The sequence below is a fragment of the Camelus ferus genome, chromosome 24 (assembly GCF_009834535.1).
Source record: "Camelus ferus isolate YT-003-E chromosome 24, BCGSAC_Cfer_1.0, whole genome shotgun sequence".
In the NCBI taxonomy this organism is placed as follows: domain Eukaryota; kingdom Metazoa; phylum Chordata; class Mammalia; order Artiodactyla; family Camelidae; genus Camelus; species Camelus ferus.
The window spans coordinates 13,883,584-14,436,672 of NC_045719.1; the positions used below are offsets into that span (position 1 = coordinate 13,883,584).

Below are 553,089 nucleotides of genomic sequence, written 5' to 3' on the forward strand. Positions count from 1 at the left end.
ATTAAATTCCATGTATGACAATGCATATCTTTTCATTTCACCTACATATTTATGATGAATACCTATGCTAAAAGCATTTAATTTTTCTTAAAATGTGCAAAGTTAAATTTTGCTAAAATTTTAATAAAACTATAAATGCCTATTACAAAATACTTTATTTTTTTTAACAAAATGTCTAATCCCTTAAACTGTATTAACTTGAAACAAATAGACTGTCAGATATTTCTCCAGCAAGATAGATTTATTTAAGATCAACAAAGAATTGCAATTCGGGGTCCACAAGCATGGTGAGCTACTTGCAAGTCCCCCCTCAGCCAGGGAACGAGAATGCTTCTATAGAGAGGAAAAGGAAGTTGGAAGGGCTCTAGCAAACAAAGTCCATGGCTTTTCATTGACTGAGTCCTTGCCAGGAAAGAGGAGGAATCTTTCTTCTTCCTTTTGGGCTCAGCTTTCATCATAGGGCATGAGAGCTCCCCCTTCTGGTCTCCCAGCTTTACGAGACTGAGTTTTCTGTTCACTAATTTTTACAACAAAGGTAGTCTTTGAGTGTTAAGCCAATATAACTTGAGACTTCTTGTTTTTGTTAGATACACCCTAGACTTTCTTTAACATGGAAAGACTAAATATAGAATTTTCTTGTTCTCACTTGATGACAAGCTTAGTCACTTCCCAAAGTTAAAATTATATCAGCAGCTCCTATTTTTTTCAGACTTTCAGCAACACTTCCAAAAACAAAACAAAACAAAAGATATAATGCAAAGTAAAATAACAGAGGGCACTAACTAGGCTCTACTTCTGGTGAAAGAGGGCTGTTGGACTTGGGCAATTGATGTGTAAGACTAGATCACATAGAACTATCATTTAAAAATTCCAGCTTTTTATGCTACTAAGATGGCAACACTTGTAATCAACAGATATAACAAATAAGTTTCATGTTCTCCTTTCCTCTGTGCTTATCCTCCTTTGTAAAAATACAGTCTTCCTAGTTATTTCTTGATGTTCCACACAACCAGTCCATCATAGCACATTGCAAAGCATCGTGTGAATTTACAATAGTGTAACTTAGGTATCTATAAAGAAAAAGAGATATTTACTATTTCATCTCCTGAGGTATTAATATCATATTTCTTATACTTCAACATAAGTTATGAAGCCTTAAGATATACTAACCAAAGAATTGACTTCTTAATAGTAAAATCCAGTCACCTCAACAAATATCCAAGGTTTGACCATTTTCTGAAAGCACAGGGAAATTTTCCTAAATGGTGCATGAGAATCCACTGACACCAACAGGCCATGATTTTTTTTCTCTCTTGTGGAGACTGGATGGAGTCAATAGACTAGAACTATTTTTAGGCAAGTTATGAAAGTACCTATGTTTCCTTTGCAGGATGTCCTCTGTCTGTCATCAGTGTGGAAGATATATTGTGCAATGGCTAAGGTGACTTTATTGAAGTTCTCTGATATGGTTACATTGCGCCTAAAGATTCTATGCAGTTAAGTTCCCCTTTGAGAAATATTATTAATCCATTATTAATTAATGAGTTATTACTTTACTAAATTAAGTATTTTGTCTTCCAGTGTTCCAGCTGCGGTAGAGAAGAGCTGTGACTGGGTGTGGGGGGGGACCCTAGGATAACAGGGTGAATCTGAGAGTGTATCTACAAAAGGTATGTTGCATCTTACGAACAACACCGTCTGCCGTTTTTATCCTTTACCAGGTGTGATATTTCACAGCATTTCAGGGATCAAGTTGCCAAAATGTTTGGAAACTTCCTCCTTTAAGCAGAAGGACAAGCAACAGTGTGAGTAGAACCTGTGCTGGAAAATGAAGTAAGTGACGAGGAAAATTCGTGTTATGATCTGTTTAATTATTAGCAAAGGATAAAATATGGTTTTGCTTGGGAGCAGTAGGAGCTGAGATTGCTAAAGAGACAAGGAAAAAGAATCTTTAATTTCTCCCACTACTGAAGAGATTTTCTTCACGTCAGCAGTGAGACATTCGCCCCAGTCAGATGCAATTCTGTCTTTACATAAGATAGAAAATTAACAGGAGTGGTGAACAACAGTAAAACAAAAGTAAAAACAAACAAAGCTCAGGCATGTTGCAAACTGCCACTTCAGCTCTGAAGAATCTACGTGCAATCCTGGCTCATTATTTCTCTCACCAAGTGTCTCTGGTTGAGTCGATTGTAATTTGTATTGAGCTTTGGGGATTTATAAATTGCTTTAATTTATAAATTGCTCTAATGAACATCATCTTAGATACAGACCCTTGCAAAATCAATTTTATGATACCCCAGTATTAATTAGAGCCCTCATTTTTTTAAAATTGCATATCTTGCCAGCTACTCAGGTGCTTTCCGAAGGATATGGATATATCCTGTCATCATCAGAGTTTGCATTTTCTGAGCCTTAAACATAGAACTCAACCTTAAAGTGTGTGCCAACCATTTCTTGTTATATATGGTCGAAGGAAGTAATGATATGGACAGATTGATTGAGCCGCAGTTTTTCAATGTAGTAAAGTAGTCAAAGTCTCTGTTTATTAAAGCTGCATACGTAGTGCAGATAACGCACGATGGAGCAGTGGTTGAAAGCAATAGAGTAGCTGCTCACGTGGCAATGTACATAATTCTTAATAATGGTCCTTCAAAATATATCTAAAATCTGACCACCCACGGGGGCCAAGCCAGCATTACTACAGTGATAAACTCCTAACTGTCCTGTTCATTGGACCTTTGCCCCCAAGAGTCTCTTCTCACCACATCAGCCAGAGTGATCCTTTTAAATAAAACTGACAGTGTTGAACTTCACCTGAGTCCCCTGATCCTGGAAAACAGTGAGTGTTTAACAATTTCACCCACTCTTTTGTGTTCCAGGAAATGGCTTACTGTAAAAAAAAAAAACCCACCGTTCCCCATGTGACTGAGACTCATAGGCACTCTCCTTGTTTTCCTATGACAAGGCAAGAAACAGATCCTCCAAATTCCTCTTCTTTGCTTCATAAATGATTGGCTGAACTGTTTGTACACATTGGCCAATCTGGGACAAAATATCAGACTTGACCAAATTTTAGTTGTACCTTTTTCCTTTCCCCAGACCCCTGAACATTCTCCCATCCTCCTGCTGTGCCAGTAGCCTCCTTGCAGTGGTTTCCTGAGAATTGGCTGATCTCAGGGGAAACATGTCCTGATCATCTCACTCCTCCCAAGCTGGCTCTTCATAGCCTTATTTGTCCCTTCCTTATAAAAGAAAATTCCTTTCTGCCTGAACTTTGAGTTTTCCTCCCCAGATTGCCATAGTCCCCTTCCTCTTATGACACTATTTCTTTCAGATAAAGTGTCTCCTACCTAAGTCTAGATTTGTTTTAATTTAACAGAATGTACATCAGATCAAACACTCTTCTGATCAAAATGAGTCCCGTTCAGTCAGAGTCAAACCAGAGACTTTATGATGGTCTAAAGTTAAATATTTTTAAGCAGGGTATAAAAAGCTTCAGATAACCCAACTGGACAAAGTACAAAGTGAGTTTTTTGGTTTGTTTATCATGTTTTTTGTTTTTTAATTTCTGTTATCACCATTTTGCATGCAAGAGCTTTTAAGTATCTCTTTTGATCTGTCCCTTAGTACAGATTTAAACATTAGGGATTTAGTCAAATGAGTTCTTCTTTCTTGATTTATATTTTCTTTCCCTCAGTGAAGATTTCCTGACCATTTTGATAGACTTCTCAAATGTTCACACATTCCTGTGAAGTCTGACTTTTTTTTTTATTGAGCATCTTTTAATCCTATGCTCCTAATTTATCTCTTCCCCCCTCTCCTCTTTGGCAATCATAAATTTGTGCTCTATGTCTATGAGTCTGTTTCTGTTTTGTAAATAAGTTTATTTGTATCATTTTTTAGATTCCACAAATAAGTGTTATCATATGATAATTGTCTTCTTTTGTCTGACTTACTTAACTTATTATGATAATCTCTAGGTCCATCCATGCTGCTGCAAATGGGATTATTTCATCATATTTCATATGTATATATAATATCCCACATCTTTATCTATTCGTTTGTTGGTGGACATTTAGGTTGCTTCCATGTCTTGGCTATTGTAAACAGTGCTGCTATGAACATTGGGGTTCATGTATCTTTTCAAATTAGAATTTTCTTCTTTTCTGGTTATATGCCCAGGAGTGAGGTTGCTGGATTATATAGTAAGTCTATTTTTAGCTTTTTTAAGGAAACTTCATACTGTTTTCCATAGTGACTGCACCAATTTACATTCCTACCAACAGTATAAGAGGGTTACCTTTTCTCCACACCCTCTCCAGCATTTATCATTTGTAGTCTTTTTGTTGATGACCTGACATATACTTTTAAATCATGATATTTGTTTCTGAAGCTATAATTTGAAACTGTACAAGTTGGTATTTTTCATTATACTGCAATAAATATTAATGATGTGAATTATTATAAAGTAAAAGTAATCTTCTTTATCAAAGGACAAAAATAAAAATCTATTTTTAAGGTAATTTGCCTGAAACATCAAAAAGAAGGGAAAAGGGAGAGTGTTAATTAAGACCACATAAGTCTTCAAATTCTTATTTTCAGAGGTAGCATATTAATATCAGTTTATATAGAGAAGTGGCTTGTAACTTATCTTTTATCTATTAAGGAAATAAACTCTTTCTAAAAAATTGGAACTAAATTCTTTGCAATTTAAGCCCACAAATTAGAAAATTTTCTAATTTTCTAAGAAAAAATAATTTTTCCTTAATGCTTGTGATCACATGTAATCTAGATTTTATACATAGTTTACATATTTATGTACTGCTTTTCTACTTACATGACTTTTATTATATCATTAAGTTCAGGGAAGCAAAGCTCTAGTGGTGGACATTGCAGATTGTGGATCAGTTGCTTTGTTACTCAGCCTAACACTGGGCACATAAATGCTACGCAACATAGGTTTCCCAAATCACAAAAATGCTACTCAACATAAGTAGATTAAAGGATAGGGAAAAGCAAGTGGAATCTTGTGGTGGTTTTCAAAATGTAGTCTGTGTGAGGATCGATTGTTAATAATGAAAATTTCTAGTGCGTGCCAGGAACTCTGGAATGTTTCCGATCTGCATTTTTAAACCTATGTTATCCTGATGCAGATGATCTACCTACAGAATTTCTTGAACACCATTTGAAACAAATGGCATAGCACGTGCTATGAAAGAAACCACCTATTTCTTATACATTTGATTGTTCCTATAACTCTAGCTTTCATATGAGGAAAAGTTGGCAAAATGGTATTGTTGTGATTGAATTTCACAGCAAATAGTTTTCACTAGTTAAAGCAAGTACTGGAAGAAATGTATCTAGCCAGTCTCATAATGTGATGTCCAAAATGTTTAGAAAGCAATGAAAAAAAGTCTCTCTTCATACCAAGAACTGAGAAAATCACAACATGAATGAGAAAAGACAGTCAACAGAGGGCAACATGGAGATGAATTAGATGCTGGAATTACCTGACAAGAATTTTAAAGTAGCCAAATAAAAATGCTTAAACAAGCAATTAAGAATTCTCTAGAAACAAAGAAATTGAAGCAAAATCTAATCTAGCCATCAGCTGATAAATCATTAAAAATAATTTTTGATGATAGATCGTTATATGACTTTTGGCACATAGATCCTTATATGATTTTTGGATGGAGTTCAGATAATTGAGTTACACATCTATAATAAAATTCCTTCCATTCCCATCTATTTGTTTATGTGAACACATTTTCTCAGCACTTACACATATAAAGGGGAAAAAAGCAGGAATAGAACTAACGCTAAACAGTTTCAGATTCATGCCCTGAAAAATGTTCATTCTCAAATAATTAAACTAAATAGGAGAAAACAAAGCCTCTTACATCTTATTAGAAGTTTCAATTCTATAAATATTTACTGCTAATATTTAATAATAATTTATCAAGCTTTGTAATATATTGTATTTTTATCAGTTGCATACTAATAGATATTGTAATGCAAATTTAATCCATAATAACTTTTAGCACATAAGCAAAAAGGTAATTTCAATATATTAACATATTATTATAAAGAAGTATGATAGAGTAATAAATAAACTATTTTAAAGCAGAAAATACATTAAGATAAAGTTGTAAGAATTGGAGTGGATCCATGAGCTTAAAGAGAAAATGCTCTAAAATTTCTGATTGTTAAAGATGAGATCTCTTTCTTTTCTTACATAGATAATGTTAGGCATAAAATTGCTACATATTTAGATTCTACTGGACACATTTAAAAGTGAGCTGAAACTATTTTACAATTTCAAGATTTATAGTATTCTGTAAATAACGTTGTTTGCAACTCATTAAACAACTTATAGAGCACTTGCAAATCAAATTGGAAATTATGAGGGAAATGGACAACTTTTCAAAAATTTCCGGAGAACCTGGGGATGTTTCATAAGCACTGGCCTTTACTTCATAAGTAAAAGGTAAATGCTTAAAGCTGTTGCCTATAGGAAATAGGGCATGATGGGAACATCTTGGGTAAACCTACTTACTTCATGGAAAAAAGGAGAGAAAAAAAGAGGAAGGGTAGAAAGAAAGAAAATAATTGCACACCATTTACATGGTGGTAAGTTGATGCCAGGCACTATTCTAGGATATCATATAATCATCAGTGTAAGCCTACTAGATAGGCTCCATTGTAACCATCATTTTGAAAATTAGAAAATGTGGCACAGAGTTCATTTATATGACTACTAAGTCGCAGCCCTGGTTTCAAACCTTGGCTCCTTTCCTCCAGAATCTATGCTCTTTTTTTTTTTTTAATATTTTTTACTGATTTATAATCATTTTACAATGTAGTGTCAAATTCCAGTGTAGAGCACAATTTTTCAGCTATACATGAACATACATATATTCGTTGTCACATTTTTTTCTCCCTGGGCTAACATAAGATCTTGTGTCTATTTCCCTGTGCTATACAGTATAATCTTGTTTATCTATTCTGCAATTTTGAAATCCCAGTCTATCTCTTCCCACCCCCCCGTAGAGTCTATGCTCTTAACTCCTACTGTATGCAAAGAGGATTCAGAACAAGAAAAACAATAGAGATTATTTACCAGTGGGGGAAACATAGTAAACAAATAAACATAGCATATGATTTTAGGTAATGATAAGTGCTAGAAAGAAGAGTAAAGTAGGATAACGAGTTAGAGAATCAGTGACTGGCTGAAGGTGTTATTTTTGAAGGTGGATCAGGAAAAGCCCTTTTTATTTTAAACTTGAAGAAAGTGAGTGAGCAAGCCTTGTGACGATCTGCAGAGAAGACAGTAATTTCAAACATTTGTAACGCTTTAAAAACTTTAAAACTCAATGCAGGAAAAAGAAATCATATCACAGATCGTCCATTTAGAGCTTCCGCCTGGGGAACCTCTCACCTTCCATCTCAAGCCTTTAATCAAGCTTCTGTTTTTGACACAATCCAGTGGTATCGCTAACATTTGGTGAACTCAGTAGTCTTCATCGTATTATGTTTGCATATCAGCCACATAGAAACATATTTTAATATATCTCATTTAGTGTAACAAGAAGGCAGAAAGAAGAGGAAACAGTTTCGATAACCATTTAGAAAATTAACATAGAACTCAACCCTTAATTCAAAAATCTCAATTTTTATTATTTTAATTGTTTTTTAATTAAATTCTGTGAAAATGATCTGTGCAAAATATCTGAAAGATAAAAATAAGAATATTATGAGTCACGTTTTTGTGCTAGAGTGTTTATTTTGTTGGATGCTTTGTTTATCCTGAGTTTCTGTAACAGTAAACTATTTTTAAAGACTGATTCGTAAGTTTTGTATGTTTTGAAATTTTGCGAGTTTCGAACTCACAATATATTGTGACAATGTATGCATTAATATTGTTCATAACAAAAATAGGAAAGATAAGCCAAAAAAGATTTATTGATGCAATTTTAGTTTCTTTGAGTATACTGTATAATTAATACAATGACTACATACAATTCATTCTTGTTAGTTGTTACTGAGATATAAATAATAACACAGCTTAATCGATAATTGACTTTATTGATACTTTTCTGTATTTTACTATAAAGGCTTAAAAGAGTGAGATACAAAATACGAATATTGAAGGCATCCAAAAAAATTGAGATTCACAGTTGCAAAGTTATTTATGTTTTTACATTTTGGGGGATGTCTTTCTTTCCCAAATTCATCTAAAAACATTAAAAACAACAACAGAACTAACAGCTAATACCATTCTAAGAACTTATCACTTATTAATTTATTTAATCCCTGCGTATGCTTTGTTTCACAGACAGATTTGAAAAAATGAATGAAGAGTTAATTTTCTCGACCCAGGTAGTTAATTTTCTCTAGATGTCTAAGCTTTGAGTTTCTCAAGGGACAGTGAACAGATCAATGTTTCCAAAGATCTGGTCTCTCTGAGTGCAAAAAAAATCAAGCTTTCTCAAAGGAGAGAACAGAGCACTTGATTAGCATGAAAAGGGGTGTGACCTTTAAGAAGAAACTTGTTCTAGATGAGGACAGGGCATAAGTTTCCCAGGTGACAAAACCTGGGAGTTCTTGAATGCTTTCCCATGAAGGTGACAAACTCCCTAAGTAAAGTCTGCCTGTGCACATAGGATGGACAGACCATTAACTACAGCAACCTTAGCACCAGCGCTGCTCCCCCCCTCACCTGTTCCTCAAAGTTCCTCATGGCTGAGCATACTTGTCCTTAAGAGTAATTTTAGAATTCTTTTTGTGAGAGTAGCCAATCAATATTTCTTTTCAGTGAGTTTTAGGATTTTTAAATCACCACTCTTTAGATACTACTTCTTTTCATTTATTCTTATTATTCCTATTTTTTTCTTTCATCTCTTTATTTTTAAATATCTTTTAAACAAACATCCTAGGGCAAATTTCAGTGTCTCGACCTCATGATGTGAGATAATTATTAATTGTTGTTATCTATTGATTCACATCAGATGCTGTCTTTCATTTGAAATACTCTATTTTGAAAGAGTGATTTTTCCTTTTCCTCGGTCATGAGTTCTGAAGTTATCAAAGTTGCAGGTTATTTGGAGTATTAGATTACTACTTGAAAGAATGCCTTCAGAGTTATAAAGGTAACACTGATTCAGCTCTTTAGTTCATAAAGGCATGTCATTTTTTGTAAAGTTTGTAAAGGCAGGTCATCTGAGATACTGGATTATCTCCAGTCTGGACTTTGCTTGTTTAAAAGTCTTATCTAAAAAGATCTTGATTTTTGCTTCCTCAAGGACACTTTTGGACTTCATCCAAATTTATGCTGTTAAACAGATTATCAGAGAAGGAGATGTGTTATGAAGGAAGCATAACAGATATCTGCATTGACAGGTAAGCAAAGCAAATTTATGATAGTAAAATAGCCTAGAAATTTTAGAGATTGGGGTTTATTTCCAAGTGCATCAGTTTTAAAGTGTATCTAAAGATTGTGCTCAGGAAGAAAGAAGATAAAGTAAGAGGAAAAAACAAATGCATAGAGCAGCTTCACGGTTATCTTGACATACAGTCATCCAAATCACCGTCTTCAAAAATGGGAGAGCTGGGCACAATGTTCTTTAGTAACTGGCTAACACCACACACTTAGGTACACCAAATACCATCTCAGAACCTTGTCTTTTCTCGTACAATCTCGTGGTGTTTATAGAATGACTTGTGTACTTCCTTAGCTACGCTTCAACATAACCATCAAAGTGTGATCATGAACATTTGCTTCCAAATACAGATGCCATCATAGAAAGCATTTGTTTTATACTGACTCCTGCAAATTCCTTTTGTACGATTCCTTGTCAACAGTAGATAATGTAAACTTTTAGATTTTGTCTATTTTATAGTTTTTCATTAAGACTTTAATTTTTCCAGTGTGATTGGCCCTTTAGATTTCCCTTTACTGGCATGTTTATGCAAGTCTTTTGACCATTTTTCTTTTTTCTTTTTCCAGTATGTATTAGTTTATTTGTTATTGAGCTTTAGAAATTCTTTGCATGTTCTGGATTTAGCCCTTTGTCTTTTTTCTCCTTAAAAAAATTATTCTTGTTTTCTTCCGCTTCACTACCTCTCTCTAAAGTTTATTTTTACTTGTTTTAGTAAGTAGTTCCGTTTCTTTAAATAGTATCGCTCATCAATTTTGGAATCAGCTTTTATCTCTCAAATACTTTTATTATCTTATAACCTTATAATTTCTCTCCTGTCTGTTTTGAACTTATATCAGTGAATTTCTGCTTCCAGAAATGATGGAAGACAAGTTTATACCTATGGTACTTCCCACCTCTGCTGGACTCAGCGGTATTTATGACTGAGTGCTGGTGTTGGTCACCACACTTAAAATTTATTTGTAGGAATTCTCTGGGCCGAGGTTAAAAGATCTTCATTGAGAGAGTATTTGTGTTTGATTCTTCCATGCAGTTGTGCACAAATCTGGTAAGAGCCACCTTAACCAAGTGTGGTTTTAAGCCACCTAGCTTATCCAGGCTCAGATGTCTGCTGGAGCGCTGGTGGCTGACCTGTGGCCATAACTTCTTAGGGACTTTGTTTTTACCTTTACTGTTATATATCTGGCCCACTTAATGCCAAAGAGAACCATGGCTCAAAACAAAACAAGAAAACAAAGAACGGAATTGACAGAAAGCCCTTCCCTGTGACAGTTACAGTCAAGATACTTGGTGGCAGGTGGACAGCAGGTTCACACTTAATCCTGAGTCCAGACCTTTGGGGGTCCTAGCTTCACATGGTGAGGATTTCTGTTAAACCTCCTTCCTGTGTTAGCACTGGGCCTTAATTAATTGCTTAACTTCTTAATTATCTTCTCACTTTGTGAAACACACACACATACACATTTTCCCTTACCAGTAAAAGCTCTCAGGGGAAAAGTGAGACTCGTGTCTGATTTTTATTGAAATTCTAACTTGAGCAGACCCCTTTTGTTGGAGTTAGTATTCTTTCCTATCTCTATTACTCACCTCCTTAGCATGTCAGTGTTAATGCCAAGCATTGAAGAGAGTCTTCCTCCTAAAGAATGTTCTGGACATGATCTGTTATCCAGGAGCAACACAGTTTTTGGCCATTAGTAATAGACAGGCAATAGGCTGACCTGACTTCTGGTGAGAAATGAAGAGTATTTTCCAGCTTGAGTGTTAAATGATCTATTTTCAGCCCTCTTTCCCAGAAGGCATTTATTGTGTGGTCATTCCCTGTGCAATGCCTGTACCTGTTTCCTCATAGCCTAACCCAAGCCTTCCTTCCCTCCCATCCTTTCATCACCTGGACGCCATATACCAATATTGGCCTTATGATAGCATATCATTATTATTATATTCATATTAAGAGGTGTTTAAAAACCATTTGGGTTGCTTCATGGTAATCTGCATTTTTCATTCTGAAAGTTTAAAAACATTAGAAAAAGCTTGTTCCTATTGGAGTTAAATGTGACATGTCCTTAAATGTAATCAGCCTATATTTGTATATATAGTGTGTGTGTGTATATATATGTCTATATATGTGTGTGTGTGTGTGTGTGTGTGTGTGTATGTGTATATATATGCATTTGGAGTAATAAACTGAAGTTCTCAATCCATATACATTCTGACAATATCCACAGCTACCTTTAGAGTATCATTAGACACACTCCTGTATATTCATATTTATTGAATGAAATAATAGATATTCTGCAGAGCTTCCCCTCAGTCGCTTTGACCTACTGGTGTATCACCTATTGTAAGAGTCTCCTTACTGATCTCTTTGCAGTTGCTGTTTTATCACTTGAGAAAGGAATCACACTACCATTGAACCAGGACTGTATAAATTGTGTCTCTTTATTGTACTCCACTCCTGATGGGCTAATACTTTTTTCATTACTCTTCTTTGTAGCAATATTTTAAAAAAAAATACACATACACACGCAAACTCATTTTTTGGTTCAACCTTTGATGTCCTTGTGACAGTGAAATGACTTAAAGAGAAAAGCAAATCATTGAGCAATGTTCCGGAGTGACATAGTGCTCTCAGGAAAACTCCCCCTGATTAAGGCATGACAGTTTTCCTGCCCCATAATGGCTGGTGGCTATAAAAGAGACACAGTGAATCTGGAGAAGGGCAATATAAAATAATTGGCTCCGGGCCAAATTAAGCTGCTTTATGCCATGAACCTCTTCACATTTGGATCCAAATTAAAATCTAATTTAGAGGGAGCTTAAATTTAAAAAGCACATTTAATCCTTCAATTTGCAGAACTATTCCATTCCATTAGGCAACTAATTTCTACCTGTCAGATTTGGAATGAAAGTGGTCTCTCTCAGGAGGAAACTTTTCACTTGTAGTAATTAGGTATGGGGAGTCTGTGATGATGCGTGCGCTTTGATAGTTGCTTGTGTTTAACTCTCTAAGCTTATGAACCCTTGGGTAAACTCAATTGAAGTGTCAGCTTCAATACATGCCTGATAGGAAAGCTGAAATGAGGTTACATATTTCATAATTAAATAACACAACTACTTTAATTTTTATTAGAGAATCATGAAAGGTTAGCTTATATAAAATCCAAGAGCATAAATTCCTTTGTTGATCTATTATTCTAATAAGTTCCTGAAGAAAATCTGAAGAGGTCTTGATTACAATTAGATAAAAGCAGGGAGAGTGCACGTGTTCAACAATATCAAAGTGATGAGTAAAATTAGCAAGCAGGATGAACTGTAAGAGCCATGTCAAGCTCTTCTCTTTGATATTATTCTTGACTTGTGCAAGGTGGCATGTTACAGTGTGGAAACCCAAGCCTGGTAGACAGAAGACCTAAGACCCACTCCTTGACACTCACTGGCTGGGAAACCTTGGCCAAAGCACTTGACCCCACTTGGCTTCATTATTCTGTCATCTACGGAGTGATTTTTTTTTTTTCAGATTCATGAGAGATTTAGCGTTTTATAGATGTACGTGGTTGAATGCTTCTTCCCAAAAGCATTTATTGTATTCAATGATGAATATAAAAGTTCTTTATAAAAGTACATTTTGCAATAAGCTATTTTTATCCAAACTGAATCAACAAAGAAAAAATCTCACCATCACTCAGTCTTCCTTACAGAGCAGTTTCTTTTTTCTCTTTCTTTCCTTTCCTTCCTTTCCTTTCCTTTCTTACTCCCTTTCTTTTTTTCTTTTTCTTTTTTTTTTATTCCTTCCTCTCTCCTTCCCTCCCTGCCTCCCTCCTTCCTTCCTTCTTTCCTTCCTTCCTTCCTCCCTTCCTTCCTTTTGACATTCTGATATACATGTATGTGGGATATAGGGGTTGTCAGGAAGAAGTAGGAAAATGACCCTTTGCAGAATATTTTAGGGAACTTAAATATTCACAGTTTCAGTTAAACAAATTATTCCAATAGGAAAGTATGTTTGATAATGCTCAAATTCAAGCTGGTTATGGTTTTAGAGTAAATGTTTCTTAAAACACAAGCAGGTGTGGGTTACTTTAACTTAAAGAATTCATAAATGTTAAGAGCAACACACACTAAAAGTTTGGAGTCAGTGGGTAAATTTGTGAATTCAACAGACAGGGACATTTTTATATGAGGCCTTTTTAAAATGTAAATTTAGAATATCTAAAACTCCACAGAAGTCTAAAATGGACTTTTCAAATGTTTAAGTATAAAAGATTCCTCACATACCAACCGTGGTGGATTTCGTTTTCTTCCAGGCTCAGCCTCTGTGCCCAGCAGCACCTCGTGGAGCAGAGTGTCTCCCCAAGCTGTAGCGTAGCTTGTGTGGTTTTAAACACAGTGAACACACAGTTTCTTTGTTAATAGGAACTGTGTCTAGTCACAGCTATGTCTTAGAGACTGATCTTTGATTTTCCTCTCATATCATTAGACAGAGTTCACTAGAGTATGTCTTCCAAGATACATTGATTAAAAACTGACTTCATTCTTAAATAAGCCATTTTCTTTACCTTTTTTGACATAGAATACCTTCCTATGTCGTAAGCATAAAGTCAGATCCCTACTGGAACTGATGGGATCATCAGCTGAAACAGGCATTTTTAAAAAAAGCAATTTCACAATTTATATCGACCAATTATGTGTTACGTGTTTTATACTTAAAAATCAAACTATCAGCATCAGTCTAATGTCAAACTCTTTCACATATAAACAAGTTGTAAATATATTTAATGCTGGTTTTATTAAATAGTAAATCTAGCTCAGTATGTAAAGAAATTTGCTAGAAGAAATGAATAATTGATTGAAGAGTACTCTCTTACCTGTTTAGCCAAATTAATATATTAAGGAAAAACAATCTCGTATTTCCTGACTGTGACTTCTTCACATTCATTAAATCGTGCCATCTGTTACTTGACTTGCAGCTACATTATATGATATATTCGCATCTCTATGTCCAGGCCAGTGATACCAGCTCGGAAGCTGACAGCAATGAGAGAAGTAGTCCAAACATGTCGGTCTCAACCCTCACTTCCCCTCCAGTTGTCTATTTCTATTTGATATTTTTCAGGAGGACATGTGAATGTGTAATATGATTGTGTCTGTTTGATGGAGAAGGTGCTATGGGAGAGTGAGGGAGAGGTGCTACTAAATCTAGAAAGCCTGGTCGAGTAGAATTTGCTAAGATAACAGAGCTGAGTCATCTTTGCTGCATTGTTGTAAATTCCACAGATATTTTCTTGGATCGTCAGATGTGGGACTGTGTATTTCTCTTCACTCTTGTCCTCTTTTGTAGCTTCCTGACAACTGCACAACATGGCCAGTCATCACCACTGACTAGCCTTGAGGACATAACTCCTCATGATACAGAATCAGAATTGTTAATCCTCCAGCCAGTTCCAATATAAATTGCTTCAGCAAATATCCAAATAAGTAGAAAAAAGAAAGAATTACGAGCAATAATAGAATACTACAGCTTTACAGTAAAGCAGAGTTTATCTTTGCATTGAATTTCTGTCAATATAAAGAGTCACAACTAATGGACAAATGAGATGAGGTACATTAGAGGATGAGGCCAAGAAAAATCTGCTTCCTTTTATGCAAGGCACCATCCCACAGATCAGGTTGAAACATTCACTCAGCTAATTTGTTGAGCTCCTACAAAACATACCCCAAAAACATAATGTGCTTTGAATGCTCAGATAACCCATTCCCAGTCACAAGCTCTGCCCCATGTATGGCGCTGTGGTTAGAAGCATAGTGACAAGAAAGTGTGGGGGCGGGGAGGGAAACTAACTTGTCCTTTTCCGCACTGTTGGGGGAGGGCATAGCTCAAGTGGTAGAGCACATGCTTAGCATGCACAAGGCCCTGGGTTCAACCCCCAGTACCTCCTCCAAAAATAAATAAACAAACCCAATCACACCGTTGAACTATGACAGTTTTGTTGAATTTTTGGAACTGTATACATTTTACAATGACAGACTAGCAAATCTGTGTTGCTGCAGCTAACATAAATCTGTTTAATTTAAAATTATGTATTGAACAAAGAAATATTTCTATGACATTTCATGAAGCAGGTTATCAATTTGATTGCTGTGGTATTTCTGTGAGACTTTCCTAGGTGTGGTACCAGTTTGTCATAACTCAAATTGATTTAGAATTTAGTTGATCTCACTTAATAGATTATTGTAATTAAAAGAAAAAGCTCAGAGTCAAATCAAAAACCATAAAAACAGGTTTTCAGGATTTTAAAATAATCTGACAGCTCATGTTGTGTTATTAAATTTTAGTATTTTTCACAAGAAGTTAACCCTCCCTCCTCCATCCATCCAAAGTGGAAGGCAATGGCCCTGACAAAGAAAATGGTCCCAGAATTACTCCTACTTAGAAGTGAAGATTTCATCGTCTTCAGACATGTGGGCCATGCTCTATAATGGGGAGAAGTGCTCTCAGTATTGACCAAAGTTGCAGCCCCTTCACGTGGGAGTGAGGGTCTTATGCTCAGCTATTTCTGTATCAGAAGATCCAAGAACAATCATGGGGGGAGGGTATATAGCTCAGTGGTAAAGTGATGCTTAGTGTGTATGAAGTTCTGGGTTCAATTCCCCAGTACCTCCATTTAAAAAATAAATAAATAAACCAAATCCCTCCCCCAAAAAACAAGCAAAAAACAAAAACAAAAAACGAAGAAATAGGATAGGGGAGGGTAGTTAGCTCAGTGGTCCTGGGTTCACTCCCCAGTACCTCCGTTAAAAAACAAACATTCAAACAAAAAATAATCCACACAGACCTAATTACCCCCTCAAAAACAAAACAAAACAAAACAAACACGAACACTCGTGATCGTCTTTTTAAACACATAGAATGGTTTCTGTTTTCCTGCAGTGTTTGGTTCAGTCACAACTTCCAGTAAGTATATTAATAGTTTATGTTACAGAAAAAGAGTTTTAAAGTAACTCCAAGCTCAATTATTAGGAAACTCGAATGATATGAAAGTTGCAATATCTAAGCATCATAATTAAAGCTCTTCAGAGTAGGATATGAGAAGCTTAAATTAGAACAAAAGTGGCATGTCTATAGCTGATTTTCATTCCTCAAATAAAGCTTTTTATCACTTAGATATTATTAGTCACTGGTAAATTAGAAATCCATGAATAAACCTGTACTAATCATTTCCATCAGGAAAGTTATTTGGATTTTTCAGAGATATGTTTTTATGGTCATTTTGATCTGATTAGTTAGCATTTCACAAGGAAATGGCATGAAAAAAGAATCTGTTAAAAATGAGGCTTTCAACCAAGATTTTTTTCCTACATGTATAAATATAAATGATGGAAACATTCATTATATAAGGAAATTAAGAGTGAAGTTTCCATAGTGATAAACTTAAGATCCAGATCTGTAAAAATGGCCATAAAATTGGAGATGGGAAGATTGACATGTCTAATAAACAATGGTAAAGTAACAGAAAAAGAACATGAACAGTAAGACCGGCCTGTATCCTCACGAGCTGGATGAGGCTGCTTCAGCCTGACTGACATTTCCAGCAGCTCCATGCTGCTCATTGTGCTCCTAGCGTGGAATGAGTAGACCCCCAGAAAATATAGTTATTTTTTCCTCTAATTTTGTCATGAGAATCTATATTCACTGTAGGAAAAATAAAACTAGACAGTAAGAAAATACTAAAAGCCCCAAATCCTACAATTCAAGATACATACTGATTTAAGTCTTACAAATATATATCACTTATATAATTGAGGTCTCTTTATAATCTAGTGTACTTCACAATTGCTGCTTTCAGATGAGAATATATTGAATTGTGGAAAAAATTTTCCTACATCAATAAATATAGTCTATATTATCTTTAGAAATATAGTAATGTATATCATTTTTATGGAGAAATCAAATATTTTTGACATTCATTTTATTTATTTACTTGCTGTCTTGTCATTTTAAACAATGTTGCAATGAATAGCTTTGTGCATATATTTTTGAGTACATTTTTATTACTTTTCATAGAATGAATTCCTAGAAGGGAAAACAGTGTATCAACGTAAATCAACGTTTAAATATGTTTCTCTAATGTACCATTTGGAGACACTAATGAGACTATGGATTTAACACGGAAAAATGCATATTTGAAAATAAACACAATTTTCTGTGAGGTTCAGAGGATGCTTGTCTCTCCAGAAAGCGCTTTTACAGACATTCATCAGAGAGTTATTTAGCTCATGTTAAGAACACTTATGCTATATTATAATCCAATTGTTATAAAAATATATTCATAAATATCAGGAAAGATCTATGAACAAAGAATTACTGATGGTGAGGGGCTGATAGAGGGACTAACTCTCCTGCCAAATACAGTTACAAACAAAAGACGAGAAATATCTGCCGAAGACACTTGTGAATCAAAATAACGAAGAACCAAACCTTAGAAGTAAAGAGAAAGTCCCAGCAAGAAGCTTAAAAAAACAAAAGCCTAAAAGTTAAGTATTTAAAAGCTGGGAGCGATAATCCAGTAATTTATCTATTTGTTAGGACAAAGAACAAAGCTCTTTCGAGAAAGATAAAAAAAATCCAGGGTCCCCACAATATATCATTCACAATGTCCATTATACAACTGAAAACCTACTAGGCATGCAAAGAAACAGAAAGCATATGACCTGGGGTCAACAGAAAAATCCATCAATACGCTGTGGTACCCAGACTACCTGGATGTTGAAATTAGCTATTAGATGGAGAAGGAGCTACTGTAAGTATGTTAAAGAATCTGCCGGAACTAATAGGATATTGGGTGAAGGAGAATTTCAAAAGAGATATGAAAGTTTAAAAGAGAAAGGGCATCCTAAAACAAAACAGTAATCAATATTAGAAAAAATATGTATTGTATGGGATAAACACAAGAGAAGAAAAAATTTAACTTAAAGAGAAATCAGTAAAAATAAATCAGTAAAAAGCATTAAAACCGAACTGAACATTGCTCTTAGTATAATGACAAAACGATGCTTAAGAACTTCCCTTTCCTTCCCTCTACTCCGTCTCTAGCCATTCAGTCACCATCCAGTTCCTAAAGCTGCCTTGCTGTACCTCAGCTGCAATTCTTTCTCTCCTGCTGTTCCTCCCAACTGAAGAACCATCTTATTATTTTTCCACATTATCTTTGGATACTTACCATGTATTTATCCCTTAGACTTCCATCCAGTAAAATTTCTCATGAAAAACCTCGCATACACCCAGTCTTCAGTTTTCAGTCTAATCTGCACCTTCAGTCTGGATTTGGATCCACTCCATGTTCTGTATCTTGCTGACTTCCTGCTCTCAGGGCTCCTGACTCACTAGGTCATTCTGTGCAATTATGGGGGAAAAAAAAATCTTACAATTTGGTTGATGTTGAGTACAAGGCTAATATTCAAATATTTGCCTTTCTTGATATTTTTTTCTAGCATAGCCCTTGAACAGAAGCTACTTTATATTGTGTTCACTTTAAAAAGTGCTGTAGCATTTCAAAACTGAAGGGAAAAAACAAACAAACCACTAGCTCTGCTACTCAGAGCATCAAGCGTGTGTAGGGCCCCAGTTAAAACACACACACACACACAATAACTTCTGTACCGTAGCAGTGGTTGTCCAGATAAAAATCTTTATGGGGATTAGTATTGACTTTGCGCACTGTTGACACTGGATAACCTTCCGTACCGTCCCCCCTCCTCGCCCATCCTGTCTTTACTCCCCCACCTCTCCTCCCTCTCCTGTGTCCTGGTTTGCTTACTGAGCAGTATACCATATGTCCTGGGCTAGAAAAGCTCTTTTCTCTTTTTCCTTTTTTTTTTTTTTTTTGTAAAGTTTACCTTTTGTGCTTATCCCAATCCTTTGTCTCCAAATATAAGGCTGCCCTCTAATTTGGGGTTGCCTTTTTTATATCTTCCATTAGACAATAAACCCCAGGAAGGTGTGCATACTAATTTGTGTCATCACAGCTTTTCTCACCACGGTGCTCGCAGGCCAATATCACCCATAAAAACAGCGATTTTTATATATTTCCTTTGAATCGTGAGATTTTGTGATGGAAAATTAGGGCAAGCGATAGGAAGGAGCACACATAATGGAAGCTTATGTAGTGATTTGTAGTGCAAAATAGTAAGTTTGTGTTTGGTGAGAGAACTGAGAATGGTGCTTTAAGGAGAAGTTGAGGGGAGAGAAAGCACATACGTAAACTGGGACGGGGGGAAGTTTTGTTTGGCAGTAGAGAGATTTGGAGGAAGAAGTTGCCATTTATAGAGGGAATAAGTGAGCAGGCAGAAGTAAAGACAGTATAAGATTTTAAAGTATCTCCCATCCTTGGTCTAGTGTTGTTGAAAGACCGCTGCAGGGATGCTTTTTGTTGGAATCAGCATTCCTTGCCACTGGATCAAATCAGTTCCGATTTTAAGTTCCACCTTACCTGGAAAAAACTATTTTCATAGAATTTATCCAAAGACACCGATAACTTGTGTTAATGTCAATGCCTTTAACTTTGGTTGGGCCCTCTTTTGGAATGAATTTATATACTTTGTATAAAAACTGAGAAATACGCACTCAGCATAAAACTGTAATTGGAGAAATTCTGTGTTGTGTAACCAATTCTCTCAAGGAGTTCTCAGTACTTGGGTCTGTATTCGGTGGGTATTTAAACTTTAATTGATGATTATATGCATTTCACTTGAATTTTTACAATCTTACCCCTATTCACACTAAAAGACATTAAAGTTAATCTTTTCCAAGTCCCTGGTCTCAACTGTTTTATCATACCTTTTAATTTTTAAGAAGATTAAAATAACAAAGCACCTTTGAGATTCCTATGTCTGGTTTGGCAGGTGGGTAAATGGTTCTCTGGAGTGACATTCTTTCTTATTGATGCAGTTGCTTCTGTCATCTGAGCACCTTTAGGTATCTGGCTTCAAATGATGGTGTCTGTGATTTCTGTAGAAAGCTCGGAAGATATCCCCGTGTACTTCCCCTGCCTGTGGAGAAGAAAACAGTGGGTGGAGAAGCATAAAGTTAGTTCTCTTTTAAATTGTCATTTACTTCCCAGATAATAATATGTCATGATCTTACTAGGCGCAGGATGCCTTGGAGAGCGTGTTTTACCTGGTTTCCCTCCAAATCAGAAAGACAATCTGAAACTGACTCAAGATATAATTACATCAGGATAAAAATAATCTCATTACATGTATTTCCTATTTATATCTTCTTTGATTTCTGTTTTGTTCACATTGGTGCTATTTTAAAATAATCAAATATGCCATAAGATAATATTATGTTGCATCCAAAGCAACAACTTTCAAATATGTTAGTATAAAGATGTTACTTACACTCCAAATTTTATTTTCTCATATTTTATAAATATAAGTAAGTAAAACACACTCCTTGATTCAAATCAATTAGTATATAGTAAAATATTTAGCACTTCAGCTTTTAGACAAATGGTCTAATAACAAAAATTGGTTCATTTATTTTCTTTTCTCTCCAGTGTTAACCTTCAGTGGGAGCTTTGCACGCATTTTAATTTATCTTAAATTTATGCAAAAATAGATTAGCATTTCCTAGCAATCATTTGTTTTGCATTTTTGCTTTCAGCCATTTTTTAAACCACCTGCTGTATATGCCTTATGCTCAAAGTATGCTGTTGACAGTTGCTAATAATGCAGATTAAATTTGCTTATGATGACAGGCAAATCACTAAGTAAAAACAAAACAATATAATCCTGCATTTGTTTTCTCTGTTTAAGTGGTTGCTTAAACACATTAGATTTGCAAGAGCATTAATTTATTACCATTTGGCAAGTCTTACTGAACTGAGATGTAGACAGTATGTGAAAGTGAATATAATTACGCAATTTTTCAAGTATTGGTCTGTTTTGTAAAGTTAAAATTATGTATGCAGTAGAAAACAAATAACTTTAGGTTGTTTTTTTTTTTAATATTTCCAGAAGTCATTAGAACTTGCCATTAAGATATAATATTATTAGTAAATGGAAACATCTAAGCATCTTTTCTGAAGGCAAAAGTTGTCAAGGCAGTCAGAGGTTTTCCATTTTGCATGTATTTCTACTTTGTTCTTCTTGATGTACAGCTAAAAAGAGCAGAACAAAACAAATACTTTTAAAACTTAAAAGATGGTGATTAAGACCTGACACAAGGGACATTTGTTATGCTTTATAGGCCTGTGTTTGGGGAGCGGCAAAAATGATGGATGTGGTAGATAATTGTCCCTGAGACCCACGTATTTTGACCTAAGAATTAGCCCTGCTTTCACAAATCTTCACTGTGAATTGTGGCCATCTCTGATGTTTCCGTTTATTTAACAAGAAAAATATATGGACACTCATGATCCCATAGTCCTTGCCGCATGATTGCTTCTTGGATGCTTTTAACTCAGGGATTAATTCTTGGAATTTATTGAGGCGAAAGCAATATAAGCAAATTAGATTCAATTTATCCTTGTAAATAATGTAGAAATTATAAATTATTATGCAGTGTGTTCATCTATAAACGTCAAAAATAGATTTTTCATTTTATATTTAACACATTGAATTAATTTTTGCTCATCTATGTTGCCCTGATATATGTCTTACAGATTTTTATTTTAAGGCTATGCATAAACAGACATAAGAAAGCTCTGGGGCAGCCAATTCAGTGTTCAGGTAGTCCAACCAAGAGCAGGGAGATTAAAAGTTGTATTCAACATAATGGTTTCTAACATTTAAGCGGTATGTGCCAGACATAGTGCTAATAGTTTTTACTCACAATGTATTTAATTCTTAGAGGTGTATAAGGTAGATGACATTATTCTATTTCACAGATACAGAAACCAAGGCGCAAAGATATTTTGCAAGAGGCATATGTGTTGAATTGGAACTAGAAGTCAACTACAATCAAATGATTTCAAAGCCTGTGCTGTAACCAACCCACTGGACTACCTCTGTTACTCCCAGCGGGAACAGGAAGAACTGGAAATATTTCCTAAGACTTTGATAGGGCCCCTATCATGATATAGTATCATGATATAGAATGATAGTAGCCATTCATTGGTCTAAACCTTTTCCTTCTTTAATATGTCAAATAAGGAGAAGCAGCAGAATCTGCAAGCAGAGAAGCTGTATTCATATGCTAGAGCCAAACTTTAAAAGAAGCATTTAGTTGTTAGCTCCGTAATACTTAACTTTTCTGAGCCTCAATTGCGTTATCTGTTCACGGGGAAAATAATATCTATCCACAAATTTCTCAGCAGTGAAACTAACAGCCAGATGTCAATGGGATATTGTTGAGGTGTTAGGAGAGAGTAGTTCTAAATATAAAGTATAAAAGTAAAAGACGACAATATTCTATTATCATAATAGAAAATAAAAGTAGGCTATGACAACCAACTGAACTTCTAATGAAGAATGAAGCTAAAATAAAGTTCTTGTTGTGACCCACAATAATGCATAGACTTCACCACTAACAGATCCTTGTTGAAGAAACTGTGGAGAAGACAATTCAGAAAAAAAGGAAATGGAAGGCATAAGAAAGGAATGGCATGCAAATAGGAATGGTGCACAAGAATTTTAAACCTGGGGGCAAATCTAAACAGCATGGACTAGATGTGATCTGGCCCTATCACTGAGCTTAAGATCTAGCAAGGAGGTAAACTATAAACAATTTAATTCCATTCTCTTAGGTAGAAAAATTGCTGTGCAGTATATAGACTGATACAAACGGTGTTCCTTTTTCTAAGTGTTAGTGAGATCATGTAATCTAATATATGATCCATGTGCGTAATTTAAAGGCCATTGAAACATTTGATGCTGAAATGGGAGCTCTTGCATCACCAGCCTCAGCTGCTATCACTAGCCGTCACCTCCCCTCCTTCCATAGTTTATGTTTTCACTTGAGTTTCTCAAATGTACCACACTGTTGCTTTCAGTCTTTACACGTATGTCTGAGGGGAGCCCACACTTTCACTTACTTAATTTATCCACCTCCTTCAGATTTGCTCTGGGATCACCTCCTCCTTGAAGCCTTTCCTGCTTTTGCCCCTCCTCCCCTAACCTGTCTCCAACTTTATGACGTTAGACACCTTTCTTTGGTGCCCTCAGAGTATGCTCTATATAATTCCTTCCTAAATTTTCACAAATTATATTAAACATTATTGTTCATATGTTAGTATTCCCCGATAGGTGGTAAATCATTTTAGGGGAGATAATATAATAATAGTTGTTTTCAGTTGTCACTCTTGGCCCCACTTTAGGGGAAAATGTCCTACACAATTGCCCCAAATATAAGGCAAAATATCATTAGTGCTGCAGATAGAAACAAAAATGCTGAAGTTACCCAGATGGTGTGTCTTGTTACATATCGATAACAACCCAATTACACGGCAATAGTTAACCAATAATTCAGTAAGTTGAAGCACAAACTGCGACAGCAGCAACGTGTAAACATTGCTGGAAGATCTGATTAAGTTCCAACAAGTTTCTAAAGATCTGTCTGCTGACAAAGTCCGTAGGATTTAGTTTTAATTTTAATTTTTGATTTTGGAGTAATTTCAAATTTACAGAAAAGTTCTAAGTGTAGTAAGAACTACCCCCTTTTACCCTTCACCTAGATGCCCTAATTGTTAGCATTTTGCCACATTTTTTTCCTCTATTTATCTTTATTATTTTTACTAGTCCTATTATTGTTGCTGAACTATTTGAGAGTAACCAAAATATGTTATCTCAAGAATAAGGACATTCACTTATATACCCTCAGTATGATTATCAAATACATGAAATTTAAAATAAAAACATTTTATTACCTAATGAATAGTCCGTATTAAATTTTGCTGATTGTCCAATAACTACCTCTATGTGTTTTCTTTTTCAAACCAAAATCCAAACGAAAAACACCCACTGCGTTGAGCTGTCATCTCCTCAGTCTCCTTTAATCTGGAAACTGTCTTCCATGACATTTCTGTTTTTGAAGATACAGACTCCCTTCTTTTGTAGACTGGACTTGTGTGATGTTTGTTCGTGATTACATTCAGGTTATGCCTTTTTGGCAAAAACACGGCATGAGTGGTGTTATGTTCTTAGAGTATCACATTAGGAGACACATCATGACAATTTGTCCTCAGTACTGCTGATGTTAATTTTGCACTTGTGGAGTTGGGATCTGCCACGTTTCTCAATCAGAAAGTTACCACCTTCTGTTTGCATCCTGGGAGAAAATGACTTAAGATGTACTAAATATTTTATTCTTCACCAAATATTCACCCAGTATTTTTAGCATGTATTGATGATTCTCATCTATATTAATGACAGCTATAATATTTTCAAAAGATGTTTTTACCACTATTTGATTCTTTTTATGGTTAGTAATTTATGTGCCACTGTGAGAAAGTTTTTCCACCGTTCTTATTTTTTGGCTAATTCATTTGTTTATGCACTTTATTTATGAGTTTGAGCTCATGGATTCTTATTTTCCCCTTGGGTTTTCATTACTGTCAGTATTTATTTTGGTGCTTAACTTGTCTCAGATTTGACAAGTGGAAGACGCTCCTTCAAATGGGCTTTATGGCCTTATGTCATGCTTTCATTTTTTTTCTTAATTCTCTACTTTCTGACACCCCAAGAAATTGCAGTCACTTTTATGCTCTTTACCCCAACCTTAGGATCAGACATTCCTCCCTGGATCCATCAGCACTTTTATTGAGGACAGCTATTTGCACGCCAAGGTCTGCATGGTAAGTGTGCTCGTGTATGTGTAAATTTAACACACGTACATGTAAATCATAACTTCTTACTAATAACTCTATTTTCAATTCCATTCTACTGAATATTTCATGCCTTCCCGCATGCCATATCAACATGTTCATTCTACAGTGAAAACTCTGGCTCCCAACATGAATGCATTTCTTCATTTGCTCAGTCCTATAAAACACGTAGTGCAGTTTCAGAACTATTACACCCATATCGCTATGAACAGCAAACTTACTAATTAGTGTTCAGTATTTTTGAAGTTTTTTTTTCACCTTTTGACTGAGGGAATATAGTTAAAGTGCTGTGTTCAAAATTACTTATGTATTTTTTCTTCTATATGATGTTCATTGCAAATACATTCAGGGTTTTTGGCTATTTATATCCAGTTTTACTTTTTTTCCTCCATTTTTGTTGACTTCGTTTCATTTATGAATACGCACGTTGACAAGTTCCAAAATCAAAACTATGCAAAAGGCACATGCAAAGACATCTCATTCATTCCCCACTCCTTTCTCCTTATTTACAAATCAGCCTCTGTTGGTAACCAGTCTCGTGAGTTTCTTATGACATTTTGTATGGTCACGCCACCCAGGATGACCGTTCTCTTGCTCTCTGTACATCTGTTGGGCTCGACCGATGCCTGCTTCACTTACACCTACTCGCGTGACTAACCTTCCTATATACTCGCCCCCGCTTTAGATCGGAACATCTCCACCATGAGAGTTTATCAAAGGGGCAGTGAGGGGCATGCTTCTCTGCCAGTTTCCCTGGTAACTGATGAGTCAACCTGACATCAACTGCCCTTATAACTAGTAACCTCCCTCCACCTCCTCTCTCCACCCCCCAGGGAAGACTGCTGTCAAGTCCGGCCTGCACTTCTGCACACAGTGGGGTGTCTCAGGGTGGGGTGTAGCTCCAGGACCTTGCTTCAGATCCCTCTATCCATTAAACCATTTGGTGTCTCTTTTTCTGAATCCAGGATCTTTCTTCAGTCTTGAGACTGAGCAAGAAAGGACAAGGCTTGCAGGCCTGTAGGCTGCAGCCTGACACCTTTCTGTGTTTCATTTGCAAAAATGGAGAATCTATATGTATAAACAAGCATACGTACATATGTATTTCTTCTTCTGACATAAGAAATCATACTACATTTTTTAAACTTAGCAATATATCCCCCAAATCAGAAATAATCAATACTTCAAACACATAACTCTCTTTTTGTACAGCTTCTTAATATGCCAATGTACTCTGTATGGGATTCAGTTTATTTTAAATGGTTTGCAGTTAAAAATAATGCCAAAATAGGTGAACTTGTGCATATGTATTTTGGTGTTATGGATGACGTATCTTCATGAGAAAACTCGTAGAAGTGAGTTTGTCAGTTACACATACATACTTTTCTTAGATGTTTCCAAATTCCTCTCCAAAGGTGCTGAACCACTTTATATTCCTACGAGTCGTGTAACAGTCTATCGATCCACATATACTGTGTTTCTTACCTGGCAAGTGAGAGATGGTATACCACTATAATTTAAATTTGCATGTATGTTATTATGAGTGTTTTTGGAATCATCTGTGATTGTTGTCTTTTTCTATAGCTTACATTCAGTGTGTCAACAAATCGTTTTAGATCTATCTTCAAATTTATTCCAAATCTTACTTCTTATCCACCTCTGCTGCTAAAATCTTTAATCCAAAATGCCATATTTCTCAGTTTGTTGCACTTGCCTCCTAATAGAATTCCTGCTTCTACCTTTTCAAAACAAAGCCATCAAATGATCCTTCTCAATTTTAGCAGATTATGTAATGCTGATGGTCCCTCATTTCACACAAAATAAGGGCCAATAGTCTTCCAGTGACCCCAAGGCTCTAAAATAATCTCCAACCTCATTTCCCCTACTCATCCCCCCTGTTCCAGACAGACTGCATTTCTTGCAGTTCCAGAGCGCACAGGCCTGCTCTCTTCAGGGCCCCGCACTGAGGTGTTCTCCGTCTGGAACACTCTCCTCTCAGACAGTAATGTGGCTGACTGCTCACCAGTTGTCTTCGTTCTCACGTCCTTGTCCTGGTGAGGCTTGATCACCCTATTTCAATGACCTCCCACACCCCTAGCTTCCCTCGTTTATCATCTGTCTCCTCCCTCTTAGGGCATGGAAAGCCTAGGAGGGCAGGAAGTGCCTGTTTCCACCAAGTGTTGGTTGAATAAATAAACAAGATAGAGTAAATATATTACTTGGATTGTGGTCCTTGTGTTATTTATTTGTTTTTTTAATGCAATGACCAAGGTAGTTATAGGATTATAGATGACATTCCCTAATTATGAGAAGACAGAAGAGAAACATTATTTGAAGACATTTTCCACATTATTAATATTTACACACAAACTTAAATACTGACTGAATGCCCACTCCTTCCTATTAAAAACCAGATCCTTATGGCTAACACTGATGAAAATGCCATTTTTATATTAAGTAAAAAGTTGTATATATATATTTACCATTTATTTTGCAGTTCATCTCACTGTTATAAACTGTATTTTGAATCACACTGAATTGATAGGGTTAAGCATATTTTTGTGTATTGTTTTTATATTTTTTAAATCTAGGGTATTTTCTACCACCACCAACCAGTTCTTTCATTCTCCAAACACCAACTAGATGTCTATCCATCCAGTTCAGTTCTCTCACTAACCATCTGGAGTTAGCACGGACCCCACAGTCCCACGAGGCTTCCTCCTGTCCTTCAGATGTCAGTTGCAAGTCTGGACCACCAGCTGTAAATGAGGGTTCCCACTCCCTGAGCCTCAGATTTGATAATTTGCTAAAACAGCTCACAAAACTTAGAAAAGCATTTAGTTATATTTACCAATTTATTATTAAAAATATTTAAAAGGGAAACAGATAAATAGCCAGATGAAGAGGTACACAGAGTGACATCTGCCAAAATTCCGAGCACAGGAGCTTCTGTCCCTGTGGATTTGGGGTATGCCTCTGTCCTGGCAGGTGGTCATGTTCACCAAACAGCAAGCTCATCAAACTTCCCTGTTCAAAAATTCTGATAGAGCTTAATCTCTAGCCTCCATTCCCTCTGCAGAAGTCGGGGTGGGGCTCAAAGCTCCAACCCTAGGAACACCTGATTTTTCTGATGACCAGACATACCCTGAGGCCCCACCATAAGTAGGAAAGTGCAGGTATGTACAAAAGGAGCTCATTACGCATAACAAAAGACACTCCTATCACTTAGGGTTTTTAGAAGCTCTGTACTTGGAACCTGAGAAAAGACCAAAATATGTATTATACTACCTATTGTACTACCAGGGTTCCCCCCCCCCAAATATTCTATTTTTCAATAGATTTGCAACAGATAATTTTTGGAGGCAGAGAACATCAACACCTTATCACACAGGTGAAAACTCACCCCATTAGTAACATTTTCCCCCCAAATATTTAGCCAGTAATAACATTATTTATTGGATAAATCCTCCTGTTACTGAGCCTTTTGAGGTGAGCCGCAACAAGGGTCCTCCTGTCAGTTCAGAAGTAAAGGAAAACTTTTACTCTTTGATCTCAGAGTGGAGAGCGGCGAGACCCCGCTCCAGAGCACAAGCTCGCCCAGAAAGGCTGTGGGCGGGGCTGCTTTATAGGGCCCTCCTTGACAGGAAGGGAGAAGGGGCGGGGCTCCCTTGGGTGGGCGGGGCTGCGAGGCTCGCTGTTCCTCGCGCAGGGCCGGGCGCCGCCTCTCTGCGCACGGCCCCTGCCGCCATGTTGGGTCTCGGCGTCGGCGCCGCGGGTCCACAGGAGGAGCCCTCAAGTGCCGCTTTCCTGAGGTGCGCTGTGTGAGGCTTCTGCCCGCCGCGTCCTGTGAGCAGGTGAAGCTAGCCTGGGCACAAAGGGGGAACAAAAGGTTAGTCTCTATTTTATTACCCACATCCTATTTTCCAAGAATTGTTAATGGTCTTTGCCAGTGAAACTCCGTATTTATTTCAGTTGTCGTTTTATAGCGTTCTGTTATTGGATTTTACATTCTGTTTTGCTTAACAGGTTTGTCATTTTTTAAAAGAGAGCACCTCTCTTTTAATTGCTGTCGTTTTAGACTGTATATTGGTATCTGGTCACTCACTCAGGCTTTTGACATATCTGTTCTAAAATTTGGGCTACTTTCATAAATTTACACTTTCAAATGGACTTTTTTATCCCCTTAATTCCAATAAGAACATTTAGAATTTGATTATAAACGCTTTAAATAATTCTGGGAGGAACTGACAGCTTTACAGTGCTGAACCTTCCTATCTATGAACAAAGTTTAAGTCCTCTTATCATAAAGTACTGTTTGTTACCTTGTCTTCCTGAGAAGTTGTATTTTTTCTCATTTAATGGCTCTGAAGCATTTCCTAAATTTCTCCTGTTTGTTCTGTACTCTCTGCTCACGTACTTGATTCTGAAGACACATCCTTCTCACCTTCCGTCCAGTTAGAGAAATAGCTGTTAGCTCAAAAAAGTCACGGACTGTTGTGTCGCCATTGCCCAGTCTTACGCTTTTTACTACCGAATGTTATGAATAAATGGCTACGTGATAACGAAACAGGTTGGAAAGCCCATCATTCAAATTATACTCTAAGTGTGACAGGTAAAGCTTTATAGCACATCCAGTCAACGGAAAAGGCAGGCCTTTCCTTCTTCACCCTTTAAGGAAAGGATTGAATTTAGCTAATTTAATTTATCTCTTGATAAGAGTTACTAATACTGGTCAAAGTAATGAATATGTAATGTATTGATTGTTTTCTTAATTTTATTTTCTGTTTGCTGCCGAGTTGAGCATGTTTTCATAGGTTAATAGGGCACTTGGATTTACTCACCTGTGATTTGCTTTTTATTTTTTCTGCCAATATTTTATAAGGTTTTTTGGTTTCTTATTATTAATTTATAGGATTTTTTTCTTGAAATCTTTTTTTTTTTTAATCCTGTAATGTGATTGTGTTCATTTATTTTGCTGCTTATCTTTTAACTTTACACTGTCTTAGGGTATATCTGGTGTACCAGACTAATTTTGGTCTAATCAAATGTATTTGTTTGTTTAATCCTTTGCCTTAGTGATTTATGCTTTTATTCTATTATGTAAGAAATGTTTTTATATTAAAGTCATAAAAATATTTCTGCATTTTCTTCTTAGTTTCATGTAGTTTGGCCCCATATTCCAGGTTTTTAATTAATTTTAAGTTGTTATTTATTATAATGTGTAGTTGGGAACCATTTATATATATAAATACATATTTCTTTGCAGATAAGCAGTTAAAATCTGACAAATAATTCAGTTAATAGTTAAAGCCCATTTCCCAGAGATTTGTCCAACACCTTTTATTTTTGAATATTGTATCCATAAGATAGGCATCTGTTTCAGGGCTCTCTGGTCTATATATTCATTTATTTGTCTCTTTCTACATCCATATCAGACTGGCTTTGCAATACTTGTTGACATTTGTATCATTAATTTTATGCCTGAAATATTCATTAGTAGATTATTTACTTTTCAGGTTTTTAGTTTGTTTTTCTTTGCAATTTGGGGAATTTTACTCCAATTTTTAAAAACTTACCTATCAACCTGAAAAAAAATCCTACTAGAATTTGGTAAGAATTGTATTGAATTTATAGATTATATGATGGGGATATTTTTAGGACATTAATTCTTCACAGTCATGAATAAATACTAATAACTCTCAGTATTCATAAATTGAAAGACTTGGCTATTAAAATATGTTAGCTCTCATAGGATTAATCTATAAATTCACAGTGATGTCGATCAAATAACCAGATTTGCGGGGGTGGGAGAGGGAATTCTTTAAAGTGATTCTGAAATGTATGTGTGACTATAAAAAGACCAAGGAAAGCAAAGGCAGATTTTTCAAAGGAGATCAAAGTTAGAGGATAGACTGTATCAGATAAAAAGATGTATTATAACACTGAATTCATTAAGACAGTGCAGTTTTAGTGTAGGGAATATCACAAAGACCAGGGCAATAGAACAGAGACAGTCTCCTAATTTATGATAAAGAACACACTGAAGTAAATCTACTTCTATATGGATATATACCCCTAAAATATTTGTGCATATAGTTACCAAAATTCATGGGCAAGACTCTTCATAGAACTATTCAAAAAAATCACCCCAAATTCCATCCATGGATAAATTGTAATATATTCAGATAAAGGAATAATATATATTAATGAGGATAAGTAAACAACAACTGTCGTCAGTAACATGGGTCACTGTCAAAAGCAGTACTCAGTAAAAGAAGTTACTAAAAAAGAGTACACATTGCAGGATTCTGTAAAGTTTAAGAACAGAGAAAATGCAACCATGATGTTTGGAATCTGAAGAGTGGTTATCCTTGTGGAAAATTTAGACACTGGAATGAGACATGAGAGGTGCATCTTAATTGCTAGAAATGCTTGTTCTAGGTGCTTTTTACACAGGTGTGTTCACTTTGTGAATGTTCTTTTGCCCTCTTTTTATATCTTTGCATTTTTTTCAATGCGTGTTTTTATCAGAGTCTAGTCAGGAGACAGTTCATCAATTAATTTAACAGGAATACTTTACTAATACAAATTGTTTACTTACTGATGACCTAAAAATGCAAAAGGAAGAATCACTCCACAGAATCACAGCAATGGCAACCAGAAGGAGCACTCTCCCCTTCTATGAGTAAAAGACAAAGGGAAGGCACGGACATTTTTAAATCATGGAGGATTGAAGGAACGATCTCAAGGTACAAAAACTCAAGACCTTTGGGAAGAAAGTATTGCTCAGCTCTTGCTGATATTTCTGTACTTGAAGGCCAAGGCCTGTGGAACTATGGTCTAAACACTAGAGCTGGAAATGCCCCGTGGTTGGTGGTAGTGTCTCTAACCAGCACCAAGAGAACTACTGTGTGGAGAAATGGACAGGAATAGAACACACAGGGAAGCAAACAGGAAGGAGCACGTCTCTTCCTCCGTCAGATCTGCAGTCTCACTCTAGCAGTCCTATTGGCAGAGCTCCCTGGGAGCAGGCAAAGCAGAAGTGGAGTTTGCATCTCTACCACAGCATCACTAATCAGAGTACAGAATAATGACTTTAAAGTAAAGAGGCAATAGCTTGACAACTGCCAGAATATAGTACTTCAACAAGAATCATTCTCCTCCCAAAGAGGAAAATAAAAGACATTGTACAAGAATTGGAACAAATAATGAGAGATTATTTTATGTCTGTAATATCTAATTGAGACACAAAGCTCAGAAGACATTAAATAAAGAGCTTATACAGTCATACATTAGTAAGTTATAAATGCAATAATCAATATAAGCAATTAAAATTTAAGTGATTAACTGAAAAAAAAAAAGCCATTCATTTTTCAAAAGCCTTACCTTCCTAAAATATAAATACTGAAAAGACCAATGATCCAATAGGGAAATGTGGGTAAATTATTTGAACTTGCATTTCAACAAAAAGGAAATGTATATTTCTTTTAAATATATGCACAATGCCAAACTCATTTAAAATTAAAGGTAAATAGATATATGAAATTTAAAATTATACTAAAATTTTATCAGATTTTTTAAAGTTTGACAAAATACTGTATTGATAACTATATGGAAACATAGCAATAATATATTCCTGGTGGGAGCATAATTGCAGTTTTTCTAAACATAGCAAATTTTCAAGTTATTTGATTAACATGTCCTCTTCCAGGAACTGATCTGTAGAGATAATGAAATATGTGCAATAGATAAAATTGACTCATATTTAAAAGTAATTCATCTTCTCAAAAAAGAATAAAAATATGTTTGTAACTGTTAAGGAAAAAATCATTATTACCAATAAAAAGTTATGCAAAAATAGCATGTATATTATTATACAGTTTTTATTTTTAAAAAGAAAATTCATCTATTAATTTACCTGTGTTTGTATAGAATATCCCTTAAATTATATTCAGAGACACCTGATAATAGTCATTGCTTTGGGGAGGCAAGTGTTAAGTGTTTGGGTTACAGACAGAGTGGGAGACACTTCACTGTATACCTTTACAATATATTCAAAAAAATAAATAAGAATATTTTGCAATGATAATAACCATAGATTGACAGTACTTTCAGTTTCCTCACAGGTCACTTCAATTGATTAGAGTCATTTTCATTAATTTCTCCCATCCATGCTTTATTCAGAGTCAGGAGAGTAAAAAAATATGGAAAGTAGAATGATATTATTCTTCAGAAACAAATACTAATGTCAAGTCATTTTTCTGTAAAGTGTTGATTCATGTCATTGCACTGATGTGAAATAGTTTAATACTTCTCCATGAAAAGATACTACATATTTATGTTAATGGTAAATATTTATTAGGTTTCCAATATCTGAATGTTTTATTAGTTTTGGTGCATTACATGCTATTGACACTGGTTCCACACTTTTATTTTTACTTGAAGATTTAATTTTAAGTATTGACATTCTAATGTATGTGAATAATAATAATAATGATAATAATAGATGGAATAGTAGTAATTTGAATCTCTGAGAGATTTGTTGAGCTCGTAAAGGAGTGTTATATTTTTCAAGCCAGTTAGGTTTAGCACAATTAATATTCCAATCTATAAACCACCCTTTTATTCTCCTAATGGCAAATAGAATTGTTATAATTAAGTTAATGATCAGATTTGTAGCTACTTCAGCCATCTGTGAATGAGCCACAAACACAGAAATGAGCCCCTAGTAGAGATTTATCTCATTTTGCTTCATATGGGAGCCTCACATCAACTACTGCTTTCAAAGACTTATGCATAACAATAGTTAAAATGGTATCAGCCCTTAAGTCCTTATCAAAGTACAAACAGTGCACTGCATACTTTGTAAACAAAGAGCACTGTCCACTAAATGACTTCCATAGCACTTGCTGGGTTGCCTGGTGAAGAGCTGGTTGGAAAAATGAGGCTTTCCTTTCCAGGAGCAAAGGCTACGTTTGACCTCAACTCTGAGAGAGAAAGATACCAGTTCTTCAGTCTCCAGGGGCTGCAGCCAGCTCTCCTAATCTTCCCTGAACAGTTTCCAAGATTTTTGTTGTTATAGCTGTCTGTTTGCCACCAAGTCCCACAGGTCCACTCCCATGCTCTCTTCATTATAAGCAAAACAAAACAAAACAACAGAGGAGAGGCTTTTCTCTGCTGGAGTCCTTCTCCAGAATTCTAGACTCACTGTGTGGCCAGCCATGCCCTAGACCATGTACATCTTTCCAAAGGATACCAAGGGAAGGTGTTCTCTTCTATGAATCCCTCCTTCAAATGCTGGTATTTTCCTTAGAACCTCTTCCTTGACACATTATCTCTTGTAATCATCATGGAGAATTACATTATGTATAATAGTTACCATCATTCTTATGTACAAATGAAAAAAGTGAGTCTTACAAGAAATATATTATTCAAGATCACACATCCAACTAATTATGGTTCATATTTGAACGGAAGTTTGTCAGAACCTTAATCCTTAAGTAACTTGCATGACTGTTTATGTCATTTCATTGTTGTCATTTGCCTTTTATAAATTGTCAGTTGGTCAGTATTGAACCAGGTGATAAGGTGATGCTAAGGTACCTAACAAAAATAAACATTTTAAAACGTTTGGAAACATTGGAAATATATATCCCAAGCTTTATTTCATGGCAGCTCTTCTAAATATTCTTGTTTAAGCATCATAAACTTTTCATGGAATATATAAAAAAGCTATTGCTGGCTTTTCCACAGGTCTGGAATATTACCAGAATCCTTTAGTAAGCTAATTTTGCTTTTCTCTGTGGAATGTCTTGACATGTTTACCTTCTTCATTTTGGGTAGTTAGTAAATTGTCCCCCTAGAATCATGGATTATTATGGCTTTCCTACATTTGACCTCAAGATACTCTCCAGATTATGACATCCAGTATTATACTCCATAACAAAGATGAAATTTTCCTTGTCATCTACAAAAAACAGTTTCCGTATGTAATTCTCATCTATTCAGCCCTCATTCTCTCATCCCTCGAAACTCCACTCATCCTTGGCAGAATAGGATTCAGAATAATTCTTGATTTATAGATCAATGAAATAAGATTGTTTAATCATGGAAAAGCAGACAGTCATAAAATAGTCCAAATTTTGTATATATATAATGTGTTCCCTCTTCTTAAGTATCACAATATCCTATCTCACACAGTTATATTGAACAAATTAAGAAGCACTGTTTTACTCTTGGGAAATCTCATACTAATTACTGAAAGATCAGTAGTTGCCGGGAGTTGAGGGTGAGGAGTAGGGATGAAGAGGCAGAGCACAGAGGATTTTGGGGACAGTGAAAATGCTCTATATGATACCATAGCGATGGATATTATACATTCGTTCAAATCCATACATTGTACACCAAGAGCGAACCCTAATGTAAATTACGGACTTTTAGCGGTTACCTTGTGTCAGTGTAGTTTCACCAGTTGTAGTAAGTGTACCACTTTCATGGGGGATGTTGGTAACAGGAGGTGTGGTGATTGAGGGTATATAGAAAATCAATTTTGCTGTGAACCTAAAACTGCTCTAAAAAATACTCAATAAAGAAAAATTTATTTAAGAAGTACAAACATTTCTAAGAATGTATCATAAGGAAATAAATTTGTATAGGTCTATGTTTTCAAATATCAGTGTATTCTTAGTTTGATCTTAGTCTAAAATCTTAGACTGATAATATTCAAATTATCAGTCTGAGATTTATTGAGCAAATTATGATATATTTCCATGAAACACTATCCAGCCTTTAAAAATAATGATAAAGATGTGTGTATTTGTAACATATGGAGTAATGTTACTGCCATGTTTTTCTAAATAATTGGTGATGTAGGCGGTCTATATATGTTATATTTTCTTAAGAAACATATATATAGAGACAAAACTTGGAAGATTATATAGCAAGACATGGGATTACAGATTTATTTTGCATTTTAATTTGTGTGCTTAGCAGTCTATTCCATTTCTTCAAAGAACAAATACATTTTGCGTAATTAAGTAAATTTTTGAAGAGAACATAAGAAATCACACATGGCAGGAGTAAATTATTTTTAATTACCTTTGGTAAATGTTAATAATTTGTTTTCATCTTATACCTGAGGTTCCCAAACTTAATCATTATATTGCACGTCAGCCAATTTGAATGTCATGATTGAAATCAGAGGCATTTGTTTTGATATTTTATATCTGACACTTTACTGATAAAATGATGTGGGAAATACATTACCTTTTATTATAGGTTATAAGATACCAAACACAAAACCCCTATAATCCTTTCGGATCAATGTCATGTTATTTCTCTGGATATGGAGATGCCTAATTTCCTTCGTACGTGGCTATTAATGCTGAAAATTTCCAATAGTTAAATTTTATTTCAAAGAGCACTGACAATTATCCAAAGGTATATATGAAATGGTATAATCAAGGTTTATTAAACTGTATATTCAACAGATACCTTGAAACAGCGAATATCTTTTTGTTTTCCTTTAATAATCCTGGGGGAAAAAATGAAGGTTTTGAGGCCAGAAACATTTTATTATTTAGAGTGCTGTAACCATCTCTCTCTTTAATATGAGCTCAGAAGCAAAACAGAACAATAACAGTGAAACAATAAACAGCTGCCACCTCTGCTTTTTCTCTGTGAATACTTTTTCTGTATGAATTCAAATTTTCTCAGGAAAATGGAACAGCGTTTTTCATAATCAATGTGGTTAAAGTGCATCACTACCATTTAGAGTTGGATTGAGATACTGCAGAAATATTTTTTCTTTAACATAACAAAAGCAATTTAAAAATCAGAACATCTTCACCATATGATATGAATGGCTAGATAATGGCAGATTTTATTTTATAAAGTATTACAGTCAGACTGTTGGTGTTGACATACACCTCAAATAATCGAGGATAAGCTTTGTTATTTTCCCATTAATATGAGAGTACTGAGAAGAAAAATATGACAGTAGCTACTGTGTATCCTCATTAAAATTTTTTATTCAGTTTTCAGTGTTTATTTTCTTTTCTGGAGTTCGTCTAAAAATGTTTAGTTTGATTGCATCTGTTATTGATGGATATATTTCGGTATATGACAGATTCACAGAAGTAAGTAAGACATAGCGGCTGACATAAATATAATCAATTAGGGAAGATGGATCTCTTACCAAGTAAATTACAACAGAGTGTGAGGTGCAGTGGCAGAAGCAGAGTTGAGTGAGTGACTTCCATTGTTTTGGTTTTCTTTTACCTAACTGTATAGTCTACTGGTTTTCAAACTTTAACATGTAGCAGAACAACATGGAGTGTTTTCATTGTAAAAGAAGTTGCTGGGATACCTTCAGAATTTTTGAGCCTGTTGGTCTAGGAATTTGCGTGTTACAAGTTTCCAGGTGATGCTGTTGGTGCTAGTCTGGGACCATACTCTGAGAATTTTTTTGAGTGTTTAATGCAACCACTCCCAATATGTAATACAATATATGTGTAATGCAACCACATTCCACCTATCTATAGAATAGCCTTACAACTTCCTTTTTTGTCTTTTACTTCTATTTTTTTCTTTTTTAAAGAACATTGAGGCAGAGTTCAGGAAAATTACATTTTAACACCCAGTAAAGATGATATATAGAAAGATATTCCAATCTCCTCACCTTCCTTCTTGTGATTTTCGCAAAAGCTTGGTGAACTCTGTTCAAATTGATAGATAAAAACTCTAATCTGCTTTTGAATCAGGCAAGTTTTAATCACCTTCTACGATAATGACATCAATATAGATAGCTAATTTTCTTAGCTAAAGTTGATTTAAGTAAAAATGACAACAAAACTAAAGTAAATAAAATTATGCTATATATATATTTTTAAACTCTCACATTGTCAATGTTTCAAATCATGAAGAGTTCAGTGAACAATAGACTTAAAGAGATACAACACAGTTAATAGAGTCTAGGACACAGTTTTTACAAATAGAACTTCTTTCTTGTTCCTGTTTCAGACTCTCCAGTCAGTTCAATTTTCCTATATTTGAGAGCAACTTTGTGGTTCTAGAGTTGCAGTATCTACTAGCCTGGGTTGTAGGTTTTTTACTATTTGTGGACTTTAGGAATCTGAAAAATCCTTATTTATAATCTCTTTGAATATTTTCTCTCAAGTCTTTATTTTTCTGGATAGACTTTTGGTAAACATTCTATTTCCCGGTTCATCAATTTTCTCTGCAGTTGTCTCAGATCTGCTGTTTAATCCTTCTTCCCACTGAGTTTTCATTTCAATAATGCCATTTTTATTTCTAAAACATCTATTTTGTTATTTTTCAAAATCACACATCTGGCTTCATAATGTGTTATTATTTTCTCATGTTTTTAATTTTATACTCATTATCACAGAGAGTTCTATTATCTGACATTCCTTGGCATATAGTCCTGTGTTTGTAGTGTATATTGGTTCTCAGTCATTGAGGATTGCTTACCTATATCTTCTGTAATTTTAGCTAGTGTACATACCTACAGCAGGGCATTAATTCATTAAAGTCCTGTAGGGCTTGGGTTCAGGGTATGTCACTCCAAAGAAGTCTTGCTTCTCTGTCTGTGGAGCACTCAAGGGTAATAACAATTGTGAAATAAAAAATTCATGAATGTATTTTGTCGTGTGGTTGCTACACGACCTAAGTAATCTAAATTTGATCTTCAAATTAATGTGAGAGAAAAGCTGCTGCTTATGAATTCTTTTTCCCCCATTCAGAACTTACATAAACAAAAACACATAAAAAACACATAAAAAAATCCTATCATTTTCATACATTGGGCCAAAGGAAGAAAATTTTAATTCATTTTCATCAGTGTTGTAGCACTTTGGTGATCAAAACTTTGTACATTTTCTCTGTTGCAGTTCCCAGAATTTGAAGCACAGAGGCTCATACTTCACCTCTACCATGAAATGACATTAAAAAACAGCCACTGGGCAAAACACAATCTCCTCGTGGGTGGCCACAATATCAGTTTAACTGTGCTACGTGTCTCTTCAGATTTTAATCCTCTCTTCAGTAGCTGCTGATAATACCCCTTTTATTTTACTAAAAGCAAATGTATGTATCTAAAACATCCTTTTACAGTCCATTCCATATTACCAGTTTTATGGGTAGAAAAATTTTATTTTTTAGTATGCTCATTTGCCATTCAAAGCATTAGTAATATAAACTGTACCATCTCAGTGTGGAAGATTAAGGCAAATATTCTGCTATTCCTAATTTACAGAAAGTTATCCCCTTGATTTGTATGGGCCCAGACAGATCAGTTTTCCCAGACAGTGGCTCAGTTTCTTTTCCATTTTCTCATGTAGTCCAGACAATAGTTTCTGCTAAATATCTTTATATTTATCTGAAAATAATGAGTCTTAAAAAAATCTTACTGTCTGTGATTTTAGTAACAGTAACAAGATCAGAGATCATGGAGAGTTTATGTTTTTAAAAACATAAATGTAACAGCTCATTTAGCAATGTGTTTTAAAATGCAACCATAAGTCATTAAAATTGAACAATAGTTGTCAGGAAAAATGAAAAATGTGCATTTTGTGATATGTTCTTTTTTTCCTATCAAATGTTTACAAAATATTCACAGTTCTGACAATTTTTAATAAACTACAAATTATTAGGGCATTTCTAAAAAGAATACTTTGATTTCAAGGGAAAACTGTGATATAAGAGCACCGCCATTGACTATGTTGATCGGTAAGAACTGAAGTGATTTTAGAAGGCAAGTCATGAGAAAAACAATTTAAATGCTGGAAAATCCAAACTAAAGACAATTCCTACTCCAGATAAAGGGAGTAAATTAGTCATCGAAATATCTTCTCAAGAAAGCCATGTTTCTATTGTCTATTTTTTTAAGGTAAAAAAAAAAAATGATGCCAGCAACTTTTAAAAATGTTACTTCTCCTAATTGTATTTAAGTGCTCTTATTTTATCAGAAATATTATAGCTCATGTTACATTAAAAGAAGAGACCCATTCTGAGCTAGTCTTTAAAAGATAATAAAATTTAAAAATAAAATATTCTTTAACGTCAATACAAATTTTTTTTTCTTAGCAATTTGAAGTTTCTCTGTCAACTTTCATTGTTGAGACATCTTTCTTTGTCCCAGTACAGATAAAAGACTTCAACAAATTTTTTTAAAAGCAATAACCCCAACATCTTTGGCTTGCAATTCTTTAGAAATCTAAAAATTCAGAAGGCAATTACCTTGATTAAACTATAAAACATAATTCTATGAAGAACAGGATTTTTTTTTTCTGATACCATTCCAGGTTATCTTTGTTACAGCAAAGCAGAGCTATTATCATTTATCATACACTTTATTATATGGGATTTTATTTTGTACTCATAACTATATTATGTATGTAGGGGAATTATTACACTGACACAGCTTGCTGGTCCTAGTTCAAATAACTGTTTGATGAAGTTTTCCCTAACCATCTAAAATTCACAGATTTCTTACTCTGTGCTCCCATAGTGTGTTAAAAAATATTTATTTAACCATTTTAACCATGTAACTAAAAATCGCAAATATACTAAAATGTTTATCAAAACAAAACAAAGGAAAACACACCTGTTACCTGTTGCCCTGCCCAGATTCTTCTCACTGGACCTGTGCACAGTTTTAGCTGTGGTGTGTAAAATTGGCCTTGAGCTAATGGAAGTAGCCTTGCCCCCAGAGTTTAAGTCTCCACTTAATGATCAGCTGATACGGAGATCCAAACCCTTGTCTCAAAGACAACTACAGCTCTTGTTCCAGAGCTGCTCTGGAGTCAGGCTGAAGCTGGTCTTTTTGCTTCACTTTCTTCCCCTGCCCTATCCTGCTTGCCTCACTCCCGGTGTTCCTATTTCTGTTTCTTTTGGTCTCTCAGTATCTCTGCTTTCCTCAGCTGTCCTGATTGTCCACTGATACATAAGGGGAGGCTTTAACATACTTGTCTCTGTATGTGTAGTTGGGTTTTGTTGACTAGGGAGTGGACTTTTTCTGGGCCTTTTGATATATATATCTTTTCTCTCTGGCCACTATTTCTCCAGAGAAGTCTCTTATTTGCTTTCTGGGCACATTTAAGCTTAGTTGCCAGGATTTTGGAAACTAAGAGGAGGAGGAAAGCTGGGAGGTGTCTATATTTAGTGTATAGATTTTCATTTAAATTCCTCTACTCTCAACTCATAGCCTCACTCATGCCCTCAACCTTGCCGACACCAGGAGCATTTCTCAGAGAATGAACCTCTTTTAATCTGATGGGGTGGGGAAGTAGTCATTGAATTGCTCTTCCCAGTAGGAGTGGGGACCAGCCAGAGCCATTAACTGATCCTAAAGCAAGCTTTCAATAACTTTTCTTCTTTTTACATACTTTTCAACATTTTTTCTTTTCACATCCTCATCTTCTGTGGTGTCGCACACTTCAAAGATTAAAGAATTCTTGGGACATGTTGTTTGATTTCTTGCTGCATATACCTTTGTAGACAACATATTTTACATTTCATTCACTGTATGGCATTACCATCACTCATTCAACAGGTATATATTAACCAACTATTATTAGCTAGGCACTGTTTGAACTCTGGAATGCAATACAGGATGCAGACAAAAATTGCCATTGTCATGATTTTAGGAAGAATATAAAGATAACCAAATAAATAAGTTAAAATATAATGTTTCAGAACATGAGAGTGTTATGGAGAAAATTAAGGCAGGAAATGGGGATAGAGAGCTGGAGCAACTTAGTTGCAGTTTTTAATAAGAGTATCAAGGAAGATCTGCAATGGTGAGAATAGACTGTGGGTGGAAAGAAAAGAAGCAAAGAGATCTGTTAGGAAACTAGTAATTTAGGAGTAAGATCAAGGAATCTTGGAAGAGATGATGGGGGCTTGGCAGCAGAGACTGAGAGAGATGATAGACAGTTGGTATTAGTGGAGATAAATAACTGTATTCTGCATGAACTCAAGGGCAGATCCAACAGAATCTCCTGACTAATTATTAGCAACTAAATATAGGAAGAAAAGGACATAGAAAAGTGAAAAGTGAACCCTGGAGAGATTATGTATATTGTTGAAATAAATTTCTAGGCCTGAGATGGAGCTGTTCCTGCCCAGGGTACCTCAGGAAACCAAAACTTAGATAACTTTTGTGTTCCTGTAAATGCTACACTTGACCGTAAGTGTAGTATATCCAGTCAGCCAACCCCCAAACTCCAAGCCAACTCTGGGCACTATATGTATTTCCTGTTCCTTAATCTTTCTAAATAAGATCAGATAAGCAACCCCAGCCAAGCAATTTAAGCTGACTACTTCTTCCTTGTTTCCTTGCTTTCTTCTTTGAATTAAGCTTGCAGCCCTTTCCCCTAACTTTGCAGTTCTTTAAACTCTTGAGAGTGGAGACCACCTGCTTCATGAAATGTTAAATAAAGTTTGTTTGTATCATCTTAATTGTCTTCTTTGATATGTATGTCTGAGGTTGGCAGATGGATATGAAGCTGAGAGTACTTAGAATATAAATGATATTTGTATGTGGGGCTATATGTTATCATTGGAGAATACTGTAGATGAAAAACAAAAGAATATCGAGGACTTAGCTCTGAGTCATACCTACTTTCTTTAAGTGCTTGAGGAAGGAAGAAACCATCAAATGAAACAGCAGAAGCAGCCAATGGGGTAAGAGGAAAAGCAAACAAGCATGGTGTCTGAAGCCATGTGAGGAAAGTGTGCCGGTGAGGAGGGAGTGATCAACTGTGTCAAGTGCTGTTGGTAAGAAAGTCTGAGGACTGAGAGTTACTCATTGAATTCAAGAACAGAGAGGTAATTGATGTCTTAACAACAGCACTTTTGCTGGGGTGTGGCTGGAGGGGCCTGAAATTCTGATTGGATTAAATGAAGGAGAGAAAAGGATAAGAGAAACTGGATACAGTTCTTACAGATAGCTTTCCTGTGGAGTGTAATTTTTAAAAAGAAAGTAAGAAAATAGAGCAATATTCACAGTGGTAGTGAATAGAGGCAGTGGTAGAGGCTGTTGTCGTGTATTAATAGGCTGTATAACAGCTTCTTTGGGTGCTGATGGGAATGACCCAATAAAGCATCACAATGAGAGGGCAGAGTTTCAAATGGGGATGTCATATCTGAGTCAAAGTTCTAGAATATGCCAGAAGGGATGGGATATAATGCACAAATGAATGATGTTAGATACAAGCATGAAAAGTTAATGTTTCATTTAGGTGGGAAAGTAATACTTTAGTCCCCAGAAAAGACTCTCATTAGCCTGCTGGGTCCAAGAGCTCAGTCCACAGATGAATGATAGTTGCTTGGATAGAGGAGCACATCACCCAGAGTCACATGGAACACTGGAAAGACAGCTCCCAAAATGAGCAATGTGATGTTATTACCAAATATGTTTGGAAAACAGAAGCAGTAGTATGCGTAAAGAAGTCAACAGCTTGGCAAAGAAAAAAATGTTTATACAATTTTATCTTTGATTAAAGTGTGACTTCAATTTTTACTTTAAACACTTTATTTGTACTTTTGTTGCTTATCGGACCACGAATTACTACAATGATCCATTAAAATTTAGAAACATTCCAATTTTGAAATTAAGCATCTGTAATTTCTCACCCCTGGGCTCTGACTCTTTGGAAAGCAGAAATTTTTGCTAGCAGAGTATCTAATTGTTAGAAATTGCTCAGCAGTTGCCTGATGAATGATGAAAAGAATATTCACTTACGATAAGTGGTGCATTTATAACATAATGAAATTGGGCCTGTCCACTCACATAGTAGGAGATTTTCCTTTATAGCTATGGTTGGATTTCCTGTTGTATCCTTGTATTGTACATACCAGTAGTGAATTTGTTCTTTGTTGTTTTTGCAGGAGTTGCTACAGTGGTCCAACTTGAAATCTAGTTAGGGTGAATAGACACCGTCTTTCAAAAAATTTTTTGCTGTATGCATGTACTATTTGATGTAACATTTTTAATTGTCTTTTCTCTTTTATATGTAATTAAAGGAGTATTTTCAATAAAATCAATTTCTATTACATTAAGATAAAATGCATTATATACGTAGGTACAATATAAAATAGTATGCAAATAATACAAGGTTTTAAATAAAAGTACATATTTTAATAAAGGAGAACATAAACTAAAATTGTTATTATATTAAAATAAAACAGCCCTTGTTTCAATAATAGAATAAGAATACTCTTCAAGTTATGCCACAATCATATTTTATAGGCTAAAATGCATATAGTAATCATTTACTAAAAGAAGGAAAACAAACTTTCATTTTTTAATTTAATGACTTCCAGTAAGTATTTCCAATTTTCAAGAATTATATACTGATGGTAAATATCTTCATGTGTTCCAGAATGTGTTTACATTTTAATAAAGAAGAAAAAAATGAATAAAGCAATAAAGCACAAAGTTATCCACAAAGAAATGATTTATGAAGTATGTCAGTATAAAAATAAAGACTGGAGAAATGAAAAACGTACCTCAAAACCACATACACTCAAAAACAAATAAAATCCTGAACTAAAGAAGAAACATGGAAAGAAAGTGAATGATAAAGCTGACATTTTTCTGCTTCACAACGAGAAATGGCTGCCTTTTTGTTCATCTTGGTCGGTAATTCCATTATAGGTTTCAGATTAGTGTGCCCTTTTTCATTTTTAAGTCATTGAGAAGAATCTGTAAGTCAGTAGCTGTCTTTATGAGAATTGAAGTTTGTTTACACTAAAGAAAGTTTTTAAGTGTGTTTTTGTTGCTGTTAAAGCTTATGTTTCACCTTGCATAAAGGAAAACTATTCTATATTTTACAGCACTTCTAACAGTTTTACTTACCACTGCAAGTCAGTGTGCATTTATCAAGCCTCTACTCAATACACTATTCAAAGCATGCTTTTGAAATGTGTACTGACATTGACACTGACACTTTCCATTATCAGCAAGTGGGTTATTTTAATTCAAAATGACATAATCAATTGAAGGAGAAACTTTTTCACAGAGACAATAAGTTACTCCTTTTTTAGTAGACTGTTTTTGCATATCTTACAAGTTCAAGTGTATTCTGATCATTTATATTCAGGTTTGATTTACCTTAACTTTTTAGAATCTATTGAAGGTTGTTTTTTCTAGAAATAGGCTCTGGGGGTGGAGTTTAGAATGCAAGCTGTTTGTTAGGGAATGACCTTGGTATAAATCAACTCCTGTGAAAGGAAGAGGAGGGAAGCAAGAGTGGGCAGAAGGACAAGTTTAGCTGCCATGTAGGTCTGGCTGCAGCCTTGATTGAACACACAAGAGAGCTGGTGCTAAATGACCCCCAGGGTTGTTCCAAATACAATGCCGTAGAATGCCAGGATACCCTGCCTCCATCAGACATTGGCTAAGATGTCTTGGAAAGGACATGACCTCTCAGATTGGACTGGCAGGTGAAGACTCTCATCCTGGCAGCTGGCCATGGAGTCCTACACAGCAGGATTCGGGCAACACATTGCTGTGTCTAACATAGATTCTAGATATTCTTAGTTGGCAGGATACTTAAATCATGTAGAATTCATTGTATAGAAAATTATATATTTGTCACAGTGTCAATCTTGGGGTTATACTATAGAGAATTAAATACTGGGAACTTAATTGAAGAAATAGAGGTAGATGTATTATACTTAATACCATTACTTGCTCTCAGTATTTACATTCCAAAATGGATATGAAGCATTTGAAAGGATTTTATAGTCATTATAGCTTGATGTAACAAACTATGAAAGGAGTTAGGGTATTTCCTATAATTGCTCTGAATAATAAGAGATTTTACGAAAATCATAGCACTAATTGCATCTTCCCTAATCATAAGGATGAAAACTTAACTTTATTTGCTACCTGTTGCTTTTTAGCCCAGGAGAGTCATGAGCATGCATTTGGAATGTAATCTCATTCCCCTTCACCAAGATGCAGCAGAAGACAGATTCTGACATTCACTCTTGCAGAATTTCAGTATAAAAGGACTCAGTTCAGTGTTGTTTTTCACTTCTATAGGTGCGCAGTACTCCTCTACTTCTGGTCACAGAAATCATCTGCTAAGGTAATGAAAAAGTTTCTCTTTCCTTCACTCATGATGTCTTGATATAGTGAATTTTTTTTCAGTGCATCTCATCCTCCCACCCAAAATCATTACTATTACTTTACTGCCCACTTTGCCTTTTTTTTGGTCCTGTTCCATTCATTATTTCTAATGAATGCATATGACCTATACAATCGATATGCAACACTAAAAAATAAGTTATATGATATGAGACTTCGGTTATCATCCTGGACTTTGAAAAAATATTAATTTTCAAAAGATAAATATGTAAATAAATATGTAAATAAAACATATTTACCTGTGGAGATCTTAACCATCTCTGTTACCATTGAAAATTATGAATTGGCTTATCTGAGAGATTTTGTTGTCTAAAAAATTCTTCTTGTGATTACTAAATTTTGAAAAGCTAGAACTGAAAGATGAATTATCAGTCTAAAAAACTATCTAAAAGTTAAGGCACTAGCAAGATACTAATAGGCTTCTTAAACAATTCCAGAGTGTTCCACCTATCAGACCTAGTAATGAAAATAAATTTCTTCCTGTGATGTGCTGCTCAATTCAGTTAAATTAGTAATGAAATCAGTAATAAAAGATTTTGCTTTTAAAACTTTCTGTTAACTCTAAATGTATATATATGTTTAGCTTCAGTTAAAGAAAAATATATGAATATTTATTGGTAATCATAAATAGACTATGGGACTAACTAAAAGCGTAATTTCCTAGATAGCAGAGGGTGTTGCTTTTAAAATAAGGCTACAAATTTTTTTGACAATTGTCTTATTGCAAGGTGGGGCTTCCTCCCATTGTGTCTGAGTGGGTTTGTAATTTCTTTGACCAAGAGAATATGGTAGAAATGACTGAGATTTTCAAGGCTTGGTCAGAAAGTCATGTGTCTTCTGCCTTGTTCCATGGAACACTTGCTCTTGGAGTCCAGGGACAAGATGTAAGAATTTCAGTTATCATCAGGCCACCAAACTTTGAGGAAGCCAAACCATGTGGAGATGACTCAGGTCAGAGTTCAGGTCAGCAGACCTATCTGAGCTCTTAGAATCACTCACCCAGGTGCCAGACATGCCAGTAAAAGGGCCTCCTGGTGATTCTGGTTCTGGCCCTTTGAGTCACTCCTCAGTAGCTGAGGCTTCCAAGTTGAGGCTCCAGGCCTTGTGAGGCAGAGACATGCCTGCCCTATGGTACATATCCAAACTCCTGACGCATCGGACCTCTGAGCATGATAAAAGGATTGTGGCTCTGTGTCACTAAATTCTGAGGTGATTGGTATACAGCAGTAGGTGTTGGAATGCTCAGGTGCTACGATTGTATGAACAGTCTTATCCCAGTAAGAAGAGAAAGAAGTGAAGTTCTTGTTAAAGTCTTAACTTCAAAAATGTCCAGCACAATTCTCCAATTATAAGATGTTCCCAGATTCAGACCCAGAGTAAATGTCAGTCATTTTGGTATACAAATCAATGCTCCAACTTATATTTTTACTTAAAAATTTTTCTGTATAAAGTTTACTTTGAAATGAGAAACTTTGTATTCTTTTAAATTATTTTGTCTACTAAATATGCACCAAGTGATTTACATATATGTATACGATAAAAGGCAAAAATGTAAACATTTTGTTAGTAATAATTTAACCAAGATTTCTTGATAACTCTATTCAAAAGTAGTAGGATGTATGTTATCCACAAGAATAATATAGCTACCTGTTAAATTGATTTTGGATGTGTTACATAGGTGTTTCAACAGGCTGTCTATTGACTGAAAATAAACATTTAGTAAAACCGCTTTCAAGGTACGATATTCAATAGCTTTCCATTCCTCTAAGTAAGAACATTTTGCCTCATATTAAAAAAAAAAAATCCTTCCTGACTTAACATTTTCTTTTTTAGGCTTTTCCTCAGGCTGAGAGTTTACTAGCTAATCAGCAAAACTCCCATAAGCACCTATCGAAGAGGAGAGAGAATAAAAAGACTATAAAATTACTATATACATTCAAGCCATTAGTGATTTAGAACTTTTATTAAAAGTTTGCTGAGAGTTCCAAGTATTTACAAGCTTGAAGACCAAGCTACTGATATGTTCCCCATTCAACTCTCAAATGGCATTAGCTTTGGCCTCTGATATTAGTGCATTTCATAAAATGCCATGGATTATGTGTAATATTTGGACAGATCTATGTACTATCAGAACTGGAAGGAAGCTTGGTGGCCGAGTTCAAACCACCAACTTAATACCGGTATTGAGTTGCTTCACTGTATTACTGCCTCAATGATCTTAAAAAGAAGTTGCCATATCCTTTTCACCAAATCAGGTTCCAGCAAAGCCACAACCAAACTCCTCTCTCAAATGCATCTTAAATTCTTTATGTAGGAAATCTGTCTGGCAGATTTTAGAAAGTTAACTGCACCACCACCACAATATTGATACCTCATTTTTCCATAACTTTTGAGATAGATATCAGAAAAACTCATAAGATGTTAGACATAAATAGACATTTACATCTATGCAAAAGGCTTATTTAGTAGTGCTGGGATACAGAGATTCATTTTTATAGTGTTTTGTATTTTTTGTGGGTAGTTTACAGTTTCTGCTCGATTCTGACATCGTAGATACTTCTTTGTCTAAATCATATCACTAAGAAATGGACATCGACCACAAGGCCAATTTTTACTAGCCTGTTTTATTTCCCTCCTTAAATCTCTAGGTTAGTAAAATTTTTAAGAAGTTGGACATGAAAATTGCAAGCTGCACTGAAGGTAAAATGTTATGTAGTACCATGAAGAGAGAACTGAAAAATGTATCTGATGGGACATATCAGCAATCTGAGACATAAAGCAAACATACATTCCCCTTTTCAGCTTTTATTGATATTCTGGACCTAAGAGCTCCATAATGCTGTATGGGAGTCCTTCATGGATTATGGAATATTAGGGGCCAATTCTTCAGAGATAGAGTCATGAATGGACTTCATTACAGCACCTGAGGATGTCATATTTTATCAGCCACAACAATTTGAAGTGCTTAGCCAAAAAAAAAAAAAGACATGGTATTATTCCCTGGAGCTTGTCATTAATAAATAAGTAGGCAAATATCATTACATTCTATCGTAAGTAATGGAATACAGAATGCAGGTATGTTGGATGCCAGATGATCAGCAGTTCTGATTTGCATGGTGCTATTAGGTGATTGTGTTTTTCTATTAAAAAGCATGTGTTTTTTTTTTTTTTCTAAGGAAAACACATAGAACTTGTTTATCCTTTATTTTAATAAAAATCATATATTTCAGTGACTAAACTTCCTCTCCTCAAGCCCTGAAGGTAAAAGCACAGGATTCCTTTATTCCATATTTGATGGAGTGATACGTTGTATAAGAGCTCAAACTCTGGCAATAATAACTCAAAGATTAAAGTCAGAAATGCATCCAATGCTTCTATATTATCCAATCTAAAGACAAGTAAATGTTTTGTTTTTAAAAGGCTATTCTAAAGTATTTTTTTCAAGTAAAGAACATACAACCTTCCTATTTGTAGTTTCTCAAAATAGTCTTTTCCTATATGTAGAGGAAAGTAGTGCTCGATCAATGCATTTTTGGTAATATTATTCTTTACATACATATGTATGATATGATATATAGATATATAGCTAGCTAGATAGATAGATAGATAGACATAGTGAATACAGGTTATTAATGAATTTTATTATTTTTATCTCAGGTCATGTGTGATAGAAACAACCTATTCATGAGGTTTAAAGGGAAACACGTAATGCTAGACCATGGAAATTCAGTAATAAGCAAGAGTCTTCTTCCCCATGGGGAGTTTATAACTTAGTAAGGGGAGGAAAACTTTAAGTAAGTAAAATTTTAAATATTTAAAACTTTAAATAGGTAAACAGAAAATTAACTGTTTTAAATTATAATGAGGTCTATACAAATGATACCCTGATCTTCTATAGAGTACTAGGTGGAGACGAGTTGAAAGACTAGTCATTTTTTTAGTGTCCTTTGATATGTAGTTTCTAGCAAAAAGGATTAAAAGTTCTTGATCTATCTTAGTTCAGTGATTAAATAGAGATACAACCATATTTTATAAATACAGATTAGTGATACCTGTGACATCTGGGTCGTTCAGAGTATTTGGGTGAATATATGTATATCTTAGTTCGGGACACTGATGGCCAGCATGGCACTGAGAGATGAATGAAAATTTTCTTCAAAAATTCCTGTCTTTGAAACAGCTCTATGAACTACAGACTCAAACCATCAAGTAAGTCAATTGGCTTATTCATTATTCATTCATTCATTTATTCACTCATTCAACAGTCTTTATTACCCAGTTGCTCACTTGCCACACCCCCTTTCTGCCCTTCCACAGAGACGCACATGAAGAGTCCCTTAGCAGGAAAGTTTGGGAGGTATCACGTTCGGGAAGGAAAAGCTGGATTGATCAAGCCATGACCAGGATTGTAATCATGGAGCCTTGCTCATAATATAATCACAGTCCATAGCTATACATGGCAGGGCTGAGATCTGAATCCTTGTCTACATAATCTCTCTTTCTTGCATCTTTCATTCTTTCTTAGTTATTATATTCTTGTGTGCTTGCTTTCTGTTTTCTTTTTCTGTTTTCCTTTTATTTTTATTTGATTTTTCATGTTATTTCACCATTTTTCCTATAACTATCTTCCCTTAGGTAAGTTATCCTTTCATTAAAATGTCTTTCTATAAACCATAAGGGGTGATAATGTTTCCTGTAGAGACTCCAGTTGATAGACTTATCAAAACACTGAAATGTCAAGATGTCAAAAGGAACACCCACGTATGGGAAAGAGTCACAGAGAAGAACAGTGGGGCAGGAGCTAAGATCTTCAATGAATAAAGTTGTGGGATCAGGATGTAGGTTGTTGATGGGGATTTTGTCAGATGTCAAAGGATCTAAGTTTCTTAGAAAGAGAAGTAAGGAGAAATGACTTGAAAGTGACAGTGGGGAGCAAAGAGATCATCTCTTTCATTTCCTGACCCTGTGTTACTTGAGAGGCGTGCAGGCAAGGAAGTTTGTTCAAGAAGCATCCAGATTTAAATTAGGGCTGGAAGAGACTGGAAAAACAACAGAAGAAAATGAGACACCAGAAACATATACCCTAGGTTATACACAAGATTCCTAGGAGTCATGCAAAGAAGTGGCAAGAAGGAATATTTGGCTCTTATTAAAATAGACCCAAGTTATTTGAAGCCTGTGAAATTTAAAAGCTGTGGAAAAGCACGTTGGTGGATTTGTAAAGGATTATATAAAGGCTGGACAGGCATTTTGGAGATATTAACAGCAGCGCCATTGCAGATTTCTATGAATAATTCAAAAGAAGACACTGTACAAGGGGGAATTTTAGCACTTGGCATTACTTAAGTGTTTAAAGAGCGGTTGCCATTCAAGTATAGGACAAAAAACAAAACAAAAACAAACAAAACCTGGAGTTTTTAGAAATTCTGGGAGAAATCAGAATATTTATACTCTGTGGTTTTTGTGGATTTGTAGACTTAATGGTATTTTTTTAAAGACCGTAGAGGAAACTTCTTGCTGTCCATAAAATGTCTTTCTCCTCTATTTCCATCATAATGATAACTTGGACTCAAGGCTGTTCAGCTAGCCTGCATTTTTCAGCTCCCCTGGCAGTTAGATATGGCCATGTGAACAAGTTCAAACAATGGAAATGAGAACAATTATTAAAATATTTAATATCTTGATGTGTTTCTCAGATTTTTAATGAAAATGCAAACAACTATAAATCAATTTTTTCTTTTTCCACAATTTATATAAATGTAACATACAATACCACTCTCTGTATCCTTTTCTTTTCTTCATTTAATATGTCTTAAAAGATATTCCTCAGAACATAAAAAACATAGTCATTGTTTGAATTTTTTTGCAGTGTGTAGTATTATATTTTAGGGATTTACTATATTTTATCTAAACCTCAGCTTTAATGGATTATCTGGGATTATTCATTAATTCAACAAACATTTATTGAGTGCTTAGTATGTACCAGGATTATTTCAGAAAGTTATCATTGATACCAGATAAAGATTAAAACCTTCATGGAATTTATATTCTAGATGGAAGGGACAGGTAATATGGGAACAGTGTTCCAATCAAAGGGAATGGCCATATTGCAGCACATGCCTTCCCTGTTGGAAGAATAGCAAGAAAGTCACTCTGCCTGGAGCATACATAGTAGGTGAAGGGAGAATGGTAGACATTGAAGGAAAAATCAAAGAGGAACCACTGGCAATACTTGAATAATTCTTTGAGTGAACTGCAGGACCATTGCAGGCTTTAAGCAGTGAGTTTATCTGACTCATTTTTTTTTTTCACCACTGACAATATTACATAAACTTACATGTATGTATGTGCAGGTATCTTCATATGATCATTCCCAGATTTAGGATTACAGGGAAAAGGATATATGCTTTTGTAAATTTGACAGGTATTGCTAAAAATGTCTCCCAATGGAAGTTGAATAATTCACAATCACACCAGCTATATATGAGAGTCTGTTTCTGTTTTTATTTATTTATGTATTCTTTCGGATGTGTATGTGTGTTTGTTGTATTTTTTTTTTTTAATATGAAAGAGCTTGCTTTTTCCTTTTTCTGTTTGCTGTTGGTTTTGGGAATTTGAACAAACTCACATGAAAATAGAAAAGTTTCCTGATAAAAGGGGTATTCTAAAGGAATATGGATTAATTAATAATGTCACATCTTAAAAATCCAGGTCAAGATACCACTTATAAATATAGGAGCAAACGTGGTCCTAACATTGGTGAGGGAACTTCCATTTTAATGAAAGGAACAAGTGTGTGTAGATGCAGATAGGATTGCTGGTGTTTTGGAAACCAGAATTGGACTTTACTTCTCAATATATTTTATTTTGTTTGTGAAATGGAGGACTAGATCATCTATTGAGAATAAAAAGAGATTCTGGAAGAAAGAGAGGGAAGTGCAGAAGATAAAATATCTCCTCTAGGAAATGACAAGGAACATTGCCTAGTGAAACACAATTCGAAATCACTGTAAGACACCGATCAAACAGGTGACCATGAATGTGTAGTGTCACCAGTTGGCTTCGGTGTGTGATTTTTCTCCAGCAGCCTCCGAGGTCTATGTACAGATAGAGATTTACCGAACACTAGATAGATGCTTGCAGGGCAGGTGAGATGAAAAGATATCAGGTCAAGTTTGTTTAGAAATCTTCAAGGAGAGCTTGAAGTATTGGGTTGTGAAATCTAAGCCAGAAAGAAAGAAAATGTGTTATAAATCTTTAAAGAGAATTTTGATTCCCTCCTTCCATTTAGTGCTATATACCATGGCCTGTATCATGCTATGTATTATCAAAACACAACCTCTGCTATATTAGTTAAAATATATTTTGACTGATATCCTTAATTAACAAAACTCATGGAAGGTAACCACAGGGAATTAATTTTCCCCACACATACTCTTTAAATCTTCTATAAAGAGTAGAAGATTTATAAAGAGTAGTCTGTCATTTGTCTCAGAATGACACTCAGGCAGCCCCTCAACATCAGTGATCACTCTCAGTTTAAAAAAAATACTTGTAAGTTACAAACTGTCTCAATTCAGCCAATAATTAATACTATGAAGATGGCTTTTTTTTTAACCAAGGTGCGGCTCGGTGTGCCTGAAGAGATTGTTGATTGTCTTTTTTGTTACTTATTTCCATCTTTACCACTAGATGCCATTTTCACCTTCCTGGGAAAAGCAGGAGGAGGGAACAGTAGTAAGTGTAGCAGAAAGTTCTTTATTGAGTGTTATTTTCTAATCCCATTTGTGATCCCTGTGGCTGATCAAAATTTAAATCCATACTCTCCCACGGGGCATTTATTACTGTGGTCTTCAGAAAAACCAGCAGTGCTATTGATCTTTTACTATTATTCCCTTAAACAGAGTGGATGTGGTTTTTTGATGTTTACTTGTTTGCGATTGCCTCTAGGAATCAGATGATCAATGGTCAACCCCTAGCTTCTCCTCTGTTAAGACATGAAATACCTAATGATTCCCATGCAGCTTTTTCCTCTCTCCTGGAGATTGTCTTAGGGCCCCAGAAAACTCTAATACAATCTTTATTCTACATTCAGTAGGAGTTCAGTTACTTCTCAACAAAGTCATGTATCTCTTTCAATCTCTCTCTCTCTCTTCCCCTCTTTTATTTCTATCTCTTTCCTGCTTGTTTCATCAAGCCAACTGAAACGGCCTCTTGCTTTCAGACTTCTCAGGCATATATCAGACACAAGTATGCCCCCCCAAATCCAGAGGATATGTATTAAGCTCTTTTATTTATCCTATGGAAACCCAACATCTTATCTTGAAGAGAAGGTGGTCTTGTTTTCTGTTGGAAAGTTGGATAGGTGTCATAGAAAACACATTTCTTCAAATAACCCTCTTTACAAATTTTCTTTCCTTCTAGTTTCTAATATTTAATATGAGTGTGTCTGGGCCATTCCTAGGCTGTGTGAGTCAATGAATTTTGTAGGGATTCTGTCTATAAAATCATTTTATTATAAATGTTACAAAATTCATAGGTCCATGTGCTATATAATGATTTATCAATAAAGATTTAGAATAATAAGCAAAGAGAGAACTTACATTTTTGTTAATTGTCCAAGCAGATCATGTGAATACTATATGTACTATTCAGGCACCATCTCTTCCTCCTCAAGTCCTCAAATCCAGACATTATCTTTTCATGTTCTTTTTTGTCAAACTCATCATTTCTGGTTAATTTTATATCTTCTTTCCAAAGAAAAATGTAGCAACACTGTAGTTTCACACAGTACTCTGGCTCTTTGGAAAATGTTTTTATCCAAACAATATAGATCTTCTTGCCTCTAAAGGTCTCCAATATTATGTATTTAATCTGATTTTATCATTATACTTGATGCAGTATCACCCATCCTGCTGTCCATAGACACTGGACATAGATACTAGAGAGGAACTTGGAAAATTTTGAGAATGCTGTTTCAAAATGTTGTGTCCCTGTATCAGTTTCCTAGAGCTGCTATAGCAAAGTACCACAAATTAGGGGGCTTAAAACAACAAAAATGTATTCCCTCATAGTTCTACAAGCTAGAAGCCTGAACTCAGTGTTTCCACAAAGTCATGCTCCCTCTAAAGGCTTTGGGGAAAAATTCTTGCCCCTTCTAGTGTATGGTGGTTGCCGGCAATCTCTGATGCTCCTTGGCTGGTAGAGCATCACACCAATCTCTGCCTATGTCTTCTTTCTGTCTCTGTGTCCAAATTTTCTTCTTTTTATAAGGATATCATTATATGTTAGATTTGGGGGCACATGCTAATCCAGTGTGATCTCATCTTAACTTGATTATATCAGCAAACACCCTATTTACAAATAAGATCACATTCTGAGGTTCTGGATAGATGTGAATTCTGGGGGGCTGTCTTCAACCCAGTGCGATCTCTGAGGCACATGGCCCTAGATAAAGGACTCCACCTCTCTTAGATGGGTGTGAGACAATGAGTTGTATAAAGGAATTCGGGGTATTTCTTTTATAAAATCAGCTTAATATGATCTGACTTACTCACTTGAAGTTTCACATCTCTTTTACCTTGTTGCTACACTCAAAACTTCCAAGTAAGTATCCCTTATGAGCATATATGTCCAGCCAATAATGAACTTACAATCATGTCAAGAAAACAATGTCTGTATAAGATAATTAAGAAGTAAATATATAAGTTATAACTAATAGGATAGTCAAGTAATATAAAAAATGTTGCAACCACAACGTATTAAAATGTATGGGGTACAGCTAAAGATAGTAGATAGTGGTTAAACAACAGTGAATATGTGGGGGGAAAGCCCCACTAAACTGTACATTTTAACAGGGTGGCTTTTTTCATATATGAATTTTATCTCAATAAAGCTATTTTTAAAATGATGTAAGAATTGTCAGCCTGAGGTGAGGTTAATTGAAGCCCACCTTTTCGAGTAAAACCAATTTAAGATGTCTTCAAGAAATTGAAAAATATAAACTGAAAATTATAAATTAGTTTTTAAAATATCTATAACCTAAGGGGTGTGGGTGTGTGTGTGTAAAATTCCTTTTTTTGGAAATAAGTTTCATATTTTAAAAGCTGAATGGTTCAGAAATTTTACTATTTGATTTTACACAAACACTAACATAAATTTATATCTAATAAGTGAATAACAATTTTCCTCTCAATTTATACATATTGTAGCCTGAGAGGAGATTACGAATCTTCAAATTATCAAAGATAAGCAGTCTAATTCTTCACAAGACACAGACTGAAACCGTGTTTTGCTTCCATCAAGAAAACGTATTGTTACCGAGTTGAGGAGAGATGAAGTCAGGGTAGAGAGGGCATTGTTATTAGGTTGTAATCTTATTTAACATCTCTGTTAATCATCTCGTGGGGAAAGAGAGCAGGCTAATGAAACTTAAATCACAATAAATTGTCAAGTGTTTTAACACCAATTAGTGCAGAAATGATAAAAAGGGACCTTAAGTAATTAAAGGGCACCCACAAAATGAAATTCTACTTGGAAAGCATGAAATGGTTGGCAAGTAGCCCTTGAAAGTAAAAACCAAAATGTGTAACTGTTTTTAAGGTCACCACTCGAAAGATAAGTGAAGGATATTTAGTGAAACTCAAGAAGTCCTTACTTTTTGCAATGTTAATTTCAATGTCAGTTTTTGCATTTTAATTTAGTGTCATTTTAAATTTTGAAGTACAACATCTTTTCTCACTAGAAAGCTTATGGAATTCATGGACATGCCCTTGGATTCATATTTTTCTGAGTTTATGAATCACATTGGACTTAAATTATGCTTCAGTAATAAACGAGTGAAAATTGCCAGATCTCAGAGGATTAATACAATCAATGCTAAAATCTTGAACACACAGAGTGCAAAGTAGATCTGGGTGTTTCCTTAGGGCAACTGCCCTCGATATGTCTAGTCAGTGATCCCTCCAACCATACTAGGGCTGGGAAATAGTCTTGCGTATGTTCCTTAGTGGAGAGAATCGTGGACACTGGTGAGCATGCTAACCTTGGTAGGTCACGGTAGAGCCTGACTCTGCACCAAACCTGATTCCTTTTCTTGGTGGGTACATGGCTTGATGAAATTGCCCACCTTGCACTGTGGCATTGTTACTGATTTCCAACAATGAAATATGAGTAGTGATAAATCTTATTCCCAACCCTGGTTCATACACAATCCCTCAAATTCATTCCTCTCCCACCATTTTGATTCAGGTAAGCACCAGGCCCCTTGAAGTCATATGTTAAAGACGGACCAGACCCAAGATGAAAAGAATCTGGATCCCCGCTGAATTAGTTCTCGAAGGAGGCAGCCACAATAAGGAACATTCATTACTTACATTAGTAACTGAGGAATAAATTTTTATCTTGTTTAAGCCACGATGTTTATAGTTTATGTGATGTAGCTTCCTCATGTCCTCAATTCTATGTTCATTCTTCTTTTTCTCACCAAAGTTAACACTTCTGAAGTTAGGATGCATCATACAATCAAAGGTGTCTTAAATATATATGCTAGCACTTTTTACTTCATTATAAAGTAATGTTAGTTTCCACAATCAACAGTGTAGTAGAGTTTATGAAATTTAGTAGCATTCCATAGGTCATCTTGACTTCAAAATTCATCATCTTAACTGCTGCTTACATTGTGTATCCCCTAAGTTATGGACTGCATTGTGTAAAATAGTTATTTGCTTCGTAGTATTATGGTTTGTTACCAGATTTCATTTCAGAGTGTTTCTTGTTCCTGCTCAGCAATTCACCTGGAAAAACATGAACCTTATCATAGACATCTTTTTAAATTGCATTGCAGTGGTGTAGGCACAAATTGATTTTTTAAAATGTATTTTCTACTCTTTAGAAAATCTGAAACCCATGATATAAATTGAAAATATTCTACATATTTTCCAGAAAGAAAGCTGCCCTGTGATCACAAATGGAATAAGGTTTGGCTCAAATTAAAATAATTTCTACTATAAATTAAAGTTTAAGTACACATGGTGGTAAAGACCACAAAGAGGTATAATACACATAACAATGAAGACTGAATGACCATTTGTTACAGTGGGCTAATTCTACCATTGGGCAGTAGCAACATAGTTAGTGTGAAAAGAATATGGACCTTGACCCCTGTCTCTGTAATGTACTGGATTTGTGAACCTGGGGATGGTATTTAAGCCTACCAAACCTAGTTTACTCATCTGTAAAATTACAATATTTTATTTTATAAGATTATTCTAAGGATAAAAATGGATGTATTAAAAATAGGTGCCCAGTAAATGCTAGATCATTTCCCCCATCCCCTTTGACTTTCAGGATTTTCAGTTACTTTTACATTTATCTGATTTATTACTTAAACAGATGAAAGTGAATGCAAAATTAGCTGCAGTCTCACATTGCTGGCTTCAGTGAAAAAGTAGAAGCAAAACTAAACCTTTTCCTGTGTGCCTCATTAGCTCAGTAAAATCTAATTTTCTCTAATTCCTTTCACTTCCTATGGGAAAGACGAAATGATTATTGGAATTCATAGTCACATTTCACAGTTTTTTCATATCTCTCTGGGTTTTCCTTTGTAAGATAAAACCTGAATTTGAGTTTGATTTTGGACCATGTAGGTGAGGGGAATGTGATGGTTTATTTTGAGGGGAAATGGCAGAAATTTCACTCACTCATTTGTAAAATTTTCTCAGAGTTGCTAAAAATCTCACAAAACAACTGGACACACTCTCATATCTGTGAACAAAGAAAAAGGCTATTTCCTAGAAAAGAGACCATAGCAACTCCCCTGGGGTAGGTATACTTCTGTCTGTCTTAAATGGGGGAAAATAAACTGCTGAATTGGATGGCAAGGTACCTGTGAGAATACCTCCTATTTATTATAGGCTAGCAGATGTAACAAGAAAGTCTGTTCCTTTTTACAAATAGTTATGATGGTGTTCTTCCACAGTGCTAGCAGTTTGCAACCGTCTCAGATCCTGTGATACACTGGTGCTAAGAAATTCAGAAGAGTAGCAACGTTCTTTTTCAAAATGTATTAATGGAGAAACAATCACAGCAAAATTTTTTCACTGAAGATCAGGATCTGGAAAAAGAGATATCACTGCATTCTGGGTATGATTTAAGGGCAAAACAATGATTATAATGAGTTTCTTCTTTTGGAAGAAATACTAATTTGAGGAACTGTCTAAGTAAGCTTGTGAACTTTCAATATTGGAATAAGGGAACATTAGGAAAAGTTGGCAATAACTATGAATTCATTAGATGAGGACTTTGGAGTATTATTTGGATATTAAAAAAAGTAAGACAGACACTGAAGACATTAGTTCTATCATTTCTTAAGTAAAGTTTTTATTAAAGCATAATATATATAATATTCTACATAATAATTATATATACATACACACAAGTGCAGGAATGATAACTGTACCAATCACTTAGTTTTCATGACTGAGCAGAATTATGTGATCAACAGTCAGAGCAAGAAATAGAACATTATCACATGCTCTCCATTATCCTGTTTAGTCACTGTCTCCCCTCAAAACACACCATCCTTTTAACATCTCTTAGTTTTGCTAGTATTCAACTTCATATAAATGGAATTACATAGTTTATAATTATATAAAATTATATAATCTCAAACTATAGTTTGAGATTAATCCATGCACTAGTTTATTCACTTCCACTGATTTCTAATATTCCATTAAATTAATACACAATGTCTTTATCCATTATACTATTGCTAGGCATTAGGTTTGTTTCCATTTTGGGGTCCTTTCAAATAGTATTGCTTTGAATATTCTTCTGAATGCTTTTTGTGAACAAATACGCACAATTCAATATGTAGGTATATACCTAGGGATACATTATTGAGTCATAATACATGTATATGCTTAGTCTTTAAGATAATAGTTAAATTTCCAACATGATTATACCAATGTGTACTAATGCCAGCAGCATATGGTAGCTCTTACCAACTATTGATGAAACCATTTTTTAGATGTTATTCAGTTTAATAGAAATGTGATAATAAACTTAGTTTTTACTTTGCACCTCTTACTTTTGATGACATTCAATGTCTTTTCTTACATTTATTGACTCTTTGAATGTGTGTACTCTTCTGTAAAGTTCCTGTCCCAGTCTTTCACTTATTTTCCTGTTTGGTTGTTTGCTATGTACTGATATGTAGTTCTTCTATTTTCTGGATATTAAATTAAGCTTGACACTGTTGAATTACTGATCAATTTAGGAAAACTGACATCTTTACAACTATTGTTGTGGTTCATGCTTTCACTTATTCAGGGCTCTTAAAATTTCTCTAATAAAAATATATAGATTCCTCTGAAGAGGTTTTGCACATCTTTCTTTGAATATATTCCTTAAGTACCTGTGATTTTTAGTACTAGTTTAAATGGTAATTTTGTATTTGATTTTCTTGCCCTTTTTTTTCTGTGCTATCCTTATATCTAAATACTTTGCCAAATTTACTGATAAATTTTTACAGCTTGTTTATTATTCTGTATTTTCTAAGAACATCATGTCTTATGTGAATAATGGCAATTTTACTTTTTCCTTTTCAATTCGTGTACCGTACATTTTTCTCTGGTTGTACTACTCTGAATACAACCTCCAATGGAATGTGGAATGACAGTGGTGAGAGCAGACATCTCTGGGGTTTTTTTGTCCAGTCTTTAATGGAAATTCTTCAAAATTTTATTACAAATTGTATTTTTGGTTGATTAGTAATGAGGTTAAGAAAGTTCCTTATAATTCTTGTATGCTAAGTTTATTTTTTAAAATATAAATGATACGACGTTTTATAAATGTTATCTTATGTCTGTTGAAATGCTCATATTTTTTCTTCAATATCTCTGCTACTGTGGTTAAATATGTTGGTAGAGTTTTGACTGCTAACCCAAAATTTTCTTTTCTGTAAAAAGTGCAAGGAAATTATGGTGTATACTCAAGTTTTATACATTAATAGATTCTATTTGCTTATAATTGATTTAGGATTTTACATTTATGTTCATGAGAGAGTTTGGTTTCTAATTTTATCTTTCAATATCCTCATTAGATTTTGGTTTCAAAATTATGCTGGCCTCATGAAATGGAGTAGGAAGTATTACCTGTTTTTCCATTTTCTAGAATAACTTTTTAAAATATTGGTGTTATTTGTATCTTAAATGTTTCACTAAATCACCATTAAACTGTATGGATCTGGTGATGTTTTATAATAATGTTTTAAAATACAAATTTAATATCTTTAGTAAATATAAGAGAGTTATGATTTTATTTTTCTCCTGTTTCTATTTTGGCAAATTTATCTTTTTTGCTCCTCAATCTTTTTAAATTTCTCTGTTCTCAGATCATATTCATTAAATTTCTCTGTTCTCAGATCATATTCATTCTGCCTGAGAATTCCTTTTAGTATTTTTAAGTATCATCCTACTTGTGCCAGATACTAGTAATATATATAGCTTAAAATCATTTCATTTTGCTTTCATTTTTATAATTTTTTTCGGGACATAGAATTATAGTTATCCAATTTAGCACTTTATTGATTGCAAGATGGGTAGGAGGGGTGGACTTGAGACATAATCAAATCCAGAAATGCTAAAATTTTAAAATAATGTGACATTATAGACACTTCTCCAGCCTTCTGTGCTTTGGTGCCAAGCATTGTCATTAATTATATATAACTATAATATAATTATGTAATTCAAACAACATGCGTTATTATTCGAATTTTGTATATTTAAGGTTTTCATTGTTCTCTGTATTTTCTTGCATTTCCGTGATTCTGTTCAGGGTAAGTGAGAGAAATTAGAACTTCAACATAGGAGATAAATCAAAGAAATTGGTAAGGAAAGGAAAGAGTATTAAAATCCACTGATTTACTACTACATGTCAGGGAGTGTGTACTGTGTTAGTGACAATAAAACTATAATCCTTCATTCCTTGCATGCCATGAGCCAGGCACTCTCCTAATTCTTTACATGCAGTACACCTTTAAAGCTTCACAGAAGCCTTCTGGAATTTGGTTTATCCTCTTTTATGATAGATGGACTTTAGGTAAAACTCACCTTTCAGTCAACAAATATATATTGTGTCCTTTTATGTGCTAGGAACTGTGTGAAGTGCTGGGGATGTAGCAAAGAAGCAGATAGGTCAAATCTCAGTCATTGTGGTGGTTACCTCCTGGTGTGAAGAAATAGGCGATAAAAATAAAAAGTTAATATATGAATGATCCTATGATGTAAGAAATGATATGTGCTATGGAGGAAAATAAAGTATACATTTGCTTTGCTATATGAGTAGGATGGTAAGAGATGACCTCAGTGACAGAGCTTTACATGAGCAAATTCATGAAGAAAATATCAGGCTCTAAAAATCTGTTAGGGCTCAGAAAAGTTAAAAATTTAAAAAACGAATAAAATGCTGAGTCAGTCCCCCAATTACAAACTCTAGGCTTATTCCCCTGGTCCATAGAGGCAGGAAGACTAGAGATAGGGAAAAAAAAGAAAAAATCAGACCTCGAGGTAATTTTAGCCTTTCTCAGATTAATATTTTCTAAACCTGTCACTCTTTGTTTCCATATCTCATCTATTCTGCTCCTTTGCTTAATGGCAAGGAAAATACTTATTTCTTAAAATTGATACCATTTATAAGATGTCCCAAAAATCTTTAATGCAGCTTTAAGTTTGATGGATAGATCTACCTACATATTCATATAAATAATCAATTTTTAATGTTGTATATGAGGAAACAAAATATAGATATTTTAGATGTACTCAAATTTATACTTAAGAATCTTTCTCTGTTTCCTTGTAATCAGAGTCAATCAATACCAATTTAAAATGCATACATTGGTGACAGAAAGCAGTGAGCTTTACTTTTATGTGAGGAGGAAAAATAAATTGTGTTTTACAGCATCTCCTATTTTCATACATTTTTTTCTGTAGCTCTCCCAAAACTTCACCAAAAGCTATTTCGTGAAAAAAAAAAATCTTATTGCAGTGGGGAGGGAAGAGAGTGAGGAACTAATGAAAAGAAGCTGAATTCCATCAGAGACTAACATACAGTAGGTAGGGTTGTCAGATAAAATACAGAAACCCAGTCAAATGTATCAAATAAATAACAAAGTAAACAACAAATGAGTTTTATGTATAGGTGTGCCCCAAATATTGCATGAAGCAGATTTATACTAAAAAAGAAATAATAATACTCATTTTTATCTGAAATCCAAATTTAGCTTAAAACGGTGTATTTCTATTTACTAAATATGGCAACGCTAGTAATAGGAACAGCTCATAAGATGATCCCAAAATTGACCCAATTCAGCAGAAAGAGAATTTGGAATCAGAAGGAAAATAGACTTCCAGAAGGTAGGCTGTCTTACTACCTTCTGCGACTTCAGGAGTTTTGGATGTCCAAAAGAAGTAGGTGGGCTATTAGTTGTGGGGAGAGGAGGGAGTTGATACAATCTAATCTAGCTATTCGGGGTGGGGGCAGGACATTTCACATGAAATTTGAATTACTTTTACATAAGAAAACTTTATAATAACAATTACTTTCTCTAAAAGCAATATGTTGACTGTTTCCTAGGTTTGATTAATTGATTGAACCTGAATATCTCATCTTAATCTCCTTTCATAAATACTTTGAAAGATTCTTTTAGCTCTATTTTTCTATTTTCTAGAGATAAATCCACTCATAATTGCCACTTGCAGATGCCAGAACACCCTTAAATACCACCTAACTACCCTATCTCCAAAAGCTTCTAAAATGAACAGTTTTAATGATCATTGTTAATTATGTTGATTCTTATATAAATGTAATTATCACTTTCATATTATACTTTAGAATATATCCCATATCTGCTTACCAATTGATATTTTAAAATACAAATAAATATGTATGCATAAAACCATGCTGAAGTTCTACATGTAAAGTAAAAATGGTTTTACTGTACTTGTGGACAAACTCTTCAGTACTTGAAACCATATTGTGCAATGTGTTATGTAGATCTAGACTCCAAGTTAAAAAGTGTTTATTAACAGTACTAAAGATGTAAGAACAAATAAAACAATGCAATAAACTCAGAAGTAATTTTACAAAATTATAAAATTATATTGTTACCATGTTGAAATGATTAAAACATTGGCACAAATTAATATGACATGCAGAATTCTTTGCCAGTTAAGTATTATTTGGATATATTTATTGGTTGTGTTTCTTTATCATTTAGTCATTTTTATTGAGAATAACTAGAAGGGTGATCCAAATCTGAGATTAAACTTAGATTATTCACTTTTATTTTGCCATGTCATATGCATTTCTTAGCCATGTAAAATTTCATCACTTGAGTACATTGTTTAAAATTCTTCACAACTATAATAAAACTATACAACTTGATGAAAACCCAGACTATATGGAGGCAACTATAATTATCAGCAACTATCAAATAGAAATTGCTTAACAAACTTGTTTTTACACAGCAGTAGAGGCTTTGAGTACACTAAGCTTGTCAAAAATGTTTAAAGGCAGTTTGCATTTATATTCCAGTGCACTGCTTCTAAAGGTCCTTTTTCTAAAGCATGAACAAAAAGACAAAAAGACAAAGAAGATCCATTTATTCTCATATTATCCTTTCATCAAAACTAGGACTGAATTGCCATAGGGAAATATGATGTCGGTGACATTTTCTAAGACAATGACATCTATTTTACCTGGAATTTTTAATATTTTAGATTTAAGAGGTAGAAGAAGAAAATAATATATAACATTTAATATTGTGCCACTCTCTGTTTGTGTCATTCAGTCTCGCCACAGGAAACAGATGTCACACTCAAACAGATTGTGTTTAAAAATGTATCTGAGGAAGTATTAATAAAAGTGTGGGCAATTAAGAAGACCAAAAAGTTTGGGTGAAGCAACTCAGGGCTAGCTAGAGCTGTTAATGGTCGTATATCTGAAGAGGTAAGAGGCTTGAGCAGTTGCTAGAACTGGAATACGTAACTGTAGTTGTAAGAGGGGGCTCCCAGGAGGAGCTATAGTGTTTAACAGACAACAGGAGCCAATGTATAGTGTACCCTAATCTCAGTCTCCTCTTTCTGTCGTATCTTCTGCAAGTGTTTCCCACTGATTAAATCCAACCCTAAGGGAAAGGAGCTCATTGATGCATTCTATAAAGTTAACTTCCCAGGAAACAGAATAAGGTGGGAAAGGGTGAGGAGGAGATCTGGAGATGCAAACAAAAAGACAGCACAGTCCACTCCTTTTGCTTCTCAGTATCTACTCTTGTTCTTTTTCTTGGTGAAAAATTTTGTGTATTCCTGCAAAATATCATAAGCTCTTATTTAACTAAGGGATGATAGCACTACAGATATATTCTCACCCAAAGTGTACATCTGTAACCACTACCATCCCTTAATATAAGGGGAAGGAAAGAAACAATATAAAAGCTGCCTTTAACAGTCCAGTCCCATTGCTGCAACTTCTATCTTTCAGCACCCATTTAATGTTCCTTTTACCCTCTGCAATTACCTGGAATGGATAAGATTCTTAACCAAGTGGGGTAACCCAAACCTTATTTCTGAGATATGAATCCTTTTGGCCCCAACTTCATTAGACACGGCTGAGTGTTCCATTGACCACTACTGCATAAGGGGGTACAAAAAGTTACTAAAACCAGTGAATCCTCTGGTTCTAGATGTTGTCTTTCTTTTTGTGTAGCAGCCATCCACGTTTTCCTTGATAATGAAGATCAGTCTCTTCATCAGGATACTGATTTTTTTCTCTGCTTGATATGAGGAGCACAGAGATCAATTTTAGGCTTTTTTATTTAAAGGAGAATAACTGTATTCCCTAGAAGAAGCATTTCTACCTTGGACCTTGGGACATTCAGAGCTACTAAACTCAAAGTCATGGAGACAGAAAGCACAAATCCCTCCAGTGGTTTATTTTCTGTAATCGTAAGAAAAGAGCACCCCCACCCCAACCCACTCGTTTCCCTGTTCTGAGTACTCTAGCTATAGTGATGGCAGCATCAGAGTGGCTTCTGGTGTGTGGCATGTATTACATGATGAATGGAGAATGTCATGACCTTAAAGAAACTCGTCTGCTAGTCAGTGCTGTGGCTAAACTTCCAGAAGGCTATTCCGCCGTTCTATAAAGCCAGCTGCATTTGAATCATGTGTGTGTTAAGTAAATTTTATGGATGCCAGCTCATTGCTTTACTCCTTTGCCATACAAATGAATGGCATACACTTTGACTGGTGGTGATGCTATGTGACATGTTATGGAAATGAATATCTGTAAGTCCCTGAATAGTGTCACTGGCAGAAGTGTTACAGGCAGGAAGGAATATTTGAATATATATCCATCCCCATATGGGGATAGAGCTGGTAGATATGGTGAAAGGGGGCAATATAATTAACCTGCTACCAGGTGGATGGCTATTCTTTTGGGAAATAATACATTCTCAGGTGCTCAACATTAGCTTCTGAGGTCTAGCAGTAGCCAGATCAGCCTTAGTGAGGATAATTCTAGGCCACAGAAATCATACGTGTCCTTTATGCCCACCTCCATGGCTACTTCATATATGGATCTATCAGGCACGCAGAAAGATGTTTGGCAAGGAGTCACTGACATCCATCTGAAGCCTCCTAGTCTCCCTCCTTTTATTTAAAGCCTCCTCTGAAGTGCATCTTCTCTGATGATCATTTAGAGTAAACACAATTATCTTTGTCATCGATGCCTATGCCCAAAAGATTGTTCCGTTACCTCTTGTCCGTTACCGTTACTTATCACCAATCCTGCAAATTTTATTCTTTTCAAAGCCTTGACAGGTCATTCAGCCCATTAGTTAGCAGAGGCATATTCTTTAGACAATCTCTCCTTTTACATGAAAGGGACAAATAGGTATCAGGATATTGGTTTAGCTGATATAATAAAAAGCAAAATAATAGTTTGTTATGACCAAACTTACTTCTCTTTTGTGTGTGTAGTAGATTACAATTGACCCTTAACACAGGTTTGAACTGCACAGGTGTCCTTAAATGCAGACTTTTTTTTTTACAAAAGTAAATACTGCAGTACTGATGATCTGAGGTTGGTTGAATCCATGAATGGCTTGGCTTTCATTCTTGTTTTATTGTGATATGGGCTTATTCTGTCATTTCATAGGATTATAAAAGGGTGAGAGGTTTGTCATCCTGATCCCATCATGGAGAATTCATTCTATGGATAGCAAGGAGTACAAAGATATATAAGGCATGATTGAGTCTCTTCTTCTCAGAAAGAAATAGTAAATAAATAATGAATTTACTCAAATAGTCATATATTCAATACATATATATTCTGTTTCTTCAAGTTACCAGATATGGTGGTGCTTAGATAAAATAACAACCAGTATGGACGTAGTCCCTGCCCTAACAGAGGTTACAAAATAAGATGATGCATAAAAATAGACAAGCATTCATAAGTAGGCATGACAAGTGCCGTGATAGGTGGAGGGTAGCAGCTTATGGGAACATATTTAGGTTAAAACGCTCTAGATGTGATGGGGAGGGAATTGCCTTGAAAGAATTGCCCTCCTCATCCAAGATCTGAAAAAAATCAACTAACAACAAAAAGGGTTAGTCTGATAAAGCTGGTGTTCTGTGGAGACGTGTGTCACTGATCTGAAATGCTATCCCATTGGATTTTTGGCTCTGGCCTTGGGACTGCAGTCTTCAGGCCCATTTTCAGTTAAGCTGCAGATGACAATATTCTTTTATCAGTTTGTTATGTGCCACGGGCATACTGACATGCATGATATCTACTTATGTTCCTATACAAAAGTGAATCCATAAATTCTTTTAAAAATTAAGTACATGGGAATAATTATATGCTAAGTTTTGTGTAACTGTGAATATGTGTGCTTATATAAATATTTGGTACTTTGAAACATACAAAAAAAATAGAAACGAAAGGGAAAATTTACCTATGAAAATTTAGTCAAGCAATAAATTATAATCCATTGATCAACTCTTTTGCTTCATCTTCAGTTTCTAAGGAAAGTAAAATTTCTTAACATATTATATAACTTTCCAAGAGGATCCCAATAGTTCCCAAAGGAATCAAATTACATCCTAACTACATGACTGAAAAATAAAATCAAACTTCCTTAGTAATCTAAGAAAGGAAATACCTTTATAGAAGAATTTCATAAAGTAAAGCTTTTCTTTCCTTATTGAATCTGAGCTGTATTTAATCAAGGCCTGAACTGCCAAGTTCCTTTTTTATGTTTTACAAGAAAAAAGGCATCCAAAAATAGATTTATGTTTCTTAGTACATTCCAAGTCACTGATGTTTCAAATTTCAACTAAGATGCTACTTTCACAGATTAAATCAAGTGGAGGGCTGAAGAAATATTCCTTATAATTGAGACCAAAATAACATAAATTTAATGTAAATGGTCAGCTTGGGTTCTATGCATAATGACAAAAAAAGAAGATAATAGGTCTGGTTTTCTTAATAGCTTAATTGTTGTATAATTGATATACAAAGAACTATAAATATTTTAATGTGTGCAGTTTAATGAGTTTGAACACATGCAAACACTTGTGATGCTGTCACCTCAGTCAAGGTCATGGACAGATCCAGAACCTCCCAGACTTTTCTTCCTGTCTCTTTGTTGTTGGGTTTTTGTTTGTTTTGATATGTGTGTGTTAAGAACAGTTAACATGATACCTGTCTTTGTAACAAATTTTCAAGTGAAATAGGTCTGTTCTTTCCTTTGTTTGTAGAGACAGAACACCCTTCTAGATGATCAAAATTCTACACAGAGTGTGACTAACAGACTCTCTCTTGATTACCTTTCAATGCCAAGTAGAACTTTGCTTCTCATCACCCCACTAAAATGAAATTACAAGACTGGTCCTAAAAGGACATCCGACTGAATGAGATCTAGAACAGAAGCAGATTAGATATTGAGCTTTGCATGACAACACATTGTCTAAGTGTAACTGCCTGAAGCAGTACTACCTAGGACCTTTTTTAATGGCAATTATATTTATGGAACCAATTCAACTAGGAAATCCAAAGATATCTTTTTGAATGGAAAAATTGCAAGAATAAATTGCACATGCCTTCAAGACTTAGTTTAGCCTTGCAAAAGTATACTGACTGTTCATAGATTTTTTTTTCACATATGAGAAATATATGGTTATATAAATTGAATGCCAAAGAAAGTCTTCAAAGACTTTTGAATCTTGAGCAGAGTTCTGCAAATAGGAAAGCAGCCTTGAATGGAATGCTACCTGGGCTCCACTACCTGTTGTAGTTCTAGCTTTTTTCAAAGTCAGGTTGCTTAGCTTTTCCTTTGATTCCTTAATTATTCTGCAAATTTTAATTAGTGTATTTAATTAGTCTTTGCTTAAATACCACTAGTAATAGAAACCAATTACCTCACCTACTATCTTTATATGTTAAAAATACTCTCCCTTTTCTCAAGCTGAAATTTGAGCCCTGTAACTTCCTCCATTATTTCTTCTTCTGTCTCCTTAGGGATATGAAAGGAGATCCAGATCTTCTTCCACAGTGCCATTCTTTCAAATGATTGAACTCATTATCTTTTCCATAATAGTTCCATGTTAGTTCCTAGAACACTTTCTTAGATGGCATGATTTATATTGTTACCATCCTTTTTTAATAATCACTAATTAATCTTACTACTCTAAAAGTGAAGTGCACAAAATTAACTATAATGTTTTACGTGTGCTCAACTGAATATAGAGAAAAATGAGACTGTTAACTATTCATCCTTAAGTCTCTCCTTAGTGGTCTTGTCCCCCATGAATAGAAGCTAAATCATTTTAGATGTTGGTTCTGAATACAACCATTATTGCTACTCTACAATTACATGTATACATGTAATTTATTTCATAATTATTTAAAAATGCTTTCAGTAGATAAGTGAAATAACTTCATATCTTTACTTGTACTATTTCTAAGTGAAATAACTTTACCTATTCATTTTGCACAGTAAAAATTTTTTATGCTGGAATTTAATGACAGTACAAAATAAAAGAGCAAAAGAAGTGAATGGGAGCAAAGTTATAATGGAGTGAGAAAAGGACCTCAGAAATTAAACTGAATCCACAATAACAAATGAAGAATTGCATTGTTATACACTAGTAATGAACAATATATAGATAAAATTAAGAAAATAATTCCATTTAGAATATCACCAATAAAGGTAATTTACTTAGGAGTAAATTTAAGAAAAGAAATGCAAAACTCATATTCTGAAGCAACATCCCCAAAAATGAGCCTAGGTGTGATTCTCTTTGAATCTATACTGCTTCAGGTTTGTTGAGATTCTTGTACCTATGGCTTAAGTTTTTCAACAAACTTGTAAAATTGTCAACTATTATTTCTTCAAACATTTTTCCCCTTTCTTTATGAGACTCCCATTACATGTGCCTTACTATGTTTAATGTTTATTTTTCTTCAGATTAGATAACATTTGGTATTAATCACATTTCACACTCACTGATTTTTTTCCCCCTGCTGTTTTATATCTGTTATTCAGTACTTCTAGTGAATTTCCTCTCTCTTTCTCTCTCTTTCTCTTTGGCTACTGCACTTTTAAAATCTACAATTTCTATTTGATCTTTTTAGTGATTTTTATTTATCTGTTATTAAATAACTCAAAAATACTGTAAATCAAGAGAAACTAAAATGGTGCTCAAAAATATTTGCTTAGTAGTATTTGTACAAGGAATTTATAGAACAAAAAAACATAAAAATCTAATGTGGACACTATAATCTGTAGAACATCCATTCAGTAAATAATACTCAAAAATACAGTTTAAAAAAATCAACAGAGGAATTAACATGGTGCATTTAGAAGTATTTGTTTAGCAGCAAATGAGGCAGTAATGGAAAAAACAGAGAACAACAACAGCAATAAAACAGGAGAAATATAAAAAATAAACACCAAAATTGCAGGTGGAAATACAACCATATCAATAATTACATTAAATGTGAATGGACTAGTCACTTCAGTTAAAAGGCAGATATTGTTAGACTGGATACAAAGCATGACTTTCTACATGCTGTCTATAAAGATACATTTTATATTCAGACACACAAATAGGCTGAAAAGATAGAAAAATGTCTACCCTACACATTGTCTCCATAAAATAACTGAATTGGCGCTGCAGGTATCACACAACATAGACTTGTTTTTCTAGAAACAAAGAGAGACATGTCATAAAGATGAAAGAATCAATATATCAAGAAGATAATGACAATTAAAAATGTAAACTCATCTCAATAGTGTAAGAATTAAAAAATCCTCACGCCTAAATATTCCTCTCCTGGAGAGGGCGTGAGATGAGTTCTTCAAACTTTATACCATGTGACTTGTGCCATGGGCTCTTTCCTGTGAAGGTAATGTCTGACAAGTGTGATTTTGCAAACAGTTTAATAAGAAAAAAAGACAGAAGTAACTTAAGTGTTGAAACTGTATCCCAAAGTCATAAGCATAAAGGAAGAAACCATTCACTCTTAACTGATTTGACAAGTATTGGTTTATGTATGAACCAATTTTATGCTTTATATGGGATTTTGATCCAACAGCTATAGCACATACATTTTGGGGTGTTTGTTTGTTTCATGTATGATCTTAACTCTCACATTTTCAGGTGTTAAGATTCACTCTGCTGAGGCTGAGACTTAACTGTACCAAGAGTATTGTACATGTTAGGTTTTCACACTACACACCACTGGTTTTTTAAGGACCTTGTCAACTTGTTGCCATGAAGAGATCCAGATTTCGAGAGTTATAAACAGCTGTGCCATTTAGAGTTTTGCTTCCCTAGATGAAAGCTGGTCTTTAACATTACCTATTTTCATGAACTCTAATGTTATTAACTTATTCTTCTGGTTAGTTTTGGGTAGTGCCATTTAAAAAAAAAATGAATCATTTAGGGAGGGGACATGTGCAGAGCACAACACATTGGCAAAAACATGGTTTAAGATCCAGAAAAGTAATCTTGTGTTGTTTGTTCTGTTTTCTTGGCACAGAGCTAATTTTCTCAATAATAGCTGCAATGGAAATAACAAATATAAAAGCTTCATTTCCCCATCCTTCAAAAAGCCTTTTAGCCTACTTTGAAGTCCCTAAAGAATATCTAGAAAAAATACCTATCAGCTGAGAAATGTCAAAGCTAATGTTCTGCTTCAGAATTAAAGCACAGAGAAAAAGCCTGCAGTACTGCCGCAAACATCTTCGGTGTCTCTGAAGCATTCCTGCCGGTGTTAACTCACAAGGGGTCATTCTGCTGCTGAAACCAGTAACACAGTTTGCTCCCACTTCTGTTCACAGTATATCCTTTCTTGTAAATAATGGAGTAAAAAATACAGGAATTGGGTGAATGAAATGGGCAGATGCCCTTAAAGTAAATTAAGTGACTGTGGAAGTTGCATTGATATTTCAGACCAAGCACCAGGGCCTGTTTATGCACTGAAGGGGTCACATGTTGAATAGAATCTTAAGGTTCTGAAGCCTAAATTAAAGATCCATCCAGGCCCAGCATTCCAGGAGAACTGATTTCTAAAAGTGCCAGATTTCAGCGCTAAGTGAAATAGTGGTCATCTGAATCCTCTCAGTCGAAAGACATCCTCTACTTCAATTTCTGAAGCATTCCTCCCGGGAGTGCTTTGTCTTCTCTTTAGTGCTTCTGGTCATGGATGCCACACCTTCAAACTCTCAGAGTACTCAGAAGGAGGAGCAAAAGGTGAACACCTAAGGCTTCTGTGTTTTCACAGCGGACTGCAGTAAGTGGTAGTGATATCCCAGCTCTTACTCACCTTCGCTGGTGTTTTGCAGAATGCTGCTGCTCTGTCCGGAGAGCCTTGGATGTGTATATGAGGGTGAGTGTAGGGGCAGGAGATGGCCAAAGTTTGTGTTTTTATTTCCAAAACTCAGCAACTCTTTTTCGGAGCACTGTCCTTAGGCAACCAGAGCCTCCTTTGTCTGGCTTGTCCAGAGATCAAGAAGCACCTGGGAGTTTATATCTTCCTCACCTCAGGTCAGAGCAGCACCGAGGCATAACCTTCTTTTCAGAAAACTCTTGCAAGATCAGGATGAAATCACTTTTTGCAAAACTTTGCCTGAGATGGTATCTCATTTAGATTTTCCGTTTCATAACCTTCCCTGCTCTGCTTTCCCTGTTCCCTTGCCAGTTTCCCACGAAGCACTTTCTTAGTAAATCTCCCACCTGTCAACTGACATCTCAGGGTCTGCTTCTGGGGATCTCTATCCATGACAAAGACTGACACTTTGGCACTGAGCCACCCTGACAAAAATGTGGTGAGGGTTAGAGGAGGAGAGGGGCTAATTGCTTCACTAGCAAAACAAAAACGAGGGTGCTGGTAACCTTTACTACCGTGTATCTTATTCTTCACCATCCTTTCCCCTGCGTCTCTTCTGTCCCTCTTCAAGACGTCTGTGGCTTTAAACTCTCCTTAGAGTTTCATTATAGGAAAACCATATTCATTTTACTCCTTGCTCTCCTTTCATCAAAACATATTTGTCCATACATCTGGTTCTCAGAACTTTAGACACTGTCCTCTAATCTGTTAAAGTAATTCTAGCAAAGGCTAATCGTAATTGTGACATGTTAAAATACCCATCTCTTACATTTTTACACAAAAATACCTACAGCGTATATATTCAAAGCAGAGCATTAAGATAAAAACATGAAAATGATTCAGTTCCTATCCCGAAGAAAGGTAGAATCTTTTACTACAATGAGTTCACAGTCAAACTAGAACCTTTCAAATGTCGTAAGAGATATATGTACAAAGTGCTATAACTGAAGAGAGACAAGAAAGGAAGTCTGTAGCCGGCATTTTTGCATGTTATTTCATTTAGAATGTTAAGTCATATAAAGTGCTGGCTCCTACTTTCCTCAGCTATTACGTGGTGTTCTGATCAAACTTAGGATGCTGTGTATAGAACACTAAGAAATTGCTCCTTGTCCAGACAAGACATTTCCAGACCCCGGGATCAGACAAGAGAATATTTACTATTATGCCAGGAAGGACTGACACAGTAGGTGATCATGACTTTTGTTAAGAGATCCTGGGACTAAACAGGTATCTAAATCCATTCATTTATTCATTCTATAAAAATGTATTGGATACCTACCAGGTGCCAAGAACTGTTCAAGGTACTAGGGATAAAAAAATACAAAACAAAGAAACAAACAAACAAACAATGAAAAGTAAAACGTTCGTCCCGCTTATGCTTACATTCTAGTGAGGAAGACAAACAATAAACAGAGAATAAGTAAATATATAATGCATCAGGTGTTGGTAAGTGCTTTGGAATGTAATTGCAAAGTTATAGTGATGTTCCTCCTTGGTATAATCCTGGGCCAAAATGCACATGTAAGGAAGGAGGGACAAAAGAGAGTATATAACTCCCAATTGATTGGCACCAGGAAAGGTCTTTAAAGTTTCTGCATTGTCTCTGGGTTGCTTGCAGAGCAGGAAGGGAGTGTGTTATTTCCGTATCAGCCTGCCTGCCTCTGTCATTTCTGAAGGAGTAAAAGTACTGATGTAAGAATGAGAGAATGAATCCAATTCCCACTCCTTAGGGACAGTTGCTTTGCTGCTTTAAACAGGAGCATTGTTTTATTTTCTATTTTTTGAGTGAAATCAAAATTTATGGTATTATACCTCTAGATGGTTAAAGTTTTTTAAATTATCAATTACAGAGCCCAGGATTCTGAATTTAATGGACTGTTACTCTAGGTTCATTAAAGTAGGACTAATTTTCACTATGTTATAATCTATGTCTCTAATTTCAAAATAATGGAAACTCCTGGAAATTGCTATCAAACTTTTAAAGCACATTATCTGCTATTGAAATGTGTACTTCTAAAGAAGAATCTCTGCCTGTGGAACCAGTCAGCCTCACGGTATTACCATTAACCCTCACATGTTGATTAAATACTAATGTGACCCCAAGGCAATTTCAACTGAAGGTTTTTTTCCTTTCTATAGGCCTCATGCCTCCAAAGCTATTAAGCTACTCTATTCTTCTGCTAATTATCTGAAATGTTATTAATCTGAAGCCTAAAACTCATAGAACTTCTTCAAAGCTACTCTAGAATGACAATGGAGTTAAAAATATAATTGAGATTGAAGAAAGAGATTCTAGTAGTTAATTTCCAAACTTTTAGACCTTAACACACATGCTGTTATCTTCTTTTGTCTGAGTTTTTTTTTCTTTTTCCTGTCAAATCAGTTTTAAATGGTGAAATTGCAGTCTTTTGCATTTGCAAAAAGATTGGGAAATAACAACCATCAAAAAACAAAAAATTACTTTCATATTGAAGGTGATATTTTTAACACTTCGGTTAAAAAAATTTGTGTAACCTATAATCTACATTATTACTTTCCCAGTGGAACCCTCCCTCCCACTCCCCTTGCACCGCTGAAATTGAATGGTGCCTTCTGGGAGAAATTCTAGTAGCCCTGATGTGGAGGTGTTCTGAGCCTCAGGGAATGCAAAGATACAACAAGCATGTGTTGTGTCTATTTGTCTCAGGAAGAGGGAAAGATTCATGATGGTCAGACATTCTATTTAGCTCAGACAGAGACAACCATCAAATGGGTGTTCCTGTAGCTGTAGGATAGGTATAGCATTTAAAGAATAATAGTGACTTTAAATGTCAACAGCACACGTTTTTAACATAGTAAATGGCCTTTAATGAATGAAACCAGTTTTATGGGTCTAGTGTGATTGGCTGCTTCTGTGCATGAAATCCTTTAAATATTTTGATAGCTATCCATGTCAATAAATGTTTCCAGAAAAAAATGAATTATCTTACATATGAAGGATGTTTCATATATATCATCCTGGCTTCATAATACATTGAGAAGGTGGCCAGTAAGTTCTAACAAGTATTCAATTGGTTAGCATGCACAGTAGTCTTAACCTAAATAAGGGGGGAAAAAAAAAACTATGTCAAATCAGATTTAATCTTTTATCTCAAAGCTATTTTTAGAACAGTGGAATTGGGTATATTCTAGCCTGAAACAGACCAAATCTTACTTTCAAATTGTTGATTAAACCTTTGCATCTCTGTTTATTTTTACTTTAAAAAAAGTTTCTTTCCTCACAGGTAGCCATGGTTTCAGCACATTGACAAGGTATCCATTAGTCAGCCATTCCTTTATTCAGAGCTTATACAACAAGTATTAATTGACCATAAGGACAAAGAGAAAGGTGCTTGCATTCAGTCCTGGAGTCTGTCCTTTGTTATAAAGGTGAAACAGAGCAGTGAATTTAACGTTTATAAACTTATTTTTCTCATTCATATCCTGAAAAGAAGTAAGAGTACTTACTTATAGTGATACTATCAGTACTAAATAAAATAATGCCAAGAAAATATATTTGATACAGTGTAATCTCTCGACAGTCCTTCTGTGCCTTCTGTTTCAACTACATTTATTCTCTTCATTTTTCTGAATGGACCGTTCATTTTATTCTCAGTTGTTTTGCTTTTCTGTTTGCACTACCTAAAATGCATTTTTTTTCTATAGTGAACTCTCATATAACAGTGAAGTTCTTAGTTAACCATCATCCCTGTTTTGAAATCTTTGTTAAATCTACCTTCTCTTCCATTCCTCCTAAAAGGTAGAATTGACCTTCCTTGTTTTTTCTCTTCCTGAGTGTGTCATGGAGGTTTCTGTCATAGCAAGCACAGACTTCTGTTTCACTTTTTGTTTACATCTTTGTTTCCTTAACTAAATGTAAATTCTTGAAGTCTTAGAAATACCTCATATTCGTTTACTCATTCTCAGAAAAGTGCCTGAAATATAGCTAATATGCATTAATTGTCGAATGGATGACAGCATGAATAAATGCATATTTCATGCATTAATATAATTATTATGGGTATTATCAGGAATGTACAAGATCCAGGGAGTGCCCAGAAAGCTTGCTAGGTGACTAGGAACTTTATAAAAAGCATATTATTTAACCCATTGAATCCTGTTTTATTAGCAAGAAACAAATATTTGAAAATTAGAAATAACTTTCCTAAAAACCATGGCAAAATTGGGATTGCCAATAAAGTCTGCCATAATTTAAAGCCTCTCTCTCTCTCTCCTCTCTCCCTAAGAGAGAAAGAGAGGAAGAGAGAGGAGATATATATATTTGTATAATATATAAGTATATATTATAGATATATAGTGCACAAATATTTATATACATATTTATATACTTAGAGCCATCTGTTTTTCACTTTCAGTACAGTTCTCAGTAAATTACATGAGATATTCAACACTTTATTATAAGATAGGCTTTGCCTTAGATGCTTTTGCCTAAGTGTAGGAAAATGTAAATGTTCTTAGCACATTTAAGGTAGGCTAGGCGAAGCTATGATGTTTGATAGGGTAGGTGTATCAAGTGGATTTTTGACTTGTGATATTTTCAACTTACAATGGGTTTATTAGGATGTAACCCCATTGTAAGTTGAAGAAAATAGGTATATATTATAATTGTGTGGTAATATAGTATGTATTATGTTACAGACCGAATTATATCTCCCCAAAATTCGTATGTTGAAGCCCACTGTAGAAATGAGATTCCAGTGCCTCAAGACACACTGTCTTTGGAGACAGGCCTTTAAAGGGTGTAGTTAAATTTAAATGAGGCCTTTAGGGTAGTGCCTAATCTAGTCTGACTGGTGTCCTTATAAGAAGAGGAAATTTGGACATACAGACACCAGGGGAAAGGCCACATGTAAGGGTCTAAGTAGAAAGCACCATCTTCAGGCCAAGGAGGGAAACCTCAGGAGAAACTGAATCCGCCAACACCTTGATCTTAGACTACGAGCCTCCAGAGCTATGAGAAAATGCATTTCTATTGTTTAAGCCACCCAGTCAATGGTATTTTATTAAGCATTCCTAGAAAACTAATATATTTACATATATATGCACACATATGTGTATATATATTTTTTTAACTTGAATTAATATAACACATACCTAGTTTTAAATAGTCAAATAGTATCACAATACTTACAACCAAAACCAATGGTCATCTGCCTCCCCCTGGTTTCCTATTCCCCAGACACTACCAGTTTCACCTCTTTTAGCTCTTTCCTCTTGTATTTTCTTGTTATTTCTAAATAGCATGCTTATAATATTATTATGCTGTATGTATTTTTTACATTTCAGTTTAGATATTGTTGTTAAATTCCTACCAGAGAAGATGGAGATTTGCTTTCCTTACATTCCTCCTTCCTTCTTCTAGAAAATGTATTTCATAATTTTGGTTAAATAAATATGCAGTGTAAACATAATTATGGCCACAGATATTTTATTCTCAGCTCAGCTGCATACTGTTAGGATCCTAAGTAGCAATCCTTTTGATGCTTCCATTCATGAGAGTCAGCAACCTTCTCTTCAGCCTGAAGAGGCCATTCCTGCCTTGCTTGAAGAGTCCATGATATATTCCCATGAGACAGTCACCGTGTTGAACAAAATAATTTCTCCTCATTCGTCACTCCTTGTATAGCACTATTTGGTTTCCAACACAGAACGTTAGCCAGATCCCAGTGTGTTTCAGGAGATCAGTTACAAAGTTAAGTTACAAAAGAGGATTACAAATCAAAAATATTAAAAGGTTTTGCTAAACTGTGTCAACATAAATCTGGAAAACAGTTGTGTGGGAATGTATTTTTGTGAGCTATAGCAGGGAGGGAAAAAATAATTTCAGATGTAATGTGGTAGGTAAATACACCTGTACACTCATCCCGATCTAGGTCCAATGGTAAAGTCCACAAGAAAGTCTCTTCACCCCGACTTTCAGAAATATGTTGGTGAGAGCGGAAACAGAATCTTTGTTAAGTGTTGTAATGGCTAATTTCTACAGGCCAAGGGGCAGTGAGAGGTACTGCTAATGAAATGGATATTTATTTTCAGTAGTGATGCTAGAAGCAATCAAGAAGCAGCTCTAATTTATGGGATAAAGGTACATATACTCTACTCAGACCAGAATGGTCTGAACTAGATGAATCTTCACTGGTGATTGTTGATCGTGATGTCCTTAGCGATAAATTTAATGGCTACTCAGAAAGTTCCTGTTTAATTCGTGGACTGGAAATATTTCATGTGCGCCAATCAGACATCTGATTTGAGCCATTGCAATAATCATGGTCTGGTACCCCAGTTCCTAAACCCGTGTCAAATCCCAAAATCCAAGTGCTTTGAAGTACTCTGGGTATACTTGAGAGTAAGGAAACTCTGATAATGTCATAAAAATGTTCTTTAAGTATTTTAAATTTCTTTTTTTAACTTTCCCTTGTAGATATTTTTCAGATTTACTGTGCACTGAGTAAAGTAAAATATCCATACTATTTGAGGAGGATTGAATACTGATTCTGACTTAATGCTAACTTTGGAGTATTAGCAGTACCACTGTAGACCACAAGGATAATGTGGTCTTATGTGTGTCTGGGGATAAACGAATATATACTCAACAATGATCAGAATTCCTACATTAATTCTGGGACAGAAACTCTCCATTAGGAGGCCCTATAATTTTGGTTTCCTTCCAAAATAATAGATGAAAAGTAATGCTGTATACGTGGGGGATTGCAGAGTGTGAGGCTAGCATCAAAGATTTGAAAGATACCAAGGGGATGATTCCTGTCACTTCCCTATTTAACTCACCTGTTTGGTTTGTGCAGAGACAGATGTATCTTGGACAATGACAGTATTTATTGGGAATGTAAACAAAAATAACCACGACAGTGTCTATTCTTTCTGTTGTCTCTGCGGTTGGAAATCAGTAAAGGCCTTTGTCTCTGTTATATTTGTTTCTACTACACAAGGTAAAGAACAACAGAGGCAATTTGCTTTCAGTCAACACAGATACCATTATATCTTTGTTCTTATGCTTTAGAGCTGAATCAGTTTTTGGGATCTGTGCCATAATTCAATTTTACATAGCCTTGATTTTTCCAGACTCTCAAAGTAAATGAAATTGGGCTACCAAAGTGATTGACAACTATAGTCCATTAGCCAAATTCAGCCAAACTTTTGTAAGGCCTGTGGGCTAAATATGGTTATTACACTTGTAAAAGGTTGTACACACACACACACACACACACACACACACACACAGAGGCACATGAATATGTGACAGGAACTAAATGTGGCCCCCAAACCCTAAGATATTTATTCTCTGATGCTTTAGAGAAAAAAAATTGCTGTAGAAATTTTTCTACTCTTAGACCAAAAAAAAAAAAAAAGAATCTTACTAACCCTTGGTCTGCTACATCAATAACATCATATTAATAGAATCCAGTAAGCAAGAAGTGACAGCAGTGTGGATAGCTTATAATACATATATGCCATGAGTTATAGGGAAAATCCCGTGAACAAATGGATCTGCCAGCTCTGTGTCATTTCAGTGTTTCTGGTGTTCCAGGACACTTGGAAAATCCACTCTAAAGTACAATATACTCACTAGAACTAAGAAAGATGCACACTGCTTTATAGAGCACCCTTTGGGTTTGGGAAAAAACATTTGGGTTTGACCCATTTGTTAAATGACCTCAATGATGGCCAGTTTTGAATAAAGTCCAAAACAAGGGAAGGCTCTCCATTGTTCCAAGCACAATGCTACCTACCAGCTCGGTACTTGGCCCTGTAAACCAGAAGGCCCTGTAAACAAGTAATCCAAACTTACTCAAGTTTTTTGTTGAAGACTGGAATGCTCTGTAGAATTAGTGACAAGCCCCAGTAAGAGCAGAGCTCAATAAATTTACAGCCTGCAGGACATCTGCCTGATTTTATAATCGTATTGGAACACAGCCATGCTCATTCACTTACTTACTGTCTTTGACGACTTTCTTTTGTGCTGCAATGGCCAAATTGAGCTGTTGTGACTGAGACTGAATGGGCCATGTACCCAAAATATTTACTATCTGGCCCTCTAAGGAAAAAAAAAGCTAACCCCAAGATAAGTGGTTCACAGAGAATTTCCTTAAGATTTGGAGAAATTTACTCCTCAGTACTACCCTCCTTTCAAGGAACAGGCTTTGGTTTTACTCTTCGTCCCTAGTAGAAACTAAGTGACCGAATACCAGGTGACCAAGTGACCTAAGCTGCCAGTAATCACTGGGGTGTTATTGGAACTACTGGCCTTAATTCAAGAATGACCAGCATCCCACGGTCATCAAGTAGAAGTGATACGTGGAGGACTTGGTTCCAGTAGGAGACTAAGGCGAGGAAAGTTCCATGAGCATGTGGCGCAGTTACCCCTAGTGTTACTGCTCTTGCCCCACTGTCACTCCAGTCCCAGTCTCCACCTTTCTTCTCATGGGGATTCTCCTCTGACTGACTGACTGAAGAGGAAAATTGCGAGCCTGGATAACAAATGATACGCTGACTGGAGACCTGTAGCATGACAGCCCCACTAATACATGACCTTGAAATAAAAGTGGAAAAGCAAAGTTTTCAAAGGGAGAGAACTTAAGGAGATATGTTCAGTCGTTCATTTTTCCTGGAAGAAGCATCTCTCTTCCCAGAAAGGATATTTCTGGTGGAGATGGCTGGAAGGAGATATAATTTTATTCATGAGTGGTGACTAATCATTTGGTAGAGGTTCAGGGACTTGAAAAGAACAATATAGGAGACTGAAGGCAAGGAGTTCTGGGAAAGAATTACATGGACAGATCTCTCAGAATGGACCTATAGTGTGATGTTTTTTGTTCCATGTAATTTTTTAACACAAGTCTAAGTTGCAAAGGAGGCTTTCAATGAGCAGATGAAAAAATATTATCCTGTGGATATCAGTTTTTTTGTTGACACCTCATTACCTGCTCGATTAGCTCATGAATGAAGTATCAGTTTTTGCAGGGATGGAATATTTGCATACATTCCTTTCCTCACTAAGCCTTAACTGACTACAGTCACTCCTACTCAACATGCCAAAGCAGGGATTAACTCTGAGCCCTGATGTACTATCATATTCTAGAGCACCATCTATAACTGGGTGTCATATATATAATATATTTATTTTTATTTATATATTATAAATATATAACACATAATTATGTATTTATAAATACATAATTATATGCCCCTGTCTTATTCAAGCAAAAAATGCATATTCGAGCATAAAACTAAGACAGTGAACTGATATTTATATTCACTGGTCTTAGGAGGGACTCAATCACCCAGGTGCAGCTGGACTTATAGAGTAAAATCTAGACCCGCAGGTGATAACTTTTTGTGAGGTTAGTATAATTTCAAAATTGTATAGTTTGTGCTCTGAAAAAGCTACCAGTATGGCTGCTACTCTAATAGCCAGTTTATATAGATTCAGAGCTATTAGAAAGGGATACATTTGGAGTGATGATTCTGACAACTATATCAATAAACTCTAAGGAGTTTTAATTAAATGTGTTCCCTCTGTCTGTATAAGTCTAGGCTCTGTTGGTTTAGTCTTGGTATAGCAGGAAAGGTAACATCTGCCAGGAGTCAAGAACTGTCAAAGCTCTGATATTTCATCCTACTTGCAAACTGACAAGTTAGCTGACCACAGTTTAATGAGTGAGATGATTAGGTAAGAGAAGAGAACTTTATTACTTTTTATTATTCTCTCCATGAGGGCAGGGATTTTTGAATATACATTACACCTATACACTATCTATCTATCTATCTATCTATCTATCTATCTATCTATCTATCTATCTATCATCTCAGTATAGATATTCATTTACTCCCAGCACGTTGAACAGTGCTGTGCACATAGAAGGAATTCAGTAAATACGTGTTAAATGCACTTCAGCTGTAATTTGGAGTGGTTGATTGGCTATGAGAGATGGTTACCCAGTATGCAGTCTTGTTAGTCTTTTTCAGTAGCTGTCAGAATCTGCAGAGAATCCTCCAAGCTCTGGTAGGCAGTATCAGCCTAGCTGTTTTCAGGCTGAAAACTGTTGTTTCACCTTTTAATATGTGGATTTTATTTAATTTATTTGTTTTTGTTTCAATGGCCAGCATTGTCATGTTCAAAGACACTTTAGTTAAAACTTTCCAGACATTAAACCCCCAGCCACCAGGGAGAAAGAGCTGTAGTTACCTGGCTGAAGGGAGTTGGAGAGAGGTTCTAGGTGCCTAATAACTTTCTAATACAAATTCTTAACCAGTGCACTTGTTTCCTGCCCCTCGCTCACCCCAAATCAAGTGTAAAAGTTCTCGCTGCTTCCCAGTCTTGAGCTACCCAGGGTCCTGAAGAACCATAGGCTTCCTCTGAGGCTCCTGTACCCACCTTCCTTAAAAACTCCTGGGGGTCAGCTTTGCCCATTCTTCTAAGTCAGCTGTCACTCATCAGTCTACATTCCAGCATTCAAAATTGCATTGTCTTCTTCCTAATGTTTACTTCTTTCCCTTGTCTTTGTTCTGGTGGATTTATACCTATAAAAATATCTTGATAGTTCTCTCAGTGAGATTTTGAGAAAGAACAGATGCTAATATGTGAGTTCAAATCACTATGTTTAATAAGCTTCTGATCTTTCCATTACAGTAAGTGCTTGACTCTGCCTGCTGATGGGGGTGAGAGGGATGATAAGAAAAAAATTTAATTTCATGAAAAATGATTATGAGTTAATTAGCATATCAGGGCTTTCTAGACGGAGGGAAACTGATGGGCAGAAATGTGAGCATTTCATAATTTGTTTAAGAAAAGCCAATGCATTCTGGGACACTAATGTCATTTGTTTGATTAAAATCAAATTATCTTACATTAGCAAAGTTCCTGACAAAGTTTATATATCAGAAAAACCTGGGGGAGATTTTTTTAAAGCACAAAAAGCCTAGGTTCTACTCTAAAGCCTTATATTAGAATATCCAGGGTCAGTCTAAAATTTTTAAAAGCATCACAAGCTCATCTAATGTATAAAATTATCAAGAACTGTTCAACTAGAGCAACTGAGTGAAACAGAGTAAAGTGTAGTGACATAAGTTGAAAATCATTTTTATGTGTGATTGACAAATGAGACAAAATGACAAAGTGAGACATTTATATATCACTTATTCATTCCATAAATGTTTTTTAAAAAATCTTACTATATTCCCAATTGTAAATAAACTCATTTTAAAGTGGGGGACTGTTACACCCGTTAGTGTAAAATGGTCAGGACTACACTGTCTGTGACAAACCAAAGGGACACAAATATTTCCTTGTAGGTCTACGATGTGTTCTTTTATCCTGAATTCCAAAATAATAGTAAAACACAAGAACTTGGCTGGATATTGTAGCAAAAGAATGAAGTTGAGCCAAGATCTCAAGGAGGCCCTGACCCCTATAAGAAATCTCTCCCTTAACTCACTCAGGGCACACAGTGTGGAGGACAAAGTGATACCGTAGCTTTTAACACTGATACACCCATCCAGCAATAACTGGATAGGCATCGTTTTCTAGTCTAAAATTACTGTCTTGGACCAAGGACAGGTAGAAGCAGGGTTTTTATAAGGGTAATTTTTGTTGTGGAGAGAATCTTCCTTCCACCTCCATTTTTCCCTGCCGAGGGATATCTATTATGGTTCCCAGTCACCATGTCTCTGTTAATGAATCTGCTTCCCACACTGCATGAGTTTGAGTCAAGAGCTAGACATCTGTGCCCTTAATGAGCGATTTTAAAAACACAAGTACAGAAAATAGCAAAACTTACTATAGTCCTGTTGAGAGTTCAGTTAACCTACTCCATAATACTGCTGCCTCAGTATCCATTTTGTGTGGCTAGTGGCCTGCAGGGACCTTGAACTGACACTGGCCTCTCCCACGAATGCATGTTCTGGAAACAACCCACAGAGTCACAACTAAATGTAAGTTCCTGATAGGAGTCCCCCAGTGCCCATTGTGGTGACAGCGTCTTCTGCCCCCCGTTCCTTCTCCTTGTGCCACTTAGATAAGACTCCCTTGGAGACGACCAAAACCCCACTTTTCTTGGTTTGAATTGACCAATCTCAGCTTAACCTGGAAACCCCAGAGCCCTTAACCTGTGGGCTTGAATAAAGGCATGCGCCCAGGTACTGCTACTCACTCTCTGTCTGTCCCCTACCTTGACCACCCTATGTGACCCCTCAAGGCAGGCTGTGTATCTCCTCTAGGACCTGGGAGTAATAATCTGCTCTATTTCAGTTCTATTTCAGTTTCCCTGTGGTCTTTTGTTGAACCTACCCTTCACCATCTTGGGGGTTCTGCCTATTAAATGTTACTTTAGCAAAGTCACAAGTCCTCAATGGAAAAGCAGTCATAATTTAAATGGGTAATTTGGCTGATTTTTTTAAGAGGAAGCAAACAATAGATCCTAATGCTGCAGTGAGTATTGGTTCAGCATATTTCATTCGTTGCTTTTGTGAAAAGCAAATTTGCACAACAACGGATGAAGTTCCATGTTAACCAGTCAAGTCAGAGAAACAATCAACCAAGTCAGAGGAACGTGTAGAAACATGAGCAGAGCTGTTTCCTTGGAGCCTGTCGGTATGGCAGTGTGACTAGAGTGACTCAAAATCATACGTCCTTCTAGTTTTAGCCATATTCAATCAGTGGTTGAATTCCTCAGCCAAAATCTACAGCCAGACTTATTTGCGAATTCAGCTGTGTGTAGGGCCAGATAAAGACAATTAAAGCACATTTATTCCTTTAGGGTGCCTTTCTGGTAATCTAGTAAGGTCTATATTAACCAAACAGTTGTGAAATCTTTATTCTGACTCACAACTATGCACACTGGGATGGATCCAAGTCCTCAACTAGCTCTTGAAAATATCTCTATCTCTATCTATCTATCTATCTATCTATCATCTATTTTTTTTTTTTTAGTGAAAAACTGCATGCTTAATAAAAATAAATCGGGAAAAACATCAGTGAGCCTTGCCCGTCTCTGGTTAACAATAGCACTCAATGATCACTAACACTTATGTAGGGCTTATTGTATCAGCCTTCTTCTCAAATAGATCAGTTTTGTAAAATGACCTTGAAAGTAAAAGATCTGAATATTGATTTATCAATAATTGCCAATGCCTATATACTCTTTGGAAAGGCTTTCTGTTTTCCCAATTTGAGAAAAAATGAATTTGCAAGATCCTTATTGATATTACCCCATGTCTCTTTCCAGCTTCATCCTTACATATGCCATCAATCACTCCCCTCCATCTAGATTGCAAATACTTTTATACGCTTATACACTCTATTTTCTCTCTGTCTCTTTTTTTCTTTGTTAGAACACCCTTTGTCCTCCTCTTCCCACGGATAAGTTTAATTCATTTTTAATTCCATGAATATCACTTCCTAGGAAAATCTTTATGTACTGCTGAAGACATGGCATATCTTTACAAAATGCTTGTTCAATGAATATAAGAATGATAAATTGCTCCCACTTTCCGATATTTAACTTGATTTTCTCTTGTCCTTTTTCAGAGCCTAGAATTTCTGTAGTATTACTAAGAATACTATTGGTTTGTTCTTGTTCCAGTGTGTGATTATTTGTGTCAGTCTGTGGTGTTTATTTTCTATTATATTTACCATTGCCTTTAACCAGATATTTTCCCAAGATCTCCCTCTGACTCCATTTTTTCCACTATTAATTGATAATTTAATATCCAATATATGCCATTTCTAATATTTTAGTCTCATAGTCTTTGAAATATTGTAATCAAATGATACCTCCCACAACATTTCAAGTCTTCATCACTATTTTCTGTATTCCACTCTGACCACAGATTTCCAGCTATCTCCTGCAGTAATTTCATACATATTTGTGGTGGTTAATTTTATGTGTCAACTTGACTAGACCAGGGGATGCCCAGGTATCTGGTTAAACGTTATTTCTGAATGTGTCTGTGAAAATGTTTCTGGAAGAGATTAGCATTTGAATTGGTGGACTGAATAAAGCAGATAGCCGTCTGCAGTGTAGGTGGGCATCATACAATCCACTGAGAGTCCGATTAGAACAAAAAGGCGGAAGAAAGTTGAATTCACTCTCTGTCTGACTGTTGAACTAAAATATCCATTTTTTCCCTGCCCTTAGGTCTCCTGGTTCTCAGGCCCTTCAGGCTCAGAGTGGAATCTACACCATTGGCTCTGGCTTTCAAGCCTTCCAACTGTATCACCAGACTTCCTGGATCTCCAGTTTGCAAATGGCAGATCAGCCTCCATGACCATGTAAGTAAATGGCTTTAATAAATCTCCGTATTAATTTAATAATCTCCAGTGGATTAATAAATCCCCTATTGGCTGTGTCTCTCTGGAAAACCGTGGTTATTACATATATGATGCCCCGCTACCAAAAATAATTATAGTAATAGTAAAAATTTCTATTCATTGGTTATTTTCTGTGAGTCCGGCATGGTACTAAGTGCTTTACAGACAGCATCTCCTTAGGTGCTAGCCCTGCAGGTTAGAATACAGGACCTGTAGGGAAACGGAGGGTATCCATCTCATTCAATATTGTGTGTGCAATGAAGAGTGTAGTACCTGATTCACATGTTTTGCTCTATTAAACATTTATTAAAGAAATGATTGGGAGTTATTAAGCCCATTTACAGATGAAGAAAAAGAGCCACAAATATATTATATTATTTGTTCAAAGCCAGTTACTCAGTGACACATGTGTAATTCAAAGTGAAGTATATCTGATTCCTTATTACACTCTTGAATATTATTATAAATTACTTTTCTCTCATCTTATCACCTGTTTCCTAAGTCAGTAAGTCCACTTTAACCTACATCTCCTTCTCTATCTAACCATGATCTCATTACTTTAATTATTCTCTCATTGAAATTTTTAATTTCTCCTTGTCCAATGAATGTTCATAGGATAAATGAGGAAATCAACAGAGACCTTTATGTCATTCTAAGAATGCATAAAAATCTCACTCTGTAAGACAAGTGATATAAACTGTTTAATCTGCTAGTTAATGATTAATTAATTATTATGTTTAATGCTTTAAACACATCATAGCACAGCAGTATGCAAAGCATGGTGGTGAAATTTGCAGATCAGGAGAGACAATGTGAAAAGATGTCACCACCTGAACTATTTCCTGGTTTATGAAAAGTGTGCAAATAATATTGTAAATGATTCTAGAGATTCTCATTGTACAGCGAGAAGATGCTCTGAAAAACTTCAAGAGCTTTGACAATACTTTTGGTTCAGAGGATGCAGTGTTTATTGGACACTGTCATAAATTTTTGAATGGCCAGTATACTGACACATTTAGCATTTCACCCACATTAGCCAGCATAAGGACTGTATTTATGATGTGATTACCTTAAATATTCGACATCATAACAGTGTCAAAGGCAGCAAAACACCCACAACATTAAACTGTGCACCTGATTGTTAGTTTTATGTTCTAATACCTAAATACTGATGTAGAGATTTTGTAGGTATGATTAAATAATCAACTGACTTTAAGTAAGGGAGATTATCCTAGATAAACTGGGTGAGCCTGATCCAATCAGTTGACAGGCTGTAAGGGCAAAACTGAGGCTTTCCTTAAGAGGAAATTTTACCTATGGATAGTAGCTTCCATTTCCCTGTCCCCAAGAATTCCAGCTTGCCTTTCCCAGAGGCCTGCCCTATAAATTACAGACTTGCTTTGCCAGCCCTTGCAATCTCATAAGTCTATTCCTTGCAATAAATCTCTTAATATAAATATCCTACAACTTCTGTTTCTGTGGTAGAACCCTGATTGATACAAAGTCATATGCTTTTGTGATAAAAATGATGGAGTGATGTGTGTTTGTGTGTGTGTGTGTGTGTGTGTATTCTTATTCAGAGTGTTCATCATCCTGAAAAATTATTAACAAAGCTTTTCTGTTTTATAAAGTTCAGGGCTGGGCTATGAGCTAGGGTAAATATAAATTTAGTCCTCTTATCTCCATAATACACACAAGTTGAGGGTTTGTCAATATTCCAGTAGAGTCTTTTGAACATTTATCAGTCAGCATTGGCAGTTTTGACAGGCTAACTACTTGCTGAATACCAAATGTGGAAGCTCTAAGCCATCATTTTTAGAGAGGTTACTACTCTGAAATGATTATTATTTAAGATAACTTCCTCCATATATTTAATTCAGACTCTCCACCATCTCAGTTGTGAAGTGCTTTGGTGCAAATTTTACCTATATGCACTATATGTAATATTAATGATTTTAATAAGTAGATCTTTGTAGTCAAAGGATATTTGATTATTTTAAATACATCAAGGTATGAGAGGCACCACAGCCCATTTATGTTAATGTCATATTAATGCTTTAACATTTCAAATGGAAGCTTTTACAGAATTTGATGATGATCTTAAATTATTTCTCCAAAATCCTTTTCAAAGGTCATTATAAACCAAAATCCAAATAATGTCCAGCTTTTTTAATAATGAAGGGATATGGTTTTTTTTTTTTTTTTTTTTTGGTCTAAGAGTAGAAAAACTTACAGCAACTTTTATTGAAAAGAGAGTTGTAGAAAAATAGACAAGAGAACTGCAGACACACATACACACATACACAGAATGGAACTATTTCTACATCATTACATATGCATAGGCTTGATTCACCCTTGTTATGAGTTTGTATTCTTAAGCGAAAGATGAGAATAAACTCATCAGCTAGCGAAAAAGTGCATTTGCATGATATCAAGTCCTATAACTCATTAGAGTTTTTCTAATCAACTCATCTGAATAAGATATGATGATGATGATGATGATGATGATGATGATGATGATGATGAAAATGAAGATATAAGAGAGCAATAACTATTTTTGCATAGCATGGCTAGTCTATAAGAGTACAGTCCAATTAGATGGAACGGAAACATTTACCCCATATGATTTATTTATCTACACAGCTGCACGATGTCGATGAGAATCAGAAATGCCAATTTTATTGTTTCTTCACAATTTTAGGACTGCCTCTGGTGACTGGAACCCCAGTCTGATTTTCCTCCAAGAAGCTAGGATTAAATGTACTCAAGAATACAGTGAAAACACAATGGAGGGTTTCTCAGCAGAATTCAGAACTATATTCATTTATGAATAACTGTATACTAAAATTATATTGGTATCTTTTATAAAGGAGGAAAGAAAAAAGCTAATTAATGAAAAAATATACTCAAAACAGTAACAAATGTTCCTAATAAAAATCAGTATGAATTACTAGACTATGCAATGAAAAACTTTTAAAAAATATATAGTTGCATGGAAAGTATATACAAAATTTTTTGGAAAGATACCTCTATTTAAATCAGTATCAATTGCCATGCTTTAAAACCAGAAGTCTACAAGATTCTAAGTATTTGAAATAGAAAATTATGATAAACATCTACATCACAATGATCACTCAGATTCTAAGTCTATGCTATGTCTTATTATATTAAAACTAAGTTTAATGAACAGGCAAAAGAATAAACTAATTTGAATAATCAGACAGAAGCAGTTATGTTTTTCTTTTTTAAAAGCATAGTCATGTTTACCTCATTATCTCCTGCCCCTCAAAAGGAAGCAATAAATTCAGCGATTTGCATGGATAGACAGGTAGGAGGATGACAGAATGGGTGAGGAGGAAGAGTTGAGGTGGACTACAAGCTCAACTGGTAGAGTTATTATTTTTAACAATTGTAAATATACTTCTTTCAGTTATTTTTATTGAGATGATTATTAATTTACCTGCAGTTGTATGAAGTAGTACAGAGTTTCTATGTACTCTTTACCTGGTTACCTCCAGTGAGGTCTCCTACAAAACTATAGTGTGATATCATAACCAGGATAAGGACATTGATAAAGTCGAGATAAGAACAGTTACATCACCATAAGGATTCTTGTGTCACCGTTTCATAGCCACATCCGACTCATGTACCACAGTCTCTAACCTCTGGCAACCACTAATATGTTCTGCATTTCTATAATTTTGCCATTTCATGAATATTCTATAAATAGAATCATGGAATAAACACAACTGTATCATGGTATACTATCTTTTTTATAATTTTCTGTATTTGCTAGCACTTTGTTTAAGATATTTATGTTCAGAAGTGGTATAGGTCTGTAATTTTCATTTTTTTATTAGTTCTTATTTGATTTTGATTTTGATATGAAGGTTTTATTATTCTCATAAAATACTTTGGAAGTGCTTTCTGATTTTCTCTACTCTAAAAATGGTTGTATAAATTGAGCTTATCTGTTTATTTAATACTTAGTAGAACTCTCTAAAACCATTTAGGGAGCACTAAAATTTAGATGTGCTTTCTTTAATGGTTATGATTCTTTTGGGTTTTCTATTTCTTTTACAGTCAATTCTGATATATTTCATATTTCTACAAATATAATTCTCCAAATAATTTTCAACATTTATTGGCATAAAAATATCCATTAGTTCCTCTTACTAACTATAAAACTTCGCATTGTGATATAACACACATGCAGAGAAGTATATAAAACATAAAATATGGTTTAATAATTTCTCAACAAATAAACACTTGTATATGAATATAACCCACATAAAAATAAAGAACATTTCTACCACCTCAGAAGCCCAATACATACTACTTAACATGCTAAATCCGCCTTCATAGGAAAGTTTATTACTCTGAATTTTATGATAATCAGTTATTTTTTCCCTTACACACTTAATACCTAATTAAGAATTATTAATCATTATAGTTTAGTGATGCCTATTTTTGAGCTTTATATAAATGTGTTTATACTGTATTGTTCATCTCTGGCTTCTTCTGTTCAATATTACTTTTGGACAATTTAATTGTATTTTGGAGTACTGTAGTATTTTATTCATTTTTGATTCTATACAGGAGCCCATTGTATGATTTTGGATAATTTATCAATTCAAATATTGATCACAGTTTGATGGTTTATTTTTCACAGTAATTGACTATTTTGTGTCAAGAATTAAGTTGATTCCTAATTTGGTCACTTACTAGTTGTTTGGCTTTAACTGGTCACATAATTTTTCTAAGTTATTCTGTAAAATTTGAAAGCAACACTTATTTCAGTTCATATTGATTAAATAAGATACTCATAATGTAAAATCATCTTCCTTTCCATTATTATAATGTAGTGTCCTCCTTTATGTACTCATTGATAAAGTATATCATCTTTTGAAGAATTTTAGAGTATTTTCTCCCTATAATCTAACTTTTAAAATATATGTATTAATATAATGTTTGGTGCATAAAGCAATCTGGAATATAATCCTCACCTATCTCCATTTTAAGTATAATTTTTCAAATGACTGCAAAATAAACCACACTTTTTTTTTCATGACTTTTCAGTTTTGCTAGAATATGAAAATTAAATGCTTTAAAATATTTTTTCTCCTTTGGAGTCTCCAGATACACAAATTTTCAAATCTTTTCTCAGTTTTGTAATCTATTTTTCTATAATTAATTTTACATATCTAACTCTGAACAGTTTTCCTTTCTTTGGGAGTCCCTATGTGCCTGAAAATCTCTGTCAGTCCACTTCTTCTCAGTCACAAAAAACAGACACGTAATCAGTAAAAATGCTATACAGTCTAGGTAAATGCCGCTTCAAGACTAGTGTTCCAGGTCTAGAGTGACCACGTAACTCAGTTTGCCTGGTATAATGCCCAGTTATATCTGTTGTCCTGGGGTTATTATTAATAGCCCTTTTATTACCCAAATTTCCCAGTTTGAGCAATAAATTACAGGGTTTCCCTAACTCTTCTTCCTTCTGACTAATTTGCTAGTGGAAACCTACAATTTCACTGCTAAGGTGAAATGGCTCCTTTTTCCTATGTTCCTGACAGATTTAAACAGGTCCTCTTGCTGTATGAAATAAGTCTGTAGTAATAATTGTTATATATATTCTAACACATTAAGAAATAATTAAGTTCTTCAAGAATATTATGAGATAGGTCAGTAGGTGTTACTAATTTGCATTATCCATGTTTAGAAAAAAAACGAGTCACAGAGGAGCTGAGTGACTATTGCCCTAGTTCAAAGTAAAAGAAAACTCAAATCCTGAGTCCTGATTTTTCGTTCATTGCTCTTTCTACTAAAGATCAAGCGGCAAATATAACATTTGGAAATAATTGGCTGAAAGAATAGGCATTGTGCAGATTTGGGGTGAAAGCTACTCTCAAAGAAAAAAGGAAAAATATTCTCACTCATAAATCCTAGTTGCATAAATTATATTTGGTAGGACAAAAAGAATTATCAGTACTTTTTCATTTCTTGTACCTCATGCCATAATGAAAGACGTGTATCCCCCTATTATGCTTCTTTGGGTTCCAGAGTTAGTATATGATACTCTTGGGAGTATTGCACCCATCAGTACAGTGCATGATGTGAAAGATTGCCAGCTTTAAATAGGCCCTAAAGAAGAAATGGGTTAGAGAACACACCCAGTGTTGCTTAGCAACTTCCTCAGGAGCTTCCCTGGGTGAAATCTACTCACTTGGGACTGAGACCAAGGATTGCCCTTATGCTGGTTTACTGTGTCCCCTACTTCGTGCTTCTGAGGTCTGTATGTGATAAATCTTGTGACTCTCGTTCCTTTATGTGGGTGTATGAAAACTGCACCTTCAATCAAAACAACCCCATGGTTTTATTTCCCCAAAGGAGGAGCTAAGATGCTGAGGAAGATCCTGCCAACCCTGTGTGGGTGGCTGGTGCCCCCTCATTTGTCAAGTCACACTCTGCATATTCTTAATTCAATACACCAGCTCCAGCTTCTCAACACATTTGGTTTGGTTTATGAATTTAAGCAACAAGTGGACACTAGCTGCACTACAGCCTCACACATGGTTGACCTTAAAATTAAGCTGTGAAGAAAAATTCTCTCTAACAGTAGAGTTTAGGAGGTGCAGTTGTTTTCCATTTTGTGTGGAAAGAGAAGTGGCCTGGCTTATAGGCAGTGAGGAATGGTCTGGTCAGAAGTCTGGCAGGAGACAAATTGGGAGAACAGACAAGAAGGTCTTGGGGTAGAAAAAAGTAGAGGGACATGTGGAAATGGGGGGAGGAGAATGTGAAAATTTCTGTACCACATGTTAATGCCTACCAGAAATCATTTTTCATGGAAAAATCACTAAACAACCACATAGACAGAATGGCTCAATCATTCAAAGTTACCTAGCCTCTGTCATTGGCCACCATATTGCTGGAACAATGAAGTATGAACAGAGTGATCACAGTGACAGAGATGGAGACTATTATTGAGTCCACAGCCATGAGATCTTACTTGATGTAGCTACTATGGTGGGCAAAGGTCCAACCTGCCAGCAACAAGGACCTGTGATGAGCCCGATAAAGAAGCGAAGCTGGGTAGCACAAGGTGTGAATTATAGCGGACATGGAATACCTTATCTAGATTCTCTTTTAGGAAAGGATCTGTTGCCCTAGATGAACGAAGTGCTGACAGAGATAGCCTCCAACCGTCACTAACTTCAGGAATAATTTCAGTTGCAGAGAACAGCTTTCTTCATCACCCCACCACTATAAACACCAAATCCTCTGTCTTATCACACCCTCACTGAGTGACCCAGATCCAATAAATGTGATTATAAAGGCGCATCCATTTCTTCCTAGTGAAGAACAATTTTGACAGTCAGTTTTAGCTCCAGATCGCCCCATGATCTTGGCCAAAATTATTGTTGGGTTTGCATTGCAAGTTATCTGTCCAGTCCTGCTTCCTTCCCATTCCTTCCACAATGGTTGATTCCAAGGACACTCCTCAATAAACATCCTGCAACTAAATTCCATCTAAGAATCTGCTTCCTAGAGATACCAACATACTACAAGGGTATAATGAGGAGACTATACAATTTGGAGACCTGCAGAGTTGAGTTTACAATCCACTGGCTCCCCATACTGTGGACAAGTTAGTTAACCCTTGTAGACCTTGGTTTCCACATATAACACTTTCTATCATGCATTTTTTTGAAACAAAATAGTAACTCCATTCTATGCATTGTGATATAGGAGGAATTGTCTCAGTTATCTCCAATTTTGGATTGAATCTCAGGTATTGCACTTATGACCATCTTGCTTAAATATGTTTGCACATATACAATGTATTGGAGTTTAACTAATTCCTTATACTCTTTAGGAGATACTACTGATGTAATATTTTTAAAGCATTCATATAAAGTGGCTATGCCTTGAGCCGCCTTCTCTCATGGCTGTGTGATAAAAATCCAGCACAGAAGAAACTTTCTTATCTTTCCAGTAAATTGATTTACACATAAGCTAAAAAAGAGAAGGAAAAAAATGAGTGGAAGTATTTACAATTCAAATACTGTCATCCAAATGCATATTAAAATAAATGACTTTCGGGTAATGTTAATGAACCAAAAGTAATTCAGTTACACAAGTTGAAAGGCTGGAATATTCATATCAATTATTGATGAGTTCTACACTTCAAACTAAGTTGTTTCATTGCAAGTTAAGAGACAAAAGCTAGTATCATCTTTTAGCTAGACTAAATTGGCTTTCATTATCCTCAGAGTACCCAGACGTGCAAATAACTTGTAGTTTCAGGGTGCAATCATCTTAAAGGATTTTGTTTAAAATTTTTCCTTCTTTTGAATTCGTGCCAATTTATGTCTGTATCACTCCTTTGTTGACTAATCAGATGACATTAACTACTGTCGACTGGTTTTTGTTTTTATTTTTTCAGTCTTTCTATTATTATTTAACTTGTCATGTATTTAGCCTTTATCTTCCAGGCAAAATTGTAAGCTTACTGAAGACAAAGGCAGAATTTTATATTTCCTTGATTATAATGCTATAGACAATAACACAACTACTTTTTTGAAAGAAAATCTTATCTTGATTTTACTCATAATTGGTCATAATTAGTTGAGATATTAGTCTTCAACATCTTAAGTAAAACATGCCCATATATGATTAATCAGATTTTAGATTATAGAAGCAAAAATGAGGTCATAAATTCCCAGTTGGGAATAGTAAAATCAACTGACTCTTTCCTTAGTAAACCTATATTTCAAAAGATAAGATGATTCTTACTGGTGAGACTCTTCAGTGGTACAGTTGATACACCACATACACATTAGAAATAAATACAAAAATTAGATGCTGAGAGAGTGTAACGAACAGAAAATAGCATATTGATACCCTCCTACAATGGAAGAGACATCAAATCTCATAAATACTGGAAAAAAAAGAAGCAGCTCTGATTTAAAAGCCCCCGTTAGGGAGGGTGTTTGTCAGATTTCAGATTTTCAGGTCATTGAGCAAAAACTAAGTAATTCTTGAAGGAAAAAATAAATAGAATGTGTCCCAAAATAAATTATAGTAATGCATTAATTTTAAAAAAGAATAATTTAGCCTTTGAATTACAATTAAGTTGAAAATTCAATTCTGATTTTTCCTGAAAAAAAGTATTCATGTGAAAAATATTGTCTATTAAGTAAAAGAAAACAGAGCAAAATAAAACTGATCTTTGACAAATCAAAATGATTCTGAATACATTACTGATAAATATGATCATTGTGAAGCTTTCGTTTCAAAACTAGGATTTTAACCTTCCATTATAGCTGTTAGCATAGCGTGTTTATTGGTTGAAGAGAACATACCTTCACATTTACTCCATACATTCTGATTATTAAAAAATGAGTTGCTGCCTATAGGTTTTTATTTTTCTTTCTTTCCTGAAATTGAATACATTTTAGTGTTAAAACACCGTTGCAATCCCATCACTCTGTGTATCATACTTCGGGAGGCTCCAGGAGTAAACACATCAGTGAAACAAAGGCAATATGATTACTGCCTAGAAGGTAATATTAGCATCTTGACATAAAGAATTTATTTCTACTTTAAAAAAATACATTATTATCTGTTATAGACAGCAATGTCTGAAAGTGGAGAAATTTGAAAAGAACTTCCATTGCATTGGAACTTATACATTATCTCAGGGACTATAAAGGAGCTGACAGAGGAGGAAAGGAAGGTACATTCTTATGTGAGATGAATGCGCAAACACAGTGATATGAGGCTGCACATCACAGTATTCAGCAGATAAAGGTACAATGACTTGTCTTCAAAAGCTGGCTGTATTACAGAGAACAGTCAGGTCATTAATGTGACCATTTTAGTTTCAGGTTTACACAGGTGGGAGCTCATGACATATTCACTGAAAATTAAATGGGAATAGAGTTGGATTATATAACCACTGAGAGGAGAGATCCAGCCAGTGGCACACACACCTCTTTGGGAGGAGCTCCCTAAACCAGCATTTAAAATAAGAGGGTGTGGTCAGATTTCCAGCCATTTGAGAAAGGTAGAAATTTTGGCTAACTTTATTTTTTTTAAGCTTGCATAAAAAAAGAATAAGCACTGAATATATAACTTCCAAACTATAAAAGAAAAACATTTACCCATCAAAAAGAATTCAGTAAAAGAAAAGTTAAAGGAAAGTTAAAAGAGAAATGTCAGAATAAATTGAAAATAGAAAATAATGTAGGGGAAAGAGTTCAAATAAATAAGTGATCACAGTAAATATAAAGTAACCTAAGTTGCCAGTTAAAAGACAGATATTCTAACATTGACTCTTAAAAGGAATAGCAATATAATTAAAAAAAATAAACATTATACAATGATTAAAAAAAGTTGAAAATAAAATATGAGAACAAATACATCAGGACAAAATCAACCTAAAAATGCACTGTTGGTAAGTTCTTATAAAATATACTTTAGGGGATAATAGTAAGGGTATAAGAAAAAAACCCTTAAATTCACCACGATTATATAAAACACTGTAACCTGGTTGAGCATACTAATCTATTCTCAAATATATAAGGAAAAAAACTGGCAGGGTTACATGTATAGATGGACAAATCCAGCATGATAAAATCCCTTTAACATCCCCATTTCACTAATTGATAGGTAAAGTGGACACATACGGGCAAAATTGTAGGGTTTTAATAGATTTGATAGACTTAATTGACAAATTGGTTTAAAAGACATGGGTATCTGTACATTAATCCTAGCAATTTACAGAATTCATACCCTTCTCAAGCATACAAGAAACGTTTATGAGAAAGTAAAGCAATCTCTAGGTCTTAAAGCAAGTCTGAAAATCTTTCCTAAATCAATCATGTAAGCCATGTTTTGTATTCCACTGTAAGTATTTTTAAATGAAATAAAGAGATAACTGAAATTGTAAACAATCTGTATAAGGATAGGGTTAACTTGTAGTTGGTCTCTGACAGAGAACTGTGTTTATCCAGAAGCCTGCTACTAACTCTTGGCAAAAGCAGGGATAATATGTTCTAGCCGGTGATTTAAAATATGCCATATAAACTTCAATACCCCCTTGAAGTCACTCTGTAATAATTTCTCTGTATTATTTACTGAAAACATACAGACTAAATTTTTTGCCCCTGGTTTAACGCTGTTCCCTAGCCTGATTTTATGACTAGTGAGGCACAAAAGACCCTCAGTAAATTTGCACCTTGGCTTGTGAGTTATCTTTGTACGTGTCTTGTTGGTTAACAATCTGAAGAGAGAGCCTCCTGTGCAACTGAGAAAGGACTCTGGGAGCTGTGCCTGGGGGTTGTTGGGCCTCTCTTTGTTTACCTGCTGTACTGTCACCTTTATTAAAAGCCTGTGTGAGTGTGCTCAGTGAAGGTTTACAGGCCCTTTCAGTGATCCCACTTTTATTACGGCAGTTGGTGCTGTGAGCACAATGACATAAAGGAGGCACAAATGAGGTTAAATGAAGGGGAAAAGATGACAGTTATTCAGGAAAAAAGGAAACAAAAATAAAAGGTATAAAGAAAACCTTCAGGCAATTAAACTGGGTGGAAATGTCCAGATGATTCATTAAAAATTGCCTGAAAAAGAAGGTGATAGATGAAGTAGGTGCCAAAATTTTAATGGATCACTGTAAGTGAATAGATGATCCGGCTACTCCATCAACCCCTCACACTAGAAAAAGACCACAACTGATCCTTTCAGATCGTCTTAGGTTTGATAAATACTAACAATCGGATAACAACCCTAAGAGAGATCTGCAGTCCCTGGGACCAGGGCTGATTAAAACGGTATGATATAGAGAAGAGAATTATGATTCTGAGAAATAGGATGGTCTTGTGCAATCTCCAGCAGGGAAATCAAGGTTGTCTGTATTAGTATGAGCAAAGTAGCCAGGGGTAATGAAGATACCTTTATAGGGATTGTTACACACCAGTGTCCCTGGGATCAGCACCTGGGCCATACTCACAAGTAACAAAAATGAAAAAAAAAATTCCATAGATGAGTCTGACTCCATTATAAAGCTATCAGAACTAACAAATGAATTCAGTAAAACTGCAGAACAAGAATCAACAGACAATCAGTTGTGTTTCCTGTATACGGACAACAAACTATCTAAAGAGGTAATAAAGAAAATCCCCTTTAAAATAGCATCAAAAAAGAATAAAATACTGGGGAATAAATTTAACCAAAGAGGTGAAAGATCTGTACTTAAAATTATAAAATGTTGATTAAATGAGCAGACAAAACAAATAGAAAGATATCCCAGTTTCATGAATTAGAAGAATTAGTATTGTTAAAATATATTATTAAAATAAAAAATGGACCAGGTAACACTAAAGCTACCCCAAAGGGCACCACACCTGAGAGTAAGCCAGCATGAAATACAAGTGCATTTGACCACCTTTAAAAAAAGATAAGATCAGATAAACCAGATTATACTGTATAGCACAGGGAAATATACACAAGATCTTGTGGTAGCTCACAGCGCAAAATAAATGTGACAATGAATATGTGTATGTTCATGTATAACTGAAAAATTGTGCTCTACACTGGAATTTGACACAACATTCTAAAATGACTATAACTCAATAAAAAATGTTTAGAAAAAGATAGTATCAGTTGCAAATACATATTCTAATTAAAACTAGAATTTATTTTGTGCTGATAAGAATATAATTTCTTATATTATTTCTGAAGGCAAAATAACCACGCATAGCAAAAGTCATAAAAATGTGCATTCTTTTGACTAACCAATTTTCATCAATCAATATTTGATTAGATAGGTCAAGAAAACAAAAGAGAATGCACAACAAATGTCATAAAATAAGAAATGATCAAATCAATTTGCAGTTTTTCTGTCAGTAGACTGTTTATTCAAAAGCAATATGAAAGATCAACATCTTGAGCAAAGATTTTGGTCAGAGATAGTTCTGAAATGAGGCAGTTAAATATAACCTTAAATACAGACAAAAGTAGATCTTCTTAAATCTCATTAGAATCTTATTTATAGGAATAGACCAGTGTGTCTGACCTTTCTAGCAAAACATGTCATATTTAAAATAAAATACTGAAAAATTGTCTACACAACATATAATGTAGGGAGTAATCTTTTGCAGGAAGTAACCTAATTTAGGAATAAGAAAGATTTTGTTTATTTCCACAACGAAATTTTAATAACTCATCTATTTTATATATATAAAAGCATTTAAATAGCCTTTTAGTTAGTTCAGTTAGGGGGTTAGTTAGGATAACATTATTTGCTTTATTTCCATTATTTCAATATTCAAACAGAAACTAAAAATATCTTAAAGAATATGAAATGTAACTGCAGATAAAAAAGAGTTTAGCAAAGAGAGAACATAGTAGCAGATAGAGATTTTTAAAGTCATTGATATATATGTGTCAATGGTTTTGAATCAGATAAAAATATAATATTTTTGGAAAAACATCAATTACCAATATAACATTAAAAAGAAAAAGAAACTTGAACAACATTGGAGCAATTGAATAGCAATATTTTATTACTGGTTTAAAATATATCTAGGCCATGCAATTTGCAGATTTACTAATTTTTGAAGAACAGAGACTGTCCATATTGTTAAAAAGTTTTTCTTGGGCATACAAATGTAAGAAAAACCATGTGAAGTATTTTATGGCTTTTATTGACTTCATAAAAAGTGGTAAACAGTACAAGAAAAGATAATTGGAGAGCAATGTTACATTTGAATGTACGAGCTGAAATGCTGAATAAAATCATCTTTATTAATAAGCTAGTATATTGCTAGGTTTATTGAAGGAGAGCAAGGATATTTTTGCATTAGAAAATACTATAAATACAAGTTCTCTCTTAGCAATTGATTATTAAAAATAATATCGTAAGAGGTTCATCAAAATGTTTGATAGAATTAATAATCAGTTCATCTTTTAAATCTCAGCAAACAACAAATGCAAGGGGATTCCCTTAACCTCGTGAAGTTTATGTACCAAAATCTTACTTTAATCATCATATAGATGTCAAACTTTTAAAAAATTTCAAGAAGAAACTGAACAAAGATAAGTATGACCTCTGTTTCCCAGTTATTTCATATTGAACTGAAAATTCTGGTGGCTAGCCAGTTAAATAAGATAGAGAAACAGAAATATGAGATAAACTATTTTAAAGGAAGACAAAATCATAGCTATTTGCAAACTCTGATTGTCTACAGGGAAACTTAAGACAATCTGTAAATCATTAGAACCAACAAGAACACTCAGCAAATTTGTTTTATTCAAGATCACAATCTATAAAAACAAAAAAAACAGTAGTAAAAAAATGCTTCATTCACAATATCCACATAAACTAAAATATTAAGCAGGGAAGTTGCTGGTAGATATATGCAAGTTCTTTGTGAATTAAGAGATTATAAACTATTGAAAAACACAAAAGAAGCTCTGAATAAATGAAAGTGTATAATAAGTTCCGGAATGGAAAACTTTATAAATAAATTAATTCTGTCCCAAATACATTGATCAGTGCAATGTAATTACAATGAAATCTCAAAAAAATTTTTTTGTTTGTGCACCTTAAAAAAACTGATCCTAAATTTCATGAGAATGCAACAAAAATATCCAAGATGGTTCTGTGGGAAAAATTAAAATAATAACTGAGGTTTCTTCTTGCCAAATATTACAACTTACTATAAGTGTGATTCAGGATTAGAAATGGATAATACACAAATGGAACAGAACAGAGAACCTAGAAATACTCAGGAGAACATGGTCTCTTGGTAGTGGAGATATCGGCAGGCTAAAGTAGAACTGTTAAGTAAATGACATTACAATAATAGTCTTTGCATAAAGGGAGAAAAAAATTTGGCTTTTATCTTACATTATATGAAATATTTCCAGATGGAGGAAAAAATAGGGGCACTGAAATTTTAAAATATTACAAGAAGGTTATAGAAGAAAGTATTCCATATATGATAGTGAAAGAATTTTTAAATCCAATACTTATGCATATCTTAAAAGTTGATGAATTTGACTATATCAAAACTATGAACTTCTCCATGACCAACATTGCCATAAATAAAGTCAAAAGATAAGCTAGAGCTGACTAGGAAACAATATATCCCACTTTGGTAACAGATAAATGATTATTATCCAATAGTATTTCTGAATTCAGTGGGATAGAACACAAACATCCCAGAAGAAAAAAAAAATTGTAAAATTCAATGATAAGCAATTCACTAAAGAGGAACCCAAGAGTCCAATAAAAGTATTAGAAAATATGGAAACATTTACAACAATATGAGAAATACCAGCTTATAAAGAAAATATTTCTGACTCAAATTGGGAAAAGTTAAAAATTTGATAATATCACATACTGAAAAAAGGTCTTGGGAAAACTGTCATAGGTACTTATGGGAACAATAATTTGAGAGTAAATTTGGCAAAAAAAGATTATAATTATATCCCTTTCACATGAGTCATTGTATTCTATTTATAAACTGTTTTTTAAATGATGCACAGGTGCACAAAAATATACATATGAGGATTACCATTTTAGATCTTTTTGTAATAAGAAATAATTGGAAACAATTTTATATGTCTATCAATAGACTAACAGATACATAAAATGTGTTATATACACTATAGTGGAATACTATATATAGAAGAAAAAGAATTAACCATATTGGCATATACTGATAATAAAGAGCAAAACAATAGTGGAAAAAAAGAAATTGCAGTATAATGGCCAATATTTAAATGAAGCTACCATAAAATACTATTATATGTTGCTCGCTCGCTCTCTCACACATACAATCAAGAGATGTACTGGAAAATATGCAATGTGTACTAATCATTGTTTGTAGTAGAGTGAAGGTACAACGGTATTAAGTTTGAGATGAGGGACACAGGGGCTTTAGCTTTGTTTACAATACTTTCTTTCATTAAAATAGATAAGACTAAATATGACACAGGAAGCTATAGCTCAGTGATAGAGTGCAGCACTTGGCATGCACAGGGTCCTGGGTTCAGTCACAGGTACCTCCATTAAAAAATAAATAAGTAAATAAACCTGATTGTGCCTGCCAAAAAAAAAAAATAAAAAATAAAAAGAATAAATATGATAAAGTCTGGCAAATACAGAGAAGCAAAAAGAAGAAATATTCATAATTCCACTGCCAAGAAAACACTAAGTACCACCAAGAGAGTTGAAATTTAGTGAACATTAGTTCAGTGTTTTGTTGCTGCTGCTGTTGTTTTTGCTTTTTAATGAGAAAAAAAGTGAAATAGTCTTAAAACTCTTGAGATTATAGTTTGGATGAGTTTATAAGTAAAGCCAAAGCTTATGTTGCAAATATTTAAAGTATACCTTATTGTTGTGATTCTCAATCTCTTTTTTCATCAAAACCACCTCATCACTTATCTTTTTATGTGCAACAGTTTACATGAGCCAACAAAGTTTTACAGATTAGAGCACAGTGATTAATGGTACACTGTGTGATGCCGTTTCATTTTTTTCTCTATCACTGATTCAAAATACCAGTGTTTCTTACAACATAGCTGAGAGGAGTCTGCCTTAAATATTTTTAGAATTTACCTTTTTAAGAATTGAAAAGATTAATATATTTTTTAGCTTCTTTTTTCAGAGTATTTGTTTAATTCGTTTTGTCTCACTGTTTTAATGATGAGTTGGTATTGTTCATGTTTGTTGAAAATTGTTTCTAACACACCTAAGTATTGACTACTTCAGCTGTGTGGTAGTGAATGAGATCTAATTGCAACCTGCTGGGAGAAAATAAATTGTATGATTGATTTTTTGATAAAAGAATAAACCATTTTAAACTTTTGAATCTACAAATCCACAGTTATGAAAAAACAGCAGGCATTATATGGCTCCAAGCAGAGATTATGAAAGACAAGTGAGGAAAGTTTGTTCTATTTTCACTCTCAGAAATGTGCCTTGCATCCTATAAAAAAGGAAGGGAGATCAATTTGCTTTGATGGCACATAACATTTTTAATCTGCCACATAAAAAAAAAAAAAGGAAAAAGAAACTTTCCAAGGCTGAGTTAATGTAAGTGCACTACACTGTCCTTGTGCTTTTGAATGTTCTCCAAATATAAGTCATAAGTAATGAACTTGTTGGTGAAGAAAATAGGCTATATATGATCATAATGTTTCCTGAAATTAGAGAATCATCTGAAAATGAAGGTACTACAACTGCTTGAGGTCATCTTGAATGTATTTTTTCTCGACTTGGTTATTTTATATTTTCTGAAACACACACCAAATTTTTGCTTCTTAGAAGTCATCTGAGTGATTTTTCTTCTCTGAGGCATTTTGATCTCCAAATGAGTATTCCTAATTTCATAACTGGGTAATAGTTACTTCTTCAATCAGTTAAGATTAGATGCCATTTTACCACATATCTCCATGCATATGCAGCTATAAGTAAAAATCTGAAGCAAAATATAAGTATGGACATAAGTAAGTGAAAATAAAACAATTTACCGTTTCACACGACTGCAATTAGGGTCTATATCATAGATTCAGAGAATAAGATCTGTAGAGAATAGTTCACAGAAGCTCTTAACACTAACATTTATTCAGGAGCTTATTAGAATCATATTTATCTATAAAAATAAAAATCTTCTATGTAAAAACTACATTAATTCATAATTTAGAAAATATTTGAGAATGTGATATTGTCCCTTTGTTGTACTTTGCCATATTAAAAAGTATAAAAAGTGTGAGTCCTAGCCTTGAGGTTTAAACGGGTTTTGTTTTTTTTTTTTGGAAAAAAAGTTTCTCTCTGTGGTTTGTCACTACAGAGACAATGAGAAGAAATAAAATATAATCAAAAAATAAAAAGCAAATGACATAGCACAAATAAGTACAATATGAAGGTAGCAACAGTCAAAATTGCTGGAAAGGAATCATGAAGAACTGTATCTTAAACTTGATTTTATAATCAAAGTAGTATTGGTATTAACCTTGAGCAACTATACCTCAATAAAATGGACAACATAGAAGAAATGAACAAGTGCTTAAAAAAGTACTATCTCCTAAGGATGAACTAAGAAGAAATAGAAAATATGAACAAACCATTTATCAGTACTGAAATTGAATCAGTAATTTAAAAACTCTCAACAAACAAAAGTCCAGGACCAGAGAGCTTCCCAGGTGAATTCTACCAAACATTTAGAGGAGAATTAACACTTATATAATTCTGAAGCTATTCCAAAAAATTGCAGAGAGAACACCTGCAAACACATTCTATGAGGCCACCATCACCCTGATACCAAAACCAGAGAAAGATATCATAAAAAAAGAAAATTACAGGACAATATTACTGATGAACAAAGAAGCAAAACTCCTCAACAAAACCCTAACAAACCAAATTCAACAATACATTAAAAGAATCATACACTATGTTCAAATGGGATTTATCCCAGGGATGTAAGAATTTTTCAATATCCACAAACCAGTGTGATACATCACATTAACAAATTGAAGAATAAAAATCATATGATAATTTCAATAGATGCAGAAAAAGCTTTTGATAAAATTCAACATCCATTTATGATAAAAACTCTCCAGAAAGTGGGCATAAAGGGAACATAAATCCATATATGACAAATCCACAGCTAATATCATACTCAATGGTGAAAAGGTGAAAGCATTTCCTTGAAGACAGGGACAAGACAATGATACCCACACTTGCTGCTTTTATTTCAACATAATTTTAATAAAAGTCCTAGCCATAGCAATCAGAGAAGGAAAAGAAAGAAAAGGAATCCAACTTGGAAAAGAAGTAAAGCTGTCACTGTTTGCAGATACATAGAAAATCCTAAAGAAGCTACCAGAAAACTACTAGAGCTCATCAATGAATTTGGTAAAGTTGAAGGATACAAAATGAATATACAGAAATCTGTTGCATTTCTATACACTAACACTGAGATATCAGAAAAAGAAATTAAGGAAACAATTCCATTTACTGTCACATCAAAAAGAATAAGATATCTAGGAATAAACCTACCTAAGGAGGCAAAAGATCTGTACTTCAAAACTACTAAGACGCTGATGAAAGAAGCCAAAGATGACATAAACGGATGGAAACATAACCGTGTTCTTGGATTGAAAGAGTCAATATTGTTAAAATGGCCATATACTACCCAAGGCAATCTACAGATGCAGTGCAACCCCAGTGAAATCACTGATGGAGTTTTTCACAGAACTAGAGCAAAAAAAAATATTAAAATTTGTATCGAAACACAAAAGACCATGAATAGCCAAAACAATCTTGAGAAAGAAGACCAAAGCTGGAGGAATCACACTCCCTGACTTCAGACTGTACTACAAATCTACAGTGATCAAAACAGTATGGTACCAGCACAAAAACAGACACACAGATCGATGAAACGGGATAGAAAGCCCTGAAATAAACCTGTGCACTTATGGTCAATCTATGACAAAGGAGGCAAGAATATACAATGGAGAAGACAATTTCTTCAGTAAATGGTGCTGGGAAAACTGGACACCTACATGTAAAATAACAAAATCAGAACATTCTCTAACACCATATACAAAAATAAACTCAAATGCATTAATAACCTAATTGTAAAGCCAGATACTATAAAACTCCTAGAAGACGGAATACTACCTAGCCATAAAAAAGAATGAAATAATGCCATTTGCAGCAACATGGATGGACCTAGAGATTATCATACTAAGTGAAGTAAGTCAGACAGAGAAAGACAAATATCATATGATACCACTTATATATGTGGAATCTAAAAAAACATACAAACAAACTTATTTACAAAACAAAAATGGTCTCACAGACATAGAAAACAAACTATGGTTCCCAAAGAGAAAAACAGTGACAGGGGCAGGGGTAAGGAATAAATTAGGAGTTTGGGATTAACATTTACACCATACTATATATAAAATAGATAAATAACAAGAACCAAGTGTATAGTACAGGGAACTATATTCAATATCTTGTAATAATTTGTAATATAAAAGCATCTGAAAAAGAAATATATATATTATATATTATATAAATATATATATATATGTAAAATCACTTTGCTGTGCACCTGAAACTAACATAGTATTGTAAATCAACTGTACTTCAATGAAAAAAAAAAGATTCTTATTAGCCAAGAGAAGGTGCTCAGAAAGAAAAGATGTGGAAGTTTTGTGTGTGTGTGTGTGTGTTTGTGTGTGTTGGGGGATGGTTATGAAGAATTCTAGAAGTTTACTATTGCAGTGTAAGTTAGACTGTGTAGAGGGAGGAGTGATAGGGGCACAGGAAGGGGAGAAGTGGAGGCAGCAATATTTAAATATGTAAAATGTGTTATTTTAAGACAAAGAGAAAGCTGTTTCTAGCAACTGGAAAACTAAAGGCTTTCAATTAAAGAAAAAAATTAATACTGACCAACCAAGGAAAATACAGGTATAGGATTAGGTTATCTGGTTACAACCTCTAATCTATGTTCTTTAAGGAAAGTTTAATAAATTTGATTCCATTAATGGAGTTGTATTCATTGGCCAGTTGGTATGGCAGTGTCTTAAAAGATGGATTCTAAAAGTAAGAAACTTCATTTAAAGAAAACCTTATGCTTATAATCTGGATACAAGGAACCTTTATATATAACAGGATAATAGCCCAATTCAAATAAACTCAGACATTCTTATTTCTTGTTTAATCCAGTTGATCAGCTCAAACTTCCTGCAAGTATTCAAGAATAATCTTGAGAAATAACCTGTCAGAACTATAAACTGGTAACCAGTTAGGAACATTAAATTCAGTGTTTCCCTATTTTGTTAATTTTTTTTTTACCTTCCTCTTTTATTCTTCTTTGTGATTATTCAAAGTTTGTGGTGTTTTGGGGTCATTCAGTCCTGCAGGCAACAATTTAGCTCAATTATTTTGCTTTCTGCTGTTGAAATTACCTCTTTTTCAGTAATGATGCTTTTCTGAGATGTGAAACACCCAGATGCTGCAATGATGAACATCATTTAAATATCTGAATAAACAAACTTATCCAAAGGCTATCAATTTTTCTTTTTTGAAGCTCCCTGAAACATTTCTTATTGTATCACCCTTTGTTAACAGCTTCATCATGTTTCTAATTAATTGTGTTCCCTTCTAGGCAAAGAAGTATGGTAAGTATTTCTGTGGTTATGGAGGGAAGTATAGGGAATTCTTCTGCAAATGTCTTTCCTAGAGGCCAGGAAGAAAAGCCTGGAGTAACCACCATGTCCTACATGCTTCTTGTGTTTGGCTACATTCTACATCATTTGCAGGTTACTCTTTGGCATTCAGCTCAGTGCCTGGTGTACAGCAGGCCTTCAACAATATTGTTTACATTAGCCTGTTTCTTTGATTGGTGAATCTTCTTGTATGTCAGAGTCCTCTCTAAAAACTAGCCCCCGTCTCCTTCATGCCTTGGATCCTTGTCTTAACCATGTTTCTAGCTTCTGTAAACTCATGCTTTAACATCTACTCTGTATTCATATGCCCAAAACTCCTTGTTCCAGACAACCTGATAATATGCCTAAGTCACCCTGCCTTGGCTTCTGCCTCCTTCATGACCCTCCCTCTTTGGGAAGAGTCGTCCTCCTGGGATCCTGCCCTTCACACACAAACCAACCAATCCAGAGTCTACACCCCTTTATTAGGCTCTCACTCTCTGGGTCACTATTCACCTCCCCCAATCATCCAGGGCTAGGTTCCAGACAACAAGAGATAGCCCCTATGCCTGTGAGTCCACCGAAATTATTCAAACTAGCCAGTCCTAAGCCTGCTTACCCTTCCTCGCCTATTCCTTCACACAAAACCACAACAAAATCTCTTGACATTTTCCCCTCTTGTCCTATCTTGTGACAGATTCTTCTGATCCCACATAGAAGGAGTGTTTCCTCCTCTTGGGAACTTTGAGTAACAAACTATCTTTTCAGTAATAATCATCTCCTGATCTGATGGTCTTAATGTATACCTCAAAATTTCCATTAATACATTATGTTTTAAAACAGTCCCAGCTTTTACTTTAATTTTTTTACTTACTTTACTCCTTTATGTCTGCTCAGTTTCACTTAAACCGTCCCAAAATAGAGTATGTTCAGTCTGCACCCAGGCTCTTGATCAGATCTCCAAATTTATCCTGGGTTCATGGATTTGGCATGTTGATGAGTCGGCCCACCCAATCCTAATCTTTTCACCATTAGATCTGGTATCTAAGTGCCTAGTGAATATATCCTTTGGATGATCTAGAGGCAACTCACAGTCAGTATACACTTAGATAAACTCAAAATCTCACTTCAACCTCTCCTCTGTCAGTAACTCCTATCTCAGATCTTGAGCCAGAATAGCAAGAACTATGAATATATTCATTCCACCAATTTGGCATTATCCTAGTTCAAGTCCTATCATATTTTGTTTAGATGATAACAGTGAACTTCTCACTTGTTGTTTTGCCCTTATCATCACATTATTTTTCACATTGCCTCCTAATTTTTGAAATTTGAATGCAAATAGGACCTTCAAGATAAAGCCCAAAGCTGGTAACATGACATTTAAGGCCCTTCATTTTCTGTTTATTGCCTGCCTCCCAGCTTCACCTGCCATAGTTCCCTATCTGTGTTTTCTTTCACTAGCAATACTGAATTGCTTATGATTTCCTACCAAGGTGACAGAGTTTATACTTCATGCCTTTGTGATCTTCCATCTGCCAACTACCTTCTCCTAATTGTCCCCTTGGCTATATCCAACTCACTCTTTAGGATTCAATTCAAGTACCATCTCTCCTAGAAAGACCTTCCCTGAATTCCCATGATCTAGTGCTGTTCTTTTGTGCTTTTAAAATAACTTGTGCCTTTGAAATGCTCTGTGTTTTTTATACATTGTCTTGAATATAGTTCTTAAAGATTCTCATCTGTGTAACACATATATTACTGAAGAATACATGTTAACTTTCCATCTCTGGTGCCTGTCACAAGGCCTGGAATCATGTAGTTATGTAGTCAACATTGTTTCAAGTGAATTATAATCATCTAACTGAATATGCCTGGTTGAAGGCCAGTACAGTCTGTCCCTCAATTCCCTGGTCCCTTGGTACAAAGAATATTAATCAGAAATGAGATTTAGTTAAAAACAACAACAGTAACCCTCCAATAGAAGCTTCATACTGAATGGCCTGTCAGATTCACAAAAGCAGAAACTAAGTATATGTGCAAGGAGAATTAGGGTTCAAACAACTGATAAAGGTAAATATTAATAAAGAATACTTGCAATGGAAAACAGTTTCCAGATTCCCTCTTACGTTTATGCTCGTCATATAAGTTTCACTCACTTCTGTACCATTTAAAAAATAAGTCCTTGTTCTTGACTCTTCACCTTTTGCCTTTAGCATAGCATTTGTTTGTCTTAATGATTGGCTTATGGACTACTGACTGCTATTTGGTAAATAGTTATTGCATTTGGAATGAACCTTAAGCCTCAAATCTGGCTCTTCCTAGATGTTGGACCCCTAGCCTCCATTCATTTGACTCCCTGACCTAGTAACCATTAAGATCTGAGCCTTCCTCCAGATTCATAGACCTCAGTATCAAGAAATTGTCATCTCCACATCAACTCATTAAAATAATACGTATAAGCCCCCCAGAATCATAGCACTAGATGGAAAGTAAACTAAAATCCGGCTCCCTGCCCTTGCGTTGATTCTATTTTGCCTTTGAACTCTCCCGTAACCAAGACTTGAAACAGCCACATGAACTGCTTAACAAAATGGTCTTTTTCACCTTTATCCACGAGGCAGTATAGTTTTGGTGACATTTTTGATAAAAGAGACACAGGAGATTGAGTCGTGTTAGTTTCTAATAGTGTGTAGCCGAAAAATACCACACAATTATTCTTGGCTTCTACTGAGTTTGAAAAGAGAGAGATAATGGTAAGAAGAAAATATCATTTGTCAACAAGCAAACTGGTAACTATTTCTCCATCTTCATTTTCACTTGTGCTGTACAGTTTATTTGTAAATTATCTTTTATTTGTAAATTATTGTTGATTATTTTATTATAACTTGACATTACTTTTATATAATTTATGTATAACTTCATATATTTTTGTTATAACATTACATATATTCGTAAATACTTAATGAAAATATATAAATTCTTTTTTCATTGCTTCTCTTTGTTCTGTAAAATAAGAAGCAATTACATTAGCTTGGATTGGGCAGAGTAAGGGGTTTTGAAGATTTAGAAAGTACACCAATAAGGAAAGTATATAGAGTTACCAGGCATGCCTGAGGGTCCAATATATATTTATATATATTTGTATTTATAGATAGGTAGATATACATACATATAATGCACACATACCTATATTTAGTATTATTTCAATTTTCAAACAAAGATAAATTTTAGATAATTGAATATAAAATTCATGGAGAGTGATTTTAAAGATAATTGAGTTTTGAGTCTTTTTAAATAAAAAGAATAGACATTTTGAAAGTCCATAATGACTGTTCTTTATTTTAGATGCACTATTTTTGTCTCTTGCTGAAATAAACTCATCACCTACAGTTTCTTCTAAAAAAAAAAAAAGTTAAATTTGCAAAAAGTCTTCTGGCATAGTGTTTCTTTGTAATGATTGGTTGCACATGGCCAACTGTTTCTCAGTTTCATCCTAGAGGTCCTTAAAACCCTCAGGTAGATACCATCTGGTCCTGGTGATTAATCTACATTTACTTTATGAATTTTGTGAAAACATACTGACTACGGACCACTATTAGTTCTTGTATATCCAACCTGCTCATTTCCTTGAACAATCTAGATTTGGGAATCTCCCTAATTTATTCCTAATTAAAAGTCTAAGCAAAGATTTACTTCAGTCTATCAGACCTCACATTTTTATTCTGGAGTATATTATTTGTCCCAGAGTCACCCAAATTCATGATACCGTAACTGGATTTCTGCACTAGATAACAACGAAACACTTTTTATTGGCCTTTGATTCTCTCATGAGATGTCCTTTGCCCAGCCTGCTTGTAGTTTACATCAATGAACTTCTCTTTTCTCCTCATTCTGTCCATCTTTGGACTCCTATAGCACATACTTATCAAGCAGTCTAATTTTTTGGCAAATGATTGGTATTTTTTATAACTGGCGCACATTTTTGGTGTTCATAAAAATCCATATATCAATATTATTCAGATATTTTGTACATATTGATTCTGAAAAAGATCCCCAACTTTTTTTTCTTGACGTGTGAACATGTTTTTTTCCTCTTTTCAATCAGGTATTGAATTGAATTTTTGTAATAACTGTTACTGAAGAGATTAGGAACTGTTACTGCTAATGAGGATTTTTTATTCTTTTCTCTAAGTGCCTGAATTCCTGACATTGTCAGTTGTTTGCTTAGATGCACACTCTTTTGAAAGAATACAATAGCAATGATTTGGACTTCCTTGTGTAATATGTAAGAATAACTAAAGAAATTTCTATGTAAAGAAGTTTCCATATCTTTTCTTAAATTCCACTGATAAATGAATGTCTAGAAATACTAAATTCAAGGTGACTAAATATTTCTATTAATTGTGATATATAGGACTAATTCAATAAATTATACTTACCTTTCTCTGAATAAGTCAAAACATTTAACAGCTTCATCGCTTTAAATCTCACAGCTAGAGCTGTGAGCTGGGGCTGAGTAGTGAGCGAGTTTGGTCCGATCAGTATCACTACCCCAGGATTGCTGTTTTCTGCTGCTGTCCTGATAGACGTGCCAGTGTTTTCCACATGACACCACACAGTATTTCAGTACAGCAATAACCCACTAAAGCTCCTCACTTGTGGAAAATCCAGAAGTCATTTTAGTTTCAGTCATAGTCAAACATTTATAAATATCACAAAAATAAAACTTTGGTAATTGAGCAATTTCAATTCAGTATTTATCTGCTTAGAAATTATTGCTTGCAGTGACCAAATCTAGTAAGTAAATGAAATTGGGAACCGTTAATGAACACAAAGGAAATGTTAGCTATGGAGGAAATAGTGGAAATTGTGATTTACCACAGTATTCATTTCAGCCAGGTAAATAACTGCTTATCATACTCTCCCTAAGGGATCAATTAAAACTGCATCTCAGGTGATGAAGTGTATTTTCAGCATTTTGCCATTTCATTTTGCCATTGCTTCTATTTTGTCTGCATATATTCATAATTAGCATAATCATATTTTCCGATATTATATACATCAATTAAAATACATAAAATCAAATGCAGGAAAAAGCAATACAAATTACGTACATACACACACAGACATTTATACACAAAACACACATGTGTATTTTTCACAACTTTGTCTAGTAGAACTAGTGGTAAATTTTCACCTTGGATCTGTTGCTGACATGATGTAAAGCTTTAGGCAAATTATTTTAATGCGTGAATTTTAGAACTTTTTGGAAGCAGTTAAGATAATTTCCCTGAGATCAATGCTACTATTTCTGTTACTAAATTGTATTTGCATATTGAAGATTATGCTTGAAATGTGTAAAAACTGATTTGTGTTTCCATAGTATACAATTAATGGCACTTGGCCATCTAGGAGAATAATCTTGGACCATCTTTCTTTCTGCAGACTTGATAACTGACTCTGCACCAGTTGTAATCATCCTAGTCTTCTGCTTTTATATTTTGAAGTTTCTACTCTTGTTTCTGTTCAATCACTATTTACTATGGCCTACTGCAACCCAAAATTCACCTGTACTTCCCAATTAAAATGTTCAGTCTCATCTCCCTCCTGCTCTTTCTCAATGACTTTTCCATTCACAGAAAATTTGTTACAACTCACTAAGTAATTATGCATATTTGACTTTGTAGTTGGAAGCCATCATTTTCCTGTCTAATTCTCAGGGATTGTTGACTATGTTATCTGCCCTGTTTTACACACCTGGAATATATGCTTTGCATCTCTTGGGGACATTCTACCTCTCGTTATTACATCTATTTCTTAGATTGAGGCTTTTGGCTACCTTATTAGATTTCCCTCTCTACCCTTAGTATTCTATAAATAGTTGCTCTAGTAATGCGGTAAACAGTGCATGAGACTCATTCCTTCCTTGATCCTTTTTTAGACTGAAATTTCCTCTGCTATCAAAGGCAGTGGATTAGTCATCTGCGTCTGTGCTGTAACAACCAACACTGTGTTTGATCTTGATGCATACTCAATAAGTTTGGAAAGTTTAACTGAATAAGGAAATATTGAGAATTACAGAAGGAATATTCTATTTCCAATGATAAATGTACCAGTTTATCACTCATCCACCCCCATATGCCATTGAAGTGATGGGAACAATACTTTAAGAAATTAATATATGACAGCCCTGGAAACAAAGAAAGAGTTCCTTCAGCTGATTAGAAATTTGGGGGAATTTCAGTTTTTAGAGAGTAGTTTTAAATGATACTGGAAACAGATCAGAGGAACTGCAACCCCAAAACAGGTGTAGGCAAGAATTGTTCCATGTGTATGACTGTCCCTCCTGCTCACTGAGGCCTGGAGAAGCTCTATCTCAGAGTCATCAGGTACAAAGAGTAGCAGTAGCCCATGGGGCCATCAAGAAAGTAAAGAGCAAATATATATATTTTTTATTTTTGATTGATATATAATATAATTATAGTTACAATATCTATGTAATTTTAATGGATAGAAGGAAACTGAAAAGAATTTTATTTTTTAAAATTAAGAAAATTGAATTTTTTAAAAAGAAGCAATAAAGCTTCATTCTGGATTTGAATTGAAGGCAAAGAACAGGAATTTCCCATTTTTAATCTTTAATGTATAGATTTTATTTCCATTCCTTTTTTTTAAACAATAGGTATGTATTTGACAGACACAGTTTCTTTTTCTGTCGTTCCTGCTAATAAAATAATATTTTCCAGTGATCAACTGTGTTGGTCTTAACCAATAGACCCTGTTAGTCCCCAGTTTCCAACCCTCTTTAGAAGCTAGCAGTTGGCATATGGTTCATTCAGTCCTGACCAGTGGAACACACTGAGGAGTTTGCTGTAAATTCTGATAAAGGAGACAGATGTACCAGCACAGCCCTGCTTGTCCTTCGTCCTGCCTTGAAAGTGGACGTAATGTCTGGAACTATAGCCACAAGTGTGCACACATGAGGAAATAAGCATGCGTACAGAAGAATACAGCCGTCAGTGCAGGGGGAAATGTGCAGGAAGCTGGCTTGCTGCGCACGTTGTGCAGCTGTGCGGCTGGTTGTGCAGCCCCTACCTCAAGACTCCTGGTTGGGGGAGAAAATTTAGTCCCCACTTGTTTCAATGAGTGTTGTTCTGATTATCTTCTGGTTGTATTATAAGTTAATAACTTAGGACAAAAGTTAACATTTTAATTCCTCAGTTTTAAAAGTCTAATTGAACATATAAGACAAACACAGATTGTAAAAGTGCCTATAGAGGTAAACACTATACGTGACTGTGAAATAATATAGAATAAACTAGACCTAGTTTACAAACCAGGACGGGTTGGTTATTTTGCATGTTAAATTACTGTAAGCTTTTCATTTTTCAAAAATCTCAAAATTAACGTTACTTTAATAACGAGATTTTGTCAGATTGCTATCAAGCCCGTTCAAGCTGAAGTCATTTTACAGCACTCTACCAAGTCACTAAAATATTCCCAAATTTAAAAAATGAAGCCCTAGAAATAAAGTCTGTGATACTAAGATCCTAGACTTTCCAAACTGACAGAAATGCCTAAGTTGGCACTATTGTAATGCAGAACATGCTATGTTTTGTGACTCATGGGTCTGTCTGTTCCTCTGTTTCTGACAAATGCTGGCACTATCCAAAAAAAGCTGTCAGTCCTCTTAGATGTGTAATTTTTATAAGGGGCTAATTTTTTCACACTGCCTAATGAGATTTTGCTAGCAAATAAGTGCCTAAAACATATGGAGATAATGTTCATTAGATCCAAGGGAACTGTTATCTTTAGAACTGTCAAAGTTGAAATTTTAAAGGGATAAAACTGAATATATGTTTTTCAAAATTAATTGCTTTTGTCTACTGTTCAACACATGTGTTAAGGTTAAAGAGAATTTGTGGTAACATCTATCACTGTTTGATAATTCATTAAACACCATCATGTTTATACTTTTTTGGGAAACTTAACATCTTGCTTGCTCAATCCAAGGTCACCTGAGTTTATTATTGGTAATATTTTGCGTTAGGAAAGTATTAAATATCCCTAAATTTCTTTCTTTTTGTCTATAAAATACTTTAGGCTCACAAGTATTATTTTTAGAGTATAATTTATTTTATATATATACTCTGTCTCTCCAAACTGATTGTAGGTACTCAAAAGAGAGACTGTATATATTTTATTTTTAAGTGAGAACATGGAATTGTTCTGCCTGAAAGAGAATTCAGTATATTTGTAGTTGATGCTGATAATTATGATCTTTTAATGATAGGGTAAAAATAACATGCCTGCATTGTAAAATTATTTATGAGTTGCACACATGATTCACTTTTTAATTGAGAGTTTACTTCAGTCAGTATATTCTCTGTCATCATAGAAAGGGAAGTCTCAGGTAGAAACTGGCTTGTGCCTAAGGGCCTGAGTAAGTGAATTAACACTTGCATACCCTCACAGAAGCATGCCTAAGTGAGAAGCCGTAAGTGGGAAGAGTGTTGCCTTTGGTGTTTTAGCAGTTACCACAAGAGAGTTTCTGGTTGATGGTAAGACGTCATTAGCGGAAAAAAGACAAAAAACAAAACTTCACTGAGGACAAGTGAAGACTACAATATCTTTTTTTCCCCCCCCCCCAAAGACCAGGGTATGTACAACATACAGTCAGATAGACACTTTTTTTGGCCTTGAATCACAAGGAATATGTCACAGACTACTGTAAAGATCTTGTCAGGTCTTTCGGGAAGTTCAACCTAGACTTCTCAAGGAGCCTCTCAGCCTTGGGACCCAATCCAACTGCTCCTGAAGGTGTATGGAAATTCTGATCTGTGCCAATGGGCTAACCTCTGGCCAAAGATGAGCTATAAACAACACTAGCCACTGTAATTACCAGCATAAGAGTATGTTACCCCTGAATATTCATTCCCATCATTCCTATCATCTGTGTAAGTAAGACTTTCCAGTCCCACCTGGGTTTAATGTGAGATAAACCCTAAGTGTCCCTGGAATATAAATTTAGCAGGTCTATACTTCAGCCCAGTATTTCAGATTGGATATGTGCTTGCCTTTTCTGGTTTATTTGTTTACTATTTTTGTCTTGGACAGATGATTTTACCTCTTGAGTCATTCTCCTCATTTATAAAGGAGGACTATGAAAGCAATGTAATTAAATGAGATATGTACACAAGAGACTTAGTGCCGAGGCTAATTCTTTTCCCACATTTGCTTAAAATAATGAAATTCTGGATGATAATTCCTTTTAGATTTGTAAAGTAGGTTTGGTCTTAGAATCAACATGCTATCAAGAGTTGATATCAGAGTGGGCAGCAATTTTTATATAAAAGTTACAATCCAATGAAATTTCAGCAAAGGCTCAACAGTATACACATTTTTTCTCTTCTCCATCACACTGATCATAAGTCTACCCCTTGGTTAATGTTTTACTTTATCTATAATCTCTAAACTCAAGAATGCAAAGGCATTTTGGTGACTAATTGTTTATTTACAACCAATTAATTATTTCCTTTTATTTATACTGAAGCAAATAAGCGAAAGTCTCACATTTTGTACTTCATAAAAGCATTCTTAACACCTTTAAAATAAGATCTTTTGAGATTTAAAATGAGTTCTCAGGACTGTTCTGATTTAATCATAAATGTGGTTGTAAAAGAAACAAAAATACTTGTAATCAAGAATTTAGGATTACCTATTATAGTCTATTTAGAATGTGAAAGTTTGACTTTTCTAATTTGAGCAGAGACAAACACTTCTAAGCATGTGAGTGTGCCTTGCCCCTGTAATGACTGGGGAAATTCACTTAAGCTGGAAACATGTCAAAACATTGATTACTTTCTAACAAATCCAGAACCTAGTAATCAAACTCAGTATTGACTGAAACTACAATCCATTTGTTTCCTTAATGGGAGGTGAGAAATTCATTCTTAGTTCAAATTTTTTTGTGTGACAAATGAACATGATTTTGGTTTTATAGCTTCACATTGTATCTGTTCTTCAAAATCATCCAAATACATTTACAGGGAAGTAAAGCCAATATTGATGGCATTGTTGGCCAAAGTGATGTCAAGAAAATCTGACAAGAATATTAGAAAAATGGAGGACATAATAAAGAATAGTGAAAATTTTAAAAATCTCCTGAAAACATTATGCAGTAAAAGAAAGAGCACAGTAGCCAAAAGCAAGAGCACAGGGGGAAAATATCACTTTAATCCCTTGCTAATTCTCACAGATCTGAGTGTGCTGTGAAAACTGAGATATGAAGCTCACTGGCCTTAGGCATAGAAAAAACATCAAAAGTGAAGAAGGTCACACCAAGTTTTGAGAAAGCTTGATCTTTATGTTAAAAAAAAAATGGGAAAGCCTAATCTTTTGCTAGCTCAATATAACATGGGAGCTTTTTCCAGAGGAATCATGAATGCTAAGAAAATACTTTAAAATCAGAAGTACCATTTTTGAAAGCATGAAACCAAATATAACAAAATAAAATTATTTAGGGTATTAATGAATACATAAAACTACATTATGAAAATGGTTACTATTTTTCACAATAGCATTTAACAGCAACTGAAAAAATTTAAAGACTATTTGAAGACTTAGGTTATAAAGCAATACTCCTAATGAATGGAATAAATTATGCAAAATATTTAATTATTTAGAGTTTTATTTAAACTATAAAACCCTGTAAAGTTGAATTGTTAGAAATAAGATATTTAGTAGAGATTTAAATCAAGGTCATAAAATAAATTTTGATTATTGAAAAAAATATGATTACTAGAAAAAAATCAGTTTCCCTTAATAACAGTCAACTTGTCATAGGTCTTAACCATAATATTATTCACAATATTGTAATTTTGGTTTGCAGTGGTCATAGAAGGTAAGATGCCACGTGATAAAATCTACTGAAACATTCATCACTGTGTTTCATCTGAAGCACAGCAATGTCATTTGAAAGATTAAAAAATGCACCATGGAAAGAGAATCATCATGAGTTTTTGTTTCTGCTTTAAAGTTTTACTACTATCATGTTAAAGAACAAACATTAATAGTCCTTGAAGAACTGAAATTTGGTCACATGTGACTTTAAAATGAAGTACCATCTTAGATTTTATGGCAGTCGTTCTCAAATTGAGTGCATCCACTTTACTTGATAAATCTTAAATCCCTAGGCCAGGTACTTGAGATGTTGATTCAGTGGGTCATCTAGAGGCCTGGAATCTATGATTTTAACAAGTTCTCCAGGAGGTTGAGCTGCAGTTGCATAGTGACTCTAAATTAAGAAACAGTATTCTGGAAGCTCAAATAAAAACCCACTTCCCATATTTTTACTCCTTGATGGTAGAGAGAATCCCTAGACTCTTGAAATATGAAGAAAAGACTTGCATTATTGACTTTAAAAAAGTCAGTATACTAAAATCTATTTTCTCCTTTGCCCGTAGTAACTGTAGCTGTGACATGATTGCCCAGTCAGCCACATTTGCAGATCAGTGAGCCACATGACCAAGCGCTCACCAGTAGAACATGATCAAAAAGTGTTTGTCCTATTTCTGCCTCAGTGCATGTAAGAATGGTATCATGCTTCGCTCCATTCCTTCCCCTCTTTGTGAAGCTTGCATGGTGATGAGCAGAGAGAACTTAAAAGCCATGTTTTGAAGTTAGGAGAGCTGCCATCAGCCTATATCCAAATGACTACCACTTGAAGCAGATCACCATCCTAAACTGCCAAGTGAAAGAGAATTCAACTTCTGCTTTAAAACCTTTAAAATACTGTTGGATCACTTACTAGTCATACTAACTGCTATACAAAGTATAAAGAAAAATATTGTAATTATAATACTTTTATTGTAATTAATATTGTTGAACTCTAACTATAGGCCAAGCACTAAGCTATTGCTGTAAACATCATTCGATTTCATCACTCAGACAACCTCATGGCATGACACTTACTTTCCTCATTTTACCAGTCAGGCACATGAAGTCATAAAGAGGTCAGAGAGCTGATTTCAGATTACTCATCCAGCAAATATTAAAGTCAGAATCTACTGGAGTAGATCTACAGGATTCCAACCCAGATGTGTGTCTATTGAGATTTTTGCTCTAAACCCTATAAATGCAGAGGGGGAAAATAATTTTTGCATTCATTTTCACAGAAAACTTAGTGATGTATTGTACCCATAGACCTAATAATAACATTTATCAGCATCATATCTAAACTGATAATCTTAAGAAGGATGACTCTTTCAGTGACAGGGTGATTAATATTTCAGTGACCAGGGAAGAACTTTGATAGAAAACAATCTGAAGGAAGGATCTGAAATAAGATAAGGACTAGTAAACAGTAATGTTAAATGAGCGATGATGTGGGGGCGAGGCTTCTCAGAACCATACCAGATAGATAATCTAGGCCTCACAACAAGATTAAGCTCTAACTATTTACCATAGCCAAGACATGGAAACAGCCTAAATGTCCATCAACAGATGACTGGATGAAGAAGATGTGGTATATTTATACAATGGAATACTACTCAGCCATAAAAACCGACAACATAATGCCATCTGCAGCAACATGGATGCTCCTGGAGAATGTCATTCTAAGTGAAGTAAGCCAGAAAGAGAAAGAAAAATGCCATATGAGATCGCTCATATGTGGAATCTAAAAAACAAAAACAAAAGCATAAATACAAAACAGAAATCGACTCAGACATAGAATACAAACTTGTGGTTGCCAAAGGGGCGGAGGGTGGGAAGGGATAGACCGGATTTAAAAATTGTAGAATAGATAAACAAGATTATACTGTATAGCACAGGGAACTATACACAAGATCTTATGGTAGCTCACAGAGAGAAAAATGTGACAATGAATATATGTATGTTCATGTATAACTGAAAAATTGTGCTCTACACTGGAATTTGACACAACATTGTAAAATGATTATAAATCAATAAAAAATGTTAAAAAAAAAAAAAAAGATTGAACTGTAGCTAGGAAAATTAGTGTTTCCTGCTCAGGGCAAGGAACTGAACTGGAATCTGGTCTTTGAGTAAAAAACAAATAGAAAATAAAATTCCTTATTTCCTCTTGTTTCTTATTAACATTCCTTTCATGATTCTGTTTGTACTTGGCTGTAATTTGGTTTTAGGAATAAATGTTGAAAATTATGACAGGAAATAATAATCCTTATCTGGCAAGGCTGATAAAACACAAGAAGTCCAGTACCCAACCCTGTTGTTCCCAGCGCAGTCCTACAGGGGAGACCTGACAAGACTGTTGTAGCTTTAAAACCCTTATGCTATAAACCACAAGAAATCAGGGTAGCAAAAATTGCTGAATTTTCCTCATAGGAACAACTTGTTACTGGAGATTAGGTTCTTGTCTAGTCATGGAAAGAATTCAGAGACTGGACACAGAGGTCAAAAAAGCAAAGCTAGGATTTATTAAGTGAAAGACACACTCTCAGTAGGGAGAGCGGGCAGGCTCAGATGAATAGCTGCCCTGAGTTTCTTTGGCAAGCTGGTTATACAGAGTGTAAAAATGTTTGGTCAGAGTATTCATTGAGGTCTTGGGTCGTGTTTCCTGATTTTCATCCCAGCTCTACCTTCCCGAAAGGAGGTGGGATTTTTGTCCTCATTTGGTCTTGATCAGAAGTGTCATGGCGTCAGGTGCATGATGGGTACTTCTTATATGCCAGGCTAATTTTATTGTAAAGAGAGCATAATGAACAAAATGTTACATTTGGATGCTGGTGATTCCTGCCTTTTCCCACCTGTCTTTCTCTGCCTCTTGGACACTTGTCATCCCAAAATGTGTGGTTTCTTATCAGTTTGGAGTTTCCTGCTTCTCTTTCCTTCGAGGACTCCTGTCATTCACAAGAAGTATGGTATTCTTCCACGATGGCGTGTCCCCTCCCACCCCCCTGCTTTTTCTCTGCTCGTATCTGGATATCCGCCTCCTCTAACAAACTTTCTTACAGGCCTATCTGGACTTGAAATTCTGGGGTCCTGGGTGTATACTGAGCAATTCCCTTCACTCTTTTTTTTTTTTTTTTCTCCCCAGTGATAGAGAACAAATCAGAGCCCAAAAAATGTTCCGTATTCTGACAGGACAATGAATTGATGGCCCTTCAAACAAATACACTTAAAGTACTTATTCATCATTATTTTAGAAAAGCAGTTGAGTAGTCTGGGGATGAGTGGAGGAGGAAATGCTTCAGCTCACATTCTTTTACACAGTAAAAGTCCTGTTGTTCCCAGGACTCTTATCTCAGAAGGCATTTCCTGAGGCATTTTTGACAAAAGTGAGGATCCTTTTGACTGTCACAATGGCTGAAGGGCGTTGCTGCAATTGGTTGAAGGAGCCATGAATGGGAGACATTTTGCAACATAAGAGATAGTTGTTTTTTTTTTACGCAGTGAGAAACTACCTCTGTCCCATAGATTTTAAATGTCTCATGAATCTTTACAGGTCAAAAAAATACTTATGACTTTCTAAACTTATTTTTGCATGATTTTAAAAGACAATAAATTCTACAGTCATATAACTGGAAATTTGGGGAAATTTTTAACACTGTTCTCTTTAAAACATTACCAAGAGTTGTATAACATTTAGAAAAATTACCAATGGTCTTGTTTGATTCACCATTTAAACATAACTATCAATGTAAGTCTGTGGTGGTTGTATTCATGATAATATATAAACTTATATACACAAGGTGATTGTATACACATATGTGTATATGTGTGAGTTTGTGTTTCATTAGTCCTCATTTCAAAATGCCAAGTAAAAGCAAAATGTTGGCAATATTTAGTTAAATTTGAAGTTGAATTTTATTGCTTTGCCCACAAATCCACAGTTATGAATTACTCAGCCAATATTTTTTTTCTTTTTCTAGTTAAACTGTGGAACAGTCAAGATCAAGTGTACAGTTTACAAAGAAATATATACCATTGTATTTGACAAAATTATACTTTCAGGATTAAAAATAATGTCTGAGAACTACACTACTGTCCCTGGAGTGCTTATAAATACTGTAATGTGAATAATAAAGCACTCATTTCTCAAAGGATAGCAAAACAATAAAAAAAAAATCAAAAGCTACAAAATATTAGAAAAAATTAAATTTATCAGCTTCAGCAGGTCATTAATTCAAGGAAGGAGAAAATTCCAAATCAAATTATTTTCTTCTATTGAATTAAGCAGTGAAACTGATTGAAGAAGAATCTATGAGATAGTGAAAAAAATAGGTCTCTGTAATGAACAGCAGATAAACATCTTTTCTTTAGAAGGGAATGAAAGTATCCTGCATAAAAATAAAGTTCTACTGCTTGGAGATGTATGGTTAATCACTAATTTAAAAGTCACAGAGGAAATGTAATTTTCAGAATTACTAACTTGGCAGCTGTGGAAATGTGATGCTCAGATCTGCTGCCGGGGGAGACATTCACTAATGTCAGCTGGATGCATCTACCCTCAGGATCTACCATTGTATTCGTATTGAGGCCAGGCTTCCTTTGGGCTGTTCCTGTGTTGAATGCAGTGGAGCTATCAGCACAAGTCTGTTCTAACAGGGCAGTCGGTGACTCCTAATGGGTGGCTTTAGCTTGAAGATCTCACATCTACCTGTTCAGAATTTTCTTAAAACTGCTCTGTAGTCCAAGGTTCTTTTTTCCCAGTCCTCCATTTCACCCCTCTCCTTTCATAGGTGTCAGACTTTTGTTACATTCTAAAGACACTCCTTGTCTTCTGTTTCCTTCCCTTTACTCCTCACAGGCATTTGCTCCAATGAATTTTTAAATGCCTAATCCTGTTTTGGTGTCTACCTCTTGGAGAAACTGAACTGACACACTAACAAGTATAAAGGAAATGATGATATGTATAAACTTTATTTATTAGTTTACATGAAAAAATTTCCTCTCTCCAATATCATCGCTTATGAAATTAGTTTAGTAAGTTAGTAACATGGGTTTAAAGTCTCATTTTAAAAGTTGAATCAAGTATTTCAGCATATATTTCAATATTTATCCATCACACTTAGCTACCAAGAATTTAAGTTAAAGGCTTCATAAATAAACCAAAAAAAGTTGTTATTAATTATACTCATATAATTAATGTAACCCACTGAATGATAAATGTCATAAACCTGTGAAAAGACAATAAGAAGAAATAAACAACTGATCCTAAAATTATCCTAAAAGAATTTTGTTCACTGTTTCTGTTGTAGAATTCTTTTAGTTAATCAAATAAAAATTTAATACCAAAATTAAAATGTTATGAAATGATATGACATATCTTCAATATGTATTTAAAAAGGTAAATGAGGTTCTTTTTATGTGATAAAGGGGATATTAGTAAATTTATTAACAACCATATACTATTTAAAAAATCCGTGCTTGCCAAGAACTTTCAGTTTCTATCTTTGCAAAGTTAAATAAGGATAAGCTGAGGCATACAGAAATGGAACTACATCGCTCTCATTTGCATTCTACTTAAAAAGATATAATGCTTAAATTTAAAAATCTGTACGAACATGCAATACTAGATTGGATGATTAATCCATTTGAAATGCTAGCCAGTAATTCAGGAAGAATTAATTAAAAGATGATTTTAAAGCCAAAGCATGATTTAATACATCTAATTATGATAGGTTTTGGACCCCATTAAAATTTACATAACTCACTCCTTGGAAAGAAACTGAATTTATTATTAGAGCATTTCCAACTACATATTTTGATTAAAACAGGTGTCTGAATGGAGTCATACAGTTACTGGAAGGCAACAAAACCAATTGCAAAAAAAAAAAAAGAAGAAATTTTAGGATTTTTTTTTTTAACAATGGAAAAACAAAATCCATTCAAGTAGCAGAGACAAATGAAATGCAGAGATCTTACTGAACTTCTTTAGTAAAGGTGATTTAAAATATATTTCATAGTCACTTACTGTTGAGTCACTAATTATTGAAAATTATACATTAAAATTATTTGTTCGTTAGAGGCATTCGCTATTTTCTAGTCTATAATGATGCAATCTACTCTCTATCTCTATAGCATTTGTAGTATTGCCTTTTTTTTTAATGTCCAGCATTTCTTCTACTTGTATATGATCTCTAAGGTCTTTTTACATTACAGAAACTGAATGTTTCCCTCAACAGAGGGTGGGATTTCAAAGATCACTTCTTCTTCCTTTGAATAATAGGTTCTCCTGCACTTTAGCTGGTCACGTGGTCACATTCTCACTCTCTTCTGTGTCTAAGTTTTGTTCAGTGGCATAATTAGGAGTTAATGTCTGCAATTTTGAATCATCTCCTTAGCGATGGAGCCCCGTATCCTGGATGTCCCTTCCCACTTGCTGGTGGCGAGGAAATGGGTGACACTACTGCTACCTTGAAAGCCACATGTTGTCATTGGCCAAGCGATATGATCTGCCCTGGGCTGCTCAGCTCTAGACTGTGTCATAGGTAGAATCCATTGTACTTAAGCCTCCACATTTGAATCCCTTTGTAAGCCTATTTCTTAACAATACAAATTTTGTATTTCTATGCTTTGTTTTCTGTGGTACTTGTGACTACTCCATTCTATGTCATAACACAGAGAAATATTTGACAATAACTTGACATTACAATCTAAGGACCAGCTTATTTGTGAGAATGCTTTCTTCTTCATTGCCTCCACATTCTGAAATTTGTTGTGGCATATTATTCCTATGGCTATTAATGTCATTTGCTTATTTCTCTCACCAAACACAAAAGCGAAATCAAAAGAAACCCAAAACATGGTCTATCTTTTCTTTTCCTAACATCGATTTTTATTCTGTATTTTTCTGTGCTATTTATATAGATGGTCTCAAATTATTTTTACTTTTCTTACACTAAGACTTACTAATTATAATTGAGTTCCAGTATCAGGCAATTTCATTATGTCTTCATGTTTTGTTATGTCCAAGCAATTTACATTGAAATGCAAAGTTTTATTATCAGTTACTTTTTAAATTTGCCTTTATACTTTAGATGAATTATATATACATATTTGGAAGTTTGTGTTTAGCTAAGTTATGTTATCCATGAACTTTATTTCAGGATAGTAAATTGAGAATGTCTTATAAAGCTAACATTTTATAATAATATGTGTTATAAAAAGTGAGTATTGCATCTGAGTCTTGAAATCATTGCTCTGGCATGTCCCTCCAGAGATCTCACCCCCTAGCCCAATTGGCTTATCAAAGACTGTCTTGCAAATACATATGTTACACTTCCCAGGAAGAAATACGGTAAATACAATCTATCTGGGCCAGCAGATTGGTGTCTGATGGATTGGGACCCAGCGCTAGTGTTCACCTAGGCCTTCAATCATTCAGCTCAGAAGTATCCACATCAATAAGAAATGTTTCAAGGAATGAGTATCATGGGAGAAGTTAGATTTCACTTAAGGTAAAGTAGTGGAAGCAGCATGACATGTGGGTGGTGTGGAGGAATGTGTTCTAGAACAGCACCACCAGGACACAGGCAGACAGAAAGGTGTGGAATGGGAGCTGGAGTCTCATGAATAGTCATAAGCCTTAAAACCTGGAAAAACAAAGGAAGGGGAAGTTTTTCAGCTAGAGGATAGGAACATAGAAGGGATTTTCATTTATTGATCCATTAACACATTTTCCTTCCATCTCTTCCACAGATTGGAGTAAGCCTTAGAGGGAGAATATGAAGCAAAAAAGAATCATAGTTTTTATGACCCTTGTAGTATAGCAGTTAGAAATATGAACCAGACTGACTTTGAGATGTTGAGTAGCTACTGCTTACTAGGATTCTGTTGTATGATGTGCAATAGATCAGGCACTTTCTATACATTCTCTCTGTTGTCAGCATTCATTGAATTATTAACTTCAAATTATACATTTTATTGTATGTAAATTATACCTAAGTACACCTGATTATTAAAGCAAAACAAAACAAATCAAAAACCATCCATGTGTACTAACTTGGATGGAGTTCTACTACCAGAATCAACTAGAGTTTATTCATGCTTCAATTTGCTTAATTCTTATGTTGAGAAAAACACATGAGTTTATTTATTTGCGGGAGTAGTGACAGTAGCCATGAGCCTTCATTTGGTTGCAAAGGATGGTGAAAACAAGAAATCATACGGAATCTTTGGGAAGAAGAGCAGATACCGAAAGGGTATGACAGAGGTTAAAATTCTCTACACTTTTCAATTTGCGTAAAGCTGTCCCTGAAAAGGCCAGTCTCAATCAGGAACACTAATTTTGATTCTATTCTCTCGAGGCTTTATTTGCATTTTTTAAAATCTTACCCTGCATTTAAGTAAATCAGACTAATTGCTATAAACAAACATACATGAGAAGCAGTATTTGGACAGTGATGATCATCTTAAAATATGACTACATAGGTTGACTGGAATTTTATTAAAATTAAAAATAGACGTTTCTGAGGAAGAAAACGTATGTATGAATAAAGTTGATTCTTTAATATTATGTTAACTGGGCAAGTTATTATTGTAACAGGGAAGGGATACAATGGTTACCACACAGCCATTTGTGTGGCGACCAAATATTCTTACAGTAGAATAAAAAGAGAGAGAAAATATTTGGTACGTAATAAATAGTTTAAAAGTGTTTAATTTTACATAGCCTTGCCATTAAAGAAGTTATTCTTAAAATATTATTATCATTATCTGAAAGATAGTATTACAAAAGTAAATAATTTCTCTCAACATACAAGATTGAAATGTCTTCTTTTAAGCAAAGTGATATTTAGCAAGTTTCAGCAATGTAGATTTAAATGGAGTGATAGGGTCAGTAAAGAAACATTTACTGAATTCATTATGTTTCAAGCACTTATATTACTGGATATTTTTACTCCTGCTTTTCAAGGGGAAAAAAAGATAGTCAAAAATACTTAAATAACATAGTTTAGACAAATTAAGCATTATATATACAAATAAGCATTAGTTTTAGAGCCTTCAAAGTTTGAATGAAAAGAGAGAAGTGCAACTTAAGGGAAATAATGCCTTAAAGATTTGTACTCTAAGCAACTGTGAATCGGAGAAGAATTTGCTACCCCAAAATATGTCTCTTTGGCAGAAGGATTATCTTGAGCTGGTTATTTTTAAGGAACCGCACACAGGAAAAGCTCTGAAAACCAGTAAACATTATCCTTCTGTAAGAAAAATTTACATTTATAAGAGAAATCTCCATTGTAAAGGTCTCTCCCTGTTCAGGAAGAGGAGGATGACTCAGTCTCTAGAGATGGTATTCAATGTGATAGCTTGGGCTGTTTCTGGAGTTACTCAGTTTTCCTGGTTATCTTCCATGTATACAGGAGGAATAAATGTTATTAAACTTATGTTTATTTTTCTCCTGTAAATCTGTTTTTTATTACAGGGTGCTTTCAGCCCAGAACTTAGAAGGGTAGAGGGAAAATTATTTTTCCTCTCTTACAGTGGTCTGTTGCTATATATAGAATTGGTGTAATAGGGTTAGAGTCCATCTCTAATTTGGTTTATTCTAGTCATAGCATCCCTTCCTTGTCCACAATTTTAAATTACAGTCACAAGTTAATTATAGTCATTATATAATTTTCTCACAATTTTGCTTAAATTAATTAGATAGAATTTATCAGATGCTTTTTAGGTGCCAAGACCTATTGTAAGTAAATACACTGTTGACCAAGACAGAAACTTAGCCTGTCCTCATGGAGCTACATTTACATATTTTATTTGTGTCTATTTTTACCTGTTTATTAGTTTAATATCAATCTTCTCTCCTATACTGTAAATACATGAAAACATAGATCAAGTTCATTTTATTGATTACTTATTTTTAGCACATAGTATATAGTACTTGACACATAATTGTTCATTAATTTTTTAAATAAATTAAAGAACAAATGAATGAATTTTTTCAAAAGCTTAACAGTATTGCTAAAGTTAATAAATTATGACCTGAAAACTAAGAAACAAACCAGTCTGTTTTTGTATTCACTTTTTCATTCAGCTACTCAGAAATAAAACAGAAACATAATATATGGTGCCTCTACTCAAAGAACTTAGAAGTTAGTAGGTATAGACAAAAATTTCCATAGATTCTCATGTGGAAATTATTTTCTGATTGAATTATTAGTACAATTATTAGTAGTACAGTAAATATAAAAACAGAAACGTGAAATTTTATTATAAAGTTAATAATAAGGTAGGATTTAGCATTAGTTCTATTAGTATTTTTAATTATGTATATGTGTGTATGTGTGTAGGGGTATAAAAGCTTCAAAAAGTCTTGTTCACATAAATACATAGATAGGAATCAACAGAGTCATTTGATTTTAAATGCTTAGGTTTTATGCTGAAGACACATAGGAATCTACAGTCAAAGATTGATTTTAACTGTAGAATGCCAGATCTCCAAATATTACCAACACAACCTGTTGATAAGACAAAGCTGAATTTAGGCTTAATGTGCTAAGAGAGACCACCACCCAGTCATAACTTTGGTAGTGTCTGGCAGTAATGTCAAAAAATATGGTCAGGTATTATTTAGAATTTCAAGTTTGTGTTAAGCATGAGCTTCAGTAAAGGGTAGGAGGAAGGTAGAAGGGTTGGATTAGAATTGGGTAAGAATCATGATATAGCAGTTTATAACCACTAGAACCAGAAGGCTAGGATTTTGTGGAACAGGGTCACGTGCCTGTTGATGCTTTCTATCGAAGAGTTTATTAGTCCTTTGGAAGTTCCCGTGATAAACATTTAAGTTTTTTGCTTCTGTAATAGTCTCTCCTGGAATAATAAAGTCATACATTTTTATAACATTGTTATAACATTGAAATGATAAAGTCAAGTTAATGTAGACGGTAAGTTGTGTGTATGTTGGGGGTGGGAGGTGGGGATGGACTAGGCAATTTTAATCCTTAGCGTCCAAACTGTGTATGGTAGTACATGGGTTGTGGTTCTCATAAGGTCCTACCAGACAAATCAGTAGGTTCTCCTTCAATTTTTTCTAAAATAAATATTTGAAAGATCTGGCAAGCCTGATTTGTAAAACTATGAGTCACTCGGTCATTATAGCCTTTCATTTGCTCAGCACCCGCATTAACATCTATGTGGCAACTTTGTGTGTTTAGAGCAGTGCATCGTAGTGAGTTTCAGGAAAGATAAAGGTATATCATTCTTTGGTGAATTGCGAAAAAAGTGACTATGAACCAAAACAAAGTAGAACCAGCATGACAGTCTCAGGCAAAATTAAAATGGATACAGTGATTAAGTATTTGCCACTGTAATCCTTGAAAAGTCTTTGTAGATCCCAATGAGTATGTATTCATAAATTTGAAAATCCCTGCTCTAGAGGAGACCTCAGAAAAGGAGAACCAACTGAGAATGGTGTCCAGACACTGAGTGAAGAGAGAGTTTTAAGAAGAGGGTGGTGGCCAAATATATCAAATGATGCAGCCTGGTTGAGTAAGATGAGGATCAAGTATTGACTATAGGATTTAACGTATAGATTGACAGTGGAGTTTTGATGTTATACTTGAAAAAAAGAATAGGATAGAAGTTATTGGAGCTAGTGAGACTGTATAAGATTTCAAGAGGAGCGGAGATGTAGGGCAGTAAATTGCAGGTGAATCAGGGGCAAACTTTTTGGTTTTGTTAATTTTCAATTACAGCATTTATACATATGTAGTATGTTTGTGGTCTTCATTACAAAATGCAAGTGCTGCATGTATACACACAGTGTATACATGTGTGTGTATGTGTGGGTGGGTGGGTGTGTGTATATAGTCAATAACCATTATTCCCAGATTCTGAATTTGCAAAGTCATCTACCTGCTAAAATTTATAAATAACTCCAAAATCAACAACTGGTGAAAAATCTGAGTGATGTGATGTGCACATTCCCCACTGAGGTCAAACAAAGCCATGTTCTGCTTTCTTGTTTCAGCTCTCAAACTGTAAACAAGTTTTTTTTTTCATAGTCTACTCAGTCACATGGTTTTCATTTTTGTGGTTTTCTTTAGTGATTTCATTGTTTAAAACACCCTCCAAGTGCAATAGAGAAATGCCACTATCTAGTGCTCCTAAGCATAAGAAGGTTCAGTGTACTTATGGAGAAATATGTGTGTTAGGTAAGCTTCATTTGGGCATGAGTTATAATGCCATTGACTTTGAATTCACTGTTGATGAATCAACAATATGGCACAAATAGAAAAAGGAAGAAGAAATTCTACGAACTGTATGTGAGGCTTCTCTAGAAAGTGTGTGATGAAACTATGGTAAATATGGAAAAGTGGCTAAATTTGTAGATTCATGAGATGATGACAGATTAAAAAAAACAAAAACAAAGCTGTATTGTTGTAAGGCTGAAAGTCAAAGAAATTTACAGTCACATTGTCCAGGTTCAGGGAAGTGTTAAACCCATCTCAGCTAGTTCTGGCTGGCTCACACATTTCAAAAAAAGGATCTGGCAGGGAAATGTTAAACTTGAAGTCAAGGCAGATTCCACAGATCAAAAGGCTGTGGGAAATTTTAAAAAATAACTGCTAAATGTTATATAGGAGAAAAATTATATGGATGAGTAGGTTTCAACACTAATGAGACTGGCTTGTTTTATAAGGACATTGGCAAACAAACCTACATAATGCAAATAACTTCCAAAGTTCCTGGCCTTAATTTATTCAAAGACCATGCAATTAATTATATTTAAGAAACATATATTAAATATGGTGCCTTTAAACAGAAACACATGTCAAAAAAATGTTGTGACCTGAGGCTCTCAGGAACATAACCCTGTTTTTCTGCTAGGAGCAATAGTTCCATATTCACTAATTCAGTATTCCCAGTGAACTTAGAGAATATAACTAGTATGAATAATAAGAACTGATTTTATACACACACACACACACACACACATATATATATATATATATATGCATGTGTGCATCTGTAAGCATATATACATATACACACACTGCTTAGAATTTTCCAGGAGATATGAAAAAACTGATAATGATTGAGAGAAGAAACTATTCAAGGAGAAAAGTCTGAAAAGTCTGTAAATTAATGAAATGTTGGAATCCAGTGCATAAATTGAGGTGCTATCATTAGATTGTGACAGTCAGCCTATCTATTGTAACATGAGGAAAGACAAAATATATATGTTCAGATACAGTTGAATTGGCATATATATAAATGGGAGCATCTGGTGGTTTTCCAATTTCTCCATTAATGAAAAGCATGGTTAGTAACTGAGAATGAGGAGGGAGAAAATGTTGTCGAGGTTGGGGAAAGAGAAGCAGATGAGAAAGATTTGAATGACAGAGTGAATCTACCGGGGAAACACAGAGAAGGATTGCCTGGCAGGACCAAAGTCCCTGTGAGGTTTGTAATCATGAATTTAAAGTAAGTCTGGTCAGCATTTTTATGGCTTTTTTCAGTCCACTTTTAGTTTTTCAGGTGCAGGCAAGGAATATGTGCAGAGCTGCATTTAACCATGTTAAAATTTTGCTAGAAGGAAGACTGTTAATGCAATGATTTAAATATATTTTTAGAATTTTAGAATTGGAAGAAACTTTACAAGATTTTTATTACCTTTGGGAGAAAATACATTTCAGAGCACAGATTTTGAAGCTGGGCGAACTGGTTTCCAAATGCCAGATTCATCTATTATTAGACTTGGCAAATTACTTTTTTTTTAAACAGTAAATTGGAAACAATAACATGTTTCTTTCAGTGTAGTTTAAAGATTAAAATTCAACAAAGAAGAAAAATATAAAGAAAGCACCTATTACAGGACCAGGCACATAATTCATGTTAAAGACATGCAGATTTTCTACTGCCTTTGTCTACATTTAAAAATAATAGACTGAGGATGTTTAGGTACATTTTTAGAATCTTAAAAATATTTACAGCTTTTTTTTTCTGCTTTTGGTGACTTTTTTACATTTTTCAATGTCCTAGTCAAAAGAGAAAGTTTAGTAGAAAAACTATAGTTCTCTGATTCTTCTTAATCAGACAAAATTTGCCTTTCTTTAAGGCCAGAGAGTGAGAACAGCATCTCTTTAGTGATTTGTCCTTTTGCATTTTGCTCATTACCTTCTTCCTGACCAGTATTTGATATGAAGCGAAAAGCTTTCTCCGTAGGCTGTTTACCATCAACAGAGGAAATGTCAACTAGGAAGCTTCTTCAGGAAATGAGTAAAACTCTTGGAGCACCTGAGCTAATTTTAGAATAAATGTTTTAGCGTAGGACTTTGGCACATTTAACCAATTGCCTCTTGGTGATCATCCTTTTCAATAGAAAAGTCGAGCGCAGGTTCAGGTTGACTCAGTTTTGACACTCAAAACTCAGCTTGAGCTTTTAAAATTGCTTTGCGTCAATACTTTAGATTATATAAATAAAACAATCACCTACCTTGTTTGTTCTTTCCTATGGAAGAACTCCTAATCTGTGCTAAAATTAAGCCCACTTTGGGTCTGGTAAGGCAGCCTTCCCTTCTAAGACCACCTCTTGATAAGGCATCACTAGTCAATTAAAGACGAGGCACTATTATCTCAGTCATACAGTCCCTCCTGCCTCCCTCAGACCCAGCACACAACACAGCAGTTATGGTAATATTGCTTTAGTAAGAGCCTACTGTGTGCAAGTCACCATGCTAAGTACTTCTCCTGCATCATCCATTTATTCCACTGGTGGAGGCTACTGTCATAACGACTTTACAAACATAGGTACTGAAAGCAAAGTTGACTTGTCCCTGGCCTGTTGAAGCTAAATTTGAGCAGCAGAGATCATTAATAAATAAGTAATTGCAAAATTGATCATTAAATGATCACAGTGGTAGGTGCTATGATAAAGCCAGATACATTGAGAATGCCTCATGTACTGTAGACCTGACTAATCTGGGGGGGTCTAGAAAGTCAGGGAGAGCTTCCTTGAGGAAATGTCATTAAGCTAAATTCTAAAGGATGAGCTGAAATTAACTCTGATGATAATGAAGGAGGAGAAAAATGGTCATTTCAGAAGAAGAAACATCTCTTCTGAAGACATTGCAGAAAAGACTGAGATAAACGCAGAGGGACCAGAGTGCCAAGAAGGAAGGATGGTGTGAAATGGGGTCAGAAGACAGAAAATAGAACATGCCGGATACCCAGGCCGTCCACGAACTTTGTTATTTATCCTGAAAGCAAGTGGAATCCTCTCTGAGTGGTTTGGAGAGAGTGAAGGGAGGTAGCTAGAGTGAAAACAGAGAGACCTGCTAGGAGGCATTGCATTGTTCCACAATAGTGAGAGGAGATGGCAGCATGGACTGCTATGGTGGCAGATGGGAAGGGAAATGAGTAAGTTTAAGAGAAATTTGGTAGGAGGAATCAACTGGATATCGTGGCTGCATTAGCTATCAGGGCGAGAGTAATGAATGGATGCCAGTTGGCTGGGTGGCGTACTCTAAGGGCACAGCTTCAACTCACCAGAAAATCTGTCCGTTTACCCTACAGGGATATAAGGGATACATTTTAGAATGATTACACTTTATAGTGTTTAAAAAATATTCTTATCTCAGGATGTGTTTCAGGGACTTGAAATGTTTCCTTCTATGGTGCACCTCCATCACCTGAGGCTGGGAAACAGGAAGGCAAGCCTAGATTGACAGGTTGAGGATGGACGTTCAGCTATCAGCAGGACCCAGCTATTAGGTGCAAAAGGGTCAAAGATCAAAACCAGGGGTTTAGTTATTTGACAATGTGGCTTTAGGCATTGAGTATTTATTTAGAACTCTGTTACAGACACTTTGGACCATCTATATTATTTATGAACACTATAATACCATGGTAGTTACTACACTGACTGTCTGCTTTCTACAAGGTGTACACATAAGCTGATTTTGTCAGCCCTGATGCCAACCCTCTGGGTTAATACTCTGAGTGATCAAGTGGCCCTTCTGCAGTTAGAAAGGTGGTAAGTGGTGGCGGCAAGCTGTGACCTAAATGCATGTCGCTCCTCCGCCTGGCTCTAAGTAGCTCTGTGGCATATCAAACCCCAAAGAAAGAGTCCGTGAGCAAAGCGCCTCCACTTCCTCCCACTGCTGCCCTTCGTGACTTAGAACGAAAGACTCAATTGTGCCCCAAGTCTTGCTAAACACTGGATTGAGGTTTCCAAAGGATTAGAAACTCTCTTCTTTCCCTTTTGATTAGAGTTTCACATTCTGATTCGTCTCAGAGAAAATGGGTTAAGTGAGTCTGTTTCCATCTATTATGGAAAACTCTCTCCAGTGAGGAGTGGGTGTTGGTAGAAGATGTATCAGAGATAACTATAGCTGAAAAACCTGGGTGCATTTTGAGTAGGTTGATAGGACCTGCAGAAGGTATGGAGTGTCATATAAAAAGTATCTGACACTAGTTTAACATTTTCAAAAGTACTAAATGAAAGCCCAGGCTATAGTTTGTTTTACAGTGTCTCTCTAAAAATAAATCTGTTGTTCACCGTAAAAGAAAAATCTTTAGTTTCTTTTCAGATATGGAACACTGAAATTCTTCCCCTATATTGTATTAGTGTTCAGATGTTCATATCTGCCAAATCCTATTTTTAGTGTGTTTTAATGAAAATTTTCTTCTTTTTAGAGGATTGGTCAGATATCTGTAGTTATAAAAGTTCCTTTAGCTCAGGAGATACAAAAAAGCCAGGAATATTTGTGAATCTACAATTTATAGTGCGATTGTCCAATGTATTTTTATAGTTTGCTTTTTTTATATATAAAAACTATAGTCCAATCCTATCTTTAGGTTCAAGTCTGCTGAGCCCACTTTTGCACACACCACCACCCCTAGGCGGTCTGGATGCCTAGGTGATTCGTGAAAAAAAAAACAGTGGTAAAGTTGAAACTATGTTTCCTGCCCTTCACTGAACTTCCTCTTGAGCTGTGTGTGGCACTGCAGGTAATGAGTTCCATCTGTATGTCACCGTCTTCACCTACAGAGAAAAGCATTCTAATGTTCTAGGTCAAGAGCTCCCTTCAGAGAATCTTTACAAACGTGTAGCTAAAAAAAAATTAAGAAACTTATTTTTGGAGCCCAGAAGCACTCCCCATATACCTCATTCTCCATTAAATGAAGCCCTTCAGAGGAGCTAACAGAGAAAGCCATCCAACTAAATAGCTCATAATCAAAACCCCAAATAAAGGTTCTTAATATAATTTTCTCCAGCCTACCTTTGTTTAGTATGTGACTGGGTCAGAGATCTTTATAATGAAGAAACTAAATCCATTTAGAATTTTCACATACATCATTAGAATCACAGGATTTCAGAGCTGGAAGAGCCAAAGTTGATAAAACTTAAAATTAAGTCATTCTTTTAACCAAGGTGAATCAGCAGTAGCGGGCTCTGTTTGCCCTTGGGGAGTACTCTAGATCCATCTTAGGGGACTCACAACTTGAGTTAAGATGCAGGAAAAAAAATACATATATATATATATAAATATATATATATATGATAAGACTACACAAAGGTGATTGGCATTAGAAAGAAAAACACTGGGCCAAAACGTTGGGAAGAACTTCATTTCAAATAAGCTGTGACAAACTAGTTTTCTAATTCCCCTGAACACTGTCCAGGACGCAGTTTACTTAAATTACAAAGATATTTGGATCAAATAGAAGAGCAATATCAAGTTAGTATTTGGTATAGTGTAGGGGACTTTTTTACTACAGCATCTGACATGTTCTTTTATGGATTTCTTCATGCATCTGTTCAGCATTCTAATGAAGAAGAAGAAGTACCCCTGTTTTATGGATGGAGAAACCAAAGCACATAGAAGTGCTATGACTTCCCTGGTATCAAAAAGCCTTTTACAGAGTCAGACCTAGGATCCAAGTATCTTGGTTTTAAGTTTAATACTTTCACTCGTTAGACTTCACTGTTTCCTGACCGTGGGCCTTCACTCAATACCTGAACGTATTACTAGTGTTCTGTGAAATCTTACCTGAGGATCTCTGAGAACAACCCACACTGTTATTTCGCTTTGGGTACAATCCTACTTAGAAAGTGGAGGAACAGTATTTTTCTGCTTCTTAAGAGCTGAATCTTTCTATCTCAAAGTAGGTCAACAAAGAGTATGTAATTCACCAATATGGGAAACATTTCATATCACCCACAGTGGACTTGAACTTTGAATTCTGGAATAACAGTTTCACATTGGCCTACTTCAGTTTTATTTTCTCAAATGGCTACAAGGTCTGTTGTCTAAAATTGGGTTTATATGATGCCAGGATAAAAGAGTCTATAGCAAACATAAAACAAACTCTCTTTAATCTGACTGTTCAGCCACCAAGTAATGTTTAAAGCTGTGGTTATTGTGCGTGTCAATGTACAATTGTACATTGTGTTTGGAATGAAACACTGACTGATCCAGACAGATCATATTACTGGAAAATCAGAGATTTGCTAAGTCTCTGGACCAAAGGATCTCAGAGGTCATCTATATCAGTGCTACCCCCAATGCTGTCTCTATAAAATATAATCATCTGATAGATTAAAAATATATTTATTCCCAGAGTGTCATCCTACGCAAACTGAATTACCTTAAAATAGGTACATATGGTTACATACAGACATATTTGTATGTAACTAAATATGTGCATAGGTAATATCTTCTTGCTCTGTCATCTGAGAGGTCATAGAAACAGTGATATCCCAGTTTCAGTGAGCACAACTAGCACCAAAATCTTGTAGTGCCAGAAAGTAAATATTAAAAACAAATAAAATTCAAAATAAAGCCAAGGTGGAAATATGCCAAAGAATTGCAAAAGCCAGTTGAAAGAGCCGTCTGTGGCCAAAGCTGAAATGATTTCAGCAACAAAATAAGTAAAATGGTATAGAATTATAATACAAAATACAAAATAGATACCTATGAGTCCATAAGTTATAAATAAATGATGGACTAAATAAATAAAAAGGAAAAAAAGAGACAAATCTCCAATGCAAAAGAATTCCAAATAATTGATGTAAATGCTCTGCTTTTAAGGAGGTAGGGCATAACGCCCATTCCTTAAACGTGGGCTATGCACGATGCCTTTCTTTCAAAGAATATAGTATAGATAAGAAAATAAAAGAAAAGTTTATGCTGGATAAAACTGACAATCACTAACTTAAATTGGGTGGCGAAGGGTTAGAGCAACAATGATAAGTCATATTGATAGTATGTACCCTTGATGTGATGTGAGGAAAATGGCACTTTGCCTCTATGGTCTTCCTCCTTAACTATAGTTCCCTAGTCTAATTATGAGAAAATACCAGGCAAATCCCAGCTGAAGGATATCTGACCAGCACCCTGCAAAATTCTCAAGGTCACCAAAAAGAAGAAAAGTCTGAGAAACTGTTACAACCCAGGAGAAACCTGAGAGGACATGACAAATTGATGTAATTAGGTGTCCTGGTTGGGAATCTGGGACAGAAAAAGGACATTAGGAAATAACTAAGGAAATCTGGATAAAGTATGAACGTTAGCTAATAATAATGTAACAATTTAGTGTTCATTAATGGTGACAGATGTACCATTCTAATACAGTGTGTTCATAATAGGAGAAACTGAGCGTGAGGTAAATGGGAGCTCTTGCACAGTTTTCCAAATAATTCTGCAAATTTAATACTAATTTAAGATTAAAAGTATATTAAAAAGAAATTTCCTCCTCCTCAGGGTAGGATGGATTACCAACATGTTCTTTGTTCCTGCACACTGCGATACATGGTTCCTATTTATCATAGAAAATAAAGGTTATCATAGTGTCTATTTGGAATTGCCTAGATATTATCAATAATTTCAGAACCCAATAATGGAGAAAAATTTTGTGTTAAATCTTGAGCCAGCTATTACAAGGATTATCTATGCTATGATAGTTTCACATAACTGGAGACTAGTTTCTATTCTATGGTGAATAATTCAAGTTTTCAAGATAGAAAATCTCCAAACATAGCTCTCCCCCTAGTAATGAAGCCTATATTTTTTCACAGTCACTAGCCCTGCCAAGCTATTTTTCTCTTGGATATTCTCGTGGATTTTTTTCCAACAGTGGCTGCTGTTCAAACTTACATAATAGAATTGTCACACTTTATAAACTGTGTTGAATATTCTGATCCCTTTCATTTGAAGAGGTCCTCTATTTCATGCCCAACTAGCTTTGAGGTCCTTCTGAGATAATCAAGTAGTCATTGGCACCTTGCATGTAATAGCCACTGCTGCATGAAGAGTCCATAAATTCAATCCTCTGTGCAAAAGCCATGGAAAACAGAGCCTTCCAGCTTAAATCACTGGCAGGCTACTCGATTAGATTTCTGAGGCTGATGATGATCAACAAAATTTTGGAGGAAATCTTCTGTTATTGATTGTACAATGTCAGAGGGCTTAGATGTAAATTTTAGCAACTACTTTCTCCAAAGAGTAATGTTATACACTGGTTTTTCAGGTTACTTTGTATTATATTGATGCTATTTTAGTAGCTTAGCTACCTCAGTGATTTGTGATCACAATTCCTCCAGCCCTAGAGAGACCATTGTCCTGATTCAGTGTGATAATATGATCTACTCTGAGAATTCAGTCTACACTATTATTCCCGCTACACATCAGAGGGTGAGCTGCTGTTGCGCGTCCTAAACCAGTTACAGGATAGAATTCCATCTAATGAGTATAGATTGCCATGTATTTGTAGCTGAGCTGAGGCAGTTTCCAACACAGGTGACATTCTTTAACTTGCTCTAATTGAAGTCTTCCCATGTTCCCCTGAAAAGACGTATTACGGACCCCACTTTGCCATTATCACGGACATTGTCCATAAATCTCACCCTGCAACCTGTATGCGGTGCTCCTGCAAAATGCTTCAGTTACAAATGCTTTTTAAATATATATTTCTACTTTATCAGAGAAATGCATCTTTCCCATATCATCTTTTCTCATTACAAAACAGTGGGAGAAAAAAAAGTTCTTCCTCTTTTTTTTCTGTTTTATAATGAGGAAAGATGATATGGCATCATTAAGCTCACCAAGGCAAACAACAAACAAACAAATCTTCAAACTGAGGAGTAAGTGGGGATAAACATAGCTAATACACACGTACATACGTATATATGTACACACACGTGCATTTTCATAGCTAATACAGACATACATGGATGTAAATTCCTGAGTCACAGAGAATTCACAATTTTTTAATTTTTTCTTTTTAACAGACTTTTAAAACTTAGTGATGAGGATGTATTTTAAATTAAATGATAAATAGAAGATTCCAAATTGCAACAACAAAAAAAGTATATGTTGCTTCATTCCTTCTCATTCAAGATTACTGGTTTTACTCTGATAGCAGAATTTCTACTCAATATTTTACATTTCTATTCCCTCATCAACCTGAAATTTAGTCCTTATCCCCATCGGTGCCACAAATAGGGTAAATAAAAAGCAACTCTTCTTTACACTTAATTGGTAATCCATTTATATGGATCATAGATTTCTGTTCTATTAATAATTAATAGTATATCTAATCTACACAAAGCATAGTAACAGCCTCAAATCACTCTGAATTTTTGATAAACTGATTATGTCCTTTGCTAACACTAATAAGTGAAAACGTTTAGATTTGTTAGTGATCTAAATAGTGATGAGTTCACAGTTCATCTGAATACAGGACAATTACTTTTGTGTCTTTTCAACAACTTCTTACACAAAAAAACAAACATTTTGAGCCCACATGGAACATCCACAAAAATAAACTATGTACTAGACCAAGAGAGAATGTTTCCGCAAGGCCACAAAGTATAGATTATTTATGGTCTCCAGCAAAAGTACAATACAATTAAAAATCATGGTAAAAATTAATTTCATAAAGTTGGTGTCTGAAAATAAGAAATAATAACTGCGTGACTTTAACCTAAAGAGTATTTCCTAAGGAAATTATCAAATATTTAGCATTTAATGACAAAGAAAGCACTAAATGTGGAAGTGTGGGGGATATGGTTAAGGCAGTACTTAGAGGAGATTTTGTATATTGTATTTATAAGGAAATAAGAAAGACTAAAAATAAATGAGCAAGAATAGTGAAAAGCAAGAAAGTCATTCTAAGAACGGTAGAAAGAAGTAATTTTAAAAGGACAGGAATTAGTAGAAAGGACAATAAAAGTAGTTTATCAAAAACAAAACTGATTCTTCGCAAAGACACATAACCTAGACAAAAGAATGAAAAAGTTGATCATCAAAAAGCAAACATCAAATGAACAAACAACAACCAGGGGGAGGAGGGACAGAAATTAAAGATAAAACAAAGGGACAAGAGCTACAACATACTATTATAAACATCTCTATATCAAATTTTTAAATTGTACAATATTGATAAGTTTTGGAGAAAATAGACTTGCTTTTTACCAATAGAAAAAATAAGTTAAATTTTCTGTAACAATGAAAAATTTAAGCTCTGACACTTAAAGCATATTCTCTAAAATAACATCAATTCTAAAAATGAGGCTTCTAAATTTATTCATGTATTCTTGTTTAGAAAGTATCTTTGCGTCCCTAGTGCCTAGCTTAGTACTATCTGGCACAGAGTAAGTGCTCAGTAGATGCGTGAATGTGGTGAAGTCCACAGACCTTAACTTCCAAAGAGTGCAAATTTCAGTGGGGACTTTCAGACTGAAACAAGAGCAAAAGCAAGAATTACATAAGGCTGGCTTCCTTGGATGTTCACAGCAATAGATGTTTGAATAAAATAAAGTTTATTTATTCTCAAGGCCTAGAGTAGATTCTGACTGGAAAACCCTTCAGCTACAAAAATTGAGGAAAGAAAGCATGGCAATCCTGGAAACTGGTTAAGGAGTTTCTTTAATAAAATTATATTTCAGATTTTGGATCTAGAGATACTAGGAGTCACATATCTAGTAAAAATGAATAGAGTTAATGCAAGTTTTCTGGCTGCAACTATGTTTAAGCAGAATTGTGTCTGAGAAATCAATCAAAGTTCATCCATACATGACTATCTCATTTCCATGGTGACCTCAGCAATAGTAGATAAAACCAGAAACCCAGAAGCCACCAAATTTTCTGATAACACAAACATCTGTGAACCAAAGTGTATGGACTATTGCCTTTACTTTTTGGAAAATGCTTTTTGGAAAGTTTTTACTTGAGGCCTACATCTCTTTATTTTAAACCAAAATTTACTAGGTATGGTTATCTCGAATCCAAGGCTAGAAATAAGTTTACTAAAATATAGCAGCAAAGGAACTTCAAAAATCAGGTATACTGATTAGGTGCCATAGAATAACCAAGAAGGAGGAAGAAAAAAGTTTCTTGATTAAATATATGAGTTTAAAAGGAATAGCTGCCTGGGGCCAGTTTTGTAAAGCTCATCAGCCATGTCAGCTAAATAGCTTCCAAGTTCATCTTCGTAATAAAAATAAACCAGAATAATCACCAAATGTGAAATTATGCTTATTATACTCTGTTCCAAAGTCCACAAAAAAATTAATGTCTAATTTAAAGTTTTACATCAAAAATCTTTAAATGTAGAATATACAAACAATGACTTTTACAGAAAGAATTTTTATTTATGTAAAATGCTTTAGTTCTATATAATGCCAGAGAGGTAAGCCATTGTTTCACTAGAGCGGACTAAATCTCAACTCTTTGATTCTATAAAATTAACCTGATGGATTTTAAATGCATTCAATTCCACATTACCTTAAGACGAGTAAACATTTTCTTTAGCTACCTGATTATCTGTCTTCCCACTAGAAGGATGGAAATTTCTGTCTCTATTAATGTTTTAGCCATAGCAGCTAAATTGACACTGGCACATACTAGTTGTGTAGCAACTTTTACTTTGGATTTATAATTCATAAGTAGTGAAGGAACACTGGAAGCAGATTTTGTGATACCAACCTGGAAAGCTAGTACTAACCCACAGCACTTTTAAACCTCTGTCTTTAATCCTAGGAACAAACTTCCTCAGTTAAAAATCCACTCCTAACAAAACTAATAAAATGTAAATAAATCAAATGATAGGTAATGCTAATATAAAAATAGTAATAGAACTAAATCCTAGTGTGATTTCTAGCTTATTAAACAAAAACAGTTTTCTTTGCATATCCCTGGTAGAATTTTTTACTGTTTTTGTTTTTCTGTGTTTTATTTTATTTTGTCTTTCTTCCCTTTAACAGTTAAAAAATTAACTACATTTTCCTAATGTACAATTAAATGAAACAAAAAATAAATTGGTGGCGGATTTGTTTTCAAACATATGAACTATATACATGAGTCTCTGTACAAAACACATGTGCATACAAAAAAGAAACTATGTGAGTTTTGGGGCTGCTTTCTAAGACACACAAAATAAGGTGCAGTATATCCTCCAACATACAACTGATTGAAACATTGTAGTAGCTAAAGAAAATAAAATACTGTTAAAATAATAACTATTATTTATGGAGTCCCTACTATATTCCAAGCTGTATACTGATATACCTAACTATCTAATCTCATTTATTTAATACCCACAACACTCCTATATTAGTTTTCTATTGCGGCTGTAGCAAATTACCATAAAAATTAGTGGCTTAAACAACAAAAATGTATCATCTACAGTTCTGTAGAAGTCCGAGTCGTGTCTCACTGGGATTAAATCATGATATTATCAGGGCTGTGTTCCTTCTGGAAGCTCTGCAGGGGCATGAAAATCAGAGTTAACCAAATGTAGACTTGAAACACGTTCACCTATTCCTAGAAGGGCAGCTGTGAGCAAGTTATGCACAGTTACCTCATCTGTGCAATGGAGATAACTCCTTCCTTAGAGCAATTTTCTGACAAGGCATTAAGCAGACAAGCATCCACCATAATGATTGACACGTAATAATTACCCACTCTCCTCTTGAATGTCACTTATTATGTTCACCTTGACCAGTAAACTTTATTTGTGGATTTGCTGTTTGTGAATCACGTGTCCTAGAATAAATCATTTTGCCTCTTTGATCCAAAGTTTCTTTATTTGTAAAAGAAGACTTAGAAAAACTCGATTTGCCCTGAGGATTAAATGAGATCCAGAATATGAAAGCACTTGTAAACTGTTAAAATAATTCATTAATGTTATTCTGGGGCCTCTGGTATAAAGTTCAGAAATTCTGAAATCGGAAATGGTTATCAGTGGTCCACATCTCAGAATACCGATGGCCAATGAGCTGTCTCACTTTCAATCCCAACATTACATTACTATTAAAGCCAAACCCAGAAAACATTTCTGAGTCAAAATTCAGAAGTTTTTCCCTAGGCTTCTAACACCAATTGTTCTGCTTTGTAATACACTCTAACAAAAAAATTCTAGGAACTGTTCTCCAAGTGCATGCCTGCAATTTCAAACAGACTCACACTGCCATCTGCTCCTTCTGATAAGAGACTCATCTGTCTGCTGAGAAGGGAGGGAAAAGATTCACTAAGAAAGAATAATGCGATGCTTCGGCCCCTGCAGCCTTGCTGGGTGGCTCATGGACATGCACCAACTAATTAGGGGTCAAACCGACATTTTTAGGATGCATTTGAATGGGATTTGAATTCATTGTGACTATACTCTAAACAGCACTACATACAGCTACCGGTGTAATTTGGACAATGAGCCCAGCATCTGCTACCTTTCAGCAACAAGTCATAACAAGAGAAGTGTGATTAAGGGAATTCACCTACCTCAATGGTTTTCATGGTTTTAAAAGCTGAAATGAGCATTGTTTCCACACAGACAAGGGGATATGTATATGTGAGCTTGTGTATATGATCTAAGAATAACTATAATAATGTAGCTTTTTCATAGCAATGAAAATTATAAAATTAAACTTTTAAAAAATAACCCAAATAAAGTCTTCAATTCAAAATAATTAGCAGGACTTTAGTCTTTAACACGACACACTGAATTGTATAACCTACACAAATCGTATTATGTCTACAAGTGGGTTTATAGTTAGATAGCAAATTAAGGATACTTACCCACATATATACTTGTATATGCACAGAGAATTCTTGGAGGTCCATGCAAAAAAAAAAAATTGTTAACAGTACATATCTCTCAGGAGTAGAATAAAGTTTTGGTTGGCAGGAAAGTTTGAACAGGAGAGATTTTAACTTTTTACCAATTACCTTCCTGTAGTCTCTGATTGTTTTAAAAATCCTGCACCTATATTTCTTCATATAATTGAAAAAACACTCACCTAATTAACAAAAGGGAATCGGAAATTAAATCTAATGTGATCTAATCAGTCTAATTTTAAAGAGTAATTTTGCATTCAGAATCAGAAAACCAAGTTCGTTTTTCTCTGCCAGTAACAGTACTGCAGTTGATATAGAGGGACTTCATCTAAATAATCTTTCTTTCTCATCAATGAAGTTGGAACAATTTAATTAGATCTAGTCCACCTTTCAGAGTTGTGTTATGGCTGAAATCAGATTTACTAAGCATACTGTATTACTAGTATTGTTACGGTAATAAACTGTGGTCAAGTGTCTAGCTCCCAAGAGATGGAGACAATTTTGTAAATATTCAGAAAATTTCCATTTGCTTGAATAATTCAGATAATGCTACCAACAAAATCAGCTATTCACTCAAAATATTAAAATTGTATTTTAAAATGAGTTCTGTATGTTGCCAGTGTTGCAGATTTGTACTTTAACTATTTCATGAGTTTTCAGGACAAAAAGTACTAGATGATTGATATTATTATTATTATTCAAAATCCCATATTGGACATTTCTTCCACTTAGCATTTTAACTTTTTAGAAAAGACTAACAAATTGATGATAAAATATATACCCTAGGTCTTTGACTTCCACCTATATTTTACTGTTTTTTTTTTCCTCCCATAAGATACAATAATTGCAATTCTTAATTTGTATTTTTGAAAGTGCCACGAAACAACCTCCACGCTGGCATAGGAAAGCACGCTGTAAACTGGAGGGATAAAAGAAGGCTGCAGTTTCCTATGTTTTTCCTTTTCTTCCCCTTCATTTTTCTCTCCAGCTAATTCTGAGTCTACCTAGGAATTTGGGGTTTGGGGAAGGGTAAAAACCAGTATAAATGAATAAATCAAAGAATCAGCTAATCCTGACAACCTTGGCTTCATGTTTTCAGCTATAGAGAGAAGATGAAAAGGGATATATTTATTCGTTCTGAGACAGAGAAAGACAAAGAGTAAATGTAACTAGCAGGGGAAATCTTCACAAAGTTTGCAGGATCTGTAATCTTCTGTGGTTCTGTGAATGCTTATATCCTATTGCGTACATAACACCCATGCTTCTGCAGCAAGCAGTAGGGGTGTGTGTGTGTGTGTGTGTGTGTGTGTGTAAAATTCTTAAGTCCTATTCTATTAGTAGGTATGTTATGAAGCTAAACAAATCATCACATTTCTGTGACTCTTGGTATGATTCTATGTTTACTATGGTTGGATTGTTTTATGCCTCAGTAGAAAATGTCAAAATCGAATAATGGAAACAATAATAGCAAAAATGATCCATTTTTCAGGAAGAAGGACAAAGGGCTCCTCTTCTTTGCACAGGTTTTCAACAACATGGAGAAACATGCGACATCATTCCCCAATAGGACATTCTTTCCTTCCAGCCAATGACAAGCTAATAACCATATAATATCTAGTATATTTCTAATACCTCTTCCCCAAGGAGGCCACAGCATTTTGCAGATATTATCTCATAAATCTCCAGATTTCTGTGTGCTTTGGAGGGCCTATATGTTATTAAAGTCAATTTACTTAGCTGAATCAGGGCACAGAGAGGGAATATGTATTCAAGAAAAACAGCAAGATGGCTACAGGGCTTAAACTTCATCTCTCTGAGTCTGTGTTTTTGTCTGTTAGTTAGGGGTTTGTTTTCACATAATGATGGTTGTTTTGCTCCTGAGATCTGTGAACCAGCAGTAGCAGCATCACCTGGGAACCTATTAGAAATTAGACTCTCAGGCCTCACTTCAGACCCACTGAACCATAATCTGCGTTTACAAAGATCTCCAAATGATTTGTATGTTCACTGAAGTTTGAGAAGAGACCTTTTAAATTAAAAAGGCCTAACAACTCTCACACTTTTAAAAATTCTTCCTACACGTATGTAGATGGCAGATGCTGGCTAGCTAGGTACCAAACACGTTTCTCTTTCCTTCCGAGGATGTGATTACATTTCCCACTTTCTCCTGCAGTGAGCTGTAATCATGTGTCTGAGCTTTGGCCAGTTACATATGGGTGGATGTGATAAACGCTCCTTTTAGTCTTAGCCCGCAGGACTCCATGCTCTTTCTCTCTCTTATTCTTGTCTCAATTTAGAGGGTGACTGGGAATGTAACAAATGCACTGAAGTTAACAGAGTTTTAAACATCTTGGGTCCGTAAATGCCTTGGGCTGTGTGTGAGGGTGAAAATGCTCTTGTGTTTAGCCATGGAGTTTCAGGGTTTACCTGTTAGAGGTAACATTTTAAACATTTTAAGGGGTAATTATTATGCTTTAAAAATAATGGTTTGAATTGTGATACAGTTAAAAGAATGTTAGATAAATACTATTGGGCTAGTTTTAGCCCTTTTAGCTTGAATGACTGCAGCCTCAATTCCTTTGGACTCATTTTATGTCATATTTCCCTTTCTTCATAACTTCCTTATTCATCTCCCCTTAAAATCTGTTATTCATAGCTTCTTAGATTCTAGAATTCTTTACATTGCTTAATTATTCTTATTTTTAAAGTTGGGGAGAATTTAGAGAAAAATTACTAGCTCTGGTTCCAATTTTGTAGAGACACAATGCCCCCTGAGCTATGTGATTACTTACGTGTGGCACCAGGGGACTGTGGCGATTTATAAGCATATTAGCATCCCTTACTCATTTTTCTTGTTGAAAATATGTTTAATAATTTATGTATCTATTCAGAATGTTTGTTTATTTAGTCTTTATTATAAGTGGGCCACTTGTGGAAAAATTAGAAATCCTCCCTGGCAGAAGAATTACCTCTTCTGATTGATAGGCTTTTAATGAATGATTTATAATTAGCTTCCTGATTTCTTGTTATGTCTGGTCTCTTCAAACACACCACACTTTCAGACATACACACACAGTTTCTATTTTGAATAGAACTCTGCATTTGTGTGGAGAAAATGATTTAAAAGGGAGACTCATTATATATTCTCTTAAAAATATTTCTCTGTAAAATAAAACCATAAAATCAGCAGTGTCTGATTATATGCTACACAGCTCAAGCCATTCACCAGCCATTCAAGGGTAGTGACTTTTTTTTTTTAACAGAATTGAAGATGTATTGCAAAGAATGGAAATAAGACCTTACCAAGAAAGAAAAGAAAGAAAAATCAGATTTTTGAAGAGCAAAATTAATGCTAGTATATTTCTCTTATCTTGTTTTACTTATAAAATATTTATAAATTAAAACACAAAAAATCAGCATCAATTAATAACCACAACTAATGTAAAGTGATTTGCTCATGCTGTGTAAGCTAAATTAATTTGGGACTAATAAAAAGCTAGAGTATTTTAAAGATTTTGAAAGAAATTATTTTTCTACCATGTAGGTTGTCCAGTTCTTTTCTTTGAATTTTTAATATAATTTTAATCCTTGTACTAAGACTTTAATTCCATGCTTGTTTTGTCTTTCTTCATTAGAGAACCACAAATAATAATAATAATAATAATAACAACAACAACAACAACAACAACAACAAATGGGGTTTTTCTGTCATCTCCCATAGAGATTACAAGAAATTTTCTTAGTTATTATGGGACATTTCTCAGAAAACTTTGTGCCAGGTCAGTTTATTGGTGTGCTGAAGGGATAGGTCCAGAGCTCAGGTGTGTCTTGTGAAAAAAATTTTTTTTAAATTGTGATCACCCATTTTAGACAATTATAAAAATAAATATATTAAATATATTCTGCTTTGGCATTCTAGAGTATCAGTTATTTGGGTTGAAGTTTGGGGCTTTTTGTATTTTCCTGTTATGAGGAGGTTTAACTCCACCTAAAGATACAGTAGAAAATGTACTTGGCTTTGTTTTAAAAAATAATTCTCAAAGAAGAAGAGCTGTTATTTCGTATAATGAAAAAGTTGTTCGTTTGCATCTTTTCCTTCATTTATCCTGCCTCTTGTTATGCCTTGAAATATGTAAACACATTATACCATGTAGCTTCTTTTCCTTTTTCCTTTCTGTACACCTTTCAAAGTTTTGAAAAAATTCTGACACAAGTCAAACCATCCTCTTTGGACACCCAGAACCATTACTCATTCTCAGTGCTGATCCACTCTGTGAAACAGTAGCTTCCAAACACCATAATTCAAAGCCTGGATCTTTTTCATGTAATGAGTCATCTCCAGCCTTTAGCCACCTCCATTCTCCCCTCATTACTCATGACTCTGCCTTTTTTCTTTCAATTACTAGAACTAAAGCACTACAGAAATCTTCAACTCCAATACGCTATTCTTTCACCATACCTCCAGTTGCACAACTTTATTATTCCCAACAAATCTATTTATCAATTCAGAAGTTTCCAGGCTCTGGGTTGCCTAGTTTTTATCCAGGTCCAATATAGCCATTTAGATCTTATTCTGTCTTCTCTCTATTAGAATCTGTGATTGAGCACCTGAACTAAACTCTTAACAATACCTTGTATTTTGTTTTTCTTTTTTATTACATGTTCCAGGTGTACAGCATTATAGTTCAACATCTACATACACTATGATGTTATCACCACCACAAGTCTAGTTACCATCCATCATCATACAATTGACCCCTTTCACCCATTTGCTCATCCCTCAACCCCCTTCCCGTCTGTTAATAACCGATCTGCTCTCTGTATCTGTGTTTGTTTTGCTATATTTGTTCATTTGTGTTGTTTTAGATTCCACATATGAATGAAATTGTATGCTATTTGTCTTTCTCTGTCTGACTTATTTCACTTAGCATAAAACCCTCAAATTCCATCCATGTTTTCGCAAATAACAGGATTTTATTCTTTTTACTGTTGAGTGGCATTCCATTGTATATATACACCACATTTTCTTTATCCAGTCATTTATCAATGGACACTCAGGTTGTTTCCATGTCTTGGCTATTGCAAATAATGCTGCAGTGGATATAGCAGTGCATGTATCTTTCCAAATTGATGTTTTTGTGTTCTTCAGATAAATACCCAGAAGTGGAATTCCAGAGTGGAATATAATACAGTTTTCTTCTTATTTTTTTAGGAATCTCTGTACTTTTTTCCATAGTGACTGCATCAATTTATAGTCCCACCACAGTGTACAAAGTTTCCCTTTTCTCTATATCCTCTCTAACATTTGTTGTTTCTTGTCCTGTCTGTTAGTCATTCTGATGGGTTTGGGGTGGTATCTCATTGTGATTTTGATTTGCATTTTCTTAATAATTAGTGATGTTGAGCATCTTTCCATGTGGCTGTTGGCCCTCTGTATGTCTTCTTTGGAAAAATGTCTATTCAGATTCTCTGCCCATTTTTAATTGAGTGTTTGGTTTCTTATTGAATTGTATGAGTTCTTCATACATCTTGGATATTAACCCCTTATTGAATATATCATTTGCAAATGTCTTCTCCCATTCAGTAGTTTTCCTTTTCATTTTGATAATGGTTTCCTTCAATGTGAAGAGTTTTTAGTTTGTTTTTGCTTTTGTTGCCCTTGCCTTTGGAGTCAGATCAACAAAAACATCACTGTGATGTCAGTGAGGTTACTACCCACATTTTCTATAGGAATTTTATGGTTTCAGAACTTACATTCAAGTCTTTAATCCATTTTGAGTTAATTTTTGTGTATGGTGTAAGACAGTGGTCTTGTTTAATTATTTTGCGTGTGGCTGTTCAGTTTTCCCAACACGAATTGAAGAGGCTTTCTCCGTTGTGTGTTATTTGCTCCTTTGTCGTAGATTAATTGTCCATACATGTATGGGTTTATTTCTGGGCTCTCAATTCTGTTCCATTGATCTGTGTGTCTGATTTTGAGTCAGTACCATACTGTTTTGATTATTATAGATTTATAGTATAATTTGAAACCAGGGAGTATGACACCTCCACTTTTTCTTTCTGAAGATTATTTTAGCTATTCAGGATCTTTTTAGTTCCATACAGATTTTAGAATTATTAGTTCTAGTTCTGTGAAAAAATGCCATTGAGATTTTGAGAGGGATTGTCCATACTACTCAAAGTAGTATGTTAAAAATGTAGTATTGTTAAAAATGCCCACTTTGGGTAGTACGGACATTTTTAACAATATTAATCCTTCCAATCCACAAGTACAGAATGTCTCCATTTTTTTTGTGTCTTCTTCAGTTTATCAGTGTCTTACAGTTTTGTTTTCTTTGGGTTTTATTTGGTGGGGAGAGGTAATTACCTTATTTATTTATTCTTGGAGGAGGTACTGGGGATTGAACCCAGGACCTCATACATGCTCAGCATGTGCTCTACCACTTGAGATATACCCTTCTCCCCTAGTGTCTTACACTTTTCAGTGTAGAGATCTTTCACCTCTGTTAAATTTATTCCTAGAGTTTTTTTTTTAAATACAGTTGTAAATGGAATTGTTTGCTTAATTTCTCTTTCTGATAGTTTGTTATTAATATATAGAAATGTCACAGATTTCTGTATACTTTGCACTTTCTTATAACTTTATTTAATAAGTTAATTATTTACTGATTCATTTATTTTTGCACCTAAGCAGCAAAATTTCACTTTGGGGTCCTTTGAATCAACAATACAGTCTCATTTTTTCACTACCTATCCCCAAGGTATTGAATGCTAGTACATAGTTTAGAATTAAACTGATATATAGATTAGCACCAGTAAAATTGCAATGTGTTTCACTTACAGTTTTAGCTGGCCATTCAGTCATTTTACTTATTCTTATTTATCTTGCTTTTTTATTTATTTCAAGTATTCCAGAAATTCACTTCTCCTCTAAAGTTATTTCAGTCTCTACCAACTTTGCAATTAGTAGACAACATAAAAATTATAATCTCGCTAATATTCTTTCCTTTAAAAGTTAGAAAATCTATACTGTCAGCATCCTTACCCCTGATCCCACTTGAAAATGTAAGAGAATAATGTGATTTGCTCCATAGTAACATGGTTTACTCACTAGTGCCTTTCGCATCAAGACCTTCCATCTTTTGCCTTTTTCCAGTGCTTTGTTCCATCAGTCCTGTACCCTTTCTAGCTGTTCCCTTTGTAATCTGTAAACATCTCCAAATCTCTATTTTATCTTTCGAGAAATCTCTCTCTCTCAATTATGTGCCCACTTTATACTCTGAAAAATCTCTTTGCCTCCTCATGCAAATGTCTAAAAGAAGAAAGTACGTTTACTGTTTTCACCCTCTCATCTCACTTTCACTCAACTAAATCCAGTAATTCAGCTTTTATCACTACCACGTTAACAAAGCAGCACTTCTGACGTCACCAGAGATGTCCTGATTCCCACAACCCTTAAATATATAATATATTTATCCTAGTTTTGCTAGACACTGCTAACTGCATTTGCTACTTTGTCACTGCCTTCTAAATATTCTTTATATCCTTGGCTTCTGTTAGTCTCTATACTTCTGGTTTTCCTTGTACTCCTTCAGTAATTCCTATTCTGTCTCTTCTTTTTTTAAAATACATGCTTCCATCTTTATAAATTGCTTTTTCTTCCAAGGTTCTTTTTATCAACTACTCTTTTTATTTTATTCATGCTTCCTCTTTTTCTCTTATGGTTTTAATGCCAACCTATAGTGGATACTGCTACATTTATATATTCAGATTATATTTCTACTCTATCTTGTGATGTACATAGTAAAAGCAATTAACACAACGATTAAGAGAGAATGTTCTTCAGCCAGATTTTCTGTGTTTAAATTCTGGCTCCACAACTTAGTAGCTGTGTGATTCTGGGCAGACTACTGAACATCTCTGAGCTTCTGTTTCCTCATGTGTAAAATGGAGACAATAGTAGTACCTGTTTTGGTATTTAAGGCATTAATATACATAAAGTGCTTTGACTAATACCTCGCACATTACAAGTATTATATATGCAAAAGCTAATCTTAGTAATAGCATGTTTAGGTATGTGCATTTAAATACCTCCCAGCCACCTCAAATTCTAAATTTTGAAAATTCACCTCATCCTCTTTCTGGCTCAGCCATCATCCACACACTCATACAAACTAGAAAATGGAGAGTCATTCTTGTTTTCTCTCTTGAGCTTACCCCCAATTCTAGTCAGTTTTCAGATCTACTGTCTTTATCACATGAATGTTGCTTGGATTTGTGTTCTCTCACCACTCTTTTCCTATCTGCCTCTTTATGATTTATTCTGCAAACTTACCCTTCTCTGTCTGGTCATCAAGAACAGCATTTCTCATGAATTGCTCCAACCCTTCTTCTTTTCTCATTCTATAATTTCTCCGGTCAGTTTCAGCCCCAGCCATAGTTGTAATCATTTTCTTTATGCAGATAACTTCCCAGTTTCTCTTTCCAACCCATTTTATTCTTCTGAGCACCAGATTTATATGTTCACCAGCCTAGCTGACATAGTGATTTAGATGTCTTAAAGGTATCTCAAGATTCTATATTAAATCTGGTCCTTCCTATGGTTTCCTTGTCAATGACTGGCACCAGCATTCATCAGTTTCCACAAGATGGATGTTTGTTTACAATTCTTGACACGTCCTTTGCTACAACTTCCAAAAAATCTAATCTATTATCAAGTACTATAATTTTCCCTACTAAGCACTAAATATCTTTTGAATATGTCTGTTTTTCTCTATCTCCATCCCTGCCACTGTAGACCAAGCTACTACCCTCTGTCAACCAGCTTTGATAGCTTCCTGAAAGGTTCCCTTTCGTTCACTCTTTCACTTTTCCAATCCTTTCCCCACAGCGGAAGCCTACGGCCAAAGTTACCTAGAGCCAGTGGTCTTTAAACCTGCTGATGACTCTCCAAAATCCAATTCTAGTCAGTTTTCTCACTCTTTCAATGGCTCGACATTGGACTTAGATAATAAACAAAATTCTTAATATGATGAACAAAAAAAAACCCTATGTTGTCTGGCATTTACCTAATTCTTCAGCCTTACTTTGCTTCATTTGATATTGCTCTCCACCTTACTTTCTATACTGTGGCCTCACCAACCATTTTCACCATATCCCAGTTGTCCCATATTCCCTCCAGCTGCAGATCTGTAGATGCTTCACACTGGACACATTGTGGCAAGTACCACTTGTGCACCACTTCACTCCTTGTAGGATCCACTTCAGTGACCAGGTCAGCACATGCCTTGGTCTGCTTCCCACAGGTGTGTCTGATAGCACCTAGCACTGGCCTTGGCCTTGGCCAGTTATCTCTAACTTCCTGTCCAAGACCTTCTCTGGTGCCATGTTTGGATACTCATAGAGAACATTCTGCGATGCATTTCAGAAGGTTTCGTACTAGTTGCCTTCTGTGGAATGGACAGCATATTGTATACCTTTGCATTTTCCTCCTTCTTTGTTCCACTCCCCAGTCCCTTGCTGGTGCTCTCTGGGATCACTTCTTAAATAAAATATTTGCATGCAAACATTTGCTTCAAAGACTCTCCTTTGGGATAATTCTGGCTAAGACACATGTGTTGTTCCCTATGCTTAGACTCTATCCTCCACCACCTTCACCTAGTAAATGCTCAATAATCTTTGGCTCTTTCAGAGATCTTTTCTGTCTCAACACAATGTCTCCCCTTATCAACAAAGGATACATTCCAAGTCCCTCAGTGGATGCCTGAAACCACAGATAGTACTGAACTCTATGTATACTATTTTCTTTCCTATACATACATACATACCTATGGTAAAGTTATATTTATAAATTAGGCACAGTAAGAGATTAACAATAATAGCTAATCATAAAATAGAACAATTATAAAAATATACTGTGATAAAAATTATGTGACTGGTCTCTGTCCTTAATCAACTTCAACTCTGCAGGAAATGAGGCAGCAACTTCTTTGCCTGCCACAGCTTCTCCAGGAATTTTTATACTTTTCACTCCAAACCAATTCCTATTCCTGAATGTGTGTAACTATCCCATCAAGTAAATGGCTTGATGTTGCTCATTTCAGGGGATCCCTTGATGAAGTCTTTGTATCACAATGTTTTCTGACCACCAAGTAGAACATGTTTTCTGTTCCTGTCTTCCATCGACAAATTTAATGCTTTTTCCATCTTAACTAAGCACTTAAGCTCTATGGCCATAGTTTTTGCAGTTTGAGGTGCAGGAGCAAAACTACCACAAATTTATTTTTCCTTTTTAATGATTTCACAGATAGCAGATTTGTTCTTATCTTAGATCTTAGCAACCTCGGCATAGGACTATTTTTCTTTCCTTATTAAGCCAAGAACTTTCACCCTTTGATTTAAAAGGAAGCACTTTCTGGCTTCTCTTTGGCATATCCAAATTGCTGGCATCACTGTTCTTGAGCTTTGAGTTCATCATTAAGTAAAATAAGGGTCATTGGAACACAAGCACTACGATACTGCAACAGTCAATCTGATAACCAAGGCGGCTACTGAGTGACTAATGGGCAGGACTCACCAGACAAAGGGATGATTCATGTCTGAGTGGAGCAAGTTTTCATCAGACAACTCGGAATGGGGCACCGTTTAAAACTTATGAATAGTTGACTTCTGGAATTTTTTCATGTAGTATTTTTAGACCATGGTTAACTGCAGATAACTGAAACTATGGAAGCAAAACCATGGATAAAGGGAGTGGACTACTGCACCCCATTCTCCTGTCCCTTTTTGTACACTTTTATAAGCATATTTCTCTCTAGTGTTTCAGTTGATATTTTACATTCATTCATGGCAGTGATCAGTGAACATTTTCTGTAAAGGGCCATTTAGTTCGTATTTTAGATTTTCTCAACCCTATAGTTATTGTCACAAGTACTTAACTCTGCTGTTGAGTAAATTAAAAAAAAATTGATGGGGCTGTTTTCTAGCACAACTACATTTACAAAAACATTGTTATTAGTTTCCTAGGGATGCCGTAACAGAGTGCGAAAAATTGTCCTAAATATAATGGAAATTTATCATCTCCCATTTCTGGAGGCTAGAATTTTTAAATCAATGTGTAAATAGGGCTGTACTTTCTCTGGCACTTCCAAAGAGGATGACTTCATTGCTGCTTCTGGCTTCTGTGTCTCCCACCCTCAGATTGCTTGGGCTGTGAATGTGCTGCTCTAGACACATGGCCTTTCTTACCTGGGTGTTTTCACATCACCTTCCTCTTTGCATGTATGTGTGTCCAAATTTCCCCTTTTTATAAGGACACCAGTCATATTGGATTAAGGTCCACCCTAATTACTTAATTTTAACATGATTACCTCTGTAAAGACCCTATTTCCAAATCAGGTCACATTCTGGGTACTGGGGATTAAGACTTACATCTTTTGAGGGGGATATAATTCAGTCCCATAACAAAGCTGAAGGCTAGACTTGACCTGAGACCTATTGTTTGCAATTCCTGATCTATGTAACTATTTTGTTAAAATCTGTCTCCTTTGCTATCCTGTAAAATTCGTGAGAATAGGAAATGTGTCTGATTCCACTTAGCTTTCCATTCTCAGGATTTAGGATATTGCCTGATATAAAGAAAGTGTTCAATAAATTTAGGTTAAAGAAAGATAAAAATGGCACAATTCAGTCTCACAAGACTCACACTAGATTACTAGTGAAGCCCCTTAAATGTTCTCTTTTTCTACATTCCACTTTCTCTAAAATTCATCCTCCACATCACAGAAAAAGTTGACTATCTTAAGTGCCAAATTATCAAATTCTCCTCCCTCCATAAAATGTATTTCTATGGATGCATTCTAAATTTCTCCATTTCATGACCTGTCTGGTCTCATGATCCATCGTTCTCTGGCTGACATTTTATGATGCAATACTATTATGAGACTCAATGTTTCTGAAATATACCAAACCGTTTCATATTTTAGTCCTAGGTATATGTTACTTTCCAGACTTGAAATACCTGGTCTATTCTCTTTGTCTAACTACCAGTTAACACAAAAGAGTCAACATAGGCATTCTCACTCCCAAGAAATTATCCCTAGTTTTCCAATGGTGGGTCCATACTTATCTTTACTATCTCATTAAGTACTTTATACATACCTGTCACTGCATTTTGTTTCTACCTTTATCCCCACTACCATAACACAAATTGCTAAAGGGTAAAGATAAATTTTATTTATCTGTCTTCCCAATACTTTATACAATTCCTGGCACAAAGGTGTTATGTTCAGTAAATATGTACTGAGTTAAATATATAAATTAGTGAATGAAAAAAGAGTACCCATATTAAGTTTTTAAATACTTTCAGAATCTACCATAATTGTGACCCTGATAACTCTGACAAGTGAGGTGAGACAAAGAGCACTAAATTAAAAACATCCTTTTTTTTTTTTTTTTTTTTACTTTCCTATTTCTTCTAACAAATCTCTTTTTACGTGGCTGGTCAGTAGGGGCAAGTAAAATGAAATAACTTATGATGGAAAGACTGGGGCAAAGGTAACATGACAGAGTACAGGAAAATAATGTGTGCCAATGCTAGGCCTTCAGCATTCTGCCCTTGGACACACCTGTCTCTCACCTCTTTCTGTATTAACTTCTAAGTTACTGCATTTGGTCTCTTATCTCCAGTAAATACCATTGACACAACTGACTAAAGATATTTAAGAAGTTACTAATCTCTAAAGAATTGATTCTAATCTTACCCATAGAAACTGGAGAAACACTCTAAGAGCTAAATACAAATGATAGGGTCAGAAAATCAAGACAAAGGGGAAGCATGTAAATCAATAAAGTTAGAACACTCCCTCACATCATACACACAAATAAACTCAAAATGGCTTAAAGATTTAAATATAAGACAAGATACTATAAAACTCGTAGAAGAAATCATAGGCAAAACATTTTCTGGCATAAATCTTAGAAATGTTCTCCTAGGGCAGTCTACCCAGGCAATAGAAATAAAAGCAAAATAAACAAATGGGACCTAGTTAAATTTATAAGCTTTTGCAAGCAAAGGAAACCATAAGCAGAACAAAACAACAACCTACAGAATGGGAGAAAATATTTGCAAATGATACGACTGACAAAGGCTTAATTTCCAGAATATATAAAGAGCTCATACAACTTAATAAAAAAAAAACAAATTACCCAATCCAAAAATGGGCAGAAGACCTAAACAAGCAGTTCTCCAATGACAACATACAAATGATCAATAGGCATATGAAAAAATACTTAATATCACTAATTATCAGAGAAATGCAAATCAAAATTACAGTGAGGTATCACCTTACACCAGTCAGAATGGCCATGATTAAAAAGTCCACAAATGATAAATGCTGGAGAAGATATGGAGAAAAGGGAACCCTCCTACACTGTTGGTAAGAATGGAGTTTGGTGTAGCTGTTATGGAAAACAGTATGGAGATTTCTCAAAAAACTAAAAATAGACTTATCATATGATCCAGCAATCCCACTCCTAGGCATATATCTGGAGGGAACTCTAATTTGAAAAGATACATGCACCCCAATGTTCATAGCAGCACTATACATGGAAACAACCTAAATGTCCATTGACAGATGACTGGATAAAGAAGCTGTGGTATATTTATACAATGGAATACTACTTAGCCATAAAAAATAATAAAACAATGCTATTTGCAACAACATAGATGGACATGGAGATGGTCATTCTAAGCGAAGTAAGGCAGAAAAAGAAAGAAAAATACCATATGATGTCACATGTGAAATCTAAAAAAAAGGAAAAATAAGACACCAATAAATTTATTTACAAAATAGAAACTCATGACTCATGACTCACAGACATGGTAAACAAACATGGTTACCAGGAGGAAAGTGGGTGGGAAAGGATAAATTGGGAATTTGAGATTTGCAAATATTAACTACTAAATATAAAATAAATAAGTTTCTTCCGCATAGCACAGGGAACTATATTCAATATAGTTGTAGTAAACTATAATGAAAAAGAATATGAAAATGAACATATGTATGTATATGTATGAGTGAAACAGTATGCTGTACACCAGAAATTGACACATTGTAAACTGATAATACTTCAATTTAAAAAAAAGACAAAGGGGAAGATATAAGAAAGAAAAATGATGGGTTTGGAGCAACTTTGGGATATTTTTCCACCAGTTTGCATTTGAGTTTGCATATAGAAATATGTTTGACAATTGTACTGTTCAAAATATCATCTATATATAAAGGAGAATTCATAAGATAGCATTCTTTTAAATAGACCAAGGAAAAACTAAAAAATCATGGAGAAAATTTAACATTATACAAAATAGAAATATGCTGAAAAGACCATATTTTGAAGTTCATTTGTAGTTTTAAAGGAAAAATATAAAAGCAGAGACCCTCTGAGAGAAACAAATCTCTTAGAGAAAAAAGCATCACCTAAGACATAAATACATTTTCATTCAACCAATAAAATACTTCCAGTAAATAGAGGGAAAAAAATAGCAAAGGCTTCTTTTGTTTTTAGAAATTCTTTCTTTTTTTCCCCCAGCAATGGAAGGGGTCGAAGACCAAGACTAAATGTCCAATTCAGCCCAAAGAATATAATTTTATAAGCCAAAAAATAAGACTTTTATAGAATACTTTCTTTGTAGTTATTTAGCTATGTCTACAAAAGGAAACTCATGTTTGTTTTTCTCCTTTTATAATAATCTGGAAAATGATAAAAGATAAAAATGAAGAATGTCACTAAAGCTTTCGAAACATTATTTTTAAATAGTTTCTACATCCTCTGACTTCTATATAGCCACGAAATTGGACTATTACCACCACAATCTATCACCTATATGCATAGACTTCCTACAAGAATCTTAACAATCATTTTTTTAAATTAAGAATTTTTTATGTGTACATGTGTGTGTGTGTATACTTGGAAACACTGAATTTTTTTAATGTATAAAATTTTTATTAGAATGATACTTTCATTTTACTCACATTAGAGAAATTAAATAGAGGTCAAGTTTTTCTTTTTCCATGCCTTTGCTTATTATTTATTTGGATATGTTTTTAGTTATATTTCATTCAGTTCCTAAATCGCTAAGAGTTGAATGAAGTCAAGAAAACATCAGTCGAACTAATATATATAATTAAATGAACAACAAGTTCATACTGTATAGCACAGGGAACTATATTCAATATCTTGTAGTGACTTATGGTGAAAAAGAATATGAAAACAAGTATACGTATGTTTATGTATGACTGAAGCATTATACTGTGCACGAGAAATTGATGCAACATCGTAAATATTGAAGTATTGACTATACTTCAATAAAATATATATATACAAAAAGAAAAGGAAAACTTCAATGATGGCATGAGTACGTATCCAAGTTTCTATCTCTGTCTACATTCTGCAAAGGAAATATTAAGTAGCATTTTATATTTTAAAAAATTTACATAGCACTCATTTCAAGTCTACAAAATGATAATTAACTATATAAATTTGTGATACAGATATTATAAATACATATTCATACATGTTTCATTAATAATTTTCTGCAGAGAATGAGATGTAGAAGGACAATAAATATGGGTAACACAACCCCTGATAGATGAGTGGTGCAGAGGCCAAAAGAGCTAATGTGCCTTTAGATTGAAGAGTAAAGCTAAATCCAACACAAGGGAGGTGATAATTCTTGGCTACTGTATACAGGAGAGTTCTGTTCACTTCCAGGTAGCATCTAGAAGGAGAAAAGAGAGAAACTGGAGGCACTAAGAGGGCAGCTACCAAAGTGGAAAGGGGATCACAGTCTCATCATTTCAGAAAGAGTAAAAATAATTGATTTGGAAAATGCAACATAAAATTGCTCTCAACTATTTAAAAGATTTTTATATGGAGTAAGAATTAGATATATTCTTTATAGTTCAATGAGTTGGGACCATAACTGCTGTATTAGATTATTCTAAAGAGGAACTTTCACATATGGTTGGAAGGATTAGAGGAAATTATGCAGGTAACATTTAACACAGTCGTTAACATATAGTAATGACTCCATAAATATTTTCCAGTGATTACTGCCAGCGGTGGTAGTAGTAATAGTAGTAGCAGTAGCAGCAGCAGCATTGATAAACGTAAGTCATCTTTAACTTAGAAATCCCATGATTTGCAAACTTAATAACATGGAGTGGATTTATTTTAACACTGTGAAACTGTCTGAACATTATAAACAGACACAATTTTTTAATTTATTGCCATGTCAAATTTAAAGAAATAGTTTAGGTTTTCTTCTGCCTTGATACTTCTGCCTAGAATTTGCTGTTTCTATGGCTCTGGGATATACCAGTGGATACCTCCATAATTAGACTGGGAAGCTACATACTCTCATAAATCATGAAATTAGGGGAAAGGACTTTGGTCAGTTACTCAGGCTTAATTAAAAACAAGTTTAATTCTATAGAAACTCACATTCCTGAGAAGTGATTTCGAGAAGTCTTTTTAAGAATTGGGCTTCATGGGCCTGAAACAGTGAATTTTTGACAGGAGAAGCTGATATATCAGAATCTCTCGGGCTAAGAGTCTAGAAGAGAGAATAAAGGTTGGAAAAGTTACCTAGCTGATTCTGACACATCCCCATCCTCTCTGCAAACTGGTGAGAACAATTTATTCAAATAAATTCAGAAAAAAATGCCTAACCTCCAACAGAAAAGTGGAATCAAGAACTGAATTCATCACACACTGAATTATGTTAATTTATTATTCAGATCAGTTAAACCTTTTGTTATTCAGGTTCTTATTGTTAGGATCTTTGTGTATCTTTTATATTTCTTGTTGGCCATGGGAGGAAAACCAACACGAATTGATCACCCACTGCACGCCTGGCACTAGGCACTGTGCTTCACATGCACAGCTTAACCAGATTTACAGGCAGATTCCATCCTTTAGGCAGTGAGTGGCAGTGCCCCCACTTTACAGACGAATATGTGGAGTGATTGTCTCTCCCAAGGTCTTTACACCTAATACATGGTAGGTGCACAACCCTGGACTGCCTGATTGTAATACTAACTTCACAACACCTAGCTGTTCAGTGGACATTCAGTGGAGGTAGAATTCAGTGGAATTCAGAAGAGGTAGGTCTTGGAGCATACATTTTTAATATGTGCATGGAATTTATAACAGGTAGCAATGAAGGGCAAAATTCACTGGCACCAATTTTACTGCACTGAATTTTTTCAAAAGAATGGTTAAAACATTCCTTCATAGTAAAATTTTACTGAGAAAGTTATTCCCTTTATCACTGAAATGATAATGGAAGTCTGAAGAGCTTTGGAAAATGTAGTCCATGTCAGATCACCCCCAAAATTCAGCAAATGCCAAATAATCATTTATTAAAGTCCAATATTGTTACAGGTTTTTCACAGAAAGTAGAATCATCTTAATCTAGGGAAGAGTAGTCATTAACAGATAAAGGGTTCATTAAATGAATATGCAGTGTCATGCTGTTGGAATTGGGCATTGATCACTGTTAGATACAGGTTTTCTCCTTGCCTGGAAATTCTGACACCACATTTATCACTTAACCTATTTTTAGAACTTTAATGAGTAGATCACTGAGACTTACCTCATTAACTTAGATTCTGAGAAAACATTATTTACAGAGATAATAGTAGGTTAGAATAGTCACTACTTCCAAATTTGTAAGGAAAAAACAACATGTGAACCAAACTAACAGTGAGAAAAATCTTACCTTGTTTAACAGGTAAGTTTTTTTAACATTTGTTTTCCTAGAATTACTCCATCTTAAATATATATTTTTTTAAGGATACATGGAATAGTTACCCAAGTTTATAGCTCCTATGACTCACAGAAGCACATGATTTAAAGTAATATTTAGTCTTCTGCACTTTCAAATTAATAATTATTGCATATTAATAGTCATGTGCTATTTTCAAGAAATATTTAAAAGCATTTTCAGTCTGACTTCATTTAGCTACAGTAATAGAGGTTACACCATAATTACATGCATTTTTATGTCTATTTTGAAGTTTAAAGTTATGAACTCAGGGTTTTAATAAATTAAATACAGCATAGAAAAGCATATGCCCCTTTCATCCCTTTCAGAAGTCATGTCTGTTAATAAAAAGTGACAGGGAAAGTTAAAAATAATGGTATAAACCTAAAGGGACACAAAAAGGGGGAAAGGTAACGGGAGATGGGAGATGTCTTCAGTATTTTGGACATTGAAAAGCAGACAGGCAGAAGTGGCAACTGACTAGTAGGTCAGAGGAGACTGGAGGAGGAGGGGGACCAATCCGAGGGGATTTGGTTCCCTGCATGAAACCAAAGAAAGTCTGGGCACGGAGACATGAGGGAATCTTTGAAGAGTGGAACAAAAGAAACCAAGATTTCACACCATAAAAAGGAGCAGTTTTACCCAAGATTCTCTTCTTGAGTCCCTTCAACTACAAAATTACTTCTTTCCTATTTGGCAAAAAGCAGTTTTCCTCTGTCGAAATGTCAGAGCTGGGAGTGGTGGTGAGGGAGTCTGGGGAGAGGGTGGGGCTCTGCGAAATGTAAAGAGATCGAGTAAAATGTGAGTATGAAATCCTGAGACCCCAACCCCACTGTCTTGCTCCGCAACAAAGCAGATTTTTAATATCCAGCCACGTAATTAAAAGAATTTTCTCTGGGGAAAATATCAACCCAAGAGAAAAGGCACACAGATCCTAACAGCTGTGTGCCTGGTTGTGGCCTGATCACCTTTAGGGAAATCTCAACAGCAAGAGCTACTCAAATATTCAGTTTCCTACCTGCTTTTAGTATGTTGATCTAACTATAAATTAGACTCAAAGATTGTTAAAAAGTTGAGGAGTTCTTACCAAGATATCAAGCGCTGAATGGCCTTGAACTTCCTCATCCTCATTTCCCTTAAAAGAAAAAACAAACAGGCTCTTCAACATCTATCATTCCTTTTTATTTAAAAATTCCAAGATCCTCAATTCCAGTAAATCTTGCCAAAGACTTAATCTTTAAAATCATGTCTTAATTTTAGTTTCAAAGACTAATTTCATGTCTTTATTCTTTTATTCATTTGTTCTGTATGTTTTGTCTATATCCACTGTAACCCAAAACCTTGCTGTTGATTTCTGTCCTTGTTCCCCAGCTGCCTGAACCAAAATTAATCCATTTATTTCAGGACTAAAAAAAAAAATTTTCAAAGAGGGCTGAAGAGGGATGTGAGAACTTCAGGCAGGGAGGTAATTTAGAGCTCCTTCAGACTTTTAAGTATTGGCTCAACAACTATATAGTAAAATATACAGGCAATCAGAAACATTTTTGTTTCTCTTTTAAAGTTATTCTTAAGGGCACTATGAACTGCAGGAAGAAAAAAATACATATCAATAGTAAGGAGTTACATGTGATGTACAACTTGGTATCACTTTTTATTTCTTTCAGTGGTACTTGGTGCTTCTTAGGAATTGATGCCCTGGCCAGCTGGCATCCCTTGTTAACTGAGTTTTGGTCTCAAACACACCAGCATATCTGCAGAGCTCAGCAAATGTCAGCGTGGTTCCTTCTTTCTTGCTAGCTCCATTTTTCCATGTTCACAGTTTAAAACACTTCTTGGGTGTTTCACCATTATCCTTGCTTTTCCTAGAGTGATGTTATATAACATACTGACATAACCACAGACTATTTCCTTGCCTAACTAGACAAAGAGAAACCTTTCCAGCTTAATCACTCACGCCTTCCTAGCCATCACCATTCTCTTTAGAGAGACATTTAGTGTGTGTCTAAATGTTAGGAAAAAATTTTTTTCAGGCAGAATCAGTGAACAAAGAAGGTTGTAACAAAGATCTGGAGAAGAAGAAAGACTTGATCACAGTGGTTTAAATCAGTCTGCACCCTTGTTGAAGATCACCCGACTGTCTACATGTGAGTTTATTTCTGGCCTGTCTGTTCTATTCTATTGGTCTATTATGTCTGTCCTTATGCCAACATCATACTGCTTTAATTACTGTAGCTTAGTTATATATCTTGAAATCAGGAAGTATAATGTCTCGAGCATTGTTCTTTTTTTCTCAAGATCACTTTAAATGGCTATAGATTAATGGGGCAAATATGAACTTGAATTCTGGTATGGTCACTTACTAGCTGCTGCTTCTTAAATGAATTACACAACTGTTCTACCTCTCAGTTTCCCCACGTGTAAGAGAAAAAGCTATAGATGGAAAGTTGTGTAAATTGCCAAGAAACAAAGCATTCCACAAACAACAAAAGCAAGTGCACAGCTTTTCATTTACTTAACAAAATATTTACTTAGTAGATATCATGTGCAAAATTATTGAGATTAAAAGGACAAATTAAATATAGCACTGATCCTAAAGGAACCAACATTCTAGCAGAGAAAGTAAGATATGTGTGTGTGTGTGTGTGTGTGTGTGTGTGTGTGTGTGTGTGTGTGTAAACACATGGAGAAATGTCACTAGTGTTATCATAGAGAAGAACACAAGTACTAGAGAAACTCAGGGAAAGAAGAGATGATGAACAGCTAGAGACATGGAGAGAAGGTTGCATTTCTGAAGAATAAAACACTGGGAAATGGGGATTTGAAGTGCCTTTTAGATGTTAACACTGGGAAAGGGAAACGGCTCTTTTAAGACCACTAAGATTACAGAAAGATTATGTAAATTTTTAAAAAATATGTTGAGATGGAAAGAAAATATTGTAAGCATTTTTCTATTGATAGAAATGATTCAGAATCTTTTTAATAAAGTTAGAGGTAAGTCATCATTAAAGTGGAAAAAAAAAAAAATGAAGAGAGAAGGGAGAGTACTAGAAAAGAATCAATAGAATTTGGTGAAATAATGGCGTATTTGCCGGCCTGGATTTTGGTCTGCCTGCCCCCTCTCTAACCAGTTAAGCCTTAAGCGATAAATTGGTCCTGTCTTTTTAAAGAAATCTCTGTTCCTGGCTTTTCTCTCTCTTCTGTGATTTCTCTTCTTAAATGTTCTTACCCTGTATAGTCTATCCTGGCAATATAAACTTGTGCTACATACATGCATGACACATTCCTCCAAATATTTCACGGATGTATCTTGTCTGTAAAAGATTATAAGCTCCTCAAGGCTAGAGATGCCATCTTCTGCACATCTTTCACTGTTCCTAATTCAGGGAACATTAAAAATTAATTTCTTGTACAACTTGTACAAAGACTTATGGAAGGAAGTTTGTGAAGATCATGTTCCCCTTACTATTCTAGAAACGATTTTATTTTTATGGGACTAGAATGAATAAAAATTATTAAATCAGTCATATTTGTATTTTTATATACATAGAACAATACTACAACTATTTAGATCATGGGATTTTATACAGTTAATTTGCATTCATATATAATCCTTACCAAAATAAGAATTTGGTAAATATTTTCAGTGAGGTAAAAAATGAGCCAAATCTGATTGGTTTGCTAAGAGAGGCCAAGTGGTCTGTTACATAACAATGCCCAATTCTGTTTCCACCCTACAAGGAGCATAATCAAAAAGACTACACTTCAATAAAAAAGACTATAGAAAAGACAAGTGTAAAGATACGTAAAACAATGAATCTAATGCATATTAAGGATGAGACTAAGTTGATTGATCCTTTTGTAAAACAACTAGAACAGCCATAATGATCATTTATTTATTTAAAAATTAATACAAAATATGTTTTATAATTTTAGAATTGATATGTATTAATTTTGGGAAATGTAGAAAATCATAAAACAATTAAAGCTACCCATGAACACTCCAATCAGAAATAGCCAGTAGTTAACAGTTTGGTTTATAATATTTCAATGTTTCGAAGCACATAAAAATCTCAAGGCACTTGTTATCTTGCTGGGAAATTAAAGAAGCTGAAGAGAAAGATGAAATCAGGACTAGAGTCTTAGAGGCACCCTGGGAAATATAAGATTTTCTGCCACATTATGATTCAATCTAATAGCATGGAAGCAATATACACTGTATTAGAGACTCATTGGTAAATACTTATTGAGTTCTTACCCAATTCCAAAGAATTGGGCCAGGCAGTATGGGGATACCAAAAAAAATAAAATAAAATAAAGCCTCTGTCCCTGTTCTGAGAGAATCACAATCTGGTAAGAAAGATAAGTGGGAGAAACAGGTGAAAACTTAAACATCAATAAGATATTTAAGTAAAAATTCACCACAACAACAAAATGCATCAGAAGATTTTGTATGATTAATTACCAAATGAAGTCCACAGGCAATAACTGCTATTTGAGTCCACAAGCACTTGAGTGTGATTTATAGAAAGGCACATTTCAAGAGTAATTCTGTTATAACCCCTCAACTTCCTAAGAGTTCCCTGTGTATAAATGACCGGTGCAGATACACTTTCTAGAGCCTACTGACAAATTGAAGCTATTTTCTTTTGGCTAGTTTGTCACATTTTCCCCACCTTCATGCATTTCAAAAGACACCTGGGCTAAGAAATCATGTATATATATATATATATGAATCATGTTAATAGCAATTAGTAGTACCATTTGACCAAAGGAGCAGAATCCTGACCACCAAGAGTCACATCCTTGTCCAACCACCTACAATGGTTTTAATCATCTTTTACAAAGGAAAAAAAATCTATGTGTAGAAAGCCAATCCTGACCACAGCAGTCTTTATTGTCTTGTGGTTTTCCTCCCACGCACACCCGAGGCCATGTAGAACGTTATCCTAAACTAACAGAAAGTCTCAGTGACCTCCCTTTCTTGCAAGACTTCTGTCACTTATCTATGTAATACTGAGGAAAAAAAAAATGAGTGCTGGGAAAGTATCCTGAAAATCAGAAATTTGGAGAGGAGGCAGTGTTCCTTTCTAAGTTTTACTGCCGTCCTCAACTCCTCCAACTATCCAAGCTTAAGGAGCCAAGAATCCACTCAAGAGCACACACAGCCAGGGTGCCATTTAACCACAGGATTTGAGGGAGGAGCGAATGGATCTCCCAAGTGCTGAATCCCAAAAGTTGACTTCCCTCAGTTTCACAGAGGAGCTGAAATCACGCCCCAGGGCATGAGAAGGGGCTGAGAGGGAGTGACACTCATCTAGCAAGACTCCTAAAGCACTGGAGCCCAAAAAGACATGATGCCCATTTGGGATCCAGTTGCTTCCTTGCACTGCACCTGTCGTCATCATCATTTCCTCATCCTGTGGATGCAGTGGTGATAGATAAGGGATAAGAAAGTGGGTAAGGACGAGGTTTAGGTTCCCGTGAAGCCAACAATGTGAGATGCAAAAAAACTAAAGTAAACTGCAGTTATTATTCCTAACACCCAAGGTTCCAAAGAAAACAGTGGTAAACTGTTAATAGATTGATTTCTATTGGCTCAAAAAAAAAAAAAAGCTAATTCTTTCAGTTAAACATTTGAAGATGCGGCAGATATTATAAGGTAGCTCATACAACACCCTCTGTCTTCTAATTTGACTGCATGTAGTGTAAAGGCTGAAAAGATAAAATGACATTTCCCAGGCTTCTCTTAGCCCCAGATCATCCACGTCACTTAGCGTTCCACCAATCTTGGAATTGTGAGCTCTGTGACATGGAGAGATGAGATCTTTGGGGAACCACAGTGGCAGAGGCATCTGGTTTTTCCACAGTGGAGTTCAGGCCGCTGGGCAGCAGGAACACTGGCATTTTCAAGAGGCTGGAGAATATGGAGGAAGCAAGAAGTCAAGCCAGATGCTGGTGTATGTTCAGGTGCTGAGCGAAGTGCTTGGTAGGGGAGCTATAGGATGAAGGCAGGAGGTAGTGGTAAGTGGGCATCAGATGATGGAGGTCACTGTAAGCCATGCTGGAGAGCCTAGATTATACTCATAGACACTATATGGGGTTTAGTCGTTGAGTTTCAAAACGGTGCTAAAATGCAGGTGTAAATGTTAAGTAGATCACTTAGTGGCAGTATGAAGAAGCGAGGAACAGCATTGTGAAGGCTGGTGGCGCAGCCTCTATGTGACACAACACGGCTCGGAAGTCAAACAAAATAATGCAAGGATGTTTCAAAACTCTGTCGGAGATAAATGATATAGGACTTGATGTTAAAAGCACAAGGAGACTTTTCTGTGACTCCCAAGTTTCTCTTTTGAGTGTGTAGGTGGAAAGTAAGCCACAGAGCACAACACACCTGGATGTTAGTCAATTGAAGGACATTGTCCGGTTGTCCTTAGGTAGAGTTTCAGCGAATGGCAGCCCCACTGGGACAGTTTACAGTTCCAGAACCAGTGCCTAACAGAGTGATGGAATGGTGTAGTGTGCAGGTTATAGAGGCTTTTTTCCCTCAATATTGTTTTTTTCTTTGCGTTCTGGAAACAGTGTTCATTACTAATCTGTTGCTGTTAATTATACAATTGGGCATGTCCAAAAGAAGTAAAACTACCACACCTCTCCTCACAGGAGAAAAGAAAACATAGTAGAAAATGGTTAGTAAACATTCCACATCAGCTTCAGAGTAGATGTTTGCTTCAAAACAAATTACCCATATTATGGATGTCTGCGTGAGGTGAGGGTCACACCTCACTGGTAGATGGAAGTAGATGCTATATTGCATTGTTAAAGAATTGTGAAGTTATCCTTCTAATATATCAGTTTCATGCTTTCTACATATTGCTCAAATTTAAAAAGATTGCCTTTCACCGAATTCATGCTTAAACAACTTTAATGTAATTTAGTGATTCTGTCAAGTGAATTCAACAATGAAAATATTAGGACAATCCCAATTAATATGACAGGATGGCAAGAGAAGCAGCTAGCCGAACAGTATTTTCTCCTCTGGATGTTGTCTTCAATTAAATTCTCTATCAGCCGAAAGAATTGATTAGTCTTTTCAAGCAAGAAGCCTTGCATCCTGCAAGTAAACAGAACTGTTTCCATTAAAGCTCTCAGTGCCTTTAAGAGGCTGTCATCTCTGGCTGGTGAAACAGTTTTACGGCGTCCCGCCAGCCGTGTTCATTACATGCACTTATTTGGCAATCGGTGTCTTGCTGCAAGTTCAGGAGAATAATCGACAAAGGCCATAGCTGGACTGCTGAAAAAGAGACCGAAGGTCAGCCAGTTGCTGTTGAATTTTATGACATGTATTCCTGTGCTTTGATATGTAGCTGCGTATACACAATCTAATTAGTGCCGATGCCAGCTTTATAATGAAAACAATCCATATTCTTACTCTCTATCTAATTTTCTCTCATTTAGGACATCTTTGATTAAAAAGAGCACGCCACACTGCCTTGTTGATTGCAGCATAGATGGAGCTCATTATTACATTATTAAGGCAATACACTGGGTGATAAAACGAATTCAGCCTAGAAAAAAAAAAAATCACATTTAAAATCATTATCCTGAAGTGGTTTTAATGGAGATAATCACATTTATTTAAAAACACACGTGAGCTTCTAAAGTGTGGGCTAAACTTTGACTGGATATCTTGAATATTCAATTTTTTAAAAAAAGTGTAAAAACTAATAAAGACGAATTTGGTAGTTCTCATTCAACATTAGGTCTCAATATGATTCAGTTCATGCCTTGGCTGTATACGTATCTTAGTCATCAGTTATTTTTTAGCAGCTTTTATAAGTTGTGCTCCTGACTGTATGTGTTAACTTTCTGGTATTTATTCGTGGTACAGTACTTGAGGAATACATTCCTATGTTTGCATAGATCACATGCTTTTATAGTTTACAATGAGCATCTTCCTACTTTATAATGAACTCCTGGTAAAGAATAGTATGCTTCTGAGATTTCTTTTCCTATACTGTTTATGTATCATTTTTAAGAAGTACACTTTTAGATAGTCTACTATCAGAGACAGTGTGGCAATCAAAAGACTATAAATATATTGACTATTATTACTGAGCTTCATTTACAGCTACCATGCACATATATGCAGATACATAAGCAGTGGAAGATAAGGAATGTGAACATGTATTTTTAAATAAACCATATTTTACGTGTAAGTATATAAGTATAATGTTACCATATAAAGGAAGATGACGCTTTTGTTTCAGAAACTCATAATCACTGTTATTTAATATAGTACATAGGGTGAATTTACACTTTCCATATAGGTATAATTTATGTTATAAAGAGTTCTCACAAATAGAATTCTTAGGTAAGTCTAAAAATGTCTAACACAAAAACTGAAAATTATGCTATGAGGTAGCTATTAAGTATGGGCACTATTTGGAACTATAACTGTGCTTTGATTTTATTCTTGCTTTGATTTCTATTTTTGATGACTTTGCCAGTGTTATGTGTTCCTTTAAATACTTTTCATCAAAGGAACACTACTAGGTCTCTGCTCTGTACAGCCTTGCATCGAGAAAAAAATGCCCCTCTTAGTTCTTTGATCCATGAAACATCCTCTCGCTTTTCTTTTCTTTTTATTATAAAATCAATACATATCATTAAAGAAAATTGGCAAATAGATAAATATAGGGGAAAAACACCATAGTCATACCACCTAAATGCAGCCATTAGAAAAATGTTGTTGTATTCCTGTTTTGTTTTGTTTTTACTGATACATGTTTCCATTTTCAGACTGTTAGTATGCCGGACATATAATTGTATGATTTAGTGCATCTCTGTGATGATAAAGTTGCTTCACTGGCCAGCTTCTTTACTTAGTTCTTTTCATTCAACATGCTAGCCAGTGTTCTTGAGGTCTGGTATGGGAAAAAAAAAAAAGAAGACTGTCACTTAGTGATAATCTTTTCCTGAACCTGATCATCATCACTGTGTAGGTTCCTTCCCTCTCTTGCCCTTCCTTCTTAATTTGTGCTTCTGATGACAGAGATGGGACTGTATGATGAATGCTTTGGGAGACGGCCCTGGACAGGTAGGATGCTCTTCATGTTTCCTGTGACTGTGCCTTTCAAGGGCACCTTAGTCTTGAGAAGGAACCCATTTTATTTTATTTTATTCTTTCTTTGCTCTCCTATATTATTTCATTTTTTTTTAAGTAAAGTGAAACTTTTTTTTGACTTTTGAGTATATGTTAAATCAACTTTCAAAGATTTACTGATTTAAAAAAATTTAGGCTTTTTATGTGGAAAATTTTAAACATACACAAAAACAGGGAAAATTGAATGCCCATGAACCCATTATCCTCTTCTTTTACATTTTAAGGTTCACTTATATTGTGTGGCAAATATGGTTAATTGCCTAACTTAGAATCATTCTTTCCCACCCCACCCACTTTCTTGTTAAGAGAATCCCGATTTGGGTCCAGATGACAACATGCTCACTATGATAAATTTAAAGCAATCTTTCCTTTTGAAAGACAGTTTCCAGCCAGCCCTACAGGAAGGAATGAATGAGCATATATGATACAGTTCTGGGCAATCATATGTAAGAAGAGTCTTCTTTCTCTTTGGCAAAAGAAAGCCTCATTTTGCCCATATTTGTCTTCTCTATTTTATATCATAATATATAGATGCAAACCCTGGAACTCTGGCAGCTATGTTGTGATCATGAGGTTAAAAAAACTCAAGGGAATGGCTGAGATGCCAATCTAGGGTGCTAATATTATTCAATTATTTTACCAACCGTGGAACTGCCTGCCTCCTCCAGATTATTTGTTGTATAAGATGATAAAAAGATGAATTGTTGCATCACTGTTGTAGATAGTCAAAATCTTTTGGTCCTCTTTAATAATGGGTTAATATATTTGGTTTCCTATCACAAGAAATTATGTAGAATCTTCAGATTTGTCATATCCTATATTTTGAGTTGAGATACAACTCACAATGTGACTAGTAAATCAGTGAAAATATTTAATCAAAATTCCTTTGTGGGAACTGGGGGGAAGAGATACTATAATGAGCTCTGAAAAGAATGGTCAGAGGAAGGCATCTGGGGACATATGCCTGGCTTTAAACCTGTGCCAGCAGCTCACCCAATGTAAACTCCTCCACACACCACGTTGGGCCTCAGGTTGCTAACTGGAAAATTAAGGAAGCTGGTTTTGTTCTCTAAAGCCTATTTCCAGCTCCATGATTCTAACAGGAAGCGGGGATTCAGGGTGCGGAGAGACTTTGACAGCCTTAAATCACACCAAAGTAGCCTCCTCTTCCTTCATGAATAAGAACCTTGATTCTGAAGCCCTGCAAGGACTTGCATGGGGCAGAAATCCCTACGGTAATTCTTCACTGTCACTGATCAGTGTGACCTATTATATACTTTATTCTTTTCTAGGCTTTTTTTGTTTTTCAACATGTAGTTATGTATGCCACATGTGAGATCATTTTTTCCCTTTCAAATAAATCATGTAACTTCTGTGTTTGTCAAGAAATCCGAAGTAGAGAAATGTGAAATGTGAATTGAGAAAAGTTCAGGTGACTGAGTTCCATTAATTCTCAGAAATGACGAGTCAAGGTCAGTCAAAGGAAGAAAAATGAAAAATAGAACGAAGTGATTTTCTTTTAAACGGGGAAAAAACAAGCCTTAGGAGGGTGTTCACCTTAGTTCTTTTGAAAATATTTTATAGCCTATAAATAAGATATAGGAGTTTATAAAACAAAGCTCACAAAATCAATACTTTAGAGAATTAAAAACTTGACAATTTGATATATTTTAACTATATTTAATGCCATTTAAAATAAAGTCATTTGTTCTCTCTCCATAATACCAAAACTTCCTGAAAAAAGTTTTAAAAGGTATTCAATGAATAGTTTATTATTTTATATTAAACTTTCAGATTTCATTAAATGGATATCAATATATTTAATAGAAATATTGTATCTTTCTATTTATATATTTAATATTTAGTAGTAGATGTTTGACATCATTTAAGAAAACTTTGAGTTGATAATATAATTTTTTTGGTTCATATATTTTAGCGTCACATAAATAAATAAGTGCTGGGAACAGGGCCAGAGGTAATGAAAGCATAAAATTCCCCCAGATAAATTTTGTAAGGCATTTTCACTGGACATTTTCATCTTTCTTCCTTCTTTTTCCTCATCCCCAAGCATCTCAATAAATAAAGCAGAATAACTATGCTTTTTGGCCCTGTACCAGTAACAGTTCTTTAGAAAGTGACACCTCTAATAAACTTCAATACATTGATTTCAATACATTGACTCCAATGTTGAAACCAACCAGTGGTCCTGAGCTCTGTCCTGAGCTGTGTGCACGGGCCACTGTGTCATTTCCCTAGATGAACTCTGTAGCTTCCACCCTGAATGCTCAACTTCTCTTGACTTTCTGTTATTTTTGCAGCCAGTGATGTCTTACAACATGAGTATGATTTCACTACTCCTCTGCTTGAAATCCTCTAAAGGATTCTCATCAGACTTAGAATGAATATATATATATATACATATATATATATATATATATATATATACACACACATATATGTATATATTTTTTTTTAATCATGGCCTAGAAGCCCCCATATGACCAGTTAGTTCCCTGTCTTTCTCTCAAGCTTCAACTTCTTGCATCTCTTTCTTTCTCTTTTTTTCATCTCTCTCTCCCTCTCTCATTCTCCTTCTCTGTTTCTATGTACTGTTCCATGAATTCTGTTTCTTTAGCTTGTTGCCATCCCAGGGTCTTTGCCCTAGTTTTTCCCTCAGCATAAACATCCCTTCCATTTTTACTGTACTAAGGAGATGAATTATAAACTGTTCACCTTAACATTTTCCTTAGATTGCCATGCCCCACTTTTACGTGACCGGCTTCTCAGAAAAGCTTTCCCTGACCACTGAGTCTAAAGCAGCATTCCCTCCTGCCCCCACATACATTATCACCTTAGTCAGTTTGTTTTTTTCTTTATTACCCTCTGAAGTGGTCTTATTTAATAACTTGGTGTTTAGTGTGTTTTCCCTCACTAAATAAAGGCCCATGAAGTCAGGGAACTTGGCTGTATTCTTAGTATGTAAAACAATTCCTAGAACATAGCAGACACTATGATTGATCTATGTTCTAGTAGATGTTGAATCAAAAAGAGAAAACTAGGACTTTGCTTCAAAAGCTTTAATCAACAGATTTATCATCAAAGGAGATAATTGAAACATATTAATTGAATTATTATAAACTAGCTTTTACTCAATTCCCAATAAAGTATATTATTTCCAACACTCATCTATGACATGTTTTTTTCTGGTCTCTCATAATCCATTGAATGACCAATATATCGATAGTTCTATATAAAAACCAACCAAGGAACAAGGCTGTTTTATTAATTTTATTATTTATTACTAATTAATACAAAACAATTGTATAAGGTGTAGAAAATTCTGACAAACAAGAAAAATGGTAAAAACCTGTGAGTCTATCATTTAACTTTAATTAAAAATTTACACACTTTTTTCCAGCTTTCTGGTTTTCTGTTTTGAATAATTACAGAATTTGAATTTTGACCTAGTTTTGGCAAATTAACCCTGATGCTTTGGGTAGAATTTCTAAGATTAGAAAAGAATGGAAATAAGTAGTTACAGAAGATTTTGCAATATCAGAAAAGAAATTTAATAAAGGTATAAGTTATGATTGAGATAGTGGGAATACGAATGATAAATTTGAAAGATCATTGACAAAATCTAAAACAAGTAGATATGAGGGACAAGAAAGGAAGAGCAGTCAAAATTAACATGGAAATTCATGAAATCATGAATCCATTTACTTATTGAATAGTTCTTTATAATAATCTTTCCATATATCAGATATTGGGCTGGGTGTTGCAGTTAAGCCGAAAACCAATTAGAAAAGAACATGCTTTCACAGGAGTTTACATTTAGGCCTGGATGATATTCTTACCAGAAATAGGGACATAAGGGAAAAGACATGGAATTCAGCTATGACAGCTGTGCTGGAGCGGAGAGGTGGCTAGTGCAGGAAGCTGAGGTAAGCACTGTCACTGAAGGGAGTCATTGGATTCAGTGGGAAGAATGTTGTCTCATTTATGAAACATGCAAATAAAATTCCCTAAGGAATATCGCTCCAGATTCCACAGCACAAAACATGTTTTCATTCAAAAATTATTTCAGAGATCATCCCTGGAAAGAATTAAGTATCAGAACAAAGAGAGAATGTTTGCAGTCTGAAATGTTAAAATGACGCTAGGCAGTGCTGATACTGCTCTGCCCCACCACCATGCCTGGCCTGCTCCCCGGAGCTGCTTCTCATTCTCTTGCTTTCTCTCGGGATGCTCAGTGCGAAGACCCGGGGGGAGATTGGAGGGCAGAAAGGGAAAGAGGCTGTGCTGGTTCTTCCCTGCTGCCTCTGCTCAGGCCATGGTTGCACCATATGTCCTCCCCGCCCGAGGCTGTGGCTCCTCCAGGTCACCCTCATCCTTGACTCTTGGCTCCATCTTGCACTGTAGCACTATCCCACCCTTGTCCCTTCAGACCTGAAGGTGTTAGTCACTTCCCACTGCTGTTGGTAGTCTCTGGTCTCTGGTGCTCAGTGTTCTTTCTCTTTCCCTTAATACTGTCCACACTTCTATAAGTAGCCCCTCTGATTAAAGTCTCTTGAACCATCTGAGTTGGATACGGTTCCCTTCTAGGGCCATGACTGATACACTAGAGGTTTTGTATAAATCATGCATTTGAATTATTATTTTTAAAAGATACCACTCAAGGTTTATTAGGTGAAGAAATTTTGTTTTCTTTAAAAACCTAAGTCCTAAATCTATTCCTTCATTGAAACTTTTGCTTATTCGGGATTCATTTTCTGTTAATCTCATGGAGACTTAACGTCAGCTAGAGAAATTTTAAGCAAAAACGAAACAAAACAAAAGCAAAAGCAAAAACAAAAACAAAACAAACAAAAAAATTTAATAGCAGGCAGAAAGAACCTGATAGAATTAGAAGGCTCCAATTCCAACTTGAATCTTGCATTAAAATTTTCCTGCCATAAGGTGCTAATTCTATGGCTAGTTGTAAATTTCTGTCTAGAATACCGAGTCCGAGTTCCTTTTTGTCCCATATATTAATGTGTTATTGTCACAGTGTGCAATAAAAATTACTCTCAGCATGCATACAAAGTCTGAGTAGTAAATTGCCCCCCAAACAGGCTTATCTTCAACTTTCGATTTTGTAGGCTTTACCTCTCACAGTGATTAATATCATACCACCATATAGGTTTCCGGTCACTCAGCAATGGAGCCACTATATTTCAGAAGTCAGACAGTGGAAAAACACTTACTGTGCTAGGAAAATAGCATCTTTTGACATCCTGATTAATGAATATTTTTTTATGTAGAATAAAGATGCAGGCCGTAAGTATCAGGAGTTAATCTTGCAAACACACACACACACACACACACACACAGCCTTCTTTCTAAAAGAAAAGGCAATAAAGAAAAGGATATTTTGGCAATAAAAGGCAATAACTCACAGAATGGACACATTAAAATTAATGAAAATCCCAGTGGATTAGAGGGACAATTTCCATCAGTGAAAAGATCAGAAGGTAAAGTAGGAATAAGTGAAAATAAGAGCTTGGGGTCTTGAGTCCAGAAACATTTGAGTAAAATAATTCCTAGCGTTGGATGGAACGCATCTTGGGTTCAGTAAAAGGCGGTGTTTCCAAGTAAAGACCTTTAAAAGAAATTAGAAAAAATACAAAACTGAGCTTAAAAATAAACTCCAGGAAACCAATACATCATAGAGTTCACGTAATTAAAGCAAACTTTGTCAAAAGAATTTTTTGTAGTTTTTCACTTGTTTACATTTTTAATTTTTGCTTTGACTTGAAAACCAAGTTCTTCTTCCCTACACATTCTAATAAATACTGTCACAGAAATTAGTTACCTAGGACCTTCTTAAACTGGGAGCCCCTGTTTCTTTGTCAACCACCCTTTTGAGCCAATGTTGCATGGTGTACTTTGTACCCTATAGCATTTGCTGTTGTAATGTAACAGCATTTAATGCACTATAAACTATGGCCTAACATTTTGCCTGGTGTTGAGGATACAAAAACTATAAAGACGTTGTCCCTGCCCTCAAATGATAAATGTTCCAGGAAAATAAAAACAACATTTAAACAAATAAGGCCACTAAAATGTTGCACAGTACACAGGAAAAGAAGGCAAAGAGGGAGGGAAAGGAGACAACTCACGCAGGAGGCAAGTCCACTTCAGACAGCAAGTGACCTTCGAACTATGTCTTGAAATATTGGAATGTCTGTTTTTAACAGGCATTAGGTCCCATGTATTTCAGGCTTTGGAAGCACGATGAATGAAGGTGTAAAGATCATGATTTCATCTTGACATCTAGAATGAGGAGTTACTATTTCATTTTAATTCAGGTATTCATTTATTTCACTAGAGAAAGTGGCAGTGTGGGGAGAAGGGTGGCAGAAATCAAGCCAGGGAAGTCTTCGGGAACCTGACTGTAAACAGCTTATGTCCTTAATAATGGTTTTAACCTTTATTTAATAAGCACTTGAGGACTTCTGAAGAGTTTAAAGCTATTTGTATGTTTCCTCTCTCCTTTGGAAAATGGGGACAATAAGTAATATCTCCCTCACAAAAAGGATTAAAGTGAGAAAAATTATATGAATCTATTAGTTCTTTGTGACTTTCAGCTATTATTACATATTGGCCTGAAAGATTTATATTTGTCTGGTAAATGACCTTATAGCAAAGTAGAAAATATTTTTGCAGTGAGACAGAAGCAACATTAGCATATATAATTACCTTTCCTTTGACTATCCGATTTTAACCTTTAGCATTTCCTAAATGCTCAAAATGCTGGATCAGACCAACTGATCATTCAGTCACTTTAAATAATTTTAACTTTGCAGTGCATATGATAAGTTCTAAATTATTAAAATTAAGTTTTCAGTACTTTCTTGGCTATTTGAAAAATCACAGAAGAGTACCATATATTTGCAAGTTAAAGCCTAGTTTCTATGAAAACTCTAAATTTAATGATGGCTTTAATAGTTCAATAGTTTTCTAAAAGATCAAGTATTAGTCCTTGTACAAGTGATGGTGTGATGATTACTTTGTTAGGAAATGGACATGATAGTGTTCAGGAGTATTCAGTTGAACAATATTTTTGATGATACTTGAAGGCTGGTGTGAGACATGTGTTGCCTTATGCAGAGCTAGAAGTCTGAACCTTATAATACTGAAGCAGTTATTATTTTTATCAAGTTGACAACTGATAAAACTGCAAGATTGTTGTGAATCAAAAGCTCCCTGTCAATATAATGTGAAGTGAATGATTTTGAGTGAGAGCCACAAAATGAGGATATCAGCACGGACTAGAATGGTCACCTTCTTGTCCAATTTATTCAGTGCATTTGGTCTTGACAATATGAGACACTCAAGCTGGCAGCTGGCAACGTTTTGAGCACGTTCCAGGTTCAGAGCCCAATCAGGAACTATTTAGGATCCTGTTGTCCTGGACCTGTGTGGGTGGGATAAGGGTACTGTGGCTCCTGATGTCTGTATAAAAAGGGGCATAAGAACTGACTTCTTGTAAAACTCATTTTATGACTTTATCAAGAGAGACTTTCCACGGTTCATTGGTCTCCTGTCACTCATTAGCAAAGCTGCTTCCCGAGGTCAGTGTGACATGGCTCAGTATTAGAGTGCATTGTTCAGACAGTAGATGTTTGACAGCACATGGGATGGCAAACAGTGAAAAATTAGCTGCTATTCAGGGATGTATGCTTACTGCTATTTGCCAAGAGGTCAGATTAAATAGGTACAGTGGCTGTTGTCCAAATGGATTAAAAAAAAAAAAAAAACTCCATTTGTGATTTACAAGAGAAGAAAAGATGAGAGTGTTACGGAGTTTTATTTGCCTGTTTTGTTCTAAGAGATTTATGGATAAAATTTTGTCCTCAGATTTACATAAAAGGTTTATGGACTCTGTGTGCATATTAGAGCAGAAAATTGTTTTTATTTAGTGATGCTGTTTTCCTGAAATGATATTTCCATGCAAAATTCATTCATCATAATTTTTAAAATTCGTATCAGCCTTAGTTACCCCAAAATTAACCCATAATGCATTTTAATCAAGTTACAAATGTGAAATTTCTCAGTGTAAGTGCACTGGCTCTTCCTGCAAAGCACATCACAATGTGAATGAGAAAAAAATAACATTTTCTAGATATCCAAATTATGAAAATTTGGGGCTTTAAACTGTGAATACTGTTTTTGTCTTTATTAATAAACAACAGGCCCAAACCTTACTTTTCACATCTAAAAAACAAATATAAGAAGGGACCCTACTTTATAGGAGCCCAGCACATTTATAGTAAGTACTCGCTAAATATTTATGAGTATCATTAGCTCAAAGAATTGAATGGTCTCTTTTTTGTAATACTATTTGCCTTGCATTTTTACATTTTGCCTCATTTGGATTCTTTAGCCAAAAAAAAATGCAATTGTTGCATATGCTACTTATGAAAATGAAAATGTTTCTGCTATTTTCTGCCTACTGTATTGAAATATTTGATGTTGATAATGAGTTTTATTAAATGAAGTGAAGCATGCAATCAAATGAAAAACATGATGAAAAGTTGAAATTTAATCAGGTCTTACACACTGTGCCTTAGCCTGATAGCTCAGTAACAGCATGAATTTTTAAAAATATATATATTTACATTTACTTACAGTATGTGTTAAATTTGTCCATCTGATTTCAGCTTCCACAGTGTCTCTAATCTAAGCCACCATCATCTCTCACCTGTATGGTTGCAATGAATCTCTAGATTCAGTATTAGGTCCCTGCAACTCATTGTCCACACAGAAGTCAGAGAAAGGCTTTCAAAACATAAAAATGTTTGTGCCACTCACTTGCATGAGCCCTTCAATGCCTGACCATTGTACTCACAATAAAATCCAAAGACCTCAGATTGGCTGTCAGGGTCTAAAGGCCTTCCAGCCTCATGACTTGCCATGTTCCTACCTGTCTTGTATTGGTCTTCTTCCAGTTCTTTGAACTGACCCAACTCAGAGCATTCAGAACTGTTTGCAAAGCTGTGTCTATCTGATTATTTGTTTATTGCGTGTCTGTCTCTCCCACTAACCTAACATTTCTAGGAGGGGAGTGTTGCATCTCCACTGCCCACTCTTGTGCCCCAGCAGCTTACACAGTGCCTGACACAATGGGATGGTGTGCAATACAGATTTGTTCAAGAAAAGAGTGAATATTGGTTAGAACTTGCTAAGTGTCAGGCACTGTGCTAGGCTCTGAGATATAAATGAATATGATAGAGTGCCTAGTTTCGGTGAGCCCCTTGTCTAGCAGACGGGATACAAGGTGAATAAACAATTAGAACACTGAACAGGCTTCCACCAGGACAAAGCATCGGGTGCTAAGAGAGCAGAAGGAGATCAGGAAATCTTCTCAAGAGAAATGATTTCTGAATTGAATCCTGAAGGATGATAAGAGTTAAGCAAAGAAAGGAAAGGGAAAGTACAGGAGGTAAAGGGCAAAGGAGTGGAGTTGTGTGGACACAGGGCAAATGCAGAGTGGCCTGGAAATTGGACAGGGAGGATAAAGCAAGAGATATCAGTGTTCATTCAGATCCCTTCATAAATCAGACAGTGCCTCGTAAGTGCCTTGTTATCATTTCAGTTTTATATTTATTATATATAATTATTACTTACAATTATTGCCAGAAAAGTTAAGCATTTACCCAAGGTCCACAGCTAAACAATATATCCAGAATGAGTTTTATATGCATATTCATCGTTGTTTACTCGAAAATCCATTTTTCTTTCTTTTATAGCAAAGTAGACTTTTATTAAAATATTAGTATTATTAGTAAAATGATACAAAAATCTTTGCTGTTACTCATTGCACTAAAATTGCAAATCAGTCTGCCCCTTTATCCAATTAACTTTTAAGAATACATCAAAGTAGAATACAGATCCATCTGTGGCATGAAATCTAACTATACCTTTGCCTTACAAAACCATATAATTTTCCCCAAGATTTTCTCCAAAAAATACTCTGTTTATTTGGTTAACTTTCATTTACTGTCACTCTTGTAAACCATAAATCATAATCAATCTGTGTCTTTGACCATTTCCATGTCTTCTTCCCTTACAGAATGAACTAGAAAGTTTTTAATCCTCTATAATAATAATTTTCCAATGATGCATTTCAGCATAGCTAGCCACAGATTTGGGTGGGATTGATGAGGCAATTATTGTGGAAACAGATGATTCCAAACCTGAAAAGATAAATAAGCATATCCTCTATTATCCTGAGGGTCTTCACTGTCACATTTCATGAAAATAAATGTCCTGTCCTTAAGTGTAGCAGAGTGACAAAAGCAAAACGAAGATACATGTATACATACATACATACATAAGCTAGCAATAGAATAGTACTCAGCCATAGAAAAGAATGACATTTTGCCATTTGCAACTATGTGGATGGGCCTGGAGTGTATTATGCTTAGTGAAATAAGCCAGACAGAGAAAGAAAAATACTGTATGTTAGCACTTATATGTGGAATCTAAAAAATAAAACAAAGGAAAACAAAACAGAAACAGACTCAGATACAGAGAACAAACTAGTGGTTACCAGTGGGGAGAGGGAAGATGAAAGGGGCAAGATAGGAGTAGGGAATTAAGAGCTACAAACTACTATGTAGAAAATAAATAAGCTAAAAGGATATATTGTACAGTACAAGGAATATAGCCAATGTTTTATAATAACTTTAAATAGAATATAATCTATAAAAATACTGAATGACTAAAATAAATCTTCTAATCTTACCGACTGTCATTCACATAATCATAATATGTCCAAAAATGACACCAGATTTTAGAAACCCATCCCACTCACCAAATCATTCAGGATCCTGCCTTAGCAAAAAAACTTGCCAAGTTGTCTTTGGTAGATTCCAAAGTCTTTATCATTTTAGCTAACATCGTAGTGAGCTAACTCAGCATTACTACATAAGACTGATACAAAATGAATTACACACATGCACATACACAGCCACACAAACAAAATTCCCACATCAATGTCTCTTATATGGAGATCAGCAAAGTCAAATAAATTCCATCATGGTCTCATGTCAATGAGATTTTATATATAAAGCCTCTAGCAGTATTCATTCAGCAGTACTTCCTGAGTATTAGATGGGCTCATAATCTGGAATGACTTAAAAAATTAAGATAAACTCATATACAGAAAATCTAGAATATACGTTATTTCTCAAGAGGTCATTGCTTCAGAGATCATTTGAATTAGAAAACATAAACTACCAGATCTAAGCAGCGAACACAACATTATGACATTAGTCTGAAGTTTCTGCCAAGGGAAATGTCCCTTCAGTGATGATCATTGCTGGCTTTTTGCAGCCTATCATTGTTATCATTGCTTACCTTCCTCCTAAAAGCAAACTCTCACATTGTGTAGAAAGTTAACCTTTCTTTTGATATGTAAACTAGTTTTTTGTATCAGTCACCCCCAATCTGACTTAAGGCAATTGGAAAGCTAACATAAAGAGTATAAAATTAACATAAAAGTTTTTATAAGTCTAAAAATATGTTTTCAAATTTTTGTGGCCAAGAACTAAAAGAATGCTATTGACGCTGTTTTCAGGATTATCCATCCATTTCGACAGTACTGTGGTTGGATCAATCAAGTTTTCATTACTTAATGCTTTTGAAGAGAAGACCAGAAATTGTGTAACTTGATTGAAAACCTCTTGAAATTATTTGTATGGTACTTTAGTGAAATGCACTTTGAATTCACTGAAAAAATTGCAGATCCTTTCACATTGATATGAAACTTCAAGGCCTACACTAGCCTTATAACTTTTCACAGGTAATGGCCTTGGTAGGGATGTACCACACTCAATTTATGGTTCATAGGAGTAACTGGCATTTTGTATTTGTATTTGTCACAGTAGAAGGTGAATTCAATGTCCAAATGAGGATGAGCTGGGACTCCCCATGTAAAAAAAGTTTGTATATATACATATATACATCATATATATATACTGTGTATTATAAAAAAAACAAATGGAAGGGATTTTAAATGTATACAGCATGAAAAAATTTTGTGCTTCTTTTTTCCATTACCTAAATTATATTCCTCTATTTCAGATACATAGTCTCATAATATATACTCCAGTGGATTAGGTACCTCTCAGAATAAAGTTACCCTTTAATGTTGAGAGTAGTGACTAGTGAGGTCAAGATCCACACTACCTCTTTAGATCACTGGGCTGCCACTTAGACATACAATTCCAGGGAGTTAGAGCGGATTTAATTATACCCAACTGACCAAAGTTAATAAATAGTCTCTCTTGAGTTGAATTGGCACCTCAATAGGCTAGGTCTTCATGGTGTAATAAAAAACAAGATAATTCAGTCTAATCAATTAATCGGTCCATTCGTTTTTGCTGCTGTTTATTTTTAATTCAAAAATTTACATCATACAGTGAATTGACTGGTTCAGTGAATACATTGATAATTTTAGGATACCATTTTAGGCATGAATCAGAAAAATAATTCATTAGAGAACAGTGTATGTTGCTTGGTTTTTGACACTTTACCATCCTCATCTGTTCATGGATCCAGAATGTCACAATAATGTTAGGAACTTTGGATATTAATTCTTTCCTCTTGCTTGGTTGACTGAAAGCATTATTGTAATGGCCTAAAAAACATAATATGCTTCTCAAATGTTCTAATTAATCAGGTACCTAAATCATAAATTATGTTAAATTGCTGAGTCATAGAATCCTAGATCCTTTGAGAACTTAGAAGTCATCTATTCAAACCTCCCCCCAGATGTTGCAAATGGAAGCAATGGTTTGTTCTCAGAATGATTAACTAGCTCATTAGTTCTATAATTACCCCACATCCCTCATCTCAGTTCTATGCTCTATTAATCTATCCTCTTTAACCACTTCCTTGTCACTTCCTTTAACAATATAGTTTAAACATCTGAGTTTTAGATCTATTTGTCTATAAATCTTTTCATGTAATAAGAATAAATCAAAATATTAAGATTGGAATACACATTATGATTTCAATGCCCAAGAGCTGCTTAGTAGTTGATGTCTTGTTTGTGGTAGTAGCTGCCTAGTAGCAGATTTCTAAGCCTAGTGCTGTGAAGTGCCAGAAACATGCAAATACAGATACATTGCAATCCTGAGACACACGGATGATTCATTCTGCTCTCAGGGAAAATGTACAGTTGGCACTGCACCAGTTATGAGAATGTTTTTGCTTCCCCCCCTTCTCTCATACTGATTCACCTCAAGTTTCAAATTAGTGCAGATTGATCACATTGGGTAATTTTTCCCCAGAAATTTCATAACAAGTTTTATATCAAGGCATGAAATATTATCTACGGCGAGATTGTGAATCAATGACATAAATATAATTACTGTTTTTAATAAGTATTATTTTAAAGTCTTGCAGTATTCACAATAATGCATGTAATAAATGCATCTTATATTTGAAAAATTATTTGTAATAATTTAAGAAATAGTTCATTGTCTATCTTGATCACAGTAGTACAATTTTGCAAAATGGAAATTAAGCTATAATTTATAATAGTAAAATATTTTATTGCCATAATTTGTATGAATATGATATTCACCAGACAGTTCAATTCAGTGATGTAATTTTTCTTGGTAAAAACCAAGGACATTTATTAAATTACTGTTAAATTGCCATATATATATCTACAGTTGAACAATGGAAAGAAATTTACAAATAATCCATGATTTAAAAGAGACGGCTGCCTGATCACTTAACACAGTCTCCCTGGAAATTTGACAAGCATTTCTTTAGAAAATTTATCTGAAACTGGAATATAGAAAACAAGGACATTGGTGTGAAGTACCATCAACTCATATATAAGGCATAGATATTTATTTGATTACTATCAAGATAATGATCAGCAGCATGTGATACAAAATAAGTAAGAAAAAATTTAGCAGAAAAATAATTAGAATTCAGATAATAGATGAACTTTATGAAGTACGATGGTACAAATTAAAAACACTATACAGCAAGTCTGTGTTTAGCCCCAACCACATTAATAAAATCCTTTTAGCATCCTGTGAACTATAGCAATAAAAAGAAGCAGGTCACAGAGTGTGTCAAAGCACTAAATATTTTATTCCTCTTCCCTTTGAATAATATCTTCGCAGTGCCATAGGTGAAGCTTCCCATTATTTCATCACTTTATGCCTGAGGAGTGAGAAAGCCAAGAGAGGGAGGAAAATATAAAGGGGAAAGAAGGTCAACAGACATGAAGAAAAGACACCATATCAAAATATTGCCTTCTTTTCTTACCTTTTCCCTCACTTTCTTCTTCTTCCAGATACTACTCTTGCAGTTGAATGCTAATTCCTTAGTAGAAAAACCAGGTTCAAAAGTTGTGGGGGTTTTTTCCTCAGTAACACAAGAGAGAGGAAAGAGGAGAAAAAGAGAGAGACAGAGAGGCAAATACAGAGAGACACAGAAAGGGAAAATTAGTTGATCAAAAGTCAAAGAAGGAGATCAGGAATGAGACAGGAAAGCCCACTCTACCAGTTTTATTCAGCCTCATACTGCAAGTCCTAGCCAGAGCAATTAGGTAAGAAAAAGAAATAAAGAGCATCCAAATCTGAAAGGAAGAAGTAAAATTGACTATATTTACAGATGATAGGATTTTATATATAGAAAACCCTAAAGACGCCACCAAAATACTGTTAGAACTAATAAACAATTTCAGTAAAGTTGCAGGATACAAAAATCAATATAAAAAAATTGTTGTATTTCTACATACCAACAACGAACTATCAGAAGAAATTAAGAAAAATATTCATATACTATAGCATTGAAAACATTAAAATACTTAGAAATAAATTTAACCAAGGAGATGAGAGACCTATACACAGAAAACGATAAGACTTTGATTAAAGAAGTTGAAAATGACACAAATAAATGTAAAGATACTCTGTGTGCATGGATTCAAAGAATTAATATTGTTAAAATGTCCCAAAGTGATCTACAGATTCAATGTGATTCCCCTCAAAATTTCAATGTCATTTTCACAGAAACAGAAGAAACAATTCTAAAATTTGCATAGAACCCCAAAGACCCTAAATAGTCAAAGCAATCTTCAGAATGAAAAATAAGGCTAGAGGTATCCAGTCCCTGATTTCAAACAGTATGGTAGTGACATAAATATGACATAGATCACTTAGATACACAGATCAATGAAACACAATAGAAAGCTCAGAAATAACACAACCTGTCCTTCCTGCTGTATCCTTCAAGTCAGATTGAGCAACTTTTTAATATCTGGTTTTAGCCAACTGAGACACAGTTGTGGTGAGACATTTTCTTTGTAAGTTAGAAGGATCAACTACATTGGAAGGGGATAAAGATGAACAGTATGACACTTTGCAGAATCATATTTTTTTAGAAGCACAGTGTTTTAACTCCAGTTCTCAGTCACATTATCCATTTTCAAAGCCCAGTTGCAAGATAAATTTTATTTTACTAATGTCCTACATATCATGTCTTTCTATTTATTTACTTACATTACTCATGCTCCATTTAATAATTTCTCTTTGCTCTGAAACTTACAATGTGTCACTTCTAGAAGATTCATAATTATTTTGGTTTTCATAAAAGGCTAGAAAAGGGTTTGAAAAGTTAGAGATGATGATATGATTAGTATTTGAGAACATATATTTAGTGTAAAATATCCAGTTGTGTTAAAGTGCATTCATCACTTAAGTGCATGGGTAGCACTGTTAGTTTTGCATTAACAAAGCGCAGAGAACTTGGGGATTGCAGAGGAGTAGAGGAAGGTGGGTTTTCATTCAAGAACAAACCTGAAAAGAAAACACTCATCAACCTGATGGAACAATCACTGCCATTTCTACATTTAGGTGGATTATTGAAGCATGGTACATGGCAAAAGTGAGATTAAAAAGCACAAAATATGCTGAGCTTTAAAAAATTTTTTTTGAGCGGGTAGCAGGATCAAGTTTATCACATCTCTCCCTACCGTTCATACGTGAGGAAAGTAAGACCCAGGCATATTGAGTTTCTATGTTTAAAATTTGGTTGATTTAAGAGATGAGTACAACTAGAACATGTATGTTAACATATGTGTTGCTTTTATCATTATGCTTTCCCATAACTTCACATTCTCACTTTGTGGAGAAAAAAGTTTCATCCACTTTTGTCCAAGAAGGTAGAGTATTGGTATCTTTCTGAACGTTTCTGATTTAAATAAATCAAACATATTAATTGATAAATTCCCATATTTAATGTTTATTGCATTATTATAGCGTTGAGTAACTGTATTTCTCAAATACTGGTAGAAGAAAGTAATGATCAGTATAGTGGTTCTTACACTCACCCTTGAGGTCATTCACATATGGTTTACCAAAGAATGGCCTGAAGTGTGACCAGCATTCTAGAGTTCTCTGGGGAGCAGAATCCTGCCCGATCCCACCCAGAGAAGGTCCAGACAAGCACTCACAGCTTTTCCTGGCCATAGTTGCAGATGACATCTCAATGAAATTCCAATTATGGCTTCTTGGCCAAGTGCAGGAGGTGTTCCCTATACATTCCTAGTTTGTTGCTTTTATATGCACATGAATATCCAAGTTCTGTAGACTGAACTTTTTAATTAGTTTCATTTTGTGCCCAATTATCATTTAACTGGAATTTCTTACTGTATCTCCAATCTTTCTTGTCAAACAGCTCTTCTGTCTGGTTCTTGGACTAATATTACTTCCCACTGTTTACTCCACACATAATTATTCAAAACTGGCAATTGCTAAATGAATAAATGAATGAATAAATTCTTAGCTTTTGCTATCTCTGAGATATAATTTAAAATAAGGTTATAATGGCAGAAATGTGTAAACATTATTTTGGTAAGAAAGAGAATGGGAATGCCTGGAAAATACTCATATCCGTGTTGATTTCAATGAAATCTAAGTAGTATGAGCATCACACACTTCTAGGGGAAAACATTTACTCTCTTCTTCTCTAAGTTCAAACCCGACATAATAAAAGATCATTCCTTCATATCCAGTGGAAGCCTGGAAAATAGTCATAAACTCAGATGCATAGCTAATAATAATGCCTTGCATTTTTATATTGCTTTATAATTTTAAAAGTTCTCTCTAAAAGTTATCTCATTTGATCTTCAGAACTGCCTTTTGCTCTATACAAGTATAGGTATATGGTGTTTCATTTGCTATTTCAAAATTCAGAAATCTCTGAAGACTAAAGTTTTTTAAAACATTTTTTCAAAGTTTGCTGCCAAAACTCATTTAAAGGCAAAACTAATCTGAACTTTTGTCAGGATGTTTATAGACCTTACTTTCTCCACTTAGCTAAATACTTCATGAATCACTGCAAATACATGAGTATATCTCTTTGTGGGATGCTATCCAGACTCCATTTAGTATTAAATAATATGTGATACGATGCCCTATGTGATTTTTCTAAATTTGAATTTAAAAGTAGCTGGATCCACAGGTTTCACATTAATGTGTTGTGGGCCGTTGTTTATATGGTCAATTTAATGATTAAAAAACCAGGTTCCTAGTGGTTAAAGCAGCTCACCCAAGGTCACGCTTCCAGGTAACTATCGTTTCAGGTCCAGTTCTTTGATGGCCCTCTTCAAAAACATATGTGCTAGATAGAGATTTTTAATCAGTGCGATAAACACTTCGAGATTTTAGATCACAGTAGCTCTGTTTCAGATATACTACTTGTCCAGAAGGAGTGCAGAACAGAGTATAATTTTTATTCTTGCGTAAACTGGCCTATGGTTAAACTATTCACAAGTCCTCTAAGAAAAGAAATGTAGATGTTTCTCAGTCTATTACTTACTAAAGTGACAGTCTTTCCAAAATTTAAGTGTATATTTACCCAAAGTGAAAGCCAATTTTATAGTTAACATGGTGCACCAGCAAATAAATATCTTGACTAATAGTGGACTACTCACTGATGTTTTCAAAATAAGCATGTCAACTGACAAGGAACATTTCTTTACAGATCCAGCTATCCTCTTTCTTGTACCCTCCACAAACTTACAATTCTCTTTAGAGATATGAAGGTTTATATATCAAAATAAATTAAAGAACTTTTTAAGTGGTTGTTCTGAAGTAATACACCACTTTCTAATGCATCCTTTAAGGATACAGTTATGGATAACATAAATGTATGGGTAATGGATCTCTTAAGGATACATTTATGGGTAACAGACTATTGGTTGTAAAAGGCAGTGTTGTGGATATGAGCATAAACTTTATCATTATATGCATCAATACTTCCCAGATTTCTACTCTAAATGTTCACCATAAGATAAGCAGATTTTTTTCCTCACTTAATGAACAGAATTGAGGGCCTGTAGCATATACTGTAGGGATAAAGATAGTCTTCCCTGCCATATTGCTTAAAATCATGTAGATTTTTAGGATCAAAAGACATCTCAGAAGCCATGTAGTTTAAACAGTCATCTCTTGCACATCCAGAAAGGAACATTTCAGTGTTGGGTTTACATTTTTGTCACCTGTATTTATTAGGAATTCAAAATAAACCTTTCCTGTAGTTTCCGTACATTTTAGCATATTCTCTCTGAAAAACAGAATAATTTCATCCTTTCCACTTAAGAGCCCTTTAGATGGTTAAGACCTCCATTTCCCGTAACTTTTACATACCAACAATAATCCAGATAGATATTTTGCTTGATTTTGCTAATTGCAGTTTTTTTATAGCAATGAAAATAACAAGTCTTTATTGAAGAGAAATGGTGAATAGCACACTTGCATTAAAGACAAATGGGAAGAATAATAATAATTATGATGATGATGATGTGCCAGGAACTGTAACTAAAGTGTGTCTTGTTTAATTAAATATAATCCTCACAATAATCCCATGAGACATTTACTGTTATTATTCCCATTGTATAAACAAGAAAACTGAAGCATAGAGAAGTTAATTTACTGGCTCATGGTCACACAGTAAGTGACTAAGCTGGAACATTAAGGCAGGCATTCTGGCTCATAGAACGTATGCTTATCCTCTAGGCCGTACTATAGAATCCCCAAAGAACTAAGAGAGCAAAGCAGTGCCCCCAAAGTACTAAGCAAATTATCAGTCAACAACCTAAATATATGAGGACAAGGAGAAGGAACAAATGAGAAACTATGGTCAGCACATATTGTCAGATAATACAATTGAGCTAATACAGTAGTAAGGTTAAGGATACACTTTCACCTGATTTTCAAACTTTTAAAACCTCCAACCATCAATTAATAATTGTTTGGAACAAGTTATTTTTCTGTAGGTGGGATCACATGACTTCAGAATTGTATTAGAGAGAAGAGAAACCTAGAAATATATTAAATTGATCTTTAGTTGCATCTTCAGTGACATCTTAATAATATATATCATTCTCTTTTATAAAAATAAGGGAATAAAAGCAATTTTACTCTCTGTTATTGGCTCATATTACATACGACCCAACCATTCATAATATAAACCATTATTGTGTCATTACTATATTCCAGGTACTATTGAGCATCAGAATATTATAACAGAAGACTCTGTCTCTATCTTTAAATCATTCATAGGCTGGTGAAGGGACTGGAGAAGTAAATAAAAAATTCTAATCCACTGTAAGTGCTAGGGTAGATGAAATCACAGGTATTGTGAGAACAGAGATAATTTAGGTAACTCTAATAGAAAGGAGGGAATCATTGCACGGAGACTTAAAGAGTCTTTCAAGTTAACTATGGGGGGAAAAGGAGAAAATAAGCCTTTGAACAGAAGTAAAACACGTTATAAAGCTTAGAGATAAGAGAAAGCATCTAGCATTGGGAAAATTGCAAACAATTTGTTTTAGCCAGAGGTTAACATGTGCCTAGACTGACTGATGGCAGATGAGTCTGTCAAAATGTGGAGGGCACCAGATAACCCAAGATCTGGATGGGTCGACTGAGCAGTTTGGCTTTTATTCTTCAAAAGATTATAAGGTATTTCAACATTTTGCTTTTTAAAATATTTTATTTGCCATAATTTAAAAACATAGAGAAATCTAAAACTTAAGGGTTTTTTTTTTTCACTTTTTAAGGACTTACCTTTTTATTTTGAAAGACTTCCCATGAACTTTCACTCAGCTTTCTATAAAGTTAACATCTTTCTATGTATGTGATTACTGAAACCAGAAAATTAACACCATTGTTAAGTAATCTACAAAACTTAACTCAAATTCATCAGTTTCACATTGTGTCACTTCCAAGGTCCAGGGTCCAATCCACAATCATTTATTTCACAGGCAGAAAATACAAAAAACCCACAACTTTAAATATGTGCTTTTCTTCATTTTCTAACAACGTAGCAGGGAAACCCTTCTGCATAAGACAGTTATGCTACTTAATACTTAAGAAAACTTATTTTTAAGTGCAAAGCAAACTCCCTTAATGCAATCAAAATTCTTGGAGACAAAAATAAAGAGAAAACTATAAATCAGAGTAGACAATCTGTTGGCTGACAATAGTAATAAACTTGTGTTTGTGTGTGGTGTTTGGCTGTATTTGGGAATTACAATGAATGAAAGGAACACCACAATCTCTCAGGTGAGTGTTCCAGAGGCACATTTACCGTGGTAAACAAAAGATTGAACAACCAATTCTCCATGATCGCAAGTAATTAAAGTACTTAGTCATTGTCTCAGGCTCTGTTTTTTGGGAATCTAGGCAAAGATGAAGAACCAATACTATTAGAAAAAGAAAGACATAGCCATTGATAAAGGAGAAATTTTAAAAATAAGAAAATATATTTTGATAAATTTGAAAAATAATAGATGAAATGCAAATTTTTCTGACTAAGAAAAAATAGTATGCTTTTATATCAACCATTATCTATCTATATCTGTATCTATATATTATATATTATAAATTAAAGAAACATAACTGGAGTTAAAGGAAACTACACACACACATATATACACAAGAACTGAGAAGTTCAAGTAGTTTTAGAGGTCACAAAAATCACAAAATACTCAAGAATCATACATATCACATTGCAATATTATGCCACTTATTTAGAGACCGGATAGGGAGAGAATGCTGAGTAATGTTTCCAAGCAAGGTGGATTAAAAGGGACCATATTTACCCTCTTGCCTTGGACAACCTAAATAAATTAATAAGTAAGTAAAACACAAAGTATATAAAACAATTATTTTAAGGGCACTAGACATCAGCCAATAATCAAAAGTGATTCCTGAGAAACAAAACGAAAAATGACAGCCCTATGTTTGCCCCAGCTTACTGACTTGAATGTATTTCCTGGCCATAGGGCAGGCAGGGGGAGCCCAGCAGAATACCTGAGTTGAACTTGAGAGCTCAGGCTGGCCAAAAAGGCTAGAGCCGGCAGGACTGAGTGCCAACAAGGAGAGTCCTGCTCAGAGATATGGAAAGGGTCCTTCCCAAGTGTTCGGCCGAGCACTTATCAGTATACACACATGAAGAATACCTCAGAGACAATGGCAATCCAAAAAGATTAAAAGAAACAGCGCTGAGCTTACATATGGTGGAGAATAATAACTGATCTCACTAGCTAGACTGGAAGACCTCATAAATCATTGGCTAGAGTACTTGAAGAATCTTGTCGCCATAGTAGGAGATAGCCATACAAGTAAATCTTGGACTTGGTCCCGCGTATCAAATCATAAAAGCAAGACCTTAAAGGATAAAATTGTTCCCAGTACCCAGCTGTATCCTACAATGAAACTCAAGAATATCTATAGAAATACAGAATATTCAGGACCAACAAGTTAAAACGAACAATGCCTGAAATTCAGTGACAAGACAGGAGACTATGTCCCATAATAAGGAGCAAGTCGATCAACCAAAACCAACTCCTAACTGTCACAGATGTTAAAATTAATCTCTTCAGGCAGAATGAAATGATTCCACTTGGAAATGTGAATTAAAGAAATGAGGATACTGGAAATGGCAACAACATGAGAAATATTTAATTATTGCTTATTATTTTAATCTTCTAAAAATGTAATTTACTGTTTAAACAAAAATAGTGTCAATTTTTATGAAGTGTATTACATACTACATATTTAATGTAAAATGAGTGATAATACCATAGAGACTGGGATGGGAGAAACAACGCAGTGCACTGTTGAAAAGTTCTCATACATGAGGTGCTATAATATCATTTAAAGGTATACTGTGATGACTTAAAGATATATACTCTAAACCCTAATCAAACATAAAAATAATAAAGCAAAGATTTATAACTGATAAGACAACAAAGGAGTTAAATAGAATCATAAAAAGCATTTAATCAAAAAGAAAGCAAGAGAAGAGGGAAATGGCAATAAAGAACAACTGAGGAAAATAGAAAAACATAGCAAGAAGAAAGATTTAAAATCAAACATCAATAATTACGTTAAACATAAATTGCCTAAAAATCCACTTCAACCATAGAGATTGTCAGATTGAGCAACAAGAGCAATAGTCTACTATGTGCTGCTTATGGGAAATGCACTTTAAATGTAAAGACAAGCATGGATTAAAAATCAAAGGATAGAATAGATATATCATGCTAATATTAATCTAAAGAAAATAGGAATCGTTATATTAATATCAAACAAATCAGACTACAAAGCAAAGAGTACTGCCAAGGAGAAAGAGAATCATTTCATAATGATAAAGAGGTCAATTCATTAAAAGGACATAGCACTCCTCAAAGTTTATGAACCTAAAAACTAAGATACAAAATGTTCATAAAAACTTTACAGGAAAAGTATTCTCAAAACTTCTAATCTACAAAGAATTCATTAACTACAGTTGACCCTTGAACAACACGGGTTTAAACTCTGTGAGTTCACTTACACACAGACTTTTTTCAACGGTAAATACTACAGTTCTACCTGATCCGTGGTTGGTTGAATCCATGGACGTGGAATCATGGATACAGAGAGCCAACTACAAGTTATAGTTGGATTTTTCCATTTTTTTCTGACTGTAGAGGAGATTTATCAAGATTTTCCTTTTTACTGTATTCTAACTTTTTAGGACTAGAAGTCTACTAATGTAAATTGTTAGAAGTCATCTTTTCGTCTTTACATCTCTAAATAATAAACTCCTATAACAATGTTATTTTATCCATAGTGAGAGATTAAGCTAAGTAATTCAGACTGTTACATGTTATGAAGCAAAAGAAAAAAGTATAATCATTTTTTCTGTCACTAGACTTTTTAATGTAAATAGGTAATATTGCATAGCTCATGTACATTTATCCTAATATAACTAAGTTATGATAGTTAAACACAATTGTGACTTTTAAGATAGCACAGTTGAGATGATACATAATTTAAAAACTTTAACTTGAATTATGATTGTATGAAAATATAAGCATGATGGATTTTCAAAATACACTCATTGTAGTCCCTGTTTTTATTCATAAATGATTAACCAGCCATTCATGAAAAGAACATTTCTCTATTACTGTAAATATGATGATTATACCACTCTATTTTATTTTATTTTGGGATTTTATTATGGGATCTCCCCTTTGTTCTCTTAGGCATTAATATATACTGCCTAAATTATTGCAAGTGGATTTTCTGTAATTGTGCAAAAGCTAATAAAAACATAAGTTTAAAAAGACAGAAGACTTAACAGCATCTACTGGCAACTCACGATTAGAAGTGTATTGTCAACAGGGGAACAATATTTTAAAGCTATAAAAGCCAATAAAATTATGAAAGTGTAAAATATAAATCTTTGGCTTCTACGAGGGAATATAATTATTAATCATCTGTGCCCCTAGTGGCAGTTAAAGATTTTAATAGAATATTCTTGTCATCAAAAATCTTAGCAAAAAAATAAAAAAAGATGCATAGATTTCTACTTGCTGTTAAATTTAAAATAAAAGAAATAATGACCCACACAAAGATAAAACTAGCGTAAGCAGTCCATCACGAAAGTACCACTCATCTCTATTTGTCACCACTAGATTCTTTGGACCAGTGTCTGTCCCTATGCTCTGACAAGCTTTCCTTTAATTAGATGTAAGGGTAACAGAAGCATAATCTTTGTGAAATTTAGATATAAACTTGATTTAAGCATCCATATATTGAGCTTGACTAAATAAACTAAAAATTTAAGTTGAACGTGCAATTTATTAAAAAATAAATAAATAAAAAGAGGTTGGCAGTCACAGGTCACTTCCATCTCTTTTTTATGGGGAAAAAGTTGGAGTTTCCACATGTAATTTCTGTATTCAAGTTCTAAAGTTTGCTTTCATTACAATGTGTTCTTCTAAATGTTAGTTCTTATTTGCAAAGACAGTCACGGTCTCTGACTTTGAATGCTATGTTAAATTAGGCAGCACTTGTGGAATCTGGTTGCTATGAAAAGTTCTAAACACCCCTTATTTTATTGGAAGAAAATTACGTTCATCAGTGAGTGAGTCATAAAGATATGTATATCCACGTCAGCTGTGTTATCATGAAGGCTAGGGCTGAAAGTTAAATCCCTCTAGGAAGTCTTTTGTAGTCAAAATCTCCAGAATTGATTATACCTGCAAAGTGAATTTTCATGAGCAATTTTAATAAGTTTTTAGAAAATTTTCCTGAAGTTCATGTAAAAGCTTATGCAAGGAATAGGTTAATATGGTTAAGTTTCCTTTTTTTTTTTTTATCATGTTCTTTTCTTTTGCTTTAGAGAGTATACATCCTACTCAGATTTTTTAAATCAGTTGCAGCTTATAATATTTCTCCCACCTGAGGCTAAATTGAGGAATTGTTTGAAATTATGTCAACCAACAATATTGAAAAAAGATAATGAAAATAAAAGTTTAAACCCATCAAAAATGTTTTGAGCTATATAATGATGTTCAGAATATGAAAATTTAAATACCTTTCCATCTAAGTAAACAGCTTTGAAGCAACGGGTATATTACAAATGTTTTAACTAAATACAGTTAATCTTCCTTAAAAAGGAGTATGAGAAAAAAGTAAGACCCAAAAACTTATTTCAAAACATAATGAAACGTAATGAGAATGTCCCTTGTCTGCGCAACTTCATTAATTTAACGCTCTCTTTAGATTCCGAACTTCTTGCTATATGTCACATGGTACACTGTGCTATATAATATGATCCAGAAATGGCAGGAATTCTAACAAATGTACTCAGGAACTTTTGTTACATTCTCTGAAGGCCCTGTCTATTTGTGAGAATTATTTATCAAAAAATGGTTTATAAAGTGCAAATTACTAGAATGAACTTTACACAGGTAGCTCTTCACATGACTAGCCGTCACCTCTGCCCTCACTCCCCCTGGACTGTTTCCAAGAGAGATTCCTTCTATATGCCTTTTCTTTACATTCTCTCTACTTTACCAAGGCTGCAAGGAAGGTATTTGGACCCAGATGTGCTGTCTTTACAGAATTGTATTTTTAATTTATTCAGTTCTCCCTCTCTCTACCTCCTTTTCAACACAGGACTGCTAGATGAAACGTTCTTCTTAATCTATCCTTGCTTTCCTCTACCCAAAACTACTGCTACTGGTCATGTCTTATCCATTTCATTTTCCTTGGGACAAATTCTTTTCCCTGGTTCCAGCTTTTGTGCTTGCCTCTTTGACACGATGGGTAATTGAACAGATAGGAAGGCAAGAAGATGGTTGAGGAACTGGTGCTCTCCACTGTCCTCTTGTAATATCAAATTTCCATTTCTCCAAGTTCCTTTAACTGGAATGGATGCTCATCATAAATTTTCTCATAAGAAGTGGGTAAAATATTCAGAGTTCTAAGTTCCGTTTTCCACAGCATCATTTCTCCTTGGCAATTATTATCTTCCTGTTTCTATATGTTTCCTCTTATTTTCTGATACCCAGTGGGAGACATACTGGGATTAGGCTACCTTTTAACCTCAATCATCTTTCTAAAACTTTCTTATAATTTTTATCTAGGTCAAATCAATCAAGACAAAGATGTGTAGGTTATTCATTTATTTGATACTTTAATGCCTTGATTGGATAGTAATATTTTGAAGAAAAAAACAGAAATAGATATTGTTCAATTACCACTTATCAAATCTATACACTTTACCAGCAGTACCACAGATTAAAACAACCTTTCTTGATTTGTCTAGGCATTTAAGCCCATTAATAATACAATAATACAGTGTTTGAGTGTCCTTGGAATACAAATTGACAAGTTGGGAACTGTCCTTTTCATTAGGTGATTTTTAACCAATCACTAATTAATGGTCTTAACTTTCCATTTCAAAGAAAACAGAAGATCTGATTTTTTTTTTCTATAAGAGCATCGTCCCCTCATTCTGAGTATGATTCTTTTAACACTCAGAAGCTTATGGCATTGTGATGATGGATTTCATTCTTTCACTGAAAAGTCTTAGTTTTCTTTCTGTGTATCTTATTGCCTAGAAGTTTCTTAGAATTTGACCCTATAGCAATGTATCTATGCTGAATAACTATGTTATGATCTGAAAATAGTACCTCAGAATTACTTATCCCAGAACACTAAAAGCTTACTTAACCACCTTTTTTACAAAAACAGATAAAACACAAAGGTTTAGTGAAGCCACTAGACTATCATGACCTGTTTTAAAATGTGAATGATCCTGGAATCTATGATTTACATCTATAATGCAGCCTTTTCTTTTTCTTTTCATTGGAGGTACTGGGGATTGAACCTAGGACCTCATGCATGCTAAGCACACGCTCTACCACTGAGCTATACCCTCCCCTCAAATCTGTGATTTAATTCTTCACTAAAGGGAAACAAAACTGACCTTTAGCCACATGACAGAAGGACTCAGGAAAAGTTAAGTTGACTTGCTTGAAAGCGTTTGCAGAATCCTGAGGACCTAAGAAATGTAACTTAATTATGCATGAGTGAGGAAGAGCCAGAATTCACAGGAAAAGAATCACAGGTCAAGGGAGCGGTAAGTTAGCTCTGGCTGGGTTTCAGGGATCTTGGGAATAATAGCTTTACATAGTCGTGTTCTTTCCTTGGAATTTTTCTTCAGAGTTTTTATAAATTTGAAAAATGGTATTCAACTGCTAAAGTACTATCCACATTTAGAGACAAAGGATCCAAATATAACTGTTGTTAGGGAACTATCTTCTTAATCTTAGCAGTAAGATCTCCTGATGGAAGATTTCAGCGTGGGAATGAGGGAGGTTGGGGTGGGTATTTTGCTAGGCAAATAGCTTTTTAATATTTAATCATACTGATTTGGGGTCAAAATATTCTGCATATAAATATACATGATAAGTGGTTACACTTCCAGAATTTTTATTTGTGCCTGATTTTTATAAAAAAATGGACAAAATAGAATTTGTGGTTTTCAAAAAATAGCTTCATTCCATCAACACATCTTGAAAATATGCTGTGGTAATCTGTCTCCCCAATACACCTGGCATCTCCAGGGCAGGTGTTCTAATTTGCTTGGTGTATCTAAGCATGTACCCTAATGCTCAGGAGAATACGTTCTGTAGAATGTGGGAAGTCCTCCTTTTCTGTATTAGAAAAGTAATGTTTAGCATCCTCCAAATTTAGAAATGAAATTAGTATTTTCCACAATATTTTCAAGTTTCATGGAGAAAAATTGTTTTAAGAAACAATTAACATTGCATCTCCAAATAACAACTTACCATTTTATATCTCTGCCAGGTAAAATCAATTTTCTGGATTGCTGTTCTAATAAAAAGGAAAACCTCTAAAGAATGATACCTTTGGTAATTCTAAATCAAATGTATTTTGTCACCAAGGAGATGTCATTCTTGCAACTTGTTTTTTATAGTAGATGTCCATTTAGGCCCATTTCCAAGTTTAAATAAATCTTAGACACAGCAATTGATAGCAATTAATCTGATTCCACATACAAAGGTTAGCCCACACACAGTAAAAATATAAGAAACCCAACAAATAAAACTGAAGCGTAAATACTTAAAATGACATGAATAAAAAGAACTGTGGAACTAAAGGAAATAAATCCTGCAATATTATCCTAAATCCTAAGTCAGCAAAGCATAAAATCCAACTCTTGGAAGGATTTTGAAAGCGTATATAACACAGCATTCCTCAAGCCCCATTCAGACTTACTTTTGTACTATGGTTTATACTGCACCAATCACATAATTTCACTTAGTCTTCACAGTAACCCATGGAAGTAGATATTATAATTAGCTAGCAAGTTGGTGCATGGCAAGGTGCCCCATAACTGCAATCTCCAGTTTCATCTTCTGCAGTCCCTCCATTGTATAATACACGTGACAACTTATCCTGACTTTCTTCTGCTCCAATAACCAAGCTTCGATTATGAAGGATTATTACACACCAGCTGTTACAGTAAATATGTACAGTCAGGCATGGAGGTTATATGTGGAAGCTTGGCTGCTGAAATAACATCAGAGCTCACCAAAGAATAAGTAAAATATGATCAAGTGGAGAAGGAGTCTAATGAAGTTTGGGACTGACAGTTCAGAACCAAAATCAGAAACTTCTGGTATTAACCCTTCTTCGCTACTCTGCTACTATTAATTTGGGCTACACTTATGTAAGGCAAATACAAACTAAAAATAAAAGGTTAATTCTCCCTGTTAAAATAAGGGGAAAGATTCCCCTTCCTCCATTTTCTTGCAGCATCTAATTAAGAAAACTTTTAAGTTCTTACATTGTCTCTTTGAAAAATATGTAAATTCTTTTAAAAGCTAAATGAGACTTGTGCCAGCTGAAGGACCCAGGAATGTCTTTTTTAAGGACCTGGGAACCATCTCATTAAAAAGTAAACATCAAAAGAGCATCTTCATCTGCCCATTTCTGTGGAAGGGTAAGAGTATAGCTTCCTTGAGTACCTTGCTCCAAGCTGCAAACTTACTTCCTGCCATAGATACAAGAGGTTTGTTTTTCCTTTGCACAAAATCAGTTAATGGACACAGATAGTCATTCCAATTGCCAAGTGAATTTAGGATGAACTATGTACAATACATGATGCTGTCAAGTCCTCTTGTCAGAGGAGTAGTTATTGTTTATCTTGAGAACGTGTATGTGGTGGGTTGTATCTGCTTGGCTGTGTGAGATTTCTTTCCGTATTTACTATCTCTTAGCAGATAGCCTGTGATGTGCATCACATTCTGGTTTAATAAAAAAACTGTTTCCTTTCTTGACTTGAAAATCTTTGTGGAAAGATTTTCTGCGCTGGGGGAAGATTTTGTGTTCAATTTTATTTCCTCAGCACTCATCATAATGCTGCTTAAGATGAACAGAAATTATATCATCTTTACTATAATGAGTGCTAGATAGATAGTATTGTTCCTAAAATTTAGATGTTTTCTTGAGTTAGTTCACGGATTTTGGCAGGCCAGTGAGACAATCTACTCAACAAAAAAATGTGTAAAAATCAGACCCTCAACTTAAGATTAGCTTTCTGAAAATTTTAAAAGTAGGAGTAATGACCATGTGGTGTTCCAAGCCTTTTTCAGTACTGTTATTTTTCTCCCATTTAAATATACTTTATTTAAAGCTATACTGATTTAGGCAGTAAAATAGCAAAATAATCTTAAATAGCAACCAATTCAACCACACTTTACCTAAATTAAAAATCTTTGCTTTCACACTGATATTCCTTTGTTGCTTTAAAACAGAAATTAAGCTTTTGTTCTTAAAGATTTCAGCAAACATAATTTATCATTCTACTAATTAACTCTGAACAATTGGCTGAAAAGGGCATTTTTCCAGGAACAATATGAAAATGACCAAGTGCCTTTATACATAGGTATACATGTACATATACATATCAAGTTTATGTTAAGGTATTTCTTATTGGAATAATAGAAAAGCAATAGAGGAGGAAAACTCAATAAATGCGCATAGAACAAATGGATTACAATCCTCTGTTTAAAAATTGCTTCTTAATCACCGTTACAGTTAAATTTTAAGGTTATTCTAGTACCTAGTGAAATTTCTTAAGTAAAAAGCAACAACTTAAGGAAAAAGAATAAGGATGGTAAACATTTGTTGAGTGTTTACCAAACGTCAAGCGTAGCTTGAAATTGTTTTAATACTTTTGACAACTGTATGAGTCAGGAACTATAATGGCCATTTTTACAGAGGAGAAAACCAGGACACAGAGAAGTCAGAGTAACTCACCCACAGTCATGACGCTGGCAGAGGCAAAGCAAAGGTTTGAAAGCACAGACTGCAGGTTCAGGGCTCTAGCTGTCAACTGGCTGTTCTGCCTTTCTTGTGGCTTCTCTTAATGAACTGTCCTAGTGGTAAGTTTGTATTTAGCAACAGAAGCATGAACCAACTATATACCAAAGATGCTTTCATTCTTTAATCAAAGCAACCATTCCTCTCAATATTCTAAATTTAGTAATGTCTTAAACAGCATATCTATGAATACTGACCTCTCACATTTTGAATTATACAATTATATATACATTTCATTTACTCAATAAGAAAAAAATTATTAAAACGGGCAGGTTGTTGACCCAAGATTATTATTTATTCAACCTAAGTTTTCTTGATGTCTTTGTATTACGCGGGTTGTTTATTTTCCCTTAGGAAATGTAGTCTTTTTGAGAGGACATAACTGAGTGGAAGACTGTGCCAAGAAATCAGTATTTATGGTTAATCTCCATTTCCAAGGCATTAAGATTAATACTTTCTTATCAAAAGAACTATTATGCTAGTACTTTCTTGCAAAGTGGATATCAGTGGTATTTATCGAGAATTGAATCCATGACTTGAAATCAAGGGAAAATCAGTGAATCAGTGGATAGCGTCTGAGTCTGAGCTTTGAAAGCAACCAGACCCAGGACTGAATCCTAGTCCTTCACTAATTGGCTCTATAGTATTTAGCAAGCTACTTATCCTCCCCTCTGTGTGAAATGGGTCAAATGATGATTACCTCTTAGCTTTATTATAAATAATAGTGTAGGCAAATGGCAGCTACTGTGAGCTCTGTATGAATTATTTCAGGATACATGAAGTAAGGTAAAGGAGAGTCTTCCAGAGTGGTATCTATGTACGTTGAATTGATCTTATGTGATACGTGAAAGAATCTATTTCTTTTTACTTTATTTTACATTAGAACAGCAATAACTACTACGTCAAAAATATGATTTTATGGGCATGTTTCCTTAAGCTGAGAGTTTCTTAGCTTGAAGCTAAGACAATACAGTAGATGGTTTAAGGTTAATTTAAAGAAAAGTGTTTTCTTTCACTCAGATCAACTTGGTAAACTTGGTAAAAGTACAGTGAATAAATTTTAAATTAGTTTGGATGTTCCTCAAAGTCCAAATTAATAAATTTAGGTGGAAAAAGAAGAAAAGGGAGAAATAAATAAAATAATCTTGTAATCATTGTATAGAACCTAGTTTGCAGATTTAGGTTAAACTCGTTTTCTAATACTATACGTAAAACCTATTTAAATATTATCATATGAGTGAACTATTTTGATTCTACATAATATACTCACTATAATTCATAGAAACCTAGTATGTAATGGACTTGTACCATCTTTTATGAGGCACAATATGTCTGGTTACCTCCACAATAGTTCAATATTCATTTATTCATTGAACAAATATTCTTGAGTGGCTATTGTAAGCCAGACACTGATTTAGTGCTGGGAATATAATAATGAAAGGGTCAGACATTCTAGTATGCCCACATTCTAGTATGGAAGATGTGAAATAAATAGTTGAATGTTTACTTTGTTATAAAATATTACTGGGTTTTTGAGTTATTTATGCATTTTGTACTTAGATTCATTCTGTTCTCTTTTCTCATTGGATTGATAGCATGCCAGTAAATTTTTCTGAGGAATGTTTTAATATACATAATGCATTTTTGATCATAAGATCATACTGAATGATCCAAGTACATAGGTGTAGACTGTTTTTGATATGGATATTTGTAAAACGTAACAGTTAAATTGTTTGTAGCATGGGCCATCATTTCTTTCTCAGAATGTAGATCTTCATGGCCTACATGCTTAGGAAGGTGGGTTTTCAGGATAAGAATGTCAGCTGTGTTAGCTCAGGGAACACCAGCTACATCTGCACCTCCCCATCTGTGTTCCTAGTCAAACCATTTTCTAATCAGTTCTTATTTAAAGAGCAGAGAATACTTCTTGTATGTAGGCTTCTCAGAAAAGCATTCTTTCTTCTAAAGACAGAACTCAGAACAATGACTTTTTAATTCTGTTTCACTCTGAAATGACTGTTTAATTTTGACTTTCAGATTTCTTCTTTTCAGAATTAATAGAACAAATTCAAAAAATAATAATTTACTATAAATGCATCTTTCTTTTCCATTGTCTTTGAAAAATAGAAGCTTAAGCAACAGCCCAAAATTTAAACTTAGAAAAAATTGTGGGACACAACAGCTTTGTGAATCTAAATTCTAATTTGGTAGAATTAGTTCATGAAAAGAGATTCCATTTGGGAGCATTTCAGAAAATGAACAGATATATTTGTGTCACACTATAACCATCACTTCAAGTAAGGAAAGATAATTTTCCATAAAGAGCTATCTGTCTTTCAGAGGAGAGAACAAAATTGATGAGTTATTTTCTTAACTGCCATTATTTCCACTATTAAGATTTCTTTGCCAAGAAACCAATTTTAGGAAAACTCAAACTCTGAGCAAATCAAGTTATTTCTTCTGCTCATTGACTTCAGATTACCTTAAGGTCCTGAGTGTAGAATCTATTTCCTCACTTTGCTCAGAACAATAATTTGAATTTTTGTTAATAATGCCAACACACATGGTGACAAAGGAGGACACAAGCTGAGAGACTAACCAGTAAGCTACTTAGGAGAATTATGCTGGGCCAAGAAGTGCTAGCTAATTATTTTATCAGAAATCGTCAGTGCAACTAATTGAGAGATTGATTTACATGAGTCTTTTCTTAAAAAAAAAAAAAAATCCCCAAATCAGTAAGACACTTGATTATGCATACATAGAGATTAATTTGGGGGAGGCATTTTTCATTGAACAAAAGTAAAAAAATTAATCTCAGTCTTCCAGGATTCATGACATACACATAGAAAAAGAATGTATCCCACACATCACACATTGAAACCTGAATAGGTGAGATCAGGAAGAGCTTCAGTCACTTAGGACAGCTTCATGATTTCTTCACGGAGGAAGTAAGACCTCGTATTGATGAAGAAGGAGCAGGAGGAAGCATCATAAATATCAGGAGACGCAGCAATTCTGACGAGATGTGAAATCATAAATAAATAAGCTCAGAGCACAGGCTTTCTGTAGAAAAATGAGGTTGTTTCAAGAGCAGGGTTGTAATTCTACATAAAATGCTGAGGAATTTAATGTAGTGCACAGGAATGGGAAACTTTTTTAATTGAAATATAGTTGATTTAGAATGTTGTGTTAGTTTCAAGTGCACAGCAAAGTGATTCAGTGATACATACTCATATACATAGATAGATAGATTCTTTTTCATATTCTGTTCCATTATGGTTTATTACAAGATATCGAATGTAGTTCCCTGTGCTATACAGTAGGACCTTGTTGTTTATCTGTTTAATATAAGTAATGTGTATCTGTTAATCCCCAACTCCTAATTTATCTCTCCCTTACTTCCCCTTTGGTATCCTTTGTTTCTTTTTCTACGCCTGTGAGTCTACTTCTGGTCTATAAATAAGTTCACTTGTATCATTGTTTTTAGATTCCATGTAAAATGATATCATATGATATTTTTCTTTCTCTGACTGACTTAACTTCACTTAATATAATAATCTCTAGGCCCATCCATGTTGCTGCAGATGGCATTATAGAAAACTTAATTTTTAAAATTTTTAAGCTATGGAATGAAAATAGACGATAAGTACTTAATATGAGTCGCCAAAGTGATACTTTCACAATAATAATGTATGATCAAAACTTATTTATTTTTTCTACTGTTAGATGCTCTAGGAGTGTGTAGTGACTGTAGGACTGTCATTTCATGATGTAACTGGCTGATTGGATGGCGTCAAAATCTAGCTGTTGTGACATCAAACTCATTATGGTGGACAGACTCTCTTTTGGGCTGGAGCAACAGACTGGGGACATGGGTGCCCTGAGAACGTGTGCATCAACTGTGCTTGGGAATTCAGTCAGAGCCACTAAGGGTCTGAGCGATGATGCAAAACCCTAAAGCCACAATACAGTGCCTACTCCAGTTTTCAGAAAACAAATATTCCACAATACTGTGGTCAAAAAATAATTTTTTGTAAATAGAGGCAAAATGAGTTGAAAAATCTGGAGATATTAGAAAAGGGAAGTAAATGGTCCCAAAACACGGATTTGAGGAGGTTTAACAGCATATGTGCAAAAGCAGATAGTGGAGACAAATTTTGTCCAGTGTAACTTTGGTGACTGAAGGATAAATAAATCCTGTTACCTTAGAAAACTTCTCCCATAGGAAGACCCTGCTTACCAGAACAGTATTTCCACACTGCTTTACCTTAAGCTGGTGAAGAAATAGTCCTGATCTTGTATTCCTAGAGCAGAATGAAACCAGAAGGAATCTCCAAACAGTAATGCCTTCCTCTCAGTAATAACGACATGAAAACTGTGCATTTACTTTTTCACCATTTTCTGCTCAACACAGTTAAAACTTTAGATTAGTTCATGCAGAGAGCCTCACTGCCCTCAAGTCTTGGCACGAGAATCTGGACTTATCTGTGCGTCACAGAAAGGCTTTTTTTTTTTTTTTTGACAGACTGCTCCCCTAGGGGAATCCAGTATCCCAAATGTAAGGCCCTGGATTCAACCACCTGGTCTCAATTTCAAAACCTCCAAGTTAATATCTGTGAAAAATTCAGAGTTTTGGATAATAAATTGTACCAGCTAAACTGTCCAAGCTTCAGAAAGGAAATAAGGAAAGGAGAAAAATGTAGTCATTTAACAAACAGTTACTGAGGTCGATTAGCATAGAAATAGTGCTCACATATAAACCTCATATGTATCTCATCTTGTAAGATTTCCACTTTGTTCGGTTTTTAATATTTGCTATTATACATCTGATTACATGCCAGAAATTTCCATCTAGGTTGAAACGGAATTTTATGATTTTATGTTTTGTGCCCTGGACCAATTTTGAAAGCAGGAGGTAATAAATCCATAGAGGCAAATTTTTCATGGAGCCAGACAGGGAGGGAGCTTTCTTGCCACTAAGTGGTAGCACAGAAATTCACCTTTTAAGATGCATGGCCTTCCTGAGAGGTCAGAACAAGACCTCCCAGGCAAGCTCGAGACTGAGAGATGGGACTGAGCTTCCCTTCAGGTTCTGTGCCGCACAGCTCTGAGGTATTCAGGGAAATAGAATATCTGACAGTTATGAGGCAGGAGACTTGGGGACCACAGTTGCTACCCTGGAACACGGAGACTGCAGGAGAGACATGGAGGAAACTCCTCTCCCATCTGTCTTCCAGCACATTTTTAGTTTGATATTTCAAGAGCAGAAAAGAATGACTTCAAATTTGGATCATTACTTCATGTTGATTATTCTTGAATTTATATCACTTTGGTCCTGTCAAACACAGTTATAAAAATAAAATCTTCAAGTCTCCAGTAAGGTGTGCCTAGTCAAGAATTTCTAGTTAAGAAAGAGCAATTTAGTGTTTATCTCCATCCCTCTATAAGCAGAGCTAAGTTCAAACATGTTTGTTTTAATAATTTTTAAAACCTTCTGAATACATTTTTAAATATAATTAAAATATGATTCATGCAACTGATTCTATCGTTAAGGTTGGTGTGGATAGAACAAAATCATCAGAAATTTTCCAAAACAATGGAAACACTCTGAAATAATAAGATAAGTTTCACAAATCCATTTGTTGTTCTAAATAAGCAATAACAGGCATTTAAAATAAAAAATAAACATTCTCTTTGCATCTGCATCTGCAACAGAGAATGTAACTGGAGACAATGCATGTCATAGTGCTTAGCATCGTGGGGGCTCAGTAAGGTGGTCTAACTTTCCTTAGGATTCATGCTGAATATAATTCCAAGCCAGAGAGTCCCTTCTGGCCATAACACAAATTTCTCCCTTAAGCAAAATAAGGCTCACCCCGACTCCGTCCAAAACCCCTCAAAAGTCTTACCTAATCATAGTATCAGGCTCAAAGTCTGGGACCTGGTGATTTATATCAAGTCTAGATATGTATCCTCTTGATCTAGAGACCTATGAATGTAAACAAAGAGGGAGAGAAAGAGAGTGATAAACAAGTCAATTACAGTATGTGGACAAGAGATCTCCCGTAAGCACTCACATTTGAAAAGGGGAAGAAAGGGAAGCACACAGAAATCTCTTTTCCACGGTAACGCAACAGTCCTGCCATGCAAGTTGGGCCATGGCCCCTAATCCGGAGGTAACAGATGGTCCTGGGTCAGGTCCTAGTTCTGCTTCCCGGGCGTGGCTCTCAGTCCGTACCTCCCCAGCACTTTAATCTCAAAACTTTTTTCATCATCATTATCCAGTTCTAAAGAGGTTGTTAGAAAAGATGCACTCTGTGACAGCTAAGTAGCTTTCGTAGCCCAATTTCTGCCTGCAAAATTGGGGACCAGAAGTTATTTTGGGTATTAAACAGCCTCAATCCCTTTTAGCCTTGGTGGTGGTGTTTTAGCCATGTTCCCCCAAATCCAAATCCCTGAGGGTTTCATGTGCTTGATTATAGTCAACTTCATTTACAAAAGTAACAAATTTTGGGGGTTTCATTATATACTCTATTACCATAAATTAAATTTTATAAAAGCCACAGACCTTTGGGTGCTTTGAGTACCATTGGCACAGCAGGAATCTGTGGGACCAGGCTCTCCTGAGGCCTTTCCTCCCTGTGAGGATATTCTAGGCGTCACCTTAATTCTTTCAAACATCTTAAAGCACAAGAGGAAAGCACAGGGGGGCTATTCCTTAATTTGGTCTACACCCCTAAGCTACATCTTAAAGACACTTGATTTTATCTTTGCCCCAAAGCTGTATCTTAATTTGATAATATTTAACTGTCTGGCAGGATTAGAGAGGCAGAAGAAAGGGATTTACACACCAGCACATTTGGGAAGCTCTCTGTTTTCTCTTTATTCTGTTTACTAACTAGATAGTTACTTTCTGAGCTCATCTCTCTTTTATTACCTTATTAAATCCATCTAAATGAAGCTAGATCACTCATTCTACACTCTGCCTGGAATCCACAAATTAATTAAATCCAATGTCAGCCTTCCAGTGACAGTTTTTAAAAATATTTTATGACTGTATCATATGGGTTAACATTTTCTAAGCCTCCTATATCAGCTTCCTTGTCACTTGTCACTCAAGCCTAAAATCAATGCCCCATATTTTAGTTTTTTGTTTTATCAGCACTCCACTTCAAGTACTAATTTGGTATTGGATAACTTTTGATATAACAACCACAAAATCAATGACATACCAAAAGAAGAATTTACTTCTCACACATCTTTCATATTGACTGGAGTGCCTCTACTTTTGTTGGTTGGGTTCACACACACATCAGTGGACCCACTGAGTTTGATTGGGCTCACCTGAGTAGTTCTATTTCAAACATAGGACTGTGGATTGGCCAAGGAGCTCTGCTGCATGATTCACATGACCTCCTTGAACCTGCAGGCTAGCCAAGGCATGGTACTCTTGTGGCAATAGCAGAGGTACAAAAGAACATGTCAACTGCACAGGCACATTTCAGTCCCTACCTGCTACAAAAGCCCTTGCTTTTAATATTCCATTTGTCAAAGCAAGTCATCCCATTATCCAAGCCCAGAATCTAAAAGTGGAGAAGAACACTGTGTTTTAAGGGAGGAATTGCGAAACTATTTTAAAAAGGTGTCAGTTGAGGACGAAATGAGATCTAGTTTACTACCAAACCACTTTTGTAGAAAAGATAATGAATTTGTTGTATCTTATACTCAAAAATACCTGTAAACATCTGGGGTATATCCAGGAGGCAACTAAGGTTGAAGACTTGGTGATAGCAAAGCCAGGGAAATAGGAGTGAGCAACACTAGTATATAGATGTGTAGCAACTTTGCAGTACATACCACATGACAAGGATAAAAGGGATAGTATTTTGGAATAAATACAAAAGCATGGTGAAAAATTGGAGAAAAGAAGATAGAAGAGAAGGCTAAGAATAAGAAGGAGCATTAATGTATGAAGTAAAATACATGTGTGGTGGATACCAAAAGAAAAAAATAATTTAAAGAAGGAAGAAGTCATAAAATGTACAAAAAGGTAAATAGGGTTAAGACCTAGAAGCAGATAATTACATTTGGCAATTAAGAGGTATTATTTCCATGTTACAGATATATGAAGTAATCGCATAATTTGCACATGGTTTAATGGCATCTAAATACAAACTGTGGATCATAGCATCTGACTTGATGGCTGTCTGCCCTCAGTCCAATTTAATAAGCATTAGACCTTGTCTTTCATATTTCTAGGAGCAAATCAAATATTAAGATTCTTTGATATCTCTATCTAACACATTCTTACAATGAGATGCATGTGGAAGGAGAGTAATCCAAATTACAAAAGCTGAAAGAAAAGAATTAGCCTGAGAAACTCTTCAGTCTATCTCATTTACAATATGGGTAATAAAAAATATAATTAGAATAAAGCACATTAGAGGAACAAATTCCCCAAGCCTACCCTACGAGTTTCGACTCTGTGTTCCAGAGGGAATGTATCTAAATGAGCAAAAACAAAATGCAACCCACTGGGAATAACAAAATCGTAAGTAGTATCAGTAAAGTTGTTAGCTCCCCACAATAATATCAGCTGGAATTTCATACAAAGAGAAGCAACAGTATTAGTTTCTAGCCCACCAGGACTAATTTGCTGTCTATCAAAATCTAATCTGTTCAGATAGATCAAATAGTTAAAGAGAATGTTACACTTGGAATATGCCTAGCAAAGTTTTATCTACATTTCTTATACACATGGCAAGAAACATAAAGTAATTTTGGCCACACAGGTTGATTTCATGCATGCAAGCCTTAGGAGTTGCATTGTGTGCCTTCAAAAAATAGACGTTGCATTCCTCCTCCCCAGTACCTCGGAATGTAATCTTGTTTGGACATAGGGTTGTTGCGGTTGTAATAAGGTAAGATGAAGTCATGCTGGAGTAGAGTGGGTCTCCAATGCAGTATCACTGGTGTCTGCACAAGAAGATGGCCATTTGAAGAAGAAGACACATGTGAAGACAGAAGGTTGGAGTGAGGCAACTACAAGCCAAGGAACACCTAGGACTTCCGGCAAACCACCAGCAGTTAAAAACAAGCAAGGGAGGCTTCCCCTACACATTTCGGAGGCACATTTTGAGATTATCAAAGTTATTGATGAATATTCAAGAGGTGAGGCTGTAGATTAGCATTTGGTTTAAATGAAGTAACAATAAAAAGATCCCCACTGATGAGGTGGCAGTTTTTAACAAGACAGTATGATGGTTGTTAATAAAGATCATGGGCTTTGAAGTCAAGAAATCTTGGCTTAAAGATCTAGCTTCATCATTAACTAGTTATTTGACCTTAAATAGTTTATTTGAATTCTCTAAAAACCAGCTTTCTCATCTGTAAAATGAAGATTATAATGATGTCTGCCCTACAGGGTTCTCATGAAGACTAAAGCATGCGCTCTTTAAAGCACAGTGCCAGCACATAGTAGGTGGGTAAGTTGGGTGCTCTTATCAGTCTTACTCTATAATCTGAAAAACTTTTGTTTCTTTTTAGAAATCCTTGTTCCACACTATTTCAAATCAGCTTATTCCCCTTTCACTGCCTTTCACAGTAGTGTTTCCGTATCATTCTGTAACCAACCTACACTTAAAGATGAAGTGTATGCTATGTCTTACCACCTTGACAGAAAACATATGTGACAAAGTGCAGAAATGTACAGTCTTTAGAGTTAGACAGAATTGATGTTCCTCCTTTGCCAGAAAGGAAGGGTTTGGCCAATTCCTCAGACATCTCACAGTATCTGTTTATTCTGCTTTGGAATAAAATTATAATTATGCCTATTTTATTGAGTATATTAAATGCAAAATATAGACAGACTATCTGGCACAAAGAGACTCAGAAGTTGCTGGAGCAGCCTCTGTAATTCCTCAGTCCATTCAGGCACCAGGTTCAATCCATGATCATCCTGTGGCATTGGTTTGTCAGCGTCTCATTGCCTCATGATAGAATCACTCAAACAGCTTCCTAAACTGCTCCCCTGTCTTCGATCTCTCCACCCAGTCCTATGCAGCCTGTGTGCTACTAACAGAATGAACTTCATGGTATTATTGGCTTTAAAAAGAAAAGGAAACATGTTCACCATATACAATTTTATTTACTCTAAACCATTCTTTCTGGCTTGCAAAAGTCTTGCAAGTGATCTAGTCCCATCCCACTGCAGTGGACAGTGCAATGCACCACCCAGATCTCCATCAGTAAAGGACTAGCTGCCGCAGCTGCAAGGAATGATGACAGTAGACAGCTTTGCCAGAGCCTTCAGAGGCAAAGCGCCAGTTTTCACAAAGCCATGCCCCTTCCCAGGGTACTCTACAACCCAGGACTCATCAGTGCATGCACAGAAAGTCCTGATCAGCTCAGCCTATAGCTATAAAAAGCCATTCTGGCTCCAGAGCTCCCCAGAGGGCTGGCTGAGACCATGATTGGAGTAGCATCCTTGACTTCTCCTTCTGCCCACTTCTGCTTCACTCCCTCCCTTTCACAAGTATTAGTCCCAAGGGCTGTCCTTACTAAGCACCCTGCTGAACAAAATCTATCTCCGAGTTGGCTTAAATCTGCAACTCTCACCTAAGCCAATTTTGTTTCAAAGAAGTCATCACCATAAATGCTTGTCAAGACAGATCTTTCTTCTCTCTTTAGCAAATTAATCACACTCATGCAATCATCTGTTCACGTATTCATTTACATATTTGTTTTTGAAGATAAGTAGAGCATGATTTCTTCCTTGTGGGCTTCTCTCCCTCTAAACTGGAAGAGGAAAACAAACATGTAAAATAAACATGAATAAAATAAGATAGCTGCTCTTCCAGAAGTAGGTATGAGGTCCAGAGGAGCACATGTGAGGAGTTAGACGTTGCTACTGCCGTGCTGATTCACAGGCCATTCTGCAGCCTCCCTTTTCTTCTCCCTGTGTGTAAATCCTCCTCATCTGTTAATGACAAACTTGACATTCATCTCCTCTGGGGAGCTTCTCCTGGAAAGTCTTCTCGCTGTATTTATTTAGATTTTCACTGCCAATTATGAAAATCTTTCTTTACTTTTACTTTTGATTCAAAATATATGCCTGCAATAAGCAAAGTATAATAGTGCAGAGTTTCACAGAATTGATTGGGAAATGATATGTATAAGTTAACTATTTCCCTGAATTCCAAAGTAGTCAGTCTGCAGAACTTTCTGGAATCTATAGAAAAGGCAATAAAAGATTTCAAGATAAAACAGAGCAGGCTCCCTTAGGTCAGGGTTCATTATTTTCCAAAGAAAAAATAGTATCGATTTCTACAGCTCTGGTAGAATGCTCTCTGTCTCTTTCCGTGTCTCCAGATAAAGGCAGGGAAGTTCAAGGAAGTTGGGAAAATTACAAAAGTCAAGTTTCACCTTACCTACAAACTTTTCATTGATCATTCCATTACCAAATTAGTCTGCATACATCAAAATTACACCATGTCATCTTATTCAGAATCAGTGGAACAAATTAGGGGCTCAATAAACATGTTAAAAGAAATAATGAATAAAGTAATAGAAAATCTATGGTTTCTTTCCCATTAGAAATTTCGAAATTATACTTTTCAAAGAGCATTTTTGCATGTATATACTCTGACCATGATGTGTTATAAGGCTTTGCCTCTAAATTTTTTGGGTTAAGTGAGTTAAACAATAGGGTTGCTAAAATAAAGCCACATAGACAAATAAGAAGCTACGCCCCATAGATCTGTGGACTTGCTACCATATCCTAGAAGCAGCAACATATACAGATGGTCTCCTGTGCACCTTTTCCTGTGGGTAATTGCATTTTCAGAAATTATATATTTTAAGTTATTCTGCCCTATTACATTTATAGAATATTTCAGTGATAATTCTGCAAAGAGTCATGGCTAAATCACCATTCCTTTATGAAGTTGCTCTAAAATTAATACTACATTCTGTTCCTATGTGTTCTGGCAGCATTTTGACAGTTTGAAGAGAGGATATTTAAGAAAATTATAGATATTCTGTTTCTGATGAACACACTAATCAGTTACTCTTCCCAAGGCACTTACATATAACCTCAAATAAGTAAAAAATTCTTGGCTTTTTCATTATAGGTGTGGGTAGCATTAATAGCTTTGAAATAACAAACTGCAGTGAGCTGACTACTCCACCATTAGACTACCATCAGCTGTAAGAAAGGGCAACCCAAGCCTTAACCTCTTATGTTTTCCACTACAGTGAGATTCTTAATGACTGAACAAGAATTTTAATACTTAGTTTGAGCTCTGTAGGATTCTGAAGTAAATGGAGAATTTAGAGCTGAAGCAGCACAGCAGGATCTGGGTAAAGTAATTGATGGGGGGTGAGAGACTCAAATCTAATTCTAACATTTGAATTCAAATGTGATCCTATACTAATCTTTCTCGCAGTTTACTTCTTACTGTTAAATTAACCTAGAAAATCAGTCATTAAATGCAGCAAAGGAAAGGTGCATTTCTATAGACTCTGGACAAGTTGGCAGTGATTCAGTTCATTAAAGAAACCTTTTTTATACACTTTACATTTATCTTTTTTAGTACATTTGTATACGCAAGAAAAAACATTATTGCTAAGAGCATCTTCAGATGGCAAGATTGTAAATTGGGTGAAAATATTTAATTTACTGGTGCCCAATTCCAGAGAACATGGAAGCAATATGATGCAAAGGGACAGGAAAAACGTGAGATAATGGAAATTTTCTTCATAAAAAAAGCTTTGATCCTTTTCTCCTCTATTTTTTCAGGCCTAGAGGTCGGAACACTATGTCTCATTCTGTGACCGACCTCTCTTTCCCACTCAGTGACTAAGCAAGCAAACTCTGCAGGACATGTTTTACAGAATTAGGATAAGAAATGTGAGAAATAGCAGGCAAAACCCACAAGGAATTCACTGTAAGTATGTCCCCAAGATTTGTCAATCTTGAAAGTGACTACGAATCCTATTAAAGTTTATCAATTCTTTATACTAGGAGCCTTTTTGTAGTGAAAGATTTTAGACGGCATCTAAGTACTGCCTAAGTTCTCCCTGTGATCAAAACAAAGATCTTTGAGTGAGGATGCTATATAGGAGAGAGGTTAAAAAAAAAAAAAAGAGTAAAGGAAAAAGAGAAAAAGAGAAGCAGAAAAAGTTCAAGCTTGGGCATAGTGCCCTCTCTTAATTGTGATCATTGTGACTGAAATGAAGATAGAAACAATCAGTGTTCAGCTTTTGTACCAAAGTAAAAAATCAAGCCTTTGGCAAATTCTTTAGCTCTTTAAGTTGCAAGAGGCTAGATCATTATAGCAAGAGCCAAGTTCTTGGTATTAATATAGGCAGAGATGAATAAGTGATGGATCAGTTTGTGATATCCCCAGGCACCCAAACGTGGTAAAGATTTTTGTGGATTAGAGAGAAGGGAAAAGAGGCAGGATGTGAGAGGCATTGAAGGGGCTTGAGTCTTGCCCCACCTAGCATTAGCTCCAGAGTGTATGTGCACCTGAGGGGTGGATTGGTCCCACAGATGCTCAGGGGAGACGTGTCTTGCATGGTAGGAAGTGCCTTAGGCAATGTCAAGAGGGTTCCTACTTGCTCTGATTGGACATGAGTAGCAACCAACCCACAAGCCTCCTCCATGCTCCTTGGTGGAGAGTGTCAAGGATATGACGGTCATTGCTGGTGGACCTGGAAAGAAATGCCTTGTTGGGATTGGAGAATGAGTCGGATGGGAGGTCTCTCAGCACAAGCCAATGGGAAAGCCTCCAACAGCACTGCTGGGAGTTTCCCACTCTTTCGGATGTGATGATATGTACAGTATGTGGAAGGAAAATGTCCCTGGGAAGATGCAGGATTGAGCAAGAATGCTAAACTCTTTTTTCTCATTTCAAATTGACTGAGTTTATATGGACTGACTAAGGAAGAGTGTATTTTCTCCCAAAAAAGTTGAATGGGAACACTTCTAATAAAACAAAGTTACCATTTGGCACACCTGAATCATAGCTTGAAATTGTGTTCACAGAAATATGTCTCTCTTTTTGTGAGCTTTCAGTTATTTCCTTATGTTGTCTTTTGGGGAACTATAATCTAGTCTTCAGTTTCAGCCTTATTAAATTTACCTGTCTTTGTGATGTCTCCAGTGCCTTGAATTATACCTGTGGCATTAAGCTGGCACTCAACAAGTGTATATTAAGAAAAGAAAGAAGTAAAGGAGGAAGGAAAGAAGGGAGAGAGCAATGGAGGGAGAACGGAAGGGAGGAAGGGGGGAATAAAGGATTACTTGCGTCCCAAAATAAGGAAAACCATAGTTTAAATCTTAGCCTTCCAGTTAAATTACTTTAACTCTCTAAGGCTTATTTTCTTAAATGTAAGATAAAGATACCTCTCTCACTGAATTCTCACGAGAAGTTAATCAGGTAATGCTTATACAGTCTTTAGTACAGTGCAACATACAAAATCAGCCTTAAATAGATGGTGGTTAATATTACCGTTACTGTTTGTGTTATTGCTAGTAATGTACACTGCCCGTATCTCACCACTTAGCACTCATTATTTTCTAATTATTTCATATTTATTTATTTACTAATTTAGGCTACAATGGGCTAGGTGCTTGTTACAAAATTTAAAACATTTCATACCCAAACAATGAAACAATGAGCTTATTAAGGTAGATACTATTATGATTCCCTTTTACAGATGCGACTACTGGGGCACAGAGAAATTAAATAACATATTAAACATTACACCGTGTAGGAGTGGCAGAGCCAGGATTCAAACCCAGGCATTTGGACTCAAGTCCACCCTCTTCGCACCAAAATCATGATGCCTCTCAGATGTAATCTCTTCTCTCCCACTAACTTTCAGTTTGTTGTAAACAAACTCCTTGTTTGAAATCTGCTTTTAAATCTCCTTTGGCTTCTAACATAGTCCTGAGAACACTGCTAGTACTTTTTAAGCACTAATTAATTGACTGATATAAGCTCATCTATTTCTTTGGCCAGATGATGACATTGTTTCAGTTGCAAGGACAAAATGCGTTTGTAGAATTTACGTTTTAAAATATACAAATCCAATCCTTTGCTAGACAACTTAGTCACTGTATATTGATATACCTTGTACATTTTTCTGTTTGATTGTGGTTACCATGTTTTCATGGTCAGTGTCAGAAGTTATAGGTATGTGTCTGTATTGACAACTTTGGAAATTCCAAGTAAACCCGAGACAAGCTCTCACTCATTGCACTCAACACTGAGAAACTAATTTATTATCAGTCAAGATTTTACTAACAGAGATAAAACAAATTAGTACTGTCCGACAGTGTGATCCCTATGATGTGTGGATGGCTTTGTACCGTACTGTCTAAAAGAAATATCTAGCAGCAGACACATGCTGCCAGTTGGGTTGTATCTACTGCCATCAGCTGACCAGCTTAAGAATTACTAGCCCAGTTTAGTAATTGGGACCCGAAAGTACTGGGGAAGATATTGAAACTAAAAGTGAAAAACAGAGATGTATTTTCTACTGTTCAGTGGTGGGCCGAAGTCACTAGCTGTATGTATAGCTTTGCAGTTTAGTCACTGGAGAAGGGTCTTCCATCAAATGTTCTGCTGTGGACTATGGACCACACCCAGCCATAGGCTCCACATTTTTTCCTTAGCTCTCTCCCCAATTTTGCATTATTCCCTTTATTAATATTCCACTTCTCCTGTACATTTGGGTATTTACCTGTTCTTTCTCTTCAGTGATATTTATTTATCACAAATTATGACATAAATATAGTCTACTCTTGGACTTTGTATCCTAATCACTTGCTCTGTCAATTTTCACATTGCAGCATTCTGTTTTAATTACCTAGTAGGATTCTCTCTGTTCTTCTAGTCTCATCATTTCATGTAATAAAAAAAGATATTTTGAATATGAACGTATTCCAGTAAAAAAGAAAAAAAAAACTAACTAACCTAATATAGGAGTTACTTATAGCTTTACAATGTTGAGAACCTCTGACTACATAAAAGGAAAGCCAGAGTCACAAGACTAATCTAAATATTAAACTGCTTTTACTAATAAATGAGATAAAAACCAATATCTCACTTAAAAAGAAGGCAAATTATATGAACAAGAATTTCACAAAAAGTAAAAACAAAATGGAAATAAATTTAAAAATCAATTTTCAGGCTCATTCACCAAAAAGAAATATACTACAAAACAACAAAAATGTCCCATTTCTAAACTGCCAAAATGATATAGGATAAAATATTTTGCAAAATCTTATGTTAGTGAAGCCAGGGCAGGATGAATATTATCACCTATTATTAATGGGACATGTCTATTTTTAAAAAGCAACTTGGAAGTATTCTTATTGCAAATCAACATATCAGCAAGCTCACTTTTGGGATATACCCAGCAGATTTAAAACTAAAAGATACAAAGATATAAATATCTGAAAATTTCTCTAAATATTAAAAACAATGTTAATATCAAGAAGTTGGAGAGAGATCTAATAAGTTATTATAAATCTGTAAAATGGAGTATTATGCAGGGATTAAAAAGAATGAGGTATATTGAAATGAAATGACACAAAGAGCAGATTGTAATAAATGCACAGTAAACATAAAATAAAATAGAGGGTAGACCACAGAATAGTGGGTTAAGAATGATTATATTGTACAAAATAAACTGTTTATGAATATATGTCCCATCATTTAAAACTGGCTAGTTCTGGGAAAGGGAAAAGATGATTTTCATCAAGACTGACTTTTTGCACTTTTATTCATATAATACACCCACTATATCTTACTATATGTGCTATTGGTTTGTCATATACTGAAATATGTATTACTGCTTTTTTAATAGGCCATTTAAAATTATTGTAAAGTGTTCAAATATAAAATACCAAGCAGTATAGTAAGAATACTGGTCTTGTATGATGTGGTCAAATTTCAATCCCTATACTTATCCAAGTACAAAAGCCAGAGTCAAGTGAGTTTTAAAATTCAAAACTGGGATAATACACTACAATATTGATGCTTTTACAACTTTATATCAATATCCTAATGCACAAAACAAAAAAATTAAAAGTATTTTGTGTCATGAATATAGAGTAATTGTTAGTACTTATGTAATAATAATAGTATTTATAAAGTCTAACTTTTTTAAAGTTGTCAAATGCTTATAATGTGCATTAACATCTTATTTGAGCTTCATAACAGCTGTGTAAATTATAGATGAATATAATACAATTTTAATGGAAATTACTCCCAAATTCCCATATTCCACACACATAAACATCTTAGACAGAGACAAAATGTTGCATTTAAAAATGCATTGTAAATATAAACTGAAACACAGATTTCAAAATGTACCTGTCTTAAAATTTACCTCACTGAAGATTTAGAAGAATAAAAAGTACCTTATTAGTATATCTTATGTATAATAGCAAACTGTTGCTATTTAAAACTAATGCTTAGAATTATTCTTATATGTAAATTAAGTCTAGTTTGCTCCACATGCGATGAATTTGTATAAACGAGGGTAAAAACAAAACTCCCTTCTTCCTAGTTGCAGCGGTATACAAAGCGGCTACCAGACAAAAGTAGGGCTCACAGATGTAACACTGAAGCAAACGTATTTTTTTCTTCCACTGTCCCTGCAAACCCTTCCAGTTAAGCTTAATTGTCTCCTTTTCTGGATGAAGTCTCAAGCAGAGACCACATATTTTTCTGTCATTGTCTGCTTTTATAAAGGCCTCCAGTCACATTAGTCTCTCCAATCACCCAAGAGATCCATTCCAGTAACTGCTGTGTTCCCGCAAAGTAATAGTCAAAACTTCAATAAAACTCAAAGCTTCTTCCCTCCCTTTTCTTGGGCCTACGGGGGGAAAGAACACTTCAGGTGGAAAGGTACGAGGAGCTGCCTGTCCCCTCTCCTGATTCTCCTTCTCCTCCCCTTTCACCCTTTTTCTCCAAGATAGAAGAAGCAAGGAACAGGGAAGTCTTACTTCTGTCTGTTTTGAGAACATGGTACGCTGTCCACGGATTCCCTCCCACTTGCCAGACTTTCTTATCCTTCCATCAGACTCACTCCATCATACCTCATGTCACTCCAAAGAACTATTGGATAGGAAGTATATATGTTTCCTTTTAATTTGTCGACTCAAAACGCTTGGCTGGAGATGTGTGATGTTGAGTGTAGTTGGAGATGCAGTGCCCAGACAAGGAAGGGGGATCTCTAAACACAGAAAACTAAATGAGACTGGTTTGGGAGAATCATTTTCTCACACCACTACACTTAAACCAGCACTTATGCTTAAACTCTGAAAGCTTTTGTAAAAATTTATTAGCCAGTTTAATTGTATCTGTACTACTTCCCAAGCACCCATCATAGTATTTTAATCTTGGTTGTAATTACGTTTATGTGTATACACATATAAATACAATTTATGCACATATATGTGACATGGGATATCTTTAAGCTTTTTGAAAGTAACTTTAGCATTAGTTCTTACATTGAGACGTATGTAAGAAATTTTTTCAAAGTATTTTCTGGATCAGGGAAGACCCAAGAATAAATTATTTCAGTATTTCTCCTATATATGCATAGATTCAGCTTATCAGGAACTGAAAAATAACAGCTTAAAAATAACAACTGGAAAAAGCAGCAATTAGTCAAGTGAGGAATTTTCAAGTCAAGGTAGATTGACATTGTCACTTTATGTTTGTATTATTTATGTTTGTAAAATTTGATATTTCAAATAAAAGAAATTCAAGTTTCGTATTTGTTGGCAAAACTAACATAAGGATGCATACAGTATTGCTTGCTTCTGCATCCTTAGTAACCACCAAACTCTACGTTATGTAATCAGTAAGTTCTCCATTCACCCACTGCAGCCAAAGTCTATGTTTATGAAATTGACACATAGCTTGTCCTGTTCCCCACAGGGGAAAATAGAGATGAGTATCTTATCACTCACTTAACGCCTTAGGAAAATAAAGCGTACATCTCTATTACAACTTGGGTGTCACAGAAGTATAAACATCTGAATTTAGGATTTCTGCATTCTAAGAGACAGGATTCATTTGATATTTGTCTGACAACCAGTGGGAAGCAATTCCCTTATTACTGGTTATCAACATTGGCAGACAGCTTGGTGATGTCAGCGTCTATGCAGTTTGTCTCTCACCAAGACCAAAGTGTTTTAAGAGCTAGGGTTCATGATGCGGTTTTGAATGAGGAATTATTTAATCTTAATCAAATTTTGGGAAAGCTATAAAATGTTTTTCTAGCCTCACATTTTTAGGAGAGATTATTTGGCAAATTTGTTTATTCTACCAAATATGTGCTATGCATCTACTCTGTTCAAGAACTATATACATTACTCAGGATACAAATATGAGGGTGAGGGAACAAGTTTCTACCTTCTAGGACCAAATAGAATGGAGATAGACATGCTGACCAAAAATTAGGATGTAATGTGTTGTAATAATGTTACATATCAAACGCAAGAAGAAGTCAAGACTGACAGGAGAAAGAGGCACTTGGGTGACTGTCAGCAGCAGGCGTGACAGACTAAAGGAATGTCAGGTGTAAAGGTGTGAGTCTGATGCGGTCTGGCAACACTAAGTCACAGAGAAAGGAAAAATGGCATGTTGAGCCAGGTGAGACAGAGCATTTCTGTAAAGTTTAAACTAAGAAGAATCTGGTATGTTATGGAGGAGTCTAGATTATATTCTCTAAGTTTTTAAAATTGCATTCCCATTTGTAGATGACCAGTCACCTCTCTGTGTTCGGAAGATCATCCTGGGGGTGGTATTGAGGATGGTCTAGAGATGGATAAACAGAAGAAGAAAGATAATTAAAGTGAGTAATATAATTATCCAAGTGAGAGGAATGAGGGAGGAGTGGACCAAGAAGAACGATGTTTAAGACAGTGAGAAGGTGTTAAGTTTTTGACTCTGGAAGTTAACCAAAAGGATAAACCTAGGGTGAAGTTCCTGTTTCTGGATTTGGTTAATGGAAGGATGATCTTAACAAAATAAGGGATATAAAATGGAAAATTAGTTTGTTTTGTTTTGTTTTTAGCAAGAGTTTGAGGGGAAGAAAGTTCTCTTTAGGTTACATTGAATTGGAAGTTCCTATGAAAACTTTTATGGATTTTCCTATTGGAGAAAAAAAATTTAAATCTATTTCTCTTTATGTTTTACATGATTAGGGGATTTTCATAAAATTCCTGTAAATGGTCAAATAAAGTTGATATCTAATGTTAATAGCATTTAAACCATTGATATTAGAGCAATTGATCGAGAAGTTGTATTGGAAGTACATAGTTTAAAAAATATATAAGGTAGTGGTTCTCTACTCTTTAAAAAAAAGAACGTATATTGATGCCAAATTGTCATTTTTAGTATCGTACTCTAAGGCTTTGCCTTCAAATGTATTGAAAATGGCTCACCTAATGTACCCATTCACACTTTCCAGTGGAGTCAAGGGGAGGTGGAAGTGAGAAGATTCTGTGGCAGTATGAGTCACCATCGTGAGCCAAGTTACAGCAGGGCCAATCGGAAGCTGACCCAGGCTCTGGAGTGCAGTAAGACAGATGACACTGCACTTACCAAAACTCATCTTGAGCAGGATCTTGGATAGGGTTGGCAGGAAGATGTTGATAAATCATATAAGGTCAGGGTGGTGGTTAATGAGAATCCCATGGGCCATTCTTGAATAACAACATGTGGTGACTAAATGGTTTTTCAAGAAAGGTGGGTCCTTTTATATTCAAGAGCTTCCTGGAAAGGGGCATGCAATTGCTGAGACAGAAGTAACTTCCTGGCTATAATACACGAAACAGCTAATTCTGCCTCCCTGGGTCCTCCCTCTCTGCCTTGGTCTCAACCTCTCCTTTAAGAATTGTCAAAATTTTATCTGTTGCAAAGGGTGCCAAGTTACTTGGCCTGTGTGAAGCACCCAATTACTAATATACTTCAAGTACCCATGCATTTAATCCACTTAGCCCAAGAAGATAAATTTAAAATGTTTCCGCCCAAAGAAGTCCTTCATGGGCTAAAAGATTTTGTTTTCCCTTCCATTTTTCACTTCTGCTCATTTGCTATTATCTATGATGTGCTCGCAGGTGATGGGAACACCTCTTTTAGGGTCAGTATGTTTTATATTGGCATGTTTACCTCTAATATCCAAACTTGAACAGGTTTATGATTATGAAAAAGAGGCAATATGCTGGGGATATTAGCACATAAATCACTGTCAGGAAACCAATCCTGTGTTTCAAAGCAGCAAAAAGCTTTTAAAGTATTGATATGGGTCCAACCAAAAGAGTAGGCAGAAATTTTTCTTTTGTTCTAACTGGGTATCTCCCAAGGATGTGGCATTTTTTTAAACCTCAAGAAACTCAGTTGATTAAACATTCTTATAAATAGGTTCATTTAACAGCCTGTGATTAAAGAAAGATGTCAAAACTGAAATTCTTTTCTTCCTATATGTCATTTTATACATCATTTTGTAAATTTGAGTTAGAAATGTAAATTGTTCTTTTAGAACTAGAGCACTCAACCGAAACAACAACTACAGCGTTTTTCTAAAACAGCAGAGACAGAAACAATCATTCTAATTCATGTTAAGAATTTAGAAGAAGAGGAAAGATTTATTGTTAAGTTTGGTAGAATTCTAGCATGCTCGTTATGCTGAGATATTCAAATAGCGCGTATGTTTTAGTGTCATTCAAAGAGCCTTCATTAATGTGTGTACATTTAACCTATTATTTCATCCTTTAAACTTATGAAGCAAGTTTTGTGCTGAATGAAATAGTTAAAGAATGATCTCAATGACAGTTTTGAACCTTCAAGTCACAAATGTTTACTTCATTATTAAGACATTTCCACATTTTCTCCCTATGTAGGACAGGATCAGAAGGACAGACTCTAGTGAACAAAGGAGGAGAACATTTTTAGATGTCTAACTAAATTGGCTTTAATCTCTGAAGTTGGAATCAAAAGATTTGAGACCTCGTTCTGCAATGGATTGTTTGTGCCTTGAGCTTGAAGGAGCTTTAAATCCTTGGATCTCAGGTTTTCCCAAATAGAAATGAGTGGAAAACAAAACAAAACCATTTCTGTGCATCCAGTTTATTCCACTGTGCTATGGTTTATTACAAAAATAAGTTTAAATAATGAAGTTTGTTCTATTTATTTATTTCCCAAAGTCATATACTCTGAGACAACTTCTTAACTTTTCTTATGATAAGAATATAAATAAAATCAGTTTTAAATCATATGAAAATTCTCTTTTCTTTCAACAGTCATTGTCCTGTATGATGAAAGTAAAACAGTTTGACAATAAAATTACCTTTACCTGGTTAAACACCATGGTGGAACACAAGTGTAGGAAAGAAATCCATAAGGAAAACAGTGAAAGAAGTAGAAAGGGAAGAAAAGAAATGTTACTTGGAAAGATTTCCCAAACACACGTAATAATACAACAGAGCAGTTAGCAGATGACAGAGAGTCCTGAGTTTGAATTACAGTACCATAAATTGTATAACCTCAATCAGATAAATTATCCATCCCTTTAAACCTCAGTTTTCTAATCTATACAATGGAGATAAAAAGAAAACAACTCCGAAATTGCTTTGAGGATTAGATGGAATAATGTATTACATTTGCTTAGTACAGTGCCCAGCAAGTACTCAACAGCGAGAATGGATCTCAAACACACTTGGAGTTTAGTCTTGCTAGAAACCCCAGAAATACTTGAAAATGTAATCTTCAGGTTACTAGTCCCATGGCAAATAGTCAAGAATGAACAATGATAGTCTGGTAAAACTTCCTTGCTTGTGGAGACTAGACAGACAGGTAGCAGCATCTCCAGAGACACTAAAAAGCAAAAGGACCATGAGAGAATGAAGGAGAGGAAGTTTTTCCATCTGTCAGAATTCTCATCTGTATGAGTCTCACCTGTATGAGTGGTAGCATCAGTAATTCAAGTTTCTGTGGGCAACTCGGGGGTAACTGAGAAAGTTGTACCTTCATTCGCCATTAAACAAAATTTTATTTCTTTAACTTTCCATTACTCTTAATTCCTTCTCATTTTTCTAGTTGGAAGAAAAAGCATCAAATTTAGGGTTTCCATGTAACAGCCATACTTACTCTAGCCAAAGTTCATCCCCCATCTTCATAGAAAGTCTCATGAGGTATCTTAGGTCATGGACCAGGAACTGGACCTGAAAATTGCCAGGATGGACAAGCTGAGGAGGGGTAGTGAAGGCAAATCAGAGACGGTTTTAACAAAATGTTAAAAAAAAAAATCTTTAACTTTTGGAAACCAAGATTTTCCTGAATCTTTATTTTCCTTTAGATTTAACTCTTCAGATTTATCTTGTTTCCTTTCTGACACGATGTCCCCCCACCAAACTCCCCCTTACAATTTGTTTCTAATTGTTGATTTACAAGCATGTGCTCCTCTGTGCTATTGGCTGGAGACTTTCAAGTAACATCCCAGTTGAATCACACATTACCTTTAAGTAACCATGCACAGACTGAGAAATCCTTAGACTTCTGTTTTGGTTTTGATGATGCTTATTTTTAACAAGGATGTTGCCTGTCTTTTTGATCCAGTATTATCTTCTGTAGGAAATCCAAATGTCCTAAAATATAATTATTTCTGTCATCAAAATAATGACCAAAAAAAAAGAGAAAATTTTAATTTGAATAAAATGAGCTTTTTACATTCTAATTTTGAGAACCTGAAAAATTTCAGTAAATTTTCTGCTGTTAAGTTCAGCCTTTCTTGGTTCTAGCAAAATGAATTAGAACAACAGGCACCTGTCCAAACTTCTAAATTTGGAAACAAGCTCTGTTTTTCTCAGTTTGTTATTACCTGTGATGCCTTGACTATAGCAAATACCTATCATGTGTTTGTTGAATGAGCCTTGTCCAAAGCCATACCAAAAACATATCAATTATGGAGAAGGTGGTACATTTATCTGCACTGCATTGTCTGAAGTGATTGTCCACACTGATTTCATTTAAAATGTAATTTTTCCCCCCTTCATTCTGCCTAGTCTTACTTACATGATCCCTTCCCTTGTTGTGTATGGGGTTTTTTAAATTTTGTTTTTGTTTTTTGGAAGTAGGGAGCTCATATTCCAAAATTAAAACTTTTGGGTCCATTACATGAGTAATTAGTGTAAAAGCAGTACAAAGCTAATAAAATTATTGTGAATTAAAAGACATAACCAGCTTTAAGTAACAACAGCAGTAAAAATTCATGAGATATGTATAAGAGTACTTGGATACTGCTGTCCAGAATGTCACTCAAATTATTGCATAAACTTTAGTAATGAACTACTGATACTCCGCCAGGTTTGTTTGTGCCTTTTGGAAATTGCAAAAGGTACAACAAATATATGCTAATGTGGTCTTTAAAATGTTGAAATGGAAGAGTTTGGGAGATCATAAATTAACATTTCCTAATTCAGAGAGTCTACAAAAATCATTAAACTCTGTGATAAATTTGTAAAGTCATGGTAACACTTCTAGGCTGTTACACATAAAGAAGAATCAACTTTCCCACTTTTTGCTGGTCATTTCTAGGTATTTTTATGGTAGCTTTGCTTTGTGAATTGTAATGCAGGATTCCCCCTGACCTACGTGTTGGAGGAGAGAAGACCTAGTTAATGAGTCCCTCTTTTGCAAGAGGGCTCCAATTCCTTTGGGAGTAAAATTAGGTACAGTCACTTTGAAAAGCCATTTATCAGTACTGACTTACAGTGAACAAATGCACACTCTGTGGCCAAGCAATTCTTTTCCTAGACATACACACATGGTCACCAAGTGACATGTTTGAGACTGTCCACAGCCTTGTACTCTTTAGAGCCCCTGAACTCGAAAACGATCCAAATGGAATACATTTGTTGTATTCAATTAGCAGAGCACTATAGAGAAGCCCCTGAAAAATCTGCAGCTATACACAGCAACATGGACAAATCTTTAAAAACATAAAGACAAACCAAAAAAAAAAAAAAAAGAGCCATACAAATGAGTACATACAGTATGGTTCTGTTTATAAAAAGTTCAAAACCAGGAAAAATTAACCTAATTTCTTCGAAGTCAGGATCATGGTTACCCCTGGTAGAGGTGAGGGCAGGTAGAATTACCTGGACGTGGAAATGAGGGCGACTTCTCAGGGGCCAGAAAAGCTGTTTGTTAATATCGGTGCCCGTGCACGGGGGTATTAACTCATTAACAATCAACCAAGCTATCCACCCATGATTTTGTATTTTTATATGTGTTTAAGTATGCATATTCTAGTATTTATTATGTGAACTCCTTCAGGAGAGTTATCTTGAATTTCTAGACTTTTGCCTAACAAAACGTCTCTATAAAATATGTATGTGACAGATTTTCTCCCTTATATGGTGCAGAGGCCCGGGGAGAAATCCTCCACTATCATGGGTTATATATGTGTGTGTTTCAAACAAGTGCCTCCACCCAGTCACACAACATGGCACTGTATACAAATGACAAATTGCCCCAGAACATATACTCAGGAGACCTGATGCCACCTGAGACGTGATTTTTGACACTAAAGAGACAGAATGTAGTAAAAGCAACCATAAGACTTCTGGAAGTGTTCCTGAGCGGGTGGCCTTAAGGAGGTGACATTTGACAGGAAAGAGCCCGCAGTGTGAAGCACTAGGGACAGAGCCATCTTGACAAGAAGAAAGAGTAAATGCCAAGCCCCTGACATGAATTCATGAAAAATGGAACAAGGCCTGGCTACTGGCTACAGTGGAGGAACGGAGAAGTGATAGAGATGGTGGGACAGACAGGCAGTGGAGGGGGGCTCAGGTCAATGCAGCTGAAGAAAATGGATTTTTGTGCAGCTCTGAAGCCACCGGAAGGTTAAGACAGGTCAGTAACGTGATCATGATCTAATTGGCATTTTCAAACGTTCATTCTGTCTGCTGTATAGAAAATGGATTGTGGGGAGGAAATGGAAGCAGAAAACCCACCACGAGGTTGCTGCGTTGAGAGGTGATAGCAGCTTAGAGTTGACAGGATGCACTGAAGGAGTGTGCGTAGGACTGACAGACATAGAAGGGTCAAATGTTTGGGGGCCTGAACGAGTCAAAGGATGGCAGTTCAATTTACTGAGGAAACTTGGAAAGGCCAACCTCAGTGGGAAGGATGCGTTTACAGTATTTAGTGCAAAGCATGGAATGTTTAATTAGTGTCATTTTTGTTACTGTTTTCCCTATTGAATTGCCTGTATTGGGAGGCTATAAAACTCTTAAAACAAAACGTGATCTGTACACTTGACCATGACAGTCATGAAAAGTCCATGCAAGGTTCCTCAGCATCAGTTATAAGGAATTCTGAAATGAGCTGCCTTTTTACAGGAAATGAGATTAGAAATTAGAGAAAAATTATTTTTCTCAATGCCAACTTTATTCTCAAAGACAAAGTGTCCTGAAATCTACTTTTATGAATATGAAATCTTTAAAAAAATGTCTATATAGTGGAGTGGACATATTATTTGTAACCAAAATTGACAGTAGCTACTTTCACCCTCTCAGGGCAATGGTACAGCTCATATGAGTTGGAAATACATCTCTATTTTGCAAATGTCAAAACTGATTCAGTTTCTTCTGTGCTGCTCAGTGATAGAACCTGAAATAGATAATTTATCTGTTGTCAAACAGAGTGCATTAAAGAGTCTTTTTTTTTTATAGCAAAGGAGAATAGAAGGAGTAGAGAATTAAACTTACTTGTGTGTTAGAGCAAATAGAATTGAGATTTCAAGACGCTAACTCTTCTGTATGAAAGGACCAACACCTCAGTAGAAAAGGCCGCACACGAATGTTTCTAATGGGATTTTTTTTTTGTAGGTTAGAACATCATAAAATTTGGTTGATGTTCCATATCTGGTTAGATAGAGGGCAGAGGGAACAAAGGAGATGAGGCTGTGGATCCTTAGAAGATAAGTAATAAATTGTGCTAATTTGAAACACACACCGGCACACACACATGCACATATACACACATACACACATGTGTGCATGTTTAATTCAAGTTCAGCAGTAACTATAGCAATTGTTTATGACTTAGATCAAAGATATTTTCAGGGAGGATAATTCTATTATTGGCATTATCTAGAACTGTTGGTATACGGTGATTTAAAAAAATGTCAGTTTTGAGTCAGTTCTATTTTTGTAATTATCTGAAGACAATATCTGTATCAAGGGTATACCGCACTCAACCCTCCTCCCTTTGTCTGTATATTGTAAGAAAATCATATGCAGACAAAGGTGGGTTACTAGAATTGCATGTGTGTATATATGCATATACATCACATATATATGTATGTGTTTATATATACACATTTCTTAAGGGGCAGGGTGACCTCAGCTGACATCTGTGTTACACTTAGAATGTGTTAAGCATAAAAGACTAACATTTATCATAAGATCAATAATTTTTAAAGGCTGCAAAAATACAAGCATGAAAATACAAGCATTTTTCTTGAAAAGGTAGATTTTACAGTTTATACAGAATAGTTTGATTTTCAGAATGTATTCTGAAACTCCATGCAGCATTCAAATACATAAGCTTAAACTTTATACCTAATGTCAGACTCCATATAAAGATAATCATTCCCCATGTTTATATAAAATGAATGTAATAAAAATTTTATTATACGTTATGGACATTCATAAGACAGAAGATACCCTATGTATAGAAAAACTTTCAAGTTCTCATAATTTTTTTAAATCTCATTTTTTCCATAAAGAATAATGGTTATCTCAGGTTAAACTTCCTAAACTTCAAACTGTCCTTTTTTACTCTTTTTTTTTTCTGTAATCATGTAAAAGACACACACAAAAATAAATGCCATGACCTAAAATGAGCTTAAAATTTAGCTCTAATGTTATCTGTCTCTATAAAGTGACTCTTTCTGTGAGTAGAACATTCAATCAATGTATCACACAAGCAGTAAATCTTCTGGAAGTTTCTTCTCATGGAAACAAGTCTTCCCATGAGGCTTCCATGTGCTGTCTGTGGTGTCCTTTACATACTCGTAATCTGAAGGTGTAAAACCAAAGCCTAGGAATCTGGATTGATACAATATTCTTGAAAAGAACAGTCAGAAGTAGCTGAGCTATCTTTATGCCTTTGTACCAACCAGGCACACATATATTAAAAACTGGGTGACAGAAAATCAATAAAATGCATTAAATCTGAGTTGGTTCCACAAGTTAAAAAAATAAATAAGTAAATACGAAAACAAAACCTATTATTCCATTCAAAATACAGGGTCACCTGCGAGATCTCAATCCTCCAGGAACACAGCCTGTCTTAAAGGATTTACTGATAAAACTAGTAACTAAGAGGGTCAACATTTAAGATCCACTGTATGTTTTCTGTATCTGTAGATAGTATTTTCTTCAAATAGTTAAGAAATATTTGATTTAAACCCTTGTTTGGCCCATAACAAAGTAGTGCCAGATTTGATCCAAATTGTTAACATACTGCATTAAGGATTAAGTACTTTTTCATGAGTCTTTTTCTCTTTTTTTATTGAAGTGTAGTCCATTTACAACGTTGCGTCAGCTTCTGGTGTACAGCATTAGTTCGGTCATACATACACATATCAAGTACTTTTTAAAACCGCAGTTCTGGTTAATTTCTTTCTACTCAGCATCAACCAAAGCTATCCTGTCACTTGGCAGAGAAGCTTCTAAAGAGCAACTTTGCCCAGGGCTGATCCTTTGTGCCTGAGATGCTGTCTCACAGAGGCGTTTGGTGTTCTGTCTTGCAAAAGCTGCATTTTTCTGGATCCACATGCTGTTTTAGACTCTGCTTGGTCCTTTGATCCCAGGTGGCTATCTATTGCCCTGATGTAAAAGAAAGCATTTTGTTTCTGCACAATTTGGTGTAGACCCTTCAGTTCACAGACATTCTGAAACCATCACTCTTTGTTGGTTTTGGTTCCCTGTTAGCCTGCTTAGAGTATATGAAATTCCTTCCCCACCACGTGCTCAGGAAAGGAGTGGGAACCTGACTCCCTTCAACTATACTTTCCCTCAGATCTCAGTGGCAAAAACTGTGCCACACATTTACAAAAGATGCTAGGAAATGTCGTTTTTTTAACTGTTCCCTTACATAGCCGACAAATTCAAAACTCTGTTAGTAAGGAGATATGGAAGAATAAATATTGATAATAAGCTAGCTGCTTAGGTCACAAGAGCAATCTCTTTATATAATAAACATTTATTGCATAGACATTTAGGTATTTTATAGTGGTTCAGATGGAGAGAAAGGCAAGTCCAGCGATGACTAAAATAAATGAAAAGTCTGCTTTAGACTGAATGTTTGTGTCTCTCATAATTCAAATCTTGAAACCTAACCTCGAAGGTAACAGTATTATATGGGACCTTTGGGGTGATTGGATCATGAGTATGGAGACTTCATGGATGATATTAAGACCCACTTAAAAGTGTCCCCTGAAGCTCCCTCACCCTTTCCATCGTGTGAGAACATAGGACCATCTGTGAATGAGGAAGTGGGTCCTCACCAGATACTGTCTGTGCTGGAGCCTTGATCCTGGACTTCCCAACCTCCAGAACTGCGATAATGAATGTTTCTTGTATGAGCCATCCAGTGTGTTATTTTTGAGAGCAATTATGCAGTGTTGCTCCCAATGTCTTGAAAAAAAGAGATAACAGAATACTATCTATAACTCTTTTTCTTCCATCAGCAAGTCTTATTTTAAAAGCCTAATAAACGCTTGGTACTGAATTCCCAAGGCTAGCCTGTATTTAAGGGATGGAGATGCTGGCTCTACCTCTTGGTTGGAGGAACATGGCAGGAATTGCTATGACCATCTTAGAAGGAAACTTTGTACATTTTGTAAGGTCATCAGTGACATTTTGTTAGGCAGAGTAGCTGAGGAACAGCCTGCCACACAAGCTTTCCTTAACACAGTCAAAGTTCTCTAAAGTATGCACTCCCTAGGAGACAGTACTCTCACTTCACTAATTTTAAACTCTCCACCTACATTTTCAGGGGGAGTTGCCTCATAAGCATGAAATTCTCTACCATTCTATTTTGTTCCATTTGACCCAGTTCTGTAAATTTCAAATTGGGTATCTTGGTTATGATGGTTCATATTTTCTGAGTTTCCTCATATTTAAAATTTTGATTAATGATATCATCTACCTTAGTAATCAAAAAAGTTTACACGTCAGGTGAAATAATGAAATGTAGAGTTCTTCACCACTTGCAAATTTTTACACACATGGGAGTTGTTGTTATGCTTTGCTTTGGCTCATCTTGTTCTGTTCTATCAACATTATTCCATCCCCCACACAAATTCTTTACTCAATAATGATTTGATAAAAATACATCATCTTCTTGTGGCATGGCAGTCCTTCATAATGAAAATGAAAGTTAAAAAGATTAAATACAGAAATAATTTTATTTCCTCCTGAAAATTCTCCCCTCCTGTGCATCCTACTTGTTACCCTCACATCTCACTGCCCTAACCAATGTGAATTTCAAAGTATAGTTGAATATTTGAATAATTATTTATTCATTTCGGTAATTTATATTCTTTGTTTGCTATATGTATCCCTATTCAAATAATTTATTTACAGAAAACTCAACTATTAGCTCTAATGAAGAGAAGCAGGACACTGATAATCAAAAAGAGTGTTCAGGGCAGTTCTTATTTGTTTGAGGGATTAATTTTTTTTGGAGGATTTGCTTTTGTAATTAAATTTTTTTTTCTCACTAGAATTAAATTTTATTTGCATTCCTTGGGCAGGGAAGTATGAGATACTGAGGAGAATTCTGAGTACCGAGAGAAGATGATCTGGATGTAAACAAAATTCCATAAGCCACACAATTTGAAAATATACTGATCATTCACAGTTGATCACATAATACATTTGCTTATATTCATTCCATTTCTTCACCATATCATAAAGTCTTTGAGTAGAGGGACCAGCTGCAAACAAATTCTATAACTATTAAAGTGAAAGATACCATACCAAGCCCTTAGTCTGACTATGATCAATAATTCCAAGTGGCAAGAATATTGTGACTGAAGTCTGGGGCTGATCCGAAAGCTAATAAGTTGATGTGATTTTACTGTGTCTTCTATTCTCCCTCTTCTGATATAAATATTTGGGGTATATGTGCATATGTATATGTGCAGGCGGAGACAGAGGAGAGGGGGAAATTGAGTAGAATAATAAAAGAAAATGATATTCCAACAATTTTTTGACAAAATTCATAGCAGTATAAAGAATGGTTCCAGGGGAGAAAAACAATAAGATAAACATTTAAAACTCATATTTCATAAATATGAAGTGATTTCGGAGTTTACCTCAATGAATGTAATGGAACACTTATTGCTTTTATTTAATTTAGAACAGGATATGCATTAGCTGTCTCTTAGCCAAGTTCATTTATAAACTATTAATGGTGTAATTTGCATTTTCATCAAGAAGGCAAAAAAAAGTATTGCATAGTCCCTTTTTCTCCAGACACTGAGTCATTATTTAATTAAGTACTCTTTACAGTTTTACATATCACATTTGCATTTTTATCTAGGTGCTGCAATGAGTAAATATATTTAATTTGTCATTTCATATGTTTTTTAATCTAAGCATATGAAGATCATTAGCTTTTCTTATAATGCCATGTTTTCTTTAAATTCTTTAACTCACAGACAATAGTTTCACTCCCTTTTATTTGAAAATAGTGTTGTTACTAAGTTAGAGGCCAAAAGAAAACCAAAATAATCTGTACAAATTTTCAGTGACCTAGTTCACAGATTCCATTTTAAAAGTAATTGCATTTTTACTATATATTGTGTGGTGTTTCCAATTACTTCTTTACACAGACAGTTTTCCCGCTGCATGTCTCCTTTTAAGAACTATGTAAATAGTTAACCATGTTTTGAAAATTCTACAAAATCCTTAATAAATCTTAAGCTCAGATAACATTAAAGAATATTATTAAAATGGAAGAAGTGAATATAAAATATGAGCTCAAGAGACTGTGATCATTATCTACAATTATAGAAAGAATTGTTTTCAGGAAACAAAAAACTACAAAAATGAAAACTGATTTTGAGTATTAGGGAAATAGTATGGAAGTCTTTAAATTCTGTGATACTCTTCTGAGCTAGGTGAAATAACTCCATTGTTTAGAATAGTTTATTGATTTCTTTAATAGAAAGTGAAAGTAAAGTGGCAGAAAAAATCTACAGCCATCTGTCTGTCTGTCTGTCTATCTGTCTAATCATCTCTATCTGTATATGTATGTGTTTAAAGAGAATATTGAAAAACTTAACCAACAATTCACCAGACTGGTGATGTCTCCCCAGCTCAAGATTTACTCTTTATACGCATTGCTCTCCTCACCAATGGTGGGAGCACAGGGAGATTTTTTAAAGTGACAAGTTTTTTGTACTTGAAAATAAAGATATTAAATGTTTGTATTAGCACATTGTTGTGTCGAAAAATCTTTGATGAGGTTTACAGAAGTAGATATATTCCTAGAAAACTTATATGGATTCTTTCAGAAAAGAGTACTGTTTCGTACTTATAAAAGCCTTAAAATTAGCCTGGTACATATATAATCATCCTTCATGACCGCAGATACAGTAAGGCTGTAAATAAGTTCAGCTCAGTTCAGATGAACACATTTTTATAATGTAGCTGCCAAAGTTTCTTTCCTTACAGCATTTAAGATTTCAGAGTAGCAATCAATTTTATATCATAACAAGACATTGAATAGCTCAAAAGAAATGTAATGTTTAGGCTATTAAGATATTGAGGTATAAACATAATAAATGAGACAGATTATTCAATTTAAAGGTATATTCAGCCTCCAGATTCATCCATGTTGTCGCGAATGGCAGAATTTCCTTTCTTAAGGCTTCCATTGTGTGCATATACCACATTTTCTTTATTCATTCGTCAGTGAATATTTAGATTGCTTCCATGTCTTGGCTATTGTGAATAATGCTTCAGTGGACAAGGGAGTGCAGATATTCCTTCAAGATTCCAATATCAATTCTTTTGGATATATATTCAGCATGAGGTTGCTGGATCATATGGTAAGTCTATTTTCAATTTTTTGAGGAACCTCCATACTGTTTTCCATAGTGGCTGCATCAATTTATACCCCTACTGACAATGTTCAATGGTTCCCTTTTTTCCGCATCCTCACCAACACTTTTCTTCTGTTTTGTCTTCACTTTTGTTTTTGTTTTGTAATAGCCATCCTTACAGGTGTGAGGTGTCGAGGGCTATTTCATTTTGGCTTTGATTGGCATTAGTTATGCTGAACTAATTTGATTGATCATTAGTTATGCTGAATACATTTTCACATACTCATCGGCCACTTTTATGTCTTCTTTGGGGAGATGTTTAGTAAGATCCTTTGCTCATTTGCTAATTGGGTTATTTGTTTTCTTGCTATTGAGCTGCAAGAGTCCCTTATATATTTCAGATATTAACCCTTCATCAGATATATAGTTTGCAAATATTTTCTCCCATTCTGTAGGTTGCTTTTGATTTTGTTGGTTGTTTCCTTTGCTGAGCAGAAGCATTTTTTCTGCCTTTATATTATTTTCTTAAACCAGCAATTAAGCTATAATTGATGTACTAAAATCTGTACATTTTTAATGTAAACAACCTGATGAATCTGACAGTAAGTATATACTTGTTAAACCATCACCACAATCAAGACTTTTTATTTATGAGGAATTTACTTTTTGTTTATAAGGAATTTGCAAGGCTTTACTTTTGTGAGAAATCTAACAGGCCAAACTCATAGAAGCAGAGAGTATAATAGTGGTTGTAAGGGACTGGGAGAAGGGGAAAAAGAGGGAAGTATTAATCAAAAAGTACCAAATTTCAGTTATACAAGATGATTAAGTCCTAAAGAGCTACTGTACCACATAGTCTAGAATTAATAATAATGTACTATATACTTAAATTTGCTAAGAGAGTATATCTTAAGTTTTATTATCACAAAATTAATAGTAATAGTAATATAATAAAGAGGGTGAGAGGAAACTTTTGGAGGAGACAGATATGTTATGGCATAGATTGGTGATAGTTTGAGAGATGTATACTCATCTCTAGACTCATCAAATTTACACATTACATACATTTTTTTGTGTGTCACTCATACCTCAATATTGCAAATGTTAGCCACTATATATAAAAATAGATTTAAAAAACTAATTTCTTTTGTATAGCACAGGGAACTATATTCAGTATCTTGTAATAACCTTTAATGAAAAAGAATATGAAATGAATGTATGTATATGCATGACTGGCACATTGTGCTGTACACCAGAAATTGGTACATTGTAACTGTCTCTACTTCAGTTAAAAAATTCATACCTCAATAAAGCATTTTTAAGAGTATATTTTTTCCTAAAATAAACCTTATCTTTTTCTCTATCTTTTCATATATTCAAAAATCTCAACTATCACTGATTGAATTGTGACACTGTATTTACCATAATAAATTAAATGTTTGGAGGAGGCCTCAGATATGATGCAATATCTCTGGGGAGATGCAGTAAAGAACAAGAGTTTGCATATATAAACATTTAAGATAAATGTCATACTGTCTATGAGCACAGGCAGAGGAGATAGAACTGAGTTTGAAACTTGGCTCCACTGCTTCCCAGCTGGTGACATTGGACAAGTTTCTGTATCAAAAACTGGTGATGGTAACCACGGTGGAGGCAGATTTTTAACGTTAAATGATAAATTCATGTAATGATTTGGCAGAAGATCTATCAGTCACTTAATAAGCACCCAGTAAATAATCATTATGTCACTAGCCTAGTCTGAAGGGTAACTCAAGAAAAGAAAGAAAATAAACACTAATCCAAGTGCTGGTACTCAGTGAGCTTAATAACATTCAGGGTTTAATCTGAGAAAACTTAATTAAATATAGTCATTCTCTCACTTCTTTTCCCTATAACTCAATTTTGGAAGAAATCTTGTTTTTTTTAAGGAAGATGGACTCTATTTTTTTGCAAGTGCTTGCTTTAGCCTCATGATGTGAAACAGCAAAGCAGATACGCTGCTAGGAAATACGAGGTGGCAGAGTGCAAATTTGGTGGGCCAAATAGAATTTCCGTGGGTGTAATGATTTTTAGGAACTGACAGCAAGCTGTCTAATACCATATTTCCATATTCATCCTCCAGTAGCATGAGCTGCAAAATTCCTAGCTGAGAGCCTTCCTGGTTGGCTGGGTTATAACTTTGGGAAGTTTTATAGCTGAACTTTAAAATAAATCCACGTGATCTGGGGCTTTAAATTCAATTTTTGGAATATTAATCTAAGAGAACAGCAGACATTTATTCTGTCCAAATGTGCCATTGGCTCTCTTAAACCCATGCTGCACAATTCTTCCGTGAATGATTGAGAACCTGGTGTTTCCTCCTTGTCATCGTACGTTCCACAAAAGGCGGTAACTCCTTAATGGATATTTGTTCACCTGTCTCATCTATTCCAATAAAAATCTGAAGTAAATATACACTTGAATTGCTCTGAGAATTTATTCACAGAGAAATTATCTGTCAGGAAGTTAGTTATATCCACGAGATATTCATCGCTTTTCCGTGTGTAGTCGGCCACCAGATGGTCGCTCTCCACAGGTCTCGTGGGCTGTGAATTGGTTCCTATAGAGGAACCACATCTCCAGTTCTCCAAACCCTCTTAAACCACGAATTTAGAGTGTTCTGCATTTAATGTTATTGTTTTCATTTCACAAAAAAATCAATAACATCTTCACAGAAGATGTTACACATGTGGTGGAAAGAAAATCCTTCAAGTTTTATCATTTACATTTTTACGTAATTTTATCCTGATTCTAAATGGCTCCAAATAGCCTTTTTTTCAAAATGGTATAAAACACTGCATGTGAAGAATTTCACTCTAAGAAAAATATTATTTTGAATTGCTTTGATTTTATTGAAGACACACATAGATTTTTTTTTAATGATGGGAAATAAAAATAAATTACTATTTGATTATCTCCTGTATCATTTTCATGCCCCTGAGGTAGACAGACAAAAGTACACCTAAACTGATTACAGCTACCCTCATTGTTTTCCTAGCAAATATCTTTATTGGTCAAGTTCCTCATTGTTGACTAAATACTATAATAAAACCTTGATTCAATCTATTAAATATTTACTGAGAACTCATATGTACTATCCATTATACTAGGCTTGAAATGATTTCTGACAATTTGAGGCTCCCTTTCCAGTGGGAGAAACCCAGTGTAGATGAAGATACAAAATGAATGATTTCAGGAAAATTGTGGTGTTAGAGGCACAAAGAATAACTTTTTCTAGGAAGAATTTGAGAAAAAAAAAATTGGGATTAATAAAAACTAAATTGGTTTGGAATAGAGGAAGAGGGGGCAATGACATTCCAGAGAGAACAAGATTATGAAAGAATAAAATATGAAAGTAGCCAGTAGGGTAGATTCTAGAAAGGAGGTTGAGTACACTGAATAAAAAGAGAAATGGACTCCACTCTGGTAGTTAACTGGTGACTTTACATGGCTGTGGTTTTCACTGACATGGAATTTGCTTGGTACTATTAGAAAATAAGATAGGATCATCATTTTTATCCTGAGATTAATGACTCTTCTTGTTATCTCAAAGCAAATTAATTTTTATGAGGCACAACATCTCAGTATAAAATGGTGAGGTTGAAAGTCAGATTACAAAGGAATCAAGAACTAAATAGTAACTAAGAAAATTAGCAGAAGAAATGTTGATGGTGGGGCATGTGAAAAAGCACCAGATGTTGGAGATTAGACAGCATGCAGGAAAAAAAAATGTCATAGTTAAAAAAAATTGTTTTACATTAGTTGGTTGGGTTAACCCAAAACTTGAGTTAGCAAAGAGGTTATCTTTAGCAGGAAAAATTCAAACATGAGAAATGTGGGGAGGCTAATGGGTATAGTACGGAGGAAGTAGTTAAGAATATTAATGTTGGAGTCAACAGACTCTGGCTGTGTCACCTCCTGCAAGTTATTAAAACTTTTGGTGCCTCTGTTTTCTCATCTATATAATGAGGTTACTAAAATATACTTCAGAGTGTTGCTTGTGGCTAAGTTAAATAATATAAATTAAGTGCTTAGAATGGTGCCAGGATGTAGTGATCACTCAACAAAAGATAGCTATAAAAAATTGATCATCATCTACAAACTGGATAGGCAAGTGAAGAACAGATTAGAAAGAACAAGTCATCTGTTTAAAAAAAGAAAACAAACCTATAACTGCCTCCTCTTGTACTTCAGAAAGGATTGAAATTCTTTTGGCAAAATGCTCTTTCAGAGTTTAATTTCCGCCAACTATTCTGCCTCTCCTCAGAGGGAACAGCCATGGTAGCAGTATTCTTGTAACAATTTTTTGAGTGATATTGGTGGCTTCAAATAATTTTTCAATAAATTATTTAGTATATACTTATACTAAGAGGAATCTGGTGTATTATGCAAGCATCTAGATTTTATCCTCTACGTTTTTTAAAATTGTATTTCCATTTGCCATAGATTGGTGTTAACACAGAGCCAGAAGCTGGGGAATGACTAGGTCCCAGATCCAGAGGTCAGGCCCCTGGACTGACCTGCAGCCAAAGCCCACCAGGAAATATGAGGAATTTACAAGGCTTTACTTTTAATTCTCTTGCTTCTCCTTTGACCATACACCAAAATCTACTTCTGGGAGAAGAGACCACCGAAAACCTGAAACCACTCACTACCAACAAAATAGTCTAGGAATTGGGAATAGCAAGGAGGTTTGAAGGGAGGAGAGCAAATACTAAAAATTTACTAGTTACATCAAACCACAATGTATCTTAGTGAACTACAGGGCCAGGGTGTTAAGAATCTAAGGAAATAGTTATTAATTTAAAATGGATTGAACTTATTTCCCATGTTTATGTCTGCTTTATAGGCTTTTGTTTAGATATACGTAAAGAGAGTACAACTATTTAAGCCTTTTTTCCTTTTTCTCTTTCTGTACAACAGTTTTTTTTTTATTGAAATGTTGTCAGGTTATAGTGTCATGTCAAATTCTGGTGTACCATGTAATAGTTCGGTCATACATATACATACATATATTCGTTTTCATATTCTTTTTCATTATGGGTTACTGTAAGATATTGAATATAGTTCCCTGTACTATACAGTTTAAACTTATTTATCTATTTTATATATAGTAGTTAGTGTCTGCAAATCTCTAACTCCCAATTTATCCCTTCCCATCCTCTTCCCACCCTGGTAAATGTAAGTTTGTTTTCTAGGTCTGTGAGTCTGTTTCTGTTTTATAAATAAGTTCATTTGTCTTTTTTTAGATCCCCATATAAATGATATCATATGATATTTTTCTTTCTCTTTGTGGCTTACTTCACTTAGAATGACAATCTCCAGGTCCATCCACGTTACTGCAAATGGCATTATTTTATTTTTTGTGGTTGAGTAGTATTCCATTGTATAAATATACCACAACTTGTTTATCCATAAGCAAAACAAAAAGACAATCTATGGAATGGGAGAAAATATTTGCAAAAGATGAGACTGACAAGGGCTTAATTTCCAGAATATATAAACAGCTCATACAACTTAATAACAAAAAAAAACCCAATCCAAAAATGGACAGAAGACCTAAACAAGCAATTCTCCAATGGCCAATTGGCACATGAAAAAATGCTCAATATCACTAATTATCAGAGAAATGCAAATCAAAACTGCAATGAGGTATCACCTCACACTAGTCAGAATGACCATCATTCAAAAATCCACAGATGATAAATGCTGGAGAAGGTGTGGAGATAAGGGAACCCTCCTACACATGGGAGTTGATGGGAATGTAGTTTGGTGCAGCCATTATAGAAAACAATATGGAGATTCCTCAAAAAACTGAAAATAGACTTACCATATGATCCAGCATTCCCACTCCTGGGCATATATCTAGAGGGAATTTTAATTAAAAAAATACATGCACCCCAATGTTCATAGCAACACGGTTTACAATTGTCAAGACATGGAAACAACCTAAATATCCATCAACAATAATTTTTTAAGTAATGTTAAATGTTCTTTAAGCACCATACTGAAATACTTTGCATAAATGCCTGTATTGTTCACATTGCTTCAGTGTGCCTTTCTTGGTTCTCATTGCCAAAATCAGGACAGAATCTATATAAATCTATAAAACCCTTAATCATTAACACCATTTCCATCAGGTTAAACTCCCAACTCAGTCATAAAAATACTAATGAATCTTAATATGGCTACATGAATAGTCTTAACTGTGACGGTCCTGAGTGTGTGACCAGTGTGTGTGCGCCAAGCTGATGGAACCTTTTTTTTTTTTTTTTTTTTTGACAATAGCTTTTTAGTTCGGTGTAGGGGAGGAAAGAGCCTGCCTTTTCACACAATGCCAAACCTTGAATAGTTCCAATTTCAGCCTAATCACACTGTCCTTAAAATTTCACTCTGCTTGAATAATGAAACAGGATGATATGAAAATTGTATGAAACTAGCATGCCCCAGGACAGGTAGGGTAGGATGTAATTACATCTGCTTCAACAGCTGGAGTGATGTGCTGTAAGGAAGGCTTTTAAGGTGACAGAAGTTAATTGCACAGGTTTTAGGGCAGAAGGAAATGTATGTGAAGAAGCAAAGGGAAAGGACACAAACCCCGAAAGGGTGTCAGATTTAGAAATTTGAGAGGAAAAGGATTATTTCCAGTTAGAAATGGACATAAAAAGGTAAATGGCAAGCCACTTTTTTCAATAAAAGAAATAAAAAGGAGACTCTTGGCTGAGTGGAAAGCACTGCATTCCTTCCTTGCTAGCCTCCCAAGCATAAAGTGCTGTATGATGTACCTGCATATAAAATAGGATGGCTTCCCATAAACCAGGCTATGATATTTCCCCAGTGACACTGGACCTCAAGGCAGCTCGGTAAGAAAGAGCACATTTTCCTGCCATGTCTGTAATGACAGCAGTGCCTATCTTGGGCTAGGTATCGCAGGGCCATAGAAACCACGATGCAGTCAGTCTTGTCTCCAGCTGGAAAATACAAAGCTTTTGAAAAAGACCCTTTGGGTGGCATTTCTCTAATGAAGGCTGAATCACTTTTTGCAAGCTGTGTGAGTTTGTCACAAAGAAGAGAAAGGGACTACGTATGATAGTAGGTGTCACATTGAAAATAAAAGTTTCAAAAGGAAAAAGGAAGTAAGCTGTGTTATCAGTCTCAGTCTCATCCATCTTCCCCAGAGGGCAACCTTTTTACAGAACTAGTTGGACATAAGCTATGCTATTTATTCCTGGCAGGTGTACAGTAAACACAGTATCTTCCATACATATTCTTCACTTCCTCAATGTCTTCAGAAAAAGTATGTGATAAATCACCAAAAAAAGAAATCTCCTTGGATTTTGTATAACTATAGATTCTTCTAGAAATGTAGAGAGGTATGCAAGTATTTTTTTTAATAAGCCTGGTATTTTGAGTTATAACATTTGCTCAAGGATATTATCACTCGATCTTTAATTGATGCTACTATATTAATTGTATGGCACTAATATACTTAATAAAGACTGAGGGTTGCTCAGAGAATGAAAGTTTATTGTTGAATTTTAATGCATAACGCAAATATATCAATGTAATTGCTCATTCTTCCCCATTCTTTGGACACTTCATTTTGATTAGCTAAATGTGTTTTGAAGACATTTTTTTCAGTTTGCTGAAAAAGTCAAAATCTTCCCTAAGCTAGAATGTAAACACAAACACTAAATCATTTACTAAATATCTGTCAGCAATTTACAATCCCATAACCTCATTTCAAATTAAAATCTCTTAATGCTCTATCATTCTCCCCAGGGGAGATCAGCTTGCAATTCTCAAGGCAAATACAAATTTCTCCTCCAGATTCAGCTTAATCCTGATTTCTCATTAGAGGGCTTATTTAGAGTAACGTGATGTAATCTGCCTTCGCATTATGGACAGCTGTGTTTATCAGCCTCCAGCTATATTAAAGGGGCAGATATATTCATTCATGGTTTCTTTTTTAAAAGTAAAGCCATTTCAGCCATTTTTATAGGTATTTTGTATACCTTTGCATGAAAAATTTCACCTCAATTCTGTATTTGGTCAACTTCATTTTTGTCTCATCAGTTGGTTATTTTAAAGAAACAGGGTATTTGGGAAGGAAAGCATAACCCAGATTTTATTTTTCCTTAAAATGTTTTTAATGAGTGAATCCACACACATTAAAATTAAATTATAAAATTAAGGTACAAAATTAAAAGAACCATACCACATTAATGCGTAATATACACAAATATTTCGAAGATTCATGGAGGTGGGTAGTTTAAAGAAATCAGATTATCTTTGGAGGACGGTATAGCACAGTGGTGGGGTGTGTACTTAACATGCATGAGATCCTGGTTCAACCCCCAGTACCTCCATTAAAAAAAGTTAAAATAAACTTAATTACCTCCCCCCTCCAAAAAAATAAATAAATAATACGAAAAAGATCATCTTTATCCTCTAGGCTCTAGTCAAGACTGCACATACCAGTCATACCAAAAGAAGGTGTTGAAGAAGTTTTTAAGAAGACTTCCCAAAAAATTCACACACTGGCCCTGACTCCAAAAGACTTTTCCTTACGGATACGTGATATCAAACATAGTGTAAAAGACGTATTTTTCTTATTCTTTTCTTGGTACTGTTGAAAAGTAATAAATTATAATTTCAAAATAATGATCTTTCTCACACCAGACAACTTGCAAAGTGGATCAGGGACCAGCTGCATCGTCATATTCGCCAGTTTTGGCTGCCGCCTCTATTCCAGACCATAGATGAGGAAGACCCATCGGTAAACAGAGTCACGTCTCGGGGGCTGTCAGGGAAACAGAGAATAGCTCCACTCATCTCTGTGCTGCTCTCTCAGCAAGAGAGAGGGTCTAGGGCTTAGCTTCCCATCGTACAGGGGCAAGAACAACCTAGGTACTGCTTGTTAAGGTTGATCTCATTTTAAACTCCTAAATCATCCATCTCTATGATTCTAGAATAAATTCTGTACTTTTCATTAGTGGTTGATATTTCACTGTATATAGCACCTGTTCTGAGTACAGAGATATGGAAAAATAATTCTGATTGCCTTCTTATTTGATATTGTTTACGTTGATTTAAATGCTGGTTAAAGAATTAGAAACCTTCCATTGCAGAACTAGCTCATGATGGTGCACGCACCAACAAGCCACAGGTAGCTTCTTCGCAGGATGAGGAGTTGTGGTTTAGAAGTTACTCGTACGCATCATCCTACAGTAAAAACAGAACACATGTCAGCGCAGCATCAGTGTGCATCAGCTGAGGACACTGGTGCTCACGCCTGGTCTCTTAGAATATGGGTCCTTTGGGCATCCTGGTTTATATGGAACAGTCTGTGGCTTTTTTCCCCGTTCCCTTTAGCTGAACTTTCTATCTTAACAACTTGCTTACCTAGATTCACAACATCTTACGGGCTTTCCCTAGTCAGTCAGACTGATCCTTAATCTTATTGGTCAGTCCTATCCTCCTGTCCCCTAACTCCCAGCTTGAAAAAAGGGCATCCCATCTTTACTCAAAGTTACCACAAGTAACTTTGTACCATTACTTCAAACCCTATCAGTTATGAATGGACAGTGTAGTTAGAAGCATAAGCAAAAGGTAATATTCACAATAGTATTCAATGGTCACCAAAGAACAAACTAAAAGGTAGTCCCCAGAAGAAAGGAGGTAGTTGGAAAAACTCGTATGTTTAAATATCGAAATAATGCTTGCCTTGGATCTTGAGCAAAATTAAAGTCATAGTGAATAATAGATGGAAGAATATGGGGGGGAGGAAGGGAGAGGATATCTGATTCTGTATTTACTGAGATGTGTTTATGGTGCTTAGAGTTTTATGAATGATTAGGGCCATAGTTAGGGTGAACATTTATCTTGGTTTGCCAGAGACAGTTGTGAATTTTGCCTTTTCCTGCTGAAATTACTAACAGCATCCTTTTTACACTTGAAAGTGTTCCAGTTTGTGTAATAAACCTCATGATCATTCTACCTAAAGTCTGAGAAGTTGTCGTGGTGGGGATGAGTTACAAAAAAAAAAGTTTTAACTGAGAGAAAAGTGTTATGATTTGTGGAAAGCAATGAGCCAGCAGTAGACAGGGAAATGATAGGAGACCAGGACTGAAGGTTGAGGCTGCTGATTCTTATGTGGGTGAGAGTGAATATATTTGCTTTTGTGGAGCGCAGTGTTTGACTTTAAATGTTACAGAAAATGAGATCAACTAGGCAGACAGAATCCCAGTGATTAAGAATTTTGAAGCCTGTAATTTAGAATTCTAATTAGACTATAGCCAGTAGTCATTTTCCTTCTCAGAAGAGGAGCTTGACTGTCCAATTTATCCTGAAGGATTCTTGATTCTTGTTGCTTCAGAAAGTCTCAGTTTAAGGCACAAGATTCTACAATCAGCAGAAGTGGCTGCTGTCCTGGTCTAGATGTGGTGTGGATAATATATGGACCATGGCTGTGCCTGTGGAGATGAAGAGTCAAGAAGCAAGAAATAAAAATCTCAACTATAGATACTGTGAGAGTGAGATAAAAACGCATTCCTTCTCACATGACACATGTCCATTTCATTTACTTCTAGAATGTAAAGAGAAAAGCATGCTAAATACTAATTAATAATATTCTTCAAGATTTTTAACTTCAGTGACCTCCATTTCTTTATTGTCTTTTCTCCTATTTGTGTCTCAGCAAAATGAACAAAACATAGAAATCTGAGCTGCAGTGTCTTGTGTCCTTGACTAGAGACATTGCATCTGCCAGAGCCTTTCAGATCAGTGCCCATTGCAGGGTTCTAAGTTCCCAGGGACGCTGTAACAGCTAACAGATGACTGTAGCTCATGTGAAAAATCCCACTATGTGTAGGTGTGCGTTAGGCCTGAAATCACAGTCCACTAATGGGCCACTTTCGCTTGTACGCTGCTTTTTATTCTTTTTAAATATGATTATACTGGATATGGTGGCCATTTCCCTAGTTGCCTTCAGATTCATTCTCCTCCCTTACACTTTTCTGTTTGGTATCACTCAGCTGACTCTGCAAAGTACAGTCCCCAGGCTCCTTTGAGACTGATCTCTATTTCAACGGAGAGGCACTGGCAGGTGATTGGAGTACAGGAGGAAGGGAGGAGCAGAGTCACTCCCCGGCCTTCCCCCATCTCTGCTTCAGTCTATGCCAGTGGCTGTGTTTTCATGTGGTTCCAGTCTCCACGAACAAATTTTATCTCCCTCCCAGCTCCTGCCTGGACAATTCCACAGTGGTTCTAATCCCCACAGGGCAGTTTTAATTCCTGACTTTTCCTAATAACCCCAATCCCTTGGTTCCAAGCCCAGGAAAATTTCACTCACCTTGTTGCCTATTAGGAAATTTATTTCCTCTAACACCTTTACAGACTTGGATCTCTACCGATGCAGAAACACAGTCAGCCCTCTGTATCTGCAGGTTCCTCATCCGCAGATTCAGCCAACTGTGGAGGGGATTTTCCATCGTGGTTGACTAAGTCCCTGGACAAGGAGGGCCGACTGTACCATATTGTTCTACATAAAGGACTTGAACATCTGTGGACTTGGTATCCCCCGGGTCCTGGAACCAGTGCCCCGCAGATGTGAGGGAAGACTGTACTCTCAACAACACAGTTCTAATGGACTTCCCTTCCCAGCACCTTTCTTCTAACAGCGTGACGCCCTTTCCTAATTGTGTCAGTGGAGATTTAGAGGCAAGTAGAGGTCTAGATATTTATACAGTTAGAGGTTACAGGTTTAGAGGGTTAGAGGTCAGAGGTTTAAAGGTTAGAGATCTCCAGGTCTAGAGGTTTAGAGGTTAGAGGTTAAGAGGAGGTTTAGTATAAGGTTATGATTATGCCAGTGACTGGACTGGCTGCATTCTGATTTTTACAGAAGATTCCCAGTTTATGCCTGCTGTCCTGGCATAATTATGAAGACCAGCCTCAAAGATGTTTCAGTTCACAAATTATATAGTCATTGTCCTCATTTACACTCTAGAGTTATCACAGTTTTTACAAATTTAAAGATGACAACAACTTCCCACATGAAACATGGAAGTCACTACCCTTTCTGTTCCTTGACAAGCTCTAATTATTTCCCAATATATGTGAACTTCTCTCTTACCCCAGAGGTCTTGGGGTATGACTAGCTTACATTTTTACAGAGTGTACAAATATTTAATGAGTAAGTTTTGGAAACATAAGTGAGTAAATACTCACCTAGTGACTGGAGAATTTGAATCCATATTGATTATCAAAAAAAAAAAAACAAACACTAAAGCTTATATAAATGGCTCATTAAACAAAATTATATTTAAATAGTAATGTCCAAAGCAGTGGCATGGACACTAGGTTGGAACAGAAATTGGTGCTTTTACATTTATGCATCCATTAAGCAATGGCGTTTTGTAGCAGACCATAGACTCGGTGATGGAGAAACAGCAAAGGGCAAGACAGGAAGCAGATTAATTTGCCTTCAGTGGGATTCCATTGCTAATAACATGAAAACTGGTACCATGTTTTTTGGGGAAGTAACATAGAAATATATACCAAGGGCATATATGTCCATAGCTTTCAACTTATTAATGTCCCTCAGAAATTAATTCTAATGAAATAAAGACAATTATAGATAAAGTCCAGTACACAAGATACTGCTTGCAGTGGTGTTTCTAATACCAGAAATCGGGCAACCGACAGAGTTATTAAGTAAACGTACACAAACACACACACATATAATTGCATGTTTGCTATCACTATGATTACATTAAAAACTAGAATGTAAAAACTACCCCCAAAAATGCGGTTGTTTTGGAGGGCAGTGATTTTATAGATCTTTTTTCTATTTTAAAAACTTTCCAAAAAAATAAAAAATAAAAAATAAACTTTCCATGACATAGTTTTCTCATTAAGCCCCTTTAAAAATAAAAGTAAAATAAAAAATAAATTCACATTAGCCTAACAAAAATGATTAAGAATGTAAGACGTTAAGATTTGAAGTTGCTTTCTTCAAGATGAAAAATTAAACACTTGTGAAATGAATATTTCTCTGCTTCTTTCTGTACATAATTATGAGACGAAGTCTCAGTGTGATAAAAAGACTGTGGGCTGAGAGCCACAGGCTGGGGGTTTTGTTGCTTTTCTGTCAATAGCCAGTAGCTCACTTTGACTAAAATTCCCTGGACTGTGGTTACTTATCTATAAACTGATGAATCTGAACTCATTTGACTATTGATCTGTAAAAAGCTTTTTTAAAAAAGAATAAAAATATCTAGTCTATGAAAGGCTGTTATTACTAACAGCTACAACTGATTACATTTCCATTGTAAAGTGGACCTCATTAGTGATTAGGTTTACATTTATAAACCTGCTTTTATCATTGTATGTTTAAAATGTAATTTGGTAGATCACAAATAAATCCCAGGACACACAGTTTTAATATTAATGCTATAAAAATAATAGACAGCATCATCCTCAGTGTAATAAAAAAAATAGCTGTCTTGTCTTCCTTCTTATTGAGCACTGGTACGCCAAGGAGCTGTTATGCAAAAAAATCTTCTGCACCATATGACATTATCACTCTTCAGTAAATGAAGCAAAAAGATAAAGAGCCCCCTGGGTAGAATGTCCCTAATGAACAGAGAATTGACATTAAAATGTGACAGGCTGACAGACAGAATAATCTGAAGAACTCAAACATTCTTACTGCATGTGTCTGAATAGCCAGGAGATGGGAGATAGACCAAATTACTATCTTAATTTGTTTTGTCATTGTAATATGCATTTTAATTGACATAGAAATTGTTTAAAAGTTCATTTTTGAGGAATGTTGCATTCATGAAAAATATTCATGTGAAAAATGCATAACAGTAAGGCAGTAAAGGCAGAGCCTACGCCGTATACATATTTCTGCGTATACGTAGTGGGTCCCCAAGACATATACATGCAATTAACAATTGATAACTAATGCTGAAATGTAAGTTCCACGGGAGCAGGGATTTTTGTCTTTTTTGTTGATGGACGTATACTAAGCTTCTGGAAGAGTGGCTGGAACATAGTAGGTGTCAATGAATATTTGTCAAAAGAAAGAACAGATAATACACAGGAAAAACATTCAATTTCTCACTTAACCTCATTGAGCAATATTATTGTGAAAATGTCCTTCTTGAAAATGTAGTATTTAGAAGGAAGCTTAGCAATTTAGTTTGAGGATAACAAGAAGGTGATGGTGAACACAAAGATAGATCGACATGGGCCTGTGAACGACTTTCAATCTTTACAATGAGTTATTAGGTTACTAGATATGTAAATACTTTTAATAATTTCTTCATGAAATGAAGCAATAAAGATATTAAGATATACTATAACAATCTGTGTGTGTTTACTGGTTATTTATTGTTTCATATCCAAAACTTAGTGGCTTGAACCACAATGAACCTTAATGGCTCTACAGTGTGTGTGCGTCATACGTGGGGATGGTGTGGCTGGGAAGTTCTGACTCAGTATAATTCCCCATGTCAGGGGCTAGTTCATGGAAGTAAAGATTGCAAAATTTTTTTTCGACTTTATGAACTACAGCATCAGCTAGAACTACTGGAGAAAAACCGCAATGTGTCCCACAGCTCTGCTGCAGGTTGGGAAATACTGCAGGAAAGCAAGGAAGAAATTGATAGGATATATTGCTAGGTTTAAATCATTACAGAAACCTGGAAAGTTTTTGTTCTTTTGTTTTTTTAGAAATGTGAAAAGTTTTTGAAGTGAAAAATCACATCATTAAAATTAGGCTTCTGAGTTACAAAGCAGGAAAGGCAAAGAAATCATTCATCACCAGTTAAAAACAATACTATGGAAAAATACTGCATTGTAACAACAAAAGGAAGCGTAATGTCTTGACAGTGATGCTTTCCAGACAACAGTAATGTTTGCGTTTATCTTCATCTGAAAATAAAGAAACAAACCATTGTTTATTTATAAAATGTCAGAAGATAATTAGACAGCTCTAACTTTTAATAAATTTTAATTGCATTAAAACAATTTTCAAAGCACATCATTTTACATGACTTTTTAAGTAAATTTGGAGCTTCGTGAAAGATGGCCTACAGCTCTCTCTTTTTTCATTTATTCACAACACTGGAGGGATGCAGCATGAATATAGAGGTATGATACCTGTTTTTAATGAACACCTTCTGAACATGCAAGGTACTCATTTTGTCAGACCGTAGACTTTCTGCATATACCACTCGTGCATTTAGGGGTTACTTTCAATCTCAATTAATATATTACGAACAAAACAGAATGATATTTTCCGTATAGGATGTAGAAGCTACAAATATGAGTCCCAAATACAAAAACCAGTGAGTGCCAGAATTTGAATTATATTTTTTGAGCCACAAGATCATCATCCCACCCTTCCTCACCAAAGAGATACTTACATGTTACTTTTAACCACAAGAATCTTACTCACTTGAATCCCCACATCTTTGCCAAACTTTATTTGAATGTTTCATTTTTCCTTTGCAATTTGTCTTTCCTTAGTTGTAATTCTATGTCTTCCATCCAATGTAAATAACATTTTATATGGTTCCACAAAAGAAAATATAGGTGGTGGTGGTGAAGGTAAGAGTTGATTTTTAAACTAATGTCTTCACGATGTACACTTTATATATATAAACTTAGAAATAGAGTGGTAATGATACCTTAAAGTTTGTGCAGGTAATTATAATTTTTGACATATAATAAAATCTATATTTAGCCTGTCAAATAGACAGGTTTTACCTTATTCACCTAAAACTCCAGGACCAAACAAGTTAGATAATTTGATTAAAATTGTAATACTGAAAAAAACACTTTCTGATGTAGCGCACATTTAAGGTCAGAAGTCCCATTTTCACCTCCCAAATGAGAAGCTGCTTAGCTTGTCTCTCACTGTCCTCTTGGAAAAGAAAAGCTTTTCTTAATTTTCAACACCTACCGGCTATATATAATAGTTAAAAAAACTAATTAGCAATAGGTGAATAATTAGGTAACTGTTCAAAATTTAATAAGTAAAAAGAATTTTATCTGTTTTCAGGTTATATATTGCTGCATAGCAACTACTTCAGAACCTAGCCATGTTAGTATAATCCAGTAAGTTTGTGAGTCAAGAATTTACTCAGGGCTCAGCTAAGTGATGCTTTGGCTCTATGGGGTGTCAACTCAGTGGTCACTCAGTGGTATTTTGTAAGTTATTTTCTCAAATTGAGAAAATAGATTGCAAATGGATGAACTAGCCTGGAGAGTCCAAGACAGCTTCAGTCACGTGCCCTGAACCTTGGCTGGAAGGCTGCTCTCAGCTGGGACTCTTCACCAAAGCCCTTACACGTGGTCTCTTGAGCATGTTAGTCCCAGGGCTGCTGGCCTTCTTCTAGGGTCTCAGACCTCCCAAAGGTTGTGTTTCAGGGAAAGGACAGAGGAAGCACCAGTTTCATAAGACCTGGAACCGGAAGCTGATCCAGTGTCTCTTCTGCCACTTTCTATGAGGCCTGGCAGCCACAGAACCCCCCGAGATTCAAGGAGGTTGATCACAGATTCAATCTCTAAACAAGGAGAGTAATGAAGAATCTGCAGCCATCTTTAAGTGCACGGCTAACCAGGGCTCTTTGGGTTGCAAAAGACAAAAATCTAAACCTAAACTGAATTAAACAATAGGGAGCTATTGTTGGTCACAGAACCCAAAAAATTCTGGGCTTTGGCTCAGGCCAATCCAGGGGCTTGACCTCTAGATCTGGGACCATGTCATTCCCCAACTTCTGGCTCTATGTTAACATCAATCTATGGTAATATGGTAGCAGCATTGCTGCCCACTACCTTAGACCATATCCTCTCAGGGTCAAGTCCTGTGAAATGAAATTTGCTTTCTTCTAGTCCCTCAAACAGAATCCTGAACTCTCTCTCAGTGTGCCTGATTGACTTGTTAGGGATTGGTATGCATTCCTGAACCAACCACTGTGACTAGGGGACCAACAGTCTCCAATCACTGGAGCTAAGTCATGCAAGGTCACTCCCCACACCAGGAGTGAAGTCAGCTCAACTTGATGCTCAGCAGCGCAGAACTGGAGGAGAGAACAGCTCCCTGGAGCCAAATCAGTTTACTGTTATCAGGAGAGTGAAGGATGTGGGGCAGCAGAAACAGCAAATGTTCATCACACGATCGTCTCTTCATCCATGACATACAAATATGTGTGTGTATTCCTGTGCTTCTAAAACATAGAGAAAGAAGCGGTCAGAAACAGGACCTGCAGAACAAACTTGAAGTAAGTCAGTCTGGCTATTCCCAACTCAAACCTCGAGAGCAGTGAGAAGAGCTGTGCCATCTCCCGGAGTCTGGCTCCTGTCACTTCCCAGAAATTACCTGTACCACAGACTGAATTGTCTTGGATCACCAACAGTATCTGTCACAAGTACTAAAGTGCGCCATGCTTTGGGGGCACTTTCTCTGTTTCCATCTGCTGCCCATACTTCTTGGGGGTCAATCTTACACCAAGATTCTGACCCCAGATCCACATCCATGATTCCTCCTCTTTTATTGCCACTCTTTGTCTCATCTATGGTAGCCTTCCTTATATTAGAACTCAGCTCAGCTGTATTCATATCAGAACTTTTATATAAAAATTAGTCTGCACCTTCTAATTAATTACTCTGACTGTGCACCTATTTCAATGATGTTGTACAGCTGAAGACATTTTATAAGTTAAGGCATCATTTGAAAATGGTTCTCATAGCCTGCACACATTCTTCTAAACATCTTCAGGAAATGGAACTGTTGACAGTTTTGAAGTAGCAAACCTCATTGATAACCATGTTGCAAGCCTGTCCTTTGAATCAATGTCCAATCAACTTTCCTTTACAAGACTACATTATACTATGGTGAATTCTTTAATTTAGTTGTTAAATTTAATTTGTGTTGTTTGTATATACATGGATAAATCTTAACCTGGATACATGAATTAAAATTTTTTATTATTTTTCTAATGATTAATTTTTTTTCTAAGGGACTGAATATAACACTAAAGTGTACCTTAGAACCATGTAAGGAGCATTTTAAAAGTTCAAATTCTAAGGCTTTCATCCTAAAAATTTTGATTCAGAAATTCTCAGGCAGAGACCATGATATACTTGGTTTTTTTCTTTATGAAAATTTCCTTTGGCTATCTTTAAAATACCACATGCTTGTTTAATGAAAAAAATTGAATCTAAGTATTCGTAAAGCATAAGTTAAATATGCCTCTATATTCTTTTCTTCTTTTTTCACACCTATTAGGTAACAATCTGTTGTGAACTCCTCTATGGTTTTTATGTTCAAAAAACATATTTATCTGTTTTATTTGTTTCTAAGTGGGGTTATATAATAGACATCCTCTGCAGCTAATTTTTTCACTTAATAATGCATTACAGGTATTATGTTAATATATTTAGACCAAACTCATAATTTATTTATACAATATCTCATGCCATGATACACTACAATTTTTTTAAATTCTTTGCACACTGATGGATGTTTAAGTACACCTGTTTGCTTTGGCCTCCACTAGGTGCCCCAGAGGTGAAACCTAGAAGAATTTTTACGTAGCCTCCAAATCCAATATATTCTTGAACAGTTTTCAAGTATTCAATACAGTTCAGTGATAATTAAGGCACACTGACTACTTCTCTTCTATAGAAAGCACACCTCCCTATCAGATTTAATTTGAACACTTAGATAACAATAGCAATATTTTTAAAATACAAATTTTACTCCAAGAATCCCAGGTTTCTGTAATTTAAACTAATGAAGAGTTCAGGTGCCTTGGCAATAGACCAAAAGGAAACAAAGATGTAGAAACGAGTAAGACAAAGCAACATATTTTGAGGTAGTTGACTTTGTTAGTCTTTGAACTGTGATTAATAATTTGAATTTCATTATCATTTATTCAATATTGCTGTGTGGTCTTTTATCACGAATCATTTTAGATAGCTAGGTACATATAATAAATTTTTTTTCACTGTGGCGAAATCCACCTAGTTGCTATGGTGATAGTCATTATGAAATGAGTAAAACAAAATTAAGACCACTACATGCCTAGAATAAAATCAGTGAGGTGATACTCTAAAAGTAGGCATTTTTTAATATATTGTTAGAGCCCAAAGTAGAATTACATTTGCCCTAAATAGTTGGCATCTCCAGTTTTACATGAATGCTTATGAAAGAGACAGAAAGGAGAAAAGCTAACCTAGAGTGATTGCATGAAAAAGGTGAATTATGTAAGATGTTCTGTATTGAGATTAAGAGTATATAATAAAGCATATTGTTTTCGGTTCAGGTGTTATAAAATTAAGTTTCAAAACTGACTTTGAGAAATCAGGCCATAGCTCATACAACTTTTCCTAAATGTACGATTCCCCCCTTTATGTTCATCTGTACTCAAGAAAAGAAAATAGAAAATACCCCTTTTTTCTTTTCAACTACTGACTCAATTACCACTTAGTATTTGGCAGACAGCTAAGAATAGACAATTCTCCACATGACAGCTTATTTTTCTCCACACATTCATCCTCCCTAAATTCAAAACACGTGTTTTCTGGTGACAACAGATTGAACATGTCTTTGGAGAATTTGAGAAAATATTCTAAAACTCATGTGCTTTCACTGTCTCCTGTTGACACCAAACAACACTGCCCAATCCTTTCTCAGAAGCAGAGAAGCTTATGGGAGCTTGAAGAACACAGTCCCTAAAGTTTCATCTGCTCTCTCACATTGTGAGAAGTTTGTAAATCAATTCCTTACCAGATGCTGTAATTCTTTTGGATTGAAGATAAATTGTTGAATTCAGAGAATACAATGCTAAGAAAATCATTAGCTTTGACATTTCAGAGACAAAACAGAGCACCATATTCGTTTGCTGTTCTTGTAAAAGAGTATCAGGTTTTAAAAGTTAAAAAAAATGCTCACGTACATCTTTTCACCTATTTAGGAAAAATAGTTGGTGTATTTATGAACAACAGGAGTAGCAAGTTCATTAAGGAATGTAAAAGGAGTGGAGAAAGGAGAGCTGGGGACCTCATAGAGGATGGTAACAATCTTAACAGTCATGTTGACAGTCAGGGCTTCCTTTTTTTGTTTTGTTTTGTTTATATTGCTTTGTTTTGAATAATCTTGCTCTGGTGACTTTTTCCTCAACTGAAAATGTGAAGAGTCTGAGGCACGTTAGCTACTGGTGATTAGGTCTTGAGATTTTTATTCAAAAAAAAAAAAAAAACCTTGCAAATTTCCCTCTCATATGCAGAAAAAAACCTGGGATTCAAAGACAGATGCTTTCTTATTTTATTATCACGCACACATCTCCAGCCTCTGTGAATTTATCCTTCCCTCGATCACTGGCTGTCTCACCTTAGAAATTAACATATATTTTACTTTTGTTTCTCTATCATTAAAAATGCATTGCAGTGAATAATATAGCAGGGCTGTGTATAAAATGAAACCTTCCGCATCCTCTTTTAAATGTTTGTTCTTCAGCAGAGATCCTCTGAGGAAGACATATTGAAAGGATGAACAGTAATTTAATTTTTTATCATAAGCATTAGTGGCAAATAAAGGACAAAAGTACTTTGCAAGGCTAAAGGAAAAAGATGAGATATTCATCAAGGGAAAATACTGCCTTCATATTGACTGCCAGGTCATGCATATTCTTTTTCTTTTCAAACAGAGAAAATCACAAGATTAATATGCAGACCTTGGAAATATTTTCTATGTGTGTGACAGCAGCAAATATTGAAGACACTTGCTATACATTGTTGGTGGTTTTAGAGAGATATCTAAATGCTTTTGTGAAGAAAATGAGGTTACTAAACAGCATTTTTGTTAAAATAGGAATCTAAAATTCAGAATTATATTCTTTTCCAAAGTATCTTGAATCATGATCTTTTCTGAAAATTAGGTAAAGAAAAAATCTGTTCTCCAGTTAGATTGTTAATTAGCTGTGTAAAGTAAGAACAAAACAAAATCTCAGTTCTGACTGGTGCCAAAAGTCATCATGACATATGATACTTCTGCATTGATTTCTTTAATTTGACTGACAGAAAGCTTGAAAAAGCTACAGGTCAAATTTAGTGAAACAATATTGCCAATCATTTCTTTAGAATTTGCAGCATAATTAAAAAGAAGGATAAAAAGAAAGTATTGTCTTACATTTCTAAGAGAAAGTTTAGAAATTATTCTATATCTGTCTGTCATCTTTCTAGGTTCTGTAATATTTGATCCATGGGTAATGAAAAAAATGTTTAATTGGGAAGGCTTTATGATCTGTGAGGAAATAAAACCAAATCTCATGTAGCAATACATCTATTAAACAATAGTATAATTAAAATTGTTCACCTAGACTTGAATTGAAGGTCTCTTTAATTATCTGTCCTGACCTTCAATTGTAGACCAATGTTCAGGAACAAAACTGTTCATCCTGCCTTCAAAAAACGGAATACTGAATCTTCTCTTCCTAGGTCCTTTCTCCAGTTTTCCATTTTTCATCCTTAAACAGAGGTCCCCAAACACAGCGCCCTTAATGTCTCACTGATTTCTTAACAGTGCCTTCAAGCCAAAAGAAATACCTAACAGTTCCTTTTATTAAGTTGTTATATGCAAATGACTTAATAAGTATTTATGTCCTAACAGTTTAGTAGATGTTTGAAAAGATAACACACATAAATTGAAAGAAAAAAGTAGTAATGTTATTTTATTCTTAAATGACTGCAGTTTCTTACTGATGAGATGTGTACACCTGCTGGGCACTGCACACCTTCTGACATTTTGGAACCAGAGTGAACATCCCAAGTACTCATTTGGTTCTTGCCTTTCAAGGCAAAAAATGCTCCAAAAACCCAACTTTTCTAAGATGTTATGTAATTGAAAGGAATATCATACGATCTAATATCCAGTCTATGTGAATGACCTTGAGCTAGTAATTTTCCCAGCATTCAAAAAGTGTCAAGTATTGGCAAAAAAATTAAAATTCCTTCAAAAAATTAAAATTCCCATAGTACCTTTAAATTCATTGAAGCACCCAAAGAAACAGCACAGGGTTTGGGAGCCCACGTCCCCTCAAAAAAATTCCAGAGGGGAATCAGACAAGCTGGTTGTATGCCTGTCCTTCCCTTTAAAGCTCAGACGACAATCTTTTGCTTCCAGTTTCTCCCTTCTCTTTTCTCTCTCCTCTCTCTCTGTCACTCACACACACACATACATGTGATCACCTGCCGCTACTCATTTCATCCATTCATTCAAGAAATATTAGCTATTATTAAGTATCTACTCTAGACACCTTGCTAAATTTTATGGACACAGCAATGAAAAAAAATTCCATCTTTGCTCACAGAGCTGGTGGAAAAAGCTAGAGAAGTAATTAATCAATTGCAATGCTATTCTCCTAAATAAGAAAAGCATAGAGAATTATGGGAACACATAGGCAAGGCAATTTGCCCAATCTGGGAAATTTGAGAAGAGTCATATAAATCAAAAGTCTGAAATTATCCACAGATATCACACACAAATATTATTTTCTGTAGGGCTCAGTGTTCATTTAAATGATGTATTCTATTTATTTTTTTATTTTATTTTTAGATTCCACATATAAGCGATCTCATATGGTATTTTTTTTTCTCTTTCTGTCTTACTTCACTTATAATAACATTCTCCAGGAACATCCATGTTGCTGCAAATGGTGTTATGTTGTCGTTTTTATGGCTGAATAGTATTCCATTGTATAAATATACCACATCTTCTTTATCCAGTCCTCTGTTGATGGATATTTAGGCTGTTTCTATGTCTTGGCTATTGTAAATAGTGCTGCTATGAACATTGGGGTGCAGGTGTCTTTTTGAGATAGGGTTCCTTCTGGATATATGCCCAGGAGTGGGATTCCTGGGTCATACAGTATGTCTATTCCTAGTCTTTTGAGGAATCTCCATACTGTTTTGCACAGTGGCTGCACCAAACTGCATTCCCACCAGCAGTGTAGGAGGGTTCCCTTTTCTCCACAGCCTCTCCAGCATTTGTCATTTGTGGATTTTTGAATGATGGCCATTCTGACTGATGTGAGGTGATACCTCATTGTAGTTTTGATTTGCATTTCTCTGATAATTAGTGATATTGAGCATTTTTTCATGTGCCTATTGATCACTTGTATGTCTTCCTTGGAGAATTGCTTGTTTAGGTCTCCTGCCCATTTTTGGATTGGGTTGTTTGTTTTTTTCTTACTATGTTGTATGAGCTGCATAAAGAAGATGTGGTATATTTATACACTGGAATACTATTCAGCCATAAAAAATGACAACATAACGCCATTTGCAGCAACATGGATGTCCCTGAAGAATGTCATTCTAAGTGAAGTAAGCCAGAAAGAGAAAGAAAAATACCATGTGAGATCGCTCATATGTGGAATCTAAAAAAACAAACAAAAAAAAGAACGTAAATACAAAACAGAGACAGAATCATAGACATAGAATACAAACTTGTGGTTGCCAAGGGGGTGGGAGGTGGGAAGGGACAGAATGGGATTTCAAAATTCATAGATACTGACAGGCATATGTAGAACAGATAAACAAGATTATACTGTATAGCACAGGGAAATATATACAAGACCTTGTGGTAGCTCACAGTGGAAAAAAAAGGTTACAATGAATATATGTATGTTTGTGTATAACTGAAAAATTGTACTCTACACTGGAATTTGACACAACATTGTAAAATGACTATAACTCAATTTAAAAAAAGTTTAAAAAAATGATGTACTCTAACATAAACACTTTTTCTCTATCCTGTAACAGTTTCTAAAATCAGAAAGTATTTGAAAGACTCATACCTTTTAAATCATTACAGGGGGAAAAATTAAGCCTACATCAAATACTAATGCACCCCCAAAAATGGTGTCAGAAGTAAATAAACAAAAGCAAAATATGTAAACCTAAGGGGCTCCTCTTTGGAGATGGTATTTTGAGGCACTTGGGAAAAAGGACAATTGCTTGATGGGAATTGTGACGAAAGAGTATCAGATTCGCCGATGCACTGAAAAAGATCTTGAGTATCCAGAGCATCTCCAAACACATGCTTTTGTTTTTGTTTCTGTCTTAATGTCTAAGATCACATATGTGTGCCCACTTAAGTGTATGAAAAGCTCAGGACCACTACACCAAACATCTTTTTCTTTTTTCCTTAAAATAGTTCTGTTTGGAAAGTCATTTAAGGACCAAATTAAATCTACGTTTTACAAGCTTATTGTCTCTGGCTGTCAAATGGCAAATTATTGCCATCGTTGACATTCTTATTACTTCTGTCTATACATTTACACAGTGAAGCTTAAAGCATCTGTGCTACCAGAAGTCCCAGGGTGTATTTCAAAAAACGTCCATGACGTGGTGTGGGGAATGGGTATCATCTGAAAGAGAGCGTTCTCGCTACTAAGGCTTCTGTTCTTTGCATCCTTTCACAGCCTTTTCTCAGTGAACAAGAAAAGAGCAAGCTCTTATGCCACACTTACTATGAACCAGATAATTTTCATCATGCTTTACCTACAGAAACCGATTGCCTTTCATACCGCCCCGTGAGTTAGGTACTCGCATTATCCCCAAATAAGAAATTGAGACCCAGAAAAGAAACCACCAAATGGTGAAACCTGATTTAAAATACAGACAACCTGGTTTTAGAGTCTGTTTCCAAACCAGTATATTAGATTGCCTCTTGCCCCAGATCGTTATGCAGGGTACTCCCACCAGAGACACACATAAACTGACAACCCCTGAAGGAAGGGGACCTAAGAAGAAATGCTGAGGATTTTTTTTTAAAGGAGAACATTTATATTCTCAAGTTCAGTGGGAAGATTCAAATTTACAGTTATTGCTAATTAAGATTCTCTTCTTGTCTGAGCTTTCCTCCAACGGATGTCACCATATATCACAAGACGTAAACAGATCTTTCAAGCTAAATACAGTTCTCCCAAATTGGTGTTAACTAATATGTTAATAGGAGGCATTTGGACCTCACTCTCTCTGTGACTGTATGGAAAACATGCCTTGCTGTCCTTTGGATCTTGCTGCCTACATTTTTTGTCAATCTATGTTTCCCTAGATTTTACTTTTAACTCTAGTCTTTATTTTTAAACTTTGAAACTGCTTTGTGATATTGACCTCTTTCCATGATATTACGGGTGATTGTAGGTGACCTGACCTCCATCTTTCCTGCCATTCCCTGGGTCTTTCACAAGGACATGAGTGTGTGCTGGCACCTGGTACCTCTGTCCCTCCCCAGAACCACACCCAGAGCCTTGGGATGTGACCACAATACATCTGGCACGTGCAGGGGAAGACAGGCTCCTTTCCTGCCACTTGAGCTTCCTTGAATACCATGCCACAGAGGTCTTTATCCAGCCAACAACCTATAGCCAGAAAATATTCCTTCAATAATCCGTGTGCACAAAATATTAATATTCAAATGTAACCCTATCACATTGGTTTTCAATGTCTGGCTTTTTCTTGTAGCCAGTGAGTCACCCGGGTCCCTGGATGTACTGCAGTCCTTGCAGACAGTGTTAAGCCTCGCTGCATAAAGGCAAACAACATATACTGTATTTCAGAACTTATTTTTTTCATGCAGCTTCTAAGATTTACATAAAATAGCAATAATAACATGGTGAAAGCAGTCTTCAGGTGGATTTTAAGCAGAGAAGCAACTGAAGCCAAATGTTAGAATAGTTCCAGTTGACTGTGTTTGTTTTTTTGTTTTTTGTATTTTTTTTTTTCCTGTTCAGTGAAGAATGATTGTGATAATGACCTGATCATGAGTTTGATAGAAAAGTGTGGGGCTGGGTGTTGTTCCTAGTCAACAGTGCCACCTTCTGTCTGGAGATGTTGGGTCCTACTGAGCACAGCTGGCTTTCCCATGTGGGAATTTCATTGGGGGCTTAGGCAAATGCTGTAAATCCCATTTTCTCCTTACCTTGACATCAGCAAAGTCAAAATTTATTTTTAAATAGCATAAACTGCTTTTAGGACAAATAAACTTTAAAAATGCAACCAAGCACATGGAAAGAAACATCACCGCTTCAATATAGTTCCATTAGACCCGCTAAGCTCTCCCAGGTATATCCTTTTATCTATCCTCCCCACATGGAAATGCTCCAAAAGAGGCTGCAAACTTCATGGTTTTTACAGAAAAAAATAAAAAGTATGCACTTTAGTTTGTTACAATCGGAATGATTTAGAAAACCATGTCTCAAACCTTGTAGTTGCCTCCATCTGAATGTTACAATATAGGGAAAATGAAAGAGATCTAGAGGGGTGCGTAAAATCACAACCCCTTGAAGTCTGTGTGCCTTGCAAATAAAAAGCTGGATGAAGCAAATGTAGTCACTCTTCTGTGCTCTATTCAGATAAGTGAAATAACTGAAGCCTTGAGCAATTAAAGAAATTATAAAGCAAAAGTCAGTTTGCTACTAAATTCATGAAGAAAGGTAATGAATAGCAAAGTAGGTAAATGTGGAGGAGGTCACAGCAGGAGTCTAAGTGGAAGTCTGGGGAAGCCTACACAGCAGGGACCTAGTTTCTGCAGAAGTCTGTCTTCAGGGGGGCTCCTAGAAGAACTCATCCTGAGGTGAAATAAATCCAGGCACCATGATCTTAAACCAGTCATGCCTCCTAACCCATTGGCAATAGGACAGTTATGAAAATACGACTTCCGTCCTGAGATCTGCTTCGTCAAAACTGAGAAAGCTATGACATGAAAACTCTGTAGCACATTGGAAGATGGGCAGAACTACCTCTACAAAAACATCACATAGGAGGAGTGAGGTTTTCTGTCCAGATCTGCCACACACCACCGTGCAACACTGGAATTGTAGAAATCCTGTTCATTATTGATGATGGTGTCCGGCAAAGTATCTCCAGTGCTCGGAGAGAGAACTTGGCCGAAGATACTTTTGGTGACTTTATTTGAAAAGCATCGTACTAGGACTTCTGAAAATAGGTGGCAGCCAAAATGAGCAGCAGAAGGCACTCACAAGGAGGGAGGATTTGCAGCAGAGAGAGAGAGAGAATGCAATGTCAGGTACCATTGTTACCATAAACCCTCCATGTCCACTTGTGAGAAAGGTGTGAACACAGGAAGGCTCAATTCTGGGGGAAAAAAAATTGAGAAAAGGTTACATATCACTGATATTTTACATTTCTCAAAGGACTTCAAATCACTTATCCATCCTTTTTGAGTTACCTCTACATAGTCAAAGTATTACAGAAATTTAGGAGTTAATTTAAGATGGATCTTTCAGGCAGAAATGGAATTTTTCCCCTTAAAAACTACTTACCTTGCCTATGAAGTCAACCAAAATTCACTGGAGAATTATACAACCCTCTATTTAGTTTTGGTTAGATAAGTAAACTTTGACATTATTAAGAGTGATTTTTTTTCACTGCCTGAAGACATGAAAGGGAATAAATGACCTCTTAAAATCCCTTCCTATCTGTGATTCTATTTGTTACACTGATTAAAACTTTCTAAAGAAAGAAGTTCCAATTAGGGCTAACAGTTTCATGGCAATACCCTGCCCAAGTCCCAAGGTCACTGATTCCAAAGGACAAAATCTCAGTGCTAGTATTCCTGTGTCCACTACAGAAATCAAAATTGTACCAAGTATAGAAATGTCCCGAATGCCATTTCAATGGCAAACAAGTGGCTTTTCTTCCAGAATAGAACTGCTTCCATAAATTTCAGTCATTGCAATTCAATTTTTAAAAACCATTGGCTGCAGCAACCCACTGATCAATGCAAAAATAAAGGCAGAATAATAGGTTGCTATTAAAAGTATATAAATTAATCATCAGGTAGAAATATTCGTAAGTTTTTCGTAATTTATATTTCTCTTTAATCTTTCACAATCTGCATTACAGCCTCATTAAAAAGTTCTCAAAACCAGTAATCATACTGCTATATTTTCTTAGTTTCCCTCTTATTAGAACCCTGACACCTAGCAAATTATCCTCATTGTAAATAATACTTTAAAGATACTGCTTTTCAAAGATGCTGTGAATGAGAAATGAGAATGTTATTTTAAGGGAACATTCCTCAAGTTTCCCAAAGAATAGACCGTTTTCAAGCTACCAGCAAGATCAATTATGACTTGGAGGATTTCATTTACTTATTTTTTTTTTTTTACAGCTGATATCTGAACAAGCACCTCTCAGCACAGTTGCTTGTGTTGCAGACTTACAGTGAGTGAATCTTGCAGCAACACACAACGACCTTTCTGAGACAGCACAGTTACAGCCGTTCAGTTCACAAAAGCACCATCTGCTTTGTTAACCAGGCACTAGGTAGACATCTCTACTGTATCCCTTTGCCCTTCGCTCCCTGCCAAAGTGAATTCCGGAAGAACAGGCCATTTCACATAGGGATTCAGCTTTTCATTCAAAGCAACTGCCCCTTGTTCTCCTTTGGATTTTAATCATACGCTTAAAGTAAAATAGAGTCAGGCAAAAATCATCCAAGACAGAAGGCAAATGCTTAGTTTCTAAGATCTTTGCTTAACTATGCCACTGCCTATTCAGCTGTTACAGAACTGGAGAGAAGTTAAGTACACAAACTCTTTCTGCTCGGAGCAGGACCCTAAAGATTAAGAATGTTAAAGTCAGTTCTGAATAAGTCCTTATACTAGGGAAGCAAGTGTTATAAAACCAGCCCTCCAGTGCCTGTCTCCTAAAACTCAAAACTAATCAAGATGCTAATTAGAAAACACTATGATAAATGAACAACTTAAAAAAGTCCATGAAAGGGAAGACTGTGGTTCAAAAGAAACAAAAACCTGGCCCTTCCTTTCCCCTCTGATATCAGGGCACGTTGACACTTACTGACTCTTCCTATACAATAATCTCTTTGTTGCTTTGTAAATTCCTAGATCAAGAGGAGAAAAAACTCAAGATTAAAATCCTATCAAAATATATCCTATAATGTGATTGTTCCAGAAATATACTGGCTTTTGCAACCAAAAAGCCATAATAAGAAGTTTTATTACTACCTTGCAAATAAATTCAAAGAATATCACTGGTCACACTGAAATCAGTATTTGCCAAATTTGCTAATTATTTGATTAACTTATTTTTAAACCTACGCTATTAGCTTCTAGCATTAAAAATAATTCTTTCTGTTTGTATAGCAAAAATACAACTTTATACCAATATTACAGTAACTCTAAAGTCCCTTTGCTGTTTTCTTCCCCTCATTTGCATTGATTTCAACTGCAGAAAAAAAATAGGGAGGGTCCACCTTCCTTTTGGCTGGCACCAGTCTATTCAATTATTAGCTGTGAATAGTAAGCTACTCATTAGGAACAGAGCTATCTATGTAATGTGAGAGGTAAAGTTTCAGTTAAAGAAGAAGTTGTCAGAATTTAGTGACATTACAGGAATTAAAACTCAACTGTTCCTTTCTAAGTTCTTAAAATGACACACGCCAAATCTTTATATATTACATACATTCCTTCCTATTTTACCAACCTTCTGCTAAATCCAGCAAATAAATATTAAAAGCATTTATCATATTTCTTCTTTGGATATTTGCTCAAATATATGAGCTGCTGCTTTGAAGTACCCTCCTCTTGTCATAAATTCCAAAGCATTCGCGGTCTTTGTTCAGAACATTGGCTAAGAAATTTTCCTTCTCTGTCATGAAGAAGGGTCTGCAACAAAGACAGACGTGATTCATTTTGGAAGGTAAATAAGGGATTATTCACTTACAATTAGATTAAAAGAAAGGCAAGTCATTTGAAGTAAATGGGAACTCATTTTTTTTTAATGCAGAGGAGCTAAGAGCTTGAAAAATCATTATAGCTTATTTTCCACTGGAGAATTGGGAGGTCAAGCCATTAACTTTGTGAATATGTGGAGGTTTCCCAGAAGCTTACTCAAATCCACTCCTAGGCCAGTCATAAACTTATTCAACTTATTAGCATAATAACATAAATGACCATTTGCAAAATGAAGACTGACAAGAGTTTCTAAACACTGTTAGTGGAAGCTCAGGGTCACATTGAAAAATGATAAAATGATAAACAGGCGTCTAGACCAGCACCAAACTAGGCAAGAGACAAGTCAGTCTTTTATTCTTCTGTAAAAGGTGACTAGCCTTAACTCTCTGCATGAGCTTATTTTTACCGTAATCGCTAGAACTAGAAACTTGTAGACTTTACAAGCAATAAAAAATGGATATAGGTTGAAAAGAAAAGAAAAAACACCAAATATTTTTATTAAATATTCGAAAGTACTTAGTAAGTAAGTTTTAAATTGCTTTATGTTGCCTGGCAATTAACAGGAAAAAAAAAATGAGATAGTGACTGATGGATTTTAAACAATATATTTCTTTATTTACTCTGAGCTAGATCATAGCTGTGTTTAATTCAAGGGGAAAAAAAATGATGAAAACATTTAGCCATGACAACTCTTGGCATCCTCAACAATTTTGAGGCAAAATTCATAGTTTGTATAGTTTGTGTATATGGTCCATTTATGATTTTTCCTCCAGCCAAGCATCCAGTATGTAAGAAAAGATACTACTCCACCAGTGCCTAAGAACACCTGGAGAGAACGATAAGCGTCAAAAGCTCTGTGTACTACTTGGCCGACCACAGACTCCAGGAGGGCTGGTTTACCACAGACAGGCAGGGCGGGTACTCAAGGCTTCAGACGAGAAAATGCTGGCAGATAATTATTTAAGTTGTGTGGATTGTGCAGAGATATATTCAAGGAGCCCAGATTCTGATTTTAGTTCCACTACTCACTTCACATGGTGGTAGTCAGGATTAAATTAGGTAATACGGGTGAGGTTCCTACAGCCTGTTGCTACAAATAAGAAGATTCTCTCATGTCCTGTTCAACTGCTTTGATACTGAGAGCATACACTGTGCCAGGTTCTAAAGAGGACATCACAAAACCACATGACATAACTTCTGCCCTTAAGGGGCTTACAGTAAAGAGAGGCCATTAAGAAACAAATGACTAAGTTACGTTTTGGGTAGATAAAAATCTGTAGTTCAGAGAAAAGAGTGATCAGGGAAACCAGGAAAAGAATCATAACGTCAGAAAATGTTCTCACTGGAAGAAATCTTAGAATTATCACTGGGAACACCCACAAACGTAGAATCCCTCCTAGGTCGTCTCTTATTTCCTACCTGGTGAAGATCTCTAGCTTTATTTTTCAGTCCAAATCTTCCTTTTGGGTCTTCCCACCACTAGATCCAGTTTTGTCTTCTGGGAAGGCTTCAAAATTTAGATATTTTGATGTTCAGAGATTTTTCTGAAGAATAAAGTTTGAAATAAATACATTAACAAATAAAGAAAATTAGGAAGACCATGATATTCTTTCTATCAACAGATATGGTTCGACATTGTTTTGTTGCATCGTTAAGAGATTTATTATCTATATGCCCATACTCTAAGTCTGTGGTGAAGTTAATCCTTCACTAATTATTTGGCTTGATTACATCCTGAAAAGCCATTACTAAGGACACATGACTGACAGATTCATTCACTTATTCATTTATCCAACAAGTATGTATCGAACGCTTCTGTGTGCCAAGCAATGTTACAGACGCTGAGGATGAAGCAGTGAACACAACAGATAAAAATCCTGATGTTGTCAATTGATCCCTCAGAAATGATGTTAACAAATACAAGAGTGATTTTGCTTATCCTCTATTTGTTTGACTCTCTTCCCAATATGTGAAGAAATATTTTAAAAAATCCACGCCTAAGTAAACCAGAAGACCTCACAGAGTACACATACAGACTGCGTTGCTAATTGTGAATTCCCGAAGCCTATGGGGGACTCAGGTAATTTGTATTCTAATTCCAAATTCATGAAGAGCCTTAGAGTGTCAAGGAAAGTTGTACTCTTTGAAGATGATCTAAGTGAAGATGTACAGTGCAGCCAGATGTGCTCAGATTGCTGTAAACTCTTTTCTCTTGCCAATTCCTGAAAATGAGGGTATCCTTTGCTTTGACACTTGCTTTATATTACAGTGATATAACTTAAAGAATTGATCTTGGCCAAGTAAGAAAAATACTAAACCCTTTGTTTTTTTGTTTTTTTTGGTTTTTTTTTTTTGCTTATATACACCATGGAAAGTATCCTGGCTGCTGTCATTAAAATTTCTGGGCTAATAGTAAAAACTGAAGAGTTTGACTATTTCAAACAGACCTGTATAAATAATTGAGAGTTCTGAATGCTGAGCCACTTTTCCAAATCACACAAAATCCTTGAAACTTTACAGTTCTTCTGATATGCATCATAAGAGCGGAACCTGGCACTTTTCGTCAAGTAAATCAGGCTGAGAGTTTTGACATTTCGGCAATTTATTACTTTTTTGCTCTTAGTGTCATTGAAAATAGCTCCTAGAGACACAGATTTGCCCCATATGAGTCGCAAAAAAAGCTCAAAGTAATACCGTGTGAACTATTTTCTGCGCTAAGCCTGGATGAAATGACAGCAGCATACGAAGAGGAAACACCCTGCTTGTCCACTTGTCAAATTCTGATACTGCTTTCCTAGTTGGGGGGAAGAAGAAAGATCCTTTATTTATTTACACTCTTCCCAGCACAGCATCGCCCTTTAATTCTTCCCAATCCTTTTCATAATAATTTGGTCATCAGCCATGTCATGAGGCCAACCACTTAGCATACGAAAATGCTATTTCACCATCCTGTGAAGAAGCGGCATGTAAACCATCCATGGAGAGCCCAGAATTGATCTCCGTGGAATACAGAGGAGGAGGAGAGAGAACGTTCACATTTTTCCAGCTTCTTTTCATTCTAGTCCCCGGTGACCCTTCTTCCTAGACTGGGTCTGTCTCTGCTTAATTACTCGCGTTGTACTCTCTATATAGGTTTAATCTACTCCTATTAGCAATACCAAACAGTCGCTTTCCTCTTTTCCTCCAGGAGTCTACGTACATAATTTTTTTTTTCCCACTCAATGTTGTAAGTAGTCCCCTGGCTTCTCATTCATTAAAGCTTCTCTGTAATCTTATCAGTGTTCCTAGCCAAGCAAATCACTGAAGCTCTTTCTTTGTCTGTAACTAGGAACACGATTCCGAGGTCATAGAGTTGTTTGAAGGATCACGTCGATGAGGACCGTAAAGTGCTCGCACTGCGCAGTGCCAAGCTGGCAAGAAAGGAGCTCTTATGTTTAATCTGTCACTTAACTTTCTCTTATTTACCTGTTGTCCACAACCCACACCATCCTTCCCATCCATCACTTAAATGCTCATGTGTTGTTCTGCTTTCAGTAGATTCGTTTTGATTCATTATTCTGCTGATCATTTATTGCTTGTGAATTTATGGTTACATCTGCTCATTGTAATTAACATTTATATAAGGTTTTTTTCCCTAAACAATAACATCAATACAGAGATTCACAATATAAATTTAATACTTTTATCAGAAAGTACTTACTCCTTCCTCTATGCTATCCTAATCTTCTTTTTGTAATTATAAATATTGTTCTTGTCAACATCTGCATAATGTATGTGTGTGCTTGTGTGTATCTGTAACATGTATATACATAAACCTGTGTGTGTGTGTTGGTGTGTGTATAGAGAGAAGGAGACAGACTGAAACACACACAAAAAGAGAGAGAATATTAATTTTTGAAAATAAAAATGAAACTCTATCATTATGGCAGCAGTGAGACCCAAAAGGGTGTTATACATGGTAGCATATATTTTTAAATGTTTGCTGAATTAAATTAGGGACAGGATTTCCAAACCACAACAGATTAGGATGTGACGGAAGTGGTGAGTCATAGCGCTTCTAGAAAGATACAGATCTTGCTACATTTATCCAAGTGGCAATTCCATTCTTTGAACAACTTGCACTGGTGCCTTGTCTAACTCCTGCTCTCTTTGCTGCCTAGACCTGATGGACAACTTCTCTTTGCCGTGACTAAAAACTCCTAAGAGGCAGAAAGAGATGACTTGTTTCCTTCTTTTTCTTTGCAATCCCCCAACGTGTCTATGTCTCTGAACAATTGGGCACTCAATAAAAATTATTAATTGTCACATTCACCTAACTGAAGTCTCTCATATTACCCAGATCTTGAAAAGTTCTGCCTATGAAAACACAGGACCAACACCAACGGGAATTGGCACTGGGGGGAGGACGGTTCCACTTCGCCAGTTGGCCAAGTACTGCTGTCAAATTTTCGAGGAGGAAAATATTTTGGTTGTGTTAATGAAATCATGTTAATTATGTTAATTCACTTAGAGATGCCTGTCCAAGTCAATTTGATTGCTATCACAGAAAATTGTTTATGAAGTCACATGACAAATATTTCCCTAAAATGAGTTGAGAACACAAAGTTGTGTTCTTTCTTTATCCGCATAACACACATTCATGTTGCCAAGATGTCAGACTTAATAACAACCCATTTACAATAATTCTGCCCATGCATAAGTTTGTGTTATTTTTAACAACTCTCTGTGTTTTGAAGTGCCCCCTTCCTAACCACATTTGTCATTTCTTGGCATCTCTAACCACCTTTTGGCATCAAATAGACCCAGCAGAGCTTCCCCAGTCATCAATAATGAACCAAGAGCGAAGTAAAGAGCTTTATTACTATAGGGACTAGAGGTTAGATCTCCTGATGCACAGGAGAAACAAATCAATCATTGGCCACATAAAGAAAGCCCAGCCTAATTTGGCCTTTCATACTATTTGAATTATAGTTTGTTTCTGAAGAAAAAAAAAAGGGAGAGAAATACTCTAATTAAAATAAATAATATAGGACGAGCATGTTTATTAAAAATGCAATACTTTAATAATTTAGTTTTATATTATAGGCCAATTACTGGAGAGTTACAGAGGAAAACAGAGACAGTAAGGGGGATAAGCAGAGTTTTTTTAAAGGCAGAGCAAAAAAGAAAAGAGACTCAGGGGAATATTGATACAAACAAAATGTTGTCATAGAACAGTTTTATTTTGCAGTCTATAGGAAAATTCTTCCCAAAGCTTTTAGAACTTTTTGTGGAAAAAAAGGAAATTCTAACACTTAGCACGTGAGCCGTTGGTATAAGAAACAGTGAGCCATATTCAAAAACTGAATGTTGAAACGGCAAACGACTTTAGCATTGTCATAGGGCTAATTGCATTATTAAGTTATAATGGCAAATGCTAACACTTGATTAGAGCAGCAATAGGTTAATTATTGTGCCTATGATAATAGATCAATCAGGACAAGGACGAGAATGCGACTGAGGAAAGAGCACAAAATTGATTAAAAGTAGGTGTCAAGAGTTACTGAAAATTGAAAGCAAAGAAAATTCAATTAGAAGAAAACGGAGGGAGAAAAGTAGATGTAACCATTAACGTTTAACCCCAGTCCTACAAGGTTCTACAACAAAGAAAAGTTAAAAATAAGATGCATGGTGTGCCATGATTCTTAAATATCCGTCAAAGAGTTTGTATCCTGGAAATAGGAAGTAAGAATTATCGAGAGGAAGGCAATGCGAAAGCAGGAACGCTTAGACACTTTTATTGTGTTTTGTGTAAAAGGGTCAATTCCATTGAAACCGCCACTGAACAGGTGTCCCACTTCTCCATGACTCTACCTGGCCAATAAATGATCCTCTGAGGAGATTCTTCAGAATTGACACTGCATCAAAAAAAATTTTAAGGTAATATATTGACATGATGGTTAGGACTGTGAAGAAAAGTCATTAGAAGGAGTATGAAAACAAGATGATGAGAATCAGAGAAAATATAGGCAGTGAGACACATTTCAGGCAAGGCGTGCATCCACTTCTCCCATCTGCCAGAGTTCCTCTCATTCACTTTTATTTCTCTGTACTACGAAACTTGTAAAAAGTGAAAACAAAAACTATGGAAGATATTTAGAAAGAAATCTGGGCTGAATTGACTTAAATAGTATCTTATACCGTGTGAGAACACTTTGTTAATTTATAATTACATACATTTAATCACGTTGTCTAGAGAGAGCCTTTAACTTTAAAGTAAAATTGTAAACATCAATAAGATTGATATTCAAATTATATAAATTTAACACAAGGTCCTCAGAGTCTGTTCTCAAAGTTAACCATCCAAAATATCTGATACAATTCTTCGTTTTCTAACTATAATCAACAGCTGTGACCAAGCAATAGCAAAGATTAAAACAAAACAAAACAAAAAAGTGTGTTCGTATAAATGTCAGGTTTGTATACATTTAATGCATTTAACTATTTATATATTTCAGACATGCTTCACTACAGTGTTTTCATAAGTGTTTCTAATTAAAGCATTCTGATTAAAAGTTAATTTTAATTTTAATTTTTTTAATTGGAAAAAAATTCTGATCTATTAGTTGGAAATCAAATGTCTCTTTTCCATGAATTCAACCATTGCATCTCTCTTTTAGCCGGTGGAACACTCCAGAAGAGCTGATATCTTCTGAAATTATTGAGAAATAATCATTTAACTTATAAAATAGTAATAATTTTCTGTGAGAAGTATAATTTATGCTCATTTTAAATATTCTAGGATATGGCTGTGAAAAAAATTATATAATTAATTTAAATGTCACTTCATCCTCCCACTTGACCAAGATGGCCTTAACAGGACACTCAGTTTGACTAACTCATAGACAGGTTGCTTCCTGAATCTAGACCAATGACCTCCCTTTGCTTAGATCATTTACCTTAGAAAGCTTGCAAGTGTAAATTCTTCCACCTCTTTAAGATGTAAATATTCTCCCAGCTTCTTGCCAGTTTTACAACTCCAGAATGTCTTTCTCAAGGACCTCTAAGGTCTGGAAAAACTGGCAGAACAGGCCTTCAGATAGTTAGCTATTTTCAGGAGAAGATTTTATGAGCACAAACTCTTGCATCTCCTCATATCTAGAAAAGCACTAAAATCATTAACAGTGTCATCTGCTCCTCGTGACTAGCAGGTCTCTGCCTAAAAGTGTGCTTAACTGCATGTACCCTGCTTCACTAAAATCATACATAATACTGAGTTTTCCCCCTGCCTCTTCAGAGCAATTCCTCAGAGCTATCTGAGATGCTGTATCCTGGGCCATAGTCCTCATTTTGCCCCAAATAAAACTTAAGCCACAACTCTCAATCAGTTTGAATTGATTTTGCACCTTTATCAAAAATCAGTTAGGCCTTTTTGTGTGGGTCTATTTTGGGTGCTCTCTATCTATCACAGTTTTGATTACTGTAGCTGTAAGGTAAGGCTTTGTTATCATACAGAGTGACTTCTCCCATTTTATTCTTCTTTATAAAGACTGTTTAACTATTCTAGGGCCTGTGCATTTCCATATAAATTGTAGAATAAGTTTTTCAGTGTCTACAAAAATCCTTGCTGGTGTTTGGGTAGGAAGTACATGATAGACCTATTTGGGGAGAACTGACATCTCTACTATGTTGAGTCTTTCAATCTATGAATCCGTATGTCTTTATTTAGGTCTTCTTTGACCTTTTTTACATCAGCATTTTGTAATTAACAGCATACAAATCCTGTACTTGTTCTGCTGAGTTTATGCCTAAATATTTCATTTTCTTGGGGTGCTTGTAAATGGCATTGTGTTTTTAATTTTCGTCTCCACATGTTCATTGTTAGTATATAGAAATGTGATGGATTTGTCTGCATCCCACCTTGCTAACTCACTTATTAGTTCTAGGAGTCTTTTACAGACTCCTTGGGGTTTTCAAGGTAGACAGTCATATCATTGTCGACTGAAATAAATGCGCAGCCTACAAGTTGAGAGTTATGTTTTATTTGGCGGGAGGACTCGAGCTGGGATGACAGCCCCTCAGATGGCTCTGAGGGACTGCTCCGAAGACGAAGGGGAGGAGCAAGGATATATAGGAGTTTTAACAACAAAGACCAGGTAGTTGGAACATTAAAAGATTACTTCTTAACTAAAGAAAACCAGGTATCTCAAGTTAAAGAATTTAGCGCTTATCTATGTATGAGAGGAAGCAAACCTTTGGGCCCATTGAATTCATTCCTTTGACAAGCACCTAGCTATCTAGGGCCAGTATCCTGTCCTTTCTTATTCTGAGTCCCCTCAGGGTGCACCTTTGTGAGTGGCTGCAGAGGCTGGGCTGCAGGCTTGTCTTCACTGGGGGGGTGGCAGCAGCCGCTGATGACTTGATGGCTTCAGCATTCGTTGTTTACTGATGTGGTTTGCAGTGTTTTTCGTTTGCATCATCTACCAATGGGACAGTTCATTTTTTCTTTTCCACTCTGTTTGCTTTGTATTTCTTTTTCTTGCCTATTCAGTAGCTAGAAGTTACACTACTATATTGAATAAAAGTCTGATGTGGAGTGAAAAAAATCCAATCCCAAAAGTTTACATGCTGAAGAATTCCATTTATACAACCTTCTTGAAATGACAAAATGATAGAAATGGAGATTAGATGAGTGGCTCCCAGTGTGGGGGCCAGAAGGAAGGTAGAAATGGCTCTAAAAGGGCAACATGAAGGATCATTGTAGTGATGTAAATATTCTTATCTTAACTGTATCAGTGTCAACATCCTTGCTGTGATGTTATGCTAGAGTTTCGTAAGATGTTACTGTGCGGGAAACCTGGGTAAAGCATACACGGGATCTTTCTGTCTTATTTTCACATCTGCTTGTGAATCTATAACAATCTCAAAATATAAAGTTTAATTTAAAAATAAAGAGAAAAAGTTTAGGATCTGCATATTTCATACCAAATTTATTTGTCAAGTGTGAAAAAACAAGAACAGAGCTGTAAAAATATACTATTTTTTTTTAAATGCTTCAAGATACTATCAAACAAAAAAAGAAGCAAAATTAAGTTCATTCTAAGGATAAGATATTCAGGATATTTTTTTAAGTGATGAGCTCTGAAACCAAGGAAACAAAGACATAAGTCTGAGGAATGCTACACATCTGGCTACAAAATTGATGTGCAAATATAACAAACTACCTTTACAAGGAAGGAATATAAATGAAAATAACATTTTAATAGAAGCAATCTATATTCAAATATCAAAAAATTTTTAAACAAAATACCAAGGATGAGGCACTTTAATGGCTTCTGTTCCGAATTTAATTCTAAGAATAAGATAAATATGTGCTTTCCAAATTGTGATGCTAGGAAAACAACTTTAAATGTAAGGCAACATTTTCTTTTCATCACTTTTTCACAATTTCTCTATTATTCACTCCAGATTTTCTCAAAATGACAGCAAGATCAGGTAAAAATCAATTAAGTACCTACTTAAACTAAAAATAAATGTTTTCAATATTACGTGTAACTTCTGCTTCCAGTTATTAACCACAAGCTCATCCAAGTGAAGCTCAATAAAGCTTCATTATCAATAAACAGTATTTACGGTTGGGCACCATGTGCCATTGTTTGGCTCTGTTGTTTGTTTATGGTTTTGCATTAGGTGTTGTATAAAAAGTGATGCATATCCTAGGTGGCAGAATGCCATGATGAACACATAAAAGCAGCAAGCAGTTTCTCAGGTCTTCCTTTCAATGTTCATTTAAATTAAAGTGACTAAACATATTCTGTAATCCTACATCAAGTTATTATTTGACTCTGGCACTTAGTGTAAGTTCATAATAAATACCACAATAAAAATGCTTCATCTTAGGGCCTGAACTCTGAATACTGCATCCAAAGCAGAGCTGTACAAATGCTCTTTATTCAGGGAGAGAGAAAGAGAGAGAGAGAGAAAGAGAGAGGGAGAGAAAGAGAAAGAGAGAGGGAGAGAGAGAGGAAGAGAGAGGGAGAGAACTTGAAAAACTCAATCTAGATATATTACATTTGAGTACGAAGGCGAACATTAAAATGATACTCTGACACAGAAAACAAACTTATGGTTACCAAAGGGGAAGAGGGCAATAAACTAGGAGTTTGGGATTAGCAAATACAAACTACCATATACAAAATAGATAAACAACAAGGACCTCTTGTATAGCACAGGAAACTATATTCAATATCTTATAAGAATCTATAATCAAAAAAATATGAAAAGTAATATTTTTATTATGTATGTATATTATATATGACATAATATATACATTTTATATGTAGTATCACATATAATTTTTTCTTTGCTTTGGATTTTTTGGAAAAAAAAGAAAAAAGAATACGAAAAAGAATATATGTATAGCTGAATCACTATGCTGTATGCCAGAAACTAACACAATATTGTAAATCAACTATACTTCAATTTTTTAAAATGATCTTCTGAGATAAAGCCTAAAGCCCACAATTCTATTGCCTGTATTATCCATCTAATTGTCTCAACTATTCATCATGTTTTTGTTACGGTCCCTTAGTTTGTACATAACCTTTCTTTAGATTTTTAACATTCGCAGCCAGAATAAGCTTATCTTACAGCCAAGTTTCCATGATTAATTCTTAGACCCGAAAGTGAGCCTATGAATTGACCTAAACAAAATCTTGATCTTACCCATTTTCTACCATACATTTTCTACACTGCCTTTATTTTAAAAGCTCTTCTTAGAGGTGTTGTACCATATCCCACAGTGTTTCCTTAGCAACTTCTACAGTGCCCCTGAGCTACAGATTTTAATTCCACCACATGCTGTAAGTATTTTTTAAAAGTGTAGCATGTCTAAAGCTTAAGCTTCAGTATATACAAAATTCAGCACATTTTCAGGTTTTCCTTTGGGTGCTTATAATAGCGTCTGTTAGTAGCTGTAGATAGAAGGAAGACAAGCTCAAAAAAAGACAATGAGTAGCATGATTTCATAGGAATAACTAAATTACAGTTCTTTTGAATTTAACATCTAAATCCTCTTATAAAGATCCACTGTGTTGGATCCACATCTAAATCTTGTTTTTGTGCTTGGTCCAAATGAAGTATTACTGTCATCTGAATAGCTTGAAATGCGTCTCTCATAGATAGCTCAAGGATATTACTTTCTGAGCCCCTTAATCCTGAACCACATGACTGTTTTTGTATTTAAACTGAGTCCAAATGCTTTTAAGCTTTAACGTGTACAATTATATAACAATGATTTTGCATCATTTTTGAATTTAATTTCTATTCATTGCATTTCAAAAGGAAAACAGAAAAATGCAGGAAATATTCCCCCTATATTATTAATTTACCATTCTATTTATATTCATCATATCATTCATTTTCTCCATGAAAACAAAAGAACAGATGTTTAATCACATTAGGTACTCAACAGGAGTAACTAAGATAGGAATAATGCATGTATGTTGACCACATCTATTTCTAATAGTAAGTCTATTTATTCTGTATACACGAAATCCCTCTGAATTCTGTCTAGGAGATGCAGGATGATGAAATGGAAAGAGTGTGGACTAACAGGCTGCAAAAGTTGGTTCAAATCCCAATATCAGGTTTTTCCAACCCTTCCTTTTGGGAAATGATTTACTGTCTCTTTGCTTACTGCTTCCACTGCATAACTGAATCAAACACATCTACTTCAAAGGACTGTGAAGGGTTGCTTGGTTTTACAAGTTATGTCCAAAGAGCAAGCATTGTCTAGGATTCAAGAAAGGTGGGTTAGTCCAACCTGAGGGAGCCTGTATCCTTTGCATAGTGATGGAGGCACTGGCAGCAATTACTGGGGCTGTACTTCCAAGATCAGACCATGCCACCTGAGCAGACTTGGAAAGAGTAGGAACTCAGCTGCATTTTCACGGGTGGTTCCAGTAGAACTGGTGGTGACCCATCTTGATTTCAGAGGCACAGCAACACGAAGGATAGAAGATTGTTTTGAGAACTAAATGAGACAATGTTTTATTTTCATAAGTGAAGCTATTTATAACACAATAGACATTTGGAATAAATATTAATTATCCTTTGTTTTGCCCCTTTAATTTTCAAATAACACCTTTTGGAAAATAATGTAAATGTGAACGTTTTCTAAGTGGTGTCATATGTTATACACACATTTACATAGATGGAAATATAGATGCCAAGGAGATAATCAGATAGCTAATCAGATGTTTACTCAGTGCCAAGCTCTGTGCAGAAGGTTTTATGTTAATTCTCAAAACAGCTTTATGAGGTTGAGTACTATTATTCTACTTTGTAAGTGAGTAAACAGATTCTGCAGAGTTAAGTTCCATGGCTAGGAAAAGTGACAAATGAATAAAAATGATGAATACGGGCACAGGACTAAACTGTCCAACTCCAGAGCCCGCTTCCAGCAGATGTCAGTAATAAATCACAATAGTTACACCAAATACATATTTAAAACTGTAAGTTTAGTAAGGATTAGACACATGTCACCCTATAACATATGACTTTAGATTTATGTCAAAATCCCCTGGCTTATTATATAGCTGTCTTTAGGTTTAGGAAATAATTTTAATGACTATTACAAAAATTCCAATTCAAATTCCATTTGTTCTTCTCACGGATTTTTTTAATTAGAATTTTCAGATTTTTGTCAGGAACTGTACTGATATAATTATAGACTACAAAAGTTTTTTTTTTTTTTTTAAGTTTCTGCTTAAAAAAACAAAACAAAACACAAAACCGCATAGAACTATCCAAAGCCTAATATAAATCCCACCCTCAAACATAAACGCCGTCTTTTTAAAAAACTGTGCGCTGGAGTCTCAGAAAGATTAGATATCTATTGGGAAAGACAGTGTGTCTCAGAAGTCAACCCCAAACTATCTAACTCTGTAGGAGATAAATAGAGATTTGCCTAGAGAGGGAAGCAAAATATTGCCATGAATCACCTCCCTCACAGCAGTTCTGAAGCTTTTAATTTTCAGCATTGCTGGTCTCCAGGTATGTGCACTTGATTAACAGTTAACAGAAATTGAACCAGCTCCACACGGGGTTCTCAATGTTAGCGTGTAACACTATTTTAAATGACGTCTTCCTTCTTTCTCCTCATTCCTGTTCCTCTCTTCCTAAATTTGTACTTATTTTTCTTGCTTTATTTTCTTAAAAAAAAAAGGAATTTGCATTACTTATTTGTTGCATGAATATCTGAAACGTATTCCAAGAATAAGAAATGCACATACGTCTGAGTTTTTTGTTTAATTACTGTTTTTCTTCTTCTTCCACTGTCACTTCCTAAACCTTGTAAGTAAATTGACCAGATCTTCTCTGGGAAATGATTCTGCAAGGATAATACATGCAAACCACTGCCAAGAATATTTTCTGTCTTCCCATCCTCTCCTTTGTTTCTTGTTCATTTTTTATTCATCATCCTAGTTTCTCTTTTATCACTTATCCTGTCCTTCATCTCCTTGGGGTATTTGGCTTTGAGAGCATTTAAATACTGATGCTCAGAGTTTCCAGGATTCATGCTTACAGAGCCTCCCAAGAAATTTGGTGACCTTGTTTGTGTTCATAGGTAGTATAAAGTATATTTATTTTCTTCTCTCTTTTATCTTAATGCAACTGTATGGATTTTGTGAAGTGTGCCACATGTATTTGTAGGTAACAGTGTAAATGTTTAATTAATTCATTAGCAACCACGTATAGTAGTAAGAAGGATTCTCTTTTGGAGTGTCACTGTCACCTCCAACCCAGAATTAGATAATTTGTCTACTGGGCAATCCAATACCTACCATGCTAGTAAATTCACATGGTATTAGAGATGTTTTTCAGAAGATAGAATCAACAACAAATTAGGAAATAGCTGCTAAGGAGCCCAAAGTGTCATATAATAAGTATTTCTCAGTATCAATTATGAGCCCTAGAGAAAAACCATACAAATAAAATGGGTATCTGTCCTGTGACTTCTGAGTCTCATACTAAATGCAGGGATGAAATATCCTCAGCCCCAGCCTCCCGCTGTAAACCCAGGGACCTGCTTCTGTGCCTTGCTGTCCCTCTAGTGCTGCTTCCTGGGAGTAAGGGTAGCCACATTGGTGATTTCCAGAGTATTGTCACCTACTCTCACATCTTTGCAGGTTTAGTTAACTTTCATGTCCTTGCCTCCATTTTGTTTCCTAAAGCTGCTCTTGGCCATTCCCAAGAAACCAGTGCTGTCCCCATCTCTCCTTAGCAGGCAGTTCTGTGTTCAGCAACTGGTCCAGTCATCTTTTGCAGTAAAGTCTAGCTCTTACACCAAATGGCCAAAACCCATCAAGAGGATGGTAAGTTATCCAGAAGACTGTCAGCCTGTATATATCCCCTGTCTTTTGGTGCTTACCCCACCCCCGATCCTGCCCAAATCATTGTCACCTACTCCTCCTCCCATAGGATTGCCTCACTTGGCCCTGGGATGGGTACAATGTGACCAGAGTCATGAATCATGAGTCAACTTCAGTTGGTGCTCAAACGCTGTATACTGGCTTATATAGCTGGAAGAAGAACTCTCTTCTTCCCAGAGCTCAAACAATTTTACGTTTACAATCCAACACACAAATTCTTAAGTAAATGTACATTAAAACCATGTATTAGTGAGCAGAATACTAAACTGTGTACACACTGGCAACAAATGTCTTAAAAACTCTCGACTATTCATCACTAAGATTTTTACTAAATGTCAATTATATGCTTTTACATCCCTAAACATTCTTTCTAATATCAATTTCCCAAGGAAGTAATTTGCAGTTAATTGCATGGCAAATGAATTTTGGTGTTGTATACTTAAGAAACCTCAAGCCATTTTCTTCCTGGGATCAATAGATATTTGACATGTAATAGCTGCATTTTGTAATCTAATTAAAGGATAATTTGACATACTTACAGCTTTGGCACATTGAGTCATGACTTTCTGACAGAGAGCGCTGATGTTGAATGTTTATTTTGTCAGGAAATCCTTACTTATTACACTGAGGACTTGTCTCATAATGAAACACCTCATTATAACATTAACAATCATTTGTATCAAGAAGAGTACTGAATAATTTCTAAATAGCTTAATATCACCCCTATGATAAAGACTGTATCATATGGAAAACCAGGAAAATTAATAATTCCAATTAAATCTCAAGATTGAAAACCCTTCTAGGGAAAAAACCAAAATATTGCCTTATTACTGCCATTTAAGTCACTTCTGATTCTTCAGGTTATTACTTGATTTTGTATAACCCAATTTTATGACCTTATTCTCATTTAAACATAACCCTTTTGATGTAATTTACCTCTTCCACTCAGAATAATAATTATATTATCTGCGGTTTCGTTATAATGATGAGTTTTTATTTATGCATTTTTATTTTTTATAAAACACAACTTTTCATACTTACCACTTGTGGTATAGATAATATTGGCCTAGTTTTATCAATTAATGAAACCAATGTTCAGCTATTTTGTCTTGGGTCACAGAGCTAATAAGTGTTAGAGTTGGGACAAGAATAAAATCTTCTGTTTTCAGTGCATGTATTCTCGACATTACACACCCTCTTATTGTGTCTTGAAGGGAAGCTTAACAGAAATATGGGGATGGAAGGCCAATAGGAAAATGGGCTCATCATTATCAGAAAGAGTGACTGATGCTTCCATATGCTCCCTTCCTTATGCAAATTTTGCAGATTGTTTCAGAGGGTTCAGACCTGAATCTTAAACACATCCAAAGAGATCACAAATAGATGAACATGACTTTACAAATCTTATTCTTGACTTCGGGAATATATGCCATCCATGTATTCTAATCAATTATCACAGTCTTTCATTTATAATAGTTAATGAGCGCAATGAGAATCGTTGTATCTGCTACCCATTCACTCATTTATTTATTCAACAAATATTATTGATTGAGAACTTACCATGTGTCAGGGTCTTCCCTCAAGAACTCAGGGTGCAGCAATGATAAAAGCAGAGCGAGATAGTAATTTACTTTAGATTATCTCAATCTTTCAAGTGGCTGCTGTGATTCTGTTGAGAAAACTCAAGCTTAGCATTGTTTATCACTGAAAGACTCAAACAACTGTTAAGCATCAGAGAGAAAATTTAAATCCAAATAGGTGTCATCTAAAACACTTTCCCTTTTTCTTCCTCCGTATCTGTCACATCTGTGATTTCATCTTCATTCCACTGACACCAACCATATTTGGTGCTCACCACCTCACAGCTTAATTGCTGTATCAGTTTCCTGTCTGACTGGTTAGCCTCTAGCATCTTTCTATTCAAATTGATTTTATACACTACACCATAACCAAATCAATCTTCTTAAAACACCTTTTCTGTCACTTCGATCATCCACTCAAAAATGGAAGTCCAAACTGCTTATTCAAGTATTCCAGTTTTATGCATTTAGTTAAGGCATTATTTCTAAACTTATTTCTCTTTACAATCCATGCCTTTACCCCTCCCCCATAAGATCCCTGTCATTCAGCCAGATCATACACTAGTCTGTATTAGGTTGTTTCTCCTACCTAGAGTGCCCTTCCCCTCAATTTCAATTATCCATATTCAGCTGAAGTCCAAGTTCATTTGCTTTGCTTTTTCCATCCTTTCTAGTACATAGTAGTCTCCCATTTCTAAAATCTTATTGCACTTTATCAATCCATTTGATTGTGTTCTGGCAACATAATTATTCAGCTGCTTTCTTCATCTATTGGTCATGTTAATAATGACATTATAACTCCTAGAAGTCAGTATCTGTGTCTTAACATTTCTTTTCAACTTCTTCTCAGTATTACTATGTACAGCTTAATAAATACTATTAATTTAATCTATTAATATAGTAACTGTACTTAATATACTGTTAATTAATATAATCTTATTAAATCAGCAATTAAAGATTGACTCTCTAATTTGGACAGGAGATTTTCTATTTGCATTCACAATGACATCTTGCTAGTATTGCATTTGATTGAAAAAGTATGATATGACACCATCATTTTACCTAGATCTTTAACTGCTTTTTGTCCCATTAACTTACCAGGTATTTTGATTAAGTTACTACATTTTAACTTTTTTTCATTTTCAATATCTTTTATATTGATTCTTCCGTCTATATTTGCATAATTACTGGAGAATACCCAGTTTACACAGGTCATTACTAAGACTTGCAGGGACCTGGCAGAACATAGCACATTCAAGGAGGACAATTGACTATTACAAAAGTATGCACAGGGTTAAGGGAAACTGACCTAAGGCAATAAGTGCATACCAAGACTAGTAACAGCTCCCATTGTTACAACCCTTGGGCATAAAGGAACAATGGGAGGGAATCATTATCTGAACCTGGAGAAAATCAGCTCTGAAAGGCTCTGAAAGGCTCTGAAAGGAGCCAGGACCTTTGGCAGAGAGACACTGCCAACCTGTTGCATCCAAGCAGGGAAGGAGCCAGGGTAATAAACATCTTGGCCTTCATTTCTTCCCAGCCTCTGATCTCCTAATAATGTCTTTCATGGGTGCAAGCCAGTGGAAGCCAGCAAGCAAGCATTGCTGCTGTTCATAGCTCTGCTTCCTGGAGCAAGAACAGAGGGGAAGAATGGAGAGTAGATCTGGAGGGGCAAACAGCAGATACCCAGCTCCATTCTTCAACTTCCCACAGCACCGAGAAAAGCGGACTCTATCATTTTAAATACTCTACAAAGCCCTTGAGGATTCCAGCAAAGAAAATTACCCTTAGAATCTCTCACAGCTGGCTCTTAGAAACATTTTCCCAGAGGTGAAAAATGCTGACCATCCGCATGGGTTGCGTAAACACTTGCTGCTCTACCTCAGGCAGGGTTCTCCTCCTGCCCTGTCCCACCTTGCTTTCTGCAGCAGAGGTACGCCATCTTTCCCCAGCACCAAGGACAGTTCCAAGCACATCCAGATTCTCCGGAGTCCAGACCTAACAAAGGAAAATCAGTGGATCCATGGCATATTTACTGTCATAGGACTTGCCTTTTTCCACCATGTTGAAATTGGAATGTACACTTAACTTCAGCAGATACCTGGGTGTGTGTACCTCTGATTTCAACCTATGGCCCTGGGAGAATAATTTATGATTGAAATAGACTGGTATCTGTACAAGAGGTGTAGTAGCAGAGGGGTGATTTTATCATAGTTCACCCTTCTGAATTATCAATAGAAAAGACAACTGTTTCCTCTTAGATTTCTCAATATTTGGGTTATTTAACTTTAATGACTGCAGATGTCCTCATCAACACTACAGTCCTGCCAGAGCCTCACAAAGACAGAGCTGGGGTTTCTCGCTAAAAATAAGATAAAGAACATAACTCATATCCTTCCTGCAGTTTGTCAAGTCTCAGTTCAAGGCTGTTCCAAGCTGCATCTTAAAATATATATGTGTGTGTATCTCCAAAAAACAAGCAACAATTTGCAATCACACTATAATTAAAATCTATTTTGAAAAAGATACTTTTCTCAAGAGGAAACATAACATAGAGATGCAATTTTGCTTACAACACAAAAATATTATACATTGTTACCCAGGGTAACAACTATTCAGAGTCACAACTTCTCACACATCTCAATTTCTGCTTGTGTCGGGGGTCCACGAGACCGCCCTCAGGTCTGATGACATACTAGGATTCACAGAATTCAGGAAAGCTGTTTTACTCAAGGTGAGAGTGTATTACACAAGAAGATGCAGATTAAAATCAGCAAAGGGAAAAGATACATACAATAGAGTCCAGGAGAAGCCAGACTCAAGATTCCAGTTGTCCTTTCTCAGTCAAGTCACACAGACAGCTGAATTCTCCCAATAGTGTATCTGACAAGACATTCAAAATGTTACCATCCAGGGAAGCTCATCAAGTCTTGAGTCTGGGTTTTTTGTTTTTTTTTTTTTTATTGGGGCTCAATCACGGAGACGTGTAGCACCTGCAAAACTGACCTTGGCTATTCAATCTCCAGCATCCCCAGAGGTCAAACTGATACAACACAGCCTTGTATCCCAGGCAAGGAAAACAGGCATTCACGGTAAATCACACTGTTAGCAAAAACAAGCTGGCTCAAGGTGCCAGGTACACGAAGCTACTATTATTAGGCTGTCTATTCCAAGGACTCTGAGTACATCTCCCAGGAGCCAGACAAGGGCCAGTCGGAAGACCTTCAGAATGTGCAGTTTGGACAATCTAGGCCTCCTGAGTTAACCCTTTAATTCACGCTGCTTTTAGACTTTTTAAATGTATCTTTGCTTAAGGAAACAGTCTATTGCTTTGGTCTGTCCATTATAAAAAACCACTAGCAAGAAAGTTGTGCTCAGAGCTCTGCTTCTGAGATAGAAAACTGCAAGTAGCTTTCAGATAAGAATGTTTTGGGTATCTCTTCGCCTCAAGCCCACCTTCTTATGATTTCAAAACTCTCAAGGCCAAGTTCTAGCCGCAAGTCTAACTCCAAGTACCTTGTACTTCCCTTTTTCTCAGTAGTTATTAAAAGAAGAAAACATCTACCAACTCTATGGCTAGAAATAAATGTTCAGATCTAGGAAAAAGGCAAAAGAAAGCGAATTCCCTTTGTACAGGTGGCTTTACAGATTCCTGCCATTTAAGCTTTTAGAAACTGAACTGTCAAGTCTCAGTTTGGAGCCAGCAAGTCAAGTACATTCTTTTATAGAAATCAAACAATAATATCACACCAGACCAACAGTGGGAACACTGTGGAGCTCAAAAGAGGGAGCAACTGATAAAATGAAAAGTCAACACTATTAATATTAAAAACAGATTATCTAACAATTACTAGTAAGTCGATGTATTCATTCATTACCTTCTGGTTTATAAACATTCTTTTTATAAATGCTATTTTCTTTCCTACGTTTACCGTATTTGACACACTTATTGATTTCTATTGAAACATAATTTTTGAAATAATAATCTTTCAAACATCATGTTGAACAAGATGGTTCTATGAAAAAGGTGTAGTGTTTTTATAACCCAATCTTTTGAACTGTGTTCTACTGCTCTTAATGGGTCTGAAATCAAAAAATGTAAGACAGAATATAATCAAAAGAAATGAAAGAGCCTTACACTTTTTATTTGGTGACACAGTTAAGAGTTTTGTCCTTTAAAGAACAAAACTACAAGACCACATATAAGCCCCTGGATGAAGGTGACAGATATAACTTACATCTAACAAGTGCTTCAGCTACCAGGTTTGACCGTTCGCTACTAGAACTGGAAATTAGCCAATAAAAGTGTAAATTCAACTGCATTACTTTTAAGCAATTAAACTTGCCTGATCACTTGGGCTGGGATAGAAAAAGAGCCTTTGCTGCAACAGGATTGGATCGGTGAAAGGAGAGATTATACAGCATGAGGTAAAACACTGATTTAAATTTCAGCCTCAAGGTCTAGAGGGACTTGCTTTCATTTACTAGAAATAAGCAAAGCACAAGAAGGTTTAGTGTCGCATAGAAACAGTTATCAATCAAGATCTCTACCTACTGCCAATAGACCTTAGGGGAAAGTTAAATGACTTGTATGCAACCCAATGCTCACTGAAGATCAGAAGAAAACCACAGCATGATGGCGAAAATCATATTTCATTTTTATTGAGCCATTTATTGTAAATCATAAAATAGCAGCAAAGATTAAATGGGGGAAAATGTCTGTTGTTTGAATTAAAGTATTTATCTTTCTCTTTTCAAGAATGCACAAGACGTATACGTTTTTTTCTGCCATCCTGAGCTAGGAAAAAAAAAAAAGCCAATGGTCAAGTGTTTCATGTTGGATTTCTTGGCCTAAGTTATGAAGAAATTAATTTAACTATTTTTAATGATGCATTGCTCTCCTGTGTGTCTTTGTGCTTGGGTGATCAAAACATCTCTACAGACTGAACACAGCGTGATTTCCTACATAATAACTTCCTACATAATAACTATTTGAAAAGGGGTTTTAACTCTCAATGCTTTAGCCAATATAATGTTCAGTAAAATCATTTGATGAGTTTTTCATCCAAGCACTATAGCTGCCTCCTTCTCTGTAAAACAACTTTATTCTCCAGGTCACTAATAACTTCATAATCGCAGCATCGGCACTAAGTAAAACTGACCCTCCTGAAATATCTCTTTCCTCCTCTGGGCTTGTGTGTGACTGTTTTTGTCAAACATTTTCTCCTGACCGAACCGATCCATTTTTACCTCTTACCTACTCCTTTCTCTCTTCCCACTCCATTAAACAGTGTGCTCCCCACATTCCAGTCCTCCACTTCTGTACTCTTTTTTTCTTGAAATTATTTTTTTAGTGACATCATAGCTTTCATTGTACGGGAATGACCCCCAACTCAATATCCCCATCCCATCCCCTTCCATCCTGTTCCAATGTTCCCTCTCCCAATGCCTGAGAGATATTTGTCAACAAATGATCTGCTGGAACCTCTAACTAACTGCATCACAATCAACATGTGTTACCCTCCCAGGGCCCAGTTCCCTTTCCCTTTATTTCTTCATGCAACAAATCATCTTTGAATACCTACCACGTGCTGCTGCCTTTCTTCTAGATCAGGGATCGACAAACTTTTCCCGTATAATCCAGACAGTGAATGTTAGGCTTTGCAGGCTGTATGTCTCTGTTGTGATTATTCAGGTCTGTCATTGTCACACAAAGGTGAGCCTGTGCAATGTGAGAATGGTTGTATTATGACAAAAGCACCCGTGGATGCTGAAATTTTAATTTCACCTCATTTTAACATGCCATGAAATTCTTTTCTTGTTTTGATTTTTGTCAGCCATTCTTAGCTCATAAGCCACAGGAAAACCAGAGGCAGACTGGACTGGACCCACGGGCCACAGTTTACCAACCTTGTAGTACATACTGGAGTTTCAGCACTGACCAAGGGAAACAAGCTCCTTGCCCTCAACAATCTAAAATTTTAAAAGAATTTCCCCTACATCTGCTGATGGTGACCTTCTCTGTTTTCACAGCAGCCTGGTCAGGTTTATTCTCTGTTACCTACTGCAACTCACTCAGCCAGCAAGTGCTTTGATTCCTCTTTATCTCAGGACTTCACATTATCAAGCAGAACAAATTTATATTGGAAAAAAAGCATCTTCTAATTATTAATCTCAGCTTTATATCACTTCAAATCCTCAATATCCATATACAAATGTTTATAAAGAGTTGAAAATATTTTGTATTTCAAAACTTAATCTTACTTTTTTTCACTTTGCATGTCCAAAGAGGCATTATTTTTTAAGGACTTTTTAAAAACAGTTTTATTAAGACATAATAGAAATATAATAAATTGCACATGTTTTAAATGTAAAATATGATCATCTTTGACTTATATATTAGTTTTTTTAATAACAGTTTATTGAGATATAATTCACATGTCATAGAAGTCACCCTTTTAAAGCAACCAATTCAGTGGTGGTTAGTATATTCAGAATTGTACAACCATCACCATTATCTGATTTCACAATTAGATCACCAGGCAGAGAAAGGCCATAGCTTAGCAATCACTCCCCATTCCCTACTCCTCCCAGCCCCTAGAAAGCACCAGTTTACTTTCTCTGTCTATGAATTTACCTATTCTGGACATTTCATACAAATGAATCATGGCCTTGTCATGCTGAATAATATTCCATCGCTTGGCTATACCGCATTTTTTTTTTTCAATTCAACAGTGCTGAACATTCGGCTTGTTTCCATTTTCTGGCTATTTTGAATAGCATGGCTATGAAGATTCACGTATGAGATTTTGTACATGTAGACATACGTTTTCATTTCTCTTGGGGCCACCCCGGGAATGGAATTACTGGGTCACGGTAACTCAGTATTTAACATTTGCAGAAATGCAGCTGCACCATTTTACACTCTCAGCAGCAATGTATGATGGTCTCAGTTTTCCACATCATGTGTATGACTTTTGTTTTCTCTGACAGTCTGGGTACTGGTTCAAATCTTTTTCACCTTCTTCCTGGACTATTGAAGGAGCCTTTCTTTTTCACTCTATCTGTCCTCAGTCTTTCATCTCTTTCAATTCATCTCCAAATCCCATTAACATCAGTTTCATCCTGAACATTACTAAGCAAATATCACTGTCCTACCCCACCAAACTCTCAACAGTTATCTACTATCCAAGGAGATTAACCAATAGTTGCTCATTCTGCAAAAATCCTAAAGATTCATAGGCCAGCACAATTGGGTATCTGTTCCCTAATTGCTTATATCATTCAGCAACAGAAGCTCTCCAGCTCAGCCAAAACTGTTCATGCATAGTCCTTCCAGGTTACATCTTCTGAGGGCACAACTGGCTTCATCAACCTGCCACCTCACCCTCTGCCGTCACAGAGGGACCCATGCATAGAACACCCTTGCACTCAAGTTCCATGCTCTCCTGTCACTGTCTTGAAAATTTAATAATGTATTCAATAAAAGGCCCCACATTTTCAGTTTGCAGTGGATCCTGCAACTTTTGTAGCCGGTCTTGTCTGTGGAAGTTGGATTTTAGTGCCTGAACCCAAACAATTGAGCACACACTTTTTGCATCTCAACCTTTTGTTAAGATTGCAAAAAGCACTTGCCTTCTGTGTTTCAGGCTAGTCAGTTCTTTATGGGTTTTTTTTTATGACATTAATGCTCACCAAGTTTTCATTCTGAGTTCAGTTTCCATCTTCCTTCTGTCAGAGAAGTCATGATAGTCATCGTTTTATTTTTAGGTCACAGCCCAAGCCGACTTACAACCTGAAATAGTTTAGTAACTTTATTTTTGACTTTGAGATACAGACTCTTTGGGAATTTCCTTTAAAAAAAAAAAAAAGAGGACTCTAGCTTAGAACAAAGACTCTCACAATAGATGTTTTGATCAAATATAAACCTTGATGATGCCAAGGCCCCTTAGGCCAAAATGAAAAAAAAAAAAAAAGAGAGCGAAAAAAAAATGTATACATTCTCTAAGTGGGAAAAATATCTTTCCTGTAAGTTTCTTTCCTGTCCTAGAAAGCAGACAGCCCCGTTCAGCTTTAGCTCTACACGGTTTCGGCCAAAGTGTATAGATGTATTTCACTTTCTAAGAAATGAAAGCAAGTATATATTATTGCAATTTCATAAATTAGATGCAATCTTTTGTTGTTGTAGATTGTAATGTCAGAGTTAGGAGGTAGAATTCCACAAGAAATTGTTTAAAAAAGGAATTTAGACCTTCATCTTAAGGTCTCCTTTTTATTCCCTTTAACTACTGCTGACAAAGTTACAGCCAACAGTGGAATAAGCTCATTTTTAAAACTAGTTCCATGATTTGGAGAGGTTTTAGATACATTAAAATTGGAATCAATTTTCCTGGTCTAAAAAGCAAAATAAAACCAAACAAAAGCATAAAGAATTAGCAGGAATTAGCTGCCTTATGGCCTATTCCACAGTGAGCAAAGGGTTGGGGTTTTTTTAAGATTTTATTTTCTTAGAGAAGTTTTAGGATCACAAAAAAACATGAGAGAAAGGTACAGAGATTTCTCATATACCCCCTGCTCCCAAACATGCATTATCCATTATCAACATTATTCATCATAATGATACATTTGTTACCAAAGAGGAGCCTACATTGAGACACCATCATTACCCAAAGTTCATAGTTTACCTTAGGGTTTGCCCCTGGTGTTGTACATTCTGTGGGTTTGGACAAATGTATAACAACATATATCCGTCATTATAATATCATATAGATATCATCTCACTGCCCTAAAAATCCTTTGTGCTCCTCCTATTCATCCTTTCCCTTCTCTGCCCCTGGCAACCACTGATTTTTTATCATCTCCATAGTTTTGCCTTTTCCAGAATGTCATATAGTTGGAATCATACAGTATACAGTATTTTCAGATTGGCTTCTTTCAATTAGTAATATACATTCAAATTTCCTCTATGTCTTTTCATGGTTTGGTAGCTCATTTCCTTTTAGAACTGAATAATAATCCATTGCCTGGATGGATTTATTTATCCATTCACTTCCTGAAGGACATCTTGTTTGCATCCAAGTTTGGGCAGTTATGAATAAAGTTGCTATACACATTTGTGTGCAGATTTTCATGTGGATATACATTTTCGACACTTTTGGGTAAACACCAAGGAGTGTTGGTGTACAATCTACAATTGCTTGATTGTCTGATAAAGAACATGTTTAGTTTTATAAGAAACCACCAAACTGTCTTCCAATGTGACTGTTCCACTTCGCATTCTCATCGGCAATGAATGAGAGTTCCTGTTGCTTCACATCCGCACTATTATTTGATGTTGCCAGTGTTCCAGATTTTTGCCATTCTAATAAATGTGTAGTGATATCTCATTGTTTTTTAATTTGCAATTCCCTGATGACATGTAGGTGGTATACCTTTTCATATGCTTATTTGCCCTCTGTACATCTTCTCTGGTGAGGTAGCATAAGGTTTTACTTTACAATTTTCTGTAAGATGTGACCTTCCTTTCTTCATAACAGTCACTGACTGTATTTAACCAAAACTTAATACAATCATTCTCTGTTTATTAGACAATAAATTTTGTTAAAGTTTCTCTGGATCTGCAGTAAGTAAAAAGTACACTATTAAACATACATGATTATTCGTTATCAATACTTAAGAAAAACTGAAATTCCTGGTTATTGGCTTCCAAATTGGATCTTTGCATAGCTGTAAATTACCACCTTCTAATCTATTTGCTAAGTAACTTCTACTGGCTTATTTTAAAGCAGAGTAAACCTACTGAATCACTCCACTGAAAATACGAAACTATTTTCTCCATTTGGCCAAACTGACCCCTTCAGTTAGAACAATGAAATTCAACTTCTGGGAGTCTCCTGTACCAATACAAAAAAAGAAAAAGTTTCTGAAGTTTCACTTAATAATGCTTGAATTCTACAGCCCGCGGTTGTTTAGATCTGAAAACCAACTGGATGGTTTATCTTCACTATTCCACAAAAAAATGATCACTAATGAATTACTTATTAGCAAAACTACCTCAAATGAGAACATACATAGAAAATAGACACAGCTATATTATTAACTCAGATATACAGTATAATTCAGTAGCTTTCAATATGGTGGCATATTTGAATCACTTATGTACAGGCAGAGGGAACGGGTGAAAAATACCCTCAGAATCTCTGATTTACTTGGTTCTGCAGGAGTTGAGGGATAGATTATTTTTTTAAGTACTATTACATGCAGTTGTGGTGGACAGAATTCTCTTTTTTTTAATTTATCACTATGGGTTTCAGTACAGGCTCAGAATTCTGAGTCGTGGAGTAGTTGTGGCCACACCTATAGGTTTGCATGAAAAATTCTCAGTATCCTTTTTCCTTTGTTCTGGTCTCGTTAAATGCAGCCACTTTCCTTAAAGCAGAGCTCCAAATTGCAGTGGGAAAGTTTCTATTTGCTTTATATTTCACTTCGCGTTTCGTCTGCGGGTAGGATAATTACAGCAGAGTCCCAGCAGCATATGGAGGTGGGCTGGGGAGAAGAAAACCAAATGAGGACAAAAGCACAAATGCAAAAATAAACATAAGTCAGGTTTGTGCGGCTGGGTAGTTTTCTTTCATCTTTCTGTGAGGTTAATTAACTGCACGATACGTCTTTGCCTCTGTGATGCACCTGAAGCATCCCAGAAGGCTCCTCCTCCACAATTTAAATTATAATGATGTCTGATGATAGTAGAATTTTCAGTTCAACTAGAGTTAAGTGAATCTGTCCGGGCAACATGGAAAACCTTCACCATTATGCTTACTGTTAACTGAACCCTCATTGCAATGTCTCACTGCGGCCAATAGATGGTGCTGGTGGGTTTCCCTACAGGCAGGGTACCCTCTGGCCTCACCTCTCAACATATCAAACCCATCAGACGTCCCCATGAACCACATTCAATTTGCTTTAAAAGTTTTTACAAAGAGTGTTATAAATTTGCTTTTAAAATTCTTTGCCTATGAGCCCATCATTTAATTATAATTGACTACTACTTCTCTGCAATTGTTGCCAATTGAGAAAAATTTAATCCACAAATTGTTTTCAAATTACAAAGAGGACATAGTATCACAACTTGTGGATGCTTAATTAAACAGCACTTATTTTATTTGTTTAGACTCTGTTTATGTTTTGCACCCCACATTTCCCTTCTAGCCCAAGATATTTTCAGAGGCCCCTGAATCCTCTTGGGCCTTAAACTTATGCCCAAGTGTCTGATGGATAAATGGGTCTTTGTTGCCCCAACTCTAAGATTCCAGTGAGACACTGAGCAGACAAAGGAACAGTGGTAGACCACATATGACAATAGAGCTCTGAGCCACAACTTCTATGGCAGCCAGCTCGAAACAGTGAGGACTGACTTGGTCACTGACTGCCAGCTGCTCTGTTTTCTCTCCTGTCTAATCGGAACGTGCTTGAAGCCTTCCTTTTTTCCACTATAAAGCTCTCCTACTTTCCTACCTGCCTTTGAGTTTCTACAAACCGCTGGTGACAGCGGCTGATTCCCCTGCTGTAGGAAGCTCTCTACAGTAAATAGCTCCTGCATGCTCTCATTCAGCTGGTCTTCATTTATTTCCAGCCAGCAAGGAAACAGTGGAAAGGGACTGGTGAGTGAATCTACATCTGACTTCCCATGGTGTCTCTCATTCTTGCTTGAATTTGTGTTTGCAGAAGAAGTCTAAGGGATAATATACAGCTAATGAAGGAGGAGGCGATCAGTGGTGTGTGTCGAATAGACTGAAGAATTTGTTAATTTATGCCATAGCAGTCACTTTTACTGATGAAATATTAAATTCATTTTAAAGTAATAAGGGTCTTAGTATTCATACTTGGAAATAGATTAATCTACAAAATCGCCTTTATACAAAAGACCAGATTAGCCCCGCCCAATGATAAAAATCATTTAGGATCATTCAAAGCCAACTGGAAGTATGATGAACACAGGAAGTAATGGCTGTTAGTCACCTGAATTTCAAAAAACCTTTTTGTAACTATGAAAAAAAATCTTTGGGGCTAGAATAGTTTATTATAATGGACATAATTAAGTGAAACAAGTCTAATTGTTAATCCATTTATTGTATTACCTTTGATGCAAGAAAAGCGGATGTGGGGCATGAGGAGGGCCTTGTCCCAGGCTTCGGCTGAGCCCCTGGGACGTGCCCCGCCAAGTGTGGGTCCTTGGCTTCCCGCAGGAAAGAATTCAAGAGCGAGCCACAGTTGAGTGAAGGTAGATTTATTCAGAGAGATACACTGAAAGGCAAGAGGAAGGCCATGAGGTGTGGGGGTTGGGTGCTCAGATTAAAAGTAGGGGCACACTCCATAGACAGAATGTGGGCCGTCTCCGAAGAGGGAGAAAGAGGGGGCGGCGGCCGCGAGGCACTGAGTTGCCAGTTTTTATGGGCTCAGTGGCTTCATACGCTAATAAGTAGAAGGACCAGTCTAACTAGTCTGGGGAAGGGGCTGGGATTCCCAGGAAGTTGGCCATTTCCCACTCTTTGACCTTTTGTGGCTAGCCTTGGGGCTGCCATGGTGCCTGTGGGCGTGTTATTCACCATGTTAATATATTACAGTGGGCTTATAATGAAGCTCAAATTCTGCTAGAAGTCAAATCTCCCAGCATCTTGAGCCTCAAGGCCTCCTGGGGGTTGAATCTTCCACCATTTTGATGTTAATTGCTGTAGCATTCCTTGAATGGCTGTGCCCTGCCCTCTTCCTGTATCACCTTCACTCACTGCCTTTTTCTATATTATTGTTTTCATCTTCTCACTTGCTCCAATAGCAATAACATAGGAAGTCAGCAATTTAAAATAGTCCTTTTTATTATTGTTGCAAAAACAAACCAGTGAGGAGAGAAAAACAGATCTCAACCACAAGTTTCCAGAACTGTCTAATTAAAACTGAAGCTTATATTCCCTGTTGTGTAAGTGGTGCCCTAGATTTACAGCAGTCCTGTTTCACTCTAGCATCTTGTATTGTTCTCATTTGATGACTGATACAAACAGCAAAATTTAATGTGTGTGTGTCTCTGTGTGTCTCCCAAAAGCTTTATTCCCGCTGTTTCTATATACTCTTGAAAATATTTATAATTCTATTTATTATAAAGTATGTGAAAACATATTTACTTCCATTTATTATAAAAGATGCATTTAACAATCACTGATGAAACATCAATAGGTAATAAAGTTAAGAACAATACTGAGCAGGTACATTCTATGAAATGCAATACCACGTTAACTTTCAGGCAAAGCTTCTATCAGTTATAAGCAGGCATTTTACCAGTTATGATGTGGTAGCCAGCTTCCAAGATAACCCTTCAAGATCCCCATCTTCCAGCGGTATTTGCTTCCCTCTGCAGTCCCTTCACACACTGTTGCCAGCACTGGTATGTGTGACTAATAGAATATGGTAGAAGTGATGATACATCACTCCCAAGATTAAGTTGTGTAAGTCACTGTGGCTTCTGTCTTGATCATTCTCTCTCTCTCTCTCAATTCTCTCCCTTTCTCTCTCACATCACTTGCTGTAGGGAAAGCCAGCTGCCCTGTCATTGGCAGTACAAAGGAGAAGTCCACTGAGCGGGGAACTGAGGCCATGTGAGTGAGTGATCTTGGAGGCAGATACCTCCAGCCTCAGCCAAGATAACTCTAGTTCCAGTTGACATTTGACTACAGCCTCATGAGAGACCATGAGCTGGAATCACACAGCTAAACCGCTCCTAGGTGCTTGACCCTTGGAAACTGTGTGAGATTAAAAGCTGTGTTGCCTTAAGTGGCTATGTTTTGCAGTAATCTGCTCTGCAGCAATAGATAACTAATACACAGTTAATATATGTTAACTGCAAAGATAACAATTAAGCTGTTGTGACTTATAGGTGGAAATTTACTTAGCTGCAAAAGAATATATATTTCTAAGTATAGGATCATTTTAAACAACTACCAAATGAATGAACATATATAAAGCATTTAGAACAGTGGCTGACACATAGCAAACTCTATGTAAATAGCAAATATGATAATGATGGAAAATGAATGAAAACCTTTTTAGAAGTGTAAAGTAGAAATTCTCATGACCTGAGAACAAGTAACTTTCATATATTATTTTGTAGTTAATTGTTAACACTCATCCCTTCCAATTAGAAGAGAGATTTGGAATCAGAAAGATTCTACCTGGAGCCTGGTGCTGTCCATCCTCAATGACTAAGACAAAACCATTCACTGTTAATCGAGTGACTCTATGACTTAAGCCAGGCTTCTGAAGTCCTTAACCCAGCAACGGCAGGGTTGTTGATTCACAAGTTGTAGGGGCAATTTCATGTTAATAGGCAGGATATGCTTATATTATGAGACTAGAATGTGTTTTCAGGTATAATAGCCTCTTCTGTAGCTAGAAAGAAAGTTAAATCTAATTTCTTTTCCTCATCAACTCAGAGTCTATGTATGGCTCACTAACATTTAGCGGGAGATGAAAAAACAAAATTCCTATTTTTAAAACTTCTATCTTTCAATGAATTTTCTTTTTTCCCCATTCTGTTGGTGGTGGTAGTAGCTCTTCTTTTAAAATCTTTTTCTTTTAATTTTTCAGAAAAGCTAAAATTTCAAACACGAGAGCTTCAAAAATGGCCATTTCAGAAACAGAAGCTATGAAAACAAGCTTTTTCAAGCTGCAACAGCTTCAAATGATTCGCCTTTTGAGACAGCAGGTGTTAGATTCAGCAGGGTCCTAATGCCAGGGACACATTTACATTCAAATTAAACCGAATATAATTAGAAGTTATTTCTTCAAAGTAGGAACCCCTTTGTGTAAGAAAATAATTGGAACTCCCACTTATGCAAAATTTGATTTACAATTTTACACTTAAAACACCCATCCTGGCCATGTTAATAAGGAAGCTGAAAATTGGCTCAATAATTTTCCCTTTTGAGTATTACTATGTACTTAACCTTTCGTTAGCTTTGCCATCATCATTTACTTTGAATTCTAATGTGAAAAGTTCAAAAGTCTATGCCCATATGCAAAACAAACAGTGACTCAAAATCAAATTTTCATTATGTTTACCAAAGTTATTTAAAACTTTTTAAAAAGAGGAGACAAACTTCTATGGCAGAAGCAAAACTCCTTCTCCCAACCTACCTCCCTGCCAGCAGCTGTCAATACCTCTACTGAAGCAGGTAAACTTTCCTTCATGCAAAGCCTGATTGTGATTTATGTGACCTGATCCCTTTACAATACTGGCACTCCTTAGAAAACATTTTTTCTTTCAGCTTCATTGTCTATGCCCTCTACTATTTCTCCTCTTGTATTTTTATCTTTTACAGTCTAGTCTTCTCCGCTGGCTCCTCTTTTCTTTCTCACCCATAAATTGAGCTGTTCCCAGAGTTCTATCTCCAGCTGATGTCTCTTCCATCCTTCACTGTATAATCTCACTCCAGGATTTTGACTATCATTTATGCTGGTCACTTCCTCCTTTTTATCTTCTGGACACTCTAATCAGCTCATATGCTCCACTTCCTTTTCTTGATCAGCAGATTCTGGGTTTATTATTTTTGAATATACATCTGCTGCACATGTATAACTTGACATCCTACAGGAGCTTAGATACAGCATATTAAACACCGATCTCATTTTCATATTCTACCTCTATCATCATCTCATCTCGGCAACCTGTTTCAATAAATTACGCTGTCTCTCACCTAGTCACTAAAAATTCAAGTCTTCTATGTCTTCTTTTTCCTGCACTGTCCATATACAAGTCCATTCTAGCATTCTACTCGCTAGCATTTTTTCAAGTTCTTTTTTTTTTTTCTCTTTTTTCTTTTGACTACTACTATTTCCTTAGCTTGGCTTTGTATAATTTATTGCCAAGATTCTTGTATTAACTTCCTAACTAGAGTTTTTACCTCAAACTATGTGCCAGGGTAGACAGAATAATGATCCTTCAGATGTCTAGGACCTAATCTCTGTAACCTGTAGATGTGTTACCTTAACGACAAAAAGATTTTGCAGACATGATTAAGGTCAAAGACCTTAGGGTGAGAGATTATCCTAGATTTTCTGGGTGGGACCAAATTTAACTACATGAGTACTTAAAAACAGGAACATTTTCTGGCTCTAGTCCAGTGATGACAGGAGAAGGGTCACAGAGAGATGCAAAATTACTCTCTTTGAAGATGGAGAAAGGGACTAGAAACCAGGATATGCAGCTTGTCCCTAGAAGCTAGAAAAGTCAGGGAAACAGGCTCTTCTCTAGAGCCTCCAGGAAGAAACATCTTGATTTTAGCCCAGTGAAACCTATATTCATCTTCTGAACCAGAAGTGTAAGATAATAAATGTGCATTGTTGTGAACCACGAAGTTTGTGGTAATTTGTTAGGGCAGTATAGAAAACTAATTCATATCCTATGAACAATTTTTACCTCGCAATCAAGGAATCTTCCTAAAATGCCTACATGCTCAAATAGATATGTATTAATTTTCTGTATTTAATTTAATAACAAACTACCACAATTTTAGCTGCTAAGAAACAACACATGTTTATTATCGCACAGTTTCCATGGATCAGGCACGACTTAGCTGAATCCTCTGCTCAAGATGAAAGCCAGAGTTGTGATCTCATCTAAAGCTTGTGTCCATCTCCCAGACTAACTTGTTATTGGCAAAGTTCAGGTCCTATGGTTGTAGAACAGAGGGCTTTTAACTACTAGAAGCTACCGGCAGTTCCCTGCAAAGAACCCTTTCTACACAAGGTGCCAGTTATTCATTAAGTCAACAGGAGAACAATTGATACTGTTTCTTCTTTCTATGACCTCGAGATCTTCTCTCCAAGGGCCCCCCAATGAGGTCAAAGCCACCCAGGATAATTTCCTCTTTAAGGGCTTAAAACAACACAAGTTTATTTATCTCATAGTTTCTATGGGTCAAGAGTCTGGATACAGGTTAGATGAGTCCTCCGCTCAGGGTGTCTCTAATGTGAAATCAAAGTGTTGGCTGAGGCTGTGACCCTACCTGAGGCTCAGGATCCTCTTCCCAGCTCACGTGGTTGTTAGCGGAATTCAGTTCATTGCAGCCGTGTGATTAAAGTCCCCATTCTCTTGCTGTCAGCTGAGGACTGCTTTCAGGTCCCGGAGGTCATCTTCAGAACTTTGTCACAAGACCCCTCCTCTCGGATATGGCTATTTTCTTCTAGATCAGCAGGAGAATTCTTCTGCTTTTAAAACACTTGCCTAATTATGTCTGACTCACTCAAGGTAATTTCCCTTTGGATTATAGTGAGCTGATCAGTGATGTTATACCTGAAAAATAGCTTTTGCCATATAACATAACTAAGGGGTAATAGCCAACCATATTTAAAGATCCCAGTCATACTCTTCCAGATCCTGATTCCTTTTTCTCTAGATATACACCCAGAAATAGAATTGCCAGATCAAATGGTAGTTCTAGTTTTAATTTTTGGAGGAACCACCATATTGTTTTCTACAGTGGCTGTAACAATTTACGTTCCTGCCAACAGTGCACAAGGATTTCCTTTTTCTCTACATTATCATCAGTGGTTGTTATCTCTTGAGTTTTTGATGATAGCCATTCCAACAAGTGTGAGGTGATTACTCACTGTGGTTTTAATTTGCTTTTCCCTGGTGATTAGTGATGTTGAGCATCTTTTCATGTACCTGTTGGCCATTTAGAGTTGTCTTTGGAAAAATGTCTTTTGAGGTCCTCTGCTTATTTTTTTCAATTGGATTGTTTTTTCGTTTGAGTCTTTTTTGTTCTTGTTTTTGTTTTTGTTTATTATTGAGTTGTGTGGGTTCCTAATATATTTGGGATATTAATCCCATATCAAACATATGATTTGCAAATGTTTTTCCTATTTCATAGGCTGCCTTTCCATAGTGTTGATAATTTCTTTTACTGCGTAGAAGTTGGTAGTCTGATGTAGTCCCACTGGCATCCGATCTCCAGGACTTGTGTTTCTACTGGTTGCAAGTTTGTACCCTTAAACAACATCTCCTCAATTCCCTGACCCCCCGCCCTAGACCTTGGTAACCACCATTCCACTCTTTGTCTCCATGAGGACAGCTTTTTTGATTCAACATAGAAGTGGTATATTTGTCTTTCTCTGACTTAACTCATTTAGCATAATGCACTCAAGGTCTATCCGTGTTGTTGCAAACAACCAGATTTCTTTCTTTCTCATGGCTGAGTAATATTCCATTGTATATATACATCCCATAGATATATATTTATTCACCTATAGATGGACACAGATTATTTCCACATCTTGACTATTGTGAATAATGCATCAATGAACATGGGAGTACATAAATCTCTTCAATATCCTGTTTTCATTTACTTTGGATCCATATCCAGAAATGAGTATATGTACTGTTTTTCTTAGTGGCTGAACCAATTTGTATTCCACCAACAGTATACAAGGGTTCCCTTGTAGGAATCATGTCCTATTAATGTCCTTCAGGAGTCCTACCTTCAGTTTTCCCAGCCTTACCCACCTTAGTCATGCAGCTCACAGTTCAGCACTCTGTATGAACTAGAGAGAAGTGGCTTTTTGGGCAGCATCCTGCAGAGATAGGGAAGCCAGGTACTCACTCACAAGCTCTCACCATCCCCCATGAGAGAAATTACAAGCCTGAGATCTCTCAGCCCTGAGCTGTGCCACCTTGAGGGATGGTGACATGGGCTGGGTCAAACTGTTCCTCTTCCCTTTTCTAATACATCCAAACTTGTACTTACCTTCAACGGTGTGCTGAAACTTTTCCACTGGACACCTGGGCTTCCACAGAGGTTCTCTTGTCTGTGGGTGATTATCTAAAGTGGTGTTTTACAGGGGCTGAGAGAGGCTGGAGCATATTCACAGGCCACTGCAAAATCCACAGCTGACACTGAGGTCTGATGCGCAGGTGCACAAGACTCCTCTCAGGTCTCCTGCTGTGTGGCGCCGGCCCCCACAGCTCCCACAAAAGTGCTTTGGTCTGTGGGTGAATGCCAAATTGTTTCTGTTGAAAAGAGGACGTGAACGAGGGATGGCTGACTCAGCCATGTTACTGACATCACTGAATATCATTTTTGATGAGCTCAAAGTCAGCTTATTAGGGACCTTAATTACCCTTTCAAAATCTTTCACTTTGCCATATACCGTATTTACAGGAATGACATCTCATCCCCTTTACCACATTCTATCAGCTAGAAGGAAATTACAGGTTCTATCTACATTGAAGGAGAGGATGTGACTCATGTAGGTCATCTTAGAATTCAACCTCCTGCAGCATGCTGTTTAAAAATTCTGATTCCTATTGCCTCTATCATGACTATGCTTTTTCACTTACTGTCCTGCCCAGAATTCACCCCTACACCCCCACAAGCGTTTTAGAATAGACACACTCAATCCTGTGCTGTCTCTAGGACAGCACGTCTCGTAATGAACACACATAGGGAAGTATCACGCTCTGAAATATTTTCTATAAAAATATATTTAATATATGATACTACTCTCTGTGCATATGTATTTACATCTAATGGATTTCTTCAGCCAGTGACCAGAGAGGACTGAGCATGGCAACTGGACTCTTCATTTGTCATTGAGCCTTAGCACACTAGTCTACAAAGTTCTCAGTCAATAAACTTTCTATGGCTCTGCCCAATCTGCGAGTGTTCAGCCCTGTGTGTGTGGTTGCCATTAATTTATACTTTGGTAAATGGTTTTGATCCATAATTGCTGCCAAAAGTTGTATAAATAATCATGCAAAAATCAGAGAAAGAGAGGCATGATTAATATCAAAATGAAAGTTTTCCACAAGAAATTGTAGAGTAAAGTAGAGAATAAAAATCATCAATTAGGCAGTGAGGAAAGTTGTTTGATATTATGACAGCCATCATAAGTATTATTGTGTGAATTGTATAAAACGTATTTGGAGAACTGTGGTCATGTGGCCTGAGGCCTGGCTCACCCTCAGGGTTGATGTGGACACCCTGAAGAAACATGATGCGTCCCTAACCACCTGAAATTTAGTTTGACTATGAATGATTCTGCACATGCACCAGGAGGGTACAAAGAAGGATTATTTCTGATATAATGAGGCTTTCAGGGAGAACAGGCAGGTCTCTGCAGATAGTCTGAAATGGCTTGAAAGAAGGGAAGTGAACTGGCTCGTGGTTTTTATTGTGCTTAGGATGTAGGGACAGGCTGAGGGAGTCCCACAGGCAGGTATGAGTTTATTTGGTTTGAATTTTCCACCAGGGGCAAGAGGGAGAATGCGGGCCATCTTAGCTGGCACAGATACAGAGAGGAAAAGGGAGGGGTGAATCTTAAAAGCTGTCATCAGTCACGCTTCAAAAACATGAAGTCAGATTATTTATTGCAAGGGAATTTGGACCATTTGAGGAGATCTGTCAATGCGTGATGTAGGGAGTGAATTTGCATAGAGAGATTGTAAAGACACATATCTGAATTATTACATGCATCATATCCAGGGTTTCATAATTCACTCAACCCCCACGGGCACACAGAAACACAAGTAATTGCCTATTTAATGTCCCTATTTATTAGCACTAGACTCCAAATGACCTGAGGGCAGGAAACATATTTTCTATGCCTTGGTATTTCCAGATTCTAGCATGATGTCTGGCACATAGTGAATGTTCAATAAATATTTACTAAATAAATGAATCTATTAACTCTAATATACTATAGAATTTATTTTAAAACACTTGAGCGTAAATGATGTGATAGCTTGCAAAATCATTCACCCTTTGGGCAATTAGGTAAAATGTACAATATTTTAATCAGGATCACACCCTCCAAAGTGGTTGGTTAGCATTTTAAGCATTCTTATCAGAAGTTTGCATTCTAAAGGGAGCTTCTACAAAAGCTTTATTTATTATTATTGTTTACCATAAGCACTTAAAGGGTATGAATGGGCATAAAAGATTTAGCAATGAAACTGAGTTGGTAGAACATGTCTTGTCCATGATGTGCGGATTGACTGGAAACACATCACAGGTCCCTCAGCCCTGGCATGAGCGTGACCTAAGAATTTAGCAGTCTGGTGGCCCTCGATGTTTATAACTCAGAGCTCTGTTGAGCCTCCTCCTCAAAAATGTAGAGAAAAGTCTGAGCCTTGGGGCTCCTGGATAAAGCTTTAGGCAGCCGAAGCCCACGGGCCAAGCATCTCTGGCTTTAATTAACCTCATCTTTTTCCCACAGTTATGCCGAGAGGGTCATGATATGGGAAAGGTTAGAATGAGCTGCTCCACATTACTGTTGCATCTACTTCAAGGGAGCTTTTCACAGATCACTTGCTGGGGTGCCTAGATGGTCCGAGCTGGGGCCTCACGGAGCTCACAAGAACATGAATGACTGTTTTGTGCCTGCTGTCTAGAATCTGCTTTAAAGTATGCAGAATTTGGGTTGCAACTTGCTTTATTTTAATACACAGCCACGTAGTGAGAATGCATGGGAAGCCTACAGCCTTCACCTACCCCCGATAATTAAAAGCTACTGATAGCACCAGAAGGACACATAATAAAAGGAAACCACCAGAATGGCTTGGATAAGTTCACAGCATCCCAGCTCTAAAATATACTTGTTTTTTATCATCTAAAGGAGCATTCCTTAAGATTTTTTGACTCAAAGTTAAGAAATAGTTCATGAGGAAGGTCTTATTAGCTTCCTAGGGCTGTTGTAATTAAGTATGACAAACTGGATGGCTTAAAAATGACAGACATGCATTGTCTCACAGTTCTGGGAGCTAGAAGTCCAAACTCAAGATGCTGACTCTTCCTCTGATACCTTTAGGGCTCCTTCCACGCCGCTCCCTGTGTTCCAGTGGCATTCTCTGGCTTGTAGGTACATCACTCAGGTCTTCTGACATCCCATGGCCTTCTCTCTTCACATAGCTGTCTTCTTATAAAGGTACCAGACACATTGCGGTAGGAGTTCACCCTCCTTCAGTATAACCTCACATTAACTTAACCAACTCCATCTGCAATGACACTATTTCTAACCAAGGTCACCTTCTGAGGCACTGGAACTCAGGACTTCAGCATGTCTTTTTAGGGGGAGAACACATTTCAACACATAACACAGTTTATTTGTGAACTTGCCCATCCTGAAAGAGAGCTGATTTTTGGTTTATTAATCAAAAGATTTTTTTTTTGAGTTTCTCTTATGCAACAGAACTAAAATCTCACTCCTTGCTCTCAGTGAGTTGTTAGTCTAACGATGAAGAACACACATAAGCAAAGAAATGCTCCAAAGTCACTGTTCTAATGGAAGAATGTGCCTCATTATGGTGAAGCTTAAGATTTGAGAGATGGAAATAATTGTAACAGATTGTGTTACCGTTTTATTGAAAATTAAAACACACACACACACACACACAAACACACACACACATTGCCCTAAATTCTAAAATGCTCTAATCTCCTATTAAGAACTTCCATTTCTCCTGAAAAGAAAGCAAGACTTTTTAAATATTTCAGAGAAAATAAGGCTAATAGCATAGTGAGATGATTCAGCAATTTTGGAAACAGTTTTGGATGCAAAAGAACCAGTACCCGTTTTTCAGCTCACATGTCCCTGCGCCGTAGGAAGTAATTAGTACAGTCAGCCACAGAGAAGAAAACATGACAATAGCATTTTTGTTTTCTCCAACAGATCAAATCATATTCTAAGCCTGTCACCAAGAAAGCATTTTTCCTTTGAAATACAGTTTCTAATAAGTTTAATAATTATATAATTCCTTTTTCCTATGCACTTAAATTTAACATCAGAAAGTCAGAGCAACACACTCATTTCCTATAAAGAAGAAACAAGAGCAATGATACTAACAAAACCTCACTTTTGCTCCTCAGTGGTACAGATGAGAAGGTCCAGAAAGATATTCAGAAAAGCTCTTCAGTCCACACTCAAGCCTTGGGTTGCAATGTGCAGGGTCCTCCACAGACAGGGAATCTTTGCAACTCACTCCCTTGCTTCTTAACTGGTGGGCGGCCTGGTTTTCATCCGTAGGGCATCTGAGGTGCTCTCCATCACCTCGAAACTGGTCTCTGAGGCTCTTAAACTGTCTCTCTCTCCTTCCCACCCACCCTGCACGGTCAACCCTCTTCTCCTCAGCCTCAGAGCCAGAGGCCTTGTCATTTCTTTCCAGCGGTTTATTTTCTCTGACGCTGAAGAGGGACTTCAGAACCAGGCACCTAGGAAGCATTTCCTTTGTGGATTATGCTAAAGATATCTGTCTCTTTCTTTGTTACAAACTGCACTGGGATGGGGAGGCAGGGTGCAGGGGGAAGCCTTCCCTCCCCTTAACGTGGGCAGTGCCTGGTTCCAGAATTGAGGATGGCAAGGACTATGCTCCAGCTGCAGGGGGAGAGGGAGAAAAAAATCTTCCCATATGTAACTTGGAGGAAAAATGTGATGTCCTATAAAACCTGGGACAGAAAACATAAATTCTAACCATGTCCCTTTACAGTGTAAGCTTCTCTTATATATGTCACAGGAAGAGACACTGTGAAAGAAAGAAGGAAAAAAAGAAAAAGAAAGAAAGAAGGAAGGTAAGAAAGAGAAAAAAAAAGAAAGAGAAAGGAAGGAGAAGAAAAAGTAAAGAAAACACGAATTATTCTCTCAAAATATAGCAAAAATGTTGTCACTTATATTGGTATTCTGAGACATGAAACAGGGCAGGAATTTCTACTGACATTAAGAATTGAAAGATTAATGACAATACAGATTTTTTTTTCTCTTTGAGCTATTCATAGAAAAATTAATATGTATCACCTTTTAACACTAATATTGAATATATTTGATTTATTTTTAAGGTAAAACAAAAAACCTTAAGTTAGTGGGTTTTTTCAATTTTCTAATATCATAAATGTCTTCATAATATAAATATTTTCTAAGTAGAAGAAATTTTTTAAAAATAGATATTATGTAAATTCTCTCTCACCTTCTTATCTTAGATAATTTTTTTCTGAATCACTATAATTTAGTATTAAAGTAAATGGTCTACCAGAGGTATTTTGTGTAGAAATTTTTAAATAGGGTGATAGGATTATAAAACAAATTCTCCAAGTCTGGTGAATATTAACAGAAAGAGAGTTGCCCTATGCAGATGGTACTTTGATGAAAGAATTTATCTCCTACCAGGAGCCTTGAATAGTCATTTTTTACTTTCCCACTGGCCAAAGTGTGCAACCTACAGATTCACAATGAGTTTGGAAGATCAAATTCACTGAATTTACCACTCTATTAATAACATACTTTACCGCCATAAATAAGAGTTTGCAGCCTAGTTGCAGCAGAGTTTCCAAGACATGTTTCCAAGTGTATTTTTTATTTTAACGTGAATGTGGCAGGCAAAATAACTGGCCCCCACCAGAGATGCTGTTTCCCCGTCCTCAGAACCCGTATGTGACTTTACAGGGTAAAAGGGACTTTGTAGGTGTGATTAAATTAAGGGTCTTGCGATGGGGAGATTTTACTAGATTTTCCGGGTGTGTGGAATATAATCACGAGGGTCCTTTTAAGAGGGAGGCAGCGTGTGAGTTCGGAGAAGGAGAAGGGATCCAGAGGGGAGGGAACACAGCTTTTAGAAGCCAGAAGTGCCAAGGAATGGACTCTCTCCTCCAGCCTCCAGAAGGAACTCAGCCTTTGATTTTAATCCTGTAGGACCCATTCCAGACTTTGAACCTTCAGACTATAAACGAATAAATTCGTGTTTTCATCCGCCAAATTGTTGTAATTTGTTGCTGCCGCAATCGGAGACTAACGCCATGGGTTATGTCATTTGGTATAAGAGGACCCATAAAGTCTGGTATCGGAGAGCTCATCTCTTAAGAGCTTAGGCTCTGAATGCAGACGGGTCTAGTTATAATACGCCACGCTGCCTCCCGTCAGATTCTCCCAGGCTAGGCGATTAGCATCCTCCAGCCTAAATGTTTCTTATTCGTAAAATGGGCATTAAAATAGGGTTTTGTGAAGATTAAAGGAGGTATAGGCGATTAGCATCCTCCAGCCTAAATGTTTCTTATTCATAAAATGGGCATTAAAATAGGGTTTTGTAAAGATTAAAGGAGGTATTTGAAAAGCACGTTAAATCATGTCTACGTTTTAGCAAAGCCTTGCTACAAATATTGGCCACTGTTATCACATATGATAAATATATTAGCACAGATTTTTACCAGACATTCTAGAGAGGTTTTTTTTTGTTTTTTGGGTTTTTTTTTTCACCATTTTCTAGTGAACACTGGAACCACCTTACCATGGGTGGCTCTTATCATCCCCTCACTGCTGTGAAAGAAATGAAACTTCAAAAGTTGAATTGAACCAAGTTATCCAGAGCCATTCTCACAATTTTATGGCTAAATATGGAGCAGAAGTTAGAAGTGCTGATTCTGAGGAATGTGATATGTGATCCATCTATAACATCGCAAAACAGAGGGAAGAACCGAAGATTAAATTGTAACTTAGATCACATTTTTTCAAAATATTCTTTTTTCAGAAACAAAAGCATAATCAGGCAATTTGTAGTCAGCTTTCTATTATAGGTACCAAATCATACTCTTGGAAAACTTGAAGGTAATCGACTTTTTATTCATTTTTAAATACCTGGAGCCATAACTTTAACCTACCTTATAAAACAAATGCGGCTTTTTATTTTCACATCAGGATATTTTTAAAAGGTTAGCGTGAAGTGCCTATAAATATGCAAAGATTTCAACAGCTAAGACAAACATCTCAGTAAATAACTTAATTGAGCTGTGAATATTTAGTGATTGAAATCCGATTACTTTCTGGCTTAATTTGTGTACTGCTTGACTGCTCTGCAGTTTCAGGCAATTTAACAATGTAGACAGTATATGGAGATGGAATGTTAAGTAGTGAGTGAGGCATTCAAAGTGAAAACATCGGCGTGGTGTTCATTTTTTTTAAGCATCTCACTGAGTGGGATGCAGCCTCGATTTAAAGGCTCCAAGTCGGCAGAATATATAAAAGTCATGGATGACACAGATTCCCTCCCCCCACATCTTTGGGTAATTAGTTTTACCCTCTTGTTGAATTTTGGTGATCATTAGGCTCATGAGGATTAATAGCATAGCACACAAAATCACCTTCACCCCTGTAAAACCCAGCTCTCTGATGGTAGACAAGTAGGGTTAGTGAGCTTCTGCGATGACCTCATGCTTTCAGCAGACATTCAGCGCACAGGCTCTTCTGAGAGATTCCTTGTTATCCTAAAACCCAGCTAAATGGGTTCTGATATCTTACAGAGCTGTACACCCAGAGACAGTGAAATTTAAGAGGGATAAGTTAGGTCAGTAAAGAGCAAATTTGGACATTGTGTGCCAAACAAACTGGAGTTTTTCTTCCATGTCTTTTTAAAAGGACATTCCAGAATATTGCTTCTGTCATCAGTTTATTTTATTCTACATTCGAAATGAAGCCATCAGTCAGTCTCTCCCTCTCCACCCTCAGCTCTCTAGGCTCAACTGCTTGAATTAATGCAAGAATCCCAGTTTTTCTACATCAATCTCACTCCCCTATCCCGATTCCATTCTTCTCATGGAAGCCAAATGATCTCTTCAAAAACCAGTCGTGTTACTGTCATCTCAAAACCTGACTATGTCTCCTTGGGCCCAAAATCCTTACTATGAGCCGCAGGACTCTCCTGTTTGCACGGCTGCCCACCTCTTTATTTATACCAGCGTATCCATGTGTAACCAACATAACAGTATCAGTAAGATAACTCATCTCTCTTTTGTCATACTAAATAGTCAAAATCTGAATTGACAGGTCTCCATTCAGACCAGCCGCACATCTAGACCTCGACAGCCACACGCAGTGCTTGTGCTGGACGGCATAGTCCTAGAAAACCGAATCATTAGTGCCAATGAGAATATCAGATGAGGAGAAACAAAGGTCGTTAAATGAACTGTTTCCTCCACAGGCTAGAAAATAATTTTCTGGAGTCAAAAAAGTGCCTAAGAAGTAGAATCCTCCAAACTAATAAGTATGCATTTCTACGCTAAATTGCTTTATGTCAATATAAATTGCAATGAGCAATCTAGTAAATTCTAGTAACTCAGATTTAATAGTTGTTCCTTTCATGAGTGTTACCTTTTTGTTTCATAATTATGACATATTAGTGTTGTAACAAATTATGAAGTTTCAGTATAAGTACTACATATTAAATGTGTCTTTACCAACAAAGAAGTGTTTCATGAAAACCGTTTTTGGTATTTATAACTAAATTAAAGCAACAGTAAACACAATAGCAATTTCATAATTATTGTGATAAGCGTGGGATAATTGTAGGAGCTAATAACATCTATCCTTCAAATATTGTAACTTCACTATTAGAGGAACTTAAAATGGATTTAAACATGTTCTAATTTTTATTTTCAACCATTTAAAAAGACGGGAAACTGCTAAAATTGATGGCAGTGTGAGCAAAACTACATTCAATTAGTTCTGTCCTAAATTAGCTTATTGTCTGGTTGATTATACTTTTTCCGCTTTTATGTTACTGAGAACTATGCAATTGTTCAGTCATGAAAGACCATTTACATTCGGTGCTTTTAAATGGTCCTTTGGACTTACTAAATAAAATTCTGAACGCCGAGGTCTAAATTGCAGTGATCATTTAGCAAGTGACTGATGGTCATCTATGCCCAGAGTAGAAACATCTCTTTAAAGTAATCAGTGGTCACAGGCACAGCCAGAAATAGGAATTTAAGTAGAATATCACTTAAACTATCTACATCTCAAATGCAGAATTAACACGAGTCATTATTCCCTGAAATGAGGAGCTGCTGTTGGCAAATTACTAGGAAAGAGCCGTGTTAGGAGAGTTTGCCAAACCTTGCTTTCTCAGTACTAACATGTTTTAGCTGCAGCCTGGAGAGGCGATTTCTTGAGTTCTCGATCAATGCAAGGTTATCCCTGTCTGTGACTGAGATATAACTTCACATATCAAGTGGACGCCGTTTTCCCGAAAGCCACGTGACACTCCAAGCTGTGAGTGCTCTTCCCCCTCGTTATAAACACAGAATCCCATGAAACCATCTGTCCCGTGTGGTCCTGTCCTGAGTACAATTTCATTGTCACTCTTCCAACTGCTTCTGGTTTGATTTTAACATCTTTCCAAGCTTCCATTCAGTCTCTTAGATCTTCAGAGGCTGTTTCTAGATCCTTCCTGGAGGATCCCATCTCCCATCTTAATTCACACGTCCTTCCCAGGAATTATCTGAGCCTGAAACTTTCTGCTGCTGATCGTTCTTTCTTCTTTCAATAAGATTTTGTGACATTATGAAAAATCACACGCCCAAGGTCAGTATGTTCATCTACACATGTGTGAATAAACCTGCTAACTTGATAAACCAGGTATGCTGGTTTTCTTCAAATGTGCAGAAGAAATAAAAGGCCCAGCGTCTACAAAGCAATACTTCTCAACCCCAGCTGCACAGGAGGGTCACATGCAAGGACCTGGGTCCTCCCTCAGGGATTCTGATTTAAACGGCCTGGGGTGAGGTCCAAGCCTCTGTATTCCTAAAAGTAACTCTAATGTACATTCAAGAATAAAAACCCACCCTAAAGGGTCAGAGGAGCCTTAAGCAAGGAAGTCACTACCAGCTTAGACACCGTGGACAGAAAGTCCAGAGAACAGACGTTGCAAAGAGGACCTGCCCAGGAGGGAGGGCCGAGAGTAGCTGGTGAAGTGAAAACCAGGATGGGGAAGGCTGTCTCTGTTAAAGCTTAAAGGCCCTTTGTGAGTAATTTAGAATCAGAATTAAAAACAGAATTAGAAACAGAAAGATATTAAGGAGGTACTTAGTGGCTTAAACCGCCCGCAAAGTGTAAATTAAAATAATGAATCAAGCCAAAATCAATTAAAATGTTTTTTTTCATATGTTAAAGAGAGATAATAAACTGACTCTTAGAAAGATAGACGGTCAAAATTAATGTGTGAATGAGTTGAGTTGAAAAAAATCCCTTCTCTGGACCGTGTGGCTACCTCTACCTACTCGCCCCCTCCTCTTCCCTCCACAGTCCACCAGCATCGCTGAGAAATTGCTTCTTTGCCTCCAATTCACTCGTCCACTCACTGGGACTCTAAGGCCACATTCACCCAGGTCACCAGTGAGCTCTTGATTGGTAATTTCCATGGGTCTCTTTTAGTCATCTTGCAGGGACTCAAGCAGGTTTTGACGGAGTTAACCACTCTCTTAAAGTCCTCTCTCTTCCCCTGGCTTTTGTGACACTACCTTATTGAGTTTCCTCCTGAATCTTGGAAAATCTTACTATGTTTGCCTTTAGTGGTTGATCTGTCCCTTACCATCCCATTCTTACTGCTCTCGGGACTCTGTCTTTGGCCACATCCCATAAATCACACTTCACCCAGGCATTTTTATCAACTCTTATGGTTTCAGCTACTCTTAAGAGGATGGTGACATAAATATCTTTGTCTCCTGCCCAGACGTCCAGCCCAAGCTCTGGAACCTGCATGTTCTGTCCTGGCTTTCACAGGTCATTGCACTCAATATGCTCCAAACCGAATTCACGCCCTTTCTCCCAACTTTTATTACCACGTTCCCTCCGTCATTCTAGTCAGAATTAAGAAAGGATTCTTGACTTATTTTCGCTTCCCCCCCTTATGAAATATGTCGTCTTGCTCCACAAAATATGATCTAAAGACTGAAAGCTTTGGCACCGTCTGAGAGCTTATTAGAAGTGCGGAATCTCAGCCCTCACCCTAGACCTACTGAATCAGAATCTGAACGTTTTGCACGATCCTCTGTTTATTCTTCCCTACGGTGAAGTTCAAGAAGCACCGCTCTGCAATTGTTCACGCCTTAAAAACTCTCTAATTCAACTCCCGCTCTCCACCTCTGCTGCTACTGTCATGATCCAGGCCACGAGTTCTCAAAATCAGCTGCATATTTCAGCACTCAGGAAAGGTTTTCAAATACCCATGCCAGCTTCTACCCCTGGAGATTCTGCTGTAATTCATCTCGAGTGGAGTCCAGGAATCAGTCATTTTGAAAAATTCCCAGGTTGTTTTATTGGGGAGCCAACACCCGACAGCTGCTCATATAAGCCACTGTCACCCTTCAGTTAGATTATTCTAGTGTCTCCTAACCGGTCTCTCAGTCTTCAGTCTTCCTAATTGTCCTTATTCATAATAGAGTGGTCGTTCTCAAAATCCGTGTCTCAGTGGCTGATGTTGACTCCAGCATTAAGCACACACTCGGAGCTAGACAGTCCACACCATCTGTTCCCTATTGTTTATCCAGAGTCGTTTCTCACTAAACCCCCTCCTCCCCTCGTGCCCTTCTGCATCCCGATCATACTGACTTGTTCGCAGTTCACCAACTGGACCATGGTGTTTTGTGACTGTTCCTGCTCTTTTAACAGCTTTATTGAGGTATAGATGAGATACAAAGAGACGTACATATTTAATCTGTATAATTGGGTGAATGTGGACATCTTCCATCACCACAATGAAGAGACATATCCAGCACCTCCCAGAATTTCCTGTGCCCCTTTGTTTTTGTCTTGTGTGCATGTGTAGGGTGTGTGTGTGTGTGTGGTGAGAATGCTTAACATGAGAGCTCTCCTAACAAATTTTGAAGTGCACGATATTCTGTTGTTAACTATAGACACTAGATACTGTGTTGTACCGCAGATTTCTAGACCTGATTGACCTTGCATGACTGCATCTCTATACCCACTGAAAACCTCCTCATTTCCCCCAACCCCCAGCTCCCAGCAACCACTTTTGTATTCTCTGCTTCTATGAATTCACTGTTTTAGGTATGTCATATATGTGGAATCATGAGTATTTCTTTCTCTGTGACTGGCGTATGTCACTTAGCATAATGTCCTCAAGGTTCATCCATGTTGTCACTGATGGGGATTTCCTTCATTTATTAGGATTGACTAATATTCCATTGTGTGTATATGTATGGGTATATATATATACACACATACCACATTTTCTTTATTCATTCATCCACCAATGGACACTTGGATTGCTTCCATATCTTAGTTATTGTGAATAATGCTGCAGTAAAAATGCCTCTGTTCTTAATGCCTCCTCTACCTGTAATGGCTTTCCTGGCCCCCATACAGAGGATCTAGGCTTCGAATACTCAGTTTAAGTATCACATTCTCTGTTCCACCTGTCCTGACCCTCCCCTTTTTCCTAAGAAATGTGTCTGCTGTGCCCTCTTTACCCAAAGGAGACACCACTCATCAGTGGATGGACGCTATCAGGGATAGAATTTGGAGGACTTCAAAACCTAATCTGTACTAAAAGGAGGAACTGATGTGACATGAGAAAATTTTGGTATAATTTATTTATTAAATATTTACTGAGTAGCTCCTGTATGTTAGGCATACAGGACTTGAAGCCAATTCCTGATATTAAAGACGTTAACATGTGAAAAAAAATAAAACAAGCAAGCAGCAATGATACCTAATATTTACTTAATACTTGCTTCATGTTAGACAGTGTCTTTAACCCTCATATAAACTCTAGAAGGTAGACATGATTAAAATCTTTGCACCATAAATGAGAGCAGCAAGGTTTCATGATTTGCTCAAGGGTAGCCAGCTAACAGGTGGGGAAGGTGGGATTCAAACCAGGTATGGTCTAGCTCTCAAGACCCCGCTCTTAAGAACTGCCCTCTACTAATTCTTTACCCTCAAGGGATGATGGCCAAATGGCATCTGAGAGATGCCAACTGTTAGTGGTGTTAATAATCTTCCAGTGTTACAGTCAACCAAGAAAGCTAATTATTTGAAGATTTTTAAAATTCGCTCAGTCTTTTGATGCTGAAAATTTGGCACTTGGACACATCTGGTTAATTCACAGAACTTTTACTCTTCATCCAGATGGCTTGTCATTATAAGTGTCATAACATAACCATGGCAAAACTTGAGCTACTCAAGCTTTTGTAAATGGACCTCGGCACACTCTTTGCTCTTACAGAAGTATGATGCTGACTCGGATACACTGTCAGCTTTTGTGTGATGCCCTATAATTAAGTGAAAATGTATCACAAAGATACAAACCTAGAAAAGAGAAAGTTGGATTGATAAGAGATCTTAAAGCGCATTTCTCCCTGAAGAATCAAGAAAATGGAGAAATATCACTGGCGTTGCAATCACCTCTGTGGACTGAGGAACTGGTGGACAAATGCAAGCACCTTAATGCATGTGTTTCTGTTCAGACGTTCTCCAGATTAGACAAGGGTGTGGCCAGACCTTCTCCCAGCAGTAAGACCGTACATCACAGTATCATCTATCAGGGAACTCAGTCACCAGTATTTTTTGTTTTCATAGGCAGCCATGATCTGTAAACAAGATGAACTTTCTTGCTCTTTAGGCCATTTTAATAATCATAACGTCACATCTCATGTGAAAATGGAGTGGGAACACCTGCCTGTACTCAAACTCTATGGAGCTTACGTTAGCATCAATTTACCTGTTCTCTTACTTCTTTGGGGAAGGAACTGGCATTTCAGCTACTAGCCATTTATTTTACACTGACTAATTTTAAGCTTTGATTCGCATTCATCATAATTAGAATCAGATAATAGCGCTCTATGTGAGGCACCAGTAGCTTCCTTTAGAAAATCAAACGGGTTGTAATTAGGGCCTGATGTGATGTTTGGCAGAACCATGGAGCCTCTGGATCACTTTCTGCCTGTTCTTTGTGAAGAACCATCCACATGAAGCAGCTGGAGCTCCAAAAGGACATCTGACTGGTAAATTGACCTGAGTGATTCAAATTTGATTACATACTGGAAACACATTTAGTTCAAGTTCAGCACATAAATATATATCAGTTAGAATAAAGATCAGTTGCTCTTTTGTTATTCATTAATGAAACTTAATGACTTCAACAAAACATTAATGAAGAAAAAATATTGGCTTGCATAATTCATTTGGAAAAATTAATTAATTGTTATATTAAGGGCAGCCTGTTCCACAAAGTAATTACTGAGGCTTTGATGGAGAATTGCTTTATGTTATTTATTTAGCAAGCGGTTGTTTACCTTTTTCATTTTATATTGATTTGTTATGCACTTAGTTTTTTCTCCTACAGAAGAAAATTGAGTATGATTTAAAATGATGATTCTAACCATGTACTTATAATTGAGAAGGTGACTACATTATAACATGATGTTTACTAAATGCTACATGAAGTACAGAGATAAAAGGATTATCTAGTAGTAATCGCTACCCAGCCACCAGATTCCAACACAATATCTGACAAATAATATCCTTATTTAGTGAGTAACTAGAAGGCAGAAATAGGATAAAACAAACTTCAAGTTGGCATCAAAGCTTTGCTTTTGATTAGGCAAAGTCATGGTTTGTTAAGTATTTTAACACAGAGGTGCCAGAGATAAATATTTTAAAAGAAAATACAATATTTAATGTTTTCTAAAATGCAGTATCAAGGGCTATACGAATGAGTACTTAAACACAAAGCTGAGTCAACACTTCAGAATTCTCATTCTCTTTCAACTTTTGTTTTCTTCTATGACTTTGATCTACATACTAAACCTCATCATATCTATTTAAGTAAAATAGAAAGATTAACAGAAAAATTCTTGATTAGTATATATTGACTAATGACTTTAATTGGTTTGGCATGAGTACAGTTTTATTATTATTATTATTATTATTATTATTATTATTATTATTATTATTATTATTATTATTATTATTACTACTACTACTATTATTATTATTAAGATTAATCCTTAATGTGTTTATTAAATATCTTTTCACTAGCTACAACTCCGAAAGAGCAAGTAATTTTTTTTAAATGATAAACAAGCAATTAAAAGCTTCCCTTCTTTTAGAAGAAAATTATCTGCTGTGAATAAATGAAAGTGTTACTACATTGAATCGCTTCAAAGAGACTTTCATTCCATTACAGGGCAGATTATTTTGCAGGTAATGGCGAGACCACTTGCATAATAGCACTGTGTTTCATTAAGATAAAAAAAGATAAAACCCGAAGTATTTACATCCCAGAATAAATCAGCCCAGCTCTCTGCTGATCGGCTGTGCCTTTTTCATTACTATATGGATGTGATGAATATTTTTCAAAACCTAGTTTAGACAAACTGTTCAGAAAGAAATGAGTTCTCCTGATCAAACGAAAATTAAGGTGAAAATTGATGTCCTTCCTTCCTCCCCCGCCATGGAAATATTTAAGAATAAGAGACAATTATTTCTCAGAACTGTTAAGTCCTCTCAGGATTTGTCTCCTTCATACATTATGCAGCAACTATTTTAAACCCGGCCTCTCTCCGAGGGGCGAAAGATGGAGAAAATAAATGAAGGAATGCCACCGAATATCATTCGTCCTGGAGACAGAAGGCGCATGCATGCTGAGTCCCTTATTTCTCTTAGTCCGGAAAAGCAGATAGCTCAAACCATTTATTTCAACATTAGATTTCTCTCCGCTCTATTCATTTCTCAAGCAACCACCGGATGGCAGCATAGGACGATAAGTCAAAATTGATTCCTTAATTCAAAATCATCCACCAGAGGTTATTAATCAGATGTGAATCCTTTCATGCCTAATGCGTGGAACTGGTAGCAAATTCATTCATGGCAAGAATGTGTGTGATACTTGGTCCCACCGTGTGTGGTTGCAGTGACACCTCTCCGAGTAATTTCTCAGTTGAGCCCGGAAGAAACCAGAACAGAATCTGTCTTTCATGCTGCAGTATCTTGGTGGGTGTGAGCAATGCAAACATGAATTTGTAGTGGGAAACATGAGAGCTTCGAGAAAAATGTAGAAGAGCTGACCACGACAGCCTTAGAGTTTGCTTTTTAAAAATCAGTCCCAGATTTCCTGTCTCTGGTCCCATTTCCCTCTCTCATAAAGAAGAAAGTAAAATGTGCAGAAATCCATTAGGATTATATCAAGTTATTTGGGCTCATTAATACAAGATTTTTAATATCCCCTACTATCTTCTGCAGAACAGGATATAATTTATCTTCAGACTGGACAGACTAGCCAATGAGTTTTTGGTACTTTTTCCCCCCTGTGCCTGCTTCAGGATGCCTCAGAGGTCACATTGCTCCCTCCTACATTATTTCTGTTTCTCCTCCATCTGAGTGCCTCCACCCTCTATTTGGAAGCCTTTGTTTATCAAAGAAGCTCCATTCAGCTTTCTCGCATTTGCCCTCTGGGTACCACCCACCCAGGTGTCCCACCTGAGGCCTTCTCTTCTCAGCCTGGCCAGTCTTTTCTCCTGCTACCAAATTGCTCTCTGAGAGTGTAAACCTTAATTCTTTTATTAACTGAGACATAATTGACATATGACATGGTAATATCATGGGCAAAGTTTCAGTTGTACAACAAAATGATTCAATATTTGTATACATTGCAAAGATACTGGCTAATATCCATCACCACACAGAGGGACAATTTTTTTTCTCGTGATGATAACTTTTAAAAGGTACTTCTTAAAAGTTTAAAAACTGCAATATTTTTTAAAAAATCATTTAGATTTAGACCCCCCACATTCTATAATTTGTTACTTTACACGTATTTCCTATTTTCTCACACGCATACAATTACTTCAAATGCTGTTACTTGTCATGCTTAGAAATCCTCATTTAGAACAGCGTTTTCACTGGGATATTGTGCAATATCATTTACTAGGAAACATGTCGCAAAGAAACATCCATTTGAGGAATGACACATGTGCTTCCTTTTGAAAAGAAGAAATACACATTAACATATGAAGTGTCTGAGAAGTCCCACAGAAAAGAACTATTTCACCTTTTGTAAGTCCAGCTTTTAAAACCCTGCTATTACCTTGCGTTAAGAAATGCTGACTTCGAACATATAAATCAAAACATGAAGATTACACTTTGAAGTGCATAATATCTCTCACATACAAAACTGAAATTTTGACACCGCAAATACCGAAATTCCAGTGCACTTAGTTGTCAACCCAGAGTATCTGTTAACATTGAAAATACCATCAAATTCCAAAATTCCTGAGACAAAAGTTTTAAGCCTATTTTAAAAGTTTCTCATACAAATGTTGTAAATCATTCAGTTAATCTAAAATAAATCTTTTGTGTGAAAATTTTACGCTGTGAGACTCAACTTAGACCCATGAAAACGATCTAATTTATCGATAGATGTTGCCATCTAGTGGCCATTTCGTAAATCACAGTTTGAACTCAAACATTTGGCTGAAAGCTGTCATAGTAATTGTATTCAGAGACAGAATTTTAGAGTAGTTTATCACTAAACTCAGACTAATTTATAAGTTTAGAAATTTAATTTTTGTTGAGTATCTTCTTCAGGAAATCTTATATTTGATTTTCAATTCATTTATACAAATATCTAAATTTACTGGGTTCCCCTGACTATACACAGTAATTTACTATTTTAGGGGGTTGGATGTCAGGCTGATTTTGGCTTGACGCACTCATACATGTTTCCACCTAGAAGTTCACATGCATTTAATTTACAGATTTTCCGATCATGTCAAGTTAGTGATACTCACATTGCCTTTTGGAAGAAATAATACTTATTGTTCATAATGTATCAGTTTAAAGGCAAGAAACTAAAATTAAGCTTGTGGTCAGTTACCCAAGTGATGCACTGTGCCTCCTTTAAGGCCTAAAAATAATCACCATTTCATTTAGTTAACACATACGTTGTAAAGGTTTAGATATCTTCCTTCATTGCAGCTGAGTAGGAGGGAATGGAGAAAGAGAGTAGTTTTTACAGCTTACTTACTTGGAGGGAAATTCAAAAGTACTTGGGGGAATGTAAGCACCAAATATCAAGTAAGAGGGGGGAAAGTTAGATGTGTAACAAATTTAGGGCAATAAACAATGTTAACATGAACACAGACTGAAGTCTGAGATGGTTGCCCTAAGAGAGCAGTGAAGTAAGAGAGAACACAAGACAGGGTAGGGGCTGGCATTTTCAAAGTGGGTATTCTGCATCAGTGCCTCGCCAGTAGAATTTCAAATGTTCAAAGCTGGGCTAAAATGGTAGAGCTGTCACCATCTTATTTCAAATATTTTTAATCTTTGGAATTAAAAAAAAATTTATTCTTTGTAGTAAGAACATTTTAAATGAGCTCTGTCGTCTTAACAGATGTTTAAGTGTATAATACAGTATTGCTGACTGTCGGTATAATGTCACACAGCAGATTTCCAGAACCTTTTCATTTTTCACAACTGAAACTCTGTAGCCAGTGGGGACAGCAGCTCCCCCATTTCCCCTTCCCCTGGCTCCTGGCAACCACCATTCTCCTCTTTGCCTCTACAAATTTGACTATTTTACATACCTCATTTTAGTGGAATCAGGCAATACTTGTCTCTCTAACTGGATTAGGTCACCTAAAGTCCTCTAGTTTCATCCATGTTGTTGCATATTGAATATCTTCTTTTTTTTTAAAGACTGAATAATATTCCATTGAATGTATATAGTACATTTTCTTTATCCATCTGTCAGTGGAAACTTGGGTTGTTTCCCATCTTGACTACAGTGAATAGCAATGCAGTGAACATGAGAGTGTGACTAACTCTGTAATACCCTGATTTCAGTTGTTTTGGATAAATACCCAGAAGTAGGATTGCTAGATCATATCATAGTTCTGTTTTCAATTTTTTGAAGAACCTCCCCATAATGTTTTCCATAGCAGCTGCACCATTTTGCATTCTTACTAGCAATGGACAAGGATTCCAATTTTTCCACATCCTAGCTTGTTGCCCTTTGTTTTCTTGATAATACTCATGCTGACAAGTGTGGGGTGATATTTCATTGTGGTTTTGATTTGCATTTCCCTGATGATTAATGGTCTTGAGCATTTTTTTATGTACCTATTTCTTCTTTGGATAAATTGCTATTTAAGTCCTCAGTCTATATGTTAATCAAGTTATTAGTTTTTTTGTTACTGAGCTGTAGGAGATCCAAAGCTTTTTGGAGATTTTTACCCCTTAACAGATATGTCGTCTGTAAATGTTTTCTCCTCCTCCATAGGCTGTCTTTTCACTCTGTTGATATTATCCTTTGCTGTGAATCTTTGGAATTTTAAACTAAGATGTTTGAAAGCTATCAGACTCCCAGCTTGCCAACGGAAAAGTCACATGTTTTTTAATGAACATTCTAAAAATTCAGTACGACTAAATAAAGCAGGGAGAGGTGTTTTGAGTGGTTCTGGGTCAGTCTGAGTGACAGTTTTCAGGCCTTTGAATTCGACTCAAAGGCATTCTTGGCCCCATCAGACGAGAGACTGTAGCCACATATCCCTTCACCATCATTGCACCAGCTTCTGACCCCTCATTCCAATTACATTCCAGGAGTAGATGCAGGATCGTCAATGTCTGTATAGCAAATAGTAAGAAAGAGGAGTAGAAAACAGGACTGTGGTCGTTTACCAACTGAGACCCATCTCTGCTTAACGTGTACACAGTGTCCCTGCTGTAACGAGTATGCTTTAGGTTAAGTTTTTTTTTAATATCACAATTTGTTTAAGTTAAACGTGGTTGCAATTGTTATTTTTGCTTTCAACAAATTTATAGAGCTCAGTGGTAGAGTGAGTGCCTAACGTGCTTAAGGTCCTGAGTTGGATACCCGCTACCTCCACTAAAGATAAAAAAAAAAAAAACAAAAAAAACTAATTACCTCCCCACTAAAAATTTTTTTTAAATAAAAATAAATAATTTTTTTTTGAAATTTACAAGAGGAAAAGAAAACCCCTACGACCTAACGGAGAGTGCACTAGTAACATACAAAGATACAGATCTCGTCTTCAAGCAGCTAAGACACAAATTGAAGAAGCGTTCAAGGTCAGTCAATCAGTGTCACATGATAAGGTGCCGAATGTGTATGCTGATCTGATGTGTTGACTGTATTAATTTCAGTAGCCTTTTCTTAACCAGCGCTACCTAATGTCTTGCCACTGTAGTCTACATTTTTCCGTACTTTGATTTTATGACACCCACCTCTGCTTCCTCCCACTGTGCTCACTGTGGTTCTCCGCACACCGCGCTGTGTCAAGTACGTACCATGTCGGCACGTGAGCACACACTCACAGTTTCAAGTTATCTGGCTGGTCCCCCCTATTTTATACTCATATCTGGGAATTTTCCTCTCCTCCTATTTTTTTTTTCTTTTTGGCTCTCTTGAACATTTCTTTCCCACTGGGCCTCAGTAAAGCCTTTTTTCAATTTTAGTAGAGTCAACTGTAACATAAAATAACCTAAACCCTCAGTTTGAATGCTGTCCTTTGGCTTCCAGAGTTCTAGGTTTTTCCTGTTTTTTTTTTCTTTCTTTCTTTTTTACTTTCTCTAAATGCTATTATGGAATATATTTAATAAATGTCTGACCCTAGTTTTGGGTTTCAGGGTCACAATTTAGGATGTTTATCTATCATTTTTCTTGGCATGTTCTTACAGGCTGTCAAAGCCACAAAGCAGCTCATCTCTCTAATGTTTACCTTTGCTTCATTATGAAAATAATCCTTTAAAGTGCTGGCTGGTCAGTCATTCTCTCAAAATGACCCTTTTATTCTCAAAGGTTTTATTTGGACAAATTCTAAGCCCTGAAGCACTTCTTAGTTAATTGAAAGGTAATTGAAAGTAAAAACCAACTTTGAAACCTACCTGTGAGGATATCTCATAATTACAATGTTAACTGAGTTGATTGAATCAACACAATTTTGCAAATTGCCTTTGTAAAGACAATTCCTGTGTCCACATATGACATGTTCTCAGAAGGAAAAGAATCATTCCTTGAAAATGAAAAACATAAGAATCTCGAAAAAAAATTTTAACATGAAATCAATGCTACTAGATATTTTAAACTGTATTTTAAAAGAAACAAGTAATCCTTCTTTTAAATTGATAGCAATAATTTTATAACTTGAAATAAAATGTGATACTTGTAGTATATATTAAAGCATTTGAAATATAAAAATATTTACCAGCTCTGCAAGGAAACCAAACATAGCACCATAAAATATTTTGCATAAATATTACCCAAATCAGAAAAATTTTATAAATAATTACATGTGCAAACGCTATCACTGAGCCTGAATCATTAGGATTTAGTATCTTCCTCATAACACAATGGGGAATACAGCTCAATTTTGGGCCAGTAAACAATGTATCCTTGGATTTTTTTTTTCATTCCCTAGCCCATATGGCAAATGACATGCCAGGAAGTAGGGAGAAACATGGGAAAAAAATAGAATCATTTGGGTAGTTAAAAACTATAGAATTCAACATCAGCAAAATGGCAGACTAGGAAGGTCCAAACTCTCCTTCTTACATAAAAGCATCAACCAAACAACCACAAGCTATCGAAGCCAACTTTGTAAGAGCTCTGGAAGCAAAGGTTTGTGACACAGCAAACCCTTAAGCAAGAAAAAGCCATCTCCAAACTGGCAGGAGAGTTTTCAGTATTTTTATTTGCCATCACCCCAGCTCCTCCCTGGTGCAGTGGTGGTGTCTTGGTCTTAAGCAGCAGCAACCCGGTTCTCCTCACCTTTGGACCAGAGGGAGCAGAACAGACCCTATTTGCACGTTATGGTGTAGATCTGTTCTCATCTGGCTGGAGGATCCGAACGGCTGACTCGCTAGTCTCTGTCTCATGTAACCTGGAACGCAGGCAGGATACAGCGGCGAGCACTCTTCAAAAAAGCCACAAGGGGGATGCAAACTCGCAGACACCTGGAGTAAACGATTATAGGTAGAGACGTGCAATAGACTCTTTAAGGCCTGGAGGAGAATGTGGAGTAAGACACTGGGAAATCGGGACATTGAACAGCAGCTGCGTATGTGGGGATTTTAGGGCATCACGCGCATGCGCAGGCAAGACGCATGCTCAGAAGAGTCACGGGAAGACCTTAAGCTTTTGCCTTAGGCTGATCCGTGAAGGGCTGTCTCAACAAAAGCTAGTCTGTAAAGACTGGGAGAAATAGTTGTTCATTCTTTTCACCTTTTGTGCGTGTGTATGTGTATTTTTGTTTGTCAATGAGAGAAGACTTTACATCTGCTAAAATGGCTACAATCAAAAAGGCAGATAGTAAGCGTTGGCAGAGATGTGGTGAAATCAGAAACTTCATACACCATTTGTGGTCATGGAAAAGGGTACCACTGCTTTGGGAAATATTTTAACCATTCTGCAAAAATTTAAACAGAGAATCACCATGTGATCCAGCAATTTCAGTCCTAGCTACATACCCAGGAGAAATGAAAACATATGTCCACACAAAAATGTGTACCTGAATGTTCATAGCAGCATTATTCACAACAGCTAAAAAGTGGGAAAAAATCCAAATGCTCATCAGTGACGAATAAATAAATAAAAGGTGTGTATCCATACAATGAAATAGTTTTTCACCATAAAATAAATGAAATATTGATACATGCTACAGTGTATATAATCCTTGAAAATATTGTGCTAAGTGAAAGAAGCCAGTCACAAAAAACCCCACATATTATATGATTCTCCTGAAATAAAATGTCCAGAATAGACAAATCTGTAGAAACATAAACTAGTGTTTGCACAGGGGCTGGTGCTCAAAGGGGTTATAGCTAATGAGTATAGGGTTTCTTTTCGGGGTGAAAAAAATGTCTTTTAAATTGATTGTGGTGATGGTTGCACAACTTTGACTATAATGAAAATGATTCAATTAATTACACATTACAAATAAATGAAACGTATGGTATGTGAGTTAACGTCTCAATTAAGCTGTGAAAGTAAATAAATAAATTGATTGATTGGCAGATCGATAAATAAATAAGCAAATGCAGAAAACTCTGGTAGTAGAGATATAATGAAGTTTTTTAACCAGATTGATGCAAATACAGTAAGGAAAGAGGAATAAAATAACAAAAAAACAGATGGTACCAAAAAAAAAATCTGATAGCAAAATGGTAGACTGAAAACCAACTATATCAATATTTAATCAGTAAATCAAACATTAAAAGACTTTTCATTTATTATAAGAGAAGAGCAAGCTATGTGCTGTATGCAGGAAACACACTTCAAATAAAGGCACACATGCGATGAAAATAAAGGAAAGGGAAAGAGATACACTCTTAGAAAAATACTTAACAAAAGAAAACCGATATAGCTATATTACTATCAAACAAATTAGAATTTAAAGTGAAAAATATTACAAGTGATAAAAAGAAACATTTCATAATAATAAAAGCAGCAATTAAACAAAGATGAAAATTACAAATTGTATAAAATTGTCAAAAATTTTAAAAGACAGGTAAATCCATAATCATAATAGGAAGTATAGATAAGTAGAAAGTAACATACTTGGTTTCACTAATAATTGCCCATCATTTCTGACTAGAAGGTCATAGTAAAATTAGCAAAATACACAACTCAGCTTGGAAAAAAAAATCCCCAATGACTGTTCAAAATGCAGGGATTCTGGAACTGCTTAGATTTGGGGGGGAAGGAACAAGTCATCTCATCAACAGAGATATGAAAATGAATGCGGTCAATCTCTGCATGTTTTGCTAATATTATTTTAGGTAGAAAATGGAGAAGCAGGGGAAAAAGCCACTTACATTGGTCTCTATCCTGAAATCTTAACCTCATTAATTTTAAATTAGAATTTTAGGAAAATAGACCATAGCCCAAAACTGAGATTGTGACCTAGTGGTGGCCAGGTATGAAAAATAAATCAATTTTCTCATAGAAACCATCTCGAGTACATTTATCTGATTCATATTTGCTATAAGCAGCAACAGCAGCAGGAAGAAAGCACATAGAAACAGCTACCCACCACACGTGAAGTGCACTGAGCTTTTATGGTGTGTGAAATAAAGCATTTGGTTTTGAAAGAGAAGGGGGAAAGGGAAAAAGAAAACAATGGAAGTTAACTGCAAGCTCAGGTAGAGCTGACGTAATTAAGAACAGGTAAAATGGATTAATGATCACGGTGTCATATACTAGTCATCTCTGATGCCTTCCTAAAATTATCTAAACATTATCTGGGCATGTGGATGAGAAGTGTTGCCTGCCATTTCAGTAAACAAAGGATATTGCAACCATCAAGCCACTATAGCCGCCCCGACAGTGAGCTTTCGGAATTCGGGGTGGAAACAAAAGGGCTGCCCGCTGCCAAGCCCTCAGCCACCGCAGCCGCCCGTCACCCCCAAAGGTGCACTCAAAGGGGACTCAGGATGGGAAAGAACAGAATACTGGCCCTAAATGACTAAGGTGCATCTCAAAGGAATGATTTCAGTGAGCCCAGACTCTTGCATCTTCCCATACATAGAGAAGGGCTCAATTCCTTAACTTAGACGTCCGGTTCTCTTTCATTAACAGCAATCTTTCGATGTTTTGACTACCTGATCTTTGTTGCAAAAACTCCTATACATCCGGGCTCCTCCCTTACCTCTTCGGAGCAGTCCCTCAGAGCTATTTTGGGAGGCTGCCTCCCAGGCTTGAAGTCTTCAGAAAGACTGCTGAATAAAACATAATTCTCAGCTTTTAGGTTGTGCCTTTTTTGTTTTTCCCAGTTGACAGGCACATAAAATAAACTCAAAGATAAAACGAGCTCTGTAGTAAAACGGCTTGACAAGGGCCCTCATCTGTTTTTGTCATGCATGTCAGTAAAAGTAATCAAGGTCATTTTTAATTTATAATAAAAGTTAGGTAAGTTGCCAAATTTAATCTCCTTGAGATCTTCGCTCTAATCTGCTTAATTGTCATAAAGATGGTTCTGTATGTTTATTTGATAGGATCCTTGGAACATAAATATTTATGTCCTTTACCTTTCTTACTGGCTTGAAAGATGATAGGACTATTGGTGCAGAGATGAATAGAAAATCTAGACCATGCAATACAGAGAACACAGATCATGACATAATATGAGTGAGAACATGCAGGCTCTGTTTAAGAGGGATGTTTTTCAAGCACTGGAGCAAAAATGGATGGACTTAGGGTGGAGACAGAATATTCAAAGGTGATATAAGCTGGCTGGCGGGCAGACATCAGATATGAAATCAGACCAGACTTGTGGCTGTAAAGACATGTTAGGAGACAAATCGGTTTCCCATCGTTAGAAGAGGAACAAGCTGCCAGATGCTGACATGGGCAACTTAGGTTCCCCAAGACACATGCTGGTTCATGCCTTTTTCTATATTCTTTGTGATATTCCAAAGTCACTCACAAGAGCGCCTCCCCTGTGACATGTGAAGGACAGGATCTGGCAAGTGGTTAATGCAACTCTAAGACGGGGAGGCAGTAAATATAAGATAAAAAGAATAAAGAGAGAGAGAAAATGGGGGGGGGGCAGGAAGGAGAAGAAGAAATGAGGAAGAGGAAGAAACTGAGAAGAGAACTTAAAAAAAAAAGGCAAAGAGAAAAGAAGAAGAGAAGAAGGAAGAAAACCCTTTATCAGCACTGACTCATCTCACCAGGGGAGCAGGAACTGTTGTCACAACTCAGGTCTCTCCCGAGCTCAAAGCCCTCCAGCGGGCTCCTACCTTATTCAAAGTAAGATCCCAAACCATTATTATAGCCACGGAGCCCACAGGATCTTCCCGAGGTGACACCCCCTCCCCGGCTCCTCCCACTCTGCCACTCAAGGTCAGCGGCACTCGCATCATGAAACAGACCCAGCGAAATCCTACAGCACGGCCTCTGTGTCAGCTGTTTCCTTTCCCCAGAGCGTTCTCTCCCCTCCCACGCCCCACATCCACCCGGGTTCCTCATTCACTTCTTTCAGGTTTTTGCTCAAATGTGACCTGAGTATTAGAACCTTCTGTTACCACTGTTAGTAAAATAAAAATCTTCCATATTTCTCTAGTCCCTTATTCTGCATAATTTTTTTCTTTACATCATTTAATGCTGCATGACATATTATACATGTTATCTGTACGTTTTGCTAATTATCTGTCTCCCTTCCCTTTTTGGGGTTTAATTGTCATGAGAACACAGACTTTGGCTATTTTATTCAATGCTGTATCTTTAGCTTCTAGAACTTTGCCTGGCATGTGATAGTCGAGCAAGAAATAATTGTGAATGACTTACTGACTGAGAGGGAAGGAAGGAAGGAGGGAAGGAAGGGAGGAAGGAAAGCAGGAAGGAAGGAAGGAAGGAAGGAAGGAAGGAAGGAAGGGGACTTGCTTTAGACAATAAACTGAAGTACAGTGAAATTAAAGTTTATCCAGATTACTTGGCAAGTTAAATACTTTCCCCATAATGGGCCAAACAATCTTTGTAGATATTTAGAACATAACTGCTTTCAAATTTTAAACTGTTGTTTACTTTGGGTATACATGTGTGTTTTTGTTTTCTTTTTTTGTACGTCTCTTTGGATCATTGTTGTGATGTCTTATTTTCAGCTCTCAAGATAATAATTTATTCTGTTGTTACACGTTTGGTATAAGTGTTGGTGTGTAGCTTCAAGATAAGAAATTAGTCTAATTGGCTGCCTGAGATAATTTGCTTAATTAGATTACCTGGAAATCTGGTCAGAAAACAGTCTAGAGGAGCTTACAGCCTTTTCAAATATCAGCAAATGTAGTTTTTATAAAAAATGAAAAGCCATCCTGGATCTAAAGCTCTTAGGATGAGAAACCCTTCCTTCGGATCCCCAATTTCTTGAAGGAGCGTAAACTCTGAAATTCAGGCACAACCCATGAATAGATGAGTAACAGAGAACCTTAATTTTAGTCTGATAAAATTTAACATTTTTAAAATTTTTGCCAGTCAGCTTAATAGGAAGTGAGGGGAGTGTCAAGATAAAAACAAAAAGTTATGAAAAAACATTGACACTTTCTACATCTGAATTTGTGATCGTGGATGTTATTTGTGTCCTAGGCTGACACATTTATAACACAGAATTCCTTCTTTTTTTAAATTTATTTATTCATTATTTTTAATGGAGGTACTGGGGATTGAACCCAGGAACTCCTGCATGCTAAGCACACACTCTGCCACTGAGCTCTACCCTCCCCCGCATAATTCCTTCTAAATGATATATGATCTTTCTGAATCGAGAGGGTGAGGTGAATAAGGCTTCCTCTTGAAGAAAACAGTATTTTGAGAGTTGGACTGAGGGAAGTAGTCGTATTTAACTCTGAGGACTGTTCCCAGAGTGGATCAGATACATCCAGTATCACCAAGTTAGAATCATAGAGCAAAAGTGGGACTAAACCAGCGTGATCCTAATAAAATTCACACCACTCTTTTTCCTCTGTACTTTGGTTATCTTCTCCTATGCTTAATATACTTAAGCCATTTTCTTGCATTGCCCCACATAAACTTCTATTATATATCTGCTTTAACTTGTCTATGATGATTTCATATTGAGAAAAAAATACAGAAATTTCAGTGTATCAGGAATCTCTGTGAAATTTCACTTCAGCTTGAAACCCGTCACATCATGTCAGAGAAATCTGCAGTGTCTGAGCCAGAACGCCGACGTCTCAGCACGATGCTGTGATGGAACCAGCGACGTGGTCAGCTCCGCAGACAGACTTGCCTCTATGCAGGAAGTCAGTCTACTAGGGGTAACATGGAAACCCGCCCTTTAGTTTAAAAATATATAAACACATATCACACAGCATGTATTTACCTTACGTATTTGAAAAGAAAACAATAAAATCAATTTTGAAAATATGTGGGAACTTAGGAATATTCAGGTTTCTTCTAGAATAGGATTACATCTATTTGCTTGCCCCTAAGTGAAATACTAGCTTATAATAGCCCAAGGGCATGTTTCCCCCCCCCCGTGGCTGAACTGTGCACAGGACACAGAGAAGACGTAGGTTGCAGGTGCTTCTGCCAGTGGTTAGCTTCTTTGAAACTGTCTTCTGAAGATCTTTCCACATTTGACATCATACATGATAGCAGTGCTTCTCTGGTGCTGCCCACGTGTTTGTGCGGCCCCAGCTGCCTTCCGGCTGGGCTCAAACCCAGGAGAGTTCTGGGTGACTGAAGGTTGTGTCCCCCACTCTCAAGCAGATACTTGAAAATAAGCCATGGACACTGGGAGCCAGAGGCAATGGCAGAACACCAAGCCTCTCCTACCTTGAGGCCTCGTGGAAATTACCTCGCCCCCAAGAAAGGCTGAAACCAGTCTTTCTTGAAGGGATGTATATTGGTTTGTTTTTTTTAACGTGATGAAAAGCACATGACATGAGATGTACCCTCAACAAAATGTTTACGTGTATAATATTGTTAACTGTAAGCCCAATGTTGAGCACAGATCTCTAGAACTTTCATCTTGCCTAACTGAAACTCTATACCCATTTCCCCCTTTCCCCCCAGCTTCTGGTAACCGCCATTCTACTTTCTGTTTCTGCAATTTTGGCTACTTTTCATACTTTATGTAAGTACAGTTGTGCAGTATTTGTCCTTCTGTGCCTGGCTTATTTCATTTAGCACAATGTTCTCCAGATTCATCCATGTTGTAGCATATGGTGTGGTTCCCTTCTTCTTTGTGACTGAATGGTGTAGCTGCTGTGAAAAATAGTATGGATGTTCCTCCAAAAAGTTTAAAAAACAGCTACTATATGAGCTAAAAGACTTGAAATCAGGATCTTGAAGAGGCATCTGCATTCTCGTGTTCATTGCATTATTCACAGCAGCCAAGAGGTGGGAACACCTAACTGCCCATGATGGGTGCATGGACAAAGAGAAGATGGCGCACACCCTCAAAGGAAGGGTGCTTCTTGCCTTTTGTTTCGTGATCTCCAGTTCCTTGTTCGTTTGAATAGTAGGTAAGAACCTGAGTTTACTTCTCCAGAAGTTCCAGAAATAGATCTCCTTCTATTTCTCTATTACTCAATTTCTTTTTCAAGTCATTATTGAGGAGGCAGAAAAATAAACCTCAGTCTTTTGGAGGTTTAGCTTCACTTCCCTTTTCTGGGGTTGAGTGTGTGTCTCAGTCACTCTGACAGAGACCCAGGGACACCAAGTAGGGAGAGTGTCTGCCGGCTGGTCGTCATTCCACATGGGTGGTCACCAAGGCAGTTTCTACGCTTACTTCACAGTCACCTGAGTGCTTGAGACCTGAAATCTCTAGGTGTTAATTCTATGGCACATTGACAGAGCATCTAAGAAACACCAAAGGACTTAGTTGCATAAATGGGATGATGGTTGGAGAATTTTTAAAAAACTATCAGAAAGAAAAACATGTTATAGAATTTTTGTATTGTGAGCACAGATTTTGGGGGGGGGGGGAAATAAGTGTTTTTTTCCTCCCCTCCTCTTTTTTTTCCCTAGATAAGCATAAACTTTTCCCTAAACAGAGATTAGATACTGTGATACTGTTTTGTATTATATTCAACTACATTTTCACTGCCTGTATACCTAACACTTATAAGTCTTTTACTATGTACAGGCAATGTTCTGAATGCTTTAAATATGTTAACTCATTTAATCAACCCCCCAACCCCATAAGGTTGGTATTGTTATTTTGATTTTAAAGATAAAACTAAGACTTGGAGAGGGGATAAATAGCCTCTTTAAACACAACAAAGATAGTACTGAAGATCTGTTTCCATGCCAGTCTTAAGCACAATTTTGCAACATGATCACCTTGGAATAATGTCATCTCTAAAAATAGCAAAGACAAGAAATCAAATTAGCATTGTTTTATTACATCCTATATCTGTAAATCTTGTTTTATACATCAAATTTTTGCTTACTTTAACCTGCCATGTTTCTCTAAAAGCAAAGTAACTTCTTATAATAACAAAATTAAAGCTTTGTTTAAAATATTGCAAAACCAACCTCACTGCGTTTTAGACAGATAGTAGTGGCTTCCTTATAAAAATAAGAAAAAATAATCTGTACATTTATAGAAAAGTTCAAAGACTGGGGAAGAAAAATAAAAGCTTCCAAAAGATATTTTCTTTCACACTAAAATAACATCATTTTTCACCTTACACATAAGGAAAGAAGAATATGTTAAAAATGTTTGCACTAAAAATAAGAAGCTTTAAAAGGAAAATTACTCTTTAAAATGTCTACGTCTAAAATGCTAAATTTCAGGGGCAAATTAGAAAACAGAAAATGGAGCATCAAATAAAAAACTTTAAGCACACATCTGATTGAAGACCTCCCATCGCAGTGCCCAGAGGGCTGCGTAAGGGACACTGCGTTCCCCGGATCGCCTTGTTCGTTGGTCCTGCACAGCCAGTTCAGGCCCATCCCAGCAATGCCTTCAGACTCAGCATGCAGTCAGCTCTCCTCTCTTCTCCATTCCACGCTCCAAAGAAGGTGAGGCAGGGACAAAGGGTTGGTGACACTTCACCAAAATTGAGTGGCAGCCACCCCTGGCCTGAGAAAAGAAGAAAAAGGGAAGGCCTGGCCTAGGACAAGTGAAGAAGCAAACAAGGTGACTTTTATTCCCACTGGCATCCCTTTGGTGGCCTCTCTCTTTGTCCTTGAAGGCCCAGGTTTTCATGCTGCTCTCTGTGCAAATACCCAACTCGGGCTTGCCCTCTCCCAAAGTCCCCTATGTCCCCAAACGACCACATAGTCTTTTTCTTTCATGAATTCAAAATTCTTAATTCTTCTATTATTTTAAAAATCCTCATAAGAAAACAAACTCATATAAAATTAATTCATACTGAAGGGTGATTGGCCGCACAGCACAACTTTTGGTCTAAACTTTCTTAGTGTAGTTTTCACAATGTGGCTATGCTTTTTCTTTTTCTTTCTTTCTTTCTGGTTTTTGTTTTTTGTTTTTTGTTTTTTTTTTTTTTTTTTTTTTTTGCTTTGTTTTGTTCTAGGAGGGTAATTAGGTTTATTTATTTACTTATTTTTTTTTTTAATGGAGGTACTGGGGATTGAACCCAAGATCTGGTGCATGCTAAGCATGCGCTCTACCACTGAGCTATACCCTCCCACGTGGCTATGCATTTTTGAGACCTTACTAGGGCAACTGAGTAGAGAGAACTTCTCTTTGTGATCTAGTTGCTACCCAAAAGGAAAATAAAATTCCAGTAGTCCTCAGAGCAAATAACTAGGTGCTACCGATTTTTTTAGAGCTAAAAAATCCAGCATAATTTCCCATGATCTTAGCATTCCATTTTTATCTACATCTGGAACAAGAACAGAATTTCTAGCCCAGATAGCCGTTCAGCTATATTCAATCAAGTACAGCTACTATTAGTTGGACTAATATTTGGGAAAATATCTGTAAAGGAGAGGAGGTCCTTTATAGACCTTAATTCCAGTGCTATAGCATGAGATTTGCTGGTTGTCTATTTACTCATCAGTAAAGGAGGCAAAATCTGTTTTAACATTTTAAACTTCTTGAAAAGATAAGTAACAAATTGCTTTAAAATTACTAATTGGTACATAGCATAATTTGAAAATTTAGGAAAATTCATATATATTCATATTCATATGTATCTATAGAGAGAGGTATAAATTGAATTTTGCAATATCCCTTTTGGAAACCTCCAGGATGTCTGAGAAAGACGTGTCTGATAGTAGCAGTGTGACATTATCTCTTTGTGCAGGTTTCTGCTAACGCAGTGAATTTGGCTTCCAAATTATTTAAAAAGTCAAGGCCATCTTCTTCCTGTTTTTCACTGCAGCAGCCCACAGAGCCAGCTGGAGACCCGCGTCCTTCATAGTTGTACGTAAGGACGTAATCTTGAGACGGCATGCGGTCTTCATCCTGATTACACAGATGCAATTTCTGTAAAATAAAAAAAAATAAAAAAAGAATTGTATTACTGTTTTAAACACACTTAAACAGATGAACATAAAATATATTTTTTTATTTACCTTTTATGTTTAATTTTTAACCAGTGTGTCCTCTAATGGATTCCTACATACAAAAAATGCACAGGGTTGGTCTCTGTCACAGCCATACCGCAAAGTCAGTATATCTTACATTTCTAGTAATCCATTCAAATAAAAAAAAATGATGTCTACACATGTTATATTTAAGTACATTTAAATCACTATTAAATTCTTATCCCTATATTTTATATCTGGAGGTCAGGCTAGTTCACAAAATGGTGACAACATGCATTGTGGTTAGATATTTGAACTTGGATGGTGAAACAGTCCTGATTTTGAGACAGAGCTTGGCTTTACATACTGGCTACAAGACTTTGAGCAAGTTACTAGACATATTTAAATCTCTGTTTCCTCATTTCTAAAACAGGAATACAAACAATGACTACCTCACAGAATCATTATTAAATGATGCAATAATAGCACTTGAAAAATACCCTTATTACGTTCAGCACATGAAACATGGTCAATAAATGTCTACTACGATCTCAATTATATGCAGATATAAAGTGGGTAAGGATTAAAATATTGTCTTCAGAATCAAGTTTCCAAGAGAGCCACACATGGCAAAATTAAAAGATGCACAAAAAAAGTCAGTGAAATTTAAAATACTCAGGATGACCCACATTGCAAAAACCCACATTGCAAAAGCATTGGGATGGAGGCCATGCATTTAGCCACACTTATCCTTGCTGTTTGTCACTGGCCTGTCTGCCAACTTGTCCAACTCCTGAACCTCCCCACTTTCTTACCTGTGTTCCCGTTCCCTCCCCAAACCAGTGCTTCTTTCCTTGGCTTATGTTATCCGGTGTCTTTCTTCATGACCATTTAGCCTCACATCCCATGACTTGCTGATGTGCACAATGAAGAACACTTTACCTAAGACTGCTTCTTAAGCTTTGCTCCTGCTCAACCTGATCTTACATGAACACTGACTGTCTAGAAACAGAAAAGTATTAACACTTGAATTTGATTTAAAAAAAAATGCTATGGACCTATGGTAACCTACAGCCGTGTCACAGAATGTTGCCCACTTGCTGTCCATCAAAGGGCTTCAGGGCTTCTGGACCAGTGTTTGTGTTACGTGGTACTCATGCTCTCTGATAAAAGAAGTGAAAACTTAGTACCGGAAAGAACATATAATCCCGTGGCTTTCTAATCAGGCTGCACATTTGAATGACCTGAGAGGCTTTGAAAAAACTAAAAGCCAAACCAATTAAATCAGAATTTTTCAAGGTGAAGTGCGGGCATTAGTATTTTTTTAAAGCTCCCCAGGGAATTTAGATGCCCTGCCAGGACTGAAAACCCCTTATTGAATCCTTTTTTCTTTCACACCCTTGCTTTCCTCTGAATTAGAAAACACTTTATATTTGCATGGTGTTTTTCACATGAAAAATAGTTCCTGCAGGTCATATTTTTTAATGTTCATCATAGAATTGTATACAGATGCTTTGTTTTCACAGAGAAATGCAGATTGGACTGGGGGAGTTTTGTAATTGTGAAGGATGAGATTTGTTTTTCATGTTCTTCTGTATTAAAAGAGTTCATCAGATAAACACACACCTAAAAATGAAATGTAGCTTCAGTGAGGGACAGTAGAACCTCTGATTTTCACGAGATTTTAGAAATTAAGAGAAATATGACAGATTAAATAAAGTCTCTCTGCTGTTAGATAACATAACAAAATCAAAGAGCAGAGGCAAAAATAACCAGAGATTGAGAAAGAAAGGATACATTGAAGAATATGGTAAATCAGTTTTGAAAATACATGTTAATCTCAATTTCCTAGGGTCCTCCACTTGGACATTTAAATGATAGAGTCAAAACACTCAGGGAAACTCACTTCACCGAGACGGGACTGAGTGAAACTGTGCCACTCTGAGTAAGTATGTCTGGAGTTGTCCGTCTCCACGGGGCCTCCCCTGCAGGACTCCAGGGTGTGATGCTGCCCGGCCCCCCGGCACGACTCCAAGGTCTGGTGGCCTCCTTTTATCATCTCAATGGTCTCCTGGCCTCCGTTTTTGACTCCTGATCCTATAGTACCACACAAGCCTTGGCTAGAGTTGTTGACTGTCTGGGTCATAAACCCATTGGCAGAACACTGAAATGAAATAAAGTAAGACGATTCACATTGGGAAGAAATGGATTCCAAGTAAAGTCAATGGAAGGCAAAGGAGACAGTTCCTTTATTCAACCTTTTATTCATCCATTCATTCAACAGACATTTATCATTTTCCAATTAGGTGCCCAGTCTAGGGAGGCAAAAATAAAGACATGGTCTCTCAGTGGCCCTGGAAGCCCTTATTCCAAAGAGGCAGAAAATAGACAATTACTTTAAGAATGTGATTCCTCTGATATATAGATGAACACAAAAGGCAACAGAAATGGAGGAGGAGCATTAAAATTCAAACCCAGGGAGAGTAAGCAGAGCAAACTGGGCAAACGCTGAGCTGAGGGAGTCCTGCTGAGAAATGGAAGGAAGAAGGCACTGCCTGCAGGGGGGGCCGGGGGCAGAAGACACACAAGGTCCTTGGGGGAGCCCACCTTCAGCGTGTTGAGAATGGCTGCCACAGCGAGTCCAGAGACAGAGAGAGCGAAGGAGCTGGAGAAGTTATAACAGACAGGAGGACCTGAAGAGCCATATGCCATGCTAAACATTTTAGACTACCTTGAAGACTATGGGGACTCAAAGAAGGGTGTTTAATAACAGGAAAGGGATGTATTTTTTAAAAAATCATTCTAGGTACTAATGTGAAAGACAGGTAAGAAAGAGACAAGTTTAGTGTCATGGAAATCAGGGAGGTCATTGAATCATTTTAGGTGACAAAACGAAAAGGATCTAAGCCAGTCTTGGCAATAATGTGTAAAAGAAGGGGATAGAGTCCATGGAGAGCTTACTGGTGGTGAGGTGGATAAGGCAGCAAAGGGAGGAGTCAGGAATTATTCTGATGTGTTTTGCTTGTGCAACTAGATAGTGTAATTCACTGAAACAGGAGAGAAGGACACACTTGTGGGTGGGAGGAGGGTGAGCCCTTTGATTGTGGATGTGGTCACTCTGAGAAACGTGTGGATATCCAAAGTGAGCATATGAATATGTGGTCTGGAGCTCAGGTGAGAGAGCAGAGCTGGAGCTGGAATTCTGGGAGAGGGGAGCTGAAGCCATGGGAATAAATGATATCACACAGAGAAAATCGTGGACTGAAAGAAAAGAAGGCTAAGATTAGACTGACAAAAAAAAAATCATGTTTTAAAGAGGAGGATAAAGGAATTGGAGCTGTGAGAGAATTAATCTGGAATAGCCACTGAGATAATAAGGAACCAACGAGGCGTGACTCTGAAGCCAAACCAAGAGAGGATTACAGTAGGGGGGTCAATGATGTAGGAAAAAATCAAAGAACCGGTTCAGACAAAGTAAGCAGCACTTGGTAAAAAAGTGGCCGGTGGTGATCTTTATCACAAGAATTTCCACGAAGAGCTGAAGGTACAGAAAGTAATGTCATAGGGAAATCGAGTAAAAATCTTTCTCTCGAAAAGTTCAGTTTCAAAGAAAAAGAGAGCTGGAGGGAAGCAGAGGAGGACAAGGAGTCAGGAGAATGTTTTTAAGCGGAAAAGACGTGACTGAACATTAACTCAGTGCTGGAACTTCGCACCAGGAGAGAAGGTTAGTGACAGCAGTAACCCCAGCGTGACGGTTCCAGTTACAAGCCAGCTCTTTCACGCCGAGACCCCGCTGTAACCGGGCACCGTTGTGCCATCTTCTAATTTATTTTTGTTTAACATGCAGAGTCTCTATCAAAGCAAAGATCTGCAAGTGCAGATGATTTGCTGGATCTGTAATATATCTACACAAGTTATACACACTGTCTCGCTGCCTTAGGAAAGAATACCAGAAAAGAGAACTGAAAAGTAGCCATTTGGTGGCACTGCTGCCCCACATTTTTTGCTTAGGTTGTCGCGACCGTAAAATTCTATTACCCTCCCCACCCCACCCCCCAAAAAAACCAAAAGAAAACAAACAAAAAATTCCTGATCATCCAATCTCCTTGATGGTGTATTTGTGTCATTATAAATGCAAGTTCAGGAGCATATGTCTAAGCTAATGAAAGGAGAACTGAAAATAAAGTTAAAATCAAGGCTGAGCCCACAGTGCTATTTCACATTCTCTCTGGTCTCTGTTCCTTCCTGCCTGCCTCCAGGTGCCTTCCCAGGTTTATTTTCACAGGGCATCAACCACCCCCCCCCCATGTCAATATTTCCAGATTTACTTTTCCAAGTCCTGATTTTTCACCCAAATCCTAACCCCATCTGAATGCCTTTGACTTAAACTCAGATCCAAAACTAACATCATCACCTTTACTCACTACAGTAAAATGAGTTTACCCATTCACTGTGACATTTTGTTGCATTTTTGTAAAAAAATACACCTAAAATTATATTCTGGTAAAAGTTAATAATTTTAAGTCCTTTTGTGGAGTGTTCCTAACAGAGAACAGGTAAATAGGTATATGTCATGGTGACGTGGCCAGTCATTGCCACCGGCTCTAGCATCAAATGGCAAAGAAGAAATATAAAGTACAGTTCAACCATTCCATCCTCAGATATAAAATAAGAACCTAGTGTGAGTCAAACACTGTTAAGGGGACTGAGTCTACTTTCTGAATGGAGAGATAATTACAGGGTTCCACATGCGGACACGGCCTACGTAGATGGACTACGATTTTTGCCTGATGGTGGGGAGGAAGTGAAAAAGACAGTCGATAAGAAAAGCACCTTCACCCTGAGACAGAGAAAAGGCTTGATGCAAAGTCACTGCCCCTGGCTGTGGCTTCTGTCACACTGACTCCACTTTCTGTTTTGTTACTTAAAAGTAAACAATTTTATCATTCATCCATTTAAAATATGTCTTATCCATCCGTGTTTTAATATTCCAATCACCGTTATCCTAATAGAGTTATCTCATGTGACTCTACCAAGAGATCCGAGTCCTTCATCCTCCCCGTTCCTAACGCCTTCCTGTGCTCGCTGGTCACCCTGCAGGATCAGCATCACCCCACTCGCACTCTGCCACTTCCGTGCACAAAAGCCTCGACTGGCTCTCCCTGACCGAGAGAATCTGACCAAGTTAAAAATATAAATTAACTCCTAAATTTTGAAATAACTTCATAAGGATGAGTTAAACAAATGATACTCAGAGATAAATATTCATTAAAGAAAAATTACTCACCACCTTGTCATCTCCAGGTGCTTCTGTGTTGGATATAATTAAGTTTTGCTGTGCCACATCTTCAGGAAAACCCTTTCTTTTTTTGGCACTAAAAACTCCACATACTAAAGTTAGCAATACAGCTGAGTTAAAACAGAAACAAAAACAAAGTTTAACACGCATAAAATGAAATAGTCATCTTTTATGTCTTATTACCTAAGGTGCACAAGAGGAAACTGAAGTCATTAAGCACAGTATACCATGAATTACCTTGCTCTTTCTAAATTAACAGGCCATGATTTAGCTTAGATTTTAAAATTTAAAATGATTATATGTGTATTTTGATTATAGCCCTCTTTAGGAGTTTGAATTCTGCCCATCATTTTAAAGTATTTCGAATCATGAATTAAACAGTTATTTAAAAAAAAAATCCATGGCATTCATTTACGACAAAGCCTTTAAAGAGATTTATTGATTCTTGAAAGAGTGGCTTGCCTACATGAAAATGTAACAGAACATACTTTATTTCTCAGAATAGATTTATCTCCTAGTATCTTTATTCAACCTACTTTGTGTTTTGCCTATTGAGAATTTTCATTCCACATCATAATTGTGGGAGGTTGAAATATGTGATAATAAAATTAATAGCAACAATGGGTTTTTACAGTGTTCTACAAGGTTTTACGATGTTCTACAAGCCCCACTGTGAAACTAAAGCCCCAAATCCAGCCCATTGTGTCCTGAGCTGTGTTTTTTTTATATTTTAAATGATTAAAAAATAAAAAGAGTAAGTTTATTACATGTAAAAATTATATGAAATTCAAATTTTAGTGTCATAAATAAAGCTCTCATGGAACACAGGCATGCTCATGGTTTAAATATTCTCTATGGCTGCTTTCTTGCTAGAAGGGCAGATTTGCTCAGTTACAACTGAAACCATATGGCTTGCAAAGTTTAAAATATATAGTAACTGGCCCTTTATAGAAAAAGTGCGCCAACCGCTGGCAGCTCTGTGCAGCCGCTTGTTACCTTTCTGGTTCCCTCTATTACCCCTCCCCTCATCCACTGCTCCGTAGCCACACGGGTGCCCCGCCATCCTTGACTTCTCCAGACATTGCCTCACTTCAGGGCCTTTGAATGCCTTTCCCCTCTTCCAAAAAGCATCCAAGATAACTTCTCAGTTAGGCTGGCCTAAGTGTCTATGGAAAACTGCAGTCACCAGCACCCATCCCCACACTCACCCACACGCACTCTGTAGCACTACAGACCCTAATTATTTTGCTCAATTTTTCCCCTCTACAGCATTTAATTTATTAATTAGTTTACTGTCACAAGGCAAACTGTTTGTTTTTGCCTGCTCTGTTCATTGGTGAATCCCAAGCATCTAGATAGTTTCTGACTTATAGCAGGTGTTCAATATGTATTTATTTGTTGAGTTGATGAAAAATAAGAAACACTTATTAGAAATCTCCCATGTGCTGTTTTAAGCTCTGCATTGTATTAACTCAGTGAATCTTCAGGGCTACCCTATACTACAGTTATCCCCTGGTATCGATGAGGAAGCTGAAGCCGGTGAAAGAACTTGCCCCAGGTCACATGGCTTACAAATAATAGAGCTGGGGGTCCAGACCCAGGCAGTCTGGTCCCAGAGTCTTGCTCTGAACCACTACTCCTACAATAGAGATAATATAGGCTGACTGGATTGGAAGGAAATAAAAGGAGAAAAAAAAATATGGTGCCAGGACTACACAGCTGGCGAGGAGGAGGTTAGCAGAATGTAATGCTGGCCAAGAGACACCCAAGAAGAGATATTACTGGGAGCTGAACATTTCCCGTGAGTCTGGCTGAAAAGTGAGAAGACGCGAAATGAAAGTGGCTTTTCGGTGGACGTGCCGATGGCAGAGGTTTCAGAATGTTTGATTTAGCCCTAAAAGAGATAGTGTATTAGGACCAAGCAATAAATGCTGTATGTGGACAAATTTGGCACATTCCAAGGAATTTTCAACAGTTCTGTACAAGTATGAAGTCTTTTATCTCTAAAAGGATCTTGCTTCCCTTCCTTTCACAAAAAATACTCAATCAGAGCTCAGACAATAACAACACAAAAAGAATTTGTAAGGGGGACGCACACCTGATGGGTGACCGCACAAGATTTCTTTTTAAAGATCTCTTCCTGCACTCAGATACTTAGCTTATGTTTTAAGTTTAGTAAGTAAAAGGACTTACAAAAAAGTAATGCTATGCCCAGAAGTATCGCAAGGATCGCCCATTTGCCGAGCGTCACGCCTGCGCTCCGGGCAGTTGCACGGCATTGGCTTGGATGAGTACAGTCACAGAGATTCACTCTCAAGATTTTGGTTGCAGATTGACCCGCTCTATCTTTTACAGTAACAGGGACATAATATTCTTGAAATTCAGCATTTTTCTGATATGAGAGACGGGCGGCCGTATCTGAAAGAAAATCAAAGATTTACATTTTTTAATGAACGTTAACATTTAATATTCCCTTAACGCTTGTTCCACAACACTTGTTTATCAAGGTATTATTCTCAAGCAACCACCTGCCACGTGAAAATGAATAAAAGGGGATGACGATCTCCCACTTTTTCAAGCACTAATATATGTTGCCTGTTGTAACTTTTTAGAAGAGCGGCTTAAAGAAGTAATTTGGCATTGGACTGACCCAGCAGCATTTCAACATTATTTATTGTTCCCTTATCTCTTCCCTCATCTACAAACTAATGATGCTAGACTGGCTCTTGACATACACTTCAAGCATTTCCCTACATGCCTGCTCACGGTACGCACAGAGAATTAACACCAATAGTTACACACAAAAGATGTCTTACGTTCATATTCTCTATCCATTTACCTTCTCGTACCTGTCCGTTATCCTTATTATAAGGTAATTTTTCAAAGCACAATTGACCTTTGATTATTAACGCCTTCCCTGTGGAAGTAATCTCTAAACCAGAAAGCTAATTAACATCACCCAGGCTAGCTGCAGGCTTACGTAAACACAGACATATCTATATCATAACCATACACATTTTTATCAACTGTGATAATTCCCCAATGGTCTTGTGACCTAATTTCAATGAGTTTATCATCAATTGACCAAAAGCTCCACACACTTTCAATGGCAATTACAACCTTTTGAGTTTTGCAATAATTGAAATGACAGAGTAGAATTATGCACCTCCTGGAAGTCATCTGTAAACGCTAAGCCTTTTTCTTTCTTTTTTTAAATTGAACTATAGTTGATTTACAACGGTCCATTAGTTTCTGGTGTACAGCAAAGTTATTCAGACATATACCTATACATTATTTTTCAGATTCTTTTCCATTATAGTTTATTACAAGATATTGACTGTAATTCCTTGTGCTGTACAGTAAGATCTCATCATTTGTCTCTTAACTGCACTGTTAGAAATGTTAAGAACCTCAAAGATTTTTGGCTGCACCTCATACCCAGAGCTGCCCAGAGGAATGTGAATTACCACGAAGGTTTGTTTGGAACTTTTCAGGATTATAATGTGTCTAAAGTAAAATGCTTCAGATCCCTCTCCTCCGTCAAGACCATAAGCTGAGCCATAGGCACGTCTCACTCATTCAGACAGTGCGGCAGCCTCTGCCTTTCCTTGCCCTTCCATTCCACCCTCTTCAAATTGTCCCCCTACTTGTTACCAACGTCACTTTTTTAGAGGCATAAACTTGGGACAGCACTGCCCTGCTTACACACTCCCGATGTGCACCTGCTCTCACCTACTGAACAGAATTCGGTCTCCACAGCTGGTACATACGGCCCTTCACCCCAAGGTTCTTCCTCCCACCCAATCTCTCGGCCTTCCTACTAACACCGTCTAAACTCTAACAACACTGATTTACTTTTTTCCGCTAATATTTGCCTTCTTTTGTGTATATTTGTTAATCAATTATTGATTAAACAAACATTTATTTAGCAGTTTGTATCTACAACGCACTGGGCGAGGTGCTGGAAATACACAGAAGGATTATGAATGTCCTGAGAAACCCATGTATTCGAGGAGAAAAGTAAACAGATAATAATACAACACATAGACTACACAGAGATACAACAGGTAGATAGTAGGTCCATAAATATTATGAATTAATACCAAGCTAAGGAGTGGGGAGGCGTTCTAGGCAGAAGGAACAGCATGTGCAAAAGCCCAGTTGTATGAAAGAGCAAGACATAGTAACAGAGCAGCTGTGACGTGTGGCTGTCACATGGAAAACCACACCCCCCGCACCGCTATTGTAGGCGGCCAGACTGAAGGCTTCAATGCCAAGCCTCTGTCCGTATCCCACCATGTTTCCTTCCAGAATATTATGCAGTGCTTATCCCACACACCCAGAGTCCTCACTTCCAGAGTTTGCTTACACTAAAATTTAAGCTACCCATCTTCTGTTCTTTCTTCATCTCACGAAGTGACTTCGAAAACATAGCAAAAGCAATTTGTTTCAATGATAAGCTGCCCAATAGTTCAATAGGATCTTTTTGTCTTTGTCGTAAACGTAAATTTTGCCATCATAAAAATTATGACTTCTTTCATTTTATGTACCATATATACCACAGGCCCCCTATGATATTTGCGAAAGTTAAAGATAGTCTTCTAAAGTAGGTTAATGAGAATCAGTTTTACATTATGCTTCATGTGCATAAAGCAGCAAATCCATCCTCAGTGATTTCAGAGCATGTAAATCATTATTTTTGATGAAATACCGTTAACTCTGGTGAGGGTCCATATTCTGTTGACTGCCAGAGAAGTGTCTGCCAAGGTGAAATAAAAAGGAGCCCCATTGATAGGCTCGTCAGGATCAACGGCTGAAATGTCAGTGTACTCCATCTTTGGTTTGCAAACTACTAGATAATTTTGAAGTATTTCTGGTGGGTTATCATTCACATCTTCAATGTTAACTGCAAGTGTTCCGGTACATGATCTGCCATCTAGGAGGAAAGGAGAGAACTTTGGTGTAGTTCATAGTCTCTTTTACAGTTTCTTAAGAAAACAAAATCAACTAGATTCTCTATATGATGTATGGGTTTTTTATTTAAAAAAACTCTGATAATTAGAGGAAATGGTAAATAAAAGCACAGATGGATACACCTGCCCATAGACCTTTTACCAGAACGATTACCAAAAAATAAAAATAAATGTCTAAATTTCAAGCTGTTTCTTTGGGTTCCTTTTGGTGCAGCCGTTAAGGAAAAGTCAAGTGACTACAGAAAAGCTTTTCTAATCCTGGCACACATTTAAACCACCTGGGCAGATTTTTAAAATATATGATACCCAGGCTCCCCAGCCAGGGATTCTGATTCACTTGGTCTAAGGTAGTGTCTACACCTTGATTTTTTCTAAAGGGTCCCAAATTATTTTAATATGAAGTCATGGTTGAGAAACTCTCAGCTACTTTAAGAAATAGAATTCAAGGAAAGGATCTTTTTAACTCCACAGTCAGCTGAGCTATTTAACAGCTCAATTTAAATTGGCATAAAGAGATCTAGAAGAGCCTGGTGAGACCATTTCATCTAGTCCCAGACTTAAACTTCACCTCTGTCCTCTGACATGGAGCTCTATGAGCATTTAAGGTCTCGCCATGCTAGGGATATAAAACTAAATAAGGTGTGGTTCCTTGTCACCAAGCAGTTTTCATCTTGTCTGAATGATTAGAGAAATCAAAACAATCTTTAATTTCTAAAAAGTCCATGTAGTTATCAGAAGAATAATTCTGCACAAGAACAACTGCAGTTTATTCTCTTAATTCTTTAATAACATACCAGGTTAAAACTTGTATTTTACCTTGATCTATTGCCAAGACTGTAATATTATACAAGTCATTTCTGGGAGTTGCAGCCTCCCTGTCCAAGGTTTTGGAAGTTTGGATTGACCCTGAAATTTCATTAATGGTGATCCACCCTTTAGGATCATGCAATATCTTGTACCTGTTCATAAAAAGTAAAAATAGTTTTTAGCACTATAAAATATATTGAAATAAATTACAGTCTCAATTATTACAAATACATTGTTAGTATGTGGTTATAAATTTCTTTTTACCTTATACCATTGCTGGTTCTATTTTCGGGGTCACGTGCCTTATAGCCATTCATCTTTGACCCCACTGCGGAGTTTTCTTTAATCTGTACATATTGGACTGCAGGGCTGCATTCAGGCCCCTCATCCTGATCCTTCACGTGAACTGTGACCAAGGCCCTGTTCATGGTTGTCACTCTGAGGGCAACATCTCTACTAAATGGAACTTCATTGTTTACTCCAATTTCCAGGACCACTTTCTGGTTTTCTTCATAATTCAGTGGCTTTAAAAAAAAAAAAAAGGACAAATATATCAATATCTGTGTAAAATACGTTTGATATTTTAAATAGCACGTGAATTTTGTCAATATGAACAGTGCTGCATTTAGCTGACGTTGACTTTTAACCACTGCTAAAGAGAGAGATGATTCTTCATTAAGACTTTTAACAAGAGTGGTCTAAAAGTTTCTGCAGGTGGTTTTATGGAGTGGTGAAAAGCAGCTCCTGAAATGTTTGTATAGTTTATTCTTACTAAGGACAATTATTCTGAACCTGAAGATAGTGGAAAAACATGACAGTGTCCCTTACGGCACTAACAGACCACCCGAGGGTCTTCTGATGCTCGGAGAACGTGACTTTGACTTACTATTTACCATTAATGACAGCCCAGACATTTTACAGCTCTCATAAAATTAGATGTTGACTTAAAACTGAAAAGGTGCAATGACTTTATTTTCTCTCTGATAGAAAAGATATTTCAAATGTTTGTTTTAATTGTCCTATAAAGCACATAACTGAGAATCTTTATTTCAGCTTTTCCTCCTATCAAAATCCATACAGGTTCTCATTTCTTCTTAGGAATCTGCTTTGTCTTTTTGCTGATTCTCCCAATGATGAGTTAAGTCAAACTTTTCCCTGGGTTTACTCTCTATTTTTAGGAAAACTATATTTTTGACAATTTGAGAATTATACTTTGGCATTTTCTGTAGTTTATCCAATGAAACTCTCACAGTGCAAATGCAGAGGAGTAAAAAAAAAATTGATGTGCTTAATGATACTATTATTATCACCATCCCCATTTTACAGAGCAGGGAAGTGGAGAAAAGGAGGTAAATTGGTTTTCCCAAGACCAGAAGAGACTCATTTGAGCGGGAGTTTGAAGCCACTTGGCCTGGTTCGAGTCCATTTTCCTACCACAATATAATCCTCCTGCTTAATTGGTTCACCAGCCTCCAAAAACTTTTAAGTCAATTCTTTGATGACAGTTGATCTTTATACAGCAAACGAAGCCAAACCCATAAAAAACGGTTTTACACCGTACTACAAAGCCAAAGCACTTTCTCTTTGCTTCTCTTTCTGCTTATCAAAATCATCACTGGCTGAACATTGAACAAAATCAAACCTGATGAGTAAAATTTTTGTTTTAAACCTGCCTCCACATCTAGGTATTATCAAGCTGAGTTACTAATACCACAAAAAGTCCAAGAAGAAGTTGAGAAAATTTCTGAATCTTCGAATCAACAAAATGTACGTGAACCTGTTTTTAGTTCTTTTATTAATATCCCAGAAACTGGGGCATCAGTGGAGAAAAAAGATGAATATCTGTTCATTTGTTGCTAATGAACACTATCTCACAAATTGCATGTGTTGCTACGGTCATGCTGGGAGTCAGAGCATCTGCTGGCAATGAGAAACGGACGGAAATTTAAGAACCAGCTGCTGCCCTGGAGTTGCAGTTATCTGATCTAGAGTCATTTGCTAAGAGCCCTAGAGATTCTTTAGGTAATTTTTTTGAGGTTCAAGCTGGATATTGCCTCAGTGGCTTAAAACTCTCCAAGATTAGAAAGCTGGTGGGACAAAATCAATGATTAATGAAAAAAATATGAATTCTCTTCAACCACAGGGTACCATCTTGTTTCATCAATTGAAAAAAAATTGTTTAAAAATATCCCATATTTGCAATAAGATGCTAACAGCTCCCTAGAAAATGTATTGTGGTGAAGATGGAACTGAGGCCCCTCGAATGCTGAGAATGAAGGCTGTGTCTTCCTCACTCACGCCCAGGCACTGCTACTGCTGCTGCTGAAGGGGAAAGAAAAGACTGAGATGGAAAGATTCCCCAGGACTCAGCTGAAGACTAGGTCAGCTCACACTCTACAGTTTCAGGAGAGTTATCTGTGGAAAATTAGAACATTTTTCCCAAGAACATGGTATGACTTCTAAAAATATAATACTAATATCCTATAGCTTACCGACTGCTTGCATTTTCGTTATCGTCCTTGAATAGCTACTAAGGAGGCAGAGAGAAGTACTATTTATATTTTACACATAATACAGAGGCTAACGTTCCAAGATCACATAGCTATTCAAAACAATTTAAGTGCGGAGGGTATAGCTCAGTGGTAGAGCGCGTGCTTAGCATGCACAAGGTCCTGGAAGGTCCTGGGTTCAATCCCCAGTACCGCCATTAAAAAATAAATAAAAAATAAACCTAATTACTTCTGCTCCCCAAAACCAAACCAAACCAAACCAAACAACAACAATGAAACAATTTAACACAGTGCTTAAGAGCAGATACTTGGAATCAAAGACATAGACTCAAATCCTGTCTCTACTACGTCCCAGCTGTGGACCTTGAGTACATTTCTTAATGCCTCTGAGCCTAAGTTTTCTCTTCTATACAATGCACACACAGTAAGAGCTCTACACTATAGGTTTTAGTAATCTCTCAAGCTGTCACACAGGCAAATGAAGGGTATAAGGGACACACTTTTTGTTAAAGGGCAATAATATGCAATAGGAGATACTAACTAAAGAGACAATGTTTGAAAGCTCTGTTCAGCTAAACCATCAGTTTAACCTACTGATTATTTAACACTTTAGGGTACTAAAGAATGAATAAAGTGCCCTTCTATCCTGAACATAATCCTGACTAACAAGAAAGAACCAGAGCATTGAAAGAGGACTCCTTTAAAGCAATCAATGCATGGATTTCATTCTTTAACCAGTAAGGAGGTTAGTCATCATCAGGTATGTAGCCCACATGACAGGAAGATGGATTTCAATTACCCTGATTGTATAGTGTTCATTTTAAAATTAAAGATACTTTACTTAGATTAGAAATAACTTAAAGATGTAACTTAACTATGCAGACACAAACCTTTACCACGGAAAAGGACAGATACCTTTAAAGACCAGTGTGGCTACCAAAGGAGCTCTCGGATGCATTCAGGTTTTCTAAGGGTTTGCATAAAACATGGAAAGGAAGACCTACATGGCAAGTGCACATTTCATTGTCCAGTATGTTAGGGACTATTATGAATGAATGGCTTAAAGAGAGAGAGAAGGTAAGATTAGCAACAGAGCTGATAATGAGAGAGGAAAGAGATAATTTAAAAAAGTAAACTGAGAGAAGTGGAAATGAATTGAAGTTTTAAAGGGAGAAGACCTCTCTGTACACCTGAAGCCATGGCTCTATCAAGCCAAGTAACCCAAGTAGGGAAAAGAGGAGACGTAAGGGGAAGAGGACCCCTCGAAACTATATTTCATCCTCAATACCACCTTTAAAAGAATCAGAGCCAGGAATATATGAGACAGGGAGAGAATGAGAAGAAAAATGAGCTTCTAAACTATAGCATGTAAGGAATAGTTAAAAGAATTGGGAATATTTGTCCTAGAGAAGGTAAATCTCAAATGGACATAACAGCCTTTTCAAAGGATCAAACCTGTTCTGCACAGCAGCAGAGATAAAACCTGATCCAAAGACACGCATTACAAGGAGAATAATTTAGGCACAGTAGAGGTAAGGCCCTCTGAGAATCAGAGCTCTCCAGACATGGAATAGGCTGCTAATGGAGATATGGAGGTCTTTCCTTATAATCGAGAATATTCAACCATACACTAGGTAACTAATAACTAGTAACAAAATTACAGAAAAAAGGCAAGCATTAAAGCAGAGCAGTTGGACAAAATAGAGTAAGTTCTCTTCCAAACTGTAAAGTCTATGATCTGAAACTATTTAGCTGATTAAAGCATTAGTTGATTAAACTTGTCACATTGTCAATTGCTCATCATTACTGTACCTTGACAACACATAGGACACCTTCATTAGTTTCTTTGTCTGTACTGATTTTGAAATGTCCATTTTCATTGCCCTTTAAAATAGTAAAATTGGCTCTCCAGTTGGCAGTGTTAATTAAATCCTTATCATCTATAGGCATTCGTAAAATCTCCACATCGACTGTATTTTCCTCTACTGATGCTTCGTACTGAAACAGAAAGAACTCATTAGAAACTTACTTTATAAAGAAAGTAAAATGTTTCTTCCACTCCAAAAATACTTGCTTTTACAGTTTTTGCCTAGATTATTTTTAAACTGTAAGTCACAAAGAGCATCATTTTATTAAGGATTATCTTTTAAGTGAATAAAGAACTTTGTTACAAATGAAAACTAATGTTACGGCCTTCAACAAAAAGGAGGTAATATTAATACTAACATGAATAAATAAAAGAGAATTTTATGTCAGATATTTCATTGATAAACTGAAATTGATACTTCAAAGTATGATAAATATTTTATTAATCAGATTGAATAAATAAAAAATGACAATAGAGATAGATTTTGATGTTATCTGCTTACAGCATTTTGTCTGAAAGTGGGTAAATTGTCATTTGAATCTTTCACAGTTATGATGCAAGTTGCTGTATTCATCAGTCCAAAAAATTGACCATCCATGTCTTGGACTTTCATTATCAATGAGTACTTGTCTTTAACCTGAAAACAAAGCATATATTTAATTCATTTTGAAAACCTTTGTTTAGCTTTATAAAGGAAAACTCAATTGTATACACTTTAATTTGTGTGTCTCTATGCTTTTATTTGATTTCTCTATTTGCATATGGCCAAAGAATTTGGTAGACAGGGAGAAAGCTGAAAAAGTAGGCAGAGGTTAAATTACAAAGACCTATACTAAGAATGTAGATTTAGCAGGTAATAGGGAAAAGTTTTATGGGAGTTGTATGGGGAACACAAAATAGGAACATCTAGGTTTTAGAAAAAGTATTTGGAGTGAGCTGAGCTGGAATTCAAAGAAACCAGTTAAAGGCTCCAGAAATAGTACAAAACTGAGGCATTAGCAATGAGGATGAAAAGGAAGGGTGAGAGGAAAGTTTTCTGTAAGTTAGAATGGAGTCTGACTTGCTAACAGGTGGCACGCACAAGTTAATAGAGAAAGAGGGGGTTGAGAATGCTGCTCTCACGTGTCCCACTTGGAGAGACAGGCCAACACAGGTGCCGGGGTATCACTGACCCCCACAGGAAGCGAGTGCTTCTCTGAGGAAGTGAACACCAGCAAGGTGGGCAAGGAGGGGTGAAACGAGTGAGTTCTGCCTGGCATATACTGAATTGCATGTTCCTGTGAGAAATCTAAAGACAGAGGTCCAGAAGGCAGCTGGATGGATGGCCCTTATACTGAAGGGGAGCTCATGGCCAGAAATACAGTCTGGGAGTCAGCAGTACATAGACGGCGGTTGAAACTACGGCGAGAATCAGATGTTCTGGGAAAGGTTAAGGATGAGCAGAGGTGGGGATGTAAGGAACAGCATTTCAAGCATGGAGAAAGTAAGCAGACTAAGCGAAGGACATGAGAATTAAGCTGGAATACTGAGCTGGGACCAACCAGTCATATACAAGAGGTGAAATAATATTCAATAGTATCAACTTTCGTAAGCAATATCTTTTTTTCTAACGCCTTCTAAACACCAATTCATCTGTATTTCAATTCCTCGTGGTTTCTCTTACAGGAGGAAATATAAATTATTTAAAAACAGGCAACATTGTCTTATGCGTAAGTAAAATGAGAAACTTTTAATTCATAGGATAGCAAATTATACTAAACTGGGGGTGGTGGGTTCAACCCCAGTTAAACAATATTGTACAGACTGTGAAAGTTACCTCTCGGTCCAAATAAGGAGACACGGTGGTGATTACGCCCGTGCTGGGATGCACAGAAAAGAGCCCAGGTGATCTTGGCGTCTGCTCCACAATGCTGTACTTCAGACGCGTGTGCATTGTGTCTGGTTCGTCTCTGTCCGTGGCACAAACCACTCCCACTGTTGTCCCTACATGTTTCAAAAAGAGTCTTAATTTCCAGAATTGCAAAATACGTTTGGGTGTATCTACAATTTTCAAAAGATGTATTTCTTACCAGAGGTATTCCATCTTTACATTGTACTGGTGAAGATGGCTATAAATTTATAATATGAAACACTCTGATGCTGAGAATCAAGCTCACAGCTTAAAATATTTGATAGTAAATTTACTAAAAACTTATTTAATTGGCATCCAAGAATAATTTCAACACGTATTCCCATATATTGGAATAACTAACCCGGCTGGAGGTATAAACCATGTCTCCTAAGTAAATCAGATTTTTTTAATTAAACTTGTGATTAATAGCTAAATTAAGGGTGATTTGGGGTACAGTTGGATAAATGATCAAGTTGACCTTTCACATCCCAGTCTGTCCTTTCTATGCATTTTGCTATTTCTTGATTTGCCTCAGGCTCTTGCAACAGATTGGTATCCACGCCCCACTCTCCCTGGTCCCACTTAATTTTATTTCATACTGTCTACCATTCAGAGAGAACTTAAGTCAGCTCTTTTCTTCAGTGGGAGCTTTTGGTATTTTTTCATCAGTATGGAAAGTAAGAATATTGCTCTGGCAAAGGATTTCAGGTATCATCAAGTATATACGGGTGGTATTTTTATAGCATAAGGATGGTGTTCCAATGCCCGTGAAATTATACTGCATAGCTCCACTGTGCCTACAGCCCTGTAAGTGAGGCTGGCCTGAGGAGCATCACAAGGCATTGCACTTTCTTCCTGCAATTTTATTGACAGGAAGACGTAAACACTATTTTAATTCTCTGGGTACAGAACTCCTTTACTTACCACATAAAATCTTGACTTGCAAATTCCTTCCCATGAGTACTGTATTTCAATATTAGTTGGGGAGCCTTTGCCCAAACCCTCTGTGTGTGAGGTAAGGCGAACTCAAGGAACCGCTTACTAGCTCAGGGTGTCACAGCCTTAACTGGTCTGAGCCTACTGATGTGAGATGCTTAACATTTCTTGGGTTAATCTGAGCATCAAAGTGTTCGTCCTTGAGTCTTCTCTGTTACTACCAAAGAGAGCAGAATCCTTAAGGTCTAAAACCAGTCATCCTCTTTGAAAATAGAGAAATGTAACAAAGGTCATAGATTTGTGAGGTCTAAAACATTATAGGTCATCTAATGTAATTAACTCATTTTACAGGTCAGAGAACACAGAGGGACTTTCATGAGTTCCCACAGTGAAATAGTAACAGAGCCTGAATCAGAAACTGGGTCTCCCAAACTCCAAACAAACTATTTTTATTTTTTTAATTGTACCATGTGAGTAACAAAAAGGTTAACATCTACGACATTAAATTATCAAAGTAAAATATAAAAGGAAATAGCAGTCATAATAATCCAGGGAAGATCTAAGTAACTACTGGAAACTTTAATCAGTGAATTAGCAAAGTCATCCTTTATGACTGAGTCCACTTCCCTTCACTTTGATTGAGAGTAGCCATTCCCCATATTGCAAGTCTCAGGTGACAATCAAGAATGCCAACTAATGGGGGAGGGTATAGCTCAAGTGGCAAAGCACATGCTTAGCATGCATGAGGTCCTGGGTTCAATCCCCAGTACCTCCTCTAAGAATAAATAAACCGAATTAACCTCCTTCCACACACACACACACAAAATATGCCAACTAAACTGAAACACTCTGGTTTTCCACAGGTGAGCGCAAGTGTTTAGGGTGAAGGACATACGATGCAAGTTTCTTTAACTCATCCCAGCATTCTTTCTAAACTGGAAGTGGTATGGTAGTAGTTTTAAGCGAAGAGACAACATAGATAAGAGCTTAAGAAATTGTATCCTCAGTGGATGTCATTCAACACCTTCCTAAATAAAATCTAATAAAAATTTCTATACTGATTTTAGTTTTGTCGTACACTCTACCCTGCACGTCCTCTCTTGGAGCCAGGAATAATGATGACCCCACATAGTGATGAAATGAAATAAAGTCTTCAAATACGGTACAAAGCTTGAATAACTGCTGTCTGCCTTTATAATTCATGGGCATCATATTGGCAACACCACAAACTCCTTAATATCATGTAAATTACACATTGATTGGATTTGGTAGGATTAAATGTAATCTGCTATGTAGATATTGGTCCAATGTCATCTCAGGATGCTCTGGCTTTGAGTGAAAACTCAATGTCTCAAACAATGTATATAAACATGTAACACAGCACATTTTACTCTTAAAAGTTGTCTTACCAAGTCTACTGCTTTCCGGAACTTCAAAATTATAAATGGCCTCTGTGAAAATAGGGCGGTTGTCATTTTCGTCCTCCACTCTGATGGGCAGCGGAAGAGGTAAGTCAGCTGAATACCCATCGGGAGTTGACGCATAGGCAATCAGCTGTAAAACAGTGAAAAGCAAGTTCAACAGTCTTTATGTAAAGAATCTAGCGAGAAAGAACACAGTGCTTTATCTGCAAATCTTCTCTGCAAATCTTTTCAGTAGGAACTCACTTCAAAACTTCCAGTCAGTGCTTCTTTAGTTATCAAAGCATCAAATGCAGAAACACTTTAACTACAGTTAAGAGCATCCAGTGTTTCGCAGAAGTGGCTACACTTCAAATCAAACCTCAGTCAGAGCACAGCAAGCCAGGGGCTACTCAGGCTATTGGAATAAGGAATTAAATGTGAATGTAGAGATTGGGATTACAGTTCTCATCTTCCCCATAATCAGAATGTTATACTGGGGAGAACAATTAAACTCATTGCAACTGGAAAAATCCCTACCACATGATCTAAATAAAATGTCACTACCAACCCCCTTTATTGTTTTACCTTGTAGGTCACATCTCTGTAAGTGGTTTTCTAACAATATGCATTTAACAATTTCCCAGTTGCCAGCTAACCAAAGGCAATGTAACGTCAAATAGATTGTATTTCTATTCAGCATGTGATTACACCAGAGTTGAAAATTTTCTAGCCAGAAGCACAGAAATGTCACATGGTGGACATCAGTCACGTTTAATACCCAGCATCTCCTCTCTCTTCTTGTAGGAAGAGAAGCCCTCTTGCCTATAGGGAATCAGTCCCCCTGCACCACAGGGATGACTGCATGACCCCAGAGCATTTACCATATTCCACTGAAAATTGTCTGAATTATTATGCTGAAAATTATTTGAATTATCCCCCTTTGATGTAAGCTTATCCATATCAGAATGCTGGCTTATTTGGGTTTGGTCTCCCGCTTTTACTTCCTTATCTAGTTCTCAGATGGCGTCAGATGATCATACATGTTTAAGGAGGGAAAAAAAACCACAGCAGAAGTGAGAAGAGGACCCTTCCAGTTAGCTGTGGCCATGTCCTGGAGAGAGGAAACAGTCCCATGACCAGACAGAGAGAGTCTCATAAGCAAAGCAACTCCTGGAAATTTGCTGAAACTTATATTCAAATACAATTAAATTTCTTTTCTTCTTTTCAGGCTTACCTAACAAAAGTTGAGATACAGAGCAGATCAAGTATTCCAAAATCTAGTTCCTTTGACTTTAAGATACGCTCTAAGAAGAGAGTGCAGAAGACAGAAAAGGGGAGATGGAATAGCAGAGGAAACATAATTATTTCAAGTCATGTGTATCAATAAAAACTCCTACATCAAAAACATCATATTCTTCACGATCCACAGGCCGAGTACAAAACAGATTTCCAGTGTCTTTTTCTATGAAAAACAAATTTAAAGGTTCTTGGTCAACTCCAGGTCCACTTATTGAATAGAAGATGGTATAGTGCTGCGCAGCGTCAGATTGAACCTAAACGGAAAAGAAGAAAGTAAAAAAAATTTCATTACATGCTTTTTAAATATAGCTTATGTGCCTATATTTTTTTATTTTAAAGAGATGACTTCAATAATGTAATAATCACTTCTGCCACTTCAACACACAAAACAGTAATGAACATTTGGCCAAAGGTGTTTTTTTTTTTTTTTTTTAACTGCTCAAATTTAATGAAAACAATGTTCAGTGTAAGTAGTAACCAAAGAAACCCTAATTAAAAACAAAAAGACATAGTTTCCCATCCACTGACTTGGCAAAGATAGAAAAGAACAGTAATGCCTATTGTGGGCAGGGGCGAGGCAAACAGAGACTCTCACGTACTAACGAAAGGAACGCCTATTAGAATGTTCCTCTGGGAGGAGAATCAACAAAAATTAAAGGGATGAGCTATGGAAATAAACAGGGGAGACTCTTCCTGGCAAAGGAACCTGGAAGTGCAAAGGGACCAGACCTGGGCTGTACCTGGAGTGTTCAAGGAGCAAGAAGGTCATTGTGGTTGGAGTAGCAAGAGCCAGGGGAAAACAACACAGGCGATGAGGAGGAAGGCTACATCATGTGAGTTGATGCCAAGGATGCTTTTGCTTGGAGTCAGACAGGGAGCCATTGGAGAATTTAGACAAGAGCAATACCTGCTTTATTTTGCAGCTGGATAATTCTTGGTGTTCTGTTAAGATTAGACTTGGGTGGCTGGGTAAGGGAAGAAGCGGGAACACTAGAAAGTAAGTGCAAGAATTCAGGGGAAGGATGATGGTTTGTTAGACCAGCATGGCAGCAGTAGGGGTGGTGGGAAGTCGTTATGTTCTGGATCCGTCATTTGAAGATACAGCCAACAGGATTCACCAGCGGGCTGGATACTTGGGGCACAGACGGAAGGCACCACGCCAGAGGGTGCAGTCCCCCCACGGTCCATTCTGCTCCTCTTCCTTAGCGTTAGAACTTACAGCTTAGCACACGATTGCCCAGAAGAAAGACATTGCTCAGTCTCCCGTGCCATTAGGTGTGGCCACAAGAAAAGGTCGGGTCATTGAGATGTGAATGCAAGTGATCCACACGAGACCCAGTCTGTGCTCTAGAACGAGGAGGGGTGTGTTCCCTCATCTAGACACAACGACGAGCCATCTTGAACCTGCAAGGATGGCCATGCTCAAAAAGGAAGAAGCCTGTGTCCCTGGTGATTTCACAAATTAGAATCTCTTTCCCAGATCACACCTTGACATGAGAGGACTGAATCTCTATCATGCTTTAGCCGCTGTAGTTTGAGATCTTGGTAAAATTCAGCTAATACCCTGATCTGATAATAATACCAAAATTAAAAATTTAACTATAAAGAATGGATGGACATATTAAATTGGGGCTCAACATCTATCTCCTTCTACTGTGTCCTCTCATAGTGTAGATGCTAGAAAGATTCAAATAAACACAAACCCAAAACTCTCTCTTTTGCAGGGTCTCTTGAAACGAGAGTCCTGAATTTAAATACGGACAAGGAGGCGTGCTTGCGTGAGATTTGGAAGCCATAAGTGAGGTAGGTGCCTCATTTTTGCTGCTTCTGCTGCCTTTGCTAGCATCCTGTGATGCATCTTTTTGCTTTTATTTTTATCTACAGCAGCAGACGTTTGAGTAGTTTTTTCGCTTGTTTGTTTTGTTTTGTTTTTACAAACTTTGTGGATGTTGAGAGACAGAGTGGGTCAGTCATGTTGCTGACTCTGACTGGAGCAGTTCAGATCGTTCTGGAGCTGCATTTGGTGGAGCAGCTTCCCGTCTGCGGTGGTTTCTTGCCCATGGCGCCTTCCTGACCATGGCAGTGGCACCCCAGGATGGCTCTAGAATTATTGGCTTCCCCAACATGGAGAAAGAAGTATGTCCCTTCTTGCAGGTTGCACGGGGATTCACTTCTGAAAATTCAACCCAAAGTTTGCTTCTTCAGCCTTCCCAACAATTCTAAAAAGTGTTTTAATACACTGTAGTAAATTCTTATCTGTTACTTCTTTAAAAAGAAGTGTGCTTTCCACAACTAAAACCTTATCAAACGCCCCAACAATTGAAGGGATGGAGCGGGCATTAACTGAGATGGGAGGATATTTTGGGCAGAATACCCAAACATTTGATTTGTATTTGTTAAGTCTGAAATGTCTGCCAAAATTCCAAGTGGAAATATTCATTAGACAGTTTGGGTGGGAAATAGGATGTCTTAAGTCTCCAATGCATGCATAGTGCTTCAAGCTATGAGGCTGGGTGAGATCGCTGAGAAAGTGAATATAGATAAACAAGAGACAAGGTTTGTAGCCGAGCCCCCGGAGCTCTCTAGAGTTTAGAGACTGAGGGGTCAGGGTGGTGGGCATGGTGGGGACGTGGGGATGAGGAAGAACCAGCTGCTAAATGAATGAATAAACTAACAAAGATCACCTAATGGCTGCAGAGTCTTTCTCACATTATTATTAGTTGTTTAGTGATTTTCCATTTTTTCTCATTATTAGTTTTTTTAGTAATTTTCTCATTTTACTTGCTTTTATTATACTTTATGAGTATCTTTAATCATCTGTGTACTTTTAAATGTTTAAAGAGTGATTAAACCTGAACAAAACAGACTCTTGGACTTAAAGCACTCCCAACAGGAAGGAAGAGTTTAAAACCTACTTGTTGAAGGAACAAAGGGAAAGGGCCCAGGGAATTCTCTTGCATGGAGCAGGGAATCGGTGCCCATCGCCTCTTGGAGCGCCTGAGAACAGTTTCATTAGTATGTCTTTTCCTCAGGACCTGAATGGAGAGAAAGAAAATTAAAAATAAACAAAAGCGTCACAGCCTACTTCATTGTCAAATAGTAGACGGCCCAAAAACCTAACGCCTCCCTGAAGGCTCAGTCTCAGGAATTCCACGTTGAATCTAAAGACCAGATAACAAGCTCTTTGTTTGCATTAGAAGGGTAAGAAAGAGTGTGCCCAGATTTTAAAGTTTTCATGAACCAAAGAATTTCATTGTGTATACCTTCCTTTCCAACATTACCCATACTTTCAGGTTAGGAAAATCACCACTGTACTCTTAGTTCTTCCTGTTCTGTCCCCAAAAAAGATTAAAAAAAACACATCCTCTTTGTAAAAATCTATAGACAGCACTTACTTGTTATTTGTGCTAAAACCTCATACTCTCAGGTCAACCAGAGTGAGACCAATGCACATTCTTTGTTGCCTTAACACTCTAACTGCACTGTCCAATGTGGTAGCTACAAGCCATATATGACTGTTTGATTTTAAACTAATTAGAATTAAATAAAATATCAATTCCATCCCTCAGTTGCACTAGCCACATGCCCAGTGCTCGGTAGCCATTAATACTGGGTAGCCATTAATACTGGGCAACCATATCACACAGTGCAGATTACAGAACATTTCCATCACCGCAGAAAGTTCTCTTGGAGCTTCTAGTCATTTCCACTTTATTCCATGGTGTAGCAAGAAGACATTGTATCTCCTGAGAATCAATAAATAATTGTATGAAACATTTATTAAAATGCTAAAGTCATGTAAGTTAACTTTATCGTTAGTACCCTTAACATCGATGAGTTGTAATCCAGCCTAAACCTTTGTTTTTGTGAATACTTTCATAACGGCGTTCCTCATAACGAGGACTCCAGCAGCGCAGCGAATGATCAGGGAGCGATGGCCAGTACCATTCACGTGTATACACGCGCCACGATTTCCATCCTATTTCAATATCAGGATCACTGTGGCACTTGGAATCTACCTCTTATTCACTGGGAGTTACTGCACTTCATATTAATTTAGCCTATTGACTATGGGTCAGGCGTAACGGAGGCTATAAGCACGAAAGGGTTGGATCATGCCCTTAAGCAGCTACAGGTAAATTGTTTGCACAAATAAAATTCTGAACGCTGCAACAGAGGCGTAACCAAACTGACACTGATACAAAAGTAATTAGTTAGACTTTAGAGATGGAAGAAGCCTTCCCAGAGGAGGTGCCACTAGATTTAACGAAGCCAGTGTTTAACCAGTGAGGGAAAGAGAGACGGGGAGAGGAGGGAGAGAAAGGGGCGGGAGCGGGGAGGGGGCAAGGGAGGAGAGAAGGGAAAGCAGAAAACAAAAGGGAAGGGGAAAGAAGACGAAGATTATTTTTCCTTTTGTCCTCTTTGCAATTTGTAATGGAAGCACTTAACAAAAAGAAAAACATGCCTGGAAGTATCAATGTACTTTGTATACCTTCTTCTGACGTTCCAGGAGCACAGTAATCTCTTTCTGTGTCTGTTTCTTGGTGTCAGAAAGCCGTATGGTGAATGATCTTTTCTCATCAGACAACAGAACAGTGCTGGCTGTGTAAATGGACCCGTCATCTTGAACTCTGAAGTCAGGGTCACTGGAGTGGATGACATCTGCAGACCTGAGGCATTCTTTCAAATTAACTGCAAGTAAAAATTTCCAAGTCGTAAAGTAGAAACACACGCAAAAAGGAAAACAAAACAAAACAGGTGTTAAAATAATTTATACAATCAATCAAATTTATGAAGTAGAATGAAATCAATCACTTTGCATTTACCAATATCTTAACCAGTCTCTCTGCATGTATTTTTAAATGATAATTCTTTCAGTTAAAAAATAATAATTCTTGATTGTATTCTTGTATTAAATAAGGTGTTCTAACTCTTTATATGCTTCTAAAAGGCTTATGAAAATGATCTTCTTATTAAAGAGGTGTGCCTGTTACAATCCTGACAAAGATGCACTGGACACCCCCACACATACCTGAATAAACACACAAAACTTTCCCTTAACAATGAAGACAGATACACCTGTCTTCAGCCAGAAGTTATACACGAGTCCAAAGAGAGACACAGTGTGTGAGTCTGGCAGTCAGTGAAGGAAGACCAGTGTTTTGGCATTGGCACTCTCCTAGTACGCTCTGCCTCCGACCCCCACCTGCCAGGGACCCAGAATTCTCCTCCGGACCCTGTTCCCAGCTTTCTGGGGCTCCCCACTGAAATTCCACGTGGGGGTCTTCTTTCCCAGGAAATTTTCCCAAGTAAAAAGTAGTAAAATATAAGTATCACAGGAGTGATTCACTGCTGTATCAAAAGGATGGAATCCATCTCATTCTTCAGCTATCTGTTTTATCAGAAACCAAACTGATACATTAATATTCACTTAAGTAATAACCTAATGCCCACTTAAGTAATTTCATCTCAAAGGATCCATATGTTACCCACGTACAGTGTTTTCACTTTGATCCAAATCCATCATAAATGGAGACATTAAGTCAAAAAGAAGAGAAAGTCTTTAGCAGTGAGGACATAACTCTCTCCTCTTCACATTTTTAGCAGAGTGATAACCTCTGGTCTCTTTCCCAGACTTCTCTTTCCATCCTTTTCTTTCTTCTTTCCCAGGAATGGGAGGGATACTTTGTTGAAAAAGTAAAATTGATACCCCTGGGACAAACTATCTCTGAAAAAAAAATCATAATGTGTTCCTCCAATATTCCCTGTTCCACAGAGAAGGGGCCACCCGCCCAGCTGTTGGGAAAGTTGGAGGTGCCCCAGCTTCTCCGGGTGCGCATGGCTGATGAAGCTTAGTTTAGAAGAGAGTGGAGCATCTCACTATTTTCCCAGTGCAGCTGTAGCCCTGAAAGAAACACTGCTGCGATGCTCTCAGCACCTTATCTGTGACTCTCAATGCCCAGAGTCCTAGGGGAATGAAAGACAGTATTCTACAGGGAATTCTTTATGTAATTTTTAAACTGTTAAAACATAAATGACTAGAACATCTGCATTAGAATCAACCACAGAATTCTATAGAGTTATTAAAAAAACATATATTTAAAATTATCTTGATTTGTATCTAATTATAAATAGATTCAGGCTAATTCCAAAGACTGGATAACATGCTCTTTCCAGCATAGGTAAACTAAATTTTTGTTTTAAAAAGCACTGTTTCAAAATTTCTCACCTCGGCCAACCAACTTGTCTGCCTCTAGTTGGGAAGGTATATTAAATTTCACCTTTTTGCAGGCTTCACAAGCTAAACTGAAGACCTAGGGGGGAAATGGTCATATTAATACAATGTAGAACAGAGGACAAAGTTTCAGATATGCAAGATAAATAAGTTTTATAGATTTATTGGCTAGCATGGTACCTGAAGTTAAGAATACTGTATTGTATACTTAAAATTTTAAAAGGATTTGAACAGCCAGTACCCAGAGAAGTTACACAGATGGCCAACAAGCAGAAGGAAGGATGCCCACCATCATTAAGCATTAGGGAAATGCCAACCTGTAGCACAATGAGAGACCCAGTAGGAGAGCCAAAATAAACAAGACAGAACATAACATGTATTGATGATGATCTGGAGAAGGCAGAACCCCCATGCATTGCTGGTAGAAATGTGAAATGGTACAACTTTGGCACACAGTTTGGCGGTTTCTTAAAACGTTAAACATAAACTTAACATATAATCCAGCAATTCCACTCCTGCCCATGAGAAATGAAAACCCGTGTCCACACCAAAACTTGTCTATTCCTCTCCCTTAAACATTTTTGTACTGTTTGTCCATTTTTAATTATTTTTCACTTGTAGGTCTATGTGGGTTGCTTTTTCCCTCTTCTTGTGGTACCTTTTTGATAAACAGTGCTTCAGTTTTGAAGTAGTCAAATTTATTAATCATTTCCTTTAGTTTTTTAAGGTAGTCAATGTTTTAAATCATTTCTTCTGGTCTATACTTTTATGTATTGAGAACTTTCCCTCTGCCCTGTCATAAATGTATTATCCAACATTTTCTTCTAAAAATTATAAAGTTACTTCCAACTTTTAAGTCTTTTACCCATCTGGAATGGTATTTTGTGTGTGATTCACTGTAGCTATTTAATCTTTTGCCATATGGGTGATTATGTTAAAATACAATAATAGATTTGAAAGTATAGACAACCTGCTACGATTGAGCAAGGAAAAAATAGAGAAGGCACAGATAAAACAATATTAGGAATAAAAAGAGCCACAGTTATGGAAAGGACAGATATTTTAAAAACAGATAATGTTAATATATTATTCCACTTAATTTGAAAAGGGGCAAAATAAGCAATTTTCTACAAAAATAACTGTTGACTCAAGGAGGTATACAAAATCAAAATAGGCTTATAACCATTAAGGATATTGAATTAGAAGCCAAATGTCTCCAAACACACACACCCTCATATCCATCAAGCCCAGACATGTGATAGGTAAATTCTTCCATAATTATATGAAACAGATCATCTCTGCCTTACATAAAGTGTTTCAAAGAACAGAAGAAACTGCAACTCCTTAATTCATTTTATGAGGATGTGAGGATCGTATGAAGTTGAAAAGTAATAGGCTGATCTCACTGATGGAGATATATTTGAAATATTGAAATAAGTAGCAGCAAACCAAATCAATAATGTATTTCAAGACATATCATGTTCAAGGCTAAGGTTTATGCCAGGAATAAAAAGACGGTTTCACACTAGAAAATCTATTCTTGTATTTTAACATCATAATATATTGAGAGAGAAAAACTATATGTTCACTTCAAAATAAGTGGGAAATTATATTTATTGCTATAAAAATTATTAGCAAACTAGGAGTACAAGGGAATGGACTTTCTTTACATAATGAAGTGTACTTAACAAAAATTAAAGAAAGAAACAAATTCATAATTAACGCTGAGGTGGTAAAAGCATTCTCCTTAAAGTCAGAAACAAATCCACGACGGCCACTATAGCTGCTTGTGTCCAGCATTCTGCTGGAGGTCCTAACAAGCACAGAAATCAGACAAATAAAAAAAATACATAAAAGCAAAAATGAACGAGGTTAAGAATTTAAAGGAAATAAATCTAACTGCCATTTGCCAGCTACAGATTAGCTACGTGAAAGACCCCACACTACCTGGAACTCATCTTTTGCCATATGGATAGCCAGCTGATCCAGAACCATCACCAAATAGCTCTTCCTTTCTTAGCTAATAATGATAACGCTGTGCTTTTGTTGAGCTTCTCTATTGCTTGTTTATTACGATTATTTTCAAAGTCCCTATATACCTCTCCCCAGTTCCATTTTCTTCCCATCCCTCAACCCCTCTAAGCTCAGGTAACCACTAATGGATTCATTTTGTTAATCATTTACTTCCCCATTTCTGCTTAATTTTATCCCACGTATACAGATCCACAAAGAAGATTGGTTTCTTTTGCCAATTTGGGGCTTTAAATGTATGTAGTCGTATGCGAATGGTATGCAACTTGCTTTCTTTGCTCAGATTATGTTTGTGAAATGTATCCATGCTCAATATATAGCAGTAGCTCATTCACCTTCATTGCTGTGTGAAGATAGAAAGAATGCACAATTAATTCATTAATATGAGGGATGGATATTGAAAGGGATGATATTCATATACAGATTTCAGTCATGCTATGCTTCTTGAATTATAAAGAAACTTGATACTATGTTTATGGGGATTGGATGCATTACTAAAAATAAAGCAAAAATTATAAAGCTACCATTAGATTAGTAAGATGAACTAATGACTTTTAAAGTTATTTTTAAAATAATTTTTGTATAGATGACTGCCCAGTAAAAAGAAATTACAGCATAAAAAAACATTTTTTTAATATTAATGAGTTATGGATTGACTGTTTGAGTTATAAAATAATCTCTTTTAATGAAGAACCCTCCAGGACAACTTGAAATATCTGATTTATAAGACCTAGTGTTGCAAGCAACTTTAAATTAAAATGTAACAAATTAAATTTTTTTAAATGATAATATAAAGTGTTATCTATTATAGTCAGGGAAAAATTAGTTGCTTTGTTTCTTTTTACAGGACCATCCAAATTTTATTAATTGTATGATAGAACCCTTATCATGCAAATCATTAAATCCTGATAGAACTATCTAATGCCAAAGGGAGACTGAAACCTAAAAGCATACTTGCAAGTGTTTCACGTTTGTGCAGTGGTTCAGTTTTAGAGTGAGTACCCAAAATAGGCTTTCTAAAATGACACCTTTTTCAAGACAGGAAAAATAAGCCAAAGAACAGAAATTTATTGAATATCTGAAAAATAAAGGCGATCCTTTTGACTGAGCAAAATGATTATGGAATTTTCAATTCATCATTTCTCCCATGAAGACTTCAAGATGGAGATCTTACCTTCCAAGTTCTTACCACCTCGAATTGTAAGATTTACCTCTCTGTATTCTCAGCAATTTGATGATTCTACTGAATTGCTTTCTAAGCAAGCTCTGTAAGATGGAATTCTAGTTCGACAGAATTCTAGTTCTATGGAAAGTACGATTAGCTGCAGGTCACCAGGAATACCATATATGGAATGGCAACTGCCACAGGGATTACAACAGGACCAAAAAATGTGCAGGGCTTACATGTATTTAGTGACTCAGAAGGTGCTGCAGGGTCTAGCTGTACCTCAATATGCGCACCAATAACCCCTTTGAAGAAGGTAGGTGATAGATGATACGCTGATACGAACATGCTCCAACTCTGACTTCCTTAAGCTCATGATTTTGAAATAAACTAGTTCTCATTTATTTCCTTTATTTGTCCTAGGCATTTTTTTTTCACTGATGCAAAAGATAATAGGAATTATTGTACTCGTTTTTATTTTAAAAAGGTGAATATGTCAAATGTTATCATGAACAATAACAAAAAAAGCCTGGTAAAGGAGCCACATTATTCTCAGGATTTAATGCTGTAAAATCTGAGCAGATAGAATGCCCATTTGTCAACATAGATTATGGGCACAATGCCACATACTCCAAGGGGAAAAGCAAGTTATGCTATAAAGGAAAATGCTACTTCAAGTCCTTTTGAAGAGCCCTTTTAGCAAAATGATAGATTAACCCTGTTCAAGTACACACCATTTATAACATGTAATAGATTACATAATATAGTTCCCACAGTGGATTTGATATGGAGAACAATATTAAACTCACACATAAAATGGTCTCATTATTTGTAACAGGGCAGAAGACATCTGAGCAACTGAACTCGTACAAGTTTGTTTCCACCATTCCTAACAATTTCTGTGACATTAAGAGGAGAAACATTTTAAGAGACACTCAGTGCTTTCAACAATCATGGCATAGTGCTGTTACTTTCTTTCTCCCCCCGCCCCTTGCTTTGTATATGTGAGTGGGAGGATGATTAGGAATTGTAGTTAATTAGCAGTTTAGAGTGTACTGAGGATAGAAGGGTGGGGAAAGGAGGCAGATTCAGAAGGAGAAAAGTGCAGAAGGGAAGATCCCACAACCTACGAGGCAGCTCAGTGGGAAGGCTAGCATGTTAAAAGTCTCAGTTCTGTGTTAAAGACTCGCTTTGAAGAGCTCTTGCTTCCAACAAGGAATTGTCTTTGAGAGATCCATCAAGGCATCCATAAAATGAAAACTGCATTTCTAAAATGTGATGCCGTTAATATTATACTGAAGCGTGGAGAGTCATGAGAGTCAAAAGGAAGTACAGACATAGGATGGTCAACAGAAGTTTTTATTTACCCATCTGGAGAGAAATTGAAGGTGTCTGCAAACTAGAGATTGTGGATGAAAGAAATTGTTCTCTATATGCCCTCTCTAGTGTTCAAGTCTCCAGTTAGACCGTTTAATCTAAACTTTAGAAAATTCTGTTTAAAATTTAAAATAATCCTAAAGGAGTAAACCATACGCTAGAGTTGATGCTCTCTATTTAGATACACAGGCACCTTCTTGCCTTGCCACGCCCCAGCACCCCCACCCCCACTGCCTGCCATCCATCCGGACAGCTCCTCGAACCCCACGCCCTCCCCTCCAGCGAACACTCGGGAAATCTTGGGAACACAGCACCTCCGCAGTTGCTTCTCCCCGTTCCCGAATTCCTTTCGCAGGGAAAACGCAAAACACTAAATTCACGCTTTTAAAACGTATTAGCTGGAAACGCTTTCAAATATATCACAAAAAGAACACACTTTGGGAGCAGTTCCCATTTGTAAATAGTCATTTCATCAGCTCAGACATTTTGTGACGGGTCGACGCGCTCAGTTGTACAATCCCTTGGCCATAAATATATCTTAGATCCTAACTACCAATCCATTGTTCACAACGCGCTGTTTCAAAGAGAGGACAAAGCTTGCAAGCATTCGCCCTGTTTGAGGGCGGAGGAGCAGCAAGAATCCGTAGTCAAGGACGACCTGCTCCCAGGCTGGACTGCTCCTCTCTCCTCCGGACCCCACGCGCATCTTTGGTAGCAGGTAGGCCGCGGGTCTGCGGCTCCTTTCCACAGCACAGCCGGAATGCAGCCCTGGTCTCGCCTGAAGCGCCCGCGCGCGTAATCGCACCGTCAGAGTTCCCGATTTTTTGCTATATTTTCCCAAGTTCTCCGAGGATCGTCCCTAACTTCCTATCCGGGTGGATCTGGTCCTGGGTCGCCGGTTTCCCAGGCTCCACAGGCCCCAGGTTGGGCTCTGGGCTTGCGCAGTCCTCCCTGGAGCGGGACAAAGTTCCACCCAACCCCACGCCTACCCTAGCACTCCTCCCAGCCTGGATTCTCTCTCCTCTACACCACCCCTGCTCCTCCATCACACCATCGACCCCAAACCCCAGCCCTAATCCAGCAGGCCACCCCCTCGCGCCCCGAGCACACTCCGCCCCCGGCCCAGGTGGCTCGCGGGGGTGGACCGCCCGGGTGAGCCGCCGAATGTCCTTTAGCCCAGGCAAAGCCTGGAAGCCGTTTCTCAACGGTAAGCACGCCAGGATCCAGGGGCCCCGCTCCAGCCCCTCCACTTACCAACCTCCCCATCCCAGGTGACCCTGCGGTGGAGGCCGCACCTAGAACCGCATTTCACGTCTCAGGTTTTTGCTCACTCAGGATCCTCAAATACCTAAACGAATACTCTTCTTCCTTCTCCACCCAAACCCGTCCCAACCACCATCACCGGCCCCTGGAGCGAGGAAAGAGTGCAGACCCCCGCCCCGACCCACCCGCTACGGCGCCTGAGAGAGCGCAGCGAGGCGGGAGCGCGACCCGTAAAACAAACAATCGAACATCTCCCCAAATCCTCGGTCCCGAACCTCCCACCAGGACTCGTTTCCTACCCTAATCCACTCACCCACACACCCACCCACCCGCCGCCGGGGCGCGAATCTGGCTCGTCCCTGCCCCGCCGGACTGAGCTGAGCCGCAGATGTCACCTTTCGGTCCTTCATTTCGCCCCTACCGCTAGCCCCGCGGTACCAGAGCAGATCCATCCTCTGCCCCATCCCGGCTCCTGGTGACTGGCTGCGCCCCACCCCTCCCGGGCCCCACTCACCACGAGGGTCAGCAGCAGCTGCCTGCAGAGGGCTCCGCGCAGGGAGCTCCGGGGCCCGGCGGCGGCCATCGGGGCGCTGGGCGGGGAGAAGGATGCGGGCGCCAGGCGGGATGCGAGAGGCCAGCGCCCGCCGAGGTGCAGCGGCGTCCGGGTGCGCTTCTCTCCGCTGCTCGTCTCTAAGTGGCCCGGGCTTCTTCCAGGCTTGCCTGCCCGGGAGCGTGTTCGCTCCTGAGACGGGATTGGACTCCGAAGAGGCTGAGCCGCCCCTCCTAGTTATTTCTCAAGTTTTATCACCGCGGGAGCCGCTGGGGAGCTGCCCGAGCCTGCCCCTCGGCTCCGCGGCGGCCGCGCCGGGTGCTCGATCGCGGGAAAGCGATCCAAGCACCCCACTTCTGCCTGCTCTCCCACGCCCCTCGGCTGCCCCGCCTTCACCAGCGCGGCCCTAGTCCCGGGGCGTCCTCCTCGCAGACGCTGCTCGTTCCCACTGCAGAACCCAAAACCGCCGGCAGGGATCCCTGCCCCAACACGGGCGCTCCTAGGTGCCAGGAACACCCTTGTCATTGGACCAGCGGATCCTCCCTCCTGATCAAACGCTGGGCAAAGCCTCCTGGTTAATGCAAAATATATGTCTTCTTTCCAAATCTGACTCACACGATAAGAAAAAGGATGGAGGAGAAATTATCCCAAGTGGCATGAATAAGCTGACACTTAGTGTACCAGAAATTAAAAGCAAATAAAGGAAATTCTGATAGTTCACCATTTTCGCGCACCCAAAATCTGAGGTATTACACTCAGAGCTTTCATTTCTTGCCGATTTTGTGGCCTTATTTGAACCTCCTAAGAAAGGATTTATTCTTATACGTAAATTATTGATTTTAGTAATTACGTAGGAATTGTACTAAGATGCAATTTTTCAGTTTGTGGTAAAGGAAAAATCTACCATACAGAACCTTCGACTCTAAAATGAGGCGTCTAAATTCACTATCATTCAACAAACGTTTATCAGGGCCCAGAGGCGTGCAGGCACTGGGGTTGGAAGAAAGGAAACACAAAAACCCAGTCCCTGCTCAAAGCAATTCAAAGTCTAGGGTGGAATAAAGGCAACCACCACAGCCCCATCTGCTGAACTTTTTAATAGAGAGGTAACTTACAACACTAGGGCCCATTCCTTTATTTCTCTCTAGACTGAGTTTTCGTCCTCCAAACCTCCACCCACTGGAGTCAGGATGGACTACTCCCTAGATATGAACTGCTGCTCCTCAAAGTCTATGCACAAGTTCCATGGTCCAGACACTCAAGTCTAGATTAATCAGAGAGGGCACTGTGGCCTTCATTCTTCCCACCCTGGTCACCCAAATATGTTCCTTGTCTAAGCCATGTGTTTACCTAAAGTCAGGGACTTCCCTGAACTCACAGGACTAAGCTCTCAGGACTCGGACACTGAGCTCAGCTTCCCAGTCCCATGTCTGAGGCTTCCAAGGCTCCCATGCACCCATCAGAGCTCCTGTCTCACCTCTGGAGGCCTCTGTATGGAAGAATTCTTCCAACCCCAATGACCTCAAGAAGGAGCCTCTCAAAAGTGTTTTCTGGCCCCAATCAGCCTTTAGAAAGAAGCTGAAGATAGCTCTCATCAGAAGGCAAAACCAGCTAACACCTTGACTTTGGACCCTCAGCCTCCAGAATTAAATAATACTTGAGATAAGAACCAACAGAGAACAGGGGAAGGGTAGGAAGATGTTTCGGGCAAAGGCAGCCATAGCACGGCAGAGCCCTGGAGAGCATTGTGAGGGCGTCCCACAGCAAAGAAACAGAAAGGAGTTTCTTCAGAACCACTGGATGGAAGAAGTTCTGTGGCTGAGAATAGGTTAGGAAGTCAATCTCATGACAAACCAGGCTGAGGAGTTAAATGTCATCCCGAAAGAGATGGAGAACCAGCCACTCAGTCTGTAAAATTCTCATGTTTGATAAGTTAATGAACTCATTAACTTTATTAATGAACCTGTTTATGCCATGGTATAGCTTTTCCTTAATATTTAGGGAATAAAAGACTTGAAATGTTTTCCTTCATTGTAAGTAGCCCTAGTTTTCAATGATTTCGATTTTGTCCACTAGAGTCTGACCTGATTGCCCCCATGTGACAAAAACCATAAGATGGATAGCTCTCCTCTTAACTCAGCTTTGCCATTTAATTAAGGAGATTGTTCAGTCTCCTCACTATATTGACAGTTACTCTGAGTTTCCATGTTTAATTTCTACAAAATAAAAGTTATAGGAATCTATTCCAGAAATCCTGTAAGAAAGCATATTGGTAATATTTTTCATTTGTATTGCAAAATTCTAGGTGCAATATGAATACTGAACAAAACTATATGGAGTGTTAGTAACTATCTTGGAATTTCCTGTTTTGCTAAGGCATGCATTTGTCCATCATGAGTATGTTGGCTAAGTCCTAATAAAAAGGATTCTAATATAAATTTTATAATTTAGAAAAGAAATCTTCATAGGCAGTTATAACATAAATAGGACTTGAAGATAAATTAAAATTGCTTTTATTTTTCCTATGTAAATTATGTTTTAAATGAAATTACTGAAAATTTATTTAAAATATGAGCTTCAGTTTGAATATAGTTAGAACTGGATGCCTTCTATAATGAAGTTAATTTTAAATCCTTACAAGGCATCATAAAGCATAAAGAGTTATTCTGAAATATCTTTAATACCCTTTACCCCAAACTGCAAAATCAGTTGGAAGTCACCACTAAAAGAATAATGGACAAAAATGGGAAAGAAACATTATTTTCCCTTGTGATTTTCTTACTTTGAAGGGTCAGGGCAGCAACAATAGAAGATCAAAAATGGGAAGTGATGAAGCTTAAGGATAAAACTTCAGGGATCCAGGTGGACTGTAAATTTTTCAGTAGAAAGCGAGTTTACGATCCTTGGGAAGAGTCCTCTGTAGCACCTCCATAGCCACAGAAAGGGTAAGGTCCTAGGAGGTGGGAGCTGACCCCTGACCCACTGAGAAGGCTCCCTTGCACAACTCTGTGGCCACAGGTACTGGTCTCACACACCTCCTCATCCCAGTGGTTTATATGCGCGGTGACACAGCAAATGTGGGTCTCCTCCCTCATGCCTATAAGATGCAACCCGAGCAACCGTCTGATCTTTGGAACAAATTTGCTAGTAAGGGGGAAGAGAAATTTATGAAAAGCCTAAATTAAAACCAAGTAAAAGTTTCATGTTAAATAATCCTGCTTGTGACACAAGATGAGTTCTGCCCCTGAGATGGTTGCTCAGAAGCATTTTTAGAAAATTATCTAGGGTACACAGTCGCAGTAATAAACAGTAACCCAGCAAACTGCCTGCTGGAGCAACAGCGAGGGAGCACGGATATGTGCTCAAAAGCCAGGAGCCCTCCCAGACTTAATTCTTAGAAATGAGCTCCCATTCATGTCTCCACTTGCCCTTTTAGAGAAGCTTCGTCTCGCGCTTGGGAACTGGGCGGTCGGATTTTCTCATACTCACTGCCGCTTCCCCATTTCTCGCCATGACTCACCGCCGCAGCTATGGTCAGGCTGGTCTCTAGGAGAGGATGCTGCTTTTCCTGCACGCCTTTCCCAAAGTGTGGCTGGAAGTCCTCTGCTAATTTCCCACAGTGCCATTGAGAATATCTTTGACTTTTTGGTTATTTAAAAAGACTGCTGGAGACAGCTGGAGTCAAGAGCCTCCTGTAATATTGCTTTGCTGCTCAGGACAAGAGCCACCCCAGAATCTCTGTCTGTCTCCCTCATCTTCTGTCTTCCCAGGACAAGCTGCCCCTCCCACCTCTCCTTCCACTGCCGTGGAAATGCTCCAGGGAGTGAAGAACCTCAAGTCTAGACCAAAAAGAGCCCCGGCCCCCCTGGGGACAGAAGTTTATCCTTCCTCCTTTTCCATGCTGTGTCCTTAATCCCTAGGATTAACTTCTACCCAGAGTGATTGCCAGTAGGACTGTCCACTCCATTCAGCAGGAAACTCACTCCCACCCACAGAGGTGTGGCCTTTCACTATAACCTTGGGAACAAACCTACAAAATTCAAATATTTGTACATTTCTCAAATCCAGAACTATCCAGTTTAAGTTCCACCACAACACCAGTCCAATCCAGATAGGGTGTGCCAGGCTCAGAAAGGTTCCCTTTCCGTCTCACCTTAATAATAAATGATTCGAGAACTGTTACAATGGTTTTACTCTTCCTCTACTGAAATCTTTAGACGCCCTGACAAATATCTTCTCTTCTGCAAACACGCCTTTCAAGGGAGACAGGAGTGGTTTCTTAGTGACTTCTCACCAGGCTGGAAGGCATGGTGATTTCCACACAGACAACAGAGCTCCATTGTGTGAGTGACAGCTTCTTACAGTACCTGGGCAAACCCAGTGCAACAAAGCACTGCTACAAGGTGAATTTAGTCCCTCTCCTCTTGGAATCATCCCATAATCCTTCATTTCACTTTAGTGTGAAAATCTCCTTCCAGTGGGTGAGGCTGGAGTTTCTCCCATCTGTTCTCATATCCCCGGGAGCTCATTTGGGCACCTGTTGTTCAAAGGGCATTGCTCAAGCACGACGGCTGCAGGTGTGAGTGGGCTGACTTCCAGATCCCATGTGTCACTCATCTGATTCACTGCCCCATTAGCCTTCTTTTTTCCCAGAAGTTTAGGAGGACCATCCCTCAGCATCAGCTTGGGCGAGTGACATATCCCCAGCTCAGATGCCTGTCAGCTAGTTAAGGGGCAGAGAAACAGCTTTTCCCATCAGTTCCCTATGGCAGTAAATTATTTAATTCAGCAATTATTATTTACTGTTGATTTTATTGATTGTTGATGATCTAGTCCTTGATTTTATTTACTCAAGATTTATTAATCTTGGCTTGTTGTTTTCTTTTCTGCCCTCCCAGCTTCCCAAGCCCTTCTCTCACTAGATGAGGACTAGCTTTCCGTCAGTCAGCTACTTAGTATTCACGGAACAGGCCAACGCCACAAAAGTTGGGTCTGTTCTGGCGTTGCTTTCAAGCATCACACTTGTGTTTGTCTTTCAGTGTTGCAATGAGCTGCGCACTCTCCTAGTTGGGAACTTCTGGTCTTAACTTGCACACGTCTATGTAAAGTCATACCAGATGCATATTCCTCTAAACAACTCTAATGCAAGGGTCTTGCCCAAATATTAAAAAAACAAAACAAAACAAAAGAAAAAACTAGGAATATTCCTAGTAGGCATATAAGCATGTACCAGAAAGTCTATTTTGTTATCCCTTTCTCGTAAGATTGCAGTGTTCTTGACGTGTGCAATAAAATTTAGCTGTTTCTCCCAGATTCCAAGTTCTGTTCGGATGGTGGTCAGAGAAAGTCTTAATCTTAACTATAATACTTCACTTTTAAAATGAGAATCTCTAATTGGTGATGTTGAGCAAATTTTCATGGTCCTGTTGGCCATCTACATTTCCTCTTCTGCAAAAATATCTGTTCAGTTCTTCTGCCCATATTTTAAATTTGTTTGTTCATTTGTTTGCTTTTTAATTAAGGTACAGTTGATTTAAAATGTTGTATCAGTTCCCAGTGTACAGCGTGGGTGGGCGTGGAGGGCATTACGCTAAGTGAAATGAGTCAGACAGAGAAAGACAAACACTGTAAGATACCACTTACATGTGGAATCTGAAAAAATACAACAAACCAGTGAATATAACAGAAAAGAAACAGACTCACAGATGTAGAGAAGGAACCAGTGGTTACTAGGGGGAGAGGGAAGGGGGAGGGGCAGGATAGAGGGGGAGGGGTAAGAGGCTATCCAAACTATTAGGTATAAAATAAGCTACAAGGCTGTATGTACACCATGGGGAGCACAGCCAATATTTTACATAGCTATAAACAGCAGTATAACCTTCAGAAACTGTGAATCACTGTGTTGTATGCCTGTAACATATAATATTGTACATCAAAGATCCTTCAATTTAAAAAATATGATATTGTAAAATAAATAAATAAATAAAGTTTAAAAAAATAAAATAAAATGAGAATCTCTGACCAAAATCTCCCTGTTTAACCCCCAAAGTAATAAATAGGCTTTTTGTAAGTCTCAGAATAGATGATTCCAAACTCACAGAGGCATCCATAAGAACGTCTTCATTTCCTACTCAAGACAGCATTAAGTAGAGATCACATATTATTTGGAGCAGTTCCTCAACCATCTAGTGATGAATTATGTGATCTCAACTGCTGCACTGTTTCAAAGGTCCAAGCGAAGACTGAAGACCACTGCCTCTCCCCACTCTTATTCTAGGATGGGTGAACAGAACGAGGTTGGGAGTGGACAGGCATGGTGGATGGGACTGACATCTTTTCTCCCATGGTGACCTGCCTTTCTGTAACATTCCCAAGATAACTGACACCAGTGCCGCTCAGTGAGTAACTTTGGTTTGGCACACTGGGAATAAGGCATTCTCTCTCCAGTTCGATATCAGGAAGTAAGAAGCACACACGTGTTCCTATGACATAATGTAACATAAACAGCATCGTGTTTCCTGCCACATTCACTTATAACACACAACGTGTTCCCTGAGAATAGGTGGTCTGAGCCTTACTGCGCCAGGTTCTCCCAGCGAGAGTTTTCCAAACTCATCTATTTGAAGAAGGCAGAACTGCAGGACTGTATTACGGCAATTGGCCAGGAACATGCCAAGTTTTTCTTTTCCAAATTTGTCCAAGGCCCTCTAACTTATTCTGCCCCTTAATCCTTTCTTGTAATTTTGAACAAGTCGGGGGCAATGTTCTTTAGTTCACAAGGTATCTTTGTTCTTGATTATTGTGGAGGCAAAATGAAAGAGACTGTTTGGGCAACAGCATAATATTAGAAAAAATAACAAGGATCCAAGTCAGCACAACCTGGGTGCGCTAATCCCATCTGTGTATAGATTTTAACTGAAGTTTCAAATTGCCCATTCACTTGTTTGCCATAACTGCCCTGGGGTAGGTAGTTTTTAAATTTCTGGCCTCTCCATCATATAAAAATGCACAATTATGCATAAAATTCTTGTATATTACTAGTTACGAAAATGTAAAATTTAAGACTTTCTAGGTTGTGTCTACACACAGACAGAGAGATGCCAAAGCGAGTGTTTGAGGGACAACTTGAGGTCAACAAGTTTTACTCATATGAAAGACGCAAATTGCATAGTGGTTACGGTGTAGATCCTGAAGTCAGATTGCCTAGTTCAAATACTGATTCGGTCACAGCCTAGTACTGCTACCCTGAGCTAGTCATTCAACATTTCTGTGCCTCAGTTCCCTCATCCATAAAATGGGAATAATAATAGTTCTTCATTTGAAAGAGAATAAAAAGAATGAACATATGTAAAGTTTTTACAACATGGCACTTGGTAACTACTAGATACATATTAACTGTCATTTCTATTAAGCATTTCTGTTTATTATTGGAAATGATCCAGGTAAGAGCAGATTACTGATGGTGTGGGAGAGGTTGAATTTTATGAACTAATTTCTTGAGGAAGCTAAAGGTCACAGAAACCAGTGTATTAATGGAGAGGTTGTCTTAAATGGGAAGCAGAGAAAATTCATCCACTATAAAGGTTGGAGGTCAAAGTATACAGTGTAGTTATTGGTAACCTGGTAGACTAGATGAGGGCGTTCTCCTCTGCTTCTACTTTGTCACTGAAATCAGATGCAAAGTTATCTGCTAAGTGAAGAAGGTGGATTAGAGATTTAAATAAAGAGTAGTTATAAAATGGAAAATTGAGCAGATCGGTTTTTGAATTGTTGACTCTAATCCGCAATAAGAAATATTTTTAATGTGAACTGGTACACAGTTTATACATATAATCCGGAACATAAATCTCACCAACAGTACTTATTATTCCTATGTGCAACACACACTGACCATTTCTGTTCACTGCCTTCTAATTCATTAATAATACAGATGGCCATCCTTCAAGTTAACTGGCTGTGTTTCAACCAATTGACTGTGTCTCACAGTTTGAAAAACCCCGAACTTTGGTAGCAGGGCAGAAATGTGGATCAGCACTGAGAGTCAGCCTGGTTTAATGTTTTTTCTTGAGCCAAGTTCCAGGGTTCAAGTAAAATGTATGAAATTGTTGGTAAATGGGGTTTATCCAGTGATGGTGTTTTGCTGAGTAATTACAAAGAGAAGGGAAGGGAAGTTTAGGGTTATGATGGAATAGATTAAAGCAGTGACTAAATAGACTGCAGCTGAAAAAGGAAGGAAATGATGAGATCAATGAAACTATGAAACACTGGTAGAGTTTTGTAAGAGACTGACCAAAAACCTTATTGGAAGCTTTCCTAAAGGGACTTGTTAGCAGACAAAGGAGACCTCAAATGGGGTGTCCTTCGCATGGGGGTTCTTGCCCTCAAGCTGGAAAGAATTCATAGCTGAGGCAGAGGGACAGAGCAAAAGCTGCTTCGTTGCTCAAAAGGAAAGAGGAAAATACACTTGAGTAGGAAAGACACTTGAGTCGGGGAGCTGTAAGACAGGAGAAATCCTACTTGTGGGGTCTTGGCTGGGTCCTTTTATTTGTCCTCTTTGATGCTTCTTTTCTTTCCATTGGCTGTTCCTTTCCTGCTTGCTTTCCAGTTTGTTCTGCTCTGTGGAACAAACACTCTGCAAAAACACAGTCAGGTAACCAGGGACCCTCAAACAGTGTGGTCAAGCTAGGCCGAGCAAGTGAGACCCTAAAACAATGTGGTCATAAAGATTAGAGCTAGTCAGCGCTTTCTATTCCTTTGGGATGGCTGTGCCCATTACTCCAGTACTCTCTGAGGTCAGTTAGAAGTTAATTTTAAACTTTAAAGAAGTCTCTGAACAATGGGTCCGGGTTTCAGTTCCATAGTTCCTGCCTCCCTCAGACTCAAGCAGGAAAAAAAAAAGAAAGCAAAAAGAGACTTTCTAAGTAATTGAGTTTCAGGCACATATCCAGATAAATGATACAAAGTGAAGCATCAGAAGAGTTCTGGGTTTGAGATGGACTCGTGCACTTATGTGGTGAAGACATTTTATCAGAGCCACTTACCAGCTTTGTGTTATCCTGGAGCAAACACCAAGCTAACTGCAACTACCCTTGCCTGCCAGGACGTACAACGTCCCACATGACAGATATTTGCCATACAATCTCTTCGACTTGGGGGAAGTTTGGAAATCAATGTTTCCCTAATACTGAACTACCATTTATTTCACTCATTTAGTTAACAGAGAGTCACAGAAAAGTATAACAAAGTGATTAGATCTAACTCCCCATTTTACTGAAGAAACATACTCCCGAAGAAGGAGTTGCATGATTTATTTAAAGGTGCCGATGAGTTCTAAAAAGGTTGAGATTAAAAACTCAGAATTTTAAACACCTAGTCCTTTCTCTTAAAAAAATTTTATGGAGCTAAATTAATCTGTTAAACTCAAAATGGTTCAAACCCATAGTGCTGGATTTTTCTTTCCTGTTTAAACCTAAGATGTATTGGCAGGTTTTAAATTATTATTATTATTGGAAGAAACAGTACACCTAATTATAACCATAAAAAACAACACTGTATCTACAAGTTAAATCCTGTTCTAGTTTTTAGGAAACAATCCAAATTATTTTACTGCAAACAATCAATGAACCATGTAGAGTTTCAGAAATACTTTCACTAATTGGAAGTTTTTTAAATGATATTTATTCTCATAAGATTTCTGTGTTATTCAGAAAGGAGGAATTTTAATTACTGATTGTTTAGGTGAAAATTTTGTATGAGATAAGGGAAATGTTAAAATAATTAGATATTGCTATTTTTTATTTAAAAAATAAAGAAAATACAGGCTTCAGGCCAGACCACAACGTTACAATGTTTAAAATATAACAAAGACTCAGTTTGGTGTTCATTGTGCAAAGACTGACTTCGATTGGGTCTGTGGCAGGAGGAAGAGGGAACGGCTTGGCTTGCTACAAAATGAACGGTTTACTTGGTTTACCCACCCTTGCACTCATGCGACTATTGTTTAAAATATTTCATTTGGTATGTCTAGTAAATTGATTACTTTTTTGTAGTCTAGCTAGCACATGAAAATGTACCCGATGATAAATTCTGTGTGCTGACGTAACCTGTAAAGACCAAAATCACACGAGTGCACTCAATTATAATATGAGATGATGAAATATTTTCTTCTTTTTTTTGCAATTCAATCATTTACTGTGAGTATACTACGTTCATTGTAACCTTGACATTATAAGGCTAAGATTTAAAGATTTTTTTTCTCACAGGTCCGTAAATCTCCAAAAAACCTAATGCCAGTGAACTTTTCTTGTTATTTCATTTTATTAATGTCCCCCTGATTTTATAAATAATAAATGCTTTTTGTAAAGTGAAAACACAAACATAAATGAAGAAATATTTCATCTGGAGATCACCACCTAACATTTTAGTATATTACATAGAGTCTTATGTTTATGTGAATTTGGAAATAACACTGACCTGGAGAATTGTCCTACTTTTTCATTAATACTAGATTTTATGACTTATTTGATTAAATAGCCTTCAAAATAAAATAATTGCATGATATTCCATTATCATCATCACAACAATAATAGCCACATTTATTCTCATAAGATGTCTATATGTGGTAGGCAAAAGAGGAGTTTAAATTACTGATGTATTGATGAGCCAGGCACTAAGACAAGGATCTTTATATGTATTACCTCATTTACTCCTATTTTGTCCCCATTTTATATGTAAGAAAGCTGAGGCTTCCCTGGCTTATCAAGACTCTTCAGTTAGTGAGAACAAAGCTGAAATCTGGATTCACGTCCTTCAGGCCACGAAGTCAGTGCCCCTGGTCAGTATGTCCATTATCCCCAGTTACGGTACCTTGTATCACAATAACACATTACAGATCACTTACCTTCCTATCATGGGACACTTAGTTTATTTCCAATTATCCACATATTTCACATCACTGAGATAAGCATCCTTGCACGTATGGGGACTCTCTACACCATTATCTTACCTTCCCAGGATAAATTATTTTTATCTGACTTGGCTGTTAATTTTGCATCAAAGTTCTGTCTGTTGGTCCCCACACCCCTCCTTTCAACTCTGGCTTTTAGGACCTCATGTCCTTGGTTTCTAGAAATTTTCCAGTTGGCTCACTTTCCATGGAAACACTCCTTGAGCTGAAGTCTTGACTTTTCCCCATAGCCCTTCTCTGTTTCATAGGCATCTCTGAAGGTTGCTGCCCTCCTGATCATCCAGTGAGCCTTTCCTGTCACCTTACCTGACTTGGCTTCCACACACAGCACAAGGGCTGCCAAGCAGCTGCCACCTCGTGGACAGAGTCACATGTTGCACCTGGTGTTGACTTTCCTGGTCCCTTTGTCTCTGGAGAGTTGACAATCCAGATTTGTTTTTGGACTGAAGCAACGTAATCTGCACGCATGTTACCGGCTAGCAGCATTCACGTGTGTGGCGAAATTGGTTCATCTGTACTGAGTGTTTACTGAGTGTCCTCGTCCCATGATTCTAGTTCCCCTCCATGTGGTTGGCAGGAATCACGGCGTACAGAGTATATTCTAAAATTGTTACTTTACTGAATTGTGGAATTTTACTAATTGATGTATTTCCACTCTTTGGTACCTTCCTAGCATCTTGCTTAATGTATCTTGTATAAAGAAGCAAACTTAAAATACTTCAGTTTCATAAACTTCCAAATAATCACCTAAAGTTAAAATCCTTGCTTCATAAACTTCCAAATAATCACCTAATCCTAAAGTTACTAACCCCTATCCGTGGCTCTTAAACGTTAAAGGATGTAAAAGTGACCTAGGAAACTCATTAAAAAGTGCAGACTCTGCAAACTTCTTCCCGATAGCCTGCCATCCCTGTGATGCTGGTTCAATAGGGATCTTAGTTTTAACACACACCACGGCTGATTGATTCTGTTGCAGATGATCTGTGAACCACACTCTTAAAAAGCAGCGCAAATAAATATTTCAGCAAGTTCACACGAATATTTGTCAACTGTGAAAGAAACAGCATTTTGCTCTCTTCTCACTCCTGCATCCGAACATAACCGAAAAAGAGCTGGCACCTTGTAGCAACTCCGCGGAGCTAACCTCTTGGGTCCACCCAGATTTTCTGCAAGGGCACAAGGGACGGTCACAAAGAAGCTAAAGAATGACACAAAACAGCCCCAGAATTTTCCCTTGCACCAAGTACTACTACACACAGAAGGCCACCAGTGAGAGCCTTCTCTTTGGTCTCCTATGTATCTAGAATTTAGAACACACAATGGGTTTAAAAGTAAGGAATATGCCTCAAAGCCGTGACACAGTAATATTCCTCTATAACATAAGGTGTAGGTTTTTAAAAATAAGTAAGATCAAACTGTTCTGCTTACCTAACTCTGTATTAGAGCACTTGCTTCCTTTTTTATGTGCGACCTTTTTAGCATCACGTTTTGTTTTACACGAAGACTGTATATCACGTTTCCATTTAAAATGCTGCTGAGTGATGCATTAATTTGCTTCCTCTGAAAAAGTTCAACAAAAGTGACTTAACTTGCTCCTTAGTTTGGTGTAGTAAGGGATGCGGGGTGGAGGGAGAAGACCTTTCTGGGAAGGAAAACCAGGATCTCGTTTTTAGGATTTCTGTCCTCAGACTGAAACCCAGACCCAGAAGAGAGGAAATAATAGAGGAAAGCCTATGAATGATTTAAAAAAAAAAAAAAGGCAAAAAACCGAGAAGCAAAACCGAGCTATTGTGTAGTAAGCCTTGCCCACCATTAGCTGAATAGGTTTGTTCCTTACAAGCAGTTGAGAGAACAGTAGGGCGGGCTCCATCTTCTCTGGCATCTTCCAGGAGATGCTGTGAGCTCACAGTACCAGCCATCGCCTCCCAGGCTCGCAGCCGCACATTCCTTTTCCTTCCCTCTGGTCTTCTCCGGAGGCTTTCTTCTCTCTCGCTGCCCACTGAGGTTACAGAATGCTCTCCCACTGACTCGGGGGAAGCTCTCAGATCCGCTCCAACTTCCCTGCCTTCTGGTTTCTCAAGATACTTACTTGAGTCAAGGCCTGACTTTCAACAGCTTGTAATTCACTTGGCTTTGGCAAACCCACGCGGATCACTTCCTGGATTCCTCAAACGCAAGCGACTGTTGTTTCTCCCCAGGGGCTTAGTGGGTCGTTCTTTAGCAGGTTATTATTTTGGCTACAGTGCTGGAACGTGTTGGTAACGAGAGGCTGGTCAGAGATGTGATTTTTCACGTTGGTCAGTGAGTTTCACGTTGAGGGAAAAATGGTTCTTTAGGCAAAGTTGCAGCCTAATCTCAGTCACGCGCCTACTGCACATATGAACTCATTCAGCCACCCATCGCTCACAGGACAGGCATATTGAGAACCCCCCGTTCTACGCGCTGGGCGTACAGTATGGAAAGCAGAGGGACAAGAACTTCCGAGGGTCACGTTCAGTGTGGTGCAGCTGCTGTCTTCGTCCTGCTGAAGCAGCATTTTGTAGGAGAATCTCTGAGTTTGCCTCCTGAGGTTCCAGATGGTTTATTGGGAATTTTATCTGCTTTTCATTTAAGCCTCAAGATGTATCACACTGACTTGTGGGCTATGGATACAATTTGTAGCTTCCTGAGTACCATACATAAGAGACTTAGACACTATTACAAGCCATGGAGTTCCCAAGGACCATCACAGGTGAAACACCGATCCAGCTTCTGGGAGCAATGAATGGGAACATCATGGCAAGATGCCAGCTGTGGAGCAAAGTGGAGCCTGGAGCTGTGATCACCCCCAACTCTGGCGTCCTCTGCTCCTACGATAATAGGAGCAGCCAACATACGTACTAAGAGCTAACTCGGGGCCAAGTTAACTCTTTTAACGCTGACAACAAAACTAAGAAGTAGGCTCCTCCAACCCCCTCAACACAGGTTATGCAAGCAAGGAAACCAGACTCCAAGTCTGAGTGACTTCTCAGTCCCACAGCCAATCAGGGCAGAGCTGGGCGTTTACGTCATCAACACAGTCTCTCTGGAGTGTTTGCACTTAGGTTACCATGGTGACTGCCCAGTAGACTTAAACTCCCAGGGAAGCCATTGCTTGCCTCTGAGGCAAAGCCATTCTCCAGCAGAACAGCTAAGAGAGCAGCTAAGGATGGGCTTGACGGGGGATCTTAAGCATACGTGATTTTTATAGGGGTTTAGAATCAGCACCTATTTTAAGAAGTGAGTGTCCTTCTTTCCATCCAGTGTGAACAGGCAAAGTGTTTCATAGTGTTTCAAGCAAAGCAATCCTTTGCAGATGTTTCAGCAATTCCTCCCACGTATGTGCTGAGCCACTGGATATGTAAGATTCGGTTGTCAGGTGATCATTAGGAACATATGCTCAACTGACGAATATTCTAAAGTCAAAAAAAGAAAACCTTTTTCACTATCCTATTTTCTTCACTGATTTTTGTTAGTATGAAATGGGTTGTACATGTGACTTGTTGAGAATTATTTAGTTTTATTGGGAGTATCTTTCTTTAGGTGGACCACTCTGTGTGATTTTCATGCTTAAAAACCAGCTTTTATTCAAATGTCTCACAGCCACCCTAGGAAAGATATATTATTATCCCCCATTTTATGATGAAAAAGCCACAGAGAAATTATGCAACTTAACCAATATCCCATAGCATCACAAGCTTTAGAATAGTAAAATTAGATAAATGTGGCGGTAACAACGGACCAATTACCTCTCCAAATCAAACTGTGAAATTCTAAAAAACGTAGAACAGGATTCTAAAAAGAGACTCACTTCTCTAAGTAAGAAAAATACAATCCCACAAGCTCATATCACACACATGATTAACAAACACACTGATTTTTAAAAACTATTTGGTTTACTTTATCATAACTATTAATATACAAGAATTTTATACATAATTTATTAAAAATAACTTTGAGAAATAGTATTTTTGACTGAGCAGTAAACTATTGAAAAGATAAACTGATTAGTGAATAAATTACCCAATGTTAATCCTTAAAATTAATTGTTATAAGCCAGCCTTGTGAATTCAAACTAGTCATAGTATTACCAATCCTAAGTATTAGAAATACATTTAAAATGTTCATATGGTTAGTATACACTAGAAAATTCACTGACTAAAATAAGGTGTGAAACCTAGCCGAGGAATCTGGTTGACTATTAGGTTTAATTTTGTCTCATTCTTTCAAAATTTAAATAGTTTGGACCACTTCCACATTTGTTAAAACCTGTAATCTTAAAATATTAAAAAAAACCTTTACAAACACATAGACATAACTAGCCATCTCTTCTAAAAACTATAAACAGTTATTCCTAGAGAGTTTGCACAATCCCTGTATTTCAAAGCTTATTTCAAAACCATCACTATTTTGCATTCATAAACTGTACCCTTGCAATAATGAACTGCAAATATACTATTATATACTAAACAGCCACATCCCAATTTTAATTACACTATTCCTCGTTAACATAGAATGCTGCAGCTAATAAAAGCATGACATATTTCTACAGTTCAAAGGCAAAATTAAAGCTTCTTTGTTGAGATAATGAAGCAATTACTAAGATACTTGAGACAAAATCAACATTACATTGATTTCAAGAAAAATCAAGAATATGTGTGCTTGCATAAAACAGAAACACAGAATATCCCACTTTATAAGAAAGATGGCTTTTAAAAATATTTAGATTCTCCAACCCAAGTAGGAATTCAAAAACAAAAAGAAAAGAAAGAGAGAAAGGAAAAAAAGAGGGAGATGGGGAAAGAAGGGGGGGCGGGGGGGGGGGGAAGAGAGCGAGAGAACCAAAGACCAAAACCTTGCAGGAATAAAAATACATTCTTAAAGCATTTTTTTAAACTTAAATTTTGTGGAGAAGATGCGTAACAGAAATGTAGATTCAGTGCTGGATTTCACAGGGAATACAAGGTAGAAACTAAATAAACTCCACCAAAATGGAATTATAATAACAGTCAGTGTTTGGAGGGGAATCCCCCTTTGCATTGTGAAGAAAGGCCATGTTACAAGACTAAAAGAGGATCAAGAATGCAGTTTATACACTTCAGAATATTTAGGAGAACAGCAGCCTTCAAGCACCACACAATTAATTGATCGGGTAACTGAAGATAATGTTAAAGCAAGGTGTCTACAATTTTCCATCCAGTTATACTTCAAGTAGTCTATAAATTAATGATATTTTATTGCACTATGAATTAGCTGCTGTCATTATACCCAAATGTAAACAAAAACACAGACTTTCTTAATTTTTCTATCTGTAGGTGTCCACAGGTGGAAAGCAAGTAATTAAAAACTATGTCAAGATCAGGAAATTTGTGTACTTACTTACAGCATCTCTCTGTAAATGTGCATTTGACTAAAGAGATCCCATCAAAAAAAGGGGAAAAGCCTGAAACATAGCATTTTCTACTTTTAAAAAATCCTGGCTTGTAATAATAATAATAAAGAAGAAAAGAAAGCCATTGGCTTTTGTAGACTAATTGGAACGCACTCATCTCTTCATGCATGTTTCCGCTAATGTCCTAAATTTGGGTTCCAAGTGATCCAAAAAGTCAAGCCCATCTTCTTCTTGCCGTTCACTGCAACAACCCACAGAACCAGCAGTCGAGCCCCTCCCTTCGTAGTTATATGTAAGGACGTAGTCTTGGGCATGCGTGTGATTGGTATCCTGGTCACACAGCCGGACTCTCTGCCGAGAGGAAAAACACAACATATCTTATTATTATTATCTTAAACACCAAAACTTACTAGCATAAAAATAATGGCTTTGATTTACCTTTCATTGTTTAATTTTTAATCAGAGTGTGTCCTCTAATGGATTCCTACATGTAAAAAACGCACATGATTGGTCTAGATCATAAATCACACCATCAATTCACTATATAAGCATGTTTCTAAAAGTCACACATGTGGCAGCAAGAATACAAGTGTTCGTTTTCAGTCATCACGGCTTCCCCTTTCAAAATTATGGCTACAGGGAAATGCATCCACTAAACTGAACACGGATGATGTGGGCTCAGAGCTTCCCAGAGAGGCAGAGTGACTGCAAGCTGGAATCACCTTGGGCCACACTTTTGGTTTTTAAGCCACAACTTGTCTGATGGGAAATGGTAACACACAAAGTCACGAGAAAAATCATTTCAATATGGTCTCATTATTTCAGTAAGAATTAAAAACCAAACAAAATTTCCACCGAACACCTGAATCAAAAATTAAGGAAGAATGCCCGAAATCAAACTTAAGGAAGAACAAATTTCCAGTGAGTAGATTAATAATTAATTGAAAAGGAAGGTCAGATCACTAAATTGTAATCATTTAGAAAGTGGAAAAGAGATCAAAATAGATTGGTAGGATACTTAGGGAAAACTCACTTCACCAAGACGGGGCTGAGTAAAAGAATACCACTCTGAGTGAGCGTATTTGCAGTTTTCCACCTCGACTTGTCCACCTCTGCAGGAATCCAGGGTGTGCTGTCCACCTCCCTTACACGACTCCAGGGTGTGATGCTGCCCGGCCCCCCGGCACGATTCCAAGGTCTGATGTCCTCCTTTCACCATTTCAATGGTCTCCTGGCCTCTGCCTTTCACTCCTGACCCCATGGTGCCACAGATGCCCTGCGCTGAACTGCCCACAGTATGGGCTGAGAAGCCATTGGTGGAACACTGAAAGGAAACAGTTGGCGTTGGGGAAATATGGAGGACCAAAAAATGAGAAAAAGAACAAACCATGCAGACAATGCTGTGCATTTTCACTCTAGAAGGTAAGCATTCTGAGGGCAAGAACTAGGTCTATCTTGGCAACCCTGGTACCTAACTGAATACTGTAACCCCAGCAGTTCATGCAGCATGCAATGCAAAAAGCAAACTGCGGATGTTAAGTGGTCCGAAACGAGACAAATCAAAAAGCTGAACGTATACGCCTTCTTTAAAAACTTCTCAGGCAACTGTACAACTTCATTTATTGAATCTTTCCAGCATCTCACACCTCAAGACCAAGATTCCACACTATTGTCTCACATAGATATACCCCGCTTGGTTTAAATTCATTCCCTGCACCTGACTGACACAGAAACAGGCAGAGGAATTGGCATTTGTTTTTGCTGTCTAATTGAGTTCCCCTTCAACTAAAACAAAAATAATAGAAATAGAAGTTGTCATAGAAATCTTGGCAGCAATACTAAATCCCTGTGATCTAATTACATAAAAATAAATCAGCCAAGAATATAAGAACACCAAACCTCTGGCCACTGATTTTCTGTGTTATGTTTTTGTAGGAAGCTCTAAGTTTTATTTTTTTTCCCAGTACTTTCCTAGAGGCCAACATCCTTTTGTTTTCTAAATCCTTCCTGCTCTAACCACCGATACTGCATTTCGTAGGGAATTTACTTGTTCATGATCCACATACCAGGTTGCAAATCAAAGCTGAAGCAGTGTTAGCATTACTCTTTCATATATCTGCCCTCAGGCTTGTTTCTAACCTACATTAGACCCTGAAAGCCTCCATTAAAGTTCTTCCCACGCTGATCAAAGCCTGGTCATTTTATTGCTGTGGCCAGAAAAAAATAAATAAAACCATTATGCTGATGATCTGTGAATAATTAAATACAACATTTTTTCAGCACAACTGGCAGTTTCAATATATAAAAAAGACTGGGCCCAAAGTTGAAGCCATGAAACACTGGAAATAGAACATAATAATGACACCCCAAAGGATTTTTCCTAAGTAACACTATATGGCCAAATTGAAAGGGCACATATCCCCATGGGGTCAATGTCATTTTATCTGTCCCCTGGGACGGATGACATTTTATATATTGTAAGTTACCTGATTTCAAAACGACTTTGCTGGGAAAAAATAATTATAGTTGGTTAGGCCAATTTATCCTTTGTATTTATTTTGAAAAGACAAATGATTTACCACTCTGTCGTCGCCAGGAGCTTCAGTGTTTGACACGATGAGATTCTGCTGGGCTAAATCATCAGGAAATACTTTCGGCTTTTTGGCCGCCCCAGAAGCCCCACAAACTAAGGTAAACAGGATACCTGGTGGATGAGAGAAATTACTTCCATTTATCATAAAGCAATGTTATGAATTTATGATGACAAATACGAAGACAACTTCCCAGAAAACGTAAATATCATTGCTTGTGTCAAAGCAACACCCCATAGGAAAGCCTGCCTTAACCAGATATGCCACAAATAACGCACTAAATGCTCTATTTCTGAGTTGAATTTTATGTCTATGCTGAGACAGCACCAGAACTGTATCTAAAGGCACTTTCAATATATAAATTAGTGTATTCAATAGAAATATAGCTATATACAAATGAACAGCCATAGATGTCAGTGTTAATTCTAAGACTATGTCCTGAAAGTTGTTTCAAAGGCCATCATTCGAAATCATGAAAGGACTCACAAAATAGCAGTGCGATGCCCAACAAAATGGCAAGGATGGCCCACTTTCCAAGCATTATTCCTCTGTTGTTGCCGGTCTGTGGACTGATGCGAAGGTTGCAGTCATTTTCGGTAACACAGTCACACACTACAACGTTTACTTGAGTGACAAGTGACTGGCCAAGTCTATCCGTAACTCTGATAGGTACTGTATATTGTCCAAACTGGGGGTCATTCTGATAGGAGAGCCGGGCTGCTGTATCTGAAAGAAAATAAAACCGAGTATTATAGACTGTGATGGTTTCTCGCAAGCATAGATTCCTAGTGACAGGGGGTCATCATGTTTCCCTACAAATGGGTATTCCTGATGGGAATGGCACAAGTGCTACAAGACTGTAAATGTGAACAGGTGGAGGAGTTATAGAAGTTTGCCGGCGCTGGCCTCTTCTTATAAAGGTCTCCTGGCTTTTGTAATAATACGTTTTATCAGTCCATAAACAAATCCTTCCCGTCACAAATAACAGACGTGCTAAGAGATTGGTTTTTATCACATCTTTAAAAATTTTAATATAACCAGTCAGTATACATTCTTTCATGCGTGATTCACCAGAGAACTTCATAGTCTAGAATTCTGGATGTTTCCCCTTACTTTGTTTTCATACATTGTGCCAAACCTTGAACATATTATCAAGGCATGAGTCATGCTGCCGGAACTTCTCATGGTCCTACAGGACACTGGGACCAACTGGATATATTTTAGTTTCCAAGTATTTCTTTTTTTAAGGTCAAGAGTACAAAATATCCAGGCCAAAATCCAACGCAGTCTTGGGCACAGAGCCAAAAATATACAACTACTCTGAATGTAGATTACACGTGCCCAAGGCCAAGAATAACCCCTCCCCACTTAACAGGCCCAGTGGGACATTTTCATTATTTTTATGGTGTTTAAAGCTCTAAACATAAACTTGGATATTTGAGTAAAAAAAAAAAACTTATTGAATTAAGTCAATTTTTAAAGAAAGCATGGTTAACTCAGTAATTCTACGTGTAAGAAATTATAAAAGACTAACAAAACTAAAATTTATGACTCACAATTGCTATGGCTTATTGCACTGATTATCTTGTTTATGTCCCCAAATAATCCCATTTTCCATGTGGGTAAACTGATGCCCAGGGAGAATAAATAGCCTGGCCAGACCCAAAGCCTCTTCACAGTGCGTTCTTTTTAACTTGGTGTTTCCCAGCCTCTTGGGCTATTTCACAGACCAGTACAACTTAGAAAAACCAAAGTTTTGACCAACATAACCCTGCCAGTCTTTTGTTGTACCAAGTAGGTCTATTTTAAAAAATTATCACCTCTTTCAATGCTATATAAAAAGAAATGATACTATGACATCAAGTAAGTAGAAAGGACGTCTCAATATAAGGTTAGTTCTTCCCAAGAAAGCACAGTTGATAATCATACACACAGAGGTGTACTGGAATGCTATTGCTAAAAACACTGAAAATGTTGTCAGTTCGCAGAGCAACTTGTCATAAAAGGAGACCAAGGAATATTCATTGAAAGCTGAGAGCATGGGAATGAGAACCATTGAAGGGCATTTTAAAGGCAAGCCCCATTCAGCTTACAATGGATCTTGAGTCGTGAAAGCTGGAGTAACATGACATCATGAGCCACAGGTGGCGCAGTCAGGGGACGCAGAATGTGCTAGGAAGTTAAGAACTGATGGAGGGAGAGAGGCAATGGTGGCATGGAGAGAGGTTCCCTTCATTTTTGCCATTCTTGTCACCATAGATCCTAGTGGGTGAAGTCAGAAGCACAGACTAGGACCAAGCTGGGGGATCCTAATAGAAAACAGTGGTCAGAAGTCAACACAGTGCAGAAAGAAGGGACTGTGTGGTGGGCACAGTGACCCACACCCAGGTCCCCTGCTGTCACACAGGTATTGTCCCTGCTGCTTGGGGGGCTGTGAGCACCTTCAGTGACTGTATCTTCCTGCCAAAGGTCATGCCCCTATGGGTCCAACCCACTGTCTGAGTGATGAAAAAACACCGAACTGGGGCCACTCCAAAGGGACATTTAGCTCAGACTCCCCACGGCATTAGCTGAGGCTGTCCTTCGGCAGCGTGCGTTCTCTTTTTGCCCAGTCCTGTCTACCTGCCTTTCACGTATACTGATGCCAAGCAAAATCCTTGCTAAACATTCTACCCGGAAAGTCCGTCTCAGAGTCTGTTTCCTGGGGGACATCCCTGCAAGGGTTGGGGATTCCCTTATGACCTAGGAAACCATCAGCATTTAAAGAATCCATGTAGACGGGAGGTAGGCAAGTGAGGAATTGGCTACATTAGACCCAGTCTAAGGGTGTGTGTGCTCGCGTGTTTGTGTGTGTGTGTGTGTGTGTGTGTGTGTGTATGCGCGCGTGCGTGCGCGCGGTAGAAATGAGAATTCATAAAACACCGAAGGGAATCCAGGCATAGGACTGATCCGAGGTAGGCACCTCCCACCACACCCACCCTGAGAAAACCATGTTCTTTTGCTGTTCGTTACCATACAATGAATTACTCTTCTACTTCATCGAGAAAAAAGTATTTGAGACATCCTGATGCTGAAAAAGACCAAACGATGTTTAGAAAGATATACCGTTAATTTTTGTCAGTCTCCACATTCTGTATACGTCGGAATTGGGAACCTGCTCCAAACTGAAGTCAAAGGGGGGGCCGTGTATAGGTTCATCCGGATCGACAGCAACAATCTCCGCCGACGACATGACAGGCTTACAGATGATCACCTGCCGCTTAGGTATGGAGGGGCCATTATCATTCACGTCTTCCAGTATAATTCCCAGAATCCCAGTACATGTCCTCCCATCTAGAAAACAGGATATGAAAATACAACTCTTTCACGTTTTGAGTTTTCACTGGGAAATTATACATTGAAAAAAAATTTTTTATTACTGATTAGGTACGTGTACCATGTAAATGACAGTGACAAGCTCAGCCACAGGTTATGTCCTTAAGGTTGTTAAAAGAGACGGTTATCTCTTTCAAATGTTACAGAAAATAACTGCTATTTAGATTGGTCACTCATTCACTAAAGAGCTCCAACAGACATGGAAACTTTTATGGAAGTGAGCTGACTGATTATTAAACAGAGAAAATTAGAGAGGACCAACAAGGGCATTTCTGGTAGAGTTAAAAGCACAAGGAAATTTAAGGAGGTGGGGAAGCACATATGCTACAGAATAATAATTTATGTTTGTTGTAGTTAACATATTTATTTTATAGAGGCACAACATTCAAATGTATGTTATGGTAAAATTATATTTTCAGCACTAAATGGATTTCATTCATAATTACTGTGCTCGTATTTCAATTTTACAGGACTCACAGAAAATCATTTTACATTTTATACAATTATGTGGCTTCACAGTATTTATTTATCTAATTTTATAGTATCAGAATTCTACCCCCCAAATTTATTGCTAGTTTCCTGTAGAAAAATAGTACTTTCTGTAGGAGTGTACTATGTGGCAACTAAGTATGTTCTCTGTGTAATGAATTTTCTGCCAAAGTGAATATTTTTAGAGATGTGACTAAATAAGTTGAAGCTAATCTTACTAAAGTAACTTTCTCAAATTTTAATGATTGTTTAGTTTTAATAAAATTATAGTTTCAAGTGTTTCCATGACCAAATTATTTCATAATTGCATCCAAATCTGAGGGTACTATTGAAAAGCAGATATGAGTTCATACATTATAGCAAACCTCTCAATTACTATATTTGTCATCTGGGGAAAAATAAATTTTGAGAATGAGTGCAGCTGACTTCAAAATGTATGTTGTTGGCTTAAGAACTGAGGATGTATGTAACAGGAGTGCACAGCTGGCTTAAAAACGAAGTTCTCACCTTTGTCTGTTGCAAGGACTGTAACATTATACATGCCATTTCTGATGGTCTCTGCCTCTCTATCCAAGCTTCTGAAAGTTGTGACTGATCCTGAGTTTTCATTAATGGTGACCCACCCTTGTGGATCATTTAATTTCTTATACCTGTTAATAAGGATGAATTAAAATAGCAAAATGGATCACAAGCCAAATTACAATACTCGGATCGAAATTAGTGATACATTTTAAAAACATGGTCAATGTGAAGTTAACTAAAATAGAATCACAAGTACCTTATGCCACTGCTACTTCTCGTGTCTGGGTCGTATGCTTTATATCCACTGCTCTGTGTTCCCACTGGTGCATTTTCTTTAATTCGAACGGTTTGCACTGCAGGGCTACACTCAGGGCCCTCATCCTGATTTTGTACGTTAACAGTGACTGTTGCCATGTTCATGGCTGATCTTGAACTACCAGAATATGGAGCTTCATTAACTGCACCAATTTGCAGGGTCACCTGTTGTTTTTCTTCATAATTCAGTGGCTATGAAAGCAAGCGTGTTCACCATCAGATCAAGACACTTAATATTTGGCAATGTTAACTAGTGTGTAACTAGTTAGATTTGGAAGTCTTTAAGTGCTGTGTTGGGAATAGTCATGAAAACATTATATACCCACAAATGTGATGGTGGTGGGAGGAGGGTAATCCTTCCACTGAGTCGGTATTTGGGTGGAGCCAGCAAAACACACACACACACACACACACACACACACACCCAGAACAAAACCCTCAACTGCATATTTAACACAAGTAACCTCATAGGTCCTGATGACAATTTCAGAAAATATTTAATGAAATATTATTTGAAATACTACTTTAGGGACTCCATACCCTAATTAATCATAATTTACTATTCCATTAATTTTGGGATAGCTTATCCTACCCTTCTGAGATGAATACAATTATTTGTACCTGGTTTGGGGTAGAAAACAGGGGTCAAATTTTATAAATATTTTTAAGAGAGACAAGAAAATAGAAAACTTATGGACTTTACACTTTCCTTTTTATCTCTTTTATCCCAGTTACTTTCTGAAAAACTGGTAGTACCAAGTTTAATGGAAGGTTTTTATTTTATTTTGCCTGATACGTAGTTGTAATGAGAATGGGTGCAGCCATTTCCTAGAAGACAGAAATTTGTCAGGTCATAGAGGTCACAGAGATAAACTTCTTCCTTAGGATACGAAAGACTAGGGCAGGGGTTGCGTGAAGAAAGAGATAAGATTTAAGGGACATCTCTGCTGTTTTGAAACAGAGAAATTAACCCACAAACTGCAGGTAATTTTCATCATTCTAAGAAAAAAGAATTCGTCATCTTTGACCCCCATTCTCCTTGTGAATATGTACAAAAGGAAAACGACATAGACCCAGGCTAGAATCACGTTCTCGTTCAAGATGCAGCAGAAACAAGCCTATGCCTTTGACCAAAGCCAAAGAGCTCAGATCACTTTGTGGGCTAACTCTGCTTCCTGAATCACCAGTGATGTCTTCTGAGATGTTGTAGAGTATTATTAGAAAGAAATTCTAGAAATGTATTTACATCTTCAAATGGTTAAGGATTCCCATTCTGAACCAGGAAGTTAAGAATGTCATGTACGCTGAATACAGACGAACAGATCTGCAAAGAGCCTCCTATGGGTCTGATCAGGAGTAACTCATCATTTGGGAAATTTAGTAATTAAGTGAGGCCTCCTTGACCCAGCTATGGAAAGAATGGGCTAGGAAGGGTTGACAGTGTCCCATAGGTGTCAAAGCTGTGCTAGTTTTTTTAGCTGTTAAGAGATACTGGTTACAAGGTGAGTACTATATTGTATTAATTGAACATACATACATAATAATTTTTTAAAAAATCATGCCTATATAAAATGTTCTCCAAAATGAATATATTCATCCCATTATATACATGAAGAACACAGCGTTTACATTTACCTAAAATCTATTTCATTCCTACATTTACCAGAAAACTCTAATATGCTAATCTGTGATATTATAAGCTACAAATAACTAATTTGCTAATTAATTCTTACCTTAACCACACACAGAACTCCTTCATTGGTTTTGGGATCTGTCACAATTTTAAAATTTCCATTTTCATTGCCCTTTAAAATGGTGAAATTAGCTCTCCAATTAGCAGTATTAATTAAATCCTTATCCTCAACGGTGACACGTAAGATTTCCACATCAATTCTATTTTCTTCCACTGATGTCACATACTACAATAATAGAAACAACAAGAAAAGTTTAATTAGTAACTCTTACAAAAATAGAACACCATGTAACGTAAGCCTGGTTCCTCTAATTTCCAGAGTACTAGGTTTACATGATTTTAAACCCTCAGTCCAAACTACTGACACGTGGCTGGGAATACTTCATTTGAAATCATGTGGCTGGAGATATGCATATTTAGCAATTAACACTGCGTTGTACCTTTTTCTTTCATTAGTATCGTATACTTACAGAAGAACGAGTGAATGTTGGCAAGTTGTCATTCACATCAACAATATTAATGACACAAGCTGAGGTTGTCTGCAAACCAAAATATTGACCATCCATGTCTTGTACTTTTATTTTCAACTGGTATTTATCAAATACCTGAAAAGAAAGTAAGAATTTAACTACTGGGTAAAAGCAACGTTATAAATGAAGCCTTATTTACACTCTATAATTGTCCTTGCATTAAAAGTTTCAGAGGTACACTGTTAGATTTCATAGTTTTCATGTACTGGCAGAAGAATGATTTCCTCACACTAGTAATTTTCAATTAATTTATGGAAGTTCTCAAATTTAAAGAGCTACCCATAGAATTTAGAATCGATTGGTTTTAGCGTTGCTCAACAGAAAGAGAAGATGTAGCCGTAGTACATTTAAAATTGCCTAGTAATTAATCAAAATCAAAGTACATTCTTATGATCAAAAATATATAGCAGTGACTCTTATACCAGTCTTGTAATGAAACAATAAAGAAAAATATCCTCCCGTAAAAAAGGTGGGTTTTAAATATTTACATTTATAAAAAGATCATTAAATTAGCATGAAAACAAAATTCTGGAACTATGTAATTTTTTTCTCTCCATGGAAAATAGAATCTGATTCTTAAGGGTTTTCGATTCATCAGCAATCGGAGGAGGTTCATTGCTAGTTAAAATAAAAATGTTTCTCCTCATAATGATTTCATTTATCACAAGTATTGGGAATGTGACCCCAGAACACTCTCGGGCAAAAGCACTCCAAGACTCCTTCATTAGTTAAAAGCTTTCAACTGATTTTATCAGAAGGATCTATTGATGACAAAAGAGAATTTGGTTTATAATCAGCTCTTCCTGAGCACGTACACTCCATGAAGAATCCATCTAATTTGTAGAACTGTAACATTCATTCATTCAGCAAATGATACTGCATTCTTCATTGGCACATAATCACAGTAAAAATAAATACATTTATGAATAATAAAATTGAATTAAAAAATAAAATTTCACTTAAGAATGTCCTTGTAGATGCAGTAAAAATGATTAATTTTATTAAATTTTATTATATTTCAACCCTAGTCTATGGGATGAAATAGGAGGTACATATAAACCTTTTCTGCGTAACATAGTAATGATGTTCTTTTCAAGGAAAAGTACTTGTGTGATTGATTTACAAACTGAACTAGACATTTTTTAAAAATAGAATACTATTTTCACATGAAAGACATCTATGGTTATTTAGACTGGTACATCTGGAAGACATTTTGTCACATATAAAGTGAATCTGTTACTTTAAGGAAAATAACTATTTGTTGCCAATGAACATTTGGAGTTTTCAAGCAAAAATTCTGCAACTTTTATGAACCATCATGATATAAACAGAGGTGAGGAGGTGTTTCTTTTAATATTGTTTATTAATTAAATGTGTCACTATTTGGAAGACCTCAATAATTCAGTGAATCAGTATTTCCCAAATGACCAATGCATGACGTTACAAAATCACACATGGTAAACTATCCATTCAAAGTACAAGACAGACCAACGGATTTTAATGTAACAAAGTACACAAGTTCACTGACAACATTTCAGAGTGTACAATGCAAAAAACATTTATGAAGCTACCACTTGTCAAGTTTTGGTGTAGTATCAAAGAAGAATATCCATAATGATCTGAAATTACGATTAAAGTACTCCTCTCTTTTCTAAATTCATATCATGTTGGATTTTCTTTATATACTTTAGCTAAAACTATATAACAAACTCAAAGCAAAAGGATATGAGAATCCATCAGTCTTATACTAAGTCAGGTGTTAAAGAGCTTAGAAAAATGTGTAATAATGCTACTCTTCTCACTAAATTATTTATTATTTTGAAAATGTAACTTTTCTTATAAAAATATGATTTACATTAACAAGTAGAATATTATTTTAAATGGATAAACAAATACATATTTTAAACTTTTATCAGTTTTAAATACTTGTGGATTAAGTATTGATAAATATAACCCACATCTTCAATATATTTAGGACTGTAAAGGGGTCCTGAGACCAGAAAATTTGCGGACCATGACTCTAATCCTTGGGAGAGGGAGAGGACATGAATCTATGAATTTTAGAAGTCAAAGAAATAACTGACAAACACATATTATGGAATTTTACGATTAAAGATTATAAACGTAGTAAGTAGGTCAGATAAGCTACTATAAGAATTTGGATGAATAAATGCTTGGTGGAGGACCTAACAGCTGAATAAACGAATGAATTGCTGCTAGGCTCGTTGCAGTGAAAATGGACAGAATATGATATAAGATCATTTCAGAGTTATGCCAACATGCTTTGGAAAGTGATTTGATCTGAGAAAGCAGACATCAAATACAATTTGAGAACATGTATCCAAGGTGACAATAGAAAAATTATGAACAGGAAAAGAATGTATTAGTGTCATTTTAACCAGAAGGAGAAGCATGTTTAGAAAGAAAGACGAGTTCAGTTCTATGCAGACTGCATCTTAGGTACCTGTGAAACATCCAGGTAAGGATTTCTAGCAGTCAATTGAAAATGGTAAACCAGAGATCAGAGAGGGATAAACTTTCTTCTACTCTATGTACGGTGAAAGAATGCAGGTGAGATTGTTGAGGAAATGTTGACTCAGACAGAAGAAGCATCACTGTTATCTGCAGATTTCAAAATTCCACACATTTCCAAAAGTTTCACTTTTCATGTATGACATTTCTTGGTTTTACTACTGTAAATGAGTTTATATTAGGAAATTTGATTTTATAAACATACAATTCAGAAGGGAACAAATGAGTAGTTCAAAATCAGTGTACTACAAGGTTAATGACCTTCATCAACCTCCCTAAAATTACAATTTTTGTTCAATTAGACTCACAGCATGCTTTTCTAAAATACATCTGTAGGTGGTATACCGAGATATACAGGTACTGCTAAACAGCCATGTGATAATGAGGTTTTACTTATTAGTATTGATGTTACCTCTCTGTCTAGCTGAGATGATGACGTGGTGATCACACCTGTCGTTGGATGCATTGAAAAGACGACGGGGGATGCTGGCAGCTGCTCGATGATGGAGTACTTCAGACGCGTGTGCAGCGTGTCTGGCTCGTCCTTGTCAGTTGCACATACCTGTCCCACGGTAGTACCTACATATTGAAAATTCCTCTTTAATTGCCCAAACTTTTACACTTTCAACTTCTCCTTTATTTGACTCCTCTCCATCTACCTCAAAAAAAGTTTTGGACCACTTAATAAGTATCAGAGTAACAGCTTTTATAAATTTTCAAACTTCTATATAAAGTATCACTTCCTTTTAAATATCCCAGTGTCCCAAAATTTTGGTGACCATATCTAAATTTACTCCATTTATTGTATAATTTTACAAGCGTTGACTATCCCTCCACAGCCTTTGTATTTCTAGACTAAAGACTTCTAATTATTCTTTAACCTTTTGTCTATTTGCAAGCCTGCACTTAAATTCATCACATGGGTCTGTTTTCTCTGAAAATTCTTGGTTTAGTTAGATCTTTCTAGAGGAAGACTCAAAATGTGCACTCTGACTTCCAGCTGAAATGGTCCATTTTCAAAAGGTTGAGAAAACATGTGTATTATTCTCAATGACCCTTATGACAATGTCCAGAATACTGTCAATCATGTAATCACTCAAGAACACCAGTAGATCTCTTCCAGGCTAAGACTTCAGTTGCTCAAAGACTTATTCTTTTTAGAATATGGTTTCTTAAAGGTATTTATTTTATTTCACAAGGAAGGCAAAGTAACATTTACTGAGTAAATCCTACTTTTCAGGCAGTGTGCTTGGCATTCAATGCATATTGTGCTTCATTTAATCTTCCTAACAACCTTGCATATTGATATCCCATTCTACAGATGAGGAAACGGAGGCTCATCAAGATTAGGAGACTTGCTCAGGGTCACAGCACACAGCGAGCAAAAGGCAGAATAAAATGCTACCCACTGCAGCCTGCCTGGCAAATCCCTTGTTCTTGCCAGACAGATGTGCTACCTCCCAATGGCCGTAGTGAAACTCAGCTTATGAAGTGAAATATTATGTTGCTATATATTGTTAAGGTAGGTACTCACCAATTCTGCAATTTTCAGAAACTGCAAAAATGTAAGTCGTTTCTGTAAAAATTGGGTAGTTATCATTTTCATCCTCAATTCTGATTACGAGGGGCAATGGAAGTTCTGGAGTATATCCATCTGGAGTTGTTGCAAAGGCAACTAGCTGTGAATAGAATAAAGTTTTTCTTAAAAAAAAAAAAAAGGTTGAAACTTGCTTTTGTTTTGGCTTTCATTGGGAGACTGTTCAGCACTGCAGTGTGGGTTTCACCATTTGTTACTTAACTTTAATGCCACCAGAGCTGGTTAATTTCCTGATGTAGTATGGCATTTTGTGTTTAAATTTATCTAATACAATAATATAGATAAATTTGGTTACCTCACTGTTGCTGTATTGTTCATGAGTGTAACAGTTTTCATTATTTTCCCAAAACAGTCTTGAGAACTATTTTGTTTCGTTTCGTTTGAAAGTTTCAGATGCATAGATTTTAAATACAACTTTCTAGATCTTGCATAACTTTGAATTCTTAGGATTCCAAATTCCCCAGGTGCAGTTAACTGAGATTATTATTTTAGAATTAGAATTACAGGCACATCGATGGTTATATTTAGATAATTATCTTCATAAGACTTTTTTAATTTAATAAGGGGGAGTCAGAAATAGAACAAATGAACAGCTGCAAACTGTGTCTAAAATGCAATTTATTCTTTTGATTTTATAATATGAATTTCAATTCCAATTTTTTTAAGTTATCACAGAAAGGACAGGCCACCACAGGTGCTAGAAGGTTATGTCGTAGCAATTCTAAACCTAAACATTTAATTCAGAGTTTGCATGTCTCTTCATTTTGGTCAACTGATGAATAATTAATTCAAATAGATGTAAAATAATTTAAATTGGATTAAGCAAAATGACCAGTTCCTGTTGGAAAATCAATACATTAGGTTAAATTCTTACATATTAACACCCATTCTACCAAGAGAAGTTGCCCAGATATTGAAAAGACTGAATAATCTTAGTTAAGCACTGTCCGCACTCCCTACTTGCACACAAGTGAACGTTCTCCCGTCACAAAGGTACTGAGCTTAACTTCTGAACTTGACTTACCTCCTATGGTTTCATTCTCAGTAACTTAAAGAGGTTCACAGATATTTTCTGCCAATCAAATAACTACTCTTCAAAGTGGGGGTTTTTTGTCTTTAAAAAAAAAATAGTAAAACTAAAATATCCGGAACAATCTAACAGAATCAAATGCTATTTATTCTGTAAAATTTTTTTTGCTTCCAGTCAGGTCTGTGCTATCAGATACACCCAGAGCATGGATGACAAACACAGAAAAGGGTAAATGAACTGAGAAAGAGAGACAAATTAGTCAAACTTAATAATTACTCATACAATATGTAAACTTTAGACTCTACCTCAAAAGATTCGTACTGTTCACGATCTACAGGACGGGTACAAAACAGGTTTCCAGTGTCTCTCTCTACATAAAATAAATTCAGAGGTTCTCGGTCAACTCCAGGTCCTCTTATGGAATAGTAAATGGTGTAGTTTTGTGCTGTGTCAGATTGAATCTAGAAAGAGATATTACATATATAAAAGACAAATTTTTATTTCAGCAAAACTTTCATCTATATTCTTATGCAATCACACGGACATTTTTTATTACAATACATAATTGCCCTCTTTAATTGATTATTATGTATGAATAAAAAGCAGCAACAGAATAAGAACCTAATACTTGAGAAATTTCAAGAGCAAGGCATGAGGAAAACAATGCAGAAGTGTCTTCGATTTCCAGAATTACCAAGGAATATTTTAAAGGCTACATGTACCCACATGGATCAAATGTTTTAGACTTTTCTTCTCTTAGAAAACAAAGTATTCTGAGCATGAAAAAAATTATCCTTTTGTCAATTTTTTAAAACCTGAATTTTTAAATTATATACAACATAATATTTGAGACACTGGGTTTAAAGTGTACTGTCTGCAGGGCAAAAATTTGGGAAATGGTTCCTTAATTAGCTTTTATTATTTGTCAGCATCTTCTTTTTTATAGGGGCTGAATGGGGCGTGGGAATGAGTAAGAATGGAAATGGCATAATCTCCTGGCAAGTGTGGTATTCTGGTATTTGACTCAAAAAGCAAATTTTTGCCAAGTTGTTTTCAACCTCCTAGTAGGAGCTTGACCATCTACCAGGAGGATGATGAACAAATTATTCCCTAATGATTTCTTTCTCGACTTTAATACGCTCTTCTCTCAGCTGCATTAAATGTGTTGGTGGGATATAAAGGAAGACTCTCTTTCATCACTTCAAGAACCGAGGGAAAAGAAACCCAAAGCCTAGACTGACTGTGAGTGGCCACTGATAGTAAAAGAGGTCAAGAAGATTTGCTGGGGTTTCCAGTGAAGTTAGAAAGGGGAGAGAAAATGTGGATCCAGTGTGATTTAAGCAGTGGAATTGGGAATAAGCCATAGGAAAGTGTACGTGTCTTTCCCCTTCATGGCATTTGACCTTTTGTCAACAATGCCATCCTTTATTATGGAAGACGTTTGGGGGTTTTCCGGACTATCCCAGGCTCTGTGATACCCTTGCTGATACAAAAATTCATTAAGGAAGCAGGTGTTTGAGAGTGCTTTATGGGTTTTGCAGTTTTATAAATAGACTTTGCATGGCTAAAACTTCAAAATAAAAGTATATGCAAATATAGAGAGATATATTTATACCCATACATTGAAACATACAATAGACATACTCATTCACTCATATATTCATACACATGTATTTTCTTAAGTAACTGCATACTCGTCCAAATTTTAAAGAAAGATGGAAATCATAGACTCTTACAGTGGAAGGAAAGTAAATTGTACCTGTTGAAGAAAAAGTGGGAAAGGACCCAAGGAATTCTCAGGCACCGAACAAGGAATAGGAGCCCATCTTCTCTTGGAACGTCTTAGAACTTTCTCTTGAGAATGCCTTTTCTTAAGTACCTCAATTTAGAAGACAGGGAAAAATAATAAAGTCAGTGACTATTCTCAAACTTTAGAGCGCTGATACATCTTTCCCCTCTCACAAAGATTAGCTGGAGAGACATTAAGACCATGGTGGTGCTTGAAAACCAAACTAAGATCAATACTGCAAAAAGACAATGAAGAATTAAGAGCCCTAACTGTTATCACAGCAATCCTCTTGAGAAAATAACGTGGTGGGAACATGGAAGAGAGAGAGATGGAACTGGAAGCCTAGAAGCCAAACTGAAAAAAAAAAAAAAAAAAAAAATTAATGTTGCCACATTGCCATGCAAAAACATGGGAGGAGGATATGCAAAGAAAAAAAGTAGATAGGTGTTCTTCCACATTTAGCAGAAGCATCTTCCACTCACCAGCAACTAGGAAGAACCAGGGGACCAACAGAGAGATCTGTGCCAGAATGAGGAGAGAAACATGGTGACAACTCTCAAACAGCTGCCGTGAGTAACGGCCAATGGTTGACTCGAAGTCATTTTGATCTTGGGTGTCACAATGTAATATGCATGCATGGGGTCCAAACCTCAACCTAAAATAGTCATCTATTTTCTAAGACTAAAAATTATGCTAAGATACATGAGACCTATCTCTGGAGGCCTCATGGATCTCAGCATAATTAACCACGTTGTGGTCCTATACCGCTGCCCAAAGTAGGACACCTTCCGAAGTCATTAACATGCCATATGAGTTCTGAATAATTAGAAGCTACCAAGCCCAGGTTATAATATAAATACCTTAAGTAATGTTGGTTATTGTCTTGGAAACCTATTCCACAGTGATGATCAAGAAATGCTTCTCTGTCTACTCTCACGTTCTCATGCTGTACCGTATCTCACTTTCTCCTTTTATGTCCCAAATAAAAAGGAATTACAACCTGTAATAACCTAAGTGGAACAATCCTTTTCCATTTGAACACTGTTAACTTGTGTCATGGTTCTCATTCCTCTTTAAGCTAAGCTATCCCGTATTTTTTTCTGATTTCACATCTTCCCTGGACATGTTAGTTGCCCCTGGAGACAACAGTTCATTATATTCATCTTCATACTTTTTATTTTTATACCTTGGTCTGACGCTCTAAAAGGACAAGCACTGTCTTCTCTTCTTGGTTCTCTGTGTTGGCAAGTGATATAGTAAAAGTTCTCTTCTCTGAGGACAAAAGAATAGCATTTGTTGTGTAGACTGAACCATCTTCTAAAATCTGGAAATCAGGATCACTTGAATGAATTGCATTAGCAGATTTAAAGCACTCCTTCAGGTTAACTGTGGAAAATACACAGAGCAATCATTTGTAAGGTAAAAACAGAACAGTACAGAGTTTTAACAGTAATCTATGCATTTGAGGTGGGGGGCAGCCAAAAACTTCCTATTAATTACCTTGACACTTGGAAATTTTGTATTTTTAAAAGGACATATGAAACTATACAGTTAATTAAGTTGTGCTTAATTAAACATACATCACTGCTAACATCTACTTCACTCCCTTTTAAAGAAGAGAGATTAGTTCTGAAATAAAGGCATGTGAGCGCCACAGTCTGAACATTAAGCTCACACCAAAAAGTTTCTTCTTTATTAACCGAAATTGGCCAAGAGCAACCCATGAGAACATGAAGGAAGTTAAACATAACCTAGAGACTAAAATCAGCAGTTATAAAATTATATTATTACTGAACTCTTTGAATCTGTTGTTAAATAGTCATCATACTCTGTGTGTTCATTGGCCTGATCTTCTTTTTGAGTTACGATCATATTACAATTATGTGAAAAAAAAATTGATAAAAAAACAATATATGGAAGTAAATGTCAGTAAAATGCCAAAATGCTTTAGGATGAAAATCCAAAAACACCTCTAAACTCAAGAAATATTTTCAATACTACTTCTCTATTTCATAGACATGTGTTATAATATATATTATATCCTTCAGTTAATGTAAATATTAGTAATAATTTCATTACTCAAACTAAACAATTTTAACTACTTTAAATAACCATGTTTTTCAGTAAAGAACAATACTGGTGTCATTCCAATGACACCACATGTATTTAAAAAAACGTACTCTAATGTATTTATTAGTTTTAACTATTCGTTCCAGTATAGTTATCCTTCTAAAAATTACACTAATTTTACAAGACCATACCAAATTAGGATTTATTACATATTCTGGCAGTTTCTTACCTCTACCAATAAATTTTTCAGCATCTAATTTGGAGGGAACATGTAGGGTCACTGTTTTGCAGGCATCACAGGCAGCTGTCAAGATCTAAAACAAAACAAAACAGAATCAATATTATGCATAAAAAAGAGCCATGTCATGCATACATAGTTTATCTACATCACAAATTTGTACAATTATAAATCAGCTTATATAATTGGCGAAATAAAATAAAAAGCATACACTGGATAAGAATTCAGAAAAAAAAAAAAAAAAACCACCTGCATAGAAGGGAAAATAAAACAATAGACTAAGAGTCATGGCTCCTTCCTTCACAAAGCATGTGGACTCAGAGAATTCCGTATCCTCTTGGGCTCTGTTTCCTAGTCTGTAAAATGGAGTTAATAATAATCTGACTAACCTAGTGGGTGTAATGAGAAACTAATGACAGCCTTTGTGGAAAGCACTGGAAACTATTATGAAGGCGGCACAGGTATGTGAAAGGGAAGAGAAACAAAAACAATTTAATGAGCCAGCAAATTGTTTCAATTATCTGTCAACTGCATACGAGCTTTGGTACCAAATCAGAAATATCCTAAACAAAAGTCCGGTGCTTTCCAAGAGAAGGACTGACTCACTGCCGTGGAGTGACTTTAAGTATTTATGTGTGACCGTACACTGACAAGCACACGACTTTGAAATATGAACTTAATTTGAAGGTGCATCTTCTTGTTCATGAGAATTAAGATCATTTTAAAAATATTTCGCTGAAAAGTTTTAAGTGATTTAGTGATTAGGGTGAACCCATTCCATTACAATATATATATTTGAGCACACTGAAATTTCTGTTCTCTCTGAAACTTGAACAACGGTTTTTTTTTCCCTATAGCTTTGCAAAGGCTTTCAACCAAAAGCAAAACAGCTAACTAGCATTTACAGTTATTTAAAAGTCGATAAACATACATTAAAATCATCAAAATTTGGATGAAAATTTTTATTTCCAATACACATTAAAGACCCTTTAATTATCCAGTTTAAATTATGTATGAAGGATCAAGCAAGGCAGAGATGACATGTCATTTGGAACTTAGACAGGGACAAAGCGAAGAGATTGTACTTGAATTAGAAATAAAAAGATGAGAAGAATTTTCACCGGGTACAGAGACCAGAGAGAATAAGAGCAGAATCAGGTGTCCGAGGAGTCCAGGTCGATGTGACTGAGAGCATACATGTACTGACTCATTCACCTAGCATCTCTCGGTTGCTGCCTAGGTGCTGGGCAGTGTTCAAAGGCTACCACACCGAACAAAGAAAAATCCTTGACCTCATGGAGATTATGTTAAAGTAAGGTACAAACAATAAATAGACAAATGCACAAAGTTCCCATAATGCCAAGAGTCAGTGTTACAAGAAAAATAAAACAGGGAGAGAGGGTGATAAAGGAAAGATCAGACGCTGAATGAAACAAGAAGGTAAACCAGTTCTCAAACTGGGGAAGAGTCTTCCAGGTGGAGCAAAAAGCTGGACCAAATGCTCTGGGAGGGGACTTCACCTGCTATATTGAAGGAATAAAAAGGGGTCATAGCAGTAAACACAGTGAGAGAAGAGAGATACAATATTGAAGAGACAATCATGGGCTTATCACGAAAGGTCTAAAAGGCTGCAGAAAGGTGTGCAGATTTTTTTTCTGAGTGCAAAGAGATGCAACAGGAGGTTTAGAAGCCGTGGAGTGGCTCATGTGGTGAGCACTCACACAGACTCATTCTGGTGGCCATGTGGGAACTGCACACAGGGCAGCTAGCATGGAAACGAGGAGGCTCACCCTCCCTGAGACAGATTTGCCACTTCAATAAAAGAGGATGAGTGCTGTGACAAGGAAGGACAGAGCGCCGTGGGAGAGCATGGGAACGAGCCTCCTCGGAGAGCCACGTGACGATCGGCTACAAGTTAGCCATTTGGAGGCAGAGCTTCCATGTTCCAAAATAGGAACTGCACATGCAAAGGCCCAGCGGTGATGCAGACCTGAAAACGAAATCTGCGAAGGCTGACACAGATAGCCCAGGAGGGACAGAAGTTTAAAATCAACTCAGAGAAGTAGGTGTGGGACAGATTCTGAACAGCCTTAACGAGGTACACACAGAGATCTTTTTTCCTAAAGCTAATAAGAAATCAGAGATTTGTTTTAAGAAGATAAACTACATAAGCAGCTTTCTGTTTGAATAAGGTAACTGACCAGTGTGAAGGATAGATCAGGGGAACAATTTTCATTTCCAATAATGGCACCTGGATCATTCAGTCCAACACTCAGGGCAAAACTCAAAATGATAGATACATGTTTTTAAACCACCCTAAAGCATCTAGCAAGGAATTGCTAGGCAAAAATTGAGGGTAAAGCTGGAACACAGAGTGGTAACCAGAAATGACTTCTGATCTGAAAAGACTGGACTCTGGCTTTTTGGCCTCAGTAGAAGAAGAGTGAAATCAAAGCACGGGCCTGCCTAAGCCAGTAGAGAGGAGCGTCTCGCATTAACATGGAACCCCAAATGCAAAACTTTCACTGCAGGGCTGAGCTCGAAGTAAACTGGCCCTCGCGTGGATTTGCTATCAACATTCATGTCACTTGCTTGGTTGAGGAAACTCAAGCCACTCATTAAGTTTAAAGAAGTCCTGGCATGTTATCACGACCATAGACGCTGAAAACACTGGACCAAATTGAATAACCAGTCTTAATTAAAAAAAAAAAAGGAATTGATCAGTACTTCTTCAGTACGATTTTTATTTAATACTATAATCACGACATCAATGGAAAAGCACCAGCTGCAGCTTCGCTAAACTCAGAAACAAGACAGACTTTCCAAGGGTCATCAATTGTAGTTAACATTACATTAAAGTGTATTGGGCAAGAGGATGACATTAGGAAGCATATGAATTGAAAAGGGAGAGGAAAAAACTGTATTTTCATGTGATATGACTACTTATCTGGAAAACCTAAGCAAATCAACCAATAAATTACTGTAAGACAATATGAGAATTTCAAATTTCAGTAAGGGAGCAGAAATAACTATTAAAATACAGAAATCATTAGTCTTCATACACATTAAATAAAACCAGTTAAACAATATAATGGAAAAAAAGAAATCATCTTCAAAAGCAATAAAAAGTTAGAATACGAAGAAGTAACAAGGAACGTGTAAAGCCTATTTGAGAAAAATCTGAAAACATTTCTGAAGGACACAGAAGTAGACTTAAACCAAAAGAAAGGTATGTTGCTATTTTGGACAGGAAAAAAATCACCAACTTAAATATGTCAACTTACACTAAGTTAAAATACAAAGTTTATAAGCCCAACAAAAAATCCCAACAGTATTTCTTCTGGAACTAGTTAAGCGGATTTAAAAGGTCGTAAGAACAAATAAATAATTAAAAATAGAAAAATTATGAAAAAGAAAAGCAATGAAAGGATATTAGCCTGAGCAGACAGTAAAGGTCCTATGAAGTCTCAGTCATTAAAACAATGCAGTGGTTGGTGTATGAATAGACAGAGAGCAGGTGCTTATAAACTGGAAAGGAAGAAGCAGAACCATTTCTACTTGCATTTGTTATAACCGTATATAGACCATAAAAGCTTTGTTTTACTCGCCAACAACAATTATGAAAGTTTCTATTTCTCCGCATTCTTGCTGACACAGCCTCGTGTCAAACTTTTGCAAGTTTGCCAAATGAGAAATGACATTTGAGTGTAGTGTTAAATCCATCTTTCCTTATTATGAGTGAGGCTGAAATCTTTTTTTTGGGGGGGGTAATTAGGTTTATTTATTTACTTATTTAATGGAGGTACTGGGTCCTGGGTACCCTTGAACCCAGGACCTCAGGCATGCTAGGCACGTGCTCTACCACTGGGCTGTACCCTCCCCTGGAGGCTGAAATCTTTTATGGGCCATTTTTATTACTTTATGGGAACTTCTCATGTCCATGTACATACTGGACTCCTGATTTATAAGAGCTCTTTATATATTGGCAGATTAACCTTTTAACATATGATCTGCAAACCTTTCTCCCAGTTTATGAGTTATCTTTGATTTTGCCTGGTTTGGTCTAGTTTTTTTGCCATGGACAAGTGTGTATGTTTGTGTGCAAGTGTGTGTTTTAATATAATTGATTTTCTCCATCTTAATGAATGACTCTTGAGATCTGAGCCATAAGTAAGACTTCTTGACTCCAAATTTAAATAGGAATTCACCATATTTTCTTCCACTATCTGTATATCACATACTACATCTCATCTGTTCGGAATTGTCTGTGGTGTTTCGCATGAAGTATGGATTCAACTTTATCTTTTACTAAATGACTGCCTAAATCAAGTTGTCTCATACTATAATATCCATAGTATATTTTATATATATATCCTCAATGATGTGATATGCCATCCACCATAAAACAGATCTCTGTCTAGTCAGACACAAACTTTGCTAAGGGAAGAGGGAGCTGATAATATCTTTCAAAATTATAAAGTCATTTCTACTCTAATCTAGCAATCCCATCTCTGGTGATCTGTTGATCCATCTGCCCCGTATATGAAATGACATATATAAGATTTTATTCACTGTGAAATTATTTATAATAGCAAAAACTAATAGCAGAGGTGATGGACAGAAGTAAAGATATCCATGAGATATTTCTGATCATAGATTTAATGGGACTTAATGATGGATTAGGGGAGGGGAGCTGAGAGGAAGGAAAAACAGCTTTTAGACTTCCTCCTTGAGGACTAAGGTATATAGTGGTGTCACTTATTGAAATACGGGACCCTAAAAGAAAAGTGACACTGTTTGGAAAGATAATTAATGCTGTGTCACACATCATAGTAGGTAGAGAGATAGTTCAATGAAGACATCCAAAAGAGCAAAATAAATTTAGTATTTCTAGGCACTTGTATGATACTTAAGGGAACGGGCCTGGAATAGGGAGTCTGATTCTGAGTGGTCAGAAAGGTCAAAAGGACAGGGGAGTGAATTTCAAGAATAAAGCCTCCATCTATAAGGTGGAACTGGATAAGGAATGGCTGGATTCAGCCATGGAGCTCCCTGATGACCTTAGAGAGAATGTAGCTTCATTAGGTACTTAGGCAGAAGCCAGAGTTCAAGCGGTTGCCTCATGTGCAGGGCGAGGCAGCATGAGGAAGTTGGAAGACGCTGATTCAAGGAAAGGTGAAGGATTACTTGGGTGCACAGGGAGGAGGAAATACAGTGGGTGTCCCCTAAGTCATTCTTAGTAATGTTTCTTCTCTCCTTCACCCGCCTGTCACACATGAGGCTCACACAACAGCAGTGAGGCTGGCAGGGCTTTGCACAGATATGCACAAGAGCATCTGAACAGCTTGAGACGCTCACGCCCAGCCTTCCAGCCAGAATGCTGCAGAACGAGGGGGGGCAGCCATCAGTCTTCTCTCCACCCCATTTCTGGCCTAGCCAGCTTTGGTGCTAAGGGAGGCCAAGGAATGAGGATCATTCATCTTTAGTTTATTCCCTTACATCTGCTTTCTTCCAGAAGGGATCTGAGAAGACACAGAAAGTCTGTGTGCAAGTACATGAGAGCAATGCTATCTCTTGCCTGCGCGTCGGACCACCCACGCCTAACCATGCCTCCTCCTTCAAAGCCCATTGCCAATGTTGTAAAGAGAAGTGTCAACTTTGTTAGGGACCTAACCAAAATCCATTCCTTCGTCATCAAGGACATATTCTGTGACCATTGTCTATTCCATTCTTGATTTCCTCAACTATAAAATGTTAACTGCTGGGCACCTGGCCCTTTCTGTTATTCATATGTCCCTGGAATTTAGTTAAGGGTTGGCAGTCCAAGGAGCTCCTTGGGAAAGACATTCTAATAATAGTAACAATACAATTTCATTTACTTAAAAATTTCAGGAATTCGCTGGGGGGAGGTAAAAAAAGAAAGAAATAGAGAGAGAGCAGTGGTAGAGTAAGGGAAATGATCCGGCTAGTTCACGCCGCCGGTTCCACCACCGCCAGAAGAAACCTTCCCGCTGTCTGTTGTCCAGGTTCGTCCGCTTGTCCTTCAGGATTGTCTGGAGCCCTAACGCCTGCAACTCAACGTGAAGGGACACTACCGACTTCGCACAATTTTGCACTTGGTCTATTTAACTCTTCTTCCAGGGGACCCAGGGGTCCAGTTTGGGGAATCTCTGATCCCAAACTCTCCCTGGGGCAGCTTCCCCGCACTGGATTCCTGTGCCTTGCGCCCCCCACCCCACCAAAGAGATCCCAGTCTTTTCTGCCAGGGAGGGGGACTGTCGCTTCCAAATAAGGCCACCCCATTCGCTCCCAGCTTTGGGTAGGTGGGGTCGCTGATACTGTGTTCTTTCAAGCGGGAAAGAAACTAGAGCTGCAGGGCGGGGGACGGAAGGGGACGGGGGGTGAGGGAGCAGAAGAATCCAGCTGCCTCCCGGGTGAGAGAGCGGAAGGACCAGTTCCCCAAAGACTGAGGGCAAGGAAACCTCACGTGCTGACCAACAATGGAAACCGATACAAGGGATCACCTAGGGCCGATCCATCTACCAACTTTAGGTCCCCTCCTCCCCTCAACACACACTAAGATCGATCACCCGAAAGGCGCCTAGTCTTCTCTTTCACCCAAGGACCTGTGCTTTCGGTCCTGTCCGCCCAGCGGCTCCCCTTATCCACGGTCTAAACCCCAAATCGAGGCCGACTGGACTGCCCTGCCCGAGGAGGTGCGCGAGGCGCCGGAGCAGCGCGCGTCCCGGCTCGTACCCAGAGGCCACGGTTTTGCAAGGGCGTTTGCAGCCGCTGCCTCCGTCTCATTTGCCTGCACTGACTCTATCTACCGGAGACACCCTCCTCCTCCCCAGCCGGATCGCGACGCCCAGGTCGCCCTCCTCTTTCTGTCTGCCCTCCCCCACCCTAGTCAACGGCATTTTTTTCAGCCAGCCCCAGGCCCACGGACCCCCGCTTTGCCCGCCACCCTCGCCCGACCCCTGGTCCCAAAGTCTCCCCTCCCTCCCCCCTTGGTCGGTGACCCCTCTCGGGAGCCGGGGGCCGGGCAGCCACTCACCGCGAGGGTCAGCAGGAGTTGCCGGCAGAGGGCTCCGCCTGGGAAGCCGGCGTGCCCGGCTGCCGCCATGGGAGGACTCGGGGGCAGGTCGCCGGCCGAGGCACCCGGAGGCCGGGGAGGGAGGGCGCGGCGGGGCGAAAGGGCCGCGGCCCGGGCGCAGGCTGGGCAGGCCGCGCCGCAGCGGTGCGAGGCAGAGGAAGTGGAGAGCGCAGGCAGCCGCTTTTCTTGGTTTTTCTGAAGCTCCTGCCTCTCAGCCCAGGGGCTTTTCCTCTGACCGAGGGTGGAGCTCCAGGCGCGTCCGAAAGACACTGATCGGCCCCTCCTTGGTATTTTCTTAAGTCTTCATTTCTGGAAGAATGCAACAGGTGGGAACTCCCTCTCGCCGCCACCCTTTTACCTGCGCTAGGTGTTTCTCACCGGTGGACGCCACCTATATGCCCCATCTCCCCCCCGCCCCGGTATCCGCCTGGAGGATTAACAGCTGGCCCAGCCCAGCTGAAGCCCTGACTGTACAAAGACTCACTCCCTGAGCGCGCCCGGCCCGGGAAGGGGCGCGGACCCGAGCGCGCTCACGGCCCCGACTCCGCCCAGCGCGCCGGGTTCAGTTTCGGACCTGCAAAGGCCGACGGGGAGCTGCAGAGGTCGCATTTTGTGTCACAGCTGCCCATGGCCCACCTGTTAGAGGGCTGACCCCAGGGAGACTGTTTTACATACTCTTTGCTGCAGTGAATTTACTGCAGACATCCAAGAGCAGTTCAGACAGGGTTTTCATCTGTGACACACCTTTCTTGGGGTCTTGTTTGGGTTTTGTTTTGGTTTGGTTTTTTTGCTTGGTTTTTTTGCTTTGTTTTTTTCTTAAAGAAATTTCATGGCCAGTATGGCAATGATGAAAGAAAATTACAATAATAAATAGATAGATAGATAGAACAAGGGAATCCAGGCATCAAGTGTGAATTACTATGGAAAATGCATCTCTGAGGTCCTAGACATTGGCTAAATGTGGCCACTGATTTTCTCCAAGACCCTCCTGTGTTGTAGTTAAAGCCAACCAGTGACCCGCTTATAACTTATCTCCTAAATTGGACTCCCGGATGTCTAGCAGAGCTTTCTCTCTTCCTTTCCCACCACCAAAACCAGAGTTGGTGGGAAAGAAAGAAAAAGAATAGGATAAAATATATGTTTTGGTTTGAAGCATTCCTTAACTGGATGGATTATAGCAGTGCTTAACTTAGAAGATTAAAGTATAAAAGTGAGTTGCTTGCAGCCCTTCAGAAAGCAGTGACAGGGCCTCTGACTCATCTTCCTGCCCCTCTTTTCAATTACTGGCTTAAACCACGGAAGTCTGACTACAAAGGAGAAACCTGTCTGTTCCATTTCATTTGGTTTGGCTCTGCAGAGATGCGTGGAGAAACCTGTTTGAAAAGCCACCAGTGCACTCACATTTCAGTTTTTGAAAGTACGTACCATCCTAATGTCATCATACACAGAGCCAAAATTCTTACCATATTGACCATATATTTTAATTTAAAAGTATTGTCAGATGGTACCTGCCTTACATTCTATGTATTAGTCCTATGCTCTATTTTATTACTGAATGACACATAATGAGCTGTTCTATTGTCTTCATATTTATAAAAGTTCTCATTGAAACTTTACTTGTAAAATAAGCCTGGGTCATCAGCATGAGACTATGATCAACATCCTTCTGCTTCCATATTTATTACCCTCATGTTTTCCCAGCCATGATTTCACAAACACACTTCATCCTATTAATGATGATGTCATGATCTCTAGCATGAAGCTCTCCGGAGGAAGAGAAGCAAGCGAGTTTCAGGTTCTAGAAGTCTGCTCAGGCTATCATCACAGTCCTTGACAACAGGACACTTCCAAACTCTTGCCTATACCTTAACTTCCAGTGCCTGAGGGTGGCCGCGTTTTTCCACATTCCAGAGAAGGGGAGAAGAGCAATTTGAAAAGAACTCGCCTTAGGTATTTATTTTCATCTTTCACACTAAATAACTGAGCTTATTAAAATGGGCATTTGTTTCTTTGTGTTTTCATTGTGAATTTTTTTTAAACAAATGGAATACAAATTCTAAACAAGGGGGCCCACTTTATTTAATGGATTGAGATTAGACTATTTGGCTTCTGAAATAGATTCTTCTGTAATTCAATTTTGAAGCAACTAGGTATAAATTTGGAGACAATGAAATGTAAGAATAGGACTTTTTTTGTTGTTGTTTGAAGAATGTCTTTAGGTCGTGAAGGTGATTCTGCGGACTTGAACTGGTTTTCCATTGTGCTATAGTAAAGGATGTGCCAGACCAAAAGTTAGGACCAAGTTCCTTTGTGTCTTGGGCCCCTCATGTAATCTCAGCCCTCGGCACTCCCATTTGTTAAGTAAGATAATTAAAGTAATATGGGATGCTGTCTAGGGTAACTTCCACATCCAAAATTAAACTATTTAGACTTCTTGTGGCTGATTTTTGAGAAGGTTGGCTACACATGGGTGTTCCTTTCCAGATAGAAAGTCAGAACCAGGATTGTCCTTAAAGAGATGGACAAACAGCAACCCAAGACCCTAGGGGCACATCTTTGCAGCCTAGCTTAATGATTTTCTAATTGCAGAAAGCAGAAACTGTCCGTCAACAAAAAACACCCCACTTCCTCACTGATGTGTCCACAGAGACAGCTTTCTCTGCATGATTCCACTATGGCAGCCTGGAGAGGAAGGTCCATGTGGACATGGGATCCTTAGGGTGAATCAATCGTGGTGTGGCCAGTGACACAGAATGGAAGCCCAAAGCAAAGGAAACAGACCTAAGGGAAAAAAACAAGATTAGAGGACACTGTCTAGTTACTCTACAGGTGAAAGTAGAGGAAAACATCTGACAACCACAATAAAATGAGCACAGTTAGGATATTTACCTCTCAGAGTTGTTCCAAGATTAAGTGACAGGATGCATGAAAAACACGCAGAATAGAACCTAACATATTCTAAGTGTTGGGTAGTGTGGGTGTCTGTCTTCTCCCCACTGCTGCCGTTTCTTTACAGCCCACTCATCGCCCACCCCACCTCATCCGTGTGACAGCGCCCTGTTCTCTCCTCAGCTCCTGGTCCAGGGCTGAACCCCAGTGTTAACTCATTCACCGCTCCCAAATCCTTCAACCCCCTTCTCCTCATGACCGCCGGACCTTGTCTGATTCAAATGGATTAACTGCACAACACTAAGATGCTGCAGCTTGTGCTAGTTTTGTACTTTCTGAAAATTTGGATCAACTTTTTTTAAAGAGCCCCTTTATAATGGAAGACAAGTTTTAAAATGCTGCATTGTCCAAAAAGTAGCATATTTATTTTGTAGTGCTATCCACATTTCTTTGATGTTCTCTTCAAAACTGTCCCAAATAAAAGAGGGTACTAATCACATTCAATTTCCATTACCTTTCAAATTATGTTTTTGAAATAAATAAGGGATAGAGTACTTTCACTTAGTAGACCCTCAGTAAAAACAAGCCAATGAATGAATTCTGAGGCTGTTGTATTGCAGGTGACCAGGGATGGTTTCCTGTGTCTGCTCTGCCTTAAATAAAGGAGGCCATTGACACATCTCCCCTACCCCAGTACTATGAAGGAACAAACTACAACATTTGCAACTGTTTGCTTTACTAATTAACTAATTTGACAAGTATTTGTTGAGTGCCTACTATGTCCTGGGCATTGTTCTCAACACTGGGAATGCTGTGACAAAAATAGAAAGGACATGTGCTCCATCTAGAGAAATGTATTGGGTTGGACAGGCAGTCTCCGCCTGCCACTTACCTCTGCTGACTCCTTCGTAAAAGAAAAGAGAAGACTAATCTCAAGGTAAGAGCAAAATGATATATACTCAGCATTCTATAAGGATGAAAAATCACCAACACAAAAGTCATTTGTTAAATCTGCTCGTGGATTATGAAACGTTACTTTCTTCGTAAATGGATCTGGGGGCAAGAAACTCGCTATTTCGTGAGATCACCTCTTCTAGGACTTATTTGCTCTCTGCTTTTTTGGCAGCATCGTCCCCTGTTTCCTTCCTCCCCTTGCTGGCTGTGTCTCCGCACTCTCATTGCCCAGCTTCTTCCGCGCTCTCTGACCTCTAGATATCGCCGCACACAAACACGTCTGCATTTTCTCAGACTTCTGTACTCAAATGGCTCCTTCCACCAGAGGTGCTTTGTCTGTGCTCTTCTCTGTACCTGCAACTTTTATTTTTCTCCCCCACCAGGTCAAATCCTCTCTCATGAGGTCAAATCTTCCTCATTAAATGGCTGCCTCTTCCTTAGAGTACTTATCATAATTACGATGTTAAACTTGAATACTTATTTGATTAATTTTGTTTCTCACCAGAGACTGTACATTTTCGTGACTGCAGTTGACCTTTTTCTGCTCTCCCTGTATCCTCAGCACTAACTATCATGAATCCTGGAACATAATACATGCCTAATAAATGTTTGTTGAATGACTGAGTGAATGAATGAATGAATGACTCCTGAGTGGTTTCTTTCGTAAGTAATCCTTTGTTTTTATTTTTCTAATTTTAATGTTTATTGGCTTATTAAAATGATGTCTTGGGTCAGATTTAGCAAGGTGGGAGTTTCTAATCTGACCTCAAACATGATGGACATGTATTGGTATATTTATTGAAATGTGAGTTGGGCATCCCCAAAATTTCTAGTATGGCTTCTACACAAGAACAGGCAAATAGGCTAGAGAGTTTTAACTTAAAATTCAGAAAGAGACCAGTGCATAAATAAGGAACTTAAACATATGATATCAAAGTGAGGACAGCACACATCTCTGAAAAGAGAACAATTATTTAGTGGTGGCATTAGGAAAACTGATTCTTTATCAGGGACAGACAATAATGATTCTCTCCTTAACATCACATACAAAGTGGCCTCCGAATGGGTTAAACTTCCTGTAGTGACAAAGATGTAAAGTTAATTAAAGACAATCTAGAATATCTGAATGACCCAGAGATAGAGAAAGATTTCTGAAATAACACCCAAAAAGCATATAACATAAAGGAAATTTTTAAAGCTACATCACATTACATTAAAATTCAGGCTTTCTAGTCAACAAAGGACACCATGAATAAAATTATAGATGAAAGATTAGGAGAAAGCATTGGCTATGACTGAAACAAACAAGAGAAGAATACTCAGAATGTGCAAAGAATTTCTACACATGACAGGAACCACAACAGAAAAAAAAAAATGAGCAGACAGTATGACCGGGCATTTCACAGTAGAGGAATCTCAAAGCCTATGAAGTATATTTGAAGAAACCAGAGAAATGCATATTAAAATCACAAAATGTCCTTCTACACCTGTTGAACAGACTAAAGTTAGGAAGCTGATGCTCCCTTGTCAAAGTTACTCCTCAAGCAAATCTAACTCTCCACCCACCCTCCCAGCTGCTACACACTCACAGTCGAACGTGGCTGGGCATAAACTCACACCCAAGTTCAGGAGTTTCCCTTCAAGGTCACGATCAGGATAGCAGTATTGCCTATATTAAGTACTGCCCAGAGGTCTTACTCTAGTTGACGACACAAGTCACTTCCTCACTCTCCTTAGCAATATTTTCATGCCTCCTTATTTCTGCTCAAACCTCCCTCACACCCTCCTTTATCCTCAGTCTCCATTGCTGACTTTGCTTTCTACTTCACAGAGGAAACAGAAATTATCAAGGAGAACGACCAGCTTCCCCAGACCCACCCGGTCTGCATCTGTATGTACATGGCCGTTTCTTCTGCGCTATGGAAGAGCTGCCTCTGTTCATGGCTAAGGTCAACTGTCCTCTTGGGCGTTCATTCCCATCTCCTCCCACCTCCTCGGGAACATCGCTCTACCAGTCCTGCTCCTTCTCTCCTACGTCATCCATTTAATCCATCTCTATTTTCCCTGATAGTGTACAAACAAAAGGAAACTAAACTCAAGAAACTCCAAAATGCCAGAAATCTCTATCTCTATCTCATTTCTTCCTTAGTTATCACACCCATCTGCTCTCCTTTAAAGAAAGAAATATGGGGAAAGTTGTTTTATATTTACTGTCTTCAGTTTCTTTCCTCATTATCTCTTGAACCCTTTCTAATCAGGTTTTCTCTCCCACCACTTCACCAAAGGTGTTTTTACAACCTTTCATACTGCTAAATCTAATGGTCAATTTTCAACTTCATCTTACTGTCTTAATTCAGAGAGCTGGTACACCCGTCCTCGAATAGTATTCTTCAGTTGGTTTCTGTTTTCCCTTCTCTGCCTCTGTGATGGATTCCTCTGTCTTCTCTCTGTTACCTTTTACTGGTGAAGTGCCCCCAGGACTCAGTTATTAGACCTTCTTGCTCTGGTTCTATCTCCCCTCAGTCCCTTGTTGATCTCATCCAGGCTTCTGACTTGAAACACTGTCTCCATGCTGATGGCTGGCTAATCTAAGCTCTATCCCAGACCTCTCCCTTGACCTCCAGGCTCCAGCCGCCTACATGAGATCTTAACCGATGTGTCTCATAGGCCCTGCAAGGTTAATATTTCCAATTCTGATCTTCTCCATTAAAAATGCCATTCAATCAATGGCAACTCCATCCTTCCAATTGTTTAGGCCAAAGCATCTTGTAGCCTCCCTTGGCTGCTTTATTTCTCTTGTATTCTAAATCCAACCTGTTAATAAATCCCATGAACTTTACCTTTAAAACGTACCTGGAATCCACCCCCTTCTCACCATCTCTCAAGTAGGTTTTTAAAACACCTCCGAACTGGTCTTTCTGCTGCCAACACTCGTTAGTTAAGTGTGTTTTCAACCCAGCAGCCAGATGGTCCGCGGTGATCAATGAGTCGGATCATAACATTTCTTTACCCAAACTCCTCTGGAACTATTCTAAAACAAAACCTTTTTGAAAAGTCCTTCAGAGCCTTCTCCTCTCAGTTAGATCAAATGCAAAGTACTTCCGGTGGTCCGCAGGGCCTTATACACGCCACCGTGTCTCTTTCTGACCGTGACTCACTACCCTCCCCTCACACAGCCTCATTGGGTCCATTGCTGTTCCCTGAACGTGCTGGTCCCAACCTCCCTCCATCCTTTCACTTCTCCACAGAACGCTCTTCTCTCAGATGCTCCCTCACCTCCTTCAGGTTTTGATCCTTATGTCTCCTCCGTGAAGCCATCCCTGGGCACCCTGTTTACATTTCAATCCTATTTCACTCTGGAAATTAAGCCTGGTCACTTTACTGTGGTCCTTCCCCCCAGCAGGTCTCTGTTTCCTGCACCAGGAGAAGATGGGAACTCTTTTCTGCTTCTCTGAAGATTTTACCTTAATGTGTTAGCTTCCTGCCCCATGAAGGTTTAGGATTCCACAAATGCCTTGAAGGGAAAACCAGAAGTACGTGAAGTCCCTAATTCTGCCACTCTGTCCCTCACCATCACTAAAAGCTCTGCCAGTAGCTCTCTTCACAGATCTGGCCTTCTGCTGTGGCCAAGCCTGAACTCTCAGCAGCTGGTCCTGTCCATTATCTTCAAATGCTCCCTGGGGAAAATGTGAAGTTATCTTACAGAAGATAAGATAACTGCTCTGGTGCTCATCTCTGTGGAATATGAGCCCCTCCAGTCCTTGTCAATTCTGCAACTGTCTGCTAGCTCTAAACAGAGCAATTCTGTATTTTATTCAGGTCCTAGTGGGAGCATTGGTCTACCACAGACTACTCCATCCTACCATCTACTGCTCGTGATTGACTTGTTTTTCTGTCTTAGCCCGTCTCTCTGTATTGGAATGTAATTTTCACGAGGTGTGAAATTGATCTCCACTTTCAGTGCCTACAGCTGTGCCTGTCACAAGCAGACCTTCCGTAAATATTTGTTGATTAAATATATATATATGCTATCCAACTACCTGTAATCCATAGACTATCAAGTTATGATGTCAAGTTGAGATAATCATATGTGAAACATTGGCTCTAAGCAAACCCGAAGTTTACACTGGGGCATCTGAGAAGAAATTCCACAGAGAGGCTGTTATCTGTCGGAACAATTGAAAATGAGGCATGAGAGTTTTTATGTAATCTCCAGTTACAAAAAGCATATGAAAAACATTAATAAACAGTAGTCATTGGGGAAGGGTACAGTTCAAGTGGTAGAGCGCATGCTTAGCATGCATGAGGTCTTGGGTTCAATCCCCAGTACCTCCTCTAAAAAAATAAATAAATGAATAAACCTAATTATCTCCCCCTTCAAAAAATTTTAAACCCCCCCAAAAAAGTAATCATAAACATGAGGCTCCAATTGAAAACAAGTATCACAATTCCTAATTACAAGCATTAATTTGTAATTACAAGTGTTGAAATGTAATTGGATTTCATACAGACAATTCTACATAACTTGCTCCAAAGTTACGGAGCAAAGATTACATAGCAGGGATTAATTTATTTACCTATGGTTAATTTTTTCATCTAATCAGTATTGGGGAAGCCAGCTAAAACCATGGATAGATACAGAGATAGACAGATAGATGGAGCTATAGATGTAGGTAGATATCCTGATGAAGATTAAAATGTGGTTACCAGGGGCTGGGAAGTAAGGAAATACGAAAATGCTAGTCAAAGGGCACAAGCCTTCAGATACAAGATGAATAAGCTCCGAGGATCTAAGGTACAGCATGGTGATTATAATTAATAATATTGTGTTGTGTACTTGAAATTTGCTGAGAGTAGAATTTACATGTCCTCACTGTACACACAAACAAAAAGACTAACTATATGAATTGATGGGTGTGTTCGTTAACCTGTGTTCATTAGGTGGGGGAGGGAGGTAATTAGGTTTGTTTGTTTATTTACTTTTTTTAGAGGAGGTACTGGGGATTGAACCCAAGACTTCATGCATGCTAAGCACGTGCTCTACCACTTTGAGCTATACCCTCCCCCAACCTGATTCTAATAATCATTTTATAAATGTATATTAAATCATCACAATGTATGCCTTATGTATATAAATTTTGTCAATTATACCTCAATAAAACTGAAAAAAAAACCAACCCGTACAAATCCAATCATTCCCCAAACATTAACCCTGCCAGCCGCTGTGTTACTGTTCTTAGCCGACCCAACCCACGTCTTGCCCCAGCAGAGTGGACTTTCTAGGAAACACAGTCAGTAAAACAAAAACCTGTTCAAGTACATCAAACCTTCTCTAGGGTTGGGGCTCAGGGCAGGCCACCTCAAAATATTCCACAATGGCATATTGATTATTTCAGATTAAAGTTACTTAAGAAACAGCCAGCGCAAGAGGGACACTCTAACCTTCCTTTCTGTCTCCCTGCAAGCAGGAAATAAATGTCCCTGCATCTGGAGGTAGACAGACACCCTTAGAGCCAGAGACGGGGAATTTGAGCTGAGACATCTTTATAAACAAACTTTGTGACATCTTTACTACCCTAAGCCCAGACTCTGTTTAGATTCTTCACTAATGGGGCACCCAAAACTGAAGTTTCTTTGTTCTGTCAATTCCTCATAAATTTCTTGTTTTTTTGTCTAAAAAAGTATAAAAGCTATGTGCTTTGTCCACATCTTAGGTCTCATTTCCATGAGACCTCCGGGCACACAAATTAAAGCTTGTTTTTTTTTTTTCTCCTGTTCATCTGCCTTGTGTCATTTTTATTATTAGTCCGGTCACTAGAACTCAAGAGGGTAGAGGGGGAAATTTTCACTTCCCTGACACTAGCCTCTTCAGGCGGGTATTCTTAACACACAGCAACCATCTTTAAAATGTTTTCTGCCCGTGACTAACCTTCTGAGTATCCTTTATACAATTTCCTGCAGCTTCCTGAAAATTTGAATGTACGTTTTCCCTACTTTTCATTTTCTATTTCTCAACAGCAACCATCCCCACATAAACTTAACCACTTCCTCATTCTCTGAGCTCTTCCTTTTTTCTCATCTCTTCTTTTATTTCATAACAAACTCATTGAAATACAATTCAGATCCTTCTTTTCCACATTCATCTTGTTTACTTCACCCAATAGTAATCCTTACTATCATATTACTGATTGATTTTCCATAACAAAACCCTAGAGCCTAGAGTGGGGGCGAGGAGCAGGGACATTGGGAGGGAGGGAAAGAAAGGGGTGTAAGAGGGAATGCCTAGCCAGTCCTCACTGAGCAGAGGAAAGATGCTTTGAATATTCATACAGAAAGAAGGATTTACACCACTAGTTACTTAGAAGACTGAAAAGTGGTCCCTGCCCTAAATGAGCTTCCGTATTCGGGATGGACTACATGAATATTAGGTAATAAAGCGTGCCAGGTGGAGGTGAGGATTATTCAAGTGTGTTCTTTCTTGCCAACTTTGAGACAGGAAGTGCCCTCCTGGAACTCTCATTAATACCTCGGGTTCGAAATATCCCGAACTGAAGCCATCATCTTTCCATAACAAAACTGCTTTGCTTTTCCCCTCCTTGTGGTGAATGGTTTCACCATCCTCCCACTTACTCAAGAAGGAAGCGGGGAGTCATCCTAGACACGCTGCCCCTGCCCCGCCCTCACCCCACGTCAGGCTCCTGGTTCACTGCTGTGTTTCACCCCTCGTCTCTCACCCAGCCCAGGTTCACTCGTCTTCCAGCAATACGCGCTCTCCAGCCCATCCTCCCTAACAGGGGTTTCCAAATCGTGTTTCTTAGAACTCTAGTAGGTCTTGGTTTTTGCTGGTTTCATTTTGGTTTTGGCTGGTTTTTTTGGGCTTCGTTTAGTTTGGGAATCCTTACTCCTACACCACTTAGAATGTCTTTTTCCTCTTTGCTTTGGGAGTCTTCCCTGTTTCCCTGTGGAGGGGAAAGACTTCAAGTCTTCCATGAGCCTACTGGCTTTGATACGTGCCTCTGTAATTTGTTATCTGAGCAAAGTGTTGTAATTACTCTATCTATTCTCTAAAAGTAAACATATGCATAGATATCAAACTTTACAAAACAGTTTTAATAAACTGAGAAGGAATTAAAAGCTCAGCAAACGAAGTATTAAAGGGAGTGCAATTATAATAATTATATCAATTTTCATCTATCTTGGTGTTTCCATGGAATTTTTTCGCATGAAATAGTTTGAAATCTGGATCAAGATAAGAAAGCTTTAATTGTATATTTTCCCTAACTATAGATTTAATTATTGAAAAACAATTCAGAATGATTAACTTACTGATAATTAACTAACAATTAACTTACATGAAATAATCCGTATAATACAATGTCCTACTAACAAACTAAATTTGTAAGAAGTCCAGCAAAGTTTCGTAAATTTTATCAGATCATACAATTAACATTTAATCTGGAGTATAAACAGCGAATGACTGTGAGTTTTCAAAATAAATTAAAAGGCAGTCATAATTCCCCTGTGAGATAAATTTTAACGATATTTTGAAAACATTTTAAATAGTCAAAATTGCTTAACACTAATTTATCTCCCACATTTTCTAATAATTCTGGTAATACTTTAAGCATGTCTTCTCTTGCTGACTGAGAAATCTTCCTTTGGCCTTTAATTGTACTTTATGTTCAGATATAAATTTTCTCTTTCATACTTGAACAAACTTAGAAACTATGAAGACATAAACAAACACATGTAAGTTAATGCTCAGCTAATGATTTTTAATTGCTCAGCAAACATTCTGCACCTACATTCAAGAATACAGCTTAGTATGGTATTATGATATATTTCTCAAATTTTAATACTATATTTTTAAATTTCAAAACTGGTATCGTTGTCAGAGTAACATGTACATCAGAAAACAGAAATTCAGAAATTGCATTACTCTCCAAAATTATTTTACTGACAATGGTTATAGAAATCACACATTGTGGACAGCTTATAAAATGAAAATTTTACTTATTAAAACTTTTTTATTCCACTAATATCTGATTTCATATCAAGAAACACCTTTACTTAGAAACTGTGACTAAGAATAAGGAGATAGATCACAAAATTTAAGAAAATCAGCCACTTATTTTTTTCAAAGGTTAACTAGCTAATAGATTAAAAAAAAATGTTTTTTGTCTGAGTAAGAAATTTCCTTGTGATATATACTGTTAATGTTTATAAATCTATACAGTTTGGCACAAAAAACTATTAAAATATTTAAATATATGGCCTGTTTCTAAATTAATAAAATATAATATCCTTTTAAAATGTTATATATTCAAAATAATTTATTAACTCATGTTTTCATTCATTTATCTATCATTCAACAAAAGTTTGGTAAAAATTGCTTTAATAGATTTCAATTTTTTAATATATAATGACAGACATGTTTTCTGATTTAACATTTTTTGAAAGTGATTACCAGTGTAGCCTGAGTATTAAGTTCCAGTATGGATGGTTATTTAATTGTTAGCATATTCAAAGGGCTAAGCATATCAGGGTTGCCAGCCTGATGCCTGCTGGGCTAGTTTTCACAAATGCTTGAAGACAGTGGGTCTGCGTCAAACTAGAGAAGGTATGTCCTTTTGCCAAGGTATTTACATTTTTAAAAAGTAATAATACATCATAGTGGGCAAACAAAACAGATCTGTGGATTTCAGTCAACCCACGGGCATCAAGGTTGCAATTCTTTCATGGAAATCCTCTCACGTGATCCTTACAAAATCTCTGCAGCTCAAATTGCCGTGAGCTTGCTCGTTCTGATCCCTGTCTTTCCAAATAATTCTAGAAGCTGTAGGAACTTAATTAGTAACACATCCACATGGACAGAGATCCCAGGATCGAGCTGGGAGCACCTCCGCAGGGTGGAAAGTTTAGTAAGAAATGAGCTCTGATTCACCGAATCGAAGACTGCATCAGAGAGTACTTAAAAAAAAATCCTTCAGCACATAGCCGCTCGGGTAGAGGAAGCAGTTCTCTGGCACCAAAGACCAATAAAAGCATAATTCTCCCCAAGATTTTGAAGAAAATATTTAATTTTCACCTAAAATAAAAATGTGTTTTTCATTAGCCTCCACAGTCCACAGCTCTCCCACATACTCTTCCAGAGCATACAAAGTGACATAAAATTCCAAATAGAAGGTAGAAGAAAGCACATTAGGACAGTCCTGGAAAGGGCAGTATATACATGTATAGAAAAGGAAATTAACAAGTGAAACGTTTACTTCTAAAGGACATGGACGTTATCTCGGACAAGGGGAATTTAGGGGCGCGTCATACTTACAGTGTCCTTATCTATACATGACTGGAAGCTTACCCCCAATCAACAAACACATTAGCAGATGCTGCCATCAAATTACATTCAATAAACTCCTACACAAGCATTTGTGGATGTTACTCTATTAAAAGGCACACTTATTTGTTTATACATGTCTTTGCTAGCGTCCTAAATTTGGGTTCCAGATGATCCAGAAACTCAAGCCCCTCGTCTTCCTGCCGATCGCTGCAGCAGCCCACCGAGCCGGCCACAGAGCCTTTCCCTTCATAGTTATAAGAGCGAACGTAGTCTTCAGAATGCTTATGCTCCTCGTTCTGGCCACACAGGTACACCTTCTGTATCGAAAAAGAGCACATTTTATTATTATTTTTTTAAAAAACACCTAAACATATTAGCATTAAAAATAATGTCTTTGATTTACCTTTTACTGTTTAATTTTTAATCAGAGTGTGTCCTCTAATGGATTCCTACATATAAAAAATGCACATGATTGGTCTGTATTATATTCATTCTTAAAATATAGCAAATATATAAATGCTCCTAGTGAACACATTTTTGAAAGTTAAAGCTACACACACACATTGCACCCCTACCTTACAATTTCCCATTTAAATACAAGATCTGTGTGGTTGAAATGTGTCTTTGCAACTTTTTTCACATATTTGGGGCAAACCAACATCGGCTATGATTCTTACGTTTACACACTATTATATATAATAATGTAACATATTAAACTGGCTACTATTAATCTATATAGATTGATCTGAATATAAAATAAGGAACTAAAACCCAAAATAAAAGCTTAACAGTCTGTTCAGTGGATGGTGATAGGATTTTATAACCACACGGAGGATTCAATACACTAAAACTGTTTATAATTTGTGATCCGTGCATCATTCTACAACAAATATTTCACTCCGAGGGATCTTCCTGGTAACGTTTAGGGAAGACAGTCAGTCTTTTTACACTTCCTAAAGTACAGGATGCTTACATACACCACTCCTAGATACAGTTTTGTAAATCTTATTTTAAACATTGAACTTTACAAGATCATTTTTCTCTTTGGACTTGGACCTGACATCCACCTGTATGATACTTCAACACTAAAAAGGCACGGAGTCCTAGATTGATGAGGAGTAAAACTTTTGGGAAATCCTGAATTGTAAGTGTGTTCAACTTTCATGTAATATGAACTTGAAGACACCAGCACTTACTTCGCCAAGCCGAGGTTGGGTGAAGCTGTGCCATTCAGTGTATGTGTATCTGCCGGTGTCCATTCCTCCCTGTCCTACGCCCTTGACTGATTCCATGGTCTGATGTCCACCTCCTTTGCTGGAATCCAAAGTGTAGCCGCCTTTGACCATCTCAAAACTTTGCTGTGTTTTGACACCCTGGCCACCAAGTGTGCCAACAGATATGTTTGTGTCACAAATGTTGGACGTCTGTGTGGGGAGTTTAATATTTGCTTCCTAAAAATAGAGTTATAAATGAATAAATCAAATTGAAATGAACATTTCCCACCATAGGCAACTCACTTAGCAGCTATGCCTCTCAGTTCCCCATACAGAAAATCAGGATAATAACAGTACCCGAATCATAGTTGTGAGAGGTTACATTATGTCACCCCAAAATTCAGATGTTAAGTCCTAACCCTCAGTGCCTCAGAATGTGATCTGATTCAAAGATAGGGTCACTAGAGTTACAAGTAGCTAAATTAAGATAAGATCATACTCAATTAAGGTGGGTCCTTAATCCAAAAGGGGGAACTTGACACAGATGCACCCACACACACAGAATCCCATACAAAGATTTGATTTATGCTGTCATAAGCCAAGGAACTCCCGGAAGCTAGGAGGGAGACCTGGAATAGATTCTCCCGTAGCACCTTCAGAGGGATCATGGCTCTGCCAACACCTTGATCTCTAATTTCTAGCCTTCAGAACCATGAGACAATAAATTTCTATTTAAGTTACTCAGTTTGTGGTACTTTGTTACAGCAGTCCTGGGAAACTAATATAATAGAATTATGAAACTGAAATGAATTAACATATACGGGTCCTCTGGAACTCTGCTCAGGGTAGTTAGTGCTCTGAAAGCAAGAGCTGTTATTATTATTACTATTTTATGTAATAATCAACTGTCATCATTGAACCAGCAAACAAAGGAAAGAGAAATCTGATTTACCATCACTTCCTCTCCGGGTCCTTCAGTGTTTGATACAATTAAGTTTTGCTGGGCTACATCTTCGGGAAAACATTTCTTTACTGCTTTCTTAGCAGTAACACAGAAACACGTAAACAGAACACCTAAAAAGCAAAAATATGTAAGCAAAATAGCATTTTTTCATGCTGGTATATATAAAATCATTTGAATTGTATGATATTTTTAAACGCTTCTTCACAGAACTTAAAAAAATTTGTTCCATAAATTTCAAACAGAATATTAACAGTTGTATTTGTATACAGGCCATCCCTGTCTTAGTGAGATTATGTTATTAGGCTAAAGAAGAAACGAATCAGTAAAACACAAGAAGAATAATGTGAACATAGTTTATCAATAGGTGTCTTCCCAGGTCCAGAATTAACTTAATGTGCCCCTTCTTTCCTCCACACTGAAATGGTAACTTCAGTTGATTGGAATTTAAGGTAGTATTATTGGTGTTTCAAATCCACACAAAAGGCACTCAAAGATCTTAGAATCATAAAACAAAGAATATCAGGCATAAATTAAACAGTAAAAGCAATCACATAGAGTCAGTGCCTGGTTTTGAAAACATACTTTAAATGCTAAGAGGAATATCCAGTTTAACCTGAAACTCCACTCACTGAATCCAGATAGAGTAAAGACTATGGGAAAAGTGTGTAAATGCAAATAGGCTGTATGTAGTCAAATAGATTGTTCAAAAAAAAGGGAGGAAGGAAGGGAAAAGGGGATAAGGAAGGAAAGAAAGAAGGAAAGAAGAGAAGGAGGAAGTGAGCGGGGGAGGGTAGAAGTGTGGGCAATGATTTCCATCACTTTTACATCTCCCAAAAAAAAACAACAGCTTGCAGAATGCAAAATCTTAGGATTCTCTGCATCCATGTACTTTTCCTTAGTGGCTCACCACATGACCATTCCCTGTACACTGGAGTCTTCCTGAGGAGGGAGGGTATAGCCCAGTGGAAGGGTTCAACCCCCAGTACCTCCATTAGAAAATAAAAAAGCCTAATTACCCCGACATTGGAGTCTTCTTAAGATGTATGCTAAATCACTTCATTAATTTACATTAATAACGTTGAGCATAAACATCTAGGTAAATTTTTAAACTACCCTTTTCACTAATGCTTTGTGTGTGTTCACTGCATGAATCTGGCTGGTTGAAAGAGGATAATATTTTTGTTTGTGAGGGAATCTTAATGTTAATTTTATCTAACTTCTTCATTTTACATATAGAAAAATGAGCTCAAAGAAGCGGAAATGATTTACTCAGCATCTCATGGCTAATTATTGGAAGAACTGAGGTTACACCTTTGAAAATTACTTTAGATATAATCTGCTCTTACTGATAGGTTTATTTTTCTACGACTCAAAACCCCAAACCATAGGGTACACACAAGCTTTTTAGAAGGACACATTTACCAAAGGTTATAAATGTCATTGATAGAAAGAATTGGCGTACATTTTAAAAAATGTTTGATGACACTTTTTGCTAACACATTCTAGATAATTGTACTTACATAACAACAATGCAGAACCCAGCACCATGGCAAGAATAGCCCATCTTCCAAGTATTACATTTGATGGCGTGATATCTCTCGGAAGTTTAGTAGTCATTCTACAATCAGTGGGAGTAGTACAGTCACATACTCTCACTGATAACGTGTATGTGGCAGCAAGACCATGTCTGTCTTTTATTTGGATAGGCACAGAGTAATAGTCATAATCAAGATTTTGCCGTTCACGAAGAATGGCAGTTTTACCTATGGGAAAAAAAGACAGAATATATATATATATATATAGATACAACTTTTCAATAGCAATATTGAAATGACTTTTGATTTCTTGAAAAACCAGGAAAATCCTTTGTTATTGCTTTCCTTGTAGTAGACTACCCTGTACTTAAATGTTACTCAAATACTGTATTGAAATAGATTTGTATGTTTTCTTAAAGATATTCAGAACCAGAGTCTAAACTTAACATGAGTGCATTATTCATTGCTTTAAAAGGCAAGATATTATCCATTTTCTTGGATCAAAAAATAATTTCCTAAAATTAACATTTATTTATTTTAATGAACTAAGGTGAAAATCCAGACCACCAGGCATCCTAAGTTCCTACTGAATAGAAGATTTAGCATCATTACATACCGTCTTTTGTCTCTAACGTCCAAAGTTTGCTGGCAGAATTAACCAGGACGAATTGAAAAGGTGGCCCATTCTCAGGTCCGTCTGCATCTACAGGTTCGAGGACGGCAAAATCCTTACCATGCCGACAAATTGTCACTTCTTTGTCAATTTGCGGTGGGTGATCATTATCATCTTCCAGAAGAACGACTAATGTTCCAGTGCAAGATCTGCCAACTGAAAAAAATTTTAAAAATAGGGTATTTCTTCACTTAATGTAGTTTTGACGATCTCTACGATGTACAGTTGACATCTGCTTTCTACTGGCTGTCTGAACTTGATTTTCACACACTTTCTGAACCACAAATACCGCTGTTACAAGCACATCACTCTGCCTTGCAGGTTTGTAGCTGTAGCAGATGGTGTCCTGAGGGGCTTTTTAAAACTAAAAGGTATGAGTGTATGAGTAATGTCACTAGAGAATAACCAACTGAGAAGAAAAATCGATTTCCTACATCTTTCTTTATGAAGAGCATATATTCATACTGAATACACTAAAATACACACACTTCACATTCGGTCATAATCACGTCCTTGCCTTCTTTTCCTGACCTTTCCCTCGTGTACTCTTTGTTTAAACTTTTTTTGTGAAACTGCTCGTCAAACCCAGTAGGTACACTCCTTCCTGGCAGCTTTGGTACCTTCTCTTGCCTTTGCTGGGAATACTTTTCTCCACCTCTTTGCCTGACAAAACCTTACTATCTTTTGGAGAATGCATTCAAATACCACCTCCTCATGAAGCTGGCCGTGACTTCCATGGACAATGGTGGCCATATTCTCCTGTGATTTCTCAGAGCCCTTGCTACATCATGGGCTCATAAGCTGAACTGCAAACATGTTCGTCCTAGAGACTAAGTTGTTTTCATCTTGAGAGCCCAGTGATCTGCCCAGTACTTCTCAGCTCACTTAAAACTTAATACGAACCCACTGAACATAATGCACTTATTATTTATACTTAAGAAAATTAATTGAATAAGCCATAAAAAAGTTGTACCTTCCACCCTAATTCAAGTAATAGGTTCTTAAAAATAGAAACTCTTACTCTGATCTCTAGATCTCCATTATCATTGGCCTAATGCTTTACATATAAATCTCAATAAACATTTTCAATTAAAATAGTACCCATTGTTGGTGTTTAAGAGATACTGAAGTTTAGAAAACATGTTCAAATTTTACCATTTGTGACAAAATAATATAGTACTATAATGGTAAGCTTTCAAAATTGACATAAACATAAAAATACCTGAGGAAATTTTTTTTTTTTGGCTTTGAATGCTGATATAAATTTTGGTGTGTATTTGTTAGATTTATTATCATAAAGACTACCATATATCACATGCAAATGTAATCTGTAACAATGAAGCCATACCATGTAGTGTATTTCAGTGAATTTTTTCCTGTTGAATAACTAAAAATAATTTATTCAAAGTAACTTTTAAATTAATTATTACATAAGGTAACTGCTGTATATAGCTATTTAAAAGTTATTCAATGTGAACAAGTTTTACAATATCTGGAAATAAAAGGGAGATACAGCTTTTATTACAAAAAAAAATCTGAAATAGCATATAAACATTTTGGTACTGCCATAAATTTGTAAATAAATCTGAATACAAACAACGGCTTCAAAACCAACAAAGAGGTAAATAAAGAAGGAAAGAACCATTTTTAAAAATTAAAAATATGTAGTTACAGGTACTATATATAAGTCAACATGTATGCTATGATTTTAGTTTTTTAAGTTTAAGCAGAGAACTATTTCTCTTTAAGAAAAAATAGAAATCACACTTTAAAATTCTAATAAATTGGGCAGTCATCCAGAGGCAAATCAACTCGTTTAATCCCATATTATTCAACCAGAATTTACTACATAAATGATTATTTTCTATCACAGTCTCTGTTTTAAGCATGGTGTTAAAAGTGAAATGCTTGAAATTGTTAAAATGGATGGTAGTCAAAGCCAGAGCTGAAAACAAAGCATTAGCCTAGATGACTTCTACTACTACCAAAGGCTGATTGCAATTTTTACCTTACTTCTGGGAAATACAGCAAAAAGATAAGTAATCACTGATAATAGCTGAAAATTGTGAAAAGGCAATTGTCTGTCTACTTCTAAACCCTATTTTAAATTAAGCACAGAAGCAAATGCCAAATATCAGTGAGTAAGGAACGTCACAATCTCAGGGCTAGAAAGTACATCTTAGGTTAACTAAAATCTAAATTTATTCATCAACAAAAAGACTCTGAAAAGCAAGAGTTCCCCATCATTAAAGAAATGTTTCCAGGGACCGGAAGTTCACTACATCCTGAACCAGCCCACTCCATGCACAGAGCTCTTTAATTAATCATTAGAAAGTTTTCAGGTTCTTTCTTAGCAAGCTATAATATGTCTTCTAACCATTTCCAATAGTTTGTTCATGTTCTTTCTGGATTATACACATAAAATGTTTACTTCTTTCACATGACAACCCTTGAATATTTATTTTAAGAAAATTCTTTTTACAGCCAAATATAACAAAGCATTTTGTAAACTTTCGAACTCAAGTTTCTACATTAAAACTAATTGTTCCAAGCACCTATTATACGTGTGAACTTGTAAAGGGCTTGGTAGTGAATTTCACAGCCGGGACCTGGAAATTCCCAGGGTTCTCAAACAACGGAGGGAATGACAAATATCAGTATGTGCATGAAGCAAACATGCCAAAATCTCTACCGGATGCTTAGTTAAAGGATGTTCTAGCAGAGAAGAGGGGTCATTATATGAAAATGAGCTCATAACTGGTCTAGTTAGAGGGAAAGAATATACACGAGGAACAATGAAAGCACTTTTATAGAGAAGACGCATCACCTGTAATAATGAACAGATCACTCCCAGGGAAGGAGGGCTTAAAAGGTATTCAGAGAAGAACTGAGCAAAGACTGGTGAGAACCATCACAGAAGCTGTCATTGCCATTTGTTTGAAGAAGTGGAGGGGCCTGAATTTCAAACAGGAGGGCAATGCTATTCTAAGTGGAGGGTGTATAAGACAGTGCTTTCTAGAGTGAAAGCTGGGAAACCAGCCTGACTGACAGAATTGACACAGAAAATACAATGACATAAATTGGATTCTAAGAAACCTAGACTATCTAGATCATCTTGAAATAATTATGAGCATCAAAACTAAACACTCATGGAAATACAATTAATTACTTATATATTTGGCCATTGGAAACACATATTAAATGGATTAAAGTTCAAATAAACAAAATCCTTCATGTCACCATATTTGGTCTTCCACTAAAATTTATAACACCCTTATCTTTGCTTCTTGAACACACTTAGGTTCTCCAGGAGCCTGGGACATAGATTCACCAAGTTTAGATTCGGCGTTTCATTGGTTTGTACTACGACCACTGTACTGACAGACATTCTTTTAGCACCAAGAGACAAAGTTAGTTTATTTTATCTCTGTCCTCCATATTTTCCATCTCTCCAAAGAGTATGTCATTTTTCTATCACCAAGCTTCTGCATTTCCATGAAATCTCCCCCCTTTACCCTTTAATCTGGGCAACTCAACAGATTTCCACTTCTTGTGATATCGATACATCCTTTAACAGGGGAAGTTTTCATACCGAAGAATCTTTTATGAGACTATAATAATCCCTTCATTGATATCATGTGAAAATTTGACCTTGTCTTATGAACCCTAGTTTTCATGGTCCACTACTTGGAACTTAAGAGACTACCACCACTTGTGGAATGAGTCTGTAAATAAATATAAACCTTTGTTTGACACTGTAATTGTGTTCCTGACCAGACTCACTTTTGCTTATAAAGAGGCAGCAAATCACCAAAATTATAAAGTAGTGGCAACAGGTTTCCCCCATTCTTTAGCAGTTTTTTTTCCCTACCTATATTGAAGGAATTACATAAAAAGATTACGTGGGAGGTATCAAGAGGAAAGGAAGGTCATGTGCAGATGAGAAAGTGACAATAGTCACACTGAGGTTGTTTTTCAGATTTTGAAACCTAAGTATTTTTGGCTCATGGGAATAGTTCTTTCAAACTGCTTGGTCATCTCACCAATTATGATGTGCAACACAGAATTTCCATCCCAAGGCAACAGGAATAGACCAAGGCTGAGGGAGGAAGTAAGGAAAGAGAAAACAAGACCTGAATGGGACCGATGTGGATGAACTGGCTTCCCTTTTCATATAAATTGGAAGCAGCAGCACCTTCATTAGTTTAACCTTTGTCTCTTATCACAGAAGCACTTTTTTTAGTAGATGCGGCTTTTATTGTAAAACTATCAAAACAAGCACGGGTATAATATGTGAGAAAAACATTTGTCTTTATTATTAGAACGTCAGGGAGCAAAATGAATAAATGAGCCATTTCATGACTTACTTTCAACTTTTGTTTATTTCTAAGGGATTTGATACGTGTTTATTCACACACTCACTCATTCCTTCTAAAGAAATTGAATGTTTCTGTAGCAAAATACCACAGCACTGCTGTACCATCTTGTTTGTTTGAACATACAAAAAAATGTTAATCATAAAAATAGTGGAAACCATCTTGGATTAAACAGATAGTCAAAAACATAGGTTTTGTCAGGAAGGCCCAAGTTTATATTCATCTTTATCACTTACGGAAATTTACCCCGAGTGGGTGTGTAATTGGTGTGATGGAATGGCATATTATGACTTCTATTCATATTTTTATCATCCTCTTTTAACACCTATTTTTATGATGTATTCATTAGCATCATACTACTTATATACCAATAAACATACTAGTAAATATATGGAGGTGGTTGTGGGCTGGTCTCAGCCTATCAATAACCAAGGTTGTGGCTGAACTGGTCCTTGTTATTTGGATTGCAAGATGCACTCAGCAATAACCATTAGAAAACTTTGAGGAAATAAAAAAAGGTTTATTACTTACAAATCCTGGAAATTACATCGCACACATGGGGCCACACAACAAGAGCAAGTTTGTGGGGGATGGGGCAGGGAAGGGTGGAAAAGGTGTGACGCCTGGGATTCTGCTTTGATTGAGGTGGGGGAGGTGGTTAGGGTTTCAAAGGCTCACTCTTTATGGACAAATTTAAAACACAAGGGCAGGAATTTAAAGCACAAAGGAAGAGGAAAAAACAAGCAGCCCAAAGGGTCAGTTGTTGAAATCAACCAAGATCTCTAAAACAAAAATGCCTGGGGAGATGGGGTAGGGGGTCAGCCTGGCTTTTGACCTGGTTACGTGGCTGGAAATGGGTTATTTGAGATAGCCGTCCCTGAAGCCCTTCTGAAGCAAAGCTTAAGTCAGGCACTTGCATGACAAAAAGAAAAGCCAACTGACAGGGCTTATACTGCAAAGGTTCGTATTAAAAAAAGATTGATATCCTACGGGAGCATGCTCAAAAGGGTTTTGAGATCACTATTTTAGGACATTTGAAGGATAATTCTTCACCATCCAGGTTCTAGAATTAACCTTGGAGAATGATTGCAAATCTCTGCAAAAGACTTTCAAAATCATCGTTTGACCATGTCTTTAGGAAACAGGATAGACGATTTGTTCCTCATTAAGAGCAGGTCAGAACAAACCTATCCGAACCCATCTGTTTTAGGTGGGTTGAATCCTTTAAGCAAGTTCAACTCATAATAATCTAAATCTGTCCCCCTGAGAAAAATAGAGATCCTTGATGAAGCCACTGTACCCGGGGCAGAAATCAAATGACAGGGACTTGAAACTTGGATTTTGGCCATTCATCGCCTCCAAGTTTTGCATTACTGATGCACTGGGACCTAAATTGGGTAGTTTCTAATAAATTAAGCAATCATAATGCAAACTGTTTGCATGACATTTTGATCTGGAAATAAGCAAATTTAAATTTAATCCCAAGATTTCCTTAAAAATACATTCTATATTTTTATTTTATTTCTAGAAAATGGCACTTACCTGCATCCATTGCCATCACGGAAACATTGTATTGGTTGTTTTTTACAAATTTTGATTCTCTGTCTAGAGTTTTTACAGTTTTCAAGTCACCAGTGTGTTCGTTAATTTCAAACCAGTTACCTTCATCTTTTATCTTCTTATACCTAATTTTTAGAAACCAAATGTAAATGCTCAAACCAAAAAGTGGACATAATCTCAAAAATCTGTCATTCTGAAAAATACACAGAATTTCCCCCAGTTAGAAATCAATTATTATTGCAATTAAAAAGAAGGAAATTATGAAAATACATTACCTTAAGCCCTCACTACTGCGCTTTTCCGGATCTAATGCTTTGTATCCAAGGAGCTCTTTGCCCTCTGGGAGGCCGTCTTTACTCTGAATAACTTTTACTGGCGGTTGGCATTCAGGGCCCTCATCAGTGTCTTTAACTTTAACAGTGACAGTTGCAGTGCACATAGTAGGAGCTTGTGAGTTTGGCGCTCTAGAGAATTGTGCTTCGTTAAGAACACCAACTTGCAAAACAACTTGGTCACTGGCTTCATAGTTCAGGGGCTGTTCAACGAACATACCTTAATGAGTCAATATTTAACACTGCACATGGAAGACATAAGTATGATGCCAAGCTGTAGCACGAAAGGGAATATGATTTTTGTGTATAAAATTTTACCAAAAGTTGCTGCTACTAGAGTTAACGACTAATAATTAGCTTCCTAGAGTGACAAACACTATCGAATGCAAAATTGTTGATTTTAAGATTTAATCAATTTTTATTTTCACTTTCCTTTAGGAAGGTCCTGCCTTCATTTTTTTTATTACAAGTTTAGATATTAATAGAAATACAGATAAGTGTTTGAATAAATTCAAATAGACTATTTCTCATTATTTTATTACTTATCAAATGGGATGACAGTGAAAATCCCTCTAAGTATGTAAAATAATTAGATAGACTACTAGGATGTGAAATTTGACTATAATGGAGCAGTTACTCTGAGGATCTGAGTCAAAAGATTTAATATCAAGCAGCACCTTTTCAAAGTACATCGTATTTGAATTTGTTAATTCCTCATTGAAGTGCTTGGTCCTGAATTGAATAATCAGAAAGACTCCTGAAGCAACCGTTAAATGATTAAAGATGAAACTCTATCAAAATAACAAAAAAAAGGAGAAATAAATCTAGAAAAAAATTTTAATAAAGAAATAAATAAAAAGAAAGAGAAAAAGAATTGGCAATATTATAATGAAGGGACATTTTCTAAAAATCTTACGAGGAAGGAAAAATTTATACATATCACTTCTAAGAAAATAGACTGTCTCCAAGAAATTAATGAGGAAAGATGCAAGAGGTTAGTGAGGGCTGTGGGTAGAAGGACTCAGAAAGAACACAAGTTCAGTTAATCATTCTTGGAGCCAGTAATTGCAATTAAATTTTAAAAATCCCAAAGCACTGGTTACCCCAAATACAGTGGGATTAATGGGAAAAGCTGCTGAATATTCGGTAAATGGTGTGTCTTATAAAATGCATTACAGAGTGCTGAAAGTCTAATCTGAGCATGAGGGGAACTGAAGAGTCAAGAGGCTGACTTTAAATATTGATTCTTCTCTTTCTCGCTGTCTTATGTTCTATAAAATAATGGATTTAGATAAGTGAGTGTCTAAGACTCCTTTTGAGGCTAATATCTGATTACTAATTCAATATTTCTCTGCCTTGGTTTTCCTCATACATAGAACAATCAATTTTGCACCTCTGATGCCTTTCTTCTAAGAGAAAATGAGAAAAAAATAATAATAAAGTTTATGTATAAAACAATGAAAATCATTTCAGCATTGCATTGCAACACTCTAGTTATATACATACAGGAATTACTATATGTATAGTTATATATTATTATATATAGTTATTATTATATATTGTAATTTCCATTTATAACTATATATAATAATTCCTGCATATATAATGTATATGCCCAAGTGTAGGTTAGAACTTTGTAAAGCATTGCTTGATACATATATATTTACATATATATTTTTTTTACCTTAACAACACACAAGACTGCTTCATTTGTGTTTGGATCTGTGCTAATTCTGAAGTTTCCATTTTCATTTCCCTGTAGGATCTTGTATACAGCCTTTGAGTGAGGCGTGTTTGGCAAATCCTGGTCACGTACTGCCATTCGTAAAATCTCAACGTCAATTCTGTTTTCTTCTACTTCTGTAAAATACTGAAACCATTGCCTCTTCTTATTATAAACTCATAGTTTCACTGATGTGATTTTCTACTCTAAAGGTTATATTTAAAGAAAAAGAAAACAAAGTGATATGGAAATATGCAATTATACATCGGGAAGAATTTACACGTTTAACACATAAGCTCACTCCTTTCTTTTATAAACTGATACTACTGTTTCAAATCTTATCCATTCTTCAAAGACTAACTCATGTCTTAACTTTTCAACTTCTCTGAGGTGATTTTTCTAATCATTCAAGCCCTCATGTTTGTCTCCATTCTGTACTTCTACAGTATTTACAGTCTATCACCCCTATTTTATACATAAAATGCTTTATATTAAGATATTAAGGCTTCAGTGTTTGAAGATAACTATAAATTTTATTTTTTAACTTTTGATTCACTAGCAAACACTCTAAGGAAAAAGTTTTCCCTTCTTTGAGAAATTAAATCATAGTTTTTTTTCCCAACACCCCTTAAAAAAGAAATATGATTATGGAAAAAGACTAAAAAAAGTAGTAAATCAGAATCTTCCAGAGATGTAAAATGAATTCATAGAAGGAAGACAGCCTGGTAGCCTTTGGAACATAATGGATCTAGATGCTAATCCCACTTTTTCCTCTTATATCATCTGTATGTATGAGAGTATGGACACGTTACTTAGCTGACCTTCACATCCTCATATGAAATAAGGGATAAAACATATCCTTAAAAATCATAGGGATTAATGTAAAAATATTGTATAGATGTGCTTGTCATTACAGGTTTTCCCTTCTTTGACTTGTATTCTGGTACAGATTAATGAGAAAAGTGGAGACGACTTACTAAAAGTTCAAGAAAGAAGAATCACTTCCTGGAAGTACCATCCTACACACACCTCTTGTGTTGTGTGTTCCTAAGTCAGCGTGTGTTCATGGGTAACCCGGGAAGAGACTGCACATAGATGGCTGTACTCCTGACTTCCCAGCAGAGCAGAAGATGTAAACTAGCCCCTCTGTTATCTTAAAAAGTTGAAGAGTCAAGAACACCAGAGAGATGTCCTCTTCCCCTTCACAACTGTAAAGGAAATTTAAGTCCAAAGAATCTGATATCAGAGCTTGACATCCAAGAAGCACTGAACACGTGAATAAACTCAAGGGATAGAAAGCAATTAGATGGCCAAGAGAGTATTCATTTCCTTGCATCCAGGAATAATAGCCACTTTGATTATTTGTACAGAAATCATATTTTCCTATGAGTATTATTTGGAAGTCGTTGCTATTAAAACCAAAATGTGTAATCTGTGAGCTAACAAATTTCAGATTTTTTTTAAAAGTAAATGAATCTAGAGAAATGAATACAGAGATATACTCACAGAAGATTCTGTAAAATATGGTGGATTGTCATTTTCATCCTCAAGCGAAATAGTAATTGTTCCTGTATTAAATAACCCAAAAGGTTGGCCTCCCATGTCTCGCACTTCCATTATCAACTTGTACGTATCACATTTCTGAAAAAAAAAACAGGGAAAAGGTACACTGATGACCACTTCTATTTCCTGTAACCTGTGATTCTCATAGCCCTTGTTCAGGCTTTGATTATTGTACAAATTCTTTTTTGAAATTTTTTCCAGAAAAAAGCTACCACAAATACAAACATCGAATAAGAGACAGGTCAGTCAATACAATGGAAAGTTGATGTTTCTAATATAACATTTCAAAATGTAAAATTATTTTAGCATCCACACATCAAACCAGGTCAGTGACGTCAAGTGAAGCCTTGTCTAGCAACTTGCACCTTCCCCCAAGTCCCTGTAGGTACAAAGGAAGTGTCCTGAGAAGCCCTAAGCACAGCCCGCGTGGAAGCACTCCTGGAGAGGGGGGCCTTACTGCGACTTCCCTGGGAGTTCGCCATCAGTTTAAACATAGTTTAGTGGCTGAGAAATGAATTAAGCAATTCATTACTTCTCTATCCAGCAAAGGCGTAGCTGTGGTGATAACACCTGTATCTGGATGGACGGAGAAATGCTTTGGGTGATCTGGGATTTGCTGTAAGATTTTATATCTCAGACGAGTATGCAGAGTGTCAGGTTCATCGTGGTCGATGGCCGTCACTTTTCCCACTGAAGTTCCTGTTTAGATAAATCCAACAATTTCAACAATTTCAAACAGCGACACAACTGAATTACAAACAAAAATAAAAATCCAGGCATTGCTGTAGCATATTCTCAAAACCACCAGTTGATTAATGTTAAATGTTATGGATAAGTGGAGAAGTATCTAAATGCTCTCCAAAACTCTAAGTGCCCCTTACCTGGAAACATCGACTAGGTAGCTACCGTGGATAATATGATTTGCATTCTGTCTACGTGGGAACATCCACCCCACCCATGGTAACAGCGGTTCTCAAATTCTTCCTCCCAAACCAGTTCATGGACCATTTTTGGATGGTGTCTTCTCTGTATAGCTTGTTCTTTTCAAAGGCCAACTTGATAATGTTAATTAAAGGAAGAGCACAGCTTTGCATATGATAACAAAGGTTTTATGCTTTTGTATTTTAATAAATGTGCTGAATTGTTAATATATACAAGACTTAAACATTATGCAACAGTTTGAGTGTCATTTGGACCAGCTTTATGTCCCAGAAATCAGAGTATTGGAAACGCTGCTTTAGCAAACCACTTATTGTGGGAAAACAGTATTAAATATGCCTACATAATGACAACAGGATGAGGAGGTATAAAAACTAACAACATAAAAACTAGCAACTTTATGAATAAACTAGACAGTCTTCTTATACCCTTTGGTTTGACAAGGTCACAATCTTGGCTGCTGAGAACATCAAGCCAATTAAAAATTGTTTTTCAATTTGTTTGGAAAAATGCACTGAGTAAAGGAACGCATAGGTTGTTACAAGCCAGGTCAGCATTTCCATACCATCATCTATTTCCGGCTCCTTGAAAATGTATTGTGACGATCTATTGCTTTATAAATATATCTGTGACACATATGCACACGATCAAAATAGAAACAATAAAGAGCATCTGTCTGTCACACACTCATATGCACTAGAACTTTATGTATCACTTAGCTGCCATCCACATGTGCCTGGAAAATGAGTGCAAAAAGGTTTGCCTTTGAAGAGCCTATGATCTTATAAGACTACAAAATTTTGTAGCATATCCTTGAAAGTCCAGCATTTAAAAATGTTCTGCATAATTGTGTTTAAAAGATCAATAAGGAATTCGATGGAAGCAAAAATCTCATGTTTTCCCTGAAGCGTGAACTTACCGGTTCGGCAGTTCTCGGGCACACTAAACATAGTCAATTTGCTTTCAAAGTACGGGGCATTGTCATTATCATCTTCGACTTTGAACAGCAAGGGCAGTGGGTACTCGGGTGCATAACCGTCTATGGTCGTCGCGTAGGCATAGAGCTGAAAGGTAGATAACCCCCATCAGCTGATTCTTCAAGAACAAATTAAGCACAGAATTAAACCTAGCAGTTGGGGAGAGACGTAATGTTTGAAAAAAAAAAATCATCTGCAAAGGCATATCTAGCTCAGAACTTATCCAATGGAGAAAAAACACACCAGCACAGTCTGTGTCTGAATTAGGTTAACTCAGGAGAATCCACTTATGTTCCTATGATAGAGAAACTATGAATCTTTTCGTAATTAGTCACTAAAGCAACAGTTTCAAAAAGCTCAATGAGAGGAATGGTTTGGCAGCCTAGTTTCCATCATTCTATATTAAAGCAATAATAATATACTTAAACATTGTCATAATTAGTATAAACAGAATACTATACTTTAGTAGGATTAGTCATATTTTTAGCCGAGTTAGAAGAGTGTCATTTAAATTTTATGTGTGTACTATTGTGATGTCATTTTCCCTTTGAATTCTTCGGTAGCTTGAAGAACCTCATCTCTTCTAGCCCTTTTGCACTGTAATTTGCCCTTATCTTTGAAATTGCTCTCATCTTTGGGAAAATGCAAACAGTTGTCAGCAGGAGTTGGGACTTGAATTTGGCGCTGAATTGAGAGTGGGGCATCCAGTGCAGACTGGGCAGAGGAAGGGAGAGAGCGGGGACACCAATGCTGAGTGTGTACAGAATGTGATTAGCAACGTGTATATGAAGACAACAGACGGACTTGTGTGTCTGGAAAAGAAATCACACGTTACAAGATAGTAAGGCTCTGTCTGGATAGAAAAGAAGGGACTGGATTGAACCAATTTTTCCCTACAAACCTATAAAGTCCAGACTCTTCTCAACATTCTAGAGGAAGAGTGTTTGCAGCTGCTTTCTTTCACAGAATAACTTGGAACTATTGAAGAAAATTCACTTCTTCTGCAACTCTTCTTTAAAAAGCTTGAAAAAGGACCTTATATAAATCCCTAAAAATCAGATGAATTGAATGGTTTAAAACAAATTCCTCCAACTGCAATAATGGTGTGACTCATCCAGAAAATTCTTTGCCAGCCAGCCAAGATTGAACAATACAACATGGGACAAGAGAGCAAACAAGGGAGCAGCAATGATAGGAACTGAATTAGACCTGCGGCTACTGTTTCCAAAAACCAATGAAATCAAATTATTTCAAACCACAATAATTTATTAATACTTAACATTTATATCAGTTAGATAAAAGCAAAGAATTGGAAAATCCCATCAAAATCCCCAGCTTTGAGGACAAAATTCTGGAGCATGTGCGTTATTTGAGCTACCATCAGAATATTTTTAAAGAGCTTTACAGTTAATATAGTGATTTGGCCACATTATGGTATTGAATGATCCCAACAGCTCAGAGGTAGATAAGACAACTATTAGCAGTCCATAAAAGGGAGAAGAAAGCAATCTTGAGGTTGTGGCCTGCCCAAGACTAAAAGGAAAAGTGGCAGATACTGAAGATCCACTAATTTCCAGAGAAATAAGCTTTCCAGTATAAAAGAATAGGTAAAACTGATTTGATAGAAAAGCAAAGACATTTTAATTTTAATCTCTGCATTGACAGAGAAGGCTTCTTTCTATTCCACATTGTCTCAAGTGATTTTATAGCTGGCACCATGTTTACATCTAGTTGTTGCACTTCCCCTTATGAATTTTGTTGATTGCAATTGGTGTTTCTTAATGCCAATTCAATCTTAAGCATGTTAATGGGAACCAGAGAAACACAAATAATTCAGAAGGGAAAATTATTCAAAAGCCCAACTTTGAGCAAAAATTGCCAACTATTTTATTCCTTTGTCCTTTAAAAGATGTCAAAAAATAGTGAAGTAATGTATTTTCATTTTAAACTATTCTCTCTGGCAATGATCTGGGGAAGAAGCCAAAACAGACAGCAGGTTGATGAGTGAGAAGCAGATGAAGACCTCAACCCCCATAAACAAGATGTTATCAGTACCGTAAGAGACGACACGTACATCGCATCGCCCAGGGCAGGCAGCTCTTTATTCAGTATTAAGACCTTTTCTTCTGTGGTTAGATCTTTTCTGCTTGTGAAGGAGCTATCAGGGCAACCAGCAGAGAACTTATACATTTAAACATCATGAAGAAATTATGTCCTTCTAATCCAACCATTTTATTTAATTATGAAATCCCTAAAGTGGAACATTAACCTTGCTTCAAACATTTCACTACCTTATATAGAGCTTTGAAATCCTTAAAATAGGGTCCTCGGCATCAACTATCGAGTCCTTCACACTGTGATCTTTACTTCCTGCTCTTATCTCACACCCTTTCTTAGCTTCAAACGATGCCTTCAGCTAGGGTTTGTTGTTCCTGTAGATTTATTTCAAACCATGGTTCTTTCCTTCGCTAATGCCTCTGCCTAGGGCACTCAGCTATCTCCTCCACCGCTCCCCACCTCACCGTTTATTGACTTTTCGTGGCTGCCTTTATACGGCCGTAAGTTCCTACACATCTTTCAAATGTCTGCTGAGATATTACTTTCTGGACTGCCCATATGTCCCCTTTCCTGTGCTACTTGAGCAAAGAACTCCTTTACTACACTCTCAGAATTCAAGACACCATGTGCTTAAACAGCTTCATTCACCATCACACTACAACTCACGGTGAAGTTCTTTTGTATGTCAGATTAGACATCAGAACACTAAGGAGATACGTGAAGTTGAAACAGGAAAATTAAAGATTTAATTTTCAGAAGAGTTTGAATTTTTCCTTGGGTGAGATTAGTTAGAATAAGATGAATGGGTAAATGTATTACTAAGGAATTAAATGATAGTCAAGATTCTTGTTGCTGAAGGACAGTCAGAGGGAAGGAAAGACAAGGCAGTCAATGCAACATAAGAGGCTAATGCAGGGGATCTCAACCTCAGGAAACATTTAGAATCGCCTCGGGTGACTTCAAATTTTCATTGCCTGGGCCCCACCCTAGAACAATTAAATCAGAATTTCTGGGAATTGGCTCGATCATCAGTACATTCAAAAAACAATTATCGCATGATTTATAACATAGAGTCAGGGTTGAGAATAATTGAGCTACATTATTACAGGGAACTTTAAACACAATAAAATTCACTGTTATTGTCCCAGGAGTCTACAGATCAAAACCTGTCCTTCAAAAATGTTATTATATTTTCTATAGCTTTCCCTGCCTTTCTTAGGATATCCACTATCTTTCTTCATCCATGGCACCAACAGAAATATGAAGTTTATATTACACAGTAACAATTCTTAAAATATTAAATCAAATAATTGATTCTTCTAATATGTAAATAAGTGGTACTGAAAATATTAAACCAAGAATAGAAAACATGATTCTGAATAACCCAATAATCTTACCGGAAACTCTGCATACTGCTCACGATCTATGCTTCTTGTACAAAAGATATCCCCTGTGTCTTTGTCTATGAAGAACAAATTGAAGGGCTCTTTGTCAACTCCTGGTCCACTTATGGAGTAAAAGATGGTGTAGTTCTGTGCGGCATCAGATTGAACCTGTAACGATAGGTGAAAATTCAGGGAAAGAACAAATATGTCGTGATAAATATTTTCAACCTAATCTCTTGTGATAGTTTATTTTTTTTTATCACTGGCTCTCTTTCCTACTCCCCTATTCTTTCTTTCCTCTGTGGGTCCACCCCCATGTTTTTAAAATTCTTAATCATATTCTGCAATGTGCCAAGACAGAAACTCTGTCACCTCTTTGATCCCAAATTATTTTGGGTTATCCACATAGAGATGGAAAAACAGTGCAGCTGAATATGCCTTTACAATTCTTATTCATTTATTCTTATTCCTACATAAAGTATAGTAACAAAAGTGATTTTGAGTTATTAGCAATGGAAAATTCTGTGACTAAAAAGAAGTAGAAAAAAATGCAACTTTCCTCCCATAATTACTTCCTCGTGAATTGCATAATTCCAAAGTTGGCCTATGTGTGCACTTCAGTTATGTGGCAGTGATACCACTTCTTGGTAAACAGAAATACGGGCTTTTTTCATGAGGATAACTGCTAAAAGGAGAATTTAATTATGCGAAATCTGTAGGCATGTCCTCTGTATGTGAATACTGAAGTCTGGTAGAGTATTCAGGAGAATCAAAATGCAGACCCAAGAGAATCAGAAACTCAAAATATGCAACTTGTTTCTAAGTGCTAAATATGATTTTTGGAGGAAAGTGATAAATATACAGACTCTCTTCTGCAGGACCCTGGTTCTGGTGAATAGATGGTCCTCACTGATACCAACAGGTCAAAGCCCTGAGTCAATTCAAATGGAAAGTTTCAAAAAGAAACAAAATTTGAACATAAAATGGAACAAGATGGACTGTACCTGCTGAACATGTTGTGGAAATGGACCTAGTGAGTTCTCCATCAGCGAACACGGAATAGGGGCCCATCGCCTCTTGCTTCGCCTGAGGACTGCGTCTTTGGGATGTCTCTTAGGAATCTGCATTTGATGAGAGGTGAAGAAATACAGCAGAGCTTATCCCTCTAGGCACTGTCCGAGGACATCGGCATGAAGAATCAAGTAAGGGTTGTACATAATATCACGTACATACAACACCCAAACAATTTCTGTGTTTTATTAACAAGATACACACACACATATATACACAGAGTAAGAATCATTTGCACCTATTTCCTGATTTAATCACCGAACCAACCAGAACATTTATAGGATTTTGGTGAAAGATACTATCTTGAGAAGTATAGATCACCTAAAAAAAAGATAATCCATTAGCAGATATTTGAGAATTAATTTTATTCCACTTGTAGTGGTACAACTAAAATTTGTTAAAATACTAGCTATGGTGCAAAGCATCTGTACACCTACGTAAAGACACAGGTCAGCATGTGGTCCAACATATTTTATTTTCTGTGATATGGAAACTCTTCACAATTTGCATATAAATTAATGCTTTGTAAGCCTTAGTCTAAATTTGTAACAAATGAAAAGCATATGTAATATGTAAGCACATTCTAAATTTGATGGTGAATTCTTGTAATCAAAAGGAATTTAGCTGGGAAAGTGCCTTATAAATTGAATCATTTATTATAAGTTATTTAATAAGAAAAAATTAATTGTGCAGAGTTTGTTGAAAGTGAGATTTATGTGAATTCCAGTAACCTTCTCCCTTCCCACTGCCCGATCACCACCACTCACTGCAAGAAGATGAACTTGCAAACCCATTCTGTGGACTGGCCATACTCCATTCTCTGAAGAGAGGGACCTTCTAGAATGTTCTATCAAGAAGACAATAAATTGTAGATGACCTCATCTCTGCTTTAAAGAGAGACTTAAAGTCATAGTCACTTGGGAGAGAGCTACTCAGGGCGGAGGGCCACACCTCCAGCCTGAATGAGTCTCCACTGAGTTTTCCACCTGCCCTGCCTTGTTCCCCAGGTTGGTTGTTCTTACTGCCACACCTCAAAACATTATCTGAAACCTCTGCTGTTCTGACTTTGCACCGTGGCTACAGAGCTGTTCATTTTCACGCCATTGCAAATAGCTCTATTACTCCTTAAAAACAGTCTAGTCTTTACATACGTTAATTCTAAGTGGAACAGAAGCAAGTGAGCACACAAGAACAATGACTGTAGCAGGGAAGGAAATACATGAGATGGAGGGTGCTTGTAAGAGGATTACTATGCTCAAGTCTTGCCTCATATACCTTCTTTCCTCTTGCTTCCAGTACAATGTCTATCTTTTTCTGTTCCTGTCTCTGAGCATCTGAAAGCAGAATGGAAAAACTCTTCTTTGCAGAAGACAAAGTGAGGTCACGTGTTGTGTAAACTGAGCCATCTTCTAGAATTCTGAAGTCAGGATCACTTGACTGGATTAGGCTGGCTGACTGGAGACACTTCTTCAGATTCACTGCAAGGAAGAAATTTCACAGTAATTTGTACAGTGAAACAAGAATAGAACAAGTTTTACAGGAGTGACAACTTCCAGTCAGTGCATGAGAAGCAGAAAGAGAGAGGTTACACCTGGGAATACACTGAGTGCCTTCTATTGTAGAACTTAGAGGCCATAAAAATTAAATACTTAAATTAATGGAGTTGCAGTTTCCACTGCTTTCATCATTAACTAATTCATGAATAGACACAAAATATTTTCTTAATCTCACTGGTTTTATTGTTTCCACTTTAATTTTTACTTATGGGTTTATACATTAAGTACAAATTTGTCATTTTCTATTATATGCAGTATAACTGTATGAAGTCAGTAGATTTTGAACTTGTTTGCAATAATCTCTGACCATTAAAACTATCTTGCAAAAAATAAGAAAAGAGGTCCATAGTTAAGTAATATTTCACAGTAATGTTGCAAGTACTCATTCTGTAATATCTTTTGGAGGCTTGATAAACTCAATGCTTAGTAATCCTTAGTGGTTGCATCAAAATATTTCCTTTACAGATTCATATTTGATACGTTTAGCATATTTACTATGTGCCCTTTGGGTACAGACTGTATATCTTTTAAGTGCTTAATTTAAAACCTCAAAGCGCTGGGCAAAGCATTGTCTACCTTGGGAAGAATACCACTTATGTATTCAAGGTATATTTTTCTAGATGTAAACTTAAGACTAATGAGAAATGTTGATGAAAGAAATGTTACTCCTGGACTCAGAACAACCAACCCATGCCTCAGGTGTGACTGTGATAATAAGACTACTTAACAATTTTATTTGACTTTCTGAAGTTATTCTGTGAAATAGATCACACGAATTCTTGCTGGGTACCTGGTCATTATAAGCAATTTTAAGCATAAATTTTATTTTGGCATTTAAACTTTGATGCGTCTGTTTTATATCTATTCAATTAAAGAACATCGGCTTTGGAGTTTTGGCAGCAGATAGTCACAGGAAATTAAAACATGCTTCTGGTATCGGTGCCTTGCTTTGTTTGTACTAAACTAAGATAATTTAGCCCTCTGATGTTTGCTAATTCTCCTGGCAAGATAAGCATACAGCTAACTTGGTGCTTTTGATTGTTTCTAATCACTACCCCAAACCAGGTAGTTTGTCTTTCATTTTATGTCGAATTTTAATTTCAAGTAACTACCCTATGGCCTTAATCCCAAACTTTACAAGAGCAGCCCGCAGCTAACTGTAGCAGTTAAAACTATGAAATTCTTAACATCATTTCTCACCTTTGCCTACAAGTGCTTCAGCCTGAAGATGAGAAGGAACTTGGAGAGAAATTTTCTGGCAAGCATCGCAAAACAATAGTAAAACCTCGAAAGAAAGAAAATAATATCAGGAATTACATTTGACCACAAACTTTCACAATATAGTTTTGTCTTATTGACAAAAATATTGTCGATTTCTGAAATAAATGAATCCTCCAATCCTTCAGTATTTTACAAATTCATTTTAAAAGGAGACAACAAAAAAAAAGTGGCTTTTAACCACAGTCCCTTAGTATCAGTGAAAAAATTAAAGTGAACAGTAGTTCTTAGGACCTAAATTGTACTGCATCATTTTAGGAAAATGTGTTACAAACCATTGACTTTATATAGAGGGTATCAGCTCTCAGGCCATTCATAAATGCCATTCTGGTTTTTTTAGCATGAAGAAAGTACTTAACTCTGTAATATAATAACCATGTATTTGTACACAAATCATCATTTTCACAGCCATGAACAATCTGAGGTATAGCTGACTAAGTCAAGAAAGTATTTGAGGATGGCTTTTAACTTCCTAAAGAACAGCACCCACAAATATTCACTGGTCTCAAATCACTCCTTGGACCGGCTGGCACAAGCTCCAAAGTCTAAATAATCTCATTCACAAAACTAGTCTAAAAAGAAATACAATTCAAAATATAGAGGGTAATTCAGTAGGGTAAAGATTTTTAATTAAATTCAAGACACAGCTATTGTTTTAAAAAGTTATATACCAAGTTCAAGGAGAGAAGAAGGCAGAGACGATCTGAAAAATAAAAGCTATCGGTTTAAAAGTGTCTACAAATTCAAAACTTATTTTTATTTCTTTTTCTTGTCATTTTGTTTATTTGCTTCCTCTTCTGTTGTTCAAAATGACTGTCTTTTTATTATTTAAACATAAAATTGACCTAGAACAGAAAGGTCAATTTTATAACCAATTTTTCTCTGAGGACGTATTTCTAGGGTTAAGGGACCCATTGGGAGAAGGAAAGAAGACAGACTATCAACCATATTATGGATGGATGGACATTTCTTTTCTAACTTAGCCTGAGTCTATTGGAGATACTGCATCAGCCGATATAAACAGCCTGTAATTGTACAAAGATTCTGTTAGGCAGGTAATACAAAAACCTGGACTTTTAAAAGTTGTATTTGCATTCTGCTTTAATTTGAATAACCACTTTTAAAACACATGAGACTTTTTATTTACTCGGACTTTTTAATATTTTTGTTCCTAATGTCAGGGAATGAACTAAAATTTACCTAAAGAACTTTCTCAGAGTAAAAAATATATAATGTGGAAAGAACATTTTGTAATTATATATATAATATATATACACAAACACAAATATACACATATACCTATTCATATATATACCTACATTATTATATACCATACATATATATATATATGTATGTATATATATATATATACACACACACATTATTCTCATAGGATACATCCACATTCCTGTTCATACCCCTATCTTTTTTCCTTCCTGCCCTAGGACCCCCAGTTCGTTGGTTTTGCCTCTGCAGACAAGCTAATACAGGTCTCCAGAAGTAAAATTCCAGTCTTCAGGTTAAATGAGCAGCTTAGTTATTTGGAGGGAGCTGAGGTCAGACAGCTGCTTAGTCATTACAGGGATGGATGAACGGATGGGCAGGGGATGAGCCAAAGGATACTGGACAGAGCAGAGACTAAAAGTACAAGAAATCTGGCTGAGTATCTTGGAAAGCTTTCGCCACATTTTACCTAACTAGTACTAACTCAACTTAATACTAATCTCTGAGCATGCCACCCCCTCCGCAAACCATGCAGTTACAGGATAAAACTGTGACCATCAGTCACACATAGTGTATTACTTACATGGAGAAAATGTTTATCCCCATGTCATAAAATCTTTAGATCCTGAAAATATAATTTGAAGCTAAAATATTTTGCTAAAATGAAAAAAAGAAGGAAATTTGATGCTCAGAAATGCCAGATGTAGACATGGGACAACTCCCCTCTCCCCACTCCTCACCAAAGAAAAATGAGCACCTGAGTACACAGTTACAAAGCTACTAAATACCTAAGTGGAAGCCAAGTTAATTTATGTTTCCCATGACTGTCACATTTTTCTTTACTATTATTATTTTTTCAAGTTAAACGCCTTGCCTGAACTAAGAGCTCGGCCCTTCCCTTAGCCCTTCCTGGGTAAAAGTAAGAAAGCCCTGGCTATTTCATCTCCCCACCCAGAATCGTCTTCCTTTTCTCCCAGCTTAGTGGAACTGAGCACATTAAATAACTACAGCCTATTTAATGACTAGTAGCAAAAGGAAACCTCAGAACCTTCTGGGCCAAATGCCTGAGGAGTGAATTCATTCCACGACTCCTTAGAAAAACACCACAACAAGACTGAACAGCGGATTCCCTTGAAAACCTTTAACATCTTGGCTTGAGCAAACCAAACATCCGCCCTCCCAGGTCACAAGTCTCTCAACTCTTCCTTGAATTTCCCTCAGACCTGGTTTTGTTTTCCCAGTCTACCTTCTCCGCCTTCCACTCCCGCCTTACTCTCCAGCCCAGACTGAAGGAAGGAAGTGCACAGTACCGTGCTTGGACTCCCTAATCCTTTGGTTGTTACTCACCAGGAGACAGAAGAGGAGCTGCTTATAGAAGATGCTCCCTGGGGCAGCGGAGGCCACAGCCATCAGAAGCGGTCCCAATGGTCAGGGATGGTGGCTGGATAACAGGGCAGCTTGAGATGCACAGGGCGGCTTCCGCAGACTCCCAATGGCTGGCACTTGTGCAGGGAATTCTGCAGATGAGCTTGGTTTGGAGAAGAGTCAGGAGGCAAGTGGTAAAAATGACAGGAGGAGGAGCAGCAGAATTGCTTTGCTCCTATTCCTGAGTCAGTCTTCGCCCTTGCAATTCAATTACCTCTGAATGGCAAGAGGTTTTCCTACAAGTGGGGAGGGCGGGGCTCAAGACACCCCAAAACTCAGCCACTTAGCTCCTCCTCACAGCTTTCAAAATTTCTCCTGCCATTTGACACATAGGCAGAAGCGACAGGGAACACCCTCAGTCCTCGGCCCTCCTCCTTTTCCCCCCAGGTTGATGCTCTGAAGTCCTCCCCAGTTATTACCCACTCCCACGTCCTCCCCTCCTTCTTAGCCTTATTAACCTGCCTTGCCTCTGGGTACAAACATAGACTGTGCACGAACTCCATGCAAGGAATTGATGCCTTCTCAGCTGCCGTTGGCAAATCGGAGACACACAGGCATGTGTGATCACATCCGTCAGAAGTTATCTCCCCATCTGAGTGTTTAGGTGTAGTCTGTCACACACAGCACTGTGGTTCTGGGCTGTAGTCCTGCCAGGGACCTGGCACTCCAGTCTAGGGCAGCAACTGCACGGACGCACTGCGTCTGCTCCTTCTTACTGTCTGCCCACTGTGCTCCGATTCTCCAGCTGTCACAGGAATTGACCACGGTGTACCTAGACCTTATGAAAGTAAGTGAGTAAAGAAATAGCGAGGGTATAATTTTCTTACTGTATTCTTTAAAATTTTAAAAGCTCAATTTATCTAAAGTAAAAATATAAAACGAGTTCACCCATGTCTCCCACTCTCCATCACTCTCCCCAGCCCCAGCCTCTTCTCTTGAGCCACCAGTCTGTTCTCTGTATCTATGAGCTTGAGCTTGGTTTTTTATTTTTTATTTTCGGAGATTCCACATGTACGTAAGACGATGAGTATTTGTATTTCTCTGTCCAACTTATTTCACTTAGTATAATGCCCTCCAGGCCCACTCATGTTGTCACAAATGACGAGATTTCACTCTTTTTCAAGAATGACATGTAGGTTGATTCCGTATCTTGGCTAGTGTAAACAATGCTGCAGTGAACATAGGGGTGCATATGTCTTTTCATATTAGCATTCTAATTTTCTTTGGATAAATACCCAGAAGTGTAATTGCTGGAAATGGTAGTAATATTTTTAATTTCTTGAGGAAACTCCATAGTTTTCCATAGAGGCTGAACCGATTTGCATCCTCACCAACAGTGTACAAGGGTCCCCTTTTCTCCACATCCTCACGACGCTTGTTATTTCTTGTCTTTTTGATCACAGCCATCTTAACAGGTATGAGGTGATATCTCATTCTGGTTTTGATTTGCATTCCCCTGATGATTAGTAACGTTGAGCAACGTTTCATGTACCTATTGTCCATCTGTATGTCTTCTTTGGAGAAATGTCTATTCAGATCTTCTGCCCATTTTAAATCAGATTGCTTTTTCTTGCTATTGAGTTGTACGCATTCTTTGTATTTTTTGGATATTTGTCCTAATCAGATACGTGATTTGCAATTATTTTCTCCCATTCAGTAGGTTGTCTTTTCATTTTGTTGATAGTTTCCTTTGCTGTGCAAAAGCTTTCTAGTTTGCTGTTAGTCTCCCTTGTTTATCTTTGCTTCTGTTGTCTCTGCCTCTGGTATCAGACTCAAAAAAAAATCACAGCCAAGATTTATGTCAAGGAGATTACCGCCTTTTAGTTTTGTGGTTTCAGGTCTTATGTTAAGCTGTCAGTCATTCTGAGTTAATTTTTGCATATGGTGTAAGACAGTGGTCCAGTCTCACTCTTTTGCATACGACTGTCCAGTTTTTCTCTAGCACCGTTTATTGAAGAGACTGTCCTTCCCCCATTGTATATTCTTGGCCCTTTTGTCATAAATTAAATGACTATATATGTGTGGGTTCATTTCGGGGCTCTCATTCTGTTCCACTGATCTATGTGTCTATCTATTTTTGTTTCAGTAATATACTATTTAAAAAAAATAATATTAGGCGGTACTTTGTGTAGAGCACATCCTGGTTGAGGCCTTCTTTGCCCTCCTTGAGGAAGTAGCACCCTTTGGCCAGCACCCTCCACCCTTGGCATGCTCATCCGGCAGCCCATTCAGGAAGCCTCACGGCCTGGGGAGCACCTGTCTGCCAACACCCGCCCCTGTGCACCCAGGCCTTAAGCCTCTCCAAACCTGGCAGGTGGGGCTGGGGAAGCGCCCCCTCCTCATGGCCTGCAGCTCCATGGGCACATAGGGCCTGCGTGGTTCCAGCTACCAGGCCTGGTTCACTGCACTACCGGCATCTTCCTTTACAGTCAGGCCTAGCTGGTCAGACACACGGGATCTTCAGTTTTGCTGCTGCGGCTCCATTCCTGCTCTGGCAGCTACCACCCCAGTGCAATACCGTACAATTTTAATCACTGTAGCTTTGTAGTAGAGTTTGACAACAGGAACTATGATGCCTCCAGCTTTGTTCTTCTTTCTCAAGACTTACTCTGTCTTGTCTGGGCCTTTTCTGGTTCCATAAAAATTTTGGGATTGCTTGTTTTATTTCTGCAACAAATTCCCTTGGAATATAAATACTAATTATTTTCTTATTCCATTCTTTTTTATTATTCACGAGATGTTTTTCCTTGAATATCTTTATTTGAGAACACCTATGATCTGAGACCAACTCTTTTTAAAATCACTCCATTCATCCAAATTAATTGTACATTACAGGACATCCGAGCCTAAAAGTACAATATTCTATCAAGCTTAGTTTTTTAAACACTAATGACCCTTGCAATGAAAACTATAGCATCATTTCTCCTGTCACAACTCAGTGAGCTCAATATCAATCACACACAAGACCAGTGATGGAAGTTATGGAAGGAGGGTAAATATTTTCAAATGGTAATTGTTTAATTTGGGGTATAAAAGAGGGAACTAAAATTCATATTTAACAAGCCATTGCTAAGAATCAGAAGCCACGACAGGCATTTCACTGAATCCTCCCAAACAGTCCAATGAGGGCTCCTTTTAGATGGTAAAACCATGTGAAAGTAAGTAACCATCTTTCTCCCATTAACCCAGAGACGATGAAGAAGCAAACATTTGAACCCAGGTCTGTTTGCCACCAAAGTGCTACTCTTTGCTCTCATGCTATTTTGATGATAAATGTGTATCAATATATTGAAAATGAGCAGAAAATGATGATCAGGTATGTGAGAATCCTGTCTTGTTGAACATTAAGCCAGTCTGAGACCAGTGGAACGTATTGAGAAGCAGTTATAACCTACACGTCTTAATTACAGTCAGCCGTTCCAGAATACTGTGGGGCATCTGGCCTCTTTTGTGAGAGTCATTCTATTGTCAAGTAGAACGGCTGTTAAACTACCTACTTCATAAATTTTCATACTTGAAATTAACTCTTCCTGCTCTTGCTGCTTATATTTCTGTCTCATGTTTAACTGAAAAGTAAAGTTATAGCTCACTCCCCATGCTGCTGAAAAACGAAGGATGAAAGAGTTTCTTGTGCTTACCTGACAGTGTATGTAGAGAGGGAAATGATAACATAACTGCTTCTTTGGAATTAGAGGCCAGGAGGGTTTGGGAAGGAAAAGGCCCTGGAAGATGAACTAAATGACGTCTCATAGTATTTTATTGCCAAAGGTACATCCACCAATAAGTATGTATTTTGTATCTGCACTGGAATTTGATTTCTCAATGAGAAAATAAAATCACTTTAATTGGGTATTTTTATATTTGGCACTTTGGGAGAAAAGAAAAGAATGGTAATATAGAAATAGGAATAATTACCTAAATGTATACGTGTAGCTCCAAGTGTAATTCTGTCTGGGTGTGTTTCAGCATAATTATCTAACTATAGACTTAGATAATAAGCATATATATTTAATGTTCTTAATAATGTGCATATATATATATATACATATATATATTTCTGAATTCAAACACTCAAGTTCTTTAATTCTTCAATCCTAGAAACTGGGACTATGCTTTTCAGCTAATGAAGTCATCATTACATCTTCCCACATTCTGACAAAAATTAAATTGGCAATTCTGAAAAAATTAGCAGGTATTGGCCTGTAAAAAAAGATACAAGGCATTGCTAAGTTTGAATGAATATTCTCCATGGATCCTGGAAAGGTGATTTTTTAAAAAAATTGTACTTCTTTTAGCCTGCCTGCTACACGCTTTTTCCTCCAATTAGCTCGCTTTCTTGACAGTAATAATAATAAAAAAATCTTTTATAAACATTAACTCCAAATCACTGACTTGCAAATCTATCACATCAACAATATTTTCCCCCATATTTGCTACTTATACACAAGGGCTTCCTTAAAAGTCGAAGTATTTTATAGGAAAGCAATTTACTATCACAATAAAATAAAATTACAGTGAAGCTGACTATCCTAAATCAAGCTAAATGAAAATAAAATATCCCTTTAAGTTTCCTGCCATCAGATTATTCAGAAAGAGCTGTATTTTATTTTTATAAGTATGTTTGTTGTGTTTTGTTTGTTTTAATCTATGCCTAAATTAATAGCATAACTGAATGACTGATAGTGTAGCACAGTACTTAAGATCTTTAGACTCTGGGTTCAACTCCTGGCTTTACTACTTATTAGCAATATACCATTGGGTAAGTGACTTAATCCTTCTGTGCCTCAGTCTCTTCATCTATAAAATGGGGACAATAATAGCTGCTAATTTATAGGCTATTATGAGGATAAACATGGTATTACTTAGAAAGCACTTTGAACAGTGTCTGGCTTATGAGCAATAATATTTTATACCATATAATTGCCCAAGTGTGTAATAAAAAGTTAAAGAGATTAAATTTTAATGGAAACAAACAAAATTATTGCAAATCCAGGTTCTCATGTAAAAACTGTCTAAAGATATACATATTTATCCATTGAGGAAATATTTAAAAGTTCATATATTGGGCTTTGCCCTCCATAATGAGATGAGCACCATGTACAGAAAAGAAGATGGAAATATTATTTTAAAAGGCACACTTTGTGGAGGACACAAATATAATTCTCTTTCCAGCTCAAAATATAATTTAAAAGGAGATACTGTAGCAAATATTAAACATCTTAGCAATTTAGATAGAAATTAAGGAGAGACCATGATTACATGCTGAGTTCAAAAACTTCTGTAAAAATGAAGAATTTACTTTAAATATGTAAATATTGTATAATCAGTTTTCCACGACAGATCTAAAGTTACACAGAAAAAGATTTCAATTGAAAGATCCTTGTGATCCTTGCATTTTTTTAGATTTTAGTTTGAGGTGTCAGGAATATATACCTTCCCATGAATTTCAAAGAATGTGTCTTACAGAAATACAGCTCTAAATTTCATCAAAATTGTTTATCCACAGCTAACTTGCAGAAAGTGCTGGTTATGAATAAATTCAAGTCCTCAAAATAGCCACTTACTGATGGAATCATTATCTCTGTCAGGTGAGACAATTTATTCCAAAAGTCTTTGGACTGGTAGGAATGCCTTATACACTGATGAAGCCTAACAAGGCACTTGGGGTTAAGTATACATGACAGAAGAGAACAGAAGCTACAAGGGTACAGCAGGGTATGTGATCCTAATATGGAAGATTAGAAATGTATGGACAAATTAAAAAGAAGTCAACTAGAAAAGACATCTGGGTCTCAGGAGTTCAGTGTGCAGCAGAAAGCCCCTTCAATTCCAGTGAACTCATGAACTTTTATCTGGGTATAAGGTTATTAAAAATTAGAAGTAACTCATAGGGACTGACAATTACTAGCAATGATTTCTCAGGGCTGTTTCCACAAAATATTGATTAACTTTGCTTAACGTAACCACTTTCCATTATTATCAGAATTGTTGGCAGACTTATGAAAAGAAATGTCAGCACAAATACGTCTAATTTAGAACTCTCTCTAGTCAGCACACACCCCAAACCCAAACTGGCTTAAGAGAAACAAAACAAAACGGAATTGTTGAGGATAAAGGAATTTGTCAGGTCATGTAACTGGAAAGTCCAGGGATCTCCTAGATTCAGGCATAGCTCAAGTCAAGGGATCAATGACGTCACCAAGATACTGGTTCTCTCCATCTCTGAGCTCTGCCTTTCTTTGTGTTGGTTTCATTATCATTCGGTTCACTCAGTGCGGAGGCAAAGATGGTCACCAGATGCTCCAAGATTACATTCTATCGTTTAGAAATTGGTAGTTGAAAGAGTTTATCTTATTTTGAATAGCTGGAGCAAAACACAATCCCACTGGCGAATCTTGCCCCAAAGCCTAAAGTCAAGGGATGGCCAGACCATATGGGCAGAAAGTGGTGAGGAGGTCTTGCCCAGAGACTGTCATCTGTTGACAGAAAAAGGAGGAATAGTGGCTAGAAAAGCAAATCAAAAGATGTCCACTAAACCGACATTTTCTTAATTGTCCCCTCAGTAATCAGTCATTCATTAACATCTTCTACATCCTAAGCACTACCCATGGTGTTGCTGATTGGAAGACGTAATCTCTGCCCTCACGGAGCCCACAATCTACTATGGGTTTTGAAACGTAGTTAAAGTACTTCATATGATACGGTCAGGACTAAAATCCTGCTGAAATGAGCATAATGAATATTTCAGACTTTTATTCACTTCCTGATATTTCTGCCAATTATTATTTTCTTTTGTGGCTTTCAAAGTTAAAAGTTTGAAAAATGTTTTTTTTTTTTTTAACTGATAGAATCTTACTGTCAGTTTTTTATATTATATAGTAACAATCATATTTGTAAATGTTGATTCTTAAACATAAGAATACATACACTCACTACCTAACCTTTGCTCAGACAGAAAATCAGCAGGGAAAACTTCACATAATTTCCAGTGTATATCTTCCAGTCTAGTTTCTGTGTATAGAAGTTTTAGTGTTGTTACACTGTGCTATAAGTATAATTTTGTAGCATGTATTGTCCCCTTAATTGCATAAAACAAACATTTGTCCTATGTTATGACAAGGCTTATATAGATTTGCTAGTGACTGTATCAAACTTTTTCAAAGAAATAATTTACAATTGAGTTATCCATTTTCTAACATTGAGTATTTAAGTTGTTTCTAATTTTTCATTATTATAAAGGCCATCTTGATAGATAAACCCTTTTCTAGATTTGGGAGTCTATTTTTGAGATAGAGTCCCACAAGCAGAAGTTCTAGATCAAAAAATTTAATGGAATTTAATGGCTTTTGGTATATAAAGCCAACTTCCATCACAAAAGCAGAGTAACAATCTGTATTCTTACTGACAGTGAGTGCAAAAATAAATATCCTACCAAGATTTAATCTTATCATTTCACTAAAAACCCTGCTTCTGATAAGTAAGACATTCTAATTTTCATCTGAATTACTTTCCTGACGATGTTTTCACAGCTGCCAAGCCATTGTAACTTTTTTTAATGACGTACATGTTCTGTTAATATGTTGGCATTATATTTGGAACTATAAGGAAACTGGCACATTTGGAATAAACCGAACACGTTAATAACTAAAACTCTCTCTTCGACGGAGCTTCATTTTAAGATAAGAAGGTTGTTACACTTAATTAATAACCTTTCATAACTTTGAAATTGAATCTGATGATAGTGCAACGCTATTCTTCCCTGAGAAACTATTGGTATTTTCGGAAGAAAAAAACCACAAAATTCACCCAGAGATTTATGAGTTGATTTGTTGGCTAGATTGAAATACACGTGTTGTCACTTCTATAGCAAATGTGATACACACTCAAAGGGATCATTTCTAATATCTTTACTTTTGAACTAAAAATAAAAACCATCCCCCAATTCCTGCAGTTTGTTTTCGATGTAATAAAAACAAACGTCTATTGATCAGTGTTTTAATAAAATGCCCCTAAGAATTGCTCTTATCTAAGGTTAATTGAGCAGACCGTCATCTATCTCCACGGTCCTGCTGCTGCTTTGTGGGCCACAGGGTGAGATGAGGGATTAGGTTGCTGGCCTTTACAATGGTTGCTGTGAACCACTATTTCTTATATACTGGAAGATAATTAGAGAGATGAAAACAGGAACAGAAACTGCTCTGCATGATCAAACACAACACGATTGATCCCCTGTGTGAATAGAGAAACACTCTGTAAATTGTTTTGTCTTTTGGTAGAAGTTTCCACATGTGAATTTGAACTAGAATGTTTCTGAGAACGCTTGTCTGTACTTCGAAGATGTGCATGGGCGCACACTGTCCTTCTCCCAGGACAGGTCAGAGGACTCACGTTCAGTGAAAAAGCTCAGCTTTACCTCAACTTAGCCTGAATGGTTATGCTCAGTCTTTCATTTTACTATTATTCTGAAAGGAAAGCGCATTATGGTCTGTTTTGCTGAAGCCCTGGGGGTGTTATTTTAAACCAAATAATTCAAATTCTGGGGAATGCATTACTACACCACCATGTCTTGTGAACTGCTTTTTTTTTTTGGTGAGGGTGGGGGGAGGTGGGGAGACACCGATCTTAATGAAGGGGACGGATATACAGATACACACCGCGAGCAACTACAGACGGGGTCCTGGGCCAGGCGAGAAAGTGGAATTAATGAATAACTTCTGGTAACTTATTTTCTTTTCTTTCCCTTTTTCTGCTTGAAAGGAATACTCATGCTTTGAATAGTTTTAATTTTTCCTGATGTTGTAAAATCTTGTACCTGTTTACATATTTCCATATATTTATAATTTTAAATATATGCATTTTAATTTATATCTCTGATATATGGAGAGAGAGCCCAAGGCTGGGAAGAAAATCATAGGAGGAACCAGGTCGTAGAAGAGAAACAGGTTGCAACTTACATGGGCTCATGGGTGGCCTGGCAAATACCCCATTTACCTAATATACTCAAAAATGGGTACTAGAAAATGAATATAGCTTGAGGGGACAGTTGAGTTGTGCTATTTAAAAAAAAGTGGAATGTAGAGCATTCTACAACCTAATTCTTTTTTAAGTAAAATAATTGCATACATCTCAAGGTATCAAAGCAAAACCACAACATTCGAGTTTTTAAAATTCTGTGGCACAAAATTAGAGACAGTAGTGATAGTAGAAAGAAATTAACAGAAAATACCCAAGTTTATCAATTTTAAAATAATATGCTTGACAGAAATATTAAACATGAATAAGAGATGAAAAGACCATAAGAAAGAGAAAGAAAGAGAAGACATGAAAAAAGATGGAAGAGAAGAAGAATGACTGATTCACCTAGTTTTACTGGAAGCTTTTGTAAGATTTACGACATGATCAAAGCAGCTCAACATGGCTAGAACAAAGGGAAACAGTAAAACAGATGTTTATTTCTGAGCTGATTAAGAAAAACACCATAAATCAACTTGGAATAATTCCTTGGAGCTAAATACCTTACAGTGTCCAGACCCAACTGGGAAGAGTCTGAATGAACCTAAAATTGCCTTCACAGAAAAGGACTTGAAACTTTGCTCAATTGGTTTTCCAGGTCCCTGATGCTAAAGACCCTGAACAATGTGCTCTTAAGGTTATTAATTATTCAGGTTTTACTTTTTCCTTCAAAATTTATAATTTAGAATAAATGTCTTCTTTAAAGTATTAAAATGCCTTATTAGAACTTATAGAACCTCCATTTCCAAATGAAAAAACTCTGAGAGGGAAAAGATATGCCCAAGTCTTGGATGGAGCCAAATTTAGGTCTTTTGCCTGTAAGTCCGTGGATTGGGAAAATCTTTAATGTTATCAGTTGTACCATACAAGAAATAGACAAAACATAGACTGGAAAGAAATATTTTCTTAGACATCTAAATTTCTATTTTCATTAATAAAATATATAAGAACTGTTAACTCAGGTATAGTGTATAAGGTATAAAATAGTAATGGGATGGAGAAAGGGAAGATAGTAAGCCTTGGATATTTTTGGACCAAACTACATTAAAAATACAGGTCTTCACTTTACATTTGTCTTAACTGTGGTTTCCTTTATGTAAATAGATTACGAGTGATTAACATTAAACAAAAGAAGCTACACCCTTTAAAGCATACGCCCTTTATGAAATGGCCTCAATTAGCCACTGGTCTCAAATTATCATTGCATTATAGGTGCTTCTGCAATCAATTGGTAACAGACAATTCTGCTGCTGTGGAATAATTTAGGGAAAGTGAGTCTAGAAATAGCTGAGCTTAGGAAATCCCAGATTTAATTTGCAGAGTTTGGATTCAGATTGGACCAATACTTTGCCAGGTACTCAGACAGTGTAAGTAAGAGCCCACTGTTTATTAATATGTTTCTGTTATGTGTCGATCACATTGTTTGAGAATGCAAGAACCACAAAATGAACAGGAGAGAACAATTATGCCCTAAAAATGCTTACAAATGTTGGTAAGCAGACAAAATGCGTATGTATCAAAGAGAGAACAGAACAAGAAATAAATAAGCGCATGCTAAGGACTAGTACAGAGCTTTGGTTTCAGCCTTCAGAAGGACATTCACGAAGAGCAGATTAACCAGGAAACCAAACTGTCAGCACATCTTAGTTAACCAAATACGAGGCGACCTGTGAGGAATCTGAGCATAAGACAAGGATCCTGAACTCAGACAAAGTAAAAGTGCATTACAACAAGAAGAAACAAATTAATGGTGCCTTGTTAACTATAAGTGAATCAGAGGCTCAGAAAGAGATTAATATATGCTGTAAATGTAGAAGTGAAAGGTAGACAGGAACTAGATATGCAGCAGGAGGATGGAGAGAGAACACCTGGTTATAAGAGAGGCAGAGGAACACAGTCACCCCTCCGCATCCACAGGTTGCAGTCAGCCCTCTGTATCCGCAGATTCCAACTGGTGGGTACCGAGAGCCGACTGTACTACTGTCATTTTATAGAAGGCACTTAAGCATCTGTGGATTTGGGTATCTGCAGGGTGAGGGGAGGAGGGAGGGTCCTGGAACCAATCCCCCTCAGACACACTCAACTATATATGTGAACAGGGAACAGATCAAAATGGATTGGAGGGAACAGCTAGTCCAGGTAGAACCAACTTTATCAACTGATATTTAGCGTGCCTCTTCCACGTGTCTGGTGCTTTTCTAGGTTCTCAGGAGACAGGCATGGTCTTGTCTCATAGTGTAACAAAAGAAACAGAGAAAAAGTATAACACTGTATGATGAAATAACAGCTATGAACAAATGCCTTGAGAGTACAGAGAGGAGAGAAAGTCATTCCGTGTGGTGGATAGGAAAGCAATCAATGCCATTAGATTTGGTGTGTCACAGAGGAGGAGGTACCATTTCAGTGGCCCTTGAAAAGTGAATTGAAGTTAACCAGGTAAAGGAATCCACAAGGAAGCAGCTCTCTTCAGAGAAGTTTATAATCAAATCCAAAAAAGCACAAAAGAACAATGCTTATTCAGGAAATGACCAGAAACTCCCAAGATGGGGGACTTGAAACTGTAGCGTACACAGAAAAGTTAAAGAAACTGAGAAATTCCACCCTACAGAAGAGAAGATTCAGTGGTGATAAGACACAATACTTGTTTCCAAATATTTATTCCATAGGGAAAATCTTACATTTGGTTTTGTTGTTGTTGTTGTTATTTTTATGTTTTAGAACAGTTTCAGATTTACGGAAAAGTTGCAAAGACAGTACAGAGAGTTCCCACACACTTCACACACATTTTCCCCTATTATTAATCCCTTACATTAATATGGTACAGTTGCTATAGTTGGTGAGCTGGGATTGATACATTATTATTAACTAAAGTCCACACTTTTCCCACATTTTCCCTTAGTTTCTACTTAACGTTCTCTTTCTGGTCCAGCATCCCATCAAGGAAACCACGTTACATTTATTAGTTGCGTCTTCTTCGGCTCCTCTTGTTCTTCCTGTAACAGTCTCTCAGGCTCCTTGTTTTTGATGACCTTGACAGTTTTAAAGAGCACTGGTCAGGTACTGTGTATTTTATGGGATTTGTCTGATATTTTTCCTATGATTAGGTTATGGTAAAGTGCATTTTCATTACATCATATCAAGGTACATAACCATCAACATGACTTACTTTGCACTTGTTCTGAAACATGCTAAGAAGTTGGAAACATTCATAAGGAGAGAATTAAAGAGCAAGATTTAAATAAATTGGTTAGAAGGACTCAGGATCAGAGAATGAAGTCACTTGCCTGAGTTCATTCACATGGCTAGTAAGTAGCTAGACCAAGGCTTAAACCCAATTTGTCCCAATTTTAAGTTTCTTCTTCCACTTCATTGGGTTATAATGCACAATAACTGAGCAAATGCCCATAAATTTCCCGCCAGGGGTGTGCTGAAGCTGTGCGTCCTGGTTCTGTATAGCCAACTATACACATCTCTTCCAAAATCTATACTCAGAGACATCACGTTGGCAGCTTGAAACCAACTACAGTGGGGATATTTACACCATGGCAAACATCACATGTTCTAAATCAGACAGTTTTCTAAAAATTTTTTCTGGAGAGTTAGTTGTTAAACAACCAACAAGAATAACATTGATCGTTTACTCCATTTATTCTGTTTTGTTTTTAGACTAGGATAATCTTACTCTATTTCCAAATGGGAGTTAAAAAAAAAAAAAAGAAAATACGTCAATATGTTTCACTTTCTTGCAGAAGAATTAAAACAAAATGAACATGTTGAGCTCAGTTAAAATATCTAACTGCAGAGTCTGAAGATCCAACTGAAAAATACCCACAGGTAAAAAGGGAAGGGTATAGTGAAGAAGGAAAATAAAGGAAGAGAACCCAGGGGTTGTTGTCCCCAAATGTGATATTTTGTCATTATTGTCACTGCTGCTGCTGCTGTTTTTATTCATTTTCGCTTCTTTATTTTGTTTGCTAAACATGGAAATCCTACTATGTCTGGAGCAGCAACTTGATATTTATTTCCTGAATCCAAGTAGCAAAGAGATCTTTCTAGGTGAAATGTGGATTTCTAGAACTCCATGTTGATTGAAGAACTCCAAATGTGCGTCACAGATCCGTAAATCACAATGCTGCGTATACTATTTATGAAAATTCAGACGGAGTTGCTTCATCCCTACTCCACCTACTGACTCAGCAGTGCAATTTGATCCCTGGTTGAAAGACACCTGTCTAATAAGAAACAGCTTTTATAGAGTCTCGCTGGGCAGAGTCACTTGAAAAGTCTGGTCAGCAGAATGGAGCTCTCTTCCCACCCCCAGTTAGTGCTGTTATCTCACGAATGAGGACGAGGACAAGGCGTTCTAGCAGGGACGACTTGAAGGAAATTGAAGAAAAGTGCCTGGTTGTACGAATTCTAGACTCAGTGCTGTCTGACTCTAAGAATGTCATGTAAGAATCCCAAATTCATGGGGATAGAACGTGGTGATTCAGAATTGGTGAGCATCTGATTATAAAGAAATTTTCCCCAAAGAAAAATACCATTTCAAAAAGTCTTTTTAGGGTTTAGAGTGATTAAATAGACACAAATATTTTACCACTATTTAGTTTGTTGTTTTTTATGTTGCGGGCATCTGTGACTGGGTGTGTGTACCATAAATATTGCAAATTGGTTCCTGAACGCTTGAAAGGGATGGATGGTTAGTTAAACCAAACATACATACACAATACACACTCAGGGAAAAGGTAGAAAATTTTAAAAGGAAAAAAAAATTTTGGTTTTCATCGAGGGACAGCAGTAAGATGAGTTTAAAGGAATGTTGTCATCTAGCAAAAAACAGACCAGCCCAGCTGGTTTTGCATTTTTATTGGATGTCCTCAAGTTTTTTTCAAACTTGGCTAATTATCAAAAACACTCAGGGTGCTTGTTAAAAGCAGATTCCTTCGGTCCACCTCTGACTTACGGAATCAGATTCTTGCGGGAGTGGCCTAGGAATCCACATTTTTAACAAGTGCCCCAGGTGATTCTGATGAGCAGACAAGGGTGAGGGACACTGCCTAGATCAAGAGTTCTCAACTTTGGCTGCACACGTCAATCAGTTATAGAGTTAAAAAAAAAAAAAAACAACATGGATGTCTGGACCCCATCCCATGCCAATTAAATCAGATGATCTCTGGGATCGGGGCCCAAGCACATGCATTTAAATAAACAGACAAACAAACTCATCCAGGTGATTTTACTGGGCTGCCAAGATTGAGGACCACTGGCCTACCTAAAAACCTAGCTAAGAGAATAGTACTTTAACACAGGAATCAGGGAACTTATAATGAGAAATGCCTATTGTCCAATCTGCAGGTATCTTCAGAAATTTAGAAGAAAAGGTAGCAAAAGAAAAGGTAGAAGAAAAGAGGGCTCCTTTGCATGTTTTGATGACTACAAAGAAATGAATCTATTTCTTCCTCTTGTTATTTCATGTAGTAATTTTTGAATAGATACAGAAGTGGAAGGAAGGGAGGGAAAAAATTGGAAGAACTTCCATGCATACTCTGAGTATTTAAAACCTCTAAGGACATCTCACCCATTTCCCTAACAATTATCAAGAACAACTTACAAAGCTGGCATATTTATCTGCAAATATTTTCTTTAAACCAACAAGGAAATGCCATGCTTTGTATTTACTGAACTAGGAAGATTTATTTTGCTTTCAAAACTCGGTGGTATATTCTAATTTACAAGCTCTATGAAACAAAGTGTAGTATTTTTAAAAGTAGGTCTTATTTTCAGAGCAGTTTTAGGGTCACAGCAATATTGAGGGAAGTATAGAAATTTCCCATATTCTCCCTACCCCCGTACGTTGACGTTTCCATTATCAACATCTCCACCAGAGTGGGGTATTTGTTACAACTGATGACACACTGACACATCAATGTTACTCAATGTACATAGTTTACATCGAGTTTATTCTTGGTGGTGTACATTGCATGGGTTTGGACATAAGGTATGATATGTATCCTCCAGCATAGTATTGTACAGCATCGTTTCTACCCTAAAATTATGCTGTACTCCACCTATTCATCCTTCCTCCCCACCCGCAACCTCTGGGGACCACTGATCATTTTCCTGTCTCCATAGTTTTGCCTTTTCCAGAATAGTTGGAATTATACAACATACAGCCTTTTCAGATTGGCTTCTTTTGCTTAGTAATATACATTTAAGTTTCTTCATTGTCTTTTCATGACGTGATAGTTCATTCTTTTCAGTTCTAATTAATAGTCCATTGTCTAGATGTATCACAGTTTGTGTATCCATTCACCTATTGAAAGACATCTTGGTTGCTTTCAAGTTTTGGCAGTTATGAATAAATATACTATAAACATCTGTGTGCAGGTTTTTATGTGGACGTAAGTTGTCAATTCTCTTGAGTAAATACAAAGGGGTACAACTGCTGGATCATATGGTAAGAGTACGTTTAATTTTGTAAGAAACGGCCAAACTGTCTTTAACGTGGCTGCATCATCTTGCATTCCTGTTGTTCCACATCCTTGTCAGCATTTGGTGGTGTCAGTGTCCTGGATTTTGGCCATTCTAATAGGTGTGCAGTGGTATCTCATTGCCATTTCAACTTGCATTTCCCTGATGACATATGATGTGGAGCATCTTTTCATATGCTTATTTGCCATACATATAGCTTCTCTGATGAGGACTCACGCTCTTTGGTCCATTTCTTAGTTGGCTTGTTTATTTCCTTACTGCTGAATTTCCAAGAGTTCTTTGTATATTTTGGATAACTTTATCAGGTATATCTCTTGCAAATATTTTCTCCCAAGGGTGTAACATTTTTGTTTGTGTGTGTGTGTTTTTAGAACACATTGCCAAGTTACAGGCAACAAAGTAGATACATTCTGTATATTCATTTCTGTATATTCCTTTCATTTAATACAATAATGTAGGTATTTCCTAGTTTATGTTTGTATTAGTTTGCTAGGGCTGCTGTAACAAAATACCATAAACTGGGTGACAAAGAACAGAAGTTTATTATCTCACTGTTCATAAGAGGTCAGCACCTAGAACTATGTTGTATTTCTGCCCACACTCTTTTAGGATGTTGTGGAAGAGATAGGAGGAAAGGGAAGAGTCAAGGATGACTCTTGCATTATTTTGGCTTATGTATTACTTACCTCCCACGCACCCAATGTGATAAGTGTTATTACTTTCCATTTTAGTAGAGGTTAAGCTGAGAAAACCAGGGGCCAAATGATTCCCAAATGTTTTACTACTGGAAACTGGCAGAGCGAGGATTGAAGGCCAGGCAGTCAGTCGGTTACAGAGCTCTTTGAGGCAGGGTCTGTCACGCTGATTAGCACATCGAGTTAATAACAGGTTTATTGATCAATGAGGCAAGAACAAATGTTAAATTCTTAGATTTAAATAATGGCACAAAGTGTCTTCTGAGATACGGAGAAAGGGGAGGGGGAATGGATGGAGATGCCATGGAGGACAGTTGTGAGGTATTCCTTGTCTTGATTTCCATTTCTGCTCAGAATAAGTAAGGACATTACTCCAAAAAAAAAAAAAAAAAAAGAAAGAAAGAAAGAAAGAAAGATAACAAAAGAAGTCAGCAGCAAATGGTAAGCCTTTACAAGAACTACCGTGAAGAAAAATAGTAAAGTTACTCTGACTAAAACTCAGGAACATGAATAGGTATGAGCCCTAATCTTCCTTTTTTGATAATTAGGCCCCAACGGTCCAACTGGGGTAAAAAGACCATAAATTCAAGTTTGAAGTTTATTGGTCAGGACCAGCAGAAACCCAAGGGTCAAAAGGTAAGAGAGTAGATGAAGTGATGAATAGTAGTACTTGAGGTGGACAAATGCCATCATCATTATTATAATTACCATTAGAGTCATAATAGCTACCATTCATTGACTGGTTTCTATGTATCAGACACTGTTAAATGCTTTATATGCAGTATCTCAAATCATGCTCATAATGAGTCCATAAAGTTGGTACTGTCATTATCCCTTTTCATAGTCAAGAAAACAGACCTAGAGAGTTTAAAGTCAGGGATCTTAAGTGGCAAAAGGTGGAAACAGGATTTGAACCTACTTGAAACCACTGCGAATGGGCCAAAACTTAGGAGTCAAAGATTTCCAGTTGGAAAGCAGGTAAAATAAAAGTAAGAAAGTGAGAGGATTGCATTACAGAAGATTGGTGATGGTCAGAGAATAGAATGTTTGAGTTTACTATCTCACCCTTCAGTAGTTCTGGGTGACAAGCTTCACGGTTCACTATGGAAGCAGTAAATGCACATGGTGCCCACGTATGCACAATCCGAAGCACAACATTGAACAATGGAGGGTGCGAGCTGATGGATAAGTAATTCTCCCTTTTATTCTCTGACCAGGAAGTCCTGGGGGACATTTCATAATGCTTTTCAAATGTCGACATGGGATTAAGCATCAGTTACGTACAGTGGTGACCAACTCAGTAATACACCCATGTGCTAGCTCTTCCCTCCCCCATTTCTCCCTCTCCTGCCCTCCACTCTGTCTCCCTGGGGTTGCTTCCCAAATAAACAACCTGCTCTCAAGGCTCTACTTCCTCAGGCTCTGCTTCCAGGAGAAACCAAGCCCAGACAATAGGAAGTAGCCCTGAAAGACAAATGTTCAGGATGAATGCTCCTTGCAGAAATACGCACTTTTTCAAGATCTACCCATTCTATTCTTACCTTCACGCCTATAATTAAGTTTGGGTCTTGTATTAGAGTTCTTCAGAGATTCAGAACCAACAAAAACAATACATATCCAATAATATAAATATGCAGATTGAAAGAGAAAAAGAGATATATTTTAAGGAATTGGCCCAGGCAATTGTGGGATCTGGCAAGTTCGAAATTTACAGAGTAGGCCAGCAAGCTGCAAATTTAAGCAACTGTTCATGTTGCCTTGAGTCCAAATTCTGCAGGAGAGCAGTGTAGAAATCAGGCAGGGTTTTTGTTTTTGTTTTTGTTTTTAGCTTTCTTTTGGTAGGGGGGAGGTAATTAGGTTGGTTTATTATTCTTTTTTAGAGGAGTTATTGGGGATTGAACCCAGGACCTCATTGCACGCTAAGCATGTGCTCTATTGCTTGACCTATACCCTCCCCACTTCAGGCAGGGTTTTTTAATGTGGCAATCCTGAGAATTCCTTCTACTTCAGGGACACTTGGTCTTTGCTCTTAAGGCCTTCAACTGATTGAATGAGGTCCACTCATATTGTGAAGGGTAGTCTGCTCTACTGAAAGTCTACTGACAATTTACAATGACAATATACCTTCACAGCATCTAGACTGGTATTTGACAAACAACTGACAAGTTGACCCAAAATCTTAAGCATCACAGATCTCATATAGCTTCATGGAGAAATACAATCTCTTCTCTGAAGAGAAATAGCTTATATACCAAAGGAATGGAAAGAGCTAGTCCATTTGTACTTGCAGGAACTATGAGATCACAGGTAGGAGCTGGTGTTGGACTTTAGAAAATAGAATATAAAACTGGTTAAGGAAGAATTTTTGGCTATGAGAACATTCTTTTGTGACTAATGATTTAATGTTTGCAAGAACATTTGGAGACATTCCTAATATGCTGCTGAGAATATTCCTTGAAATGTGGGCATGGTTTGCAGTAAACAAAGTGGTAACATTGAAGGCTGGGGATCAGAAGATTTGAGAGGTGGGAATATTTTAATGAATTTATTACGTGAGATGGTAGAACCCATCATCTGATTACGTCCCTTGAGAAGGAATAGATGGCACTACTTAAACTAAGGAAATGAGGAAGGCACTGGTGTAGGTGCTCTGACATCTCTGAGGAGATTGATGGTGGTTGTCCTCTATGGGCTGGAGTTTACTGTAAAAGATGCTGCCACGACTTCCTACCGGTGATGGAGAAAAGAGATTCCAGAATGGCAGAGGTCAGATGTAAGTCTGACATAGTTATTATAATGAGTAGCAAGGCTGGAATGACAATGATGGTGCCTGGACCCACTGGTATCTGTGGTGATGGGTCATAGACTGGTGTTCTCAGAGCAGAGACAGATGATCAGCAGCAGTACTGCTGCATCAACAGGTGATGAATAAAAGGCAGATAAGTCATTGCCTAGAAAATTCATGGTTCTTCAGCCTGGTTCCAGATGTAAGTGTGCTTATAGACCCAGAGTCCATTAATGGAAGGATAAGCTGGGAGGAAGAACCCTGTAATGCAACTGAGACTTTCCATCATGACCTGAGTATTATAAAATCCACCAAGACATAAGACCTTGGTCTTAATTGTGAGAACATGAAACATTTAGTAGATGATGGATATTGTAAATTTGGAATTGGGCCCAAGAAGGCTCAGAAGACACAAGTAAATTATGGGACCAGATGGCCCAGATTCTCATGGCCCTTATTTCTTTTGTATTCATGTCTCTTTCCCAGTGAACACACATAACCTCATAGGGGTTAATTATGATCCACTGATGAAGCAGGGGAAAACACAAAAACAAGAACAGAAACGAAACCTGCTCCTGGCTCATGAATGAGTCAGCACACTATGTCAGAGCTAATCATAGGGGGACAGTAGCCATATTACAGCCCCACTCAGGGGTGGCCCCAAGGTGAAGGAAGATTCTCCCAATGGGCAAAGCCAAGAGTGGTCTCCTCAGTTTTTCACTTTCTATGGAGGGAGAAGTAGCTTGAATTATGAATATTTACAAACTCCTGGGCAGCGATGAATGGCTAGGCTAGTTGGTCAGAATACTCAAACAACAAGATGAGAAGATTGGGGAAATTTGAGATGCAGGATGGTGGTGATAGCAATAATAGTGGTAAAAATAAGCAATGATATTTAGACCCATCTGCTGTTTTTGGTTCCATCTTATCATCCGAACATTGTCAGTCTACTTGTAATAAATACTCAGCCTTTCAGCTTCTTTTCTCCTGTCCCTATTTTGCTTATAAGTTTTCTCTGGAAGGCAGTGTCCTTTATAGAGACTTGGAAAGTTGACAAAGACGTGTATTTCTGTAGCATGGTGTGGTCAGTAAAGGGTCGATAATGAAACACCTTTGGGTCCCCCGTGGCCTCTGCTGCAGAACACAGCACTTTAGTTGGAGTTTCCAAAGTCTGTCAATATTTGCAAGAATAGTTGATGCCTTTAAAATATTGAATCTTCCAGTTCAAGTATAAGCTATGACTCAGTTTATTCTTTTATACTTATCAGTAGATTTTTGCAAGTTTTTCCGTTTAGTATAGATTACGCATGTATCTTATTCAGGTCATTCTTAACTACATTATATTTCATTCTTGTTGTTGCTAATGAGTTCTCTTTCCATAAATCTACTGCAGGTGTTTGTTCAGGTTGAGCCCTGAGTAAGGGGACCTGGGGAGGGGAGAGTGGGAGGTGAAACCCCGCCACAGTTCCCTCGCATCAGCTGTGTGCCCTGGGGGGGCGCTGCACCTGCCAGAAGCAAGAGCTCCTTTTTCCATTTCACACACAGGTACCTCCTGGACCCTATGTCCCGTGTGTCTGGGCCGTGGGGGGGGGACAGAGATTTTAATCTAGTAATATTTATATCCAAAATATGTTGATTTTCACACACTACTTTCCCTTTTCATCCATTTTAATGAATATATTTTATTTTATTTATTTAAAAATTTTTCTTTTTAATGGAGGTACTGGGGATTGAACTCAGGACCTCGTGCGTGGTAAGCATGCACTCTACCACTGAGCTATACACCCACACTCTTTTTTTTTAAACTGCTTTTATTTTATTTTGGAGGGGTTTTTTTGGGGGGAGGGTAATTAAGTTTATTGATTTATTTATTTAATGGAGGTACTGGGGATTGAACCCAGGACCTCATGCATGCTAAGCATGCACTCTACCACTGAGCTATACCTTCCCCTTCAAATTTTCTAACCCTTTTCCTGCTGTAGGTCTTATTACTTGTCAGAATAATGTTAAGTAATAGTGAGATGAAGCGTTTTTCTTTCATTTCTGAACTTGATTGAAACAGCCCGTTTTCGCCCATAAGTACTTCCCACTCCACCTCTACATGCTTTCAGTGGAGCTGGCCGTCCAACACATTGTGCCACCGTGAACAGCAAAACCCGAGCCGAGAGCAAAAGCCCTGTCTCTGGCGCCCCAGGCTGCCCCACACCACTCGCAGGTCATCCCATTGAACTTCTGACTTCGTGGCTCTCATGCATCACCCAGCGATCCTCCTTCCGTCTCCTAAGTCAACCCAGACTTTACGGTGTCGCGGCTAAGAGTGTCGCACTGTGCTCTAGATGGGGGCCTTTTTACACACCCTGGCTCTGCAGGTTACTGGCTGTGTGATCTTACAAGGGAATCAGCCTACCCATGCTTCAGTTTTCTTGTCTATGTAAAAGGCATAATACTAGTCCCGAGCTGATAGGTTCTTGTGAGGCTTAAGTGATAATACGTGTAGAGTACATAATCAGCGCAAGATGTGCAACATATGCTCAGTATACATATATATGATGTATATACAATATACATATAAAATATGTATATACAATATGCATGCATGCAATAACATGCATATGTATACACATACAATATGCATATGTACAATAATATATGCACATATACATGTATAACATGTATATGTAATATACATCTGTACTATAATATATACACACACACACATATATATAAAATTGATTAAATTGGGAAGGAAGAAGGTGGTCCTGGCCACTCCTGAGTCAGGGCAACCCTGCCCTGCTCCTCTGTACCACTCAGTTTTGCCACAGCCTGTCATTTGCTTTCCTGCTGTTCACCCGCGGAACTCCCTGACCACTCTCTCTGTGAATCAGCGTCCAGTCAGCCGCATTTTCCTTTATATAGTCCCAGACCTTTACTGAACACAGGACCACCCCACAGAAGTGCAGGGGCTCACCAGGCTTCACCGGAGGTTTCGAGAGATGAGTGAGTGGGTGGTAGAAATTAGGAAGCAAAAACAAGAAAATAAAACAAAAAACTTTATCAGCAAAATGCTTCTTCTTAAAATCCTGTGATTTACCCAACTACATGCTAGGAATGTCTTAATAGAGTCTGTCCTCCAAATCTGGCCCATGTTGTCTCATTTGAGTTCCCTCCCTTTTCTCTACTTTCTATTCTATTCTATATGTTCTATTCTTTCCTCTTCTGCTTTCTGCTCTGATCTCTTCCCTATTCTCCTCAAAATCCATGTTCATTTCTAACATAGACTGGTTTACCCCTTTTTGTTTGTTTCCTTATCTCCTTCCAGTCTTTGCTTCAAGTCCTCACCTTATGTCCCCCACAAGCTTATCAAGGTATTTCCTTGAACAAGGACATTGTCTTCCTAAGGCAAAGGTCTGGTGTCAGATGCCAAGATAACCTCATCACAAAGGTCAATCACTGGTAGGGACCCTGGTTAGGCAATAATAAGACAAGTATGAGCCCGCCTGTTAGGCTGGGAGAACTTTGTTAATGTCAAGGCAATATATTTACTTTCTTCAACTAAAAATATTACAATAATGTTATTAGGAGTAGCTGCCAAATTCTGTCAAATGGCTTTTCATGTAACTGTTGAAACAATTCTTGATTACTGTTTCACACTCTGATGGGAGAGACTCAGCTTTGTTTACAAATATCCCACTTCTGGTTTTCACGGTTCTCCCATGCCTTCTCTAAGTTGCTTACTATGCTTATTTATGCATTTATTTATGTTTATATAGAAAAGCCAGTGGTTTCTAAAGATTAGTGAAGAGAATACTCTTCTTTTCCCTAAATCCGAGACTCAAAACCTTACTCAAGTTTCACACCAGGTCTTAAGGCGCAGATAACTGGTCTACAGGCTTAAACACAACAAATAATAAAAGTAAGATTTATACAACTTTTCCATTTTCCTCATGTTGTTCTAAATGTCACAAATTTTATGACATAGATGCTATTATCATCCCCCTTTTAAAGAAAGCAAACATAAGGCATAAAGTAATTGTCTCAGGGCACATAGAGGCAGGATTTGAATCCAGGTACCTTGGCTTCAAAACGAAGACACTAAACTTCTCTAAGAAACAGAGGAGTAGTTGATGAGGAATATATTTCAATAGTTCCCTATCATAGTTAAAACACATCCTTTGAAAGGGATTCATTGTAAATTCATATCAGTTATCACCCTAGAAAGACAGGAGAAATTGGGTCTAATTGAAGGGCATTTGGGGTGGAGAGCAGATTTGGGGGAGCAGCCTGACAGGAAAGGAAGTAAAATGGCAGAAAGCAAACTGTTATCCTTTTGGTTCCAGCCACGCCTTTCTACCACCCTGGCTGGACCAAGCTTCAAGGAACAGTCCCGTGCTACCTTTGCCACACCTGTCTCACACTTCCAGCCATTGTTCTAGTCGCTGATAACCTGGAGGAGTGTTCCCAGAGTGGCATCTGGATTACAAGCGTTGGGAAACACCCAGGTGCTTGGTAAACCTGATATTCCTGATCTCATTCCAGAGTAGATGAGCCTGTCCTGGGATGGGGGGGAAGGAGAAGGCTCAAGGAAAATGCATGTCCAGCAAGAACCACAGGTAGTATCTGAAACTAAAGTTTGCAAACCAGTGCTTTACAACTTTTCTGCACGTGAAGTTTTTACTGCCTGCAGTTCTGAAATAACTGAAAAGTGATTCCCTTTATCTACATTCTACAATCCTGGCTACCAGAACACTCACATAAATAATGAGCTTGTTCACCTTACAGCTCCAGTTTTCTTTTAATGTGTCAAATAAATAGATTAGAAAATGCAAAAAAATCTCTTCTCCTGTGAAAGAGAGCCAGAGATATACCTCAAAAAGATTGGTATAACTAACCTAACCCTAATAAATCTATAGGCAGAGACCTTTATAAAATAAAAAATCCATTAGTCTTCTCTTATAATATATTTTGCTAGTATTCCCAAGTGCTCTAAAGTATCTTTCTTCATTTATGTAAGAAATGATTGTGTAAGCATCTCACTGTACATTCTCAGAATCAAGTATTTTGTTTTGAAGTAGGCTTTGAGGATTAAAATATTTTTCAAATGCCAAGCAATAAAAAAGTTCATAAACATAAATATCTATTGCTACATTAAGCAATATATTATAATTCCACCACTTATCACAGTGCCAGGACCTTGCAGATCATCCTAAATATGACTGAGCCAAAGAATGATGTTCCAAATCTGTAAGTTGATGAGAATTAAGAAAAAGAGATAAACTGAATAGTCAAATCATTTTTCCACATTGAATTTTATAATTGTATACCTTTAAGTTGCATAATAATTAAATAGGATAAAGTCAGCTTCAACTTCCTTGTTCTTTAGTTTAACATAAAGTGACAATTAACATTCCTTTTAAGACCTGCAAGTCTTAGAGTAAAGTAAAACTGGACACCATTCGATTAATTTGGCTTTACCCAATGTTGAATCATTTTGCATAATGCTGACAACTTTAGAGTCTCTTTCTGTTTGGTAGTTGGTTCTTCCAAGGCGTATCATTGAACAAGTTTCTACCTGTATCATTCGTGCTTATCCCAATTCAAATTATGATTCAGCCTATCTGCACGCAGAACACGTTTTAGTTTCTTGTTAAGTAACGATCACACAGAGCATTTCTCACTATGAATTGACTAAACATTTGCTGGTCCAAAATAATGGAAGTCATCAGAAGATATTGCCCAGTGGATATGTGAAGTTCATCTCTTCGGTGTTCACGCTGAGAAAGTATCACTTGTAACCCCGAGGACACAATCCCAGGGTCTATTTATTATAATAATATCTTATACTATCAAATCATCTTTCATCAGGGATCTCAAAGGGATTCTATAAACACTAATTTCACCTTTTCCTGAGATATGGAGTGATAGCAATTGCACAGGACAGAGAAAGGAGTTGGGGAACAGCTCCAACCTGTTCAACCCCTGGGAAACCCAGTGAAAGAGAGGCCAGAAGTGAGCTGCTGTATCAGTAGCAGGCGCAGTGTCCCGCAGGACTGAGCTCCACCCCACCCAGCGTCCGGGAAGAGTTACGGAAGTCCTTTTTTGTTTGGAATTTTGTCAGTGAATTTAGGTGAAAATGTATCCATTATAAAAACAAGAAAACTTCTTGAGTGGCTGTTGCTATATGGAGACACTTTTTTCATGCTGTGCATAGAGACAGTCCCATGAGCGTTAGAAACAAAAGATGCAAGTACCTTGACCAAGTCCCTGAGCTACAGTGCTCCTAGATAGGTTCTAACCTCCTGGTTGGTTAGAAGTGACCTTAAGTTACAGTGACCAGAAGTCAGGTTTGCCCCGACAGTCCTACTTTGCACCTTTTGTTGTGACATAATTATAACACTGATCACAGTGCTGAAAGTATCCTGGATTGGGTAAGAACATGTATGATCACTAAGACCACTTTGACTTAAGTGCATCATTCTTTATGTAAAGCCCTTTCTTTAGAAGGAAAGAAATAGGAAGCCCCAACCGGTAAAGAGAGAACGTTCAGCTCCGCTTACCCTTAAGTTTCTCATGAGGAATATGGATAATGACATTACTTTACAGTGTTATGAGGATCAAATGCAGTAATGTAAGTAAGGTACCTCCCTCCCTCCTGCCTCCACACACACCCCTCGAAGGGCCTGGAACCCAGAACGTTCCCAAGAAGGTTAAGTCTCAGTCCATTCACTTCCCTTTTCCCTTTAACACACCAAAGGAAAATTGTAAGATGGATTCTGTTGTTCTAAAGAAATGTCAAAGAGTTAAACATCTTCATCTTATCCTCACCCAGTGCTCAGAGGCACAGGAATTTTCTTATAATTCCAAGAAGCCTCAAGGTCCCTAACACTCCTTTTTCGGGAGGAGCATAAGATGACAAGAAAGGAGCTTGGTAACTCCTGGCAAGGTGTCAGACTGCAGGACCAGCCTGCAGGGCGCTGGGGCCCAACTACCAGATGGCGCCAATACCTTCAGTTCAGACTAATCTCAATTAAACATAAGAAAGAAACTTCTCTTTTTCTTTTTAATCTTTTTGGGGGGGTAGTTAGATTTATTTATTTATTGTTTTTTTTATGGAGGCACTGGGGATTGAACCCCAGACCTCATGCATGCTGAGCGTGCACTCTACCACTTGAGCTACACCCTCCCCCCAGAAAGAAACTTCTAATTATACTATTTAGGATGGAATGAGTATCCCCACAAGCTACTGAGTTCCTTGTCACTAATGAGGCCACTATGGGTGGGCTAAGCATTTGATCAGGATTTTACACAGGTTTCCACTTCAGGGAGGGGTCAGCCCAGTACTGGGAATGCCTTCTCCTATTTCTGTCTATACATGTCACTCATTGTGGTACAGTACTTATATTTTCCAAGAAATCATTCTAGCCCACATTTTTCCTTTACTGAACTTCCAGTGAAAAGTATAATTCAGTCCTTGTCACCTGGCATTGTTACATATGTTAATTCATTTTGACTCTTATACAACTCCAGTCTCAGATGCAGAGCTCTTAGCGAAGGCTCACCGAGTACTTACTGCCTAGAAATGCAGCCACATTCCTGTGGATTTCCCCATGCCTCTCATAAATACAAAATGACACTATAGCCAGCATCACCTGTAGCCAACAGCATATTTTTCATGTCTTCACATGAGGCAAGAAACATGGCATTCAGCAAACCCTAAAAATGCATTAAAAATGACTATGACGCCAGCGTTTACCTATAGAGACTGAAACTGCAAAAGGCTGGTCAACAGGCTGCTGATGAATAAAAACATAATGTACATAGACATTACAGTAAATGTTACAAGTGAAGCTTGACTAACTAAGAAAAATACAAATACATTAAAAAGAATTCTAACTGGGGAGGTGGGAATAGCTCAGGGGTAGGGTGAGCATACACAAGGTCCTGGGTTCGATTCCCAGTGCATCTATAAAAAAAAATTATTATAATTATTGTTCAGAACATGAGACATCTCAGGGTATTTTGTTGTTTGACAGCTGGAGAATGTTTAGTATGTTAGTTCAAACACAACCAAAACAAAGATTATGGATAAAATGGGATGAAAGTAACAGACTCTGGCAAGAACACCGATCATTTCAAATCCCTTAGAAAATTTTGCTAAAACAATATAATTAACGAATAGATAAAATATGTTTAAAGTGAAGAAAAGCAGATCTAACAGACTATCAGAACCTACAAATGTCTGAATAATAAATTTAGCTTACTTGGGAAGCTTTTTCCAAAATCACTGGTATTTTGAAATTAAAATATAGTATTAAACTTAGCCCACTGGGGTGTGTAGGTACTTGCATTTATGCAAAATGATAAATACAAAATATAATTAGTAGGAAATACTGAAATCTACTCTCACATTCATTTTCCCTCTCTTGGCTTTAGTTGTTTTTGCTGCTTTTAGCTTCCTATTTTTCCAGAATACAACCAGCAATGGAAAGTTATGTGAGAACAGCCAGCAATGAATTTGCCTCCGCCAGCCCCTTTGCCCAACAGGCACATTATATGAAAGCGTCAAACAATGTAGACTTTCCCTAAATGGTGTATGAAATCTAAGAGCATTTTGAATTTTTATTGAATTAAAACTCGGTTGCAAATTATACAAACCAAGTCCAAACTGGGTTTTGAGGCCAAAAAGAAAAACGTATTGTTTCACAGAAACAAAGAAGTGGGGCGGGCAGGAGGGCTGGAGGCTCACAGGGGGACAGGACAGGGACTCCAGCCCGGCCAGGACTCTCCACCTTGCCCTATTTTCAGTCCCCCCATTTTCCTTCACTCTCTTCTGCAGAAGATTGTCTTGTGCATTCACCAGCAGAGATGAGAGGGCTTTTAAATTTTAATTGCTATTTTAATTAATCCCAAGAACACCTTGTATTGATATTCTTGAGTCTCATGTCTACCCCCGTGGCTGGGTAAGCACAATATTACAATTCATAGCACCTTCTGAAAATCCAGGCTTAAAAGGAAAAGAAGATGAATTTTCAGAGGAAGAGAAATGCTATTCCCAGGAAAATGGGGAAGTGTTAAGGGGAGAATGCTACAGCTGTCCCCTGTAACTAGTGACTGTGCTTGGGGGGCAAGTTTTCCGGCTCTGGCCCGTTTGAATTATCAAAACGTGGCATCGTCAGAAACATCTTTCTTGGTCTTTTAATTGTGTAGCTTGTGGAAGTGATGAGCAGGGACACAATTAGGAAGTGAATGGAAAAGATCTCTGAAAACTGGGGTTTGTAAAATCCTATGTGAAATATATCCTCTATCCATCAAGCTTGATCTGTGATTTTTGCCTGATACTCATGAAATCAATTATTTGGCCTAAGATGCTGTGGTTTCTGTTTTTTTTTTTAATGTTTTTCTTGGATACCAATCAACTATAGACATCCTTATACTACTACTAAAAAATGTACCCTTCATTAATTCCTACTGGTTATTTATTCAGCATTTAGTCCAGACACTGAGTTCTCATTTTAAAATCTTCCAACATTCATTTTGGTCATGAAGTCAGTTGTAAATTTCTCCATAAAAATTAAGAGGACATGCCTGCTCACCAAGATCAGGGGTTCTCTTACATATGCCACAAGTGAAATAGCGACAAGAAAGAGAAAGAAATAGCCTGACATTGGAAATTACTGGAGGTTCACCAAACTAAAATTTTTACCACCGCATCCCTTCCGTAGCTGGATGCTTTTGCCACTTTGGCCTGCTTTCTGTTGTACCATCTTGGAAAGCAAACATGTGTCTATTTGACACCCACTATTTCTCAAGCACTAGATCCATACTTACAATTTAAGAAACACCTGGAGAGTTTTTCATAATATACTACTGCTTGGGTCCAACCTTACCAGATTCTGAGTCAGGAGTTCTGTACTGGGTCCTTTCATTGTTTTATTTATTATTTATTTATTATTTGCTTTGTTTAATTTTTCAGGTGGTTCAGAAGCAATGCCATTTTGGGAAACCATAAATGTAAACCCAAATGCCTAATCGTTCTGCAGATTTCATTAGCAAAGTATATTCATTTTATATAAGTCGCAAAATAATGCTGTTCTTAAAAATCAGAGTATTAGTAGAGAAGATGGAATTTTTGTCCTGCAAAAAAACCCCAATCCTCTGTGACAGTAGATAAGGCCTCATTTTGCTCATCTACAAAATGAGAGATATAGAGAAGATGATTCTTAAAGTTCCTTTAAACCATAAATTTATTTAACCTATGTAATCCTACAGGATTAGATGTGAAAAAGAAATGTGAGTAGAAACATTTATTATGATTTTTCTCAAAAGTATATGGGTCATATAACATGCTAGAAAAATGTAGAGCAAATCAAAAAAGCCATAAATAAATGAGATGAGTTCTTCAATTAAAAATAAAAAATCCATACTCAAAGCTGAATCTATCTGAAAGGGAGCCATAGAGTCATATAATGATTTAACCTGCCTTGGTCAGCATTTCGTATAATTTCCTTGCCAATCCAGAGTAAGCATGGTGACCTGTCTAGAAAGTAGTTGTCAGTATGCTGAGCTTGGGCAAAGAACAATTTCAAGGGTGGGTGGGTGGGGTGAACTTTTTTTTTTAGTGAGATGTCACGCCTGTCTGATTAGGACGCCGTGAATCACTGTGTATTTGGCATACTCTCAACTGAAACATACATTTGCTTCACTCCCTTTGGGTTCTCCCTCACTTATCCTGGGAAAAGATAAAATTCACAAACTACAGATTAAGATAGTCCTACTCAAGAGAAACACCTCGTTTTGGAAGGACATCTGATTTCCCAGAATCTTACACTGGTGGGATTGTCTTCAACCTAAAAATATGATCTGCAATAAAAGGCTCTAAATGTTTGCACTGCTCTATTATGTTCTTCAACTGCACTGTAAGCATATGTACTTTTGTTCCATTGGGAAATGGTTGTGAATTAAGTATTAAATAGTGATTGCTAGAATCTTAGGTGGCAATATTACCAATCATTTCTTAAACCTTTGAGATGATTTCTGCCTTTCCTCTCTTGCAGCCTTTATAACCCACCACAGGACCATACTTCCATTTCTCTGCAAATGAACATTATCATATATCTATCAGTCCCACAATGGAGAACAATGAGGAAGAGTCATGTGTTTTATTTAGGGTAAATAGCTTCATCTGTGTAAATTCTACAAGATGTTGGTTATGTTGTCTCTACTTTTTAATTTACTTAGAATGAGAGTCCAAGTCATTTCCTTTAGAGTCATTCAACAAGAATCATTTTCCTTATTGCAAATTTAACTTTGGATCTTGGCAATAAACTGTCTTCAGTAAGACAACCCCATTGACAGTGTTCTCCCCGGCCCACCAATCCTGCCGCACAGATCTCACGTGTCCTCTCCTGACCCAAGAGCCACCCTGGTGTCATCACCTCCTCCTTTTCTCTCTGGGGTCTTTATTCTTCAAATCCACATATCTCTCTGCTCTGCAGAACTCAGAAATCTGACACTGACTTTTAGATTTATACAAGCAGGTAAGACTTGATTTTCTTCCAATACTCCAGCTGGCTTCTCATGCTCCCTTCCCCAGTGACTGACTTCGTTACAAAGCTCACAATGTGGCGACAAATCCAAGGTTGCCAGGTCAGAGAAATAGGCCACCTCTCTCACTGAGCAAAAATGATTCTGTTGGCATGTTTAAACTCATCTTAAGGTATGGAATCAGTAGCTTGGTCAAAATAAAAAGGCACATTTATTAAATGGACCTCAGGTTGTAAAAATCCTTCCCAAAGCAAAACTTTTAGACTATATGAAAGCTAAAATAACTGACACATGTATAGAGTGCAGGTGTCAAAGTTTAATGATAAAATGCAAGATTTTGGTGTGTGATACTTACGTGGGAGTAGCGCCTGCCTAGCATGCACAAGGTCCTGGGTTCAATTCCCAGTGCCTCCACTAAAAAAATAAATAAATAAGTAAACCTAATTACCTGCACCCTCACCAAAAAAAAAAAAAAAAAAAAAAAAAAAAAAAAAAAAGTCTTAAAAAAACATTTACATGGAAGAATGCAGGTTATATTTCTGGCTTGTTGCCAAAGCTCATTTTCTACAGTCAAGCAGTAATCAAGCTGTCACAGCAGCCTCTCCCAGGTGTCCTGCTAGTGATGGTTTCTATGCAAACCCATTTTCTATAGAAAATTATCCATCTTTGCATCCAAGCCCATGCATGGCTCTTCCAGGTTGAGACTTGCTCCACTAGTCTTCCGAGGTCACACCAAATCCGGGTGAGAGTCCTGACTGCTGGCTGAGATAATCGGGAATAACTTGGTTGCATTTTGCAACTTCTCAGCTGGGCGGTGGTGGTGGTTTAATCTTTATAATTGAGAGATCCCATAATGCCTTGCTAGAGATTGGTAGCCATATCAAAAACCCTCCTGTTTACCTGGACACTACTGGATTTATCCTGGAACTTTAAACTCTGCAAATTTCAGGAAGAGTTTGACAGCTTTGTTTACATGAGCCTTGACCTAAAGTTTAGCAGAGAAAAATGCCTTCATTGCCTCCTGGAGGAAGCAAACTCCACATGAGAATGCTTGATCTCATAAAAATGCAGAATACACAGCAAGAGAAGCCAGTGTTGAAGCTATTTCATTTGTGACTCCCACTACCTGAAGAAATTTCTCGGCCTTTATGTCATAGGTTCCCTGTATGTTACAAATAAATGTCCTATTAAAGAAGAACCCATATGTAAATTTTTTTAAGTTTAAAATGAACATTAAAGAGAAAACTAAGCCTTTGTATCATTTTTATTTCAGTGGCATTTTTGTTCTTCTCATTTTAAATTTGTGGACAGTGACATTTTTGTTCTTCTCATTTTAAATTTGTGGACTTGTTCTAGCTTTTGAAGATCTAAGCTGCCTGCCTTCAGATAGTTACTATAAAATATTTTGAAAACTTGGATGGAGAAAGATTCGCAGCCTTGGGAGGGTGGGAAATAGCAGTGGCTAGACTTCCCCGGGTGCAAGGCAAAGGGACCCAGGAGCCGCTGCTCATTCTTTTAGTAGCACCAGATGCAGATGCAAACTGTTTTAGACTCTGAGAATGTGGTTTAGAAAGGCATGGCGTGATTTAATTTAAAAATGGATAACAAATTCACCCATCCTTTTTACCTTATTTGTGACAAAACCAGGCATTCAGTACAGAAGTTTACTTCACTTAAAATTGAAATCAGACTACAGTTATTTAAAATTTCTGTGTACTTTCTAGAACAAATTAAATTTTGCAGACACCACCACCAGAAAAGAGGGAAAGTATTTGTATCTGTGTTCAACATAAAATAAGATTTCTTTGAGTGGATCGAACTAGTGTGTAATAAGATTAGATATAAAATTCAATTAAAAGAAGTGCAAAAATGGTGTCCTTTTACCTTTAAATTTCCTAATAAGCAGCATAGTGTTCCAGCTAATAACCAAAGCCAGGCTCTTCACTCCAATGGTTCTCTCTCCTCTTCCTTTCTATTCCTTACATCTCAACCACATTGGGCTAAAGATTATAAAATACTGAATAAAAGCACTTCTATCAAAAAATTTAAATACCTAGTTATCTATGTATCATGCACATAACCTCACGAGGAACACATTTGTGTAAAACAATTAATTCAAATAGCAATCCTGTCCCGCACCGATGCTACGTTTGCCCCATTCCCGACACGGTCTTCCGGTTGCCCAGGTGCGCGATCGTGCTCGCGCTTGCTCAAGCGAAAACAGCCTCAGCTGCCCCGGGCCTCCCCCCCCCCCCCCCCCCCCCCCCCCCCCCCCGGCGAGAAGCCTTCCAGTTCCCTCGGGTGAGTAATGAGTGACTCAAGCCAACAGAGAAAGGAAGCAGTGCCCCGATAACAGAGCAGCAATATAAAGCCACTCGGGCCAGTTCCAGCAACCGCATATGATTTATTGGGCGAGCCCCACCCTACCCGGGCCAGCAATTTCCCATTTGTCCCTTCCCAATCCTGCCCTCCCACGTCTCCACCCTCCCGCTGCCTGCCCTTCCCAGGCGCCTCCCTCCTTTTATGGTGATTGCAACTCTCCAGCCGGGGGCTCTCACCACACCCTGTCTCCCGCCCTAGCTCTGGCTCCAGCAGGTCCTCTCTGTCCCAGCTCTCAGCCCCTCAGCTTCCACCTTAAGGAAGCCTCCCATTAATGCGCCCTCCCTGACTCCTCCCCAGACCGCTCCCACCCAGATTCCGCAGCCTGCCTTCCTGCATTTGCCTTTTCGTTTTATGGATTCTTTCCAAATTACTTCAAGTCACGAGCAAACCAGATTAACTGAGTAAACCTCCTGACGCTCTTCCCAAAGACAATCATCTTACGTGAATGGACTGCTAGACTCTTACTTGGTCAGGTCAGCTCGCCCGCTCACCAGGTGATGCCTCATGTGAATGCTGTGTGATTGACGTCCATTCTAGCGCAGACAGACAACCACTTACCACTGACTGACAATGAGGCTGGCACTTATTTCCTTACAGTGACCATCACAGTAACAACAACAATAATAGTAACTTTCATTTATTGGTCCAGAACTCACTGTGTGCCAGATGCCTTTCATGTAGTTGCTCACTCAACCCTCATAACCATCCTGTTTTTAGGTAGGTATTTTTACCCCAGTTTATAGATACTAAGGCAGAAAGAAATGAAGACATGACACGTGTTTGTTAATATATGGAATTAATAACAGAAACAAATGTAAACCCTAAGTGTAAAGCCTGCCTATGCTTCCAACATCTGGTCTTCCTTCCCTCCGTTACTGGTACCTCCATCCTCTTCAAGACAAACACTGGAAACGTCATAGTCCTTGGTGGTTCCTCCTCATTCATCATTCTCCTTGCACAATTCCTTGCTAGAATCCTGTAGGTTGTATCTATTTAACTCTTTTTTAGTCTTTCTCTTTTTCCCTTCCCACTATAACCACCCTAGCTCAAGCCTTCATTATCTTTCTCCTAAACTATCACATTGCTCTTCTGATTAGTCAGACTCTCTTTCTCACTGTCTGTCTCTCTGTCTCTCCAAATCTAGTTGTCACACTTCTGCATATCCTTCCGACTTGAAAAAAAAAAGAACTCAGTATCTTTCTTCTGCTACTTGAATAAGGGAAACTTCTCACCCTAGCCTTAAGAAAAACAAAACAATAAAAGTTTATGAGATCTGATCTTTGTGTTGTCAGATTGACCTAAGGTGGTCATAAAATATCACAGGAGAGGTTTGGAAACAGAGACCAACCACATGAACAGATTTAGGATCAGGACCAAAATGTCTAGAAAGATCTGCTTTCAGAAGAAGAGACAGAGGGTAGGACACCAAGGCAGAGCTTCATGCGGAGAGGTGAGAAGTACTGAGGGCCATGAATATTGTAGTGGCAGGAAGAGCATTCAGAAAGAATGGATTTATTCAGAAGATATTGCAGACACAGGACTGGAGCAACTTAATGACAAAGATGGGCGGTGGTGAAGAAAGTAGGGGAAAGAATGAGTCAGAGACCGTGTTTGCTTTGAGTCTAAGTAAATGAGAAGATGCCTGGAACACAGAGAGGAACCAGTAAAGAGAACATTTGACCCAGAAAGATCAGAATTCTGCTCTAACCCAATTTATCCATAATCTTGAGATGATGAACTTTCGGTGCCACTGCCAAAATGAATTGAGCAAATATAAATTTTTGGCTCCATCATCCAAGAAATGTCTTGCTTTTAAAAACTGCATGTTGATTCTAAACATTAACCTAAAGATTAATCCTAGATTCTGTATTAAAAAGAGAACCATGCTATGCTTCAATCAGTCAAACACTCACTGGCAGATTTAGAATCCCTTTTTGTAGTTTATTTCTATGATTTTCTTCAGTTTTGAATAGTAGCTGGAGGTTTCCCCCCAAAGCTGATTGGTAACATTAATAATGTTATGAATTAGGAAGGAAAGAGTCCCACCTCAGGCTCCTGTCACTAACCTCCTCCAAACTTTAAATGGAACATTTGCATTAAAATTGGTGAGCTTGGGTTAGTGACTAAAATTATGTCAAGGCTATTGATCAATGACAGTAGGGTAACTCGGTGTACAAGTAATGAAGCCAAAAATGGACACTTGATGAAACACAGCTCCCATAGTGCTTAAAATGTCCATTATTTTATTCATTCTTTTAATATATACATTATTCAAATAATTGAGGAAGTATTTCAAAGGATTTTTTGAATTGTGAATAAAGCTGATTATAATAAAAAAAATTACCATCATTATTCCTTTGGAGAGCAAGGCAAGGTAAATTGAATAGCTAAACTATGTAATTATGCAAATTATTTAGCAAAGGATCATCATTTGGAAGGTACTTAGGTGAGGACAGCATGCCTCCAACATAACTCATTGTTCTTTAGCACACCCACAAGCATTCTTCAGTGAATGAACAATCTGATGCCTTGTAAAATGATGGGGAGAGAGTGACAATGGCCATTTGTGAGGAAGAAGAAAAGGATTAATCCAAATATTAAGTAGTTAAGAAATAATTTTTTAATTAGCAAATATTATAATGCACTTTATGTTGAACCTGGGTAGGTCAAAGAACAAGAGAGCAGCTCGTTCAAGTTCTAATTTAGTGTCCTCTTAAAAGGAGGGCTGCTTGAGAAAGCACTCTCTTGGAATTTCACCCTGGAATCATAGACATTTCAAAGAGTAAGGACAAATTTGAAATGTACACATAGTATATTTGCTAAACAGTACCAGCTCTGAAAGCTACTCTGATACTAAACTCTGTGTACAGAAACACAAACAATTCACCTCTTTTTTTTTAATGTATTTTTTAACTTACACACAGTAAAATTTGCTCTTTGGGATGATTAGTTCTAAGCATTTTGACAAATACATCGAGTCATATATTCACCATCAGAATCATCCAAGGGAACAATTCCATCACTCTCTCCCCAAAACTGCTCACCTTGCCCCTTTGTAATAAGCTCCTCCTCCCACTTCCAACCTGTAACCACCACTGGTAAGTTCTTCAAACCTACAGTCTGCCTTTTTCAGACTGTCATATAAATGAAATCCTACGGTATGTAGTTTTAGGAATTTGGCTTTTTTCACTTCAGAAATGCTTTCAAGGCTCAACTATGTTGTTTCTGTGTATCATGTCTGTTCCTGTTTATGCCTGAGTGGTATTCCATTGTACGAATGTACTGCAGTTTGCTTATCCAGTCACCCAACGAAAGAACTTTAGTTTTCTCCAATTTTTAACAATTACAGATAAAGCTGTTATAAATATTTATGCTTAAGTTTTTGTGTGCACATCCATTTTTATTTCTTTCAGGTAATTACTCAGAATGGGATTCCTGGGTCATATTGTAAGTATATGTGTAACTTTATAAGAAATGACCAAACTGTTTTCCAAACTGGTTTTTACCATTTTGCATTCTCACTAGCAATAGATAAGAAATGAAGTTTATATCTTTTTTTTGTGTTTCAGTTTTGGTGATAGCTATTAACCTAATGCCAGTTAGCCTATTGACTATTTCTTCAGCTGTATCAGGTCTTCTAATGACACTTATGATGTTGTTCTTCATCTCTGTTACTACATTTTTCATTTCTAACATTTCTATTTTATGCCATTTTATAGTTTCCATCTCTCTGCTGAAATTGCCTATCTGTTCTTGTATGTTGTCAGTCTTTTCCTTTAGATCCTTCAACATGTTAATCACGGTTATTTTGAATTCCTTTTCTGATAGTCTCTGTCATCTCTACCATCTCTGTCATATCTGAATTTGGTTAGACTGATTGCTTTTCTTTTGGTAGTTCGCTACTTTTTCTTGCCTCTCCTGTATGCTTCATAATTTTTGGTTGAAAGTTAGACATCTTGTGTAGAAATAGAAACTTAGGCAAATTTTTCTGGAGATATCCTGCATTTAGGATGGGGACTGATTTGCAGAGGGTTTTTTTTTTTTTCAATATCTGCTGTACCTCTAGCTTGAGGTCTCCCCTTTCTGCTGTGCTTCAGAGGTCTCTTGCAACTCTCCCAGCATTATTCCACTGTTATTTGTTGCCATGCTTGTTAGCTTGGTGGGAGGGAAGCAAGAGGTGGGATCTGTTATTCTGATTAAGCACCAGTCTTATGCAAGCACTGTGTCCCTGGATACTGAGGACGTGGCCTTCTTAATGCTCCTGCTCTACCTATAAACTGTACTTCTGGGCTCCACACATACTCCTGCTCTTCCCCTGCCTAGAGAATTTTTTCTGTTCCCTACACGCAGCTAGAATGGTGTTCCCCAGTGCCGTAAGTGCAAAAGTGTTTGCTGCTCCTCTGCCTAAAGTTTTAGGCTCTTATTCCACAGCAGAGAGAAGCAGGATGTGCACAGGGCTACACACCTTTCCTACGGAGACTGCTGCCCCCACTCCCCTCGCCTGCACCATTAAGTTGCTTTTCTCCGACTCTCATCAATCTTTTTTGTCAGAGCCCAGTGAGATTCCTGGAGAAGAGCTTACAAGGGGGTGTGAAGCTGCCCTTCTATGGCCTCCAGGTCACTCTTGGCTTCCAGCAATTCCTTAACTGAATTGCTTAGCTGGATTCTTCTCAGTGTGCCTGGCTGCATCTGCCCCAGCTAAACAAGTGCTCACATCCCTCTCTCCTCAAAGGTGCTTTTCTTATCTTTCAGGTTAGTTGCACCGTGACATCAGTTCTCTCATGGGCTCAAAGTAAAGTCATGAATTTGTAGTTCGTCTGACTTTTCGTGTCACTGTTGTTTTTAAGGATAAGGTGATGTTCTTTCTTTTTTTTTTTTTTTAACATTTTTTTTGATTTATAATCATTTTACAATGTTGTGTCAAATTCCAGTGTTCAGCACAATTTTTCAGTTATTCATGGACATATACACACTCATTGTCACATTTTTTTCTCTGTGAGTTATCATAACATTTTGTGTATATTTCCCTGTGCTATACAGTGTAGTCTATTCTACAATTTTGAAAACCCAGTCTATCCCTTCCCACCCTCCACCCCCCTGGTAACCACAAGTCTGTATTCTCTGTCTGTGAGTCTATTTCTGTCCTTTATTTACGCTTTGTTTTTGTTTGTTTGTTTTTGCTTTTGTTTTTTAGATTCCACATATGAGCGATCTCATATGGTATTTTTCTTTCTCTTTCTGGCTTACTTCACTTAGAATGACATTCTCCAGGAGCATCCATGTTGCTGCAAATGGCATTATGTTGTCGGTTTTTATGGCTGAGTAGTATTCCATTGTATAATATACCACATCTTCTTTATCCAGTCATCTGTTGATGGACATTTAGGCTGTTTCCATGTTTTGGCTATTGTAAATAGTGCTGCTATGAACATTGGGGTGCAGGTGTCATCCTGAAGTAGATTTCCTTCTGGATACAAGCCCAGGAGTGGGATTCCTGGGTCACATGGTAAGTCTATTCCTAGTCTTTTGAGGAATCTCCACACTGTTTTCCATAGTGGCTGCACCAAACTGCATTCCCACCAGCAGTGTAGGAGCGTTCCCCTTTCTCCACAGCCTCTCCAGCATTTGTCATTTGTGGATTTTTGAATGACGGCCATTCTGACTGGTGTGAGGTGATACCTCATTGTAGTTTTGATTTGCATTTCTCTGGTAATTAGTGATATTGAGCATTTTTTCATGTGCTTTTTGATCATTTGTATGTCTTCCTTGGAGAATTGCTTATTTAGGTCTTCTGCCCATTTTTGGATTGGGTTGTTTATTTTTTTCTTATTGAGTCTTATGAGCTGCTTATATATTCTGGAGATCAAGCCTTTGTCGGTTTCACTTGCAAAAATTTTCTCCCATTCCGTAGGTTTTCTTCTTGTTTTATTTCTGGTTTCCTTTGCTGTGCAGAAGCTTGTAAGTTTCATTAGGTCCCATTTGTTTATTCTTGCTTTTATTTCTTCTAGGAGAAAATTTTTTAAATGTATGTCAGATAATGTTTTGCCTATGTTTTCCTCTAGGAGGTTTATTGTATCTTGTCTTATGTTTAAGTCTTTAATCCATTTTGAGTTGATTTTTGTATATGGTGTAAGGGAGTGTTCTAGCTTCATTGTTTTACATGCTGCTGTCCAGTTTTCCCAACACCATTTGCTGAAGAGACTGTCTTTATTCCAATGTATATTCTTGCCTCCTTTGTCAAAGATGAGTTGACCAAAAGTTTGTGGGTTCATTTCTGGGCTCTCTATTCTGTTCCATTGGTCTATATGTCTGTTTTGGTACCAATACCATGCTGTCTTGATGACTGTAGCTCTATAGTATTGTCTGAAGTCTGGGAGAGTTATTCCTCCAGCCTCTTTCTTTCTCTTCAGTAATGCTTTGGCAATTCTAGGTCTTTGATGGTTCCATATGAATTTTATTATGATTTTTTCTAGTTCTGTGAAATATGTCCTGGGTAATTGGATAGGGATTGCATTAAATCTGTAGATTGCCTTCGGCAGTGTGACCATTTTAACAATATTGATTCTTCCAATCCAAGAGCATGGAATATCTTTCCATTTTTTAAAGTCTTCTTTAATTTCCTTCATCAATGGTTTATAGTTTTCTGTGTATAATTCTTTCACCTCCTTGGTTAGATTTATTCCCAGATATTTTATTACTTTGGGTGCTATTTTAAAGGGGATTGTTTCTTTACTTTCTTCTTCTGTTGATTTATCGTTAGTGTAAAGAAATGCAACTGATTTTTGAACGTTAATTTTGTAACCTGCTACCTTGCTGAATTCTTCAATCAGCTCTAGTAGCTTTTGTGTGGACCTTTTAGGGTTTTCTATATATAGTAACATGTCATCAGCATATAATGACACTTTTACCTCTTCTTTTCCAATTTGGATCCCTTTTATTTCTTTCTCTTGCCTGACTGCTGTGGCTAGGACTTCCAGGACTATGTTTTTCACCGTTGAGTACTATGCTGGCTGTAGGTCTGTCATATATAGCTTTTATTATGTTGAGATATGTTCCCTCTATACCCACTTTGGCGAGAGTTTTTATCATAAATGGGTGTTGAATTTTATTAAATGCTTTTTCTGCATCAATTGAGATGATCATGTGGTTTTTGTCCTTTCTCTTGTTGATGTGATGTATTACACTGATTGATTTGCGTATGTTGAACCAGCCTTGTGTCCCTGGGATGAACCCCACTTGGTCATGATGTATAATCTTTTTTATGTGTTATTGGATTCTATTTGCTAAAATTTTGGTGAGGATTTTGGCGTCTATGTTCATCAGTGATATTGGCCTATAATTCTCTTTTTTTGTAGTGTCTTTGCCTGGTTTTGGTATCAGGGTGATGGTGGCTTCGTAGAATGAGTTTGGGAGTATTCCCTCTTTTTCAATCGTCTGGAAGAGTTTGAGAAGGACTGGTATGAGTTCTTCTTTGTATGTTTGGTAGAATTCCCCGGTGAAGCCGTCCGGTCCTGGACTTTTATTTGTAGGGAGGTTTTTAATTGCTATTTCTATTTCCTTTCTAGTGATCGGATTGTTCAAGTGTTCAGATTCTTCTTGATTCAGTTTTGGTGGACAGTATGTTTCCAGAAACTTGTCCATCTCCTCTAGGTTATCCAGTTTGGTTCCATATAGTTTTTCATAATATTCTCGTATGATAGTCTGTATTTCTAATTTGTTTGTTGTAATTTCTCCATTTACCTTTCTTATTTTGCTAATTTGTGCTCTCTCTTTTTTCTTCTTTGTGAGTTTGGCCAGAGGTTTGTCGATTTTATTTACTTTTTCAAAAAACCAGCTTTTGGTTTGGTTGATTTTTTCTATGGTCTTGTTAATCTCTATTGTATTTAATTCCTCTCTGATCTTTATTATTTCCTTCCTTCTGCTGCTTTTTGGGGGCTTTTTGTTCTTCTTTTTCTAATTCATTCAGGTGGTGGGTTAAATTGTTTATTTGAGATTGTTCTTCTTTTTTGAGGAAGGCCTGTATCGCTATAAACTTCCCTCTTAGCACTGCCTTTGCTGTGTCCCATAGGTTTTGAGTGGTTGTGCTTTCATTATCATTTGTCTCAAGGTATTTTTTAATTTCAGCTTTGATTTCCTCATTGATCCATTGTTTTTTCAGTAACATATTGTTTAATCTCCATGCTTTCCTTTTTTTCTCTGTTGTTGATTTCCAGTTTCATGGCATTGTGGTCAGTAAAGATGCTTGAGATAATTTCTATCTTCTTAAAATTGTTGAGGTTTCTTTTGTGTCCAAGTACATGATCGATCCTAGAAAATGTTCCATGTGCACTTGAAAAGAATGTATATCCTATTTTTGGGGGGTGTAATGCTCTGAAAATATCCACCAAATCTAGTTTTTCTATTGTAGTATTTAATTTCTCTGTTGCCTTGTTTATTTTCTGTCTGGAAGATCTGTCTAGTGATGTTAATGCAGTGTTAAAATCTCCAACTATGATTGTATTCCCATCAATATCACCCTTTATCTCTGTTAGTAATTCTTGTATGTACTTAAGTGCTCCTATATTGGGTGCATATATATTAACGAGTGTATTATCCTCATCTTGTATCTCCTTTAATCATTATAAAATGTCCTTCTTTATCTTTCTTTATGGCCTTTGTTTTAAAGTCTATTTTGTCTGAAATCAGTACTGCAACACCTGCTTTTTTGGCTTTTCCATTTGCATGGAATATCCTTTTCCATCCTTTCACTCTCAATCTATATGTGTCCTTCTCCCTAAAGTGGGTCTCTTGTATGCAGCATATTGAAGGTTCTTGCTTTATTATCCAGTCTGCCACTCTGTGTCTTTTGACTGGAGCATTTAGTCCATTAACATTTACAGTAATTAATGATAGATGTGTGCTTATTGCCATTTTGAACTTATCTTTGCAGTTGAATTGGTATATCCTCTTTGTTCCTTTCTTCTTCCTTTTGTGGTTTGGTAATTTTCCTTTGTATTATCATGGATTTTATTTAATTTTTGTGACTCCTTTGTAAATTTTTGGCTTGTGGTTACCCTTTTTTGTAAATCTATCAACCCATTACTATAAGGTGATGTTCTTTCTAGCTGTCAACATCCCATGAGAAAACAGAAGAGAGCACGTGGTTGGAGAACGACAACAAAAAAAGATCGATCAATTTGTAATTTTTAGAAACGTTAGAGAAACTGCTCTCATTTTTGTGGTTGCATCATTCCGTTCAGGAAATCAATTAAAATTACAGATTTCAGATCCCTACCCTACCAGGTATTCCCATTCATTCCCATAGCTAGGTCCAAGAAGTCTGTTTTAACAGTCTCCCTAGGTTACGCTGGTGTGTTTGCAGGTTTGGAAACTGCTGCTAGATTACCACGATCATTAACCATGTTTTAAAGACTAATTAGTGTAGTCTTGAAAATGCCCGTGGTCAATCATTAAAGAGTTGAGCCTAATATGAGTAAGGCATTCACAGAAGCCAGCAGAGGCTCTCCTAAAGGTCAGGACAATGAAATATGAACAAAGCTGTAAAATGAATCTTAATCACCCCAATCCTATTTTAAAACATTTCCATCTCTGTGAAAACTTTCCCCGTGTTCTTTTCTAGTCAAAGGAGAAGTGGCTGCCTGTGTACTGATCCCTTAAATTCTTCAAATATATTTATAGTATCTGATTTGAAGTCTTTGCTAAATCCACCCTGCAGGTCCACTCAAGAGACAGCTGTTAATGAGGGCTGTTTACCTGAGAATGACTCATACTTGGCTGGGGGTTTTTTGTTTCCTTTTGTTTTGTTTTGCGTGTTTTGTAAATTTTTGTAGAAAACTAGACATTTTAGATAATATATTCTAGCAACTCTGAATTATGATTTTGTTTGCTTTTTTTCTCTGAAGTTTTTTTTTTTCTTGCTATTTTATTGTTTGATTTTGTGTGTGTGTGTGTGTGTGTGTTTTAAGTAATCTACCTGGATTTAATTTGAGGAATTTGTCACCCTGGGGCATGAGGCTACTGATACGTCTGGTCAATATTTTTATTTTCATTTTTTAACCTGGCTTCTTAGGAGTGACCCCTGGGTTTGTTTATCTTAATGGGTCAGTCAGTGACTGAACAGAAGTTGCACTTAGCACCTCAGGCCAAGTAGAGCTTTCCCTTCTGCTGGTGAATCTGGGTTTGGTTTGAGGAGCACATTCAACGTCCAGGCAGTTTTCAGCTCAGCCTGACTTTTCTGCCCCACCACGTGTGCACACAGGCCCCAGACAGTCAGGGATGTGTGGAATGTTCATCAGGTCCCTCAACTGCTTTCTCCCTCCTACGTGTCTTTCTAGTCTTCCGGGGTCCTGCCTGCCCTAACCAGGACCACAACTTTAGGCTAGGAAAGCTGCTGAAGTTTTTTCCCATTTGTTGCTGGATGAGATTTTTCCAGCCTCCACTCCCAAGAAAGTCAGCCCTCTCCAGCCGTGGAGGTGCTGGCTTTTTATCTAAACCGGGCTGTGGCAGGAGGACAGCCTCCAGGCAAGAATGCCACCGACTCCCATCCCACTATTTTACTGAATAAATGTCTGTCACTTCATTGTTTACTTTAGTAGATTTCCAGAGGTCTGAAGCGATTTTTTTCACACTTCTGTCAGGTGTATAGTTGTTTTTAGGAGAGAGGAGTTGACAAACTCTTTAATTTTGTATAGCTGTAAATCCTGCCTGCTCTCCCTTTATCACGTGATCAGTTCAGCCTTCCACAACACTTAGATGCAAATATATATAACCAACCCTTCAGGGTCCTCAGCAAAATAAAGGGCTTTTTATGTTCCAGAATCCAATCTTCATAAAAGGCAGATGGCGAATATAAATAGTATTATTTTTTTTTCTTTTCTAATGACAATAAGTATTTCTGGTATGAACTTGGCTGTGTGAGTCATATTTTTTTCCTTTTTGCTTCTTATAAATAATAAAAGAGCAATAGGGCATACAATAACCCAGATGAACAGTAGTCTCTTATTGTCTCATTCGGAAAATGCTTTCTTCTTTAATTGATAAATAGTCGATTTATGATGTTGTGTTATTTTCTGGCATACAGCGTAGTGATTCAGTTATACATAAATATATATATATATATATATTCTTTTTCATTATAGGTCATTACAAGGTATTGAATATAGTTCCCTGTGCTATACAGTAGGGCCTTGCTGTTTATATATTTTTATATATAGTGGTTAGTATCTATAAATCCTGAACTTCCAACTTACCCCTCCTCACCCCAGGAAAACACTTTCTTCCAGAATACTTCTCCCTTCTGTTTCTTCACTAGTTATTCTTTCTCTCCTCCTGGCCTCTGAATTTTGTGTGTCCCAGCACTAAGTTTTTGAGTCTCTTCTATTATCTACACACAGACAAATTCATTCTCTAGGGTTTAAATACCATCTTTAAGCTAATGAGACCCAGATATGCACTGACTTGACATTTCTGTTTGGATATTAAGTAGATGGTTAAAACCAAACATTGTTTTAGGTAAACACAATTCTTAGTTTCTAACCACATCTCAAACGTGTTCCTCCTATAATTTTTCCATCCGTCCAGTTTTTCTGACCAAAAACCTAGGAGTCATCTGAGTTGTCTCTGCTCCTTTTCATTCCACATCTAGTCCACCAGCATGTCCTCTGGGGCTCATAATTCAAAATATGTCCAGAATATGAATTGACTGTCCTCCCTCACTGCCACCATCCTAGACTAAGCCACCTTTATCGCTCACCTAGGCTCTTGCGATAACTCCTGAAATGTTTTCCCTGCTCCTATATGGTCAATTCTCTTTTAAAAAATTTAAATTAAATCATATTATTACTTGAAGCAGTCATTTCTTGCAGAATAAAATCCAAGCTATGGACTATGGACTGGTCTGGCTCCAGCCTACCTCTATACCACTCTAGTGACCCTGACCTTTTGTATCTTTCATATGTACATATCCTCCCACCTCAGGGCCTTTGCACTTACTCTTTCCTCTACTTAGAATGCTCTTCCTTCAATTTTTGTGGGATTACTTCTTCACTTTATTTGTGTCTATTTATACTGTCAGTTCTACCCCCAAAATGGTCTTGAATGTTTTGACTCCCTTATTTAGAATATTGCCCTCCTAATACACTCTCTATATTAAGCTACTCTATTCTTTTAAAGTACTGTTTAAAATGAGTTTACATTATATACTGATTTGTTATTTTATTATTGTTGGTCTCCTAACTATAATATAAGCTCAACAGGACAGGAATTTTTCTCTAACTTACTTGCTGTTCTCTAATGTCTGACACTTAGTAGATATTTAATATATATTGATAATTGAAAAACATGCAGAGAAGAATAAATTGCATATATCAGAGTTATACTGAAGGAGCTATGTACCTAAATGTCTCTGTATTTGTTTAAAGTGAATGAGCATTTTTTTCTATTTATGATGCATTCATATAATTCCCAAGAATTAATAAATTTCTTTGGTAACTTTAAAATTAAAAAATATGACATGCTAACTATAAAAAAAACTAAAGATGAATAAACAGAAAGCTAAGCAATCCCCACTCCTGAAAGTTTATATCTACCTCATGCATGCACACACGTATGTTTATGTATTTTTATACACAAGTACATATAGATTTCACATATGCATATATATTAAGATCATATAGCCTATATTCTGCAACATACAGGCTTTCTCCATGCACATATAAACATAATGTAGATCTACAGAGCTTTTGTCATTGTTGTGTTTTAACAAAATAAGCATACTGTGAACATTCTGCAGGAAGTGCTTATTGTCATATAATAGCACATCTTGGACAAGCATTCAATCTGAATATAGTTAATACAATATTCTTTAATATGTAAAGAATACAATATTCTTTAATGGATATTCAGATTGTTACTAGTTTTTTGTGATTAAAAAACAATTCTGTGATATATAATTGTATTTATACCCTTATATATTGGCAGTGTTATTTCTATAGAATGGATTCTTAAAGTATCGTCATAAATGTTCTCTTCTCCTCTAGGGACACAGAGGTGACCTTCCAGGGACTTTTTAGGTTAGGTATGGCCATGTGGCAAGCTTTGGCCAATGAAATGTGAGCAAAGGTGATGGGTGTCACTTCTGAGAGCTATTTTAAGGTTCAGTGCAGCATTTTCTACATCCTGTTTCCCCTTCATAGTGACTGTGGAAGCCCCTGCAGAGATGGATCCTCTCTTAGCCTGGGTCCTTAAGTGACTCCAGTCAGCAATCTCTCCAGTCAGCCCGCAGTGCTTTGTAGCCCGAATAAACCTCTGTTGCCTTAAGCTTCTGACACTTCTGTTTGAATATGCAATGTAACCTAACCTGTCCTAACAGATACACTTTCAAGAAGTTAGATTCCTGTGTCAAAGGACTGTGGATTAAAGAAATTTTAACAGATATTGCCAAGATACTTTCCAAAGAGAAGGTAGCATTCTGTAAATTCACCTTTTTTTTTTTTTTTTTTAGCTGCCAAGACAGGAAATTACTGTGCTTTAAAATTTTTGCCCATCTGATAGATGAAAAATGGCATCTCATTGTTCTTTAATTTCTGTTTCCTTAACTACTATGAAGATTCAGATATTTATCATCTATTTATCAGTAATTTGCATTTCTTCTTTGTCTGTTCATATCCTTTGCCCACTATACTGAATTATTGTTCCTTAAAAAAATTAATTGTGGATGAGCTCATTAATTATCTTAATACTTTATACCTCAGACACATTGCAAATATCTCATTAGGTTTACTGTCTGTCCTTTGATTTTGTTTTATTGTTGTAGGGGAGGAAAACTTTTCCTTTCTTCCCTTCTAGGTTTTTTGGCTCGTGTAATAATTAAATTTTTAATTCTGTATTCACAGGAGCTCATAAAAATATGAGACTCAAAGAAGTAACCAAAGCAGGCAGATTTTATACCTTTAAGACAAAGGAGCAATAAATTTGTGACAAGGCAAATAAGAAGTTTGGGCTTGGGGTAGTGAATTAGTGAAGAAGTAACAAGGTTTGTTTATACAGCCTCCTTGGCTCTGAGTCTGTGTGTCTGGTGATAAGGATGTCCCTCTATCTCCTGTTACAGGGTGGGTAACTTTCACATGGAGATTTATTTCCTGCTTTCAAGAGGACAAAGCAGGGTCAGAATACCCTTGTTGCACCAGCTATTTCTTAAATCACTTTAATTCAAAATAATCAGCATGCTAGGGTGACACACTTTGTGGTGACATATTCTGCCCCACCTCTTTGTATCTTTTGCCATCCTTTAAAAATCCCCCAGACTCTAAACCAAAATCAAAACGGAATTTTAAAGAACACGTTTTTCAATGAAAAATAATTGTGAGTTTAAAAATATTTATATTATTTTTAGTCACTGGAGTGTGGTTATACAGTGTGGGAGGGAATTTTTAAAAGATTTTATTTGTAGTCAGTTGCATGACTGTTTTGTCCCTAAATGTTCCAGGGGCATGAGAATTGAATGCACATTTTCTGTTTGTAAGTTATTGGACTATTGGGCTATTGGTCTATTGGATTATTAAACTTGCTAGTTATTCAACTAGTCACATCTTCTACCTTTCATTATTTTTGTTTATTTGTTCTGACGATTCTGAAATATATGAAAATTTCATTTAGTACGAAAGCCCTTTCATGATTCTGATTTTACCATAATCTAATGACTGCAAGTTCTAGCCTGTTATTTGTTACATATGTTTGTCATGTTTTTCCCCATGGGTTGTATCTTTTTCTATTACAGTTGATGCTTTGCATTTTGAAATCTCCTTTGTCTGTTATTAACATTACCATTCTTCCTCTTGGATTGCATTTGCCTGGTATATTTTTGCCTATTGCTTATGCCTCTATACTTCTTTGTTACCTTTTGAATTTCTTTTGAGCGAGAAATAATTAGATTTTGTTGTTTAATTAATATCTAACTACTTCTTCTTTTTTGCTAGTTGAATCCAGTACTTTCACACTTAGTGAAATAACTAAGCTACCTGATTTTATTTGTTCAGCAACGTGATTACTTACTACATTTTTTGTTGTTTCCTTTTCATCCTCTTACTTTTGCTACTTTGCCTTGAATATCATTTATATTAGGGTAAAGGCTAAGCTGCTAAAGGGATCTGAAAAATACAGTCGCTTAAAGGCAGAAATCTCTCTCTCTGTTTCACTTAACAGTCCTGGGAAGAATGGTCCAGATTTGTGGGGGCACCTCTGCTCTACATGGTCTTTGAGAAAACCAGGTTCCTCCCATCTGGTTTTTCTGCCACCCTCTGGTGCACTCTGTCCTATGTGGTTGAAACTGCGTCATGGGTACATTTGTATTCTACCTCATAGGAGCAGGGAAAAAAGAGAGCAAATCAAAGCAATTCCTTATCTTTAAACAAGAGAGACAGAAATTTTCCCCAGCAATTTTACTCACGTGGCATTGGCAAGAATGCAGCCACATTACATTATTATCGGCAAGGACTCTGGAAATGTAATCTCAGCCAGGGAAGGCACATGTTCAGTTTACACTGTTATTACTATTGAAAAAAAGAAAAGGGAGAGTGAGATTTAGTGGACAGTTAGCTGTCTCTGACATAACACCTGGCTCTAGCCACCCAACTATTTAGATATAAATTTCTTTCCAGAAATAGAACATACTCATCTCCTTTCCACAGGAGACAATCCTGTGAGCTTCAGTTATCTCATGCAGCTCAAAGTTCAGGATCTCCGGCTGAAGTACAACCCTCTTCATCAAGTCGATATGTTATCTCCATTCCATGCTCCCATCCCCTAAGTAAATAGTAGTGGAGCAGGAACAGCATAACCGTAATAGAATCTCCAATTTGGAAAAGGAAAGCTTGAGAAAGACGCTGGAGAGAATGTTCTAGAGCAGTTTTCACTTTGCTGGAAAAGGAGTTATGCATCTATCTGTGCTGGCAGTGGAATGGGTTCTTGGTTGGTCCACCTGGCTGTCCCTGGTTCTGCTCTCTGAGGGCAACTCCCATGTCCATTGTCCTTTCTGGCCTCTGGTCTTGCCCTTCTGCGGGCTGTTTCATGACTCTTATATTCCATTGGAGAGTACGCCTTCCTTGAGGACTGCTTCAGGCCTTGCAATTTTGGTTTTGCAGGCTGCGCCGATGGATAATTTGGTAACATGATCCCTTAAAAACATAGTCATCTGCATGTTTGTTTGCTTCTAGTATATTGCATGTTGCAATAAGCCATGTCCCCACAATTTTTTTGTTTCTGCTTTTTTTTTTTTGAGTCTTAAGCATTTCTATTTTCTGACTTCTATGCTGTAACCATCATTGTCTCTTTATCTTTCCAGAAGTTTATAACTACTTCACCCAGAAGGACAAGCTCAGTGGGAAATCTGTCTTGGAAATCATCACATGTAATATTTCTACCAAATGTTTTCAACTCATCAACAGGGTAACCATCTTCACAGTCTACTATACTTGTGTCCTTGCTGTATATTCAAGCCAATATCATGTCTGTTTTTGTAACGGCTGCACCCCACTTTCAGTACTAATTTCTCTAATGTTATGGCAAAGCTGACCTATAGTAATAAAGAGATTCCAAAATACAATGGCTTTATTAAAATTAGCATTTATTTCTCCCATACATAACATAACAGTCCCCAGATAAGCAATTCAGGTTTTCAGGGTGACTCTGCTCCACATAGCTGTCCAGGTATCCAGAGTCCTTCCATCTTCTTGCTTTGCCATATCTCAGACTTCACTCTTAACTTCATGGCCAAAGCTGGCATGTGAACACGTTTGCATTCAGCTTGCAGGAATGGGAAAATCAAGGCAGGCAATTTTTCTTTAAATTATGGCAGAAATTTTGCACATCACTTCTATTCACAATCTACTGGTGATAATTTAGGCACATGACCACAACCAGGCACTCTGTGTGTGTGCCCATCTTAAGCTCCAGAAGAAGTAGAGACAGAATGTTCATTCTCTTTTTCCTTTTAATTGGAACTATGATACTATTCTGTTTTGCCCAATGGTTAGCTTCCTATTTTTAAGAGTCACAAGTAAATTAGTATTTCTCTATTATTAATGTAAATTAAAAAAATCTCATATTTCCCCCAACAATTTGTCAATCTATCTCCTCCACCAAAAAAGAAATCTTTAGAATGCTTTCATTTACCCCACTTTCTTCTCTAACTCATTCCACCCACAACTCTGATATTTTCCTAAACCAGTTTTAAAAAATTAGTTCTGAGCTATTACTTAGATTTCTTCTTGAACAGTTTTCTTCTCGTTAAACAAAAGAAACAACAACAAACCTAATGTAAGGGCAAGAATTGTGTTGGTCCTAGAACATTTCCTGGTATCCATTATACATGCAATAAATTTTTGCTGATTAAATTATTCGTTTTCCCACTGATTTATCATGTTACATAAATTATATATATATTTATATCTATCTATATTTATTTTAATATATTAATGTACAGATATACAGATTCTTTTTATAGACATAAATATCAATTTATGTCTATTCATGTATCTATAAAATTCCAATACTATTTATTACTGAGAGTGAGACATAACACAGTGAATATATACAGAATTTTATTAATATCATTTAAGAACTTTTAAAAATAATATGTGTTATATCAGGTAATCACTAATATTTTACTAGCATATGGCCAGGTGTTTTTTTCCTTTCAATTACTTTTTCTTCTATTTTTAATTGAAGCATAGTCAGTTTACAATGTTACATCAGTTTCCGGTGTACAGCATAATGTTTCAGTCATACATATACATACACACATTCCTTTTCATATTTTTTTTCATTATAGGTTACTACAAGATATTGAACATAGTTCCCTGTGTTATACAGTATAAACTTGTAGTTTATCTACCTTTCATTAATTTTGAGTGACACTTTGTATGCCGCTCAGAAAAGTCTATAAATTGTTTTCTTCTATTGGTTCTTTGACTTTTGCTTTATTGTGATTGTATTTTATTTCTGATTATAGATCACAGTAATACCACAGGCAGATCATTTTGCACTTAAAGAGTAGAAATAAAAGTATCTTACATGTCCAATATTTAACTAAGTCAACAGTGAGTAGCCAATTTCCTTTAACTCTGCTACATCTTATCAGTTTCTTTGCTTTGTTTACAGTAGGGTCTGTTTGGCCAGTCACCAAGTGTGAGGAATTTATGATCATTTTTACGTGCATTCTAACAATTTCCTGGAACTAGACAAATACTACAGTATCTCCATCTGGCCAAAGATAAAAGTAAAACTGGAGATGTTTAAAAAATAATGATAACAAAGAGGTGTGAAAAGCTATTATAACTCAAGTCTCAACTGTAATTTACTGTTTGATTGTGAGACAAAACTACATCCAAGACTTAACTCACTTGCCTAACATTACAAAATACTGTACTGTTTATAAGCTTGTGAGGATTAAAATACTCCTGCAGTATAGTCCATGATGAATAACAATCCATTGCTTAAAATATTATATACTTTTTTTAGCCTTGTAAAATTATTCTCCACTTTATTTTTATACATTTTTTACACTTTTGATTGTATAATGACCCCATGCTGTAATTCCTAGGTATGACCAGTAGGTATGAATACATAGTAAAAAGCAGCAGGAGAGTCATCCGGGTAGCTACCTGTTTCAACTAAGTAGGGTTAAGAATGCTCTGTTTATACAAGCCTTCTTTTCGGTAATGAAAGACTGCTTTTCTGTTCAGTGAGTCATACCTAATCAAAGACATGCCAGAATGATGTAGTAAATAATATGGGAATAATACATGCTTTGTCTTATTCTCTGAGAAAGGAAAAGGTGACCTATATTTGTTAGTTTAAAAAGTTTTGAATTAGGTAACTGACATTTAATTTCCAAATGAATATAAAGTTCCTTAAAATAAATTTAGTAGTTTATTGTCTAAGTACATCTATGGTCTTATTCTGGTGAAACTAATCTCATAGAACATCAAATTTAGAGTGAATCACAGATGTATAGTTCTTACAAAATGTCAGGTTATAAGTAAAGTTGTTTTGAAAAATCAAGGGAAATACATTCTTTTGAAGAACTGAGACTACTTCTTTCCAAAAAGAGTCAATTTAAACAGCTTTCCCAATATTTTTATTTAATAATTGTTTTCTATTAGACCCTTTACTTAACAAAAATTGGCAAGAAGATCAATTAGAAAGCTGCAGACTGGATGTTATAAAATCAATAAACTTAAAGCACATGCACATTATGCATTGAAGATTCCTTTGAATACTCCATCAGAAACTGTTTGCTTTTACTTTGTACACTTTTAAATAAGCTTTAGTAACTTGATTTCAAATCCAGTAATAACTAGAAACAGCCAAGTAAGAGAGAGAGTTAAGTACATATAAATAGAACAATGGCTGTTCATAATGTTGATCTTGAATTATTAACAAAAAAGGGAAATAATGTTAAAAAGAGAGGGAAAGTAGCTTTTTCAAGATTTTCACATATCTTAAATTTGAATTTCTAATTTCTGTATGAAAATTAAGCCTGATTAAAGTCTGCTCTTTTCATATACTATATCCTCCTTACATGTTAAATAATTCTTTCTTGCAAATAAATTGTCAAAATTACACAAATGAAAAACAAAACATAAAATGCTTCCCCAGTATATTCATGCAAAAAACTGAAACCTAGAGTGTTAGCCTAAGGTTTAAGTGTTAGCCTAAGTACAGTTACACTATTACCATATTTGTAAAAAATGCAGTATCTGTGAATTTCAATAAAGTAAAGTATGCCTGTACTTAACATTCTGGTTTTTCCAACCACTCCGTGACTACAATACCTTATGATAGCAAATATTTGTGTTTATTTCAAACATTAATAAAAACAGGAAAATATTCTTGTCTAATTAACAAACCAGTTGTTTAGGAAAAAGAAGAAAAGTTTATTTTCTAAACCTCAAGAGTCTAGTCGCTAAAAACCCATAAACTTTCATAAAAAGAAACATGTAAGAATCTTATTCGGTTTGGTAAAAGTGTTAAATTCATATTTTGAAAATAGCTGTTTTACTTACACAAATGTAATATGATAAGTACTCTATATACAGCGTATCATCTGGTATATAGAAATATTTACAAATGATTTGGGTCATTTTCTCTGTCTTTACTAAGTATCTGTTGTTTTAAAATCTCCAAAATGAAAATTTCAGCCTAAATATACTTCAAAGTAGGTACTTTCAAAGTAAGAATGATTATTAAGGAGAAAAGAAATGTTGCAGTAGCAATACAGGAATAATACGAATGTTTGCTTGACTTTAGAGCTTTCTAGATGAAGTAAATCATGTTCAATAATAAAATAAAAAGTGAAATGTACAAGGCTTTCAGCTCTAGTGTGCTGTGTATTAGTCCATTGTTTTCACAAAATTAGCTCAATCTTTACCAGCATAATTGGTAGCTCATTCATTTACCTGTTCATTCAACAAATACTATTGAGGTCCTAATATGTGTACCAGGCACTTCTTAGCTAGTGTTTCAGGGGGCTTACAATGTTGGGGGGTATTCATGAGCAGACTTACCAGGTAAATTCAGAAGATTTGTTTCAAGTATAGATTAATCAAATTATAAAAATGTCTAGATTACCTAACACATGGAAGCATTTGTTCTTTTTAAAAAAATTCATACACCTCAATGTTCACAGCAGCACAATTTATAATAGACAAGAAATGAAGCAACCTAAATGTCCACTGACAGATGAATTGATAAAGAAGATGTGGCATTTCTATACAATGGAGTATTACTCAGCCATAAAAAAGAATGAAATAATTCTGTTTGCAGCAATATGCATAGACCTAGAGATTATCATACTAAGGGAATTAAGTCAGACAGAGAAAGACAAACATGAAATCACCTACATGTGGAATTAAAAAAAAATGATACAAATGAACTTACTTGCAAGATGGAAACAGACTCACAGACATAGGAAACAAACTTATGGCTACCAAAGGGGAAAGAGGGGAAGGGATAAATTAGGAGTTTAGGATAAACAGATACACATTACTATATATAAAACAGATAAACAGCAAGGACCTACTGTATAGCATAGGGAACTATAATCAATATCCTGTAATAACCTATAATGGAAAAGTATTTGAAAAAGAATATATATATGTATAACTGCATTACTTTGCTGTACACCTGAAACTAACACAACATTGTAAATCCACTATACTTCAATTAAAAAAATCTTTTTCTATACTAATTAACATTCTCTAGAATTAGATATATTTATTTACCCTTCATTAATTCCAACATCACATGCTATACCAATAGTAGATGCATTAGTAAATTGCACTAAAGTTCTTAACGTCTATTAAAATTCTTAAACTGTTCTGGAAGTACTGCACCTCCAGTACAATAAATTGTCTCTCCTTGAAAGGAATCTGAAGACTTAATAGCTTCTTCCACCTCAAATGTTTCTGTTATGCTTACATCACAGAAACTCGTCATGAATGTATCCTTCTCAATGTCTATGAAGTTGATTATTTGTTTATTTCATCCTCAGGTTTTTTTTTAAATCATTTCAAATAATCAGTCTTTCCTTTATTTCATATTTCATATCCTCAAATCATTTTGTTCTTACAACACCTCAACTATTTTTGGCAATAGAACTCTGGGGAGGGCGATGATAAAGAAATAAAAATATGCAGATAACTTTTTTTTCCATTTTCTATTTTATTATTTCAAAACACTCATTTTAAAAAATTACTTTATTAATCAAATCAACTCTTCTTTTCACTGTATTTATGTTTTCTAATACTTTGAATTTGGTGGTTTCTACTCTATTTGCTTTCTAATAATTTCATTTAAATCTATATAATTTTATTTAATGATTTTCCAAAGCATATGTAGTGAGTTAACTGCCTTCTGTTTCCAAATATTTGGTAATTTTCATTTTGGCTTTCTCTTAATCTTTTTTAGGGTACCTAATTATTGTGAAGGGCCTGAGAACAAAAAGTAAAATTTGACAAATTTTTACTTTTCTTGTTTTTGGGGGTCAGTTTCTAATTTTATAAGAATTTTTTTTTCTGATAAGTGTATTCAACGGCTAATAAATAATGAAAATTGTTAGCATTAAATTTACGTTGGTTTGTAAGAAAAAAATAGGAAAGTGGTGATATTTGATAGTGGTATAACTCAGAATAGGCACATTATATTTAATGAGCATGAAATGCCTACAGTGGTATTGTTTTTCAACAGAACACCCGCCATAAGAATGATTCCTGGTGTCCAGATACATGCACCACACACATACACACACACACTCTACCTCTCTGCCCTGCTCTGAACTCCCCACCGACCTTCTTCCATTATTTTGCTGATGCGTGGTGAGAGAATATAAAATAACAATATTGGCATAAAAATCTTTATTTAGGAAGTAAAATCTGCCAGTACATTGTTAGCCAATGTCACCCAGGAAATGACTTTTGAATTTGCTGTCTCCTTACTTCCATCAGTACAAATAGTGATGTGTTGGCACAAATGGTGGAAGAAGGTCAACCTTGCTTGAATTTTTAAGCAATGAAATATGCATGCATAACATACATGGCAATTAAAGAGACAGCAAGAATAAATAAAGCATTAAATTCCAAACTAGCAGCAACACTTGAAACAATATTCTTGGCATCACATAACAAAATTAGTCTACTAAAATACCTTTTAATAGTTGTTCAACACCTGTAAATACTGCATTTAAATGGGATAGGTGGGTAGAGCTTCAGGCCCATTTAGTGTTTGCAAGGATTGAGAATGACTGAAAATTGTAAAATCTTCAGCAGAGCACAAGAATGTCCCTCTGACTCCCACTTCTTTTTGGGGTCTCCTCATGTGAGGAGTAGATATGCAGAGGGTTCCAGGCCAGAGAACTTTCTGCTATAGTTTAGAAAAAGAGTAAATAAAGGAAGAAGATTTTCATGCTGCCTGTGTGTTCAAAACTCATATATATTTTATTAACAGGACCCTCTATTAAGGTCAACTGCAATATCTCTGTGTATTCTTTGGAGGATAATTTCTTCTACCAGAATTTCTCAATCTTCAATAATCTGGGATGAAGTATATTTAAACCTAATTCTCCAGACAAAATTCAGCCTATTCCTTCTCTGTTCTTGCAGATCCAGCATGTGAACGTCCAGTCACTGTGTGTGTATAAGAAACATAGAAGGTCGGAAAGTGATTCCAATTTGGTCGACTTCTTACTTACTTCCAGACTTAACTCTCCATGTTTTGCCATCAAATTTGTCCGGAAAGTTCGTGCAGTTTTCAGATTAAAGTCTGGATTTTCGGAGAAGTAGAACTACTGAAGGACCTTTACCTAGGAGAACTGACTAAGATGTGTACTGAAGATCAGTTAAAATCTCAAAATCCATCTGGCAGGTCAGGAACAATGGGGAACCGAGGTGGAGGTAACATTTACTGAGAGTTTACTGCGTGCTAAGCACTACATGGAGCATATTACATAGATCATCCTCTTTAACCTTTACAAGAATCTCAAGAGTTTGGTAAAATTATCACCCCATGTTACAGGTGAGATACTTGAGGCTTGGACATATTTAGTAACTTGTTTGAAGTCATACAACCAGTAAATGGTAGAGCCTTAGTTGAATCCAGGCCAGCTCTTCTTCCAGGGTTATTAACCATTGGTGATCTTAACATTTGATGAAATGCCTTCAAGTACATCATTCTTTGGGCACAGTAACACTTTGGAATCTCTCATAAAAGACAGAGACTAACAGCTGTAGGAAAGGAGTCTAATTTGTTAACATTTGGCTTATACACTTAGTTCCTATGTTCTGATTTGTTCTGCAGAAATAGAGCAGAACTTGCTGAATGAGAGACACTTAACAACTGCTTCTTTATAAACAGACGTGCCCAGAGGAGATCTAGAAGTTACATTATGCCCCACAGACCTACTGAAGGAGGCGGCGAACCTGCTTTTCTCATTTCTAAAACTCCAAGTTACTTAGAGTTGAAGAGACAGCGCTGTAGCTTGCCTTTGGTCCCATGCAGAGAAAATTAAGCCCTCTCTTCCAAACCTAACATTGTTTTCCACTCATATTCTTCTTCCTCACGTAAGCGCTAACTAAGGAAAAGACCAATGAAATGAACTTTAAAGAAGTGAAAATATACTTGTTTAAGTTCACCAATTCAAATTAGGAATAATTTCCCAAATAAGGATGCGTTCAGCATCACTTCACTATTTACAGATGTGCTGCTCTGTTTCCCACTATCAAAATCAAACACGTCAAAATTCTAAAAGAGTACCTTTGCCATCCTTTCTTTCCCTCAGTGCTTCCTTTCTTTCTCACAAGATGCCCTCCTTAACCTCAGTAGAAGCACAAATACATCAAGCGCCTTGAAACCTCATGCCCTGTTTACAAAGCATCACTGAAGTACCCCTGATTTCTACCCTGACGTCTTTCTTTAAAACTGTCCACCCCTTTTCCTTTTCCTTTTCCTCAAACCTCCCTTTTCTCAGGGAGACTGATAGTCATACTCAGGAAATAAAACAGAATAAAATAATTCATAGTAACTTATGAATAAAGTAATTCCTCCTAGGATATGATTGACTAACAATGCTAACAGGTATGTACAGAAGGCATGTTTTTAGAGTCAGATAGATCTAAGTTTGAACCCTGTCTTTTCTCCTATTTACTGACTACAGAGTTTCTCTGAACCTCAGTTTCTTCATCTCTGCAAAGTGGGCAGAACAGTGTCTCATAGGCTTGTTGTGACAACTAAAGGTGATAATATTTATGCAAATCATAGCACCTAGACATACTGGATTGCAAATAAATGTAGCTATCTTCCTACTTGAGTATATGACAGTGTTTAAGCTTGTTAAAGAAAAAATTTTTTTACACACCTGAATCTCAAATTGGCAGTGTTTTAATGTGAAGTCCTTGCAGATCACTCAAATCATTCTATTTCTCACTCCACCACAGACTTTACAGCCACGTTCAGTAGAATGAGTATTCACAAAACACATATTATAAATAGAACATACCGAGATATTCATGCACTAAATCCAACTCAAGACTTGCTTCATTAAAATAGAAAATAGCCTTAGATGTAGTTTGTAATTCACTTAACAAACCACTTGCTAGACCCCTCCTGGTTCAGGCACCGTGCTGGACTCTTGATACAGATAAAAAAGACATTGTGAGCTATGGAAACACATAGAGGAAGCAGCCAACCCTGCTGGAGAGGGACTCAGCCAAGGTCTTTAAGTTATTTCAAATTGTTAACTTAGTTGTATTTTTAAGTTATATCTCTCCCTTTAATATTTGGGGAAGAGGTACTTGGGGGCACAGAATTTCTGCCAAATCAAAGTTCCCCAAAAACCATGTGAAAATGGTGATTGTAAAAGGATTCCTTTGCTAATTCTTCTTTGCCTAAGAAGATTTTATTCAAAAAAGAATAATTATTAAGGAATCAAGTACGCATATTTTTTGGATTTTTACAACGTAAGAAAAGTTGTTTTGTGTTCGATATACCCTGGTGTGCATGTAGAATCTCTAAACTAAACTTTAATGAGTAATATTTTATCATGATTTTCCCACAGTAATATATGGCATATTTCCAACTTTTCTCCATGTATTCGTATCTTAATAACACAAAGAAACTTTAACCGTGCCTTTTGACTGGTGTGTCTGATGAACAGTTATGTCATGCTCTTTAGTTCATATTTAAATACAGTTTTAAAGAATGGAAATTAAAAGAAGTCCCATTTACTTTGTCATAGTTACTTGTCTTTCCTCTCTTCTCTCCATGTATAATTTTAACGTACAATAAATTCTCCGTTCAAATGTGGCAATGTCTCTTTAAAAGTCTCCACCAAACAGCCAGCGAACCAGCTTAGCAACTTTCCTGGGTGGATTCTTCTATGAATAATTAGCCCTGAGCAATGAAACTGTCCAGCAACGCCTCCTCTTGAAATCTTTGATCCATGAGAGACTGCAGGATTCACAACGGAGGGGTTCCTTCCATGGTACCTCTGAATATTAAGCAGGAAAAGGAAATTCTCCCTTCATTTTCATGCACCAGACTCTGGCACCCTGGTAGTGGTCTGAGCAATTATGCTGTGTGTGTGGTGCTGGGGGTGGGACAACTACCCCAGTGCGACAGGCCTTCCCATCTCACCCCCTGCCAATCAGGAAACGCTTTCTTTCTGGTTTTTCAAACTCCATCTTCAAAAGCTGAAATTACATGACTCATTTGTTTTGATACCATCGAAGTTTTGCTGACAGCGTGGAATTTTGCCTGCCCTACGTTAACAAGTATATTCTTCAGGTAATTAGACAGATAATTCAATTCGTTAAGGATCTAGAAATGAAAACTTAACTCGTTCATTCCAGTCCCTCCTCTCACCCCTCTCTCAGGGTGGGCATTAGGGGATCAATGAATTGCGTGACAAAAAGACGGTACAGGTACGAGATGTTAGAACCGAGAAGGAAGTCCCATCCAATAATTCTATGCAAAGAGCCACAGACTAACCATATTATGTAGGGCCTGAAATAATATCTTAGATGACACATAGGTAGATGAATTTGGTGATGGATATTTCTAGACTGTGCAATATAGTTAATATTTTTTTAGCAAAATGTGTTGTGCCAAAGAGTCAGTGGTTTTATTCACACTGGAGGAGCAATCATTTGGAGGAGTAGTTCCAGTAGCTATGTTTAATGGTTCTTATTATATAATAAATTCCTTAAGGCAAGAACAGTGTCATCATACTTTCTGTGTTCATCACAATACCTGATAAGGTGCCGGAAACATTGACAATCAATAAATATTACTTGGATGAATGTATTTGAGTAGGTGATCACTTGAAAGTAGCCAACACACAGAAAAGAAGAGGTGTAAGGAGATCAAGGTTTTTATCTGGACTCATTCATTGCTGGTTTTGAAAATTCTTAAATCTCTCAAATGTACTGGGTCTCAAATGTTTTAATACATATACATAAAAAGTAGGATAAATAGAGGTGCTCTCTGAAGTTATTTTTATTCATTCAACAATGCTTATTTAGTGCAAAGTAAAAGAGAGACTGTATTACACATAATATATATAATACATATATATAATATATAATACATCTACATAGGTTATATATATATATGGTTGTCTCTAAGTGTGAAACTCTGTAAGCAATGCAATTTGAAAATCACTCAAACGTTTCCTCACTGTCCCTGGCTAGTAAGCCTATGGACTTACTAGTCCCTGGACTATGAGTTGTCTTCTAAAATACCTGATTATACCAACTCGAGTTCGTTTGATCAAAGACATTGATTCAGATAGCTCACTTCCAGTAGCAAGTTGGAAACTAGACTTGGTCTGTGATCTCAGAGGGGTATGAATGCTACACACTGGTCATTGTGGTTACCCAGGTAAGACTTCCTTATTTCAGCTCGGCACACAAAGGCGGGCAGGAACAGCAGATGGGATCATCTGTTATCTTTAGCACTGTATGCCTGCCCAAGTATGGCAGGATGGGGGAAATCCCACAAAACACAGCCAGGGCTGCGATCACCCAACCGCAGGGCAGATACAGTTGAGATCACACTTTTCCTGAGTGGTGAGCTACAAACGACCTTCCTGGCTTGTTCCTTGAGCTCCCTTCCCACATCAAAGAGATCAGCCAGGCAAAGCAGGTGTTTTCAGGGTACGAAAAAGCCCTCCAAAAACGCTTTTAAAAGGTATGGGGAATGTATTTTCAACTTAAATGTATTTTCATACTACCAGCACCCTAAATTTGCCATTTCGCAGAAAATCCCTTTTTCCTCTCCTTCCTACATTTTTCTTAGCCTTTGAGGAATGTGGCATAGTAGAGATATACTAGAAAACAAAGAAAACAAAACTAAAAAAAGAACTCCATTTGCACTGGAATGGAATCTGAAAATAAGGGTTGAGACGGCCCTTTGCCAGGCCTGAATCTGGCTAAAACTCTGTAACATGGAAATGCCAACTCATAGAGGTTTTGTGAGAAACAAGAAATAACTTGGATATGAAGATACTCCGAGATTCAAAGAACTGCACAATTCAAAGACTTGAACAGCTGCTGGCCTTTTCTTATATGAGGCACATGGGACACTTATCAGAGACTAAACACAGGACTGAGCTAATAATAGCTTATTTGAAGTTGGCACCCGGGCTTTTGAGATATGAGCTTTAGAAAAGAACTGGAAACAAAGGTAATCAGACCAGCCTCCCAGAGAAGTCCATTCCAGTAAAGGAAGGAGGGTACCCTGAGCTTCCTGGTCTTAGCTAGCTTCTTGGCCAGCCTTGGGCTGAAGCAACATGGCAGGACTGAGAGCAGTAACAAGTGGAACAACAAATGGACCCCGGAACCACATTTCTGAGGACCAGCAGCATACGTAATTTGGTGAGCAACAGTATAATCTCAAATAATATCTGAAGGAAAATGACAACAGGAAAGTGAAACGTTTTGAGCAATGGTCTATCTCACAGTAGAGTCTTTCACAATGACAAAAATGGAGTCTCTGCCAGTGTCTCTAACGTATGTTTAATTTCTTATATAAATCTCTCATCTCTTCTGCACTCATTTGACTTGTCTTTTAGGGCAGAGCTTCTTAAACTGGAAAGGAAACTGCTGAATCTCAAATTACACTTTCTCAAACAATGACAGTCCTCACTGCCAACATCTAGAACACACCCTTCTTTAATTCATGCTACCTGATGAAGCACAGCATTTTCTGCAGCCCTCTGAGTTGTTAAAAGAATGTTGAAACTGCAAACACAAAAAACCAAACGTTTAGAATGAAATAAACCAAAGGCTAATTGGTAAGGGATTGAATGAAGTCCAAAACAGGAACTCATCTAAAGCAAGCTTCTACAAAGAAATCTGTTTTACTTATTTTACTTTTTTATATGAGTTTCAGGTGTACAGCATTATAGTGTAACATATGTATACATTACAGAGTTACCACCACCCCGAGTCCAATGACCATCTGTCACCATACAGTTGACCTCCTTCACCCATTTCACTCATCTCCCTGACCCCTTCCCCTTCTGGTAACCACAGATCTGTTCTCTGTATCTATGAGTTTGCTTTTGTTTCATTTGGTTTATTCATTTGTTTGGGGTTTTGCTTTTTATTTTTTTAAATTCCACATGAGTCATATTTGTTTCGCTCCATCTTACTTATTTCACTTAGCATAATACCCTCCAGTTCATCCATGTTGTCACAAATGGCAGGGTTTCATACCATTTTTTTTAATAGCTGAGTAGTATTGCATTGTATATTTACACTACATCTTCTTTATCCATTTATCTGTCAATGGACACTTAAATTGTTACATATCTTAGCTATTGTAAATAATGCTGCAATGAACATAGGAATGCATATATCCCTTCAAATTAGTGTTTTCCTGTTCTTTGAATAAATACCCAGAAGTGGAATAGCTCAGTCATATGGTTGTTCTGTTCTTAATCTTCTGAAGAATCTCCATACTGTTTTCCATAGAGGTTGCACCAATTCACAGTCCCACCAACAGTGGCCAAGGGTTCCCTTTTCTCAACATCTTCTTGAACATTTGTTATTTCTTGTTTTTTCAATAACAGCCTTTCTAACAAGTGTGAGGTGACATCTCATTGTTGTTTTGATTTACAGCTCCCTGATGATTAGTGATATTGAGTGTATTTCATGGTTCTGTTGGCCATATCTATGTTTTCTTTGGAAAAACATCTGTTCAGATCCTCTGTCCATTTTTAAATAGGGTGTTTTTTGTTGTTGTTGAGGTCTATGAATTTATTATATATTTTGGATATCCAATCCTTATTGGATATATGATTTACAAGTATTTTCTCCCATTCAGTAGGTTGCCTTTTTCTTTTTATCATAGTTTCCTCCATATGAAAAGTCTCATTTGTTTATATTTGTTTTTGTTTCCCTTGCCTTTGAAATCAGATCCACATAAATATCACTAAGACTAATACCAGTGAGTTTATCACCCATGTTTTCTTCTATGACTTTTATGGTTTCAGATCTTACATTCAAATCTTTAATCCATTTTGAGCTAATTACTGAGTATGGTATAAGATAATGGTCTAGTTTCATTCTTTTGCATGTGACTGTCTAGTTTCCCAATACCATTTATTGAACAGACTGTCCTTTCTCCATTGTATGTTCTTTGTTCCTTTGTCATAAATTAATTATCTGTATAGGTGCAAGTTTATTTCTGGGCTCTCAGATCTGTTCCATTGATTGATGTGCCTGCTTTGGTGCCAGTACTACACTCTTGATTACTTTAGCTTTGTAGTAAGTTTGAAATCAGGGAGCATGATCTCTCCAGCTTTGTTCTTCTTTCTCAAGATTGCTTGGGTTATTTGGAGTCTTCTGTGGTTCCATAAAAATTTTAGAATTATTTGTTCTAGTTTTGTGAAACACATGACTTAAAAATTTCAAATCAAATATATGAACATTTTCTTCTTGGTAAATCATGGCTCCAGTTTTATATGGCTCAGTTTGAAATAGCAATGCATTCTTATTTTTTTTAATTTATTAAAATGGTAGGAGATAACATGGAAAATCAAAATATGAGGTTTGGGGTCTTCACTCCCTGGGAAAACAGTGAGAAGCTCTTTTTCAGAGGTCTGTGTGGCAGATATTTTCATTTTTTTTCTTTCACACTTCAACTTCACTATAACAGTAGTTTTTAACATACAAACAAACAAAAAGGAGGCGGCTTCTTTTGGCCTTGATGAAAGCTTAGCTTATATTTATTTTATTTATATAGCTACCTAAGATTTGTCCTGTCAGTTTAAACACTGTCTTTTTCAAATACTTGCTATTTCCTTAAAAAAAAAAAAATCTCGTAATTAGTCCTAAGAAACCATAAATGTGCAAAACTGTTAGTTCCTATGCCTTAATATTTTTAGTTTGAATTTAGTTTGCATGTTAGGTAGACATCCTAACATTAAAATACTTTCAGTATTTCCTACAATGCTTGAATCCAAAACTTTTATTCCAAAATAGGACCTGACACTGCAGCTAAGGCAGATAACATCTCACCACTAAACTTCGAGCCTCTTCTCGACGTTGTGGGATATGTCAGAAACCAGCTCACTGGTACTGTTCACTGATTATCTTAAGGTAAGCAGGTGCTATTGATTTGTTAGCTACAACTGTCCCAAATTAGACTTGGCAGTGATACACAGGTACCAGGTGAAGTGTTCAGAAGAATGGAGCTTAGAGGACTGAGTGAACAGAATGGAAGCTGGATGATCCAGAGAGAAAACAGGAAGTAGGAGATAAGATGCCCCAACCCCCCACCCCGAGAAAAGATGACTCAGACAGGGTAAATTCTGCTGACAGCTTTGCCTCAGGGAAACATTAGTCAGCGGCTGCAATCTGACTAGAAAGCAGGAAGTGAAGAGATCCTGACCACCTTGTCAGAGGCAAAGGCAGAAAGCATTAGAAGCAGAGAGGTGCTTGCTAGCTCGGAGTTGAGCTGAGTTTTTCCTCCAGCACTCAACACATTCAGGGAAGCGGGAAGATTGCCCACTGGAATGAGCCTTGCCTGATTGCCTCTTTATTTCTCTCTGAGGCGAAGGATCATGTGAAACAGGCTTTGGAGACTAAATTCTACAGAAACTATGAATCTTTGCAATCATAACTGCATATAAAATTCAGTCATTAAGATTTTAAATATATCTTTGTGGACTACTGCTTGCTTGCCCTGTATCCCTTAAGGGGCAGTGAGGATGAGAATTCAGCCACTTGAAAATAGTCATGAAACTAACTCAGAAAATGCATAGAAAATGCATAGAGGGAGGTATTATCGCAGCACTGACAACGTACATCATTATCCCTTTCTTGGGAGAGAGACAGCTTGATTCTAAATTAACCATTAATTTAGCCAATTTAAGGCGAGTCATCTGAGGAACACCTCTTAGTTTTTCTCTCTTGCTCATGATAGAAAAAAGTTCTCAGAAAGTAGCCTGTGTACCAAAGGCTAGTTAAGTTTCGAAGAGCCCAGGGATTGGGGAAGCTAGGGCCAAGGGGCAGAGCTGCCAACCACCACTTAAGTATTAAAACCACGCCCCTCCCTCTGTGAAGTGTTAATGGACTCGGTCCAGCTCCTCGCAGACATCTGTCTACATCACACGTAAAATAAATTTAAATTGGCAGTGTCAGCAGAGAAAATGAGATTTCATGGGTGTGGAGAAAAACCAGCCCTTCAGGTGAGAAGTGACTTCATGCACTAGACAGTGTTTTTACCGTGGGCTCTGAGAAGCCAAACATTTTTAAACACCTTTCTCACTGTTTCCTGCCCCAGAAAGAGCAGGTAAAACCAGTGATGCCCTCAGACCTCCTGTGATAAGAAACACATCAAATTCCAGGAGCATTTGTAGCTATTGTGTAACAGTGGTGATCATACATTTACGGGCTTACTTCTACTTCTGTTTTACTCAGTTAAAACTCATTTATTCCCACAGTGGTATGAGGCAAGCGGGGGTGTGCAGGTGGCTACTATTGTTATTGCTTTTCCATTTTTTAAACAGAGTCATTTGATACTCATCCTTGCTAAAGAAAACATGCAAAACCACAATGGTAATCTGTAGCACTTCGATAGAGTCAAAACATTCTCTTGCAATATGAACAATGAATGCATTACAAGTGAGCAGCGGCTCCTTAAAAATGGTGACTGACACCTCCAATGACACGTAAGTTCCTACAAAAGGTCCTACTGGCTTTATTTCTCTTTCACATCATCTCATCTAAGATAGAAGCACGAAAGCTAATGCTACTACTATTAATAACAATAAACACCGGGCTGTCTTTTGTGTATTATTTATTTCATCTTAGCTTTCTCCCAGACATTGTCATCAGTGGTATAGGTTATGATTAATATGAATTATAAACAATAACTAATAATTTTCTTATGCAAAACTAAAGGATCATATAGTTGTTCATTTTTCAGTCTAATAATAAAATTAATACATGTATTTGGGGTGTGTATGTGCGCATATGTGTGTATGCTGGGGGTTGCAATGGCATTGGAAATTTATGTTTGTTTACCAAAAATGTATATCTGAAACCAAGTCACCATCAATATTATTACTGTATCAGTGATGAGCGCAGGAATATGTTTAGATGTGTATCAATGACACTTTAGAGATCGCCATTCATCACATTGAATACTCTATTGATGGAGTAAAAATTGTTTCCACTACCACTGGTTGTACTTTGGGTGGTATTTGATGACATCAATCTGCTATTCAGTACAAGAAAGGATTTAGACGATGCTAGGAATTTTTGGTCACGTGTTCTTTAAGTGACATGTACCATCGTGATGTTGAGCTCTGGAGCTGAAGTGTGTGGGGTGTGGTTGGGGAGGTGTTTCCAGGAAGAGAACAAGCAGAGAGATACCAGACAGGCTGCTTTATCATGGGAACAGAGCAGAAGCCCAATTTTCCTACTTTAGTACAAGATGGAAACACCAGATAAACAGTAAAAACCACTTAAAAGCAGTTTTTTTCAATCTCTTTCAGCTGAGGTCAGACATTGCTCTCATGATTGAAACAGAAATATTTATAGATAAGATTCTGGATATAAATTCGGGAAATTGAAAAGTGATGAAACGAAGGTAGGGCCAAAAATCATTTTCCAAATCATAGGGATTCACTGATCAAAATTAAAATTCTGCATCGATAGGTACTTCTACAATCTACAAATCTATTCTATAAATGGTTCCCTTGCTATCATCATCTGGAAGGAAAAAGCTTGTCAGAATTCCTTCAAAAACAGAAAACCACTAGTCGTCTCTATCCCTGTCTTCTCCACAAGTCTCAGACATTCTTGGAGCCCCAGGATAGCGGCTGTCTGCACTGATCAGTTGCAGTAAGTGGCATAAGGAAATTCGAGGAACTGCAGTCTTAGGAATGAAGGGGCCATATCAACAAAGTCACCAAACTCACTGACCATTGTTCTGCCTTATTTTTCTTATGGAGATTATTAAAATACCATTAAAAAGTGAACCATCAAAGAATCACAGTAGAAAAAAAAAGATCTACTTTTATCAACCATCAGTACCATTCCCTAGATGTTAATTAAAATCCCACATACGTTATCAAAGAAACCACTTTTTTCACTAGAATTTTGAGATGGCACTTTAACCAACTTTCCCTGAATCTGTAACTCAGTAACTTTTGATTAACTTGTTATCTTTTCTGAGCTGAATTATGATTACTCAGGCCACATGCCCCTGGGCTCACTAGATAAAGACACTAGCTGCATCTCATTTATTCCTACATGAATTTGGCTCTAAAGCACTGTTACGCTTTTAAGGTAATTGCCTATGATCTAAAAATGCACTATTCAGCTTAATTTATAGAACTAACCCAGAAACTTGTTTCTTAATGACTTTCGGTCACTGTTAAAAATCAAACCCACCTCAAAGGACAGAAATTCGTCATGAGAAATTATGGTGCAAGCTTTGAAATTAATTGCAGAGGGGTCCTAAAAGACCAAGAGATATGGCAACAACGTATACTAATTGGGTAGTTTTCAATATGAATATATTGAAGGAAAATCAATTTTCCAGGTATATTTGTGTATAAACCAAATTAGTCATATTAAGGAGAGGAAGAATATTGAAGAGTGAATATTTTTTTCTTCTGAATATTTCCTTTAATAATATTATACTATTAACATTTTTAAATAAATCTTTTTTTAAAGACCATTCCACTTTTTCATTTGAAATGCTAAAATCCTTTGACAATATGTAAGCTAGACCTGTAGAAATGTGATAACCCCTTCACAGGGGGTTATCCCTAACTCTGCAATAGTATTATAGTCAGAGAGTCAGAGAATGATTAATATGGCAATATAAGTATATGCCTTAAGCACAGCCATTCATCATTGCCATGTCTCTAACACAAATAAAGTTCATTTTTTAAAAACGAAAGTAGAATACATGAATGTGCTAAAGAGTTAAATAAACATAATTGTGGACAGAAACAGGGACATTGTTTAATGGATAGCTAAGGTGTGACAGAGTTCTTGCCTTATTTTGGAAAAAACAGAAACACAAAATAACCGTAGACTTTCATTTCCCCCGTCTTCTTTTATCAAACCCTAACTCATCCCTAAAAAAAAAATTACAGTCAACTATGTCAGTTGAGTATACGGTGTTTCCAATTTTACACATTTACATCATAGAAGGGGGAGTAAATACTTAGGATTTGTAGAACTGTGGCATTGAATTGTTCCTTTTCAAATATTTAAATTTTTACTCAACAAAGTCCAATTCATGTTGTATATGGAATAACACACATTATATTGTGGATATAAACAGTAGTTCCAAATAAAGTGTTTAATTTTTATTGAAAAATTTAGCATTAATATTTATAAATGAAATATAATACTTGCTAAATAATATAGTGCTGATTCCTGACAGTCTCAGGCATATTTTATATAATAAATGCCATGTAATTATACAGTGATCTTATTGTGGATAGTTGTATAAGTCCTATTCATTTTTTCTGCCCCTGAAGGAGTTAATTTATTTTCATAACAACATTGTAGACTACTTGTTAAGAGCACAGACTTTGGCAACTATTTGAATTTTAGGTTTAAATTTTATGTTTGAAATTTGAATCCATCAGGATAAAGCCAGGAAACAAAAACCACCTTAAGTCTCTCGAATAAAGGAAACCAAATAAGAAAGTTGTTTACTCAAATGATGAAAGAACTGAGATGTCAACGTACAGGCTATTTAGAGATGAGCAGCAACAGGAAGCAGCTCCCTCCCTGACGGCTGGAGGGACTGTGGGGAGGGGATGGTGTCTCCAAGGATTTAGAAGCCTAGTGGGAACTAGAAGCATGGAAGCAATGCCAGGTAGAGCTGAGACCTTGGAGAGAGGCCCATCTGATGGGAGCTAGAACCACAGAGGAGAAGTAGCTGTTCATGGAGATGCCCCAGGAAGCAGAAAGAGGGAAGGAGAAATACACCTACTTCTCCCCTTTTCCCACCCTCCCATGTTCCACAAGTACCCTCCACCGGCCATATCTCCCAAAAGTCAGAGGGCAGGCAGCCTGGGAAATGTAGTTCTCTGATATACAGAACAAGGAAAGGGCAGGAAATTTAGATTTGAGGAAAAACAGGATACTTAACATCTTTGAATGTTTTCATTTTTCTTTCCCTTGTGAAATAAGCATTGTAATCCAGTGTTGTTGTAAACATTAAATTATGCATTTAAAGCACTGAGCAGAATGCCTGCCATATTACAAGCTCTCAATAAATGTTTTCTTATGATAGATTTTAAGTCTCTGTGTTGTTGAAAATCTTTTTTTTTAACATTTTTTATTGATTTATAATCGTTGTTTAAAATCTTAATCTAATCTTTATTGTGCTTTGGTTTCTGTTTATGCCCTTCTAAATTAACAGTCTCATACTCCAGAAGTCTTTAGTCCTTCCGCTTTACAGCAAATATAACTTCTCTCTTTTCAATTCCAAAACCCTTATCAAAGTAGTGTTGATGGTTTCACGGGTCAAATGATATTTAGAATTTCTATTTGGCTTTGAGAAATAATTTTAAAATTATTTCAGAATAATTTTCTTGAGTGCCTATCTTATGTTTGAGACTTTAGATACTGTATCTTATTTAATCCTTATCATGACCTACTTCATATATGATGGAGGTATTATCATCACCATTTTAGAGATGAGAAAGCAAAAAAATTACTTGCTTGGAATCTGAAGATTTCTATATTCTATCTTTATACTAAACTGATGGTTTAGCTTGGAAGAGGATTCCAGGTCAGTGGTCATTTCCCGTAAGCATTTCTTCTCTTCTGGCTTTCAGGGTTGCTGAGAAGTTTGATGAGTCATGCTTAAGAACAAGGTAACGAAAACCTGAATAGAAAAACTAGAAAGGATTCAGTAACGCCAAAGTTCTTCTGATATTTTCTGGAACCCTCTTGTCCTATTTATGTTCTCTTTCAACTGTACTGTAACTCTGCTCTGTCAAAACTTGTTTTTAGTTTAAAAAAATTATTTTTCATGTTATACTTCACTGAAAGTACAAATCAATGTTTTACCTCTTGCCCTTTTAAAAATGATAATCAGGAATGCTTGAACACATAGAAAATATTGGAGAGAATGAGAAATCAATGTGGCGTAATAAAGAGGATTAAACATCAGTGATTGAACACAAATATGTATTCTCTTTGCCCAAATCCCACTCAATAAAATTTTGAGCAGCTATCCTGGAAGCTAGAAGACAATGGAGCAATATATTTAAAATTTTAAGGGAAATTAACTTCTACCTTAAGATTTTCTATCTAGTCATACTAAGTGTGAGAGTAAAATAAAGACATTTTTATAACATCAAGTCCCAAATAATCACTTCCAATTTACCTTTTTTTTTTCCCCAGAAACTGCTCTCTTAAAACAAAGGAATAAATCAAGAAGCAGAAATCATGAGACCTGGGAAACAAGAAAGGCAGCAGAGGGGAAAGGAACAGAAAATGCTAAGAATTAGAGGGAAGGGGAGCCCTGAAAGCGCCTGGGAAGGAGAACAGCCAGATCAAAACGGAGCTGAGAGGGAGGATCCCAGGAAGGAAGCTAAAAAGACAAAATCAAACTAATTAACAAATCAACAAGGGAAAAAAAACGAAGTAGATGATTACCTAAGTTTTCAGAGTTCTGTAAAGTATTGGAAATAGCTGAATAACAAGTACATAGAAAGTCTAAGCAACAGCTGTTTAGTCCAAGGGAAATGGAAAATTACACACCAAAAAGGAGACATGATCATAGTGTGCTATGGGGTTCAGCTATGAACCATACAGACACAGTCAGAAGAATGGAAGGACTGAATTTTCATCTTAGCCAAAATTATGGAGTAGCTGAATGGGGAGGGTGAACTGAGAGAGGACTGTTTGTATTTAAACAGGGTTTTGTTTTGTGGTTTTATCCATTTGTGGTTTTTAAAGGGAGCTAAATGACACTGTCATCTTCCATAAAAGAAATTTAATGGATTACATCTCAATTTTAAACTGAAGAGTACATATAAATTTTTGAATGGAATCCCAGAAGCAGGAGAATTGAAAGTGGTTGCCTCTGGTAGGCAGGAATCAGGATGGGTAAGGATGGGGCATGAAATAGCTAACTTTTCTCATAAACCCTCTATCATTTTATTTGACATGTTAAAGCATACTGATGGTTTTTTTTAATTAGTAGGGACCACCTAGATTTAAATCTTTGCCCTTGTCTGGTTATTCAGTAGCTTAAACAGGTTTACTGAGTCCCCTGAACTATACTCCCATAATTCGAGGGTAGTTTTTAAAACAAAATAAGGAATCTCCAAATATTTCCCCCAGTATACCTCTTGGCACTCAGGCATGTTTTAAACATATTTTCTAAACCCAGAAGCTCCAAATTCTTGACAAGGCATAGCAATGACCATATTTCTTCTCATACCAAGAGTTCTAAAGATTTGTGCTCAACTGGACTTCCACGCCCCAGCCCCCTGTTAAAACGGATTCTGCAGAGGCTGGGGAATAGCAAAGCCCCAAATGACCCATAACCTTTAAGAGTTTTCCCAGACAAGAAGGGGCAATTCCAGGGCATCTGTGGATTGTCTGGGATTTTAGAGACTCTCAAGTGTCAATATAAGAGTCCTTGCAACAATTCTGAATGAGCAATAGGAGGGGTGGCTTGCACATGCCCGAAGCCGGGAGGATGGGAGATTATGCCCCCTTATGAGATGGTGTGTCCGTTGAGGTAAGGAAAGAAGAGTGTGATTTCTTCTTAATTCAAATTTATATCTGTGTATCTAACAAACATTTTTACAAAAATGTTTAAAAACTTTTTTCCACATTCTAAAAAATTGAATATATATTTCTATTTAATTATTCTTAAACTAGTACTTTTAGACGTTTCTATATAAAGTATGAAATAGATTGTTGAAGCAAATGATGTTTTAAGTGCACGTCTCTGTTTTGCTGTCTCATCACAGTTGCTATTTACAAAGCAAACCACACCTCCTTAACATTTCTCACTCTGAAAAACAGATCCACATTCTTCTGTTATCAGGGGCTGGTCCCTTACACTCAACTGTTCAACTAAAGCAACTTGCTTTTGTTTTACTTAATTGACATGATTTACTTTCTCTGGGAAAGAGAATGCTGTTTGGAGTACACATTTTATCCAGCTGTGTATAGATGTTTTATATTTATAAACACACATCATTATAGACTCTTTCCAGCCTATTTATTACTTACAAATGGATGTAGCAACCGCCTGCGTACCATCTTACGGTTTTAAAGTAACCTATTAACACAAATTGCCACAAAGAAGTAACCATATATATCAATTTATAACTGTACATAATGAGTCCTAAATTTTAAAAGTATTGATTGAATCTTTTATTCTCACTAGCACCTTAATATTGGGCAAGATTTCATATTAGAAAAGTTCAACCTTATTATTCCAGTGGAGATGATCATTTCTCCCTCTACAGCTGGTACTGGGTTTTCAATTATCTAAAAATTAAATCTTTGCCTGTAGCAGCCTACAGGCAGTTTCATAGTTTCGATTTTGGGTTGCTATCCCCAGTCAGTCAAGAATAGAGTCCTGAGCCAAAATGAACTGTGTGGGAGGGCTCTGACTTAATCTTTACTATTCCATTATCTCCCCCCAACCAAAGCCAAAAACAGGTAACAAAAATGTGGTTTTGTTTTTAGTTTAACTTACATAGAGGAGAATGCATTAATCTTAGTTGCACAATTCAATGACTTTTGACATATGTATGTACCCAGGTAACCAATATCCAGGTCAAGACATAGAAAAACATGTCTGTCACTCTAGCAAATTTCTCCATGGCACTTTCCAGTCAATAGCCGTCCCCTTCTCCGGCCATAACAGCCTTCCTGATTCCTATCACCAAAAATGAGTTTTGCATATTCTTTGCATGAACTTGATATGATGAAAATTATAAAGTGTATATTCTTTGGTGTCAGGCTTCTTTTGATCAATATGTTTTTGAGACAAATAGAAGGCCTGAAGTTTGGAAAAAGAGAAGTAAAAATGGCCTTTTTTCATAGAAGGCATAATTATATGTGTAAAAACCTTAAGGTATCAGGAAAAAAAAATCTGTCTGTAACTATTAAGAAATTTAGCAATGTCAAGGGCTACAAAGTCACCATATAAAAATCACTATATCTCACTCTACCTTTTGAATAACTTTATAGCTGACTGAATAAGAAATTATTTACTGGAATAGAAGTAGTATTAAACAAATAGAGACACAAACATAGCTCCAAAACAAACATGATTAACAAGGTAAACAAAGACCTCAAATATCCCTAAAACCTAGTAAGCTGTCAGTATTTTTTTAAAAAAAGAAAATGGTAGGCAATGCATTGAAGAAAGCATTTGGCTCCTGTTATCTATCAGTTTGTCCTTCTCTCAAGGAACTTTTTGTTTATATGTATATAAAATCTTACTTCTCCATGAATATAATTTAAAAAAATCAAGTTGTAAAGTATTTTATAGAATATGATCAACTGGAAATAGGACTTTGTGCTTGTATTCTTTGCTTTAAAAAAAGAAGATTTTCTTATGAGTAAAGAATTAAATGAAACCATTTGAATTGTCTTAACAAAAACTGAGCTACCTCTGCATGCTTAGGGGTGTGTGTGTGTGTGTGTGTGTGTGTGTGTACGTGCATGTTCTATGTCTTTAGAAGATATTGACACTCACAGAGGATAACTAGCCAAATGAAACAAATGCAGTCCTTAAAGAGATGTAATCCAGTTAAGTAAAGTTTAAAGGTTGGTTGTAGACTATGTACAAAACAAGGCTACCAAATAATTCACTTTTCTCCAGATAACTGAATATAATGTAGAAGATGATTGTAGACACATTTATTTTGAGGTTTCCAGTGCTAGACACTGTGCTAAAGACTTCACATTCCTTATCTCATTTAAACTTCACAAAATCGAAGCAGGTAATAGTCCCCGATTTTACAGATGAGAAATCAAGTTTAGAGAATTTAGGTAATTTCCCCCAAAGTTTTACAATAATTAAGTAAAAAAACAAAACAAACAAAATTCAAATTAAGAGCTCACTTCCATGCCCTGACACCCTTGCTGTCTTCCTCTGTTCAAGTCAATATTCTCCATTTCCTTTTTGATCATCTCCTACGTAAATCGTTACATTTAAGTACATTTCTTAAGTGTCTGAATTGAAATGAAATAAATACTTAAACCATGTAACAGCAATGTGATGTAGAGACTAAATTCTAATAAAAGAGATGGTAATAACTGAAATAAAACTTTGACATGGTCCAATAAAATAGCTGTGTTTTTACACGTTGAGCAAATAGTGACTTCCTGTAACAGTCACGTTCATATGTAATTTTCATGAATATCATAGTAACTCTATTGGAGAAGTATTTTTACAGTTTTATAAAGGAGCACACAGACTCGCAGGTGAAGTGATTCTCACTCAAAATCACAAGAGCTGCCTGTAAATGGACAGTTACAGAGCACCTACAAATCAAGGATATTACCAACAGAGTTCACAGAAAGAACAATACAAATGGCCAGCAAAAATATTAAACCTCAACTTCATTAAATCAGAGAGATTAACATTTAAACCACAAATAAGACAAAATTTTCAGCCATCAAATTGACAAACATGAGGAATTCAAACTTTTCCAATGATGAAAAAGATGTGCAGGTAAAGGGATTCTCCCTCACTCCGGGCAGGAACGTGAACTGCTACAACTTTTTGGAAAGTCATCTAATAGCTAGTAAAATTTAAAATTCCTTACATTTTCATGAGGAAATCTCACTTTAGAACCAAAATCCATCACAAGTACAAAGTGGATATACGTACCAGGATTTTTATTACGGCCTCCATTGCAATAATACATGTGTACATACATCCTTAAATATGTAAATTAGAACTAGATTCCACACCAGTGCAAAAGTCATTCACTGGAGAAAGGTCAGTCTTTTCAACAAATAAGCTGGAACAATGAGATTTATAGGTAAGGAAATGACTTCAACCTACACCTTATGTATTACGCCAAAATTAATTACCAATGGATCACAGACCTAGATTTAAATCATAAAATCACAAAGCACCTAGGAAAAAAAAATTTTTAAAAATCTTTGTGAACTGAGGTTCTTAGAAATGGCACAAAACCCACAATCCATTTAAGAAAAAAAGGATAAACTGAGCTTCTTCTAAATTAAAAATGTTTGCTTTGTTCAAAACACTGCTAAGAAAATCAAAAGGCAAGCTACAAATTCGGAGAAAATGTATGCAAATCACATATCCAACAAATGACATGTATCAAGACTAGATAAGGAGCTCTCAAAACTCAAAGATAAGAAAACATAAAACTCCATGTAAATATGGGCAAGAGACTTGAACAGACTCTTCACCAAAGAGGATCTACAGGTAGCAAATAAGCACTTGAAAAGATGTTCACTACCACTAGCCATCTGGTAAATGCAAATTAAAACCAAGGTAAAGTACTACTACAAAATTATTAAAATGACTGAAATGAAAATTACTGACAATACCAAGTGCTGGTGAGTATGTGGAGCAACTGGAACGCTCATACGTTGCTTTCGGGAATACAAAATGGTGCAGTCACTTTGGGTAAGTCTGGCACTTTCTTCAAAATTAATCATTTACTATAGAGAAATAAAAATTATCTTCACGCTGAAAAACCTGTACCTAAATGTTTATAGCATCTTTATCCAAAACTCATCAGTTTCTTTCTGTTGGATAAATAAACTTTAGTACACCCATATTGATAAACTCTACATTTTGGATAAATCTCAAAGACATTGTGCTAAGTGAAAGAAATCATCATACTATATATATTTTGGTGTCTCAAAAGCTATATATTATATGATTCTAGGTATATGACCTTTTCAAAAAAAACCTAAACTATCAGTATTGAGAACAAATCAGTGGTTTCAAGGAGTAAGGGATGCAGGAAGCATGTGACTATAAAAGGATGGCAGGAGAGAGTTTTTGAGGGTGATGGAATTGTTCTGCAGCCTGATGGACCCTGTAAATTTTAGATTTACACAAATTTAAAATTCAAAAACTGTACACCCCCAAAGTCAGTTTTTCAGTATAATAGTTTAAAACTTAAAAACAAACTGGAATTACTGAATAAAGAATGAGTCCTCTATGCATATGGAATGCTGTGCAGTTATTAATATGAATAAATTCATCTATCTATACCTAATAATCTGAAGAGGTGTCCCTGATATGTTGTTAAGTCATAAAAATCAAATTCTAAGTATTATATTTATAGAGTATGATCCTATTTTTGTAAAGTTAAAACTGAAATAAAATTTATATGTGCATGGGCAAATATATGTGTAGATGCATGTATGTGTATGAACATGTGTATCTGTGCACATATTATGTTTCTTTAGGTACCATTGTACAGAAAGATCCTTTAAAAAGCAGTAGAGAGGGGTTTAGAGATGGAGTGGGAAAAAGGGTTGACTTTTTAAATTATTGCATAATTCCAGGGACTAAAGTAAACATTTGTTCCTCTTGTTGAAAAAGAATAAGATAATATCTCTTAGTATGTAATAAACGCATAAGTGTTTTGGAAGAATGTTACTTCCATAGAAACATAAATATGAATGTTCCTATACACAGAAAGATGCTTAAAGGAATGCCTTTTAATTATTCTTTAGCTGTGATTTTAGTCTTCAGGATATGGTGAGAACTGAGAAAATCTGAGGAGTTTATTGTCAGTGGCAAAATTCTACAGATTTAGGCAGATTTACATTTGTAATGAGCTATGACCTTGAATAGACTTCAAAATAATTAGTAATATTTCAATCCAATAATGAGTGACAGATGATTTTTCTTCAACACATCTTATGGAATTAATGAAGTGCAACTATATTAAAAGCTGAATAATTAAAGGCATAAGAAACTGTAAGTAAACTGCTTTACCATTTAATCCCTTTTAAGCAGGGATATTATTTAGTTATTTACCAAGCCACTTCCACTGATGCATGAATTTTGCTAAGTCAAGGATAATATTTAAAAGTATATAAAATTCATATCACATCATTGTTAATAAAAATGATACTCTTTTCCTTAGTGGAGTAACATAGCCCATTTCAAATGTTTTCCAAAACAGATTTTTTATTGATATCAACTCTCTGTTATGAGGTAAAAGAAAACCATAATTTGAGTACAGATAATTTTTAATGCCCCTTAAACAGGAATATGTTCCCCAATATCATAGATAGAAATTATCATAAGGTAAAATTTCCTGAAGGTGGCAGCATCCATAGTAAATCTGTCCTCAATCTTTGCAGCAAGCTGTTCTTATTTATGAAGTATTATTACACTTGCTGGTTAAAATGACTGGTAATATCACAGAACATTAGTAATTATGAAATAATGTCACAGTAATCATTGTAATACTGCATTTTTAAAGGACTCTAAGTTATAGTCTATACATACACTATGTATATAATACATAAATACAGATAAGACTATATGTTATGATATACAAAGATATTTATCAAGGGCTTTTATATTCATGAAGATTTCTGTTTCCTGATTCATTACATTAATTTTCTTACTAATAAATGTTAGCAAAGTGACAAGGTGACAAAGATATATTTCCACATTCCAATTTCCACCTTTGAGTCATTTTCTTATCAGAGGAAAATAATTTTAATGCCAATTCTTCCTTTACATTTCTTGAAACACGAGGGAAATAATCATGATGACTATTACGGCTATGATTCTTGAGACTAAGAACAGCCCCCTAAATCAGGAGATAAATTCTAATTTAAACACTGGGTTTGAAAGTACTTATTCAGTTCAAGTCACAGTTTTAAATGAAGACCTATAAAGTTTCATGCTTTTCAATAAAATACTATTTGATGATACATTTTTGAAACTACAGTTGTCTATATAGATGGTTGTGGCTGTTACCATTACTATTAAAAGGCAAGTTTCCTGACCTAGACTTGTGATTAGGGACTCATAGGAAGAGGAGTTCTATTAGCATGGCTGGGATAGTCACTGCTACCTTTGATTAAATTCCCCAACAGGGGTTTACAGTCACCTCAAGGGCAATGTTGCCTGTATGAGCAACTGAAACAGATGGTTCATTAGTAAGAATCTTGTTACCCCCAGATCTCAGCATCCTTCCCCAGTAGGGTTGTACCTAAATTCTCCCACACTCGTACAAGCCCTGAAGAGAGAATCGGCATTTTCTCAGTGACGGCAGCTGTTACTCCTTTGCTCTATCATGCATCGTCAGAGTTCCTCTAAATCTAGGCATTTTTCCTTTAAAATGAGATGTATTTCTCCATTCCGAATAATTGGTTGGTTGACTTCCAGTCTTTCATTACTCCATGTCTAAATTCTAGTGTGTTTGTCAGTAACCGCCAGTCTAAATTGTAAGGCCTATTCATCACATATAAATTAGATTGTCATATAATCAAAAGTTTCTTAGAAAAGGAATGAAGCCTTTTGTGCCACAGGTACAAAGACACAGTGTGTCTTTGCAAATGGTAATATGCAAGCCAGCAAATCCATATATGACCACATGGTTTTAGCAAAGAAAAGGTCCCCCTAAGGCAGTAAATGCAATCTCAGCATTTTTTTCCTTTAGATTTTCCTCAACCAGAGCTTTCCTCTCTATCTCTATTGCATTGTCGTATTTTCCTTGTTTCCACTTCTTCCTTTACTCTTCTGTATATCACTATTCTTCCTTCCATTTATTTTATATTTTCCCCCTTCTTTTTTCAGCTCTATCCCTTCTTCTCTCTGTAGTTTCTGACTCCATGAGCCAAGGACTTGGGGATTTTGCTGGGATATTTACCAAAGGTTTGGGACTTGAGTTCACAGAGGCACAGACTCTGGGTGGTGATGAATGATGGTTGGAGTGATGATTTATCCAGATATCACTGAGTAGAGGAAAAATAGAAAATGGAGACAAGGAAAGCTCTATGCAGTTTACTTTAAAGTGAAAACCAAAGATTTCCAACATAACATCCAATAAACCTGATTTTTTACATATTTGGGACTAGTAAGTTAAAAATTCTTAAAATACTTATCTTAAACTCCTAGACTATACCCAGCAAGCATATTATAGTACAGAAGAAAAAAGGTAGAGAGAAGAACTGGGCTCCTTTTTCTATATGTTGCTAAATAAGGCTTGATAAAGAAAAGAAAGTAAGAAAAGGAATGAGAAGCCTATTTTAAACAAAATGAAATCCCTTAAGCATGAGTGATAGAAGACAGAAGAATAAATAGTAGAAAACAGGCATAGTTGTAGTGTGGGGAACTTGAAAGAGATAAGACAGAAATGAAAGTTGAAATACAAGAAAAATGGAAGTGTTCATATATGTAATTACCAATTGCCTTGGAGGAAAATTAAAAGACATGGGCAAGAAAAAAAAAGAGATAATCAGTATTATAATGTTTGGGAATGATGGAGGGAAGGAGAGAAAGAGAAAGAGAAATGATTTAGAAGCCAGAAAAAAAAAATTCTTTTTGATTGCAGACTAAGCAGGAAATAAATCTGGAAAGAAACATGGAAGAAGAAGCAGTAGGATTTTGCCATGAATAGAAGGAAGGGCTGGTCAGATCATCTACCAAATGGAGAACATTAAGACAGCTGAGCCAGACGAAAGAGTATCGGTGACTTGTGCAAGAAGTCAGTTTTGCCCTAAACCAAGCAGAGTGAAAACATTGGTTCTAGCCAACAAAGCTGATTTTTACATCAAGGATGAAGGAGCAACAAATTCATATTTTAATTATCATTGAAAGCAGAGATGACACTAGTTGTATTTTAAACTCTTCATAATCTCATGGAATGTGATAATACGTGAATTGTGCACAGCATCAAGCTCATTTCTGGTGCTCAGCTAAAGGCACACAAGTAAAAAACAAAGTTAGCAGGAAGGCATTTATGTTATCATTCTGTATTAGCTACCTGGAAAATTGTAGATATCCAGCATTTAAGACACATTTACTTGTTTCCTGATCCCCCCTGCAAAATAAAGGTTTTGCCAAAGTGAACAGAAAAAGGAGAGGCAGGGCAGAGTCACCCTAAGTGTGTATACCTCCCTCCTCCTTTACCCACGGGTAGAAGAGGCTAGTCACACCAGAGATGGGGCATCCACAGCCTCCACCCACTTTCAAATCTGCCATTAGAATACTGATTCCCCTCTGTGGACCTCCAGTTCAAAGAAATGCGAACACAAGAATGTAATGGAAACTCTGTTTCTGCAGTTGGGAGATAATAGTTGATGTTAATTATTCCTTATGCAGCCCAGGATACGTGACCTCTTCAGAAACACCTGTGGGGTCAGAGGAACTCCATTTTCATGAAACACCCCAAGTCTTTAGACAGGGTGGGAAAACACTGGAGCTTATTGCCAGGTTCTCCTATGACTGAGTTAGAACATGAAAGATTAGAGAAAGGACCTTTTTTTTTCCTTCAAACTCTAGGAAGGTAGCCTTTGAGTTGCCCTTCCAGAGAGAGAAGAGTCAGTGTAGATATTGGGCCTCTGGACACACAAAGAATAAGAATTCTTGGGCTTAGGGAAGGGATTTCACAATGTATTTTGCTGCCTGCTCTCATGGGGTACAAAAAATTCTTTATAAAAGCAAATTTATAAGAAGCTCTATACAGACTCATAGGGAAGGTTTAATCACTTACTAAACTAGCATATAATATAAAATATTGTGTACCTACAGTGCCTCTGAAAAGTGCACCTATCACAGGCATGTGGCTCCGTGAATTTTTATCAGATAACACATCCTGTGTAACTAGCTCCCTGATCATGATCTAGAACATTATTAGAAGGCCTTCCATCACCAACTTCGAATGTAACTATTATCCTGAATTCTAACAGCATAGTTTTGACTTTTTTGTTTTGTTTTTTAAGCTTTTGTTTATTTACTTTAAATAAATGAAATAATGCTGTATATTCTCTTTGTATCTAGCTTCTATCCAATATTATCTTTGTATGATTAATTCATGTATTTGGGGATAGCTGCAGATTGGATTGGTTATTCTCATTGTGATATAGTATTCTACTATATGAATAAACTATTTTATCCATTCTACTATTGATGAACTTTTGAGCAACTTCTAGTTGGGGGATGTTATAAATAGTACTGTGATAAACATTCTCACATATGTGTCTTTCAGTGCATATATTCATTTATTTATGATAGGTGCATATTAAGGAAATAGAATCTCTAAGCCACAGGGCAGGCCCATGTTCATTTGTTTCGGTAGATAGGGCCAAGCAATTTTCCAAAGTGTTTCTACCAATTTACACAGCAACAGTAATGTGTGAGAGTTCCAATTGCTCTACATTTTTGTCCGTATTTTCCATCTTTTTATTTTAGGCTTTTTGATGGGGGACCACAGGGATTTAGAGATGCACTCTTAACACTGATTGAGGAATCCTGGGTCCAGTTCTTGATAATTCCAGTTGTAAATGTCGTATTTGGGTCTCAGATCCCACTCTGATATGCAGGATCATTTTGGTAACTGAAAAAAAATTTTATTTTTTAGCAATCTACCCAGCCAGCCAATTTTGCCCATCAACAAAGGCTTTGAAAAACAGTTGAGGGGGTCAATTCTTCAATTCAATCACTATTGGAATAAACCTGCAGTTTCAAGGATATCTAGTTTTTCAAGTAATTTCATTTTTCTTCCTAATACTTTTAATCAATCTAATTATCTGTTCTTTTACAGATTTATCCAGAATGCTTTGGTGTTTTCCAAAGCAGAATAAGGACCCATTAGAAAACATATTCTATATTAAAATGTTATTTATTAAGTTATTACTACCTGATATTTACTGTGATAATTATCACAGATGCAAAGATTAATAAAATAGAGTCCTCTCTTTAGCAACTCACAAAGGAGAAAATAGTAACAGCTCACATGCTTTGAGTGTTTCATGCATGCACTTCATATACGTTATCTCACTTAATCCTCATAACAACATAGGACTAGGTTCTCTTATTGTCCCTTACTGTAGATGAGGAGACCAAAGCACAGAGATGTGAAGAAACTTGCCAGAGGTAGCAGTGATGTAGAAATGGGATTTGAAGCTGAGAAGTCTGATTCCAGACTATGCTTTTAACCATGACACCATCCTACGACAATAACAAAAGCCAGGAGAGGATATGTGTTTTAAAATAGAACTGAAAACAAAATTACCTGAGAGATACAAGTGGGGGAGATGAATTCTGACTGAGGAAGTTAGGAACGTAATGGAAATAGCATAGAATGAGCTGGGTCTTTTAAATTATGCAGTACTTGGAAGGGGAAAAAAAATGAGAAGGAATAGAACTTCATGTAGAGATGACAATACAGATTCAAAATTCCTTGGGGGACGGAAGTATGATCTGAGAGACTAGAAGAAGATTTGTGAGTTTACTAATGTTGAATGGATGCAGAAATGTGGGGCATGTTAAGAATTATGTGTACCACACAGCCCCGAACTGCGGTTCAAGTGGCTGATGGATGAGAGAGTAAGTGGAGAAGAACACGTTTAGGAAAGCAGTACTTTGGGGTCAGCATAACCAAAGTATAATCTCAGCCTGGGTTTACAATTTCTCATTCCATACAATTTATTTTGTACTATAATGTTGGGATCTTCCATTGAAGTAACTCATTTCAAAATTTTGGGAGTGGCTTTGCTAAAGGATCATTAGATTTAATTGTATAGAAACTAGGCCAAATTTTAAATCACTTTCAATCGTGTCATTTTCACGTAATTGTTTTAAAAATTACTTACTTTAAAATAATTGAGGAGGTCACTGACCCAAAATATTACTTTAAGCATTAAAGAGAAGAAATAGAACAAAATATGCTTCAAATAACAAATGTTGAGTAGATATTAAATAAGATGAATAAAGAAGCAAATAATGGCTAAGTAAAGATATTTTTAAATTAGTACCCCAAAAGTAACAATATATTTCAAGACTCAAAAAGAAATCCATATTATAGTTATTCAAATTGTGGAAATTTGCTCATTTGTTTATTCAACAGATGTCTATCAAGCACCCACACTAAGGGTCTAGAATACAAATATTAGCAAAATGTATTCCCTTCCTTCAGGAAGTTAATATATGAATTAAGAGCAGACATGAAAAGAAATAATAAAATACTGCCTTTTAGCTTAATAGTGGCTTCTGTAAGGTATAGTAGGTGTGGGGGAAAGGGCAAACTAAGAACGGGTTATCATAAGGAAACCATTTGAGACAGCAAAAGGAAATTCATGAGAATGTTAACAGGGCACCTGCAATGATAAAAACAAAATGAAGGAGGAAAAAAGGTCAAAACCCCAAAATACATTGGCTTAATGAAACAGTTTAAAGCATTCCGATAGGACAAGATAGAATGACAATACTTTTAAAAATGAAAACCATATTCAATAAATTATTATAATATAAAATGTTTATACAATATGATTATGGAATGTAAAAATATGCAGATACAAGGTAATGAATAAAAATTAATCAGCTCAACTAAAAAAGCATTTTAATCAAAAATGGCATTTAAGTTTATATTTTCTTTCTAATAAGAGATGACCTTTACTCATTTGATAATTCCTGGAAAGTTGAAGGGGAAACTATTCAGATTATAGAATTATAGAGATTATACTTAAATACTAAAGCAAAAATTCTGATATATTAACTTCCAGAATGTTGACAACCTAATGTTTTTACATTTGCACCATATCTTCCAAGTACAAAATTCTTCTCAATTATTATTATAAACACAATATTCCTGTCAAGTAAGTGGGTGTTAATTGGTGGCAAGCACAATGTTTTTCAGACGAGAACAATAAAGTTGAGGTTATTTCAGTGACGTGTTATTTGCTTGATACAAGAGCAGAGGCCTCTTTTATCTCAAGTCAACAATGATTTCTAAGGGGGCCCAGTAACTTCTAACCAGCAATTTTAAAAGTAATTTTTTCTTTATCTGCCAAACTTTGAATACAGAACCCTGTATTTTTCCACTGGAGATTATTTTACAGCAGTATGAAGTCATTCTGGAAGTCTAACTATGACTATGTTCTGTATGAAGCAGAGAATACAAAATTCTGAAAATAAATTTGAGCCAGTAGAATTTTTCTCAAGATGAAAAAATACTACGAGGTGGAGTTTTCAATATACACGCACACAACACATTTTCATGATCAAAGCAAGTAATCGTTATTACAAGAAAAAAAGCTATCAGAATTATACTATAATTGGATCAACTTTTCAGCATTGACCTCTGCTGTTATTAGTTGGAATAATATGCTAAGACTCCAAAGAATTATGGCTGAAATCCTTGTAACTAATTGCACTCATGAATTAAATAATGATGCTTGGGTTGTGCCTTTTTCCCCCCCAAAGCTATTTGTATTTGTACCAACAAGCTTGCTGGGTAGAATTTGACCTCTTACTCATGATATCGAAAACAAATGTCACACATTTTAGGCTACAATTTATAACAACTTATTTTAGTCCCATCTTTTCAGCAAATATTGTATTTAAAAAAAAAAGCTACTGCATACTCTAATATTCCCATAAAAATTCTTTAACAGTAAGCATTGGAAAAGAAATCTTTATTTTCTAATAAGTTATTTTTAATGTTTTAAAGAAAATTACCTCCTATGGTTATTAACTTGATTTTGCACAGTCTAAATAAAAAACTGAAACAAGTCTCTTTCCTTAGGAATAAAAAAGGATTATGAATTCCAAATATTGAAAACATCTAACTTTCTAGAATTTTCTGTGCTCTCACAAAGCTAAATTTGTGAGACTGAAATTATAATATTTTTCTCATTCTTTTAAAATAATGATTAACAAGAAGAGTAATGAAGCCTCTAACTAATTTTACTTCTTATGAATGTTCATTTTGATCTATCTATCTTAATGACCTCAGAACACGTGAACATTTAGTTGTCTCTGATTTAGCCTTTTTTCCCTGTTCACTGGCTTACCCACCGCCAAGTCTGTATTTTAAGTAATTTCAATCGGCAGATTTTAAAATCCCAGCTTGTTCATGGGAACCAACTGATTCAGAATGAATCTTTCCTAATTATTTTTGTGTTCACATGGGTGTTCACGCTGGCTCCTCTCCAAGCTTCCAGCCAAGAGGGAAAATTACCTTTCCACACCCAACTAAAAACAGAGTCAAAGAATAATTCCCCTTGTGAGCAGCGTCTCTGAATAAGCAGTTTTCGCTTAATGTGTGTGTGTGTTTTTAAATGAAGATCTGTTCGTAGATTAAGTCAACAAAGTAGTTTTCATATAGAAAAATAGGCGCCCTGTTGTTGCTTTTATTTTTTTAGAAATCAAATTCTGAAATTTACAACCTTTAGTACCAAGTTTTTAAAATCCCAAATGACATGTGTTTTTCTCCTGTAGGAAACAGTTTCTTAGTCTTTTTTTTTTTTTAAGTCTTTCATCTCTACCTTTCCAGAATAACATTTTCTTTTGATATTATCATCTTTAATGCTGTTCTAAAAGAACATGTCTTTGAGTTAGCTGCTTCTTTTTAGAAGGTAAATATATTCAAGCCCTGGTTTAAAAAGAAAAAAAAACAACCCTGACAGTATTAGGGCACAGAACTTCTTACATAGTTTCTTGAATATAAAAGTCCACAATTAATTGTTGTCTGGTTTGATTGGGGAAGAGTATCTGAGCCCTCCAGAGAGGTCCAGTCCAAACTATCCTATATAAGACATCGCTTTGCTTTAGGTGAACAACATAGACTGAGTGTCCATAAAAAAGGAGAAGGATCCTGTGAGCTGAATAGATATTACAGGAGAAGAAGGAGAGATTTTCATACAATAATAAGAGCATATTGGTGAGGTTTCAGCACCCCTAATTTCTCTCCAAATCCACCTTCAGAAGTACTGCCACCTCCCACTCCCCACCCATTTCCAAGGTGATGAATCCGACAATCCACTCATCTCTGGAGTGGTTCCTGCACTGGTAACTGGCAAAGCGCCCTACTTAAGGGCTGATAAACACTTTTTGAAAATGGTGGTGATGACAGTTAGGTGGGCTTTTGCCATATAGCTTATGAGAGTTAGGATTTTAGATGGAGGATTTTAGATGAATGCCACTGTAATAATGTGTGTGGATGTAGGAATGCAAACAGAAATCTGAAAAACTTTCTGCCTTCCACATGGTCAAGACTTTACTTTTGCGCCAGAAAAATGAATGACTTACCTTTCTTGAAGGTAATTCTGACTTAAGGCAAAACATATAACCATCATATCACCACGCCATTTGTATCCTTTCTGAGTTTGGAGGAGGCGCATAATCCTACAACATAGACCTTGTGCTGTTATTCACCAACTAACCTCTGGTTTGGAAAAACTTTTAAAAAACTTGTCTGACTCCTTATTGTCTAAAAACTATCCCCATTTTAGAACTTTAGCCAGCTAAGGAAACTAGGTCTCTTCAACCTTCTTTAGGCTACACCAAGATCTCAATCAAACTAGGTAGGTTCCTGTTTTATTTTTCACAGAATCCAGTAAGTGCCAGCTTGCATATCTCCAGGTGTCACAATCCACACCCTGTTTATAAATGATTCTCAGGGAGCATTTTAAAAACAACAGAGTAGATTCTTCCATTTTTTTCCTTAACCACATTCTCTTTTCTTCCGTTATTTAACATCCCCTTACGGTAATTTCTTTATTAAAAAGAGAGACACACAAATATTCTATTCTGATACCCCCAGTTCAAGGCTGTATAAATGGTACTGCATTTTTTGATTCAATAAACTCTCCCCAAATCTCTCTCTCTTTTTTTTTTTCATACTGTTATCCTCTATTCGGGGAAACAATCCATAAGAATTGACTAAGCATTTTCCATGCACTTACTCTCCAATATTAATTTCTTCCTTGTCTGAACACTTAACTAAGTTATAAAAACCTCTGTGAGACACAAGTAAGCCTTAATCTTTTTCTTCTAAGACCTTACATCTGAGTGTGTGTGTGTGCACGCCCCTGTGTGTACGTGTGTGTTTAAAGAGAGGGTTGAGTATATTTGGGGAAAATATGTAAACAATCAACTGCAATTCAGGTCAGAATGAAAACCGCGGTCGAGGTATACTAGATGTGTATGTTACAGTCAGATGTTCCCGCTGACTGTAAGACACATCTGAAGGGTCAGTGGAAGGAGGCAGTCCATGTGCCTCGAGGAGGAAGCCGGGGGTGACTTGGTGGGCAGAGGAGGAGGCGGAGCATTGGGGAAGGTGGGGGGATGGCGCGTGCCCTGTGCAGGGAAGCTGAGCTGACTCTGTAGGGAACTGAATGCATTCTTATTTGCCTTTGTCTCTCAGGAACTAAAGGTCTCCAAAGAGATGACTTTGATGGCCACACATAATGCCAAGCTAACCCATGTTCACGTTAGTCCTGAATGGGTTGGATTTCATCTCTATCAGAAAGAAGCCTCTCATTGAAGCACTGTTTCTTTTGTCGTTGGAAGTTTCCCATTTAGTTTAGACCTTGGGAAGATAACGTTTTGGCCCTGGTTTGAGACTTTAATTTTATGTGCTTTTAATCCTCACTTCCTAAAATAGGAAACTTAATCAAAAGCTAACAATATTCAACAATGAATGTGGAAAACTTAAAGTCATTTCCTACCCAGGATTACTTTTCGGGGGGAGACCTGAAAGAGGCTTCCTTGAGCCTCTGTGTGGATTCTCCACATCATCTTCCTTACTGGCTGATAACGGTTTTCTTCAGCAGTTAAAAATCATTTGTTATTTTACTGATTTACTCACTCAGCTTTTATGGCTATAGTGTATGTCAAGCACTGAGTGAGAATGTGAGGAATTTAAACGGGTTTTTTTGTTGGTACTGTTTTTGTCTTGTTTTGGTTTCTATGGAAAACTAAAAGCTAAATAAGGAGGGATAGATGCTCTGTCAGGGAAATCCAGAGGCAGGATGACCAGTTTAGAGTTGACAATGTTGAGTTCATGGTACCCGCTGCCATCACCATTTACTTTTACTTTACTGCCTAAAGTAACCGCCTCTTAGAACTCTGTAACAGCATCCTGTACACAGGACCAGGTCCAAGCTCTGTAGAAAGCATTCAGGGCCCTGCAGCTGTGTCTCGGGTGATAACTCACCAGCCTAACCTTACAACACTCCCGATCTCTCTCTTCTCAAACACAATCATGAACTCTCAAATTCCGAGCCTTTGCTTCACAAATCTCTGCTTAGCTTTACTCTGCCTGGGGAAGTCTGACTCATTCTGCGAAGCCCATTTAAACGTGCCTTCTAGGCAAAGCATTCTGGGACCCTTTCTGACCCCTAAGTCAAAATGAACAACTTTCTCTTCTATGCCGCCACGGTACGCTAATCTTACCTCCATTAAACGAGTGCTTAAAACATCTGACTAAGAATTTGACTAATAAATAGCTAGACATACCACTTGCTATTGTTAAAGAAATGAACTAAATTTAAGTCTCATAACTGATGTATAAGGTACAAACTATTATTACCCACATTTTACAGATGTGCAAACTTAGGCCAAGAGAGTTTAAGTGACGTGTCCAAGCTGGGTATATAACAGTTAGAAAAGAACACAAGTTTCCTGTTCTCATGGAGCTTAAATCCTGCCATTTTAACCTCTTTGGTGAAAGTAGCGTTGTTGGGAGCTTAACTGAGATAACTTCCGTAAAGTACCGAAATAACTTACGTCAAGTGCTTAGACGTTATGTCAGCTTCTGGGAATAATGGTATCCTCATACCTAACAAGTGATGCCTAACAGCTGCTCAAGCATTTCCAACCTAGTGTTCACCCTTTGAGAGTGTCCTCAAAGGCTATGTTGATAAAGTACTGATTTTTATGATATCAGTTTGAAGATTAGGGGCTTCCATGTAGGGGTCGTTTGCCTGAAAAAAACCTCATTATTAACTTGTTGTTACTAAACTTGTTTAAGCGTTTTTTTTACCAGCTGCTAATCAGCAATGCTTAAGCATTTTTAACAAGGTAAGTGTCTAGCCACATATCACCTCTTGGGAGAAATTTTCTTCTGAATCATTCTTTCGTATACTGGATAGAGAGGAAGGCTAGTACTGTCTCAAATTTTAGGGAGAAATTGAGCCAGTCATTTCACTTCCCTGGGTCTGCTTCTTCTAGAGGATGAGAGGGTAGGACTTCATCTAATGACAACAAAGTTCCTTATAGTTGCAAAATTTCCTGGTTCAACTTCCTTTAATTGTCCAGCATTTATGCTTTTTAAGCTGCAAAGGAGAACTCATATTTGGAATGCTATGTTCATTCACATGCAATGTTCATTCACATATTTTACAATCTTACAGATTTAGATGATATATGGATTTAGATTATATATATATTTTTAATTGAAATATAGTCATTTACAATGTTGTGTCAATTTCTGATATATAGCATAATGCTTCAGTCATACATAGGTAGATTATATTTTAAACATTTACTACTACTAAATAAATGAACAAAATTTTAGAAGGTACTTAGTTTTCACTTGTCTTAATTTCTTCCATTCTGAAGAATGAATTCACGGGATGAGGTCAAATATCAACATTAACAGGAGATTGGAAGAAGCTGATTCCAACTGTCATGGATGACTTTGAGAGAGTCAAGACTTCAGTGGAGGAAGTAGCTACAGATGTGGTGAGAATCAGAAGTGGAGTCTAAAGATGTGACTGAATGGCTGCAATCTCATGATAAAACTGCAATGATAAAATCTCATGATAAAACAGATGAGAAATTGCTTCTTATGGATGAGCAAAGAAAGTGGCTTCTTGAGATGAAAGCTACTCCTTGTGAAGATGCTGTGAAGACTGTTGACATGACAACAAAGGATTTAGAATATTACATAAATGTAAAGGGGAAGAGGGTTTGAAAGGATTGGCTCCAATTTTGAAAGAAGTTATATGGTGGGTAAAATGCTACCAAACACCACTGCATACTACAGAGAAGTTGTTCATGAAAGGAAGAGTCAATCAGTGTGGAAAACTTCACTGTTGTCTTAATTTAAAAAACTGCCACAGCCACCCAACCTTCAGCAACTACCACCCTGCTCAGTCAGCAGCCATCAACATAAGGCAAGACCCTCCACCAGAAAAACGATTATGACTCACTGTGAAGGCTCAGATGATGGTTAGCAAACTTCAGTATATTTTAATTAAGGTTAATTGAGGAAGAGCCATAAAAAGAGGGAACACACCTAATATAGTTATATATTTGTTCACTGAAATTACCGAATGCTAAAAGAGCTTTCTATGAAAAAAAAATGCTTTAAAAGCTCTAAAATGAAAAAAAAAAATCTTTAGCATCCTTTGAAACATTGAAAAAAATCAAGTGAAGTCATTTATAAAAGATACACTGATGATCAACATGAGATCGGGAGGGGAGGCAGAGATGTCACGTACAGGATGAAGACCAGCACAGCGTGGTCCCGGAGTGAAGCCCTGGCCCTGGGAGAGTGAAGCGCACTTGAGAACAGGATAGTATGTGTCACTCAGAGTTCTTACCCTCCCCTTGCCTGAGATTTAGGGAGACGGTGGTACAAAAACCTTCACCTTTGAAAGACATTACAGTGCACCATTAATTTGATGCCCCTCCGTAATAAAAGAGAGCGACATTCTCTTTTCCTCTCCCCAGACCACTGCATCACAGGATCCATTGTCCTCAGTGGAAGAGAAGGCATGGTCTGGACAAGGGCGCTAGTGCACTTGGCATCACCAGATTTGCTCATGAACACTTCGATGAAATCCTCCAAGAAATCTCAGCAATGCTTAGGGATTGAGAGGGTGGTCTATTTTCGATCTAGAGGAAATGTATTAGCAGATGGGGGCCCTATCTGATAAAAGATCAACTACAGTTAAAAGGACCACCCTTCTTTCCCACAGACTGTCCTTCATTGCCTCTCTACAGCTCATTTGCCAGTTTTAGTATAGCCATCACCTTTGGCATGTTTCCTGGGTGGTTCACCATCTCCTTAGAAAAGCCCTGAACAGATCATATTGAAAAGCACATCATTGCCCTTTATGCTTTTCTAATTCACGATAAACTCTACAATCGGACAGGAGCACCTCATCGGCTACAGAAACCATACTTTGGTTTACTAAATGCAGCAACAGTTTTTTGGTCTTAGATACTGCGTCCTTTCCAAATTCGAAATAGCAACATCACTTTGATTTGCCATTGTTCAATTCAGTTTTTAATTGGCTTAGGAGCAGTGCCTAAAACACACCAGCTTGAGTCATAAGGAGTCTAGCGTGTCAAGATTCCTCCTCAACTGACTCTAGCCTTTCCTTTATCTCTTCCCCCAACTTCTTTCCCCACTTCACCCCTCCCCCATCCAGCCCTCTATCTTTACCCAGCAAGTCTTCAAGAGAGCTAGAGCCTCCTCAGAACTGCATCTCAAGCCAGGCAAGTGTTAGCATACTTAAACGTTTTCCCCTCCCTCCTCTCAACCTGCATCCCTTCAAGGACCGAACATGCCTAATTTCAGCAGCGCCTCTCCACCCCTCCTTCAGCCCAACCCAGTCGCGCACAGGCTGGTGCACGCTCTGGGCTTCTCCTCCTCCACCCAGTTCTACCTCCACCCGCCGCCTCTGCCCCCACCCAGTCTACACCCGGAGGCGAGGCGATCGCCTGCTCTCCCAAGCTACTTATACCATTATCTTCACTCCTCATCCTGAGAGCCAGTTTTACTGCTCATTGTTCACCAGAGGGGAAAAAAAGCAACACCACTGAGGCAGCACCCAAGTAACTCAGGAGGTGGCTGAGGAGGAATTCAGGTGCTCTAGACGGTCACTTTCAATCCTGTTTTTTTTTTTAAACATAACCCATCATAAGAAGTACATGTCATATTCTGATCCAGCAATGCACATATATACTGAAGAAAATATAAATGAATACAACCTACCAGAGGAAAGAACAGAATATACCAACTGTATCATCAAACACAGAATTAACTTACATCAATTCAATCACACATTAAACAAACCTGGAAATCTGCATGATGTGAGTGTACTATTTATTATGTTCTGTGCATTTCTGTGTTATAAAATGTAACTGGCACTTATTCAGTACTTGCACCGTGCTTGGCACATACGTTAAATCATGAAACGCCCCTAACACTATGGGGTAGACACTGGTATTAGCCCTACTTTACCAGTAAGGAAACTGGCACAGAGAGGTGAACTAACTTTCCTAGGGTCATACGGGTAGGAAATGACTGGTCCAGGTTTTGAAATCAGGCTGCCACACTCTGGGGTAAGTGCCCGCGCCCCCCACCCCCCCCCCGCATTGGACATGGGTAACTTTATATCACTACGTGGGATTATGTTCAGTGTTCACAAAACAAAGTATATTGCCATTTATGGGTAATTTAAGTTTTTTTTTTAAGTTATTAACATGTGATTCTGGTACCACCTACTTACTTTATAATCTTACTCTCTGCAAGATGAAATTCATAATGCAATAGATGATGAGAATTAATATAGTGTTTCTAATTAAGTATGAAACACATTTAATAAATCACATTTCTAGACCTCAGGACAGATATTGTGAATAGAATACAAAAGACTTTTTTTTTTTTTTGAGTGAAGGTAGATTTATTCAGAGAGAGACACTAAAAGGCAAGAGAAAGGCCACGAGGTGTGGGGGCTGGGTGCTCAGATTAAAAGTAGGTACACACTCCATAGACAGATTGTGGGACCGTCTCCGAAGAGGGAGAGAGAGGGTGGCCCAGAAGACTTTAAATAGTAATTTACTATTGCACCTTTCTATTAATCTTTTAAAAAAAAGGGGAAAACATTTACATTAATTCCATCATTCTTAATTGAATAACTAAAAAAACCCACCTTGACACAACCATAACAATGTGCTAGGGTCCAGGCAATCTTATAATCATAAGCCTTGGAAAACTGAACAAAGACCAATTTCTTTCACTTAACAGAAAAAAAAATTATTGTTATTTTATCAATAACAATTTAATCAGTGATTAGCTAAAATTTCCATTCTTTTTATAATTGCGAGGATAACGTAACTATTTTGGTTCCTTTAATTCTAGGAATGCCTGAGTAGTATCTTCATCCATCACCCTGACTATCATGATAGGTTGTAATAATTTTAATCTTCTCTCTCAAAGGCCTGAGCTGACCTTGGACAAGTCCTTTTTGTCATCTCAGGCCCTCAGGTGTCTTTTGTGAACTGAAGTGGTAGCACTTGGCAATAACCATGGTTGGTCCCAAAGATTTGCTCATTCTAAAAATATACTGGGTACATACTGTGCGATAAGCACTGGGGCATATAAAAGTAATAATTTACCACCATATAGGATAGAAAGTTTACCACACAAAAAAATCACCAGGGAATCGTGCAGTATGATGAGAATTAACTGTGCAGCCTTACTTACTGCAATTGCAAAGTCCCTTTCTGTTAAATTTATAACAAAATGTACTTACTATAAAAATACCGATTTCCTAGAATCACAAACTGTTAGAACCAGAAGAAGTCTCATTTCATCTAATGTAACATAACATTTCTGCTTTGTTGAAAAGAACTGAGACTCAGAAATACATCAACTTTGCTCAAGGTATGATTTACAAAAAAATGAATGGTAGGGAAGCTTTAAAAAATAACTACAATTTCCCTTAAATATTGCCAAGTAAAACTTTTTTTAAGCCTTTTTTGGAAGTATGGGGAGAAGGTAATTAAGTTTATTTATTTATTTATTAAAAAAAAATTAATGGAGGGACTGAGGATTAAACCCAGGACCTCAATGCATGCTAAGCACTTGCTTTACTACTGAGCTCTACCCTACCTTCAAGAAAAGCTCATTTTTAATATCACAGAATTTTAAATAGGACTTTTAAAGTTCAGTTTGTCTTCTTAAATGTTTCCAAGACTTCGAAGTATTTGAAAAGCTTTGTCTTCAAAACTAAGTTCTTTCTGTGTGAGCAATCTAAGTTGGTGCAGAGAATAACAAGTATGCTTGTGAAGCTACATTAATTGGTCATACCTACCGAAAAAAAAAAAGTTTAACAAGTTCCTGCTGAGAGCATACATTTATTAGACTTATTAGTTTAGCAAAATAATAGTAATATTAATTTAAAGCAACCGTGGCAGGTGGTAAGATAACAAGAGAGTAGAGGACATGGGGCAATGGTCAAATCCTTCCCAAGTTTCATAAGTTTGATTTCAATTCAACAAGATGCACCTCCACAGGCTGAGTGAGAGAGAACGTTCACAGTTACAGTCAGGGCTGGGAGGTATCTCTAAAGGAACAACTGTGTAGTTAAGCAGTAAAATAAAGTCCATCTAGCTTCCGGTAGCGCCTCTAATTAATTTCAGAATCATTTTGAAATTCAAGTACTATTTAAATCAAATATTCACCCCAACTTAGAGAATTTGGTGACCATACATCACCACTTTGTCCTGATACTGTTTTCAGATGGAAGTCTGAGAAACTAGTGTGCATTAACCTCACAATTTATTAACTGTCAAAGTTCAGGATGGGTCATTACTTGGCTAGATTCTGCAAATACCATCTTGACGTGTTAATAGCCCCTAGTAAGCAACAGGCTCTTCATGATCTATGCGGTTAAGTTGAAAAGGTGGATAAACTGTCACAATCTACTCATTTGTTCATTTCTGTCAAGTACTGGCTGGTTCTAGATACAACCCAGACCACTGAAGCATCCACTTATCTTTCAGCAAGCTTTGACAGTCTTTAATTTTAAAAGCCACAACTTCTTAAAATTCATAGACAATTAAACTATATATAAGATCCTTAAAAAGAAAGATGTTTTAAAGATGGTGCACGATTCATTTCATAATGTGTGCAAAGGAAATAAATGTTTCATTTAAAATACACTTTAAATTTAGGAGCTAAGGATGTTTTCAAGTACTTTCATTAACTTTGAAATTCTTTTTGGTCTTCTACTTCCACTGCAATTAAATGCGTATGGCAGATAACCTCACTTCAGGTTTTATTTTCAGTGCTTATATTCTATTACTAATTGCAAATATAAAACAATACTATTAAGGACTACCCCAACAAATGTATTAATTTTGAACTTTGGAAAGTTTAAAATTATTCAGTATTTCTGCATCAAATATGTGATTTAATAGGGTGATCCAAGCATCATGTCAAAGAGCAACTTAGAGAAAATTTAAGTGTCTTTCCAATTTTTTTAATAAAAAACATTTTTGCTGCATCCATTTTTTTTCTGCATGCATACTTGAAGACCATATTATTTGTCAAGGTCAATAACATTTTATTTGAAGCCTTAATGACTTTGTGTAAATTAATGCGAAAAGTAAATCTATTGCAGAGAAATTTATTTATCGATATATCTTCCTAAGTGGTTAATCTCCCCAATATTTGTAATATTTTATGCAATATTCTGTGCTAGGTCCAGCATCTAGTTGTAGGCAGTCAATAAATACTAGTGGAATAAGTGGAAAAATAATATTAAAGTCTCAGAAACTTGGTAAATCCCTTGTGAGTGAAAAAAAGAATATTAAGAAATTACTCATTATTTGCTTTAAAGTAAGTATGTCTTAGGCTCACTCATGTTAATATTCTAACAATCAGTGGTTCTCAGGTGGTTTCTGTTTTTAAAGCATGCAGTTCCCCTTTTAAATATTTATATACTTTGCATTTATATGAAAGATTTGCTAGATTGTAATACTACTAATCAATATCTGTCAAGAAAATAAATTACTAAAGCTACAATTAATTTTGGTTTTTACTGATTTTACAAAAGGGATAATTTTATAAATATTTTTTAAATATTTGAAAATTTGAACTAATTTTTGGATTACCCCTATTTACTCCAAATAATAAATGGAGAATATATAAATTTGGGTCTATCAATTATTTAGTCTACAGACAATGATGGGTAAATATAAGATACCAGCGGCTCCCTGCAATAATTTCAGCCTGCCAAGTTCCTAGCTTCAGGTTGGGTTCCACTGACCCAAGGAAAATAAATAATATAAATATAAAACAAGACTCTCATTTCTCCACAAGGGCATCAAGCTCTCTGAACTCTGACCTCCTATAGATATCCTGGATTTCCAACACCTCGCATAGCATCTGATGCATAATCAGAACTCAATCCGCGTTTATTGCATGAATAAATAAATTCTTGGATTCCACTAACTGGCAGATGTCTAGAAATTCATTATCCATCACTTCCTCAAATTACTCCACTGACAGAATATTTTTTTTGTTTTAGTAGTTGATGTGTATTCCTACACAAAGCATCTGTTGGAATCTGAGTATGGGTGTAAGAGGGGCATTTTGAGGCAATCTCTGCATGCTGTACATGTGTCTTTGCAACACCTGCTTCACAAAAAGAAGACTTCTGGGAAATGCCCTCTTTAAAGAGAAAGTAACTGCTGAGGGTCAAACTGCTTTTTATAAAAGATCCTGTCATGGAGGAACCCTGGCCCTAGCAGGTTTCACAGGTAAGTTCTCATTCAACGCCGAAAGCCCCTATTTCTAGAATTAGGAAGAAAGGACTGTGGAGATCTAGCCCCATGAAAGTTTTTCTAAATCCAAAAGTCTTGAAAACAAAGAAAAGACAATGAGAGAAGGAGAATCTTTAGTACATTGTGAGGAGTTTGCAGCAAAGACATACACACCAGCACACACACACACAGAGGCTGAGATCATCCATCCTCCAGAAGGAAGATACATGACAGATAAGCAGCAGCAGTAAATGGTTAAACAAATGTTTGGAGAGGAGTACCCGGCATTTAATGAGTTATTTTAGATTCTGGTTGTATAAATAAAATGGGCACGAAACTTTCCCATCCAGAGTCTCATCCTCAACTTGTGTTGAGGAGAAGCAACTTATCATGGGGCATCTAAGTGCCTCACAGATGAGTAACGTCAACTGACTGTTGAACAAACACCAGGAAAGTAGTACTTGCCCCTCAGAAAAACAATTCGGATGTAGGGCTGATGTGAGCAAGTGAGTGATGACTGCAGAGACACCTGCCAGGGTGTGTCCTGATGAGGCAATGGTGGAGGGAAGAGTGGAAGATAACCCACAAGGTGTACCATCCCTTTGCAGCCCACTCCGCAGCAGAAAACGGAAGCTCACCCATGTCTCCTCTCAGAGTCAAAATAAAACACAGCCGGTCACAGCAGAGCTAACCCAAAAAACAATCACTTGCCAAATTCTGTCTCTTTCAACTCTCCAGGCTTTGGCTGTTTGTGACTGTGACATAAAGTGTCCTCTAGGATGAGGCACTGGCCACCCCCCTTCCCACGTCCTTCTCCGTCTCCCAACATCCTCCACATCCCTGACATCAAGATGCACCTCAAATGTTGACTCCTCTGTGAAGACCCCTCTCACTCGTTAAAGAAGGTTTGTGTTCTCTCTCTGCTTTTCTCCTGGAGAATTTTGTGCAAACTTCTGTTACAGAAGTTGTCATGTGACATTTTAATTCCTTTTTACCTGCATATAATCTTTCAGTGGACCGTGTTAGTTAACAGCACACATCCCTTATACCCTCAGATCCTGGCCCAACGTGTGCCCCGTGAATCCTTGCTGATGCTTCAGTGCCCGTGAGTATAGCCCTCCCTGAGCCCCTGGCAGCCTCCGCGGAGGTGCTCCAGTTGGCCCCGGCACCCCCTCCGGTGGGCAGCAAGGTTAGCACTACCTCTTGTCCCTCTTGTGTTCTCAAGGATCCTTAAAGCCATGTCTCCAGCATCTTCAGGATTCTTAAATAGTGAGGCTGAGATTATGCAAAGAGAGAGAGAAGAACTACTTAAGTATCTTGAATAAAATAAAGACCAGGAGGCAACGTTCCGGGATTTGGGAAAGTTATATCAACAGGCTCAGATGACTTCCCACAGGACCACTCATAACCTGGCTCCTGCTTGTTTCTGGTTTCATCTCTCACCCCTTCCCTTAACAGGCCTCATTTCATCTCTATTAAGCTAACTCACCACGACTTCTCATGCCCTCATTTAATCCCCACAAACCCTTGCCTATTATACAGATGTCATTATCTCCATTTCTCAAATGAGAAAACTGAGACTTACAGACACTGACTGATTTGGCCACAGTCACACAGGAAGATCCAGGATTTGATCTCAGTTTGACTCCAAAATTTGTCTTCTCTCCTTCTACGTCAAGCAGTTCTCCTTATTAACAGAAACATTCAGATTGTTCTCCATTGCTGAAAAGGCCAGAAACTGGCAATAGCAAACCACAGAATACCCCCAGGATCGCTGTGTCTCTACTCATTTGGTTAACAGTTGTGATACATGCACCATGACAACACAGGAATGAATTCTTATTAACTAAGCTTCTATATCAGAGGCTTTCAAATGTTAAGATACATCCAACCCACTTTGGACACTTACTAAAAATAGAGTTATCTGGGTCCCCCTCTCTAGAAATGCAAACTTAGTAAATATACAGTAAGGCCCAAGAATCAGTATTTTAAGAACATTTTGAGACAGTTTTCATTACACTTTATTTGATGTGCAAGGCATCAAACTTAACAATTCTGAACAGAAGTAAGTATGCTTGACGGTAAAAACTTTCCTAAGATCTTACAGTTACTCCTTGACATAATTAATCTGAGATAAGAGCTGATGAGATAATACTGACACTAGGTTTCTGATAGAATTGGGCATTTTTCTTATACTTACTTCTCAATCAGTATCTCTGAACGTATGCAGATTTTCCTGGGTGTTTTTCTCACTGACTCTTAAGTCCACAATTTTGTGACTCATAATATACTAGTTTGACTGCTTGGATGTGCAGTTCCAGAGGTTAGTCATCAGCATCTTATAGTACTTAGTTGATTGTATCACGGAGTTTTGATGATGTTTGCAGTTGCTTGAGTTGAAAAACCCTCCCAAGAACCAGACCCATGTTTTAAAAACCTGTTCCCAGGTTTCCTGCAGTTAACTTTGTCCTAATTGCCAAAAAATATGCACTGCTCACTGACTTCAACTGCAAATTTATCCTTAAAATCCCCAGTGGTACAAAAACGAAAAAAAAAAAATCACTGCTTGAGATCATGTGTTGAGAAAACAAATACAACAGATACTAAATACTTTTCAAGATGTTGTGATGGAAGTAACTGTGGAAGATTGAGTCTAGAACAATGCTGTAAGAATTAAGGTGCTAGAATTTCTGAAAAATAGGGCTTTAATTCCATCTAACTTAGGAGTCCCAGGCAATGCTAGGGAAACAGAGGGAGGAAGACACGCTCCTCAACTTTAAGGAGGTTTTAATTTCTTAGGAAGCAAGTATAAATATCTAGAGTGCAATTCACACCATCATAAATACCAGTTCCTATGGCCATACCCTAAGCCTTGGGAAACTGTTCTACCTCTAACAGATAAATTCTGATATATGAAAGTTTAGCACCACAACCTACTATCTTTCCATAAATCGTCATTCCTTTCTCCTAATACATATATCTTTGACCTCCTTGAGACCTCCAGAACCTTATACCCTGCATTTCTTCAAAATTAATCACTCAAGGGACCTATTCCTCACTCCCTTCCTCCCTTTCCAGAATATACTCCACAGTCGTTTTGGATCCCCGTGTCAATACCTGCCTTCACATTATTCTAGGTGACTCTGGAATTCACCAATAATCACCTATTTTCAAATTTTTTGGCTTCTTCTTAGTATTTACCATTATCTTCTCAGATCTTTCAACAAAGTTTGAAATACACATTCCTTCTTCTTGAAACTCCCTGTTGCTTTCATTCATTCAGTTATTAATCTAAAAATATTTATTGGGCACTTTCATGTGCTAGGTTCCAGGAATACAATTTTGAACAACGACAACAACAAAAATGCCCCTGTTCTCATGGATAGAACAGTCTAGTGGTGAAGACAGAGAGTAACAATCACACAAGTACTTGTACACTTGCACGTATGATACCTGCAAGGGAGAGGATGTACGAGGGCCCTGCAAGCTCCTTATGAGTAGCATGTGGTGCGAGATGAGACTGGAGCGTAGCCAAGTGTCAGACAGGTCAGGACTTTGTCGCCTAGACTAAAAACTTTTGCTCCCCTTTCGGCTAAAAGTCAATGAATGTTTTAAAAACACATTTATAAACTTGGGTTTTTGCTCTTGAAAATACCATTTCCAGCACTAGTGTAGTAAACATATTGAAGGCTAGCCAGAGTGAATGCAGACCTGGTAGGAAGTTGCAACAAAAATCTGGATGAGGGACAATAATCACTTGACTAAGGCAATGATGGAGAGAAGGGAATGAATTTGAGAAATATTTTAGACGCAAAATCAATAGAATTTGGTGACAGATTGGAAATGGAAGGTTAAGAATAAAAAGGTGTCAATAATATCTCTTGAGCTTCAGTCTTGAACAATTAGATAGATGATGGTCTTATTGCCTGGGAAGGGACACTGGTCAAGAGAGAGAGCATGAGTTTTCAACATGCTGAGTCTGAGCTGTATTTCAAACTTCCAAAAAGGGATGTCAAACAGGCATTTGGATGTGTAAGTCTGAAGTTCAGAGTAAAAAGGGCCTGGACTGTGTAGATCTACCTGCAGGTTTTTATTGCATGACACCAATCCAGCTACAGATGGGGAAAAGGAACGTAGGACCAAGCCTCAGAAAACAATGCGTCGAATGGGCTAAATTTAGAGACTAGAAATTGTTGCATTAAAGTGCATGTCAATTTAAATTTTTGTTAGCTATGGTCAAATCACCTTCCTAAAACATTTTACCAACCTGAACTTCCGCTTTCAGTCAAGGAGATGATTTCCTATTTTCTCACCTCCTCCCCAGCAATGGGCATTGTCTACTGTTTTTGTTATCAAACACTAATCTGATCAGTGACATATTTTTACTTACTTTTCTTTCTGTTATTTGTATATCTAATTCTGACTAAGGTTGAGCATCTTCTGCCTATTAATAATTTTATGTCCTTTTAAGTGAAAAGATCTACTTATGTCCTTTGCCTATTTTTCTTTGGGGTTGTCAACTTTTTTCTTACAGATATGCAAGAGCTCACTATACATTATGGGAACCGAACTTTGCTACACAGGTAAAAAATATTTTATTCTTGCTTACCCTTCTCTTTCTTCATTATGCTTATTTGCTATATTCACATTTTCATTTTTATATTGCTAAAATGCATCAGTCTTTAACTGTATGGGTTTAGATAGATATTCCCCACTTCAAAGTATTTTACTTTGCTCTTTTCTTCTACGACTGGATTCCTTTACATTTAAATCTTTTCTCCACCTAGAATTTTTTCTGGTATAAGGTGCAGGTTAATTTTGTTCTAAGTGTCTGGCCACCTGCCTCAACACCATCTTTTGAATTGTGTACATTTTCTCAGTGATCTGAGAAGCCATCTGTATTCCAGACTAGGGATCTTTGTAACTATACATTAAACCTATTCCTGAAATTTTTAATTTACTTCATTGGTGTTTTTATTCATTTTCCAGTTCCAAAATGTGTTAATTACTGTAGCACTTATGTTTAATATCTTAGCAGACCTGACTTTACTCATTACTGAACTTTTCATATACTAGAATTTAAATTTCTATTCTTGATTATTTGTTATTCTATATGAATATGGAATCATTTTGTCAAATTCCACAAAAAAGAATTTTGGGTATTTTTTTAAATTATATTGTCTTTTTGCACAAAAACAAGGTATGTTTATTGATTCGTGTCTTCATTTCCCTCAGGAAAGCTTTAAAGTTTTCATCATGCAAGTTCTATACATTTCTTCTCTGCTTCGTTATGAAGTAGTTTATATTTATAGTTGCTACTATAAACAAGTACATTCTAACTAACTGATAATTATTTAAATTACTGAATTTTGTTACTAATTAGGTACTCAGCCACCTTAATAAATTTTCATGTTGCTTGCAGTAATTTTTTTATTGATTCTCTAGGAATTCCCATGTAGAAAAATGTACGATCTGTGAATAATCATAATTTTAACTTCCTTTCAATATTTATACTTGGCTATTACTTCCAGAAAATATTATGTAATAGTGGAATTATTTTTCTGATTAAAAAAAAGCGTTTACCATTTTACCCTAAGCATAATGATAGATTTTTCTATGAAACATCATTTTTATCACATTAATGATCATTTCATTTCTTTATAGTTCATTCTTTCATTTAAAAATAGCTGATAAATTACATCAAGCTTTTTTAAGCACCTTTGGAAGTTATTTTTCTGAGTGGTTACAATGGTTAAATACTATAACAGATTTTTTTTAACATTCAACCACTTACCTTCCTAAACAGAATTCCAATAGGCTTAACTTATTCTTTTAATGTGATTCCCAGATTCATATGTCAGTATATTATTTCAAACTTCAGCAACTTTACTAGTGAATAATATTTTCCCATTTGGTTTTGTTGTTCTTGTTGATTCTTGCTTTTGTTGTCTTTGTCTAACTTGTTTTCAGAATCACATTTTCATAATCTGCCAATGACTAAAGATACAAATTCATAATCTGTCAATGACCAAAGATATAAATTAAAATCTCAGTTCTGTCTCTTTCCCTTGCATTGTTTTCCTTTGAGCATGGTATGCTATTTTTTGATGCACAAGTGTTCATGACAATGACATTTTCACTATATTATATATTATCTCCTTTAAGAATGTTTGTCTTTAATTAAATTTTATCAATAATATATGCTACTCCTGCTTTTTGTTTGTATATATTGGTGCTAAAAATATTTAGAAGACTGGACATTAAAAACATGATATTTTCTAGAGTTTAAAATGCCCCAAATCAAGTATTTTTCAGTTGTCTCATAAAGTGCCCTTGTTATTCTTCATTGCCATTGGATGTTCTATGATCCAGTTAAGAATCAAATACTGTGTTGAGTCTTGATGTGCCTTTAGTTTCCTTTAATCTAATACAATCCCCCCCACTATATTTTGTATATCATAACACTGACAATTTTTTAAAAATTCAGGTCATTTTATTATAGAGTATGCCAAAATTGAGATTTTTCTGATCATTTTCTCATTTGAATATTTGAGTTAAACATTTTGGAAAACTATACTACATGGGTGACATTATATAGTTTTGACTTCATCATGTAAGGAGATGCATGTTTTCAGTTTATTCCATTTTTGGCAATGCTTAGTTTTGATCCATTGGTGAGACGGTGTGATATTTTGAAACCATGTAAATACTGGGCTTCCCAGCAAAGCTTCACTCATATAGCCCAGCAAAGCTTCACTCAATAGTATTACCACCAACTGATGATCTTTACCTGAATCATTTATTATGTTGCTAGGTACAATGTTAAAATTTTCTAATTCTACTATTTTCTCTATATTGATTAGCTGACAATCTTCCCTAAAGAAGAGCCTACTCTTCACCATCACTGTCCCTTCTGAAGAACACTGTGGACCCATGCATTCTTTTTTTTTTCCATTGTGTCATAGCTCATTAGCATCATTACTGTTTTTGATGGTTTTTGCACCAAGGACACTAAACTATGATCATTTAGCAGAAGTCTTTGTTATTAGGAGATACATACGGTAGTATTTAGAAATGGAGTGTCATGATATATGCAACTTTCAAATTATTCAAAACATACAAGTACACAAACTGTACAAAAGATACCCAAGAAGTATGTTTGTAAATAAACAGAGAGCTAATGTGGCAAAATATTATACATTTTATGACTGGATAAAGGTTTGATTTTTTTTAAGGAAAAAAGGAGAAAAAAAAACACAAACAAAATATTAAAAGCTGATAAGTTCTTACACCAAACCTCAGATAGATTCCTTTTTCTTCCATTGTCCCCAATTTCAAAAGGAGGGGAGTGTTCCCCTCCAGTCCCCATCACTTTTTTCCTCCACCCCCATTAAATCTGCCACCTGGTACTGTCTGTTTTACCTCCTGTCATACTTCTGTCTCCCTTTCCCTTCCCACTGAAACCACACTATTCCAGGTTCATTACCTAAACCATTATGGTGGTCTCCAAATTCATCTCTCTCTCTCTCTACTGTCTTTTCTTTATCCATTTGCCACAAAGCTTCCAGGACAAATTCCTTAAGCACAATTTTGACTAGGTCAGTACCTTGCTCAGAAGCCCACCATGGTTCTCTGTCTGCCGTAGAATCCCATCCAAATTCCTCAGCAGGGCATTCAAAGTCTTCCACATTCTGTTAACTCAGCCCTGCTCCCTCTAACAATACAGGTAGTGTACTTAGGTCCAATTGGACTCCTTGTTGGCCTGAAAAATACATATTCCTTTCTGCCTTCTTTCCCATCTACATCTTCACCTGAAAACTTCAAAATCTACCTCTTCTGTGAAGTGCTCTCCAATTCCCTTAATGTGGAAATTATTTCCTTTCTGCAGGACTCAGAACACTAGAGGCCTTTCCTGTTGCACATACATCAATGTGCCTTATTGTAATAGAGACAAGCCTCATCACCCTTTTGAGATCCAGTCACAATTCTCATAGACTGTACACACACCCCTAAATGGAAAACAGTCTAGACAGATATCAATGGATATATTACTCTGAAACATACTGATGTCACTATCATCATCAAAAGCAGGGTCTTCAAAACTGAAAGGCAATGGTGGAAAATCTTAAAACCATGGAAGATGATTGCAATTTGTTTGCACCAGATACACTAAATAGCCTGGAGACATAAATTTGCCTCCAATTCGCTTAAGACTTCCCTCAGCAGAGAAAAAGAACTGAGTAGATTTAATTAGAGGGAGCTGAATTGATAAAGAACAGGAGTTAAGGCTTAAAATAAGACAGAAGATAATAAAAGCAATGAAGCTTCAACCTTTCTGCACCGGGCCATATGGTAACCACTGGCCACATGTGGTTATTTAAATTTAAATAAAGTTAAAAATTCAGTTCCTTAGTCATATTAGTTACATTTCAAGTGATCAATAGCCACCTATGGTTAGTGGCTACCATATTGGATAGCACAGATAGAGAACCTTTCCACAGTTCAGAAAGTTGTCTACTGGACAACGCTGTTCTAAGGACAGTAAGATGAGCAGGAAAGAGAAAAAGGCAGAGAAAGAGCTGAAGGAGGAGGGATAGTGTCTCATACACTTCCTTTCCCATTTGTTACTTAATGTCACTAGTCCT

The 553,089-nt window shown here is 36.6% G+C and overlaps 3 protein-coding genes, 2 long non-coding RNA genes and 2 other non-coding genes across 17 annotated transcripts; 2 read left to right on the forward strand and 5 right to left on the reverse strand.

The window, feature by feature from the left end:
* Nucleotides 1-28,861: 28,861 nt before the first annotated feature.
* LOC106729909 lies at nucleotides 28,862-356,192 on the forward strand. Of its 4 annotated transcripts, XR_004314882.1 has the most exons (6): nucleotides 28,862-29,144; nucleotides 46,329-46,374; nucleotides 87,578-87,711; nucleotides 165,897-166,010; nucleotides 223,094-223,188; nucleotides 225,239-225,459. It is a non-coding gene; the product is annotated as an uncharacterized LOC106729909 (long non-coding RNA). The 4 variants fall into 4 exon arrangements; XR_004314880.1 differs by lacking the exon at nucleotides 46,329-46,374; XR_004314883.1 differs by lacking the exons at nucleotides 46,329-46,374; nucleotides 223,094-223,188; nucleotides 225,239-225,459 and adding an exon at nucleotides 355,813-356,192.
* DSC3 (desmocollin 3) lies at nucleotides 330,988-367,006 on the reverse strand. Of its 2 annotated transcripts, XM_032467164.1 has the most exons (17): nucleotides 366,674-367,006; nucleotides 360,318-360,402; nucleotides 358,581-358,780; nucleotides 357,004-357,123; nucleotides 354,187-354,342; nucleotides 352,796-352,940; nucleotides 350,376-350,542; nucleotides 349,062-349,196; nucleotides 348,505-348,690; nucleotides 344,447-344,706; nucleotides 344,192-344,334; nucleotides 343,114-343,338; nucleotides 340,596-340,820; nucleotides 338,391-338,512; nucleotides 335,010-335,267; nucleotides 333,152-333,194; nucleotides 333,033-333,062 (listed from the first exon to the last, which is right to left on the reverse strand). In XM_032467164.1, the coding sequence occupies exons 1-16, from the start codon at nucleotides 366,740-366,742 to the stop codon at nucleotides 333,168-333,170; spliced, it is 2,523 nt and encodes an 840-aa protein (XP_032323055.1). In that variant the 5' UTR covers nucleotides 366,743-367,006; the 3' UTR covers nucleotides 333,033-333,062; nucleotides 333,152-333,167. The 2 variants fall into 2 exon arrangements, with proteins under 2 accessions (XP_032323054.1, XP_032323055.1); XM_032467163.1 differs by lacking the exon at nucleotides 333,152-333,194 and having other exon boundaries at nucleotides 330,988-333,062.
* A 14,248-nt stretch (nucleotides 367,007-381,254) lies between these two features.
* On the reverse strand, nucleotides 381,255-409,374 carry DSC2 (desmocollin 2). Of its 4 annotated transcripts, none has more exons than XM_032467168.1 (17): nucleotides 408,914-409,374; nucleotides 401,848-401,932; nucleotides 400,735-400,934; nucleotides 399,519-399,629; nucleotides 398,065-398,220; nucleotides 396,667-396,811; nucleotides 395,545-395,711; nucleotides 392,541-392,675; nucleotides 392,111-392,296; nucleotides 390,319-390,569; nucleotides 390,048-390,190; nucleotides 388,782-389,009; nucleotides 386,163-386,402; nucleotides 385,665-385,789; nucleotides 384,119-384,409; nucleotides 383,524-383,569; nucleotides 383,295-383,436 (listed from the first exon to the last, which is right to left on the reverse strand). In XM_032467168.1, the coding sequence occupies exons 1-16, from the start codon at nucleotides 408,980-408,982 to the stop codon at nucleotides 383,534-383,536; spliced, it is 2,568 nt and encodes an 855-aa protein (XP_032323059.1). In that variant the 5' UTR covers nucleotides 408,983-409,374; the 3' UTR covers nucleotides 383,295-383,436; nucleotides 383,524-383,533. The 4 variants fall into 4 exon arrangements, with proteins under 4 accessions (XP_032323057.1, XP_032323056.1, XP_032323059.1 ...); XM_032467167.1 differs by having other exon boundaries at nucleotides 399,519-399,638; nucleotides 408,914-409,373; XM_032467166.1 differs by lacking the exon at nucleotides 383,524-383,569 and having other exon boundaries at nucleotides 381,255-383,436.
* Nucleotides 409,375-420,549: 11,175 nt separating this feature from the next.
* Nucleotides 420,550-448,210, reverse strand: DSC1 (desmocollin 1). 4 transcript variants are annotated; one of them, XM_032467174.1, is made up of 17 exons: nucleotides 447,911-448,210; nucleotides 445,262-445,346; nucleotides 443,772-443,983; nucleotides 442,439-442,555; nucleotides 441,447-441,602; nucleotides 437,934-438,078; nucleotides 436,608-436,774; nucleotides 436,019-436,153; nucleotides 434,474-434,659; nucleotides 432,733-432,992; nucleotides 432,440-432,582; nucleotides 426,465-426,677; nucleotides 425,834-426,076; nucleotides 424,302-424,423; nucleotides 423,332-423,586; nucleotides 422,539-422,584; nucleotides 420,550-422,452 (listed from the first exon to the last, which is right to left on the reverse strand). In XM_032467174.1, exons 1-16 carry the CDS (start codon nucleotides 447,971-447,973, stop codon nucleotides 422,549-422,551), a joined length of 2,538 nt encoding a protein of 845 aa, XP_032323065.1. In that variant the 5' UTR covers nucleotides 447,974-448,210; the 3' UTR covers nucleotides 420,550-422,452; nucleotides 422,539-422,548. The 4 variants fall into 4 exon arrangements, with proteins under 4 accessions (XP_032323065.1, XP_006187225.2, XP_032323064.1 ...); XM_006187163.3 differs by having other exon boundaries at nucleotides 443,781-443,983; nucleotides 447,911-448,209; XM_032467173.1 differs by lacking the exon at nucleotides 422,539-422,584.
* Nucleotides 448,211-448,639: 429 nt separating this feature from the next.
* Nucleotides 448,640-505,003, forward strand: LOC116659526. The gene is made up of 3 exons (XR_004314887.1): nucleotides 448,640-448,775; nucleotides 497,235-497,338; nucleotides 504,052-505,003. It is a non-coding gene; the product is annotated as an uncharacterized LOC116659526 (long non-coding RNA).
* TRNAG-ACC lies at nucleotides 468,688-468,759 on the reverse strand. The gene has a single exon. It is a non-coding gene; the product is annotated as a tRNA-Gly (tRNA).
* On the reverse strand, nucleotides 468,849-468,920 carry TRNAA-AGC. Its single transcript has one exon. It is a non-coding gene; the product is annotated as a tRNA-Ala (tRNA).
* Nucleotides 505,004-553,089: the final 48,086 nt, after the last annotated feature.

Bases quoted from the DNA above. Each gene is read 5' to 3' on its own strand.
- DSC2 (XM_032467165.1), bottom strand. From the start codon at position 408,982: ATGGCGGCAGCCGGGCACGCCGGCTTCCCAGGCGGAGCCCTCTGCCGG. The intron at 396,812-398,064 runs GTAGAGTCTAAA...TTCTATTCACAG, and splicing joins AACAGTACGAATCTTTTGAG to CTAGTTGCCTTTGCAACAAC. The intron at 390,570-392,110 runs GTAAGAATTAAT...TTGCTTTCATAG, and splicing joins GAGTTCTGTGTGTGGTTAAG to CCACTGAATTATGAAGAAAA.
- DSC1 (XM_032467173.1), bottom strand. From the start codon at position 447,973: ATGGCTGTGGCCTCCGCTGCCCCAGGGAGCATCTTCTATAAGCAGCTC. The intron at 442,556-443,771 runs GCAAGACTTGAG...CATCAAATGCAG, and splicing joins GAGGAAAGAAGGTATATGAG to ATTCCTAAGAGACATCCCAA. The intron at 424,424-425,833 runs GTAAGTACAATT...TTTGCTTTTTAG, and splicing joins GGGTTCTGCATTGTTGTTAT to GTGTTCTGTTTACGTGTTTC.
- DSC3 (XM_032467163.1), bottom strand. From the start codon at position 366,742: ATGGCCGCCGCCGGGCCCCGGAGCTCCCTGCGCGGAGCCCTCTGCAGG. The intron at 350,543-352,795 runs GTAAGACAACTT...TGAAACATGTAG, and splicing joins TCCGGAAAGCAGTAGACTTG to GGACAACAGTGGGAGTGGTT. The intron at 344,335-344,446 runs GTAAAAAGAAAT...TTTTATGAACAG, and splicing joins AGAACCAGCAATGGTATAAG to GTACAAGATATTGCATGATC.